General features: G+C 35.7%; 1 protein-coding gene across 1 annotated transcript; it reads left to right on the top strand.

The window, feature by feature from the left end:
• Positions 1 to 94,904: 94,904 nt before the first annotated feature.
• Positions 94,905 to 574,228, top strand: LOC150096409 (protein still life, isoform SIF type 1-like). Its single transcript, XM_090409055.1, has 27 exons — positions 94,905 to 95,011; positions 130,438 to 130,619; positions 135,592 to 135,710; positions 139,326 to 139,391; positions 141,274 to 142,387; positions 144,764 to 144,862; positions 178,060 to 178,247; positions 305,488 to 305,627; positions 326,603 to 326,870; positions 327,206 to 327,349; positions 328,711 to 328,893; positions 334,255 to 334,439; positions 340,779 to 340,872; positions 341,248 to 341,409; positions 344,251 to 344,431; positions 351,085 to 351,348; positions 355,904 to 356,046; positions 393,878 to 394,084; positions 425,357 to 425,401; positions 497,983 to 498,177; positions 506,559 to 506,667; positions 510,435 to 510,614; positions 538,609 to 538,727; positions 547,279 to 547,455; positions 553,804 to 553,991; positions 573,415 to 573,801; positions 573,895 to 574,228. The coding sequence occupies exons 1-27, from the start codon at positions 94,905 to 94,907 to the stop codon at positions 574,226 to 574,228; spliced, it is 5,580 nt and encodes a 1,859-aa protein (XP_090265181.1).
• Positions 574,229 to 576,716: the final 2,488 nt, after the last annotated feature.

The following is a 576,716-nucleotide window of genomic DNA, read 5'->3' as shown; positions in this document are numbered from 1 at the left end:
ATGAGACAGGAAAAGTACATAACAGAATATTCTTCAAGGTCCTAAATGCTTATAGGCAAAATATCAGCAGTTTAAATATTCAAGAAATTGATGTGAAATCAATGTTGGCAATGCCTTTGAAAACAGCAGACGAAAGTGCATCTTCAAGAAATCATTCAGACCTACTTCGGTGATCAAAATGCGGAAGCACTTGAAAACGGAAGTTCTGGAAGTCGGCCAGTATCTGCAGGATAAAATAATAAATAAATATCAGACCATCTGGTCCAAAAAGAATGGGATAAAAAAAAAAGAAAATATTTTAAAAACTCTGCAATGCACTTGCAGAAAGAATGCAGCTCTATAAACTGCGGGATTTATGCCACCGATCATGTGACTTTCCGTAAAGTGGATATACAAGACAACTTGAATTAAAATTAACTGCATGCTTTGTTAATAAATATATGTAAATGACAATACAGAGAAATAAAATGCGAGGCACTTATTATACTAAAATTATTGATCAAATATATTTTTATAATTAATAATAAATATTATTGCAACAGAAGCCAATAACAAAAAAAAAATCATGTTGATACTTCGAAAATAAACTACGCACTAAGGGTAACACCCACCAGAATGTTTCTCTTGTACTAATCTGAATTTAATAAGATTAAGAAGTGTAGCCAGTTATCCTATCTCTCATTATTAGGAAACAAGATCCCCATTCTTCAGAGTTAATTATAGCATGAACCTAAGTCCCTTAAATTGGCATACTAATAGACTTCCTTCATCTGAAGGCAATCATTTTCCTTTCGAAGGTCACATTATGACAAGGCGGGATCCCTCACCTCCACTCGAGACACCTACGTACTACCTGACCCAGTTAGCAGGTTAAGTGCATGAATGCAGCTTGATTGAGCGAACAGTCGAGTGTCAAATAACCGGCAAGGAAAACTACTAACCAGAGGACAAAACGAAAACGCCAGTTACTGAGAAAAATCTAACACGTAGACGAAAATGGTCCTCCAACTATGAATTCGTATTCCTGACATTGAAATGTCGTAATTAACTCTATTAAAAATGGCAAAAATAATTTAATATTTTTGTAACAGTTAAGATCATGTCTATACATAATATAAAATACACAAAATGATTTCAGTTTATAAGGAACTGAATGTATTAAATAGCCTCGTAAACAACAAAACAAAACAATAATAATAAAGTTGCATTGCTAAGGTAATCAAATACAAAAAACCTCAAGCCGTGAAAGTGCACGTTTTAAAAAGTTACCTTTTTTATTTTCAGCATCCAATAAATGATTCCAAACGATCAGAATAAAATTTTACGTTATTTTGCTTCAAGTTGATTAATACTTCGGTACATTAAAGAAAGCGCTAAGTCAAAGAAAACAATATACGGTCATTAATGAATCTCAAAAACCAATATTAGCGAAATTAATTTTAAGCCTAATTTATGTTGTAGTTTATTGCCTGAAAGCAAAACATAACATGTTCGCTCGTAGCTTGCACGAACCATGCTAATGCAGCTACATATTAAAACAAATAAACAACAAAAAACTTATCTTTTTACTCTTGGCAGCATTCCAAGTAACTCATAGTTTGTTCCATAAATTCTCTCAGATTTCTTACTGCTAGAAAGTAACTCAGAAACTGTCAGTTCGTGTTGGTAGTATATTAAATACATATTACGCATTTTAGGCTTATACATATAAACAAGGCTTAACTGTCTTCATGGAAGTAAATCTTTATTAGAGTGCCCCCTATCGAATGAATTCTTTTCGCTGTATTAAACTAAATGAAATATAAAAAAGTATTATAAATAAAATTAAGCTATCTGTACACTAATCTCAATTAGAATTTAAAAGCAGTATAATTAGATTTGTTAGCATTTAATAATTGTCATTTATTATCAAATTAAAATTCCTATATCGTAAAGAAGGATATCTATTTCATTCTTCTGTGACCAAGATAATTAATGTTGTTTAAAATATTACATTTAGAATAATTCTTTGTTTTCACTCAGTAAATCCGAGTTGAATGACCTGTAAAGGAATAATTGGTAGCTGATTTTTGCGTGAAAGAAGTACGCCTCGAACAAATTTATAACTAATTAATACCAGCCTACTAATTAGCATTTGAATTAGTGTATGGTCAATTGATGTGTTATTAATTTAACGCATTTGATAAAATTAAGTATAATTACTATACTAATTACTATAATGACATTCTCATTTTCTAATCATATTTTAATTTTCTCTTTTCAGTTTTCGCTGTTCATTTTCCATGCTGAATAATGATTATACATTTTAATATATAAAGTAAAACGCAAATGGCATTTAATATTTAATTTCGTTTGATAATATTATAAATAGCTAATCATTGCTCATAATTTTATATTAGAGACAGTGTATTAACTCTGCTAGACTGGATTAGCACACGGATTTTTTTTTAACCAAAGGTTATGCATCATTTATAAAATGTAGTAGACTGTAGATTGTGTAGTGTTTATCAAATAGTTATGTAGAGTGGTCTTCAGAGATGAGTCCTAGGACTGAATGGGAGTGTCGTGAATAATAATAATGAGAATATAACGACATGGTTTTCACATTTTACAGAACTAACCCTTCAGGGAACCTTCGTGACTCAGTTGATCTGAACTGAGCCCTTTTGTTGAAAAGACATGGTTTGAATCTCGTCTATGAAGTGGAGAGCCTTTATTAAGACTTTTCAGTCAAAGGTGAGTTTGTCGCTCTCATATAGAGGTGGAGAGTTCTCTCGGAGATTAGGAATTTTTGTCCCTAAAGCAGGCAACGAGCCTTCAACCTACATATTTAAAGACAGAGAATACTATCTGACAAGGAAGGCAACGGAAACCATCTTGTTCTATAATAATTATTAGAAAATTAGTACTTAAGACATTATAATTAAGATTATTATTTTATTTTCGTTCCGATAACGCGGATATTCTGTCTTGTAGAAACACGTGTAATCTGAATCGGATCTTAGCTGCCTCACTACAAAATATCTTCACTACGTGTACAAATTTCTGATCTTGGGACTTTTCTGTTCACATTTCATGTGTATCTGACTGGGGAGGGATGTTCAGTTGTTTGCTAGTAATGCAGAATTGAGGAGAATCTTCAAGAATGATACTCATGTCTAGTCCCTAAAAGATTTAAATGGACTTCGGGGTTGGAGGAATGGAAATATTTGATATTGATGGATGCTGAGTATTGAACTTTGGAATGCAGAGGTGTGGGCTATACACCGCATTGTTGGAGGTGTTGGAGGGAATCTAGATTTTGGAACGGAGCGATGGTCGATTGTGCATTGCTACAAGGAGGACATTTATAGGTGGACATTGGAGGATTGACCTTTGGATGGTGACTTGATTATATCACACATAGACTATTGTGTGGGAATATGATTGCTTGGTTTTCACTACGGTGAATATACTCTGGAGAGTTCATATACGAATGATATGGACTCTCCGGATTTCTGGTTATTTAATCAGTGCATCTACGGTACTAACTGTAGAATAGCTTTACAACTTTTTATGGGTGGGACCAGTATCAAAATATTATTATTGTTTTAAAAATTGGTTTGAAAAATTAAAATAAATACTTTCTTTAATAACAGAATTATCAATGATTGTTATTATTAAAATAACAGCGATGTATTATGATATTTTTATGTGAATACTACCTACGAAACACTATTAACCTGTAGCCCATGAGTATATTAGTATTCTGAGTGGGCTAAGGATTAAAAAGTGGTTAGGAAGAAAAAATAATCCGTTAAATTTCTTGAAAACGCTGAGGATTGTATTCATTAAAAAAAGTATAGGGAAGGCTGTGCGAAGAACGGAAGTAAACAGATTGGTTTATTAAGTTTAGATTTGAACTGCGTGCATAGCTGTTGATTATTAGATATGCGTGTTACAGGAAAGTAGAGGATTGGTAGTGGCGACTTCTATAAAGCAGCGCATATGGAAATATCTATAAAAAAAATGCAAAAACAGAGTCCATGAGGAAGCGATTGGATGGAGTCGGTGAGTGAGTGAAGGCCGCATAATAAGAAAAGTTAAATGGATTATCCTCTTTTTGGATACAATCCAGAATTTCGAGAATTTTTAGGGAGCTTTTAGGTTTCCCGCACCCCAAGAGCCGAGCGGATTGGAGATTTATAAAGCGTTAGTAGTGTTGCAGAGTACCTAGTTTACTGTCTCTTCCTCTCCCATTCTGTTTAAGTGACCATACCACCTGAGATTAGTTCTCACTCACTCCTGAATGTCAAAGTTGTCCTGTTTCTTCCCAATAATCAGGAAAGAATAATTAGTCAAAACATTAATTAGTTTAATGGTTTGGCTAATTTCTTTCTATTCTATAAATTTATTCCGTCGACTTTCAACCTTGCCAGCTTTGATAATTCTGTCGTCTATTTCCATATTTAGTTTGCCATCTCCGCTAAAAATTGTGCCTAAATAGCTGAATATTTTACTTTTTCTGAGTTCTCTATTAAGGATGTAGGTGATGTTTTCTGCCGATTATTATAGCTTTCGCCTTTTTATTGCTAATTTTCACACGAAATTAGTTACTTAAGCTATTTAATCTAGTTAAATCGTCGAAAATTAAGTATTTTCGGTATAAAAAAAAGATTCAGTTAAATATTCCCAAATTTATACCAAGTTTTAAGACTTTCACAATGAGATCCAAACAGAGGATGAATAACAGTGGTGATATTCTTGTCTTAGGTGATTTTAATCAAACCATCTTCTTGTACCTCATTCAATTGTAACAACAGATTTCCATCTAAGTGTAGGATATATAATGCTCCATTCATATCACATAATTGTAACGTTTTGACCAGCTTTTCTCTTGGCACCTTATCATATGCCCTTTCCAAACCTAAGAAACATAAATATCCTTGTCACATGCGCATGATTTCCCAAGTGTTTGTCTTAACATAAACATCTGATTCTGACAACCACTATTTGGCCTGAATCCAGCTGGTTCTCTTCGATTTTTCTTAGTCTCTTCTCAGATACGGTTGCATAAATCTTACCTAGAAAACAACACTCAATAGGAATAGGAAATACGCCTGTAATTCTCTCATTTATGTTTATTTCCCCTTTTTATAGACGGCTACTATGAGAGTTCCATTCCAGTTATCCGGAATGTAAATTTTTGACCAAGCGTTCTGAATTTTTACAGTGTAGCCACTGTAAAACTTTTATACCTCCATATTTGAGCATTTGTGGTCGAATATACATCTACTCCAATTGCTTTTCCACATTTCAGGTTTTTGATGGCTTTTTCTTCCTAGAGTATTGATAAGTATGTACTCCGAACTGCATTCCACTTGTATATTTCCTACAAAGATTCCCTGATTTAGTATTTTAAAGTAATTACTCAAGACATGACATCCCCCGTAGCTCAGCCAGTATAGTCGAACCAAGGTCGGAAGGACCTGGGTTTGACTCCCGCCGGTGACGTGAAGAACTTTTATCTGGTGTCTTTCTACGAAAGGTGAGTTAACAGCTCTCATACGGTGGTGGATTTTTTTCACCCAGAAACTTGAGTTTTTCATCCCAAATATACAGGCAAACAGGCCATGCAATTGACATACAAAATATACTTATAGATATAAGCCGTATCCCTGAATCATGGTTACGAAATCCAAGGATTGCCTAAGGCGATTTTGTGCCCGTTAAGATCCGTATAAGAAAAAAAAAATAAATGACTACAAGTACTACAGTTATTAATATAATTGCTTATTCTGCTTTCTCAGTTTATTATACTTTGATGGTGTAGCCCCAGAACGTTTAAAATGTTATCCAATGAATACCCTATTTTAAAAGATAACATTTCATATCATGTTTTCAAAATTCATCAAAGCTGCTGGTAGTGTGGTGTTATTCTATTGCTTGCTTTTCCTGTTTAAAATTAGTTTATAGTTATTGTACGCCCGAAGCGTCTCGCCCACAGATGCGAGACACTTCGACACTTCTGCGCAAGTCAGAAGAAGGAGAATCCATTCCGATATTAGGGTAATCGATGCGTTTGGCAAGATGAGTGTTTATTATTATACGCCAGAAAATTAGTTTTTCTTTTATGAAAATTCTGGTTTTTAAAGTGGTAACTATTTTGTTTATACAACAGTCGGAAAATTCACGTATAAAGCACGTGATTTCGCGTGTTGGTGACCAATTAGCAGATCCTTTATTTCTTTCTCCTCTTCAGCATGAACTGACTATTCTTGGCACATTGCCCACCTCGGTTCTATGAAGTGTGGGCGTACAATACCATATTTTCTTTATTGTTGCAATATGTATGAACTTAATTTTGAGGAACTCGATTTTAAAAAACTTCATGAGTCATTAAATATTTGAAGTTACACACGTCTTGTTTGTTTCGCTATATTTAGTGAATTTTAAAGAATGTCAATTATATGTAAAGTTAGTTTCAGAATACATTGTTTAGGAACAAGTTCATTAGCTTTGTTTATAATTATTCAAATGTTAAACAGACACGAATAAAAGCTTAGACTAATTGTCAAGTCATCGAACCCTAATTTATTAACAATTGACTGTTCCAAGTAATGCCGTTTTTTTTTGTTTTGTTTTTTTTTGTAGATCATACGTGGTCACTTTGGTAGGTACTGATCAGCATAACTTGAATTTGCTGTTATTACTGATGGTCTCAATTTTTTGCAAGGATTGTATTAGTTTGTAACGCCTGTTCTTGAGTGGCTTGAATAAATCCTGTTTCTTTTTTGATATATCCATATTATAGCCATTGACAGTTCTTGGTCTTGTTAATTTTTAACTCAGTGTCTCGCAAAAATGGTCAGTTATCATCATCATCTTAAAAAGTGGCCTATCGTACCTGTTCCCTCATCTTCGTTTGCCCTTTCAATATTATCCGGGTACCTGTTTGGTAAGGTTATCCCTCAGCAATTTGTCCTAATCATTTACAAGTTTCTGCAAATGACATTTGTTGGTTCTGTTCAAAAAATAAAAAAAAAACTCAAGAAAACTTTCCACCTTATGGGATCGGATTACTCTTTAGTTGAAAAACCTTTTAAAGATTCCTTGGATCCGACATCGGATTCTAACTGGGCAAATCTAGTCTACTCCGGAATCAAATGTCACAGCGTCCTCAATAATTGCATGAGTCGTACTGAGGTGCAGTTTTTTCTTCGGTAAATTCGGGATTCTCAGCCTTCCAGACATACAAACCAACTGGATAACATACGCATTAACAGTTATAATATAAAGTGGCGTCGTAGTTGCTTCAGATATGATTTCAACCAGCTCAACCAAATCCTATATTTGGTTTGTTATCCGCTGCGCAGGTAACAAAGAAAATGACAGAGAAAATAAACTCTTCCTGTCAATCCCATTTTATTATTATGTTTTAGTTGTAAATCAAACCTTCTTACCAGTTTCTTTTGATATCAACTTCAGTATTAGCTTCCGAAAACAGGTCTTCATGAAACAGTATAAATATCCTGCTGTCCAAAAATGCAATGCTATGATCATAAATCGCATCAAAGAAAAATGGAAACTGTCTTTAAGTTATTTTTAAGAAATAAACATGACATTCTACATACAGATAAACGTAGATAGGCTACAAAACCTAAAAATGGCATAAGATCATAGAGAATGTATGGAAAACATGTTCGATGAAAGAATTACTTATTTTTATGTAAAACACAGACGAGGCTTGTGCATAGGCACTGTGGAACTGCAGCACCCCCAATTTTTCTCGATGTAAAATATATTTATTGATTTATTTATATTTGCTTGTAATATTTAATTTTATCATCAACAATCCTACACAATTCTCTTATTTTCTATAAAAATTAATAAAAATCCATCTTGTAGCACTTAGGAGGGCGAAGGACGCTAGTAGCACTGTGTTTACCACAGTGTAATATTGCTACGCGTGCAAGCATATGCACATCATAGTGAGATGTGAGCTATTAGCGTAATGCGGCACTGTCCGTCGCGCAGTTCCACTGTTGTTTATATGCAGTTTGCGCCAGTAGTAGATGTTCGTAGTGCTTATCGTGTTTACTCCATCTCTTTAAATATTTGTACATTAATTGTAATGTCCAAAATTTGTAAATCCATTCCTTTAATTACAATTAAAGGAATGGATTTTATTTTTAAATAATTTTGAATTATACTAAACTGTATAATTTTATCGATCGATAATAAACAATATTTTTTCATGTTTAATTTTTTTTTAAATTTTTAACATAATTTTGATATTTTATCGAAACACGTATACACTGTACTTACAGCGTGTATATATATATTTCAAAAGTTGCAGCAACCCACGATTTCAAGCGACGAACCGCCACTGGTAAAACAGTTTATAAAGTCAATACCTTTCAATTAAATTTTCATTTTAAATGTTATACTGTTTAAAATATCACACCTTATATATTCCTGTTTCTTCTTGGCCTTTACCTAACGATGTTCTGGATTGACAAAATAAATGTCCACTTTGTGCGATGTTAATCCTAACCATTCATTGGCAGTGTTTGGAGCTCACTTTATATTGCATGTCCTTTCAGGAAATAGGAAACTTTTAATGATTTTGATTTATATAATTTACTTAAGGCAAAATACTCACTCTAATTAATGCTAATTCGAATACTTGCAACGTATAATAAGTTCTTTTCTTTTGATCTTTGATACTGATGTTTGCCTGCCTAACAGAAAAACAGTTCGATTACACTCCATATCAGCAACGTTTCCCTGATGTTTGTCAGAAAGAGGAATTTCCCCCACCCCTCTTTAAAAATGTCTGCAGTTTCGAATCTTTTTTACAAGCGTATGAGGCGCGATCGAAAATTCTACTTACTCTTTCTATGACCATTATCTTAAGAATCATAAGGCGATCAATGCCGATCGCCTTATGATTCTTAAATGGGGTTAAGATAATCTAGAGAATTTCAATGATATCAAAACGCTGTCATATTACCTGGAAAAAATCCTAATTCACTCCCTCTTACTCTTGATGATGTTCCGGCTTCTACTGAAGATGTGTACTTCTCTCTAAGACTGACTTTAACACCCAGCTAACCTGGTTAAACATATTACATCCACAGCTTCTGAGACCCAAAAAACTTGGTATATTTTTCCCTTCAAGATTCTACTTCTCTTCTGCTCAACGCCTAACAATTTATAAATCTCAAATCCGACCGACTTAGAATACTGTTCTTCCATTATGGAAGAACAGTATTCTAATATAATAATTAGAATATATAAATAAGAAATCTAACAATTCTTGATTATGTACAGAAAGAAGAGGACAACCTGCCTAATAGGCAACACTCTCTCTCTCTCTCTCTCTCTCTCTCTCTCTCTCTCTCACACACACACACACACACACATACACATGATCAACATCCGTACACGGTTTAACATCGAAAGATCGAACCCGCTTTTCATCTTACTTCTTTTCGTCCACTTCAGTTGTCTAGAACAGCCTTCCCCATATTGTTTTCAATTAACCTTACTTTCAGCTTTACAAGAAACTTGCTAATAGATTCTTTCTTTCTCCTTGGCTACTTGCCCCCCCCCCATCCTCCAGTGTGTAGAGTTAACATAAAAAGGTGTCGAGAACTTCTTTATAAACAAAGCTTACCGATACAACGGCACCTATTCATTGCCATTCTCTTCAAAGTAGTCCTCTGTTGAAGCTGAAAGATGATCGATCGATTCCATGTCTCAAAACAGAACTGAAATCCTGATTGAGTGAATGCCATTTATTTATCCCCAGCAATTCTAAGTGAATTTCTTCTGCATCGTTAAAATGAGCCCATTTCAACTTGATTAAAAAAAAAAAAAAGAAAAGAAATTAAACCGAACAAATAGATTTCACTACTCAGTTTTCTTGAGGAAAAAAAAAAACTGCACAAACAAAAGTGAAGTGAGCAGGTGCATGGTAATGGTAAAGAAACCAGTCACCACCGTTCCATGTCTGCAATCTCTTTCGTATTCTCGCACATTCATAAACTATTTTCTCCTGTCTTTGTTACCATATCATCTTAACATTGATCTCCCCCCCCCCCCAAATTTCGAGGATTCTCTTTCTTGATAAATTATTGCTAGTGTGTGTTATAATATGACCGCAAGCAACCTGCATGGATGGCCGATTCAAGTTTACTATAGTGCTTCAGCATATATCATTTGACCAATAGGAATCCGCCGCCAGGAGTCGCTAGTAACACTAACTGCATCATAGTAAAACTTGATGACCTTCTTGTGTCCATTTCTCGAAACATTTAAACTGCATGAAAAAATAAAAAAATAAAAAAATACGCCTTGAAACAGTATAATATTTACTATCCGCACTTGCTTCAGTTTTGTGAGAATTGTAAGATAAGATCTTACAGAGTAATTTAAAGGACTGATTAACAACAGTAATTTTAATTTCTATTTTTCTTATTGTTCTACGAACACATTGTAAGTTCAATTGTATCAGACCTGTGAGTCTCCAGATTGAGATTCCATTTAAAAGAGCAAATAAAAAATAAAGAAACAAGAATAAACGAAAAGGAATCAAGTTTCTTTATTACATAAAGGAAAAAAAAAACATCACCAACGGACTAAATAAACAGAATTTGGTTAGATTTAGTTCTCACACCTCTTGGGCTATAAATGAAAACTCAAAAAAAAAAAAAAAAGTTTTTTTTTTTGTGTTCAAGAAAACTGGATATTCTACATCTTATTTACGGAGACACAGTTCCACTAAGACCTTTATATATAAACGGAAAGTTATCACCAAGGACGTGCCAGCCTTTTGTGTCTCAGTTGAAGAAAGCAATTGTTTACCTAGCTGAAAAAAAGGCTGCAAGTTTGAACAGCGTGTAACGCATGGACAGTTGTAATAAGCTCAGGCTTGACAAACTAAACAGCTTATTCAGTTTAGATGGTTTCTCACACAGAAAAAAAAAGCTTTTTAATTATAAAGGATTAGAAGCACCTTGACATCCTAAGAAAGTTGTTACTTTTTGAGAATATATTTCTCAATTTAATAAACAGAATCCTTAAATTAGATCGGTATTGTACAAATAAATATATATTTTTTTTCTTTGGCGTTAATAAATTTTCTTTGAATTTATTAAATTTTCATCTAGAAATAATAGTTCAATTTATATTTAAACTTAAAATATTAATATTTTGCTGTAAATAAACTAAAATATTTTCTAAATTCTAAAAATATGTCATACACCTTTTAATATTCTACATCACAATGATACAGTTATCTTAGCTGACTTTAATCGATTGTTGGACTGTGATTCATGAATAATCAATCGACCGTGAGATGCGGTGATTGATTCATTCAATCCAATCCCCTTGGAGGGTAATGGATAGCAATACTGTAGCTAATGAAGCTCTAACTGAGGCTCGGCTATTGCTGTTACCCTCCTGCCATGATCAGAGCTTTAATAATAGCTCAATAACCTTATCCCTACACTGTCCGCTACAGATAACGGGGAATATGAAAAGCATTCTTGCTTCGCCCCTTTAAGCCAGTCCTTATAAGGAATCGATTGTTGGCACAAGCCAATTTTTTGTTTCTTTGGTTCGATTTTTATCCAACAGCATTTCAATTTAAATCGTTTTGATTTTTATTCATAAGTTAATTCATGATAGAAAGTTAATAAATTTTACTTGATAAAACATATAAATTTAGTATGAATGGCATGTCATATCAATAAAATTTATTAACTTTCTAGAAATAATAATGAAACTTATATTTTACTTAAAATTCGAAATTTTTCTTTCTAAATATTTTCTAATGCGAAATAAAGAAAATAAATATACTAAGTGTATTTTACGTTTAATTTAATATACTGTACAGGGGCGTAAATTTCGGGTGTGCTAGGTTTGCTGTGCACACCTACGGAATAGCAATATCACCGATATTGTATTCTTTCCTGTTAAAGACTCCCCTAAAAACAGCAGAGTCTGATATATTTAATGTATCAGAAATTTTGACTTGCGATATTATCCTCTAGGTTTTTTTTTTTTTTTTCGAAGAACAGTAAAACAATTGTGTGGGCCAGTAAGTGTTCTAACTTAGTCGCCATTCTCTTGTTAGTGGGAGAAACAACAAAACATAAATCGATTCTAAAGATAAAAGAGACCAGCTGTTATGAGTAAAAGAATAAAAATTAAATCCAACTAAGCGGAAATATGAATAGAAATACAATTACAAGATAAACAGGACGAGAAAGCAGTAATTAAGATAAAATTAACAAATCGTTCCTGCTATTAAAGATGCACTTGAAAATACAGTGAGGATTTTAAAAGAGGCAAAAAATGACAGAACACATATGAAAATAGTTAGGAAGAAGCATACAGAATACAAGAAAATAAAAACATTAACAGTTAATGTTGGATACAAATAAAATCATTTTTGGTCATTCCGATAACAGGCCATCCATGATCTCGACTTAACCTACGAAGACAAACGAAAAAAAAGTTCGTGAGTGAAATTGACCCTTTTTAATAAACCAAAAGCAGACATTTCAGACAAATTATTTGCATTAAATGCCACATAACAAAATATATATTCATATAATTTTTTATTTCTATTTATTCCCTTTTTAATTAACTACATTTTTAGTAATTTACCGAACAGAAACATCGTTTGGCAAACGAAATGATGTGATAATGTGCGCATGCGCATGTTTTTACTAGAAGATGGCGATCTGTTTATATTCAAAAGATTAATGAAATCACTTGAGCGTATTTTGCAAGGGAAAGTAAATAAAATAATACAGACGTTCCCCATTTATAATGACATAATTAAATATCCCTTTAGTGAAAAAATATTTAAATATGAGAAAATAGTGCAAAAGATGTGTCCAAATTTGCGATTACTGAATGTTATATATCCAAAAATACTTTTTTTTAGTGATTTAATTTTTATATACCATCTGTCATATTTTAAAGTAGGAACTAGTACCAGAAGTAAAGTAAGTTCTCCTTTCGCTAACCATTCTAAGATGAATATTTGTGTTTAGCTAATTTAGAGGGTTAGCTAAACAAACTCGCTTTTTATTTTCGTCCAGCAGGTCGGATGGATTTTAAATTGCGTAAAACTCTTAGGAACTAACAATAAAATGCCTAGGAGTTCAAGATTAATTAAAATCAAAGTTATTTTTTCGTTTTCTTACATCCTTTTTTTTTCTTCTTTTTCTTTTAATATCAATCTGTATGAAAAAAAATACTTTGTTTGTTAAGACGGATGTAACGTTGTGTTTCCATGGCAACAGTAGGTTTGCTTCTGTGATAAAGAATTAAGCAGAAGCGTATGTAACTGAGTGATACAACGCTTCTAAGACAAATCTGAGGTTCGACTAACTTCTCCAATATCTCTTTTTGGAGACGTAACCAATCTAGAATTTCGAACGTTCTATAAAACGTTCAAAATGCTAGTTAAATGGCTCTGTCGAAACTAAAATTGCAGCCAAAGTTTAGTTTATAATTTCGAATGCTAAATTTCACCAAAATCTGTCAAGCTGTCTGCTTGACAGATTTGGGGTTTTCTGTATGTAGAGCACAAGCTGGTAATACGTTGCTGGCTGATACTGCATTGCTATAAAATGCACATAATTAAAAAATATTTTAACAACAGAATCAAATAAAGATCCTTCTTGTGGAGGAGTGATAATATTAGAATAACAATTTATTCTAATGCTGTGAGTTTAGAACTCTTGCTTTTTTTTCTTTTTTTTAGCGGATGGGCAGGACAGAAAGATATTGATATTTTTCACTCACCAGTCATTTTTTTTAATTTTCGGCTGAAACTCGAACTTCTTTGTCTTACACTTTTAGTGTATAAATACAGTTTTACGAGACGTTCTTGTTCTGTTAGTAATATCATGATAAATACAGCAACCTTAATATCTTTAGTACAATGTTTGTACTTTTTTGAAAAAAAATAATGCATCCATTTACTGCTGGAAATTTGGATCTTTTAGGCAGTGTTCTCAGATTTCCAAGCACGCGTCTTAGACCTAAGCAACACAGCCTTCATGAGTTTATTCTGTGGTTTAACGGGATGAATCAGACACAATAAAATACTTCAGAGAACAAGGAAGAACCACAATCGTCTTTATTTTTAATGCTGGCATGTGGCTTGCTGGAATTTTATGTATCCTCTTGGGCTTAAGGACTATTGGTGGGTTTATTGCATCGTTTGGATACTTGGGCTTTTCTCAGCCATTTTAGTATGCAAGATTTATCACTTTGTGAGCAGAAGTAAGTCACCAAGGGATGCTTGATATGTAAATGAAAGAAATTATCTTCACGTAAGATTTCCCACTACAAAGAAACATAACTTTGCAAAATTTAAGGAAAATAGGCAAGTAACGGAGCGTTTGTTGGTTAAAAAGTAAAAACGACAGAAGGATTTTGATTTTAAGACAATCTAAGAAATATTAAAGAAGTTATCAAGTAAAATAAAATAAAAATGTTCTAAGGAAATGAACAATATTCTATGAAAGAATATTCCTACGTTATCAATAGGGACAATTAGATCAATAGGCTGTTCTAGGCATGGAATGACTGGAGCATTTAGTGCTATATCTTTATTGTCTTTACACATTACTCTTTCCCTTGAAGTCCTAAATGGTTGTCTTCATTTCAGCACATGACTAATTTCTAAGTATATTTTAAACTCATTGCACTATACAGCACTTGCCGACCTAATCCATGCATTATTCAATTGTTATATTTGTCTATAGCTCTTCGTTCTAACTATGTCTATGATTTTGCAGTATTGCATTTTAAACTTATTCTTAAGGCTTTTTTGTCACTCCAAAATCCCGTGAGTGACACAATATATACTATAATATTTTCACAATTTTATTGTGATTATAAGGTCATCTACAAGCAGTAATTTCCAAAATGATTGAATGCATCTAATATAATAGACATAAATTGAACCAAATGTTTAGTGGAGATGCCTAGCGTGACCAGAGGGTTTTGCTGTCTCGGTAACAGTATTACTAATTCATTTTCTGAACCTTAAACCCAGAATTTGAATAATCTTGGATCCAAAACCATCTCTGTTTCTTACACAACAATTCTTTAATAATCTCGAACCTATCCCTTAATTCTTCGATTCATTATCTATCATTTATTTCGTATTCTAGAATCTCATCTCTCAGTCAAATATCCCCCAAACCAGTATTGCATCTGTTTCATTATCTTGACTCACAGATTCGATTTTTTATCTATGATAATATTGAACACCACCACCACCACCAGATCTATACTCCTTTTTTATGGACAACTCGTCTTATGTTCTTAAAATGTTTACTGTATATATTATTCCAATTTACCAGCAAGTCCCGTTTTTGATCGTGTAATTCAATAATAATTTACAAAAACCAGTTTTAGTGTTGAATACAAATTATCAACTCATAGTTTTTTATTTTCTGGAATTATATCACTGAGAAATTTATGTGTGCATTTGTATTCATCTCTCCTTCCGTCCCTAATGCTTAACATTCTCAAAATGGTCTGTAAAACGCTACACAATGAGCCTCGGGTCCAACCAACCTCCATCCCCATTATAGGTGTGTATCGGGGATGGGCAACATTTCCCTCCCTCCCTATAGTAATGGCTTGGCAATCAAGCTAACATCAGCATGCCACCTCGGGCTATATAGAAAGGAAATGGTTTATTTATGGATATTCAGCACTCACGTGAGTCTCCTAGCGGCAAAGCAAGTTATCATGCTTGGAAAGAGCGAAGTAAATTGCTGTATAGTAGACAGGTGCGGTCTGCCTATAGTTTACGTATTCTGCCTTCGTTTACTCATTAAATGACTGCACATCTGGTAACAGGATCCGACGATTGGCTGCAAAAGGGGCAGGTAGCTGTTTCTGTTGCACCATCAAGAACATTACGCAAGTTATGCCCTAGGAAAGGTAGTAATTTCAAGTAATGGTATTGCTTTATCTGTCAATGCCGCCCACTTCCTATCCGTATCGGAGTTTTAGAGACCGGAAACAGTGAAAACGCATCACATATGGCCAATTTCCCCTCCAATTTCGATATTAAAGTGGAACAATTGCAAATACTGACAATAACTTCAGAATGCTTTCAATTGTTCCAAGTATTCTGTTAGTCTTCTAAATATGGTTTGCGTATCGATAACTTATGTCCTTTCATTTATTTTAATAAAGAAGGAAAAAATAATTACCTTAATGGATTGCTTGAGATCATTCAGTAGAATGACATAAAAGAGACTCGTAATACAATCCATGTAAAGATTGAAGGCTTTCAGATCAGTTAGGAGACAAAAATAGTTAACTTTATAATAAAATAGAAAAAAAATATTATATTAAAATTCTCAGCAGAAAAGCAAGATTATTATTATTAGAAATTATTATTAATATTTATTTTGGGTTTGGGTTCAAAAATAACATGTATTTATATACTTCGGAAAAAAAGAGAAATCTACGCATTTTACATATCATCAGTGTTTTATAAAAAAAAAAAAAATAGGCAAAATATGTTGTAAGAGCGCGCTGATGAATATAAAACCAACTTCTCGTCTGTAAGTAATAGCAAAAATAAGCAATGCATGCGAACAACGTGGCATTAATGAGTTAGTTATACGTATGTAAGAGGCACAGGAAAGGGACACACGTTATGTCTGAGACGCGAGCCTCGTGTCAAGATAAACAACTAAATGAAATTAAAAACTGCCACCTATGTTGCAAAACTGTCAGCCATTGTTAAAGCTTTTCAAGAGGCGTAAATTATGTACAACTTAATGAAATAAATTTGCGTTTGCTTAGCACTGCCACGTGCGCTTTTCGAGGCCATACAAATGATTTGTGATAAGAGAAAGAGGAAGCTATTAGTAGAAGATCTTTAGTTTTATAAAGTGGCTTGATGATAATATGCGTTGTTCAATGTATTTAATATGAACGAAAAGTATGCTGTTCTAAATGTAAATGAAATCAAAATGGTCGAGTTATTCCCCATATGACTATTTATTGTGAAACAAATAGTTAGAATACGTATCACGAAGTCATTCAGAATAAACCTTTGTTTTAAGAGTAATTTTATTAATAGTTTAATAGTTCCGAAGTTTTGTTTTTTTTTTGCATATTTTTAAACAACCAGAATGCAAAGAATGTATAAATCATGACACGTGTTTTCTATACTTTTTCCTTAGAAATCATATATAAGCTGATTTAGTAGTTTTAACCACTTATATATCCAGATGTGTAATGTCGAAAATTTAGCGAGTAATAAAGTAAGACATTTACTATTTTAAATCATTATAGCCATTTTGCAAACCCAAAAAATATTACAGTTTGCACCGCTGAAAAAAAAATAATAATAAATAAATATCTGCATGCATTTTTAAATGTTATGTTATAATATCCATCGCAAAGATTAAATAATTTCATAAATGCAATAATTACGATTGTGATATCACGAAGGCAAAGAAACCTTATTACAATATCCTTATAAGGATAAGGACTGGCTTAAAGGGGCGAAGCAAGAATGCTTTTCATCTTCCCCATTATCTGTATAGGACTATATAGGGATAAGGTGTTATTGAGCTATTAAAGCTCTGATCATGGCAGGAGGGTAACAGCAATAGCCGAGCCTCAGTTAGGACTTCATTGACTACAGCATTGCCATCCATTACCCTCCAAAGGTATTGGATTGAATGAATCAATCACCGCATCTCACGGTCGATCGATTCATCTGTATAATATAATATATATATTATACAGATGAATAATATATATATATATAATATAATATATATATTATACAGATGAATAATATATATATATATATATATATATATATATTATACAGATGAATAATATATATATATATATATATATAATATAATATATATATTATACAGATGAATAATATATATATATATATAATATAATATATATATATTATACAGATGAATAATATATATATATATATATATATATATATATATTATACAGATGAATAATATATATATATATATATATATATTACAATATATATATATATATATTACAATAGTCCTTATATATAGTCCTTATACGGACTGGCTTAAAGGGGCGAAGCAAAAATGCTTTTTATCTTCCCCGTTATCTGTAGAGGACAGTGTAGGAATAAGGTGTTATTGAGCTATTAAAGCTCTGATCATGGCAGGAGGGTAACAGCAATAACCGAGCCTCAGTTAGAACTTCACTGGCTACAGCAGTGCCATCCATTACCATCCAAGGGTATTGGATTGAATGAATCAATCCCTATCTCTATATTATATTACAATAACACAAATGTAAGCTAACTTATACTCTATATATTAACAAAAGTATATGGTGTATTAATTTTTATTTTAGTTTTATTTTTATCAATCATCTCTCTATATTGAAACTTAAAATATAAATTATATATTAAATTCTAAATATCTTTTTAAATAATGATTTATTATAATAATTGTAAAATTGTTTAATGAAAAGAAAGGAGAGAGTATTATAACAATGACCAAACAAAAGAAGCCCTGCTACATAAAATTTGGAAGCCACTGCGCTTATCCATATACAGCAAAAATAAATTGCTTTTTCCCCCTCCTCTAAATCTCCACTTTACAAGAGAACCAATGTAGTGCTGTAGAATAGGTTTTTCAATGCATGAGAAAATTATTCTGCCTTGGAAACTCTCCAAAATCTTGCTAATGTGGCATTAAAACAAAACTTTAGCGAGTATTTCGGTAGCAGAGAATAGCATGCTGGATGGTTCCAGAAGACAAATAAAAATTATAAAAGAGAAAAACAAAATTAACGGTCTACGAAAGGTACAGCCTAAAGTAATATTAATTTAGCTTATGTAAGTTTAAACACGAAAATAGAGTAATTCGTTTAGCACTAATTACAACTATGTAGGAATAATTAGACCATTCTTTTGTTCACAATATATTTGCTAAAATATTTCTTTATTATTATTATTATTATTATTATTATTATTATTATTATTATTATTATTATTATTATTATTAAATAAAGTATTATTTGATATTCGGATACGACAGATGGATTTTCTTTCGAACCAAAAAGGAAATGGTAGATTGCACTATTTCAAAATATATTAATTGTAATTTTTTGGAACAATTATTTTACATGTTATTTTAAATGTTTAACACCAGGGTGCGACGTGTTACGATGACTGTGATTTAAAAACAGATTTAGCATTAATTACAACTAATACGAATAATTAGATCACAATATATTTGCTAAAATATTTCGTTAGCTTTTTTTATTAAATAAAGTATTATTTGATATTGGGATAAGACAGGCAGCTTTTATTTCGAAGAAAAAGGAAATGATAGATCGCAGTGTTTCAAAATATATTAATGGTAGGTTTTTTTTTGAATAATTATTTTACATGTTATTTTAAATATTTAACACCAGGGTGCGACGTGTTACGATGACTGTAATTTAAAAACAGATTTAGCATTAATTACACTAATACGAATAATTAGATCACAATATATTTGCTAAAATATTTCGTTAGCTTTTTTATTAAATAAAGTATTATTTGATATTGGGATAAGACAGGCAGCTTTTATTTCGAAGAAAAAGGAAATGATAGATCGCAGTGTTTCAAAATATATTAATGGTAGGTTTTTTTTGAATAATTATTTTACATGTTATTTTAAATATTTAACACTAGGGGGTGCGAAGGGTTACAATGACTGTGATTTAATAATGGATAACATATTTTATCAAACGTCATAACTGGCAGTTCGTTCCTATGGCATTGCCTGAATGCTTGTTACAGCTCGAATTATGTCAGAAGGGAGGATATATGAAAAGATGAAAGGCGTTTTATAGAAAATCGAACACGCGTCATCTTTATTCTTATTCTTCTTTCATTTGTGTCATGCACTAGAGCCTCAAGCTGCATTCTGGCTTCCATTTAGTTAATTATACTTTGAAAAGAACTTTTTTTAGATTTAATTGATTAAGAGTGGACAATACTTTAGAAAAGAACTGAACTTTACGCAAGTATATTTTCTGATTTTTTCCCATTACGATTCATTCTTTCTTGATCACAAGATTTTTTAATTTTTTTTCCAAGTGGATTTCGAAGTCTCCCAAAGCTTTCGATATTTTCAAGTCATTTTGTTTTCTTGTTCCATTTGTTGATTACAAATGAAAGACCAAACTTTGTCTTAACTGCAGATTTTTTTTTCTCGATAATTCGATTTTTTTTTCTTTTATCGCATAGTACTTTTTTTTCCCCTATTTTATTAAAATTTATTTTTTCTTTGAAAAACATCGAATTAAGAATTCTTGGTAAAAATAAAATTCGTATAATTTTCAATAGTAAAAATGTTTCAGATTAATTATTTAATGATTAGTTCTTCTCTTTCTTAAATGCGATTTTTTAAATTATTTTCTTTGACTTATCGAAGTAATATTGATAAGCATATGTATTCGATTTTTATTTTTTATATTTTAAGATAAAGTGGTGGATAAATATTTTTGGGCGTATTCTTCTGATCACTTTGTGGAATAAAATATTCGAGTGGCCGGAAGGGGAAAAAACCTATCAACTCCATATGAGATTCACTAATTCAGTTTCAGGCCCTTATAGAAGTTCTTCGCGTATTAAATGGCATTTGAAATAAGAAATGGATTTCTTATTTCATGAACCTCTCACAGTTTGCTTTAGGGGCATTTGTTGTTCATTTTCTGACTTTAATGTTTTTTTTTTTTTTTTTTTTGCTCACACGAAGTGCATCAACGGACGCATTTTTCATGATGGTTAGCTGACAACATGAAACATCCAACAGTGCTCTAACCTTTTAGTTAATGGTGATGATGGTGTTATCATTGGCCTACAAAAGCGTCTCCAAGTCCGGTAGTGATCAACCAATCGATGAATCGAATCAATATTTTCCATTCTTAAGAAGAACAACTGTTCGAACTCCAGATGTAAACCATAGCAAAGATTTACTTTATTGTATTCGACGCCTACAAGATGTCATGATTTTCAAAAGTTGGAGATGGGCCAAACGGAACTCTATCTTTTAATTCCCGCATTGGTGCTCTTTTGTACTTCAAGGAGAATTCACAATGCTCGCAATAACAGATGTCGTATTCATTAGAATCAGATAAACATTCGCAGCCTAAAGCTGCTGCTCTGTTGAAGCATTTTCACAGAGTAGCTGGAACTGTCAGCCAACATTAATCTTCACGTGGAAGAAAATATAACAATGGGCCAACAGGAACTCGCCACTACAGTTAATACGACCAATGGAATTGTGGTCATGGTTACAATCTACCAGCTTAATGGCACGGTATGTTGCTTTAGCCCTGGGGAATCAATGATGTGACTCATGACATTCTCATGCACAATATTCTTCTGAGTTAATCCATGGGTTAGTCAGATATCGCGTGATTTTAATATCCCATGTTCTGCTGGGTAGCTATGGTCGGCTTCTGATGTCACGCATACCTGAGTCATCCCCTACATGGGGAGTTGGCCTTCCTCTGTCTTACTGTCGCTTTTATCCAGCTCTACCCTAAATTCGTCCTTCTTATAATGTGGGTTGTAATACGTCACGTTTTTTAAGGTGTTTGGAATATTTTGACCACACCTCTCTTAGCGAGGTTCAACTCCCTGTATATATATAAAAAAATTGGCTTCTAGCCAAGCGAGGTGTTTGATATCTATCTGGTATTTTGTCCCCTACGCAATTTTTCTTGTCGAGTTACACCCTATTTTCTCCTTTGACATCCTAGTATTTGAAACATGAGCCTTACTAGAGTGTTTGTCAAGAAATCTGCTCATAAATAAATTTATATATTTTACAGCGTTTTGTGTACTCAATATTATAAATAAAAAAGGCAAATGACGTAAGGGAAATAAATTAAATGGTTATTATAAATATATAGATTATAAATATTAGTTTTTCAACATCTGTAATTACCCAGACATTGTGCTGTAAAAAGTCGAGTTGGTGATTAAAATCCGAATCCTGTGGGAAGAAACAAATTACCGTTGATGCGGAGTAGCATCGTATTCAGTCAGAGAAAGCGTAAGTTGAACTATGACCTTTCTATTCGACAGATGAAGTTCCTTTTTTTTTTTCCTTTTGTGTTTGTACTGTTTATGACGCGACAAAGAAAATATTTGTTTTTGAAACTTTTGGGTAGAATTTTTATTTGGGTCATGTAGTAATTTGTTTGATGTTTACCGTTGAAAATAGAAATGGATAAATATCGATATAGAGAAACGCTGTCTCCTTTGCAAACTGAACAGCCCATCACCTTGATAAAAATAACCATTGCACGAGATAACCTAATGCAATGCACTTGATACATAAATGGTGATAATCAGGTCTTATATTGTTGTAGACTCTGTTGTAGTACGTAGCAATATTGATGATAATATTCTACTGAGGTGGCGCTGCATAAAAAAATAAAATTAGTTGAAATGAACTGTAAAACGACCAGCATTATCAACAGTACACGGTTTCCTACAATTACGTCGACGTTATAAAAATGCAAGTATTATTAATGACTGTATTTTTACATTAATACTGCATGTTTAATATTAATACTCTTTATTGCTTGTAATAACTATGTATCATACGTTTTTCAATACTTATAAGATGTCCACGATATCAAGATGTTAAAAATAAGCAACTGAAAAATACATTTGATATTATAACACATTTTTCTTAATTTTCATTGACTAATGTGAATTTAACACACACACACACACACACACACACACACACACACACACACACACACACACACACACACACACACACACACACACACACACACACACACACACACACACACACAGGTACAATGGCTTCCATGAGCGTCCGCAGAAAATTTTTAGTTTAAAAGCAAAAAAATCATAAAACTAACAAGTAAAATAATATTAAATTACCCTTACCTTTTAAAAATGTATTTTTCTTTTTAAATTTGTTTCACCATAAATTTACAATTCACACTTCACTCAGTGACTCACTAGACCAGGCTTTCCCAAACTGTGTTCCACTGGTGTTCCGCGAAAGGTGAATAAGTGATCCCCGAGAAATTCTCCTGGAATTTGTCATTTTGGTTTTCTAAGCATTTTTCATGAATAAATATTTTATAGTGGAAATATTCTGAGGAGAATAATATTCGTGAATATGTCGAAAAGCTCAGACCCAGAATGCCTAATAATGTCTGTGTAGCAAATGTTAGTGACCAAGCCGTGTATTTTTAAACGTGGAAGAATTCATGAATTATCGTTAATTTTCACACATCGAAATCTTTCAACAATCAGGAAAGAGAATATCGCTGTTTATGACCGACATAAAAATTGCCTGCAAGCCGATTACAACAATGGGAGGCGTATCCTCTGTTCTCAAAACTGAAAGAAATAACATCAAGTTTTGCAAATGTTAATGACCAATCAGCAAGGAAGTATAAAGAAACATTTTTCACTAAAATTGAAGATCAAGGAGTCTGCATCCGGTTCTCAAATCTAGTAATACTGAATTGTTTCTTCGCAAGTTCGTATTGTAGGGTGAAAGTTTCGAAACCGTAGTGCCGTGATTTTTTAAAAGTAATAGGCCTGCAGATTTAAATTTTAATAATTAAATTTTAAATTATAATAATATTATAAATTTTTGGTGATCAGAATGAGATATGTCAATGAAAATCAGCACAAATTAATTTAATGATGTTTATGTTTAATTATGTTTCATTAATTAATAATTAATGATCATTTGTTAATTAATAATAAAAAATCAGCTGATTAGCAATTAATTATTAATTAATACATCACAAAATAACCGAGGTGTTCCGTGAAAATTTCAGGATTTGCGAAGTGTTCTGTCGTAGAAAAAGTTTGGGAAACGCTGCACTAGACACAAAGCGGAAACGAACTGGGGGCTGTTTACATCAGTAATGAACTTTTTTTTTTTTCACAAATCAAAAAAAGATGAACAAAAAACAGGAAAACGTGTTTTATTGCTGCAATAAAACACGTGTTCTATGGCTACCCCGCCGTGTACCGAAACAGGCCAACCCATAATAAAATTTTAAGACAGACAAAACATCCCATGAGTCGAGTGGGTAAGGTTACATATCTCAATCACTTTTTATAATTTGTGGAATTTTTTTACTCGATCCCAGGGGTGAGTGCCCCGTTTGTCCCCCTCTGCAGACGCCCATGATGGCTACCATGAAGTATTTTAGACTATCTTCCAAATATAATAATCTTATAATACCTTATTCTGAAAAAATAAAACAAAACATGAATCTTAAATAATCGTTATTTTACCATTGACATTTAGTTACCATAGCATCACTGATAATAAGGAAATACAAGTGTGCTTACTAGGGTGGTCTGAAAAGTTCTCGGCCTCGACCATAGATGGCAACTATCGGCACGATTTTTTTCTCAGTTGGTACATCTGTCATAAGCATCCATGTGAAATTGCAAGTCATTCTATCAAGTAGTTTGTTTTCTACAGCTGTCTGAAGCAAACGTGTTGTCTGTATCCTTTGAAATGGATAAAATTGAGTATCGTGCGGTTATAAAATTCTTTATAAAAGAAGGTTTAACGCCAAAATAAATTCATTCCAAGTTCAAAAACGTTTATGGGCACTCTTCTCCTTCGTTTTTGACAATTAAGAAACGGGCTGCCGAGTTTAAACGTGGCCGTACCAGCCTTGAAGATGATCCACGTGAAGGACGTCCAAAAAGTGTAACAACACCAGAAATCACTGATCAGGTGCACGATATGGTTTTCGTTGTATGACTAGCTAGTCAAAGTGCGTGAAATTGCTGTTAGTATAGGCGTTTCAAAAGAACGTGTAGGATATATTTTGCATGAAGAATTACGAATGAAAAAGCTTTGCGCAAGATGGGTGCCGAGCTTGCTCACAGAAAATCAAAAACTCACTCGCGTGAAAATCTCGGAATGAGCGTTTTAGCAAGAATAAAACTGATTTTGTGTGTCGGTTTATTACTCGTATATTACGTCAAAAGAGAGCACTGGGCTACCTTGCAAATGAACGCAAAGTTAGCATACGTCCCTCTAATATTTCGATTTAGGTGGATTTTCTTTTTAAATTCTTTCTACTTAATAATCTGCATATTCTGGCTGAACAAACTACGCTGGCAAAGATTTGAAATAAGTGTAGGATACTTTGCAAATTAAAGACTAATCCAATTTAGTTCACAACACTTCTGGTCTGCACCTTCTGCGTTTACATGAATAGGGGTAGGGGACGTTTATATATTCAACTAGGATTACTAAGTCTTCAGATACATAAACACGGCTTGAAAGGTGACAAGAGACAACTTATCAACCCAACTAAAAGAAAGGTGTGAGAAAAAGAAGCCTTATACTCAGCTCTGTTTATTGTGATGACGGTCAATGAACTGTGAAATGTCAAAAGTCATCGGAAGAATGCACTAACAAAAGATACGCAGAATCACGATGAAGTTCAACTTCGGATATTTTATTCAATCGGTTGGTAATACAAGAAAGGAAGCCCAAAAAAAAAAAAAATCGTCGAAATTTGTTTGTATGAATAGAGACCAGCTTATAGCACGCAGCCTTGTGTGGATGGGATATCTGACACCGGCAGCTGCGTAGTGATTGATTGAATAGTGAGGCTAATCAACGTCAGGCCATTCATGGCTCTGGTAGTTTACATTGTCAGTAGTCATGGCAACCATGTTTTATGCACTGCAAATCACCGAGTTTCTCCTGCATAAATGAAATATCAGACGATAAAGAAGTCAGTCTTATACTAGAAAGCTCTGTAAGGTTAGCTTTAATTCTATTAAGTAAATCTGTTCGCTTTTAATTCAAACCACTAATTCTTGTGTTGTGTTAGACTTTAAAAAAAAAATCAGTTACAATTATGAGAATGTTTCATTTGATAACAGAATGATAAGTTTTTTTTTTCAAGCTTAGTTTAGGCTTAATAGTTTAGCCAAAAGAATTAATTTTTAAGACGTGCTCATTGGTCAGTCTAGCGTATCTAATAGCAACGTCAGATAAGCCACGCCTCTTATTTCACTTGACATTCGCAACAATAGATAAAAATGGCTGACAAAGTAAATGTAAATAAAATTTGTAAAAAGAGATCAAAACAAATGCATCTTTGAGAATAGAAATTAGAAAAAAAAAATGTATAATAATAATAAATAATAATAATAAACAAGATGATATATATGGTCAACAATTTTGTTCATTAATTCATAAAATTATCCTTCTAAACTGCAGTTTATTTATCGTATTTATTTATTTTGCTACTTCTTGGCATAAAGCTTTCAGTGAAAAGAATTATAAGTGGAAACTTCTGCAAGGGTTTTAATTGTATCTGGGTTCCCGTATTGCGTTTTTATATATTTAGTTTTTTTTTATTATTATTATTTCTTGCGGTCCCTACACGAGGTTGTTTGAATTAAAGAGAACACTTCAATGAACCAACTAATCTAGTCATTAAATAATGCCATTATTATTAGGGGAATTCCACAAAATACGTACGACATTATGTACGCAAGTTATTCCGAGAGTCTTGCAGCATGAAGTTTAAGGATATTGGTGATTTGGAATCGTTACGGAAATCTGTCAAACCAATTTTTTTTTAAATATATATTTTTACGTAATCAGGAAATACGGCTGTATAAACCCAACATTATATATAATATTCATGTATTATAGGCTTGGAATTATTCTTGAGTAGAGTCACATAAATAAATTAAAAAAAAAACAAAAGACATTAATTTTATGCTTCTATCCTGACAAGACTGTTCCACAGTACAGCAGTAGCAGGGATGCAGAAGGAGGAAAAGAAACTTGTTTTCTGTGGATGTACTGTGAAGGGATGTTGAGTAGCATCTGCACGTGTTCCAACGAGCTTAGTACTAAGTGAGGGGAATTATTGATGTTATTTCATATGAACATTTGCCATGGAAATATTTATAGAGCACAAATTGCAGAAACCAAACGTCTGTGCGAAAGTGGGAGGAGTGAGTTAGTGAGAGATGGATCATTTATCAATCTGATTGCTCTCTTCTGTATTGAGTCAAGCATTCTGAGGGAGCTTTAGAGGGTCCATTCCAAATATGAGAGCAGTATTCAATAGCTGGGCGGATTTGTGATTTGTATAAGGTTAACAGCTGTTCAGGGATGAAGTAACGTCTTGAGTGAAAGAGAAATCCTAATTTTTTGGAAGCTGGGGATGCAATGGTTGTGATGTGTTTATACCAGGAGAGGCTTGGTGTCAGGGTAATTCTGGGAAGAGAGATCTCATCTTGTCTGGGAATTTGAGTGGTGTCAAAGTTAATACTGGGGGAAAATGGTTATTTTTTTTTTTGTGAGAAATAAGACAGAACTGGGTTTTACTAGCGTTGAAATTGATGAGGTTATCTAAACCCATTGGAGATTAGAATTGAGGACAGTGGTGATTGATGTTCTGTAGGTTCAGGTGAGTTGAGTAGGGTAAGGTTTATCAAATGAAGAGGAGGAGCGCAATGTCTCTGAAATTTATTATTTTCTGAATATCTCCTTCGGGTTTACATTGAAATATAGTTCCTCATACAGGGTGTCCCAAAATTCACGCAAGATTTAAATTTAGCGCCATTTGTGCGGTAAAGTGTTGCCAACGAGAAAAAAAAGACAGCGTGACAGCTGACAGTTCAGGGTTATTAAAAATGGCCACACACAGCGAAGAGAGTTCGTTGAATGGATTATGGAACAACAACAAGTGGATGCTTATTTTTCGAACAAAATCATCTTCAGCGATGAGGCGCATTTTCATCTTGATGGCTTCGTTAATCGATAAAATTGTCGCATTTGGGGTTCAGAAAATCCAGGAGTGATCGTTGAGAAACAAATGCGTCCACAACGTGTTACTGTTTGGTGCGGATTTTGGGCTGGAGGCATCATCGGTCTATTCTTCTTCGGAAATGCGGCTGGTAAGGCAATAACAGTTAATGGTGCTCGCTATGGCGACATGATAATCCAGTTTTTTGTGCCTAAATTGCAAGATATGGATGTGGACGACATGTGGTTTCAACAAGACGGTGCCACATGCCATACAGCCCGAGAAACAATTCAATTACTGCATGAGTCATTTCCTGGTCGTGCAATTTCCCGTTTTGGTGATCAGAATTGGCCGCCCAGATCATGTGACTTAACGCCGTTGGACTTTTTTCTTTGGGATTTTTTGAAGTCTAAGGTTTACGCCAACAAGCCCACGACCACCCACGCCTTGAAGGAGGAAATTGAGCGCTGTATCAACGAAATCAGCCACATTTATGCAAAACGGTCATGGAAAATTTCGACAAAAGAGTTCGTATGTGCCAGCAAAGCCGTGGAGGCCTTTCCCCGATATGCTATTCCATGCATAACCCTATACTGTATACTTTATAAATCGATAAAAAATTACAATTTTTAATTAAAAACCTGTGTTTTCTATCAAAATTACTTGCGTGAATTTTGGAACATCCTGTATATTACCTTTTGCATCCATCCATCCAATCCACAGAACTTATGTATAGCATGTTCTTAGGAATGCCAATATTCGCCTCACACGGTCTTTGACTATTACCCATGTCTCCTGCAAGCAGCCAATAAAAAAGTATTCAATTCTGTCACTCACAAAAATCCACCTCTTTTGTAACCCTGTCCTATAAGCTAATCAGTACATTTTCTACCCTAACAGTAAAAGATGAACTTTGTATATTTATTCTAACTCTCATCGTCACTATCTTTTTACGCCCTCTAGCGGAATTTGCTTCACCCAATTACAACAAACGTCTGCTAGCTATCTTATTGCGCTTGAACTAACTTATAAACTTGAATTAAACCTACCCTCCGTCGGTTGTCATATAAAATTAACATGCGTACCTGAAATGGTACATTATTACTGAAGCACATGTACTTGCGTTCGTTTACATTAAATTTAAAGAAAAACTATGGGAAATCCTGGAAGAATATGAAAGACCAAACCAACTCTTTAGAGCCTTTGTTTAATATATATCAAGATAATAAAATATCTGCGAAGTACAATAATTTAACATCAAGCTGAAAACCAATAAATATAGGAGTACGTCAGGGCTGCCCTCTCTCACCGGTTTCATTTAATATATACATGGATAAAATCATAAAAGAATGGAAGATAAGTAATAAAGGAGGATTCAAGATGAACCGTAACAACAGATTAGCTACTCTATTCTTAGCTGATGACCAATTCCTTGGAAAGCAATGAAGATGAACTACAAAAATCGTTATGCAGTCTAAATCACCCGATAAAAACATATGGTATAGAAATATAATCATACAAATACAACATTTATTTTACAAATGATATTCTATCTCTTTCAATTTAGCTACTTGAATACAAATTCTACCCTACGGTTCTTCTTTATGAACTGGTCAATAACATCGTCAAAAAAAGTTGGTTGTAACTTAATTTTCCCCAGCAACGCGCACACTTGTACAGGCTGGCTGAAGCTCACTGGCTAGAGCTACGTTGACTGCATATGGCTTGTGTTTAAGCAACAGAGTGAGACGACGTGAAATGGCAATGTTCGCGCATGAAATCACAGTGCTGCTGCGAGGACCTGGAAGTTCCCACAACCGAGCAAGCCAAGGTGGCTTTGAGTAGACGAGCAAGCATCGGTCATCGATACACAACGCAAAGCTCAATTATTGCCGCGCAAACTTAAGACATCTTCTGTCTACAAAAATAAAAGCCTAAGAATGCTTATAAATGCATGCATTTATTAACAAATAAATATTACTTCTTTCTCAGGTAATGAGCTTGCGCAGCAAGCATAGCAAGCATGGAGAATTCGCCCCTGTTAATATGTTAACTTGTTTTATGTATCATAAATGGACTATATACAATAGGACCACCGAAATGCAGTTTAGTAGATTGAATTGAGTGTAATTGCTCCAGCGTAAAATTAAAAATATGGTCCATAAATTTGATAAAACTCCATTTGACCTTTTAAGACTATAAGAGATCTTGCAATAGCGGCGTATCCAAAGAGAGGTCATAGATTTACTGCATCATGCGCGGAAAAAAATATCAAAAACGCTTCTGACATTTTAATACTTTAACATGTTCATTGCCAAACACGCGATATCGCGCGATGCGAGTTCTCACCAAACGGCCGATCACGCGTTATCGCGTGGACGTCGCTAACTAAATAAAAAAAAAATTAAAAAAAATTTGGCCACCACACGAAATTCCAATTTTCAGCCTGGCAATGAAAGTGTTAATTCACGCCCGTCAAAGGCTTATTTGATCAATTTGAATTTTATTTGTACAGCGCAGAATCAAGAATGCAATGTTCTAATTGGTTGCTGACTGAAACCATTAATTCTCCTATTATATGCTGCTTATATAAAAAAAAAATCAATTTATTTGAATTATGTAATGAATAAATTACCGAAATTATGAATGGTAGGTCTTTCTTAAGCCTTGAGAAATACAAAATCAGAGAGGCAGCTGGAGCTTTTAATTTACCGAAGTTTTTGTATTCTAACATCGCTTGTGGTAATAATTGGTGATATCTGATTATCGATATCCGTTAAATTGTCTCACACATTCTTTCCAGTCTATCGATCGCAGAATTAACGAGCCAACTAATGGGCATCGGCGCATCGGTCCAGTGCATCCCCGAATGTTCGATGCTCAAAAACGTTTCACTCCCATTTTGAACTTTGTTTACCCATCTGAAGTTCACTGTTTGATTACCTTTCTATTAAACAGAAACAATCAAAGGTTATGTGATCTCAATAATCAGTTCTACATATTACTGCTTACCACATAGCTCATTTGCAAAGTTACACCAATGAAAACTTGGAATACAAAACAAGAATACAAAATGTTCTTGAATGTATCCAAGTAACGTCGTTTTTCTCTAATATTCCCAGTGGCAAAGTTCCAGGATGTTCACACGTAGACATGTTGCGCAAGACAGTGTCTGCCTCGTGACTGGTTTAACTTCTCTCGCGACCTGCTGTGACAGGTGTAAAAGCAGGATGAGCTAGGTGGGCGTGCAAACAAATCACTTTCATACCTATTAACCTACCTTACAGTGCGACATTTTTTGTCCTTGGGTTTGACCTCGGCAAAAGCAAGGACTTTAAACAGGGGCGAACGAAAAAAGGTGGGTTCTTGAGAATAAATCAAACATACTGCTGAGGTCTAAGAATTCTCATTCAGATAATCGCATCAGGAACTGACCAAATACATCTCTCTCTCTCTCTCTCTCTCTCTCTCTCTCTCTCTCTCTCTCTCTCTCTATATATATATATATATATATATATATATATACTTCTGAACTTCTTATATATATATATATATATATATATATATATACTTCTGAACTATATATATATATATATATATATATATATATATATATATATATATATATATATATATATATATATATATATATATATATATATATATATATATATATATATATATATACACACACTAGCCCGTTTTCTTCTGGATGACCCCAAATGAACTTCTTATACAAATAAACCATCTCAAAACTTCTTTCAAAGTTAATGGATATTCCAAGAGAATCATTGAAAGATTCCTTCTTAATCCTCCTAGACATCGTTCAGAAGAAACAAATAGATTCAGAGACAATATATCTATTCCTTACATAAGTACAGTCTCACATAAATTAGCAAACGTTCTAAGAAAATACAATATCAGAACCTTGTTCACTCCACTTCCAAAGATCCGTTTCTTAATAAGCCACTCAAAACCTTGTCATCATTATCTCAAATACCCTGGTGTATATAAAATATTGTGTGATTGTGACATTCCTTATTTTGGGCAGACAGACAAGTCTGTCGAATTACGTATGGAAGAAAACACATGAGGGACATTACTTACAAGAGACAGCGAGCCAGTGCATTATCAAGTCATATCCTCTTCTCGGCTAATCCTAATGATGATAACCAAAGTCACAAAGTCTGCTGGGAAAAATCTACTAACATCTTCCGTTGCAATGATGAACTAGAGAGAAAAATCGTGGAATCTAGAGAAATCATCTTCAATCCTGTTCATCTAAATAATAACTTGAGCTACAACCTCCCAGATAGTCATTTAGCTGTAATCATGTACTGGCGTTCACGAGATGCTGCAAGCACGCACTCTCCCAACAATGCAACAAACGAAAGAACAGCTTTAAATACAACTACAACGTTTTCATGCTAATTATGTATAGAGACTCTCTATGTTGTTCATAGTTTATTCAAGCTTCAGTGTTTAGTGTTTTCTCTTTTTTCTTTCTTTTATAATGTCACCTGATGAAGGTGACATTATAAATTAGTTATAGGCCGAAACTAGTCGTGTTTTTTATATTAAAACCTTTTTACTTAAATCTCAGTTTTAGTCATTCAATTCTTTAAAAAATATATATATGTGAATTTAAATGACTCTATACCGAGAAAGAAAAGTTTAATGTTAAGATACGACTAGTTTCGTTGAAATTCAACTTCTTCAGGTATCACAGGCAAAGAATTAAATAAAAAAAAAATAACAGAGACATGATAAAATACATTAACAGATCTAGTATAAAACACACAAGTACATTTAAAAACAGGAATGCGTGCTTGAGTTCCAACTGAAGTTGACTACGTGCGTGAGCAAACACGAGAGCGCCAGTATTGGACAGTGACAATGTGTGCATCAGAAATATTGTAGCTAAGGCTGTCATTAATATGGGATGAATCAAGCGATATTTCTTCAGAAATTCAGCATTAGAACTTGCTTCACTACGTGTCCTAAACTTCGCTACATACTAAGTAGACCAAAATGAAACATCTTCCTACTCAATATCCAGGAGTCTACAAGATTTTGTGTGATTGTGGCAAACCATACTACGGCCAGACAGCTAAATCTATCCTTTTACGCATGGAAGAACAGCAAAGAGACATTTCCTACAACAGAACCAGGGCCAGCGCTCTCTCTAGCCACGTTCTCTTCTCTATCAACTCGGATGAAGGCCGCCAACACCTCGTAGACTGGCAACAAACTTCTAATATCCATGTGTGCTCTGATGAACTTGAAAGAAGAATAATTGAATCTAAAGAAAGATCGCTTGATTCGTCTCATATTAATAACAGCCTTAGCTACAATATTTCTGATGCACACATTGCCACTGTCCAATACTGGCAAACCTTCCTTAGTATATATATGTGTGTGTGTGTGTGTGTGTGTGTGTGTGTGTGTGTGTGTGTGTGTGTGTGTGTGTGTGTGTGTGTGTGTGTGTGTGTGTTAAATATATATGTGTTAAAGATACCAAGAATTTTATAAGCTGGATTTTTAATCCTTTTTCCCAAGTATTTTTCCTAAGCAAACAGACAAGTAAGTCAAGTTTGAGTCTGAACATAGTTCAAGTCTGAGGCAACTCGTGGTAAAGGTGGAGTAAGCTCCGATTACTTTCCTTAGTATTTTCTCCTAATGCAAAGCACATCTCCCTGCGGAGATGTATGATGCTATGCATTAAAGGCAAGGGTCACTACCCAGTCCAGTTTCGACCTTTATTGAGGTCTCGCCAGTGGGAGCCAGACCCAAAAATGCCAAGGTTGAAGTAATGCAGAGCTTATAAATTTTACCTAAACAAGTTGCGACAAGGTGCTTTAACCTTATTAAATAAAAATCTTAGGATGAGAGTAAGATGTAGAAAGTTTTTTACCTTGGGTATATACTATGTTAAAGATACCAAGATTTTATAAGCTAGCTTTTAATCCTTTTTCAATGAAGGTAGAAACCGGTCTGGGTAGTGGCCGTATATATATATATATATATATATATATAAATTTATTTATTTTCAATGGCTCAGTGACCCTGACAACTGACAAAAGAATAAACCACGTGTTCTGACTCGAATTTTGAGAAGTTTAGCTTTGAAGCGTGATCAAACTCTTCACATTTATTGCAGATAACATCACTGCAGTTAGTATAAACAGAATTTGCGTGATGATTCTCTGTTTATTTCAATTTCACATATTCAATTAACTGTCATTAAAACATTGGCATAGTCTTAGTTGGGTAAACCATAATTCACAATAAGAAATTCATGGGGAAAAAAAAATTGCTCACTTCAAACTACAACTGTGTGCTATACTTTCTATTTCAAAGTGGAAAAATGTACTGAAGAGGCCTTTCAGATGTTTTTGGAGAGGAAACATAAGTAGGACTCAGACATTCGATTGATTTTACAAGTTACGAATTAGCGTGGCTTCCGTAGATGTTGCTGAATATCAGAAGAATTCAAGAATTTGTCTTATGGCACGAACGTTAAATTGTCTGTATAGCAAGCATCATTTCTTCGTATCAAGTCTGGTGTAGCAGTAGAAATGTGCGTTATATCAGAAGGTAAATAAATACATTTCCTGTTAGACAAGTTTCATCTTTTGCAGGTCCTATGCTGTCTTTTTTTTTTTTAATTAATATTCTGTTGATGTGAAATACTATCATCGAATCTCAACTCACGATGTCCTTCTGCATTATCTTTTATCTATAAATAAAATCTATCTCGTAGTAAATGTGCTATATATAGCCATCAAACTGTTCGATCATTTTAAGCCTTTTGCTCAAGTTTACGACTATTTCAGACAACATAAACAAATTATTATGTAACATATACGTTTAGTCCCAAACCTTTCATGAATTTTTAAGATAAGAATATTCAAAAACCTTTCAATATACATTTCTACACAGCCGATATAAGCATATAAACTGTGTGTGTGTGCTACATTCGACCACTCTAAATTGAATTTATCTACGTAGATTTTAATGATAGCCCTGTCTGAGAGTGTGTGTGTGTGGAATACGTTGTATTGGGCTGTCGGAGATCTATTTCTTCTCACCAACAGAGAAGCCTCTCCATTAAAATCCTCTTTACAGTTACATCCAAATTCCTGAAAGGCGTAATATTTTTTTTTTTAGATCCAAGACATCTCCTTCCGTTTCCTGTTGCCTAGTGAGACACACGACCGACCGTCAAGGACGCCGTATCGAACGCGCGCGATATCGATCCCCCTACGAAAGACGAGATGAGGTCGTTCCCTCTGCTACAGAATCCATTGATTGGCATCGCTTGCAACATCCCTATTCTAGATCTCCGTGCTCCTTAGGTGTCTTGATCCTCGCATTTCTGGTCGATACATATTGACAAATATAGGGTAAACGGCTGGCTTCCCATGTCTGCTTACGGTGGCCATGGAAGGTGTTGGGAAAGAGACACACTTCGCATCAAGTACTTAAGAAACATCCAGAAAAAAGAAAGCAAAAAATAGAATTTCTTTCGTGCCGTTTGGCGACAGAGATCTCTGTTAAATCTGCCTTCGTCTGTTCTGTTCCATAATTTATCACCCTAGATAAACAACCAGGTTAATTTACTTTCTTTATCTTCCGTTTTCTATGTCCCCATCTGTTTTATATTCTTGGGACTTCAATACAACTGCAACTGGATTCCTATCTCCAATGCTACTTTACTGAAGTTGAACGAATACCAAAGTTTTTGCCAATTAACAGCGTTAATGAAACATAAGTACTCGATATATTTAAAGCAACTTTCACGGCTTACATATGTAGCAAAAATTATACAGAGTTTTATTCAAACACTCCAATATAATTCATCCAATACCATACGGACGTCACGGAGACAGACCATATACTACATTCAAAACAGGAACCACAACATGTCATAAATCATGCGTATATAGCTCGTGTCTCGGTCGCAGCTGAAGTATATGATATTACACTATTAGAGTTCAAAGGATCAGTCGCATAGATAATAAAAATTATTTAAAATAATTATTAATTAAAAGCTTACGAACAATTAACAGTGACTTTCCAAAACTTGGATATCGATATGTTGTCTGAGGGTTCAGGTTCGGATGATTGCTTAGCTTTTCAAGAAAAATTACGATAGAATTTGAAGTTACTGGAGTGAAGAAGTTTTGTCTGGTTCCACAGAATTCTGTGCCTAGTGTCACTAGCGTGAGAGGCAAGACCTCACTTTGTCAGATTCCAAAAACGTAATATAGTCTAGATATTCTTCATTTCTAATCAAGGCAGAATGGCCAGTATGGGTAGAGTACTTGATAGATAAGGAAAGAGGCGGTAATGTATGCTTTGTTGATGATAGGAAGGAAGACAAGTTCTGAGCTGGTTTGAACGAAGCTTGTAGATTGAGTTTATGAAGAATCGTTGCTATTTGTTCCGAAGTTCCTTTAAGATAGAGTATCGAAACTCTTTTCACATGACACCATAGTATGGTAGCAGGATCAATATTATCAATAATTTTTAATAGTGGTTTTCTTATCCATTACATATTGCTTTTAATTTTATTCAGTTCAACTAACAAAAGGGGATCAGAATAATAGTTCGTATGAGCTCTGTGAACGCTTCTAAATAAAACGCAATTATTTTAAAATCCAACCTAAATGAAAAACACTCAAATTAAAGATACTAAGAAATTATATACTTGGTTTAATCCTTGATCCAAGTGTAAGCAAACAAGTTTGCACCTGAACTATTTTCAGGACTGGGGCAACTCGTATAAAAAAGAGTATGACTTGACATCACTTGCCTTAGTATCCCATAATGCAAAGCACATATCCTTATGGGTATGTATGATGCTATGCATTATGGGAAGGATCACCATCCAGATCACCTTCCCATAATGCTATGCATTATGGGAAGGATCACCACGGGTTTCGACTTTTATTGAGGTCTCACCAGTAGGAGCTAGACCCAATGGCGATACCAAAGTTGATGTAATGACTTCTGATTGAAACTATGACCTGCATTACTTCAACCTTGGTATCATCTCTGGGTCTAGCTCCCACTGATGAGACCTCAATGAAGGTCGAAATCGGTCTGGGTAGTGACTCTTCCCATAATGCATAGCATCATACATACCCGTAAGGATATGTGCTTTGCATTATGGGATACTAAGGCAAGTGATGTGAAGTCATACTCTTTTTACTTGGATAAAGGATTAAACCAAGTATATAATTGCTATCTTTAATTTGCAGCATACCCAAGTGGAAAAACTTCCAACAAATGAATCACTCGTCTTAAAAATAGAGCAGTTAAAAGCATCCCCACATCACTGTTTTCATTTAAAAGCAGCCAATTAGTTGCATGTTGTTTCTGTGTTTCCAACAATTTGAAGAAAAATATGTCCCATTGTGGACTTCTCATAAGGTTTGTAATAATATCTACTATGCGATGTGTGTGTTAGTATTAATGTTTAATGTTAAGAAATTTCTTTTCCCTAATGGCAAAGACTGCCCTCAACTATTAGCATTCATGTTTGGCTGCAGGCGTGCACTGTCACGCTAGGCTCAGCTTATATTATCGGTTCTTACATAATAACGAGGGTTGTGAAGTTTATTTTCAGACCTCTGCTATTATCACGCGATTGTGCTGACTCATGTACACGTTCAAGCTAACAGTGGCTGCTCGTGCGCGTTGTATACAACGATTGTTTTATATTCACGGCTCATTTAGGTCAAAAACAGATACCCGGATTTCTTTTCAATAATAAGCAATTTCGGTATTGTTCATTGATCCCAATGTAAATTAACTGGAAGGGGAAAAGAACATTTCAACGTCATTTCCTGCGTGTAACAACTGAATTAGAAACACAATGCGCAGATCTCAAAACGCGAGAGTAATTACGTATGTAGGACGTAAACACAGTTCAACTCATGGGTGAAAACACAGATGAAAATGATAACCTATCAATGGAATGAATTTTTAACAATAGAAGGACAGGCATGCGCATATTCCCAAACACGCACGTGAATAAATGCTAGTAATAAATAAATAAAGATTTCCGTAGTCGTTTTAAGCTACCTTTTCTATGGCACTATTTCAGTTTCTCTGATCCATGGCAATATTTCACTCTGGATGGAATGATTTGGGATCCATTCTTCAACGCAAGGAATATACTACCTAAAGACAATCACAATAGGTCCATCCAACGGCGGATTGTATTCGAATAAGCAGTCTGTTAGTTGGAGAGTAGATACGCTAACCACGCTCCCAACCAGGCTGGCAACTAGACATTAAAGACTATGAAAACATTGCTGAAAATTATGCTCTAACCCACAAAAGGTTGTGGACAAATAATACGTTTGTATCGTAAGTGGGCTAAGGTCTTTTTTAGGCTTCATTAATTATTTTTTAGTTTTTAATTTATTTTTACTAATTATAAACGGCATCCGGTGAAGAGACGGCAGACAGTGCCGCCATTTCTTGATCCCCAATCATGACACAATATATTTATTGTCTGAAATAGGAGGTTCTACGGTCGATTTTCTTGAATTTACTGGACGAAAAACTCGAGTTTCTGGGAAAGGAGAGAACCCGCTTGCTGGTGCCAAAGATCGACTAACTCGGGAACAGGTAAAAAAGAGTTAGAAAAAGTTCCTCCAATCAGTGGATTCGGATTGGTTAATCATTCATACTCACAGCTGGATTCTAATCCACAGCCCATTTGCTATTTCGGATTGGTTAATGGTGGAGATTGAACTTCTCCCACTCGGTCTTCAAAAAAAAAGATAAGGATGAACAGCTTTGCCTATTCCCAATAGGGAATAAAAGGTTAGTAGATTCAGATTTTAGATTTATTTTTTGCTTAATTCGGTGAAGAGAATGCAGCTTGCAAAGCACCTACTTTAGACACCAAATTTGGTGCTTTGCAAGCTATTTCCTAACTCTAATAAGCGGAACGGAGAAATTCAACATCCACCTGAGGACATTAGCCATTCATACTCACCGCTGGATTCTAATCCACAGCCCATTTGCTATCCACTAGGCCAAACATACCAGCTTTATATGAGCCAAATTACGGGACTGTAACGGGCTATGACCTAAGTCATTTAACAACAGAATGAGATAAGAGAGTAATATCTTTTGAAAGAGCGCCATAGAACCTAATAGCGATAAACTACAGCATTCTCTAGATTTGATACATTTCGTATACAGTATATCCTTATAAAGTGTAATAAATAAGATGACACAATTCAGTTTCCACAGGAAAAGCTAGTCACATCTGAATAAACCTAGTTAATTCACCTTCAGCTTTATCGTAAATTCTTCGGTCGTCGGTGGATTCGAACCCAGAATTTCCATTCGAAGCGCATCACCAATCATGACTGAGCTATGAAAAACATCGCGAAGTTTTTTGAATTATGAAGTAACATATCCAAATGTAGATTAATAATGCAACACCTCGATGAAATGCCCCACTTTCCAATGATTGTTATAATTTTCAGATGAAATATCTCCCATCATATTTATTAAACGACTTTCTACATAGATGGTTTTATATATCTCCACAAATGGTCGCATTAGTTCTGAATAAACTAATTATACCATTAGCAGCTGGAATCTTGAATTAGAAAAAAAACAACAACAACAAAAAAAAAACAATGAATCTTCTTTAATAATTTAACAAACGTAAATATTCTGTTAATATCTGGGATTAGCGGATTATGGGAAAAAGTTTCCCTAAGAAATCCATGCATTTCAATGGCCTTTCTAAAGCCCATAGATGTTATTTTGTTCCATGAACTACTGAAATTACAACTACAAATGTGGACTTATTTTACTTGGTAACGCTGTCTTTTTATGCTTCAAAAGAAGAAAGGATTAGGGAGATTTTGGGGCCCTTTTTTTAAAAGAGGCTTTTGTCTTCCACTATAATATTCCAGAGTTGCGTTGGAGATCTTTTGATCTATAAAATCCTTTGAATACCCACAGGTATAGCGGAGAGTGGTATTCAGCTACTTGTTCTGCTTCTAACTCTGTGACCTAGGACCTTGTTATTCTAAATGCATTTCAGTTTCTACTGGTGAGTTTAGAGCCATTGATTTGCAATGTATGTTTATATCGCAATCAGGGGCGACTTGTGCATAGGCACTGCGGAACTGCAGCACCCCCAACTTTCCCGATATATAAATATATTTATTAATTTATTTATATTTGCTTGTAACATTTAATTTTAGCATCAACAATCCTATACAATTCTCTTATTTTATATAAAAAATAATAAAAAATCCATCCTATTTGATCACAAAAGAAACGAAGAAATTATGAAAGAATTAAACCAAGAATCAGTAATAGAAAAAATTAAAAAATATAAACATAAATGGACAGAACACGTTCAAAGAATGAAAGTAGAATGATTACCAAAACAAGCCTTAAAGTACAAGCCATTAGGAAAAAGAAAACCAGGACGTCCTCTTAAACGATTCAACGATGACTTCTAAGGCCACTCTAGGACTAAATCCTTGATATGCATGACGATGATTTTGTAGCACTTAGAAGGGCGAAGGACGCTAATAGCACTGTGTTTACCACAGTGTAATATTGCTACGAGCACAAGCATATGCACGTCATAGTGAGATGCGAGCTATTAGCGTGATGCGGCACTGTCCGTCGCACAGTTCCACTGTTGTTTATGTGCAGTTTGCTCTAGTAGTAGAGTGTTCGTAGTGCTTATCGTGTTTAGTCCGTCTCTTTAAACATTTGGACATTACAATTAAAGACATAACATTTATTATAGTTTTTATTTTAGAACATTATTGGGGTTATGATAATGGCTTTTATTTTTAAGTAATTTTGAATTATACTAAACTGTATAATTTTATCGATAATAAACAATATTTTTTCATGTTTAATTTTTACCGTGATTTTTATATTTTATCCAAACACGTATACACTGTACTTACAATGTGTATGTATATTTTGAAAGTTGCAGCATCCCCACGATTTCAAGCCACGAGCCGCCATTGATCGCAATACTACTGAAAACTTTTTGTATAACAATGTGTAATACACAAAAATGCAAAACAAATAAACATTTACAGTAGATAAAACAACTGAAAATGACACACATAAATTTATGCGTCATAAAACTTGCACGAAATAGATTTTTATGCGACTTCAGAGCAATAATTGTCAGATAATTGAAGTAGGAAGTATCATCATAAAATTTCTGATATGTACCCTCAAGAAGATGTACAGGAAATTATGATATTACCACATGAAAATCTTATGTTATTACTAATTATTACTAATTCCCTATTGACAATTTTCGTCCAAATTAATCTGGTATCTGTCAGTATGATATTATCTGCATAAAGTGAAGAGCTGAACTGAAGATCTCCAGTTTTTCCATCTTGATTTGTGCAACTTTTCTTCATGATGTGATCCATACGGATGATAAATAACAGTGGAGATAATGGAACCTCGTCTCACACCTGGTTTAACATGCCGCCTTCCTATACTTCCACTGAACTGGCAACCATTATTCATCTGCTTTTATTTAGACCTGCTAAGACACGAGAAGCACTGCCTAGCATTCTCACTGCAACTGCAAAGATATCGAAACTACTTCACTTCTTCCATTTTTATTCCATCTGTTACTGTCCTCTGGAAAAGCCATCGTCATGAGGTATCCACAAACAACAACTTGCAATTCTTCAAGAGAAATGTAAATAAGATTCTTCTTCTTTTACAATCCTCACTTACACTCCACACATTGCACTGATGTGCTTATTAGTTCTTCGACCTCTCGTGTGTGGGATCTATCTATCTATCTACGCGCGCACAGCCAAGAAGACTACTGGAATTTAGTCCATACAGAAGAAAACAGATACAGAATATGCAATTTCCTCTTCATCTGCGCTAAGGCCGTCATCCACAGCTTCTACCTGTCTGCGCGGTTAGCCTAGTGGCTGTGCGCTTCGCAACCATATGACTAGGGAAGGAGTGTCCCAGGTACGATTCCCGTCGAAGATGTGAAGAATTTGAGGATCTTCCTCAGCCATAGCCAAGTTAGCCTGTCTTGGGCGCGGGCAGTAGGGTTTTTTACGCCAGTTTATCTGGCGTTTTTCATCCCGCAAGCAGTCAAATCGGTCCAGTGAACACACACGGATCTACAGCCATAAATACTTAACCCCCCATGAGGGGGCTCAACTCGCCTCAATAGGGACGGGGGAGAAAAAGGGAGGAAACTCCATACGAATAAATAAATAAATAAACAGCTTCTACTTAAAACACACAAGAAATAACTTGCACCCATCCATCACCGAATCGGCACAAACCCTCGTATATAGCTTACGTCGAAAACTACAAAGCAGGCTTTCACTGGAACTTGATTACTACAAAGAAACAGGAACTGTCGCAAAATTCATAGAGGAGTGGAATCCAAATGGTACCCTCTTCTGGATTGCTGACAACAATACACTTCATCTGAACGATAACTAAGAGTGAATCTGAACTGTAATGTTGATTCATTTATTGTATTTTCTATTTTATATCCAAAAGGAAAATCTTTCTTTCTCTGTAATATATATACTTATATACTTATAATATGTAAATAGTCCATTTGTTTACCTATCCTCTAATGTATATTTTAACAAGTTAAATAATAAAAAAAAAAATCTATCTATCTATATATATCTGACTCACAGCTCAAATGTAGATTAAGTATTGTTCGTCATCATCATCAAATTCCTGACATTTATCCTCAAGGAGTGTACAGGATATGATAGTACTACATGAAAAACTTACATCATTACTAACTTCCTATCTACAATTTTCCTCCAAATCAGTCTGTTACTTGTCAAGACTCCAACATTATCAGATCTTATATTTCTATCGTCTAAGGCACTTTGTACCGTATCAATCCACCTATATCTTGGTCTTCCTCTGGGTCGTTTTGCTGCCAATCTGGCAGAGAACACTTCTTTTGCTTGTTTATTATTATTATTACGTGAAACCTCCAAGGAGTCCAAAGACTCATCGAAGGAGGGCACCTGCTCTATAGTTCTCCGTCTCCACCACTTAATCCACCAACTACAGCGAACGACATCGTTTACACCAACGCCATCTTCTGCCCACTTCCGCCATTAATGTTTTCACAAACATCCATGCCCACGAAGGGATTCGAACCCGAAGCCTTTTGGCTGGAGTGCGGATGCGCTAATCGCTCGGCCAACTGTGCCGGCGTGATGTCCCCTTTGCTCCTTTTAATTTAATGTTTTCAATAGCTTTCTTCTTATCACCTTGTCGTATGCCTTTTCCTGATCTACAAAACTTATACTTGTTATCTTCTCATGAGTTTTCAACTGTTTGTCTTACAGTGAAAATTTGATGTCTATAACCTCTTCGTAACCTTTCTACAACCTCTCTTTGGCCTGAACCTAGCTTATTCTTACCCAAGTTTTCTTTGCAATAATTTTCCTTAGCGTCTTCTGAAGTATGCTTACATAAATCTTTCCTGGAGAACTCAGTTGGGAAATTATTTTGTAATTCTGACATTGTTTTATTTCCTTTTTTTACAGACGGGTGCTATGAGAGCTACTCCAATCATCTAGAATTCCATTTACTAACCAGGTCTCCTGAGTTATGCAGTGCAGCCACTGTAAAACTTTTATATGTCCATATTTGAGTATTTGGGATCGAATATAATCTACTTCTGCTGTCTTGTTAGATTTCAAGTTTTTGATGGCTTTTTCTATCTCAAGTATTGATGTATATTCTTGACTACATTCCTCCGGAATATTTTCAGGCATCGTGCGTCACGTCTTATTTTATTTAAAGATGTTTCAAAATAATTATTCTGACATCTGGGATATCTTTAAGCTTCGTTTTCATGTCACCTTTATCATCTACGATTCTTTTTACGGTATTCTTTCCTCCATTTTTAAGCTTCTTCAATAGCTTTTAGAACTTTTTACCTACCATCTTCCTGATATGTATTTCTATATTCTTGAAGTATTTCGATGACTTTTGTTTATTAGTTTTACGCAATGATTCGCTTTCTTACACATTTCTCTGTATTCTCGCAAAGCACACGTTGATTGACTTGCTAGGAACTTTCGATATGCTATCTCTTTTCCATGAGTGTTTCTTTAACTTCCAGAGTCTCCATGGAGTTCCGATTTTTCTATCCTTGCAGAAGATTCCCCTCTCCCTATGTCTCCTGGGTTAATCATTCAACGTTTTCTTCTGAGTTTTCCACCTCCAAGGTTTGAATCTTTTTTTCGAAATACTCATTTTTTCGTGAATAATATTTGGATGATTGAGTCTACAGTTCGTCTCTGGAAGATGCTGGACTTTGATCCTTTTTTGAAACACATGTTTCTCTTCTTTTAATGGGAAATTTTATTTTTATCCTAATCAAAAACGAGTGGTGATCACTTCCTATTTCGTATCCTCCGTATGCTGTTGTGTCCTGCTCCAGTGTGGAGATATCCCGATCAACAGTGATCTATTCGATGAGGCCTTTTCTTATTTTTGGCATCTTCTCTCCACGTGAATGTGTGCATATTTTTTTTTTATGTTGGAACATGGTATCAGTAATAATTAATCCTCATTTTGATGTTCGCCCATATCACTTTTCTTCATATTGCTTCCCACTCAAACAAATCATCTTTGTGTTTAGTATTAAATGCTGCCACTATTCGTGCTTTTCCCTCATCATTATTGCTTGAATATAACACCTTGCAGTGATTAATTCTAGGGATTTCTCCGGTTTTTGCGTCCTTTGTTTCTGTAACACCAATCAGTAGCGCACTCGGGATTTAATCTTAGGGGGGTAAGGCCCGAGTCGAGTAGACGATTTGAGAATACACACTACGCATCACATACGACCTATGACTGAGCATCTGCAATGATCGCTAATTCATAAGTAGTGTAGAAATAGAAGACACGACACAACATAAATAAAAAATGAATTTTATTAGGAAAAGATTTTTGGAAATTTTTTTTCCCTTTTTCTTTGGGGAGGCAGGACTCCTTGGCCCCCTCTGGGTGCACCACTGACACCAATTATGTGTAGTACTTCATTAAATCTTCCACCAATTCTTTCTTATGTCCGTGGATACTTTTACTGAATGGGCTTATATTTTATGTTGAGTTGGAGTTAGTTCTGGTAGCTGAATTTTTCACTATTCCTTATAGTTCTTCCCTGAAGAACACACAGGAGTACTTGTTTAATCGGGTGACACCCCAGACCGTATGAAATTTCGTTTTGTATTATGTATATTGGTTTGCGCCAATATTCATAATACAATTTGGTCATCTAAATCCCTAGCTGTCAGCCCATCCTTGTATATTCAATATCCAGGGTGCACCACTAGACTGTCATCTTTGGACATTAATTCAAAAACGTCCTAGTGGCTTTATCGTATTCCTTAAAAGGCCATGTTTTCTGTAAGTGATCCCACTTGGACACCCTAAGCTACCCCTTCAGTAAAATATCAATTTATAAAGAAATGTGAACATGTTTCAAAGCATCAAGTATTGCATTAAAACACACACAAATTTGATGAATTAAACTGCTAAAAATCCTTGTATCTCTCCAACATATGTTGTAATGTGTGTTTGTTTTACTTATGCTAAAGAACTTTATAAAGGAACCAAAATAATATCACCTGATGAAGATACGAGGTCTCATCGAAATGTATTCCGATTGACAATGTTTCTCCAGTTGTCATGGTAACTTGTTTAGAAAAAAAAAATACTACGTACACACAAAATCATATGTCAATATATTTAAAGCGATTTTGTGACTCCTCGTTTTAATTTTCACTTTGTTCGCCACTCCTTTTCTCCTTTATAATGCCTCCCATGCATCCTTTTAACATCTGCTAATTTCCGGCTCTCACAACTTTCACGCGGTTCTAGGCTAGTCTCGTGCTTTGAGCTCCGACAATTCTTGGGGTATCCCCACTGTGCAAAGCTTTGGCAACCGTCATCAGCTCACCATAACTAGCAGCTTGTGCAGGTGAATGTAGTTCCTTTTCATTGACAGATATAAAGTGTGCGTTTAGTAAACGATGAACTATTCTGATGTTGCTACGAAACACATATCAGTTATTTTGACAGAAGAAACATCTAGCACTATTTTGCCAGCGTAATCGTTTTAAAAATAATTACAATGACATCCATTCATTTCTAGAATGAAAAATAAATAAATAATATATAAATGTATATTATATGTATATTATAAATATCCATTATTATAATATTATATTATAAATATCTATTATTAATTTATATTAATTGATATTTATAATAAATGTATATTACAAATATATCGTAAATATCATAAATGCAGACAATTCAGATGTAACATTATATGGTGTGAATGTTCACTATCATAATACACAGATATAGAAAATAGTCCTTATAGTCCTTATAAGGACTGGCTTAAAGGGGCGAAGCAAGGATGCTTTTCATCTTCCCCGTTATCTGTAGAGGACAGTGTAGGGATAAGGTGTTATTGAGCAATTAAAGCTCTGATCATGGCAGGAGGGTAACAGCAATAGCCGAGCCTCAGTTAGAGCTTCACTGGCTACAGCATTGCCCTCCATTACCCTCCAAGGGTATTGGATTGAATGAATCAGTCACCGCATCTCACGGTCGATTGATTCTATAGAAAATAAAAGTTTAGGATATATTAATGTATTTCTCGTATATACAAAATATTTTCCTTTATTATTATTTTTTTTATTTTTAACATTGATTCTTTAAAAATTTATATGCTTTTTATTCTTTCTGATTAATTAATTTATTTTTCACATTAATGAATAAAAAGTAATATTATTTTTTGAAATATCCGTATGTTAGTCTATTGAGGCATTAGCCTCCAGAGACCTCAAAGCAAGCAACCTAATTATTGTGCTTATTGTACGTAAATATGAGCCATCATAATGATTCCAACAACAGAATGGAATTACCATGGCAACAACCAGTGGTCATGTGATCAGATATGCAATGAATCATTGACCAATTAGATATCTTTAGATTCATTTCAGGTTAAAATAAATAAAAAGAAAACTGTGAAAACATCCGCTTTTTTTTTTTTTTTTAAATAACCAACCATAATCTGTTATATTTTTAGAATTTCTCTTTCATAAATTGTGCTGATTGTTTAAAAAAGTATAAATAAGGTGAATAGCTGCTCATAATTAGTGTCGTATTTTGTAGGTCCATCAAAGAGAATCAGCAATGATGAGGAAAAGAATTTAATACAAAAAAAAATTCTTAGGAAAGGAGCAACTAGAGCAGAGGTAAATATAATTGTTTGCTTAATGAAATTTATTACTAGAAAAAAAAAGTACTGTTATTAGCTTAATGATTATGTGTGGACGGACTAGGGTCACTTGGTTAACGTAAGATACGTGAACCATGATACATAAGTGGAGGAAAAAAAAAAGAATTCATTGGTCCAAGATGGGTGCATAGCAGTGGCGGCCGGTGAAAACTTTAAGTGGGGATGTAAAAATAAAAATAAAAATAAATAAATAAAAAAATAAAATAAATTATTTTTTTCCTAATCAGTAACCAATTTATTAATAAATAAATTTGCATATTAAAAATTGCTTTATTAAAAATATTTCACCCTCACCACGAACAAACACCAATAATAAAAGTGTCGTATCTCACAGAAATAACGCGCGCAAGCATACGTAAAGTATGCTTGCGCGCGTTATTTCTGTGAACGTAAACGAATATCGGCGAGTCTAGCGGCAACTGACCGAACATGATTCTTCCGACACTGCGTTAGATCGCAGTGCATTTGTTTCGTAATCTAAAGCGTTAATCGAACAATTCCAATGATTAACTATTCAATCAATGTCAAAACATAAGCTGTAACCTTTAACATGTACTGCATTTATATAATGTTGTAAGCATTGTTATTATTTATAAACACAAACAAAATTTAATTTTTTCATTTTTTCCTTGGGGGTGCTGCAGTGTCGCAGTGGTTATGTACGGGCCGCCACTGGTGCATAGAGATGAAGATAAAGCGATAGCGATAAGTGATTATGCTGCCACTGATTTCATGAATAACTGCACTATGTAGATAGGATTAACTGTCTTATCGTAACATTAAAATTCTTCAAAGCCAGTTACTTGTCTGTGACAGGTCATTGAACCTGCCTATGTAAGAGAAATGAGGTAGTTCAGCATCCCCGCATATCTAAAATACATTTATCAAAATTCAGGTAACTAAGATGCGTATATGGAAGAGGTGCACTTATTCCAATATGCATTTACTCTCGCAATGGGTTGCGATAATAATAATAATCCTTTGAGTTCACGTAATTATGGGCCAACTATCTATAAGTTGTTTGCGACTGTGGCTAATGAATGCACCCTAATTTCAGCGCATTAGAGAAGTATACAGTAAGCAAATTGTGCTTTAATTCAGATTGCTGGCTATTTCCACTACGTAGATTTATTAGCGGCTTCCGACAAGGAAGCGGAGGATATGCAAGATGTCTACTCTTCTCTCTCTCTCTCTCTCTCTCTCTCTGTCTATCGTCTTGCTGTGCAATCATTAATTGAATTGTGCTCGCAAGGGAAAGGCAGAAACGTTCCCGAATTCCTCGTTCTAATTAAGACCAAACAACGAACTTCGTAAAAGGAAACGTATTCCTTAATATAGACGGGGGGAAGAGTCAACAGCGCGAGATCAATTATGGTGACGTCAGAGCGAACGGTTTGGTCGGCGAGAAGACACAGAAGTGAATGTGATGCTGACACGGATGTGCTAATTGTGACTGTTGGCGTTGTTAGTTCGTGGCGCGATTTGTTTAGCTGACGAAAGTCATCGGCTTATTCGTTAGCACTGCTTTCTCTCTTCTTCGAGTACGAATGGGTTAGAAACAAACCTCGCTCGCATCTTGCCGTCCCTACTGCTCCAAGGTCTGTTTATATCTTCTTCTTTTTCCTTGTTTCGTTCTTCCATATCAATTACCCTTTTTTGTCTTTTTTGTTCACTTTTTTCTTTATCTCTACTTCATTCTTTCCTCACCTCCTCCACCTCCTCCTCCTCCTCCTCCTCCTCCTCCTCCTCATCATCATCAAATTCCTGCCATGTACCCTCAAGGGGTGTACAGGATATGATAGTACTACACGAAAAATTTACATCATTACTAACTTCCTATCTATTATTTTCCTCCAAATCAGTCTGTTACTTGTCAAGACTCCAACATTATCAGATCTTATATTTCTATCATCTAAGGCACTTCGTACCGTATCAATCCACCTATATCTTGGTCTTCCTCTGCGTCGATTTCCTGCCAACCTGGCAGAGAACACTTATTTGGCTAATCTTTCCTCGCCCATTCTGTTTAAGTAACCATACCACCTGAGATTACCTCTGCTAATGCATTCCTGGATGCTGACAATGTCAAGTTCTTTCCTAATATTCTCGTTTTTAATATGATATTGCCATTGATGCCATCTGTTCACGCCTCTAATCTTTCTCAGGTTTCTAGTCTTTGGTCAAGTGTTTTACTTCTGACCCAACTATCAGATCAATAAGTTAAAACTGGTTTGAACACCGTCTTGTATACACTAATTTAGTGTTTTGACTAATTTCTCTCTTATTCCATATACATTTATTCAGTTGACTTCCTACTATACCAGTTTTATTGATTCTGTTGTCTATTTCGGAAATAGACAACAGAATCAACAAAACATCTTCACTAAAAATCGTGCCTAAGTAGCCGAAATGTTTTACTTGTTCCACAGGTTCTCTATTCACAACACAGTTGGCATTTTCAACAATTCTACCTATTTTCATTGTCTTTGTCTTTTTATTGCTGACCTTCAAACCATATCTATTACAATCAATATCTATTACAATCAAGTTAATCAATTTAGTCAAGGAATCTTACAAACTTGTGGCGGATTTATTTAGAAGTATAACATTATCCGCATAAAGCAAAGAGCTGACATTAACATCTCCAATTCTGATATCATGTTTATTACCACTTCCCTTCATAATATGATCCATATAGATAATGTACATCCTTGTCTCACACCAGATTTAACATTAAACCATCTTCCTGTACTTCCTTCAATCCTAACTCTGATTTACAACTCAAATGGAGACTAAGTATTGCTTGATATAATGCCCCATTGACACCATATAACTACAGCGTATTGAATAGCTTCTCTCTTGGCACCTTGTGATATGCCTTTTCTAGATCGACAAAACTTAAATACAGATCTTTGTTATATTCCCATGCTTTCTCGACTATTTGTCGTAAAGTGAAGATCTGATCCTGACAGCCTCTATTTGGCCTGAATCCAGCTTGTTCTTCACCAAGCTTTTCTTCCACAATCCTTCTCAACCGTTTCTGAAGTAATATTTTCTCAAATAATTTTCCCTTCTCATCCTATAATTTTCTTTCTTTCTCTTCATCTTCTCTTTCTTATTACCATCAACGGGCTACGATTCAAATAATCAGGAAACAAACACGAAACATTTGGGTGGTTCGTAGTCCTCCAATAAAGAGTAATTAATGTCTCATCTCTTCAGCCCAATGATTAGGATTGTGGTCTCACACGAATGATAAAATTTATATCCCACTTAAAGACGTTCATACATGACGTCTATGCTCTCAATGGGTTCCCAACCCACAGCACTTGTTGGTTGGAGAACAGTCTTTGTCATAATTCGCGTAATCCAATCATATCATTTGTCCTTATTTTTATTAATACTAGTGTTTGTTTGATTTAGAATTTTGAGGACACACAAAATAAAATTTTAACCATTCAAAATACAACCACAAACATGTGTTCATCCATTCTTCCTTTCATCTGTTTTTAATTTCTTATGCAGTATAATTACATCCTAGAGAGAGAGAGAGAGAGAGAGAGAGAGTGAGAGAGAGAGATCATCATCATCATCATCATCATCATGCCTGCCAAGGATTTACGCCTAGACCTGTTCCGGCCTTAAAAGTCATTTGAATCTCTTAAGAGGACGTCCTGGTTTTCTTTTTCCTAGTGATTAATAATTTAAGGCTTGCTTGTTTTGGTATATTTTTGTTGTTGTTATGTTCCATCGAGTCGCTTTCGTCTCCTGGTGATCCCATGAACATACATTCTCTATTCAGATCTGTCCCTGGCCATATCTTTCAGAATTTCCAAGCGCATTCCAGTTGCTTCTTTAACTCCATTCACTCATCCAATTATTCTTGGTCTTCCTCATCTCCTGCTTCCATCAACTTTAGCAAGCATCGTCATCTTCTCTGGACTGTCATTTGCTCGCATAATATGTCCGAAGTATGACAATTTTTTCTTGATTATCATAGCTTCGAGGGAGCAATCTGGATTTATTGTGTCTATCACTGATTTATTGGTTTGTTTTGCAGTCCATGGTATTCTTAGTAAGCCTCGCTAAACCCATAGTTCAAATGTATCTATCTTCCTTTTTTCACTTTTTCTCAAGGTCCAACTTTCACATCCATACAGTACCACAGGGAATACCACTGTTTTCACGAATCTGAATTTTGCTGCGAGGCTAATATCGTTAAAGATCTTGCTTAAATTTGTCATTGCTTTCTTTCTAAGTAATATTCTTACAATACAATAACCATCTTCATCAATTCGGAATCCTAGGAGCACAAAATTATTAACTGCTTCCATTTTCTCCCCATCTACTTCAGTTCAAAATCATTAAGTTCACATGTTGCCATAACTTTTGTCTTCTTGAGGTTAAGTTTAATATATATAAACTATATATATATATATATATATATATATATATATATATATATATATACAGGGTGTTCGGGATAAATTTGACAGTTTCGTAAGGAAAAAGAAAATCTTCTTTGTATCTATTAAATTTAATGAATTGACAAAAAACATTACAGGCAGAGTTAATTACAATACTATCAACAAGATTTACTCAAAATAACCACCATTAGCATCGATCACAGCTTCAATTCTGCTTCGGAACCTCGAACAAGCCGATGCTACAGTCTCCCTGGGAAGGGCCGCAAAAACTGTTTTAATTTTATCCATTAACTGGGCTTTTGTATTACTGGAAGTGCGATTGGTGTCTTTTTCAACTGCGCCCCATACAAAATAATCCATGGGGTTAAGGTCTGGGGAGTTTGGAGGCCAAACATTTGGACTGGTGAAGTCGTAGAAATTTTCAGACAACCATTTTTGACTTTTCCCAGAGGTGTGGCAAGGGGCCGAATCCTGCTGCCATACATACGGCCTACCATTGGCTACCCTTGTTATCCAGGGCTTGACTACAGTTAGCAACTCCACGAACAAAGCCCGAATTCCAATGCCAGGGTTCTTCAACACCTGTTCCTGCAGATTTGCGAGGAATTCTGCTGTACGAACGCAATCAGATCGTCTGCTAGGGATCTTTCTTCTTGCTACATCCTCGTAGCCACCATTGCAAGTCTCTAGTTCATGCCTGATTGTTTTTACTGTATTCAGGGAGCATTGGGCAGCAGTCGTAATATCCTTATTTTGATGGCGGGCACGAATCATCATGATACAAGTTATTCTCTTCCATGATTCAGGTGGGTTCCAGCTATCCATCCTTTCTGACATCTTGTATGTGAATGAAGAAGGGTCCAAACTTTTAAATGAAGAGAAGTGTGTGTTAATACATGTAACTTACGGAAAAATATAATTAATTATAAATATGTCAAATTTATCCCGAACACCCTGTATATATATATTCGATTTGCAAATCGAATTGCAAATCGTTCAACTTCGATTTGCAAATCGCGATATTTTGTAATTTTTTCATTTTCTTTATTGTCAATCCGACTATATATATATATATATATATATATATATATATACAGGGTGTCCCAAAATTCACGCAAGATTTAAATTTAGCGCCATTTGTGCGGTAAAGTGTTGCCAACGAGAAAAAAGAGACAGCATGAATATTAAAAATGGTGCGCTACACGAAAGAACAACGCATTTTCATTGTCGAGCAATATTTTAAAAATAATGAAGGTTTGGCAGCTACAGTTCGCAATTTTCGTACAAAATATGGTCGGAATAGTGATTTAACTTCATCAACTGTGAAAAGATTATTTAAAAAATTCAAGGAAACTGGATCAATTAGTGATCTTATACACTCTGGCCGTCCTTCAACAAGTCGTTCAACAGAAAACATCGAAGCAGTTCGTGAGAGTGTTGCCGAGAGTCCAGGAACATCAATTCTGCCCCGTGGTCTTCAATTGGCCATTTCGAGAAGCTCTCTACAGCGTTCACGAAAGATTTGCATCTTTATGCTTACAAAGTTCAATTGACTCAAGAACTGAAGCCTACTGACCACACACAGCGAAGAGAGTTCGTTGAATGGATTATGGAACAACAAGTGGATGCTTTTTTTTCGAACAAAATCAACTTCAGCGAAGAAGCTCATTTTCATCTTGATGGCTTCGTTAATCGACAAAATTGTCGCATTTGGGGTTCAGAAAATCCACGAGTGATTGTTGAGAAACAAATGCATCCACAGCGTGTCACTGTTTGGTGCGGATTTTGGGCTGGAGGCATCATCGGTCCATTCTTCTTCGAAAATGCGGCTGGTAAGGCAATAACAGTTAATGGTGCTCGCTATCGCGACATGATAATCCAGTTTTTTGTGCCTAAATTGCAAGATGTGGACGGTATGTGGTTTCAACAAGACGGTGCCACATGCCATACAGCCCGAGAAACAATTCAATTACTGCATGAGTCATTTCCTGGTCGTGTAATTTCCCGTTTTAGTGATCAGAATTGGCCACCCAGATCATGTGACTTAACGCCGTTGGACTTTTTTCTTTGGAGTTTTTTGAAGTCTAAGGTTTATGCCAACAAGCCCACGACCACCCACGCCTTGAAGGAGGAAATTGAGCGCTGTATCAACGAAATTCAGCCACATTTATGCAAAACGGTCATGGAAATTTTCGATAAAAGAGTGTGTGTATGTACCAGCAAAGCCGTGGAGGCCATTTACCCGATATGCTATTCCATGCATAACCCTATACTGTATACTTTATGAATCAATAAGAAATTACAATTTTTAATTAAAAACCTGTGTTTTCTATCAAAATTGTTTTCTATCAAAAAGTGTATATATATGTAGAAAGTATTTTACCTTGGGTATAATAAATGTTAAAGATACCAAGCTATTTTTAAACCTGGTTTTACTCCATTTAAAAGTAAGCAAACAGACAAACAAATCAAGTTTGTGCCTGCAAGTGTTGCAGGCACAAACAGTAGAATAAGTAGAATAATTAAAAGTAGAATAAGCTCTGATCACTATTCTTAATATTTAGCCTTAATGCAAAGCACATCTCCTGGAGGAGATGTATGATGCTTTGTATTAAAGGCAAGGGGCCACTACCCAGACCGGTTTCGACCTTTATTGAGGTCTCATCAGTGGGAGCCAAGCTAGAAATACCAAGATTTAGTAATACAGAGCCTATACGTATTTTACCAGAACAAGTTTACATAAGGTGTTTTAACCTTATTAAATAAAAATTTCAGGAGGAGATATAAATGTAGAAAGTATTTTACCTTAGGTATAATAGATGTCAAAGATACAAGCTTGAGTTGCGTTGGTCTTGCACTACGTGCAGGGTCAGCTAGACTTGCAGCACTTGCAGGCGCAAACTTGATTTGTTTGTCTGTTTGTTTACTTGGGAAATGGAGTAAAACCAGGTTTAAAATTGCTTGGTATCTTTAATATATATATATATATATATATATATATATATATATATATATATATATATATATATATATATATATATATATATATATATATATATATATATATATATATATATATATATGTGTGTGTGGCGATCAGCTTTTACTCGGTTGTTATACATTTCAAAAAATAGATTTAATGACTCCAAGACCGACATAACATATAAAGATTTTAATGATAAATACTACTTGTTTCGGCATATAGCAGCCTTCTTCAGGTATTTATAAAGGAAAGGAATACTAATAAACATTGAATTATTTAAACAAACTGGAAATTACAGGTACAAATTGCCTCACATAATCGATACATAAAAACGTTGTATTTTTCAAGTTGTTCCAACTGGCGTGCCATTGTTTGTTGCAATTGTGCGTGCAAGTTCACGTGAACGCCAATATTGAATAACTACAGCATGGCTATCTGGGATGTTATAACTTAAATTATTATTTAAGTGGACCGGGTTCAGTAGGATTTCCCTTGATTCTACGATTTTCCTTTCAAACTCATCTTCACAGCGAAAAATATTTTCTGATCTATTCCAGCATACAGAGTGGCTTTGTTGGTCATCATTAGGATTATTTGAAAAAAGAACATGACTGGATAACGCAGTTGCATGAGATCTTTTGTATGAGATGTCTCTCTTATGCTCTTCTATGCGTTGTTCAATAGATTTGTTAGTTTGACCAAAGTATGGGATATTGCAATCACACCACAATTTATATACTCCAGGGTACTTAAGGTTGTGATGAGTAGGTTTTGGATGGCTGATTAGAGAGCGGATTTTTGGAAGTGTGGTGAAGAAGGTCCTGATATTATATTTTTTAAGGACTTTAGCTATTTTCTTAGAGACTGTGCTAATATATGGAATGGAGATGCTACCTTTAAAATTAATAGTCTCTGTTGTGCACTGCTTAGGAGGGTTCAGAAGAAATTTCTTAATTGTTTTTTCAGAGTATCCATTTTGCAACCCTTTGTCCCCAGTGCTAGCTAACATCTTCCTTGAAGACTTTGAAAAGAAAGCCATATCTTCCTTCTCATTTAAACCAAAAGTTTGGAAAAGATATGTTGATGATATATTCATTATTTGGAATCACGGGCACACAGCTCTCACAGATTTTCTTCGTCATCTAAACATCCAACATCCTAATATAAAATTTACTGCTGATATAGAAAATAATAACTCTTTACCTTTATTGGATGTTATGCTTACACGATGCTCTGAAAGATTAAAAATCTCTATGTACAGAAAACCTACGCATACCAATAGATATCTGCATAATCTTTCTCATCATTTTCCACCACAAAAACTTGGAATTATATCTACCTTAGGACACAGAGCACGTTCTCTCTTAAATGATCAAGATGAACTACAAAAAGAAATGAATCACCTCACTCTTATTTTTAAACAAAATGGATACTCTGATAAAACAATTAAGAAATTTCTGCTGAACCCTCCTAAGCAGTGCACAACAGAGACTATTAATTTTAAAGGTAGCATCTCCATTCCATACATTAGCACAGTCTCTAAGAAAATAGCTAAAGTCCTTAAAAAATATAATTTCAGGACCTTCTTCACCACACTTCCAAAAATCCGCTCTCTAATCAGCCATCCAAAACCTACTCATCACAACCTTAAGTACCCTGGAGTATATAAATTGTGGTGTGATTGCAATATCCTATACTTTGGTCAAACTAACAAATCTATTGAACAACGCATAGAAGAGCATAAGAGAGACATCTCATACAAAAGATCTCATGCAACCGCGTTATCCAGTCATGTTCTTTTTTCAAATAATCCTAATGATGACCAACAAAGCCACTCTGTATGTTGGAATAGATCAGAAAATATTTTTCGCTGTGAAGATGAGTTTGAAAGGAAAATCGTAGAATCAAGGGAAATCCTACTGAACCCGGTCCACTTAAATAATAATTTAAGTTTTAACATCCCAGATAGCCATGCTGCAGTTATTCAATATTGGCGTTCACGTGAACTTGCACGCACAATTGCAACAAACAATGGCACGCCAGTTGGAACAACTTGAAAAATACAACGTTTTTATGTATCGATTATGTTTATTAGTATTCCTTTCCTTTATAAATACCTGAAAAAGGCTGCTATATGCCGAAACTAGTAGTATTTATCATTAATATTTATCAACTATATATATATATATATATATATAGGGCCATAAGGGGCATTTTTCTTGATTGTAAGGGAAGTGGCACTCCCATGGTCCCCTAGCTGGATCTATCCTCTTCTTCCTCTACTTTGAGGAAGATCCACTCACTTGAATATTTCCTATAAGGCCTTATCAACCAACTCTTCTTATTTTATGACTCTTATGCTATTAGAGTTCTCGAGGACCATGCAGTCTTTACATTTCTGGCCTATATCTATATCCCCTCTACAAACTACTCTACTATAATTCTGCTCTATTCTACTATAATCTATTCTTTCCCCTTGAATATACTGTATTCCTCCTATCGGTTTAAATTTGGAAGAAGGCTAGCTCAGAAGCCTTCAGATAGCAACCCTACCACTGGACTATCCGTCGCCAGACTAGTCACCTGACATGGAGAACATCATTTTACTTTTAAGCCGATAGAGAAAAGTAATCGGATTGAATCTATGGAAAACGACTCTGGAATGGAAAAGGTAAAAAGAAAATGGAAACGATAAAATATAATACATAGCAAACTGGATATATATATATATATATATATATATATATATATACAGGGTGTTCGGGATAAATTTGACATATTTATAATTAATTATATTTTTCCGTAAGTTACATGTATTAACACACACTTCTCTTCATTTAAAAGTTTGGACCCTTCTTCATTCATATACAAGATGTCAGAAAGGATGGATAGCTGGAACCCACCTGAATCATGGAAGAGAATAACTTGTATCATGATGATTCGTGCCCGCCATCAAAATAAGGATATTACGACTGCTGCCCAATGCTCCCTGAATACAGTAAAAACAATCAGGCATGAACTAGAGACTTGCAATGGTGACTACGAGGATGTAGCAAGAAGAAAGATCCCTAGCAGACGATCTGATTGCGTTCGTACAGCAGAATTCCTCGCAAATCTGCAGGAACAGGTGTTGAAGAACCCTGGCATTGGAATTCGGGCTTTGTTCGTGGAGTTGCTAACTGTAGTCAAGCCCTGGATAACAAGGGTAGCCAATGGTAGGCCGTATGTATGGCAGCAGGATTCGGCCCCTTGACACATCTCTGGGAAAAGTCAAAAATGGTTGTCTGAAAATTTCTACGACTTCACCAGTCCAAATGTTTGGCCTCCAAACTCCCCAGACCTTAACCCCATGGATTATTTTGTATGGGGCGCAGTTGAAAAAGACACCAATCTCACTTCCAGTAATACAAAAGCCCAGTTAATGGATAAAATTAAAACAGTTTTTGCGGCCCTTCCCAGGGAGACTGTAGCATCAGCTTGTTCGAGGTTCCGAAGCAGAATTGAAGCTGTGATCGATGCTAATGGTGGTTATTTTGAGTAAATCTTGTTGATAGTATTGTAATTAACTCTGCCTGTAATGTTTTTTTGTCAATTCATTAAATTTAATAGATACAAAGAAGATTTTCTTTTTCCTTACGAAACTGTCAAATTTATCCCGAACACCCTGTATATATATATATATATATATATATATATATATATATATATAAACTAGTATATTGCAGCAAGAAAAAAACACAGAAAATAGATTAATATTGCCTAAAGATATGTCAAATTCGTACAACTTATTCAAGTGATATTCAGAGACAGGCCCGGCTCGAGGCAGGGGAAGAATGGGCGATGCCGCATGCGGAAAAGTAAAAGGGCCAAAAATTTAGAAAGAATTTATTTTACATTTATACTAGAGGCAGGAAAAATAATAATTAAATTGGATGTGCCATATATTTCAAAAATATTAAGTTTATATATACATATTTATAAAGATAATTATATTTTTTTCTAATTATATAAGCTCCAAATAATTGTTTTTATTTTGATAATCCCTGGGACAGAAACATTTTGATCCAATTTCATTGAGAAAATTTGATTCTCTTATAAATAGAATATTTTTATTTAAGAAACAAAATTAATGGGAAATTTTTATTTAGTAATTTAATATTTTAATATAATAATTTGATATATTAATAAATATTATAAATATGAAACCGAAGGGCGGGGAAAAAAATCTCGCACACACTCAAAAATTTGCACGGCCAGCGCTGTTCGCAGAATATCCGATCAACTCATCCATTGCGTTAGCAAACACACCCACCAGCTACAGGTTAATATCTAAATGTATCTTTGTCCGCACAAGCCAGTTGTCCTTTCTCTCTCTCTCTCTCTTCTAATGGGAGGAAAACCCTGTATTTCCGGAGATGTCCGTACTACTGGTCGATGAAAATAAAGGGCCGCAGAGCACGCGAGTGAAAGACTCTTTTTGTGTGTTGCAGCCAGTAAGCGAGCCCTGACAACAAATCTTCGTTGCAATGCGGTAGCAAAGTTCACCAAATAAGTTGGATAATGTCGAGCGGACTGAATTTATCATTCATGTGCGCGTGTCTGTGTTTACATCGGGCACTGAGCCAGAAAGAGAGATTCTAACTCAATCTGAAATTTCCATTACAAAACAATAAAATACTCTGACAAATGAGAGATTATAATTAACTACGTTTCAAGTTGTGTTTTTAAACAATTACATCACCATTACACACGATTTTTATTCTTTGTTTTCCAAACTGAAAGAACAGTTTCAAACATATAATACGTATTGTTAATAGTTGACAATTAAACAATGTCATCTTTCAATTCTACGCTGATTTAAGTATATAAATGATGTATATATGAATAAATAAATACAGTGACTCAAATATACAATTGAAAGGCTTAATTTTGCCATAAAGAAGACGACATTATGGATCCTGCCATATTTTATATCCAAATACAGAAAGAATCTTTAAAATGTTTCAAAAATTTACCACAGAGTTTATGAGAATATAAATTCGGCACAGTAGTTGCATTGGGATGATACAGGCTCTATATACAAGATACAAGATACAACCTCTGTCCAGTAGCTCGTATGTTTCGCTTATATTCTCGTAACGTTTATGGTTAATTTTAAACTTTTTCTATAATTTCTTATAAAATATTGCTGGATCTATAATAAGAATTATTAATTTTTTAAATATCTAGAAAAGTTTAAATATAATTTTATAATTTAATAATTTAATTAGACACCTATTTGAAGTTCATTTATAATAAATATAACTTTCCAACATCCAAGTTCGTATTTAGATTTCTTACAATAACGATGAAGCAATCCTTCATCGTTGTGGAGGTTATTATTAAAGTCTGCTTTGTGAAAGGAATTTTTCGAAAAATAACAAAATGAATAAAATAAGGAAATCAAGCTAAAGAGTGGCAAGAAAGAAATGATTTAACTTAACGAACAACTGAATGGAACTGTTAATGTCTCTTTCTTGCAGGGATTACGGATTAGAAAAATCTTTGCAAAAATTCATTCTCTTCATCTTTTCATCCTGATGTGTGTTCAGTATAGAAGAGGGGCATAGAGAGAGAAAGAGAGAATAAAAAATAAATCTTGAATAATGACACAGAGATGAATTGCAACCATTTGCTCGCTCTCTCTCTCTCTTATACTTGGATCTATTTCTTTTATTTTTCTCGTTCGTATAAGATGTGATCAAAATATTCTGAATCTACTTGATGGCATGCCTCCAACTGTTCTAGGGGTCTGTGCCCCAGAGCTGACTCCCACCTTATGCTAGCCATTTACACTTTCTTATTCCATCGGTATCTATCCTGCAGTCTGGAAAGCCCATATGCAATCTGTTCCTAAGAAGGAAGACAAATCCTTACATTCAAACTACTGTCCAGTTTCTCTCACCTCAATTCTTTCTAAGCAATGGAAAGAAGCATCAATGGCCGATTCCTACACTACCTTGAAGATTCTCATCTATTAAATGACCGACAGTATGGATTCCGTCTCTGCCATCAATAGGGGATGATCTAGTAACCTACGTTATCCCTCTCTGGACAAACACCTTGGAAAAGTTTGGCAAATCTGAAGTGGCTGCTCTTGATATCTCCAAAACGTTTGACGGAGTTTGCTTATTAGGAAAACTCCAATCATTGAGTCTGCTCTCTGACTTCTGCAATTGAGTAGCCAGCTTTCTGTACGGGCGCTCGCTTGGAGTGATGGTTGATGGCTTCTATCTATACAATAATGCTGGAATCCCCAAGGCTCTGTTCTCTCGACCACTCTTTTCCTTCTATACATAAATCTACTCCAGCTGACTGTCAATCCAGTACCCAGTTTTGCTGATGACAGCACGTTACACTCCTCCTCCTTTTTTTGTTTGACAAATCCTGCAAAGCACAAATCACCACTTCCTCCAAAAATCTAATCTCCAAATAATACTCAAAAATTCAAGATGAGATTCACCTTCTCGGAACAACTCTCTCTTGGCACAAACATATTGCTTCCTCTGCATCCTAGAAATTGGGCTTTTCTTTTGCTCGAGGCGTTACTTTAATTCTAAACAGCTCTTATCCCTATACAAATCAGAAGTCCACTGTTGAACACTGCTCACATATCTGGGGTGGTGCTCCTAAGAGCTCCATGAAAATACTAGGTTCTATACAGAAAAGAGTAGTTAGATTGATTAACGACTCCTCTTTCACTAATACAATCGACTCACTTTCGCATAGGCGTCCAATCTCTGCAGTCTGCATCTTCTATAGATACTTCTATGATCGCTGTTCATCAGAATTAGCATCAATAATTCCACTAACCTCTAGCAAATCTGTCCAGTAAGACGTGCAGCAGCTAACCTGTACCCTCTCACAGTTCAACTCCAAACCCTTAGAGCAAACCATTAAATTTATCGTCTTCGTTTATCCCTTCCAACAGTCTTCCACCCCCGTGTTTCCTAAGGAATACAACTCACAGCTTTTCAAATCCCATCTACGGTACTAGGATCTCCATAAAAATAAAATAATTGACTCAGTGAGGATTTGCTTCTTCACCATGACAATGTCCCTGCTCACTCTAATTTTTCTGTGAGGGAATTTCTAAACTAAGTGCAACAACAATTTCTTCCATACCTTTCTTAATCTGTAAGATCGACTTTTATTTTCCCCCATACTGAAGGGAGACAAAATCATGAGTTATCCCAACAGAGTTCAAGAAATTATTTTCAAAAAAATTCAACAATAAAAAGAAACACTGGCTTAGTAGAAAGGAACTACTTGGAAGTGGATAGCATGGAATCTTAAGAGCATGCGCTTCTTAGAGGAAAAAAGAAATTTAAATTCAGAAACTGACGCTCCGTATTTTGCCCCTTAGTTTAGAAATGCTCAAAACTAGTTTAGTTTAGTTTGGTTAAGTTTCGAGAAAATCTCAAGTTCTGTGTAAAACTCCTAAGATGTTTATGATGATGAGAACCAATGATCTAAAACTGTGGTTATAGACTTCAGAGGGATCTTTGCTGATATTAACCGCTAATTCGGGACTTAAAAAGATTAATTTTATTAAATATAATGTCCAGATCTGCTTACTAGGAATCCGTAGTCAGAGCAATGGCAGCTAATCGGATTTAAAGCTATGCACTACACACCATTGTAGATTTATTAATTTATGGGATTATTTTGTTAATAATCGGAAATGGTTTTGGTGATGAGGGTGTCATCCTTTTAAATATTGATGAATCCATTGAGTTCAGTAACGCCATAAAATCCAAGGGGTTTTAAAAGATTTAGAAACGGCGCCAAAGGAAATTAACGATGGTACACTAGATGTCGGACATTCCAAATAATTACAGGAGGGTTGTTTCCATTAATGGTACTGAAAATCGACATTAAACTATGCTTTGAAATGAATTGCGTTGTTATATGCTAATGCACGAAGTTCCAAGAATAAGCTTATGTGGCTTACATTATGAACCAGGGAAATGAAGCCTAATATTGTGAGACTTTTGATTCATGTTTAATTGCAATATTATCAGAACAGAATGAATAATGAACAAGAGGAGAGGACAAGTGACTGCTTATCAGGAAAGATTTACCGCATATGTCGGCGTATATGACGAGGCCTAAATTTTAGGGCTATTTTTAGGTTTTAGGATTATGTCGGTTGTATAAGACGACCCCCCCCCCCCCAATTTCTTCTTTCTTGTATTAATGCAAATAAATAATAAATTATTTATTTGTTTATTTATTAAATAAGAGAATAAATTTCTATTGTCAAATATTGGAAATATGGATGGAACTCCTATGAGCTTTGATATGATAAGCAATACAACAGTGGAGTCTAAAGGTAGTAAGAGCGTGCTAGTTCGAAGTACAGGTCATGAAAAAACAAGGTTTACGGTTGTGTTGTCATGTTTGGCTGATGGAACCAAGTTAAAACCAGTGATCATCTTCAAACGTAAAACTAAACCTAAAATAAAAATTTCCTTCGGGTATTTTTGTACATTTTCACGAAATGCTGCGCAATTTTGTAATCAAAGCATGGAATGTAAAAGTAGAGACTCTAATAAAATCATTTAAAAAGTGTGGTATCTCTAATCTTATGGATGGTGCCGAAGATGATCTGTTGTGAGACACTGATGACGATGAAAACGAAATCAATTCACCGGATTCGAACTGGGATCCATAGGACGATCGTTTAAGCAATGAATCTGAAGAACTATTTTCAACAAATGACGAAAATTAACATGAAAATTGAGGTTAATAATTATAATTTATTTTTTTTAAAACTTACATCTATTGTAATATTTTAAATAAATTTATGTAACAAAAAATTAATCTGATTTGTTTATAAACACTGCCTATTTTCTTATTTAACGATGTATTGTAATCACCTAAATGTTCATCCAAGAAATTAAGCTTCCTTTTTTATACTCGCCGTTTAAGACGACCCATGATTTCGAGAATTTTTCTCGTAATCATGGGTCGTCTTTTCTCTTAAGTACTATATTTGATAGTAGTCATACCCCAACATATACGGTATGTTGTCAAAACTGTTCGTGTGTGATAGCAGTCATTCCATCTTGGCTTGAGATTAAGTGAAAAAAGTAACTAAGGGAGGAACTTCAAAAAGCTAACTTGAATGGTATGATAAAAGAATTAAGAAATACGTACTGGCAGATATTCTTTCATAGAGAGGATTCTAATGCATAATTGCGATAACTGAGGAATAGCTTTCAAAATTTAATATTCAGATTTATTCTACAAGTAAATTTCGTAATGAACTTACAGTCAGGTAAATAGATAATCATGTTCTTAAAGAAATACAGCTATGAAAGAATATCGATGTCATAAATCAGCTATTAAGTCTGATAGATTTAAGTACCAACCTTAATTAAATGTTTAATTAGTAAAGCATTGTAAGGCAAAATTTAAATTACAGGTAAGCTAGAAATGTTAACATTAATCCGAAAAGTTTCTACAGATATTTAAAAAAGGAATCAGGTTAATGGAAACGAATTAAACATAACTGGAACGATTTCGAGTGATCCAGTTGTGATGCAGAAGCATTTTCCAAGCGTCTGTATATGAACGGTGAGGAGTTGAAGAAATACTACTTGAGGGACAGGATTTCCCTATTGCAGGAGGGGGGGGGGGATTGTTGACATCGTAAGTCGGTTGACAATGGATAAGGTTGGAGGTAAGCACATGTATGGTAGAGCTAATCCACTTTGGATCATCTTCAATGAGTTACTGAAATCTGAAATAAGTATCGAATGGAATTTTTAATGGCTATTGAAATTCATGAGTAGCTGTGTCATGGTGTATTTGATTTTCTGGAAAGCATTTAAATTTTTAGATTAGAACCTGATGATTGCAATGCTCGAAATAGTAATATGATCACTTAGATAGATCGAAAATTGGCGGATAGTTTTGGTTTTTTTTTCTGGGAACCAGGAGGTTAGCAGAGTGTATTTCCAGCGTTCACTATTAAGAGTCTTTAAAATATATTCATAAGTGATTTAAGTTCAAATATTCAGAATAATCTATTTTCTGATGATATGAAGCTGGCAAGAGTAGTCAATGGTTTGAATGGGTTAAGATCTTTACATGAACTTAATATATTGGAAGAATGAATAGGAAATTGGGGGTTGTTTACATTTAGAGTGACTAAATGTAACTAAGTGTATACATTTAAGATTTAAGATTTTAGAACGAATTAATGAATACGAGGATTTGGGTATTTTAGTTAACAGAGAACTTAACTTCGGGAATTATACTGATAAGACAACTAACAAAGCTCAGCTGATTCCCAGGTTTAATTTTTTTTAAAGTACTTTACTTGTAGGATAAAAGAAGTTATAATACTCTCTATACAGGTCTTTGTCAGGCCAATATTAGTTAGACTCCCACCTTTATTCACTAATCTTTTAATCACCAAGTATATTGTACTTGATAGTTATTAGGAGATTTAATTGAGATTTGTAAGTTAATTTGGAGCAGATATAACAGAGCAGAAGTTTGGTGTGCTTGGAGGAACCAGGCTTTATTAGAAATCATAATAAAAAGATAGTAAAGCAGAAGGTTACAACAAATATACGGACAGTCTTTATAAGTCGAAAATATATGGAATGGCCTTCAGCAGCTGGTTATTGAAACAGCGAATTGATGGAGCATTAAGAAAGAGTTAGGAGATAGTTGCAATTGATGGAAGATAGCTTAACTAAAATTTAAATATAACGTAATAATGTTGAACACGTACGCAAAAATAATATAAGATAAATTATAACGGATTACAGTATTGATTCAAGGGATGAAGCTAACTGCTTTTTATATTCCCCGTTGTATGATAGGTGGGAAGTAATGGAAGGAAACATTTACGAGCATATACAGTTCGTCCTGGGAGAGCAGATAGAGTTTGGATAGAGTTCAGCAATAGTTTTGGATACTTTTGTACAATGATGCCATTTAACGTTGGGTCAAATGGCATCATTGGGTATTAGAATAGCTTTAGCTCTTCTGTGTTTGTAGGCGTCGTTAGTCTACAGCATGTTGTACCAGTTGATTAGGATGCATAGCTGCTTTCGAGAAGAACTTTACTGCTAGAGGATGAAAGAATCAGGGAGGTATGGTGGAGTATTTGTGTCCTGGTGAGTCTGGTCATTTCACCAACCAAGAAGCATTTAGTATCACACGCAAGCATTTGTTCTGCACACGTTGCAATTTAACTACGTTAACGTTGGAGGTATAGTTCCAAGCTGGGGAGGCATAGGAGATTATAGGGCGAATCACCATCTGATAGAGTTATAGTTTATTCCTTATGTTTAACTTGCTGTGTGTGTGTGTGTGTGTGTGTGTGTGTGTGTGTGTGTGTGTGTGTGTGTGTGTGTGTGTGTGTGTGTGTGTGTGTGTGTGTGTGTGTGTGTGTGTGTGTGTGTGTGTGTGTGTGTGTGTGTGTGTGTGTGTGTGTGTGTGTGTGTGTGTGTGTGTGTGTGTGTGTGTGTGTGTGTGTGTGTGTGTGAGATCAAGCGGTAGAGTTGAGCAATAGTACTGGATACTTTTGCACAGATGTTCCTAATGTAGTTGTTGAAGCTCAGTCTTTTGTCTAGTAGTGTTCCAAGGTATTTGGCTTCTATTTGAGATATTTGCTTCTACAAGGGGGTGGGCTTAAGGATAGTTGCAGTTTTGGTGACTACTGCTACGGTATTGTTGGTTTGGTTGGTAAAATTTTCTATTGCTTTGTTGATATCTTCTTTTGTTTTTATATTAGGGATAGGTTTACAGGGAGTATTTTGGATAATTTTTCCCAGGCTATGAAAAGAATGATAAGGAGATAGTTGTTCTTGATTACCTAGAGTAAGCAAAATAGGATTCTGATCAGAGGATAATTCATTCAATGGTTGACTGTTGTACTGGAATTTAATATTTTGCAGAATTGCAATATCTTGGACATCAGAACTGCCAATAGGAATGTGATGAGTTGGCTCAGTAGGCCCAGCCACTATTACAAAGTTTTATCCTGTGTAATTAAATAAAATGCGCCCACTTTCGTTGATTTATTTACTATTCCAAGATAAGTGTTTTGAGTTGAGATCCCCTGCAATAATGATGGATTTTGTATCTTTGAGCGATTCGCGTAGCTCCACTATCTTTTTGGTTAGGCCGTTTGCGTTTCCAGCGACAATTTTCAGTGAGTTTGGGAGAAGTTTATCGCTGATCATTAGTGAGTGCTGTTAGAATAAATGTGTTTCTTGAATGAATCTTTTTGTGGAGGTTAATGATGGGTTTGATTTACAAAAATCCTGAAGCATAGTAGCAAGAGAGGCTGTAATCATTGCAGTCAGGTTAGAATGCTTGGTCCTGGTGCTTTGCCTTAATCGAGAGAGTCACCTCAGCATAGGTTCTGTCCTGGTTGTGGTTATCCACTCTCTTTACCTCTACCTAAGCTTGTGGAGATTCTACTTTCTTTTGTTGAGCGTCGTGAGGTTGGAGAGATTCTGTCTGAGGTATCTGCAAGCGAGGTTGAGAGGTGTATTCACTATTTCTTATTGTCATCCTGTTCTGTGGATATTGAATGCATCTCCCTATAATTGGCAGGGTGAGGACCAGTGCAGTTGGCACATTTGGCCGGGGTGGTTTTAGGCTTGGTGCAGGTGTTTGTGGAGTGGTCCTCACCACAGACATCTGTAGTCAGCTTTGCAAAGCCTTTGAGCATGCCCATATTTCTGACATCTGTGGCACTGACCTGAAGAAGCTCGTTTCCTCAAAGGTCCAAGCATGATCTCACGTCCACAGATCGATGCCATATCATATATTTTTATAGGAATTGGAATCTCTACAAGACCTAGTAGCATCTGGCTCTTTTCAGCACGTAACATTCTGTTGACCTTTACTAGTGGTAGTCCTGGTAGCAGAGATCTGCTATCTCCTCAGTGTTGATATCTTCTATCACCCCTAGGAGCACCACCTTCAAATTTTCCGAGCTGAGGGAGAATGTATGATATGGATATTCAGAGCATCGACAGTTTTCGTTAGGTGACGAAAATCACCGTTAAATCTACATCTGCTTTTAATAGTTCATTTGGGATACCATCTATACCAGCTGCTTTCCCATTTTTACATTCTTTTAGTGTTTTTTATATTTCACTTTTTTATTTTTGGTATCTATTTTAAATATTTTTTCTTTTCTTTCTGGTATTCGAATTCCTTTTTCAGGTTTTCTCTATTCATTATCTCTTGGAAGTATTCTAAATCATTTTTCTATTTTCTTTCTATTAATGTTAATTTATTTCCTTGTTTGCCTTTAATAATATCGCCTTTTCTTCTTTTTTTTGCCTGTCACTGTTCTTGTAATATTATATAATGTTTTATTATCACCTCTATTAGTTGCAATTTCTGCCTCATTTAGTAGATTTTCAATAAACTCTCTCTTACATTTTCTTAATCTCTTTATGTATTTATTTATATTTCTCTTCAAAATCGATGCTATTCTTATCTGGTGTTATTTTTTCTTAATTTTTTCTTTCTCCAATTTTGTGTTTTGTGTGTGAAGAGATACCCATTCTTTGTCTTTTCTTCCATACTCTCCTAATATTTTCCCCGAAGCTCCATGGTATATCTTTTTAATACCTGTCCATATTTCTTCTATGCGTCGGAATTTTTCATGTTCATCTGTCTGATCTGAGTAAGTACGAACTTCATATCTATTTTTAACCCTTATTGCATATTTTCTTTTAGTTTCCATACTTTTGGTATCCGGAGGGTTCATCGAAAAGGAAATTAATCGAAAGACAATTCATCGAACGACAATTCCTCGAAAATGCAATTCATTGAAAAAAAAGAATTCACGGAAAATTTTAACTTCTCGAAAATGTTATGAGAAAATTGATCCATTTTGAACAAATACTGAACTGCAGAGTGAGATAGCAATGCTAATTTAATAGGGAATAATTATAGAACAATGTGGTTTCTTATAGTCTTTCTTGTCCGATAACTGTTTCATGTCTGTTCATGGGACTGATTTGCCTGCTTCCGGGAGGAAAAGCCCAGACTACGCAGGCTCCATTATTCTTATTGTTGCTAGCAGTAATATGCTAGCAACAATAAGCAGTTTTCAGTTCAGCTATATTCGGGGCAACAAAGAAATAACGTGTCCAAATTATGCATTTCAAAAACTCTCTGACTTAGCGGAATTCGGAGAAGTTGTCGGTACAAGAAGCTGTCTGCACGGTTCAATCTTTGTTTTAAATGGATCACCTTTATCATAACATTATCGAAAACAAGCTTCGAAATGATATTAGCAATTAAGCTTAGGCTGGATCAATTTAATGAAATTTTAGTTAAAACTTTCGGTGAATTTGTTTTTTTTGGATGAGTGCAGTTTCGACGAATTGTCGTTCGATTAATTGTCTTTCGATTAATTGTTTTTTCGATGAATTTTCATGGAACCATACTTTTTACTTTGTTTATATTATATTTTTGCCTATTACTTTCTTTGTGTTGATCAATCTTATTTTAATTTCTCCTATTACTAAAATGGACTCTATAAGCATCTGCGACTCTCATTATCTCAAAAGAGATCCTCTCCATTTTCTTTGTATCATTATATGGTCAATTTGGTTTCTCCATCTGGTGCTATCCATGTGACTTTATGTGCTTAAAGATGGATCCTAATCTTACTAATTCGTTTGCTATTCAGAAATCTAGTAACATATCTCCATTTTCTGTAGACGCACATTATGTGTGATGGCGGATGGTTCCTTATCTTCTCACCATTCAACTAATGCCAAGGTTCCGCAAGGTTTTGTCCTCTCTCCAACCCTCTTCCTTCTATATATCAATGACCTACTTCAGTTGACCTCCAACCCAATATACAGTTTTACAGTGAGAGCACACTACACTCTTCCTTATCATTTGATAAACCTTGCTCTACACAACTCACCTCGACCTACAGAACATCAACCACCACCTCCCTCAATTCTGATCTCCAAGCCATCATCCAATGGGGTTCAGACAACCTCGTCAATTTCATTACTAATAAAACCCAGTTCTGTCTTATTCTTATCTCTCATAAAAAATCATTTTCTCCTAGTATTATTTATGACAACACCTAAATTTCCAGACAAGATGAGATTTCTCTTCTTGGAATTACTCTGACATCAAGCCTTTCCTGGCATAAATACCTCAAAACTTATGCATCCTGAGCTTCTAAAAACTAGGATTTCTCTTACGCTCAAGACGTTACTTCACCCCTGAACAGCTCCGCCCAGCTATTGAATACTGCACTCATATGGGGTGGGGCCCCTAAAATGTCTTCAAAATGCTTGACTGAAGACAGAGGAAAGCAATCAGATTTATTAATGACCCATCTCTTACCAACACCCTCACCTCACTTTAGCACAGACGTTTGGTTTCCGCAATTTGTGTATTCTACCAATTTCCATGGGAAATGCTCATCTAAAATAACATCAATAAATCCCCCACTCAGTACTAACCCCTTTGGAACACGTTCAGCTGCTGTTCAACATCCCTTCCCACCTTGAAACAAACGAAACAAGTTTTTTTTCTTCTTCATTCATTCTTGCAACTGATGCACTGTGGAACAGTCTTCCCGCTGATGTATTTCCCAAAGAATACAATATACATGCTTTCAAATCAAATATAAACAAGTTTCTCCTTTCCCAACCCACTACCCATACACGGTACTAATGTACTATAGGTTGATCGACCAACCTCTCGTGTATGGGCTCAATCATTTCCTATTTTAGCATTTAGATCCCCCATTACTATAATTACATCACTATTATATAAGGATTTGTGTCATCTATTAATTTTTTCAATATATCATAAAATTAATATTTTTCTTTTTCATGGCCATTATTGGTTGGTTCATATGCATTTATAGTATCTTGAGTTCAATCTTCCTCTTATACATTTTTATGTAATTGGTTCCCATTCTATCATTGCAAGGGGATGTTACAGTACTTGTTTATTCCTATTTGCGAAGTGCAGTGTGGTTCAGGTTTTAGTTGCTCTGTATTTATTAGAAGTGCATGATATGAACGGCTTATTTAGTTAATCGAATTATTTATACAAAAGTTAATTATTTTATATTTCAATAAACGTAAAAGGGAGTTTATTCTCTATTATTATAAGCATAAGCCAGAGATAAGGCCTCGAAAGACATAACATCAGTCAAGCAGATAAAGGATGCCTCAGGAGTAGTATTACAAGACGTGGACAAAATCAGAGGAAGATGGAAAGAATATTTCCGAAAACTACTAAATGAGGAGAATCCAAGAGAGAGGTGCGAGGATGGAGAGGTAAATGAGAGACCGGTGCAAGACATAAGTAGAGAGGAAGTGGTTTGGGTACTGAGAAAAATAAAGAATGGAAAGGCTGTGGGAGCAGACCAGATACCTGGGGAAGTGTGGAAACGTTTGGGCAGTGAGGGTGTGGATATGTTATGGGATCTGATGTGTAAAATAGCCCAACAGGAAAAGATACCAGAGGAATGGAGGAAAAGTATTCTCGTCCCAATCTACAAAGGAAGAGGAGATGTTCAGGACTGTGGCAACTATAGAGGAATCAAGCTAATGTCACACACATTAAAAATATGGGAAAGAGTAATTGAAGCAAGGTTATGGCAGGAAACAAAAATTGGTGAGGAGCAGTTTGGATTTATGCCAGGAAGAGGGAACGGATGCAATATTTGCGCTAAGGCGATTGATGGAGAAATATAGAGAGATGCAAGTGGATCTGCACATGGTGTTTATAGACCTGGAAAAGGCATACGACAGAGTGGCCAGGCAGGAGGTATGGAGGTGTATGAGGAAGAAGGGGGTGTCGGAGAAGTACGTGAGGTTGGTGAAGGAGGTGTATGAGGGAACAGAAACTCAGGTCAGGTCTAGTGCCGGCATGACAGAAGGGTTCCCTATTGTCGTAGGGCTACACCAAGGGTCAGCTCTGAGCCCCTACCTCTTTGACCTGGTCATGGATGTACTAGTGGAGGATGTCAAGAAGGAGGCACCATGGAGCATGCTGTTTTCCGATGACATTGTTCTATGCGAATCATCCTGAGAGAAGCTTGAAAATACCCTGGAAGAGTGGAGAAAGGCATTGGAGAAGAGCGGCATGAGAATTAACCGAGTGAAGACTGAATATATGTCAACAGGGAGTGACGAGGATATCGTCATACGACTCCAGGGTGAAAGGCTAATTTCAGGGAAGAAATTCAAGTACCTTGGGTCGGTTGTCGAGAGGAATGGTGACCTGGATGAGAAAATACAGCACCGAATAACATGCGGTTGGATGAATTGGAGGAAGATGAGCGGGGTCCTGTGCGACAAGAGAGTGAGTTGTAAGAGGAAAGGAAAGCTCTATAAGATGGTGGTGAGGCTGGCGATGCTCCATGGTGCAGAGACGTGGCCTATAACCAAGGCACAGGAGGAAGATGGAGGTAACGGAGATGCGGATGTTGAGATGGATGAGTAGTGTGACAAAGAAGGACAGGATAAGGAATGACTACATCAGAGGGACGGTTAAGGTGGGACCAATTGGCAAGAAGATACAAGAAAGTAGGCTGAGGTGGTTTGGACATGTTGAGAGGAGGTGTGAGGAGTATGTTGGTAAACGAGTGGAGTATATGGAGTTGGAGGGAAGGAGGAAAAGAGGCAGGTCCAAGCTCAGGTGGAGGGATAAGATGACAGAGGATCTTAAGGAGAAAGGATGGAGTCCGAAGGATGCCCTGGACCGGAGAACTTGGAAGAGAAAGGTTAAAGATTCGTACGCCGACCCCGTTTAACATGGAATAAGCAGAGTTGAAGAAGAAGAAGAAGAATTATAAGCATAAGATGTGAATGAAGGAATCAATTTAGACCAAAATATGGGATCCCAGCAAGTTGGTTTAAAATGGAAGAATCATCGGCTCAATGTATTCATTGTTTTGTATCAGCTATATTCAAGTGAAAACTTAGTAGATCTGACATTAGAATGTTGGGGCTAAGTCTTAAGGATCACAAAATTCTGCTGTCTGCCTGCAGCCCCCTCTTTCATAGATTATTTCTTGAAAATCTTTGTAAACATCCCATAGAGAACCAGGTCAGAGAATCAGGTCACCAGAAGTATACGAAGATATTATTAGGGAGGCAATGTAGGACAGAAAGTGGTGCGAGGAAAACAATATCATCCCAAATCAAAGACGAGAGAGAGAGAGAGAGAATGTGACAATAAAACGAGATAAGAATCTAGATGAGACGCTAATAATAGCTAGAACGATTAACCTGAGAGGTAGCGCGTATGTCGTAGCGAGAATTTGAGATTGTTGCTTGGAGCTGTCGAGCAACATGTGAGAATATGGAGGGATGCAAGTATTTGGAAAAAGTGTTCTCTGAAGTGAGAGTATTTGTGCAGGCAACAAATGTTGCTAGGGGAGAAGCTAGAAGTGTAAGGGAAAGCAATCTTCTGTGGGTCCAGCCACCTCCGGGTCAAATGAGTGTCCGTGCGGAAATGGGTATGCAATGCTGAATGCGATTTCATGGATTTCGAATCTGAATCCACAGGTAATTTCATCACACGAGCGTAATTTATGAGTCCAAAGGGATGTAGAAGTGCATGCTCACTTCTACATCTGAAGTATCAAAAATAAAGGGGAGAAGTTTGGTTGGGCAGTTTGATTTAGCCGAACATTATTGGCATCAATGAAACTTGGTTGACAGAAAATGATAAATTTGCAGGAAGGATAGAAGGAATAGGGCTGGAGAAAGGTTATCACTTATGAATATCTGATAAAAAATAGAAATTAAGGAGGGTTTTAGTTCTGGGGATATGATTCATTGGAGACTGTCTGGTGTGAGATAGAAGCCAATAAGTCAAAATAGATTGTTGGTTGTTGCTATAGACCAGGGGATCTGCAGGAAGATGCCGATATCTTGCATCGTTAGATTAGCAGAATGAGTGCATGCTATGGGGACATAGGTTTCAGGGAGTATACGGCGCATAGCAAGATGGAAATAGAATTATACGCTTCCTAAGGGATAATTACCTGAAACAACATGTTATAGAGGGATCCACGGGTCTGAGAATGCCGATTCTGGTAATAGCCTCTGAAGAGGTATCCATAACCACAATTTTTACGGTACCTTAGATCGGGAGAACTGACCATGCGGTGTTTTTCTGGAAGGTTGTTAAACATGGAAAATTATCAGTGTGGAAAAGGTTTATGTGGAATTACAAAGCTAAGTTACTATCATAATTGACTTCGTCCTAAGCCTGTCTGATAATGATAAGCTTAGGATGCAGCTTGGAGCAGTGCCATGACATAAGAAGCTACAAGGCAAGAATGTCATGGGAAGTGGCCAAGGATTAAAGGATTACAGACTAATTAATATCTCAGGAGTGGTGGCTAAACTATTGGAAAATTTGGTTAAAAATGAAATCCAGTAATCAAGGTTGTGTACTAGGGCCACTATCGTTCGATTTGTATATTAATGATATAGGGATTGGTTTAAAGTGGGAGAGGATGTTCGGCTGTTTGATGATGAGGTAAAACTGACGAGGGTAATAGCTGATAAAGGCGAAGCAGATATTCTGAGGATGATTGACAGTGAAGAACAATGGTTGCCAATTTAATTTTGCAAAATGTAAGGTTATGTATTTCGGGATGGATAGATTACATGCTGTGTATTACCCTGATAGTACTGGACTGCAAGAGATTGAGTAGACTTGAGATCTGAAAGTGATGGTGATTAGAGAATTGAAGCTCAGGCCATATTGCAAAAGGTGGCAAAATAGCTTAAAGGATTAGATGAATGTTGAACACACGCTAACTGTTTGATTTCCCTTTCTCTTCCGTAATACTTAGTAGTAGACTTTAGCCATTGTTCTTTAATATTTCTTTAATATTTCAAAGAACAAGAAGCCGAAAATTCCTAATCTCCAGAGAGAGGCAAGTGTTAATAATTCAGAATTCAATTATTCAAAATATTTGAGTTTGAATAATTCAAAAGATTCAAAATGCTGTTAAAAGCGAAGGAAGCAGAGACTTTGGTTACATTTTGGCCGAGTGCCAGGTGTCGTTTATTAAGAACAGTACTTGCTACATTCAGCATGCAATCAAGTTTTTTTAGTCGATAGACAATTTTTTTCCCAATTAAAGAGGAAAAATTAGCTGTTTTTTCCCAGACATTTCTACGTTCAATTTATCTACTACTTTCTCTCAATTCCAGTTCCTTATTTGAGGGTATTTATTTAAACAACCGAATTATTTTCAAATCAGATATAAATTAATTAAATACATATCAAACTGAAAGTATTTTTACGCCTAAAACAGAAATGTGTATCAAAACTGATTTTGTATAAAGAAAACAAATTGAGTGTAAAACAACAGTGAGTTTGTTAACTTTATGCAAGGATGTGTATTTCTCCTCAACCTAATGGTTGGTGAGCTAACAGTGTTCCTTTACCAAGGCATTATTATAGAACAAGTTGGTTTCTCGTTGCCTTGTCCAATAGTATGCCATATCTGTATTCCCTATCTCTTTATAGCTCACAGAAATCAAATACATGTCAAGAATGGAATCATTTTGGCAATAAAAAAAAATTAAACATAATTAAAATATTGTTTTGCATGAAGAGAACCCAAAAAATAATTGGATAAGAAAAAAACGCGTATCAGAATACCCCTCCTCCTCCATATGAAGCAAATTGAAATGCCTCCTCTTCTGATAACCAATACTAAACAAATATCGCCACCTTAAATCCCTTCCATCTCAAGGGGGGAGGATCTCATTAGCTTTGCTCATTGTACACTTGAAAAACCTTTGAAACCACTGAAGATGTAAAATCACCTCTCGTTTCATGCTCATTATTATCTTATTTAGTGGTTGTCATAGCGATGAACTGCTGCAGTGATCGATAGCAACTGATGTTGCAGGCACGTGTCATTGCATTTTGCACACAAACTAAACACACACGCATACGCAGTCAGTGCCTGAAAAAGTGGTCGCTCTCCCTATAAATTTGTACGTAACATCACTGCAAAAAATATTTGTTGATATCAACTAACTCCGTACTGATTAACCGATCAAATAGTGGACTCTATACTGACTAATCAGTATTGTAGTCTGACTAAACCCAAACAAATAAATACACAATTTCTTTTCCTAATTTGGCTACTTAAATTAGTTATGTGTCCGCGCGGTTAGCTTAGTGGCTATGCGCTTCGTAACCATATGCCTGGAAAGGAGTGTCCTGGATTCGATTGCCGTTGCCGACATGAGGAGCTTACGGATCTTTCTCAGACATAGCCAAGATAGCCGGTCTAGGGCGTGGACTGCAAGGTTTTTCTCCCCAGTTTATATGGGATTTTTTTCGCTCTAAGCAGGCAAACCAGTCTCGTGAACACACACGAGAGCGCCACAAGATATACAGGGGTGGCATAGGGCTAGTCATCTTATCCTAGGGGCGGATACGACTTAGAAGGGCTCGAGTTAGCCCTGTAACAGGCCAGTAGGTCTAATACGTAGAAGGAAGAAGAAGAAGAACTAGAAATTCTTTATGTTTTTATGACATATTGCTAACCGTCCGTCTCAGGGGTGACTCGTGCATAGGCACTACGGAACTGCAGCACCCCCAATTTTTCTCGATTTATAAATATATTTTTTAATTTATTTATATTTGCTTGTAATATTTAATTTCATCATCAACAATACAATATAATTCTCTTATTTTGTATAAAAAATAATAAAAATCCATCTTGTAGCATTTAGGAGGGCGCTAGCAGCACTGTGTTTACCACAATGTCATATTGTTACGCGCGCAAGCATATGCACGTCATAGTGAGTTGCGAGCTATTAGCGTAATGCGGCACTGTCCGTCGCGCAGTTCCACTGTTGTTTATATGCAGTTTGCGCCAGTAGTAGAGTGTTCGTAGTGCTTATCGTGTTTACTCCGTCTCTTTAAATATTTGGACATTACAATTAAAGGATTTAATTGCAATGTCCAAGAATTGTAAATCCATTCCTTTAATTACAATTAAAGGAATGGATTTTATTTTTAAGTAATTTTGAATTATACCAAACTGTATGATTTTATCGATAATAAACAATATTGTTTCATGTTTAATTTTTTTTAAAAATTTTTACCATAATGTTGATATTTTATCCAAACACGTATACACTGTACTTACAGTGTGTATGTATATTTCGAAAGTTGCAGCGTCCCCCAAGATTTCAAGCCACGACGTCCATCTACATATTCTGTAGATCTAATAGCAAAAAACAAGCTTTATACAATATATTCTTTCACTAACTTTTTTCATTATCTCTTATTAAGAACTAGTGGAACAAATATAACCAACTCCTTCTTCATTTACACTATACATTCGCTGAACTACAGAAGTAACTATCATCAGTATGAAAATGCCACAATACAGGGACTCAGGAGATTTAATTCTATACAATAATGAGTTCTGCAAGAGGGATCCAACAAAAAATGCTCTGTTCTTAAATAATCCAATGCTTTGGAAGAAATCAATGTCTTCTATTTATACTACACATTAACTGTGTAGGCGTTCATCCAAATAGTGAGACCGGCTATCTCACTATTTGGATGAAATTTCAAATAAGAGACATTTTAAGCAGGTCAATTTTATTCAGAAAATTCAGTAAATAAAGCTGTGAATGCCAAAGGATGAACTATCATGGAACGCTTTTACTGTCTGTACCCAACAGAAGAGGACTTTCCCCTAATGGATGTTAGTGTTGCCTGAACAAGAGGGCTTACTTTTAGCGGCTTTGCAAACTAACACTCTTAAACTTTGCCCCTTCCCAGCGCGAAAAAAATAATAGTAAAGCACATACGACATTTTCATTATTGTCCACCATGGAACCACTTTTTTAAAACTTACATTTGGGAGGTAATTAAAAAAAAACTGCAATATGCACCCAGTTTAAAAAAACCTACATTGTGGAGTCAATTTATAAACGTACATGTTAGTTAAATTCAGAAATCGTAAACGATAGATTTAGTTTATCAAATCTGATGAAAGCCTACAGGTTCAACTATCTGTTTTTTCGCTTAATATTTTAATGTGTTACTTTGTTGTCATTGATCGATGAGGAAAAACAGAAGGCTTCGGTGGTCGTCGATTACTTAAATTAGGGACTATATAACTCCACACGATTGAACCACTAATGCTTCACCCCTCTGATTAATTACACTCTTTAATTAATTTTACATCCCTATTACGTTTTTCTTCAACAGAAATTTTTCGGGAAGAAAATTTCCAAGAAAATAATTGGCTATTGAATTTAAGAAGTATAAGAGGGATCGAGAAAAGACACACAAAATGATTAATGGGTTACTCTAGAGAGGGCGCTAATCTAATGAAGTGATCGTTATGATAAAGAAAGTGAACTACACAATAGGTGACAGCTTTTTTCGTTCTATCAGAAATTTATCACTCGTTGCAATGGTTGGAAAAATGTAAATAATGAAATACAAATGTTGAAAAATTATGAAAAACAAACTGCAGGTATTTATGTATTTAATCTCTCTCTCTCTCTCTCTCTCTCTCTCTCTCTATCTATCTCTTTGTATCGCTTTTGTGTGACCTTGTTAACTCTTCTACCTTCTCGATACGTTTTCCCACAGATTAAGTTGAATAGTGTGGGTATTGTCCAAATGCTTTTCGCGTATTGGAGAGCCTCCTGCCTAAGAATTGCTACGTTCTTAATTACTACAGATTAATTAATGAGCAGACTTAATTAAAATTAAGTTGCTCTTGTATCCGGCAGCGCGGGATTAAAATCTTGGGCAATCCGGTGAACAGTCTTTTGTGAGTGGAATAGTTGAATTGTCAAAAGGGATATCCGTACGAATTGAGGAGCAAATTAATATCGGTGTGTGCACTTACGTTCAGGTGAATTAAAAGCACAAAACGTTCAGTAATTAAAATTAATTGAGATACTACAAGAAGATGGGTTCGATTCAGGGAAAACCGTGACGATAAAGATTGTTCAAGGATCCCATTCCTCATTTAGGAATAAAGGAGATAACAGTTTAGTACTCGGAAGAACACGTTCTTCTTTCTATCGCTTATTTCATCTTCTCTCGCTCTCTCTCTCTCTCTCCGTCTACTTATTGGTTCCAATGCTTTGAATAACTCTGCTAAATACTAAAAGTGTCACGGATGGGCTAACTTGGTGCTCAGTCAAAAGGGCTACCAGCAAGCACATAAGCCCCTCTTTCTCACTTTGTTCATTAGTTTGTTTCTGCTTGGTTGATACAGAGAAACCGTAGCAGCAGGTGAAAGTAGCGAAAATGTCAGAGTTCATTAATAGCAGACTACGCATATACAGGTCGTCTACACACTAAGATAACATCAAGCCTGCAAAAATCAACGAAGCCTCTCCAATTTTTCGATTTCCCAATGCGTTGTGTTGTCATTGGAGATCGCTGTTCTTTCTTTTATCTCAGTGTACACGAGTGTTTGCAATTATTCCGAAAGATAAGAAAGAAGTGCCAAAAACCGATTTCCGGTTAATGTTTTCCATACTAGATAACTTTTTTTTTTTTCTTTATAAAAATATAATTTATTATTTGGGATCGATAAATCTAGAGAATTCTTCGTCTATTTCTCTAACATGAATTATCTTCTTGGGAAGCTATTTCAAAGAATTTCTTTCGCATTATCTTTTTGGAGATTTAGTTTTTATTTTTTATTTTTGGAATATATCATGCAGGTAGATTTTCATAATATGGTGGTGGCAAAGGACATTCTTCGAACGAGAAAGAATTCTAAAAATGAAAACATAGATGCTGACAAAATTATATTTTGGTTTCAAATTCAATTTTCTTTTTTTTTATCTCAGCATGTTATCTCTTTGATATTCACTAAAGCCTATGACGGCTAAATATGTAATTTCTTTCCAAGTTTCACCATCGAAAAAAGCATCAGCTGTTCACTAAACAGAAAACACAAAGCAGAGAATGATTCTTCTAACTGTAAAAGCAAATCACTGTACTGCAAAGCAAATGTGATTGACTTTTTTCCATGTATAAAATTCACTCTACCAAGGTTTGTTTAGAAAGTTATCTTCTTCGTTCGATAGATCATTGCTTATCTGAATATTCATTCGATGATTTTCTGTTTCCTTTCACCTTACAAAGAATTCTATACGATCCTTGATCGAAGGTACAACAGCAGGTTAGCGTTTAGTGATCAATTTAAAAGACATTACGATCCTCTTTAGACATATTACACTTGACTAGTGATCTCTCGAGACAACTAGACACCCACAGATTAAGGTATCCAGTAGATAAATCAGACAGCTGATAAGGCTAGATTTTATTCTATTATGAATCGGTTTCGTTCTATTAATTCCAATGAATGATTTTTTTTTCTTGTCCCTTCTTTTTAGTTTGCCACAAATGCCTCAACCTTCCAGTAGTTTATTGTTTCTCTTCTGCCTTAGTTAAGTTATTTATTTATGACGGATTTAAAAAATTAAACAGGTGCCTCTATACAAATTAAATTTCGATCGTTTACAAATGCAATTTTATATTTTATTTAAGGGATTATTTTGTCATTCAACAACTATCGCGAATACTTCAACCCTACCTATCCAAAGAAGTGGAATCTTCCAACAGATTGAAATTATTCTTAGGAGAAGATGGAAAAAAAAACCATTGTGCATTAAATGGAGACAAGAAGTATAGCGTATGTCTAGAGAGAACCGAGGCATATGGATAAAATTTATGGATGTACTTCAAATGGAGCAATAAAGTCCATTAGGAAGACATCTAGAAAAAGGTACTCGATGGTTTGGAAGTGCGCCGGTGTTTGGAATCTGCACGGAGAGTGTATATAACGATCGAATGAGGGAGGATAAGAAGAATCTCTGTCTTGCATGTGTCAAATAAAAACATATTACACAAAGAGAGATGATAATAACTAGCGCTTTGATGGCCAACGGAAAGCAAAGCAAATTATCACATGTCCGTGACTGTAAGATGGGTCTGGGGCACATCTTTCTCTCCTTTCTAGGAAAAGATTGGAGTGATTTAAAAAGAGGATGGTTCTTAGTTCTGAGTTAAGTCATATCAAACTATTTTCAACTGTAAATTCAATTTTTAGGGATTTATTCGAATTTATGCACGAACTTTATTACCAAAAGAAATGCAATTTATTCGGACAGCACACATTAATAATTACCATTTGTATCTCCTTACTAAAAAGAAATCAGCCCAAATATGCTTGTTTTAACGTATCTTATACATCATCACTTAGTTGACATTTTTTGCACATCACTCGGTTCTTACTCTGTTAATTTCTATCCTGGAACTTGAGGATATATTAAGATGTTCTCCAAGTACATGGTGTTTATTACACGCTCTAAATTAGCTCCCTATTCCCCAAAAGACCAGCCAGCCATCTGTTCTCTTTACGATAGCACTAAGAAGAAACCTCTTCTCTCCTTCTCTAGCAGATAAGCCTCACATACAAGAAAGCGAAGTCTGGGTTGAATAAACTTTGCTCCAGGAAAGCTACAGATAAGAAAAAGCGTTTCTGTGAAAGATGTAAGTAAGGTGCGATATCGGAACACCATAAGACGCTGTTTGCAACAGCCAAACGACAATAACCTTTCCTCGGTAGCTGACGTTTCAAGGCTCATTAATGCACCGATACTTCACTCCCATGACTTAAAGTCTAATTATACCAGGAATGTCATGTTAAGTAAAATACCCTCTAGTTGGACACCCATGGAGTATCGTCTCCCATACGCATCTTACATTCTCTCACTAAGTGCGTGGAATTTTGATAATTGCTAGAATGGACTCATTTATTTGACATGTTACAAAAACAAAAAACAAACTAACGCGATCTTGGAATTCCGAGTAAGACAAAACTAAAGTGAGCTTGTGAATTTTGGTGACACAAAATTAACGCGAGCGTTGAATCCTAAATTGTTAGAAAGCCACAAGTTGCGTGATACAAATATTGAACTTAGTAAAAATAAAATTAATGCCATTTTAAATTCCATTTAACTTAGAAAGACAAATTTGATTCCGTTTTAACTTAAAGATAAACTATTTTAAGCTAGAAAAACAAACCGTTTTAACGTAGAAAGACAAATGTCCTGCCATTTTAAACTTAGACAAATTTGATGCTATTTTAATATAAAGATACAAACATCATTCCATTTGAATTTACAGATAAACTGTTTTAACATAGAAAGAAAAACCATTTTAACTTAGACAAATTTGATGTCATTGTAATTTGGAAAGACGAACTTGTGCCATTTTAACTTAGAAAGACAACTATTTTCACTTGAAAACACAAACTATGACGTGGTCTTTGACTTTTTTGTAAGATAAAAATTAAAAGGATCTTCGAACTTATGAAGACAAAACCAGTATGACTTTTACTGCCGAGTAAGACCAAAGGGATATACTATTTCATATTTTTATTTTTCTATCCACCTCAGTCTAGTTAGAACAACATAGAATTTGACATCATTAAGCCTTGTTAGAAAGATAAATTTGATAAATTCGATGCGATTATTGACAACTTAGAATAACAAAATTAAAGTGATTTTGAATCCTTAAAAAACTCAAAATAATTTCTCTAAAAAAGGCGAAAATTATTTTCAGCTGTGAAAAATAACTCATTAAAAATACTCGCTAGTTCACTGACACGGTGGGAACCCAAACAGAATTAATTAGTACCCTGGAGATATGGAATGAGGATGCTAATGAACTTTGGTATATTTCCATTGTTTTAGTTTTATACTCTGTGGAGAGAATTTGACATTTTGGCCTATGACAGTTTGCTATATGAAATATTCAACAGAAGTGATACCTGCCCATATTCTGTCAGCACTCATTAACAGTCCCAGTTTTATTATAGAACAATTTTCAGTATTCCGAAATCCTTGTATCCTAATGTTACTTCAAGACATTTTTAAACCCTTAATTCGCTTGAAATAATAAAATATACATATAAATCTTAAATATGATTATATCAATCAACACTTGTATTACTTCTAGTAATCAAATAATGTAGGGTTTATAAAATGATGCTTTATTTGTCAATTTTCAGCATTGCAATAATTTGATTTCAGAAGTGGTTAAGATATGAACACAGTATTGTAAGTCTGATCAGAGCATTCCAGTAAACTTCTATTTCACGTAAAGATAAAAATGAAAAAAATAGGAAAGGAAAATAATTGAAAAAAAAATGAACAAGAACTGGAAGACATTTGATTAAATTTGTCGTCCAATCAACTTCTTTTCCTAACACCTTCCAGATCACTAAACATAACCTTGTTTACCAAGATTATGTTTACTTTTTTTGCTGTCTTGCATTACGACAAACCCGCGAAATTATCTAGTATATTATAGGAGTAGATTGGAAGTTAGATGGTATGATGTCGTGGATAATAAAGATTTACATCAAAGGAATTCTCAACCCCCCCTCATTGCACTGTCCCGCTAAGAAGTGGCTAAAGACTCCTCGATGTAAATCATTATTCATAAAGTTAAGCCATCTCACTCCCAATCTACTCCTTTGATGAAAACATCAAGCCCTTTATAATCACATGCAGTATTCAGCTGTCATTTCCATAACACACAACACAGAAAACCATCTGATTCAAGCTAAATTTAGTTTCAATTTTTTGTGTGTTATTTCCGTATCTTTTCGATCTTTCCTGATTTTTTGAGAACGCCCCTCTACAGGCCATTCTAATTTTCTATCCACTTCATTTCTTACTTCACTGGTATCGTTTACACCCCTGTGAAGATAAGTGAAGTGGGAAACTTGTTCCATTGCATTTTTAAGAAAGTCACAACAATTAGCTTTTCCATCAGTCTTCATTAATTTGGTTCTCTTGAACCCAAAATGAAACTTAGCTGGTTTTCAGACTCATCGATTACAACAATAAAGTGTTCATTATCCTTAAGTTATAACATAACACAGATCATATATTCTCTAATACCACTTATTTCCCTGTTCCTCGCTTGCAAAGTATTATTCACCACAAAATCACGACCACAATAAAGAGAAAAGACACACCGATGTCTTTACTTCAGATGCTATTTTTTTCTTACAGAAAAGTGGTAGAAAAACTCTTACGATAGTCCATAAATACTGCCTGTCAATCGAATTAAAAGCCTTTATGAAGTCAGCAAAATAAATCACAGTATGATTTGCTCTATACAGAGTGTTTTAAACTTCCACGTACAAACTTTGAGGGGGGAGGTAGAGAACATCAAAATCAACCTCATTCACATAGGAAAGCAGGACCGGAAACGCCACTGGAAGGTACTAACAGGCACAGAAAGATACAGAAACGAGGTGCATGTCAGCCATCTCAGCGTTCGTAAAACGATGCATGTTCTTCGTACGACGTCGAAAGCTTGAATGAGGAAGCCCCAATTGCTCACCTGAAGCGCTGGCGAACAGCGCCACCTATCACTTTCGGGTGGGGTTTCCGGTAATGCTTTCCTAAATGAATATGGTTGATTTTGATGTTCTCTACCTCCCCTTAAAGTTTGTACGTGGAATTTTGAACCACCCTGTATATGCACTGTCCCGAATTCACTTGTTCATTTCTAAGTTGCCTGTCAGCCAACTAATTGCAAATCAGGCTGGAAACCAAAAAAGGATAATATACACTTCTTGAGAGCATTCCAACCGTAGTCTCAGAATCTATTACAAAACTCAGAAATTGTTGTTATCGTACGGCAGTATCCATGATACCGGTGTTGGCACGTGGAATCGGGATCAGGTGTTGGTCAAAAGTTGCTACTTTCTAGCCGGATGATAGTGCAGGCTACCATCTTCGCTAAAATGTTCGGTGTCTGTAGATATGTATGACCACTGGCCTGTGTGTCTGTTCAGAGGGCTGCTAAACCACAGTTTCCAGGAGAAAACCCCACCGGTACATAAGACCGGCTAACTCACCTTTAGTTGGAAAGACCCATAAAGGCTCCTCGTGTGGGATCGAGCACATGGCTTTCCGATTCAAAGGGCTTCATCTATACCACTGAGGCTCCAACTCCCGCATGTCTAAAACGTTAATAGAGATGAAGTTACGACGAACTCCAAGAGACTTTCAGCGGGATCCTCTGTTGCATCTTCGAGTTGTTTAGCTCATAGTAACCCTGATATAATCCCAAGTCAACCTGCATACAACCATTTGATTCAAGGAATCTAAGAGATACAGGCAGGGGATCGAGTGTTGTGGCGTTCACAACCCTCAGAAGAAAGCCGAAGCACGTGTAGTACTGGGCACACCACAGAAGATGAACTGGTCAAAAACAAAGTCTTTGCTTATGTTCCAAAGTGAAAACATGGTATAATTTTTCCCCATTTCCTGCAGCATATAATATGAACTGTGTCATCAGAGTTTCGTAGGCTGTAATGAAGAGGCCAAGATTCTTTTCAATGGTACAACTTCAAAACGTAATTCTGCAGCAGAGGCGTAGCTAGGGAGAGGCGGAGGGGGCGGTCCGTCCCGGGCGACACTTCGAACCTTTTTTGAACAGTTAATTCTAAAATACAGTCTCGAGAACTCATTTCCAAAGATTGTAATCCTACTGTGAATTTTCCTCACAATTGCTGTAAGTGTTGCTACTTGTGAGAAGAGTTTTTCTAAATAAAACTGATTAAGAATTACCTACATTACTATGAAATAGACTTCGCCAATGTCATCGACGATTTTGCCATCAGAAAGCAAGAAAAATAACATTTTAGAATGTTGAAATTAAAGTTTTACTTCAAAAATAAACATAGTGTTTTAATTTATTTCCCTATACGTCGGTTTGACTTTTTGTAGTATTTCTGGTGTGTATTGAGAGGGGCGGCAAGCTCAGCGATCGCCCTGGGCGGCACAAGCTCTAGCTACATCACTGTTCTGCAGTATGCCGCTATGTAGTGTACTGCACCAAACTAAATGGTAATATTTTTGGATGATCTTGGTTGGTTAGCTAGTAGATAATCATGTCAGATATAGTGGAGAGGGATTCCAGGTGGTGTTATGGGGGACACTGCTGAGAGTACGATTTATGGAGGAATTGGGTGAGTTTTATGTGTATGGCTTAGTATTTCATTACTGTATATTCTATGTCCTCCTAAGTATCAGCTGAAGCATCAGCCATGAAAACTCACGTAAAGAAAATTAGTTACATCTATAAAAAGGCGAACCTCTAAAACTTTCAATAATTACTTAATAAATATGTTAAAAGCCAAACATATTACAATTTACTTCAGTTCAAAATTTCAATTCTTCTGTTTTGCTCAATACACTCGAGTTAGTTATAAGGCATCAACATTCAAAACTAATTCTCAATGGGTGAGCAGAAAGAGGACATCATATCCAAATGATTAATTTCTCTGGTCCCTTACTAAAGCTATTGTTGCATAACCCTACTTCCATCTCTTTTGCACTGAGTGATTCTATTGCAATTAACCACAAAAAAAGAGTCAACCTCTTGGCTTCTTACTTTTCCTCCAATATTTGCATTGATGATTGCGATAAATGCCCTCGCATCCTTCTAAATATGAAACATTCGATGATGATTTCTATGAATTTTTCGACCAGAAGAAATCTACAAAAAGTGTTCTGCTTTCGATTGTTCATTTGTGATTCAGGGTCCAATTAAACATTCTCTTTCATCATGTCTTTTTTCTCTCTCTTTTTATTATCCCATATTCAATCTTTTCCTAAGAGAGGTTGTATATTTCCTTCTTCCTTCGGTTTTAAAAATCCATAAAGAAAAGCATCAGCAATCAGTTCTTGAACCGTCAGTAATCTTCGCAACCAATAAGTGCTCACCATTATATATTCCTCTAATGCCGATCAACAGGTGATTTGTCTTCTTTATGCTTATGTTACCTACTATATCCATTTCCAATTTCATCTAGTCTTTTGTGTACATCAGTCATCTGCTGATGACTGCGTACCCCATCGCCAGTTTTGCTGAGAGTAACCTGCGCTGCTTGCACTACGAAACTCAACTGAACTTCCAGGATATATTTCTCCCATCTGAAATCAGATTTCCAAACCATTCTTTGGTGTTTTTATAACCTTGTTAATGCTAGCAAAACTTAATCTTATATTCTTTCTGAGAAAGAGGCATTTCTTCCAGTCTTACTGTTGACAACCTGATCTCATAAGGCGAGATTGTCGTACAACGATTTCGAAAAGAAGTATCTTTCTTGAGATAACTGTCATCTCCAATTTATGTTCTTGGAATAACTTGCATCTAATTTCTCTTCTTGAGATATCTATCGCCTCTTCTTGGGATAATTAACCTCACATTTTTCAGCATATCACATGTAATGCGTAGTCAGCATCCAAAAATTAGTTTTTATCTTGCGCTTCATATATTACTTTCCTTTCAAAAACTAAATTTTATTCAAATCAAAAATCAGTCCAATGTTTAAACACTGTTTTCACTTTTGGGATGCTTCCCGCTAAACGCTCCCCAAAACTCTTGACTCAACACATTAGACAATCAAGTTTGACTAATAACCCATCTTAATGAATGCTCTACTCTCTTTCACGCAGACATGCAGTTTCTGTTGATTGAATTTTGTACAAATATTTCCATGGTTACTGCTTATCAGAAATTGGCATCGATTATATTCCATGTTCCTCTCTCAACTGGTTAAAATGTGCAGCAACTATTCACAGTTTAACTCCAAACTCAGAGAACAAATCCAAACTTATATTCGCCTCACATATTTAACATTCCTATAATAATTTCATCATAACCTTGTGATTTATGAAGCTTTATTTATTTATAGCTAATTTAATCTTGGAATATATAATGGGATCAATATCAAATTGAGAAGTTAAAATATTTTACTTAGTAATCAAAAAACGAAATGTAGTTTAAAAGTTATGCTATTCACCTTGCCCTGACATTTATCTTACTCTTCATTATACAGGGTGTCCCAAAATTCACGCAAGAAGTAATTTTGATAGAAAACACAGGTTTTTAATTAAAAATTGCAATTTCTTATTGATTCATAAAGTATACAGTATAGGGCTATGCATGAAATAGCATATCGGGTAAATGGCCTCCACGGCTTTGCTGGCACATATGCACTCTTTTGTCGAAATTTTCCATGACCGTTTTGCATAAATGTGGCTGAATTTCGTTGACACAGCGCTCAATTTCCTCCTTCAAGGCGTGGGTGGTCGTGGGCTTGTTGACATAAATCTTAGACTTCAAAAAATCCCAAAGAAAAAAGTCCAACGGCGTTAAGTCACATGATCTGGGCGGCCAATTCTGATCACCAAAACGGGAAATTACACGACCAGGAATTGACTCATGCAGTAATTGAATTGTTTCTCGGGCTGTATGGCATGTGGCACCGTCTTGTTGAAACCACATGTCGTTCACATCCATATCTTGCAATTTAGGCACAAAAAACTGGATTATCATGTCGCGATAGCGAGCAACATTAACTGTTATTGCCTTACCAGCCGCATTTCCGAAGAAGAATAGACCGATGATGCCTCCAGCCCAAAATCCGCACCAAACAGTGACACGTTGTGGATGCATTTGTTTCTCAACAATCACTCCTGGATTTTCTGAATTCCAAATGTGACAATTTTGTCGATTAACGAAGCCATCAAGATGAAAATGAGCCTCATCGGTGAAGATGATTTTGTTCGAAAAATAAGCATCCACTTGTTGTTGTTCCATAATCCATTCAACGAACTCTCTTCGCTGTTTGTGGTCATTTTTAATAACCCTGAACTGTCAGCTGTCACGCTGTCTTTTTTTTCTCGTTGGCAACACTTTACCGCACAAATGGCGCTAAATTTAAATCTCGCGTGAATTTTATATATATATATATATATATATATATATATATATATATATATATATAGAGAGAGAGAGAGAGAGAGAGAGAGAGAGAGAGAGAGAGAGAGAGAGAGAGAGAGAGAGAAAGACAGAGAGAGAAAGATATATATATATATATATATATATCTTTCTCTCTCTGTCTTTTCCCGTTCTCACACTCCATTCTCTCTTTCTCTGATTACGAGCTGTCTTCTCTGCCATTTTGTCCCCTGATATAATTGTTTATCTATTTCAGTTTGCTTTTATCAATTTATTACTTTCCCTCTGCCTTAGGCAATTCTCTTTATTCGAAACGTTGTTCTAGCTTCTCTCTCTGCTTCTGTTTTTCTGTAACTCATGCTCGAGAACTCTCACATATTTTCTCCATCAATAAAACCAGAGGAATATTGGAAATCGTTATGTCGCACCTTATTACGTCTCGGATGTCACAAAACACATCAGGAGATTTAAAACATGTGCAAAACATAATTAGGCAGTTTTGGTTTTATATGCACAGCTATACTAGTAATAAGATTAGCATGTGACAAATGGCTTTCATTGCTGTCAGGGCCAGGTGCAGCATAAACAACCAGGTTTTATCTGCAGTGCTTTTTTAGCTAGAAACACACTCTACACGTGAATGTAGTGTAGGTAACGATGCGGTCGAGGTTTCTAGGAAAATGTACAAAACAACACTGGGAAAGTTTATTTAAGTATGAATATGGTTTCGTTGAAATATATAAACATATAGTTGATGTATAATTGGAGTTGAGAAACAGTGACTAAGGAAGAAAATCTATTAAGATAAAGACAACTTTATCTTAATTTTATTAAGATAAAGATTAATTTATTAAGATTAAGACAACTATTCCTGGACAGCACCTGTTTGAAAGCGTCCTTCGCATACAGCGCAAATGGTCAACATGAATCCGAGTACTTGTTTGGATACAGTGCTTTATTTTGATACCAAGAAGTCTAAAACTTGCCAGGAAAATTTCATTCTATCATCTGTAGCTTGCAGTATTTAAACTAAGCATGATGAATCCATGGCTTTGTTTTGTCGTGGTAATACCTTCGTACTTTTTTCTGTATGAAATAACTAGATCCAATATTCATCAGTTTCTAGGAAGAACTGTAGTGAGGGCTTTCTACTGAAGGTGAGTTAGCTGCTCTCGTGAGGTGGCATGGTTTCCTTCCCAAAAATACAGGTTTTATTATCCCGTAAAATACTTAAGCTGACTCTATGGCCTTAGTTGAGTCAGCTGTAATTCAAATCAACCTAAATCCAAACAAATCACTTAATGCAATCTTTTTTATTATTATTTTTTCCTTCAATCCTCTGGTATCAAAGGTGAGTTTGTTTTGACCACTTCACGCCTTCGGGACAATGTTCAGTGCGTTCAGATAAAACTCATTACGGCCCTGGTTATATTTCTCAATGTCGGTGAATGAGTCGTAGCAGGTCTGTTGAGTTTTATGATTCAGTCGATTTTTAGTCTTGGCTGCTTTTTCAGATTGGCTGCTTCGTGGCAACATTCTGATGTTGCTGACTTCATGTTTGTTATTAATTGTCTTCGTTCTCTTCATTGGAAATGCTGTAGCACAGAACAAAGATTTCTGAGATATTCTAAGTGACCATTCTGAATCTCTCGCTCTCAACCCTGTTGGAAGTCTTTAGGGTCACAACCTCTGTCCATTATCACAAACACTTAAAAGCACATATTCTCTTCTGGCAGAAAACGTGGTCATACCTGACATGCAGAGGCATAGCTAGGGAGGGAAGGAGGGGGCGATCCTCCCCAGGAGGCACTTTGAACCGTTTTGAACTTTTGCAGTTAATTCTAAAATACAGCCTCGAGAACTCAGTTCCAAATATTGTAATCCTAGTGCGAATTTTCCTCACAATTGCTGTAAGTGTTGCTAGTTGTGAGAGGAGTTTTTTCTAAATAAAATTGATTAAGAATTACCTACATTACTGTGAAATAGACTTCGCTAATGTCATCGACGATTTTGCTAACAAAAAAGCAAGTAAAATAACATTTTAGAATGTTGAAATTAAAGTTTTACTTCAAAACTGAACATAGTGTTTTAATTTATTTGCCTGTACGTCGTTTTGGCTTTTTGTAGTATTTTTGGTGTGTATTGAGAGGGGCGGCAAACTCAGGGATCGCCCCAGGCGACAAAAGTTCTAGCTATACCACTGCTGATATGTGTCATTAGTGGGGTTTTTATTGGTTGATTTTATTTAGCCTAGGAATGTTGAACAATATTTAGTCATTACGTACATATGTATAACATCATTAGCAAGATGTTTTAATAATATTTAAACCACTACCTCCCCAGAAATTGTACTTTTACATGAAAATGTGAAATAAGTCAGCAGATTATTGTAAGCTACATAGACGTTAGGTAGTTAGGGACATGCGCAAATTGGGCTATCTAAATACAAGTCAAAGTGATATAAATGTAAGTACGAACTAAGCTGACCAATCGGCATTCATTATTTGTCTACGTCATAGTTTACTTGTATATGGACATCGTATTCAGTGAATGCATAATATTTGTAAGTAATCTCTGTGTCTATCATAACCGTTGTTCGGTCTAGTCATCTTTAGACTGAAAAAAAAAAATACTGACGTCCGAACTATTTCGGTCCGCAATGAAAAATAACACCGGAACTTAAAAGTCATGAATTCATAACTACAGAAACGCCCTTCCGGTTGATTCTTATTCATTATTTTATCACACTGGGGTTTTATTCGTCAGTTAACACGTTCACGACAATTTCTTGCATGTTAGCCGCGGTTGATTGACACCTCAAACCGTGAAACGTCGAAAAGAGGATATTAAATAACACACGTGGGTGTACGAAAACGTTGCAAAGTCACAATTTGTGTTTACATAGCTAGAGAGAGAGAGAGAGAGAGAGAGGTTAGGATAGGCTTTATTGGAAAATATAAATCATGTCACGAGTCCTCTATTTAAGATGGCCCTGTTATCTTAAAAAGATTACGAGATGAATCCCCGGTTTCTGATAGCCTTGGTGATGGAGGGAGGTTCGAAAACAAGTCAAGAGAAAAAAAAAAGAATGAATCGAGAATATGTAAACAATAAGGAGAAAAAAATTAAAAGCACTGAAATAAAACAGTGAAACAACAAAAAAAAAAAAACCGAAATGATTTAAGAATTGCTGGAACGGAAGACACGACTAAAAATGAAAAAAATTAAAATAATATGATGAAACAAACGAAAAATAGTTAAACAGATATGATCGAAGAATGCATGAAAAAATAATCGAAAACTATATGAAAAATTACAAAGTACGATAGAAGAATATACAGTATATATGAATATATATATATGAAAAAAAGAAAATTATATTATGTATTTCAAAATATGAAACAATAAAATGAATTATTGGAAATGTTTTCACTTGATTAGACTATAAATTATATATTTATATTGGGCAACTCGTTTACATGCATCAATGTTGCCATCTGTGGATTCGGTACCAAACTATCATATATTTTATTATAAGGGGAAAGTTCTGATAAACACCTAGAACAAACCTGATATTAAAGCAGCTGATATAACCACAAAAAGAACATACCTTACAAACCCTTTAACCCCCCCATGTTTCATTAAATTGTAATAATGTGTTATTTTTCTAGATGGTTCTACCTCAATTCTTTCATAGTGAATATCATAACTTTTCAGCACCCTCTTACTATATGAATACTAAAAATGTCGCTGTTGCTCCACAAATAATATCTTTATGTATGTCTCTGTCTGAGAATTGTCGTGCAATCTCATCATCAACTAAGTGAAAGAAAGTAGGAATATTACTAACGACAAAACTTTAAAAAAAATCAACGAAGATTGCTGCGCAATTGACAGATTTCAAATAAGGTTTGAATGATAACACACGAAATAAAATTTAAAAAGAAAAGAATTAAATTAAAATATTTAAAATGGAATACCAGAAGCTCAATTGAGAGGAAGGGAAAAAAAACATGGAAAGACGAACTCACTGAAAATATATAGAAACTATGGATTGGTCCTTTCCCATTGGGCGTAGCGATGCCAAGTTTTTTAAATTATATGATTTATCCACCCACGTTCACTTAAATGTGTGTTTTAGTCTTATTCCTGACTGTAGCGTTCTTATTTTGAGTCCGAGCCACTGATATTTTTATTCATATTCAAACAGAAAACCAAGATCATTTTTTTGTTTAAAATAATTACCTTATTGAAATTAATTATTGTTTTAAATATATATATATATAGAGAGAGAGAGAAGGAGAGAACAGAATTGTGAATTTTCATTTTTATGTATGCTGACAATATAACCACCACTACGTCTTATTTGTAAAATACCACACTTTTTTTTTAAATCAAAAGATGTGTTGTTATTTTTCTTGAAAGATTTTAACCAGACACAAGACTCTTCTTAATGGACACATCACTTGTTAATGCACTTTGCACTGCTCCAGTGGGATTTCTACATCTTGTACTACATGATGTTTCACGTACGCGAATATAGTTGTGGTTGGCTGGCTCGATTAGTCAACTAAACCAGTAAGAGTCTGTGTTCTGTCTGTCTGTCAACTGCATAATCTTCTCAAATCTAATTTGTAGCAAAGAAAAACAACGACCCCAAGTCGAATATGTTTCTACTAAAGAGGAAAATTCAGTATAAACAATTTTTCCTTAATTTCTGATAATTATTAATTAATTAAAATATTTTTTGTAGACATCTTTATTCTCTCCCAAATTTATACTCGTCGAATTATAGATTATAATAAGTAACCTTTTAGGGATATGTGATTATTATAAATAAGAGGATATAATCATCAGCATTGTGTTATAAGATATTCTTTGCAAATATTTTGGAACTCCGATCTAACTGATCCATCGTGTGCCCTTCTACTATTTTATTTATTTCTCTTTTTTTATCTGTAATCTAGGTCAAAACATTCTTACATAGTCGTCCACCCTTTAATCTCCTATCTGTACTTTAGCTTAGGTCGTGGTTGACATTATATGACATATCTGGACAATGCATCTATTGTCTACCGGCCCTCCTTGTATTGTTAAAAGCCCTGATAATATGGTTGGCTGTCCTGCCGATGTATCACCTTTTGTTACTTTGTGTGTGTGTGTGTGTGTGTGTGTGTGTGTGTGTGTGTGTGTGTGTGTGTGTGTGTGTGTGTGTGTGTGTGTGTGTGTGTGTGTGTGTGTGTGTGTGTGTGTGTGTGTGTGTGTGGGAGAAGTGACATAGTCATCTACTACACCTGATAATTCACTTAATCGAGGATTCACGGGTAAAGACCATCTCTCCTGATGATGAGTGAGTGAGCGGTTCTGTGCCAATTGCCATGTCTGATGTAGCCTAATAGACTCCTTATCTTTTGGCTATAGCTAACCCCCGTAATTGTCCATATCGAAGATCAAGAAATAAATCCTGGGCTACTCCATTACCACGTCTTTATGTGTATGTATATACTACGTTAGGAAAATTATAAGAGCACAAAACTATGAGATCAATTATAGTTAAATTTACCAAGTTCTTTTTCTTTATATTTTCGAAATTTTAGAGTTAAAAATTATTACTGTCAGGCTGAAGGTCACATACGTACTATATTTCGATTACAAATTATACTCTGGGAGAAAAAGTCTTGTTAATTTTGTTCAGTAAGCTTTTAAATAATTTTTATAAACAACTTAGAATACATCTTTGGAAGTCTCGTTTCCCATATTAGATGGCAAACCAGTCTTTCCAAATATTTTGTCTTCGATACTTGACAACGTAAGAATCATTGGCTTATCAATAAACGCAGGCCATTGTTTCCAACGTTGGCAGTACTTGCGCCATCTTCTGGTGCAAATTCAAACAAGTGACGTATTTTGAGTAAATTTAGTAGGAACAAAAGAATGCATAATAATTGGTTACATTTATATGTAAGAATCAAAAATGAACCTGAAAAAGAAAAGTATAATTGTCAGATTTATATAAATGAAAAAAAGTGAGTTATGAAACTGTCTGTGGTGAACCGCAGGAATTTTGAAATATTATCTAAGGATAACAATAATAGTAAATGTATATTGAGAACGTACATGAAGGTTCCAAAATATTGGCAACAGTTTTCTTGTACAGGTCTGATGTCGCATTGCACCATAATAAACGTATATATTATGTATTGTTTACATAATGTTGCGAACTAATGCGAATCTCTTATGCACTTTGTAGGTAATGGCCCCATCAGTTCTCTTACGAGTCTTTGTTGCCAGGGCAACAAAACTCCATTATGAGCAACTGTGAAGCTAGTGTGTGACCGGAAGAAAGGACAACATGGGAAACAAATTAAGTTGTTCCTGTGCCCCTCTCATCCGGAAGGCTTATAGGTATGAAGACTCACCATGGCAAAACTCTGGCCGAAGAGACGGCCATCTCCTCAGGTGAGCTAATTGTGTTTGCTCTTTTAACATTGTCGCAATTACCGACTTTTTTTTATTTTTGAAATTTTATATTTTATATTTCTTTACGTACATCATGTAGCTCAGTTGTTTTGATTTTAGGTGATGCATTGAGGATATAAATTGTCCTTTATAAAACAAGTCGATAATTACATTTTAGCTTTGATAGATTACACTGTTCGCTGATGTGTTTGACAGTTATTATGCATTTCTGTGGAATGCAATGCAAATGTTTGGCAAAGTGTGTGTGTACTTCATGATGAATGTGTAAATATTGACAAATGTCTGTGTACCCTTTACTCACCATTGATCACGGAGAATGTGTAAGTCTGGAAATGTAATACGAATCCCTAATTATTCTGATAATGTTTATGAAGTATAATATATATTCAAAGCAACTATAATGTTCAGAATTGTTTTTATTAAATTATATGAAAATAAAAAAAAAAATGAAACATCAAAATTACATTATCAAAAATTAAATATCAGAATTACAGTTTATAACAAACGAAAATCAGAATTACATATTGGCAAAAATTAAATATCAAAAGAACGTATTGTCCCAATTGTTTTCTTCTAAAAAAATAATAATTATTATCCATTATTGGGATTCTAAAAATATAATTATGCCCAACAAACATTGTCATGGCTATAAAATTCTGCATCTCTAAAAATATTTTTTGAAATGAACTTAAATAAAATCAAACTCATAATTTCTAGAAAAATACTTTATTCAGTATTTGAATTTTCACATATAAAAATGTTAAAAACATTTTAAAGAGGGCGCTGGTTACACGATCATTTTTTCTTAATGATCGTGTAACTAGCGCCTTCTTTCCCAATGTATTAAAATTTTACACAACTTGTAATTGTTTATTAATATTAATACGAAGTTGTTGGAAGAATATAGAGAAAGCGCCATCTATGTGTTAGCAATAACGAAATGGTGTCTTTTGTTTATTTCATAATTTTTATTTAGTTCATATAAACTGGCATGTTCGCAATAATTAAATATTTTCTTACCAATTTGCTGCTTTCTTTCAATTTCAAGTTGGTATATATTAGATTAAATATCACATATAATTTTGTGGAAATAGTAATCTTAAAAGATTATTATCTTAAAATAATAATCTTAAAATATTATATTAAAAGATGTAGATTTGTTACTGATTTCTCATTTTGAAAGTTGGTTATTATTACCTGCAATTATCTTAATGGTATACGATATCTTGACTAAATATTTTAAAATAAATTCTAATGTAATAATAAGCTAATACAGTACGCATTATTTTTAATGCAATGCTTCATAACAAAAAAGCATTTTGAATTGTGTTTTTATTCCGATTAAACATTTCTGTGTTTAAAAATTATTTAAAAAATTGCTATTTTTGAAAATTTTCTAAAACGCTTAAAAACATTTTAATACTAAAAATAATAAAAAAAGTGCAATTGTGGTACAATTTTTGAAGTATTTTATAAAATTGTTTCATAAATATTTTATAACTTTATAAAACATACGTGTTTTTTTTTTTTAATGTATTGATAAGGGAATTTTATATTTAAAATTATTGTTTTCAAATACCAGCATTTGATTTGATTATTTAAAAAAATGCTCAGCATTTTTCCGCACCAAAAATGTATTATATATTATATATTATATTATTATATATTTATAATATAATGTATTATAAAGATTATATAATCATCTTATATAATAATATAAGAGTAAATATTCTGAATAGCTCTTTTTTAATTCTCATCAATTTTATTGTGAAGGATAATAAATTCATAATAAACTCATAATTTCTAGAGAAATACTTTATTCAGCATTTGAATTTTCACATATAAACAAATTAAAAACATTTTAAAGAGGGCGTTGGTTACACGATTCTTTTTTTCTCAATGATCGTGTAACTAGCGCTCTCTTTCCCAATATATTAAAATTTTACACAACTTGTAATTGTTTATTGATATTAATACGAAGTTGTTGGTAGAATATAGAAACTTCTGATGATAAAGAAAAATAGGATAATAAACTAATGACAAATAAAAACACAATAATAAACTGATAAATAAATAAAGGATAATAAATTGATAAGGTTGAAGATTGACTGAATAAGGCTGATAAAGGTAATAAACGTTGCTCTGTCCTTATTCATATTACTGATAAAGGATTGTGTAACGAAAAGATAGGCCCAACAAAGATATATCTTTTGTTTGTTTTATTTAGATGGTTTTATTTAGATGATTTACTTTTTCATTTATATAACTAAGCTTCTTTATTCGTCCTATATTTTCATGTATTTCTTTCGCTTTATATGTAAACAATGTGGATAAAATTAGGATGGAATTTTTATTTTCTCAGACCCTCTAAATATGCAGAAAGCAATTTTTTTATCCCTTTTATCATTAAGTATAATGAATTTTTGTTTAACATCAGTGGCAACGTGTAATTATTATTATTTTTTTTACAAATATTTTTTGCGAGATAATTCTATTAAAAAGTCTATGGTAAATAAATTAAATTTTTCATAATTTGTACTTCCACATTTAAGAATTCTTACCTACTTTTATAGCAAATATCTTTCTTTCTTTTCTTTTTTTTTTTTTTGTAATTATTCTGCGTATAATGAGCAATACAGCAGATTCTTAAAACGACACTCAATTTGCATACAAACAGTTTTCTTTACATTTAGACTCTTCCGTCCTCAGAACAGGGTTTCTTTGTTTCCGCTCATCCTACTTCCGTTAATCGATCAAAAAACAGTCACGAAGAGGTCAAACAAAGGACGACTGCCCCTCGACATCTTGTCCATCGATGGCTTAATTAGTATCAGTGCAATGAGCGGGGCACACATCATTAGTGTTGATCTTACGTAGAGGGCTGACAGTCCTGCTACGATCGAGTTTCTAGCAGTTGGAAGAATGGGAGAGCAAACACGGAACAACCTAGCTGTCAGTGAGTGTCAACTTGACAGGGTTTGTTGGTGTGTTCTTTAACCAGAGGGCGTAATTTATGTTGTTTGGTAATTCTAGAAGTGTTTCTTAGTAGCAGTCGAAATAAAAGGAAGGAAGAAAGAAAAAAACGGATGTCTCGAAAATCTTTTTCGTGTTCATTTAAGAATGCCTAACTTAAACGCTGGATATTTACTCTATTTGAATAAAGAAGAAAAAGAATGTGCAAAGAATTTATTCGTGTTGGATTTCTAACTCATTTTTAATTTACGTGAGATTTTATTTCAAAGTTTGGCAGCTCTTTTTCAAGTTTATAAGCTTGAATCCCGAGAGCAATCAGAATGTTTCTTTTCCGGGTTCATAAATTTTGAAATGGATTTTATTCATTGAGAAGTGAAATTCGTTTTCATTTCTTCAAATATTTACAATCACACAAACTGACAAACACATTGATTTATGACCATCTATCTAATACCATAATATCGTATTGGGCGACTTTTCGCACACGAGCACTTGTAACCCAATCTTGTAATTCGATTAGAATCTGTCGCTGTGGATTTGCATTCCAAGTACCTGGAATTGGAGGAGGAGGAGGCGGATGCAGTATATTTTGATGAATATTTTCCAATTCTTTCTCGAGCCACTCTCATACACAGACATACATAAATCAGAAACTCTATGGTGGTCCACCGATTCTCAAATACGAGAATATGGAAATTTTTATCCAGCATGTGTTATGGATGTTTATGGATTATAGAGGGACAGGAATCAAGATCTTTCTTAAAAGAAATCACACTGAACTTTTTTTCGCAAAGTAAGTTTTGAGATATACACTATCTCAAATTTACGTATTATCACAATAAGATTTAATCACTTACTCTTTACAGTTTAGTGGCATATTTGCCTTGAATCAGTTAGTGGGATGACACTTTTCTAGGTGATTATTATTATTTTTTTTTTAACATTTATAAAAAATATATTTTAAAAGGTTAGTCAGCAAAATTAAATATTTCTATATTCATTTCCATTATGAATACGTTTTTGACAATAGTTGAGATTTAGATTCTTTCCAATTGGTTTAGAAGATGCGTTCGATTCCTTTTGAGATATATTTACTCGCCCAAGGAAATTTTCTCTGGATGTTCATATGAGCTGTATATTACAGACTCATCAGAGACTGTATATACAGCTCAGTGGAAGTGACTTTCGCACCCACAGCGCTAGACCACCCGAAGAAAGATCAAAGTTCAATTCTACTCATAGATTACAGGAATTTTGAGTTAGCGGAGGTGTTCATTCATCATTTAAAACCTTACAACCTGATCAACAAACCATGCTATAATTTAACAAATATGTTTTAGAACATTGAATAATACTGATTTCATCTAAGATTGTCTTCGTTTTGTTATTTACGGCAGTTGTAAGTCAGCCATCCATATTTCCTCCTCCCCCAAGTTGTATTTCTATTTTAAAACATCTCAGATTTTTCCAGGACATTTTTCAGCCGGTTGTGGAATTAGTCGTTCTTTTGCACGAGCGAGTAAGGCACCCTCCTTTCTGGAAACTCTGATTTTAACCCGCATTTCAAGACAATCGATCGAAGAACTCACGCTGGTGCACCTGTACGTAAAACAAAAGTTTCTAATTCAGCTGCCGGTATGTGTATTACTACTACTACTACTGCTAATAATAATAATAATAATTACAATAATACTTTACCTTACCTCTCAGATATTTCGAAATTTTCCTGCCTTCAACGTGACATCTACTCCATGTACTTGTTAGATGCACTAGTGTGGCCACACACCCATGGTTTCATTTCTTCTCAAAGGTGTTTTATTTTGATGGGTAAATGCAGACTCTATATAGGTCAGTAAACTTTTTTCACATCACCTCAATCATTTCACAATAAGACACTGCGCATTGCTTTGTTAAAAATATAGGAGTCATCGCATTATCCAGAAGATTCACTTAAAATTCTGAATCCATACCAGGTCACAGATCATTCTATCTTTGCTTCCATACTTCATATTATGTGTTTGGACATACAGCGTTTCCTAAGCTTTCGCCACACCCACACGCAACCATCCAATCAAAATATTAAAGAAACGTTTTAATGTGATTTGTCTCTGCATATCACGGACTCGTCGACGTTGTACAGACTCTTTACAATGTTTTAACGCCGATGTAGTTTGCACTGTTGATGTTTGGATTGTGTGCAATTGTCCTTCATAGAAATATATTAAAAATCAAAAAAAAAAAAAATACATTACAAATTTTAAAAACATTCTATCTATAAGCTTCATTTTTTTTAAAAAAAGCCTTTTAGATTGAAATGTTTCCAAATATCATCTGCATCATCCAATATGTTGTTGCTAATATTATAATTGTCCGCATTCTTCACGAATGTGAAGTGCTGATAATTACAATATTACCTAAATTACATTGGCCAAACAGCAAGAAGCGGTCAAATAACGGATGAGATGGATGGCCATTAAATTTGTGTAAGTATTCGTTGTCTTATATTCTTGCTTGGCGCATGCCAGCAAATAAGCAAATATCACTTCCGATATTTGGAAGCAATTTCAGACATCCGCATATATTCTTGAAACCTGCTAATGGGAAAAGCATGTTTGGTGCCAAGATTTGAGTTGTAATAAGGCCAAACCAAAGGAGTTCCTTAAGTGTGAAAGTGTGTTCTTTGGAGATAATTAATTTCCCTTTTAGTTTGCTAATTATAGCTTTGCAATACCAGACAGTTGAACAGTGTTAGCTGTCGTCCACTCCCGTATCAAAATGATGCGTGCTTGACAAGCTTCCAGAAAATGGTCACACTTACGTAAGGCGGAACTTTTGTGAGGGCGTATGTCTGACACAAAATTGTCGACGTTTATTCCTCTGTCTTGTAGCGTGAACTCCTCCCACGAAACAACAACAGCATCGTTTATACAAACAGTCTCTTCCATTTTTCATGTTAAAACATGTGTTGATGTCTACAGTGCTTTTCATGCAGTGCCGACCTTTCTTCTGTTATTTTACCGACACTTATAAGCGAACAATTAATGAATTCTAATTATAAACATTCCGAAAGGTTCCTACTAGGTTATAATATTTTTTATATGTCTACAGTTTCTACTGTAGAAGTCTGTACTTCTAAATGTCTATAGAAGCATTATGTTTTCAAGGCCAGTTTGCCTGCTTGCCGGAGGAAAAACCCCAGATAAACTAGCGAAAAAAACCCTTACAATCCACGCCCAAGACCCGCTAACTTGGCTATGCTGAGGAAGATCCTTAAGCTGCTCACGTCAGCAACGAGAATCGAACTCAGGACGCTCCCTTCCCAGGCATATGGTTGCGAAGCGCACAGTCACTAGACTAACCGCATGGATATCGGAAATGATACGTTATTCATATTAATGTTGTGGATGCGATTAGGAATTGGGCTGTGGGACGGGAATTCATTTGTAGATTGGGTTGCTTCATACTATGGTAAAAGTAACAAAAGCCGACAAATGTGTTATGTCCGTTGAGTGTGGTTTATAGCCAGGTTGTCTGTTTTTGAGAAATAAAAACGTACCACTACAGTATAAGACCTCCTCCCGCCCCTTACCTTCTGTAAAACAGACAACTCGATAGGAGAACACGCTGATTGACAGAAGTGGCAGACCATGGGGAGCGAAGCGGTTAATACTATCGTTAACAAAATTAGCTTTCTCAGAAACCAAGCTAATTCGAGTTAATATGCCATTGGACAAATATCTAAAGGAACATGGGAGACAAGATCAGTGCTTCCTTTTTTCAACCTATGTGACACTTTCTAATTGTAGACCCTCTGTCCACAAAGAAACCGAACTTTTCGAAAATAGAAGAAACTAGTGGCGCTACCTGTTGTATCTTTTTATTGTCGAAAGCGGCAACCTTCATTAGTGTTGTGTCAGCTGTTTATGACATTTGTTTCATTAGAAGCCGAGTTATGGTGCCAAGAGTGACAGTGTGTTTTGACGAATGGTCGGAAAACGAGTTTCAAACAGAGAGCTGCAATTGGCTATTGTGTTAAACTTGGTAAACGTTTTACCGAAACGCATCAAATGCTTCAAAAATCATACGGTTATGAATGCTTATCCCGTACTCAAGTTTACGAGTGGTTTAAGCGATTTCAAAAGTGGTCGTGAGACGCTTGAGGACAACGAAAAGCCGGGCCCTCCAAAAACGGGACTGAGCAAAGTTAACATCCAAAAAGTGCATGATTTCATCAAAGAAAACCCGAAATCGTCCGTGAGATTGATTGAATATGAATTGGGGATTTCAAAACCAACTGTGCACAACATTTTGACCGAGAGTTTGGACCTTCGTAAATTGAATTCGCGATTTGTTCCCCAAAAGTTGACCGACAACCAAAAAATGAATCGAATTGAACACTGCAAGGACCTCATTAAAACCACTCGTAAGGACACAGACCTTCCTTGAAACGTTACTGGTGACGAAACGTGGTGGTTTGAGTATGAGCCCGAAACAAATCGCCTGAGTGCTGAGTGGAGACCACCAGAAGAGGGGCATCCGAAAAAAAATCGCTTGAAGAAGTCAAAAGTAAAGACAATGCTCATTTGTTTCTACGATTCCAAGGGCATTATTCACAAAGAATTCGTTCCGCCTGGACAAACGATCAATGGTGAGTTTTATCTCGAAATTTTAAAGCGATTGATAGCGAGAATTCGTCTCGTACAGCATGAATATCGTTAAGACCGACCGTTGGTTAAAACGCACGCTCACTCTTGGCACTATAACTCTGCTTCTAATGAAACAAATGTCATAAACAGTTGAAACAACACTAATGAATGTCGACAACAAAAAAGGTACTACAGGTGGCGCCACTAGTTTTTTCTATTTTGGAAAAGTTCGGTTTCTTTTTGGACAGAGGGTGTACAACAATGTGATGTACCAACCTCGGAATGAAACCTCCTTCAGTTGCAAAAGATATTATACCTACTCGTATAATAACCAACCTTCAGGTTGGTTATTATACGAGTAGGTCTTGTACAGCAGCAGATCTTGGATGGGCTTCTTGTAGAGTTTTAATTAGCACTTTCTTATCCCAGTTTTTTATTATGGTCGCTAATCCAGGTTCCTATTTTCTCGTGTACTTCAATCTCGTTTATGATACTGTAACTCCTGATTCCGGTTTTAACTTGGCATCCCATTTAGATTCCTTATCCTACTCACAACGAAAATATGTGTCGCATATTGGAGTCACCTACAAAGGGCAGGTTATTCGCTCCGATCTTTTTGTCCGACCACTGTATATTCTCAGGGCTGCTTGTGGGATAAAACGATATATTTGCTACTTGGATTTTGAATACTTCTCTGCAGTGAATGTTGATATCATCTTCCCTTTAGCAAAAGCAAAATGTAAATTTTGCTTACTTTGCATATTTAGTTGAAATCGCTTTGCATTTTCGTTCATCACGTCTTTACGGTTACGTTTTGAAGTCTTGTGATATTGAAAGTACTTTTTATGGAGATTCTAATTTATAAATATGAACGTGTTTATTAAGACAAGCCATTCAACTCAAAATTAATAAGTTATTTCAATCCTGAATATGTATATTAAAGAATAAAAAATCGTTTTGAAGAAAACAAAATAGTATTAATATACTTCAAAGACAGTATTGACTTCTCCCAAGAGTACTGTGGAAAGTAACTCTTGTTATGATGGGCATTAAATTGAAATCTGCTGATGCTGACAGTTTTTAAAGTTGATATCTTTTACGAGTGTCGAAACGATTTTTTTTTTTTTTTAAGTATTGAGATTATTGCGTTGGCTTCATTTGGATAAACAAACAAAAATCTTGCTAAGTACAAAAACAAACTTATACTTTCATAATTCATGAAAGATAAATTTACTCGGGCTCTCACAATAAATAGTAAATATTAGCCTTTTTAACTTCAAAAAAAAAAGTATTTGGTTAAACCAATCAACTAGTTAAATTTAAGACACCAAGTCTCATAGTAACGTTCATGATGACTGGATCTACGGAAAAAAATTATACGTTCAATTATTTCCACCAACACCAGAAACCTTTTCAAGACTTCTTTTTTTTTTTCTTAGCCAGCTCTGGAGTGCGTAGATCTGTCGATCTTTGGAGCAGGGAAATTCCATTTTTCTCTTCATCAACAGAGAAAAATCGAACCCAAAACACATAAGTACATGTGATTAAACAAGTTAAGATTAGGAACTCTAAATGATGGCAGTTCTCTGCAATACGATTTGTTCTTTCTTTATGAATATTAGCCATTAGATCGCACTGACCTTAACTGGAGATCGCACTGTGGTGAGTGGCAAAGGTGGAGCCTCACTGCCAACTGATTTTAGAAAAAGTCATTGTTGTAATCTCCCTCTATGAAATGAAGCGACGAGAAAGGCAGTTTCTCAGTCTTTCTCGAATTCGAACCTTTCCTCTGATAAATATCCTAATATTTATAAAAAATAGTATTTAACTTGTCATTTATATCATAAGCATATATAAGAGACGTTCTTCGTAAAACGTGCAGTGAAAACAACCCGAACAATGCAGCATTGGAAACTAGTTTCTCTACCACCACTACAATGCTCCTGCTCACTTTTTCCTTGCACAGGAATTTCGCTTCAAAAACTGACTATTATTAATTCATATGCGACACTACTCTCCAAATTTGGAAACCTGAGACTTTTTTCCCCCTTGTAACTTGTCTCTTTTAGGCAGAACATTTGCGGATGTCATCACTATACAAAAAAAAAAATAAATAAAATGAAACTAACTAAATAAAAATACTACTGCATCCTATACTTGCAGATTTCAGAACAATAGATTCTGTTAATCATGTTTAGGTGGGAAATGAATTTCATCTCCTTATTATTGGTCTCAAGTGGCTGGGAAAACTTCCATGTTTGGTTTCTGGATCACGATTTACTGATTAAGAAGTATATATTAAAAATAAAAAAAAATGTAAAATTAATAAAAACAAAAAGAAATTCCTTAACCCAAAATGTGGCCTGATAGATTTTGACTCTTCTATCAAGACAAGTCCCTTATCACAAGGATTGCATTGTGCAAGCGTAGGTCGAAGTTCATATCCAAGCATTTGTGGATTCTGTGGAAAGCCACATTCGCTAATCGATACCAGAACCTCTCCCCCCGACGCTGCCCTCGCTTCGTTATTTTGTCTTGTTGATCCAGATGATCTCAGAACTCATTTCGTGGTCAATACCAAGACGGATGTAAGTTATCACGACGAAAGGTGGCCCAACTTCTTGCTAGGTAAGGTGATCATAATATTTTAGCTCATTAATGTAAATATACACTGAATATGCAGCCGATATTAAACGGTATGAGTGGCCAAGACAGGTTTCTCTAGTACCATTTTTTAAATGCAATCAATAATGAATAGATTCCTTGTGAGGACATTACAAGAAACTATCTTGCATTGTTCATGGAATCTGTTGTGGGTTTCGTTGTGACGTCTGACTTTTGAAGAACAGAATACAGATCTTCTTGTTATTGTTAATACACTATTTGATCAAAAGTATCTGGACACCCCTCTGTAATTCGTAAACTGACGTCTAGTTATCACTATGACTTCACTTACTGGTATAAAAGGAGACAGGGAGCTGTGTATTGTTTAGTGATAAGAAGAACGAGCAAAACGGGTAGGTCAAACTGAGTGATTTCGAACGTGGAATAGTTATTGGTTGCCACATCAGTAAGAAATCTGTCAGAGACATTTCGACCCTCTTCAAGTTGTCCAAGTCAACAGTTGGTGGCGTCATTGTGAAGTGGAAACGTGAAAGCACAACCACAACAAACACAAGGTCGGGTAGGCCGCGTTTAATGACAAACAGGGACCGACGAGCGTTGAAGAAGGTGGTTCGTGGAAATCGCCGTCCATCGAGTGAAACAATCATCCGGTAGTTCCGCAATGCTACTAACTGTCCAGACAGCACCATGACTGTGTGTTAAGAGAAATGGAGTTCCATGGTCGAGCAGCTGCCCATAAACTAAACATTTCTCCTGTGAAGGCTAAGAGTCGCCTGCAGTGGAGTAAAGAGCGACGACACCGGACAGTGGACAACTGAAAATGTGTGATTTGGAGTGACGAATTTCGCTTTACCATGTGGTGGAAGGGTCGGAGTGTGTCAAATGCCTGGAGAATGATTCCTGCAAGCGTGTGTAGTGCCGGCAGTGAAATTTAGAGGAGGTGGCGTTACGGTGTGGGGATGTTTTTCATGGAATGGACTTGGCCCTCTCGTAACACTACGCAGAAGTCTAAATGAGGAAGGGTAAAAGGACATTTTAACCCTTTGCGTACTGTCTACGATAGAAGATCAACTCGATGATGACTGTTGTCTGTATCAGCATGACAATGCTACCTTCCATAAAACAAGGTCTGTGAGAGAATGGTTTGTGGATAATAACGTTTCAGAAATGGACTGGCCGGCTCAAAGCCCTGACCTGAATCCCATAGAACACATTTGGGATGAATTAGAACGCCGACTTCGCTCCAGACCCCAACGATCCATATCACGAACTGCTCTGGGTACTGCTCTTCAGGAAGAATGGGCTGCCATTTCTCCAGAGATGTTCCGACACCTGGTAGAATGTCTCTTCGGCAGGGTTAGAGCTGTCGTAGAAGCAAAGGGTGGACCCACCACGTATTAATGTCCACTACTGGAAAGTGTGTCACAGGGTAAGTTTGATTGCAGTTTCGAGTAGGTGTCCGCATACTTTTGATCAGATAGTGTATATATATAAATGTCCTAGGATTGAGTTGGACGGTTTTAAGCTTGCTTATTTAAGTTAGAGACTAGATTCTCGGTCCATTTTATTCCTTGAAGAGATAAAATTTTGTTACCAGTTTATCTAAAGAAATGTAAATTCTTTGCGGCACTACAAGCAGATCAAATACAATCTTAATTATCTTCCAACTGTTTTCGCTCTTGATTTTTGTTGTAAGGCAATTCTAGTAATTCCCATCAAGGTATTAATGGTTATACGTAAAGCTATTTCGCATGATAATTTAATTCCTATTGAAAAACTTTTTTTTCTGAAGAAATAGTTTTCTATAGTACAATAAATTACTTGTCAGTGGTGTATTAATGAGATTCTTTTGAAACAAATAACGACATGGACACGATCATTTCATTCACAGTTATGTTTACAAGTTATACTTGTTGATAAACCAATGCTTATATTAATTCTATGATCCTATTAACATTGTTAGCAGAATCAGTATCCAATCTCATTAATATAGCTGTCTTCTTAATCCAGATAACTGGTTTTGTGAAAGGTATGATACTCCGTGGTTAAATCTCTTCACAGTTGGTTCCAATGTTCAAATCGCATGGCTACTTCAGAGGCTTTCATTTACACGAAATTAGTGTTCTGTATTATTGAATAACCATACCGGACTAAGTACTTCCACTGAATTCCAAAATGTACACATAGTGAATAGCTTTTCCCTAGTTAATTCTATCTGTTACGTTTTCCAGCTTTATATTCAAGTTCTCTCCATGATTTAAAGTATCTTACGACTTGTTTATTATGCAGTAGTTTAAAGGTTAAACTAGCATTACAGTATACTCCAGCTTTGGTTGGACAATTAGCACATCCTTATCGTCTTAAGTATTCAGCTAAATGTGAGATGCATTGAAGACGACACAGAGGTCATTTGGCATGATTTCTCTAACAAGAGAACGTACCCAACCATTTGTTTGAAATAAAGTATACTTGTAGTCTCTTTTAGACTAGGCGCATGTCTCAAATGTTTCTCCAGCACAGAGAAAGTTAAATTCAGATCTACTTGGAGTTTACGGGCTGCTCAATAGCGCAATCGCTAGGACGATTAGACCATCTCCCTTTCGAGTTGAAAGACCAAGATTCGAATTCTTTGTAGGTTCTGTCTCATATGGATTGACTGATTTTCCCTTTTCAGTCGTTTCCGATTTTAGGTGACTTTGTAGCCAATGCCCACAAAGTATTCCTGGTGAGCAGGGTAGTTCACCATTGCTTTCCTCAACCTTCCCAATTTTATACGAGCTCGGGACCGGCATATGGCTGGGACATATTCATGAATGTAGTCCATGTGCGTTCAGGGGGCCGGTTTGCCTGTTTGCGGGATGAAAAACCCTCAGATAAACTGAGGAGAAAAAAACTGCTGTCCACGCCCCGGTTAACTTGGCTATGGCTGAGAAATATCCTTAAGCTCCTTACGTCGTCGACGGGAATCGAACCCAGGACACACCTTTCCCAGATATATGGTTGCAAAGCGCATAGCCCCTTGGCTAACCGTGCTGACTCATATGCAAGAGTGAAATCTAACTTAATAGAGTTTTTTTAGAATTCATTCAAGTGAATTACTTGAATAATTTCTAAAATGACTTGAATAATTTCTAAAATGACTCTTACAATCTCAGTAATGTTATTTGATTTAATTCTAGAAATATTCTTAATAATCTCAGTGAGTTTTCCTCGAGTGTAATCTCGATGAAAACTCGAAAAAAAAAGTGTTATGATTAAAGACCACGAGATGGCGGCACTTGTCAGTCGCATTACTTCCCCGACGCCATGTATAATTAGTGACAGTTGATCCAGCTACCAGTGTTTGGGCTACCAGTGGAGATTGAACACCCTCATTAGTCTCCAAAAGTTATATATGGTTAAATGACCCCGCTTCTTCCCTATAGGGGAATAAACGGCGTTATCTGTTTTTTTTTGTGATTTTTACTTGGCATAATCATATACTTTTCTCACAAAAATAGTTCCCTTCCACTTGGCTATATTAAAGTTACAGCAATAGCATTTACTGTTTTTCCTCGAAAAAGACACAGAATAATCAATATGATAAAACATTAAATGTTTTATCATATTGATAAGATCTATGCGTTCGAATCCCTTATAGAACGTGAACTCTTATCAGGACTTTCAATTGAAGATGAGTTAGCCGGTCTCATATGGGGGGGGGGGGGGGTAGCAGGGTTTTCCTTCCAGAGACTCGGTTTTCATCCATCTCGATTTTTCAACCCTCAGAACAGGAAAATGGGCCATTAGAAAAAAGCAATTCTTCTTCTTCTTCTTCTTCTTCTTCTTCAACCTTCTGGTTCTGTCCACTGCTAGACGAAGTGGACAGAACCTGATTTTCTGTCTATGATTTTCCAGATCACTCGGTTTTCTCCTTCTCCCAACCATCTCACTCCTGCAATTTGTTCCAGTTCATCTCTCAACCTTCTTCTCGGTCCTCCTCTTTGTCTTGCTCCATCCATTGGTCTCCACGCTGTTGTTTTTCTAGTCCATCTCCCGTCGCTGCATCTGGCAATATGGCCAGCCCATCTTCACTTAGCCTGTTTCATGTATTTTACAATATCCATGACACCTGTTTGAGATCTTATCCAGATATTTGTCTTCCTATCTCTTAATGTTATTTTTAGCATACTTCTCTCCATGCGATGTTGTGTTGTTCTCAGCTTTTTGTTTAGGGCTTCTGTTCAAGTCCATGTTTCTCCTCCATATGTTAGGACAGGAAGTATGCACTGGTCGAAAGCTTTCCTTTTTAGATTCACAGGGATGTCACTTCTGAATATGTCTCTCATTTTCCCATAAGCCATCCATCCATCCAAGGTGAATTCTTCGTTCAATCTCTTTTCTTTGGCAATCCTCAAAGGATAAGAATTGGCCCAAATATACATATGAAGTAACGTGTTCTATTTCATGGTTTTCAACTTTGATAGTTCTTTGGTTTATGTATTTATTCATCAATATTTTTGATGAATAAATAATAAGAAGCAATTAATAGACATAATCTACTGGCTTTATAGTCTGAATTGTATCAACAATTAACCAAATCAACCAACCTGAGTTTTTCAAGGGGAAGTATGTTTTTCCTCGAAACTCGAGATTTTAACTTCGATATGTCAAAAAATGATCAAAGAAAACTCATTCTCTCAGAGGCATTAATACTTAGGTTTTAGAGTCCTTGATGGCAACAGTTGTCTCTCGTACTTTCCCGCTTTCTCTAGGGAATCTTCAGTTCATTGACAGCTTGGGCTTACTATATGTAATGACTTGATGGATGGAGACTGGCTGCCCATCTGTCTTCCAAAACAAGTCATTTGAGGTTAAAGAAGCTTCGTCTAGTCCATTTTGATGAATAAAAGACATTAGAATATTAGTATTTTTTATTTACAACACATATTAGCAGTAGTTAACAGCGTTAGGTATGTTACATATAAGACTAGTTAATAAATAAAATGAAAACTTGTCTCATTTTGAAAGAAAATGTATATTTTTTCCAACTATGTACACACGCACACACACACACACACACACACACACACACACACACACACACACACACACACACACACACACACACACACACACACACACACACACACACACACACACACACACACACACATACAGTGGAATGCAAGCTATTGCTATTATTATTATTATTATTATTATTATTATTATTATTTTATTCACATATTTGATACACACTAAAAACAAGATTTCATATAAGCAAAAATTTGACTGCTGATACAGAACAATTTAGATTCTACCCAAGAATCTAAGAATAGTTCGTCAGGTGGCGTCATAAAATATGGACTGTTCCAAGTAATGCTGTTTTTTGTAGGTCATATGGGGTCACTTCGTTGATGTTTAATTGCTGTAAATAGTTGGATAGCTTCAGTGAAGTTGCTCCAAGTGCACCGATAACTATTGGGATGACTTTGGTATGTTTATCCCACAGTCGGTCAACTTCGATTGCCAGATCTCGATAATTAGTAATTTTTTCCAGTTCTTTGTTGTTGATGTTATCACTGGGTACTACGATATCGATAATCCAAACCTGTCGATGTTCGATAATTGCGATGTCAGGTCTATTGTGTTCCAAATGCCGATCAGTTGTATTCGAAAGTCCCAGAGAATTTTTGCTGTTTCGTTTTCCAATGCAGTCTCTATTTTATGCTTCCACCAGTTATTAGAAGTAGGAAAGCCATATTTTGTGCATGCACGCCAATGAACTATAATATTTGGGCCACTTGATCATGACGGTATTTCTAGTCGGTTTGAGCTATTTTGCTGCAGGCACTGATTAGATGCTCTGCAGTCTCATCTTTCTGATCGCATAATCTGCATTTGCTGTTATTATTGATGTTCAAAATTTTTGCTTTCATCGCATTAGTTTGCAATGCCTGTTTTTGAGCTGCTAGAATAAATCCTTCTGTTTCTTTTTTAATGTATCCGTATTGTAGCCATAACCACGTCTTGTTCACGTCAGTTTTGTCCTCAGTATCCTGAAGAAATTGGCCATGCAAGGGTTTATTTTTCCAGCGCACATATCGGATATTTTGTTGTTCCTTTTTGTAATCGGATTTGTTTCCTGTTGCTTTTAGAAGGCCCTCTTGTGTAATTGCTTGAAGCATTGGCTCAGAGCTATTGTCGATGTAACTTCTTAAACTAATTTCTTCTTCTTCCACAGTCTGTCTCATTTGCAGCAGACCCCGTCCACCTATTCTCCTCGGTAGGTCAACATCACTTCGTGGATATAATGCATGATGCATAGTCATCAGTTTTCTAGTTTTGCGGTCTAGTTTGTTCAGGTCTTCTTTTGTCCAATTTATTATACCAGCTGTGTATCGGATCACTGGTATAGCCCAAGAATTCATTGCTCTAATATACAACAGATGGGAAATTTTAATATTACATTCAGGAATTTCATGTCCAAATTTTGTTTTCTTCAGAAACGTAGACAATGGTATCAAAGAAATGTTGAAGCGCAATGGTAACAAGGAATCACCTTGGAAAATTCCACGTTTAATGCTGATATCTCCGAATCGTTCATTATTCACTATTAAAGTGGTTTTCCATGATTTCATAGCACAGCCAGAAACGAACATATGTTTTTGCTAATTCCAAATATTTTAGTGATTTTAGGATCCAGGAGTGTGGGAGGGAATCAAATGCTTTCTTGTAGTCTATCCATGCCATGTTTAAATTAGTTTTTCCTCTTTTTGAATTTCTGACAATCATTTTATTAATAAGGACCTGGTTTTTAGTTCTTATGGATTTTTGAAAATTGCCTTTTTGTTCAATCGGATAAATCTGATTATCTGATAAGTAGTGGTATATGGAATTTGCTATAATTGCAGTGAAAAGCGTAAGCATAGAATGTAGGCATGTTATTGGACGATAATTACTTGGGTCTGCACCCTTATCCTTATCTTTCATGAAGAGAAAAGTGCTCCCGGATATCATCCAGTCTTCCACTGAGCCTGACTGCAACAGATAATTAAATTGTTCTGCCATTCGATCATGCAGGCTGGTTAGATGTTTTAAACAAAATCCATGTAGTTCGTTTTTGACATGCGCACTCCAGTTTTTTAATTTTCTCGCTTGAGTACTGACCATTTCTTTAGTGGTAAGGACATTTTGCATTTGTTTTTGTTTCATTTCTGATTCTATTCCCTTAATACATGAGGCAACTTTATTATGTTCAATAGGATTATCCCACATTGACTTCCTAAATTTGTTTCTTCCTTTTCTGGTGAATGATTTTTTGCATTTGTATTTCTCTGGAGAGACTGAAAGAATTGACGTTGGTTCTGTCGAAATTGCATATTTTGTACATATTAGTTTATTCTTGCTTCATATCTTTTAATTTTCTGTGCTATTATTATTATTATTATTATTATTTAAATTTAATGACAAATTTTATACAATAATGTTTTTAAATAATTTTGACGATTTATTGGCTAATATATTATAATAAGCCACGTTACATTAAATATAATTAGTCTATAGCAGCCATAAGCCTATGCCGTTCTTGCGTGAAAATAATTTAATTACAATTATTTTCGTAATTTTAATTACGATAATTGTCTTCTGTGCCTTCTGGACACTACAGGTGAGTGTAGAATAACAGAGAAATCCCTTTAAAATCTTATAATGAGGATGACATTATTTTCTACCTTCTATCTGTATCACTTGTTAATTTTTATTTATTTTAATGAAGCAAAAATAAAGGGAAAAATCTTTGCTTGATCTGAATTAGAAATTACACGTGATAGCGTTATTAATCAGAGAACAGAAGAATTCTAGAACCAAAAAACTCCAACAGGTTGTGGTAATTGGAGTTGTCATGGGTTAGCTAATGACGCAAATGTTTAGATATTTTTCCTTGATTCTCAGAGGTCTATCGGCTTTACTATAAATTCATCCTGCCGGTACGTTTACTACCAACCGAGGATTTGTCCTTAATTGGCAGCGCCGGAGAATTCATGCTAGCGATGGCAACAGAAAATCCCCCTCATTAAAATGACCCGAATCATTCCAGAACAGTAAATCAACAATGTTTATGTGAAGATCGCAAATGGAGCTGCAAATCGCCTCTGCTGTAAAGCCGTCCTGCATTTACTTTGGTTCTTGATATCGAAATCCGTTGCTAATTATTTCTTGGGATTGCATTCGCTCTCACTATTGAAGAATTTCATGTCTGATTAACTACGAGTTTGTAGATGGATACGCATGATTGTTGATAAAAGGAGAGTTTGACTGTTTGCGAACGTTGGCCCATAGTATGTTGTGAAATATCAGTTCAACTCTAGAAATTTCAAAACAGATGCATTTCTTTAAATGATACAGTGCCTGATGATATTACCTTAGAGTTTGAAAATGCATATAAGAGTACTATGTCTCACTAGTATGTTAGAGAGTCTTATGAGTTTCGTTAGTAAATCACAATTCATCAAATGGCCTTATAAGAGATCCAAAATTCAAACTTTTGTTTTGTTTTTTATCTGACTGCAATCCATGAAAGATTTTAAATGTGTAATACATTAATACTGTGGGTGGGCTGAGGATATTTCTATTTTTATTAATTTGATATTATTTTAGATTTTGTAAATATAGTTTTCATATAATCCTGGAACCATGCTCTTCAGAACAAACGTGAACTTTTCGCATCCACTTCAGATCTGCAATAAGTAGGGAGGTTATCTCACACCGGCAATAAAATTCATCTCCCATTTAAATACAATCATGGACATCCCTGTTCGCAGCTGGATTCGAACCCATAGCCTATTTGTTGGAGAGCAGATATGAGAACCACACGGCTGAAGAGACCGTCAAGCTGGTGGACTTATCATCTGATAGTGTAAGGTATTTCTAGTGATTTCCTTAGGATTTTACTGATGAGTAAGGTCGAGGATCCCTTGTAATCTTTCATTTATTTATCCATTATTCACAAAACTATCTGATGACTTTATGGGGTGCTGATTCAGTATCGAACTACAGTATCATCAAACATAGTCTGTTTGACAGTTTTGTGGTTTAATACTGGCTTAACTATGTCCAGCGATCCCTTTAAAATTAGATAGTTGATGTAAGATATCCTGGGGAGAACCAAATTAATCGTAACGGAAAAGTGATCAACCAACAGGACGTTGATTTGATCAGGGATCCAGTGGACAAGGATACTGTTGAAATTTGTCAATCTATCTAGTATTCTGAAGATTAGTTCAGAGATTTTGAACTAGTCTTCAGAATGTGAAGACTTGACAGAGGACGAAGTAATTATTAATGCCAGTTCTGATGAATCTTGGCCATAGAAGTATTTCTTTCAGTGATATTTGATTATATTTATTTCGTTGTATTTATATTTTAAGACCTATGTTTCACGATATTTTGCATGACAATGTTCCACAATTCTTATGTCAAAGTAAAATACAATAACTTAAGCATTTAATAGGCTTATTTTTCTAATAATTCCTTCCAAGATTAATTTGGGTTAGTCCAATGGGTATCTTAACCCATCCTAACTCTACTGTAGATCACTTATGCGTCTGTTAATTTACTTAGTATCAAAGGACGATCTTGGTTTGCTCACTCTCTTAAAGTGTTCCTGTAATAAGCTTTGATTACTGACATAACTGCTAATTATTTAAGGTGATTTAAAATTTATGGTATTAGCTGAATACGGTTTGATCACCTTAAACCGTTTTGTGGTTGGTAACCTTCTTGCTTTCGTCCTAGATTTAAATAATTCAGTTTTGATTTAAAGTGTAACCAGATGACATTGATAATGATCGTCAGTTCACTATGAGATAGGATGATGATGATGACGGTGTTATGTATCTGGCATATAATATACCTTATGGTAAATTGTCAGACACTTATCTTATGGTTTATTCATTGCAGTTTCATAAATAACTTGATGTACAAAATGAATTAGGTGCTTAAAGGGTTAAAGATGTTTGTCCAATTTTAATATAAAATTGGACAAACTAATCATCTGTAATACAGATAGAAAAAAAACGAAATAAATTTAAATAAGTTATTTGTTTGGTGTGAATGTTTAGAAAAATCAATGCCACTCGATTTTAAATATACAATAAGGGGCGCACGGAATGCTGAAGAGAAGAAAATGTATTATAATTCCCTGAAAATAGATCGTTTGTCTGCATTTTCGAATTGCAATATCAAACAGCTTAATGATCAGTCATTATGATATAATGTCCATTTTATAAACACCACCAAAAGAGAATCTCTTGTTTATTTCACTCTTTTCTTAATTTATTATTATGTAAATATTTTAAATAGAACAAATGTACAAACAAATGAAACAATTAAGGTGAATTTGAAGTTAAAAAGGAGTTGTATTCTTTTATTTAGGGAGTTTAGGTACTTTTCAATGGTGAGAACGCATATAAAAACAAATATAAACAGATTAGATACGAAACAGATTGTATTTGGCATGTTTTATTCATATATGTTTCTATGTTTCATAATAGTAATCTTTATGCCAGTGTTCATCTGGTATAAGTAAACTTGTTTTAGCTGACTGATGATTTGGTGGATGCTCTATTAAAATATAATATGGTATGTTTGTGAATCATGCCCACTAACATGAACATGAACTAAACAAGTAGATGGCATTATAAATTGAATTTTTAAACTTTCAAGAAGATATGTAAAACTTTTCACAGTCCGAAATCAAAGTTAACCAACAATGAAGCACCATTATTTCCAACTCCAGTCTGAAGATGATGAAAAGATAGAATTCTTGTTAACCAATCTCTGAATGGATTCCTTAAAGAGCGTGTAGGGATAAAGATGGGGTCGAAACAACTGTGAGAATCAACAGAACCTCCTTTCAATGATGTTGGCTTTCACAAGATGCTAAAAGAACGGATGAACTTTGAGGAACTACAAAAACTGTTGTGATTTGCTCTTTTAAATCTGAATAGACAACAAACGAAGATCTATCAAACATATTCGTAGAATGATTTCTAATTCGAGTTTAGTTGAAAAATTTATCAAGAAACAAACAAGGAAAAGACCGCGGAAACAATCTTAGAAAGATTTGTTTTGTAATAGTAATCTGGTACAGTGACACCATTGGTTATCACAACGATTCAATGGACGTCTGTTTTTGACATGAGACGTGTAGACATATAATTATACTTTGTCTCATTTTCCAGTTCAAATAGTCCGATCGAAAACCAGAGTTGACAAGATTTGACAAATTTTAATAGAGATCCTGTATACCAAATTTCGTCGACTTCTATAAAGTCAAAGTACACTTATTGTAATAGGTAATTTCGATGTTTTGCCGGTGCTTTGGAAAATTATCCAATTAAAATAAAACTGAAATTACCTGACAAGTGTTTTTTAACATTCTAAATAAAATTTCGATCAATTTCTATCCTGCCAGAGTCTCACAATACTTTGTATATGATGCACATCGACAATTAGAATTAGAATGTGAATTTGTAAAGTACAGCACCTGATAGATGCTGTACTTTACTATCTTAAATTTCATTATATTTGATTCAAAATCATGGCCCTGGGTATAATAAACAATTCATATCGCAAGAAATAAATAAATAATAATTCAATGAATAACAACATACGAATATTTTGATAGGTCTTCGTATTACAACTGATCAAGTACTATAACTGGTCTTTTACTGACAACACAATAGAGATTATCGTGTTTCTAGAAATTTATAAAAGTTATTTATCTCTGATGTAATTGTTACTAATTGGTATTTATATACCCAATCCATTATATTATGTCTAATGCCGGAAATGTTTGTGATATTTTGTTTACCATTGGTTGTTTTGTTTGTGCTTGAGTATATGTTGTAACTAAAATGTAAATACTGTGTGTGGAACTTGTATGTGCTATTAATCGATGTATTATTCTATGTTAATTGTGTATTTATCAAATTTCTCCCAGTTTGTTTTTGTGAACTATGTCAAAGCGAATCGCTAGTTCATAGAAATAGGACATCAAATATTGTCTTCGACAGAAGCATTCAAACAACACTCAAAATCAGTTGTTAATTCACTTTTAAATACCCACGAATCTTTACTAAAAGTGTTTATGATAATTGCTTTTATTCAAATATGTTTTGCAGATTAAAACATCCCGAGAGGTATAATCGACATATTAAAAAATTGAATAAACGTCAATAACAACATCCATATTTTTATTGCTTTAAACCACTGATGAACATATTTTTCTTATATAGCGTCAGATTCCCTTTAAAATGAAAAATGTTTTGAAAGCCGCATATAAATGATACCAAATGATTTTATCATACTTAAAATACTCATCTAGACCTGCAGGAGTACCATGTGAGTCCTATTTCTACTAGGAAGCGAAACTGTAATTTTAATTATTTGTTCAAACTTATTTACAAATCAATCTTCCTAAAGAAAAGATAGCAGCTACACTGAGTTCATAAAGTCTCCAGGAACACTGGATTAAGTACACTATTAATTTACTAAATTGTGGTATCTATTGTTATTTATTCCTTACCAGATGAAATCCCTACTTGTTGAACCAACTCTTCTTTCAGAAGATGATGGAAACAGAAGTAACGAGGAAGAATCCAAGTTGTAAGATGAACTCTTAGGTTCTCATGGCAGTGTTTACAAGTGCGATTTTCTGAAATTGCTGTCGACTTCCAAAACTAAACAGCTGTGAGTTGGTGATAAAATATGGTCATTTCTAACCAAATAGCATTTAGTCGTCATCAAAGATAAAATATAGTCGCAGAGCAACATACAACTAATAGGGATATTGTCCAAATGGGATGTGTGTCTCAACGTTGACGATTTTATGAGCATGGTACAATGAAGCTTCTGTAACTTCCTCTACCAAACTTATATCGACCGTCCTTATAAAAATAATTCTTAAAATTAGTAACTGATCTTATTTTTTATATACATCAATAGTAAACAAGTATAAATGAAATATTAAAACAAATAAAGTTACAAGTTTTGCGTTCTGTCACAACGAACAGTTTGATGGGACATATTTTTAACTACCGCTAATTTCAATATCCGATTATGCACTGAAATGTTGACAAAATAAAACATCCTCACACTGAATAAAATCAGTGTCTTTTACGCAACTTGATGATTTCAGCAGCGTTCAGAATTGAATTACTTTGGTAAGACTGTAAGTGATTTTCCACAACAAAAGGGTGTTCAGTATAACCATCTTTATACGTTAGTTTAATCAGTCCGTGATTGCCTTCTTCCAGATGATCCTCTTTTTTTATTAACACGCGCTTTGTCCAGTTAATGAGAACAATTTCCCCATGGAAAAAGACACTCACAGACTGTTAAAATTCTTATTTTTTATGTATGTACACGCGTTTGTATTATGATTTCTTACACAAGTTTTTCCATCATGTTCTAGATCTAAATGAAACATGGGAGGTCATCACAGTCGTAGCTGTGCTCCGAAGCGACATAAGTCTAGGTAGGTTGTAGTCCATTAGGAAAACAAAACAACTCAATTATTTTCTAGTGCTAGATCGATCAGTTACCATGGAGATATAATGCACAGTGTGTTCACAGACTCTCTGATCAGTCATCAAACTAAGATATTCAATGTTTTATGGATTTTGCTGAAGACAAGCTCACTTGTTTGCTTTTGATCCAGCACAAAATATGAAGTTTTGTGTCAAGTCCAGCAGCTGGATTTAGCAGAAATGATAGGTCGTTTGGAACAATCGAGCTTAGATACTGTTCCATTCTTCGCATTATGTATATCCTGTAATTATTTCTTCATGAAGATGAAGACACGATAATGAGTTATTAACTTAGATTGAAAAGGTGATCCAAATCTAAGATATAATCCGATATTCTTCTGATGAAATTCGATTATGGGAATAATAATCCAACAGTCATTGTAGAATAGACAACTACTAAATTATTTGGAACAGACTTGTAGTACCTAACTCCAGAAAGTGATTTAATTCAAAATCTGAAATGATAATTCAAGTTTCATTGTGGAAGAAATGCAAACGAGAAAATTATCCAGGAGAAAGTTCTAATCCACCAGCTGTATTTCATAATTCAACAGCAGTTTTTATTCAAGAATCATCACTGATTTATTATTGAAGGATAAGCGATTTTGGATCAGTAAATTATCCAAGATGAAGTTCCGGTTTACTAGTAAATCTACATATCTTTCTATGAAGACGTTTTTTTGAAAGACTGATTCTTAATCCTTCAAAAGAAATATCCTTAATGCATGACTGACCACAATTTGTGAACACGCTGTGAGGTAACCACTTATGTCAATAATTCTGAATGGTAACAACCAATAAATGTTTGTAACTTTGCGAAAAAAAATTATGGATAATTTTTAAGGAATAAAAATGTGTGCGTTTTACTTCACCTTTGCTTTCTGTGACCCGTCTTTAAGCCTGTGTAATGAACCTAATGAGAAATAACAGTAAGACTTTACATGCTTGAGGAAACGTGATTCAAATAGCGAGAGGGGACAAACAACTAGAGATTAATGCATTTGGTGTATCGTTTGCTGACATGTACGTAGTATGCGAGGAAGATATTTCTTTTTGAAAGATAGCAAACGATTTCTATGTCCTTTTCGTCGGAAGTATTTCTGGAGTGTCAAAAACATTTTAATGTATTAATTAATTGATTATTATTTTTCTATTTTAATCATACCAAAGATGATTTAAGGTTTAGTTTCATTTCCGATCTTATATTAGAATGAGAAGATACTTTCATTCAACATTTCTCTGGTTTTGCATTTTCAGGTTATCTATTGTGCAAAGATGATTAAAAAATAATATAAAAAATTAAATAAATCTAAAAAATTCATTCTCCCATGCATGCCATCAATCTTAGCAACTTGTTTAGAAAGATTTTTGTTTTAAAATTCAGTCCAAAATCATCGCCTTTGTCCATCGGCAAACATATTGCATGAGAAATATAGAAGAAACAGATTTCCAAATGAGATTTCTGTTTCCATAATGACTCTACTTTTATTTATGCATCAACTAAGAATTTATCTTTAAAAATTCGATGGCTTCATTCTCAGCGTTAATCGATGACTAATTTCAATTCTGAAATCTTTTCTTTTTCTTTAGATATCTTTTTACTGTGACTCCCATCCATGAAAGATTGTAATCCTAAGATACATTAATACCATGAGTGAACTAATTTTTTTTCCATTTTTATTGCTTTGCAATTTTTTTTTATTAACTTCTTATATAATTCGAAAATATCTTGCTCTACACCTAAACGTGGAAATTTCAAGCCACTTCAGACCTCCAATAAGGAGAGTCTCATATGGTCGATTAAATTCATCTTCGAATAAAGACATCATTTTAAACTTGGAATTGAGATGTTTATATTTATTCATTCGATTTATTTCCATATACAGATAATGAACAGGTAAATGCATCCAAATATAATCAAATTACAAAAGAATAAAGAGATCATTTAATCTCTTTTCATTCCTCAAAGGGATTAGGCGATATTTTTAATCCCTAACATTGATCTTTGTGTTCGTCTCTGCCCAAAGATTGGTATGATCTCCAGCCATTACGTTAAAGGAACACAACTGCTGCCATCTCCTATTCCTAATCATAACTAGACATAGAATGGAAATCACGTTAATTCTCCAATCGATTCACCTTAATTGCATGGTTGTCAAGGACCTGATATATATATTAATTATTAAAAACTCGATTCCATAAATACGTGGAATTAACGTTCGCCATTTTCTTTTAACCCAAAAAGCATTTCATTTAAATTGATCATTAATTTCAAGTTTTAAAAACTTTAAATGCTGGAGACAATTGCTGTCTTTAGGCACGTAAATACAGCAAGTCTCATATTGTACCCAAATGGCTTATAAACAATAAAGTTTTTTTCTTAAATCACTTGACTCTTTAAATATTTAAGTCTGTCGCCATGAACACACTTAAGTGTTTAACTGCTTGGCATAATGAGATGCAATTAAACGACATATGTGTCCCTTATTCTCAGCGTGGAAATGACCATTTACAGTGCAAATTATCCGGAAATTCATTTTATGCAAGGTATTAATATATAGTTCATTCGTTTATGGAGATTTGTTTAGCTGGTACATATAATTAGAGACAGTATCTTATTCTTCTAATAATTCATATTCCTCTTATTTTATTCCTCGATATTCTCTTCAAGAATATAATCATCTCTGTCTCTCTCTTAGAAGGAAAAACTTACAAATACTGGGACTACTAGAATAAAGGAAAACACACACACACACACACACACACAAACACACACGCACGCACGCACGCACGCGCACGCGCACAGACACGCACACACACACACACACACACACACACACACACACACACACACACACACACACACACACACACACACACACACACACACACACACACACACACACACACACACACACAAAGTGCCTTGCCTTAGCAGCGCAATTAGGAGGAAAAGGCACCATTTCTAGAAAGACCTGAATTACCCTGCTGTCTAGGAAGGGAATAACTTCTTGAGGACTTTTCAACTGAAACTGAGTAGTTTATGGTACCTTGTTGAGATGGTAGACTTAGCACTAAAAGCTGGTCGGTAAATCAGGATTTTTTAACCTATTAAACCAGCCAAACCAGCCGTAGAGGGTACCCAGAAGAGACACTCATAATAAACCGGCCTGATAACATAGTTGTGGCCATAATTAAAATCAAACCCAAACCACAAACACAATTGAGAAGTTGAAGAATAACATAACGCTTTGTTTGCAAAACCTAGGTCCGAATCTTATCTAGAATGTGAGTAACATTGCTTTATGATTTTTTCACCTGAAATGTTTAAGTTGTTCTCATAAGGAGGAAAAATACTTTCTTCTGAATTTTGGACTATCTCCCCATTAAATACAAAATATAGTCGCTTCCTAGCTGTAACAACTTTGTCATTAACTATAAATGACCACACGTATAGCACCTCACGCAAATTGTTACCAAAGCAAAGTGTGATAAAGCGAGAATTTTACCTTCTTTTTCACTAAAGTTTTATTTCTAAGTAAAAAGCCTGTAAACTTCGTCGAAAGTAACATGTGGTTGTATTTAAGCCTGATTAAGATTCTGTAACAGTTTTATTTAGAAGAAATTCAACCGGTAGACGACAGACGATACAGCTTTAATAAGTAAAACCTCACAGGGGATAAAAAAAAAAGCAGCAAGTCATTAAGTGTATACAGACCCGAGCTCCGCCCACATTAGATCATTTGGTTTCCTTTCTCTTTAGGGATTCAAGAGAACCAATTTGTGAAACTGGTGGTAACGTTATCACGCAACCCATCTTTATTTCAGAGAGAGAGAGGGAGAGAGAGAGTGAGTGAAAGTATTTGATCCTAGGCGAACGGCATAATTTTTTTTTAAACACTAATAATCATGGTAAGGTTTCTTCAATACTCTTTCTTTATATTTATTTTTATATTGTACGGAGTTACAAGATCAATAACCTGCGGCGATTTTGAGTACTAATAGTAATCTCATGAAATTATATAAAATATTTCAAAAATGCACTTTTGTTTGACATTTAAAAATAAATAATCTCGAACTGAGTTCTAACTTTTAATATAATTAATAAAAATGAATTAATAATTAAATTAAACGGATTAATAAAATTAAGGTACAATTTTTAATAATTACGATAGTGAAATTTCCTTGCACTACCGTAACATTTTTTTTTTAATTCAATGGCTTTTTATTTATTTTTTTATTGCATGTACTTTCCGGATGTATAAAAATTTTATAATCAAACAATTACAATCTTAATAGTAGATTCCATCTATTTTCTTGAAATATCGATAAATTCTGTACACTAGAGGGCGCATTGGAAGTCAGCCATCATCGATTTGAGTTGCGTGATATGGTTAATGAAAGGTAGCAGCCGACAGAAATAAATAGCGTACGATATTTAAAAAAACGTTATCTGAAAGTAAGTACGGTATTTATATATTTTAGATTTATTTACTCACGTAAAATTCGGAAAATAAAATTACTATGCAGTAAACAGAAAAAAAATTTATGATTATATAACGCATTTGTTATGTTATTAGCAAATTCTAGCAATGATTTTATATTTAGTCTATGATTATATTTTAGGTGTATTGCTGTAGTTCTCATTGTCACCGCTAGGACTTTTTAAAGTATAGTCCTGTTTATGACAACCATGATATGGTTTGAATAAAAAAGTAGGCCATTTGCGTGACAAAATCCATCATTTATGAAGAAGAATAATGATGTGTTTTTTTTTTAAATATTAAGTAATTTAAGATAGAAAACAGATATTTGTAAATTTCCGAAAATAATGTGCTTATTAATAATATTATTTTAGCTGACTATGGCAATATTTCGTCAATTACTAGAATCCATTTATATTTTAAATGAGTATATTGGCTAGACGGAAATTGAAAACTAAATTACTTTTAGTTGAAAATTATATAATGAAAGAAAATAGTTTAAGAGAACAGATTAGAAGAACATAAGCATTATATTACTTTATATTTAATCAATAAGCAGTTCTGTGTATTTCAAGACCTCGTTTAGTTAAAGCAATAGTGGAGGAATCGATTGCGGAGTGCTCAGTGAACAAGAAGCCAATTAGCAAGTTCGATGTGGTGTGAAATTTTCATACACACTGCGGGGAGACAGAGCGGCTTCCCATTCTGCTGCCTTATTTCGCGAGGTAACGCGAGGAAATCATTAACGATGTCAAATGATTTGTGCATCTGAAACCATACCCTCTGTGACCTTTTCGTGGGTGGCTTCAATTTAAGCATAAACTCCCGCAGAGACAGAGAGAGAGTTGATGAGATTGGTGGCCCAGGTGAATGACCCTGTTGTGCATCGTTGCTACTGTATTTTTAAATGACTGAACCCAAGATAGGCATTCCCAATTACGTAATGGATAAAAGAGATATGTTAATATTGTTTTTTTAAAGAAATTCAGTTTTGCATTTCATAACCTTGTCAATTTATAAAACGTAATTATACATTTTGAAAGCGATGATTTTTGTTCACATATTATAAAACAGAGTTATAAAAAATATTGTAAAACACCTTAATTTATAAAATACCTAAACATTTAGAAGAATTTTGTAAAAATTTGTCAAGATCTCTGCTGCACTTTTATGCACATTTTACTACATGTTATAATGTGGTGTATTTTGTGTAAATTTTTGTAATATTTTAACATTTCCTGTTTTTTTAAGGAAATATTTTGTAATATTTTAACATTTCCTGTTTTTTTAAGGAAATATTTTGTAAATATTTTTTTCAAAAGCTTGTAATGAGATGCACTTTTTTATGTACTTTAAAGGTCTTTTGAAATTATCCACTTTCAATGTAATTTTTTCAAGATCTTGTAACTGTGTCTGTTTTTAATGTGTTTTACAAGCTCTGATACCCTATGCACTTTTATGTAAATATTTTGCGAGATTTATCAAAAGATAAAATAACAGTGCTATATAGTGAGGGCAGTTTTGTAAACGTTTAAGCTAACTTCATGTCTAATTTCTTTTGTATTCTAAATTTTGAAGAATTTTGTGTACATTTTTGTAAGGATATTAACACTGTAAGAATTTTGAAACAAACTTTTGTAAGAATATTTTTTGAACGATTTTTGGTGATGTAATATTTTTGTCAGACAACTTACCTGCAAGACAATTTTGAAGATTTTTGTATTTTTTTTTTTTTTTGTAAATTTTTATATAATTGTAATTACATTTTCAATGTTATTATAACAATTCATACATCTTTAAATACAATATTTTTAAAATTCCGTTTCATTTAGGTTTGCTATTTTTAAATCGATTTTGAATATAAGCCCGGTTTTCCATTTCCTTTTTTTTTTTTTTCAGTATTATTGAATTTATTCTTTTCTGTTACCTCTGAGGTCATCGCTAATTTCGAAATCTTTTTTCAAACTCACGCACTCTTTTAGTTAAACTTTGTATTGGGGAAGCAATACTTATATTCGTTGTGTTTATTTAATTTCGTTCTGCTGCTCTGGCAGGTGCTATTTTGAACACTAGCGTTCCAAGACCCCCCCCCCCCCTCACTCCAAACAGCATCATGAGCCAGATAATTCATTTTATGTTTAATTTGCATACACAGCTGCTCGGGACACTAAAATAAGCTTCAATGTATGGAAATAAGAGAACGAAGCAAGCTCAAATTCCATCTAGCCATCAAGTAGAATCATTCGAAAGCCACATCGCTTCTGAAACCTTATCCTTCGATAAATGAATAAAAAAAACTAATATCTAAGGTTCTGCATAAGTGGTAAGACAAACGCGCCAAAGTTCAATTAAACGAACGTGTGAATACTGAAGTGAAGGCTGATGTAAAATATTCAAGACAACTTCGATCAATACGCATTACAAAGATACTCTAATATATCCTTGGTAACCTTGGCAACCGGTCTCGTCTCTCGGTCAGGATGTAAATATATGCGAACGACGGGGTAGTAAGAAAGGGTCTAATGACGTCAGCGACCTGATAGGTGCGTGGACTGCAAGAAGTGATCTTTGGTGTCGCGCGAGGATACGGTAGAAAATTAGCAACGCTGCACAGATTGTAGATATTGTCAAAAGATTATTCGAACAAGTTTTCTTTGAGGCTGAGGTGTGCGTGCGTGATTTTTATGACGCAATTGAAAGTGCTTTGTGAGTCTTTCGAAAGAAAGTAAGTGGGATGGAGAAGAAAAAAAAATTAAGCCATGGAAATGAATACAGAGAGTAATGCAACGGAAGTAGGATGACAAAAAATGCAAGTGACAAATGGTAGTAAACATTAGAGATGGAAACGACAAAAGAGAATAATAGATGATAAAGAAATAGAAAAAGGAGATTGTAAAAAAGAGGAAAAAATGACTGAAAGACTAAAATAGAAGTAGAAAGAAAAATGAGCGTCGCAAAAAGCGAAAACAGGAGGAGGAGCAGGAACAAGAGACAAATATAGAATGACGTTGAAGAGAAAAAATAAATAGAAGCTCAAAGAAGATGCGTTATTGAGAAAGACAGAAAATAGCAGGATGAAAAGAAATGTCTTTGAGAAGACGAAAACAGGAAAAAATATTCTTTAGGAAAAAAAAAAAATAGAAGCAAACGAAAAGTATTACCAGTCGGAAGGTAGACAAAGAAATAGGAAGTTAAGATAATTGAGAAGGAGAAAGAAAAATTTAAGAAAGAAGATTAAAAAGAATTTCAGAGAGAGAGAGAGAGAGAGAAAAGATATATATGGGTGGCTCGTGCATAGGCACTGCGGAACTGCAGTAACTCCAATTTTTCTCGATATATAAATATATTTATTAATTTATTTATATTTGCTTGTAATATTTAATTTTATCATCAACAATCCTATATAATTCTCTTATTTTGTATAAAAATAATAAAAATCCATCTTGTAGCACTTAGGAGGGCGAAGGACGCTAGCAGCACTGTGTTTACCACAGCGCCATATTGCTACGCGCGCAAGCATATGCACGTCATAGTGAGATGCTAGCTATTAGCGTAATGTAGCACTGTCCGTCGCGCAGTTCCACTGTTGTTTATATGCAGTTTGCGCCAGTAATAAAGTCTTCGTAGTGCTTATCGTGTTTACTCCGTCTCTTTAAATATTTGGACATTCCTTTAATTACAATTAAAGAAATGGATTTTATTTTTAAGTAATTTTGAATTATACCAAACTGTATAATTTTATCGATAATAAACAATATTTTTTCATGTTTATTTTTTTTCAAATTTTTACCATACTTTTTAATATTTTATCCAAACACGTATACACTGTACTTACAGTGTGTATGCATATTTCGAATGTTGCAGCACCCCCCACGATTTCAAGCCATGAGCCGCCACTGTATATATGAATATAAATATATATATATATATATATATATATATATATATATATATATATATATATATATATATATATATATATATATATATATATATACATACATACATACATACATACAGAGATAGGCGAGAGGATATAAAGAAAAAAAATAGACGGAGTGGTGAAAGAAATTAAAACATGCAAGGAAAAGAAAGAAAAACGAAAGAGAGAGAGAGAGAGAACAGAAAAGTATACAAGAAATTTGTCGAAAAAATATAAAACACATCACTCTCTAGGCTTGGTTCCAAGAAAAATGTGAGATCTACATTCACATTACGAAAAAAAAATTACAAAATTAAATATCGCATGGAATGCATAAAACGCAAACAAATGAGAACAATAACTGCAATTGGGCATTATTTTTGCAGATAAAAGCGGCAGCCATATAAGTAGAAATAAACAAATGCTCATGAACTAAAAGGTGAAAATGTTTGGTACTAGGAATTAGTGACACTGTTAGGATAATGTTTGAGTGCAAATTACAAAACATTAAAGAAGTTGGGCGGAACGGACTCAGATGAGTGCATATTTATAGATAACGATGTAGTATATTTAAAGTCGTTTTTCTTGGTTGCTCCTTTCTTCCTGTCCAGATAGGCAAGTTTTTGGCCTTAATTCTTCCCAAGAGAGTATTTTCCCTTGCGTGTCGTTTGAACGTAGGTCGCATAATGACCTTTTTTTGTGTGCAATGCTAGCAAAAGTCCCATTAACGTCTTGAGATCAGTTCACCCCCCTTAGAAACGAAAAGCCATTAAGGATTTCTCTAGACGGAAAAGTAAGAACAAAACGTGTTGAAACCCTCTTTGAACGTTTCTCAGCTGTCTGTGAAAGAACACGTTTCTAAATGCAGTTATTGGCAATGCTACTATTTGAGTGATGCAACAACAAGACCTCCTTCTGCCTTACATTCCGATTCACATTATTAGCGAAATGTTTTGTTGGTTGTCATGGAAACTCTCAGGGAAATGCCTCAGTTTCCTTACAGCTCAACTAACTGTTTCAAAAACAGAGTACTAATTCATAGATAAAGTCCCTCTAGGAACTATCCAGAGCGCTGTGAATAATAATAATAATAATAATAATAATAATAATAATAATATACATGTAACTTTTCACTAATTCTCAAATATTTCTTCTCAAAATTTGATATCATGTGTTAGTAAAATTTGCACTAAGCAATCAATAGATGGCACTGCTGTATGGCCAATAAATTCCGAACGATAGAATCATTTAAGTGCTTGGATCGCAAACATTATTCCACTGATTTGATTGCATAAATGTTTTACTCCGAAGTCTCCCATTCGCCATTACTTGGATCTAATTTCCAAGGCATTTAATTTTAGGCAGGCATTATTATTTAATAGGGCTTGCTTTAAATGTCCCAATGAAAACAAGTGCCATCATTGAATGAAGAACGATAGCCACTCTCATCAGTCTTTTAAAGCGAATAACATGCTGCTTTTAAATGGGGTAGTTTAATTTAAAAGTTATATAGCAAATTAAGTATATATCGAATTTCATAGCCTCCATTTGTTTCAAACAATAATCGAATTCTTCATATAGTTCGCTTTGACGTCATAAGGTGGCGCCACGAACATGGTAGGATAGGAGGCACACCATCGATTGGATGATGACATCACAAACCTTATGCTTTGTTATAGTTATGTCCGTTGATGACATCCCACAACTTTAAATAAAAATTACTTCAACTTAACAAAAGGAAAGTTTTGATCAGGAAAGATATTCGTTGAATTTGGTCTTGTCAGAATCATCTGATGTGATCTTTTATCTGCCCAGCTTAACGCAGTTCAATTTGTGTGTGTGTGTGTGTGTGTGTGTGTGTGTGTGTGTGTGTGTGTGTGTGTGTGTGTGTGTGTGTGTGTGTGTGTGTGTGTGTGTGTGTGTGTGTGTGTGTGTGTGTGTGTGTGTGTGGTTTACGCATTCTGGAGTCTCACAATGGATCAGCAAGCGCTGCACGTTTTGCCATTGAAGCAACGGACGAGTCCGTTGCTTTTAGTAAAATAACCGAGTGCGTTCTTTGAAAAACCAGTTGGTTTGCGAACTGCCTGTCACGTCTGAACAGAGTAAGGAATGGTTATTGGTCCTGCATATGTATCTACCCTCGCTAACAACTTCCTGATGCGACTTTAGCGCAGAAAATTCCACAAGAACACCAGCACTTAGCCACTCCATGCTTCTTCTTTTTTTTTTTTTTGCCTATCCAGTCATTCCAGTATTTTTAAAAATATTTTATTCTCAGTTTTTCTGAGGCCTATTTTCTTATTCCTTTTACTTCTGTTTTCTTGCATTTATTTCTTTCAGTTCGCATTTTATGGAGTCTATGTTCCTTAGCTGCAGAAAACTTAGGTTTGAATCCACGAACAACACAACAACTTCGGAACATCTTTTTAACTAAGCTTGTCTAAATGAAGCACGAAATTTTGATTTTACTTTTTATGAAGGAGAATACATGAATTGGAGACACGAATATACGAAATCTCCTTAGACTTGCTATTCTTCGCATTTCAAAGACAAGTTAACAGTTCTTTGATTTCTTAATTTTGTTCTGCACTTTATTTTTATTTCCCCTGCTTTTATTTTAATATGTTTATCCCATTCGTTTGTCTTCTAATTTTCACGTAGTTTTTTTATCTCTTTTTTCGTTATTCTAAAATTATTGCAGAACTACGTTCTATTCCTCTCTCTCTCTCTCTCTCTCTCTCTCTCTCTCTCCATTCATATTACAAAATCCTATTTTATCATGCTGTATAACCCACACCATGCTTTCTCTTTATTTCTATACTTTATTTGCCTCAACGTTTTTTTCTTATCTATGTTTTATTTTTTCTCCTCATTGTCTCTAGTATTTTATTTTGTTTTTCTTTATGCCTCCCTCTCTCTCTCTCTCTATTATATATATATACTTACGTATTTCACATATGTTTATACTCCCTTCTTTCATTGTTGATGTCTTAATCATTTTATTTTCTACTCCTATTACACTCTCTCTCTCCCCCCCTCCCCCCTCTCTCTCTCTCTGTGTGTGTCTCCCTCTTCAGATTCTCTCCTACTCTTCTTTCACTTACTCTCTGCTATCTCATTTTCTCTTTTCATACTCTCTAATATTGATCTAACCACCTAACATAGTTTGACCTTTCCGCTGCAGGCTTTGGGCGGAAGTGTTCCACGTCAGCTCTACCAGTGGAGCTGTCAGGTGGCAGCAGGTGTCGGAGGACTTGGTACCCGTAAACATCACATGCATCCAGGATTCTCCCGAATGTGTCTTCCATATCACCGCCTACAATTCCCAGGTGGAGAAAATCTTGGATGTTCGTCTGGTACAGCCAGGTAAGTTCAGTGACTTCTGCAACTTGTCTTTGTGTGGAGCACTGAAAAAGAAATGAGTTACTCAGCAAATTACAAATGTATTGTGTAATACAATCAATGGATTGCAATAAATAATGGATGTCACAAATGATCCATCTCCTTCTTCTTTAGGATTTGGATCAAACTTTAGTTAAATGTAGTTCACTGAGCAGTATATTATATCATTTAAAAGTGTTCCTATTAATCCTTAATTACAATTCCATACAATACAATTGCTGATATGGTCATACAATTCCGATGTCGCATTGTAAGCTAAACTTCATCGGGGCGAATTTACAGTATCATTTATATACTATACTATACTATACTGTCATTATCACAAAATCATAGACACCCGAATTACAACAAATCAATCACATAGTTCACAATAATCATACTCTATAATGAAGAATATATTCTTCACAAAAACATTTATTGTCTTCATCATATAAGTAAAGTGGATATTAGATCTAGCATTATTAGATCCAGCGTTATTTTAGTAATTTATTGTCTTCATTTTAAACGAATTTCTTCTTGAATGTGAGCTATTATATAGTATATTACATACGCCTGCAGTCAGTTACAATATGCGTGCAATGCACTTTGACTACTTTATGGTGCTTCTGATGCGCGCGCATACACATACACACAGAAGCGAGAGAAGAGAATGGAAAGAAAAAGAAACAGAGAGAGAGAGAGACAATTAAATAAAAATATTTTAGATAAGAAGCGATAAAAAAAGACAAGAAAATAAGTGCAGAAGTTATTCGTCTTTTTTCTTAGTTTTGTCTTAGCTTCTCTCGTTCATTATCGTGCTGCTTTCTTTTAATCCTCTTGAGCATTTCGTCTTCTGTCTATCTGTTTCATATCTCCAATCTCTTTTTCTAGTTTATTTCCCTTTTTCCCTATTAATCTTCTCCATGGACTCACTCTGTCGTTCCCCTCAAACTGCATTCTCATCCTCCTCCCCCTCTCTCTCCCCTCCCCTCCCCTCATAAATCTGTTTCCTCCCTTAATCTATTTCCTAATTTCTTCTTTTATCTACATCACTTGACTATCCTGTTTTCTGTTTTCACTATCCTTTGAAATCTATTTCTTTTGCTCATCAACTTCTCTGTCCGAATCAGTTTTATTTTTAAATCTCTTTCTCGATATTTCTTTTTATCTTTCTCCAAATATTATTTTGCTATCTACTTCTATCCCTCTCTCTTTTTATATGAATCCCATGCACCAAAGGTTGTAAACTTATCATAGTAAACTATTATTGGACTAAAGTTTGCAAATCCTGCTCTGAATATATTGCATATTTTTCATGTTTTATTTTTTTAAGCCACCTCGTGTCCAAGTGGATTGCAAAAGGTCATCAGTACACAAGGCGGTAGTCTAACTATCGGGTGATGAAAATCATCTCCCACTCAAATATTTGTTAGGCAGCGAACGCTGCTCTACCCAATATGCTAACTAGGTTGGCTGATTTTACTTTAATTTCCTCATCTCTTCTATTCTTTCTATCACTTATCTTTTTCCTTTCCTGAGGGGGAAAAGTGGGATAAAGAAAAACAAGAGGAAAAGCAAAACACGAACGATTCCGAAGAATATGGAATAAAGGGGAAAAGAAAAGAGAAATGACGACTTTAAAATTATGGGAAAGATTGAGATAAATAAATGAATAGAGCGAAAGAAATAAGATCTCTTCATGATATTATTTCTCTCACTCTTATAAGAGAGAAAATGACGATTGAGGGAAGCTAGAATCAGGGCGTAACAAGCAAAACAGAAAGAAAGAACTTTATAGAGAGGTATAAAATAAAAAACAAAACAGGAAAGAAGGAAAGAAAGGTGCCATGATGAAATGTGAAGACAGACATGGAGAGAGAGAGACAGCCGGAGGAAAATAAAGTATAAAAATTAATCGTAAATGGTAAAGAAAGATAGAGAGAAGAGGAATGAAAATAGGTACAAAGAAAAGAGAAGAGAATACAGATAGGATAAAATGATAGAATAAAGAGCGGGGGGGGCAAAAAGACAAGAAAGATGAAAGAAAATAGAAGAGAACTGTATGAAACGAACTGTTATCAGGAGACAAAGAGAGACCGAAAGAGAAATTCAGAGGAAAATGAGACAAATGAAAGAGCGATAGAAGGAAAGAGTCTAGGAAACTACTATACGATCCAAATATCTGGATGATCTAGAATCCAAATAATTCTGTGGACATCTTCTACATTTTTTATGTGACTCCCACCTACAAAGATTGTAAATCCATAGTACATTACGGGTTTCATTTTTATTTTATTTATACATAATCCGTAAACTTTAGAGACCAAACGTGGAACTTTTTCAGCCACTTCAGGTCTTCAATAAACAGAAATCTGTCTCACGTCGGGCAATGAAATTTATTTCTTACCTAAAGACAATTTGTAAACATCCATGTCCATAGCGTGATTTAAACCCGCTGCCTGTTGGTGAGAGAACGAACAGACTAACCACTTCGCCAACCACAGCAGCCAATTTATAAGCGTCCAAGTTTGACTTCCTTCTTTCCATTTCCTTTTACATAACATCTAAATCATTCATTGACTCCATCGTAATTAGCAATTCTCTAATTTCATAACATTCCGAAAGAGTTTTTCTGTACGTGTTTACTGTTTTTATGGAAATAGGCCAAATTACTTTCACTGAAAGAACAAAATTGTAATGATTAAAAACATGACAATGTTTTGTTAGTTTTTTTTAATTTTCGTTGACCTCAAACGATAACACAGAGGATGACAAAAACTGAAATTAGTGTCTTAGCGTAAGAGATTATTTCATCCTTTTGTAATCAAAAACGCGCATGTTTTGTGCGATGAAAAAACCCACATTACTGCGAGGAAAACTCCTCCACTTCCGTATGAGATTCGGTTAACTCACCTTTAGTCGAAGAGACCAATAAAAGTCCCTCACGTCACTGACGGGAATGGGACCAAGCTCGTTCTGACCAAAGGGCTTTATCTGTACCGACTGAGCTACCGAGGTTCGCTGACTTCAGCTTATACAAACTTAATTTCTGGTATGAGCATCTCCAGTATAAAAACTCTTGTCACTGCGAATGTTTCCGCTACGCTAAAAATAAAGCTCAAAACAAAATGACAGTCAAAACCATATAAAAAAATATTCATCCAAATACTTTGTTGACCAGCTTATCGTATAATATAATGTGACAGTTCTTTTATTCTTTGGTTCTGATTCTAATATTGAGAAAGTATTTCTACGCTACATTATTATTACTGCATTTATATCGACATTTTTTGTAATACTGTATTTGTATTTTGACCCTGATCATGACGTGGAGGTTAAAGTTAAAGTAAGCAGAATTCATCCAATGACGTTCGTTTTTTTTTATATTTCTTATCCTTATTTTCCATAGTCATAGTCCTTACTCTTAACTGTCTTAAGGAAGTTTGGTTTAAATTTCATAAACTTAAATAATATGTACACAATTATTGACATCCTATAAATGCACGAATTATGAAATATACTTGAAGTGCATTACCAGATCTACTAGGGAAAAAAATGATAATTCATGTAGTAGTTTGCTGTCTGAAGCTCAAAGAGATAGTGGGGTTGTCACAATTTTCCAATTAATTCCCGAGTGTCACGTGTTCTCTTGCTTGGGATGGCAAAGCTATCGGTTATAAATACTGTGGTGAACGCATGGGAATATTATGTCACTAGCTTCTGTCTGTAGTTCTGAATTATGATACCAATATAGTTGTGTATTATTTATTATTTATTTTTTTATTAAGATTTACTTTACTGTAAACCTTGTGTTTGCATTTTCAGTGAGCATGCGTATAAGGATCTTCTTGTGCAAATCCCCCAACCTTTTTTTTTTTTTTTTGAAAGAGACTTGCTATAGTCATTTCTATACACGACGGTCTTTTATACCTCACAACAGGGTTTTATCCTGTCATCAGTAATCCTTTAGTATCTAACATACCACAACGCATCTCTATTCACATGCACAAAATCGATATGTGGTCAGTTTTTTTTTTTATAACCTAACTGGGATGGGCAGCAAAGAGAAAATATCGAGTTGAACTGCAACCTATTATGTATCTGGCACACGCGAAAACGCATCTGTCAAATACAGGAGATTGATTATAAAAGAAATAGTCCCAGTCACAAGAGTGTAATGAAAATAAGAAAGGGAATTTGTTGTTGCAGGATACAAAACGAAATATATTTGAATTCTCCCGTTCTCATCCTCAAAACAGTTTTAGATCAAGTTTAAATGGTATTCTCAATCTTTCCGCATTCAAAACAAAAGAAAAAAATTACTGGCTAGGGATTTACAAAATTGTTAAAATATAAACTGCAAACATTAACTTTGTAGAAGGTTAAAAAAATTTCAAATTCTACAAAGATAAAATGCTACTCTAAAATCCCTTTTATAGTAAATGCAGACCGATAGGTGATTAGTTTTTATTTTCATAATATATAAATTATTAATTAATAACATATGTAAGATTTTTCTGTATAATATGAAAATTTATGCATGCCAATAACCTGCTTTTTTCTTTTGTAACTTTTTCATCTAATTGATATATTCGCAGTAATTAATTTTGTTGTTCTTTTAACTAGTTTTTATGAGACACTCATTAATTACCTTTGCTTTAACAAGATATTAACATTTTTATAGTAGCTTATATTAACGTATGACAACAAATAAAATATTGAAATAATGCTTAGAAATATGAGTACTGGTTTTTCTCATAGATTTTTAAATCACACGGGAAAAGAAATAAAGAACTAGGTCTGCATCTTCTCACAGAATGTTCTGTGAGCTTAGAGCGTATAAAGATAATATAGCTTCAGATTTTTATTACTAATATTGTTTTGTTTACGTTTTATTTTTACACATTTTATTAATGACAAGACTTAAAATTCTACTTCTTTTTCTTTTTTTTTTCAGGTACCAGACTAGGCCAGGCATCAGAATGTTTTGTATACTGGAAAGACCCAATAACTGGAGATACGTGGGGTTTGAATTTTACATCGCCTGTGGATGCCAAACAGTTTCGGGAATGTTGTGTAAGACCATTCCAAGCTTATTGTTTATCGCATTTATAAACCTATTGTTTATAATCATTCATATTAACTAAAATTACTAAAATGAATAGATCGGTTATATTTTGTAATTATTTTCCCATATACATCGGTGTTCTGTTGCAATCAGACCCCATTTAACTAAAACTAGTTCCTCATGAGAATTACCAATTATTTGATTTAGTATTTAAAGATTAATGAGATTGTTCTGTTCAAAAGAATAAAAGCACATTATTTTCGTATGTTCGGTGTTGTCAAGAGGACATACTGGAGTCTTCTCGACTAATACTGTGGTGATACAATCTCTTTTATTGTAGGACTGATTTTAGTACTTTTGATGTCACGTGAATGCATTCGATATTTATGAAAAATTTCCAAAGAGTGTACAAAAATACTTTAGAGAAAAAGTATTAGAACCAAATTCATTAATTATGTTATTTATAAAAAATATTATTTAAAAATTATTTTGTTATTATTTCTGGTTAAAATATTTCGCTATCATATTTTAAATTTATGTGAGAGTTTTACGTAGCATCGAATCCACCGTACGAATTTTACGTAAGTTGAAGTATTATTAGGCTTCATTATTTACCAAAAGTTATTTTTAAGATGTCTCAAAATGCGAACTTTCGGTATTTTAAGAAATGTGGATAAAAAACAATAAAAAAACTTGTCCATTGCTGAGAATGCAAAAGCACAGTAGAGAAACATGTCTATTTATTTAAATATAAAACATTAATGACGACAATTTTTTACTAATCCAATTTTTCCCCACTTTAGAAAGCTCTCTCTCTGTTAAAATCACCTGAGTTGTTTACCGGAAAAATCTAAAATGTCACGCGCCAAGTCTCATATGAATGCCAGCAAGCTGCTAATGTTTACATTTTAATTCCCTCTACCTACCTACCTACCTGGCACTCTTGTACAAATGTGGCTAGCTCCCCTGCAATTGCAGCTTCTCTGCTTGACTTCAGAGTATTGCAGTGGCTTGTTTATTTAGTAGTTTCTCATTATCTCTGGTTTCTAAAGTACATAGCAAGACTATATCGGATACGTTTCTCGCAGCTGTATAATTACAAACTGAGGCTGGTAGACAATTTAATCCGAAATTTATCCAGAGAAGCACTATCTACGGCAATAGTACGATACCCTTAGGACACACACAAACACTACAACACGTCACGCACATTTAATGGGGGTTACCGCGTAGTTTCATTAGAGGTGGAAGATCCTAAACATATGAAGTTTACAGGAAATATGTGCTAAGTATGGTGAGTAGCGAAAACATATTCCTATAAACTGCATATGCTTATGATCTTTTATGTTAACATAGCTTTCTAGCATTTGGAATATCCCTTTAGGAGAAGCTAGCATTTATATAATTGCTCTACGTTTACCAGTTATTTTCATTAAGTGTTTATGTTAGTTGATGCAATATTCTTCTGTTAGATGGCGCTGCGAAAGTTCACACTTAATATAGAGAACTACTGGTAGTAGTTCTCATCAATGTAACGATTAAAAAACTTAAAGCAATTTGAAAAATTCTCATTATTTTCAGCGATGAAAAGTTTTATTGATAAAATCAGCAGTTATTATTAATTTTATTAAAGAAATTACAAATTTGTAATTTTCGTTAATTATACCACTTACCGCCAAAGGTAAGTGATATAATTAACTATTTTATACTTTTTTTTTTACATTGGAACGAAAGTGAACTAAAACAAATTCAAAATAAAAGAAACTATTTGAAATACGTAAGGTGAAGTAACTTAAAATAAATTTCAATATTGCATAACGATACGCACTAAACCGGCCTTCCCCCATGAAAAATATGTGCTCATTTATGCTCATGTTGGTGTCACCTTCTTGTTTGTTATCCAGGAAATTATAAATGTTTTTCTAACCTTTCTGCACTCAAGTCAGGAATATATCACAGGATTCCAAATATTATCGGGCGAAATACCGTGATTGTTTTTTATTGAAAGTATTGAAAGTACTGATCTCACGAGCAAGTGCAGAGCCTCTTTACTTTTCACCCAACAGGCAGGCATTAGGTTCATTCCTATTATGGAATAGATGTTTTTGAATCACTTACTTCTAGAAGTTCTAAAACGAAAGAGACCGATTTATTTAGCCTGCCTCTATCCCATCCATGGTACTAATTTGATATTAATTAAAGGCTTTGGGAGAGTATTATCATAAAAGCATATGTAAATTACTGTGAAAATAGCGTATCATATCGATTATTAAAGGCTAATTGTTTAAGTTAAAATTTTGGTGTTAGCCTTGAACATGTTTGATGTTATCCTTGCTTAATGACCTCTGCATATGAAAATTTAAATTTAGTTGAAATATGCATTGAGTTTCTTGAGCTCGAAATTTATTCAGTTCATGATGTGTCGATCATTTTAATGATTTTAATTTAGTAAATGTTTCAAATTACAGACATTATGTGATTCCAAACATTTTTCTATTGGTAAATAAAATAAGTGTGATAAAATAAATATGTAGGAGTGCTACAGTTGCATTTTATCACAACTATATAAAATTTCAAATCATTTATTCTTTTAGGACTTGAATACGAAAAGCTACTTGTTTTTTTTAAATAAAATAAAATAAAAATAAAGTGAAATAAATACTAATCGGTACTGATCTGGAGTCCGATTACTATCACAAGAGAAAATTATGAGAATTAGACTTCATTCAGCCATCACTTATTACTATGATAAATTGAAAATTATCACTAGGCATTTTATTCAATATATTGCAGTGACGAACATTTCCAGCACATCCACCTCTCCCTGACGTTCAGTGATCTGTTATAGCTAAGTAACCTGACTTCATGTAATCCCATTTGATGTTGTGATAAGGCGACAAATCCTATTTGCACAGATTGCTATGGTTGTAGTTGTATTCTCAAGCCAGTTTGTCTTGCTAGATGATAAACTTATCGCCTCCAGTGAGATCGACTAACTCATCTTCATCCGAAAAGCCATGATAAAAAGATTCTTCACTTTCTAGACAGGATTCTAATCGTGGTCTTTGCAGCCAAAGGTCGTCTTCGTTATCGACTGAACCATAACATCTCCCGTCTTAGAATATATAAATGACAGATGAATTCACTTTACTTTTTTCCTGTTTTCTTCGGCATTTGCAAAAGTTTATATCCATGAATGACTATAGGCAGTGAAGTTGTTCTTGATATACCTTTTATTTTCTTAAAAATCGGAAATGATGTTGGTGGAAGTTATTTTTAGAAAAACTCCGTTAATTTTCATCAAGTGTGAAAAATTTTAAATGTCATTTTTTTTGGTGATATGTACCGATAGTTGATAGTGCTGGAAGAGTATGGATCATGATTAAATGATTAGCAATGTTATCATTAAATTATAGTAATAATTAAACGAATAATACTCGTGAGTAATTGTAAAGTTAAAAGCCTTAAATTCACAATTTTTTGTACTCGTGAAATTCTCGAGTACACGATAGCATCATCGTAAATTAAGTAGTTATTTTTAGGTTGCTGATAGTTAAGAAGAAAGAAGTATTTTAACTTTGGCCCAGAGTGAGCAAGCTAATTCCTGTGTTTTCTGTATTTAGTCTCCGGACTTCAAGTTCTCAAGAAAGGCTTCTTCCTCCTATTCCCTCAAACTGGAACCGCCAAAGGTAAGTGGAATTATTAGATTGCAGATGGCTTCAATTTTGCTTTATTAGAAGACATTTAAATAGTTACGTTTAATATATGAGGACGTTTACTTTAATAATAGTTAACTATCTATATACCTGTATGTAAATATCTGCTCCTATTATTAGATAGAGATTCGCAAAGGTGCATGTATGTGAGACTTTAACATTAACTACCTGAATAATGATGTATGTGATGAAATGTTGTTAACAATTTCTGGAAGGATGCAATAAGCACTTGTCGCCTTTTTAAGTGTATCCAATAATCAATTCACATTATCAATGAATCTGCTTTTGTTTTAACCAAAATGTATTGTGGTGCTCCCATTTCTGAAACAACAAAATTGATGCTGCAACTTCCAGTGTCATCTTTTATGTAGGACTATCAGATTTTAGGCTCCCATATTTCAATTCGTCTTATAATTTATTATAATAAATATATGATGCAGTTTTTATTAGCATATGAATATATTTTATACGAAATATGGAATGATGTTAATATTTTAATTTCTTTTTTGTTTTGTAAACTGTAGCGAGCATTTCAAATAGTTATCAACCAAATTCCTTATGATAATATTGGTAATTTTCAATGATATTTTTTTAAAGAAATGATAAATTGTCATCCAATGATTATATGTCCGTAAAATCTAGTAGTTCGAAAATACAGTTAACTTAAAATTAATAAAAAACATATTTTGTAAAGTCGCTATTATTATTTTTCATTTAGATTTATAAATACTGAAGTACATATTACAAATCAGAATTAGCTACTCAATAAAAAGCTTTTGTGTGTTCAGAAATAAATGTTCGGTGCACTGAAGAGATTGGTAATTCCTAGCATGAGGAGCTGGTTTTAGAATTCCCCTAGCATGTAATCTACCCCTTTGTCAATAGCGCCATATATTCTTTTTTTTTTTTTTTTTGTACATTCATTCTCTTTCAGTGACCTTGACATGCCAATTGTTTTCACGTTTGATTGATGTCCTAACACAATATTTTCTTTAAAGATCAACATTAAAAATAATAATAAAAAAAACAAACACTTCAGATGAGTTTATTTATTAGGCACAGTTTAACGTATCTTAAAGAGGTGCTGAACTTGTAATAAAACTTGAAAACAAAAACAAAAAGATATCAGTTGGTTGATTAATCACATTTTAATAACTACCAACTTGAATTTGGTTAATATTTTAAATCGTTGAATGTGTAAACGCCATTTGTTATTAATCCCAATAATAAAAATACGACGAATATGATCTTTCATTTTTCTGTTATATTCTTTGGTAACCAATTCCAAGATCACAGTTAATTTTACATTTTTATTTTTATGAATATTTAATTTAATTTTTTTAAATTTTTAATTTTTTCATCTCATGATAAAATTAAATCCTTTGAAAATTGAAATTGAAAATCCCAATGGAAAATTCTTTTAATATTATATTATTTCTAACATTTTTATACCTTTTCTTATTTTTTTATAAATTATGTCCGTTTCTTATTTTGAAAAATCAAAAAACTGTTTTACAACCCTTTTTAGTATTTTGATTTTAATTCCTTTCAAAAACATTCAGATTTCATTTTTAAGTGGAAATCAACTGTATAAATTGATGGATTTCGTTTTACCTGATTGGTTTTCATCTGTTTCATTTAAAATATATTTCTTTTTCATCTACTTTATTCTACTGTGGTATATTTTGAGTAAAAAGAAATCAGTTTTTGTCTTTGAATTTAAGAGTTTAATTTATTTAATTTATTTTGATTTATTTGTTTTGTTTGTTTATTTCATTCTACTGGATATTTATTTATTTTACTCCCGCTGATATTTACTGAATATTTTTATGTTTTTTTTTTTAATTTCTAGCAGCAGCAGAAGCTCAAAGGCAAGCGAAAACCCCAATCAACCCCCAGTTCTCCCTCAAGGGGAAGAGAACCCAGATGTACTTGTATGGCGGTGGAAAACCTTCATCGAGGTCGCAACGGTCGCGTTCGGTATACGGGTTCCGCTACACTTCCTCGGACACAAGAACAACTGGAGGAGGAAGAAAAAACTTTCTACGAAAGGGGCCGCCTCTCAGCCCACCCTTCGAGCACTTCCGTTTACGACAACGTTGGTTCTTCTCTCCGACGTGGAACACCCCTTCCGGGCACCGTAAAACAAACCAGAAGCGATATCAATTTGACCACTGCAGGTCATGATCCCGCGGGATTGTCTCGGATGGAGCAGGCTCGAGCCCGATTTGCTCAATCCAAGAAAGAGGAGACCAAAAGCATCGACTGTGGCATGATGGCTTCGGGTCGTAGAGAATCAAATGCCAAAATCCAGGAGATTCAACAACAGACTCGAAACAAAAGTAAAAGTTCGGACAATGTCTTCGAGAGGGCGCATCAGGGAAGTGTTCGAGTGCAAAAGGAGCCTGCAAGTGCGGAGAACAGTGGAGATGCCATTAGCTTGGATAGCAACACCCTGAAAAGGATGCTTCATCCTCTTCCGGCTACCGCAACAGTTCATAGTGCATCGGATGCCAAGCTCCACCAGAGGGAAGCCAAAAAGCCCGATCGAGAAAGTAACAAAGAACGGGGTGGATCCTCTACTCGCGCAAGAGGATCTCGCAGTTCTAATGCGGGAGGACGAGGAAGGCCCAAATCAGAAATCAGCCGCAAACGCAGTCTTGAGCGCAAGATGAGTTTGGAGATTCCTGACACTGATCACTCACCTCCGTCAGACAATCTTCTGTACGACAACTTGTGCTACGCGACAACCCCCAGCTCAAGCAACGATAATAGCGACGCTCCCAATCTAAGTTCCGATGAGGGGACGGGAAGTCATGGGATTATTCGCACTCCCAGTTCGCCCACAAGCAAGCTACTGATGGAGTACGAAATGCACCTGAGGAATGCACTAGCCAGAGGCCTCGATGCTGAGAGTTACAGTCTACACACTTTCGAGGCTCTGCTCACTCAGAGTATGGAGAATGTTGGTAAGTGAGACAAATTTGCATTTTCTTCGTTATTACGTTAGTGTTTTAACATACTGAAAAAAAATAGATTAAACTGTTCGTTTCAAGGAACGTTTCGCACTTTCCTCCCATCTTCTTCAGGGAAAAAAACAGTAACGTTAACTAACACTTTAATCAAGGATTCCATCCACTCTTCTGAAGAAAACTAAAGGAAGATATCCTCGTTATAGAATATCTAGACTCTCATAAAATATCTTGAGTCTTGTAAGTTTGCCAAATCTCCGTAACTTCTATACATTGATCGCACTTACTTTCTCCTGAACAAGGGGTATTGATGGCATAATTACTTATTTAAAGAAAGGATCTGTCGTGAAATCTTTGGAAAGTGAGAGTCGCCCAAACTGATTAAATCACAGATGAAGTTTAGTGATGTCTGTGATATTGTTATAAACGATAATGATGGGATGCATCAGTAGATACTAGAAAAATTATGATACAAAGCCTGTAGATTGGATGAAAGAAAGTATGTGATAATACTTAAGAATATCAGCTGATTCATAAGTATCATTTGCTATCATTGAACATTTCTATTAAGAAATAAACTAATGATCCTAATAACACCTTTATGGCTATACACTATTGTGTTGGAGGAATCATAAGCAGTTTAAGGGCCAAATGGTTCTTGACATAAGAGTGTATATCTTAGTTTTTATTGATCAGAACAATTTTAAAACAAGCTGTAATTTAGATACATTTAAGAGCTTAGCATTGTGGAATTAAGAAATGACTTAAGCACTTGTTCAATAGAATATAATTGTTAGTGATATCTTTTAAATTAAGAAGTACAATCGTCCCATCTCATGCACCATTTTTAACCTTTGTTCCGTCAAAGTTGCAAGTTTTCCGTTTTATCATCTTTTTTTTGTGTGGACTGTTAGTATTTTACGCATTCCTAGGTAGCTCCCAAGCCACTTATGTCTATCTCGTGGGTTATGTATATTAGCTGCGTTATAGTTAAGAAATTCGAGAACAAAGCTGACAATCATGGATGTGAAACTTGGAAGCTAAAGAATTCTGACAAGAGAAGGTAGCTGCTTTTGAAATGTAGTGGTATGTAAGATGGTTAAGAGTCTAATATATTAAAAGGCAGAGTAAGAGATAGGTTCTTAATATATAGTAAAGTGCCTTGAAAAGGGAGAAGTGGCAGACCCTCCTATCTCTGCATGAGGCCAGAGATTGATGATGAAACAAGGAACTCCCACCCCTAACCTTGTTTCATCATATTCTATCCTTTCCTTTTCTCCAACAAAACTCTCTCTTTCACCTTCTTCACAACCCACCCTTGAAACCCGGGTTTTAAATTCACATGCCTTTATCTTATTCACAATCTCCTACGTCTTTATATCTCCACATTTCCATCTCCCCTTCCTTTCAGTCATACTTTAGCAGTAGTATAAAAATGTTTATCGCTATATGCCTGACTCTAAACGAACATCCAGGAACATCTTACGAAGATACGTCCAAAATTATTCCTTCCTTATATTCTCCACATATCTATGTCTTAAAAGCATCAATAATGCCTTGAAATTGAGTGAAAAGCCACTGACATCATAAAAGATACTTATTAAGAAAAATAGGCAAAATAGCCATAAAAATTCACACAGATTCAAAAACGATAGCGGATTATTTTAAGAGACCAACGAACAAAGCAAGAAAAGTTCAAGTAACACGATGAATATATATGGGACGAATTGACGACATAATAATTAGATGGCTAACAATTATATTCTATTTTCAAGTAATTGCTTAGTGATGTGATTTCTTCTATCTATAAAGAGAAAGTCTTGAACTTTGATCTAAGCTAAATATATTCTTTTAAAACTTCTGATTAATAGCAATTAAGATAATTTCTTTACTACAATGTGAATCAGCAAGATCAGCAAAATTAAAATCGGTTTATCCACGACTCGTCTAGTCATGGACTGCAATGTCTACCATTTTTGTTACCTATAATCACGTTAACATAGGAGCAAGGTCTCGCACAAGTTCCAGATCGATGTCAGAGGAGCTGCCGACTTAAAATATCATCTCATAACACAAGCAAAGACTTTAATTTCGCCTGGACAAAAATTCCGATTTGAGTTTGATATATTTTTTTAACCTAATTTCCACCTTATTTTTATAATGTTTCAATTCATACTGCGTATACATGGTTATAATTTTCTTTTTTGCTTTCATTTTATCATCGTCCTTCCTGTGTTTTCACTTGCTAGTAGCTTATTTGATTTAATATTCTCCCTACCTTGATATTATTATTATGATTTATTTGTGTAGCTGCCTTGGGTTCTCAGTTCCATTGCATGAATCCTTCGATGTTGCTTTTTTTTATTTATTTAGTTGCTTTAATGCGTGAGGTACATGTGGAGCTCGAGGAAGTACAGAAAGAGGAGAAAGCACTTCAGCAAGGAGGCGGAGACTGTGCCTGCATACGTTCAAGTGAGTATTTTGGTTTTGATATTGATGTGGGTTTACTGTTTGCAGAGCGTCTTGTATTTAAAAAACAAGACGCTAGGAAACAAATAGAAAATATATTACTGGGCCACGGGTGCTTAGAAAACGAATAATCTATGGCATTTAGATCAACCATAATATATAATTAATGTATGTACCCTAGTTGGTACACATACATTAATCAATCCCTAAATAAATATCCAATGAAAAGCCATGAAATATTAGTTATTCTGAATTAATGTCCCACAGATAATTTTTAAGATTAAGTTTTAATAATCTGTTTAAGGAAACAAACCATACAACTAATCGAATGAATTTTAGTATGATGCTTGTGTATAGTTAATGCGAGATCAAGGATTTACATGGATCGAACAAAAATCAACATTTTCTAATATTGATTTAAATATATTCAATCTGCATCAGTCCATTGCTGGACGAAGATCTCCCTGAATTTTCTCCACTATATTCTTTGTTTCAGCTTTTTTCATCCATTGCATGAGAAATCCTAACAATTTCTATCTCTTCAAACTTGGTTTTCCCCTTTGTCCATTGCCATCCATAGCGCATGTCAGTCTGTCTATTCAGTTTAATAATTTAGGTCATTTTGTGTTGTATTTTATCTTGCAATTGTCTAGTCCATCTCCATTTTGAATGCACGACGCAACTAACGATATTCTACACACTTCTTCTAGATCTTATGAAATGGGTGGGTGGGTGTCATACCGAACACATTCCTTTTCTTCTCATGGTAACTTTCAATTTGTGAAGCATATCATCAACTAAATTCCCGGTTTCACTGTTACAAGTGAGACACGCTGATTGAAAGCTTTCTTCTTCAAACTAATGAGAATAGTTTGAAGATATCTTTTATGCTCCCAAAAGCCGACCATCAGTATCCTTTTTATGTCTTCTATTTGTCCCACTTTAATTTTAACGATTTTTTCCAGATAAACATACGAATCTCACCTATCTACTCTATCTTCCATGGTGGCATTAATCGTTACTTTTGTTTTGTTTAAATGTATCTTCAACCTTATTTGACTGGACACGTGAGCTATTTCCCTTAACTTTATTTCTAGGTTTTCTGAATATTCTGCCAAGAGAACTATATTATCAGCAAAACATAGATGACTTAGAATCTTTCCGTTAATTTTAATTCCTCCATTATCATTTCAATTCACGAAAAACTTCCTCTAAGGCAAATGAGTTTGGGAAATATTGTATCACCCTGCCTTATTCCTCTATTTACTGGAAAATGTTCACTTTTATTAACGCACTTTAATAACAGAGTTGGAACGACTCTATATACTGTACAACAGTGATTATAGGATAGATGTCGTTTCGATGTAGCCAAGTGCACAAAAGCGAAACAGGAGGTTTTATTATATCCGTAGAGCCTCAGTAGATCAGTCGGTATAGACGAAGCCCTCTGGTCGAAAAGACCTGGGTTCGATTCCCGTCCAAGACGTGAGGAACCTTAATCAGGTCTCTTTCGATTAAAGGTGAGTTAGCCGGTGTCGTACGGAGGTAGAGGGTTTTTTCCACCCGGAAACTAGGGTTTTTCGTCCCTCAGAACAGGCAAACCGGCCCTGTGAACACACACGGATGTAGAGTCATAAAATACATACTTAATACCTCATTAGGAGGGCTCGCTCGATCAGTCCTAAAGGACAGTTGAGGATGGAGGGAAACCTCACATGAAATAAATAATAAAATTGTATTCGTGTGTCTTTGTCTTTGCTATAATTTTTCTATGTATATGAGCAATGAGAATTTTCTCTGTTTTAAACCAAGTGTGAAGAGTGTTGCCAAGCACTCAATCAGCCACTGTTTTTCGTCCACATTTCAACAACTCCACTTGAATTTCTTGTGGCAGCAACGCTTTGGTCGTTTTTTTTCTTCTTAATAAAGGTAGTTTCGTTTGAAAGTTTTCCACTTCTTGCGTGGGAAATAATTCCACCTATTTCACGGAAAATATTAATTATAGTACTGCTTAGGTTTTGATTAATCTCACTAAGGTCTTCTCCCTCTTTGGTCTCTGATTTCATTTGAAGGTTTTGATTTTTTTTCCAGTAAATTCCAGTAATCTTTCATACCTCTGTTCATTTCTCTTCCGCGATTAAAACTTTCTCATTGAATTTATGTTACTATTATATAAAAATAGGTTTTCACCTATTCTTGTATTTAAATCGCCTATGATAATTATATAAATTTTTTATTGTAATTTAAAGTTTCTTCTATTTTGGAATAAAATTATTATACTGCATCTGAGTTAGCTGACGTTCGGGCATAAACGTGTACAATTTTAATTCGATGTTTTGTTGAAATAGATCTTCCTATTTCTGATATTTGAGTTGTTGAGTTAAGATTATTGTTTAAGAAATGCTTGTGCTACGAGAGGTTTCAGTTAACATGAAAATATTTCGTTCGTGTAGATTATGTAATTTATTAATATTTTACGTATTAGAAAACCTATTCCACCGACGGAGTTGTTATTACAGTCAGAAGTATATAATAAAAGTCCATTCTATAGTTTAATTAGAATCACCCCTCTTTTTCGTGCTTCTGTGATTCCGATCACATCCTATTTATTTTTTCCAGTCTCTCACAATACTTCTTCCAAGCAACTTTCACCTAAGAGATCTATAATTGTAAGTACCAATGAATGTTCTTCTATTGCAGTGTTGTTCGCCCTTTTTTTTCTTTATGATATTATCATCTCTCTTATCCGATAGAGACCTCCTGGGAAAGTTTAAGCCTGGATCATCATTCTGACAGGATTTGTGTTATTTGTCAATGTCTGTTATGGCCCTGTGCTCTACGGCCTTTATTTATCGGATTTATAATCATAAGAATGTAGGCTGAAGTCCTCTTTTCCCACGCTGACCAGGCAGGCAAGGACTTCAGCCTACTAGGTAAGGGAGACCTGTGAGAGAAGGCAAACTTGTGTTGCACGGACGAAAAGAAATATTAAAATTGGAAAGATTCACATCTAACCTTCGAATACTTTAATATCACTGGACGGAGGAGTAATAGAAAAGAAAGAAGGTAATAAAACCTGTTACTCTTCTTTCTTTCTTACTTTCTAGCATAAGCTATCTCAGGTTCATCACTATCGTATTCACTAAAGTGAGCCCCCTCATTTATTAATTCAAGAATTAATTTCATTTGATTACTGATTCATGGTTAAAAATTAAGCAAATTGAAGAACTGCATGTTAGGTGATGATCTGTTCAGAAGCTCGCATTATTCTGATAGTTAATTCGAAAAGTGGAATGAGTTTTTCAACTAGAACTATTTTAAGCAATTAATTCAAGAACAAACATTTGCTAAGTAATTATCTGGGAGAGTAGCATCATGATCATTAAAAATTCATTTGAGAATAAAGTCTTAGTCTCGTAACACGTCAAATTATTTTGAGAGATTAATTAAGAAAATAAATGTACACATTTTCCACTTTGTCGTGTAGTACTTCTCCGGTAATTACTAATCAACAACTAATAAGCTTATAAATGAAGAACATGATTGCTTTTTACAAACTCAAACTTTTGTTTGTTTTCCGACACTTTGATTATTGGGAAAATTTGTAAGGAAAAGTTATGTTTTCTTGTGTGGAACATGACTGACTACTATTGATGGTGAAATAGCAAGGATCGTCAAAAAGTCTGGGTTTATTGAGAATAATAGATAGAGAACAAAGGTCGACCGCTGTCTTTTTCCAGTATTCAACCATTGGTATTCATGATAGCTCAGTCCGTATCTACGATGCTATATAAGTGGAAAGACCCCAGTTGGAATTCCACCTGGTATGTATACGAATAACCTTCATTCTATAATCTTTCATATGTGGAATTCACATATGTGGAGAAGTAGACCCAACCATCCCTCAACTTTACCCAGCAGTGGGGAATTCTGGTACTAGTCGGTGAACAATTATCTCGAAGAGTAACATTTTGAACGATTTCTTTTATTGCACGTAATAGAAAGGTTAATTTTAATTTCATTTTACTTAATCAGGTAAAATTAAAGGTAACTGATTCTTCGAGATGAAAGCCGCTCAGTGATGAACTCAAAAGTCAATTCTGTTTTGCAAACAATGCAAAAGCGCAATTTATGGCTATATATGCCAATCATACTAATTTGACTTATTCTTCTACGAGGAAAACAAATCCCGAAGCATTCACCTATGATCATATGTTCATACGATGTTTGTCGAAATATAATCCTTATGGGTGTAGAGATTTAAAATCCAAGAGACAACTAATTACATCCAATATCGATGAATGAGCGAGTAAAATACTTATTAAATATCTATTGAAGATTTAGAATTAAGTAATTAATTCAAGACGAAACCGTTGCTGGCTGAATTCAGGTTACTACATTATACGAGTAATCAATTTGTGATTTAACAATTAGCATCATTTTCGTAATTAATTTAGAGATAATAGAGGCCGGATCAGTTCAATCAGCAGGAATTATTTGAGGAATTAATTTGACTTAAAGTATTTATTTGTATACTCCATTCAACAAGGAGTATTAGTTCGTAGATTAATTCAAGAACGAGTTAGTTGGAGAAGCTCAACATGATTATTTTTGCCGTTAAATTAGAAACAAATAATTCTTCTTCTATAATCTGTTGAGCAATCAAAATTGTTCAAGTAATTGGTCAAGGAATTTACTGAAATTAATTGATGAACAAACAATGATTCCCGAATTTAAAATATTTCACAACAATAACGAATGTGTTGAATTATTGCCTTAACAAGTAATACTTGAAAATAAACAATCCACTGTATAAGCATTAATCATCATCTAATTACCTCATCAGGTTATTCCCTAAGCAATTGTTGCTTTATCCATCATCAGCTCTTCTCTTTTCTAGCTAGGGGAGCATCTAAGCTCAAGAAAAATCAGCTCTTCTTACTGACAATGACCAAATATGAATAATTCTGCCTCGCAGAAAGGTTTAAGTGGTCGTTGATGCAATTTCTGAAACCCGTAAAAGGCGAACGGAACTGCACACGAAATGTATGAAGGCTTAATCGACTTTCTTTTGGGTTTAGCATTTGCTAAACTACCTGTCAACCTGCCAAGGGAGACAAATGAACAATTGATTGGGATCTGGGGGGAGGATGTAGGAGTACACGCTCTGCTGCCAACAGCGACATGTAGTGACAAAGCATCACACTAGCTTGGAACGAATAACTGGAATTAAATTTATCGCGAATATTCGCACGTTAACTAAAGAATTGATTGGAGATGCTGGAAATGATTTATGGCTTTAAAATTCCAGTGAGGTGTCCGTAATTGATCGCAATTGTGGGAGGTTCTTTTTTGTATCGAATATAAACAGAACGAGTGAGAGGTACAGTGTGGAAATGAAACATTTAAAAAAACACACGTTTAATCCATGGCTTATTTTCATGCAGGTGAAATGTGGACTCCATGGTGGCATCTTTTCTGATTGCAAACGCCCTTTTTTTTTCTGCACGTCGCTAAGTGCTTTTCGCAGAAAACACAAACAAGAAATTAAATGGCCTCCCATTTAGCCTGCACGCTAAATGTGAAATGAAGCACAAATCAGTGATCTTTCTTCACGCTTAGCGCTGTGACAGTTCTGCTTGGGAACTTTAAACTATGTAAGCTGTCATGGGGAGAAAGGAGGATGGCGGATTTAAGCAGATGTCCGTGACAGTTGCCGCATCCTTGATTTATAACTAAAGGTTTTTAAATTACCACAATAATCCACTAGTCTCCTTTTCTTCGTTTTATTTCTAATTCAGTCTCTCTCTCTCTCTGAGTACTGTTATATATCACTTCATCTTTACATTTGTAATTAAATTCAACCTTTTTAAGAATACCTTCCTTTTTCTTTCTCTCTCTCTCTCTCTATCTATCTATCTCATTCATATATTTCTTTTTCTTCTCTTTTTTCCTTTATCTTTTCACTTTCTTATTCTTTCTTTTTCATCTCTCTAGCTTACCTTTTTTTCTGTATCTGAATCTGACCCTGTCTGTACCATCATTTCTAATTCCATTTCTTTCTTTTGTTAATTACTTTCGTTCATCCTCTCTGTTCCTTTCGCTCGGTCTTTCTCTTTCTATCTTTCCCTCTCTTTCTTTCATTGTGGTGCCTTTTTCTCTCTGTGGTTTCTGGAAATCATTCGATGTGAACAATGCACGGAATGGAAAGACCTTGGTTCAAATGCTATCTAGAAGACGAATTATGTTTTTTTTTAATTGCTGATGCGAGAGCCTCCGTTGCTCAGTCAGTGTAGACGAAGCCCTTTGGTCGGAAAGACCTGGATTCGATTCCCGTCAGTGACGTGAGGAATCCTTATCTGGTCTCTTTCGACGAATGGTGAGTTAACTGGTCTCATACGGAGGTAGAGGATTTTTTACACCCGGAAACTCGGCTTTTTCGCCCCCCAGAACAGGCAAACCCGTTCGGTAAAAACACATGGATTACAGTCATGAACACGTCCTAGCCACATGCCGTTTCTGAGCCCGGATAAAATTCGGTGGTTGGGGAAAGCAATGGTGAAGTACCCTGTAAAAACTCTCACAGGGAATACTTTGTGGGCAATGTCTACAACGTCACCTACGGTCGGAAACAACTGAAAGGGGAAATCAATATAAGTGCGTAGGCCTAATACGGAAGTCTCTCTCCAAACTTGTTATTTTTTAGCCGGCAAGAAAGTCAAAAAATATATAAGAATACGCGAACTTAATAAACACATTACACTGATCTCAGATTTAGGTGCCTTAGCTGTAATTCTTCGGTAGCTGTTTCTTTCTTTTTTATGCTTCAGTTTGAAGAACAATAAGCGTCTTTTGGTTGCAAAGACCAGATCTTGTGAAGAACGAAAAGAATATTTTCTTGACGTCTTAAAACCGAAGCTCAGTTAAAACTATATCTCATCCAGAGACTGAGAGAGGATAGAGTTACTCCCAGAAACCCGAAATGGCTACCACTGAATACGAATAATTGACATACAGTCTCGGATTGATACCACATGGTTTCAGCCACTTGTACATAGATTTTGAATAACTCTAGAAGAAAGAGTTATTCAAAAATAGAGGGAAAGAGTAGAAGAAACTCTTTTCACTCTTCTCTCTCTCTCACCCTTTTTGCTTTTCCTTCTTTCTTCTTGCTTCTCTCTGTATCTCTCTTCTTTTCCTCTTTTTTCGTTGCTTCTCTTTTTTCTTTTTTTCTCTCATACTTTCTTCTTTTTCTTCTCTCTCTCTCTCTCTCGTCTTTGATTATTTCTTTTCGACAGAAAAAACTTTGACCTCTGGATCTGGTTTTGCGATGAGGCGCACTCCAATTCAAAATCATCATTTCCAGTCACGTTTTCAACCTCCACGAAAAAGTGTATACTTCTCGGAGCACGTTTTTTCTTAAATAAATCACTGAGCTCAACTTCGAAGAGAGTGAGATTAAAGTTTAGCCCTTTTTGTTGGTTGCTTCAACTATCGAACAGCTAAATAAACATTGATAAAAGATGGCGCTGCTACGACTGCCTCTAGATCAGTACGGCTTCTTGCAAATGCTAAACTTAATCATTAGTAAGCGAAGCTCACAGAAAAAGCAATTTGGCTTCCCTCGATGACAATTTACTCTGATTTAAATTATCATTGCGTAGTAATGTATGTTATTATTATTAATAATGTGTAGTGGTATTTGTATGAATAACATTGGTATTCGGTTCTTGCTTAGTCAATTTAAAGGACTGACAAATCCTCAGCCTACTCTTTAATAATATTTAAATAATATTTTAATTATTTACTGATTAAATTAGACTAAGAAATCCAGTTTAATGATTACTAATTTAATCTACAAATTAATAAATAAATTATAGTAATTATTGCTGTCTTAAAATTTTCTGGTAGTCGTATCATCATCACAACCCTATTCTTCAAAACTTAATCTTCTTTTAACGAAAGTTGTTATCCCCTCAGTCTTTTAGAATTAACCAAGTTCTAGAAGACTTTTATGCGTTCTACAGCAGAGTAAACATTGTTTTTTTGTTCTTCAAAAATTAGTGATTAACTTTTCTTGGAAATTGGGAATCAACATGAGTAACGTCTCTTCGCGTGTATTGAGTGGTAACAACACAGCTGTTATCTAAGTTTGTGCGAACTCATCAGCTGTTTTATTCCATTCTTTAACAAGTTTCAAATACGGCAACCTTAATTCATCCTTTAGCCCTCCTGTTTACTGAAATATAATTACTCTTATTGTTCTTTTTTTTCCCATTATTTCTGTCAACTTGTACGAAAAGAAAAAAAAAATGTTTTTTTTCTGAGTTTATGTTTGTACATAGACTTCCAGATTGCTTTATTAAATCATGTCTTAGTCTATGCTAGGGCAATACATTTCCATTTAGCAAATATTTAATCCACTTTTCATATACACGAGGTCTGATCATAAAGCATTGAGACTTATTTTGTTTTTATTGCAAGCCAGCTCGATAACGATGTGTTTTAACTATGAGAAATCTTATTCTTACTTTAGTTAATTCTTAATTCTCCTAGCCTGTTCCTAGAATATTCCTACTCTTTACTGATATTTTAAGTAGAAGGCAATATACAATGTTCTGCAATAACTACAATATGCGAGAACAAGAAAATATTTTCATAAATTTTTACATAATGATGAAGCATATATGTAAAAGCGACAAGAGTGCAACCAAACTATATCAATTAACACAAAACTTATAATGATGGTGATGATGTAGGTGGTTGTGCAACTAGTTCCAGGAAAGACACCTCATTTAAAATAGCAATAAATAATAATAGAAATCTAGGTAAATCGAGATGCGTTCACTTTTCATTTAAATGTTTCAAGAGGGTTTAGGGGAATTTAAATATCGGTGACACTGTGAAGTATGTCTTGAAGACACACTTCATGATAAGTAACAATAAGTAGAATTCCAAATAGTACAATAAAGTGTGAAGTTAATAATGAATGGATATATGAATAGAACAGAGTACTGAATTTTGTCAGTAGCAATAATTGTAAAAACGAAATTTGTAGTCAGGTGTACTAAAGTTAGAAAAAAAAAGAGAATATTGAACATCGTTGGATTTACAGTTGAAGTAACTAAAGAGGTAAATGTCTGTTTTCCTGCCAGTTTTTCTATAGGAGTTAAAAACCTGCTGTTTCTGAATGAGGCCTGCTAACTAACCCTCACTCGAAAAACTCCTATAAAGGTTTATAAATTTTATAAATCTATTGCATTACCGGTTAGTTGATTAAAGAAAGGCTATCCTTATTCCACTGTTGTCGCAACTCACAACGAAAGACATTCTATGAGTGCACGTTATGGATAGTATCATGTTCTCTCTCCCTCTCCCTCTCTTGCTTGCTCGTTACAATTATCATTTCCCCATGCAAATTTGAAAATTTGCTATGAAATTTGTTTACGAAATTAGAACTTTGCTATCTTGACTAAAATATCATCTTCAATTATTAAATATTAACAATAGATTTTACCTGCAACATCGATGGCTGCTGGCTAATCAGAAGAGAATTTCCCAAGTGACCTATAGATCACTAAAGAATCTACTAAATCTAAATAAAAAAGCGAAGGAAAACCCGAACTTTATTTTCGCGTATCCTCTTGAGAAGATTGTATCATCAGATGCATCATCAACCTCATTCAGCTTTCTCTCTACAGAGACACACTTTGGCTCGTTTTCGAGATTATTGATTTAGCTAAGGGAATAATTAATGCCTTGCATATCTCATAGAATCTCAAGAGAAGTATAATTTTTGTTTTCTCGGCTGATGTTTTATTCTGAAATCTAGTATAATCCATTCTCTGCGTTGCTTTACCCAGTTGTGAGGATAAATGAACTTGTAAGATTAATTAGCCGGTCTTATATCGGGAATGTAGAGAATGTAACAAGAATATCTCTTACCTGCATATAACCTACATGGAGTTTGCATCCAAGTAATATAAGGAAGAAGGTGATAAATATACGGAGAGGTTCAGTCAGAGACCAAGATTTCATTTTTTAGCACATCTTCTTCCTTCCACGGTATTAGGCCTACCGGCCTTTTCCGGTCTCACACCATCTTTTTAGGGGTTTCCCATAAACGTCACCAGATTAGATCGCGCCCTGAGGCAAACAATTAAATATCGCCCCTGATGGATTATAAGACAAAAATATAAGAAAATCTTCAATTGCTATTTTGTTTTTATTACAAGAGAAACATTAATGCAAAACATTACATAATAATATTAATTAAATGTTTGCTCTACGGGGATATCGCACAATAAAACTGTTTTTAAGCTCTTCTAAATTTAAATTATAAGCTATGTCCGCCTGTATCGATATGGTTGCTACACCAATCAATATTTCCGGATCATTGCTGTTTGCAAATAATTTTTAATCAGTTTAAGCTTGGAAAAACTTCTTTCCACACTTGCTATGCTAACAGGAATTGTCAGCGTAGAGACTGCGCCTACTGCAATATGGCTGAACGAGCGCACTTATTAAACCGCGCCATGAGGCAGGCTGCCTCTATTGCTACACCCTGTCGACGGTACTGGGTCTTCCTCTACTTCTTTTTCCTTTTGGTTTATAATTTAGTATTAATTTTGGTAATCTTTCTAGTGACATTCTGTTTATATGTTGGATCCACTCGTTTCTGTAATTTTCTATTGTTTGTGAAATTGGTTGTTGTTGAAGTTCTTTTAAGACATCTGCATTTCTTTTCTTATCTAATTTAGTATAATCTGCAGTTCTTCTTTAGAAATTTCATTTCTGCCGATATTATCCTTTTGTAATCTATTTTCTTCATTGTCCATGTATCTTTCCATACGTTTTCGTAATACTTATTCCATTCCTTTTTACTTATGACGTCTCTGCTAATTTGTTTTTTGATTTCTTTAAGTATTTCAAGATTTTATATGTTGTTGGCTGCATACTATAACTCTACTTCTAACTTTTTTTACACAATGGAATAGTTATTCCATTTTTCTCTGTGTAAAGATCCGACTCCTCTTTTCGCTGTGGCATTTTTCCTCTTACAGTTTAATTTATTTTAGATTGTATCTGAAGATAGCCATTTCTTATAGACTTCATTTTTCTCCTGTATTATTTTTTCTATATGTTCATTCCAATTTCTTAAGCCTCTTTTCCTGTGCCATTTCTTCTTTTTCCCCAGGATGTCATGGGCTGCTTTATTATATTGCAAATGTTCTTCCATTCTTATTCAATATTTTCATTTACCTCTATTTCTTGTAAGTTTTCTTTTAATTTAGTTTGGTATAGTTTTTTAACTTCTTCTTAATGTAATAATTTTATTTTAAACACATCTTATTCCTATTTTTCATTCTCATCTCTTGATAATTCACTGAATATTAATCTCAGCTTAATTTCTTTCATCATTTTATTGTTTTCGAGGACATGAAAAAACTCTTATAAATGAAATGACAGCGTACCCTTTAAATATTCATCGTATTACTAAAAATAAATTTACATATTTCGAAAAGATATTTAACATGTATATGTCATCCCAATGTATTATACTGTTGTTCACTAACCTACGGTTTCTTTCTTTTTTTTTTAATGGTACTACGCAGAATACGAGATCATTCAACTAATTAGTTCCGTGAATATGCAGAAATTTTACAGAAAACAAAGCAATCTTCGGATAATACAGAATACCACTTTACACACAAAATGGTATTGCGTACCCGATGTCTTCTACTCTTTAGGAAATACTTAACAGATCGAAGAGTGCTTCAAAAGACTGTATAAGAAGAAGAGGAATATTGAACTTGGTAGGAGTGTGGCCTAGATGTTGCACGTGCTTTAGCAGGACTTTGAGAACAACTGGGAAATTATTGACGTCGATGCTAATGAACAGTGACCATAACAATATTTGTAGAAAATGCAAGAGGAAACAAGAGAAAGATTATATATGAAATGTATATGAGAAAGTGGAGTAAATTAGCGAATGATAGGTAAATAATCAACCTGTCTGTTTTCTTCTGCATTGAGTCAAGCATTTTATGGAGCAGGGGATTCTTTGTGCAACTGAAGATGAGTTAGTCGGTCTCATACGAAGGCGAAGCGTTTTCTTTCAGAAAATCGAAATTTTTCATCTCCCAATCAGGCAAATCGACCAAAAAAGTACACAATTTACATAGAAGTATACTTAAAGGTATAAGGCTAACTACCTTGTAGGAATTATGGACGAAATCCAAGGGAATGTGAGCTCTTAAGGACCTATTATATGACTTACGGGAATTACAGTAAATGTGGGAATAGTATTCACTGGTTCAATACCTTTGTGATTTGTATAAAGTTAATAGTTTTACAGAAGCTAAGCGAAAACGTAATTATAGAATGCGAGGAAGCGATATTAGCAATATTAGTACCATGAAGAGAAATCCCTATTTTTGTCTAAGGATTCGAATGTTGTCAAAAGAAGACTGGGAGAAAAGGGTTGTTTTTTGCGAGAGATAAGACAAAATTGAATTCTGCAAACATTAAAATTAATTTTAGACTCCATTGGAGATCAGAGGTTTTGCGTCGCAGTAGTACACATACATTCTAACATTGTTATTTGTGTAGTGCAAGGTTTGTTCAATGAGAAACAGGAGTGCAATGTACATCCACAGTCCTATGGATTGGATATGTAGTCAGTTGGAGGAGGTTACTGATATACAGAAAAACGAAATAGCCAAAAAAAAAACAAAAAAACGAGAACCTGGTACACACAAAGTGTTAGATGCAAATTGTGAGAATGAAGATAGGTCTATCTTCACCTATACAAGTAGGAAGACTGCCATCCCAGATGCAGCAACAATAGAGGATGGGAACTTACTTAATAGGCCTTTTTACTCAAATGATCACTTGCTTTAGAGATATTAAGAATAACCGTGTAGAAGTGACAATCAGAACTGGCGGAATAGTTATTACCACAGATTTGCAACATAAAGTTAGATTATTATTAATGATTTTGAACTGTAATTTGATGGCAAAGATTTGTCATCCTTCTTTGGATTGGATTGAATTTGGGATAATTTCCAGTCTGCAGAATGGAAGGCCAATGGAATGGGAGAGAATGAAAAGAAGGCATAGGAGAGAAGTCAAGTTTGGAGAAACCTTCAGAATAATCGTAGAATTGCTACCGGTCCAGGAGACGTTTGGAGATCTGAAAGGATGTCTGCACTATCTGGAATTTTTCTTTGTGGAGACTCAATGTTTCCTCAATGTAGAGACCTGTTGAGAAACAGTTTCCACATTGTACTTTTGCATTTGATCATAAAAGTTTTCTTTGACTTTGGAAAATCTAGTCTTCTGAGAAGATATTCGGCTATGAATGAATCAAATACGTTTCAGTGGTTAATGATTTCTGTTGTTTTTCTATAGTTCATCATTCAATCAAGTAGAGGGCATATTTTGTCTTTTTTATGGCAACGAAATCCTGATACGTTTAAGAAATTAGCGTTTCCAAAGAATAGATTCATTGAAAAGCTGCAGACGATTTAGAGAATCTATTAGTTCCAGTAGTGAGGCGATTAATATACAGAATCATTTAAGAAATTATACTAATGTCGTAAAATAATAAAATCTTAATAAATCCTTCTGTAATGTAGTTCTGTTGTTAAATTTCTGTTGAATACGGTGAATATTTAAAAAATTATTATTAAATAAAAAAGGAAAAATTAAAAATCCATTTGATTTTTCTAATTTTTCCATTCTTTTCTCTTATGTTTTCTTCGTGTTGTTTTGTAAATTTTCTACCATCGTAATATTTTCATTTTAACATATACTGAAGATCATTTATTTTATCCTTTATCTCCCGTTGTGTTCTTTTTCTCCCTAATTTCTCCTCTTCTCTTTTCTGCTTGTTTTCATTTTTTCGTTTCTTTATCTGAACCTTTGCACTCCCTTCTTTTCACTGCTTCATTTAGCGATTGCTTATTCACGAAGCATTCTGTAAAGAATTACAAAAATCCCAGTAAACTAGGAAATAAAACTACACAACATTAAATAGACTTTTTCCCTACCAAAATCACTTCAAATTCTGTCAAGTACACAATTAACACTGTAAGTATAAAACGAAAAGTCTTAGCCTGCTGACACATCCAATTTCAAATATTTAGGCATTTAACTATTCAAATGGGAATGCTTCAATTCATCGCCATGATTTTTCTCGTTAGTTTGCTGTCGTATTACTAAACATCTCACATCATACAATCTCGGTTAAAAATAATTTCAACAGCGTTTACTTGCCACCGTGGTAATTTGTTCTCGATGTCATTTTAAATGAACGAAGAAGATTATTCAAAATGAGCACCTGTTTGTGCATAAAGTTTATAAAATTTGTTTTAGAAGACTGTTGACAGCTGCTTTAACAGCCTAAACAACCGATGCTGTTGAGTCTCAGCCAAATTATATTGTTGTTATGATAAAAGCAGTTCGAATTCAATATTGCATTTCTATGCTTGTAGTTCTAAATATATTAGTAGAAAGGATACACCTGTCTCACAACACATCGGTAGAGGACACACTGTCCTCGTTTATCGTCTTTGTAATCTTTTGTACTTAGTTGGTACCAATCCCAATGCGTGCAAGAAAGCATATACAACCTATTCCAAAAAGTAGATAAACGTCTACTGTTATGAAACTATCCACCGATCGCCATTGTCTCAATCCTCTCCAAAATAATAGAGAAAAAGTCATCAACAGAAACTCGCCTCATATGGGGTGGTGCAACAAGGACCTCCCTAAAAATTATTGATGCTGTTCAGAAAAGGGCAGTCGGGTTGATAAATGACACGTCTTTTACGGACTCTCTTTAGCCACTAATCCCACAGAACAGTGTTTCCTAAATGGTGGGTCACGACCCGACACCGGGTCACGAAAGCTAAATGCTGGGTCGCCTAAAAAAACTCTCGAAAACTTAGGTGTTTCGTTTTTGGGTTTCCTTTTTTTCACAAAACTCTAAAATACAAGTAAATAGCGTTTAATTGGGAGTAATGAATAAATAATTTAATTGATAGAGACGAAAAACGCGCTACGCCCGCTTCTGCGTCACTATTTCACACTCTCTTTGTTCGCGGTAAAGTAGCTCAACCAATGAGGAGGCTGCGTGGCGGCAACCGCGCCACCTGCCTAATCGTTTGGCGGTCTGGCGTTTGTTTTACTCGCCCGCCACGTACTCACTCTGCTTTTTCTTTTCCTCTAAACCTGAAGTTTCTAGTTAACAAACTACAGCATCACACTTCTCATCAATAAATTACTTGGCTTTAGTTTAATTTCTTTATATTTTTGTAAGAGTAAATGCCACATTCAAATCTGTTTTATTTTAGCTATTGGCCATAAAAATTTTAGTGGGTCACGAAGATGAAGTATTAAAATAACCGGACCACGAGAAAAAAATTTGGGGAAACCTTGCCATAGAAGATCACTTTCAGCTTCAATGGCTATTGTTCAGCAGACGTAGCATCAATTACGCCTCCTATTTCTGCCAGATCTACAGGAACTCGTGCTACAGCTGCTCAACATCCTTTTACAGTCGAACTGCATACTCACCAAACCTGCTACTCCCAATCATCTTTCATTCTTTCCACCTCAGTTCTGTGGAACAACCTCCGTCTCGAGAAGCATTTACACAAAGGAATACAATCTTGAACAGTTTAAGAAGAATATCATCAGATTAGTCTATTCCTGATCCCACCCTTACATGGCATCTGTTGCTATAGGCTCTTCTGTCGTTCGTGTGGGAGAGAAATAAAAATAAAAAAAAATAGACAACCTCTCCACTAAATTTCGCCAATTATCCAATGACCAACAGTATGGATTCCGATAATCAAGGTCAATGTTCGGAGAAACACGTGCTTTTGCTTTTGACATTTGATTTCATTCTGATTGACATCGAGGCTGCTCCATTCTTCGTTCCCTGTAATTGGATAGCCATCTGGTTGTTCAATGAGTGTCATGATGGATGGCTGATTCTCTTCGAGCGTCACCAAAGCAGAAGTACCTCAGGACGCTGTTAAATCACTTAATCTCCTTCTCCTATTTATTTATGATATATTCTCAATTCCCCAGTAATTTTATCCAGACCATTCGTCCTAATATTTCGACAAACCATGCAATGCGCAAACATCCTAAATTTCAAGATGGCAACCAGATTGATTGTCTCCATCAATATCGCGCGGATAACCCGGTCACCATCGGTGTTATCAAAATGGAATTTTTTTCTTCTTTTCTGGCAAAACCGATCTCGCTTATTGCTTCTCTGAATAATACACAAATCATAATGCCTCTCTCTCTCGCCTCTCCTCTTTCTTTGGGATGAAATTTACTCTAATCTCTTCCGACATAAATACTTCAAAAACAAGAAGACATTATTTATTGCTTTAAGTGCTACTTTTCAACAATCCAGCTACTAACTGTTCAAATCATAATCCGCCCGATAGACTACTGTTCACATGGTTGTGCATCTAAAACTTTTTGATGCTGTCCTGTGATGGAGAAAGTAATTCGGATGATAAGTGATTCTTCTAGCACGTCAACCTCTATCATGCACTGCTTCACTTCATGTTTGTTCTACAGGTACTTTCACGGGCAATGATCCAGTGAACTGGCGATCATCATTCTTCTGGTTTCTTTTGGGCCTATTAAAAAAGAAAACTAGCTGCCCAGAATCTCTTTTTTAGGTCCAACTGCGGATGCATCGAACCTACTTCTATTCCTGCTTTATGCCGAGATTTCTTGTTATCAAAGTGTTAAATGTAAATCTCCTGCACACACACGGAACTAATATACTATGAGTTCTACCTCTCAGGTATGAGGTTGATATAAAATATATACACATTTGTATATACTGACACACCCACTTTGAATCTTAACTGATTTACCTGGTTTAGGTACTTCCTCATTTAGTTGCTTGCTTATTTTAAATAAGTGTGTGTGTTAAGAAGTACACAACACCCGATTAATGAAATTCGTAAAAAAGTCAATCATTATTTAACTAAACAAAGCTAACAGGTAACCAGTAAATAAAATTACATTATCAAGAACATCTACGCAGCATCTATGCATGTACGTATTCTGCAAGTATCTAATGTCAACGACTCCTTGCGCGATGAAGGGGTCCAGTCGAGACATTTTTTTAAATGTGTTTATGTAATAGAATAATAAGGCTTTCTTAAATGTTGTCTATAAATGATATAATTGGTATTTTTATGATAATTACATATTGGAGAGGTTGTTCAGCGTACATTTCAGTACTGTGTACTTGAAAAAAAACTTGTTAATATTAGATTTGAAGACCGACCTGTGGAAGAAGAAAGACAGTTCAAAAAACATAAGAAGAAGAATGAAAGAAGAAGAAGATGAATTTATTTTGTGCATATGGAGTAGATTCATGAAGTGGTTTTGCGTAGCTATTGCATTGTTTTAACAGATTTAGAGGAAAGAGTAGGTGGACGAGTTAGTGATTAGCATTTCTTAATTCTCAATTCTGATGAACAGTGACCATAGAAATATTTGTAGAAAATGCCAGCAGAAAAACTGAATGTCTTTATGAAATAGAGTTCAGTGAATTAGTATTATCTAGAGGTATTGGGCTTCTCAAAAAAAAAAAAAAAGACTGACATTAAACAATTCTTTTTTGCGAAGTAATAAAATATGATTGAGTTTTACTCAATCCTTGTATTACTCAATACCTTGTATTAAAATTACAAGGCTACGTGATTGATGAATTGTTTGATGTCAGAATTTAGGATTATAGAAATGGATATTCTGAATCACTCATCGACTCCCACCCCGTAGCTTAATTAAATAGGTAGCGAAGAATCTTCAGTAACTTCCCGCTTTACTACGTAACAACATCACCAACAACATTATTATTAACAATAACAACGCTCTGTAATTATTTTAAACAAACTTCAATGTCTCGTAAAAATATTCTAAATGATCTTCTTAACAGGAGAATATGGATAATTTTTTTTTAAAAAAAGTAGAAATCTGTAAATTTACTCAAACAGTTCAAGAAATATTAGAATTGTCTGAAGACATCTGCCTGATTCCCAAGAGAGAGATCTGCACGAACATCAGATTGATTTTTAATTGTATTTTCTGCAATCAAATCTGACATAAATAAAACCAATCTGTGTAATTTGCTTCGTAAAAATGAGGTGAATTTGTTTTTGTTTTTTTATTTCTGTACATGATTAGATATGCTAATAAATTCCGAAGCAACCACGCAAATGCCCTAATAGAAAGAATGAACTATTTTTTTAAATATAAAACAAACTAGAGGAACCTTAAACGAAATCCTCTCGTCTAAGTTCCACTGGATATCACATTTCTAAATATTCTAGATCCAGCATTATAATCATAGTGATGAAAATTGTTCGATCTGATTAGAATTTGGCCTAAGACAATAAGTCTATGACGTCTGTTTATTGTGTGCATTCTTCTAGCTAGTTGGCTTCTTTTGTGAGATGAAAAACTGGAGAAAAAACCGACCGAGTTAATTCTGATAGGTGGAATGAAGTGGAAACATGAGGCGGTAACTGACCTTCACTCGGTAAAGCCTTATTGATGGGTTCTTTGGGTCATCAACAGAATTGCACTAAGTTGTTTTCTGTTCGCTTCATCTGAGATTGTTTGGCGTCTATAGCGAAAACTATATCGATTACTCTTTCATTGAAAAGTATCTGTTTTACAGAATTCTTGAGACTAGGAAAAGCCATAGTTACTTCAAACTGACGAGATATAAATTGTATAGTATGTCTATAGATTAATTTCTAGAACATTATCGAATTTCTAAAAATTTATAAATTACAGAAGTAATTAATCTGCAATATGTTTCCACAAGTATTGGAACATCAACAGAAGGACATAGGTTGCAAACATGCACATATAGGCAATGCAAACTATCTAGATCGATTTTGATAATATGGGGGGCTCTCGACGATTGGAAATGAGTACTTTGGAGCCACAGCGTGTTTACACGGATAGGCGAATCGGATCTGAGAACCGCAGCCTTCCGATCATTACCAGGACTGCGATGCCTGAACTATAAAGCATAGGATGGAAGTGGGATGATGTGGGAGTGCTTTTCGTGGTATGGAATTGGATTCTCTAATTAATAGAGAGGAGTATCTGATTGTAAATAACGTTGAACTTCCTGTGTTTATAGAATTCTACCAGTTTGGGCAAGACAATAGTCACATTACACAGAACAGCCTACTATAGCTTGGTTAAACAGGATAACAACACGACTCTAATGGACAGGTCAGCTCAAACAGCAATCGAGCGAGAGTTTGTGGGAGGATGAGTTGGAAAACGGTGGGGGAACAATTTAGTGGCCAATATCCTAAAGGTAAAACTCAAGACAGTCAAAGCATATATAATAGTAGTTAATTTCCCGTGAATGTTATCACAAGTAAGTGATACACCAAATGTTGCGATTGCAGAATGAAGCTAGGCCTGTACTTAAAAAGAAGATAATATTTTGATCTTTGGCTGTATTCTTTCTGAGTTTCAAGAATTTTAGAAACATATATATGTGTAGGAAGTTTTTTACTTTGGGTGTAATATACGATAAAGATACCGAGAAATTTTATATGCTTGGTTTTAATCATTTTCCCAAGTAAGCAAAACAAAATTCTACGCGTGAAATCTATTCAAGTCTGAGTTACTTGTATATATATAGATATAGATATAGATAGAGAGAGAGACTAATGACTTCATATCACTTGCCTTAGTATGTATCCCATAATGTAAAGCATACACACCCCTTTCAGGCGTGTATAATACAATGCATAATAGGAAGGGCCACTACCCAGACCGGTTTCGACCTCAGTTGACTTCATGGGCTACAGTATTGCCGTTCATCACACAAGCTTCCAACCGGTTTCGACCTTTATTGAGGTCTCTTCCGTGGGAGGCAGACCCATGAGAAATACTGTGATTGAAGTAATGCAGAAGTCATATATATTTCGTATACAAGTAGACAAAAGGTGCTTGACCTTATTAATAAAAATCTCTGGATGAGAGAAAGATGGAGAAAGGTTTTTACCTTGGGTGTAATATATGTTAAAGATACTAAGAAATTTTATATATACCTGGTTTTAATCCTTTTCCCAAGTAAGCAAACAAAGTTTTGCGCGTGAAATCTTCACGTCTTAAGTACTTGTATATAGAGGCTAATGACTTCATATCACTTGCCTTAGTATGTATCCCTTAATGCAAAGCACACACCCTTTTTCGGATGTGTATAATGCAATGCATAATGGGAAGGACCACTACCCAAACGGTTGCGACCTATTGAGGTCTCTTCAGTGGGAGCCAGACCAGTGGGAATATATATATATTATGGATTTTATCATTCTTTAATATTGTTTGTTTATGGTAAACAACATAACATAATGAAATTAATTTTCATTATGCTTAATAATTTTTTCCTCTTGACTTCCTTGCCCAACTATATTATAAATATTTATGACTGTAAATACGTGTGTTTTCACTAGGCTGGTTTGCGGGATGAAATACGCAAGTTTCAGGGTATTTAAACCCAGGATTTGAACCCAGGTCTTTTTAACCAAAAGACTTCTATACCAACTGAACTAGAGAAACTCGAATAAATAATTGTCATTTTTATAAGTAAAGTTTGCGAGTGATAAAAAATATGGTTTAAACTAAAATTCGAAAAAAAAAACGAAGTTAAAATTTTAAAAGAAAATTCTAATTTTTTTTAAAAAATAAAAAGCTAAAAAATTTGAAAAATTTTAATTTATGAATTTAAAAAAGACTTTGAAAAGAAAATTAAATTTTTACTTTCTGTTTATTATATAATTAAATACCTCTTAGTGCTCTTCTGAACATTACTGCTCCTCTCTCTTTCTCTCTCTCTTTCTTATTCGCTCTTTTTCCTTACACGCAGTCCATTGTATGCTGTAGTGCCAAACGAAATCCAGTCGTCCCTCGATGCAACTCAGCTCTAATCTCAAAGTAAATAACGAAAAATTCTTGCTTGTTCGTGGCTTGTCACGGAACTATTTTGTTGATCTTGTAAACAGTTGCTCGCTTCGTTATAAAACTTCTTTTTGCCAGTCTTCTGTGATTAGATTGGTATTCGGTAGTTGGGAACAGAATGCTAATGAAATTTTACAATAAGAATGGCAGTTCCAAGAAAGAATTTAAGCGGAAATCTTTTTTTTTTTTTCTCGCGATGCACAGAATTTGAATGTTAAGCGCGTAGCAGTACAAGTGCCAGGCGATTATGTTAAAGCCACTTTACATTTTCATAACTGTGCGAGCCGTTTTGTCATCCAATTTTAGTTACAAAAATATTCCAGTTTATTCATTCATAAAATTAAGCGTTCAAAAAAAAAATGACTGTTTAAGAATTTCTTCGGTCTCATTTTATCTAAGCTTTCTCTGTTTTTATTCTGATTTTTTTATATATTTGAAAACGTAGTCGAAACTTCTGAAAATAAATAAATCATTTATTTATTAAAAAGTGAAAATAAAGATTTTGTTTTATTTTATTTCTTTTTTTAATTTCACCTCGGAATGGTATAAAATTATATCGTATATAATATGCAAAAATCGTATATAATATGCATAAAATGGCTTATTTAGGTACTTAAATTAGCTGTCAATAATAATAATAATAATAATAATAATAATAATAAATGAGTAATCACTCTTAATTAGAACATGAACGCCATCTATGGGCGAGGAATCGAATTATTCTATATTTTCATTTATATATTTTATATTATACAATATACACACAAAAAACTTGCTAGTGAAAACGACCAGCAGATAACTAATAGTTACCTGCTGCTGCTCGTTTTCACTATTCTAAGGGACGAAAAACCCGTATCCGGGAGAAAAACCCTCTACCTCCTTAGGAAACCGGCTAACTCACCTTTGATAGAAAGAGACAGATAAAGGGTTCCTCACATCACAGACGGGAATCGAACCCAGGTCTTCCCAACAAAAGGACTTCGTCTATACCAACTGAGCTGAGGCTCGTCTTGATTGATATAGATAGCATTTCTTATATCAGCAGGTCTTGGATCCGAATCTCATTGTGAACAAGGTTTTTTGGATGTCTTTAACTGGAAGAAGATAAAGTCATTGCTTGGCGTGATAGCACCATCCTGCTTATTTGTGATTTATGAATGTTCCATGTGTGGCCTCTAGAGTAGGTTATGTGAATTATCAATTCTTTAGCTCCTCCCCCATGGTACTAAAATGCGCGATAGGTTTATAACCTTCAATGTGTGGGATTCACATATGAAACGCATATGATATCTATGAATCAGGCCCCGGATTATCGTGCATTTCCAACTCAAGTAGTGAACTAAGTAAAAAAAAGTATGTACCTGACTGGTCGCTAGGTGGCAGTGGGATACATCTTGACGATCATTAGGATTTTAAGTCACTGATCTGACTTCAAATGCGCCTTCATTTCTGTGACTTCTCTTCAAAGACCTCCCTCTCTCTCTTTCTCTCTCTCCATTTGCATGTGTTCAGTCATGAGAACTGATATTAATCATCTGTTAGCATCTGATGCTATCTCCTAATTAATAACCCTTCTGACTGCATCGGATAATTTCATCTATCGGAAGCTGTATCCATCGTCTAACTATCCCTACAGCATCTGCTCTCCTACCATTTTGGCACTGTGCCATCTTGCTGGGGTTTTTTTTGTCATTCTCTTGCCTATAGTCGATCAAATTCATAAAAAAGTGTTTGATGAACGAATTTTCATTTTCCTCTCATTAAAACGCAACGTAGTCTGTTTTCACTGAGAAATTAGGTGACACAAATAAACTCACACAAACTTTGCTGCTAATATTTATGTCGGTTAATTTACAGTTCTGAGTCGTCGCCTATTGCGTTCGGTAATCCCTTATTGATTGCACTGGTAGTTGTTAGCTTCCAATACACAATTAAAAAAAAAAAAACAAGCGATCGCTCTTAATTACAGTTATCAACGATGTGGAAAAAAATTGATTTTTTTTTTATACCGAAGATCAAAATCAAGGCTAATGGAATGAAAATCTAAGTACGCGGGTACAACGAATGGTCCTTTCGCGACAAGCGAGATAAAAACAAACGCACTTATAAACTCACTTTCAGAGAGAGAAATCGAATTATTGGATCGTATTTTATTGGGCATTGTCAGCACATCTTGTAAATAGATTTTGCCATTAACGGACTAAATTGTCTCCTACAGAAGTCTGCAAATAGCGTGCCGAGTCTTAAACAGCAATTAGCTATGTTTACGAAGAGAAAGAGAGAGAGAGAGAAAGTAGGAAAGGAAATGACAAAACCAAAAAAAAAAAAGATACAGTGTAAAGAAAACCGACTGCGTGCGTGTGTGTGTGTGTGTGTGTGTGTGTGTGTGTGTGTGTGTGTGTGTGTGTGTGTGTGTGAGAGAGAGAGAGAGAGAGAGAGAGAGAGAGAATAATATTATTTTTTATGAGAAATGACAAAAGAGATCGTAACTCAGGCAGTAATGACGATTCACTTTGGAAGGAAACACTGACAGATATAACTCTATACAGTAGGATTAAATTTAAATTTAAATTTAAAATTAATCCCTACTTAATGCTGTATATCAGCATTAAGTAGGGTTTAAATATTTTACTCCTGTGTTTTTCATGACAAGCTACTGTTGTGTCGTCCTATTCCGTTTTTATTTGTCAGATGTTGATTGATACTGATCCGAATATAAAGAAATTTATATTATCCTGCGCCACCTTATATTCAGATTAGTTTATATAATATAGTGGAATCAATCATCAACTAACGTTTGCAATCTTACTTTTCTACAGGCCGAGGTTATTAATATCTTTTAAAGCTTCCGCAAGGTCCGACAAATTTTTTTTTGAGCGGTGCAATGAAAGAAAATCAAACTTCAAATTGAATTCAATAAAACAAAACATTTAATGCAGGGTTATATAATATGTACATCTAAGTATAATTTTCTAAGCAAGATAATCTAATTGAACAATATTCAAAATATCTCTGAGACACTATTAGCCACTCGGTTTGGTTTAAAAATTAAAGTTAAATTTACAGATCTTATTCTTCAATGCTTAAATACTATTATCACAACTTGTCTCTATTCAATGAGATAATTCAATTCTTTTATACATCAACTTAGTTCAAATACTCATAACAAACATAAAACATTAGGCATCAGACATCCAGCTGTCAATTTTACATTCTTCCGAATAATTGAAAATGGTTCACACAGTTCAATGTTCCAGAATTTTACAGTAATTATTCTTAAGGTAGAATTCTCTAATTCTCTCTTAGTCAACAAACACTTAATTTAATTATGAGGAGGTTATCATTTCAAGGGGTAAACACTTTAAATCTCCTTACTTCGGCTATTTTTAGTACAACGCCACAGTTAATGTTAAGATATATCAGGCGGAGCTAACTCTTATTTCTTCAGGCTGAAATATAAAAAAAGACTGCTCTTACCGGGTTACACCTTTTACAAATTGGATTCACTACAGGCACACTTAAAACTGTAGTTAACTATTACTTTGAAGTAACACTATTCAAAAGAAATCTTCACTATAATAACTGAAATATTAAACATAGAACTCTTGACGCACTCGTTTTAGGTAATGTATTTATTCCTTATTTTCTTCTACGCATTAAATTCAGCTTTGCACTATTCTTCCTCAAAACAATTGAAATCCGTCGTCATTTTAGAATTCCGTAGAAATATTCTGAATTGCCTATTATTTTCCCGGTCCTTTCTTAATCTATTTATGTCATTTCCCAAATTCCCTTACTGACACCCGTTACTTCACTCCTTGCTGTCCTAAACGCTTCTCCTTTCTTTACTTTCGTTTTCCAATTAAAATCGTTCATTCTTCCCGCCAAAATCCGGTTCTAGCCAGTTCAGCTTACATCTACTGGCTTCATTCCATATCACAGCCGTTCACGTTCTAAACACGCGCTGACTAAAACGAGCTCCGTTTCTCCTTCAGCAGCCAATCAAATTCAATCAGAAGAATTACATAAAATCACTCTTACGCATAAACAAAATAAAAGGATATTTTACAATTTATATAATATACATTTAAATATGATAAATACTAATTCTTATAATATATTTGCACAGTTCTTATAATATTAACACAGGAATAAATAAAATAAATTGAATGACATTTTAACACAGAGTTCTTTCATTACTAATACATATCTCAAAATTATATAATTAAACAATAATAAACAAACTCAAAGTAATTATATGAATAATAATTTACAGTCAATCTCTTGCTTGTTTTACAAGTCTTGCTTAAGTTATGTCAAGACTTGTGTTAAATGTGAATGAAGAGTTATAATTGTATTATGTTAATTGTGAATGAAGAGTTATAATTCCCAAATATCTTCATTCACAATTTAACACTACTGAGCCCTACAGATGAAGGAACAGATCTCATGTTCCTGGTTCATATACGGAAATTTTCGATAGCTGCAGTGACTAAAATAGGTATTAAACTAAAAATAAAATATTAGATGGTATCCGAACTCAAATAAGAATTGAAATAGGAAGACAAGATGGATATGAATATATGAAGGAAAAACAGAAGTATCTGAGTACTGTAAATATGAAATTACAGATAAATCACTGTAATGTAATGTTTAAAAGTACATACATATTAGTATGTAATTTTAAACTTATTAAAATAAACAAGCTTTAAAACAGACTTTTTTATTTGATAAAACTGACGATAGTTGTACCGTGCCTGATTTTGTAAAAATGAAAAAAAAAATCATCTAACGGATTTCATTCCCAAATCGAGTACATGGGTCTCCTTTAGCCATAACAGCTGGATGGCCAGTCTCTACTGAGCCGTCAGGAATGTGATAGCTGAAACCATATCTGTGTGATTTCAGAGACATCAGAAAAGAAAGTACGGTAGACATCTTGTGGTCCTAAAAACTATATATTATTGTCTGAAGTGGTGTAAGTTCTACGGTCGATTTTCTTGGGTTGCACGATTAAGAAAACTAAGTTTCCGGGAGAAAAATCTTACTTGCTCGTACCAAAAATCGACTAACTCAAGAACCGGATGAAGTAAAAGATCTAAAAAGTTTTTCTTTTCGTCGAACAAAATAAAACTTATAACGATATTTCTTTTAGTGGTCTAGCAAGGGGAATTAAGCGACATCTCCACTAGCTGCACGCAAAGCAACTGCTCGAGTTTGTTTTCCCACCAAAACACATTATCGATTGGGTATAGGAACGTGTCTAAACAAGTTAATTCTTGTGTAGATAATATTATGGCTCAAATTTGAGAATGGATATTGTATCAGTCCATATATTCTGTGAAATATCGAAGAACTTGTAAATTTTTTGCCGTATGAAAGCATTCAATTGGGTGTCCACCAAACAGAAAGTGGATCATCATGGCAAAGCTATTTTCATGGTGAATGGCGAAAGATATTCAACCCAGGATTCCTGGGCACCAAGACCCATTAGGAAACGCAGGGGCACAGAGGCATGCACGTATATTCTTGCACACTTCTTTATTTTTGGGCAGTTTCTTTAAAGGGATGATATGATTTCTTCCAGGTATATCCAGTGCCAAATTGCCTATTTTTAGGACTAGCATCTCTCCCTCTGTTTCTCGGATTATCGTAAATAGATGTGAACAAGCAAATCTTCAAAACGGACTGACATTGCTAGTTTAATTAAATTTTAATTTTGTAAATAACAATCAAGAACTGAGGTTGGATGAGTAAAAATTAAAAATAAAATAAAATAAACCAAATAAAATAATTATTAAATTTAATTTTAGCATTGCATTTTATATCTAATAATGATAATTGAATTACTCAGTTATTTAGCTAGTCAGTCAGTAACACAGTTATTGAATGGCTAGTTAAATATCTGTTTTCAATAATCGATTAACAAAAGTTCAAACAAATATCTCTAACATCTTCAACGTCATGGGAAACGGTCAGTTTTATTGTGCTCATTTATCTTCAAAGAACTCGGTTGTATACCCCGCCCATCCAGCAATGGACAAGTAATATCTGACCAAATCGACTTTTCAGTTTAAAAAAAATAATAATAATAACGAACTCGTGTTTAGAATTATAAACAGTTGAACAACTGTATCCATTATTACACTCTGTATCAATTCGCTTGTGTATTAGATGTATTGGAGAACTTGTTTTACGAAATCGTTTGTCTTTCCTTTCTGTCATGGATTAGCCAGTTGCACCAAGTGGTGTATCAGGCGCGTGTAGAGAAGCCCAACACACATAAAAAGATAGCATAGAATGAACACAGCTCATTCTCCCAATGTTGAAGCACGTTTTAACTATTTGCAAGACACCTTCCTGTTATTAATTGAGTATCCAAATTCATTCGACCAAAGCCTCCTTGTTAAAACAGTAGTCCAAGATTGTAATTCGCATTTCTGGCCGATACTTTAAAGAATATTCTAATTACGTTTTCTCTTTCGAACTCTGAGGAACCAAAAGAGGAGAAAGACGCTGTAGATAATTTCTTTCTTTCCAACAAAAAAGATCAATTTTTCTCCTTAACAACTGTCACTTGCCAGTGCGGGCATAGTGCGGAATCAATATCCGTAATACCATCCGATTTTCGAACGACATGTCTACTTTCTAGTTTTAGTCTTGCGTGATAGCGCCCAAAGGCCCTTATCGAAATTTTATGCACCATATACAACTAGGAAAGAAGACGCTACCACTTGCTTGAATATCAGCTCGCGACATCCCTGCTAGGCATTTGTTTATCAGTAATAACATCCCCAGCTTCCTATGTAACTCGCGCCTCATTTGATACTACTAACTGCATGCAAAATCTCAACCACAAAGAATAAAATGGTTTAAGACGGGGCATTTGTTCTGGCTTCACTTGGTCTAGAAATAATGGGAAATGCATTCAACTTTGTTTCTTTGTCTTCGGTGTTAATTAATCGACCACTCTATTAGGATAATCCCTTTGTTTTATTTTTTATTCATCTCAAATATTATTGGTTGGTTTTGTTGCTATTTATTTAGTTATTAGGACTAAATTAAGCAATCATATTTTAATATGTTATGTTCGGATTTAGAATAATTTCTAAATTGTTTGTAATTTTTTTTTTTTATATTTTCGTGTAAATGTTAACAACAGCTATTGGATCTCCTAAGGGAGGTCTGATTATTCTTGCAACGAAAACAGATTGTGTATTATTTGCATTGACCCATAATTTTTTTTCATGTATAACATATGATTTCTATGTCCCACTCATGGTAGTCCCGTAGAAAGAAAAATATCAAACAAATCAAATTATAATCATCACACAAAATACAACATAACACAAAAAAGTTAACTACAAAATCATTAGCCATAAAAGATAAATGAAATGGAATATGGATGAATCGAAATAATTACAAAGACGTCTGTGTTGCCCCTAAGTCTAAGCTTCTATAAATACTGGAGCCTTTTTTATAAAATTCGAAATAATAGATATAAACGTCTGTTTATGTATGTTATTTTTAATTAATCAATTTATTCATAGTTCAGTCGATAGTAAAGCATTTCTGTATATAATGACGTCCTACTTCATCACAGCAGTTTAAAACCCAAAGTCCTTTTTAGTATTTGAAATCCTTAAGAAAATTCATTTAGTCATTTCAGTTTATGGGACCATTTACAGAGGCCCAAAGGACCAAGGGTGTCAAAATTATACAAGGTCATAACTGCGATCAGAGGAAAGAGAATTAAATATATTTCGGTGCTTTAAAAGGATCCACACAGGAAGATATCTACTGAGCGATGAATGGATGTCCTCTAATTGAAGGCTTTTTGTATTGAAAGCATGTGTACAGGTTTTGCTAATATGTTTCTCTTCGAATGGAGGCTTAGCGTTATAACAATTGATGGCATCCCCAATTGAACACAATGGGCTGGGCCCTAGATTGTGGATCTCCGGTAGTCCATATGATCTTGCTGTTCCATTCTGTCTTTATTTCGTGCTAAGGTCAGTGGCCTATCATTTCCTAGTAACTTGGCTTCTTCTAAGCTTTAACTTTGAATACTTTCGTTTTAAAACAATCAGATTCCCTCGTGTGCTTCTTAAGCCAACACGTTTACAGAGACCATGTTGTCACTTTACAACGTCAAGGCCTTAAACTTGGAATTATCAAAATATTCGACTCCAGAGCAAAAGCTAATTTCGTCCTCAGGACCAGCACTTCTCTCCTGACATCACATCATTTGAATTTAAGGGATATAGCAGCAAACCTCTTAACAAACTTCTTTAAAAGAACAAGAACCTTTTTCCCCAAAAAAACCAAATTATATGTTCGCGAAATTCTTTACACCAGAGGCGCAACAGAGGATTAGGGCAGTCCACAGCACTAAAAGTTTCTATATTTGTGTAGTAGATTTAAAAACCCTCAGGTTCTTCTCTACTTTTCAGGCATCCATTTCCAAACTAACAATTTACAGTGTCAGTGTGATATCCAGTATTTTGAACAGACAGAACGGACTACCTTAGTCTAAAAAAAGAACTTATGATACGGTCAATCGAAAACTGAATTAGCTCAATATGCTTTGGATAAAAATCACTTCATTAGGCCGAAGAAAGCCAAGTTACTGCATAAATCTCACTTCAAATCACACGATTCTTGGAAGCGGCTAAAGTCGTAGAGAACCTCGATAACTGAAACAGACCTGGGTACTCAATATTTTGGCACACCTCCTTATCTTCCCCTGTCAACCGTAATTAAATAAGATCGCCACAAGTTTCAAATTTCTCATCTCAGCTTCGCGCACTTGACCTCCATCATTTAACTTTGACTTTATTATGTGTGTTTGTCTTTCGAGTACCTGGATAATGCTAACTTTCGCTGGCCAAACGTCTGCAAAAGTATATTATTATTTATTTTCATTCCTGTTTTATGTAATATTTCTTCCAGAAACTTGAACATGGGTGATTTAGTTTTTTTCCCTCAAAAACTTAAGTCCCAGCTTTTATAATGGCTTAGAGAAGAAATGACTTCATTTTAAATGGCTGAATTTCCAGTATCCTGCGATGCTCAACGAATACCCTCGGGAAACAACTAAAACAAATACTTGCTGATGAAATCCCAAACAACAACTACAAGAAAAGCAATAAAGCCAACTAACCGTTATCAGAAATCCCAAATGTCAGCGCTATAAAACACAGACTTCTAAATTTCAAGTTGGAACACGATGAACATGCGCAAAGCAATCATCGAATTGATCAAAAGAAAGTGTAAACATTGGCCTACATGATTTCATTATCACAAATCTTTAAGAGGAAAACAAAAACTAGGAACTGATTTAGTAAGATTTCAACAATAAATTCAAACGAAACAAAAGAGAACAAACAACACAAACAATCTGAACTGGTCTCACTGATGTAATCAATTTACTCAAAGAAACCCATGATTTTCTTTTTTTAACTTTAATCCTAGACACATTCGAACTATTAACCATTTATCTATATTTCTAATATAATTTTATTAGTTTATCATTTATTCTTTTTATTAGTATTTCTTATATAAAACCTGTAAAAAACTCAAAACCTGAAATAATGTAATTATTTGAAACTACACCACCACCAGGTGTCGCAGTGATGCATAAATATTGTTGAGGAAAAGCAAGTTATAAAATATTCATTATTGTCGTTTTCATTAGGAAATATTGTTGATATGAAATAATTCGATTTTTCTTGTGTCAGAGTTGAATTTTAACATTTATAAAATTTATTTTATTTATTTATTTATTTTAAAAAATATCATTGTTAAAAATAATGATAATGAAAATAATATTCAGCAATTTCGTTTGTAAACACTCTACCATTATTTGAAATAAATTAGGTATCTAAGGAACAATATATTTCTTTTGATTCATGTTGAAGTTTCTGCAATGAAACTACGTAGAAACAGTAATGAAAATAAATAATTTGCTAGGTAAATTAAATAATTAACACCTGACGTTTCGTCATCTGAAGCTAGCATTATCAGTAGCACTATCGAAGGCACACACTCAGCTAAGACAAATTAAAATGAGCAAGGACATTCACGTGTTTGGAGGACAACAGTGGCCCTCTCTGCAGTAATATTCTGTAATTACTTGAAGTGTGGATAGGAAGGTACCCCAACATTTATGTATCAAGACACCACTATTCTATTTTACTGCGCTGAGTTTTGTAGCACATAATCCGTTTTCTGGAAATGGCTCATGTGCCAAAAGACCCAGAGTATTACAATCGCAGTTTAAATTAACAACTACAACCTAGCATACTACAATCCCTGTTTAAATTATGGAGATCTGCATACTCTGTGTACAAGATTAGCTTTCTTCCATCTGATAAAATGGTCTTCATCCCAGACATGTTGTGCTAGTCCACGTTTTTGTTGTCAAACTGAATATATTTTTATGTTATTTTCTTCTTTGCATGGTGGTCCATCCTGTCTGGATCCCACATTTAGCGGAATACTGTAAAAGGAGAGCGAATCCTGGTGGTCCTTGAACTGTCTGCAGAAGGTGGAGACTTTGCCTAAAGTTTGTAGACTGTTCTGATTTTGTGTGGTTTTAGGAGCGAACCCAGTTTATCTGTTGCATGTTTAATTCAGGATTAGGTAGGGATATCGTCTATATGTAGTCAAGTTTGGGATAGGGATTTATTGTCCTTTTTTAAGAATAGTAAGGGGTTTTTGTTGTAGCTTTGTTCAAATTATGCAAGTATAGCCTTTTATTTCAGATAACTGAAGGCTCTGAGGACGAATTTGCTCTCCCTTGGAAGCTAAAGTTTGAAAACTCCAAGTTTTTGGTCAGGATGATGATGTGGCATGTCAGTATCTGCCTTTGTGAGTGCGTATGGGTGTTGGGTGGGGGATGCTTATGATTGAATTAACTGAACTGAAGAGTGTGTGGTCAATAGTGTTTCTGATAATGAAACCTTGAGCTAGCAAAACAGTTGTAAATATTTAATTTAGTTAGTAAATTATTTACTTCCGATCTTATTTGCATGTAGTTTTATTCCTTCAACATGAATCACTACAACAGCTAAGGGAATCCGAATTTGGAAATATATTTCTTTAAACAATATATTAAATATATAGTCAAGCAGAATGCGTATTAATAGAACAGTGTTTCTATTAACTGTGGATTAAATATTTGATGTGCAGCAATGCATTAAACCAGTCAATGTGAAAAGCAAATAGAGATAACTTTTCTTTATGTGTAGAATAAAAGGATTATTAGCCTGGTTTCAAGAGTTCACTTTATAGCTAATTACAGCTTTAGTTACCATCAAATGATAAATTAAAATCTTTGTGTGTACAACAATGAGCATGATGAGGCTCGCCAAAGTTTTGCATCTACGCTGTCGGTGACTTTAAAGCAAAAATGCGGCATTAAAATTTGCACAAATTCTTTAACTCGCGCAGTATACACCTCTGTCGAACACGAAAAGTATGGCAATTATGGGATAGAAGCGTTTATCTCACGGGAACTTGGGTCTCTAGAGAGAGAGTGAATTTAATATTAAATCCATGCAGGAAAGGGTATAATGAGAATGCTTTTTACGGACTCCGTTGGGTACAGCGCAATGGCTGCTTCATTTATTCTTGGCCAGTCCAATCACCAAGAGGAGAACGCATGAACAAGGCCTTCAAGAGCTGAAGCAGGTTCTTAAAATAACTTGCTCATTAAAGTGCTGCCTGGCAGATATTAATCCTCCCATTAAAGCAGTTTAATCTTACAAGGCACTTCAACCATTGCAATGACGTCACAAATCTTTATCCGGTGATAGGACTATGAACCGACCCCATTAGAGAAGTGAAAAAAAAAAACTTATTGTCAATCTGCTAGAGGCGGTATGCATATCCTTGTGATTGTATCTCACCTACAACACATAGCGGAAAGAAGAAACTAGTTTCATTCGTTGTCATAGCAACTAACAAACTGTTGTTTGCTCTGGCTTCCAAGCCCTTTAGGCTTCAGAAGTAAATGGTTGCATCTATGATGTTATATGAATACATAGACATATACAGCTACTGTTTGCGCTATCTAGTATTCAATAAAATTTGCATATGAAAAACTAAAATCGGTAGTGCGTGTGAATTGAAACATGAGTTCTTTTTTCTTATAGGATCGAGTCCTGGATCTAAGAGCAATACACTTCCTCTTCCCAAGTCCTCCCGTCTATCAGCGATTCACTCATCATCATCTGGAGAGCGTCCTCCATCCCGAGGGGAGAAAGATAGAGAGAGTAAGCTGTTGCTACAGAGGGCATCAGTAGAGAGCGGTGATTCTCGGATTTATCTTACGTCATCGGAGGTAAGCAATATTATGTCTGAGTTAGGAACGCATTATGTAAAGAAAGATGTTATGTTTTAAGAATTTTACGAAAATTTTAATTTTTTTAGAAAATTTGAATCATCTTTTTTAGAAATTTTATGATTTTGAGAAAATTTTCATGATGTTTTTGGAAAATTTCATAATTGTTTGCAAAATTTCATGAAAAAAATTACAATTACTATTACTGATGACGAAGAATGGGATTATATTTTGCCAACTGCAATCAGTAACCAGATAACTATACAAGAACATTTTCATGATTTTTGATAATTTTTCATGAGATTTAAGGAAAATTTTGCATGATTTTTGGATCAATTTTTCATGAATTTTGGAAACAAATTTCATAATTTTTGCAAAATTTCATGAAAAAAATTACAATTACTATTATTGATGACGAAGAATGGGATTATATTTTGTCAACTGCAATCAGTAACCATATAGCTATACAAGAACATTTTCATGATGTTTTGAGAATTTTTCATGATCTTTTTGGGAAATTTTCATGATTTTTGATAAATTTTTCATGAGATTTAGGGAAAAGTTTTCGTGATTTTTGGAAACAAATTCATAATTATTTGTAAAATTCATGAAAAAAAATTACAATTATTATGATTGATGAAGAATGGGATTATATTTTGTCAAACTGCAACCAGTAACCAGATAGTTATACAAGAAGAACATATACCAGTACTCAGGTTAGACTATTTCTTATTAAAATAAGAAATGAGCCCATTTAGCGTGACTGGGTTAATATATTTTTTTCATTCCTTCGCTTCAGACTTATCTTGCTTTCTTTCAGAATGGAAATATTTCTGAGTTATGATGCACACACCATCATTTATTCCACCTTATCTTGCTGTCCGCGACTTATGAACAACCATTACTCTTAAGATGGTAATACTGCTGAGACATAATTACACCTATCGCAACTCGAAGAAAGAGGAGCAAAATGAGGATATCAGCTATATTAAAAGAGAAAAGAAGGAAAGAGTGAGACTGACATTTTATTTTCTTAATCCACAAACATGTTTTCTTAATAAAGATAGGGAACATCGGTTAGCAGTGACTAAAACCAACAATAGATTCATTGGAAATCCAGTTTCGACACATTTCTCGATCAATAACTTCTCTTAAATTCTATTAGAACTTACTACGCCATTGAATTTTTTATTATCTTTCGTTGGTCAGACAGACCAATCCCATTAGTTAAACTGTGAATTGGAGAAAATAGTCGATATTTGAAAAATTTCATTCTCTCCATTGTCCTTAACATTAATTTCGAAATGAACTTTAAATAATAAAAAAACCAACATAGCAAATTCACTATGTAAGTTCCAATTATTCGAGTATTGATACATTAAAAAATGAAATTTTACAATGAATCATTTTTGGCCAATGAAATGTACCGAGCTCTTATACATTGTTGACGTCATCGTTACCGATATTGTTTAACTAATGATCTTCTTTTATACGTTCTTATTGTTGAAATCTTGTCAATATCAGAACATATTTTAAATCCTTGTCAAAATATGCATAACAGAATGACTTCGGCTGGTTGCATTTTGATAAAATTTCCTCTTTGGGATTTTGTTTGAAATTTGTAATTTATCGAGTGAAAAGTTTTTTGTGATTTATGGAGTATGTGCAACAGTTATAAACAAACACTGAACGCGGTATAACAGGATAATTTTTCATGTTGTTTATTAAAGTAAATTCTGGCTATCTGATAGATATTATTTATCTACAAAGGCTCGATACTTGCAACCAATAAAGGCGTTCGTTCACTGCGCCATCTAACGATCATAATGCTTACTTTTGTTTATTTTTCTTTTTACTAACTGGAAGTTAATGAAGGAAATGACATTTTACATCATAATATCGCTCTTCTATCTCTTCCGGTTTAATTTTCTTTAGCACCGTTTCTCCATTTTCCTAATTTTGCGTCGTAGGGGGGAAAATCAACCAACTATAGCGATAAGAAGGGTCATTTGCATATTTCTTATTAGCTCCGCTCAAGTGGACTGCTAATGGGTCTCCTGGTCGTATTTCATGAACGCTACATCCTCCAGGGAGTAATCATAACTTTGCAACGTAAATTTTATCCTCGAAACCATTAGATGTTTCGCTAACACACAAATTATGAGCAACAATATTCCCTAACTTAAACATATAAATAAATTTCAGATTTAGTTGCTGTTTTCCTAAGTAGCATGCACTTGGAAATGTAGATGATAAACGCGAAAGGGTTAACTAATTTAAAGAAAGACTTCACATCCAACAAACACTCCTCTACCAGCTAATGACACGCTTAATATTCTACTAATAAAGCAACAATTAAACTGTTTAGACTGTGGACTTAATCACTCTTTGGCACGCTATTCAGGGCCACCCCTCATGTTTCGGGTAGTGATAACGACCAATTATCCCTGGTAAAGGCGTCTTTTCATAAATTAAGAAGCAACTCTTGGATCGTATGTGCTAATGTGCTATCTCGGTTCTATGTCGGCCATGTCAAGCAGTTGATGGATGACATGCGGAACTACCCGATGTGTGTATGGCATTCATTAGCATGTTTTTTTTTGTTTGTTTGTTTTGTTGTTGTTTAAAATTGTGAAGTAGCACTCTTTGATATTTGCTTATCATTACGTGGTTGCTATGGTTACTTTAGTGAGCTAGGCATGCCTTCGGCTTCTCACTGTCAAAGTCTTTCAAAGTACAGACGTTGGTTCCAAATTCAAATACGTTGTTTGAATTTCGAGCTATGTAAATGTTGCCATTATCCTCATTTTTGCATTTAATTGTCTGGTTACTGAATTCTTTACTTTAGTAAAGTAAGACGCAATTCATATATGACTTTTTAACTTCTTTCTTTATTTTAATCACATGACTAAATGTTATAATTCCTTGTCTCGCGCTTTGTGTGTGTGTGTGTGTGTGTGTGTGTGTGTGTGTGTGTGTGTGTGTGTGTGTGTGTGTGTGTGAAATTTACCGAATCAGCGGAGAATGCAAACGAATGAAGGACATAAAGAACTGAAAGAAGGGAGGATAGAGTGGAATTTGTATATACTTCAAGATTTTAGTTAAGTGTGCCTTACCTGATCGTTTTCTTGTAGCAAACTCAGCATTTCTTAGGACAAAGCGTAATTGGCTGAGTTCAACGATATTCAAAAGCAAACTGTTCTCGATATTATCTTCTTTTTGTCTCATGGTCAGATAAAGAGCTTCCGTGTCATCCTTTCTTGCACGTTAGAACTCTCTCTCTCTCTCTCTCTCTTTATCTATCACCATGACCCAACAAGGTAATACTTTATTAATGCACTACAGTGTCGGAGGAGCCTCCGTAGCTCAGTCAGTATAGACGAAACCCTTTGGTCGGAAAGACTTGGGCTCGATTCACGTCAGTGACATGAGGAACTTTGATCAGGTCTCTTTCGACTAAAGGTGAGTTAACCGATCTCCTACGGAGGTGGTGGTTTTTCTCCCCGTAACTCGTGTTTTTCATCCCTCAAAACAGGCGAACCGGTCCCGTGAACACACATGGCTACAGTCATAAATAAACTTACGGCAAGGAAGGCAACGGGAACTACCTTGCTCATAATGATCTCCCTAGTGTGGTAGCATATAGTTATCCCCACCAGCCGTATGGCTGAGGAAATAGGATGGGATAGATCGTGTTGGGTCATGGTAGTGCTTTATTAAACTTCACGTATGTAATGTGAAGTCCGGAGTTCGGAAGGGTTGCCATAGTAACCGTAAGTTTTACTTACGGTTCTATAACACTCCGCGTATCAACTGATAACCAACTGCAATTAAAAGAAAAGAAAATCTAGAACAATATATGTCTTCCTGATTTCTTTGTTTAAATTTACAACGGAATTTTTAATGAAAAATAATTACCTCTCTTCCACTAATAATAAACAATACTAAAAGAAATATTAGTATTAATAGTATTCTTTATCAGTCGCTCTATATAATGAAAGTTTCGTTTGCTTTTGTGATGAAGATGGATGTATTGTCATTATTCAATGTTTCTACGAAAGCAATATATTCTGATTGGCTTACCAGATGGCAGCGTAGTCGATCTCTTACTACCATATGTCGGAAAGAACGAAATTGTAAGCAGCCAGTATCTCAGTGATCAGAGGATCACTTGTACTCCATCCAAAAACACTATTGTCTTTTGAATACGATACAAATATGAAGATGGAGTTTTTAGGTGTGTTTTTTTTTTCCCTAGGATTTATTGTATTACGTACTCTGGACTAGTAAAGAAACAAAATGTTTTCGGATGCGGATTTTTGCAAATGTAAAGATCAATACGTTAGGATGAGGCACTAGTAAAAAAAAAAAATATTATTCATATACAACTTCATTGGTGCATAATAAATTGGGAAGAAATTCAGTTTTCAAAAATTAAGATAAAAATAAATAAAAAATATAAAATATAAATTAAATTAAATTATACTGTAAATAAAACATTATTTATAGTACAGCAATCCCTCGATTAATGCGCCCCCGATTAGTGCATTTTCGAGAACGCATTAGGCGCATTAATCGAGGGATTGCTGTACAATCCTTTTGTTTGCTTTCCTAACAAGTCTACAGAAAAAGCTTCTTAAATGTTCATCAAAGAGAAACATGAGTGTTCAGAGTCCTTTTTTAAATTCACATTATTGGGGGATTGTATGATACAAGAAGGAAAATACGTGTGAAGTATTTTAAAATATTTGAAATAAATTAAAAAAAATTAAATTTTTGAAAATTATTTTAAAAATTTAAAGCAAATCTCTCATGGAGGAGGAGAAAGATCTTTCTCGTAGGAGGAAGAGATTCGTCCATCACCATCAATTCTTGATATGTACTTTAAAACGGTGTACGGAAAGGATTCTGAAATCCCCCCCCCCCCCCAAAAAAAATGAATTCATTTAAGAAAGTCCCCTTGATGAGGCCCATTTTAAGAAAGTGCAAAGAAGAACGTGGAAGATCCCAATTGTATTTTTGAATATCATCTTTAAATTACGTTTGTTTTCCAAGGACGGTTTTAAATTTATGATTGAAGATCACCAACAGAAATTTTGGCTAACCACGCTACATGGTGGAATATTTAAAAAAAAAAAAAAAAAAAAAAAAAAAAAAAGAAATCTTCAACCCCTCTTCGGGAAAAAACTTAAAACAAAAAGAGAAGAGTCATCAAATTTAGAAGAATGAGGTAAGTAGTTAGTGGCGCCACCTACCACATCGACCGGTTTCTTGGGTTATTGATTGTCCGTGCTCAGTTTTATGGGTCTCTATCATTTCCTACAAGTGCAGCTGGTGTCTCGGCGAAGAAAGGTCGTCACTGTCATCAGTTAACGAGTTGTGCCAGCGTCTAACGACTCACGCGCTTTATCACCACCCCAACAACTGATGGGAATTATGGGGATTCTTCGAGAGTGCTGGAAGGAGAACGCACAAAAATACGTCAAAAAATCGCTGTGTGCTCCATTTTTCAGGGCCTCACATGAGCGTGCGTGCGTGCGTGTGCTGGGATACATTTTAATATTCGGGAGGGAGGAAGTGGAAGAGATGAAGAGAGCTTCCAGGGGATCAGTGTCCACAGTTCCTCCTGAAAGCGTACACCTTAAGATTCATTAAGCTTCGTTTATATGGGTTACGCGTCAGTTGATGGCAAAGGATAACTGCACTCATTATCCATTGTTTTCCCTTCCCCACGGTTCGACAAAGAAATTAATTCTCCCTAAGTTCCCTTTCAGACTGCTGTTATTCTTTGGAATTACTGCCGTAGCAGAAGCGAGGGAATGAGGCCGGTGTATGATGTCAGTTAACCATGTGTGTGTGCTCTGACTGGAGTGGCTATTTTGGGAGATGAAAAGTTACTTGGAAGAAAAATCCTCCTACCTCTCTATGAAATTGGCCAGCTCATCTTCAGTTAACAATTTATTATAACAGTCTCTAACCTTCTAGGCGAGATTTCAACCCAAGTCTTTTCAAACTTAAGAGAAAATTTCGCTACGTCTCCGCTGATGAATTCCGGGAGAAGGCACGAATTTCCCTTACCAGTATCCAGGCTGAATCTCTAACATAAACGATTACTGTTTTCTCTGTGAAAACAAACGCATTCTTAGATGGATTGGTCTAGTGTTATTGAGCATTCATCTAGTTCTCCTCGAACGTCCGGGTGTACGCATATAGCAACTAGTACTAAGGGATGTTAGCAATGCCATTCCCACTATTTCAGGCATAACTTAGCATGAACTTTTAATGATGATGCCAGAAAGGTGGTGTGAACCATAAACGGAGTTTGACAGGATACGCATTTTTTTTACTCTCTTTCCCGCGTCATTTTCCTTTCAGATTCCAATCCCATCCAGAACGTAAATTGTCTTCATATGGACTTTTCATCTGAATGTGAGTCATTTGTCTCATACGGAGGTGGCAGGATTTTCCTCTCCGAAACTGCAAGCATAAAAAGCATAAAACACGCAAGCATAGTTATTATTGTACGGGCACCTTCAAGGAGTCCGAGGACTCATTTCGGGAGACCAAAATACTGAACACAATCTATCATACATCTCCTTGAACTCATTAACAGACAAAGCACTCACAACTGATTATGGCAACCCACTCCACTCATTCACATCTCTCCAAGCAAAATATCTAGTCCTCATACCCTTACTGACCACACCTTTATTCAACTTCTAGGGATAACCCCCTTGTTCTGGTCCCTCTAGCCAAGTGCTGAAACATTTCCCTTGCATCAATCCTATAAACCCTTTAAGCAATTTAAATGTATCATATCCCCTTTTTTATCTCCTGTCAACCAACTTCGGCAATCCACACACCTTCAATCTCTCCTCATAGGGAACATTCCAGAGGCCACTCACCATTTGGTCACTCGCCTCTGAATCCTCTCCACTGCTTCCTTATCCCCAAGAAACCCAGGGGACCAGACTTGAGCACAGTAATCCAGTTAGTGAGGTTATCAAGGCTTTATAAAGAGCAATGACAACTTCCTTACCTCTACTTGTTAATGTGTTCTTCAATAGCCAATTAATCTTATATGCAACCTTATCAATATGTCCTCTAAACTTTAACTGTCTGTCTACCACTACCCCTAAATTTCTAGCTTCGTCTGTTTCCTGGAGTACAGTGCCATCAATGTGATACACACCTTATAATCTATTATTCCAGAAATTAATAAATTTACATTTCTCTACATTAAATTGATGCCCTATTATCTTTCGCGCATGCTGAAAGCCTATTTAAATCATTCTGTAAGCTCTCCAACATCGCCTTGATTAACTATTACTCTACCTAATTTGCATAAATTAATTTTTTTCAGATTAAACAGTAGTGGTCCTAACACTAAACCTTACGACACACCACTAGTCACCTCTCTCGCCTGGATTCTGCTCTTCCATACTCATAAATTTTGATATCTGTTCAGCAGCCACTCTCCTATCTACATAACCAGTGTCATATCTACCCCCGTTCTAATTTGCGTAACAGAGTTCTAAGTGTTACTAAAATAGAGGGTCAAAAAAGGGGCTTCAGTTCGGCGATACAAAATTATATAAATCAAGTGAATATTAAATCCAGCATTATTTCAGCATAGTTTCTATATTCGGCTTTGAAATAATGCTGGATTTAATATCCACTTGATTTATATAATGTTCCATGTGTTATTTTGTTGTCTTTGCAAAATCCAGCAGAATCATCGTAGCCTTTATGTAACTCAGCTGTCACTTTATTATAAAAAGTTAGTAAATTACCAAGGCATGACCAACACTTCGCAAAGCCATGTTTCCCCTTATACAATATCTTATTTTTATCCACCCATTCTTGAATTATCTTGCTGACCAATTTTTCCTGCACTTTTGCCACCACTCCTGAGATACTGATTGACCTATTATTTACTACTGTAAAACCTGCCTTATGCAATGGAATTGTTGTGCCTTCTTTCCACTCCCTTGGAACTCTACTAAAGCTGAGACTTAAATTAAAGAGGTTAATCAAAGGCATTGCCAATTCTCTTGCATATTCTCGCAAAACCAGAGTTGATATTCCATATAATCCCACAGCTGTATTTACATTCAGATTCTGCAATGTCCTAAGAACTTCCAATTCATCAACTTCCGTTTCCACATTCGTCTCTGTCACATACGTTGCAGCACTAACCTCACTTGATGATATACTCTTGCAAAGTGGTCACTCAGTATCTCAACTATTCTATCTGCGTCTATCACTTCATCGCCATCAGACTTCATTGAGGTTATTCTTTCATAGTCATTCTTCCTCTTGCTTGCCATGCAACGAAAAAACCCTTTTGGATTTCCATTGTTCTTCTCAGATAATTTCTTGTAGTTAACTGATTTTACCTTCCTTACCATGCTTTCACCTTTCTTTCTTGTTCACCTTATATAATCTGAATCATATTTTTTGCAGCTCATGCTTAATGATACTACTTATCCATCAAACTCCTACCTAATTTACCCTCCTTACCTTAAGTATACAATTTAATATTGCTTCCTCCAGACGGCCCATAACTATCTCCCATGTACTGCTAACATCCGTCTCATGCAGGGTTTCATATCATGGCACAGCTTCAAGCTTTCTAATAAGTTTGTTATAATCACCTGCCTTGTAGTTCCACAAATACCTCTTCATGCCTGAATATTCCTCATGTTTTGCAATCTCCGAAGTCGATACCTCATGATCCCTTTCGCCAATCGGAGGTAATGTGACTACCTTGGTAATGGATAGCTTTTCCGATCCTATGACCAAGTCCAACACTCTTGCACCCCTAGTCCCCTCCATCACATGCTTCCTTAAGGAACTATGTCTTAGATGTATAACTTCCATTTCGTTCCTGCCATATGATCATTCTTCCCTCTAGTCTATAACTCCATAGTTGAAGTCCCCCATAATAATCAATCGACCTGCAATCATTGTACTAATTTGTCGATGCATGTCTTCCAGATCATTCCTGGAACCTTCAGGCCTACAGTAACAACACCATCTGTATATTTTTCCTTACTGGCGGCTTTGATCTCCAGACTGCTTCAAATGAACAGCTACCCTCCTGCCTATCTCCTATTCCTTTTTAGCTGCAATTCATCGACTACCATCAGCAGTAGCCCTCCCCATCCTATTTTCTCTATCTTCCCTGAAAAATACTAAACCCTTCACGTTCTAGCCCGGTAACTACATCATCTGCTATTAGCCATGTCCCACTAATGCCTATAATGTTTGGCGAGGTTGCACTAACCAATGCCCAAATCTCCTCCCTCTTGTTCCTGATACTTCTGTCATTAGTTTATAGAAACTGAAGCATCCCTTTAGCTCCGCAACCACCTTTATTTTCTGAATTGACTATCCTATTCAGAATTTTTGCTTGAGAGACTAGATTCCTCACTTGGTCATTCTCACATTTGCTTGCTTCACGGGTGTCTTCACACACTGAATGTGTGTGAAGACACCCATGTGAAGACACTGTTTCCACCCTAATTGCATACGTTTCCCTGAATTTGAGCTTCCGCATGTTCGGTGAACATCTCTCTCTAGACACCTAACACCAAAACCATTTACATGTAGTCCGTTAGTATTATACCAGTCCTTTTTCCTGTGAAACACAGACCACAGATCCATATACAAGTCTCCTTTCCTTGGTTGCTTCAGCAGCAATTTCTACAAAAAAAATTTATTTTTTTGTAGAAACATAAATTTCTCATAAAGTTCTCTACGATACCACAGTAGCGTAGCCAGTCTGACTTCTCTTAGGCTGAAACACCTGAATTAAAATTCCACTAAATAATAAGATCAATCATGCGCTTATTCAAGCTAAGTTCAGTTGCAGATGACAGTACATTTACTCCCGAATAAATAAAAATAATAAATCGCTCAGACAACAATTTTGAAGGAATGGTACCTGAGGAAACCAAAGGTGGTACTCATTCTCTATAATGCGATGTCAGATCCAATTATTTATGATAAATAAACAATCAACCAAATTATGAGGCGTCAGTACAAAATAATCTGGGTGATGGACTGCTTAAGTCGAAATCGCTAAAACTAGAGATACCAATTAGGATATCAATAAACTTTCGTTGTTTGAATCTGGGATGTTCCATAGTTACAGCGTAGCATCAGCAATTTACTGCCAATATTCAAGTTGTTTACCATTTCGTCATTTGAACAGTTGGTACTTCAATAGCTAAACATGATAGCTTTGCCAGATACCCACTCGATAGATGAATGAGAAAAGCCCAACCTCCTCGCTAGATTAATAGAAAGAAAAAGACAAAATTACTTCGTTCGTGAATGGAGGAAACTAAAATCTCTTCATGAATCGATGAAATGGTGCAGAACTGCTCGCTATATGAATGGGAGGAGCCAACCCATCCTTCCCAGATTAATTGAAAGCACTCAAGACGTCTTCACTAAATGAAGGAAAGTAGACAATTCAAATATTCCACCTAAAGATATCCTTGGAGGATAGGTCTAATTTTAAATCATCTTGAGCTTCTCCATCACCTTCACTCACAACAGATTTGCGGTCTACAATTAGCAGTAGTTTCGACGTTAAAGATTAATAGAATGTTAAATCTATGAAATGGACTAATAGACTGAATATAAAAAAAACGAGGAAACAAATTAGCGCATACCATCAAGAACTGTTCTCTCTCTCTCTCTCTCTCTCTCTCTCTCTCTCTCTCTCTCTCTCTCTCTCTCTCTCTCAGCAAAGACATTAGGAAAAACACCCTAAATTAAGAGGGCAAAGGAATGCTTCACTTGTCAAATCGAAACGAAGGAGGTAATTATTTTCACATTAGGAGAAATCCTCGAAGATGCTCCATCCAGTGAACTAAACGTCTATCTCGAAAAGATGATTTGCGCACTTAGTTTTACTTAGTTTTATAAGAGAACAAAGAAAAAACTTCTTTGAAAAAAAGAAGGAAAAGATTTGGCCATGTTAATCTTAAGCTTTTTCCCATCGATACCAAAAGAATTAATTAAGTAATGGTTCTTTTTACCAGTTAGGAAATTTCATAAAATGTTGCAAATTATGATCATGAAAAACCTGTCATATCAAGTGGATTAGAAGCTCTCTCTCTCTCTCTCTCTCTCGGTGTGTGTGTGTGTGTGTGTGTGTGTGTGTGTGTGTGTGTGTGTGTGTGTGTGTGTGTGTGTGTGTGTGTGTGTGTGTGTGTCTTCACAAGAAAAGCAATTATCATGTATTCTGACTCAATAATTATCGTAATATTTCCAATATCTATACCAGTGTTTCCCAAATTTTTCCTACCACGGAACACTTCATAAATCCTGAAATTTTCATGGAACACCTTGGTTATTTTCAATGTATTAATTAATAATTAATTGTTAATTTAATGAAGTTTATGTTTAATTGATGTTTAATTAATTATTAATTAATAATTCATGATCAATTCTTAATTAATAATAAAAATCCTGGAGATCGCTTTGTAGGCTGTTGGTGGATGACTCACTATCTGTTGCGTCACAAACACCTTCAATAAGAGATTTCTTAATACAAAATTAAACAAAGTCCTTGTCTCTTATTCATATTAAAATTTAAATATGCAGGCCCATTACTTTTAAAAAATCACGGCACTACGGTTTCGAAACTTTCACCCTACAATACGAACTTGCGAAGAAAGTATTCAGTATTACTAGATTTGAGAACAGGATACAGACTACCTTGATCTTCAATTTTAGTGGAAAAAGTTTCTTTATACTTCCTTGCTGATTGGCCACTGACATTTGTAACACAGATGTTCTTTCAGTTTTGAGAACAGAGGATACACCGCCCATTGTTATAATCCACTTGCAGCCAATTTTTATGACTGGTCATAAACAGGGATATTCCTTTTCCCAAATGCTGAAAGGTTTCGATGTTGAAAATGAACGATACAGATGTTATTAGGCGTTCTGGGTCTGAGATTTTCGCCATATTCACGAATATTATTCTCCTCAGAATATTTCCACTATAAAATATTTGTTCATGAAAAATGCTTAGAAAACTAAAATCACAAATTCCAGGAGAACTTCTCGCGGAATACAGTTTGGGAAACTTTGATCTATACTGTACTATCTGCTGTCTCTCTTATGTCTATACTTAGCCTATCTCCTATGCCTATCTTCCATACTGTCCTTAAGTAATTCCAATATCTATTTATATTAAACGTACGTGAAAGTTACTGAGAAATTATCATATTTTGAACCCAAAATGACTTTTTTTAATCAAGAAAGTATATTTCGAAAAATATAAACTATTCTTCTTTTGATAAGAAAACTTTCACCATATTTTCTTCCATATGTTATGTTCAATGGAAAAAATTAGTACCATTGAATCAGATCTTTATATATTGACTTAGTTTTAAATGTATAGAAATCTATATAAAGTTAACTTTAGCCTTCATATATACCTATATAGTACCAGGATAAGGCAGCTAATCCCATCTTGATCGAGAAAGTCTGCATTTAGTTTCGAGATAATGTAATCTGATCTGTGGAGCCACCGTAGTTTAGTCGGTTGTGATAGAACTCTAGTTGTAATGATCTGGTTTCGAATCCCTTCTTCTTCAGGGCCATTTAATTAAAGGTAAACTAGCGGGCCTCATACGGAGATGTAGGTTTTCCCCTATAAACTCGGGTTTTTCATGCCTCAGAACAGGCAAACCGGTCTCGTGAACACACATATTATAAGCAAAGAATACCCGTCCTTTGCAGAGGCAGCATTGGAATGGCATAATTTCTGCATTAAAATACCGAGACTCATCTACCATTTTATCATGTATGACCACTGAGATTATCTTTGAAGAGGAGGAAAAGTGGATATCGGCTCTGTTTTCCTGCAAATATGCTCGCTTGTGGTATAGTTAGAATTTCCCTGCTATTGAAGATCTGAAGTGTATTGAAAGAAAAATAACGGTTGAACTCCCGAGCAGGAGGACCAATTTATGTAAGCGCTGGTCCACTGAAGCTACTAAAATGTTTTTTTTTCATTTTTTTTTTCACCCATTCGTAAGCGAATGCCATGAAACATATTTTCACCCTAAAACTCACATTTTAACTAAAAACTGTCGAGTTTTAATCAGACTTTCATAATTTGACCGTGAGGAAAATGTCTTCTTTTATTAAATATTTATATTAAAACTTTGAGGCAATACTGCGTTCCCCTTATCTTTAATTGCGTTAAAGTGCTCGTTTAGATGTCCGTATGAGCGAATTTATTCAATTTTTCATGTCGAAGTTTAAATTCTTTTTTCGGTCAACTTCAAGAGATCCTTGTTCGGGGTAGTCCAACTTCGTTAAGACATAGGCCTTATCGGAAGACGGTTGGGCGTGTGACGCACATTTAATTACGTAGCGTTCCGTTACAGCGGAGAGAGAGAGATCGAGGTGATAAAACACGAAGAAAGTTGTCAGAAATGTCAGAGAAGCGAATTATTCCAACTTGGACTCTGACAGCAACCAGGAGCGACGCAGTCAGCCAAATGGCAAAGAAATCTGTAAAGAGAAAAGACGTTAAGTATTTAGTTGCAATAATTCTTGCTTGTAAGTGCTACTAATTTCTTCAAAACTCTTTTCTTTCGCTTACGTCATGTTAAAGAATGCTCCACTTATCTGTAAAAGATGATCAGGTTAGACATTACAGCAGCCATTCATTCTTTGTTTCTTCGCTGTCCGTTATTTCGTGAATTTGAACTCATTTGGAACAACAATCTGTGCAAGCGTTAAGTGAATTTGCTCCCACAAAAGGCACTTTGTATCACCCATCAGAAAATACCTTCGTTGCGTGCCACGAATCCAAAATATCCAGGGATCGAGATTCCTTTTTTTTTTAAATTTTTGTTTTATTTTTTATGGCAACCTCATTTAAATTGGAAATTCTCTCATAGCTGCTTGTTTTCTCAATAGTGAACACGGTAGTTGAAGGTTTCTTGCGCACACAGCCGTTAGTTTAAATTCTCTCCTTGTTGAACCATGTTAGTCTCAAAGATAAATTTTCCTTCATCGGAGACGGAAGGGTGGGGCAGAAAGTTCGTTTTTTCCCCTTTAAAAGCTTTTAGAAAACCTTGTGCAAGTGAAATTTTATGCGTTTCTAGGCCAATGAACATTAGTAAAATGACCGAGTAGCTTTACTAGAAACGGTTCCTCTTAAGTTTTTATATTCTCACGAGAAAATAATTTATTGCAATATTTTAAAAGCAAACTTACGTGACTAAGAAAAAAATCTCAATTTTGAGGACTGATTTCATTTAAAAAAAAAAAAGAACAGAATTTCTTTATATATTGCAAACTTGAACTTTTCTTTCCTTCCCAAAATAGTTCCATAGTTTGAACCAATTTGTTTATTAATTTGGTTAATTTAATGCCAATTACATATTTCATTAGGAATTTTTTTGTTCTTATTATGATTAGCATATTTTCGGTTATAATTTCCTGTTATATAATTACGCAACTACATACAGTAGATTTTCCTAGGATAAATATAAAATAATCAAAAAATCGTTGTAAGAAATATATTTAAGAGATTTAAATTGAATGTTTAATATAAAATACTTCTGTAAACAGGTTGCTTTCAATATTTATAATGAAGCGTCTTTCAGATTCCTGCATTCTTTTATTATTTATGCATTTGCCTTTGGGGAATTAAATACATACACCATAATAGGAATATGATGTTTGTCATTAATAAGATCTGAACAAGCTTATTGATTATCAGATCTTATTATTGACAAACATCATATTCCTATTATGGTGTATGTATTTAATTCCCCAAAGGCAAGTGCATAAATAATAAAAGAATGCAGGAATCTGAAAGACGCTTCATTATAAATATTGAAAGCAACCTGTTTACAGAAGTATTTTATATTAAACATTCAATTTAAATCTCTTAAATATATTTCTTACAACGATTTTTTGATTATTTTATATTTATCCTAGGAAAATCTACTGTATGTAGTTGCGTAATTATATAACAGGAAATTATAACCGAAAATATGCTAATCATAATAAGAACAAAAAACCCTACACTGTCCCTCTGCAGATAACGGGGAAGATGAAAAGCATTCTTGCTTCGCCCCTTTAAGCTAGTAAGGACTTTATTTATTTTAGCAAAATAAAATATACAGTGTTATCTCACTAATCCGAACCTCTTGAGTAATCCGAATTGTGGTATGAAAGAAAAAAAAAGTTTTATTTGTTACGTAATATTATTATTTTGTGTACTGTTATTTTTATTTAATAATTATTACTTTAACTATTATTATTACAGTACAGTATTTTTTTTTTCATAGTGTCGATTGCACGGTTATATTGTAGGCCTATTTTGATTTATTGTGTGTTCACGTTTGCTTTTTTATAATGTACAATACGTACTGTATTGTCGGCATGAATCGTCGGTGTCGTAAATGAGCTCATTAGTCACCATTATTGCACAATGTTTGTCTATGTTTACGTTCTTTCAAAAAGCAGAACTAGAATTATAGGTGGAACCGAAAGTGAATTCGAAATCAAATCAAATGCTGCAATTATAAATATGACGCTACAGAATGGATTATAAGATGACGATAAAAAAACTCGAATAAAAAAAAGTAAAACACGAAGACGCAGTTGACAGTTTTAATGTATGTATAGAATGTGCTAAGCAGAATGATACGCCATTCCACAAAATTTTATTGCTAATGCAGCTCCGAGAAGAAGCATTCGAAAAAAGTTTAGCTTCAAAGAAGCAAAAGAAAATCAGTGACTTTTTTACAAAGAAATAAAAAACCTTTTTGTGTTGTGTACAAGAAAGTGATATTTTTTACGCAAAGTAAGTTACGTACTGAACTATGCAATTTTATTAAATCAGAATCCTCAACAATACATACAAACTAAATTTTTTGCTAAAATAAACTTGTGTAGTGTATTATTTTTTTTAAGTTTTACATTACAGTGCAGTAGCATTTTTTTCTATCAATTGCTTCATTTATTATTATTATTATTATTATTATTATTATTATTATTATTATTATTATTATTATTATTATTATTATTATCGACAGACCTCCATGGAGTCAAATGACTCAACTTGGAAAGCCCACTCTGGCTTCATTTATTTACAGAATTAAATTGATGTACCATTAGAATCTGATTATTTTTGTCTTAAACGCTAGTTATTGTTGTCTCTTGGGGGAAAATTCACTAATCCGAATGAGCACGGTTTTTATTAGTTCGGATTAGCGGGATACCACTGTACTGTACTATTAGCTATTTTTGTAAAGATTGTTTAGCTAATAGTATCTACGTAACTATGGAAATCCTCCTTTCAAATGTTGCTCGATGATTGCATAAAAGGAGTTATAAATCTTGTTATTGCGAATCGGTCTTAATCCATCGGATCCAGAAGAAAGAGGTTAATTTTACAACAACAACAACAACAACAAAATCGAATGGTGTCGGTTTAATTCTTTGAAAATATACCACTTTTAACATTTTTATTGATTTGAATGGCAGTTACATTTATTGTTTAAAAACTGTATTCACCGTTTTTGAAGGAAATTGTGGTTGGAAATAATTCTACCCGGAATCTAGTTCATATTTGAAAGAAAACTTTGTTTGGAAGAACTGCATTTAGAACACAATTGCATTCGGATGTGGACATATTTGTTGCACATAAAAATATCGATTCAAAAAGAAAAAAAAAAAAAAAAGCGATGTTCTTTCTGAAACACTTTTGATCGCCAAGCTACATGATATGCTGAAAATTACTCTGAATGAAAGAAAAAAAAAATTCTCTTTTCGTAATAAATACTACATGCGATATTTAATGCCCTGTGTGCTTTACATATTTAGTGACGCCAAAGTTGAACCAAACAAAAAAAAAAGAATGAAATCGATCGACAATGTACAAACGAAACTCACAGGCTGAAATTAAGACTCCAGAGACAAATTTCTTATCATTACCGTGGAAATAACGATCGGGAGGAGGTGAAGTGGTAAATTGAGAAACGCACACTCCATCTATTGTAGCCTTAGCCGTGTCACAAATAGCCTGAAGTGCCCTTTAAATGCTGTCGGTCATTAGACAGACGACAACACACTATCGAAGGGTGTCGTGTAGCTCGGAGAAAATTGAAACTGTCAACACAGCTATTATAGCGCGCGCGCGCACACACACGATCGCAATGAGAAATTTATCCAAAGTTGGCGCTGGGAAACGTGTGGTTTACACGGACGGACCGCTTCGGGATGACTTTTATTTCCTGTGGAAATCCGTTTCGGTCGCAGTTCACCTCGCTAGGATAACAGCTGACGTCAACGCCTCCAAAGTATCTTCATTTCTTGGTCCATTTGTCGCGTGCGATATCCAACCCTCCGCGTGATGTTTGTACTGGAATGCATCAATTTGTTCGCTTTTCAAAGTGTGGTTAAACAAAACCGGGCAGATAAATCATGCACGCAACACTAGCGCCCTCTTTCAGCTACGTAGATAAATAAATAACTCGATGGTCTTGTAATGGCATTCTTAGACGAGAATTCCTATAGAAACCATAAGATATCTTGAAAGAATCATTTTCGTGTGCGTGTAAGAGAGAGATCATTGGCTAGTGAGAGCAAGGATAACAATAAACATCGGGAGAGAAAGATTGAAATCGGTTATAAAAAAAAACCCACAGTATAATACACCATAAAGAAAAGTTTCAAACAATAATAGAAGGAAAGTTTAAAGGAATATAACTGAATCAGACTTATTTGAGATGGAGGAAATAGTACCAACTAGAACAGAACTTATTCAGGATTAAAAAAAAAAATCATTACCAGTAAACAGGAAACGAATCACTGAAAAGAAAGAAAGAAAAAAATTCCAAAACTGAAAGCTAATAAATAAGCAAGAAGTAGTATAATACCACAGAGGAAAAATAATGAAAATATGAAATGATTTTTAGAGAGATCTGTACAGTCAAGAAACAGACTATTTATTAAATTAAACAAGGTGGATACTGAACCACGAATGGTAAAAAAGAATTATGAAAAGCCTTCAGATCAACAAAAGAATAATGAAAGTTCTCGAAAAGATGGCAGATTAGCAGAACACATAAAATCAGACGGTTCACAAGTTCATTAGCTCATACTGGGCATGCTCGATGACACCTAACTACAGAAAAAATCGACTGCAGCAGGGATTGTATCAATTACTTAGACCATCAATTTGTTATCACATTTGTCCAAAATGTTTATATCCATTATATTAAATGGAGTCACAAGATTTTTGTATGAAGTACGGCCATGTGAACCATCAGGTACACAAGTACACAAGATTCTTTACAATGGATCGTATTCACACTATTAATCAGATAATAGATAAAAATAAATGAATATCATCTTCCTGTCTGCTTAAATGTTCGCAGAGTTTGATATTATTGATATAAAATATCAATCAGGAGTAATAAACAGCTTAAAACAACAGACCATGACAGTAAATATATATCAGAAATTAGAACATGAGGAAGAGAAACTCAGCATTGAGAAAGGAGTAAGGCAATGAGATCTGATATCACACCCAAAATATCTTCTGTTACATTAGAAGTCTTTAAGAACGTCTCTTGGAAAAACTATGGAATTAGCATCAATGGAAAAGATCTTAATCAGTTACACGTTTTGCAGATGACATTGTTCTTTTAGAAAAAAAAATAAAGACACTCAGGAAATGCTGAATGGAGAAAGCAGGAAAAGAGGTTTAAAGATTAATATAAAGCGAACCAATGGCAAATTCAGATCAAATTGAACTAAAATACCAGGTAATCCTATTGAAATTGTGGATGACTGTATAAATAGAAGAATCACAGAAGGAAACAAAGCATTTTGATTATATAAAGAATATATGTTAGGAGATTTACCTGTATGTTTAAAACGAAAGCCATTTAACATGTTTACTATTTTAATGTTAATCCATGGAAGCGAGATATGAGCAACAACTAAAACAGTATGCAGGGATTGTCTAAGATTGTTCCTTGCTTGTATTAAATAGTTTCATCTCACAAAACGTTTTTTTTTTAACTGACATGAATTATAGAATGTTTATCTCTATGGATATACGGTTATAACCATTTGTGAACTTCAAAGATTTAATTTCATGTATATTTTTGTTTAAAAAACAAAATAAAACTCCCAGTAATAATCTGCATTCCTTTCTTTTATAATAATATTTATCTTTTAAATTTCCTGTAAATCGTTTAGGTTATTTTTACAGTTAAATTCATTTCTGGAGCTCTAATTAAAAAAAAGAAAGTAGAAATGTAGTACACACACTCGCACCCACACGCGTTAAAAATCAAACTTTGGACACCTCATTGCGACGCGTCAGGGCTTGGTAGAGCAAACATGGAAACCAGTAATGTTTTTTTTTTTTTCTAAGTAAACAATCCTTCATGGCATTTGTTTACCGATACAGTTATCTCGTTTCTATTATTTTCAAAGCTCCAAGCGATATTTCAACCATCTCTACCACTGAAATTCTTGATAGGTTAACAGGAAAACTAAAATATATTCTGAAAACTTTCACATTAAAAAAAAAAGGAAAAACTGACAAAAGCTTAGAAATGTAACAAAATATTGACATGCAAGATTTAAGCTACGCTATCCTCCCTATAAACACCTCATTTATCACTACAGCCTAAAAAGAAACAGACTTTCATTTTCCTGCAAGATACCCAAGGGGAATTTTACGAAACACATTGCACTTCTCTAAAAAAACATTTTCATAAGTGATAGATGAATGTGGCAATCCCCCTTTTCTAAGAACGCTAGTATCAATAGCGAGTTTATTGACTGATGTCCAAGTATTCAGGGATGCACAACAGCAATAAAGAATGGACGTTACGAAGCTATTGCTATGTAAAAACTTTAAAGAACGGGTCGCCAAAAACAAATGAAAACACAGTCTGAGATACAGAATACAGCGAGGTTCGTTCGACAACAGAATGCATTTTCTTTCAATTTAATCCTAGAACAATACTGTTATAGACGATCCCCAAACTGAAGCTCTTCGAGGCGTATTAACATCGGACGTCCAAATTGTCTCTGGGATTATCTGAATGAATTTCACGCCATATTGTACCACGTTCCGGATGAATATTTCTATATGAACACACAGTAGTTTCTGAGTATTAAAGAGATTAGCTCTATTTGTGTTTATAATCTCGTCCCCATCGTGGACTGATAACGCGAGATCTACTTGTCATACATGTGACGCTTATTCCATTCAATCGGATAACTGCTGGTAGCACATTGGAATTTAAATCACATTATTCATCCGAATAAATTGAGCGCTTTTGATTTAAATGTAAATTTATTGAGAAGGTTTATATTTGCCGAACAAATTATTTGAAAGCATTCAGAAAATTTTATAATCTTTTATAAATGCGACGTTTGTAGAATAAGGAAAATGTTATGATCTTCTATATAACAATGCTTTCCTTTTAAGCCAAATATCGCATCATTCAACCCACTGCCAGTCTTCTTCATTTGAATATACAGTAATACCCAGCCGCCATCTTACGATGCTTCGTTTTACGACTATCTGCTCATGTTACGCTTTTCAGTTACACCAGTGCTCGTTTATACGACGTCGCATTGCCCATACGATGGTTTTAGCGACAAGCAGTATTTGTGAACTTTATTTACGATATAGTTGCTGGCTACATTTCTATGATTTGGTGTTTCGTTGGGAATTATGAACTATGCATAATTATTACTTTATTATTTAAAACTATTATTATGTTGTTGTTAATAATGCCACCGAATTATTAAATTTAGTGAAATTTAGAAGAGAATTTCACTAACGTAGTTACAATTGTTCTACACTAGTTAATGCTACTTTCTTCTATTATTATTGTATATTAGGCCTAGTGGCTTATTACGTTCGTATTGGGCATGGCCTATTACGATTTGAAACCGCCTCGAGGATACGATGGTTAGCCCTAAGCCTCCCGATGTGTCCTATGTTTGTACATGCGTATGTTCAAGGGGGGGGAGAGGTTTGCCTGTTCTGGGAGATGAAAAACCCGAGTTTCCGAGTGAAAAAAAAATCGTACCTCTGAGACCGGCTAACTCACCTTTAGTCAAAAGAGACCAGATAAAGGTTCCTCAGTCTTGAAAGGGAATCGAACCCAGGTCTTTCCGACCAAAGGGCTTCGTCTAATAACTTTTTCGTTTGAGAAAATTATTCTAAATACTATTACTTTATTAACGTAAGACGTAAATAAAGACTTTTACGTCTTACGCACATATACGACTGCTTATAAATTAAAATCATTATACGCATCTACAAGTTAAAAAAAAAAAATCCATATTTCTAGTTTGATAACCATAATAAGCCTACTTGACGCTACATAAAAAACCTCTATTTGCTTCACACAGCACTGGATAAATACAATAAATTATTTCTAGTGGCAGCCACTAGCTCTACGTAAGATAGATACTTATCTACGTGAGTGGTGGACCGTCTTGGAATTTCTGACTGACGTTCCTCATTTGCCTTAACAGTCATGACAGCTACATCTTCTTTGTATCTGTCCTTGGACGGCATCCATTGCAGAAAATATCGCGGATAAAATAAACAGACCAAGCCAAGTGTGGCAAAGCACAATGGAAATCCAATATAATCAACTAAATTATGTTTCCCACTCTGGAGAAGGCTCAAATAAAAAATTTAAAAAAATAGAATGATCTTAGAGAAAGCCAACCATCGCATAGCAAGTAAATTGATTTTCATTGAAGCATGTGGTCTTTAAGAAATAGTTTCTTGCATGAAAAGTACCAAAATAAGCTCTTGAGATTCAATTTGAACTGTTATATTTTTTACTCCGATTTTGCGTTTCACTAGTTAGCATATCTCAACGAACATCGATTCTTATTGGGCTTAACGCCAATTGTATTAATGAGAGTTATATAAAACTACAAAAGTTTAGATGATATTATTGCCAATAAATTAAAAATTAACTGTGATTGAACATAATTAAGGATTTAATATTTTAGATTCGAGTCACTGGTAGCTTGAGAATGTGCGATGGATAATAATAATGTTACGCTTATTCTCAATTTATTGCAATCAATAATGTAATTTATTTATTTTCGTCTTAGAAATAATAATGTAATTTATATTTTATTTAAAATACTTAATTTAATATAAAAATAAATTAGAATTTTTTTATAAATTCTAAAAATTGGCATACACCTTTATACTTTTTATATCAGAATTGTTTAAAGTATAACAATATAGCCATAGCCATAAATATATATATTCGAAGATGGACCTTGGAGGGTAATGGATGGCAATGCTGTAGCCAATGAAGTTTAACTGAGACTCGGCTGTTGCTGTTACCCCCCTGGGGCGCAGAGATTCGAGAGTTTTGAGTTTGCTCTCTTAAGGTTTTTGCCTTAAGGGAGCAATTTGAATCTCCGGAGAAAGTGTTCTCCGGCACGGCCCGCTGAGGGGCTTTGTCGGTGAATGATTTCCTTCGGAATATGAGCGGTTCTGCTCGGTGGTGGTGTGCGGGTGGAAGGCCATCACTGAGTGGGGCCACCGTTGAGATGGACGGTCTTTTGCCCACGATTGAGTGGCCTAGGGATCGTCCGAATTTTTAGAGTTGGCTTTACTTACACATCGCCAATGAAGTTCTAACTGAGGTTCGGTTATTGCTGTTGCCCTCCTGCCATGATCAGAGCTTTAATAGCTCAATAATACCTTATCCCTACACTATCCTCTACAGATAACGGGGAAGATGAAAAGCATTCTTGCTTCGCCCCTTTAAGCCAGTCCTTATAAGGACTATAAATATTCATGACCAAGGTGGTTGGTGAGAATCGACCTTGAGATGCGGTGATTAATACCCTTGGATGGCAATGCTGTAGTCAATGAAGTCCTAACTGAGGCTCGGCTATTGCTGTTACCCTCCTGCCATGATCAGAGCTTTAATAGCTCAATAACACCTTATCCCTACACTGTCCTCTACAGATAACGGGGAATATAAAAAGCATTCTTGCTTCGCCCCTTTAAGCCAGTCCTTATAAGGACTAATAATAAATATTCATATTCAGGAAGCTAATGTTTTCAATGATATCCTACATTTCTTTCATTTTTTAACAGTTGTCTTTTTCACGAGTTTTTGCTAATTTCCGATCTTGTTATTTCTTAGCTGTTGCTCCACATATTATTCTCCTCTAGAAATTGCTGCACAACAGCACTCTATTTCCCCCCCCCCCCCCCATTGCTCTGGCATGTAATTAAACATAGCATCTGCCGTAGTCAGCTAGTTCAGAAAACGCATTTTTCTTCTAGTGTCTAAACAGACATGACAGCTCAACGTCATAGGGTGAATACAACAAAGCAGCGAAAAGGAGAAAAAGTTATCAAAGTATTTCTTTCCTTTATTGCAGTATGCTGCCACGTTGAACGAAGAGCTGAGCTATTCTTAGTAACACCTGCAGGGAATAAAAAAATATATATATTGAATCAAGTTGAAGCGTTGCTTACCTGGAAAACTTGGTTGTGGGCGTCTACAATATTTATAAAATGAGCAGTTATAAACATTTAGTAATAAACTAAAATTTTTTATTAATAATAATAGTAAGTTATTAAATATAATAACGCTAAAACAATGAGTTTACTTGGTTTAACGACAGATGACGCTCAAATAAACGTATAGAGCGTGTCATCTGCCATTTATTGACATGCGTACGCAATCGCTTGTTAATTATTATTATTTTTACTTTCAATTTCACGAGATTAAACTATTTTTTGGGGTAATTTAAATTATTATATATTATGATAAAGCTAAAATAATGAGTTTATTTGGTTTATAATTAAATAATAACGACAGATGGCGCTCAAAATAAACGTATACAGCGTGTCGTCTGCCATTTATTGACATGCGTACTCAATCGCTTGTTAATTTTTTTTTTTTTACTTTTAATTTCACGAGATTAAACTATTTTTTGGGTAATTTAAATTATTATACATTAAGATATAACCGCTTATAAGTCATGAGATAGCTAAATATTTTAAGATATCATTTCTGAGTATTAAATTACATATATCGTATTCAAACAACTATTTATTTAGCAGGTTTAGGAAGCCTTTGGTGTTTTTTCCCCTTTTATCTTTTTCTTTGTGACTAGAATAATCGATTCAATGTCAGATATTTAATCTATTGTTTTGAAAACCCGGTTAATTACACAAGCCAGCAATTTAAAACGTGGTTTTAAGAATGTCATTAATTATTAGAATGTAGTTAATTATTCAGGGCGTCGAACGATAGAACAAGAAAGAACAAGAGATTTCTCTATACGGAAGCTAACAAAGTTAATTACAGGAAGCCACTGCTGGCTGGAGTGTTCTTGTAAGAGCCATAAACATGAAATGAATTATCTGAAGTCAACTATGTCCACGCAAGCTCAGAATTATTTTGGAGAGGCCATTTATTTTAAACTTTCGAGTATACACCCACATAAAAGTGTATACAAAACTTTCAGAATAGTAGAATGTTTAAAAAAATCACATAAAAGTTACGTGAAAATCGTAGAAAACATTCACATTCATTTTGAATTCTAAGAACAAGTCCACTTTTATCTCCGAATACCACACCATATGCCTAACACGCATCAACACACCATAATAATTCAACTGTAGTTCCAGACGAATATTTTCTTCGGGATTAAACGAAAGTAGAACGCTTGAGTACAACCTGTAATCTTGCTATAATGTACCAAACGCACTAACCTATGTTGTCTGGAACTACCGTTGGTCTCCGTATTAAATCTGGACCATGTATTGATTGGATGTGCGGCAAGAAAGGTTCTGTTTCTGATGAGATGAGAGGCTAGGTAGGCTCGTTATTCGAGACCAAACATATATCGGAATGGTGATTGTCTACGGTGTACTCTTGGCATGCTGTTCGTTTGTTTTTGGTTTGTAATGCCGCTAGATAATAAATAAAATGTAGTGATGTTAGTAAAAAATAATAAAACAATGTTTGAATTCTTTGCGAATTTGTAAACTGGAAAAAAAAATTTTTTTTTTTTAAATCAGTGTTTGAACATTATGCAAATATCGGACTTACGCGCAAATCCAGGACATTGTTCTCAGTCTCCGATAACAAATCAGGTATTCACCGGAGAGTTGTGACATTGGCTAATTTGCAAAAGAACAGACAATTTTCACACTTAAAATTCTGAATAAATTATTTAATTTCTCAAAGGACGTCTTAGTTTTTCATTGAGCAAAGCCTTGAAACAAGTCTTTGTGTCTGAAAAGGCACTCCATTAACTGTAAGATCAGCTGTGGCAGTCAAAAATATTTCACTTTCGCTTTTAGATTGTGTTAGATGACATATTTTCATTTCTTTCGTTTCAAATGTCACGAGCATTTCTAAAATGCATTGTTCTGTTATTCCCATTCCCTTCTCATTTCGCTGTTGTTCCCTGTTTTTTTTTTTTTTTTCGTTTACTAACTTTAAAACTTTTGGTGCGAAACACATGCCAACCAAGTATCGCTCTACAGCGAAAACAAAGAAATTCAATACCTCAAAAATTCTTTATTTCCTCGCTGTTATAGCTTTCTTTTCTTGGGAATTATTGATCTACAGAGATTTTCTTTCATTTGGCTAACGCACAAACACAGCTTATACTTTATATCGAAATTCGTAAGTCTATTTGCTACAAAGATATTTTTATCGTGGCAATGCGTGTAAGGGGAGAAGATGGCGTATGAAATAATCATGATTAGCTATCTTCATTCCTCCAGTTTTCCGAAATAGGGACTGTAAGTAAGAACCCTGCTGCCAGCTCTAGTGTGACGTCATATAGTGAAGCCAAAGCTGAATAGTCTGAAAGTTCAAATGCCTCGTCTGTTACTTATTTAAATACTCGATTGCATCACATAATCCTCTAGCGATTCGCGTGGGATTTCTTCCCATCATGACATATTTAAAATATTCGTATTAATTTTTATTTCCAACGTATGAAGACGGTCTTGTACCATGCAATACAAAAACGTTCTTTTTCCTCAATTTGCTAGCAGCGCCTCTTTGATTTTAGTCGGTCGTTAGGCATAATTAAAGTTTTCTGGCAGAGTTCCAATTGCTTAGAAGCGAGACATGCTTCCATTAATTTGAATTATAGAAAAGCAATCTCGTGGCGGCTATAACCTAGGTTTCTCTTTCTATGAACTATGGAGTAATCAGGCAGTCACGTGATGCGATCATGTGACCGAAAACGTTAAAATGAGAAAACCATTGACGGTCAAGCAAAGAACTGTGTCAAGAATAAACAGCCAAATGTCACACGGTATTCCGAATTTTAAAGTCAATATAAAAGAGCATTTAAAGATAATGGAGACATTATGTTTCTATTACTACATGTTTTCTTGAACACTTTTTTGTTATCTGTCGATGTGAAAAATACCAGGTGTATCCGATAATATCAGTCTTTAAACTGTTGTTGTCCAACGTATTCATAATATTTCTATGAACTTGATGTAAATCAAACTGAAATACAATCATACAACATAAAATTTTATGTTGCATGATTTTTAACGACCCGAGTATAGCTAAGACTGTAAACAATCAATTAGAATTCTGGTTTCAACCAATAGATAACATACTATGGTTTTATCACAGATGTAGAAAAATACACCGATATCACAAGAGTTTTATGGTATTATTGCTGTCATAAAATTCATTTTAACTGGATATAAAAGTTGTTTACGAGATTTACACTAGTTGATAAAATTTATGGAGACGTTGCCAAGTTACTATGAACGTTAGAAGAATCACACATATATTATTATGCTAAGGAGTATTATGCCAATTAAATATCGGATTGTGTTTTAGTTTAGAATTCTTATGAGAATGCTTGGGGAAAAAATATTAAGTCGACTGATCTTACATTAGAAGCTCTCATTATGATTTTGAATGAATACATTTAATCCTTCCATCTTATTATGGTAATTTATATATTTGGTAATATAGAAATCTATATTTCTTTATTGCGTTCGCTAAAAGTCGAGGTTCATACGAAAAATTAAAAAAAAAAAAATCCCAAATTAATTCACAAAAGAAAAGAAAAGAAGGAATAATATGTCTGTATTATTTTTGAAGACTGTCAGATCTTTATATTTGAATTTTAAAGTATGCTTGTTAGTTAAAAATCAACTTATTATTTGAAACAAAAGGAAATGCAAATTAATGTTTGCGAAATCAATGGGAGTTATGTTGTCCATCCATAGGCAAGTTATTTCAGGACTTGGTGAATGTATTTTTATTCAAACTGAGGATGTTGGTCTCTTAATTAGAATGAAAAAAAAAGTCGAGTTCCATTGCATATTTTGTATCAAATGGTCCATGATATACAAAGTGGAACAATGTGTGAAAACTATATATTGCGATAGCATCTCTGATGAGTAGAATGTAATAAAATTGTGGATGAAGTTCAAGCGCGCGCGCGCGCGCGCACGCACACACACACACGCATTTATAGAAATTTGATATTTGGTATCTGAACATATTTATATGGCCGGAGTGTAACAAACGAAGAACAGGCCAAAGTTCAGTAAAATGCGGTAGAACTTTTCACAGTCGTTGGATTTTATACCACTCGACGGAGTTCATTATAATATAATCTGCTTGAATGCAGATTATAAAGAAGCAATTTTTAAATTGAAATGTCAAAATAACAAAAGGTTAAAAAGTGATCACTTTTTACCCCTTTCAAATGTGTGTTTCGTTTTTCAACTTTTTTTTTTTTTTTTCAATAGTAAGTTTTGAAACTACGGTTTAGGATCAGATGCTTCCTGAACTATGAGATGCAAGATAAAAATTGTTTCAGTATATTCCATGGGGATGATTTTCATCTCTAGATGTGACTCCACATCCTGCTTATATATAATAATGATTTGTATAGTTATCTTATTTAGCGTGAAGCCAAATGAAATGACGCTACTCTTTTAGTGATTTTTTTTTTTTTTTTTTTTCCCTTTCGATAATTTTTATCCGAATTTGGAGTAAATTCAACCGTAGTTTTCGGGAGGACTTATATGCTGCCGCCATTCTGAATGCACATAAAGGAATGTTAAAGAAAAGAAATGGGAACATCGGAATTCATTAAATTCTTGATGTTCAGAAACTTATTTTGTTTTCTGATGTATTACTTTACTTTTCATGGATAAAAAAAAAAAAAAAAAAAAAAAAAACCGATGTTATTTGGAGTTAATACGAATTTGAAAACGAAGTTTTTCTAAGCTGGAAGAGCCTGAAGGTAATAATTCTAAGTTGAGGAAGATTATATGAAGAGGCAATGAAGAAAAAAAGAAAAGGCTTGTGAACTAATTTGGGGATTTTTTTTTTTTTTTCTCGTATGAACCTCGACTTTTAGCGAACGCAAAAATCCTTCCGTTAAATGTTCGCATTCTTGCCTAGAGTATCAAATGTCACCTTGCTGAGACAAAGGTAGGATAGCACGCGAATAACAACAACAGCAGCACTGCGTCAGTTGTTTCTTGCCTTTGTGTGATCGGGAGTGGAAAGGTCACTGTGTTTCTTTCGTTTTCTTTTCTCTCGCCGGCTCACTCTGCCGCCTTCAAAAGTCAAACGTCTGACCCCATCATATCAATAAACGCAAACATTCCCGCTACGGATGCCGACATCAATGTTCATTACGTGTTTACATCTCCGTTCGTCTCCCCCCCCCCTTCCTGGTTGGAAGGGCAACCTGCGATTAATTCCGAACCAAGCGGCATGCGCAACGCCATCACCCCTGCGCAAATAAGTCGCCTCTGTTTGCGCAGTGACGTCGGCCTCGCGTATGCGATCACTGCTGTGCACGTCACTGACACGGCGAAGAAACACAAGTGGCTGTTCGCGCGCGCGCACACCACACTACGGGGGCGATGTGTGCTGTGACGTTATTCCGCCTGTGTTTCCGTTTATGGAAAGCTCGTGATGCATACCGACGTCTGGGTCTGGCGTTTGTGAACTTTTCGTGCAGCTAAAAACACACACACACACACTGCCGAGCGGGGAATTCGTCTTTGTCACCGCAGGGGTCAGGATCGGGCCTTTGCTGGGATCGGAGTCTCACTTACAACTGAGAGCGCCTCCTGATGAATAAATTTGCCACGGGAATCTCGGAGGGATCTTTCAGCAATCCTCGGATGGTGGGGATCCACTGAAGAGCGTGCGTGCGTGTGTGCGTGTAGCGTCTCCAAGTGCTAGGGTCATCCGGGTACTCTCTTTCTGTTTTCGAAGGCCGCTCGCGATGGAAGCTTCCTGCAGATGAACGGTGCTGTGTGCGTCCGAGAGACGAGGGTCGACGGAACATTTGCGAGTCTCGAGAGGCGATGGTGAACCCTGGCAACTGCGCTCGAAAGACTGTCAATGGCGGGAAAGAGATGTGCACTTGACACTTCCCCGAGCGCACCTTGCCAGCGCTGTTCGTGTTGTGCAGTTGCAAGCATCCCCGTGGGTGGCAGGGGATCGTGGCCGAAACATGCCACTGACGGCCATGTCGTAGCCGACTGTTGGAATTCTTCGCCCTTCGCCAGTCATCATGGTTATGGCACTGGATGGCCTGACGCGGCTGTGTCCGCTCGTGCTGTTCGACTGGAGGCTTTACGCCGAACGTGGATGCCCGCGTTTCTTTCATCGCCACGAAGATGGAAAGAGAATGGACGAGTGCGAACTCAGCTTCTTAAAGCAGGTAATTCTTTTTTTTTTTTTTTTTTTTTTTTTTTTTTGTTCCATCGATGTAGAGATAATGGTTGGGTCGCTCATTCAGCGACAACGTTCCAATTGATCAGGCGGTAAAATATACCGCGAAAAATAGCTTCATCTATCACCGAAGGAGTCAGTCGACAGCCACCAGACGTGGGTCATTATGTGTGATGGCAGACAGTGATTGGTTGGCTGAAAATTATTGGGTCCACGAGTAACGGACACGACCAGGGATGCTAAGAAGAGCACCGTAATGTTGGTGAGGACGACCGATCCCTCGTTGTGAGAGACATGGCACTTAATGAATGCATGCATGAAGGCATAAATATGTCAAGATCTCTGTGCTCGTCCCCGTCAAATCCTCCTGCTAAAGTATTAGCTTAGATTCATTCTGCCATTTATCTTCGTTGCTGAAGCATCCAAAAACATGCTCGTCTGTTTAGTCTGATTTATGGTTTAGAATTACAGTACCTCCAAAAGATGTTTTTAATTTATGATATAGTATTTCACTTAAACGAGCGAAGAAAAGGATACATCTTTTTCATATATTATTTCGATTGTTATTCATAAAAGGTTTCCTAAGAAAACCTATAAGCATCTATTTAATCTTAAACCCTCTAAAATTTTAATGTGCTCAATTTATTGAATTATAAAGTTGCAAATTAATCTTATACATTAAATATAAATCAACTTGACAGTTATATTGCCATTAATTTTTATTGAACTTTTACTGCTGCTTTATCTACTGGGTTTATTAATTAAAGAACTAACATCATTGTTTACTCTAGCTCTCAGCTCCAATTGCAACAATCGGTTCTCTTTTCATATTTTTATTGCACCGACAAAGTTTTCTGTTGTGCTAATTAAGAGATGCCAAGAACCGCTGTGGGCAAATTGGTTCTTAAAGAAATTCAAGTACGTAGGTGGTTGCTGAAATCGGCACATTTCAAATGCAAACTTCTTAAATAGGAAGATTAATTAATGCCTGTTTAAATTGCGTTTGTGATAATACCCTAAAGTGACGCCGAAAAGCAAGGAGAAAAATATTTTCAAAACAAAACAAAACTTCGGTAACTGTATATTCAATTTTAATGGCATGTTCTGTTGAACTCTGGTAAAACATGAGTCCTACTCATGTTCAATATTTTAATGATTGTCTTCGATTTCTACGATCTTTTAAGCATACCAAGTAACAAGTTATTAAACCACTCTTCTCAAATTACCATTAAGTTTTTTTCTTTTCGATAATATAGTAGCAATAGCACGGGAATTGCTAGAAATGATCCGAAGGAAGATTATCAGAAATAGATGAGATCTCACATATGGATTAAAATGACCATCCTGTTCCTCAAGATTGCACTCGAGATTGGTATCTCTAACACCACATTGATTGACACGTTTTGAAGGATTATGGTACTTACGTCAAGGGATATGGCGATGCGGAATCAATGGCACGAATCAATTTCAAAGAGCATAATGGAACTCATATAATATAAAAAAGGCACTGCGGTAAGCTCTGCCGAAACTTAAAGATCAAATGTGTATGTGTGTTTTCAACGTGCGTTCTATTTTTATTATTTTTTTCTTGCAGTGCTCTGTCTAGTGATAGATCTTATAATTCTTATTATTTTGTGAATCATTCTAATTTATAAACTTTCTACGCCAATATCAAACACTAAGTGATTTTTAGTTATCTGTTTACTTTTTTTTTTAATTTACGTTGACAACAAAAATATTTCATGTACTCCGGAAATTTAAAAACTTCAATTTTTAATCATTAAAATTTAGTTTCTTGTCAAAATTTCATTTTTAGCAAAAGAAAAATTGAAGTTTTTGAGTTCTGAGTATTTTTTAGCCAGTTTGAATTTTGTTTTGAATTTTATAATATTGCATTTACAAAGCATTAAAAGTTTAATATTTAATATTTAATATTAAATATCAATATTTAATATTAAATATTAATATTTAATATTAAATATTAAATATTAGTCTTTAATATTCTCGTGTTATTTTTTGTGCTTCCAACGACAAACTAAAATGCGTAAGCAATCTTCTTTAAAAGTATAGTTTAATTTACTCTGTTTATTTTGAAGTGTTTATTTTCAATAGAACCTTAACTGCGAAAACAGTATACTTTTATACCTTTGTGTATACAAGTTTCATGAAGTGGAATTAATTAATTCAAATACACCGATTTAAAAAATTGAACTCGAAGAGACATTAAAAAGTATTTGAAGATACTTTTTTTCTTTACGTATAAAAATCCAATAAATTAATTATATGAAGGGGAGAAACTAATGAAGCTTCTTTTAGTAATACTGTATCCTTTCCCAAGAGGTCGCTGCGGTATCTGAGAACAAGGAGAATAGAGAAGGGAAGATGGAAATTAATTAGGGTAGCAACAAGCTTAGGTTTCCATTCCTTGACAGCACGGGAAGAAATTGATAAGCTTCTAGAGTAGATGGAACAAGTCAAGCAGTGCACTATTTTAATTAAACTGTTATCTACTTAATAACGTAGTCTCCCTAAAGAAGACAGCTAGCAAGGTTCATAAGATATTTTCAGGAGCAAACTAAGACTGTTTGAGATGTTTAACTGTAATAAAAAAAGAAACTTCATTTACAGTTCTTTAGAGAGTTTTCTTAATGACATAAATTAGGAAAAATGAGTTCCTTGCACAACTTCTGATCTTTCTTACTGCGCAGCTGGTAGTCACACACCGCCGAGATGAAATATTTTTCCTTTATTGAAATCGAAGAACCTTTCAGTACGCAGTAGTCCCATTTTCCTGTTTTCTATAGCGTGTCTGATAGTGGAGTAATATGCGATGCCTTCCTCCCTGTGTGGGTTAGTTACCCGCACGTTGGCGTGTGTGATTGAACATCGAATGCTTCCAAGCATACCATAAACTAATAACTCCAATAAATCCCTTCGTACATCAGCCACGGAGATGACTCTTCTCTGGCTATCTATCAGGACTCATTCTGCTTTATTTTCTCCACAGATACACCCAGAAATTCGCGTTATGTCCTTCTTTTATTGCCCTCGTCTTTTCTTACATTGTATCCATGAACTTATTCAACCAGAAAGAATTGCTATTTCATGAACAGTGCGTAGTTCTGTTCCCAATTTTTTCTTCCTAGTGAGTGAAAAACGAATGTCCCAATGCTGAACTATAATAAGCACTTTTATAGAGACGTTTGTGTTTGTTTCCTGAATTTTTTCTATTGAATATTAAATTAAAATTATTATTATTATTTATTTTGTTAATCTGCTGTTGATTTCTATTGTGATGAACATAGAATGGATTAACGATTAACATTTCTGACATAAAGGGTGAAGCAAAATGCTTTTCATACTCCCCGCTATCTGATAGGGAAACAGTGAGTGGAAAACATTTACGAGCCGATTGGTCGCCCTCAGCTGGCTTGAAGATTAGACATCAGAATTGGAGTTTAAGATGGCTTTTGGTCTTTTATGTTTGAAGTACAGTAATCTGTTGGTCGTAGTTTGTAGCTAGTTGAATCAATCTGTTGGGGTGTATAGATGCTTTTGAAAAGAACTTTGTTTGCTATAGTCTGCAAGAAAGTGTAAATATAGGGGACATCTGTGTTCCCATGGAGTTGCACATTTCTTACGAACTATGTGGCATTTAGAATCATTCGCAGACATTTGCTCACGTTGTAATTTAAGAATATTAGTATCAGCGGTATATAGAATGGACTTCTAAATATAATATTATTAATCTTATAATATACATTAATAAATGTATATTGCACGCGCACACACGCAAGCACGCACGCACGCACACACACACACACACACACACACACACACATGCAAACTTTTAATTGCTTATAGAATGTATCACAAAAATGCAAATATAAATTTCTGTTCCAGTCACATTCTAGACAAATCTTACTTCTTGGAATTTCTAAGTAATATTTAACAATGTGTCAATTTAATGCGAGCAATTTTAACAATATTAATAAAAACAGATGACAAAATTAATTCTGTTGTTTGTATTTTAATTATAATAATTTTAGCTATGATTTCTAATAATTTCAGTTTGAATTCAAAACTAAATTTGTTTGAAAAGTAAGAAAAAAATTAACAAGTTTAATAGCATTTATAGAATCGTTTATAGTTTAATGTAAATTGAACCTTTTATGGTTTCCCCGAAAAGCTTGGAAGTTTTCTCTAAGGTGAACTTGCAGAGTTCTTTAAGCGAACGAGATGACATCCCCTCTGGTTTTTTCACAGAATTCATTGTGTTTTGCCCAAGGTTTTATCGACGCGAGTCGCATCCTATTGGTTCGTTGGTTACGACTATGTGCACGGTGTTTGACCAGATATTTGGAGCTCTCTCTGTTGCCTTGAGGCCATACGATTGGCCCTGTTAGAACTGTGTGACGTTTGATCAAGGTTTGGACTTATTTCGCAGTATTGATATACTTTTATTGATCTGTTCCTAGTGTGTGATGTTATTGCTTTAAACGACCACCTCGGAGTCAAACGAATCTCTTTCTTTTCGGAGCGACTTGGAAAATAGCTGAAGGGTTTGCGAGGACTTTTACAGTAAGTGAATGTGACCCATTTTCTCACCGAATGGTTATCTGTGTAGAAAGGTAATTTCGTTTATAAACATGTCTATCTTCCTTTCTTCTCTCTCTATTATTTGTCTATTCTTTCTCTCTCACTATCATTTGTTTATTTTCTCTCTCTCTCTCTCTCTCTTTCTCTCCCCTGTCTCTGTAGTATTTGCCTATTCTCTCTCTCTCACTGTGATTTGTTTATTCGCTCTATTATTTGTTTATTCCTTCTTCCTCCATCTCTCTCAGTATTTAGCGTCTCTCTCTCTCTCTCTCTCTATCTATCTATCTATCTATCTATCTATCTATCTATCTATCTATCTATCTATCTATCTATCTATCTATCTATCTATCTATCAATCTCGTCCATGTGGAGCCAAATAACCATTCATTCTGCAATTACCTTTTCATCACTGCAAAAGCGGTAATATACAACTTCTACCTCAGACATACAAGACCAGACAGCACAGCAACTTCACAGAGAGAGGCAACTGACCAACTCACTGCAGCCTTCCAACAAAAGGTGAGATGTCGGATCCTACACGAACATCACCACCATAGGCAAAACAACACATTAGATCTTTTCCACCAAGAATGGAATCCACGGAATCAACTCCTGGCTGAGCAGGGCGACTGCATTATAATCCACTTTCCAGCATAGAAGTGACACCTTTATCCCCCCCCCCAAAAAAAAAAAAGAAAGGGGGAAGAAAGAAGGATTGTTGTGCTTAACAGTGCGAAAATTAATCAGCTGGCACTCTCTAACCAGTTTCTCATAAACCTGTTTAAAGTGATCGTCATCATCATTTCTCTACTATCTACTAAGAATTTGAGACCTCCAGCAGTTGATGATCATCATCTATTCATATTCCATCTTCAAACCCACTGATTTGTAATCCTCTTTCATTTCGTCTACCACTAATCCTCGGGTGCAGTCTTCTTCACATAGCATCTTTGGAGTAAAACAACTTCTGTTGTGCAAAAAGAAAAAAAAATCAACAGGTTTCTTCTATCTCTTCTGACCACCACGCACATTATTGTTGTGTTATCGGAGCGACTTTCCATCTTCTTTTTTCATCTATCTTTCTTTATCATCAGTCTGTTCTTTCTCACATAATTGCATATTTTTTTGTTTAAGAAATGTCTATATTTCCCTCGAGTATTTAAGACTATTTAGGTGGTGCGTCTTGAGAACCTTATACTGAATTGGAGGATCTTGGAGATACAATACGCTACCCAACAATTTGCGCCTAATAAGCAAGGGAAAACTGAGTAGATGGTATAGCTAGAAGAATAATAACGGAAATAAGAGTTACAAAAACGTTAAAAATGTATTTGTAATGGCAAGTTCTCGTTTAGTCATTATCAGGTGGTATTTCGGTCCAGTAACTGTCCACCGTATCCTTGGCTCACCAAACCATAATTTCTAATGCTATAAGTTGGTTAGTCTTATGTCACTTTCGTATGAGATGGTCTACCTCACCATCAGTTGAATAAACAGGATTCGAACCAAAGCATCGTCAATACCGAATAATTAAATTCTGTAATTTAAACAATCTAACGAAATACGAAATTTAATTAAAATCCACAACCTTTCGGTTTCATAGCTTCTGCACATTTTAAGAAACTTTAAAATAAAGCATTGAATTTTGATCTGCATCATTAGTTAGCCGACACATGGCTATTTTTCCACTTTATTGTTATTTTTCAGAATTCACGTTCATTGTCCTGGTAGATCCACCCCCCCCCTCCTCAGAATATATTGATATAAGAAATGCGTCAGTAAGAAGATAAATTAAACAAGAGCAGGCTCTCAAAAAGCAAATAAATGAAATGTAAATTATCAGTTTTTATAAATGCGGTTAAGATTTAAATAAATTGGTTTCTAGTGAATTTTTCTCACAAATCTAGATGTTTTTCGCGTTTTTATGATGACGCCCGAGTATTACTAAATAGCTTAGAAATTTGATTAGACAAGTTTGAATCAATGCGTCATTTTTTCAACGAACTGAAAGCTCTCTACAAACAAAGGATTATTTGTAAACTACCGAAGAAGGCGCATTGCTGTCTACAACATGCAAAGTCCGACCATTAAGTACGTACACTGGTTTTCTTATTTGGCACATGGAAACACTGGATCAATATTTGTAATTGGAATTTATTTCTACATGTCATGTCGATTTATAGTAAGGAAAGAGATTGAATTTATAAATGGCATAATGTGTACCGCTATCTGGGGAGTTCATCGAAAGACAATTCATCGAAATGGAAATTCACCGAAAATTTTAAATTTTCGAAAATGTTATGAGAAAATTGATCCATTTTGAACAAAAACCGAACCGTGAATAGGGAGATAGCAATGCTAATTTAAAAGGGAATAATTATAGAACAATGTGGTTTCTTATCGTCTTTCTTGTCCGATAACTGTTTCATGTCTGTTCATGGGCCTGATTTGCCTCTTTCCCTGAGGAAAAGCCCAACCATCTCCGTATTATGCCTGCTAACTTACCTTTAGCTGAACAGGACTGATAAATTAAAAAAAAATTATGCGCGTCGTAAAAGGGATTCCAACTCCCCAGGTCTTTCTAACTAAACGGCTTCGTTTATACCGACTGAACTACGCATGCTCCGTTATTCTTATTGTTGCTAGCAGTAATATGCGACTTCAATACAGCAATGATTATGGGATGAATTTTACTCAGATATTTGAAACTTTTACAAGAAAATGTCGAACAGTTCCAGTTTTCAGTTCAGCTAAATTCGGGGCGACAAAGAAATCACGTGTCCAAATTATTTATTACAATAACTCTCTGACTTAACGGAATTAGTAGAAGTTGCCAGTACAATAAGCTGTCTGCATGGTTCAGTTTTTGTTCTAAATGGATTACTTTTATCATAACATTATCGAAAACTTAAAATTTTTGGTGAACTGCATTTTCGACGAATTGTCTTTCCATGAATTTTCATGGAACCGTGATAACGGATATCTGCCTTTCGAATCAATATTAAATACATAGTAAACAAAAAAGGGGTTATAATTTTGACTAGAAAGTCATGAAAGACTGTATAAAGAACTTTCCAAAGAATTTAGTCCCCACAAATTTCTGAAAACATTCAAGGCATTCTTCCCGGAGACTCAACCTGGATGAAATGAATTATTGAAACTACAAGAAACTGCGATAGCTCCAGAAAGTCAAAGGCGGATTTATTTGTAACTAAACACAAACTGTATCGACATCGGATATAAGTAAATGGTAAAAAAACCAAAAAAAAAAAAAAAGTAAACTAAGAAGAGGTACATTAAACTTACCGATGCAGGGATGTGTAGGGAAAATTACTCGTACATGTATTTACTCCGGGTGAAACCAACTAATAAAGAAACAACTTAAGATACTTTTATTCGAAATGAGGCTAATTTCCAATCAAAAATTGATGTTGATTTTATCTTAATCAATGAAGCGAACGGTCTGTTATAAAGTTTATTGGAGTTGATGAAAGAATAACGTAGCTTATACGAGTACAGCATTTGTATGCGTGTGTAATGCAAGACGGATATCCCAGTCATTCAAGTATGTGCGACAAAACTGATAGGAAAGAAAATACATTTTTAGTAGTAGATTATCCAATATATTGTGTAATCCTCTGGAGATTTTAAACAGGCATGTTGGAGAAGATAGAACCAGAGTACAAAGATAATAGACTATTCGATTTCGGTGAAATAAATTATGAAGGAGAAAGATTATTAAAGTATTGCATGATCATCCCGAAATTAGAAACAGATGGTTAGAGAAGAGTCGTAGAATATCAAAGCCTAGTTGTAACGGTGAGTACAAAATAATAGATTATTTCATCCTTGAGAGTAATGTAGTAGTGACATCATTTGACAACACAGGTTTCCATCTGTTGGCTGCGATGAAAATCATGGATTCATATGTCCACCTTTAAGGTGCGTATTGAAAGTAAATGTGGCAAGAAAATGTAGAAAGTAATTTTATTCTGTAAATGCTGAAACAGACTGAGGTAAATGGAGCTTTCGGTCTCAGGTCAGGTCCAAGGCTCATGAGTTCATAAAATATAATGTGAATGAAGAGTTGGAGAAATTTCTATAAATGATGATAGGAATATAAGCCTTCGTATCTCAGTCGGTGTAAACAAGCCCTTTAGTGTGAAAGAATCTGATTTCAATTCCCGACAATGACGTGAGGAAACCTTTATCTGAGTTAGCTGGTCTCTTACGGAATTAGAGGGTTTTTTTTCCACTCGGGTTTTTCGTCCCTCAGCACAGGCAGACCGGTCCCGTGAACAAACACGGATCTGTAGTCCTTAGGGGTGGGATGCGGCAGATGAGTGACGAGCAGGTTGCATTAATTCGTCATAAACCCTCATTAGGGGACTCTACCCGTTATAAAGGACGCATGAGAAGGGAAGATGGAAGTAAAAGATAAAAAGAAGCAGCATTGGCGGAAGGAAATAATTAAAGGACAGTTTTTAAAAATAAATCATTTTGAAATATTATAAAGACCAAGTCAATTGTTAACAGAACTGTTCATAATGACCTAAAAAGCGAGAGAGAGAGAGAGAGAGAGAGAGAGAGAGAGAGAGAGAGAGAGAGAGAGAGAGAGTGAGAGAGACGCAAGGAAAATAGTTGCTGAAGAAAATTTAAAAGAAAACTGGGTCAAATGAACACATAAGTTGGAGAAAAATATTGATTGCACTAGGAATCTGCCTCATGAATTAATGAACAATAAAAACAGAAGTAAATGAAGTCAGCATTTTTAATAAATGAAAATGAAAATTGTGTACCTATCGTAATGTTATGGCAACATTATTAAAGAGATCTGTTTTTAATTATCTTATGTTTCAATCGTTAAAAGATTAAAATAGAAGTGAAATAACTTGGAACGAGTATAGAAGTGTAAGATAGAAAATGTGAAATTATGCATCGAGGAAGACGACGAATAGAAAAGTTTCCTACAAAAGATGATTTGACTGTTGACATTCTTTTACGTTATTTAAATTTTTTAATTCATAGGTCGCTTAATTTATTTCTGTTATTGGTTTTATTCATGTTTTTCGGCTGTACGTTCACTTATTGGTTCTTCTTCTTGAATACTACTTTGAATTATATACCATCTGCGCTCAATCAAGTCATCCTTATCTTCAAAAATACATACACAGGTATGTCCAATTCCTTCTTTAATATAATAAATCTCAATTTAATTTATATCTTATATTTCGCTTAGGTTGGATAGAGGGACAGCTCCATTACCAAGATAGCTTTACTTTTTCAATTTTACGAAGAAATATTAATTATGTAGAATATGCATGTTAATTATGAGAGTTGTTAGGAATCTATATTTGGTAATTGGGAGTAGTTCGCACTTAATAATGAGTTGCTACAAGGAGTTTCTCATCTTAATTGCCGTTCATTGAGTCGACGAACAGTCTTCTGGATATTGCTAACGAATAAAAGGTTAGTAGTTGCATTTGAAAGAAGACTTGTAAAATAAATTGGACAAATGGTATAACATTGATACTGAATAGGAAGAGTGAGATTGAATTTTAAATAGGAAAGAAAATGTACAGATTAATGGGTTAGACTAGGTGGTCAAGTACTGAGGAGGGTTGATAATTTCAAATATTTGGAGGCATCATGACGATAGAAATTTAAATAAAGCGATGCAGAAAGGAGAATTTCATTGGGCTTAGGTTTCAGTAATCAATAGCATCCGTATACGTTGTGACAAGGAGATCCCACTGATATGCAACTTTCTGGTTATGGAAGTATTATTATTATTTTTCGTCTGTTTTGCGTTATGACACAAAATTAATAAATAGAAATAAAAGAAAGAACGATTTGTGAATATCCTCAACGATTCTCTCTCTCTCTCACAGACATTCTAAGACCAGATACGAGAGAAAGTTAAACACTAAAGAGTTGACATGTAAGAATAATACGCAATGTGAGAAACAACTTTTAAGATCATCATACTATGTGGATGAACAAGTGCAAACGTGTCTTCCCAGTTGTTACTCATTGCGTCTTTTGCAGCTGAAAGGTCATTTCAGCTTCCAGTTGTCCTGAGATTTGTGCGCTTTCATTAGATTTCTGTGGCAGGAAAAGCGTAAATTCTCCGATATCCATTAAAGATGATGATTTAGTAAAAAGAAAGTGCACGAATAGTAGATCTATTGTACGCCCACAGTTCATAGAACCGAGGATGACAGATTGCCAAGAATAGTCAATTCATGCTGAAGGGGAGAAAGAAATAAACGATGTACGAATTGGTCACCAACACGCGAAGTCACGTGTTGGTGACATAAAAGTTCATTTTCTGACGTGTAATAATAAACAGCTCATCCCGCAAGACGAATTGATTACCCTATTATCGGTATGGATTCTCCTTCTTCTGACATGCGCAGAAATGTGGAAGGGTCTCGCATCTTTGGTCGTACAGTAAATGATTAACAAAGAGATAGAAGTTTGTTAATGCTAGTTGAAGCTAATGCTACTTGCTATTAAGATATCTGCTTAATAACATCACTGCATTTGCAAATGGCAGTGATGTTATTATGACTTGGAATTTTAAAGAGATTATATTGGACACAAACAGCGTCAGTATGTGTAAATGGAGAGGAAACAGGAAAATTCCCGATGGAGAGAGGAGTTAGACAAGGATGTAAGTTATCACCATTATTGCTTAATCTTTATAGTGAACAGATGCTTAGAGAGGCACTTGAGGATGTAGAAGAAGGAATAAAAATAAATGGAAGAATCATCAATAACTTAAGGTATGCGGATGATGTAGTGGTGATGGCAGAAAGTGAAAATGGATTACAACAAATTGTTCAAAGAATTGAAAACTCCTGTAAAGAGTACGGACTAAGGATCAACACAAAGAATATCAAGATAATGATAATGGGCAGAAAAATAGGAGATAATGTAAAGATAAGATGTGTATGAAAGATTTTAGAAGAAGTGGAAAGATTTCAATATTTAGGTAGCTGGAGAAAGGAACTTCAGAGTTGGACATTAGAAACAGAATAGGCAAAGCTAAATCGGCATTTATGGAAATGAAGAGATTTGAATGAACAAGAATATTAAAATAGGCGTTAGAATTAGAATAGTTAAAGCAACAGTTTGGAGTATTGCAAGTTATGGAAGTGAGTCATTGACACTCAGAAAGAGAGATATGGAAAGAATTAATGCATTGTAAATGTGGTGTTATACAAAGATGGAAAAGATTAAAATGTTAAATATACAGAGAGAATAACAAATCAAGAAGTTTTAAGAAGAGTTGGGATGCAAGAAAGACCAGATTTGCATGTTAATTATGAGAGTTGTTAGGTATCTATATTTGGTAATTGGGAGTAGTTCGCACTTAATAATGAGTTGCTACAAGGAGTTTCTCATCTTAATTGCCGTTCATTGAGTCGACGAACAGTCTTCTGGATATTGCTAACGAATAAAAGGTTAGTAGTTGCATTTGAAAGAAGACTTGTAAAATAAATTGGACAAATGGTATAACATTGATACTGAATAGGAAGAGTGAGATTGAATTTTAAATAGGAAAGAAAATGTACAGATTAATGGGCTAGACTAGGTGGTCAAGTACTGAGGAGGGTTGATAATTTCAAATATTTGGAGGCATCATGATGATAGAAATTTAAATAAAGCGATGCAGAAAGGAGAATTTCATTGGGCTTAGGTTTCAGTAATCAGTAGCATCCGTATACATCTTCTGAGAGGTTCTTCGGGACACCTAACAAGAACTATATTACAAGGGAAAGTTGAGGGGAATAGAAGGCGTGGAAAACCAACTAAAGGATTTATCACGTGATGAAATGAAAAAACAAAACAAAACATATTTGGTTGCCAACTAAGTATAAAACCTTTTATCTCATAATGCGATAAAGAATGTGTGCCGAAGTGGTTTTAGGATTACGTTAAGAAATACTAAATGTTTCTACATTTTCTCTTTTCAGATAAAAAAAAAAAGAAGAAATTGCCTTTAGTTTTTGATCAACTTTCGCACTAATAAGAAAATCCGTTTATCTAAATTGGTTCGCATGACAGTTTTAAAATCAGCTGACCAATCCTTTTAAGGTACTGACGTCAGCATCTCTTGTGCTGTCTCTTTGCTGAATTAATAACTCTTTAGTTAGGTTCCTCTAATTCACTTTCGGAGACATCGACTTTCTCTTCGTAATGAGCATTCTCGCTTTCTGATCCCTTTTCGTGTATATCAAATCCTGGCATCCAAAGTTCTCCCTCGGAGCTTAATCCAGAGCATTAGCCAGAAGCTTCGGAAACTGTGTCGCAATAATATTAGTAGCCGCTTATAGTCTTTATAGCATTTCGAGTCACGCACCGAAGAATTAACTCCATCCTTGAACTATTCTTTCGTTTTTAATGGGCCAGCTGCTATCGACTGAGGAAGTTGGCAACGAATGACACCACGTTCGGAAGGCTTGCGTGCAAAAAAACGGAGATGAAGCAGCAGTGGCGCATGTTACTTGAAAATGAATAAAAAAAAGAAAAAAAAGGAACGTTACATGAGCTATTCCGAGACCGCAATCGCCAAAATATTTTAAAAATGCATTTTTGGCCGTGACGTTTCTTTGTATGCAATTGTGCACCTTCTCGTATACTTCGATCCATCTGAAGCGTACGCTAACTTTTTTGTACTAGTGTACTTTCTTTGTGTTCCACTGAGATTAGTTACCGGCTGATAAACTTGCTGTTGATCAGATAAAAGCTTCAGAAAACCCGTGCTGTTATGTTTAATACTTGCCCAGATAAGCATGTAAGTGTGTGTGTAACCATTTTGCTTTTCCTGCTATCTTAACTCGTTCGTGATGCTTACAGCTTATCTTTCGTTCACTTCTTGACACGCTATACAATTATGCGCAACAATGCCAAGCCCCCATTTTCGTTTTCTTTTAATTTTCTGCAATGGTGCACTTCCAAGTATCCTGCAATTTAGGGAACATCAGATGAAGTCCCTATAGCGTCGTAGGAATGTTATGTTGGCCTTCGTTAAAGAAAAACAAAAGCAGATGCATCTTATCTCGCTTCTCCTCGAGAACTCTAAGTGGCTGTAATGAAAATCTAATCAACAGTCTAGCCATCCATCAAACATGTCGATTTGGTCTCTGTTCAAGAGATGTTTGCTTTTCTCACTTCTGTCATTCTCCAATTTTTATGCTGAAAATACATTCTTCGATGCCATTAAATTATAGTTTGTAAACAGAGTAGAATGAGAAGATAAATGGTAAATATCCGAATCTTCAACTGTTTGAAAAGAGTAGGAAAAAAAAAAAACAGAAAAGCACAGACAAGGTAAAACAGAATTGGAAAAATATAATTTCTGTAATATTATAAAATATAATAAAAACATAAAAGAAAGATAATAAAAAAAAGATAAACGCAGTAGGAATGAAATTCATGTGATAAAAACCGAATAAATAAAATAAAGCAAAATAAAAAAAGGAAGAAACATAACTAACACAGAATTCACGGAACATCAGAATATAACAGAGAAAGAACACGCTATACTAATAGAAAAAAATAATAAAACAATATATAAATGAAAGCATATGGAACATAAGAGTGTAAAGAGAATAAAATAGAAGAAATATAAAACATTACAGCTATAAAAGGACTAAAATAAGATAAAAGAATAAACACGTAGATAAACAATAAGATGGTTTGGTTGGCCGAGTAGAAGATATTTTCCGATATGAGTTCAATCTCACTGTAGTCGAATATTTGTGATCTTCAGATGCACGATGATTTTTATTCTCCGGTGTGACACCACTTCACTCTTTATTGGAGAATTGAAGTGGCCTTAAAAGTGTATTTTTAAAAATATTTAAAAATATTTTTGAGAATTTTCTTCCGCTATCACTATATGCACACTCAGTTTATTTTTTAACTAGACAATCCCTGAACAAGATGATATTTCGTAGAGAATATTAGATACATTATTTTCTATTTTAATAAGTTATTATTATTATCGATACGTTTTACAAGATAATAATACAGTTTAGACAAAATTCAGTAGTGAATACTGCATGCATTTGCATTTAGTTTTGTTTGCGATATCTGGAAAAGAAGACCATCTTGGTTGAGGATACAGTGCTGGTCATTGAGGCTAATTCAATTTTAATATTCGATTCAAAAGGGAGGAATGTGGCATTGAAAATATTAAATTAGAGTTGCTAACTACGCTGTGTTTATCACTGTTTTATAAATTGTTTTGTATCAATTGTTTAGTTTGCTAGGGATATTTTTGTATGCGCCTGTTGTAATCTCCATATTGAATTTCTGAATATATATAATCGCGTAGAGTGTCTGTAACAATTTACAAAATAAAACGCGTTTAATATAGTTCAATTTATTCTTTCATTTGTTTGTAATCGATTGGATATGTGTCATCCACATAGACCCCAATTGGAAAATGTGTATCCAGATACTGGTTAGTATATACCCTCTGACTGCCCGCAACTTCAGTCACTTCTGTGGGAATGGTACTCTTACAAGTCTATTCTGCCTTTGAGTTCAAAAAGGATAAATTTAGTTTACTAATTATTCACTTAATTTTATTATTTTTTATTTTTACTGAACCATGTGTATAAGCTTAATAAATCACAGCTTAGCTTTTTATTTCCTACTTTAAATAATTTTAGGAGCATCACGACTTTTTAGAAAATTTACAGTATTAATAAATCGCATCCCATACAGCACTTTAAGCTTACCATGTCGCTCAAAGAGAAAACCTGGGCTGTATCATCGACATAGCTGATTAGGTACGCATTTAGCCCGTTAAATTTAGTTTGTTTATGTAATTAGAAATACGATCCCTTGAGGAACTACACTTTTGATGAGTTGGTATTCATTTAAGGTGATGTTTATTTGAACTACAAGATGTTTTTTTTTCCTAAATATGACTTAAACCGCTTTCTCCTAATTTCTTCTGTTTGCACTTTGTTTAAAAATATGGTGCGTTTATATATATGTTTTTAAATGATTAATACTCATAAGTTCCGATAATTTTAGGTAAGCTTGTTTATTGTTCCATTTTTCAGAAATCCTTACTCATTAGTACAATAAACTTCTTAGTATATTGAGTTTAAATATTTCATCTTTTTTCATTTAAGTTCAAGAATTTTTTAAAAAATCTGCATATACAGAGATTGGTGTACTTAAGGTAGTTGTTAATATCTAGTATTCAGCATTTCTGTACTATCTTAATCAAGTCTATATTAATCCCTAAGCAATAAACTGGTTAGGGATTGTAGGATTGTATAATTATCTATTGTATAATCATGCGATCTGTACTAGAATAAATGAAGTTATTTATTCTTTTTACGTGTGTGCAGGCATTCGCAGATATTCTTGTGTAAATCACACTTAAGTGCATTTTCATGCACATCACATAAGTCTTTTAATTCTACTAAAATGTCTAAAATCAATTTCTAGTGTTTGATCCGTCCTTGAGCTCTCAAAAAACGGGTGTACTCGCCATCCAAATGTAATTCCCATTTTACTTTCCCTTTCTTTTAGTGTAAGTCTTTTTTTTAAAAAAAAAGAAAAGACAAAATGCTTCACCGCTCAGGAAGATAATTAATTGTCCTATTTCTTCTTGAGAAAGAACTTTTCCCTGCTTCTTGTCTACGAAGAATTCAGTAGCTAGGCTATCTTAAATTCAATAAATCAACGGAGCTCAATTTGTCAATTTCTTTGCTCATGTGTGCGATCCAGCCAGTGAAGAAAAGCCATTTGAAGGCAAATTAGACTAATGAAAAACGAAAATGCCCTAGCAATTGCACACACACACACACACACACACACACACACACACACACACACACACACACACACACACACACACACACACCATTGTAAGTGCAGATCTGATAATTATTTTTCTTCATTTCCTAATATCTTCTTATTTCTTCTTTTTTTCCTAATTAAATATCAAAAATGCTTTAAATTTTATAAGAATATAAAGACGCATTATTATCCATTTGGTTTTGCTTTTATATTTCTTATTCGTTTGCATTTTCCTTCTTATAATTTTTGTTTTTAATTTCTCATTAAATATTTTATGATCTTTACCAGTATTTGCGCATTTGAAGCTTTGTATACGGTGTACAATTTTTCATCACTTGTTTTCTTGATTTTTGGATATAATCTAAAGCAATGTTATTAGCATCAAATCTTTGTTAGGTCCCATATCTTTATGATTTCTAGAGATTTACAATATTTTTAATTTTATGTGTATATTTTAAACATTATACGTTTTATTATTTTAAATTTATACTGCCTGCCATCTTCTTTTTCTTAGATTTTGCATTTTTATATGCTTGCATGCTCGACGTTTTTTAGCATACAAAATAATAGTACTTGATGAAATACGATTTTAAATAGCACTGTGTAGAATGCTTCCATTTGATTTAGATTCGATTTATGATAGTTTATATCGAATATATTTAATTAATTTAGATAATTTTGTAGTGTATATTATAGCTTCATAATTTCTAATACTTGATTTATATCCATTCATAGGTTTGAAGTTCATATAGGTCTAATTAACTTTAAATTACAGAGTAGATTTAATATATTTTATGTTCACATAAATTTAAACATATTCTATACTTTTAGTTTTAATAGGTGAAGTAATCTAAAAATGGATGTGTCCTGCCTAATAACTAGCAATTTTTTAAACATCGCAAATGAATACATAAAAAGTGAATACACTTCTTTAACAAAAATTTGTATCTTCAGCGACTGATGTTTTTTTTTCTGATAGATCAACCTAAAATCTAACTGATAAGAATCGCGCAGAATACACTGCTGATTTCTGCTGTCTAACATGATGGAGTGGAAGCAGAGTTAAGTTTGAACTTTTTACACAAAAGCTGCTCTCAGTGGGCACTGTTCCAAACATCAAATAAAGAGCTCGGCAAAAAAAAAAAAAAATAAACTTCAGATTAATTTCCTCTCCATTGGCCTGTACTTTCGCTTTGTTACTATGTTCACTACCGTTTCCTTTTACAAATAGCACGCACCTTTAAGCTGTGTTTGATAAGAGCTTTCCTAAAGGTGGTTGCGCTCAATCACAGAGCTCTGAGTAAAGAAATGGGGGGAAAGAAAGCCATGATGTATTTAGGAACATGGATTTTCTATTTGCAGTCGCTATTTTTATTTTTATTATATATATATTTTTATGAAATTGTCGCAACTCCTTTTGCAGTACAAATTTAAAGTTTGTTACGGTTTGCAAAAATCCTTATAATAAGCATGATCAATAAATATGGCCGTGCAATGTTGTTTATGTTAGGATGTTGCGTTGAACATCTTACAAACAAATTAGTATTCAAGATAGAAAAAAAGGAAAGAAAATGAATACCAGACTGTTATCCATACTAATTAAAAGTCGTATTAATTAAAGAACAGTAATTAAACAAGATTAATGAAAAGGGTTTTTTAAATTCTTTAACGTTTAGTAGAACATTTTATATAAATTGCAACAAGATAAATTGAAAACGATTACTTTTATCGTATTATTTAGGGCACATTCTTGATAATCAGAAGCCATAGTTGCTATTGGCAATTACTGTACAATTTCTACTTTACTCAGTTTTCTACTGAAGGCAATTGATCGTCAATTTGAAGAGATCATTTGGAAGTAGGCACATTTGGAGAATGGTTTTTTTGATAGGAGACAGGCGTAGTTTTTTTTGTGATAGCTGATAATATTCGACATACACATGCCTAAGAGAGTAATGATGATTGTATTCATCATTATACTTTATATTGTCAGAAATAATGTGGTTGCAGCATCTTCCTTCTCAAAGAAAAGTTTTCGGTACTGGAAGTTCTTAAAATTCTATCTGCTGAAGACCATAGAATTCACATTAAGGACACTGTTGTGGAATGATCAGTAAGATCGATCAATGTCATTTTGGAGATCCCTCACTCGATACAGAAAAATGTTTCAGATCCGAAAATTATGAAGAATAACAGGGGTCAGCGATCTGCACACAGTGGTTTATTAAAATTTGAAAATATTTTAAAATACTACCCGAAATGGTATTTTAGATTATGGCATGCTAGAAGTGTTCCCAATATAAGATCGACACTTAACTTCACAGAAAATATAAACTGAACGTAAGAAATGAAGAAACACATTGTGTGTGGGGGGGGGGGGGGTGAGAGAGAGAAGTTCGTTGGCTGCTAATATAGGTGGGTGAATAAAAATATATAATTTTTATTCTTCCAAAGGATTAACGTGAAGAGATTATTTTAAGCTAATTTAAAGACATTCTGAATTAATATCGATTAAAAGTTTAACAGTTTATTATTATTATTATACAAGATATTTATACTGTATTATACAATTTAAGTTGAACAATTCAATTTACAATATTATAAATATATTTCAAGATGTATAATTTAATGTACAATATTATACAATACAGTTGAAGTATTACTATCATTTTCTGTTGGTAATTGCACTTATTTTTGGCTATTTATTTTGTTACAGTTAATAAATGTTTCCTTATATGTACAAATAGAGTAAAATACATTTCGGATAGTTTTCGTAGTTTATAATATATGTAACCAAGGTCCATAGCCATACTGTTTACTAGAGAATTATATTAGTTCGAAACAATCAATGACCGTATCTATGAGGGCTCACCTTACTCGGTTTGATTTGATGTGCATGTTAGTCTCCTAAGTGAATGAACTAGTCAGTATATTGGTGCCTTAATTGGATATGATACGTGAATTATAATGATCTCTTATACTATACGTTTAAAGTAATTGTCAACATTGTTTAGTCCCATGAGGTAGTCTCTCAATATTTTTCTAAATGCATAACCTGAGGTTATAGATTTGATTTCATTTGGAAGTTTATTATAGCTGCTTGTCGCTAGGTATTCGAAGGATTTATGAAAAATTTCTTTGTTTGCCTTGGGTACTACCAGCATGTTCCGGCCGCAGCGTAACCCATAGTCTACATTATATACCAAGAAACTTTCAGCGTGCCTTTTTACGTATAATAGACAAGCATAGAGATATAGTTTCTGTAGTGGTAGAATATTATGCATGACAAACAGATCGTTGGTTGAAAGTGCGAAGTTATAGTTGTTATGGCTCTAATTATTCTGTTTTGTATTCTTATTAAGGAAACAGATTGTTGTAATAATCTCCGCCCCCAACAGGTGATGCCACATTGCAGTGAGGAATTTACCCAGGAATAGTATAAGCATCTTAAGAATGCTGCATTTACAAATATTTTAATAATATATTCTATTAATTATGAACCTAAACTTATTTGTTAAGAAAGTGGTGTGGGAGTTCCACTTCATATTGCTATCGATATGGAGGCCCAAATACTTGACTGATTTTTTTTTTATTTTTATTTTTTTTTTTATTAAACTACAGTTGCAATTTAGGACGTCATTACATTTCCTTTCATGCCATTTTATGGTTATATAGTGGTCTAGCTTATCTCTACGAAGTACATATTAAACTAAGTATATATATCTCGTTTTATCAGTATTAATGTTAAGTCCATTATTGCTAAACCATTTACTTAGTTTTAACATATCACTATTAATCCGATTTTTTAGATCTTCACGGGTTGTTTCGGTGTATATTAATGTCGTGTCGTCGGCAAAGGATATTATTTTGCCAAAACGTTTGTACTTACATAAATCATTAATATATATTAAAAATGGGATGGGTCCTAGTACAGACCCTTGCGAGACTCCGTATTTTATTATTATTTTTGTTGCGCTATTGAAAGTGTCGTAGCTGATATATTGTTTTCTATTATTCAGATAGGATCTGAACCAGTCATTAGTAATTCCTCTGATGCCGTATTTGGACATCTTCATTAGCAATAGGTCATGATGAACACAGCGAATGCCTTAGATATAGCGAGAAAAACGGCTGCTGTGTGCATTCCTTTATTTATTCCACTACAGACCGTTTATGAAACTCCAATAGCGCCTTTTCGGTATTGTATTCAGATCTAAACCCATATTGATTAATTGCGTAAAAGGATAGCGCTTTTTATTAGAATTTCAATAACCTTTGAGATTGTGGATAGTATAGATATTGGTCTGTAATTTTTTATTGCGTTTCTGTTACCTCCTTTAAATAGAAGTAGAACTGTAGCTATCTTTATGTGTTCTATACATTTGCCGTGTTAAAAGGATTTATTTATGATATTTGTAAAGAACTGTAATTTGTATTTAATGATAATGTTTAGTTTTTTTTTACATTGTCACTTCCCATTTTTTTCTCTTTTTTTAATCCATTACTGCACTCTTTACTTCTTCGTTTACTGCGTGTAGATACATGGAATTCTTAGAAATGGACAGTTCGGATTACTTCATCTGCTAATCAAAAGTTAATTAAACTTATTCAGTAGCACTATGATTAGTAATTGATAACTAAATATATTTCACCTTCAGTCTGTAATATGCTTGATTTTGAACAATTGAGTGACAGCTTTGGTTCTAAAACCAATAGCTGCATTCAACTTGAGCTTTGCCGTCAGACTTGTTACTTATGCAGTGAAGTAACATTCAAAGGGGTAAGCATAAAATATACTGTACAGTAGCAGAAAACGGTCAATCATAGTAGAGGTTTTCACTTTAAGGTGGGGGGGGGGAAGGTAAATTCTGTTTTTGTGTTCTATTTTGCCCTTCAAATAAAAGTACAGCAGTCATATTTCATCGTCGAACTTTGGACAGAGATTTATGGTCTATGCCTGATGAAAACATCTGCTGCAAAAGATTGGAATGTTTGCACGCTAGAAGAAACCACTCATTGTTTAGTGCAAGCTTTAATCGTGGAAGGAAGGAAGCGTATAAATTCAAAACAAAGAGATACAGACGAGCGTGAAAAGGCAAGAAAAGAACAGAATAAAAAAAAATACTCGACATAAATTAGCGAAGTATTCTGAGCCACGACAAGGATGGCCATCACGCACGTGGAGCCTAGACACGAAAGTTATAGCAGAAGGACGCGTGTCACGAACGATAATGGGATTTGAGACAGGGCATAGATTGCTTTCTCAGAAACCGGAAATAAATTTTCTTCGTTTTGGTGGACAGGCTTATCTGGGTGAGATAGCATGGCTTTCATTCTTTACTGTTCATCCCAGGTGTGCTTCTCTATCACTCTTTGGCTGTGCGCCGGGAAGGGGGGGGTCTCAACGATTAAGCGTTTTAAGCAGAGTGCGTCGACGGATTGGTGAATAAAACGAAATTATTAGTAAGACATCCGAATTGGGATGTTCTAACCAAGATTTAAACATGCAGAATATTCCCTTCCTGAATTATAGTCTAATACACGATGCCTTTATTTTACTATATTTCTTTTTTCATTATTATTATTATTATTATTATTATTGGCAGTATTAAACATATTGCGAAACCTCTACGTAAGTGAACAACAAAGAAATACACCAGTTGTGTGTTGAAGCGAAGTTGGTAGAGAGAGAAGTTGGTAGTACAATTAACGCAGTTATTTACATTGAGTCTTAAATTTGGCATGGTGCCAAAGGACCGATGAGTGAGTAAGAGGGTAGTCTCGTTGCAAAAGGATGGAGACAAAAGATTAGAGCCTTAGCATTTCTATAAAGACTCGCTAATGTTTGGAAAAGTCAAATGCCACTGGAGTTGAATCCCATGACTGTCTTTACGTAGCAGATGATTTTAATTTTCCGGTGTGCGGCCATCACTTTACTTATTGGAGGTTTTTATTTTATATATTTATTTCATGTGCGAACTAAATACATATTCAGGTACATATATTATTAATGTCTATTAAGCAGCATTGCAGAAGATGATCCATGGTTTGTGTTTCACCACACGAGCAGCTGTCATTGTCTGTGTAGCCCCATCTGACCATATTCTTCTTTGATCTGCCCATTACGGAACGAAGTCTATTCAATGTCTTCCATCTTTGCCAGTCTAGATGTAAGCCGGATGGAAGAGATTCGTTTAAGTTCAGAGCCTCTGGAGATTGTTCTTGCCATACTGGTGACCTTGTGGCTTTTATGGAATCAGCCAACGGTTCCACTGAGTGAATAAAACCCAAAGAAATTGGTAGCCTGAAGTGGTTTGACTAAAGTACAATTTTTGGTCTACAGAGCAAGATCTACGAGTGATATAACCCTTACACACCCACCCACTCACAGTATTAATGTACGATAGGTTTACCCTCTTCTTATGATGGTTTAGTGACTTTTGACAAGGGACCAGAAAGCATTTCTGCCATTTGGACGTGATGCAAGTTTCTTCATTTTGGTCATGTGAAATCATTTTTGGAAATTTCGATAACTTTCCAATGATCTTTAAGACATGAGAATGACGAAGAAAGATTCCATGATGATAAGATTTTTTTCAGTAATACATTCAGCGCAAATCTGTAGTTCCAAAGACTAAAAATAAAATTCTAACCAAGTAAATAAAGCATTGAAATCATAGAGATGCTCCAACTCAACACTTGAGATTATTTGGGAAAGGCAATCCAATGGAGCGGTGGTCATTAAAAATCTCCAAAGAAGATAACTTCACTCTTAGAGAAGTTGCACTAAAGAAAATCAACGCTGAAAGGGCGAAAAAAAATCACAATGCCTATTAGCATTTTTATAGGAATCCCATCTACGAGAATTTGTAAACATTATATTAGTACTGTGGGTAAGCTAAATGTTACATATTCCAGAAATCTCTTTGAGGCCTGCACATCAAATTTTCCAAGCCACTTCTGGCCGAAAAAAACGATTTCGGCAAGAAAAAAACCCAGCGACCTCCGCATTATTTCGTACCGAATTTATTACAGTTGTTATTCATTTTAGTTAGGGAATCCTGGAGACCTCTACTAGATTTGTTTAAGAGTATATATTCTTCATAAAGCAAACAGTTGGATTGTGTGTTTTAATTTTGATATCCTAATGTCACTTTTCATCATAACATGATGTTCATGAATAATAGTGGAGATGACTTGCAATATTTTCTCATTCCTGATTTATCATCGGATCATCTCCGTGTACCTTCAAAAATTCTAACCGTTAACTTATATACTATGTATATAAGGCTATGTATTGCTCGTTATAATATCTCAATTACCCCGTATAATTGTAGCCTTTTGAACAGATTTTCTCTAGGAACATTGTCGTATGCCTTTCCCAGATCTACAAAACTTTATAAATCTTTATTATATTTTAGTGTTCTTATCTATCTATCTCGAAGTGAAAATCTGATCCTTACAACTTCCGTTTGGCCTGAAGCCAAGTTTTTAGCTAATTTTCCTTAGTCTCCTTTCAGTAATGCTTGCATAAATCTACCTGGAACACTCAGTAGGGAAATTCCTCTGCATTTCTCACATTCAGTTTTATTTTCCTTTTTTCAGAGCCCTACTTCTGTCATGTGGAATTCGATTTTATGACAAGGCCTTCCACCTAATGCAATGCTGTCACTATAAAAGTTTTATAGCTCCCATATTTGAATATTTCTATTGAATATCACGTATTTCAGCTAACTTTCTACATTTTGATGACTTTTTCTACCCCATGTATTAATAATGTGCTTCTGATTGCATTCCTTTCGAATATTTATCAACTTTTAATTTATAATTTCTTATTTTATTTATTTTCTGTTGTCATATTGAATTCATACAAAGCAAAACTTAAATTTCATAAGTTATAGGAAGTGGGTGAAGGAAGTATGTTAGAGAACTGTCTTGTGTTCTAGTAACATTTATTCTCTCACCAAAGCGTTCATGACTTAGCGAGGCATTCTTGCATTTTTAATTCCCGCTGTGCATTGAGTTCAGCTTATGACGGTTAATTATTCTTAGCTGTGTATGAATTCTAAGAACCACAACAAACGTTTCCTCAGCGAATATGAATTAAAATAAATTAATAAACACATTGAAATATGTAACGAAAGCTACTCTTTTCCATATATGTCTTTTAAAAGATTTATTTCATTCACTGTTTCCAGATTTCTGTATTTAATCTTTCCAAATCTGAGTACAGTTTCCTGGAAGATTCACGAAAAGTAACTCCTTTATCGACTAGGCATTCCAGTCCTTATGCTAAATAGCGCATGTTGAAGACGAGACGCTGTACGTCCTTCAAAGTTAATTATCCCATGTTCTTTAGTATTTAAATATTTTATAGAAAACCCGTCAGCAGTGTGCGTTTCGAATTTTTCAGACAACATCTCGTTTTGCCATAAACGCCAAACGAAAATCACATTCAAGTGAATTCTTAATGTCTCTGGAATGCAAGGAGCACAGCAAATAAACATTGAATAGAAATACATCAATCTTCAGATAGAGACGTTGGTGGTGGTGGTGGTGGGGGGGGGGGAAGTACGGTAAAGAAACTCTGCTTCGTGTCTTTATTTGCAGTTCTCTTTGTAAGTCGTGTGATCACTTGCAGGTTTAGTTGAATTAATTAATGAAGCCCATCATCCTGATAATTGGCTAATTAAACGAAATGAGCATGTCCTGGAAGCCATAATTGCGCTAAATATTTCACTTACTAATTATAGCATCTCTAGGAAAATGGAGAATGGAATGCTGCTTGATTTTAAGGATTTCGTAAAATGAAATTAAGTTGGAATTGTAATCGACTTTCTTTACAAGATAAACTCGTAATGATATAAATGCATTAAACAGCTTCGCCTTCTTGAATGAATGATCATAAACACAGAAATCAGGTCTAGTTTATCTTATTTCTCTCTATTTTTTTCTTGCTTTCTCCTCATTATCTTTCTCTACATCTTTCAGTTCACTTATTAGTTCATTCAATGTCTTTCTCTTCCACTCATCTACATAATCTTTTCACTCTACTTTCTTCCGTTCGTCATCCTCAGCAACTCATCATTTTATTATAATTGATATTCATCTTCCGACCTCCAAGCATAGTAGTGTCACAGTTACCTGATCTCCCAGTCTGATTAATATTTACTATTATAATTTCTTTTTACTTATCCACGATCTTCACAGTTCTCTCTCTCTCTCTCTCTCTCTAGTTCACTGCACGTTATGTGACACTTACTTTATCATCAGATACCATTTTTCTTCTTTTTATTTATTTTTTTCCCTTCCCTTCTCTCTCACACATATCATCATCCCTTTCTCTTTCGTTTTCATTTATCTCCATCTTATCTTTCTACCCTATCATGACTAGTAGTCTCCCTCTTTTCTCTTCATCATTCCATTTGTTTCTGTTTCGAACATCATTATGGTATCCTTCAAATTTCATTTATCTTCATTAGCTCCTTTCCTTTCTCTTATTATTCATTAATTTTTTGTTTATCACCATGTCTCTTTCCTCCTCACTCATCCTTTTTCTTTATTTCTTACTTTGGCTCCGAAACTCATAATCTACTCTGTTCTATAATCTTCTATATTCATCAACTGTCTTCCTCCTTGTCATCATACTTTCTCTCTCTCACACTCTCGCCTTTTATCATCATTATTTGGCTAGTCTCTTCTTGCTTCTATTTTTTCTTCTTTGTCTATTCTCATTCTCTATAGGAAATAGCATTCAATAATTTTATTATCACTAAATATTATTTTTCGCCATGGATGAATTTTTAAGCCATGACGGAAACACTTCTCTTTCAAATATGTGCATTATTTTTCAAGCATCTTGCGCACGTAATCTATTTCTGTGTTCCCATCTTGTTCACCTTTCTGATATAATCCCACTCTCTTATCTGCTATGTCACATTTAATCTCCGCTTCTTCTTACTTGTCTCGTATGTTTTGTGTTAGTTATTTGCTCCTATTTCTATCTTCTTATTACATGTCTGTGTCACGCTTATATTTTTGGAACAATATTAAACTTGATCGTAATTATAAAAAAAGGTGTACCATATTAATCCCTTTGCTCCTCTAGGCGAAAGTTGACACCTGAAAATGCAAAAAAATAAAAAGATAACTAGATGGTAATTGAAATTCTGCAAAGAAACTGGAACTTCAGAATGATCGTGATTATTAAAAATATACGAAAAAAAGAAGCAATTAAAAATCAAGATGACACTTTATATAGAGGCTACATTTCTGATAGAAGGTTTTCGTTTTAAAGATAACTCTGTCACAGTGAGTGATGCTTTACCCTGTTTTTATAAAGAATTTTTGCTTGTGTTGGATTTTATGGGAATTTTTGATTTTATCGGATCAAGTACACGTTTTGAGTGAAGCGACCTACTTGTAAAATCCTTGAGATGATGGTGTTGGCTTTATTTCCTTTCTGTACTAGGTTAATCGGTACTGGGATAAAGTTGTGAATTTTTTTCCAGGAGTATCTGGTTTTCTTCAATGGTATCAATTCTGTCGACCAGAATAGTGTAACTGATAAGATATAGAGAGGCCAGCATAGAATATGTGCTGAAAGAGCAATTCACTCACTTTGATAAGACATGAGAGTAACTTCAGAATAGGTATTCTCAACAGATTATTCTTTACAGTAAGTTCGTACGCGTTTTCTTTTCCATATGATAATCATAGTTCTTATGTCGCTTTTACTTCCCATGAATTTTTAATCAGCTCGATGACTTACTATTTTGTCTCTGTATTCAACTATGTTTAGCTAGCATATATCTCATGATATCATTAAAATATTTTAAATTCTGTCGTTCAGTTAATTTGAAAAGTGCATTTATAAATCTATCGATGCATATGGAATAAAACTTACTGGTTGTCAAATTCCAAGGTCTATCCTACCTACCTCTTCAAGATTGGGATTCATAATTTGCTGTTGATTGGATAATAACTTTCAGACCCTATGCCACTAAAGGCTGCATTCCCTCTCTCTCTCTCTCTCTCTCTCTCTTCTCTCTCTCTATCTATCTATCTATCTCTCTCTCTCTCTCTCACACACACACACACACATGAATGCCGTCTTTCGCAACATTATGATAGTAAGAAGAATCCCTCTAGAAAGTAGTTCTCTTCTCGTCTGCACTAAAGTCTGCATTCTTAGAGTTGGCATCTTAGAAAACATTCTCTCTCTCTCTCTCTTCTTCAATCCCTAAAGAACTTGAGAATTAACCTGAACAGATAAGAATATTAAATCTGCATTTCTAAAGAATAACACGTGTGAAGTGGGCCGTCTACCGCCAACTATTAGAAGATGTAGTAGCTAAATGTTTCTTGCAATCCCGTGATATCTTGGCAATGTTTATCTCCACCAATACGCATAAGGTTCCCATCGATTCAGTAAGTATCTACTTCAGGATGTTCCAACATCTCTGGCCCTTTTACTGTATCTTCCTTAACGGAGTACACTCATGAAGCTGGATGCTGATACACGTTGAAAAATGTACGCTATCTTTCGCACGCCCGAATACTAAATAAATTTAAGTCAGACTTGAACTACCTCTCTCTAACCGATCCAGGAATTAACGGGAAAAAAGTGATCATTAGTTTCGCCAAATTGAAGCTCATAGTTTTGCTTGCACTCGAAATAAGAAGAATACATCATCTCATCAATGCACAAGCGACCAATCACCAGGTTTGCAAGTATCTGATCATCGTTGTGAAAGCAACTGTATAATATTTTACTACTTCTCTATCAATGAAGAGAAGCGACTGATATCTCCTTGGACAAAAAAGCCCTGGGGCAGGACTCTTATCACACTCGTCCATATCACAATATTACGCAAGACAAACAACACGCTGTACATAAGATGAAATAAGCAAGATCAGATTTTTCATGAAATATTTTGAGCACCAATTGTAAATTATAGTCATATATTATTCAAATTAAGTGGATATTGAATCCAACATTATTTCAAAGCCGAATAGAGAAACTACAAGAGTTTCGTGCCGAATATACAAACTATGGAAGTTTCGGCGGATCCAAGCATAAGTAAACCTTTCATGACAGGGACAACTCATAGTAAAGGTGGAGCAAGATCCGATCACTATCCTTGGTATTTCCCATAATGTAAAACACATCCCCTAGAGGACATGTATGATGTTATACCTTATAGGGAGGGGGGTTACTACGCAGACCGGTTTCGACTTTTTTGAAGTCTCGTCAGTGGGAGATACTAAGGATAGTGATTGGACTTGCCCCGCCTTCACTACGAGTTGCCCTGTCATGAAAGGTTGGCGTACGCTTGTATCCGCCGAAACTTTTATAGTTTCTATATTCGGCATGAAACTCTTGTAGTTTCTTTATTCGGCTTTGAAATAATGTTGGATTCAATATCCACTTAATTTAAATAATTGTGCATCGCTGAAGTGAAGCCTTTTGACTCTCTTATTTCAGTAAGAGTCATCTAATTCCATTTTTTTCTCTTTTCTTAATATTTGTATTTGCTTTCATCACTATTGTTTGCTTTTATCATCAGCATAGTCTCTCTTTTTAATCTCTCTCTCTCTCTCTCTCTCTCTCTCTCTCTCTCTCTCTCTCTCTCTCTCTCTCTCTCTCTCTCACACACACACACACACACACACACACACACACACACACACACACACACACACACACACACACACAACGTTGCTGTCTGATCGGGCGATCTCTCTCTATTGATTTTCCCTTTCTCCTCTATTTCTTACCGTTTGTTTCAATCATCATGATAACTTATTTTGTTATTTTTTTAATTTCTCACACAACCATCTTAATCTCCTCTTCCTTATCATCGCTTTTTCATTAACCTTTCTTTTCATCCTTTATTTGCTATACTTCATCCCATCTTTTCCATATTATCTTTCTTCCACACCGATTCATCTTAATCATCCCATTTTCCTCTCCTTCATCTTCATCATTCTGTTTTTATCTCATTCCTCTTCATTATCAGTTTCTTTAATTCCTTTAATTGCTGCATCCTCTCTCTCTCTCTCTCTCTCACACACACACACACACATTCATATTATCATTTCCCCTTTGTCTATTTTAATTCTCTCTCTCTCTCTCTCTCTGTATTGTTAGCATTACTTTTATTTATCTTTCTCCTTTCACTCTCTACGATTGTGTACCACGTTCTCTTTATATTAATTTCATTCCTCTGTTATCTCTGTTATTCTCTCATTCACATTCAATGTTTGTCTTTGACATCATCATCTCATTTCGATTCTGCGTGCCTCTCACTCTTTCATCTTCATTATTCTTCCTTGCCTTCCGATCTATTTCACTGAAACCCTCTTTCCATCATTGAATGTCATCTTTTTGTAGCTAGTCATCCATATAATCAATCATTTTCACTGATCGGTCTTTCTTAATGTCCCTTGTCTAGATCGCTGTCATTTTTTCCTTCTTCTTGCTTACGAAGATCTCAGTAAAGCATATCATCTCGTATTACGTAATCCAGTTTTCTGTTATATGGCAAAAGAACTACATTCTCAAACACATACTCACTGGCTATCTTCAATTTTTCTCTGATCAATTTGCTTCTTCTTTTTTATCACTTTCATTAAACTGTTCTTAATGCACGTAATTTATTGGGACGGGTTTCTTATTTGTGTAAGAATATACTTATATGAGTGGTTATAGTTATTTTCGTTTCACATACTGGAAGGGACAGCTTCACATATTCCAAGGACTGGTCAAAATGTACTTTCAACAGGGCGGTATAAACATAAATATACCAATAATGCGCTTTATATTTAGATATCTATCTGAATTCCAAGCTTTCTTTTCGTATCATCAGAACTTGGATTCTTCCCTTGTTATGTTTCCTCCTCTGGTAAAACTTTTCAGGCAATTTTTAGACATAACAATGTTTCTATAAAATTCCTAGAGGCTTACCGGTTTCTCCAGGACTTACACACGAACTGGTTTGTTGCATTGTTAAATTTGGATTGGGTCTTCTCGAATTCTTTGTACACGGATGCTATTTGCGTTTAGAAGTTCCTCTCTGAGGACCAATTATCTTGAAAAAATCTTAAAAAAATGACGTTCTTGTCCTAAGGCCAGATGTCTTTTTCCTTTTAAAGAAGCCCAGAAACTTCCTGGGAATAAATCATAAAAAGGCAATGATATCGCATCGACTACTTTTGCCCATCATAATTTCGTTTGTATGCAGTGGAAATCCTTTATTTTACGGTATTGTTAGAAGTGGATAAATTGCATGAATGATCAGTAGCATAAATAACCAGTGGCTGAAATGGTAAAGTTAAAGGAGAATGATTTCTCCTTTTCAGTGGTATTCGTTTCTCTTTTGATATCTCTCCACATCTGTTTGTTTTCCTTTTGTTCTTTCACTACTTTCCATCTATTTTTTTCCGTTTCTCTTATCCCAGAATCTCTTTTATTATCTCTTGCACCCAAAGAAAATAAAGTTCTTTTCTTTCTTTGTCTCTTTAAACTTTCTCACTTTACCCTTCTCTCTTTTCTAGTCTTTCCTGTCGGTTTTCTGTCTTTTCCTTTACTACTTTCTTCTTCTTCTTTAATCATATTTCTGTTTTTATTTATATTTCTATCCCTTACTTATTTGTTTTCAGTTCCTCGCTTGTTTTTTTTTATTTTATTATAGATGGGATATTTTTATTATTTTATTTAATTGTCTTACTCATCCTCAATTCACTCTTCTTTCTAATTTTATTGTCTTAATTTCATTTGTTTTCTTCTTTCTTTTCGAATTTTGTTTTATCTTGCGTTTTTTTCTTCTTTTTTTTACCGTTCCTGCTGTCTCTTGGTTTCTTACTTATTTTGTTTTATCTCTACAGATTTCTGTTTAATGATTAGTTTATCAGCCCCATCTCCCTCTACCTCTTTCTTTTTTTCTTCTTCTTTTCGCTTTTTATCTCCTCTTTCATAATCCTTTATCTTCAACCTATCCTTCCTGTTCATCTCTTCTGTATTCCTCTTATCTTCATCATCCTATCATTGTATCACTGCTATAACTGTTATTCAAATATAATATTCTCCCATCAGGGTCCCCTCTTCCTCTTTCTCTCTCTTCAGTCTTCATTATCCAGTTCTTTTCTTCGGATATATTTCATCCGACTCTCTTTTCCTCATTCCTGGTCATCTGTTTACAACTAGTTATCCACCACATAATCCACCATTGTCACTAATCGGAAATTTTAATATCCTTCTTGTCCAGATGAATGTAATTTTGCTTTTGTTATAGAGTGACATAAACTTCGTCTCATATTTTCCCACTTATCTGATCTGATTTTCCCTTTCAGTCGTTTCCGACCGTAGGTGATTTTGTAGAGATTGCCCACAAAGTATTCCTGGTGAGATTTTTACAAGGTAGTTCACCATTGTTCCCCCCCCCCCCCCCAAAAAAAAAAAAAATTTTTCCGGGCTCAGGAACGGCATATGGCTGGGATATATTCATGACTGTAATCCGTGTGTGTTCACGGGGCTGGTTTGCCTGTTCCTGGGGACGAAAATCCCGAGTTTCCAGGTGAAAAAACCCCTACCTCCGTATGAAACCGGCTAACTCACCTTTAGTCGAAAGAGACCAGATAAAGGTTCTTCACGTCACGGACTGGAATAGAACCCAGGTTTTTACCGACCAAAGGGCTTCGTCTATACTGACTGAGTTACGGAGGCTCTTTCCGCTTATAATCTCCTCTGTATCAACACATACTCACTCACTCACTATCTTTATTGTTACAGGAAACTTTTTCTGTGTTTCATTTTCCAATTCAATGATTCTAATATAATATATATTCTATTCATTCCATCTCTTCCCTCTAGTTACCGGATTACAGGGATCACATGACATAACTCTTATTTATCACCAGAGCCAATGATTCTACGAAAAAAACTAAAGGATGCAATCCTTCTTACCGAACCTTACAATTCTACTCAACATCTCTCTCTCTCCCTCTCTTTCTCTCTCTCTCTCTCTCTCTCTCTCTTTAAATTTCATTTCAAAATCCCTCTCTAATTTATTTATAACTGCATAACCTAAAGTGTGTAGTCCTTCCTTTCACCAGCTAACATCCTGGACAACCAAATTCAGGCCATATAATGGTTTAGTTTAATGCTTCAGGCTTGGCACTTTAAGGTAATAGCTACTGCTAAACTTTAAATAATATATTCAGAACACTTTTACGCCTATAGATGTTCTTTCTCATCGCTTATTCATATTTAATGGAGTAGATTCATTTTCAATTTATATGATGAAAGGAATATCTCCACGTATGCTAAGAGACTGTGAAATGTTTTAGAAGTTATTCCAACGATGCATACGATACTTCAGTAGATCATTTCCACCCGTTTTTAACTCTCTAAGTTTAAAGTAAAGCTATATCAAAAGAAATCGATACCTTCCTTCAAAAGGTATGTTTATATTCTTTCTTTCTTATGGTAGACATTTACTGCTACTTCAAGAAGGACAGGATGTTTAAGAAGGCGACTCAGAGAAGTCTTCTTACGATACAAACAGGAACTGTTTGTATGCTGCATTGTTAAATTTGGATTCCAACTCCTTGAAAATGACAGATATACTTTTAGTAATCCTCCTCAGAGGTCCTATTATTTCGAAGAAATCCCCAGTAAGGTAGTTCTCGTCCTGATGTTGTCATCCCTATAGAGGAATTCAATAATTTCTTAGCGATATGTAACAATAAAGCAATGTCATCACTACAAAGAAACACAACAACTACAAGCAAAAACAATAACATCACTTCGACATGCAGACACACATTGCAGTTCTTTAAAATTAATGTCATTACTTATTTTGTGTTTGTAATAATGAATATTATTATGTCTGGGACTACCATCCTATTTATAGAAGATGTACACTAGGAAAAGTTCCAATTTTGGTTTCTAGGTTTCCCAGATTATCTAATGTTTTTCCTTTAATGAATGAGATTGACTTAAAAATATCTATTCTTGATGAAATTATTATCCATGTTCTCTCTTTCTCTCTTCCTAAGGTTCTGTTTTTTTTCTTTCTGTCATTCCTTCACACGCACAGACGCACGAAACAGAAAGAGTGTGTAATTAATCGATTCAATAAAACTATTCGGAGAATGAAATCAACAAAGACCGAAATCTCCAATAATAAACGTCTTTGATATTTGAATAACAGCATAGTTTGGGAATTCAAAGAACGAACTGCAGCTGTTGAACCATGCGTGCAGCATCCCACTACCTAGATTAACAGATTTGTACACGTACATCTTTTCATTGTTCTATAGTTTACATCACCTACCGAGTTCGTTCGTTTATTATTAACAGCCTGCGCTTTTTAATAATTAAAAATGACGTTAAAGATGACGGAGTAGTCTGACCGCCGCTATGTGTGTGTGTGTGTGTGTGTGTGTGTGTGTGTGTGTGTGTGTGTGTGTGTGTGTGTGTGTGTGTGTGTGTGTGTGTGTGTGTGTGTGTGTGTGTGTGTTTGTGTGTGTGTGTGTGTGTACGTCTCAGTACTAGCTTCCATACCACAGAAAGAGAAACTTATATCTTTTTCTTTCGTGTTGACGTGGCACGCAGACATTGTCATTTGTTCTTTCTACTGTCAATACCCCTCGGAGAACACTCCTCACAACAATTCGCATTCCGCTCAGCGGGTTTCAAAATGCAATTTCTGTCTCCACAACCCTCCTTCCGGAAACTAGCACCGCAATCTCATCTTTCGAATATTGTTTGGCTGTTTGATATTCATAGAAAAAGCAGCCACGTTTGATTGTTCTCTGTGTTTGAAAATGCAGTGGAACGTACCATTCTGGGTTTGAGTTTTACACCATTTTAGGAGGGCACGTATTTTCAAAGAGGCGAAGGCCATTCCACATCTACTCCTCCCCCACTGCACGCTCTAAGTGTAACGCGCATATCTCACAAAGGAAAAAAAAAATAGATGAGATGCGCTCACAGACATTAACTACAAAGGACACAGAAAACATTATAGGAAATTCTCACATTTATGTTTCTTTCCTTCTTTTCCTATATTTTCTTCTTTCTTTCTGCAATGTTTTCTCTCTCTCTCTCTCTCTCTCTCTCTCTCCTTCTCCTTGCATTTTATTCCTTCTTTATCTCTTATACAGTTTCCTCTATTTTTCTTTTTCGTTTTTTATTGTTTCCTCGTTGATCTCATTCTGTCTCTCTTATGTTATTTTTTCTGTTGGTATTCTTTTTTGGTATTGTAGTATCTCTGCTGGATAGACTAAGAAACGAAGACATAAGGAAGCGACTAAAACAAGAAATAACAATAATAGACAAATGTTGGAAGTTTTTTCCCACTTGGTTATACTATAATAAATTTAGTTCAATCCTTTATCCAAGTGTAAGAAAAAAATGTTTGCACCTGAAGTATCTTCAGGACTGAGACAACTCGTGGTAAAGGTGGACCAAGCTCTCTCATCACTCCTTGTCTTACCACGAGTTGCCTCGGTCCTGAAGATACTTCAGGCGCAAACTTTGTTTGCTTACATTTGGATCAAGGATTAAATTAAATTTATTATAGTCTAACCAAGTGGGAAAAAACTTCCAATATCTTTCTCTAAATCCAGAGTAATTTAATAATAAGGTGAGACACATTTTGCGAACTTGTATAGGTAAATAGGACTTCATTGCTTCTGCCTTAGTATCACCACCTCTGGATCTGTCTCCCACTGACGAGACCTCAATAAAGGTCGAAACCAGTCTGGGTAGTGACCCTTCCTTTAATGCATAGCATTATGGGAGATACTAAGACAAGGAGTGATGAGAGCTTGGTCCACCTTTACCACTAGTTGCCTCAGTCCTGAAGATACTTCAGGTGCAAACGTTTTTTTCTTACACTTGGATAAAGGATTGAACTAAATTTATTATAATAATAGACAAAATCCAAGTAAGACGACTGCGATATTTTGTTCCATGTAACCAGAATGGGAACAGAAAGATTACCAACTAAAACCCTGTATAGAACGATGGAAGGTAAAAGATCCAAATGGCCACCCAGAATTAGATGGATAGACAAAATAAAAGAGGACCTGAAAACCAAATCACAACAAGCGACACCAAACTGGTCAGAATTGTTCGGACTCTCCAGGGACAGACAGAAGTGGAAAGAGTTCATTCGGCCTCATCATCATCCACATAGATGACGGAAGCGAGAAGAAGAAGAAGATTCTTTCCCACTTTTTAAAATTTTCTTCTATTTTATTTTCGCCTCTTTTTTCTTTCTCTATTCTATCACTCGTTTTTTTTTCTGTTTTTATAAGAAAATAGAAAGAAAATATTTTATGAAACTGATTTCCTACCTTGTTACAATAAGCATTTAGTTAATAATTCTCTTTGCTGTTGTTAACCGACGATCTAGCAATACTCAGAAGAAGGCTGAGTAGTTAGCGTATCCGCTCTCCTACCTGCAAGTTGAGGGTTCGAATCCCGCAGTGGGGATGGATGTTTGTGATGTGAGACCACCGTTTCACTTACTTGGAGGATAGAAATGATTTGGAAAAGTAGCATGTTTGGTCTCTAGATCAGGATTTACGGACTATGTAAAAAATAAATAAAAATACTAAAAAATATAAAATTAATAAAAAGTAGAAACAAAACTCTTTCTCCCACCTATGCTATGAATGTACTATAGGTTTACAGAAATCTTTCGTGGGCGGAAGCCACATAAAAAAATGTAGTCATCAGTCCGTATACCCGGTTTATGGAAGTAAAAATCCGAGTTTCTGTTGGAAGAAAAGATCCTGTCCGGTAATTAGCTCGACTGATTCACTGGAAAATATTTCTGGCATTGTTGACTGATCTGTATGGAAACAGGTTGCAAGAAATCCCAATTTTTAATTTGTTGCAAAAAAAAAAGAAAAAAAAGAAATACATATGATTTAGTGGTGCTTAACACCGGTGAAATTAGATACATTTCCATGAAGCAAGTCACGTGCAAAAGGAGTATTACAAGGTGTGATATTGACTGACTCTTTATTATTCTGTGAATCTGGCGTATTTCCCCCACAGTTGTGGGTCTGGGGGGGAAGCATACGGTACAAACCAGGGAGATGCTTATGAACTCACTTTTAGTCGAAAGAGACCAGTTAACTCACTTTTAGTCGAAAGAGACCAGAAAGAGGTTCCTCTTGGCATGGACTGGAATCGAACCCATCTCGCTTTCACTAGTTGTTCTTAAATTATATCCCTTTTTTCTAGATCCCAAAAAATCCCATTGTGCTTCACGATGCTACCTTCTTTCGTTCTGCATCGCGTTTTAAAAAAAATGAATGAAAACCTATATTAGTATTTAAAATTTTCAGATAAATTTATTCCTGTAGTTTTAACTTCAATAATTAGAATATAATAATATTTATTATCATATTTTGAAATCAAAATACACCCTCTGTCCAAAAGGAAACCGAACTTTTCGAAAATAGAAGAAACTAGTGGCGCCACCTGTTGTATCTTTTTGTTGTCGAAAGCGGCAACCTTCATTAGTGTTGTATCAACTGTTTATGACATTTGTTTCATTAGAAGCCGAGTTATAGTGCCAAGAATGACAGTGTGTTTTGACGAGCGGTCGGAAAAGGAGTTGCAAACAGAGAGCTGCGATTGACTTTTATGTTAAACTTGGTAAAAGTTTTACCGAAACGCATCAAATGCTTCAAAAAGCATACGGTGATGAATGCTTATCCCGTACTCAGGTTTACGAGTGGTTTAAGCGATTTCAAAAGTGGTCGTGAGACACTTGAGGACGACGAAAAGACAGGCCGTCAAAAAACTGGACTGAACGAAGTTAACATCCAAGAAGTGCATGATTTCATCAAACAAAACCCGAAAATGTCCGTGAGATTGATTGAAGATGAATTGGGGATTCTAAAATCAACCGTGCACAACATTTTGACCAAGCGTTTGGGCCTTCGTAAATTGAATTCGCGAGTTGACTCCACAAGTTGACCGACGACCAAAAAATGTATCGAATTGAACACAGCAAGGCCCTCATTAAAACAGCTCGTAAGGACTCAAACTTCCTTGAAACGATCGTTACTAGTGATGAAACGTGATGTTTGAGTCTGAGCCCGAAATAACGCGCAAGAGTGCTGAGTGGAGACCACCAGAAGAGGGGCATCCGAAAAAAAAAAAAGTCGCTTGGACAAGTCAAAAGTAAAGACAATGCTGATTTCTTTCTACGATTCCAAGGGCATTATCCACAAAGAATTCGTTCCGCCTGGCCAAACGATCAATGGTGAGTTTTATCTCGAAGTTTTGAAGAGATTGAAAGGAGAATTCGTCCCGTACGGCATGAATATCGTGAGGGCCGACCGTTCGTCAAAACACACTGTTGGCCCTGTAACTCAGCTTCTATTGAAACAGATGTCAAAAACAGGCTGACACAGCACTAATGAAGGTTGCCGCTTTCGACAACAAAAAAGTTGCAACAGGTGGCGCCACTAGTTTCTTCTATTTTCGAAAAGTTTGGTTTCTTTTTGGACAGAGGGTGTAAAACGAATCAATATTTGGATTTTGTATGTATTCAGCAGTGGTCTGAATAACATAAGGATTCGAATATTTTATGCTTTTTAAGATTTTGAAAACATGTTAATATATTATGATTACAATATGGAAAGTTCAAAAGTTTCCAAGATTTACACTCAGGTGCGTCACAGGTTTATCGACGCATGAAATCAACGCAAATAAATTCAGTAGAAAGGACCAGTTCCTTGTCCATGAGCATGTTTATGTACCTCAGCAAAAACAAAATTTTTTGTATATAAAATATAAGTTGTTGGTTCTTTAAAGATAAAGAACCCTTCAAGTTACTTCTCTGTGCACGTGTAGAATGGATGTATCCTCATATGATCATCACCTTCTTTTCTCCCCTAACAAAAGCATTTCTCACGCGACGAAGTTATAGAAGTGGTGCACACTTCATCACAGGGACAAACGAAAAACTTTCATCTCAGAGAGTATTAAGCAACTGGTGAACCTATTTATAATTGTTTGGAAAAGAGGGGAGTACGTTGCAAAGTAAAACAAACACATTTGTATATTTTAAATGTTTATCCTTCTTTTTTACTTAACCTTCACCCAATCCACAGATATTCTTAATGTTATAGGCTACAAAATCTTTTCGTAACATTCATATGAGAAAATATTATGTTAGAAATACTGGAAATATTATAAATGATGGGAATGGAAATTTCAGGTAACTATAAGATGAGATTCTAAGAAAACAAATAATCATAAGGTCAGATATAAGGAACAATAAAGAGTGTAATCGAAGGAATTATACGGGGTGCTGTCCGAAAGTTCTAAGAATGGCCAAACAGAGGCTAAAGCTTAACTTAGTTACAGATCGTTGTTCCCCTCAAGATATTTCACATTTCGATTTTATACACATCCAATTTTGAACAACAGTTTTACCAGTTCTATACCCACTTTAGTTTCTTCTGTTTTCATATCGATCAAAACACAATCTAAGGGGAATTCTCGATCTCTTAAAACGTTCTCCAGCCTCTGTCCTCAGAGAGCTCAATTTCATCCTGGAGAATAAAAAGAAGTCGCTGGGTGCCAGGTCTAAAGAAACGAAGTGAAGTAACATGGTTATATTGTTTACTGGGTAAAACGTGTTGTACAGAAATTGTAATGGTTACCGAGAACTGTCAACTTTTTTTGGTCATGTTAGGCGAACATGTCTTAAACGCCTAAGTATTACCAAAGTAATTGTGGGGTTCTGAAGAGATGACTACCTGAGTCACAGTTTCTTCACAGTTAAAGAATAAAGTCTTGTTCCAGTTACTTTACCGAATTTAAAGTAAAATACAATATGTTCTCTTTTCCTTTTACATAACAACATTGGAATAACGACTTCGTGGAGTTATTCGATGTATACAACAATACCCAGAGGTATGCAAGTTAATTACTTGCCTGTGCATCTCTCTCTCTCTCTTGTGGCTAGTCATGGAATTCTTAGCGTAGCATCCTCTGGCGAAGCTTTAGACAGAACTGTGAAGGAACCATTCCACATTGTTTAATGTCTAGAATAAAACCGCATCTTGTTATCTGTTTGATCTTATTATAATGCCTGCAATCAAGTCCTGAAATATTAATTTTCGCAAACGATTACCTGAATTTTAAATTACATCAATCATATTCCAAAGCCATTTGTGCCAGATTAAGGTTCACTCAAAAGATGTTCGGTTTCTTTATTTCGCCTTCTACATGCCTCTGATTATTTTTATACTAAATTAGAACTTTCTGTTCTTTTCATTTATTAGCATCTTTATTTTTATGAACTGATTTTCAGAAAACAATTAATTTAATGTTGGGGTGCTCATTGCAGTAAGCTTCGTCTATAAATTTATTTTTCATTTTTTATTGAACAACATCAATCAAAACCAGAATACTTAGTTAACATTAACAATTAATTACGACCTGTAGCAAAAAAATTGTTTGGGAAAGTTAGCAGTTGTATCAGAAGAGACATGGCTGCACAGTCAACGATAAGTGTAGCTTAATTTGTTTATCATGTGGATTAATTTATGGATTTATCTCTTTCTTTATCTTCTTCATTTCTTCTCTGTAGTTCATTTGTCTTTGGTTAAGGATCACATCATCTTAAACACCAATTTTATATTTCCTAACCGACTCCACAATCCATCCTCCTTCCCTGCCCTAAACGCCCTTTTTTTTTGACTGCCATTTTAATCACATTTCTTGTTTTTTCCTTTTGGCTTTTGTCCTTCTTCGATGTTCAATATATTTGGTTGTTTTATACTGCTATAATTCAAACTGAAGCCGTTCCTGCCTGTTTATAAATGTGTTCTGGGATAATATTCATCACACCAACGTTGAGGCTTCCTGTTTACGACTTGTGTGTTTTCTGATCGATCCACTGGCTTAGAGTGTGACGAGCCAACAACCAATCAGGAAACTGAACGTTGTGATTACATGAGCCGGCCATATTTCTAAGTACAGTGAATGTCAAAACAGTTCCTCAACGAAACAAGCCTACAACTGCTGAAAAACTACACTGTTTCTAATTCTGTATTTTCTGTTAATTGGCGTTAGTTTCAGTTGAATATTTTTGGACAAAGGAGGAAAACACAATGTATATATTGTCTCATTCTTAAATGTACAAAGGTGGTTTTTATATATTTTTTTTATTCACAGTAACGTGGTGACGCTAGATTTATTGGCAAGTTGCCCACTGTTGAATAATGCATTTGCCCAGCTTGATTGATCGTAGCTGAGCGTTGAAGAGTATATAAAAGATCAACACTTTTTGGTGATCAAAGATCAATCGGACAAACATATTCTGGGACTAAACTAGAGAAAAAAAAAGTTCTCACTTTAACGATCACTCAGTGCTCAATGCAGAAAAGAAGGTGAGAAGCAAAACCTTTAACTCACTTATTCAACAAAAAAAAGGGAAGTCACTGGTAGCTGATGGGATCGTTAGAGACAGATTTAAGTATACTTTCGACCAAAGCAAAGCCATCCCTGGATTGACAAAAGTCTTCATAACTACGCCTGACTAATGACTCATGATGGAGTTGCCCGTTATCAACAGAGGATCGTCCATGGCGTGAGTTACCACTCCGGATAGCAGCAACACATCCACCTTAGCGCCCTCTTTAATTGCTAGTGGGTTGTTTTCTCCTGCTCCTGCCGTCAGCAGTGAACAGATAAATTACGACTATCTCTGACAGTAGCTGGGCGGTGTTCTTTACACACACACGCCTCGCTAGTCCGTGACGATCAGAAGATTACACCCTCCTTCTACCTACTCGGATGGCTTTGGGTGGGCCGTTTGTGTAATGTATTCCTCTAGAACGAGCACGGATTCTTACTTCTTTGGCTTCTTTTAAATTCACTGTCACGCAACATGCAGCATCAGAGATGTGCCTTGCAGGATCATTACCCTTATCCACAGACTTCTTCAAAGTAACAGGAAATTATAGTGCTGCCATCTATTACCAGGAAACGAAAACTCATCAGAAAGATGGCTATAAGATGGAGACATAGTCATGAAAAATAACGATTGTTAACATTAGTAATATAAAAGTTAAACGTAGCGTAGCATTTACTGTTAGTTTTCGGTGTTTTCATCTGACCTCAGTGTAAAGCCATCATTGTGGCTCTATTTAAAATAGTTAGTGTTGATGATTTTCAGAATCAATCTCCAAATGGACTGTTTCCATATGGCTGTGATTTTCCGAAGAACGTTTGAGATGGAATCCAGTTTGAGAAGCAGATTAATCCATTACTGTTTTCCCATTGCACGAATCATTTTTGTTCATTGGCTCTTGTTGAGCGAGAAACCATTGAACAAAATTCATTCCAGCTTCTATCTTTGTGTGCCATTTGTGAACCCATTCTTCACCACAGCTTGCACATACTCCAAGGATTTCATCACGATTTGCTTCAAATATATTTAAACGTTTTGTAGAAAATACTATTTGAAATCTAACTTTGAATATCATCAGTTGCAGTTTTTGTACTGTTCTTAGTTTTCTCCATCGGTTATTCTAAGAACAGTACAAAAACTGCAACTGATGATATTCCGTAAACATATCTTCACTGGTTACTCTAAATGCAAAGATTCCTCGCTGCTTATTCTTGATGCAAAAGTTACCCGCTTCCCCAAAATGATGAAATTCAATGCATTCTCTGACTTTATACATTAAAAACTAGTGGATATTACTTAGCGGAACTTATATATGCAGGTATTCTTTGATCAACACGATTAATTAATCCCTCGACATTACCGCGTATATCAAAATCGCGTTAATCAAATATAATAATCAGTGGTTAAAATTACAATTCGTCCATGATTGATTATTGCAGTAATAATTCGGTTTATGTGGTACTCTTTTAGGAAAGATAAAAAATGAATGCAAAATAAATGTTTAATAAATACTTGTACCAACATTAGTTACTGCAATTTTTTATCAAAAAAAGTTATCAAGAGTCGTTTGAACAGTTTTAGTTTTTTCTTATCAGCATAAATTCTACGATAACAAGCAAAATGACTCTCTAGACCTCGGCAAACAAACATTCTTCGATTAACATCTGGATCCGTATATATTACTTGCTTCTTAAGCGATTCTAAACTGTAAAATTTTCCATCCAGTTCTTTGATTGTTATCTCCTTTGGAAACTCTTCTTCACATTCCATTGGTTCGTTATCTTCATAAGCGGGTTATTGTTCAATTTCAAGGATCGTTGTCACTGAAATCTTTTGAATTTGAATCCAATAAATCTTTAACATCTTCTGCATCGTTCGCGCGGTTAACCTAGTGGCTTTCCACTTCGCAAACATATGTCTGTGGAAGGAATGTCCTGGGTTCGATTCCCGTTGACGACGTGAGGAGCTTAAGGATTTTCCTCAGCCATGGAGTGGACAGCCGAGTTTTTTCCGTCAGTTTATCTGGGATTTTTCATCCTGCAAGCAGGCAAACCGGCCCCGTGAACCCACGCTTTGACAGACATGGGATACCATCGGGAATAAGGAGCAACCAAACTATTCCGGGGGATTATCGGTTTACGGAAGCTTACGCGGTAAAATGTGTCGGCCTGCACGAAAGCGTAACATACGATGACTTCTGCATCAACACCATCAAAACTAAGGTCTTCATCAGTTACAAAGATTTCTTCAACTATGTTGTTCACAGGATTTTGAAAAACCAAGTCATTAACGCATTCTGACAAAAGGGTTTTCCAAACAGCTCTCGTGCAGCTAGAAGACACTTGCTCCCACGAGTCATGAATGTTTCCAAATTGAGTGTTTAATCTTAAAATTTTTTCCAAAATTCATGGAGTCTAATCGCATTTTCTCTAGTTATTGTTTCTACTGCCTTTGAGAATGTCTTTTTAAGAAAATGGACTTTGAAAGTTGCAATGAGGCCCATGGCCATGGGTTGTAGCAATGATGTCGTCTTTGGTGGAAAAAATAAAACTTTCACATTCTCAAGCAGATCATTAAGAGAGTTTGGGTGACCAAGTGCGTTATCATCAACGTCATCATGTTCATGATTTTCTTTCTCTTAGCCAGGAAGCACTCCTCGAGGCTTGCATGTTTCTACGTGGTAAATTTAAAGCCGCGTTAATTAAAACTCTTGCCGCGTGTATATATATATATATATATATATATATATATATATATAATACTGTTCGACGATAGAAACTACAAAATTAGATTAAGTGCTGCCATCTATCGCTCAATAATTATATTATCCTAAAACTCTGGCATACACAAAAGTTGTTTTTAAAAATAATTAGTTTACTATTATAATTAGAAATATATTACGGAAAAAAAAATTAACTCTTCAAACATCAGTATTTTTATCAGATATTTTCTCTTCCGTATTATTAAAGTGAAATATTCTTTAAGCATAGATGAACAACAACAACAAAAAAACTATTTTGCAACACTGCAATTAATCAACAAGAGAAACATCGCTATGAAGAATTATTCAAAACAAACAAATACCTTTCTCTACTAGCAATATCAATTATTGGATGACGTGCATCGAAAATAAACGAGGCGCCATCTAACGACAAGAAACAGCGCATCATTTCCCTTTTTTATTCGAAGAACAAGATGGACTATATATTGAGTTCAACTCACATTACTAAAAAAAAAAAAATGTTTGTAACGTTATTTTTAGAACGCTAGTGATGTATGCTGAAACCCTAGCAACAGTAACTGGGTTACCTTCTGACGTCAGTAATTCTCGAGCTCCGGGCAAAGACAGGAAATTGAATGGCAGAAAACGAAATAAGACTCCGGCATCTCTTGTTCTTCTCCACTCCTTTGAGACCGCATCTGTGGCTGGTCGGCGATGCTCTGCTGTAAAACTAGCGAACTAAAAGTGAAAACACTTCGCAAGACCTCTCGCTGACCTCTCAGAGAAGTCAGGTTCTTGAGAGTAGTTAATCTCACATACTCCGCTTCAAGTTTTTTTTTTCCTTTTTATTTGCGTTCTTTTTTCTCTTTTCCGCAGATTGAGCTGTCAGATCAGCAGCTTATGTCTCCACCAGGAGATATTTACTAGCCAGTGGTCATTCACGTGGGAAAAAGGACGTCAGTAAGCGTCAATTTAATGGTTTTCTGCTTCTAAGAGCTAAAAGTTTACAAGGTTGAAAAAAAAATGTTATCGTCGAAAGATAACCGCTGAAGGGTAGATAGTTTTCTAGAGTCTGCACGATCGTAATGTTTTTACGAAACATTGCAAGGGTGGTCTGAAAAGTTCTCGGCCTAACAATGAAAAAAATGAATTTATAATTTCAAAATTATTTTTATTTTTCAACATATTCTCCGTTAAGACTAATACATTTATTCCAGCGATGCTCCAGCCCCATTATCCCAACCCTGTAGTGGTTCTCAATAAGATCTCCAAGATACCCCTCTACAGCTACAATCACCTCTTGATTAGAAGAAAAACGCTGACCAGCAAGGAAGAGTTTTAGTTTTGAGAAGAGACAGAAGTCAGAGAGAGCCAAATCTGGGGAATAGGGTGGATGTTCCAACAATTCATAGTGCAGATCCCTTAATTTTCCCATTGACAAAACACCTTTGAGGCAGGTGCATTGTCCTGATGAAAGATGATTTTTTTCTTCTGCAAACCGGGTCTTTTCTCACGAATTTTTTCGTCTAGTCTGGTTAAAAGATCGGAATGTTATTCCTTGGTTATTGTTTTATCCTTCTCAAGATAATTAATACAAAAATGACTTTTTATGACTGTTCCTGCTGATGGAACCAAATTTGTCTTCTTTGGCGCTGAACAACCAGCGCTTCTATCCACTGTTTTTACTGCTGTTTGGATTCTGGTGTGTAATGGTGAATCCAAGTCTCATCTATATTAATAAATCGACGCACAAAATTAGTTTTATTCTTGTTAAAACGCTCCAAGAGATTTTCATGCGAGTGCGTTTTTGATCTGCTGTAAGCAAGCGCGGCACCCATTTTGCGCAAAGCTTTTTCATTTGCAATTCTTCATGCAAAATATATCCTACACGTTCTTTTGAAATGCTTATAATCTCTGCAATTTCACGCACTTTGACTCTCCGGTCATTCAATACCATATCGTGCACCTGATCAATGATTTCTGGCGTTGTTATACTTTTTTGGACGTCCTTCACATTGATCATCTTCAAGGCTGGTACGGCCACGTTTAAACTCGGCAGCCCATTTCTTAATTGTCGAAACCCAAGGCGAAGAATGTCCATAAACTTTTATGAACTTTGAATGAATTTTGTTTGGTTTAACCTTCTTTTACAAAGAATTTTATAACTGCACGATACTCAATTTTTTCCATTTCAAGGGATACAGACAACACTTTGGCTTCAGACAGCTGTGTAAAACAAACTACCAGATAGAATGGCTTGCAATTTCACATGGATACTTATGACAGGTGTACCAACTTAGAAAAACAATCTTGCTGATAGTGTTGCCATCTATGTTCGAGGCCGAGAACATTTCAGACCACCCTCGTATTTGAAGGCAATATTCTGAAAAAGACTGACGTCATAATGCATAGATGAAGCCCATTCATTCTTCTCCTCACTGGACATCATCATCACATGTAAAACTATTTTGTCAAAATGTGAGTTTACCTAATGTGTAATAAATTTCTGTTTATTCGAATCTTGGCCTTTGCAACGAAGAGAAAATATTGCTACATTTTCCTTCCATATTGAGATTTCATAGTGGTAGTTATTCATCTTAAAAACTTTTGGATAAACTAAGTAGATAGGATATAAAAGAACTAAATTTAATAACTTAATTTAGTTATTTCATTCTTGTGTGTGTGGGTACATCGTTTATTCCAGAAATTTTCAACATGAATTTTGCTACATCCTCGTTGTTGTGCTACACAGGCACAGTCAAATACCCCTAAGCTCATTCAATATCAACTGAAATCAATATATTGATGTGAAATATATAGTTCTGGTACGAATTAATTGATCTCGGATGTCTAGATATTATTGCTGCCAAATTAAAGTCAGGCATTACTGCTATTCTTCTGAACACTTTCCAAGAAATGCAAAAAAAACTTCGAAGCAAGAAAAGATAATTTGGTCTACATCATTCGTGTTCCTTTTCGCAGACTACATTCTGACAATCTGCGCAATTGTATTCTTGTCTTACTCCATTAGCCGGGTGTTGAATTGTTATATCCATTCTTATTGAAAAATCGATTTATTTTCCCCTTCACTCGCTTTTACAGGAAACGTATTTATGTAGTCAGCAAGGATTTCCTAGACTATGAGAATTCTTTTTTCAATTTCAGTGAAGCGAAATGGAGATGTCTCTTTTGAGGATTATTGTCGTACGTGGGTATTAGTGTCCAACGTCGCGCATGTGCAGTTATAATTACATTCATTTTTTTTTTCAATTGTCTACTATTCAATGTTTTGTCCGTATCATACATTTTATAGAGTCTTTGTTTGTTGTTTGTTGTTGTCTATCTGTCCATTTATCTACAACATGGTTAGACAATTGAATCAATGAGTCATGAGTCCTTCTAGAATTACTCCTTAATTACTCCTTCAACAGATCGAACACGATGTCCATTGTAGAGGGTAAAGCTTCGTGTAGTTCGACAGCACACTCTATCATAGGAATAAGCTCTTGGATTATGAGGGTTGAAACATATTTTGAAACCACTGAATCAAATATCGGCTTAACGTGTAGATTGCTGTTCTCTAAATCACCGTTCATCCCTCCTTACCTTTTTCATAATATCCAGATCCAAAACGCGCATCGAATACCTCTTCCGAGATAAAAAAAATTAAACCCTCTCTCCACATTTATAGCTTTCTCGGCATTCAAACACGCCAATTTTCCTCATCCGTCCGTTAGCCTGGTTTAGCCTTCCAAAGAGGGATTTTTTAAGTATGTATTTTTGCCTGTATATTTGTGTGTGTGTGTGTTCATGGGCCGGAAGAATTTTTGCCTGTTCTGAAGGACAACAAACCTGAGTTTCCGGGTGAAAAAATCCCCTACCGCTATATGAGACCGGCGAACTCACCTTTCATCGAAAGATAAAGGTTCCTCACGTCACTGACAAGAATCGAACTGAGGTCTTTCTAACCAAAGGGCTTCGTCTATACCGTCTGAGCTACGGAAGCTCTGACGGGACTCGTGAATCAGTAATCAGGTTTATGAAAGCCCAATAGGAATGGATGTACTATAAATATTGTCACCTGCTCTAAAATTGCTTTTTTGTTACAAGATTACACAACGAGTGTTCATCACCCTTAGAGATTATTGGGGAGGGAAGGAGTTTTGTACATAAAATTTCTTTGGGTGTACGTCAACGATGTATTTATCCTCACTTCAACGAACTTCGTGGTGTCTTAATCTGAAATATTCAGGCGCGTTTGATTTCATTAGTGTTATTTTCCATTGCTTGAGTGACTGGCGACGCAAATAGACCTTGGCGGGGTGCGGGGACCATAATTGGATCACCCTTCAGCAGAGTGAAAAATGTGAGCAGATTATATTTTTGCCATGACAACGAATCCGTCAAAAATTATCTTTCTAGAAATACTTCAACGTGAAATATGTCGGAAAGTTAGTGTGTGTCGCAGAACAAGGATGTGGCGTAATTAACCGATCACTGTCGTCTCGACAGGAGATGTTTTCGGCGTTCAAGTATGCAGATCGATTCGTGTTACCCCCCCCCCCCACCACCACCACCACCGATGTCAAAACAGTCCGATGCCATTACAACTGCTAACCTCGCAACTATAGCGTGCACATTCACATCCGAGCCACAACCTCCAATTAAGCCACACAGGAAGTGTTTTCTAGATGTGGAAATGGGTGATTTGTTTTGGAGTCCGCATGCGGAAAGTATTAAGAAATATCGTGACACTAAAACTGTTGAAGCAATTCCTTTTAAGACGCACTATTTGCTAGAGTACTCAAAAGTAATCGAGATCGCCTGTGGCACCCTATCCATCAAGGAAATTTAAAAATAAGGGGGTGGATGATAGCGACTTTCTTTCTTACATGGGATTTGATGGAGTTTTCATTTGTGACTTCTATTTTAGCATACATCGAATGACTTTAAGAATGAATAATTATTAAAAGTATAATAAATACTTTGATTACTTCGTGACCTAGGAAGTAAACGTTAAAGGTATCGAAAATGTCTGAGTATTTGCTTACTTGCCTACAAAATAAACATCAATATTAATATTTGTTTCAGAAGTTTCCATGCTAACATGAACCAGTTTATACTATTTTCTTGTACACACGGTGGTCAAAATATTTTCTTCTACGCTTGGTGGTCAAAATGCTACCTATTTCTAGGTCCACCTATAAATAGGCATCAGATTATCTTTGGGAAACCTTCAGATTGTCATCAAGTGCGTGCGTGAAGCTAAATACTTTGTACATTGCTAAGTACATTGAGTTTAAAATACACAATGATTTGATGCAAATCGAAAGACATCAACAACACGAAGCTCTGGATTTTCAGCATGCTTGTTCACCATAGTGCAAGCATGTAATGACAGTGGTAGTGGAAAAACGTGGTGCATGTTTTCCACTACGGTGTAATAAAATGCTTGCAAAAAGGGATTCATTACCAACAAATCTGATTGAATTGATAGAATGTTTTCATGTACAGCTGTGAGAGTATGCCTGGGAGCGTAATAAATTGTTACGAAACCGCTTTACGTGTTATCCTACAGATTAATCATATTTTGAAGACTACGAAATTTGTCTGTCACATTCTTTTGTTGGTAATTCGATAAAATTCATTGACAAAACTAAAACAAATAAATAAATATAAACATAAAATGCAATAGCAAAGGTTATGTTGATATAACTCGTTTATTAGAAATAGGAAATTTAGTTTCATTTTTAAAATTATAAATTGGAAATATTTATTAATCTTCATTTTAGGATATATAAGTTTAAATTCCTGTACTGTGGTTATTCTTTTTTACTTTCTACTTTCGTCTGTTCACATTAGAAACCGTTATAGTTTATCTTTTTCAAGTTGTATTCGTATGTGATGTAGATAGCGCTACGATCGACTTTAAAGTAAAAATAGTTGAATAACATTTCGTTCATGCAATAAAATTAGATATTTTGTATACGATGCAAACTAAAATTATAATTTACAATTTAACATGAACAAGTTTAAAAAATTACAATTTTAAAAATTCTAAATTCTTTTAGAATTTAGAATTTTTTCTAATATAACAATGAGGATAAACAGAGCAAACTAATCCACTAAACGAAGACATTATGAGCACAAGAGGCGAGACATTATATTGTGTTGAAATTGCAACTGAGGGTTAAATAATCTCAATATAAAAAAAGTCATCATTCTTTTTTTAATAAAATATTCACATAAAAATTTGACTATAAAATAAAGACACCAAGAAATTATATTCTTGGTTTAATCCTTTATCCAAGTGTACAAACAAAGTTTGTGCCTGAAGTATTTTCAGGACTGGGGCAACTCGTATATAGAAGCGAATGACTTCGCATCACTTGCCTTAGTATCCCATAATGCAAAGCTCATATCCTTGCGGACATGTATAATGCTATGCATTATGGGAAGGGTCACTACCCATAATGTACGGGATTACCTCTTCAAAAACTCGTGATCCCCCAACAATGAGTGCCCCGAAGAATCTTTCAACTCAGCGTTGTTCCATTCAGTAACAGGCTCATCCCGTCACCGAGAAGAAGTCTCAGCGTTGGCTGTAAACAGTAGCAGGCTCACCCCACAACTGAGCAGACACCCTCATATCTCATCTGAGCGGTAACAGTAACAGCCGAGCCTCAGTTAAAGCTTCATTGGCTACAGCATTGCCATTCATTACCCTGGGTAGAAACTTGACTTCCCTGGAATCAAGTCACCAACTGGTTCCATGTTTAAGTGCGGGGTTTACCTCTCCAAAAACTCGTGATCCAAAAACCCCTGATCACCCAACAATAAGCTACCCGCAGGATCAAAAACTCAGCATTGTTCTCCACGGTAATAGGCTCTACCCTGTGGCAGGCTCACCCCACCACCGAGCAGAGCCGCTGATATTTCATCGGGGGATTTCATTAGTGGGAGCCAGAGGTGATACCAAGGTTGAAGTAATGTAGAAGGCATATTTTCATATACATCATCATCATCATCATGCCTATCAAGGATTTAGGCCTAGCATGGCCTGTTCCGGCCTTGGAAGTCATCGTTGAATCGTTCAAGAGGACGTCCTGGTTTTCTTTTTCCTAATGGCTTGTACTTTAAAGCTTGTTTTGATAATCTTTCTGTTTTCATTCTTTGAACGCGTTCCATCCATTTATGTTTATATTTTTAAATTTTTTCTATTACTGATTCTTGGTTCAATTCTTTCATAATTTCTTCGTTTCTTTTGTGATCAAATAGGGTATACTTTGCAGTTTTTCCTCATAAACTTCGTTTCTGCTGTTCTTAATCTTAGTCTTCTTGTTTTATTGTCAAAATTTCATATATTTTCATATACGAGTTGCCAAAAGGTGTCACACGGTATTATTAAAACACTCTGGATTAGAGATAGAAAGTGTTTCCAAATACTATAAATTAAAGATGCCAAGAAATTATATACTTCGCTTAATCCAAACTCTTGATTTATCTTGATTTAACGCAACCTTGTTTGTTTGCACTTGGATAAAGGATTAAACCAAGTATATAATTTCTTCGTATCTTTAATTTATAGTATAAACAAGTGAAAAACCTTCCAACAAAAAAATGCTATTTTTTCCTGTCCTTTTCTGTTTAGAAAATTGTATATTACCAAGGGAATCATAAAACAGAAACATACTCAAACGCTGGCGATGTATTTTTTTTTAATTTTGTTCTTCTATTCTTGTGTATGGATAAATAAAATCTTTAAAAAAATACGGTAGCCATTCGATATCAAGGAGAAAAGAAAGAGTCAAAAGCTTTAACAGAGACAAATAGGGAATCGATTAAAAGTTACTTTTAGAAAGAGAAAAAAGACTCAGCAAGACACGAAAACAACACACTTCTAAAGTGAGAATGAGAGAAATATTGTTTACTACGAACCTCATCTAACACTTGGAAAAAGATTTTCTGGCAAAGTGCCAATATATTAAGTCTGCTACATTCCACGGAGTTACAACATTCGTTTAGTTGCAAACATCTTTTGGAATAGTCTGAGCAGTTTGTTCAAGGATTAGTTGAAAGCAAAATAAAACATCTGAAAGTCAGCAACAGAGATCGACAATCCTGCAGGTTTAACTGTGTTTATTTATTAGTTATATTAAACAATTTTTAAATATACTTAAAATATACTTTAAAATATACTTCGTATAAAGGTTTATACGAAAAAAATCATATAAAATATATTATAAAAATATTAATTAGAAATTAGGGAAAATTATAGAAAAAAATAGAATGTATAATGAATAATGTATAAAGAAATATGATAATCACTCGAGAAAAAGTAATATCATCACCGCCACCTGTCGGTCAGATACTGAAGTAACATATGTTTTTCTATTTATTTCTTTAATAAAAAGTAAACGTTCCTATGGAAAAAAAAAATGTCACAGCCATCTTTGAGTAAAAACGACTACCCATTTTTTTTTATTAAGATACGTATGTAGCACTATTAAGCATTTTTTTATTATACTACTGATATTCAGCAATTACAAAATGATTTAAATAGAGTGGAAATTTGGGAAAACGAAAATGGTTGTCAGTTTAATGTTAGTAAGTACAAAGTTATGCACTTTGGCGTGATTATAGTTCCAGAGGCATATTATATTAGCAGGGTTATGCTACAAGAAACCGAAGAGGCAAGGGATTTTGGTGTATTGGTGGATAAGAATTTAAAGTTCGAAGGTCAAATAGCAGAAGTTGCAAATACAACTCAGAGGATGATTGCTATGTTGGATGAGAAAGTCATTTTTCCTCTTTACAAGGCTTCGATAAGACCACATCTGGATTATTGTGCGCAAATTTGGTCACCCAGGTTCCAAGGGGATAAAGAAGCTGTGGAAAGGGTGCAAAGAAGAGTTACAAAGATTATATCCGGATTATGGAATTTAGATTATGAGGACAGATTGCGAATATGTGGATTGCCGACTCTGGTTAGCAGCAGAAAGAGGGGTGATATGATAGAGGTCTGTAAACTTTTGAATGGGTGTTATAGGATTTCAAATGATGAAATTTTTCGTTATATGGAAGGCGGGGAGAGAACACGGGGGCATCCATGGAAGTTAAGTTTGTTCACAGTCAAGAAAGGGGTAAGAGCTAGGTTTTCCTCCCAGAGAGCAGTGAATGAGTGGAATAATTTGCCCTTAGGGGTAGTGAGTGCATCTAGTGTGAATGAATTTAAGGGAAGGTATGATAGCTGGTTTGGGTGATTTATAGCCTCCCTCGATTAGTCCTTGACTCCCTGAAGGTCTCAGATAATAATAATAATAATAATAATAATAATAATAATAATAATATGTATAGATAGCACCAAGGAGTGCCTCTATAGAGAGGAACTGTTTATTCTTAAAATTTTTCACTCCACAACAGCTATAATTATGACATTTTGTTATCTTCTGATAGCTTGCACATTTGTGTAACAACAATAAAAACTTTTGACTATTTTGTATGCCGTTGATAGCCTACGAGCACGCGCCACATGTTTCTAAGGAGCGTGGTTTTGGGCGTGACGTCATCAATATAACTTGATACCTTCCGGCCGCGATAGCTTCTCTAACCCACAGTAATAATCTGAGCAGGCGATAGAACCACAGTTTGTGATCAGAGTCGGAAAGTGCCTCCCGGACGTGGCAACTGCTGATAATGTGAACTACCTTACGACCCGAGAGGGACGCAGCGTTTGGTTCGATCGATAAGGAGTGAATGTTGGCAACACAGAGTCGATGCCACGTCCCCATTAGGAGCAGAAAAGCCCGCGGGTACTTAGCGATACAGGAATCTGAGGTCTGTGCGCAGCTCTGGAGAAAGGAACGAATCCAGCAGGGTTGCTTAAAATGCCACCCTCAAGACGTCCTGCATCTTTGTGATTTGTTATCTAAGGACAATTCTGAGGAACTCTTTCGAAATATTATTTTATCGGTACAGATCTGCGATAAGTTCCGTTCTTTAGGTTGCAAGACAGTTTCCCTTAGGAGATATATTATTTGGCTCTCAAAATGTTACGATATAAACATTTTGTGTAGTTTTGACATTTCTCCTGAACTCACAATGAATTAAATGGAAACATGTTCCTGAAATTTTCTCATGCAAAAGTTGAACATCCGTTAGAATTATATTCTGGGAAAATGATAATTTAACTAGTGAGAAATCCATAAATTCATGACAAATCATTTTTTATTCTTGATAATTTAAATAACGAGTTGAACGCTTTAAATAGTTTAAGCAGTCAAGTAGACTTCTGTGAAAATCTGAGAAAGAAACAAAATGAATATTAAATAGCAATTTTCTGAAAAAAATTCAAATTCATCGGAAATCTACTAATGCAAAGGAGTCATGAATGTGTTTTTTAATTGAAATCAATTTCCAACATTTATGGCATTATCAAACAATATGGGTTTTCTAATGATATTGGAAGGGCCACGGTCTTTAATTATCCGTATGAGTATGAACAAAGTCTTTATGCGTCCGTAAGGCCATAAACCATACACAAAGATGGTTTGAGGACCAATAGATGTATCGATGATTAAAGAGTCCGCGCACTTAGCCTAGTGGCTATGCGATTCACAACCATATGCTTGAGAAAGGAATGTCCTGGGTTCGATTCCTGTCACTGACGTGTGGAGCTTAGGATTTTTCTCAGACATTGCCAAATTAGCCGGTCTTGGGTGTGGACTGCAGGGTCTTTCTCCCCAGTTTATCTGGAGTTTTTCCTCCTGCGAATGAGCGTGTATGTTCTGTTTTCATTTCACTAATGTTTGGGGGGGACTGATGGATTGAAGAAGAAGAAAAATGGCAAATGATGTAATCCATATTGATAGGATTGCTTCATATTTTGAAGCAATTCCATTATTATTATTATTATTGAGTACCTTATTGAGTTCTAGATTCACGAGGATAATTCTGTCTCATACAATTCCTGTCATACTTCTCAAACGTATTCACCGATGTCGCACTCAATCATTTCCTCAAGTATAACATATTCTTCTCTTGCTACTTGCTTTCAGTAAAATGTGCTTCTCATTTTTGCTGTCCACCGTCTTCCTCAACTTGTAGAGATAATTTCCTGTTTTGTGTTTCCACGCATAAAAATTTCACAGGAATGAATCCTATCAAATCCATTCATCAACTCAAACCTTTCATTTTCATGTCTCATGATTATTCTCATACAGTTTTATAACAATTAAGATGTTGTGTTGTATTGCACTGTCTCGCTAATTGTTCTCCGTTTTTGTTTTAATAATAGATTTCATGGTTTGGCACCTTAAGCATTATTTATATTAATTGATATAGCAGTAATGAGTTTGGATTCCTATCTGACAAACCCGAAATTCCAGCCATTCCACAATAATTATTGTTGGACAGTTTGGATCTATCATGCGCTGTCCATGCAGTTCAAGCTAGTGGCTGATCCATCATGTGAACAGCCCTTAGTTGAGACGAGTGTAGTGTGCTGATTGCCTCTTGATGATGACCTTCAGTTTTTCCCTCCACGCACACAATTAACAGATACAATCTGGCCTCATAGCCTTGATTGCTTCGACCGTAAATCCAAAGCAAACAAAAACTAACTTAGAAGCCTCAAGACCGCTTCAGAAAACATTATAGTGAGCTGCATCCCATGATGCGGTCAGAACAATCTTCCGGTCTAAGTACAATCAAACATGTAGCTCTAGTGTAGCGGTATGCCAAGACAGCGAATAGAACTGTCTGCTTCAATCACACTTTTGGAAGTGGGGCCAGTGGTTAGGGATTTCGTTTTTCAACCAGTAGGTCACAGGTTGGAATCTCATGTTTTCAATAAGATTTTCTTTTCGCATCCGAAAAAACTAAATATAAAAATTTTTCAACTCATTAGCGCACTGACTTTTTTACATACGTCAAGTTCTATCGATTCTTGGCATTGTGTTGGCCTTTGATTAGTACATTTCCGTGGCCTGACGGCTATTTCGACCTCTTTGTTCTCTTCAGATGCCGGTGGGAATTTTCAATATTTAGCAATCCTTTGTGGAAAAGAAAAGAAGAACATTTTCACTTACCTTTTGTTAAAACAAATTGTAACACTTCATTCTTATACGTGAGAGTAATAATAAAATTATCAATAATAGTAATTCGAGATACTATCAGGTCCTAAACGCCCATGATATGCCCATATTGGCTTTCCTATATATATATATATAATTAGATCGACTAAATCACCTTCAGGTGAAAAGTTCTTGTAAAAACTGGTTGCGCCCTACACGGAATTCTACAGTAATCCTGATATTTCCAACTAAAGGGGCTTCGTCGAAACTATGACAATGTTTATGACATTGTTTTAATTATGACAATGTTTTATCAATCTTTTACAATGATACAATCATTGTAAAAGATTGATTACTAAAGCGTATCGTAGAGTTTACTAACGGTATTTTCGAAAGTCTGTCCATTTGCCAGTAAAATCGGGATAGACTTTGAAACGATGAAGCAAAGAAACTTAATTAAAAGCAGATTATTCTTACTAAACATAGACTGCTTTTTTAAAACTGCAGTATCAAAACAGCTCATTGCTAAGTCGCCCTTAAGTATGCAGTTATATATATATATATATATATATACTGTATATATATATATATATATATTATAATTATTTATATAATTATATTTAAATACAATCGTTGGCCTGGTTGGCCGAGTGGTTAGCGTATCTGCTTTCCAGCCGGCTACGGGTTCGAATCCCGCCGTGGGGTGGAAAAACTAATGGTCTTGGTTAGCTTTCATGTAGTTGCGGTTAGTTCTAGTTAGTGGAGAGTTGAAGAGCAGATACCCTCCCTCGATGAGTCTAAGAACTCCCTGGAGGTGTTATGTAATAATAATGTGGTTTCCACCCACGAGAGGTTATTACGAAAACTATAATACATTTGTGTTGTGGGTGGGCAAGGGTTTGTTTTTCATTTTTGTAAATTTTATATTTTTTTTTGTAATTTTTATTTCTTTCTACATATTCTGGATACCTGCTCGACTTTTTCAACTAGAACTTTTTCAGCCACTTCAGGCCTCCAATAAGCGGGGAAGTGGTCTCACACCGGGCGATGAAATTAATCTTCCATCTAGAGACAATCACAAGCATCCATGCCCAAAGCGGGATCCGAACCCGCGATTTGTTGGTCGGAGCGCGGCCGCGCTAACCACTCGGTCAACTGGGCTGGCCTATGAAATTAAATTTATTTTGGTGTTGACTGGATTTTTTTAAATCCCAGTCCTTCATGATGCATTGGAAAACTTATATATCTTATATCTTTCTGCTTCCTTAACATTAGTTCAGGAAGCAGAAAGATATTCTTCTTAAATAGTTAAGGGATATTGTCGTTTAGCACCATTTATAGATGTGTAGGTAAATGGGACGAAATAGGAGTTGGAGAAGCATGTTCGGTGGGTTAGCAATGGATGGTTAGATAGCTTCTGCGCTTATCGGCAATATTACCAGAGACAAAAAGAGTTGAGCATTTTCTTTCAAGAAAGACGAGAGGACTATGTCTGGTTAGTGAACAGTGATTATGTTACATTCACTCCACCGAAAATTAGTATGAAAATCAGTTTTCAAGACGCTACTTATGGATGATCGTTGAACCTTAGGTGTTTAAGCATTACACGGTCTGTCAAATGAAGACGATAAATGGAATGGAGTTTATAATATCATGAGAAAGGTTTGAGGTCGTTGAAAGGTCATTTATGTCTAAGAGGGAAGGAGGGAGCATGGACGAAAACCCCAGAAGAGAAAAAAACTGGAGATCTAATCACAAAGGAATAGAAATCAGGCCAGTGAATAACAACTTGGCAAGTTGTTATTCACTGGCCATACTCTTTTTGCCACATTCGATTCAAATGCCCTAGAAAAGTCAAGAGCAAATATATGATAAGCATAAGGTACGCAAAACCAGTGTTCTGCTTAGAAAAAAACAAAGAAATTGTACTTTTGAATTTTTCTAAGGCTTTTGACAGAATACAGCATGGCAGACTGCTGCATAAATTGGATTGGAGAAAATGGGTTTGGGTTATACACTGTTAGCATGGATAAGAGGATGGCTGACTGACAGATATCAAAAAGTGGTATACGGGGAATCTGTGTCTGCAAGGTTTAAGATAACAAGTAGTACCACAAGGATCAGTGATTGGTACACTTGGTATATTTGGTACAGTGTTATTCTATCTATACATTAATGATATTGGGAAGGATTCGACATACGGCATACAGCTATTTACTGATGATGCAAAGATAGGTAGGGTAATCAGGAATGCTGCTGACATGCAGTCTTTACAGAATGATTTGAATAGGCTGGAATTGTGGGCATGGGAAAATGGGTGTCAATTCAATGTCAGTAAATATAAAGTCACTCACTTCGGCATGATTAGATATCCAATATCGTATTATATTGGTGGGATTAGGCTAGAAGAAACTGATGAGGCTAGGGATCTTGGAGTGTTAATAGATAGGAAGTTGAAGTTCAGGGGGGGGGGGCATGTGGCAAAGATTGCAAATACAACTCAAAAGATAATTACAATGCTTAAACAAACGTTCACATGTAAAGATAAGGATGTTATTTTGCCTCTTTACAAGGCCTTGATAAGCCCTCACTTGGACTATTGTGCGCAGGTCTGGCGTGGTCTCCTGGATTCCGTTGTGATTCTGATATATTGGAGAGAATACATCAATTGATGGAATTTTTCAATTTATGGAGGGTAGGGAAAGGATGAGAGGGCACCCTTGGAAACTGAGAATGAAGCCAGCCAAGAAGGGTATGAGGACTAGATTTTTGTCTCAGAGGGTGGTGCGTGATTGGAATGAATTATCATTGGATGTTGTGAGTGCAAGCCGTGTGAATGATTCAAGAATAAGTATGATAGTTGGTGTGTATAGTATGTGGCCTCCCTCGATGAGTATCTGACTCCCTGGAGGTCCCCGTTAATAATAATAATAATAATAATAATAATAATAATAATAATAATAATAATAATAATAATAATAATAAATATTGAGATGTTGTTACAAACATAATTAATAATTTTTATTTGCCAGCCAAAAAATACACGCATGAAAAAGACAGCAGCAATGGGTAATTAAGCCTAATATGTTAAAGGAAAATGGGAAATTTAAAAGAAACTAATTTTTTAAAAAAAATATCAGTGCACGAGTAATTTAGGGAGTACGTTTTCTAGTCCAAACCTAAAACCCTCAAATGAGAATAAAGGTGCACGGAGACTCCATTCTGCGGTTAATAGTCCTCGTGGGACTATTAGTTTGCACTTCCATTAGTGGCAACGCAGTTACCCAACACAATTCTTCTTTTATCATTGTTTAAATCCTTTCCAACTAGCCGAGTTACTAATCTTCGTTAGCTACTTCAGCCTCTTCGTTTACTGTGAGTTGTTTTCTCTGAAAGCAATAAGCTATTATTTCAACATTCTAATTGTAGAGTGTCTTTTACGTACCAATAAGCAATGGAATCTAATCCGTATAATCTTTTGTTTGTTTTCGATTCGAAGCCAAAGTGTAGATCCCCCCACAAGGCTCCGTTATGCTAAGAATAATGTTGGTTTGGTAATGAGCCTCAAGGAACAGGCACATTTCAATACAGTAGCTCAGAGAACCGTGAGCTTTGCACTCAACAGAAATGTGCAAAATAACCATTTTGTGTGTGTGTATATATATATTCTTTCAGCAAATATGGTTAGTTTGTTTATTTCTAAAACTAATGGACAGTTCTTTTGAATTTGCTATCGTTTGCTCTAATTTATTTGAATTATATTCTACAGAAATTTATTTTATTTCTTAGAAACAATAATGCAACTTATAATTTACTGAAATAATTTGTTATGTTTAAAAATTCAATCTATAATAGAATTATAGTTTGAATTTTTTTCTAAAAATTTAAAAATATTGAATAAACCTTTAAATATTTCATACACTAAAATTGCAATTGCATTATGAGATCATATTTAGTTTCATTAGATTTATTTATATTTAGTTTATGGTTCATTAGAATTATATATTTTTAGTTATCCTTAGAATTATATCTAGTTTATAGTTCATTAGAATTATATATATTTAGTTTTCCTTAGAATTATATCTTGTTTACAGTTCATTAGGATTATTTATATTTAGTGTATAGTTCATTGGAATTATTTATATTTAGTTAATAGTTCATTAGAATTATATATTTAGTTTATAGTTCATTAGAATGATTTATATTTAATTTATAGTTCATTAGAATTATGTATTTAGTTCATAGTTGATTAGAATTGTATATTTAGTTTATAGTTCATCAGAATTATTTATATTTAGTTTATGATTAATTAGAATTATTTATATATATTTAGTTTATATAGTTCATTAGAATTATAAATTTCTAGTTTTCCTTAGAATTATATCTAGTTTATAGTTAATTAGAATTATTTATATTTAGTTTATAGTTCATTAGAATTATTTATATTTAATTTATAGTTCATTAGAATTATGTATTTAGTTCATAGTTGATTAGAATTGTATATTTAGTTTATAGTTCATCAGAATTATTTATATTTAGTTTATGATTAATTAGAATTATTTATATATATTTAGTTTATATAGTTCATTAGAATTATAAATTTCTAGTTTTCCTTAGAATTATATCTAGTTTATAGTTAATTAGAATTATTTATATTTAATTTATAGTTCATTAGAATTATTTATATTTAATTTATAGTTCATTAGAATTATTTATATTTAGTTCATAATTCATTAGAATTATTTATATTTAGTTTATAGTTCATTAGAATTATATATATATAGTTTTCCTTAGAATAATATCTTGTTTATAGTTCATTAGGATGATTTATATTTAGTTTATAGTTCATTAGAATTATGTATTTAGTTCATAGTTGATTAGAATTGTATATTTAGTTTATAGTTCATCAGAATTATTTATATTTAGTTTATGATTAATTAGAATTATTTATATATATTTAGTTTATATAGTTCATTAGAATTATAAATTTCTAGTTTTCCTTAGAATTATATCTAGTTTATAGTTAATTAGAATTATTTATATTTAATTTATAGTTCATTGGAATTATTATTTATATTTAGTTTATAGTTCATTAGAATTATTTATATTTAGTTTATAGTTCATTAGAATTATTTATATTTAGTTTATAGTTCATTACAATTGTATACTTAGTTTATAGTTCATTAGAATAATATATTTTTAGTTTTCCTTCGAATTATATCTGGTTTATAGTTCATTAGAATTATTTATATTTAGTTTATAATTCATTAGAGTTATATATTTTTAGTTTTCCTTAGAATTATATCTGGTTTATAGTTCACTAGAATTATTTATATTTAGTTTATAGTTCATTACAATTGTATACTTAGTTTATAGTTCATTACAATTGTATACTTAGTTTATAGTTCATTAGAATAATATATTTTTAGTTTTCCTTCGAATTATATCTGGTTTATAGTTCATTAGAATTATTTATATTTAGTTTATAATTCATTAGAGTTATATATTTTTAGTTTTCCTTAGAATTATATCTGGTTTATAGTTCACTAGAATTATTTATATTTAGTTTATAGTTCATTACAATTGTATACTTAGTTTATAGTTCATTACAATTGTATACTTAGTTTATAGTTCATTAGAATAATATATTTTTAGTTTTCCTTCGAATTATATCTGGTTTATAGTTCATTAGAATTATTTATATTTAGTTTATAATTCATTAGAGTTATATATTTTTAGTTTTCCTTAGAACTATATCTGGTTTATAGTTCACTAGAATTATTTATATTTAGTTTATAGTTCAATACCGCGCGGTTATCTTAGTAGTTGGTTGCTTCGCAACTATATGTCTGGAGAAGGAGTGTCCTAGGTTCGATTCCTGTCGCCGACGTGAGGAGCCGAAGGATTTTCCTCAGTCATTGCCAAGTTAGCCAGTCTTGGGCGTGGATAGCAGGTTTTTTTATCCCATTTTATCTGGGTTTTTTCATCCCGCAAACTGACCCCGTGAACACACTAAGTATTCTTGGCAGGGATACTGTCAGCAATACTTAGAGGCATAGGGGTGACTCCTATCCTCGTACTTTGGTTACGAAATCCAAGCATGCTTGGAAGGTTGTGGGCCTTAAAGGCCTGTTAAAGCCATTGGAATGGGATTTATAGTTCATTAGAATTATTTATATTTCATTTCGAACATATAGTTGAACAGAATTGATTATTATTTGAGCTTCAAGTATTTCTACCAATTTTTTTTCTGAAAATAGAGTATGTTTTTGAAATGTTCCGCTTATAACTTTCTCTGTTGGTTTTGCTCTTGTTATTTATATTGTCTAAGAATAATTAATATAACAGAAGCCTAGAATATAATATTAAAAAAGAGCTGTTTTCCGAAAGCTTTATCCTTTATAATTTCATTCATTTATTGAAATGCAATACAATAAATCGCATTCATGTGTTAATCTTGTCATGTTATTCTCCCATATTATTCCTTTCCCCCTTTGTGTTTCGATGGAAATTTATCTCTGCACAACGTTCCCATTATGTTTCAACAGTATGATAATAAGGCAGAATATCAAAACCAACAACAAAAAAAATTTCAGTTTATGAATAGTTTTCTCGTAGGTTATGAATGCTATTTGTTACTCTGCGTGCGTGTGTGTGTGTGTGTTCTTTTAAATCACCGATAGGTCAACGAACGGTAGTCGTTTCGAACCAATGAGCTCCGCAATGGTTCTAAAGGACTGGATTACAAGATTTATCTGCGTGTACAGACAGAATTTATAGCACCAACGTCATGAACTATAATTATTACACTTCATTATTATTGTGATATCACCACAATAGTTGTTGTGGTGATACACATTGTATATATATATATATCTATATGTGTGTGTGTGTGTGTGTGTAATTATGGACTTCTACTCGGTTGTTGTGATGCATTTTAAAACATAGATTTAATGACTTAAAAAACCTAGATAACTTATAAAGATTTTAATGAGAATAATACAACTAGTTTCGGCTTATAACAGCCTTCATCAGGTATTCATTAAAGGAGGAGAATAGTAATAAACATTGAAGCATCTAAAAAACTGAAAATTACAGGTAAAAATTGCAACACATAATTAAAACAAAAAACGTTGTATTTTTTAAGTTGTTCTAACTGGCGCGCTATTGTTTATTGCGTGTGTGTGCGTGCAGGCTCTCGTGACGCCAATATTGAATAACTGCAGTATGGCTATCTGGGATGTTATAACTCAAATTGCTGTTTAAGTTTCGCTAAATGATTAGGAATAAGTTAACTTGCTTTTTCTATTTTTGAAAGAGATTCTTTAAGGATAAATTTTGGTGAGGGAATGAAATTGAGACCTTTGCTTAAAATATCTTTTTAAACAGGTTAGTCTTCCTCAAACGTTGTAAGTCAAATACGGTTTTTCCTAATTTCATCGCTTTTCAAGAAAAGATAACAACATAACGCGCAAAAAGAATTTATCGTAAAGCTAAAATGGATCTCCTCGGCGAAGGCATCTTAGAGACACAAAACGTTGTTTAGCTTCGTTGTTCAGCATAAAAAGATCTTTAACTCAAAAACTTGAAGAAAGTATGGATAATGATAGCTTACATGATTTTATCATTAACAGTGAAGCACAAGCTACTCGAATACAAAACAATAATAAGTAAACCCTAATCAAGAAATTTGATACTCTGAAAAGATTACAAAATACATCTGGTCGTACTACAACCCGTATTAATCCAGATAAAGTTGTTGTCAAATCTTCTCACATTTTAACAGATGCGGGAAAAGATATTCTTAGCAAAGTTCTCAATTTCATTCCTCACCAAAATTTATCCCTAAAGAATCTCTTCTTACAAAAATAGAAAAAGCAAGTTCACTCATTCCTAATCATTTGGCGAAACTTCTTCGTATTGAATCGATTTTCATTATCAATAATCCTAAACCTCCAACAGATAATATTTCTCCTGCTGAGAGACAAGCCCTAAAAAAACTTAAAAAGAATACTAACATTGTTATTTTACCTGCAGATAAAGGCAATTCCACGGTCGTCCTCAACTCTGAAGATTATCACAGAAAAATGCTTCAATTACTTGAAGACAACATTACTTATTCAATTCTTCAGGAAGATCCTACAAGAGAATTACAAAACCATACAAACAACTTGTTAAAGACTACGAGTGAACTTTCTCATAATGTTCGCCTTTCTTTACGCTCACTACATCATCCTATACCACGTATCTATGGAGTTCCTAAGACACAAAAGGCAAACACCCCTCTTCGCCCAATCGTGGAAGGAATGGATTTACCTGCTTACAATCTTTCAAAATATCTAGCAAAGCATCTCAAATGTTTCTCCAATAAATCCTCATCATTCATCAAAAACACCACAGACTTCGTTTCTCATATCAAAGATATTTCCATTAATGAAAATGACATTACAGCAAGTTTTGACATTGTCTCTTTATTTACTAACTTTCCTACAGACGAAGTACTTACATTACTAAAGGAAACATTATCCAAACAATTGTTTGCTTTATTAAAACATTGCATTCATTCTGCTTACTTTAGATATCTGGACTCCATTTATCAACAAAAACAAGGCCTGGCAATGGGCAACCCATTGTCCCCAGTTCTAGCAAACATTTTCCTAGAAGATTTTGAAACGAAAGTTATATCTTCCTTCTCATTTAAACCAAAACTTTGGAAACGTTATGTTGATGATATTCTCATTATATGGAGTCACGGACGCACATCTCTCATAGAGTTTCTTCATCATCTTAACAACCAACATCATAATATAAAATTTACTGATGATCTAGAAAATAATAACTCCTTACCTTTCCCGGATATCATGCTTACACGATGCTCTGAAAGATTAAAAATCTCTATATACAGGAAACCTACTCATACCAATAGATATCTGCATAGTCATTCTCATCATTTCCCACCACAGAAGCTTGGAACTATATCTACCTTAGGACACATAGTACGCTCGCTTTTGAATGAACCGGATGAACTCCAAAAAGAAATCAATCACCTCACTCTTATCTTTAAACAAAATGGATACTCCGAATAAACGATTAAGAAATTTTTTTCTGGATCCTCCTAGACAGTGCACCACAGAAACTAATAATAATTTTAAAGATAGCATCTCCAGTCCATACATTAGCACAGTCTCTATCAAATTGGCTAAGGTCCTTAAAAAATATAACATTAAGACGTTCTTCACCACACTTCCAAAAATCCGTTATCAGCCATCCAAAACCTATTCATCACAACCTAAAATATCCAGCTGTATATAAATTATGGTGTGATTGCAATATCCCTTATTTTGGACAGACCAATAAATCTATTGAACAACGTATCGAGGAGCATAAGAGAGACATCTCCTATAAAAGATCACGTGCAACTGTGTTGTCAAGTCATGTTCTTTTCTCAAACAATCCTAATGATAATCCCCAAAGTCACTCCTTTTGCTGGGATAAATCAGAAAATATTTTTCGCTGTGGTGATGAGTTCGAAAGAAAAATCGTGGAATCCAGGGTAATCATCCAGAATCCTGAATACTTAAACAGCAATTTAAGTTATAACATCCCAAAATAGCCATACTGCAGTTATTCAATATTGGCGTTTACCAGAGCCTGCACGCACACACGCAATAAACAATAGCGCGCCAATTAGAACAACTTAAAAAATACGTTTTTTGTTTCAATTATGTCTTGCAATTTTTACCTGTAATTTTCAGTTTTTTAGATGCTTCAGTGTTTATTACTATTCTCTTCCTTTAATGAATACCTGATGAAGGCTGTTATAAGCCGAAACTAGTTGTATTATTCTCATAAAAAAACTTTATAAGTTACCTCGGTTTTTAAGTCATTAAATCTATATTTAAAAAAAAAAAAAAAAAAATATATATATATATATATATATATATATATATTTGTCCTTATAATGACTAGCTTAAAGGGGCGAAGCAAGAATGCTTGTCATCATCTCCGTTTTCTGTAGAGGACAGTGTAGTGATAAGATGTTATTGAGCTATCAAAGCTCTGATCGTGGCAGAAGGGTAACAGCAATAGCCGAGCGTCAGTTAGAACTTCATTGGCTACAGCATTGCCATCCATTACTCTCCAATCACCGCATTTCACGATCCATATATATTTGTATTTAATGTATTTGTATTTATATTTGTATATGCAACAAAAACTACTATGATATCATGATATGGAATATATTTAGAGGTGTATATATACACTCGTACTTTCACTATTTTAGGAAATACTTATTACTTTTTCAAATATTCTTTTTATATATTTTATATAAAATACGTCCTTTTTATTTTTATAAAACTTCATACACGAAAGATCCCAAAAACTACAATCCGACAGTGCTGTGTGTGTGAGCAAGTGCTTAGTGAGCAGGAAGGAATCTCTCAATATATTAAATTATTATTATTATTGTACTATTATTGTTGTATTATTATTATTATTATTATTGTATTATATCGACCCACAAATGTAAAATGCGCGACGCTTCATCCATCTTGAATTATCAAATTAAACATGGGTTTTAAATTATCAAAACAGAATCCTATCAATAAAGAAGAATAACAATTTTTGTTATTCTTCTTTATAACAAAATTCTTAATAACAAAATTTATTATTAAGACAGAGAGAAAATAACCTTTTTAAACTAAAATGGATTTTTTTATTTTAAACAGGTTTTGAAAATATAATTTAGAATAAAATAACATTTCAAATAAATAAATAGAACTCGATTCTCTGACTCAAAGAGAGTAGGCATACTAAATCGGAAAGCTGCTGATTTTTGAATTCGATTATTTGTTCAGCTTTTGTTCGCGATACTTTTTTTGGTTTTGATGATTGATTGATTGGTTCTATTTTCGAGTCGTAGATATGGTAGTATGGCGAAGTCAAGTAAAATACGAGTCATTGAGTTGTGATTATGGATTGTAATGTTTTTATTCTCAATCTACATGCCACATATTCACAAAAACCCTATGACGACCATCACTTGTTAAAATTGCAGATGATGCTGCAATATTAACAAGATCTCTCCACCGTTGTATAGTAACCATAAGACTCCAAGACATTATCTCGCGTTGGAAAAATGGTTCTCTGATTGGAGACTTCAAGTAAACCCTCAAAAAAAAAAAAAAAAAAAAAAAGCACGCCAGAAGGCTAGCATCCCCCAATGGAGATATTGAATTGTTTAATTCTAAAATCCTGTGGCAAACAGAAACTAAATATCTTGGGATACAATTAGATAAAGGACTACGATTCAATAGTCACAGCAAACTCATCTATACGAAAGTATCTAAAGCTCAAAAACTACTTTGACAACGTGAATTTCTACAAGATAAAGAGGAATATGAAAAACGGTTCACTTCACCCATCATATCAATAGTGTTGTTGTATTTTTGAATTCGTAACTGATTTTGAAGCTTTGGTGCGAGAATACAGCACACAATCGATGCCATCTAGTCAGTGGTTAAATTCTAAACAAATAAGCTCCGGGACCCTTAAAATAAGGATCATAAATGTGAGACTATTGCTAGATTGTTGCAAAATTTATTCTAGTGGAGTTAAAGCCATCAGGCTTTAACTAGTGAAATGTTCAGGAAATTGCACAAAAATATCCGGCTTATCCTTAGTTAACAGTTGCAGCAGGTCTATAATAGTTTTCACAAAGCTTCCTTCGATTTGTCTGTCTCTGCATGAAGTCTCTTTTTACTATAAACAAGGGCACTGTTTCTTCCTTGGAACGTCCAGCGTTTAACATACGGAAGAGGATCCCACTGGGAAATTGGTGGACCACAACTATTTACTGTCAGCAAAGATGAGGCATTTTCAACCATGAGCGCATTTCTTGTTGGTGTCACACAATATTGTTCATGATGCTGAACCCCAGCTCGCACTCTGTATTGTTCAGAAGTTTCTGCATGGCGTCTGACACATGCTTACCTCCACTGTGCTTAAAATCCCTATAAGATTGAAATGACCTCACAATAACACAGAGAAAACAAACCACACAGATTCAATTCTTCTTCACTGTATTCCACGGCCATATCATCCGGCCAATACTCAGATAAAACTACTTTGATTATTGGTGAGTACTTTGTGTCCTTAATCTGTCATGCACTGACTTGTCAAATTTGTGATTATACTCTCATAAAACTGTCCTTTATTTATTTCCATTGTGTTGTTCCTAACCCCAAATACTTTCAAGGGAACTCCTTTGAATTGATTTGCTTCTATAGCTCCAAACCTCCCCATCCCTTTCATCAAGCGTTCGTAATCAGGCGACTGTTGATATTGACTTTATATACACATTCAAAACTGTAAACAATTGCTGAATAATAACGCAATAACGTAGGCATAATTACCGTAAAAGGAGAAAAGTCACAAAATATAAAAATGTTCTGGGTCCGGACCCGGTGTATAAAAAAGTTTCTGGGCTGAGCCCCGGCTGAATTTAACCACTGCATCTAGTGTTGTTCCTAACTCTAAAATAGTATAATTTATTCTGGTTGAATGTTACTAGTTGCGGAGTAAAAAAAGACAACTTTTTAGGGTGAAACTGCTGAGAGTAGAATCGAAGCTGAACCGGTGCGTTATTAAATAAATTTAGAAATAAACATTATATAAAGTTCTGTTAAAATGATGTGAATTAAATTAATGTTTGAAAATAAACGAAAACTAAATTAATTAAATTAAAAATTAATTTTTGTTTAAATGCACCTAAAGTCTCAATGCATTTTTCTGTCATCCACGTAATGATTTGAGTGAAATCGCTAGCCAAAATTTCTCGATTAAAATAATACTTACGAACAAAAAATTATCAAAGATAATTCGAGAGAAAAACATTTCACATAACTTTGTTTGCAATTGAAATAATTGTAACAATTTTGAACTTTGTACATGTAGGCAGCTGCTTTAGACTGCACCAAAAGTATCTAAATAGCATTGAGAGAATGTCTGTTATGAGTAGTTTCATAAATCGTTCTAAATACATAATTACACAATACTAGGTGATATCACTAGTTTAATGATCTTTTATGATGGTTGTTTAGATTTAAAAAACAAATGAAATGTTGTTTTTTAAATTATGAAGAACATCGTTCTGGCAAAGTTTGAATGGCATTAAGAATATTTTTACAGTTCATCTCTGTCACACATCTCTTAAACAAAAACTGTTGAGGAGATTTAACTACTATAGAGCTTCAAAAATTACTTATTCCCCCACAAAATTTCTGAATCGTTTTATCGAAGTTTAGAAATATCCATAAATCATTTATGGCTAAGAATAGAGTCCAAGATTGATTACTCTCTTGAAAATCACACAATCCAATGTGAGCAAGCGCATTGATTTCGTTTTCGAGTTAATATTTTCTTAATTTTTTAGTTAACTTTGGCCACATAATTGGTGAGGGAGGTTCTGCAAAGAAGCATTTGTTTCGGAGCCATACCAACAAGAGTGTGGTTCATCTCCAAAGCGTTTATTGTATTCAAATATTCCACAAGTCTTACATTTGGTTTAACTTGAACTCACTGTCCATTTATTAATGATGTAAGCATATGAGCGAACCAATTTCTTATGCCTTTTGCATCATTCCCAGCAGTTTCTTTGTTTTTCGCTGAGCACATGCACTTCATAGTTCACATTACCCACCATTTTAAATATACGCAGTATTCCTACGTGAAATAATGCGTTTCTTAAAATTCATCTCTGGCTCATCTTTTGGATTCGTGTATCAACTCTTAAAAAAATTCTTCACTAGGATTTTTCGTCTTCCATAAATTAACTAAGAATTTTTTTTTCTTCTTCACTTTCATAACTTCCTTCGGAAACAACTAAAGAAAGTTTACTTTTGTTTGTCTGGAATCTTCTAAAAGTTCTTAGTTTAAGACCTTTTCATCACAGCAAACATCAAATTACTAGATAATGACGAGGAATTACAACCCAACAAACAGAATTCTCATTTCTAGGAGCTGTGACCTAGCGAATAATGTCCTCGTAAAATGAAGAAATGAATTATTGGGACAGATGGTAGCAAATAATTTAGTATAATCCGATTAGCGTCTATGAAAGTGGTAATTATATCGCGCTTATAAGGCAACAGCTTAATTGGATTCTTGGTTTATTACTATCTCTAGTTCTCCGTCATCAAACAATTGCGTGTGCCACAGCTGCAGTACGAATATTTCGGTGCACTTAACAAACTCGTCTCTGTGTGTGTGTGTGTGTGTGTGTGTGTGTGTGTGTGTGTGTGTGTGTGTGTGTGTGTGTGTGTGTGTGTGTGTGTGTGTGTGTGTGTGTGTGTGTGTGTGTGTGTGTGTGTGTGTGTGTGTGTGTGTGTGTGTGTGTGTGCGTGCGTGCGCGCGTGTGTTTATAATGAAATAAAAGCCATTACGTTTTATATTATATCCTACATACGAAAGGTTATGCATAATATTAGCATTAGTAGTTGGATGGCCTAAGAGCTGGATTATTCAGAACTGAGAGAGACCGAAGATAGATATTTTTCAAGTGACTTCAAGTCTCCACGAAACAGGAGTGAGGTCTCACACACCGGAAAATAAAATTCATCTACCACCTAAAGACTTTCACAAATTATAACCACTCGGCCAACCAGGTTGTAACTATTCTTTCCTCTTACAATTCGAGAAGTACGTGACGTCATGATTCTCTAACCGTATGCCTTCTATTGTAATAATGAATCTGAAATAGGAACAATCACTGGATTGTAATTATTATATTATCATGATTATCACTATCATATTTTGCCATATCATGAATCTCTGTGACTCTTAAGCTAACCAATGTAGCGAATCATTGATATATCTTCTTAGCAGGTGCATTAAGATAACTTCGTTCTTATTTCATCTCTAACTTGAATATTACAGATTCGCTTTTTTTATTCGACAGAGTATTCAATAGGGCACAGGACGCAGCCTACGAAATTTGAATCTTAAAATCCAATTAATGAACACAAATTATTTGAAAATAGTGAAAAATGTATCAAAAAACATTGCTTTTAACTAGTATAAGAAAAAATAACCAAAATATACACATCAGGTCCACGTGTAGTATGAAACGCAGCATTTGATGTCCAATAACAATGAACTGAAGCAAGACATATAAATATAACACTCTGGTTAGGTCATTATTTTTTTTATTACTTTAATTTTGAATAGCCAAACATGTAGATGGAGTCCTGATTCGTTTAAAACATACAAAGGATTTTTAATAGTCCTAATTTATTTAATGTACAATCTCTTTGTATTTCTCTTTATGTTGACGTTTTTATTTTGGTATATTTTGTGGTCATTTTTATTTTATGCACTGGAAAGGGACCAATTCTTTTAATCCCCCTACCACAACAACAATGTTACCCTTGGAGACAAAATACTCTAGACACTCACTCTCATCTTCCGCAATATTGGTGAAGCGCTGTCCTCACAAGAAATAATAGGCAATAACCAGGTCGTATCAGATTGTAATGTATACTTAGGGAGCGACGCCTCCTCTGTACCGTCTTAGGTTTTTCTTAAGTGTGGGCTAGTGTGAGTTGTCTGATATTATTTTGTTAGAGGAATATATTTTCAGCTGACCACTGCCATGTAACATTCCTAGAAGAATATAAACTTCGCATTGCTGAAAATCGTGGTGAGAATCGAAATTCAACACGATGGTATTCTGGCAGTCTACGTTGATACAGTGATGCTTGGTATGTCTGTGAATGAGCGCTCGAAATTCGAAATTTAACCAGCTTTCTGTCATTTTTATTTCTGTTTGGTGAAACGTTAACTTGCAGGTGCATTGAGTAATTGTCTCCAACACCATGCTAAACTTGTACATTCGTGGTTAGCTGATATGGATGAAGTCTCGCAATTTCATAAGAAGTATCAAGTGGCTGATAGTCTACGAGTACTTATGGTTCAAAGAGCTTCGACGACTTAAACCAGGATCTACGGATCGATTGAGGGTGAATATGAGAAACCGGGTTGATCTTCGAGTCTTATTGATGTTGTTAGCCTTGAACTTTTAAAACCAGTCAAATGTCAAATGCAATGCTCCACTTCACAGATGTCTAACTTCCTCCTACAGATAATTCAACTGTTTCGACTGCAATATCCAAGTTACGTCTTAAATTTCTGGAAGTAAATGTTCGGGATCATTTATTATATATAGTACATCCTCTGTCCAAAAAGAAACCGAACTTTTCGAAAATAAAAGAAACTAGTGGCGCCACCTGTTGTATCTTTTTGTTGTCGAAAGCGGCAACATTCATTAGGGTAGTATCAACTGTTTATGAGATTTGTTTCTTTAGAAGCCGAGTTATAGTGCCAAGAGTGACAGTGTGTTTTGACGAACGGTTGGAAAATGAGTTTCAAACAGAGAGCTGCGATTGACTTTTGCGTTAAACTTGGTAAACGTTTTACCGAAACGCATTAAATGCTTCAAAAAGCATACAGTGATGAATGCTTATCCCGTACTCAAGTTTTCGAGTGGTTTAAGCCATTTCAAAGTGGTCGTGAGACGCTTGAGGACGACGAAAAGCCGGGCCGTCCAAAAACTGGACTCAGCGAAGTCAACATTCCAAAAACTGCGTGATTTCATCAAAGAAAACCCGACATCGTCCGTGAGATTGATTGAAGATGGATTGGGGATTCAAAAATCAACTGTGCACAACGTTTTGACCGAGTTTGGGCCTTCGTAAATTGAATTCGCGATTTGTTCCCCACAAGTTGACCGACGACCAAAAAATGTATCAAATTGCACACTGCAAGGACCTCATTAAAACCACTCGTAAGGACTCAAACTTCCTTGAAACGATCGTTACTAGTGACTGAACGTGGTCATTTAAGTATGAGCCCGAAACAAAGCGCCAGAGTGCTCATCTCAGTGGAGACCACTAGAAGAGGGGCATCTGAAAAAAAGTCGCCTGGAGAAGTCAAAGGTAAAGGCAATGCTGATTTGTTTCTACGATTCCAAGGGCATTATCCATAAAGAATTCGTTCCGCCTGGCCAAACGGTCAATGCTGAGTTTTGTCTCGAAATTTTGAAGCGATTGATAGCGAGAATTCGTCGCGTACGGCATGAATATCGTGACGACCGACCGTTCGTCGAAACACATTGTCACTCTTGGCACTATAACTCTGCTTCTATTGAAACAAATGTCATAATCAGTTGAAACAACACTAATGAAGGTTGCCCCTTTCGACAACAAAAAGATACAACAGGTGGCGCCACTAGTTTCTTCTATTTTTGAAAAGTTCGGTTTCTTTTTGGACAGAGGGTTTAAATATGAATAATCAGTAAACATAAGTTATCCATACGTCATATTCTCACAACAATGATTTTTTTTAATTAAATTAGCTAGACCACACGTGTATGGCATAAAAATGCAAATACAGTGTAACTGGTATAAATTGCAGACATTGTAGACATCCTTGAAATGGAATTAGGTATTACATTTATTGGTTTTCGTGTAAGAAAAACAACAGACACATTTTACAAAAACCGGTTTGAATAGAATTTTTTGAATCCTTCCAGAACAATCTATAGTATACTGCTACGCACACATGAACTATATTTACGAGAATCTTAAAATTGCACATACTGCAATGACTTGTGATCCCACTCTTGGTACAGACATTTGCAATAAGAAGAGTGACCTATATGCATTCTAAAACAAAGGTTGTCTCAATAGTTATTTCAACATATTATATGTACAATTTGACATCCAAATGAATCATAATTACTTGCATATAATTGAAAACATATCGTATGGTAATTAATCCGGATTATTTTGCAACAAGTAATTTCGCTATTACCATAATCACCTCTTGGTATTTTACCCTCGAGTGATTTATATCATTAAAGGCATTTCATAAATTAGTAAATGACGTCACTGTATACTACAAGGAGTAAGTTTTCTAACTTAGCTTGATAATAAACAAATAAAAATGGAAATCCCCTTAGTTGCAGAAATCCACGGCTTCTATGTAAAAATAGAGAGATTTCTGTTTATTGTCTTTGGGGATTATTTCATTCGTTGATTAGAGTGTCCCTTAATTAAAGTTTATCTTCATCGAAACACAAGGGATTAATATAACAGGCAAACATTTATTTTCACAATAATTATTCATCGGGGTATGAGAAAAGCAGTTTCAAAGTTTTATCTATTGTGTACATGTGCAATCTGAATGTCTGGTATTTGTTCTAAATCTAGGATTGTCTTTTCCCATTAAGTTGAGAATACCGATCAATGATGTCACTCTTCAGTAAGGTACACAGGCAACGCACTGCAATATTTACCAATCCTGATTGGCCGAGTGGATAGAATGCCCGTTCTCCAACCAGCACAATAGCATTACAGATCTTAACACAGCTATGAAATCATGGAAAATTATTTCAACACACACACACACACACACAGACACACACACACACATAGACTATTTATATCATAGTTAAATAGACTATTACGTATCAAATAAAAAAAAAATTCTTTGGAACTGTAATCCTTGATAATATCGTTATCTCAAACAACATCAGCAACTTTTTGTGTATTTCTAGACTTGGTGAGATGGCGGTAGAGCAAAAGTGGATTTATAAAGCCTGAAAAATAACAGCTCACAGTTGTTATACACGGTATATTGCAATCTCTCATCAATGATAAACGTGTTATCGTATTGCGTGACGTTGAAGGAGGTACAAACTGTGACTGATTATGAGCCGAAGCTAACATGGCGTGTTCCCTACATGAATTATTCAAACCTCTGCGAAACCGGAGATTATTTTTCATTCCACGGGTTCTTCAACTTACATTTATCACCATTGCTTTAAAAAGCCATTTCGTTTCCTGCTTGAAAGATGGGAGGATTTAGCGAGAATTATTTCAATGCCTGACGAGATACGAAGTAATCTGCGGACACACACACACACACACACACACACACACACACACACACACACACACACACACACACACACACACACACACACACACACACACACACACACACACACACGCTAACTCCCCAAAGCAAGCTCCAAAGAGAACTTAATTTCATTAACTTTCATTTATTCAAAAGCTGTACAAACCCCGATGGCTTTCGGCTCTTACTTCTTATTAACAGTTGGTGCACTGCACTTCATCCCCTCCCACCTCAGACTCGCTTCCGTTTCATCTTCAGATGTGTGCGTCTTAAGGACAAGAACTTCCTGAGATCTTAGAAAGACAACTTCCGAAGTGAATTCACTTTCCTAAGTTGGTGTCATTTTGCTGGTTTAATTAGAAAATAACTTGGCGCTCTTCTCAGATTCCATTCTCCTTCGTATTGGTTGTCTTTGCAATTTCGATTCCATCAGAGTTCAATTATTGCCTTGTGCTTTTTTATTCTTTCTTAACTGATTTACTTCCTGTGATCTTTACAGTGTAATAAATCTTAAATTACCGTTATACACTTACCGTTTAAAAGTACACTGATTGGATAAAAGTAATGGAACACCCCCCCCCACCCACACACATACACAATCACAAAATTCACCTGTTTTTTTTATTCAAATGGTCAAGTAGTCTAAATTATTATTATTATTATTATTATTATTATTATTATTATCATTATTATTATTATTAAATTAAACTAGAGTATTGTTTCCTAAAGGTCCAGAGATCGATACCGGTTCGGTTCTTGGGGAAAAAATATCATCAGAAAATCTAAAATTCAAATATGTCACATATGAGATTTCGGTAAAAAAAAATCTAACTATAAATATTTTTTAAATGTAAAATAAAAATTAATTCAAGAACAGAAATATGTAACTTCTTATACAAGTTTCATAACATGAGCATGCACACATACACCTTTAGTGCAAGTAAAAAATACACCTTTAGTGCACGTCCTAACTAACCAGTAAAAATATAGAAGATTCACTGCGTACACATATCTGCATGTATACATTTCCATATACATGATGGACTACAAAAATTTTAATTGATAAAAAAAAGTCGGTCCCAGTTTCAAATGATATTACATTGATACCGATATATGAAAAGTAAAGCAGTGCAAGATAAATTTCACAAAATATAATTTTATTACGTATCTAAGTATTAGTCCGCGCGGTTAGCCGAGTGACTGGTTGCTTCGAAACCATACGCCTGGGAAAGGAGTGTCCTGGGTTCGATTCCCGTCGCTGACGTGAGGAGCTTGGGATCTTTTTCAGACATAGCCAAGTTAGCCGGTCTTCGGCGATGACTGCAGGGTTTTTCTCCCAAGTTTATCTGGGGTATTTCATCCAGAACCGGCCTTGAGAACATAATGCTTCTACAGACATAGGATGCACTGGGAGGGCCTAGGGCCAACCACCTTATCCTCGTATAACGGTTGCGGTTATAAAGAATAGAAACTTTCGACACCTCAAAGGTAATAGAGGGGAAGATCTACGTATTATTTATTTAGATTTTCATAATATTTGTATTCTTATACAGTGAAAGTAATATTTTATTGATTGGTGAGTTACCTAAATTCCGTTTCGTCTTAAAATGGTATAAATATTCTTTCTTACTTTGATACAACAGGTTCTGTTGATGGAATATTAATATTTGCAAAACTGGAATAGAGTGGTTTAGGAAAGGGCACCATATTTAAAAATATTTATTATCCGAACCGTTCACTGTTTTTCTGCACACTTAGACACCCATTTAGATGTGATATATATATATATATATATATATATACATTTTAAATTTTTAAATATAAATATAAATAATATATATTAGGATAACCAAGCAATTTTATAAGCTTGGTTATTTTTACTCCTAATCCCAAGTAAGCAAACAGTTAAGTTAATTTGCGCCTGAAACGTAGTTCAAGTCTAAAGATGGTACAACACCAGGGCAACTCAATAGGTGGGGGTAAAGCTCTGATCACTATTCTTAGTATTTCCCATAATGTAAAGCACATCTCACTAAAAGATGTATACTGCAATACATTATTTATGGGGGAGGGGTAACTACCCAGACCGGTTTCAACCTTTTTTGAGGTCTCCTCAGTAAGTAGTTAGACCCTGCATACCAAGGTTTTAGAAATACAGAGCCTTATCAACTTTACCTATAGAAGTTGCAACAAGGTGTTTTTATTTTTAATAAAAGTCTCTGGAGGAGATATAGATGAAAATGAATTTTTAACTTGACCCCACTCATAATGTATTGTAGTATGTATACATCTTTTAGCGAGATGTATTTTACATTATGGGAAATACTAAGAATAGTTATCAGAGCTTTACCCACCTTTACAATGGGTTGTCCTGGTATTGTACCATCTTTAGACTTGAACTACGTTTCCGGCGCAAACTTAATTGTTTGCATACTTGGGATTAGGAGTAAAAATAACCAAGCTTATAAAATTGCTTGGTTATCCTAATATACAATATCCTCAAATTAAAAATTCATTTTAACATATATATATAACTAGTGGAATTACGAATATGATCCTTTCGAGAGTAACCGAGTAACAATCTTAAGCAGGTTGCATTAAAGCTATTAATGGTTTTATCTTTTGGGGTGGATCCGTCCCATGTTTCTCCACGATACAAGACGATAGCCTGAGAGGTTGTTTTGTTAAGCCTAACTTTTGTTTCCAGGGTAATGAGGGACGAATTAGATATATTTCTTAGATTCCTGTGTTGTTGAGCATTTATATTTTCTTAATAATATATCATTTACACTATTATTTATATTAGATCCTAAGTATTGAAAGTCTTCTACTTTTTTCTAAAGGTTGGTTGTGTTCTGTAATGATACAACCTTGTACTATATTTCATTTAACTGTCAATCAAAATATTTTTGCAGCTTGGCATAGTTATTCAAAGTATTGTTGCGTCTTGTCTAAAGATGAGTCTATTAATACTATATCGGTTGCATAGCTGGGGTTGTTAGCCGGTTGAGTCGGTTGTTAACGACATGATATTTCTGATTATAGTTTACCTTTGAACGGTTCACAAGAGAAGTGATTAATTACTTCTCTTGTGAACACTTTGGGAGCATCCATCTATATATTTTTTTTTTCAATAAAAAAGACTGAATATAAAATTTAAAATTTCTTATTGAAGCAGCAGATTTACTTATGCTGATTTACATCATTATGATAGCATTTACGTAATTTTATTATCATTTTCTTTAATATCTTTATTCAAAATTGCACCTAAGATCTTAAACTAGTTCTGCAAATGACAGCAGCGTGCAAGATGTCTTTACTATGCGGGAAAAGTGTAGTGATTTTCAAAATGCACGTGCATTCAATAACTGAAACACGTCACCTTCTGAATTAGTTCAGATAAAAAAATATATCACACTTGGATGGATGTCTAAATGTGCCGAACAGAAAAATGGTGAACGGTTAGAAGAATCAATATTCTTAAATGTTGCCATTTCTCCCTAACTATCATTAAATATTTTGTTCTCTCTAATAACTATTCCAACTATTAATAGAATAGTTAATAGGAATAATAGAAATATATAAATAGTTAACTATAAATATTAGTTGGATATAATATTGTATATTATATATATATATTATATAATTATATATATTATTTATATTTTATCTTATATAATATCTTATATCTTACATTCTTAAATACAGTGTTCTTTCTCTCTAACCATCCTGTCTCAGTTTTGTAACAATTAATCTTCCATCTACTAAGCCTGTAATAAGAAAGAATATTAATAACTTTATACAGAATAAAAAATTTCACAACGCCAAGTAAAATCGAAAGTATAAATCCTGGTTTCCGTTGTGATTCCGATATATTGGAGAGAGTACAAAGGAGAGTGATAAAAATGATATCAGGATTGTGGAATACTGATTATGAAGACATATTGAGAAGTTGTAGACTGCAGACACTAGCAAACAGGAGAAAGAGGGCTGATGTGATTGAGACTTACAAACTTCTGAAAGGGTCATACAGGATTTCAGTTGATGGGATTTTTCAATTTCTGGAGGGTTGGGAAAGGACGAGAGGGTGGCTGAGAGTGAAAGCCGCCAAGAAGGGTGTGAGGGCTAGATTTTTCTCTCAGAGGGTGGTGAGTGATTGGAATGGATTGTCATTGGGTGTTGTGAGTGCAAGCAGTGGGAATGGATTCAAGATTAAGTATGATAGCTGGTGTGTGTGTGTAGTATGTGGCCTCCCTCGATGAGTCTCTGACTCCCTGGAGGTCTCTGTTAATAATAATAATAATAATAATAATAATAATAATAATAATAATTTTTTAAATAAAAAAATATATTTTATTGATTGCTAAAATATTTATACATATAATAAACATCTTGTGTGACATTGCACCTTATAATTTTACAGAGTTCAGCACTAAGTGCTGCAATTTCTACATTGGATTTCAATTAAAATTTTTAATAATACTTTTTTTGCCTTTATATTATATATTTACAACACATGTTCTAATATTAACAATGAAGATTTTAAGAATTTTTTGTATAATTTTTTTTAAAGTTTGAGAAAGAGTGGTTATACATACAAATTTCTGCATTCGATATAAGGATTACTTGTAGATGAGTGAGGCAAGTTAATCCCACCTACTTCGAAGCTTGGGTTAGCTTTTATGAAGAGAGTGGGATTTAGCCTTCACTATTTGTGTTGTTGCTACTGTTTATGTATGGGATGTAGGCATTGGATACTAGTGATTAGTGATGTGTATATTAGTGTTAATGGTTTCTTAACTTTGTTGGTATATTTTCCAGAGTTCGTTTTTTAATGTTCTGTAGTTATCTACGTGTTTTAACTTTCTTGGTAAGTTGTTGAGTTGCGTGGGTATCTGATGTGATCTCACAAAAGAACCGTATGAGTTGTTGAAGGGTGTGGGGATGTAGAGAGTTGCTATAGGTCGTGTTATACGATATGTGTCTCTGTTGTTTCGATAGGTGATGTTGAAGTAATTCCTTGTTAATGTCATGTAGTGTTTCAGGTTTTTAATGCTCAGAATTCTATGTATCGCCATGTGCTTGTCGGATATTGGTTGTTACGTATAAGGTATCCAGATCACTGCTGACACGATTTTCCTGTGTAGTGTTTCAAATTTTGTTAGGTGGCTGTTTGATGTATTTGCATAGACTGTTATTCCGTATCTGAGTAGAGATTCGCAGATACCGTGATATAGGAGTTTTTTTATGTTGAGTGGAATAATGTCTTTAACTTGGAAGAGTTTTGCTGCAATGATCCGGAGTTTGGTGTGTAGGTATTCTATATGTTTTGTCCATTTAGGTGGGAATCTATATAGAGACCGAGGTATTTTGCGTGTGTTACAGGTTTGATTTCGGAACATTAGCAGGTATTTTTGTTGTTAATGCAGCGGTATGTGTGCAATGTATCGATAATGATGCAGGGCGTATGATTCTTGGGTTGTGTATTATCAACAAATGTGTTTTGGTGCGGTTGATTAGAATTGCATTTTGGTGGGAGTATGTTGTGATTTCGTTTAGGTCTTGTTGTGCTTTGCAAAGAGCTGTGTTAATGTCTGTGTGGATTGCTAGTAGTGCAGTGTCATCTGCGTATTGAAATATTTGACTTCTTATGGATATGTTATGAACATCGTTAATGTATATGTTGAATAGAGTGGGTGATAATATGGCACCTTGAGGTACACCGTGTTTTACTTGTATACTCCGACTGTGTGTTCTGTTTGAGAGGTAGTTCTTGAACCATGTATGCAGTGTTCCTCTTATACCTATTGAGTATAGTTTGGTGAGTAGTATGTCATGTTCAAGTGTATCAAATGCTTTGGTTAGGTCCAGCAGTATAAGGACGGCGTACTTGTTTTTGTCGAGAGCTTTGGTTATTGTGTCGGCGATGTCGTCTAATAAAGTAATGGTGCTTTTTGTTTCCTGAAAGCCGTATTGGTTTTGTAATATGACGTTTTACTTCTGAAAAATAGTTCTGTAGTCTGGTGTGTGTTATTTTTTCTAGAATTTTTGAGATGACTGGTAGTGTAGCTATTGGTCTGTAGTTCTGAGTATCGTTTCTTTTGCCGTGTTTGTATATTGGCGTAATTACTGCAGTTTTTAGTTGTTGTGGAATAATGTCTGTGTCGAATATTATGTTCACGAGTTTCAAACGTATTGGATTTATTTGCTCAAAGTGTGTTATAAGGTCTGTGAGTCTTCTTTTGTCTATTCCTGGAGTGGTCTTTGGTTTTAGTTGTAGGATTGCTTCTTTCAGTTCCTGTTTTGTTATGGGTGGAAAATACATCGCTTGTTGTTGACTTTGTGTTGGTAGTTTTTTGTTGATCGTTGGTAGTTTGTCTTTTTTGAGTTGTGTGATGTTTGTGAAAGCATGGTTGAATGAGTCTGCTAGTTCCTCTTGGTTTGTGTCCTGACGAAGCTTTATGCAATACAATCTTGTGCTGAAGTTTTCTTTTTTCGGGTTACTAATTCGTTGAGTTTAGCCCATGTTTGTTTAATGTTGTCATTATATTCCATGAATTTTTGGAAGTAGTAGCGTCTTTTTACCCTACGAATTTTTGTTAGTTTATTTCTTGTGTTTTTGTATAAGGTTTGTAAACGTGTGTTACTGGGTGACTTTTTAAGTTTTTTCCATAGATTTTCTTTTTCAGTAATAGTATTTAGTATGTCGTCATTTATCCGTGGATTGTTGTCTGTTTGTCGCCTCGTTTGTGTAGGTTTTGTTGCTTTTTTGTATATTTCTGTGAACTTTAGTTGAAAATTCTCGTATAATGTTACAGGATCATTTATTTTAAGTAGGGAATTCCAGTCTGTATTTTTTACTTAGTTATCGACAATGCTCTTTAGTATGATCGAGTTTTGTCGATTTTTGTGGTGGTGGGAGGATTAATAATAATAATAATAATAATAATAATAATAATAATAATAATAATAATAATAATGAATCATACATAAAATATTTCTTCTGTTTTTTTCATATATGGGAATGACATGAAATATTGATTTCAAATTTTCTTGCGAAGAATTTTGTCGCGATTAATTTTCCCCGCGATGAATTGTCGGCGATGAATTATCCGGACACGAGAGCTGCGCAATCCTTTTTTTTTTTTTAATTCAGATTAACGTTTGAACTTATATTATTTTTATACGACTTATCGGGATTCTTTTTCTTTTACTTTTAAATCTTTGTTGATTGAAAAATTAGAGAACGAAAGAAAATAAAAAAACGATGAAATCGCCATAATTTTTTGAGTCCAAATAGACTACACAAAGGTTGATGTATATCGGTCAAACAAACAAACAGCGGACATTCATCTTTATATGGGACATTGATGAAACGTCGCAGCAATTTATCTCAGAGATGAACCGAAGTATTTTCACGGTAAATCTGACACGTTTTGTAGGAAGCGTAAGCTATTGTGCAACAAAATTGTTCTCTGAACCTTGTAACAAAGAACGAATCTCTGTAAGCATTTTTATATGCCGAGCAAAATATCGAATATTGCATGACAACGCCTCAGAAACCTTATAAGATCTTTTGTCTTAGCAATATAAATTAGTCACAGCAGATAGTGCTAAGTACTGAAGGAAATCATCGCATTGATGCTCAGGCCAAGTGATTAGACGAATAGTAATATTCAACCATTCAAATTAACATTCTTCACGCTTCAGGGATTACTCAGCCACGGAAACTCTTGTAGATCATTGACTTTGTAATCATAGTTTGTGGGCCACAATTCTTCCCAAAAATTTATGGCAACGTATTTCTCTCGATACTAAAAGTATACAGGCATTCGGACTTGTAAATGTCTTGATTACATCCTTGCCATCATCCAATCATCATCATTATCTGAGAACATCCTTTCCATCATCCAATCATCATCCGAGAACATCCTATTACATCCTTGCCATCATCCGATCATCATCTGATTGTTTAAGATAATATGCTTATTTTCGGATTTTTCCTACACTTCGATGTACTGTGTACGGTAAGGTAGGTTTCCATTATTGAAAACTGTTGGATGTTTGCCCCTAATGCACTGGGCAGTTTTAAATGAAACCACAGAGATCTACCTTTCCATTCTTCGTTTCAAAATTAAACAAGTGGCAACAACACAAAGAAACTCATAGAAGCACGTATAGTTCCTAGTTCCATTACATTTTCAACAAGAAGCCAGGTTGCTTCTTCCAATGAAGGGCTTCTAGCTGTCCGTCACGGTGATAAACACTATGTAGTCTTTCTCTCTCTCCTCTCTCGGGTCACCTCTTCGTGTGGTTGCTAGGTTACGGTGTAGATTTCTTCTGTTCGAGGTGACGTAGATGGATGGATTCTGAGCAAAGTGTTTTGGTTATTGTTGCAACTCCTGTGATGAACCGAACTATTCTCACGGTGAATTTGGCACGTCTTGTAGGAACCACTTACAAGTCGTGGACTGTTGGGCATCCGGGGACAAAATTGCTCTCCAAACCTTGTAACAAAGAATGAATCTTAGCAAGTGTTGCGTATATATCTGAACTAACCACGTCTACATTTAATCTTCCAACATTCTTCCATTCTCACTTTAGCTGGTTTCCAATAGCTAGACTGAAAATGGACTCTGGTATTAACACATGGCTTCTGTTAAAGGTTTTTTATGCAATATTAACACGTGTGTTGCTTGAAAATATAATATAGGGAACTCATTTTACGTGGAAATAAAATTTTGCGAAATACACTTTGCGTTGCCAAAGAAAGCTCACCTCACTTTTGAGATACAGTAATCCCTCGATTAGTGCGCCCTCGATTAGTTCGTTTTCGATTAGTGCGTCATTTTTTTCGATACCCAGATTCGATTAGTGTGTCTCTAAAATTCGATTAGTGTGCCTATATACATCTTAAAAATAAATGTTACAGATTTATTAAAACATTTCTATCTATACATTTTTATGGTAACTATTTTGAATAATCACTCATCACAATGAAATAATTTAGTTACCGATTTAAAACATTTTACAAAGTTATTTTTAATGGCATATACACTACTTCCATGTACACTATGTATGCTATGTTCCAAATTTTTACCGCCAAAATTTATGTTCGTCTGCTATAGTACGCCCACCGATTCGAGACCCTTCGCCACTTCTGCGCATGCCACAAAAAGGAGAATCCATTTCGATAATAGGGTCATCAATCCGTCTTCTGGGATGAGTTGTTTATTATTACACGTCAGAAAATTAACTTCTCTTTTATGATCATTGTAGTTTTAAAAGTGGTAATTATTTTGCTTGTATAACAGTTGGGAAATTTTATCTATAAAGCACATGATTTCGCGTGTTGGCGACCAATTCTTACGTCCTTCATCTCCCCTTCAATGATAACGTCTAAGAGTTAATTAAATCTCATTCTGAAGAATTGAGTGATTCCGACCTGCTAAATTTAGATGCACAGCGACAAGATCCCGAAAAACACGAAGAAAATTTAACCAACCAAAAGAGATTTCACAGAAGCAATTTGAAAATATTTTTCGTACAATCGAAGTTTTTAAGCAGTAATGCTTAGAGACTGACCCTGGTGAAGAGAGAAGCAGTAAAATTTGCAGAAGAGTAGAAGAGGCAATAGGGCCATACCGTCGGTTGTATGAAAAAAAGAAACAAAATGCCTGCCAAACTACGTTAGCTCAATTCTTTGTTAAGAAGTAGAATAATAAACTTTATATTCTGAATATGTTTTATTGTCTTTCAGCTTCATAGTTTTCCTTTAACTAGGCCCTCAGACATACCTTAATTCTTTTATAAAAAAATTAAGGTTCAAGAGAGAAATTTGAGGAACGAATTATACATTTTTCCATAGGTTATTATATTCGATTAGTGCACCTGTTTTAAAGAACGCATTAGGCGCACTAATCGAGGGATTGCTGTATAGGCTTATTACAAACGTCTCTAACCGCATTTTTTTATATATGAAGCAAATTTCTTTGCCACTTGAATAATCACTATGCTTGTAAAAGAATTATCTGAAAAACAACTATAACTATGTGCTTGATTTCTGGATTTTCGCCCTGCAAAAACCAACAAACTGATTCTTGAATATATTTAATTGATATATATAGTAAACTATAAACATAGCTTCCTCCGTAGCTCAGTTGATACAGAGAATCCCTTTGATTGAAAAGACCTCGGATTCGAATCGAATCCGGGTCGAATCCCGTCTATCAACTGGTAAGGTAGGCGGTTTCATACGGAGGTAAAGGGTTTTTGCTACTGCAAACTCCTGTTTTGAGGGACGAAAAACAGGCAAACTTACCCTGTGAACACGCAGATCTATAGGCATAAATACTTGCCCTTAGGGGTTGCAGCGAAGGAATGGCAAGTTGGCTGCATTAATTGCCTAAAACTCCTAAATAATAGACTCAACCTGTCTTTGACGAACGAGAAACTGCATGGACCATTTAGTCGAATTTTATGGATGATGAAATGGCTTCAGTTATAATCAATACAAATTTAAATAACTTTCAGCACGAGTTGCCTTGGTATTGCACAACGAAGTATTTCAAAAATGCTATCCAATTGTGGTATTATACAAATCGAATCATTGCCTTGTAAACATTTCTATTTGCCAATTACACAGACTTTTTTTCAGTAAGTTTGCATTATTATTATTCTTTTAATTTTCTCTGAAATGTTTATCATGGTAAATCGATAGTGAGTTCACAAAAAGCAGAGCTCCGATCTTCCTTCCTTCGATTGACCAAATGCTGTTGATTATGGGAAATGGTTTTTCAACTAGAACTACAGGAAAGATCGACAATGCGTCTTTTTGTAATAAGAACGTTGACAATACACCGACTCCTATTAGAGATCCATTCCTTTTACTTTGACAGCTCACAAAAATCGGATAGTTCCCCCTCTCCCATTAAAAATAAGCGAACCTTAATGATGGTTGGTCTTTGCTCTTCGAAACCTATTCTTAGGAACATATGACTCGCGTCTTGTCAGCTTAAAATTTATAAAAAACAGGCAAAGAGGAATGTGTCACACACACACACACACACACACACACACACACACACACACACACACACACACACACACACACACACACACACACACACACACACACACACACACACACACACACAGTTTTAAAGTGATAAAACAGTCAAGCATTTCCTAAAGAACGACAAGGCACACGACAGAAGAATATTACGTTTTCTTGATACTTAGAGGGTTGGCTGTTTTTTCACAAAGCTCTTGTTAAGTGTACTTTACAAAATACCCAATTTCTTTTTAAATTCGTTTTGTCTGGGTGTAGGTATTTAGCACACAAAACCTGCTTCTAGCTACACGTATTTTATTAAACTCTGGAATTTGAGACAGTATACTGAAATAGAGATATAACTACATTATAAATCAGTTATAATTTAGTTATATCTCAATTTTGGTTGGAATCGGAATACTCTGAGTGAGCAAATATTGCAAACAACTCAAAACTATACAGAATTATGTCACAAGTTGTAACAGCCGCCTACAGTACACAAGATTTGGCTTCGATTGATATAATATAGTAACTCTACTTTAATATTCATGGTACTAATCAAATTTTATCAACTTTTTGATGATAAAGGGGATATTTCAGATCCCCTTTATTTCATAAATATCAATGCACTGTTGTGTTTTATTGTGTCTGTCTTCGAACAAATACTTGACAGATTTTCCACTAAACAGTCAGAATTTTTGGCAACAACATGGTTAGCTGACTGAGTAGCTTTCGTCACCTCTCTTTAACTGTGACTTCAAAATATACTATGGAATTGTTGTTATGAAACTAAGAAAAGCTTTAAAAAATGTTTCTTTCGTTCTTTCCAAAGCACAACAAGACCTAAACGAAATCACAAGTTACTTCTACCTAAACTCAATTATAATGAATAGCACCAAAACGCATATGTTAATTATACATAATTCGAGAATAATAATAATAATAATAATTCTCCTTATATGTATATTAGGCCAAGTGGCCTCTTATGTTCGTATTAGGCATGGCCTGTTAAAAAACCACGATCGCCTCAAGGATAAAGTGGTTTAGCCCTATGTCTGTAGATACGTGTGTTCTGGGGATGGTTTGCCTGTTGTGGGGAACTAAAAACTAGAGTTTCAGAGTGAAAATAAAACCATACCTTCGTATGAGACCGACTAACTCACCTTTAGTCGAAAGAGACCAGATAAAGGTTCTTCACGTCACTGATGAGAATCGAACCCAGGTCTTTCCGAGCAAAGGGCTTCGTCTATAGTGACTGAGCTACGGAGGCGCGCGGTTTCGAGAACGGTGCTGGCTGTACACATGGCATATAGTATTCTACCAACTACCATGCGCAAGACAAAGGATTACATGAGATATGAACCTTATGTGAAGACAAATATAGCTTTTTATATGACTTCAGACCTTTCACAAACAGGATAGTGTATCATGAAACGATGAAAAGCATTCATAGCAAGTTCAGCCCAAACGAACCCTGTGCTTCTACACATAACTTGCCTTGACACTGAATGACTATAAACCGGTAATAAACAATGGCATACAATATTTTTTTACATATAAATATGGATTGAATATACTTTTTCTGCACTTATTGTTAAAAATAATCAATTGGACAACAGAGCTTATAATCTAAAATCGAGATCACCTGTGACTCCCATCCAAGAAAGTTATTAAACCTATAGTACATTAGTACAGTTGGTAGGATAAGGAGTTTTATTATTTTCGGGAAATCCCACTATAGAGACGAAAAATAGAATTTATGAGCCACTTTAGGAAACTGGGCGGTGGTCTGCATTGGCTACTGAAATTAATCTCCCGCTTAAAATTGTCTCCTTACTCATCCCCCAATGGCTTGATCATAGAGACAGGCTTAGGCTCAGCTCTCGGTGACGCCTAAAAGTAAAGATAGCCTACTAATATATATAGTGAGGAACGTTGTATGTCTGAAATGATCGTCGCATGTATGAAAAATCAACATATTGGATTAGAGAGATGAAAAAATGTGCGCTTTATTGCAAGCGACATACGATTTGTACCATTTTGTGGTAAAGCCTGCCTAAGAATGGTGTTAGCGAATCTATTTCCATAAATAACTAAGAAATGAGCCTAAGGTTCAACGCGTAAGCTTATTTTATATATTTGATATATGTAAAAATAGCTATTTAATAACCATTCTAATTTAACTTCTAAGTTGAAGCCTTCTTACAATACTTTTTCTTCATTTTGATTTTAAGAACAATGCAGAATTCATTTTATATTATATATTTATATTACACTGGCTATTGCACGTTTTAGATGTCTGCTGGGCTTGTGATATCTCGTCGATAAAAATGGAAGATGATTTTTCAAATGTCGAGTCTTTTATTAGAGTAGTGTAAGACCAAAGTTACATGTGGAAGTTATCTAGATTCATAAAGTATCAATAACTATTCGAAATGTTGAAACCTTTAAATGCAATATTGTAAATCCACTGAAGCATTGCTGCCAGAGCATGACTGTACCAACCACAATGAGTCGGTTCAATTTTATTTGGCTTCTTAGTTAACCGAATCGAACGACAAAACTCAATGCAATTTCTAACTAGATTAAGAATAATATTTAGAAGACTAATATATTAGTATTTCTAAAGATTTTTAGAATAATCTAGGATTTAAGAAATTAACAGGAACGAAAAAAATAGCTGAGGCATATTCTTGGGAATCTTTTTGTTTATATTAATCGAAATATTTAATTATTCCAGAATTTCACTTTTTCTTGTAAATTTTCATTTTTTTCTTACTATTATTATATGTCTCGGTTTGCTTTGGCGAGATTAACGAATCTCTCTCTCTCTCGCACGTACACGCACACACACCACACTGGTCTTATATTATTGAACGAGCTCACTGCAGTTCCGCCAGTACAATGCTCGTATAAGAAGAAGGAATTCTTCTGAACGCGTTCGGATCCATTAGCGAGTGGGGGGGGGTGGGGGGGGGGGGGGGTGGGGGGGGGGGGGGGTGGGGGGGGGGGGGGGTGGGGGGGGGGGGGGGTGGGGGGGGGGGGGGGTGGGGGGGGGGGGGGGTGGGGGGGGGGGGGGGTGGGGGGGGGGGGGGGTGGGGGGGGGGGGGGGTGGGGGGGGGGGGGGGTGGGGGGGGGGGGGGGTGGGGGGGGGGGGGGGTGGGGGGGGGGGGGGGTGGGGGGGGGGGGGGGTGGGGGGGGGGGGGGGTGGGGGGGGGGGGGGGTGGGGGGGGGGGGGGGTGGGGGGGGGGGGGGGTGGGGGGGGGGGGGGGTGGGGGGGGGGGGGGGTGGGGGGGGGGGGGGGTGGGGGGGGGGGGGGGTGGGGGGGGGGGGGGGTGGGGGGGGGGGGGGGTGGGGGGGGGGGGGGGTGGGGGGGGGGGGGGGTGGGGGGGGGGGGGGGTGGGGGGGGGGGGGGGTGGGGGGGGGGGGGGGTGGGGGGGGGGGGGGGTGGGGGGGGGGATTTTTTTCGCAACGTTTACACTATGCGAATTGTATTTTAGATTGTATTTCGTTTTTTTAAGTGTGCCTCCTAATCAAAAAACATATCACAGTCCTGAATTTGTTAAAAAAATACTTTATTGTATTTTGTCTTCTGTCCATTGATATTGTCCACAAAAAATAATTTTAAAAAATCTAGAAATGTCCACTTTCTTCCCAATAACTTTGATTTGCGATTAATTATGCGTAAGTGCAATGCTTTTCACAGAGTAAAATACTTTATTGGCACATGTAGTTTTATCCACAACATTGTATCCTCATCCACACCATTTTCGCTGCTAAAATCAGAGACCTCTAGTAGTAGAACTTCAAAACTTCATTACCGAAGTGTTAGAAAATGTAATAAGTGTGGACGGTTTACTTCACACCGCTAAGTAGCCCCCCCCCCCTTTTTTTTTAAGAAAAAAAAATATTTTTTCAGCACGCATTTGTAAGTATATATAATACAGTGACAGACAGACTCTGCTTTTAAACGGCATTTCTGGTTGTAAAGAATTCGACTCATTTCTTCACAAACCGTAAAAATACTTGAGTAGCATGTGTAGAAATGCAATTTTGCCTTACGTGCAGGATTTGATTTTAAGATAAAGTATAGAAACAAATTCTAATCAAATGTATAAATATTTTCAGTTCAGATATCGATCGAAGAATGAATGAATAGAAGCGTGAGTTTTCTTTTATGTTGAAGCAAAAGCTCTTTTATTACTGTTCTACTTCCTTCTCTCTCTCTCTCTCCTTTTTTCTTTTATCGCTTCTCACCATCCACGGCAAGGTTTATCTCCAGCAACTATGCAATCAGGGTTTATTTTATACTCGGTCAAGCATAAAGCACTAGATGCTATCGACATCATATATAAAGATGCTGATAGCATCTACTGCTGCTTACATGCATGGTGCTATTAAACAGGTAAATTATCAAAGAAACACGACCTTTTTTTTTGTCCTCGAAACAACCTACAAAATAAACCAGAGCTGTGCAATGTTAATTTAAGCACGCCATTTCAAGTACCGTCTGTTTGTCAAGATAAGCAATGTTTGGGTGGTTTGGTTACAATAAACACAAAATAAAGAGAGAAAAGAGGAATTTCTATTCTACTACATGGAGAAGTGTTTATTAAACCTAGGTATACAGATATCAAGCGAATGCAAAGTACCTTAAAGAAAATTTTGGACTGTTTATGGACATGCACATAATGTAGTAATCAGAATGCAAAGATGAACAGTTGTACAGGAATTACATATTCTCTTCTTAAGTATTCTGCAATTGAGCAGGTTCTTCTCTTAGTAGCAAAAACTTTCCTTCCACTCTCCTGTTCTGAGCCTTCTCTTTCAAGGTTCTGTGCCTGTCTTCATTCAGCATGTCATCTAGCATTGTTTTCCTTACTCTCCCTCTGGGTTTTTTCCCGTCTATTTTTCCTCTGATGGCATCTCTGATAATTCCATTTCCTCTCAATATGTCCGATTCAGTTTCTCTTTCTTCTTTTTATCCTCCTTAACACACTTCTTTCTTCTTCTACTCTTTTTAAGAACTCTTCACTAGTTATTTTATCTGTCCATTTGATTTTTTCCATTCTTCTCTAAATCCACATCTCAAAGCTTTCCAAAATCTTAATTTCTTCTTTCTTCTCCAAGTTTACTTCTGAATCAATTCCATTTTCTATTAAAAGCATCTCTTCGCATCGCTATTCTTGCTTTTATGTCACTTTCACATCTTTCATCACTGCTAGATATTTAAATGTCTTTACTTGATTCAATTTTTTATTCTGATATTTATATTTGCCTATTTCCTTGCTATTTTCATTACCTTTGTGTTTCTTATTAATTTTCATTCCATAATTGATACAGGATTCCAGTAATCTGTTTAACAGATGTTGTAGTCCAGTTTCAATGTTTGATATTAATGCCTTGTCGTACATAACTAGTTAATATTTACAACTCACAATTATAGTTTGATTACGAAGAAAGTTTATCAAAAGTACAGACTTTTTTGAGGAAGGTTTAAGTTAATTATAACATTATTGCTTGTTGTGTTTAAAGTTTGAACATTTGCCAACATTAAAAAAGCACATGACCATTAGAGACGAGAGTCATAAAATTTGTACCGTTTACTACTGCTGTCTTAATTCCTAATTTATGGTTGCGAAGAACATTGTATTTATGTGCATGTATTACTTCAGAATTGAAGTAATATATGCACATTATACTCTAATTGTACATTATAGCGTATCAGTTAATGTTCGCCAGAGTTGGGAAGATCATAAACTGGCGTGAAGGAATAGGAGAGTGCTGAGAAGAGTTGTGCATTTGGTTTAATTACCGACGAAGCAGCTAATGTTATGAAACCAATATATTCTTTATATTGTTTTTGCTAATTGCGTGTGTATTCTCTCCACAGCTTCCTGAGAAAAAAATTGTGCTGTCTCCATATGAGTACCGCTAGCTCAGCTTCAGTTGAAAAGATCTGATAAAAAGTATTCACGTCATACACGCGAATATTTTCCTGGATTATATGCATTCTTGAATCGGACATCAGTGGATTATCTCAAGTAGAATTTCAGTGCATCCACAGCTGATGAGATTGGTGCCACAACATTACATAGCGAACTCCATAACTTCGGTTTCCATAATAGGTTGTTGGATGCCATCCAAACAACATCCCCCCCCCCCCAAACAATGCTCGGTTTTGACTTGTATGGTACGAGTTTGCTACGATTGAACAGAAGACGGTTGAAAAGTTTTCTTAGGAATGACAAATCACTGCAAATTATTAATATCAAACGGTCGTGCTTAAGTAATACGGCAGCCGCCAAATGTTATTTACCAGAGTGTATTTTCTCATCTGTTAAGTGTGTTGGAGGATGCCACAGTGTGGAGATGAGTCTTGTGATTTCGATTAGAATCGTTGTCATGGTGTCTGATGAAGAAATAAACATTAACCATTCTGTAGGTAATTGCGCAGTCTATTCAATAAAGGCTCTTCTTTATTAACACAGCCCTTACATATCAAGCTGCACCAGATGTGGTATCATAGTTTGAGGGAAGAGAGGTGCGCTGATTAGACCACTACTGGCACGGAATCCCGTTTGGAATAAACAGAGCACCTTTGAGAAAAGTTAGAATGATGCTGGTTGATGACGAAATTACTATTGCTTCCAACTGCACAGGAAAGAAGTGTCATTTTGGTAAAGTAATGAACCAAAATGCAGGAGAATATTTGGTAGAGGGAATATTCACAGGAAAATGTCATCTTCCGCTATGGTTAAAGGTAGACCAAATGTATGATTGAGATTTGTGAAAACAAAGGGCTTGAGATGCACTCAAGTGTTTTTGGATTAAATTTACAACCTACTGTAATATGATATGTGATCTAACGATGCTTCCAATATGAAATTTTATATCTCGATAAATTTGAATCAGTAAAGAATATACAAAGTCTGTCATTTTAATAAGTGTACACTTGATTAGTGCAAAACATCACGATGGAATAAAATGATTGCTAGCTAGTTGTGCTTTGGATTTTGATTACGATCTACAAAAAAGAAGGATTCTATAGGAGGTTTTCATATTGTTATCATCCATGAAAAAGGTAGCACTGAGCTTCCTCGTGGGCTAATCCGGATGCGAATTTTAATAAAATGAGAAATATTGTTTAAAAAAGTCTGGAAATAATCTGAGAGAGAGAGAATGTCATAAAAATAGCCTTTCATATCTGATTTTGTATGTCATACTACATGTACTTTGAACTATCCCTTGAATTCACTGAGTGTACTTACTTTGCATATAATTTCGTAATACAGTTCGCTATTTGTGCTAACATTTATTGGAGTTGGCCCTATCATTTCAGATAGTGGATTTATTTTTGACAGATGGCAGGCATCAGAGGTCATAAAATATTCGTCTAGCCCTATTTGAATACGTACATAAGTAGTGTAGTCGCGCATAGAAATAGATCAGGTCAAGTTATCTGTAATATGTAGTTGGACATAGATTTGAAATGCACCTAAATATTAATTCATTTAATTATATTCTTTAAATAGTGCGATCTTTTTGCAGTATTTGACAATTGCAGAACTAAATTTGTTATAAATCCAAAGCCCCTACTCCTCCTATTCTACACCAATGATATGAAAATACAACTTCGCAATAACAAATTTTATGGGCTAAATCACTAATAATTGATGCATTTATGAAAGAACGGTGGTTTAAGCCAAATGAAAGAGCAAAAAGTTTCAATGACACCTCATCGATTCTTATCCTTCTGGACTCGTTGCCAAGTTCTTTTTTCTTTCAGAAGTGGTTCTTTTTATTAATGTTTGCTTCATCTTGGTCTTTGTGCCCCGCGTTATTAGTCTCGCGCGGACGTTACGTACAATTTCCTTTCGGTCTTTTTAAATTTCAGATGCCGCAGTACTTCTTTTATTCTCTCTGTTATCATTCATCAAAATTCTTTTATTTCTGCCAGGACGTTTGCCAGACTTGTTTTAAATGTTTCACGTTGCTACTGATGAGAGAACAGGTAACTACAGCAACATTCATAACCCATTTAAGTTGACGCTAGCAAGTCGGGTTTTAGCTAGTGAAGACTGTGTAATTAACAAACTAATTAAGAGAAAGTTACTGAAATTAATTCACATAATTATATGCAAATGAAACACGGCACCAAGCATGTCTAAAGAAGAAAATATATTGGGGGGAAAAAGTCGTTTGTTTTTAAGATACGCCCAAATTACAGGGTGTTGTCTCTAATTTAAGATGAGGTCTTTTATAAAGACCTCATCTTAAATTCTTACATTTATAAAATTAGGTTAAGGATCGCAAGTACTCTTGTACCATTTAGCAATGTACAGGGGCGAGTGCCAAGTTTTTATTCCAAGTGTTACTAGTTACAAGGACTCTACATGTGCATCTGTGGTAATACAGCAAATATCCAACCTGTATTAAAACTGCTGTCATTTTACGTAAGATGACTTGCGTAAAATGGCAGTTTTTTTAGTTCATTAAGTGTTTCTTAGAAGAACATAAACATATTCTGAAAAAGGGAGCCAAAAGGCTTCACTTCGGCAATGCAAAATTATTCAAATTAAGTGAATATTGAATCCAACATTATTTCATAGCCGAATATAGAAACTACAAGAGTTTCATGCCGAATAAAGTTTCGGCGGATACAAGCGTACGCCAACCTTTCGTGGCAGGGCAACTCGTAGTAAAGATGGAGCAAGATCCGATCACTGTCCTTAGTATTTTTCCTATAATGTAAAACACATCTCCTAGGAGATGTATGATGTTATACATTATGGTGGGAGGTCACTACCCAGACCGGTTTCGACCTTTTTTGAGGTCTCGTCAGTGAATACTCAGGAAGAAGTGATGCAGAACTTATATACTTTACGATACGAATTGCTAAAAAAAGGATTCAATATCCACTTAATTTGAATAACTTTGCATTGCCGAAGTGAAGCTCTTTTTGGCTCCCTTTTTCAGTAATTATTGGTGCCTTTTGTAATGTGACAAACCTTTTTTAGCAACTCGTACAGTAAAGTATAAGTTCTGTATCACTTCATCTTGAGTATTCTTGGTCTAGCTCCCACTGACGAGACCTCAAAAAAGATCGAAACCGATCTGGGTAGTGACCTCCCCCCATAATGTATAACATCATACATCTCCTAGGAGATGTTTTACATTATGGGAAAAAATACTAAGGGCAGTGATCGGAGCTTGCTTCACCTTTACTACGAGTTGCCCTGTCATGAAAGGTTGGCGTACGCTTGTATCCTACGAAACTTTTATAGTCTCTATATTCAGTATGAAACTCTTGTAGTTTCTATATTCGGCTATGAAATAATGTTGGATTCAATATCCACTTAATTTGAATAATAAACAAATTTTTTGTCACATATCTCCAGAAGGTTAGCAGTCCAATAAAGCAATTGATATACCGCAATAAAGAACATACTAGTAGCAAGGTTATGAATGGGACTTTTATATCTTCTTATGTTCTTTCTTGTGGTTATATTAGTTGCTTTAATATCATTTTTGTTCTAGCTGTTTATCAAAACTTTCCAGATCCCCTCGTATTTATAATTGGTCGGATTTTTATGAAATGCCCAGTAATTTAGTTTTACTTTTTAATATCCGCCCCAAAACACCATTATTTCTGCCTACTGGAGCAGTCGTCCATTTTCAACAAGGCACGTGCTGACTCTAAACAATTCTTAATATTTTCCGACAGCATTACGTTTCAAATTCCACTACTTGTTTTCTATCTGTTGTCTCTATACATACCAGACTTTATAAATTGTCGAAAATCTTTATTTTTGTACAATCGAAATATTTTTGCCTTCCCTCAGCACTAATATCGCACACTCACGCCTAACATGTGTTATTGGTTAGAAATATCTGAATTCCAATCCCGATTATGATGCAAAGAAATGTGTAAGTACTTTTCGATTGGAGATGAACTATCTAGTCTCATATACCGGATGTTGAATGCTGCTTTTTCCCAGAAACTCAGCTTTTTCATTATGTAAAAGAATAAAACTTAAAAATATAAAAGAATAAATTATGCGAACAAAGGAAGTAATACACTTCTCCCATTATTTGCTTTCCAACAGATCAGGAAAACAAAAAGAACTTAGTGATGAGCATTTATCAATTTCATACGTTTGTATGGAAGAAATTAATCTATTTTAGTGCTTCATATGTTTCCAGTTCTTGCTTTAATTCTTATTATTATTCTAGTTCGTAAATCTCGAAATGAATCTTCCCAATATATTTTCAATACTGCCAGGAATTTCTAAAGTTTATAATCTAGATTTACTTTCATTATTCTCAATAAAAATTGCTATTTACTTCTATTATTTAAGGCTCTTTTGGATTAAAATGGTACTTTATTTTGTAATTATATTAAACTAGAAATTAAGGGAAGAAAATATAAATAGCAACATACCAAATACTGCTTCGATGTATGCAGTAGAATTGATAGATGGTACTTCATTCGATTGCACTGTATTTTCCCACCAAATATGCGTATGAATTTGCTAAAACTATCTTTATTATTCCAAATAAAACTGGGAAATAAAATACAAAAAAAAAAATGATTATACAAAAATTGATACGAAGTTGTAAAGGAAACGTTTCGTGTTTCCGTTTATAACTTTGAATAAAAGGGTTATGGCTTTCTATCCAACCCTGTGTATGAAAATTATGTGTTAAAACTAATCTCCGGTACTTGTAATATGTGATGAATAATAATATTAACTGATAAATATACTGGCATTTATATTTTTACATGTAAATCATTAACAGTCTTAAAATAATACTTGATAGTACTTTAAGACTTTTAGTTTGCCATTAATAAAAGAAATGATTATATTATATATGTTTAAAATGTGAAAATATTAAATATTTGTAATACTTAAACGTCTAGTTTAACTATTTTAAACACTACCAAATTATTATTTCGCATTGCGGAAGATGTAGAGGTAGAATCTATTATACAGAAGAGGACATACGAACAGTTTTAGTACTGCTATAAGACTACATATAAGAAAATAAATATGTCGCGTGCCTTAATGTAAGTAGGCATTTATCTGCTTATCGCATTTGTCCACATGTTCGTCTTCGCATAACTTAACCGCCCACTAACAACAATACCATCCTCTAATAATCCCCCTCTAGCTCCTGCTCCTCCTACTTCTCTCAACTTAGTTCCACCTGTCGAAAAAGGCTAAGTTCTGCACCATCACGGCTCGATTATTCTATTTACGGCTCCCATAAATTTTTTTTTATACTTTCAGAACTCGAAGGGTGTCTCGGGGGTCGACTTCTCCATCGGGGGTTTACTTTGCAAAACTTCCTCTTGCATCTTAAACGGATCCCGACAAGATTTGATTCATAATACTTCCTCCTATACTGGCGCTATTCCAAACGTTACATAAATTTGCAGTTGGAGACTTGCCAAGTGCCCGGCTCTAACGTCATTGCAGGAACGCTGCCGGCGCGCACAAGCACGTGCATCCTTGCTTGCTATGATTACCTTCGATCTGAAAGGGATTTTTTTTTTTCTATAACTCGCTCTTGACATACGCGAAATATATGTGGAAATGTGGCGACAATTTGAATACTAGTGTAATGCCATTGTATAAGATTATTTTAAATATCTATAAAAGATTTTAGAGCTGGTTGTCATAACGACTATATATTAAATGCTTTGTTCTCCGTGTCCCAAGATGTCCGACGATGACCGGCTCTCGCTGACCACGGCTGTTAGCGACGAAGAGGATGTGGATGCCCGGAACTGTCCCTACAGAACGAGGTCAGGGGCGGCAGCTGCGTCCTTCAATTGTACGGGGGCTGTCAGGAAAGCAGGGTGAGTATTACCTGTCGTTCAGTGCTTGTTTTGTGTTAAAATAGTCGCCATTTGTAATGGCCGTGAAAACCGAGAGAGAGAGAAAGAGAAAGAAAAATGGATGATCGTGTATGTACTTCCTTATGGGATAACAAGGAGTGCTTGTCATGACTGAACAAACAAATTAAAATCAGTTAACGACAAGATAAAACAGAATTAGTTTAGAAATTACATTAAAAATGGCTCTCGGTTTATTCCGTATTATAGGATTTGTTGACAAACATTAACCGGAAGTACTCGTCACCGTTTGACATCCTGTCATTTTCGTGTCCGTGTGGAATTTCATTGGATAATAATAAAACCGATTAGCGCGATTAATGATATGAAATTGTCATCAGCGTTTCGGTTGTTGTTAGTATTTTAAGAAATGGTCTTTGCGTTGGCAGTAATCAATTACTTCTTCACGGTATTTTCCCAAAATGCAACGACATAGGTGCGCTACACGTGTTTGTCTCTTAGAAAAGCAAGAAGTCACTGGATTACAGGAATTGGAATATGACGACACATCTAGAACTGTACGAAACAGTGATTATGTTCGTAAATAAAGGAATCAAAGCATTATGATAGAAATAAGTCTTTACCAGCAATATTGAAGTTTTACCTGTCAATGGAGAGAGCAAAAATTGATGGTCACATTATGTGACCATGAATTTTTTTCTGTGAGTAATTACTTATTCTCCACTGTTCTGTTGTGTTATACAGTCCCTCATGAGTGGGAGTGTCATAACAAAAAAATACAGAAAGTGGCATTTCAGTTTTAATGGACTTGTATTCCACGTCACACGTCTTTTTTCTGCCAAACATGTATTCGTTTTTCTTTGCTTTTTTTCCCCTTAAACCTCTGAGATAGTAATAAGCGGAGAATGGTGCCAACGATTTCCATAATGCCAGGCTAAACGAGTCTCACCTGATTTCTTTGATAAGTGAAAAAATAACCAGAAGACATATCCACCAATGCCAAGTGTTCAGTTGTTTAGAACTTAAAACAGTCTCGCTCGATTGGCTCCACGAGGTTTCAAAAACATTCCACAGTTAACTTATCTCGAGTGGAAACAGAATACCTATGGAAGCTTGAAAACACAAGTTCCTTCAGCTTTAATGATGGTGAAAATATCTCATTTATTCACATCCCGAAATATTCTCAATAAAATTGAAATCCATACGAAAGGATTGATAAAGTTCTGCTTCAAGTGTCCCCCATGTGAATGGTTAATAGTCACCAGGAAGGGTTGCAATTTTTCGAGAACAGCATTCGGGTTGGACACATCATTCGATTGTTACTCTTGCTTGTATCAAAAGGCTGAGTGCCCGGAAAACATGCCTCAGACTATCACTCCAACTCAGCTCTGCAGTACAGTAACCAAAACCAAGCATGACAGTTTTATGTTATTGTCGCCATAACCTTGTCCTTCTATCCTCATGATGTTCCTATTATTACAGGAACTGGAGACTGATTCCATCCATGCGACTTTTCTAGTGTACTATTGTGCCCAATACTGATACTCCTTTGACCACCTTAACTGGATCTGCCTGGGGTATGGTATTCCATCAATGGTCGTCTACTGTACTGTTTTGCTCCATTGAGGACGGTGTCAGATGCTTAATACGTTCGGATACATTCTTCTCTTCTCTTCTCTCAATTGACCAATTACAGTTCGTCTATTTATGTTTTAGGGTCTGCCGATCGTCCGTTTGCCTCCCACATCGATTATTTGTTTGAATTCACTGCTTCGTGCTTTCTGTTTATCATGTTATTCTCGATAGGGAGGAACAGCGTTGCATGTGGCCATTGTTGAAATCTCATCTCCTCTTACTACTATATTTGTATACTTCGATCTTCTTCCCTTGAGTGACATCTTACGTATTAGGAAAAGAAAAAAGTCGCATAATGCCAGATTTGGTTTAAATATCTTCTGTTTATGGAGGGATATCCCAATGCTCAGCATCGATAGATGTGGCTCCACTCTTTACCCTCCCTAAGCAAGATTTATGTTTAGAAGGATTTTTTGTGGAAAAATGTTTGGGGATTATACCATCACATGGTCGTATTCCTGAATAATTCAAAGAAGTTCTGAATCAAGCGACTCAACCAGAAAAGGAATTTTGTACTAATGTCCTCAAGCGGTCTATCGAAAAAAGTTTATCATATTCTAGTTTGTTCTTCATTTTCAAAATTATTATGATTCTTTCTTTCGTTATTTTACTGTTTGTCGCTTTATAATTAACCTATTCACCTTTTCTCTCCCTATCTTTCTCTTTTATCTCTCTTTCTCTCTTTTCGTGTTCTCTGGGGGGGGGGGGGGAATAAATATTTCCATATACCAGTAATTGATCAGTGTATTCAATGATTGTAACACACATTAGTACATGGATACGCAGAAAGTAGACAGAACAACAAACTTATTAATTGTATTTGAAGGATTGCTCTACTTTTCAAGAAATGCATAACAGGGGAGGATGTTACAAAACAGTGCAGTCAAAAAGAAAATGTAATACGTGAAAGAAAATTTTGTTGTCGGAGTTTGGAACTGTGAATAGCCTAGAATAGCTGCTCCAGGTATTTTCGCACATTTAAAACACAGTTGGAGAAGCTCTTATAATCACCACTGCAAATGTGAGAATAGTATTCGATGGTTCAACGAATAGATGTGTGATTTCAACAGAGTTAACAGCTGTTGATTGTTAATGCCCTCAGCGATGAGAGAACGAAAAAGCTTTTCTTCGTTCACCATCTCTCGTTCTTGTATGTATATATATATATATAAAGGAGAAAACTAACAACTGAAAATGGTCCGAAGAATGTTGACATTGAGGATTGAAAATGGAGTGTAAATTGTATCAACCGAAGATTATTTGAAGCACACAGTGAAGATCTGAAGATTGAACGGAATATGTTTTAAAACAGAAGTTATACTGAAGATGGTCCAAAAAGCGTACTAAATTTAAACGATATAAAAGGATCCAGATCAAAGGTCATACCTACAGCTCTTCAACATGGATTATCTGTTGAATCAGAATTCGTCCGAAGAGGATTTTCATTCTGTTATTGTGAATAGAAGTGAACTGATTGAACAGTCACAGCAGAAACGACGTCATCATAAATAACACGTGATAATACTCCTCCAGATGATTTGTCAGAGGGAAAAGTCACTTACTCGTATTAAAGCTGAAAAAGACTATGATTACAGTATGGCCATGGACGGGAAAAGGGACAAAATGAATCACTTCAGCCGGGACCGTCGTAGGCATTGCATGCTACGAGGTGTATCTTCTGAAAATTTCGCTTTTCCATCTATAAACCTTAAAACTAGATGGAGAAGCAAACGTAAATGTAACAAGTGGACACTAATATACCTTATAAATGAAATCATATATAAATGTGCATTATTATATAATAAACACTTCCGCAATATAAATAGTCCACATTTACTTTTAATAATTTGTTCAAGAATACATACTAAATGATCATTTTATTAGACTCACCCTCGTCTGGGGAAACCAACGCTCTCTTTGGAAAAAAAAAAGTCTTAACTTAAAATGATATATGATACTTAGTCTAAGGTTTCGGCATACTCATGTTGGAAACTGATGCCTATCTTGTTTATGCACAAGAGAGTATAGAGTGTAAAAAGAATGGTCCAAATATTGAAATACACTGCTTGGAAAAACGTCAACAGACACTCCCATGGGCAAAGTGCATCGTGCCATGAAACGTGTTAGTAGCGGCTATAAATTGGAGGAATATGATGCTCTCAAGTGTGTGCAATTGTCTCTAGATGAAATGGCTGCAAGAAGGGAACTGACGCTGTTTGATAGAGGAGATTGTGATAGGATGCCATATTACAGGCTTATTTGTTTGGCAAATTGTTCACAAATTGGGCCATTTCAGGTCCAATTTGTCAGTGATACCATACTAGATGGAATCGCAGTGAGTCAACTGCAGTGAACGACTCACCGAATGTGACCGTAGGGTGTTAGGAAGGAAAATATGTAAAAATCGCCATTTTTCTGCTGACATGTTGAATGAAAGTTCCAGGCATCGCCTGGAACACGAATGTGCACAAAAATATTCAGAAGCGAGACTCAGAACATGAGTTTCCATGGTAGGATCGCAATATGCAAGCCCATATTACCAGAAACAGCATGCAACGTCATCTTCATTGGTGCAAATAGCGTGTACAGTTTTCGTGGAAGCTTCGAAAGCTGAGTTATGGAGGGACGAATCACGCTATACCCTCTACCAAGCAGATGGACCAGTGTGGGTGTGGCGAATGCCAGATGAACGTCTCTTACCAGAGTTCGAATCCCAAGTATGAAATTTGCAGGTGGCGGTGTGACGGTATGGTCCTGGTTTGGCCTCGGACCTCTGTTTGTGGTGCCACGAACATTGAACTCCGAGAGGTATCTGAACATTCTGGACAATGCAATGCTTCCTACTTTGTGGACTCCATTCTCTTGCAGCAAGACAATACACCTTGTCATATGGCTGCGTGGTTTGAGGATATGAATGTCGCTACTCTTGAGTAGCCTCCACAGAGCCCTGATCTCTAAGCTATTGAACGTCTGTGGGATTAACTGTACCGTCGAGAGTAGTCAAGGGACGTCTTCCCCCACAACATCCCAGGACCTTATTACATGCTTCCAGGCGCTTGTGGAAAGTATATCACTTAGGATTGCTTCAGAAATCGCAGTGACAGGTCTTACATCTTATTAAAGTAGGCGCCGTGACTGATTGTTCCTCACACTATGGTGTCCGTTGACTTCTTTTCAAGCAGTTTATATTTAGCCAGACAGCCATTATTTGATTGAAAACACATTGTTGATAAGTGAAGGATTAAAGAAATCTTAGAGTCTAACAGAAAGGACACATCTATCTGCCCCTGTCTTGACTCGACCATCACTGATTTTCGCTCATGTCAGCTAAAATAGATACGGGAACAAGAACTCCGACAACTTGCGACGTTTAAAAAGGCTGCCTTCTGTGCTGAATCACGGAAGTAGTATTCAGGAATTAGCATGAATCCATGACAAGAGAAGTAGGTTTGAGGTGATGGTGCAAGAGTATTTTTGGCATATGTTAGGACCTCGTGTTTATATACAGCAACGTTTTAATGCTGCAATCTGCATCTCCATGTATTTGAATGCTGTTTCCTAGCCTTCGCGATCACAGTTTATTTATCCATCTGTGATTACTTGCAGCATAAGGAAATGTTTCCAAACATGAGGAGAGTATGAGAGGAACTCGTCAACCGACTTGCTCATTCACAGGTGCTCGAATTAACTAAACACCTGAAATATATGGTACCTGTGCACCTCCTGGTGGAATGAACCGCTGTCATACTGATTTCTCACTGCACTGTGGAAAGAATGAAGAAAGTGAATTTCAGTTCTCACCCATTTTGTAATACTTTTGTGTAAGTTGAACAATCAGTTCTTTGTAGTATCTTCTTTATTCAAAATCCTTCCACAATATCCGTGATTTATTTCCAGGTTCTGTTTTTATTGAAAACTCTTTTCGAATTCTTCAGTTCTGAATACATCTCTTACTTGCGGTACAATCAATAAATATACTTTGGTTTCTGAAAGTTTCGGTGGCAGAAAGGACGAACAAAATATTTCTGGCACCAAAAATTTGTTTTATATGCAAAACAGGAATTTTAGCTCCTTGGTGAAACTAATTCAATAAGTTACTTCTTCTTCTTCTTCACGCATTAGATGTAATATCTGTTACGACAAAGACTTCATCTTCTTTAATTTTATCTTTAGTCTTTTTCTAGGTCTTCCTGTTCTTCTCTTATTCTTTGGCTTCCAACTATATCTTCACTTCTTCTTTCCAGGTGTTCAATCCATTTTATTCTTCGGGTTGCTGCCCAATTGTTTATTGCTTGTATTTCACACTGTTTTCTTATATCTGTATTTTTCATTTTACCTAGTGTAGTTTTATTTACTATTTTTCTTAATATATTCATTTCACCTGTGTTTAACATTTGTCTTGTTTTCCTAGTGTCTGGTCTTGTTTCTGCATTATATGTCGTAATAGGCCTGATTACTGCTTTATAAATTCTGGTTTTTGTCTCTACTCTAAGATATTTATTTTTTCCATATTGTTTCGTTCAAATATCCTGATATTCTTGCAGTTTTCTTCTTCTCTGACTTCTAGATGTGGCCTTTCTTCCGAGTTCAGTTATATATCTAAATACTTGTAATTCGTCATTTGTTCAATAATAGTACCTTCCAATTCTAATTTGCATCTTTGTGGTTCTTTTGATATTGTCATACATTTTGTTTTAGTTTTTGATATCTTCGTATTATACAAAATTGCTGCTTTATTAAATGTATGTAGTAATCTTTGTAGCTGAGTTTCATTTTCTGCAATTAATATTACATCATCCTCATAACATATAGTTCTTATTATTTATTTTCGCTCCTGTATTTTGTATTTTATTAACTTTTTGTATTATTTCATATGTTATTATATTGAATATTGTTGGACTTAAAGGGTCTCCTTGTCTAATGCCGTTACTAATTTGTATCTCTTTACTTATTTTTCCTTGTGTTTTTATTATACAGCTATTATTATCATATATTTCTTTAATTACTTGTATTATGTTTTCTGATATTTTTCTTCTCTGCAATATTTCTATTACATTTTGAATTAATATTCTGTCAAATGCTTTTTCCAGGTCTATAAAGCATATAAATAGTTTCTTATTATATTCTATTGTTTTCTCTGTCAATTGTCTAATTATGAATGTTGCATCTGTACATGATCTATCTTCTCTGAAACCTTGTTCATCTAGTAGGTTAATTTCCTTTGTTATTTTATTATTTAGGATTCTTGTTTGTACTTTTAATGAGGTATTTAAGAAATTTATCCCTTTATAATTTTCTGTTTTTTTATCTCCTTTTATAAATATTGGTATTGTTATACTTCTCTTCCATTCTACCGGAATCTTTTTTGTATTTATTATTTGGTTATATAGTATATTTAAACACTCAATTATAATTTCTTTACCATTTTTTAATAATTCATTATTGATATTATCTAGACGTGGTGATTTTCTATTTTTCAATTGCATTTTCAATTTCTGTTATTTCAATTTTCGTTTTTGTTGTATTTATTTCTTCTTGATTTGTTTGTTTACTTAGTTCTACTTTTGTTTCAACTGTTTGGTTATAAAGGTTTTTAAAATAATTTTCTAATTCCTCTATTTCTACTTTTAATATTGGGATATATTCAGCTTCTTCCTTCTTTTGCGTATTAATAAATCTCCACATTTGTTTCTGTATACCATAGAAATCATGTTCAAGTTCTTTTGTATATGATTCCCAAAATTGATTTTTGCTTTCTATTTTCTTTTGATTAACTTTATTTCTTATTTCTTTATATCCGTTCCAATTATTTGTTGTTTTCATTTGTAGATATTTTTGATATTTTTTTTTCTTTTGTTAATATTTTTATTTTTTCATTAAACCACGGAGTCCATCTTCTTGATTTTTTTATTCTTTTTTTTTCACTTCTAACACTTCTCTTGCTATTTCAGTTAAATATGTTTTAGAAATCTTCCAGTTATCTTCTACATGTTGTTCACTGCTTAATGGGTTATCTTGGAACTTTTGTTTTAATCTATTGTAGTATAATGTTTTTATACTTTCTTCGTTTAATAGTTCCACTTTAAATTTTATTTCGGCATTGTGTTGGTTTTCTTTAGATTTTATTTTCACCCATTTCTTGTAAAGTCTTAGTTTACATATTAAACGATTATGATCACTTCCAATTTCTGCTGATGTTAACACTCTAACGTCTTCTATTTCTGATGCGTGTGTTACTTTGTTACATACAATATAATCTATTACTGATTCCTGTCTCCTGTTGTGTTTCCAAAAATTATTTTATGCTGTTTTTTATGCTGATAAAATGTATTCATTATTTTTAATTTATTATTTGCACGATAATACTTTACTAAGTTACCCTATTGAATTAATTATCTTATTATTAATTACCAATGAATTGGACCTCGAACAATGAATTCGCGTTCCAAGTCATTATGATTATTGTTTAGATAAATTCAAGTCTTTAACAAATCTTTTAATTCCTTCTGTTCAGTCAGATTAGATTTGTTAAGACCTTCATAAATACTGTCGTATACCAACGACTTCTTATTCCCATCGCCAACAAAAGGCTCATTATCCATTAGTATTGCAATGTCTTGCAATGATGATGTGGATCAAGAACTACAATATCTAAAGAGCGGAGTAGACAGATTCTAAGTTTGGGCACAATATCAGATGTTTCTTTTTCATAGAAAATCCAGGTGCATTCAGTTTCAAATTTAAAAATGGATGACCTCTTTCGCCAGTTAAATCATTGATCGTCAAACAGAAGTGGATCTATTTCTAGGCTTTTTATTCAGCCAGTTTCCGAGTTAGTCGATCTTTGAAGCATGCAAATGAGTCCCCAAAAAGCTCCCTCAAAATTCTTGACTCAATGCAGAAGAAAGCAATTAGACTTTTTAATGAACCCACCTCTTACCAATTCACTCCTCCCAATTTCCCACTTTCGCACAGAATCTCTGCAATATGTGTATTCTACGACTGGTCTCTGCAATATGTGTATTCTACAAATATTTCCATGGCAAATGTTCATCTGAAATAGCATCAATAATTCCCCCACTTAGTACTAAGCTCGTTGGAACACGTGCAGTTGCTGCCCAACATCCCTTCTCAGTGCACCTTGAAACCAACAGAACACGTTTCTTTTCCTCCTTCATCCCAGCAACTGCTGTATTGTGGAACAGTCCCCCCCCCCTCGCTGTGCTTCCCAAGGAATACAATATACAGACTTTTAAATCAAATGTAAACAAGTCCTCCTTTCCCAACCCACTACCCATTCACAGTACTAATGTACCATAGGTTGACAAACCACCCTCTCGTGTATGGGCTCAACATAAAAAAAATGCAAGTAGGATTTTCCTTTTTTTTAATTAAATTATACAGCTATTATTATAATATATTTCTTTAATTATTTGTATTATGTTTTCTGCTACTTTTCTTCTCTGCAATATTTCTATTACATCTTGAATTAATATTCTGTCAAACCCCGGAACTAAGGCTTTTAATTCTGAAACTAAAAAAATTCAAGATCTCACACTGTATCCCACAATAAATACTAGGTAGAGTTTAGTTTTACTGGGTGACAGCACCTTTCTGGTGTATTCTCGCTGAGATTTTCAAAATCCTTGGTAGCCACTCAACTATCGGGGAAAAAATCCAAAGTGATCGTTCTGCCGATGGATTTCTAAAATTTACATACGTCTAAAAGAATTCTGCCTACTGTCTTTTGCAAATAAAACACATTACAGGATTTCTATTTTTTTTTAATTTTGCTATTCTACAGATTCAGGTATCAAAACTTTGCGGTCAGAACTCAATTTTTCAGGTTCATCTAGTGAGGAAATTATGATATACTGTATTAATAAAGTTAAAAAATATATCATAAGGCTTTTTGCAGGCATCCAAACGTCAACTATTCTGATATGAAAATTTTCCATATAAACACGAGGAAAATAAAGATTAAAAATTAATTCATTAAATCATTATACCTTCGACAAATTAGTCAGTTTGAAAAATACGAGAAGTGGTAATAAAATAACGGGACTGATTTTATTTAAAGAGACAGAGAAGAGAAGAATCAATAGCATGTATTTGATAAGCCTAATTTACAAAAACATGATTTTATCAGTTTTGTTCAGTAATTGCCGCAGTCATAAGGATATGATACAAAATAATTGAATAGTGTAACACACTTTTTTTGGCTACACGTATATGGAAATATGACTTCTGCATTACTTTAACTTTCATATCACCTTTGGGTCTGGCTCCCACTGATGAGACCTCAATAAAGGTCCAAACCGGTCTTGGAAGGGTCCTTCCCATAATGGATAGCATTATACACTTCCAAATTAGGTTTGCTTTGCATTATGGGATATTAAGGCAGGTGATGTGAAGTCATTATATTCTATAAATAAGTAGCCCAGTCGTGAAGATACTTCACACGCAAACTTTGTTTGCTTATACGAGAGTGGTCTAAAAAGTTCTCTGCCTCGACCATAGATGGCAACAATATCGACAACATTTTTTTTCTGCGTTGGTATATCTATCATAAGCATTCATGTGAAATTGCAAGTCATTCTATCAAGTTTTATACAGCTATCTGAAGCAAAAGTGTTGTCCGTAACCCTTGGAATGGATAAAATTAAGTATCGTGCGGTTATAAAATTCTTTGTAAAAGAAGGTTTAACGCAAAAGAAATTCATTCGAAGTTCATAAAAGTTTAAAAGTTTACGGGCACTCTTCTTCTTCGTTTTTTGCCAATTAAGAAACGGGCTGTCGAGTTTAAACGTGGCTGTACCAGCTTTGAAGATGATCCACTTGAAGGACGTCCAAAAAGTGTATCAACACCAGAAATCATGACCGGAAGTGTATCAACACCAGAAATTGGATGACCGGAGAGTCAAAGTGCTTGAAATTGCTGAGACTATAAGCATTTCAAAAGAACGTGTAGGATATATTTTACATGAAAAATTGCAAATGAAAAAGCTTTGCGCAAAATGGGTGCCGCGCTTGCGCACAGCAGGTCAAAAACGTACTCGCATGAAAATCTCTGAACAGTGCTTGGAGCGTTTTAACAAGAATAAAACGGATTTTGTGCGTCGAGTTATTACTATGGATGAGACTTGGATTCCCCGTTACACACCAGAATCCAAACAGCAGTCAAAACAGTGGACAGAAGCCGGTTGTTCAGCGACAAAGTTTCGATTCCATCAGCGGGAAAGGTCATGGCATTGGCGTTTCGGAATGCTAAAGGCATTTTGTTTATTAATTATCTTGTAAAGGGTAAAACAATAACCGGGGAATATTATTCCGATCTTTTAACCAGACTACACGAAAACATTCGTGAGAAAAGACCCGGTTTGCAGAAGAAAAAAATCGTCTTTCTTCAGGACAATGCATCTGTCCACAAAGGTGTTTTGGCAATAGGAAAATTAAAGGATCTGCACTATGAATTGTTGGAACATCCACCCTATTCCCAAACAGATTTGGCTCCCTCTGACTTCTATCCATTCCCAAAACTAAAGCTCTTCCTCGCTGGTCAGCGTTTTTCTTCTAATCAAAAAGTGACTGCAGCTTAGAGGGGTATTTTGCAGATCTTACTGGGAGTCACTACAGGAATGGGATAATGACGCTGGAGCATCGCTGGAATAAATCTATGTGTCATAAGGGAGATTATGTTGAAAAATAAAAATAATTTTGAAATTATAAATTCGTTTTTTCATTGTTAGGCCGAGAACTTTTCAGACCACCCTCGTACAAGTAGCCCATTCATGAAGATACTTCATGAGCAAACTGTCTCCTTACACACTTGAATAAAGGATTAAAGCAAGAATATTATTTCTTGGCATCTTTAATTTATGGTGTAACCAAAGCGAAAAAACTTTCAACACAAGGATCGTGTTAAAATTACATCTATTATATATACAAGCAAAAGGTGTGCTGGAACTTTCTTTCCTTAGTTTGCAAAGAATTTTTTCGCGTTGCTTTAAACCTGTCAGTAAACAGGTTTAAAGCAACGTGTCAGTAAACTATTTTACACTAAGAAGATCCAATTTCTATGAGAAGAAATCTCAAAGAAGGAGGGCAAAAAAGTACGTGTTCCAGGTTAACAACAGCGAACCTGCACATGTAAAAAAAGTTTGTCTCTTTTTGCAAGGGAAAAGTTTATTATAGATTTTCTGAAAGAGACAGGACACGTTTTAATACAAGTTTTTTTCTTTTATATTCTCCGTCTGAATTTCCATAATTGTTCAAAATGAATGAAGGCAGAAGAGCTATAAAAAATATTCTCAAATGGTAATTTCGTTCTAATTTAAATCGCTGATATCAAGAGACACCAGAAGGGTAAACGAAGGCTAGACAGATACTCCGTGTAAAGATGGCTCTCACACAAAAGTGAATAATGGAAGACGATCTCTGACTCAGAGAAAAAAAAAAAAGAAACCCTAAACCTCGGGGGACATTAGCTAAATCTGTATGGTAATTTTGACACAGTTCCTTCAGGTAAATCTGAAAGAAAGAGGTCTTCGTTTCCCCTAGTGAATCTACAGATGAACGCCCTTGTTCACTTAGTTCAAAACGAGTGGATCAATGTAGCGGCTGACAGAAAGTTTAAAATGAAAACGAAGACAAATGTTTGTTGACATTAAAAATATATTCTTTTCAAAGACAACTTGAGATTTTGTATACGGACATTTTTGACAAGAACCCCCTACCTGCTAAAAATATGCAATAAAAATTGTAAAGAAGGTGTTAAACCCATACGATTGCAACCTCCATAAATTATTTGCTATTTCGAAATACATCTTTTTTTTCCAATAATCTAAAGTCCTGTTTTTCTAGGTGACCAAGTCATTGTAATTCGTTTTGTTTCGTTGTTCTAACGAGCATCCTATTTTCGCCATCATTAAAAAGTATATGAGATACTATGATAGTACCGAATAATTAGTTGAAAAACGTATTACTAGCTTTCTCTCGATAATTTTCTTCCAAATCAATCGGGTTTTTTTCAGGTGTCCAATATTGCCACATTTACATTTTCGTCTTCTAAAGCTTTCACTATTAACTCCACCTATATTTTGGTTTTCCTTTGAGTGTTTTTCATACCACCATGGTATCAAACACTCCTGCTAACCTTTCCTCTGTCATTCTGTTTAAGTGGCCATTCCACCTGCATTAGCTCTTCGAACACATTCCTGAACACTAGCAATCTCAACTTCCTTCCAAACATCGTCATGTTTAGTATGATTATGCCACTGATACCATCTGTTCACTTTCCGAATTTTTCTCAGAAATCTTATATCTGTGGTCTTTAGTCTTGGATCAACTGTTTTATTTCTAACGCAGCACTCAGATCCTTAAGTAAAAATTGGTTTGATTACCGTCTTGTATCCTGCTGCTTTAGTTTATCTGCATAGTTACATCATCATAATTAAATTGTCTCATTTCCAGCTCGATCCAGCCTTATTTTCTTTTACAAACGACTGTGCACGAATACACTGCTTGGAAAGAAGTCAACGGACACCCACATGTGCATCGTGTGCCATGTTAAGAGTGACGTGCTTTTAGCCGGTATAAATTGGAAGAATATGATGTTCCCAAGTCGGTGCAACTGTGTCCGGGTGAACTGATGGTGTCTGACATAGACATTATGATAGGAATGTTGCAGGCCTATCTGTTGGGCAAATTGCTGAAACATTGGGCCATTTCATGCTGAAATTCAAGAGCAGTGAGACAACTGCATGTGCTACCCGCAGTGGACAATCTATCACACTCACCGAATGTGATCTTAGGATGCTACGAAGGATAATATGTGAAAACCACATTCGTCCGCTGACACGTTGAATGTCAAGTTCCGGGCATCGACTAGAACATGAATCTGCACAAAAAAGTCAGAACTACACAACATGGGTTTTCCATGGTCCGACTGCAATACGCAAGTCCCACATTAACGAACCAACATACAGCACTGTCTTCGGTGGCGCAAAGAGTGTGTACAGTGGAACGCGGAAGTTTGGGAAAATGTGTTATGGAGCGAAGAATCCCGCTACACCTTCTGCCGAGCAGATATACGGTCGTGGGTGTGGCGGATGCCCGGTGAACGTCTCTTACCAGAGTGCTTAACCCCAACTATGAAATTCAGAGGTGGTCCAGTTTTCCTGGTCTGGCCTCGGACCTTTGTTTGTGGAATTGAGCATTGTCTCTTTCAGCAAAACAATGCACCGTGTCATATGGCTGCGTGGTTTGTGGATACACAAACCATGGATACATCCTATCCACTTATTGGAGGTCTGAATTGACTGGAAAAAGTTCCATATTTCCCTTCCTAGAACAGGATTCCGGTATTTCTGGTTTATGTATAAAAGTGATAAGAATAATGTTTCCAACATTGACTGGGTAAAAGAGAATTCTCGTGATAAGAAAGAAGAGGAATTTATTGAATTGTTGCAAGACAACTTTCTCAAGCAGTATATGATAGAAGGAACTCGAGATCGAAGAGTTTGGGATGTGCTCATAGCGTCCGGAGAGGTCTGTGTCAAGAACATGGCTGTTTTACCACCAATTGGTGACAGTGATCATGCTTTACTTTGTTGGGAAGTATCTAATTGTATTGATGCTCCGATTCAAACTGGTTACATGCTGAACTACAAAGCTGGAAATTATGATCAACTTAGGAGAATACTATATTTGTCCCATGGTGTCAGTTACTGAATGGGAAAAATGTCAGCTATGCATGGGAATCTTTGAAAAAGTGCTTAAATGAGGATACATTCAGATATATTCAATATCTGAATGTATCCCTAGTGTTCAAAGAATAAATAGGTTGAGAGTAAAATGGAAGTGCAACGTTATTAAGCAAGAGATTCACAAGACGAAGATGTAGAAAGAATATCGTGAGAATAAGAGTGAGAGGAATTATGAAATATATAAAGCTCATGCCAGAAAAGTAACGAGTATTGTTAGGAAAGCTAAATCGGAGTATGAAAAGAAATTGGCCATGCAAGCTAAGGTCAATCCAAACGAATTTTATCGTTATGCCGCAAGCAAAAGAAAGAAGGACTATGGAAGAATAACTTTATTGAATGCAGATGGTACTCAAGTGTCGGAAGCTAATGAGATTGTTCAGTTAATGAGTGCTCACTTTACTAAGATATATATCAACCAAGTGTATGTAACATGGTGCACAGTGCTACTGTTACATTGGATGAAGAGAGTTGGAGGTTCATGAAAATGAGGTTAAAGAGCTGTTGCATAATATGGATAAGAATTTGCCAATAGGAACAGATTGAATATCAGCCCGTTTGCTAAAGGACTAGTCAGCCGAATTCGCTATGCCTTTCACATGTTTGTATAACTTGGGTCTCAGCTCAGGAATGATACCACAGGAATGGAAGGGATGTATGATAGTTCCATTGTACAAGAGTGGTGCAAACACTGATGTGTCTAACTACCAACCTATCAGTATCTCTGGTGTGGTAGTGAAGATTTGAAAGAAGTTGGTAAGAACTAGTAACAAACGAGCTAATATACAAACATGATATACTCTGCAAGGAGAGTAATGGGTTTACTAAAGGAAGGTGATCTTTTAGCAATTTGCTCAAATTTTATAACAATGCTACAACCGAGCTGGATGCATTATGATGATGTTGAATTTTTCTAAGGTATTTGATAGGATATCATAAGAAAGGCTGTTGCATAAACTGGAGATTATAGGATTGGAATAGAAACTCTTGGATTAGGGGATGGTTGGCAGACAGATATCAAAAGGTGGTATACAGTAGGTGTGAATCTGCCAAATTTAAGGCGACTAGTGGTGTACCTCAGGGTTCAGTCCTTGAGCCATTATTGTTCAATCTATACATTAATGACATCAAGCAAGGTCTATCATCAGATGTGAATTGTTTTCCGATGATGCGAAGATAGGCACGACAATCAGGGATACTACTGATATTCGGCAATTACAAAATGATTTGAATAGATTGGAAATTTGGGCAAACGAAAATGGCTATCAGTTTAATGTTAGTAAGTGGAAAGTTATCCACTTTAGCGTGATTAGAGTTCCAGCAGAATATTATATTAGCGGGATTATGCTACGAGAAACCGAAAAGGCAAAGGATCTTGGTGTATTGGTGGATAAGAATTTAGTTCAAAGGTCACATAGCAAAAGTTAAAAATACAACTCAGAGGATAATTGCTATGTTGAAGCGAACCTTGACTTGTAAGGATGAGGAAGTCGTTTTGCCTCTTTATAAGGCTTTGATAAGACCACACCTGGATGATTACTGTGCGCAGATTTGGTCTCCGGGGTTCCAAGGGGATAAAGAAGCTGTGGAAAGGGTGCAAAGAAGAGTTACAAAGATTATATCCAGATTATGGGATTTAGATTATGAGGACAGATTGCGAGTATATGGATTACAGACTCTGGTTAACAGGAGAAAGAGGGGTGATATGATAGAGGTCTGTAAACATTTGAATGGGTTTATAGGATATCGTCTGATGAAATTTTTCGATATATGGAAGGTGGCGAGAGAACACGGGGGGGCATCCATGGAAGTTAAGTTTGTTCACATTCAAGAAAGGGGTAAGAGCTAGTTTTTTCTCTCAGAGAGCAGTGAATGAGTGGAATAATTTGCCTTTAGGGATAGTGAGTGCATCTGGTGTGAATGAATTTAAGGGAACGTATGATAGCTGATTTGGATGATTTATAACCTCCCTCGATGAGTCCTTGACTCCCTGAATGTCTCAGATAATAATAATAATAATAATAATAAATTAATAAATAAATAAAAATATATTAAAAATAAAACAAAGCAGTTAAACTGTAAAAGTAAAAAGCCAATACACGGTGCTAATATCCTCTCTCTCTTTCTCTCTCTCCTTTTTTTTAATGTGACTCACACTGATGAAAGGTTCTCTAGTCATCAGTGAGAGTCACATTAAAAAAACAAAAACTTGTAATTAAAATGAAAAGCCAAACGGCTAGTTTTCTGGCAAGTTTCAAGTAAGTTTTCCAGTAAGTTTCACTTACTGGCTATATAAAAACATAGGATTTTTATCCCTTTAAAACAAAAACTTGTTATCAATTGAAAGCATAATTGCAATCTACTGCACTTACACATACTGATGCGCTGTATGTTGTTGTACAATAAAATACTCTCTATTATAGTTATAAAATTAATTATTTATAATCTGTCGCAGCTTCGTTATATTCTGCATTTAGTGGTTCTTTTCATGTTAAATTTATTTATGTTCTACAATGTCAAATTTACTCAATTTTAAGCTCTCTCCCGTTCTATCTATGTATGTGTTATTTATTTTAAAAATATGTGGTTGAGTTTTTAAATAAAAATTCTTATAATTTTGTTTCTCTAGCATATGCTATCACAGATATTAGAGAAGCACAGATCAAGTTAATCCGTGATAGGGTTGATTAGATTAGCAAGAATAGAGGACATAAACTGAATCCTACCAAGACATATATTGTGGTTCTCAAAGGAAATATAGATAGGGAAGCTCCTGAGAAACAAGTATACCTTAACGGAGAAATAATTAAATCAGCAATTTCTAGTACCTGGGATGTATCATTAATGTAAAGAACTGTCGTTCAGAAGACATCGAAAGAAGATGAAAAACGGCTATAACAACAGTAAGACTTGTCTAAAATCTGGAAGGGTGGATCTATTTCCAAACGAACAAAGCTGATGATTTTGGGTACATCTTTTTTTTTTTTTCAATAGCAATTTATGGATGTGAAATTTGGAATCTAAATAAGTCTGACAGAAAAACGACCTCACAGACTCAGAAAGGCAGACAAATGAATAGATGCTAGAAAGGATTGGTATAACTTTAGGACTCCTTAAGGATACTGATGGAAGAAAGCTGAAATACTTTGGACACATTGAAAGAATGGAAGGAGGACTTCTCAAAACAGTAATAGAAGGCAAAGTTCCTGGAAAAAAAGGAAGTGGTAGATCCTCAATTGCATGGATGGTGTGTCTGGAGCAACTGGCCTTCAAAGAGTTGAAGCCTCCAAAACAGTCTACAACAGAACCACCTGGAAAGGATTGGTGTGCCACATCACCAAGGAACCGAATGACCATGTAGCATCTGATGATGTCCAATGAATCTGTTGATGAATGAAGCAGATGTAAAAAAGATAATGAAATATTAAAGGAAATTGACAGAATATAATAAACTATGTTCTTGAGAACAGTATGTGGCAGCAGTTGTTTATGCCTGTCATTCAGCACAAACTATTTTGTAACTTTTCCAGACTCGGTATTTAGATAAAGGTAGAGAGAGTATAGCCAGTAGTCAGGAAACTAAATCTTAAAACAGTAGAACAAGGCAAAATTTTCTTATTACATTACACAATTGAATGTTTAGCTACAAATTGGAAAAAAACGTTAATGAAGGATCTTCCGGACCCAAAACCCCACAAGAACCAACAGGTCCTTGTCCGAATAAATAGTTTCATTGTCCGGTGATGAACCCAATCCACTTGAATTGGGTTCCAGTTCAAGTGGCTTGAAAAGGTTTAATGCTGAACCTCTCTCTCTCTTTCTCTCTTTGGCAAATTTACCGGATTTATCTAATCTTAATCTACTCATGACACTAATACTAATAGCTATAGATTCACAAACAAACTTTCATGGGTGGAAATGTCTGAAGAAAGCATTGTGGAAATAATCCCGCCCGCCCTCTGAACTTTCCCTATGATTTTGAGAGTATTCTTCTGCACTTTCCCTCGGGAGAGGACAGTGAATGCACCATCACTTTGCTTATTCAGTGTATCTGCGAACGTATGACTTTTGTACATCAGCAACACTTTGTGAGAAATTTATATGCATGAGATGTAGTTAATGTGATTAGATTATAACTTTCCTTGTCTATAGTATTTTCTACTTTTAATGGATTAATTCGCTCATAATTTCTAATGATCTTTAAAAAAGTATTCTTCTACTGTTCCAAATTATGTTCCAAATAGTGAATTCACCAACACAGTCAAATGTTTACGTTGCCTTAAGCAAAAAATAAAACAGAGGAGAGATTATCTATTGTTCTTTTCTGAAAAATAAAAATAAAACCTACGTACAGGACTCGAAATTTCGACGTTATAACGAGTGAACTTGAACCAGATATCATTATTAAATCTCTCTCTCTCTCTCTCTCTCTCTCTCTCTCTCTCTCTTATGTTGTACCACCGTTAGGTTTCTTTTAGCTGGCTGTTTTTCTTTAATATGTTTAAAATTCATCTCTTTATAAAAATCCATTATTGATTTTTACAGCAGATCTAAAACTAATCAATAGTTTTAGATCTGCTATCCACAGAGCAATGATATACACATTAAAGAAAGCTTTCTCATTCCATCAGTTCTCATACGTAATTTCCTCAAGGAAACTCACAAAACAAACGGCCAGAAGAACACACGCAGTTAACAGACTTTAACTCACGACTCTCATAGCTTTAGTTGCATATGCTGTGATTCAGAATTAACGACAATAATCTCCCTTCGCATACCACAATGATGGACTCAACAGCCGAATTCCTATGTGGTGTCTTCAAAAAAATGTTTGTGATCAAATAAATGATAACGTCGATAATTAGTAATATGAGATCAATTATTCTAGGCTTGATGTTCTTGGATTTATGTCAGAAGCAACTTGTGCGTTAGTTATTTCCGGTCTTCTGACCGTTTTGTCTGTATTTCTGAGTGAGAAATCCTAGTTTCCAAAGAGGTGCCATAGGCTCTCGCAAAATAGACAAGTACCTCCTGGTCAATGTGTTGTTAGAGATGTGCACTGTTTCGTTTACTCTGGGTGATTGTGAATTTAAAGTCATGTAATTTTACTTAATCAAAGATCTCTTTCCCAACCTTAAAACACTCTCTTGACTGGTATTACCCATCCTGCCTAGAATACTGACGTAATCTCTGTTGTAGATGACTTTTTTACATGCATAACGCCAGCTTCTATGCCGATGGAATTCGAGCACTAACTGTGCTGCTTAAAGAGAATCTGTTTGATAAATAACGAATGATTATCCAGTTTACTTCAGCCCATTAAACAGTGCTATGGGCTTTTCAGTTATCCCTTTTTGTTATTGTTGTTATGTTCCATCGAGTCGTTTTCAACTCCTGGTGATCCCATGAACATACATTCTCCATTCAGATCTCTCCCCGACCATGTCTTTCAGAATTTCCAAGCGCACTCCAGTTGCTTCTTTAACTCCATCCACCCATCTAATTCTTGGTCTTCCTCTTCTCCTGCTTCCATCAACTTTATCAAGCATCATCATCTTCTCCAGACTGTCGTTTGCCCACATAATATGTCCGAAGTACGACAATTTTTGCGTGATGATTATAGCTTCGAGGGAACAATCTGGCTTTATTCTGTCTGTCACTAATTTATTGGTTTGTTTTGCAGTCCATGGTATTCTTAGTAAGCCATGGTATTCTTAAGTCTCCAAACCATAATTCAAATACATCTATCTTCCTTCTTTCACTCTTTCTCAGGGTCCAACTTTCACATTCATACAGTACCACAGGGAATATCATTGCTTTCACGATTCTGATTTTGGTTGCGAGGCTAACATCTTTATCTTTAAAGATTTTGCTTAAGTTTGTCATTGCTTTCTTTCCGAGTAGTAATCTTCTTCTAACTTCTTCAGTACAATATCCATCTTTATCAATTCAGGATCCTAGGAGCACAAAATTGTTAACTGCTTCCATTTTCTCCCCATCTACTTCAAAACCATTAAGTTCACATGTTGCCATAACTTTTGTCCTTTTTGAGGTTAAGTTTAACACCATATTTAGCACTTTCTTTAATTTTCATAATAAGTTCCTCCAAATCTTCTTTGCATTCTGCCACCTCTCTGTTCCGACCTTTCCATACAAGATTAAGTTATATATTGGAAGACAAACATGTTACTATACGCTGGAGAAGTAAAGAGACAGAAAATCCTGAAAATCCAACAGACCACTAAAAATTATTAGTAAATATTGAACCCGTAATTTTATATTCATTGGGATAATGTTGCCACTCATTAACCGTTTTTTTTTTGTTATTCTGCATATTCAATAATTGATTTTAGTTTATTCCCTCATTTCTGATATAAATTACTGTATTGCATGAATACAGTAATTAAGAAAAAGATATCCTCTCTTCCGAATGTACAACAAAATAGTTACCAGTGTGTGTGTGTGTGTGTGTGTGTGTGTGTGTGTGTGTGCTGAAGAATCTTAGTCAACTCGAACTTCAGTACGAAAATTATATTTGAGGATAAATCTCAACATGTTCCCTTCTCCCATTTGTTCCAGGTTTCTGAGCGTGAAGAAGTGGCTATTGCGGAAGCGGCAGCAAGTGGAGCTAGCTCGAAAAAGAGGCTGGAAGGGCTATTGGGTCTGCCTGAAGGGCACCACACTTTTATTTTACCCTTGTGATAACAGAGACGGTCGGGCCATCGACACCACTCCGAAGCATCTGATTATTGTTGATGGAGCCATCATGCAGCCCATTCCCGAACATCCTAAAAGAGATTTTATTTTTTGCCTCAGCACTGCCTTCGGTGATGCTTATCTCTTCCAGGTATGCCACTATTGTAAATAATTTGAAAAGTATTTCTAGAACGGTTTCCGAGCTATGTAAAAATACAAAAGAAAACAGATTATAAAATTAATAAAAGAAGGGAAAATATTCGTAGCCCAGTCACGGTACTAATGTACTATAACGTTACAACTTTTCCTGAGTGAGAATCACTTAAAAAAAATAATGCTTAATACTTCTAAATAAAAAGAGTACTAAATATCAGATGTAACGATTGTTGAACAACCTCAAGTAATCTTCCTTTTGTGATGGTTTTAAAAGTGTATTATAATATAGTTGGGCCGAATGTATGATAGTGTTTCTCTTTTCTTTTTCAGGCCCCTTGTCAAGTAGAGCTGGAAAACTGGATCAACAGCATCCACTCCGCTTGTGCGGCAGCTTTCGCTAGACACCGTGGAAAGACGGGTACTTTGCATCTGTTGCAGGAAGAAATCTTTAGGCTGGATAAGGAAATGGAATCTGTAAGTTCCCAATAAACAGAGATTAAATAGGAAAAAATATTGTGTGGCTGAGTGGGTGACATCAGTTTGTTCTCCCCTTTTTTTTAAAAAAAAAATTTTTTTTAATTCTGGATGTGTTGATAAGATTTTCAATTAAATTGTTATTATAATTGTTATATGCAGATGGGAGGGGGGAGAACTCTTTTTCTTCGGTTCGTCCTCTTTGTTCGAACATTCCTGCATCACCTTCGTTTAAGTCTTCTTTTCTTTGGATCGATATATGTTGCAGTGGGCGAACACGAAGGATGTAGCCGAACCCTTACGCTAATGTATCTTCGGCACTGTTGTCACAGAGTCTCAAAGCAGGAAGTGCTTGTAGCAAGAAGATAGCTTGACGGTGTCACAACTGTTTGAGTTTCTGCTCTACGACAACTATTGGCTCAATTGGCCGAAAGTGAAAGACAGCACGGTAGATGCGCAGCTATTGGAGTGTACTGGAAAGCCGGTGTGCATACAATGCCTTATCCTACACAGTTAAATTAAAGTATAGACTTGAATTTAAATGTTTGTTTCAATTTTAGCAAGAATTTAAATAGTACCGTCTTATTTCTTGTAATTCTTTTTTATTTGTAATAAATGTAGAAAACTAAACTTATTAGTGGGATCTTAAGTTTGCTTTGCCAGAGGAAAATGAGATGTGGTTAGCATCTACTTTAATTATAAATTTTCTAAGTGGAATTAGATTTAATAAATAGAAGAGAAAAGACCTGCCATTGGCACCTTACTTGCTCATTAATTGGACGCCATCTGTGATCGAAACTGGGTCAAAAACGCAGATACAATGTGGACATGACGCTTAAAGTTGCATGACAAAGGATAAAGTTGTATTGCGGAACCTGTCAAGCGCCATTGAACAATCGAAATTGGGAAACATTAAAGTATCCGCGCTCAATACATCCAATCAGAACATCTTATGCTCCGAATCGATCCTTGGCGAGCATTCCAAAATACCTCTCTGCACAAGAATTTCTCTATTACTTCGAGTGCCAGAATGCGGCATCGAAGTATTCGAAAATTATGTGAAAGAAATGTAAGCTGCAAATATTAAAAAATAATCTTTTTTTTTTTTCGAAACTCTTAGCCTTCGTAATTTCTTTTTTGTACAAATCATTTTAATACTCAATTCCGGTTTAATTTCTTAATAATAAATGGCGTTACTATAATAATAACGCTGTATATTTTTTGTTCTTTTCCATTACTAAATCGGAAACACAGAAATTTTGTGGTGTATTCTCTTAAATCATTTATGAAATCTTTTTGTGATAATCCTGTCTAGTAAATTGGATACTTGAATATGATTTATGAAATCTTTTTGTCAACAGGATTCCAAGCTGAAGCATATGGCTGACCTACAGCTCACTGTGATTGCCGATTCCGACAGTCGACAAACATTAACAGCCCAAATCGGCCAATGGGAAGAGAATTTAGAAAGACTTCATTGTGAACAGTTCCGGCTAAGGTGTTATATGTCGTCTTTACAAGCTAGTGAACTGCCTAACCCCAAGGTAAACATTCATCTATTTAGAAGTCTAGTAAATCTTTCCTAATTTTTCCAAGTTATAATGCCATTGGAAATTAGTTATGCTTTTAAGTATTAAAAATTGAAAATAACTTTTAGAATAATACATAATAATTATAACGACTGATTATTCCAAATTCTTCTCTTTGTCCTACATATTTCGCTTTAGTTTTGGTATTATGTCATGCGGAAAATTAATCCAAGATAATTCATCGAAAGACATTTCATTTATCAAATCAAAACGAAAAACAAAACAGGAAAAAGTCACCAAACCAAATTTGTCTAAGGTTAACTATGTTATTGTTGATAGCGTATCTTCGTGATAGTTTAGGATAGAGGCGTACACAGAGGATTTAAATTAAGAAGTGATCATCAGTTAGTTTTGAAGAATGAAACTGAATACCATGTTCAAAAGAAAAGTATGTAAGAAAGTTTACAAAAAGAATCAAAATCGAGCATTTTTCAGAGGAGAACTGTGGACTCAAATATAAAAATATTATTAAAGAAAATATACAAGAGCTTGAAAACAAAAACCAAACCTTTGAGATTCAGTGGAAGATCGTGAAAAATAAAACATTGATCGATTTAACCAAAGAGGCACTTGGGGAAGTTCTCTGCAAAGATAGAAATCAGAACTCCACGGTGGACTCAAGAAGTTAAAAAGGCGGTCAATGAAAAGAAGAAAGCATATCGAAAGTTACTAGCAACTAAGTCAGCATGTGTTCTGAGAAAATACAGAGAAAAATGCAAGCAAGCGAAATAATGTATACATATAACCATACGAAAGTCGTCGAATGATTTAGGAAGAATCTAGAAGAAAATAACAGATAGGGGATTAAATGTTCCATAGGCTAATGAGGAAGCTTAGAAATGGAGGAAAAAGTATTGTTAAAAGAATTAATCATAGATGATAAAGGTGAAAACGGAAGCTATTCTAGATGTCTGGAGTAATTACTTTGAAACATTGCTAAATGAAACAAGCAGTGACAGTTTATTTATTTATTTATTCGTATGGAGTTTCCTCCCTTTTTTCTCCCCCGTCCCTATTAGGGCGAGTTGAGGCACCCTCATGGGGGGGGGGGGGGTTAATTACACAGTCCAACACAATTTTTCTGACTTTTATATGAGACTTGTATTTTACTAATTTGGGTGCGCTGATTTCAAATATCAAACCCATTTTTCTCTATGACGTCAGGTTTTTCCTCTATGGCATTTTCTTTTTGCTAATTTGTAAGTTTTTGATAGTTTTAAGGAGGCAGTACTATTTAGAGGATCAAAAAAATCGATTTTTTAATATTATTTTCTGAAAGTATGTGCTTTTAAAAATTTATTTCTAACTTTTTATCAAGAAATTCGAAAACTTCCCGAAGATATAGCCTATTATTCAAAGCGGTGCGCAGATCAGAATCGGAGCGCTCACCGCTCTCGCTTGTTAGTAAACGAATAAATGCAACGGCACGTACTGGCGCTTTGAATGCGAGAGAGGCCGATAATTACTTAACAATATTCATTAAAAATTACAAGAATATTTAAAAAAAATAACAATTTTACTTACACATGATTTTCAGGGAATAAATTTTTGTTTGTAGCAATTTCTGCTGTGTGTTCTGTTTTGGCAATCCCTTTGAATACTCCAACAGTAGTCGGCCATCATGTGAGAATCCCATCTTCCTTGGTACCGATCTTCCATAGTTTTTAAGTCTTGACAAGCGAGAGCGGTGAGCGCTCCGATTCTGATCTGCGCACCGCTTGAATAATAGGCTATATCTTCGGGAATTTTTCGAATGTCTTGATAAAAAGTTAGGAACAGATTTTTAAAAGTACATACTTTCAGAAAATAATATTAAAAAATCGATGTTTTTGATCCTCTAAATAGTACTGCCTCTTAAAAACTATCAAAAACTTAAAATTAGCAAAACGAAAATGATATAGAGGAAAAACCTGACGTGATAGAGAAAAATGGGTTTAATATTTGAAATCAGCGCACCAAAATTAGTAAAAAACAAGTGTCAGATCATAATCAGCAGAAAACGTTTTTTTTTTTTTGTTGGCCAGTGTTATTTATGGCTGTAGATCCGTGTGTGTTCACGGGGCCGGTTTGCCTGCTTGCGGGATGAAAAACGCAAGATAAACTGGCGAAAAAAAACCATACTGCCTGCGCCATGTAGCGGCTAACTCGGTTATGGAAGATCTTCAAATTCCTCATATCTTCGACCGGAATCGAACTGGGACACTTCTCCGGTAGTCATATTGTTGCAAAGCGCAAAGCCACTAGCCTAACCCGCACGGACAGCAGTGACACTGAGGTGGTAAGAGACATTCAGAAGGATTGCAGTCAGGCATAACATATCAATATTTGAGATAGAAAAACGTTTTCAATAAGTCATTATTTGCTTGCCTGCGCCAAAGATCGAATACTATAGAACTGACGGATAAAAATAATTCTAGACAGTATAATCGAACCTATAAGATCTTTCTTCTACCAATCCAGAATCGAGGATTATCACGTAGCTTACTCAAGCCTTTCAAAGAAATCACTTTAATGAATTGCCTTTGAAATAAAAATTATTTCGAAGGTATAAAGATGTATATACTGGGAGATTCATTCTTCAAATGGGATGCTGCAGTCCATATGCACAAGGACTTTTCACGGACCTCACAGTCGATATGTGCATTATTTTAGCTTTAACTTTTCTGCAAATCTCTTTAATTAGAATGAGTGCTTGATTGTGCCCGGTTTCGATGAATACTTAACAAAAACGTCCTTTATAATAATAAACAAGTGTCGATCTTGATAAACCGAAAGAACAGAAAGCTTTGAAATTTGCTGCAAATCTCAAGGCACATCTGACTTGAATGTAAATGGAAACTCAAGTCACTGTGCGTGCGCTAATCTGTTTCTCTGATTTTCGGCTACTAAGGGATCTCAATAGCACCGCTTTACTTATGTCTTCTAACACGCATTGCAAAAGAAAGCGAATTTAATGTACTTGCTTTAATCTGAAATGATTATACATTGACTTGATAAAATAGCGAGTAATAATAAAAAATATTATTATGCAATATTCCAGAATTCGAGCCGTCGATACATCAAGTTTGCAAACAACAACCCCCCCACCTCTCTCTCTCTCTCTCTCTCTCTGTCTCTCCTATAACTTTGAAATCATATGTTATCTTTCAATGCATTTTCCTGAGATGCTTTATTCAAAAGAAAATTATATTAATATGACTACTGACATTATTGCACAGAATAAATATTCAAAATAATAATAATAATAAAAATAATAATTCAAAATAATATTTGTTATGTCTCAGATAAATTACATACATAGATACAGTAATAATTATATATACACGTGTATAACACATTACAATTGCGAATAACAGATACTTGCAAGTTAATAATATTTTTAAATAATAATTTATTATTATTATTATTATTATTATTATTATTATTATTATTATTATTATTATTATTATTATTATTATTATTATTATTATTATTATTATTATTATTATTATTATTCAAATTATGATGGTATATTCTGTGCAATATACCATCATAATTTCTGTGCAAAAATAAAAGAAAAAAAGGAAAAAAAAGTTAATCAGTAATAGCAGATTAACTATTTTGATTATTAGTTAATCTGCTAATATTAAAAAATTAAAATTTGAACATCAATAATAACAGCAGATGCAAATTATGCGATCAGAAAGATGAGACTGTAGCACATCTAGTCAGTGCCTGCAGCAAGATAGCTCAAACTGACTATAAATACCGACATGATCAAGTGGCCAAAAATAATTCATTGGCATGTTGCAATAAATATGGCTTTCCTACTTCTGATAACTGTTGGCAGCATAAAATAGAGACAGTATTGGAAAACGAAACAGCAAAAATTCTCTGGGACTTTAGAATACAAACTGATCGGCATTTGGAACACAATAGACCTGACATCACAATTACCGAACATCGACAAGTTTGGATTATCGATATCGCAGTACCCAGTGAAAACAACATTAAGAACAAAGAACTGGAAATTTCCCTAAATATCGAGATCTGGCAATGGAAGTTGGCGACTGTGGCTTAAACACACCAAAGTCATCCTAATAGTTATCGGTGCACTTGGTGCAACTTCAAAGAAGCGATCCAACTATTTACAGCAATTAAAATTCAATGAAGTGACCCCATATGACCTACAAAAAACGGCATTACTTGGAACAGTCCATATTTTACGACGCTACCTGACGGACTATTCTTAGATTCTTGGGTAAAATCTGAATTGTTCTGCATCACCAGTCAAATTTTTATTTATATGATATCTTGTTTTGACTGTGTATCAATTATGTGAATAAAATTATAATGATAATAATAATATGAGACAATAACACACAGAGGAAATAAGAAATAATCTATGAACAGAATGTAATATCTCTACATTAATTCAAGGTATCTTCAATGTTATATGTTTTTTTAAATTTTGAACTTTTTCTGTTGGAACAAATGATTGAATATATTGATAACGGACAATAAGATAAAGTTGAAAAGAAATAGAAAAAAGAGTACTCCTCTAGGATATACATAATTACCAATCTTAAAATCTAAATTCGAAGGAGCCCAAGATAAAAGACAATAACGTAACATTCAAGACAATAACTAGATGATTTGATGCAGACCTTCAAGCAATCTGGTGAATAATTAACTAAAATCTAAAATACTTCCGAAGAATTAACTGTAGTAAAAAAAACAACTCGTAAATACATGTAATAAATCCTTGAATGTGTATATATATATGAAAAAAAATTCTCCATTTGTGGATGTCCAACATCCATCCATTAAACTTCCTATTTGCATTTATCAAGAAAACTCACAGTCGATATATTTTTGCTGCAAGCAGAGATCTTGAAAATGCACGATTTTCTAAATCCTTTTGATCCCTACACAGTCAAATCGGATATCTCAGAAATTGGGTAACATTAAACCCGAAGTGTGAAGATATCAAAACTAAACATTGAAGAAAATATAATCTAAGACAAAAAATAAAAACAAAAGCGTTGTAACAAAATCATTCATAAAGGAATGGATATTTTTCGTTTGATTTATTTATTCAGATATGATTGGCTCTTCTTTTTCAGAAGTTCCTAAACCTGCAGACAAATGTCGAAATCAATGCCGTCTTATGCTATTTATATTTATGTATAGTAAGATAAAGTTTCTTTTATTGCTAGAATGAAAAGAGAGTAGTATTTCACTGAGTGCTTTCATCACATCCGATTGTATTTCTGAGATCTAATATTGCCTCTGCAATATCTTGAATGTTCTCTTTTTTTTTCCTTTTTATTTTAGAGCCTCCTAACGTACGTATCAAAGACGACAAAAAACACCCTCAACAAACTCGGTGTCTTCACTGTTTCTTCCTTCCATGCCTTTATCTGTGCACGTAGTCCTTCGTTGCTCAGCAACCTCCTCTCTGGGCGAGGCGTCACAAAGCGAAGGACGCGGACAAGTTTGTCAAGGTCGAATAGCAGCAAGTAAGATTTTTACTTCATTTTAAACTGAATAGTGTTGCTAAGCAAAATATTTCTGTATATGTCCCTCAGATCTGAAGCAATGCTTCTAATGAGTGTGTTGTTCTGCTATCGTATCATGATAAATATGAAAGGCTTGTTTGCTCATTAAGTCAATATAAAAATAATAAATTATTTAAAACTGGAGATAAATCATTTTCAAAATTATATCACTCTGTTTTAAAACCGTGTTTTTATTCTCTATGTTGTTAAAATTAAAGATCTGATCACAGCTACCTTGCTATTCAGCCTCTATGTATATCATGTGATGCATTGTTGTTGTTACATAGCAACCCCCTTTGTATATTATGTTGATATAATGTTGTAAACTGCAACCAAAAATGACTACATGTTTTTATACAGAAGTAGGCAAGGAGGCAATGTAATAGTACGTTCTCACCTCTTTTACTAAACACAGTGAACTCTTGTACGCAGGCATCACGCCATGCTATTTATACAATATTATCATTGACTATTCGTATATGAATATAAAAAAAGACGAGCAATAACTAAACGAGAAACCAGAAAGAGACACAGAGAAAGCTGGGGAAAATTTGTATCATATCTTAAGAAAACGACATATACAAAATAAGACCCACTGCGTTCAAAATACTAAAACACGTGAATGCAGATATACAAGAAACTGCAAATATAAATTGTGAAATAGATGTAAAAGAATTCTTGGATTACTTTACAGATCTTTGGACGGACAATACTGGCATCAAAAATAATTACACCAGAAACTTACAAATACCTTAAATGATATGATAACAATGAAAGAATTAAAGGACAACCTAAATACAATAAAAAATGGCAAATCAGCAGGGGAAGATGGGATAAACTCCGAATGTATAAATTTGCTGGAAAACATTTCATCAACAATTACTAAAATTTTTAAATCAAATATATACAAACGGACAAATTCCAACAAAATGGAATACAAGCATAGTAATACCTATATTTAAAAAAAGGATAAAACAAAACCTGCTAACTACACAGGTGTTAGTTTATTGAATACATGCAACAATATATAGCAGAATACTTAATGAAAAACTAAAAATATACAGTAAAAAATATTATTAGACTGCCAAAATGGATTTAGAAAAGTACGCTCTACACTGGATGCAGCTTTCTGTTTAAAACTACTTATAGAAAAAAGAAGAGAATTTAATTTTGAAACTCATCTTTTGTTTATAGATTACGAAAAAGCATTTGACAAAGGAAAAAGATATATTTTACTACATGCAATATTGAATATATAAAGATAATGAAATAAAAATAAAAATAAATGAAAAGATGCCTGAAAAACAATATATAAACCAAGTAGCAAGACAGGGATGTCCTCTGTCTCCAACACTTTTCAATATCTACATTAATGAAATATTAATACAGTGGAACACTTTAAACAATCAAGAAATTTCCCGGAATAACAAAATAAATACGCTATTATTTGTAGATGACCAGGTAATAATATCAGATAAGGAAGACAATTAACAAAGAGCAATATATAATTTAAACATTATATAGTAGAACAGTTGGAATGAAAATTTCATAGATAAAACTAAAACAATGGCATTTTGTGGACAAACTCCGGTTAGAAGCAAAATAGTTATTAATAATAAAATAATAGAACAGATAAATACTTTCCGTTATCTTGGATGTGAAATATCAAATGAAGGAGAAAAAGACAAAATTAAAAACTTTAAAATTTTTACAGATTATAGGCCTGATAAAGAGAACACTCAACGCAAATATAGTGCAAATTTCTTTTTAGAAACACGTTTACTGTACAAATGTTCTGCAAGTAGGTTTCATATCCCTCCTGACTGTAAAATAATAATTTAAAAAAATGCTAAGTTAAATGATCAATATAAAATTTTAATTTATATTAATAGAGCAATTTAAAAGACATACAGGAGATGGACAAAATAATGGAAACACTAAGTTATTCATGTTGGCTACGTTTGAAAAAACTTGTGGTGGTAGTACTGAATGTCCTGGTTTTGCTTTGTTTGCACTGTGTAGTTCACATGCAAGTGCACTGAGTGACAGTTTGTGTTAAAAAATCGAAAAATTGAAGACTTGTCCGACTTTTAAAAAGGACAAATCGTTGGTAGGCGTTTAGATGGAGCATCAATGAAAAAACTGCCACATCGGTTTCTAAGGTTATGTCGGCATACATATCTCATGGCAAGACAATATAATCGAAACGAAACAATGGACGAAAATCAAAAATGACAGAAAGAGATCGTGGGACGTTTAGAGGGATTGTTTCGAAAATTCATAGAGCTACTGCAGCACAGGTAACAGCAGAACTTGATATTCATCTTTCAAAACCTGTTTCCACAAAAACTGTCCTACGTGAGCTTCATAAATACAATATTAAAGATAGAGCTGCAAATAGTAAACCTCTCTGATTACTGAAAATAATGTTCAGATGCGTAAACGATGGTGTTACGTCAAACCTAGATATTAGAAAACTGGAAACGTGTGATGTGGTCTGATGAGTCGACTTTCACGCTGTTTCCTACATCAGAACGAGTTTATGTTTAGAGAACATCCAAGTAAGCCTACAATCCGGAATGCGTGGGGCGGTTCTATGATGGATGATGGTCTGGACAGCAATATCATGGTATTCTGTTGGTCCATTACTCTTAATGGTAGAATTACTGCAAGTGGTTATGTGGAATTTTGGGTAAACAAGTACATCCTATGATCCAAACGTTATTTCCGAACAACAATGCAGTATTCCAAGACAACAATGCCTCAATTCGCACAGCTTGGACTGCATAATCGTGGTTTTAGGAGAATGAAAGTGAACCACATATTCCCTGGCCAGCGTATTCACCAGATTTGAACATTATTGAACCACTCTGGTCAGTTTTGGAGACTAGAATAAGAAGTAGATTCTCACCTCCAACGTCTTTAAAAAAACTTCATGATGTTCAAGAAGAACGATACAAAATTTCACCCGAAACTATTCAAAAGTTATTTGAGTCCATTTCAAGAAGAATGCCAGTTGTATTGAAGACGAAAGATAGCGAAACACCACATACTAACAAAGAGATATGTATGTATAACAAGTGTTTCCATTACCTTGCCCTGTACTTAGTTATGTATTTTAGAAGGTAGAAATAACCACATATTCGTAGCTAAACTGAATTGAGCCGAAAAATTACGGTAGGAGAAAGGCGTTGAAAATAAAGCTCAAATTATTTAAGCTTAAATATGTATCTTCAACAGTCGAAAACGAAACATAAATGAAACCGGAAGTGATGAATCAAACTGATTATATATTTTGAAAAATTGAGAATAAAATAAGAAAACTAGAACATTTTGAAAACTGAAATATTTAAATACCAAATAGGACCAAAAACTAGTCAAGTACATACAGGACAGCAACATGGCGTTGTGCTGGCCGATCGTCATCAGATGATAAACAACACTGCTGAGTTTATTAAGGGGAGTTCAGTTGGTTCCAGAATAACAGGGAGATTGAGTGGTTCAAGATTAATGGCAAGTAATTTATTTTGTTTAAATTGTCAAGAGGTGAGATTACATAGGATCGTTTTGCGTGTATTACATCCTGATTGGTTCTTATCGCTAGAGATTCGGAGCAACTAATTTGGTTTCGTTATCTTGGAAATCAACGATAGGAACTTTTTTTGAATTCAAGTATTGCATGCAATGATATTTTAGTAATGAGACTTTTGTTGATATTATTGGTATGTTTTTGTTTGCGTTTAATTTTAGTGATGGAGCGTAAAGGATTCTAGTATGGCGATATTACAATCTCGATAAGTTCTAATAAACGAGACTTTAAAAAACGAATCCCCAATCCAGTCTACCAGGTAATGAATTCTGATTAGCAGTTAAACTCCTAAACACATTATGCCATAGTAAAACATCAGTGTGAGATGGTGTGCTTTTTTTAGTAAATTTCGTAGTCTGTTGCTTTTAGTGAAGATGCGTTTGATGGCTTTGTACACATTGTGGATATAGAACAGCATAGGATTTGGATAAGTCGCTTTGGGAAGAAGACGTACTATTTCTGGATATAGAACAGCATAGGATTTGGATAAGTCGCTTTGGGAAGAAGACGTACCATTTCTGGCCACGCTGATATCATAATCTATTAATTTGTTGAGGGTATTGGCGAGAATAGATGTGTTTTAGGTATGCAGTTTCTTAGAAGTTTAGAGCAATGGTTGAAGAGGTGTATTTCTAAGAGTTAATGAGCTGTGTTAAAATGACCGATTTTTAATAAAGTTCATAGGAGAAGAAATAAGTAAGTAGTTTTTGGTAGGTTTGTATACTACTACTAATGGTCATATCTGGTCAGAATTAAAAGTTTATAGATTTATCTTCTTCGCATTGGATAGAAAAATTTAGTCTATGGCTAAAGGCGTTTAAAGAAACAGTCTTTGTATATCATTCCTGTTACTGATACATAGGATATCATCGACGTATCTATCGTACTAAGAAATGCTGAGCATAGGGGTGGTGATAAGAATTGTATTTCCATTCTTCCATTTCTTAGCAATTTGATCCCTCGTTGTGAGAAGACCAAAAAATTATTTGCAAATGTGTTCTTTGTATTTTTAAAAAAATTATGATATTATAATCTTAATCCGTGAAAGGATGTCAGAAAGAGAAAATTTGGTATGGTCTGATAGACTGTGGTTATGTATAAGTAGGGTGTGAACAATGTCCAGAATTTTGGCACGTCATCATTGGTATATAAGGAAGACGCATAAAAAAAAGAGAGAATATTGTCGGGTGATATGATGATAGTTTGTGTCATATTCTTGAAAAGTTCATTGGTATTTTTAATCATAAATATTGATTGGGGAATGCTGTTGTGCTGTGTGCGTGCGTGCGTGCGTGCGTGCGTGTGTGTGCGTGTGTGTGTCTGCGTGTGTGTGTGTGTGTGCGTGGTGAGAGAGAGAGAGAGAGAGAGAGAGAGAGAAATTATGGACTGTATTGGATAGCCTAGTTTATGTATTTTAATTTGTTCGAAGGTACGAGTTTTGTTTCATTGGTCATCTTTATCTTCTAAAAATATACAACCAGATATTACTTTTTAATTACTCTAAACATAAATTAAAATTTTATATTAATCATTAATCCATTTAAGTAAAAAGCTATTTTTATTATTTTTTTTCTTTGAAATATTATTTTTTTGCGAGATCATCTGTAAAATTTCGTAAACTCATTCTTCATGATTATTTCTAAGATTTCACAAACGTTAGAACCGAATATCCTTAATATTGGTAAAATCATGACAATAATTATGTAAGTGAACATTTTGATGCATTTTAATCAGATAATCTGCATTAAAATAAAAAATTAACATATTTTAATGACGTTTGTGTTGTTTTAGTATTAAAATCTAATCGCAATGTTTTACAATTCCCATGAGTTTGTAGAACGTGAAATAGCCTTACAAATGTAATTAATTTTTCATTTTTTTCATGTATTTTCTTGGAAATATGCAGTTCGTTTATTCTTAGTAAATTAACCAAATAGAACTTTTAAAAAACATATTTAATGGCTAGCATACACGCTGAATTGATTTCTCCTTAATTATAGAATTGAATAGCAAACCAGGCGACTGTTTCTGTAACTAACTAGATGCGATTCTACGCATCCAATTACATCTTAAATCAATGAGAAATTTAGCGTTTAAATACATTATCATCCCATTAAGTATAATGATTAAGTTTTCTTTTTTAAGAAAAAAAAAATGGCACCTGGGCTGTTCACATGTTAAACATCAGCGTTTCCGGTAGTAATAGCTGTTGATATACCAATAGGTTAACCTTTGTTATTAGGTCAATTCCAAACTTTTCCCCTTAACAGAGCCACTATGTGTCATCAGAAATGCGGTTTGCTAATATGGAAACCACATCAATTATCATTTCAGTCTTGGACTAAAAATTGAAATGGAGCCTGTAATGCTCGCTTCACTGCACCACTGGCGAGCTCTGCAGGGAAAACCAAATGACAAAATTTAATATCATTCGTAATATTGGGAACTCATTTTCGTCCATTTATATTAATGAAGGTAATAGCCGCTGCGACTGCCGTTTCCGTCTACTCCAGCCATATGCATTATCAGTACTGAACTGCAGCATCTACCGGGCAAAATGAGAAACCTACAGCCGATTTGAATTAGGGAAAAAGAAAGAAAAACTAATAACGTACATTTTTGCCTTGTTTAAACTTACATTTTTTCTAGAAATTTTTTTTTATGTTCTTTTAAGAATTTTTCTTTTAATTGCTATTTTATTTGTTATTTAGACGCCCTCTGAGCTTATCCGTTACCTCAAGCCACAGTACGGAGCTTCCTACTATTGGGGGAAAGATGGTGAAAGTTCAATTACCAGATGATCAGGTAAGAAATGGAGAAGAGTTCTTACATTCATTGCTTCAAAAAGAATTGTTTATTTCAAAATAAATAGAAATGAATCAATAAAGAAATGAACCGCGTTATCAGATAAATTACAGCTTGAAACAGTATAATAAAAAAAGAAGTTGTTGTCGTATACCGATTATCAGAAATTTCTTTTTCACAGCAAGAGCCTTCTTGTTGCTGCCTTTGCCTCAAACAAATACACTTTATCTGAATTCATTAACAAGAAAACTGACCATTTTCCAAGATTTTATTTATTACCGGTAAAAAAAATCTGAAAAATGCTATACAATAAAAATTGCTCTAGCTAACTAAATTTTTTTCCCCAATAGTTTTGGTCTCTATTTCTATTTCCAGAGTGTATTGGTCGGTATCAAAGAGTCAATGACTGTAGATGAACTGTTATGGAGTGCTTGCGGCAAGAAACAACTGGCTCCTAGTGATCACTTCGTTCGGATGAAGAAGGAGAATGATGATGATTTCTTTGTGCCTCATCGAAGCGAAGTTTTGGACCATTTGGTAAGAAACAACTGAAATTGCTTTGCGAGAAGAAAAATAGAATGATACTGAACAAATATAGAATTTAATACGGTAAAATAACAATAATAATTTGTGACTAACTATAAGATCGCCAGTTTCTTAATTTGTGGTCTAGATACTATAAATAAGGTTTACATTCGCTGCGTTGTCAAATATATGTTCATATACAGTGAATATAAGTATGTATGGTTCAATAAAGGAAAATAAATTGCCCTACAGACTTTATTCGGTAACTGTTCTAACTAGGCAATTAAGAATATAACGTCTATATTCGCAATAAATTTCTTTCCGATTTTATTCCATTGCCGGGTGATTTTATTAAGATTTTTGAAACGTACGGAATCACAGAGAAAATCAATCTCCTGGTTCACTTCTGTAAACTTTTGATTCGTGATATTGCATCATACAGCTCCTAGTCTAGCCTGCATAAGAGAAATCCAATCTAAAAGTGCTGTTTGTATAGAGAAGCAAGAAAAGAAATGTTTATTATTGTAAAGCATTAGCGTATTGGAGCAGACTAAAGTGCACGAGTCAGTTATACCGATTCAAATTTTCAGATCTATTTGCTGTATTCAGTTTCCAGAGGGCAGCGGTACCCAAAGGAGAGGTTATGTTTTTATATATCCATCAGCTTCCTACGCGAAGTAAAATTGCACTCTTAGAATGCACATTTATAAACGATGCCGGAGCCATTCTCATTGCATATTTACTAGAGTAGACCAAACTCGGTCCATCTGCTCTTGCAGGGTTGGACAAGCTCAATAAACAAAACATAACAAAGCAAAAAAAAAAGGGCTCGCTTAAGATATCCGAACGGAGTTTAAATACCAGCATTGGAAGCAAGAGGATCCCATCAGGAATGTTTACGAGAAACATCAGGAATATATTACACGGAGTGATCTCTTTGAGTGTCCGTTATTTCTCTGTTTACTCGACTGACCTAGCTCGCTTTCAAACAGCGATAAGAATTCTGTTTGCTGGAAGCTCTCCGGAAAGTACAGTAAATTTCGTTACTCCCCGCTCATCTGTACTAACATCGGAATAACTTTATCGCCTGATGACCGTGTAGTGAAATTGCGTTCGGGTACTTCAGAGTGGAAAAAAACGTGAAATATGTTTTCCCGTTTCGAATTTTCCTCGTTCAGTGGCTAACAGTCCTGTAAATGGTGGTTGGGATCGAGATGTCAGTGGAACAATTTGTTACATAATTCGACAGTGCTGGCTTTCTTGTAAACCTAACGTAGTACAAGATGCAACAAATATTGACGTTTATTGGAATAATCTTTAGTACATAATAAGATGCAACAAACATCAGAAGATCTTACGTTTTTCCGCAATTATTTCAGCAAGTACAAAATCATTTCAACAGTTTTATGATTCTTTTATATTCCACATTAAAAGCCATGGTTCCATATTAAGCTTTATTGCATTTATATTTAAAAAATATTCGATTTTTTTATTAAATTTCTACATAAAATTTCTATTTTTTGTTTCTTAAAAGAAACGAACAACTGGTGAACACAAATAAAAATTTGTGTTCACCAGTAAATTACGCAAATTAATTACGGAAGTCCTAACACAATACTTCCTTGTCCGGGACAGAACGTTGAATAAATGCTGAAACAAATGTGTTGACAGTAGTTCTGTGAGGATTCAAAATATGAATGTCATAATCTTATTTGTTTTATGAGTTGAAATGAGAGAAAGAGAGATTTCCGAAATCTATAGCAAATTGATGCCTTTTTTATCTGGCTCCCAACCATGAAAGGTTTGTGTAATTCTCTAGTACGTTACAGTGGGTGGGCTGGGGATGTTTTCTATTTTTATAGATTTTCGATATTTTTTATCAAACCCGCCTGTTGCTTGGAAAGCGAATACGCTAACTATTCGGCAAACCAGGCTGGCCTACAAATTATGTACCACTACGCTTTGCTTTCCATCTTTGTGTGTGTGTGTGTGTGTGTGTGTGTGTGTGTGTGTGTGCGCGCGCGCGCGCGCGTGCGTGCGTGCGTGCGTGCGTGCGAGAGATAGAGAGAGAGTTTCTTACAAAAGCTCTCTTCGTCTTCCTGGCATTTGTCGTTCCTAGATCCCTAGGGAAGACTGGATATCTCTCCAATATCTAGCATTTATTCCCCACCTCAGTGAGAATTTATCTTATAAGAATAAATGCCAAGTATTTATAAAATGTAATGTAATGTTATAAAAATCACTGGAGTAATTAACAGAACCTTTAAACCTAAATTACGTACAGAAATACACAAGACTTAGAGTCTACGAAACAATAGCCAGATCTACAACTATTATATGAAAGTGAGATATGGAGCTTTGGAGAAAGGGATATACACAGAATTCAGACAGCAGAAAAGAAATTCCTCAGAAAAACTCACCCTATGAGATAAACAAAGAAATTGTGAAATAATTAAAAATCTTAAAATTAATTCCATAACAGACTCAGTGATAGAGGAAAAAGTGGCTAGACCATATAGTAAGAATGCAGAGAAAAAGATTACAAAAAAAAAGATCTTAACACATAATCCTAGAGGAACAAGGAACAGGGGTCGACCAAGAAGATGGGCCGAGTACGGAACAGGCCACTTCGCCTAGAACCTGGATAGGAAGACGAAAAAGAAGAATGTACTGGAGCTAACTGCACTAATACTATATTTTTACATTTTCCCCAAATTCTTCTTTTTTTACACTACGTTATAGTTTTATCTCTTGAGAATAAATAAAGTATTATAGTCATATTCTCCTCAATATTCCTTTCGATAACATTTCGAACATGCCTTTAATTGTTATTTGTTTCTTTCTTTCTTACAGACTTTTGACGTAGTTGATATATGTGCCAAAGTTCTCTACCAGGTGGAGCTATCTAGAGCTACACTGGAAAGCCTCTTCGGATTTAGCGTAGAGGCAGAGCTTACAGAGAACGCTGACCACCAGGATGAACTTTGCGTATATGTCAGTAGAGTGGAGGAAGGCAGTCTGGCTCATCAGCAAGGTACTAACATATAAACCATTTATATTAAGAAATAGTTTAGTATTTGCTTTACTCTTCATTTTAATACATTTATTTAGTATTATATTCAGTTAGTAAATAGATTCTACTTTGACAACAGTATTAAAAGCAAATGCTTCTGAGTGAAACATTAATTTTATCCCTGAATGCCTCCACAACTGGAATAACAATGGGACATTTTCCAATCTTCGATTGGAAAAGGTCTCGGTTCGATTCTTGTTTTAACTAGAGGAATCTTTGTATGGTCTTTTTCATTTGAAAGCGAGTTAGCCGATCTCACACGGACGTATGAGATTTTTTGCGTTATTTTCATTTTTTATTAACAGTACCATCTTATAATAGTATTAAGTTTATTAAGAAAAACAAAAGTATTAATAAAAGTATTAATACGTTTATTTTTTATTATTTTATTTGAGATTACCAAGAATAGAAAAAATACATCCTGCAAAAGTATCCATCCTCTTCATGCCCAATTACGCATAAATGCGGGATCCATCTTCTGCATTTACCCTTTTTCTTTATCTTTCTTTCTTTTCTGCCATTCTTTGCAAAATTATGTTAGTTTAAGTCTTTCTCTTTCCTTTCCTTTTTTTTTCTTCTGAGATCCATCTCAAAGCTACCTTTAGAAGTTGACCACAGAACTTATAAAAGTATATGAGGTCATGATTCATGGGGTCCGAGTCTGAATGGAGGAGAAACTTACTGAAAAACTAAGTTTTTGCGTCGGGAAAACTATAAGAATACAGGAAACCCTCGCTTAATGCGAATTCGATATGCGCGATAATCAGTTAGAACAAATGAGTGAAATGATACTATTTCCCGCTTTACGCGAGTGATTCATCAGTTAACGTGATTTTTTACGTTATGCGAAATTTTACGTTACGCGAATTTTTTTGTCGCCAATCCAGCGAGTGGAAAAGCTGGAAGTCATTAAAAGACATGAAAGTAGCGCTAGTAATACAATGATTGTGCAAGACCTGGGATACAGCAAGTCTACGGTTCGGACGATATTAAATAAGAGCAAAGATTCTTTGTATTCTTTGTAATAAGGAAAAGTTGCTGCTGCTTCTCTAAAAAAGCAGATCGCCCGAAATAGAAGCCATTTAATGATCGAGATGGAACGTCTTCTATCACTCTGGATTGAGGATTATAACCAAAAAAGAATAACTTTTAGTACAGGGAATATGCAAAAGCTCTCAATATCTTTACCTCATTGAAAGAGACCAAATTTCAAGAAGAATGTGAAAGCTTTACTGCAAGTTTAGGATGGTTTAATCGTTTTAAAAATCAAACTAAACTGCATAACGTAAGAATAACTGGGTAATCTTCTACTGCTGATAAAGATTCTGCAGCCAAGTTTCCTGAAGAATTGCAAAGGATAATTCAGGAGGGTGATTATAACGATCGGCAGATAATCAACGTCGACGAAATTGGTTTCTTTTGTAAGCGTATGCCAACAAAAACTTTCCTTGCTAAAACTGAAGCATCTCAACCAGGATACAAAGCATCTAAAGATCATCTTACGCTTCTATTAGGAGGCAATGCAGAAGGCGACTTTAAACTCAAGTTTATGTTAGTCTATCGTGCTCAAAATCCAAGATTTAACATTATTGAAGAAATCAGCACAACTAAAAAAGAACTTGGATTTAATGAACTGGATAATGAAGATGTGAGAAACTTGTTCGATTCCTATTCAGAACAGTTAAGCGAGAATGATCTCCTTCAACCAGAAGAACAGCGTGCATATGAAGAAGAAGAAGAAGGAGTGCGAACAAGAAGAGAACTAAGAAGCTAGCTGCAAAAGAACTTGAACTAGTTTTCAATCACATTGAGTAAGCTAAGGACATTTTGTTTAATGCTGATCCTGATACGTAACGAAGCTTTCAAAGTCCACCGAAATCTTGATAAAGCATCGCCAGCTATCGCAAATTGCATGACATGACATGACAAGATGAAAACGTCGAGCACGATTCAAATATTTACTTAATTTTTTTTGTAAAAAAGTAGCTCAATCAAATGTTTAGACATTAAATAAAAATTTCAGCAACTGATTTTTATTAACTTTGATGACTTTACCGTCTAATATAACTTATACAGTATTTTGTTTTCAAATTTATGCTAACTGTGAATGAATTATAATTATCCCTATTTTTATTGCATTCGTTTAACGCGATTTCGCTTAGTGTGCATTGATTGATGGATTAATTAATCGCGTTAAGCGAGGTTTTCTTGTATTTCAAATGACAGAGGTGAAGGAGATGAATTCACCATTTTCATCTCTTTACCTCCTTCTTAGGTAAAGTTCGAACCATTTTAACGTGGGTTTGCAGTCGGACTGTGTATAGGGCGTTGGCCATTTGCTGGACGTTCAGCGGATTTGGATGAGAGAGAAAAGGACTTGCAGAAAACGTATATGACAAAAGCAAGTTTATTCTTGCAACGAAGAATGAAGGGAGCCTTCTATGATAGATGGATTTCAATTAGCTAGATTCCCTCTACTGGATAATGGCAGGAATTTATAAAGATTTTTGTTGTCCATCCCAGAGTGGAAATAATCCAATGTAAGGTGTAAGTAGTTGCTCAGGATAAAAAAAAAAAAATAACGAAAACAGAAAGAGGTTGGATAGATCTTTTTTATTTGGGGCCGAGGTATTTGTGCAAGGAAAGGGTAAAAGTAAACGCTAATCGAAAAGAAAAACCTCATCTTGTTGAGGAACTTGATATTATCAGTGGCGAGAAAGCATTACAAAAAATCTTTCTGTGGGATAAAAGGCAGACCAGTGCCTTACTTACACTGAAATTGATTAGATTATTTTTCACATTAAAAAACTTCGCAAGGATACGTATTTATGACAAGTTATAGATCTTGATTGCAATGTCCATTCGTGTAGTGAGGGGTTTGAAATGCGAAAAAAATAGGGTACAGTACAGAAGCAAACACAGCGCAATAATTAACTACAGAGTAAAGGAGTTTAGCTGTATTTGGGATGGGAAAATTATACTGGAAACGAAAGACATTTTAGTAAATTTTTCACTCTTTTCTGAATAATTTAAAATGATTAATAATTCACTGTATTGATATTTATTTTGTATAATTAATATTTTAATTTTGAAATGTTAAATTTATTATGAAAAAATTAAAACAATTTTCAGAATTAAATTAACCAACACAACTGCAAAATAAAATATATTATGTAAGATAACTCGTATGTTTTTCTGCAACTTGTTTACTTGGTATTGCATCCGCTGGAGGGCTAATAACCTAATCCTTCATAGCAGCAGACGAAATCAGAAAGCAAAGAAATGCAAAAAATAAAATAAAAACCCTTTTAAGTAGCTTTTTTTTTGCAGTAGTCGGAGTGGAATTCTCTTTGTCTCAACCTAACATGAAAGCTCATCATTATCTGCATCATCTACACATCAATTACTCTATTATCTTTCTCCCCATCATCTGTCTTCTAAACGAAGCGAATGTAATCGGCAGTGTGCGCCTAAATGCCATTACTTTGGAAGTAAGAAAGATTAATTATGACACGGAAAAACGAAGTTGAAAGCGACTGTAATGCAGAGCCGCATATATTTGTCTTTCAGTAGGGGAAAATTCATTTCAAATTGGACCAATAAACTCTACAAATGGAAATATTTATTTAAAACATAATTCTCCTGCTTGTTTTTTTGACAGGGTTTCATGCAAATTCCAATTACAATCTTTCCCAATCATATTATTAGATCTGCGGTAGATTATTTATGTTAGCTTCTTTTCATTACGCATTTCATTTCATTGACATCGTAAATGGCATCGCTCCGGTAGATCGCAGGATGTGGCGTTTTATCTTCTTGACATCTATCTGTTTCTTATCAGAAAGGCGTCTTAAAAAAAGAGAGAAAAAGACGCGAATAGGTAAAATCTTTTTATGGATTGTTTTATGATACTGTTGCAGTCGCGTGAGACCTTTAAATAAATGCAACGAAGATCTATATATCAATGGTTATAAGTTTCTTTAACTGTATATATCCGGATTTAAAAGTGGTCGTCGTCATCCCATATGTTAGGACGAGTGTATAGTATCGACCGTGTCTTTTAGTTGAAGAGACGTGGGTTCGGATCCCGTTCGAACGATGAACCATTATAGGGACTTTACTCTGAAGATGAATTACCCAGTCTCAATTGGAGGTGGGAGGATTCTTCGTTCGGGAAAGTCGGGTTTATTTCCAGCCCAGCATTTCTAACCCCATAGCTAGTTCCAAACAAAGCAGTCCAATGCAGATCCACATGCTCGCCAATGGTCGGGTATTTTGATCCACCATGATTAAGTCCTTTTGGACAACAATGAAGTCTTCTGCGTAAACTTTCGTAAAGAAATTAATTATTGTTGATTACTACAAACTTTTTGTGTGACATTTCTTTGATGAAAATGGATCTGAATAGAAAACAAGAACAAAATACTGAAGATCACGAACATTATTCTGATTTCGCATTAGTTGAAAAGAATGCAAATTTTGCAAAAAAAAAAGAGTGAGGGACTTATCGAAAGTCGAAAGAAAAGATAGTATATGGGAAAGAGATTAATGATGAGCAATAAGTAGAAAAAATCCAGTCGCAAGATTGAAATAAGATTGAAGAAAGTTATAATTCGTCATGTGCAGAAAAACCTTTAAAGTTAATCGAAATCTATATACCTCTTTGCAGAAAGATGGCTTCAATTAAGCAGGAATTTGATCATGAAGAAAAAAAAAAAGAATTGAAAGTAAGTAACGCAAACAGATCTGCTGAGTAATAAAAGAATAAAAAGAATACGGGATTCTTAAAACAGTAAAAAGAGTGTCATCATTATCATCAGCCGTTTTCTGTCCATTACTAAATCGAGGCCTACCTAGAAGTCCTCCATTGAGTCCTAACTTTCGCTTTTGTATGTCAATGCGTTCCAGCCATCTCTTTAATCTCTATCTGAATCAGGAACACCAAAGAGATATCAACTTTGTTCATTTCTGAGTATTAGTTCTTGCAGTATGACCTACCCATTGCCTTTTGGATGTTTTAATGGCAGTTATAATGCCTCACACCCTATTTTCAGCTCTAACATAAGAATTGCGTTTTACCTCTGGATCTTCAACTTGTTGGTCAATTTGTCAGTGAAAGTCTACGTTTCACTTCCAAATGTTATGACGGGAAGTATGCAACTGTCGAATATTTTTCTTTTAAGGCAGATTGGGATTATTCCTTTCAGTACTTCACGAAGTTCTGCAAAAACCATCAACCAATTTGAATCTTACGTATAATTTCTTCTTCACAGCCTCCCTTTACCGTGATCCTTTGTCCTAGGTAAATATAGGAAGTTAGTATATCAATTTCCCGTGTTCCATATGTACTGGCACTTTGGTGATGTATTTATTATGCATTCTTTTTGTTTTGTCTGCTAATATTTAATCCTTTCTTTTTACTTTCTGCATCCAATTGATCATTTATTGAAGTCTACAGAAACAGTGTAGGAGTCTTAAACAGTGAAAAAAAAAAGGGGGTGATTGTTGCATAGATTTTATCGCCGCTGGCTTCATCTTAGTATTCAGTTAATTAAATTAAATATCAACAGAAAATAATCGAGAAAAACATAAGATTTATTTAGTAAATTAAATATTTCATTTATTAAATAGCCATAGGACGTAATCAACTGAAAACCAAATATTTAGGAAATTGTTGTAAGCACACTGTATTTCCATTATTATCGACCTTCCTTTAGAATATTTCTGTCCATTTAGAGTGGCGACAACAACACAAACACCACGAAATACCCAAATTCATATTTCTAAATACTGTTTCATAATGGTTTTCTTGTTTATAAGAAGTTTTGTGAATATCCTGTGCGATTGTTTTGAAGTACGTGTACATCACAATGTTCAAAATATCAAAAGGGAAAAAAATCAGCCACCACCACCATTTAACCTTTACGAACAGGGAATAGTTAATTGCTTTGCTGCACTTGAGGTCGATTGTTTCACTTAAGAGTGAAATAAAAAAAAAATAAACATATTTTGGGAATTTTAATGAAGAACGGAATTTTAAGCGTACGTGAGGGTGTTTGATTCGTTAAAGTTCGATCGATATAACTAATTACAAAAATCATTAAAACCCTCCCAGGAACAATATAAAAGTAAATTTTGCGTTTCTCCAAACCATTAAAACTGACATATCGGGGCATGAATTCTTAAAAGTCAAACAGTTATTCTCCTGGCCCATCATAAAATGAATAGCATTTTCATCTTACTGGCGCATGCGCAATGCATCTCATTTGGTGTTCTTCAAAATGACAACGAGTGTCTCTGACAGCAACAATGCATTTTTTTAAAAGATCGTTTATGGCTCGAGGTTAGATGCGGGAGAAAGGGAAGCACTTGTGAACAACACAAGGCAGCCAACTACATTTTATATTTTAAAAAAATGGAAAACTTGGCAAAAAATTTTTTAAATCTCTACAGTGTGCGAAAAGTTCCATTTATTATTTACATCACCAACTTCGTTATTAATTCCTATTTTAATTTACATCAAATATTATTTTTTGTAGCGCACGATTTTTTTTTAAATGTAAAACAAGAAATATGCAGATGATTATTCTCAAGGTTTGTGTATTCTCTTTTAGGTGTAATGAAGGGCGACGAGATCATGGTAATTAACGGCGCGATTGTTAGCGATCTGGACATGATGTACATCGAAAGTGTGCTCCAAGAAGAGCTGTCTTTATGTATGATGATGAGGTCGTCTCGAACGGATCCTCCTGACTTAGCGAGTGTCATGAAAACAACAGACGATTACATCGAGTCCCTGGTATGCCCACCTCCACCAAGCGACAGCGCCCTGAGCGAAGAAATGATTGGGAAACTAATTGTCCCATCTCCACTTTATGGTGAGTGTTAGTTCTGCATTTAATATTGTTAGTATTAATGGAAGAAACCTCTGTGCTTCGTATTACGAAATACACTGCATGACCAAAATATTGACCAGTAATAGAAACATAGTGTATGAAAGATATTTGAATAATTGGGAAACATATCTACAGCAAAAGTACCTGAAATACATTAAAAATCGGGTTTGATATCGGATAAAACTGGATTGGTTATTGCCAATGACTAATCAGCATTGGCAATAACCATCGCCTGAAACCATCGATGAGCTTCCTAATCTTTAAATCTCTCTCTCTCTCTCTCTTAATATCTTTTTTTTTTTTCACTGTTTATTTCAAGAGTAGAAGAAATGGTAGAAGAGGGGTTGTCTGTCTTCTTATATCTTGTACATTTTGGTATTTTTTCACTCTTTCTGGTCAGTTCCATAGTTCTTTCTCTTAGGCAATTACATCGTAGTTTTGCGAATCTAAAGTGGAGTCAAATTTTTTGCTAATGTAGCTCGCATTTATGACATCATAGATAACCAGTAACTCTTTGAGATAATAAAAACAAAACAGTTTCTGATTTACTATTTTCTGATGTGATAATGTATGCCTTTTTGGCTTCAGAAAACTAGTGTACACGTGGTCTGAAAAGTTCTCGGCCTAACAATGAAAAAACGAATTTACAATTTCAAAATGATTTTTATTTTTCAACATACTATCCCTTAAGACTGACACATTTATTCCAGCGATGTTCCAGCGCCATTATTCCGTCCCTGTAGTGGTTCTCAGTAAGATCTGCAAAATACTCCTCTACAGCTGCAATCACCTCTTGATTCGAAGAAAAACCTGACCAGCGAGGAGGGGTTTTAGTATTGGAAAGAGATAGAAGTCAGAGGGAGCTAAATCTGGGAAATAGGGCGGATGTTCTAACAATTCATAGTGCAGATCCCTTAATATTCCCATTACCAAAACACCTTTGTAGGCAGGTGCATTGTCTGATGAAAGATGATTTTTTTATCTTCCGCAAAACGGGTCTTTTCTCACGAATTTTTTCGTCAAGTCTGGTTAAAAGACGGAATAATATTCCCCGGTTATTGTTTTACCCTTTTCAATATAATGAATAAACAAACTGCCTTTAACATTCCAAAACACCGATGACATGATCTTTCCTGCTGATGGAACCGACTTTCTCTTCTTTGGCACTGAACAACAGCCTTCTGTCCACTGTTATGACTACTGTTTGGATTCTAGTGTGTAATGGTGAATCTAAGTCTCATCCATAGTAATAAATCGACGTACAAAATCAGTTTTTGCAGTTCTTGCTAAAACGCTCCAAGCACTGTTCAGAGATGTTCATGCGAGTGCGTTTTTGATCTGCGTGGCACCCATCTTGCGCAAAGCTTTTTCATTTGCAATTCTTCATGCAAAATTGATCGACGTGCACTTGATCAATGATTTCTGGTGTTGATACACTTTTTTGGACGTCCTTAACGTGAATCATCTTCAAGGCTGGTATGGCCACGTTTAAACTCGGCAGCCCATTACTTAATTGTCGAAACTGAAGGAGAAGAGTGCCCATAAACTTTTATGAACTTCGAATGAATTTCTTTTGGCGTTAGACCTTCTTTTACAAAGAATTTTATAACACTCATATATTAGAATATTATAGAATTATAATACTGATTATAATTCTATAACATGATACTCAGTTTTATATATTTCAAGGAATACAGACAACACTTTGGCTTCCAACAGCTGTATATATATATACAGGGTGTTCGGGATAAATTTGACAGTTTCGTAAGGAAAAAGAAAATCTTCTTTGTATCTATTAAATTTAATGAATTGACAAAAAAACATTATAGGCAGAGTTAATTACAATACTATCAACAAGATTTACTCAAAATAACCACCATTAGCATCGATCACAGCTTCAATTCTGCTTCGGAACCTCGAACAAGCTGATGCTACAGTCTCCCTGGGAAGGGCCGCAAAAACTGTTTTAATTTTATCCATTAACTGGGCTTTTGTATTACTGGAAGTGCGATTGGTGTCTTTTTCAACTGCGCCCCATACAAAATAATCCATGGGGTTAAGGTCTGGGGAGTTTGGAGGCCAAACATTTGGACTGGTGAAGTCGTAGAAATTTTCAGACAACCATTTTTGACTTTTCCCAGAGGTGTGGCAAGGGGCCGAATCCTGCTGCCATACATACGGCCTACCATTGGCTACCCTTGTTATCCAGGGCTTGACTACAGTTAGCAACTCCACGAACAAAGCCCGAATTCCAATGCCAGGGTTCTTCAACACCTGTTCCTGCAGATTTGCGAGGAATTCTGCTGTACGAACGCAATCAGATCGTCTGCTAGGAATCTTTCTTCTTGCTACATCCTCGTAGTCACCATTGCAAGTCTCTAGTTCATGCCTGATTGTTTTTACTGTATTCAGGGAGCATTGGGCAGCAGTCGTAATATCCTTATTTTGATGGCGGGCACGAATCATCATGATACAAGTTATTCTCTTCCATGATTCAGGTGGGTTCCAGCTATCCATCCTTTCTGACATCTTGTATATGAATGAAGAAGGGTCCAAACTTTTAAATGAAGAGAAGTGTGTGTTAATACATGTAACTTACGGAAAAATATAATTAATTATAAATATGTCAAATTTATCCCGAACACCCTGTATATATATATACAGGGTGTTCGGGATAAATTTGACAGTTTCGTAAGGAAAAAGAAAATCTTCTTTGTATCTATTAAATTTAATGAATTGACAAAAAAACATTACAGGCAGAGTTAATTACAATACTATCAACAAGATTTACTCAAAATAACCACCATTAGCATCGATCACAGCTTCAATTCTTCTTCGGAACCTCGAACAAGCTGATGCTACAGTCTCCCTGGGAAGGGCCGCAAAAACTGTTTTAATTTTATCCATTAACTGGGCTTTTGTATTACTGGAAGTGCGATTGGTGTCTTTTTCAACTGCGCCCCATACAAAATAATCCATGGGGTTAAGGTCTGGGGAGTTTGGAGGCCAAACATTTGGACTGGTGAAGTCGTAGAAATTTTCAGACAACCATTTTTGACTTTTCCCAGAGGTGTGGCAAGGGGCAGAATCCTGCTGCCATACATACGGCCTACCATTGGCTACCCTTGTTATCCAGGGCTTGACTACAGTTAGCAACTCCACGAACAAAGCCCGAATTCCAATGCCAGGGTTCTTCAACACCTGTTCCTGCAGATTTGCGAGGAATTCTGCTGTACGAACGCAATCAGATCGTCTGCTAGGGATCTTTCTTCTTGCTACATCCTCGTAGTCACCATTGCAAGTCTCTAGTTCATGCCTGATTGTTTTTACTGTATTCAGGTAGCATTGGGCAGCAGTCGTAATATCCTTATTTTGATGGCGGGCACGAATCATCATGATACAAGTTATTCTCTTCCATGATTCAGGTGGGTTCCAGCTATCCATCCTTTCTGACATCTTGTATATGAATGAAGAAGGGTCCAAACTTTTAAATGAAGAGAAGTGTGTGTTAATACATGTAACTTACGGAAAAATATAATTAATTATAAATATGTCAAATTTATCCCGAACACCCTGTATATAGATAGATAGAATGACTTGCAATTTCACATCGATGTTTATGATAGATGTACCAACTTAGAAAAAAAAATCCTGTCGATAGTGTTGCCATTTATGGTTCAGGCCGAGAACTTTTCAGACCATCCACGTATATAAAAATACATGTAAACGCATAAAAATCATAATCGCTCAGTGACATCTTGTAAGTTTCTCAATATGGAATTCACTTATTCTCTTGTCGTTAATAAGGTAAGTTACAATCATGTGTGATATGGCGTTGGAAGATTAATGCGGTGAAAGAATTTTCTTCTAAAGAACTGATAAAAAATCGGCTTGCTTGCGTAAGGATCAGGATCGTACCTTGAGTGATAATCTAGTTCACAAACCTAACAAATCACTGGTCAATAGAATGTGGGCTCATCCTCGCTTTTCAAAATCTGCTTATTTATTTGCATTATTATTGTTTCGTATTTATTTTCATTATTGTTCTGTTTTCGACGATTTTATTACAAAATTAAATCTGTGTCTTTAATCTGATGTGAGACTGGATGTGAAGTGTTTGCGCTAGGATAGACTAAAGATGTCTATCGACAAAAAGAAGTGACCGAACTTACTGAACAGCTGAATATGACAAAAAGTAACGAGAGTGAAGAAAGATAAAATTTTGTTCGAGAAGTAATTCAGGATTGCATTTGGTAGCATTGAAATTCATCACATTTTCAATCTACTTGAGACATATGGAGATTAGTGTTTTAAGATACTGATTTAATTTTGTAATAAAACCGTCGAAAGCAGAACAATAATGAAAATAAACCAGAATTTTAATTTAAAGTTTTAAATATTTCTCATTACACTGAAATGATTATAGATTCACTTTTGAAATACTTTCAATCTCTCTCTTTCAGAACTTATATGCTTTAACTTGCTTTTCCACAGTCGACATAAAATTCACTCATCCTTCAAAACTGTTTATTTGTAGGAGGGCAAGAAAAGGAAAAGGAAAAATCTCCTGAGACATCCGGTCGACCTACCCCATCACCCGTTCCTACTCAAGAAGCCCACCAGCTGTCTGCTGAGCAGATCGCGACCCTCTTGAAGGTAATAGAAGAGCCTTCCCGAGAGGTAACTGAAGTATACAGGTTGTGTCGACAATAGGATTATTATAATGCGTGTGTGTGTGTGCGTACGTGCGTTGGTGGTGGTGGTGTGTGTGTATGTGTGTGCGTAGTAGTAGTAGTTTAGACAGTTAGCTACGTTCCACAACGTTAGACATTGCATTATGTGAGACAGTAATCATTGAATCGAGTCAAAAATTCATTCACCAAACTACTTCCCATTCAATCATTAAGCTACAAGAAATTTTACTGAGAAAAATGAATATTGCTAGCGTTGACAATTAAGCTTACAGGAATTAACAAAACTCCTACATTGCTATAGAGAATGATTTTTATTTATCATTTATTCTACACCCTCTGTCCAAAAAGAAAACGATGTTTCTTTTTGGACAGAGTTTCTTCAAAAATAGAAGAAACTAATGGCGCCACCTGTTGTATCTTTTTGTTATCGAAAGCGGCAACCTTCATTAGTGTTGTGTCAACTGTTTATGACATCTGTTTCATTAGAAAACGAGTCATAGTGCGAAGAGTGACAGTGTGTTTTGACGAACGGTCAGTAGTCACGATATTCATGCCGTACGCGACGAATTCTCGCTATCAATCTTCAAAACTTCGAGATAAAACTCACCATTGACCGTTTGTCCAGGCGGAACGAATTCTTTGTGGATAATGCCCTTGGAATCGTAGAAACAAATCAGCATTGTCTTTACTTTTGACTTCTTCAAGCGACTTTGTCTCCACTCGGCACTTTGTTTCGGGCTCATCAAAACACTGTTTCGTCACCAGTAACGATCGATTCAGGGAAGTTTGAGTCCTTAATGAGGTCCTTGCAGTGTTCAATTTCGGTCAACTTGTGGGGAACAAATCGCGAATTCAATTTACGAAGGCCCAACCTCTCGGTCAAAATGTTGTGCAAAGTTGATTTTGGAATCCCCAGTTCACCTTCAATCAATCTTATGGACGATTTCAGGTTTTATTTAATGAAATCACGCACTTTTTGGAATGTTGACTTCGCTCAGTCCAGTTTTTGGACGGCCCGGCTTTTCGTCGTCCTCAAGCGTCTCACGACCACTTTGAAATCGCTTAAACCATTCGAAAACCTGAGTGGCATAAGCATTCATCACCGTATGCTTTTTGAAGCATTTTATGCGTTTCGGTAAAACGTTTACCAAGTTTAACACAAAAGTCAATCGCAGCTCTCTGTTTGAAACTCATTTTCCGACCTCTCGTCAAAACACACTGTCACTCTTGGCACTATAACTCGGCTTCTAATGAAACAAATGTCTTAAACAGTTGACACAACACTACTGAAGGTTTCCGCTTTTGACAACAAAAAGATACAACAGGTGGCGCCAACAGTTTCTTCTATTTTCGAAATGTTCGGTTTCTTTTTTGGACAGAGGGTGTATAAAAGAAGTGGAAATTTTTGACGGTGAATGTTCTAAACAAACTACACTCAGGTCAGTATTATTAATGATCAATATTATAAAAAAAAAAACAGCACGAATGGATGTAGTTTAGTTACACATTTCTCTTGATGACAGCCATTTTGGAGAACTGCCTATACAGGAATTTCCTTTGGAGAGTATTATATATCTTTCTATTAAATCTTTATAAGGCCTTTAAAGCTAAATATCATCTAATAACGGGTCTAGTGTACGAAGACGGCATGATTTTCCTTCTAGAAAACGCAAAGCTGACAGAGATTAAATGCAGTTAACAAACATAATACACATCATGTTTAAATAAGTATGGGATATTTCCTGTTTTAGAATGCAAGATACAGACACGTATATTCCTGTAAATCTCTGATAGGTAGATTTACACACTTTAAAGGAATGTTATCACATGATGCCAAGCAACAATCCATCTGTTGCTAACAATGATAAAATACAGCACCATCGAAATCAACATTAACATCAGATGGAAATGTGATGGCTTCTCACTAAGAAAACACAACAAGATTCTATTCAGTTATCACCAAGGGCAAAAGATGTTCTATTGGGTAGCAAAGAATATTTTCTACCCGGTGTGGAATGATCAATTTGGAGACTTCTAAACCATTGTTATGGATATTAGGACCTATTGTGTGTATGGAACCGATATAAAAAAGGCCGTAATATGAAAACTCAGACATCTTCCAATTTGAAAAACAACACGACGCATCGCATGGCTGGAGAAGGCATATTCCAATCGCACCGTTTGGGTAGAGATGTAATGATCTGGATCTGCTTTCCTAATAGGTTTCGGACCGTCTTAAGGTGAAAGTTGACGGATATATAAAACTTCTAGATAATGCGATGCTTTCTGCAATGTTGCAGTTTCACTAAACAAAACGATGTCTCATTCAGTGAGACAATGTACCATACTCTACTGCAGATGCTAATGTGACACGGTTTAAGGTTGTTAAAAACATGAGTAACCAGCACGCAGTCCCATAGAACACATTTGGGATCAAACTGGAACGTTGGAATGAGGCAAACCAATGATAGATGGACTGGTGGTCATGTTGAATGATCACAATACCTGAATCATGTTATCAGAAACTGGTGGCTGTTATTTTAGAAGGATGTAACTAGAACCAACGGAGGAATCATACGCTGTCGAAATACGAATTTACATTTCTCTGAAATACAATATTGCCACTATTTATCTCAGCAAAGTGCAGTGTACGATTTTGAAAACGGATCTTCTGGTCTGATGAAGCAATATAATTGTCGTGTTATGCAGTAGTTCAAAAGACTGGACTTCGTACACGATTAAAGATATTCAAAAGTAAAATAAAGTAAGAAAAGAAAACCTAATTACTGGACGTGTAAGTAGAATGTTTATGTTATAAATGACTTTTATTTTTATTTTGTTTTCTATACAGCACTTCCACTCACTATATTTTATAGTAAGCAAGTATCTGATAGTATCTGTTTATCCCTTGGGTGTGTATTCCAAGGAGAAATAATTATTATAAAATTGAATTTATAATTATAAAACAAACTTTATTTTATTATATTTATTTTATGGCAAGGCTGTATATTCTGTTATATCTTTCAATGACCGCACGCTTTCTTATTTAACACCTTTCATTACGTAAATCAACAACATTTCTCCAATATGTTCCTCTACAATCCTAATTTCTGATTACCAAACTCTTTTTCAATGAATTCTATAAACGTTGCTAACTTCAATGCTTTAAAAAATCAACTCTCTTAATTATAAAAAAAATAATCGCATTCCCAGTCTTACTTTTATCAATGCCGAATTTCTGATGGGTTTTCCTTCTTGGAATAACTCCAACTTCCGATCTTCTAGTCATAAATAACAACAATCTAAAAGTTATATTTTCTCTTTCGCTGAAAGCGTTGAAAACTATATAAATTACAATTCCATCCAACCACTGAGTACTTTATCTCATTTGGAGCGAGCTCCCTAAGAGTTACCACAAATCCTTGCATCGGTACAGATGAGAAATGTGCCAATTAATGATCTTATTTCACTACCACTTTTCTCCACACGTCTGATTTCCGCTATGCCTTTGTAACACATATTCCCATGGCCATTGTTCATCAGAATTGATATCTGTAATTCTTCCATTCTTCTCTAAATCTACTAAGGCACCTGCAGTAGCTAACACACGCCGTGTCCGCAGTACAAATCCCTTGGTCTTCCTTTCGATTGGTTGTTCCTCAGGAAAAACTTCCCTATTTATGCATTATTAAAATCAGTACCATCTTCAAGTTCAGAAATGAAATGTAACCAACTTTCCTTCTTTTTTTTCCCTTCTTTTTTTTTAGTTCTTTTGTCTATTTGTAGCACGAATGAAAAAAAAAAGAAAAAAGAAAACGACATAACGTGAAAAAATAATTTCGAAAACTGCGCCTTGTAACCTCTATGAAATATTGACAGTTGTAGTTCGTTAGCGTCAGATGACAGATTGAAGAAGGCATAAAGTACATTTAACAGCATGATAATACTGTTAGTCGACTGAGAATTAACAATTTGAAATTTAAACTAACAGTGAGTAAGATGGAAAGTAGAGACCAACCAATAGCCAACAAGCTAGGTAAATCTCAAAGCTGAACGCACAATAAATGGTGAATTATTCTTCTTGAGTTCACTCAGGTTTTACAGAAAAGCGTAGAATTATAGATATTCGCTGGGTAAACAAATGATGAGGCACTCAACGAACAAAGAAATGCTACTTTCACTAATTTACTTAATCAAATGAAATTAAACAAAATATAAGCATCGCGAATTTGTTTCTCCGATTTGTAATTTTAGCCAGTAAGCTCGCTTTGTTATTATGGGAATTAGCAACCCACAATAGGGACTCATTGTGCTGAGATAAGTAGAGGGAGCCGATAAGAATGTGGTTATTAATTCGTTTAATTCCACAGATAGTTAGATCGGGAGTTATAGAGAGGAAGCACTGTTCAGGACAGAAATAGCTACAGTGGAAGATTAAACGTGGACTTAAAAATGCTGAAGCATCTATAGATGTGATATGTTTATGCTTTAAAGGATAGAGATTATTACTATTATTCTGAAAAGATATAAAGGGATTTACAATAACTACAAATTACTATAAATCCCATTATCTATCTTTTCAATATTGGTAGATAATGAAGTTTCTTCCAATGTAAGAAATCTCATTATCTAGATCTCCTCGGCATTATCGAAGTTAGATTGGCAAAACAGATGATTCTGGGGGAATGAGAATAGAATAACGACGTTGTCTCTGTCTTCCTAATAAAACTCTGGATCTGCAATTTCGATGAAGTCATTCATTTGATTGATGCCGAAGTTTACAGCTAGGAAACAAAAATTACGAAAAATGGATTGATGATTTGAAATATATCCGTTGTCTTTAAAAGAACATGTAAAATGCAGAAGCCCACTAACAGCCTAACCTTCTTTTCGCTTGTAATCAATTAGTGGATCACAAAACAATCGCTAACATCTGCCAAGATTGAATACGTCAGTCATTACAATGGCGAAGGTGATCAATAATTCCAGTGCAGTCTATTGTGTTTATTGATTCCAAAACAATGGTTATCTTTCATAGGAGGGAGCGGCATTGTTTAGCATGTTTTATTAATAATCTTATTAACAGAAGCCTATATGTATTCATCAACTATATTAAAATGTCAATTATCTGCCAATTAGTTGAATTACTTGTTTAATATTCAGTGTCACAGCAAATTCTTTTATACACTATTAAAATTAATGGCGTTACATAATTTATACTTAATACAAAATATTGATGAGATGAACGTTGTCTTTTAGGATCACCAATATGTAAATTGGTGATATTCGAAGAAAAATTGATTCATAAGAATGATATACATACTTTTATGAATATTTTATTACGCGATAAAATATTATTAAATTGATAATTTCATATTTGATGATCTTGCTAAGATAATTTACTATTTTGTTTCTTTATTCGGGGAATTATAGTTGCAGATGAGCTAAAAAAAAATAGGAGGAGTGTGGTCTGTTGTGCTTGCCAAGTTGTTACAAAGATTTTCAGCTGTGCATATAAAATTATGGCTCTAAATCATTTTAAATAAATATGGAAATTTTATTTAAATATTTATTTAAAGTACGTGCCGTTAGAGTTGACAATAAAAATCTAATAAATGGCATTCCACGAAATGAGGAACAGCAATAAAATAATAATGGGCAAAATATTCCAAATTTCATTAAGCAGTTCATTTCTAAAAACACAATATGATGAATTTATTCTGGCGAATAATAGATACGCTACGGGCCCGCAGGCCACCTGTTGCCCGCGGAGCTCTTTGCCGTTGCCCGCCTGCCATTTTGAAAAAATAACTACTTAACATTAAAACACGATTAAATAAAAAATAATTTCAATGAAGCCTGCGAGCCACTAAGCTATACTGCGGTATTTAGAATTGTGAGATGCTTTTCAGATTCACAAGGAACGCTGTGCATTTGATACTTTAAGTAAAATCCTATAAAAATAAATATTAAATAGACATGCTTCTTCATCCATCTACCAGCGCCAATCAGTACTTAAGTACTAGTACTAACGTCGCAGATAGATGGCTGAAGCAGCAGTTCATTCGAGTGCGCTGTCTAGTGCCTTCCAGGCACATCTCGAAGGTTCTCGATACTTCGCTATTTTCATATAAATACAAGAGGATCTCATCCACAATCAGTCAGTCAGTCAGTCGTGAACAGTGTAATAATCGTGTATGAGCGCACGCAAGTTCGTCGCGTCAGCCATAGCCTATTGTGGTTTTATATTGCCAGACTTTTTTCATTAGTGTGAGACATATTCAGTGGATAATAACCGTTACACGGCCATTTTGGATCATTTTTTGGGTTCTAAATCAAGCGATTCTTGTCGGGTTTTAATAAAAAGTGGACCAATTTATACTTTTTTTTGTGCTGATCAACGATAAGCCAGTGTGTGTTTAATTTTCATGAGTCGGTGTAGTATCAAAAGAAACAATATGAAACGACACTATGAGACAAAGGATGCGTCCAATTTCGATCACCTTCAAGGGTGGCTTCGTATGGATAAAGTGAACCGTCTCCAAATTGATTTAAAATTCCAGCCGAGTACGTTTAAAAGGCAGAGGGAAGAGAGCGAAGCGTGCGCCAAAGTAAGTTATGTAATATCTGAAAAAATTGCTAGAAAAATCAAAAGCCTTCTTGGACGGCGAGTTTGTGAAAGAGTGTCTCATCACTGCTGGGGATATTCTGTGCCCAAATAATGAGGAAGTGTTTAAAAAACCGAGTTTGTCTGGGGTAACTGTAGCACGACGTGTCAAAGAACTTGCCAATGACATTGAAGGAACTTTAAAAAAAAACGGTCGTCCGAATTTACGTCATATTCACTTGCTTTAGATGTGAAGGATATAGCACAACTGGTTATCTTTGTCCGTGGAATTGATCAACAATTCAATGTGACGGAGGACCTGCTAGCGCTCGTACCTATGAAGGGAACGACGAATGGCACTGATATTCTTGAAGACACCAAGAAAACGCTCCAGCGTTTCGACCTCAGCTTAACCAACCTCGAGGGTGTGATAATAACTGATGGTGCTCCTGCTATGGTGGGAAAGAACGAAGGGTTTTTTGCGCTGCTACGGAAAGAACCAGAACTAGAAGGAAAAGATTTCGTCCATTACCACTGTTTAATCCACCAGGAGTATTTGTGAGCGAAAACTATTGGATTTGAGAATGTCATGAAAGTTATTGTGACTGTCGTCAACATTATTAGGGCAAGAGGATTGAATCATCGTCAATTCCAAGAGTTTTTGACCCAAGAGTGCGAAGCGAATCACGGCGATGTGGTTTATTATAGTGATGTGCGTTGGTAAGGTTCTTAAAAGAGTCTTTGACTTAAGGAGCGAAATACAGCAGTTCACGCAGACCAAGGGGAATCCGATTGCAGAATTTAACCATCCGAAGCAGATGACAGACTTTTCCTTTGTAACCGACATCTCGTTGCATACGAATGCCCTAAATACGCGGCTACAATCCAAAGATCAACTGGTGCACACTCTGTTAGATCACATCAAAGTTTTTGTAGCCACGCTCAAACTTTGGGAGGCACAACTCGCAAAAAAAGACAATTCATTTTCAGCTTTTCGCTGAGTCCAACTGTTCGTCTCTTGATGAATACGTTACAAAATTAGCCGTGTTGCGAAGTGAGTTCTAAGAGAGATTTAGTGATTTTCGTAACCAACAGTCTTCTTTAGATTTATTTCCAATGCCATTCAGTGTCAATGCTGCCGAAATGCCAGGCTCAGCACAAATGGAGCTGCTTGAACTCCAAAACAACTCTTCTTTGAGAGAAAAATTATTCAATGTGACCTTGCTTACATTTTACAAAGACTACATTTCTGAGGACGGATTCCCTAATCTTCGCCGGCATGCTTTGAAGATGTGCGCTCTGTTAGGAAGCACATACTTATCTGAGCAGTTCTTCTCCAGAATTAAGCATGCGAAGTCTAAGACAAGAACTCAGATTACGGACCAACATCTCGATAATACTCTGCGCATAGCGACTTCCAACATTGATGCCAACATCCACAAGCTGGTCAAGGAAAAACATTGCCAAGTTGCCCATTGACATTGTAAAAAATGAATGTTTTATTCATTAAATTATCTTTTTTTTTCAAGTATCGATTGTATTTACTTATCATGAACCCGACTCCCACCTACGCTCTTAAAACTGAGTTTGTTTATTTTTATAGGATTTTATGTAAAGTATCAAATGCACAGCGTTCCTTGTGAATCTGGAAAGCATCTTACAATTCTAAATACCACAGTATAGCTTAGTGGCCCTCGGGCGTCACTGAAATTTTTAATGCGGCTTGCACTGTCTGAAAGGTTGAAGATCCCTGTTCTAAGTATTATTACTGTTGCTATAGCCATTTTACTAGATGGCGAGCTGTAGGGTGGAATTTTAGTGCTCCTTGCTGTTTTTTTTTTTTTTTTTTTTTTTTTTTTTGCTGATATTTAATTTAGAATTCGAAGTTGAGCGTGGCGAAGTTTTTTAATGCTCAGCAGTTTTCCTTTTAAGGAATGGCGATGCGCATAAACATGCGCTTAAATATACGTTTTAACCCACCACGAAATTGTAAAGCACAGAGCATCGTTATCTTTGTAATAAGTTAAACAATAACAGCGCATTCAGCAGAGATTGATGGAAATATCTTGAAAGTGCAAAAGGTTCTCAGGAAAATAGAAAGAACATCTCTAACATGTACACCCTCTGTCCAAAAAGAAACCGAACGTTTCGAAAATAGAAGAAACTAGTGGCACCACCTGTTGTATCTTTTTTGTTGTCGAAAGCGGCAACCTTCATTAGTGTTGTTTCAACTGTTTATGACATTTGTTTCATTAGAAGCCAAGAGTGAGTGTATGTTTTGACGAACGGTCGGTCGTCACGATATTCATGCCATACCCGACAAATTCTCACTATCAATCGCTTCAAAACTTCGAAGTAAAATTCACCATTCACCGGTTGGCCAGGCGGAACGAATCCTTTGTGAATAATGCCCTTGGAATCGTAGAAACAAATCAGCATTGTCTTTACTTTTGACTTCTCCTGGTGACTTTTTTTCGGATGCCCCTCTTCTGGTGGTCTCTACTGAGCACTCTGGCGCTTTGTTTCGGGATCATACCCAAAAAACACCACGTTTCGTCACCAGTAACGATTTTCCAGGACGTTTGAGTCCTTACGAGCGATTTTAATGAGGTCCTTGCAGTGTTTAATTTGATACATTTTTTGGTCGCCGGTCAACTTTTGGGGAACAAATCGCGAATTCAATTTACGAAGGCCCAAACTGTCGGTCAAAATATTGTGCATAGTTGATTTTTGAATTCCCAATTCATCTTCAATCAATCTCATGGAAGATTTCGGGTTTTCTCTGATGAAATCCTGCACTTTTTAGATGTTAACTTCGCTCAGTCCAGTTTTTGGACTGCCCGGCTTTTCGTTGTCCTCAAGGGTCTCACGACCACTTTGAAATCGCTTAAACCACTCGTAAACTTGTTAAACGTTTACCAAGTTTAACACAAAAGTCAATCGCAGCTCTCTGTTTGAAACTCATTTTCCGACCGTTCGTCAAAACACACTGTCACTCTTGGCACTATAACTCGGCTTCTAATGAAACAAATGTCTTAAACAGTTGACACAACACTAATGAAGGTTTCCGCTTTCGACAACAAAAAGATACAACAGGTGGCGCCACTAGTTTCTTCTATTTTCGAAACGTTCGGTTTCTTTTTGGACAGAGGGCGTACATGTCTCTTTCCATATTTGTACAGCTTCCACCAGATGATTTTTCATCAATTACTGTGTTAATTTACCTAAAGCAATATAAAATTCCATGTTAAAATCTGAAGTTTCCGAAATAATAAATTAAAATCTTCCTGCAATCTCCTTGCTATATCCATGCAATGATAAAAATATATAGTGCAGAAAGGGCATTTTTTTTCAGTAATGTCCTTTGGTTGAAAAGACAGTTCGAATCCCGTGTACAAGGCAAAAAATCTTTATCGAAACTTTTCAAATGAAGCTGTGTTACCGGTCTCATGCGGAGATCATTTGGCTTCCGGAAATTAATTTTTCATGTCGCCAGACAAACCAGCCATCTGAAGAACGCACACGACTGACAACTTATAAAAATGCTAGGATGATGTGGCGTTCTAAGTGTACACTCCTGCTGGTACACAACATAAACTTCAAACCAGCTGAACCAGCTTCTCATCCGTCCCTTTCATTTCATCTACGTGTTATCTTGAACAGCTTCAGCTGGTCTGATGGAGTAGATATGACCATCACAAGTCTTTCAGGTGGCTCCGTGTGACAGACGGAGAGTCTATTTGTTGGAGGGCCGAATTGGTTTGATATAAAAAAAAGTTCATGCTCTGTCTCTCCAGCAGATCTCGATTATTTAACCCAAAACCCACAAAAGTGCATTATCGATTTACTACATTTCATGTAGGATTATCATAAGAGTATAAGCGTGCCTTAAAGGCAATTGCCTATTTTCCATCCAAAAATTTAATCATAATGCAGTTTATTAATATTATTTTAAAAAACATTAATCAGCTAACGCATTTTTCCCTTACAGGGAGCAGGCCAGGCCGTTTTAGCTTATCTAACTTTTGGAGACTGAGTAAGCAGCTCAATCATCACTGGTAACTAATCAGAAAGTGACTGGCCCAAGTCAATCACTAATTATACACGGCACCGGTGACTATGTGCTGCTGACAACTGTCGCCATCTCGTTGTGTCTAATCCTAACACTGATTTACTCCATGAAAACAGTGCATGTTCTACGATTTTCTTGAGTTTACGACATGAAAACCCGAGTTTCCGGGAGAAAAAACCCACTTTCCTGTGCCAGAGATCGACAAATTAGGGAAAACTGGTCGAACTAACTTAGTAAAACTTCCTCTAGTCGGCGACTGGAATACAGCTTGCGACTTTCTTCCTTCGAGCAGTCTAGCGCCGTGGACTGCAAGCCACTTCCACTTAGATACACAGGCACACTTTAATATTGTTTCAGTTTATGAACATTAATACTATTTTTCTTACATAAGAGCAGTACGCATAATCTTAGTTTTAAAAGGAAATTGGAAATTGGAGCACACAAAAATTACTTTAACTATTTCAAAGCCTAATCTTTTTGTGCATGTAACGATTGTGGTGATCTTTCCATTAGTCAATGCATCTGTGGAAAAATTCAACTACTGTAGTTGGATAGATGTGGACTCTGTACCGCCGTACTACAACAGAGAAATTTTCAAACCTCGGTTGCTTTGGCAAAATATAAAGAACCAACCAGGAGCAGCAGTGTTGTATTAAGTTTTAGATGCATTCACTTGGGGAAGAAAAAGAAAACATCAGGCATAATCCAGTATGAGGGAGAAACAGCCATGGAGCCTACCTTAATAAGATGTAGGGCCTTCTTTTGCTGCGATAACTGCAGCAATCTTATAGAATATACTTTCCACAAGCGTACGATAGCGATCAATGGGAATTTTGGACCATTCTCCTGTAGGCGTGTAATGAGGTGCTGGACTGTTGTGAGGCAGATGTCCGTTGACCTCACCAGACGCTCCAATTGATCCCACAGACGTTCAATAGTGTTGAGATCAGGACTCTGTGGAGGCTAGTCAAGTGTGGTGACGTTCATGTCCAAAAATTACGCAGTTACAGCAGCAGCCTTAGGACACAGCGCATTGTCCTGCTGAAAGAGAGAATGGTTAGTTCCATAGAAATGCCACAAAGTAAGAAGGATTGCATTGTCCAGAATGCTCTGATTCCTCTCGGAGTTCAATGTTCATGGCAGCACAAACAGAGGTCCGAGGTCAAAGGACCATACTATCCATCTCCACCTCCGAATTTCATAATTGTGGTTACACACTCGGATAAGAAACGTTCACCGGACATCGCCACACCCACAACCTGTCCATTCGCTCGGTAAAATATGTAGCGTGATTCGTCGTTCTATAACGTAGCTTTCTAAGCTTCCACGAACCACTGGACACTCTTTGCACCACTGAAGACGACGCTGCATATTGTTTCTGGTAATGTGGGGCTTGCATATGTCTTACGATGGAAATCCATGTTATGAACCTCGGTTCTGAATGTTTGTAGATTCGTTTTCCAGCCGCTGCCTAGAACTGTTAATTCAAGGTGTCGGCCAACGAACGGTTTTTACATATTATCCTTAGTAGCACCCTACAATCACATTCGGTGAGTGTAGTGTGTCGTCCACTGCGGTAATACTTACACTTGCGCTTCCATCTCAGTATGATTCACTGATTGTTGACCTGGGATGGCCCAATTTTTCAACAATTTGCCGAATAGATAGGCCTGCAACAGGGCATCCTATCACAACGCCTCTTTCAAACTCCGTCAGTTCCCTTCTCGCATCCGACACAGTTGCACTTACTGGGAGCTTCATATTCCTCCAATTTATACCGACTACAAACACGTGACTCGTTACATGGCAATATGCACCTTATCCATGGGGTATCCATTGATTCTTTCCTAGCACTGTATAAACATTCTGATTCACATGCCACTAATTGCTGCCATGGTGTAGAATCCAGTTAAGGGAGAACTACTTGTGAGTAGGATTTCAAAAAACTCCAAAAAACTTCAAAAAAACGTGTTTGGAGGCTCGATGAGATCAAAATCTAGTCTCTCCTAGACGTTGAGTTTGAGACCGAGCTCAAGACTAAACAAATTATGGAAATTATTTTATTTGATAAACTAAAAAATTTGGGACCTTCTCTGAAAACGATGAATTAGACCCAATAAGAATATTACTACCTAGAAGAAATATGTCAAAATGTAGTAAAGCTATAAATGTATATAAAAAGGTGACATCGGCTGATACAGTGTGATTATTTATATTTATAATTTTTTATATAATTTATAAAATATTTATTAGTTAAAATTAGTTATATAATTTGTAAAATAGTTATTATAATTTCGTGTTTTAGCGATTTGATGGTTTCTTTTTTTTTAACCACAGTAACAAGTATAAAAAGGAAATCGACTTTCTCTTACAAATGGGTCCTTCAGTCTTTTATTAGCTATGCCTGTAAAATGTTTAACTTAGTTAAGAATTTTATCGCTGATAAAGCCGCCGTGACTGCTGCATGTTGTGCAAAAGACCTGCTGAGCTCATACATTTAGGTTAAATTCTTTCTTTCAGATAAGAAAGACTTTAAATTCATTAAAGTCTTTCTTATCTGAAGAATAATTTTCTTGATAATATTTTTACGAAGGTCGTTCTGCGATAATCGCTTTATGAAGGTATTTTATTTTTTTCAAAATAAATGGGCTCAAATAGGCAATGTTTTTATTAAAGAAGTTACAAGACGTTATATTATTATTATTTTTGAATGAAATTTGGTACGAATCTTATGACATATATTCCCTGGAAAACAATTGTTTAGAACAATTCAACATTTAATAACGAGTGAGACTCCCCCCTTTTTCCACAAGAATGACCTGTATGCTGTAGCGTTGATTCAGTTGTCTAAAACGCTATGGGATGTTTGTCCGCGCTGTTCACAATGGAATCGCCTACTTGTAACAGATTGAATGATGGCACGTTGCTATTGCGAATTGTTCGGTCTACCTGATCTCAGATATACTCTGGGATGCTGCAGAAACTGCAGCCATTGATAGGTAAACATGATCAGTGACGATGACATGACAGTCTGTGGCATTCAGGCGGTGTTCAAATGGTATAAGGGGGCGTAGTGTGTGCTAAGAAAACCTTCTCCACACCATTACACTCCGGTCATCAGCCTGAGCCGTTGCTACTTAGCAAGAAGGGTCCATGGCCTCATGTTGTTGCCACCATATTCTGGTTCTGCCATCCATGATCATGATACAGTACAAAACAAGCCTCCTCAGACCAGGCGATATATTTCCAGTCGTCAGTTGCCCACTGTTGGTGATCACGTACCAACTGAAGTCGCATCTTCATCTTCTTAGGTTACAGCATTGGGAATCGGGAAGGTCGTCTCTCCTATATCACATTCGTGACAGTGTGCGATGAACTGTGCCCTCCGAGATGATGATCTGATCACCACTGTTGTACTGAACTGTCATCTGACTGGTTGTGGCCCTTTGGCCCTTCTGTCGCTTTTCACAGTCCTTGCCATTCTTCTCTGAGCTCGTCCCTCAGTGAGCTTTCCGTCCACAGGACTGTTTGTGAATTCCTTGTACACCTTAAACACTGTTATGCGAAAAAGCCCACAAAAGCAGACGTTTGTGACACATCTGGCACCAGCAGTCATACCAACGCTCAAAGACACTTAAGTCATGCCTTTTACCAATTCTGATGCATCGAAAAACAGAACTGTTGGATGCCTGTCTGTGTGACTTATATAACAAACTGCAGCAGCAGCAGCGTAACTCAACGACTTCAGGAACAGTCTATTTTCTTAAATAGGGGAGATGTTCCTAATAAAGTGAAATATAGTTTTATAATTTTTAAGGAATGGAAATCAAACAGTTCCGTATTTAGATAAAAATTAAATATAATGCAATATTAATGAGTCTAAAAGGAGTGAGAAGAGAGTTGTATGTAGGATAAAATAAATTATTAACCCTTAAAGATGAAAATGGAGCTTATTAAAGACAAAGAAGATCACAAAAAGAATGGAATCCTTTCTATGCCAAATTATATGGTGATTCCTAAGACTTAAATTAATATGAAAACAAAAACGAATACCCCAAATGGAAGAAGGAATATGCCCTGCTGTTTTAAAAGAAGTTCAATATGCACTGGGTAACATGAGTAATGGAGACACCAGGCGAAGATGAGTTACCAAAATGAAGTTCTGGAAGCAGGTAATGAACCAGTCATGACTATGTTAAGTAAAATTTAGACATCATGTATAAGACAAAAGAGAATAGCAAAGAATTGGAACAATGCTATCCTGATTATAGTTTTTAAAAAAGGGAGACAGAGAAGATATTAAAAATGGCCGTCCTATCGGTCTCCATTCAACAATATACAAAATTTTGCAATAATCATTAGCAACAGAATACAAAACAAATTAGATTTCTGAAGAAAAGCTTATAGCATTATTGATCACATAACTGTATATGTAATATGACAAATAAATGAGAAGACAAATGAATACCAAAAACCCTTCGGTCTAGCATTTATTGATATTTTGAAATTGCATTTGATTCAATATTAGCTATTTAGAAGCCTTAAAAATCAACGAATTGAAAACAAAAACTTACATTGATATACTTTTGTTATACTTAGTCATATATACAGAGTGGCCATAATTAAAGAGGTGTTCAGAGAACTGTAACGAAAAATGTATTGGAAGAAATTCAACCAAACTTAGTGTAAGTACAATCTGGAACATCGGGTTTTGACTAACAGAAAAGAAAAAAAAAAAATTCTACTACCAGGGAACATTTAGAGCTATAAGAGCGTGGGTTGGGATTAATTAAACAGTAATGGCTAGAAGAGACATAACAAATCAATTTTCGTGATCGTATAACTTACAGATGTGGTTCAATATGTCCTCCTTTCTGATGTTCTAAGAACTACATTCTGTGAATGATATTTTCTACAGCGGAATCAATAGATCTGCGTTGATTTGCCTTAGATGCTGCGTTATTCTGTTTTTCAAGGTTGCTAAATCAGGAATATGTCCTTCATACACCACGCGTTTCAGATGGCTCCACAACCAAAAGTCACAGGAGTTGAGATCAGGCGAAAGAGGTGGCCAGGCTCTGGGAAATGCTAATCATTCTGTGTTTTGTGAAGTGTTTACGTAACATCCGCTGCACGTACAATCCAATGTGAGGTGGTACTCAATTCTGTATGAATATGATAGAGTCAAGGCATCTTCGCTGCTTCAGTTGTGGAACAACAAAGTTGAGCATCATCTATCCCCATACCTAATAGCAGAGACGGTACAAGTCATTGGCCTGTCTAGCGAAGTTCTTCGAAACGGTACAGACCGATAATAAACGATGCAGTGAAACCATACCACACTGTGTCTTTCGGTGAGTGTAAAGGGATCAGATGGAACATATGAGGGTTATTCGCAGCCTAAATGCTGCAATTGTGTGAGTTGACACTACCGTTCAGATAAAAATATGCCTCGTCACTCCACAAGATCTTCCACGGTCATGAATCATTCACTTTCATTCGAGCTAAGAACGTCAAGGCAAACTGTAGTCGAGTTTACGCATCACCATGAAGCAAAGCTTGAGTATGAGAGGTCTTATAGAGGAAAACAAACTTCAGTATTTGACGCAAGATTTTCCACGCAGTTGAGTATGGCAGGACCAGTTGCCTTGATATTGCCCTTGCACTGCTGAACCCTTGTGTGTTATTCGTTTCGTGTTCCACGATGGCAGTTGAACACGAAATGAATAAACAGGACAAGGGCGCAAACGGGAATAATCCGTTTGCGCCCTTGTCCTGTCCTCATTGTTAAAGATCCATTATTTTCAAAACGTACAATGATTTTTCTAAGATTTGTTATTGTCATTGGACCTTTTCTCCTATCCTTCCGTTTCGGTCTTCCTTATATTGACCAACTCGTCAGTAGAAAAAATAAGATTCTTCAAATATCACATGATTCTAGTGCCAGTTTTCCGCTGGCGGCAATTTTTTTTTTCTTCTGTAAATCAAAATCCTATTTTCCAGAGTATACTTACACTAAGTTACACTCGGAACACCTCCTCTTTAATTATGGTCACCCTGTATATAAATATGAAAGATCTAAATTACCTACGATTTGATGACAACATTGTTCTTTTAAGAAATTCTGCAGCAGATATTCTGTCAACAATCAATGAATTCAATGCAGAAAGTAAAAAGAATGGATTAAATATTAACAAAGACAGAACAAAAAATAATGTATAATAAATGCATTACCAAAAAACCAGTACAAATCGAACACCACGAAATTGATACAGTAACCTCCTATTGTCTACTTAGGACAAAAGATCCAAGTAGACGGAGCTATGAAGAAGAAATTATACGTAGGATTCACATTGGTTGAATAGTCTTTGGAAAACACTGTGAAGCACTCCAAAGGAAGCATACCAATCTGCCTTAAAAGAAAAATATTCGAGAGTTATATACATTTCCGGTCCAGACATATGGAAGTGAAACGTGGACAAAGATGGAAAGATCATTACTTGATATAACCGTTCTAGATAGAAAATGCAATACTTGGGTCAGACAGCCATTAGAAGATCCAAATAGGCAATGGACAGGTCATATTGAAACACTTCAAAATGGGAAAAGTTGATATCTGAATGGGATGCCAGATGGAAAGAAAGCTACAGGAAGACCAACGAGAAGATTGGAGGATGAGATTAAACAGATGGCAGGAACCCAGTGGCACTGAAAAGCTCAAGATAGAACTGAATGGAGGACTTTGAGAAGGCCTTAGTCCAGCAGTGGACAGAAAATGGCTGATGAGGAAGAAGACAATACAGTGAAATGGATAATTTAAATTGACTTTGTGTTATTGAATTTCAGTAATTATATTTAAAGAAAAATAGCATTACTTTTACCGATTGTTCCTATTTTGTATTCTAAAATGATTTCTACGAATATATACTTTGTTTATCATTATAAACAGAAGAAAAAAATGTATAATAATAATTACTAAAGAATAAATATTATTCTTTAGTCATTATTGTAATTTATATAACATTTTCTTCCTTAAAAATAAAAAATAAAGTTGATATATGCATCGCGTAGATAGATCGGACAAATACGAATCATAACGAAAGCTACCATCACGCACACACGCACGCACGAAACGCACACAAAATTAAGTTAACGCGTGTGTGTGTGTGTGTGTGTGTGTGTGTGTGTGTGTGTGTGTGTGTGTGTGTGTGTGTGTGTGTGTGTGTGTGTGTGTGTAATATTCATATTTTCATTCATATTTTTATAAATCCATATATTAACGCCATATGATTCACACAATATCAGTAATTTATGTTAGATTACAAGCACTGGAAGTTGATCTTATTTGCAAATTTAATTAATTCTGCGAAATATATTTCGATAAATCTCTGTTTTTATACTGGCCACTTGTCTCCGGAAGTGATGATATGTTGTATTAGGGGCATCCGGATGGAGTGTTCCAGATGGAGCTGACACTCGTAGAGTATGTAGTCAAAGGTCTGTTGAAAGTGTGGACTACAAGTGCATGATGACGATTCCATGATATGGGATCTGTGTAAGTAGTGTCTTAGTTTTCCATGTCCCGTTAGTAGCGTGGTCCTGGAGAAATGGCGTGTCTTTTCAGCCGGAGTCTGCTTCTGATGCTTGGCAAGAATTCTTTTGTTGTTGATCTGTTTTTTTGATGTCTTCCATTCTTCTTCCCACAAGTCTAGGCTTTTCTCTTCAGCAAGTGTTTTTATATCAGATTTTTTTGAGTACTTCTGGTAACTTGTTTCCAGCCGTTCGTTTCTAGCTGCTTCTTTAGCCAACTGATCCGCTCTCTCTTTTCCTGCTATTCCAATATGCGCATGCACCCAGCAGAACTTGATTTTCCATCCCTCTAAAGTGAGATTCATTCCGAACCAGATTTCTTATGGTTGTTTTGGTTTTTATGCCGTCCACAGTGCTTTTACTATCACTGTAAATTGTTGCTGTCTTTGGCTGAGAGGTGTTGAGTTCTAATTCCTGGAGATATGTAAGTGACTGAACCATAGCAAGTTGTTCTGCTTGGTTGTTGGAACAGAGAGGATGCAGCCTAGAGCAGATTTCTTGTATAATGGACTGTCTGTTGCAATGAAAGAACAACCTACGTTTTCCCTTCGGATTTGCTTCCGTCAGTGTATATTTGAAAATATTCGCTTTCAGAGCTTTCCTTCTCCTTAACATATGTCCCCTTTGCTGGGTGAGGCCACCTACTGTAGTGAAGCGGGCGTTCGTAGTAATTTGGATCGATGTTGTAACTTTCATTATATCTTCCGGTAGTGACGTCATATACAAAAGATAATTCTTGTATTTTCAGGCAGATCGGTGTTAGAGCTGCAATAACGCAAGCTGCCTCGAAAGATATTGTCCTTTTTGTGTATATGCTTTTTATGTATTTTATACGTATGGCTATAAGGCGTTGAACTCTGTTTAGTTTTTGTCTGTTTATTTTTGATTTTAGTGTATATTTCCTTGCAGGTGCAGCGTAAGATATCAGTGGGTATAGCACCTGCTATATATTGTTTTCAGCGCTCGTTGGCCTAATCCCCACTTAATCCTTCCGACTTAGCCTAGGAGGTAATATTTGCAAGCTTATTTTGGCAACATATGAGATGTGCTTATTGAAGGTAAAATTTTCATCTATTATCAATCCTAGGTATTGTAACTCACTGGCTACCTCGAGAACTTCTCCGTTTAGGAAGACCGTTACAGGTTGGTTTGATTTTTTTTGCGTGAGATGTGGAGCACTTTAGACTTGGTACTATGGAAGGTAACTTTTTTCTCGCGTGCCTACCCTGCAGTTTTAAAGAGTTCTTCGTTGGCTGTTTGTTACTTCTAACTGTAAGCCGTCGCGTTCCCGAATCATTATCATCGGCGAAGGCTATGACTTTTGTTTCGGTAGTGAAAGGAAGTCTTAAAAGTGAGTTGTACTAGATATTTCGGAAACCTGGCCCACAACAGGAAGCTTGCGGGCAGCCTCGTTTAACTTCTTTCGCTACAGTTGTGGTTTTAATGTCATGGTTGCTGTTCTGGCCGTAAATGTTTTTTTTGTAAAGTAGAGTAAACTTTTGGGCATTTTAAATTATTAACTGATTGATTATGGCTGGCCACCAAGTAGCATCGAAGGCTTCTTGCACATCGAGTGAGATCAGTAGTACGTCTTTTTTTTTTTTGCTGTAGACTGTCTTCTATGAACTCTTTAACCTCCGTAATTGCGTGTACTGTGCTGGACGGAGGTCTAAATGCGTATTGATTGCTATTTAATAGGTTTCTTGAGTAGACATAATACATTATTCGGTTATAATTTTTGGGCGTTTCCATATTGAAGGAAATCGACCCGTTTTTAGGCATTCGTTGTAAACTCTCTCTCTCTCTCTCTCTCTCTCTCTCTCTCTATCACGTTTTCTTAGGACTGTTAGTTGGTCGTTCCACCAAGGTATTGATTTTCTTCCATCGATGTTTAGCTTATTGGTTGTTCTGAGTGTTGATAGCTGGATTTTATCAGACTTGAAGAAAGCACAGAAGCAAGGACGTCTGTATCGGTTTGTACTGATATCCAGATGGCTAGGTTTTTGTCTAAGCTGGGCTGTTGTTCGCTGTTCACATTATAGTGATCTTCTGAGATTAGGCGTGAAAATTCTCTTTAATGCTTTTATAAATTTCTCTAAATTGGTTTTTATTGGTGATGTACTTGGTATTAATTCGATGGTTTGTGTTGTGTTGCGTATTCCGATTAAATTTTTGTTACTGATAATGAAACTTAATATGCGATGATTAGAACAGCTTTCCTCTTCTTCGCATTTCCATTCAGAAACCCGGGGTAAAATAGCGTTGTTTGTTATTGTCAGATCAATGAAGCTGCTTCCACTGGTATTTTCAAACGATGGACTGTTTCAATCGTCGTTTAGTACGTGTAGGGAATTTGATGAACTCTTCCAAATTTTTTCCTGTATCGTTTGTGTTTTCGTTAAATCGTAAAACCGAATGGGCGTTGCTATCTATTCCTAGAATTAGGCCGTGGTTGATGGTAAAATTCACGATGCTGTCCATTTTTCTAGGTCGTATTTTATGTCAGCGTGATAACTTAGATACATACTTGCAGCAAAAGTTTTAATTCCTCTGTACGTAATTTTGATAAGTACTGAGTCCTCGTTGCTCTGCTAGAAATTAATATTGCCTCGACTTCAGGGTTGATCACCAGTATTGCAGCTCTCTTTCTTTCTGATCCCATTGAAAATATTTTATAATTACTTGGAAAGCCACATATTTTGTTGTTGATGTTGTAGAGTTTTGTATTAATGCTAGTTCTATATTTTTTTTCTATTTATGAGTTCTGTTAAGTTATGTACAGTCTAGATAGAGCGTTGAAGATTTATTTGAAGGCATGCCAGGGAAGTAGTGCTGTTTCTGCTAGCTTTATTATTCATCATCATCATACGTATCAAGGATTTAGGCCTAGCATGGCCTGTTCCGGCCTTAGAAGTCATCGTTGAATCGTTTAAGAGGACGTCCTGGTTTTCTTTTTCCTAATGGCTTGTACTTTAAGGCGTTTTGGTAATCTTTCTGTTTTCATTCTTTGAACGTGTTCCATCCATCTATGTTTATATTTTTTAATTTTTTCAATTACTGGTTCTTGGTTTAATTCTTTCATAATATCTTCGTTTCTTTTGTGATCAAATAGGGTATACTTTGCAGTTTTTCTCATAAACTTCATTTCTGCTGTTGTTAATCTTTGTTTGTCTTTTTGTTTTATTGTCCAGATTTCGCTTCCATACATTAAGACCGGTAGGGCTAATGTATTGTATACTTTTAGCCTGGTTTGTTTTTGAACTAGGTTTGGTTTAAATTTAGAGTTAATTACACCTGTTATTTTTAAATATTTTGCAATTTTTATGTTTATATCTTTTTCATTTTCATAAGTGATCATACATCCTAGGTAGTTAAATGAATTCACCTGTTCTAAGATCTTGTTATCTAATACTATTTTAGTTCTTGTTGGATCTTGTCCTTTAAAGGCCATAGTTTTTGATTTTTCCATTGATATTATCATACCATAATCTTTGGATATCTCATTTAGATTTAAAATAGCTTTCTGTAAGTTATCTTCAGAATTTGTAATTATTATTTGGTCGTCTGCAAAGAGGAGAGTGTTTAAGTTAACTGTAGGTGAAAGTTTAATTCCTTGATGTAAATTTTTACTCCATTTTATTATTATTTCATTTAAGTAGATATTAAAAAGAGTTGCTGTGAGGGGACATCCCTGTCGTACCCCTTGGTTTATCTCTCTTGTATATGATAGCTCATGATTTAATCTTATTTGTATTTGATTATTTTCATATATACTTGTGATAGCTTTTAGGATATTATTTGGTATTTGTCTTTCTTTTAATATGTTAAATAATGTTTCTTTTAACTTCGTCAAATGCTTTTTCAAAGTCAATAAATGTAATGTGTTTCTAAATTATATTCTCTTCTTTTCTCTATTATTAATTTTAGGCAGAAGGCTGGGTCTATACATGATCGTCCTTTTCTAAATCCATTTTGTACCTCTAGAATAAAGTTTTCGAAATATTTCATTAATTTGTTATTTAAGATTCTGCTGTATATTTTGTAACATGAATTTAGTATACTGATACCTCTATAGTTTTTATGGTCATCTCTATTACCTTTCTTAAAGATAGGAATCATAATTGCTTTTTTCCATTCTATTGGGTCGATACTAGTTGAGTAAATTTTATTTAAAAATAATAAGAGTCTTCCTTTGAATCTTGTTCCTGCGTATTTATATAGTTCTGAACCTAGCTTATCTTCTCCAGGCGATTTTCCGTTTCTTGTTTCTTTCAGGCTGATTTCTAATTCTTCTTCAGTTATTTCCTTTTCATTTTCGTTAATTGTTTGCCAGTTGTCTTTTTTAAAATATTTGTCTGTCCACAGTTCTGTGTAGTAATTTAGAAATTCTTCTAATTTCAATTCAGTGTTTAATTTTATGTTTTCTTTGGTATCTGCATTTAGGTGTTTCAAAATCTTATATACATTGGGTCTTATTTTATATAAATCATGTTCTAAATTAGAAACAAATTTATTCCATGATTCTCTATGTCTTTTTCTGACTTCTCTTTTAGCTATGACTCTTATTCTTTTATATTCTATTTCATCTTCTAATCTTTTACTGCTTAACCATTTGTGATAGGCTTCTTTTTTCTTTTTGATTATTTCTTTGATTGTATCATCCCAGATCTTCAGTTTTTTTCTTTTATTGAATTTTTTGGTCTTTCCTAAGCTTTCATTTGCTGCTGCATTTAGTATCGTTTTTATATTAAGCCATTCTATTTCTATTTCTTCATTTTGTTTTATTTTATCTAGATACTGGTTAATTCTTTGTTCATATAGCCATTGTACATTTGTGTCATTCAATAGTCTAGTTTTATAAACAAATGTTTCAATTTTTCTTTCTGTTCTTGTTACTTGTAGCCATTTAGGTGGTAATCTTAATTTTATTTTAACAAGGAAGTGGTCACTGCTTATTTCATATCCTCTGTGAACTCTAACATCTAGTGAAAATTTTGATGTGTTTTCATTTAATATGAAGTAATCTAATATTGATTTCCATCCTCTTGCTGCCCAAGTATATTTATGTATGTCTTTATGTTTATAGAAGGAATTCATTATTTTTAGGTTATTATGAACTACAAAATCAATCAATTTTTTACCATTTCTGTTTAGAGTGTGTTCTCCATGTATTCCTATATTATTATTAATTTTCGTGTTTCCAATTCTTGCATTTAAGTCTCCTGCTAAAATTATGTAATCATTTTTATTTATTTTATTATATATGTTTTGTAGCTGATTATAAAAATCAATATTATCCTGTTCTCTTCCTTCTTCTGGGGCATATAAACCAATTATTGTTAAATAGCCTCTATCTATTTTTATTCTAGCTTCTATTATTCTTTCATTCCATAATTTATAATGTTTTAACTGTTTTGAAAGGGAGTTATGAATCCAAATCATGACTCCTGCTTGTGCTCTTTGGTCTCTGTCGACTCCACTGTATATCACATTAAAATTTTCAGTTCTCATAGTTCCTTTTAATTTCTTTTTTGTTTCAGTGATTACTACTATTTTAAAATTTCTTTCATTTAATAACTGGTCTAATTCTATTTCTTTATATGCTATTCCTCTTACATTCCAGTTTATTATGTGTATTATATTTTGTCGTTTCCATTTTCGTTTTCCCTTTTCCATTCCAGGGTCGTTTCCCATAGATTCAATCCGATTATCTTTTTCTGTCAGCTTACAAGTATGGTTATGTTCTCCATGTCAGGGGACTAGCCTGACGATGGAATAGTTCAGTGGTAGGGCTGCTACCTTAAGGCTTCTGAACTCGCCTTCTTCCGAATTTAAACCCATAGGAGGAATAGGGTATATTGAAACTTTATTATTATTGCTTTATTATTGATTTCCATAATCTGTGTTTTGAATTTTGAGCTGTCTGTAGTAGTTGTATGTCGGGCAGTAGTTGCTTGATGCCATGTGTTTGCAGTCGTTTTTGGTTTTGGCATGCTGGTTGTGATTTTGGCAATTTATGCAGTTCATCTCGGACTTATTTCGTGGGTACTCGCTGAAGTTTTGTTCTTTAGAGCAGAATGGACAGGTTGTTTCCCCCCCCCCCTGCAGTCTCGTGTGTGATGGTGGAATTTATTGCAGTTAAAGCAACTCAGAACGTTGCACAATGGCAAATTCTCCACAGCATTTTGACACCAGTTTTTTAGCAATTTGGTCCTCACCGTTGGATCAACTCAATAATTAAGTTTCTCTTGTTCGTTTTTTTATTTGCCATGATAAATTTCTGTGTCAGCTTTGTATCGGTACTGAAGAGCTCTTCATTCTGCATGCGGATTGAGTCGATTGCGTTGTTCGTATCAATTTCACTGGGAATGTCATATATACTTAGTCTTGGAAGATATTTCTTGCTGAAATTGCTACTAATTTGTCTTTGCATTCCTTCGTGATTTCGTTATGTAGCAAGTCTATGTCAGTCTTTTCTTTGGATTCAATTAAGACTCCTCCGTTATTAATACTTTTCATTTTTGTTATTCCCATTTTGATCTTCCTTGGGTCTATTTTTTCTTTGATGATATTTTTAGTTTCCTCGCTGTTTAGTTGAGCTATCGGTTTCACTATTAGTTTATAGCATGGATTGTTTTCAAATTCGTCTCTTTGTTTTTATCATTGTTTTTAACGACTTGCAAATATAGCTGAGTAGGCTGAGCTAAGTTAACCTGTTCCTGGTTGTTTGTAGCTGCCTGTAGTTCTAGTTTCCTTTCCTTTAGTTTCGTTTTTCATTTTATTGAAAACCTTTGTTAGTTCGCTAACTTTGGTCAGCATGTCCTTTTTTAAAATCGTTTCTTAAATTACCGCTTACTTTGGCAACGTTACGCAGCAAATCTAGGGCTTTTTCGAACTCTAATTCGTTCGAAAACTATAACTTGTTATTTAAAGTTGTGTGTTATAGCCTTCCTACTGCTACACTTTCTAAGATACAAAGTTTAAGATAGTGTACTTACAGTTTTCCTGCCTTGTTCCTAGAAGTGACGATTCCATTGAATAGGCTTCAGTGGAAGCAGTTGGGGGGGGGGGGGGTTTAGCCCTTGCTGTAGCAGCTAATCCTATTATGACCGGGAAGTTGTCCTTGAGATAGCTGAAGAATAGAAAGTCTGACCAGCATGATTCAGTTCATAAAGATAGAATAAAATATCACTCATACGCGCTTAGAACTATGAAATTATAGAGTAAATTACTCCCTTTTAGATAGAGCACTGTACGAGCTATCACTCGATGCTAGATACATCCAGTTTTTCTGTTCGATAGTACCGCACTAATTCAAGGTAAAAGCAGGAGCGATTTCAGGCACGTTTGTTCGCGTCCGAGCTTGTGCTGTGTGTGTGTGCATGCGCGCGTAACACACACACACACACACACACAGGCTAGGGATCTTGGCGTGTTAGTAGGTAGAAAGTTGAAGTTCAGGGGCCATGTAGCAAAGATTGCAAATACCAAAAGAGAATTGCAATGCCGAAACGAACTTTTACGTGTAAAATAAGGATGTAATTTTGCATCTTTACAAGGACTTGATAAGACCTCACTTGGACTGTTGTGCACATGTTTGGTCTCCTGGTTTCCGTTCTGATTTTGATACAGTGGGAAGAGTGCAAAGGAAAGTGTTAAAAATATATTAGGATTGTGGAATACTGATTATGAAAACAGACTGAGAATTTGTAGACTGCAGACACTAGCAAAAAGGGTGATATGATTGAGAATTACAAACTTCTGAAAGGGTCATACAGGTCAATGGATGGAATTTTATGGAGGTTGAGGGAATGACAAAAGAGAATCCTTTTGTCATTGATTCAATGACAAAAGGATTCAATAATTGAGAATGAATGCTGCTAAGAAGGAGATGAGGGCTAGATTTTTGTCATAGTGGTGCGTGACTGGAATGGATTGCCATTGGATGTTGTGTGTGCAAGCAGTGTGAATGAATTCAAGAATAAGTATGATAACTAGTGCGTTTAGTGTGTGGCCTCCATGAATGAGTCTCTAACTCTCTCGAGGTCTCTCTTAATAATAATAATAATAATAATAATAATAATAATAATAATAATAATAATAATAATAATAAAGATTAGGTATTTTTATAAATCCAAATTCAATAAAAGAATGTATAATGTAGTTGTAGATGTGATGGTAAACCGAACACTATAATTCCGGGTAAACAAGTAGAAAAAATCAACAAAATTCCATTTTTTTTGTAAAGGTTAACATACAAAAGTTTGACCCGAAGTCGTAGAGTTTTAAACCGAGGATTGAGTCAGAGGTAAAATTAAAAGACATGCTGAGTCCTGGTCCAGGTACTCAGACCAGAAAAACCCTACTAGTGAGGAAATGTTGAAGGACGATTCTGTATACACTCGACAATGTCATTCATAGTCTCTGCGAAGGCAGTGCTTTTTTTTAAAAAAATAAGAATTATTTAAGCATTGTCTCCATTTTGACCTGACTTTTGAAACCAAAGAAGAAGAATCATCTAAATGTCACTGATTGACTAAACGTAGTTTCTCCGAATGATTTGCAGCAGAGTTTCAAGCATACTTCTCGCTCCTTCACCACATTAAAGCGCAATGCATTGGAAGATAAAGTAGGCATATACTTTAAATCACCTGACTGACGACTGCGTCTTCAGGTGGTGGTAACCCGATCAAGTTGCAATCTTCTTTTCCACCATCTTATTTGAAATCGGTACATTTCGTCACTCCACACGCTCTCGCTTTACGATAGCCTACCATCGAATCAAAACGTGCTCTGCATCACTCTCGGGATATTTTACTAGCCTACATGGTTGCCACTTCGATACTGTTAGCCCAATAAAAATTTGTGAAGTTTTGATCAGGTCTCATACGTTATTTTTTAATGATTTATAAATAGTGGACTAACACACACACACACACACACACACACACACACACACACACACACACACACACACACACACACACACACACACACACACACACACACACACACACACACACACACACATTGATGACAATAAGAAATCATGGGACCGAATTAATTTTTTTCTATATTTAAACCAACTGGATAAAATTTTCTGATTTAGTAAATAAAAAATAAAATAATCCCCCAACGTCTTTCATTTCACAAAGGAGTAGGTGGCACACTTTTACCATAACTTTTTTAGACTCTTGCTAGAGAGGAAGCAATGTTTCCTACAAAACTATATGTGTTTTCTATACATCTTTATTGTGTTGAATCTAATATATCGTATACAAACCAACAAAGAACTAATAGAAACGATATAATTCTCGCATAAAATATTTACACGGTACTGTGGCAATGCACTGAACTGTTTTGATTTTCAAAAAACTCAATATATGTCCTTTCCACTGTTGATAAACATGTAAGTTGGCCCATCTGCATCCCCCCTCAGCGAGTTTCAAAACGGAACTATCTGCTGGCTAGTTTTAATCACTCTCATGTCTTCAATCGTTGCCTTTCCTAGCAGTGTAATTTCCTGTATTATCATTTTATACTCTTTTATACGTAACAGAATTGTCTAGAACGTCAGTGGCTGGGAAAATAAATACAGAACGTGTATTCAGCTATTCGTCCACTATGAATCAATGCTGTTTCAAAACGTAGACGTATTTCCACATCATTCTCTCTCTCTCTCTCTCATTTACAAGAAACCATGCCTATATTAATAATTAATTTGCAGATCGACTCTCTCTCTCATTTACAAGAAACCATGCCTATGCATAACTTAATGTAATTAATAATTAATTTGCAGATCGAGTATATGCAAAGGAGGAGAATAAGCCTTTCGAGTGTTCATCAGAATTACTAAAAGCAAAATAATGAAACTCGCATTAAATATTAATACCAAACAAACACGAAATCTGCGTTCAAGTTCATTACTCTTCTCGTTAAAGGTCAGCAATATTTCTTCATTTACTGCCTCAAGAAGTGGTCTTAATCTTCGCTTCAAGGCTCTTTCAGATTTTACACCATCCCATTAAGGATTCATACCAGGAATGTGGGTTACTTTTATTTTGCGTGTTTCATCGAAAAGTATATCATCTTGCTAAGAATACGGTATTGATTACTAAACTAATCCAGTGTTTATTTTGGACTGAACATTAGCAAGGATTAAACTAGCGTTAACTGTAGTATGATTACAATTGAAAACTTTCAAGATTCTGTTGCGATATTTGCCAAGGATATTTTCATAATCTCCCTCATCACAAGTTGCAAATTCCATATAGAAGTTTCGAGTATATCATTGCATAACAGTCTGCAATAAAATACGAGACATTACATTTCATGTTGTGTAATATATTTCACATCACTATAGATATGTATATTCATATCCTAGATGCTATTGCAATTGCAGTTACTTCTAGAATCACACGAAGTAGATACGTATTTAACTGGCAAGTCCATTTCTCTTTTTGTCATTGCTATAGTTTCCTTCTTGGAAACTATAGCAATACTATCATAGCTGATTAATTCCTCATTTTCATCCATTTGAACACAGTTTGTTTAATATGTAAATTAAATTTTTTTTCACGATAATAAAGATGAACTTTTGAATGATATAGGTTTGTATCAGAGCTTGCTTACCCTGGTACTGTTAAGTCTGTCTATAATTAGTCGTAGCTGGAGTTCCACGATTCTTGATGGAAAGATTAGAATGAATGGAATCGTTATTTTCGGCCAGCAGTTAGGATATGAGAGCCTTCTTCAACTCTTTCTGTTTATGCTGCTAACCTAAAAGTCAATTGAAATAACTCCGTTGCTTTCTCGGATCATTGTCACAGTTGACGAAATTCAGTGTGGAGGAGCACTTTGTCTTTTTAATTTCACTCTTTCGAAAATATTAAGCAAACTGTATAAGGTTATTAGCTTTCCATTTTCAATATTAATTTTATATGTTTTATATGTACTATACATTCTTCCATTTTCTGGTTTGGTGTTTGGAAAACATACTATCTGAAGCTCACGTAACACATAATGGTTCTCTGGTAATTTAAGTAGGTCTATGTTTACATTCCCTAGATAATAAACGGAATTGTTTTGAAACTTTTCAGTACTCTTTCTAGCTTCTCATCAAATGATTAATTGTTTATCGTGCAACAGATATAATAAAAATAAACGCTGCATTAATATCTTTATTATGTAGCTGCATGCATTCACAAGTATTCATATGCACATACCGAATTAAATTACAATATGCATGCTTCGTTCAAATCAACACACTACCACATTAATTATATATTCTTCCATTAAAAAAGTTAAGGTATCCTGGAATAGTAAAGATATTTACTCTTCTTCTATGGCGTGTATTTCAGGCATCATTATCATGCCAGACCTTTGGCCTATCGGGGAAAGGTCTGGCATATTGAGGTCCTTGAAAGTCTTCTAGATATCCCTTGAGTGTCATCAATGTCTTACTTCGAAACGGACCATTATTACCCAACTCTCCCTTGTTTCTTATTCTTCATTATTATTACTTCTTAAAAATATTTTTCTGGCTATCCAAACAAAATGAAAACTATGGTTATCTTGAATAGTTGTTTTACAAGGTTGAAATAATTCACTAAAGAATGGGTGGATGAACTTGACGCTTTTAAGCACTGTTATTCCTACCCGTTTCTTAGGTTTCTTTTCAATATAACGTTTCCGTATTTTAATAAAGTTTGTTTTCGAATCCTCTAATTTCGCTCCAGTCTCATGAATGATTAAAAGCGAGCCTATGATAACATTTTGATAGAATGCAATTAGCTCTAAACTTCGCCCTTTCCCAGTTAGATACACAACGGCACTCATTTAGTATGCCTATTGCATTTATATTTTGCTGTGACGCAGTTTGTCGAGTAAAAGGGAGTATCCAATAATGTTTGCAACTCAGCGCACGTTATTAAAATCAAACTACAAATGTCTGCCTAACTTGTGGTCCTATTTGCAATGCTGCGATATCTTGATTACCATTTAATTAAAAATATGCTAATTACCTTAGAGTAGTTTGTTGTCCATCTAGAAATGTAATACAGCTGTAGAACTTAACCTCTAAAAATGAGCACATTTATCTTGAATGTAAGCATTAAATTGATGAAGAACTATTGCTGTTGTATAACTCCAGTATAAAACTTCTGTTCATATTTCTTAGAAATAGTTTACTTTTTTTCTAAAATATTTATGCAGATTTATAGAGGCATGACTTATTCTTCACGGAAGAATGAAATTATTCATATGTCACTGCTAATTAGATACATTCGTGTGTGTGCTATGGAGATCTCTTAAACAGTGCCGTAACTGTTTACGCCACGAGACCTCCCCGCAGTGCGAGTTCAATGAAAGTGATAGTGGTATCTGCATCAAAGATACAGTAAAAGATTATTACCGAGGAAATGAAAAATCCTGGTTTAAAATAAAAATTTACAGGTATCATTTTTATTAGTAAACACTGATGATACAGAATATTTTTCTTAATGTGATTCCTATCCACGAAAAGTTATAAACATGTGATACAGTTACTGTGGATGAGATATGGGTTCAATCCGGAGACCGTGCTCTAGGTAACAAACATGGAAGTTTTAAAAGACACTTCAGCCCTCCAATCCAATAAGAAGGCTAGGTCTCCTACCAGGTGATAAAAATCATCTGCACTTAAAGGTAATTCACAAACTCTAGGTGTCTCACATCTAATTGGAGATGATCACATGATTGTCTTTAGATATTCACAAGCATCCATACTATTGTGGGATTCAAAATCATAACCTCTTGGTTAAGGAGTGGAGACGCCACCCGCTGTAACAACCAGAAAGGCAAGGCAGACTACAGCCATTCTGCAATAAGTGTCTGACAGCCGGTTGCCTCAAATACTTTAAAAGAAGGTTATATATATAAATAATCATGAAATCGGTGGACACACTACTTGTGTAATGGGGGACTCTCAGACTCTTTCCATTACTACGTATGGGTTTTCACTTCCCAAAAGTTTACAAACAACTGCGACGGTTATAGTACCAGAAATGTGGAAGCTGGTAGCATCAGAGATTGCAATTCAGCAACGTAATCGATTGCTGAATTGCCATCATCTAACCGAAAGAACATTTCCAGCCTTGAATGTGTTCTGGTTGTTCGTCTTTATTATTATTATGTGACACCTTCAGGGAGTCCAAAGACTGATCTACTTTACAACTCTTTGTCTTCACCACTCAATCCACCAACTGCAACGAACTGCAACTACCATCATCATCTCTACTAACGCCATCTACTGTCCATCATCACTAGCATCACAGACAATCGCAAATATCCATGCCCACGGTGGGATGCGCTAACTACTCGGCCAAACAGTCCGAAAAGTCTTTACTCTCTTTTATGCACAACATCGTTACTGTAGCTCATGGAACAGGTAGTCTAGAATTAATTCGATAACTAAGATAAGCCGGTCGCATACGGGGGGGGGGGGGGGCTGCATGTCTTTCTCCAAAAAAAAGAGACAGACAGACAGACTTATATAATACACCAATTTTATAGCCTTACTTGCTTCGCGGGTAAATTCAAACAACCCAATCCAACCTAACAATTAGCTTTATGGAGACAGCGCTGCAATTTTGGAAATCATGCCATCCTTATTCGCTATCTAATGATAGTTTCATTTCTTCCTCAACGTAAAACCAGTTTACAACAACCATTTATAACCAATACCACGTTGTCGAATACAAGATTGTCCTGTTTATTCAGTAGATCTCCATATCATGTCTCTAAACACGTGATTAATGCTAATATACCTGATTAATAATATACGTGATTAATGCTAATAATGCTAATAATAGAATGAACATGAGTGTCTGAAATCAGCGCACAATTTTTAGGTATGAAAATCAACTTTTATGGTACATTTATATAAAGGCCTTTAGTAAAACGAAAGTTCTAATAAAGTCATGTGAAATAAAACAACTATCCAGACAATAAAACAATTTTAATAAATCTTTTCACTGAGGTAATGAAACTCTCTGATCGCTCGAAATTCAAAGCTACTAAAAGGTGGCTTTTAACGTGGATTTACTAGGAACTGGCTGAAGAATTCCACTGAATTGACTTGAATATTTATAGGTAGCTTCATTCTGCGTGTCCAGTAAATTCTCTTACTAACAGGTAGCAATAAATGAACTTAAAAGGTATCGGTTCTTAAAGGCTAATTCTATGCCTTGGACATTTAAATCAATTCAAGACTTGTTAACTGTGGTTAGCGTCTAGAAATATTCACATTTCGATTCGTCTTTTCCTTCTTCCTTCCATTCATCTTGTGCATTAAGTGCCCTTTTGTTCTAGTATCTCGAACTTCAAGTAAATAGAGTTCGAACCAATTAGCTTTTGTTTCAATCACTTTGTCGTCTTCAAACAGCTTGGTCGTTTTAATTCCTTTTGCTAACACTGTACTTTAAATGTTCGCATTCTATTATTCTAAATTAGTTCGTGTATATGTTGAAGTGGATTTTTAGTATTCACAACATGAATTATTTTTGTTTCCGGGGGCTTTTCTGTGTCCCTAATGAATGACTGAAATTTGAAAATTAAAATTATTTGAAATGAATACTTCCCAGTTTATTGTTTAATCAGCGAAGTGCATTTCTATATGTAAAGGGTGTCCCAAAATTCACGCAAGATTTACATTTAGCGCCATTTGTGCGGTAAAGTGTTGCCAACGAAAAAAAAAAAAGACAGCGTGACAGCTGACAGTTCACGATTATTAAAAATGGAGCGCTACACGAAAGAACAACGCATTTTCATTGTTGAGCAATATTTTACAAATAATGAAGGTTTGGTAGCTACAGTTCGCAATTTTCGTACAAAATATGGTCGGAATAGTGATTTAACTTCATCAACTGTGAAAAGATTAATTAAAAAATTCAAGGAAACTGGATCAATTAGTGATCTTATACACTCTGGCCGTCCTTCAACAAGTCGTTCAACAGAAAACATCGAAGCAATTCGTGAGAGTGTTGCCGAGAGTCCAGGAACATCAATTCGGCACCGTGGTCTTGAATTGGGCATTTCGAGAAGCTCTCTACAGCGTATTCTCACGAAAGATTTGCATCTTTATGCTTACAAAGTTCAATTGACTCAAGAACTGAAGCCTATTGACCACACACAACGAAGAGAGTTCGTTGAATGGATTATGGAACAACAACAAGTGAATGCTTATTTTTCGAACAAAATCATCTTCAGTGATGAGGCTCATTTTTATCTTGATGGCTTCGTTAATCGACAAAATTGTCGCATTTGGAGTTCAGAAAATCCACGTGTGATTGTTGAGAGCATCCACAACGTGTCACTGTTTGGCGCGGATTTCGGGCTGAAGGCATCATCGGTCCATTCTTCTTCGAAAATGCGGCTGGTAAGGCAATAACAGTTAATGGTGCTCGCTATCGCGACATGATAATCCAGTTTTTTGTGCCTAAATTGCAAGATATGGATGTGGACGACATGTGGCTTCAACAAGACGGTGCCACATGCCATACAGCCCGAGAAACAATTCAATTACTGCATGAGTCAATTCCTGGTCGTGTAATTTCCCGTTTTGGTGATCAGAATTGGCCGCCAAGATCATGTGACTTAACGCCGTTGGAATTTTTTCTTTGGGGTTTTTTGAAGTCTAAGGTTTATGCCAACAAGCCCACGACCACCCACGCCTTGAAGGAGGAAATTGAGCGCTGTATCAACGAAATTCAGTCACATTTATGCAAAACGGACATGGAAAATTTCGACAAAAGAGGGCGTATGTGCCAGCAAAGCCGTGGAGGCCATTTACCCGATATGCTATTTCATGCATAACCCTATACTGTATACTTTATGAATCAATAAGAAATTACAATTTTTAATTAAAAACCTGTGTTTTCTATCAAAATTACTTCTTGCGTGAATTTTGGGACACCCTGTATAAAAAATAGTGCGCGCTTATATGTTGTCTATTTCTGTGACTGAATACTATTCTGGTTGTGTCAGAATGTATATTATTGTGCGTTCTAATAAATCTGAAACTAGCAGAGAAATATCTGTTATTCTACGATGTTCGAAAACATTAGTGGTGCTTATTTAGATCAAATCAAAAGGTTAACATTAAGTGAGAAAGCGTAATCACACCCATCGTCCTGATGTAGTGAGCACAATTTCTTAAGTTGTATAAAGTTTAAAGAAGACCCTAAATATAATGGTCTCGATGCAGATGCGCTAAATGGTTGTCTGACAGATCCCCCACAACAGATGAAAATGTAGGATATAAATTAAATTCGATTCAGATAGTTAAGGTGCGCCATAAGGCTTTTTTGGAAGTAAATATAAACTTGAAGGCAATGCATCAGCTCCCAATTCATTGTCAGTGAGAAAAATGAGGGGGAAAAGCTATTCGATTTAATCATCCATCTTATAACTTATTACTCTGGGAAAGGGTACATGAAAGGTAAAGGGTATGGGGAGGAAGTTTCCGAAAGTTCTGATGGGTTCAAAATAAACAAGATATTTCCTGCTTGCTTCCTCATTATCTTTCGTACTCATACATCTAACGAAATCCATTAAACCCACCAATCTGCTTTTGATTGAACTTTAACAGATTTAAAAGAACGCGGAAAATACTAATGTATTGTATCCATTCCTCAGAATGAAAGCGTGCTAGGTGGCAATACATGTGCAGATCTTCTCATCTGCTTCCGCGAAGCACTCGGCTCAAGGTACCCAAATCCTATCTGTTATAATGTATTCGCCTTCAATATAAATGTAAAATAATGTGAATTAATTAGAAAACAGTGTTGGAAAACTAAATACGCAGCATTCGTTTAAATAAAGTCCAAAATAAAGTGGCAACAAATAAAAGATTAATAACTGAAAATCCACTAGCGTTATCTTTTTAGTTTCGTTGTTTTTATTAAATTAAAAATCCATTTAATTTTGAAATGATAATTTGTTAAATTACACGGATTTTAATTTAATAAAATTCGCTTGCTTTATGTCATACTTAATAACGGTCAGATAACAGACAGATGAAAAACAACATCATCGAAAGAGAATATCAAGGTTTCTGGAAACCGAGGAGTGATGTAAGTGATGAAAGTGATGTAATCATGCCAAGAAGGGATAGAGGTAGGAGCCAGGCCGATTAACAAAGGATTAAAAAGGCACGGGGAGAACTAAGGTCTTTTTTGCGAGGGGAAAAAAAGTAGGATGAGTGGAGAATGCTGTCACCAGCAAACCTATGGGTAGAATTTAAGTTAAGTGAGAGAAGATCGTTTATATATGTGAGAAGGAGGTGGGTGACAGGTTGACAGGAGTGTCGCACAACAACTCTTACAATGATTCAGAAAGGCATCGCGACAGGTAACGAGTTTTCTATATTTAGACCCTTCATATTCAGATATGGCCTTGTTAATGGTAGTTCGGAACCGCCCACATACTTTTAGGAAACCATGGCTTGGATATTGGATTGAAATTTTAAACAGAATAGGAAATTAAGATCTTCATTCCAACGTGAAGATATCTGTAACACAGTCAGAATATGTATCTGTATACGTAAAACGGACGACACCCGGGTGTGGAATGACTAAGTCTCAAGGATATTCCAATTTGTAGTGTCGAAGTATATAAGATTGTTAATGGCCGAAGAGAGAGGAGGGCTTTCCACTAAAAGTAAAACTTCGATGAGATTATGATCTGAATTACCAAGAGGAAGGTCACCTCAACAGTGTCCTTGGAAAGAGGAAAAAAAAGTGTTGGATGAATGGAGAAAATTATTAGGAATTCTCTTCAGGACTGAATGACTTGACAGAAAATACCACTTCTCTTCTCTTCTAGCTTGGCAGGTGGAATTGGAAAACGTCAGCCAGCTGGAGTTGTGGACATTAAAGTCACCAACAATGATGACTTCATTCTTGCGGTAGTTGAACTGCAGAAAATCAAAACTCTAGAGATAAGAAGTCAAAGATGACAGAACGATTTTCAAAATTGGATGAGCAGCAGAAGAATGATACATAATGAGGCACATAATAATCATACAGGGAATAGGTTTGAATTAAGATAGCTTCTGGGTATTTGTGGCAGTAATTTGGAATTCGGTAATCAGATCGGGATGTTTTCAGGTGATGGTGCATATCATTTAGGTTGGTGTTGATATCACAAATGTTGATAAAGTGAATGTGGAAGAAAACTTTCTGTAAGATTTTTCGATGCTTTGGGCGGGATGGATTTTCTGAGGGAGGCCGGTTGCTTTTCTTTAATTGTAACTGCATTGACACCATGTTGTTCAGTTGATTATATGTTACTACAATATTTCATTGGTTAAAAAGAGCATGGTTGATTACTGTGGGAGGAGTAGATTCTTAGACATGTCGCCCATACAGAGAGCATCCAGTTGTGCCCTACGCATACCATTACACACACCCTTACTCTAAGTATGATTTTGCAGCTTAGTAAATGATAACGTGCCTTCAAAGGAAGGATCGGGAAGACTCTGAAATGCATTATTATCAGATTCGGCTCCGTATACATAAAGCAATTCCGGTGACCAGCCTTCGAAATTGCTTTATGAGAAATGTTTACTCAAACGCAAGTCTGTAATGTGATGAAATCAGCGTGGGCGTGCATCTCTGTGAAATCCTTCAGACACCTTCTGGAATATGTCCGACTAATTGAGGTTATTCAGAGGGATAAACCAGAAGAGAATGTGCTACAGTTTAATAGGCAGATGTGCCTAATAAAATTATCACCCGTGTATATTATAAAGAAGATTCTAATTTAGGTACTTTGCAAAGCCACGCTTGATACTTGAGACTACAAAAATCATGCAAAAAAAAGTATTGAATCACTACAGCGATACATATTATGGACTAAACGGGTTTATTAACGAAGAAATATATGATTACACATGATGATATGTACATCCACAACTATCGGTGGAATCTTGGTCAAATAAAACATTAACGACGCAAGTTACGTGCTCGAAATGGGCACCTTGTCCCAACCCTTGTTCTCTGTCATCTTGGAAAACAAAGTTAGGACATCTACAGTAAAATATAGCGTACTTTTTCCCCTACTTCATCAATGTTTGCAGGCGGGTCATGGTGGAATATCCTTCGACCATTTGCTCTACCAACTCCGTATGAACGAAAATAATCCTCAACAATAAACGTCTTTTCTTCCAACGTCAACGCCATCGCTACAGCTAATTGTAGTGGCGTAGACTCCACAAGTGCTCTTCTATTAATGTACATGCAGTCGAACGGCATGTCTCAGCGGGTGTACTGAATGGGGTGTCGAAGTTCAGTACTGTTTTTTTTTTTCTGACATACCGTATTTACTCAGTAGTAAAACTGAGATGTGTGAATCAAAAAGGATAAAGGAAACATCCACTCTTGCAATATAATATATAAGAAAGTTTATAATGATTTAACAGGTTAAATTGTGTTTCATAATTGAAAAATAATGTTAGATCCCAAATATACTCACCTTTTTTTTTCTTTCTTTTTTATTTTTTCATTGCAGACTGCCGAGCAAGTTACCGAATACTGTCGCACCCCCCTAGAGCGCAGACGCTCAAGCCTTGGGGGTAGCACTGGAAGTAGTGGTTCAGGTTCTGGCTCTACAATACCTTGCACATCTTCAACTACTCCGTCACGTCATCTGTCGGATGCGGAGAAGTTAAGAAAGGTCATTATGGAGCTGGTGGACACGGAAAAGACTTATGTAAAGGTAACAGGAGCTATGGAGATAAATATGCTGATAAACGGAAGTTCAGTTTTGATCAGCTAGCTAGAAAGTGATAAATCAGAATTTAAATAATGATTATTTTTAGTGAAGAAATCTCTATTCAGTTGTTGTTGTTGTTTTCAAAAAAATCTTAAAATCATTGTTCAATACTGACATTTACGAGAAAAGACAGATTTGAAGTTTTATATTTCACGAATATGGAACAGACGGTGCCTAAAATTCTCTCATTGAATTTCAAATTAGAAATTAGATAAAATTTGAAGTCTAATATTTAAAACATAATTTGAATATATTCATTTTAAGTACCCTCACGCAGAATTAAATGGGTGAACTTGTGTGCGAGTGTTAACTGTATTGAACAGTGTTAACAAGCAAATGCAATCGTCTCTATGACAACGCTGTTTTCATAGAGACGATTACATTTGCTTGGGATGACTTGGGTTCGATTCTTATCTATAATGGGAGGAATACTTATAAGGGCTTGCAACTAAAGATGAGTTAAGATGGGGAAGCGAAAATATTCCATCAGTAAAATGGACAAACCAACCATAGAACACACGAGCCTAATAGATGAAACATATTATCTTCAAAGCCAAAGTTACCTTTTACAGAAATGCAAACCATCTCCTTTAAATTACTAAGTGTATATTCATCCAGGTTTCGTTTTGATTTAAAATTACTCTGAAAGAAAGCACTGACTTCAAATAAGGTTCACGTCTAGATTATCTTGTACTAAAAACACTCCGACACGTCCGATTTCAAAGGACATTATCCTCTCTCTCTCATTTTATCGTCTATAGAAACGCTTAGGAAAATGAAAAATTTACAAAAGTGCGGCCCAGAACATGAAATATGATGACTACGTCTATTATTGTAGTGGTTTTGGTTTTAGAATCTAGCACTTTATGGTTTGAGCCACTAACACGCTAGTATCAAGTCACAGCAGCGACATTTTACCAACTACTGGAGGATCCCTGTGGGATCAGCTCGTTTTCATGCTGGAACACTTTACACAACAGATAACTTGTTTACGTGAATGTTAGAGGAGACTTGTGTATCCTACATGGGATTAATTACTTGATCATCGAAAGCAAGTCTGGTCTCATTAGTTCGTTGCGTTTCTGCCTTGGCAAGCTATTTTGAGTAATATAATCACTGCTGAAGCAAGTTCTCGACAGAGGCCAAATTAGCAAAGGTATTTTCATTTACTTTCATTATTTGCATCTTTCAGTACAGATCATGAATAGTATAACGCATGAAAGAGGTGGTTTTTAATTTTTTTTTTAAAAAAAAGATAAAAAGTTGTAATGACATGCAATCGTGTGATGCATTACACCAAATGTAGACTTATGATAATGAAAATCTCCAAGGGTAAATCGTAGTCAACGCTTGTTTTTTTTTTTTTTTTTTGCTGAAAATTTCCTGAAACTCCTCATATTTTATTGTAAACTGGAAAACCAAAATTTTTATCGTAATGGAGCATGTCTCTACAGTCCAACATAAACTAAATTTTAACTAAATTAGATTTATTATATTAAAAAGAACTGTTCATTTAACATACCTGTATGTATTTTTTTAAGGTAAGGATAACATAATACCTGGTGTAGGTATTATGTTAACTGTAGGTATTATTAGGAACTGATTGATATGAGATAGTATATAATTTAGGAAAAAATCTCGAAGATGAAGAACCAATACGTTAGCGCGAAAATATTTATCAAATAGCCGAAATAGAGCATAAATGAAACTGATAACAAAGAAAATGAATCATGTAAGCCATGAATTTAAAAAATTAAGAATTAAATTGTTTTTAAGAACTGTACATTAAACTATTGAGCTAGACAATTGACCAGTGGAAAACGGTACTCTGGAGGGATGAAAAAAGATTCACCTGTTTCCTTTCTGATGGCAGGGTGTGGAGGCAGCCTGGTGAACGCTTGTTACCCCACTATCTTATATCCACAGTAAAGCTTGGTGGTGGAGGAGTAATGGTGTGGGGTGCATTTATCAGGTTTGGAGTGAGATCACTGGTCGTTGTCTATGGTTCCAAGAAGGCAGCTCAGTATCTTGATATTCAGGATAATCAGGTACTGCCTACACTGTGGAGTTTTTATGGAACGGACCGGTGTTACTATCAAGACGACAATGCCCCATGCCACAAATCTGCAGCAACAGCTGTGCCTCAGTAAACTTCACTGGCTACAGCATTGCTATCCACTATCCAGGCGCCCAACCGGTTTCGACCTAGAGGTCTCGTCAGTGGGAGCCTGACCCAGAGGTTGATACCATGGTTGAAGTAATGCAGAACTTATATTTACCTATACGAGTTGCCACAAGGTGCTTAAACCTTATTAAATAAAAATCTCAGAATGAGAGAAAGATGAAGATGTAGAAAGTTTTTTACCTTGGGTGACTATGAAATTTAATGAACTTGGTTTTAATCCTTTTTTTTTCCAAGTAAGCAAACAAGCAAGTAAGCTTGTTTGAAAATACTTCAGGCGCAAACTTAGCTTATATATATATATATATATATATATATATATATATATATATATATATATATATATATATATATATATATATATATATATATCATAGCAAGGAAAACGATTTTGATCATAAAGGATAAAGAAAAAGGTCCAAATCCAGAAATCTTCCGACCAATATGCCTACCAACAATTTTAAGCTACTCACAGACATACTAGCTGATAAAATATACAGCTATCTCAAAGCAAATTCTCTCAATTGAACAAAAAGGTAATAGCAAAAATTCAAGAGGCACATAAGACCAACTGCTGATTGATAAAATGATTCTGAAAAAATGCAAACGTAGAAAAACCAACCTTCATATGGCTTGGATAGATTATAAAAAAGCGTTTGATTCGGTGCCTCATAGTTGGATTTTAAAATGCACAGAACTATTCGGTATTAGCGAAAACATACAGAAAGTTTTGCAATCCAGCATGAAAAACTGGAAAACAACGTTGATTCTGAATAGAGAAGAAATTGGAGAGGTAAACATAAAAAGAGGTATCCTTTTAAGGAGACTCATTATCTCCTCTATTGTTTATCTTGTCATTGATCCCCTTAACTAGAATTTTAAATAAAACTGCTCATGGTTATCAAACTGCGCAAAAAAAGTGCAAAGATATATTCACATTTTATACATGGACGATCTGAAGTTGTACGCAAAATCAGAGAATGAATTTGTATCACTACTTAATACTGTGCACATATTCAGTCAAGATATATCAATGGATTTTGGCTCAGACAAATGTGCAATTGCTGGAATAACAAGAGAAAAGTTTGAAGATCTGAACGAAATCGAGCTGCTCAATGGTGAAATAATCAAAGCAATAAAATTCGAAGATAGCTACAAATATCTGGGAATTTTAGAAGTATCGGAAATTCTGCACAATAAGATCAAAGAAAGAACTAGAGTAGAAAACTCCTTAACCCCTTAACGTACCAATTAAAAATCAGAAAGCGGTCGTTTTTCTGCCAATTTTTGGGCGAGGGTGATTTGCTGGATCAAATTCATCATTATTTGAAAAATAATGATGAATTTGTGCAAACGCAAACGAAATAGCCGATACATGCCGTTGGCAACTTTTCTCGGCTGAAAGGAAATAGGCACAAGATTGTCTAGGGTCTATATTCGGTTGTATTTATATGTGAAACCAAAATTCAAAATCAATTTTGGTACAATAAACAAAAGACGTGTCACAGACGTCTTTGTATGTTAAGGGGTTAAGTCAATGCTTAATGCTGGAAATTTGATAAAAGCAATTAATACCTGGGCCATACCTGTTCTGAGATATTCAGCAGGCATTGTTGAATGGACCCAGCTAGAGGTGGAAGATTTAGACCAAAGACTCGAAAATTAATGACAATGCACCATGCCCTCAATCCTCGCAGTGACATTAGAGCCTATCAATGTCACTATCAATGCCTATCTATCACGCAAAAAAGGAGGTAGAGGATTATTATAAGTAAAGCAAGTTATTGAAGAAGAAAAACGAAATTTGAATCATTATCTGTAGCAAACAACGGAAAAACTTCTAATTGAGGTTAGGAAAGAGGGTTTATTTAAACCCATATGGAGACAAAATTGAATACAAAACCAACCAAGTAAAAGTGAGAACTGAAAGATGGAAAAATAAGGCATTGCTTGGAAAATACCTTCACAGCATAGAGGACAACGTTGACAGCAACTTGACCTCGCAATGGTTGAGAAATGGATCACTAAAGAAACAGAATCGGTAATTTTTGCAGCACAAGAACAGGCCATTAAAACCAACGTTATGAAGGCAAAAATACAAAAAAAAGTCAAGAAGACAGTAAATGTAGATTTTGCAAAGAAAAGGAAGAAACGCTAGACCACATTATAAGTGAGTGCAGCAAAATCGCACAAATTTAGTACCTTAAAAGGCATGATAACGTAGCTAAGATAATCCACTGGCATTTATGTAAAAAAGTATGGGTTTAGAGTATCTAAAGACTATTGGAAGCATAAAGTTCACCAGAAAGTGGTTGAGAATGAAAAAGCTAAAATACTCTTGGATTTCAAAATCCAGACTGACAAAAGTTTAGAATGTAATACACTCGATATAGCAGTGGTTGAAAAAAGTGAAAACAAGGGTGTTAAGTTTATCGAAATATCACTACCAGGAGATAGTCGGATTGACGACAAAGAAAATGAAAAAATTGCAAAGTATCGCGATTTGCAAGTCGAAGTTGAACGAATCTGGCAAAATAAAACGAAAGTTGTTCCCATAATAATAATTGCTTTAGGTGCCATCCTTAAAACTTTGAAAAAAACATCTAGAAGCACTCAAGTTAGATGGATTAAAAATTGGGCAGCTGCAAAAGGCCGCTTTGTTTGGCACAGCATTCATATTCAAAAGGTATTTCCACAATTCATAGGCTCTTGGGCAGGACTCGAATTAGTGGAATATAACCAGCCTTTTACTTAAGACAGGAAGCAAATCAAGCTTTGATGAATATTATATATATAAATATCTTTCTAAAGACTAATTAGGAAGCTATTAGCTTTTAATGTATAAGTATAGAAACCATCGGAAACAACCATATAAAGTTTGAACAGCAGTCTTTTATGGTGACACTGCTGTTAAAATTTTATATGGTAATTGGTTCTTCTGCTATTAAGATAATAACAGAAGAACCTAGATTTCTCTAGGTTTGTCTGATAGACATTTTATTTATTTATATTTGTAGCATATAATTTCGTATTGTTTGAATTATTTTGACCAGTGTTATTTATTACTAAAAAGGATCAGATACAAGTTGAAACTGAGATAACGCTACAGATTTTAATAACAAGACCAAATACTGCATTTCAATAAAATCCGACCACTCAGAGCGAATTTTCATATGTATAACTAAATCTACATTACTAGCCAAAGTTAACCGAAAAAATTGTTTTTCATGAATATTTTATTTTTAACAGTGTCTACGAAGACAAATTTTCGATATAGAAGAATTCTGGCATGCAAATTTCGAGTTCGAATAAAATTGATCTACCATTCAACAAGTCAGCACACAATACAGTTACTGTTGCCTATAAAAACAAGGATGTCGGCCACATCACTTCATTTTCGTTTTTGGCTTGCTCAGTAACCACATCTCCAGTACTTTCAGGATGGCAAGTCATCATCATCATGGCAAATTTAGATAATTTGATGGGCTGTTGGATGACTTGAAGCTGGACATTTACAGGCGAAGGCGCCATGTCGGCTTAAGGTGTCGTGCAAATACTATAGGTGCAGTTTCAGGATACAGAAACCATTACAGGAACAGTTGCCCAGGTTCGACTAAGGGCTACATCAACTAGAATCAACTTCCGAATAGACCATTATTTTGCTTTAACAGCAAGATATAACCATACGATGTGTTGTCGCCGTCTCTTGAGATTGCCACAGTTGCAGCTACACAGGTGAAAACATTCCGATGCAGACTGTGTTAAGAAGGCTCAATTCAAGTGTACTCTATGCAAAGAAGACAATGGTTCGTATCCTATTAACCACAAACCAGCAGAACCAGTTGAAACTGGTACCATACGCAACTTGGAGCCCTGAACAAATGGGATACAGTTCCGTTCTCTGATCCATTTTAGCCTACAAACGGATTCTAGATATTGTTTGATCACAGTGTTGTCTATATGCAACTTTGTAGGGGGGGGGGAGTGATTGACCTTGATTTTCTTTTCATTCATGACAATGTCACTGCCCATAAAGCTCTAGCTGTGGAGGAGTTAAGTAAAACTTGAAACTAAAGATACTGAAACGCTGCAGTGGCCAGAGCACCATCACTAGACTTAAATCCAATGGAACATGTGTAATGTGCCTATGGGCATCGCATTGAACGCCGATAGCCACTACCTCGAAGACTTGCTAAACTAAAATCTCTTTTGATGTTTTAAGGATACTTGTGACATAAAGACTGAATAATATAAGCACGTAAACACAAGAAAGATATTTAATTAACCAAATATTTCGGTCTGGAAATAGCAGACCATCTTCAGTGGCATTACAAGAACAGTTTTTAAAAAAAAACAATACAAGGTGGAATATTAGCAATAGATCATTTAAAAATAGAACAAGCCGCGTGATGTTATATCACCAAGTATTAAAGGGAATATTTTTAAGCAGAGACATGATTGAAATAAAGATATTAATTAATAATATTAAATAACATAAAATTAATATGAATTAATGTGTTATCCTGATTAGAATTTCCCAGATTTTTGATATAGATATACAGTCATTCCGATTCAGGTTAGGACGATTGAGTATGGCCTCTACGCTTTCTTTGAATAAACGTTCAAATTTATAGCGGGATCTATGTAAGAGGCGAGTTTTTGACCAAAGGATGTTGTGGTTAGTTTCAATCCAGTGCTGAGCCATCCAGATTTTTCAGGTTTGTTGTGATGAATAGAGGATTGATGTTCTTGGATTCGTTTTTCAAGAGAACGTCCAGTTTGTCCAAAATATGAGAGATCACAGTTGCAGGGAATTTGATAAACTCCAGGAAGAGACATAGTTGATCCTTTGTCTTTAGGAGAAGGAAAATGAGAAGATAATTTGTTAATAGGTGAATATGTAACTGTTAACTCATATTTCTTCAGAATTCTTGCGATAGGTTTTGAAATCCCGGAGATGTATGGAATTGGAACTTGACGTATTGAATCTTTGTTGTTTTGTGGTGGATTATAAGAATCGAGATGTTGAGTACTCTTTTCGGAAAAGCCATTGAGTTTCATGTGTTGTTGGATAGTAGAAAGTTCTTTCTGTAAAAAAATAGAAGTAGAACAATTAGTTTTGGCTGTTCTGATTAGATATTTTATGATTCCTGTTTTTTGACAAGGATGATGGGCTGATTCTTTAAGAATATAACGACCTGTGAACGTTGGTTTCCTGTACACTGTAGTTGTAAGAGTATTTGAAGGTGACCGGATGAGGAGAACGTGAAAAAAAGATAACTGGTTGTTTTCTTCCATTTCCATAGTAAACTTTATACGATGATGTAAGGAATTGATACTGTTTAAAAAAGAAGGTAAGGAGTCTTTGTTGTGCGGCCATACAGTAAAAATGTCATCTATATATCTTACCCAAAAGGATGGTTGAGCGAAAATAGATGAGAAGAGGACTTTTTCTAGATGTTCTAAATAAAAGTTGGCTAAAGCAGGAGAGAGAGGATTTCCCATGGCCGTTCCTTCTACTTGGCTGTAAAATTTGTTTTGCCATAAGAAATATCCAGAGTGTATTACGAAATCGGATAGTTTTATAATGTCTTCTGGAAAGATGTCAGCAAGTAATTTTAAAGTCTCCTTGAGAGGTACATTTGTATATAAAGATTCTATATCAAAGCTCAAAATAAGATCTGTAGGTTGCAATGAGACATTTTGCAATTTTTCTAAGAAATTTAATATTATTAAATTTGTTATTTAATATTATTAATTAATATCTTTATTTCAATCATGTCTCTGCTTAAAAATATTCCCTTTAATGCTTAGTGATATAACATCACGCGGCTTGTTCTATTTTTAAATGATCTATTATTATTATTATTCCACCTTGTATTTTTTTTAAACTGTTCTTGTAGTGCCACTGAAGATTGTCTGCAATTTTCAGACCTAAATATTTGGTTAATTAAATATCTTTCTTGTGTTTACGTGCTTATATTATTAAAATCTCTTTTGGTGGAAAAATGGATTTATTGGTCTACCACAGAACATCGTCCACCGCTGTCAGGCCAGTCTGGCCCTTACAGAGGATCATACACCATGCGAATGTTACATGTTTTCGAGTATGTCTACTTCTGTAATGTGATCTTTTTAGTAATTCTTATACATCTCTATGTAATGTCCTTTATACCTCACGAACGTTTTCACGAACCAAATTTTGTCCAGCCTCATCTCACCAGTGACACCACATTGCCTAAGCGTTTTACCAATTTTGTCGTGAAGTGTAACAGACGCTATGCTTATAAATAACGAATTTAGCAGTTGCTATTTTTAGGTGAAAAATGCACCTAAAATTACTGTCCCGAATATAATTTTAAACAGAAAACAGACTTTATGTTTAAATGCTGAATTCTTATCTATTAATTAAAATTATTAATCTTCTGAAAGATTTTTCATCTCAAGAATTTGAGCATATTTCGTCATAACACGATACAAAATCATTGTGAAAACTGAACATAGTGGATCGATTCCTTAAAATCTTTGTCGCGTGAAAACTGCTAGCTTTCTTTAAGAAACATTAGACTGCACTCAGCCACAACGAATAGTTTATTATAATGCCAACCGAGAAACGCAGCTTGCCTGCACGCTACACGTACGCACATCAAACATTTACTTGTCGATACAGCAAAGAAAATCAAGAAAAGGTCTGTTTAACTGCTTGGGTAAACAGACTTGAATGCTACCGTAAACCTGATTCGTGTTTAAAGTTCAAGTATTACATAGTCGATTGCTTTCTACTGTATTTACTATGTGTGTGCGTGTGTGTGTGTGTGTGTGAATATAAATTGCTTAGGTTATTTTTTTTATAAGTAGTCAAGTTAAAACGTCAAAGTTCTGCAAACATACATACATCTAGGTGATTTTTTATATACAAATGCCTTTCCTATATATGTATTTCCAAATGCATGCGTATATTTTATGCCTGTATCCTATCCGATAAAAAAAAAAGACCTGTAGCTGCAATAATGTCTTATTCGGTGGCCTAACAAATATCGTTATTCGCAGTATGTAGGCAACAATGCTATAAAATTTATATACCAGTAAGGATGATTATATCCCTATTAGTATATTTTAGGAAGATGACTGAAGATGACTTCAGTCATCTTCCTAATTCAGTTTAATATCTGCAACTCCAAATGGCTTCCCTTTTCCAATTTTACCGAGTAAGCCACTGAGACATGAGGAAGTATTTGCTGATCTAAAGCAAATCGTGAAAGAAGTAATCAGGCTACTGCTTTCACCCTCCTTATCTAGACATTGGCTTCTTCTAGAAAGTTAGTCTCATTGAACGCCTTCATTCCACACTACTGAAAATTCCCATCTCTTTCCAAACCATGGTTTAACAGGTGTGCGAAGCAGTCAAAGAGAAAGCGTTAACGTATCCCAAGTGGCTTGAGACAAGAACTCTAGTCTCACTCTCCATCCACATAAATGCATGTAATAAATGCAAAACAACCTCCGTCAATCGAAATCTGCCTTTTAAAGATTTGGATTGGATCGGCATTTCTGTCATATGCAGAAAAGTTGCCTCCTGTATGTATAAATGGCAATTGAGCCATCAGGTCCTTTACAAAAGCCATCGGGCGCAATTGCAACTTTTTTATGCTTTCCACCGTACCAGAAATAGTGCAATACACGCCTCTTGTGGTCTTTCGCCAGAAACCATCAGAAGAATCTTAAATAACATAGACCAAAAAAGTTTCCTGGTTGTGATATCTCCCGAACTGTATGCAAAATTTATGCTTCGGAGGTAATATCTTTCCTATATCATCTGACCATTCTGCAGGCATCAATTCCAATGCAGGGAAGTAAGTCTATATTCAGCTCCTTTAAAGGGAAAAAAAGAGATAAAAGTCTACCGTTAAAATGCCGATCAATTCTCACTTCTGTCGTCTCCAAAATAATGCAGCAATCAAGTTCTCCACTATCTACAATGAACACCAGTAAATATTCTGCCACTTTATATCAAAGACTATAGATCTCCTAGATACCAAAGGTTATTATAGATCTCTTAGCCTGTATCACCTACCTCTATATACATTGGAAAAGTTTGCTCCTAATATTTTCAGAGCATTTGACTGGATTTAGTTTCGCGGCTTTCTCAAAAAATTTCAATTTTTGTTCCACCTTCTGCAATCGGGCCAATTTGTTCTCTGGCCGATCACGGTAAATGAGTTCCTCTGTGCTGATTTTCCAACCATTCAGTAGTACCCTAGACCGCAATTCTCTCACCTGCCCTCTTTTTTTTTTCTATATGTAAATGACCTTCTCTTTTTGACTAATAATTCTGTCCACACAGTTTATGATGATAGTACACCACATTTGTCCTACTCATTCAACAAACCTTGCAATACCCAAACATCCGAACTCCAAGATAGCTCTCAACCAGTGCCTTAAAATAATAATAATAATAATAATAATAATAATAATAATAATAATAATAATAATAATAATAATAATAATAATAATAATAATAATAATAATAATAAAAATAGACCTTCACGTTCTTTAATGAGCTGAGGATAACCGAGTCACCTTCGACGCTATTAACGCTCAGTCTTATCTTACCATTTTTCCCCTAGCAAAAATATGTTAGTTTATATTCCTTTACGTTCAATATGTAAATCAATAAATAGGATCAGAGACTGACATTTGCCTCTAGTCTTGTCTTACTTGACATAAATACATCACATCGATAGCGTTCTCAGCCTCTAAAAAACTTGGTATCCTTTTCCACTCAAGGAACCTGCTTTCGAATCTTGGTTCGAATCTCAAATCCACCCGAACGAAGAACATTTTCTTATGTTTGGAACTGTCTACCAAAAACGTCCATAAAATTCTCGGTGCTGTCCAGAGGAGAGCAGTTTCATCAGTAATTCCTCTCTCACTGACTCACTGCACTTCAACCACTGTAGCAGAGTCCATTTCATTCTTATGTCTCTTGTAGAGGTACTCCCATTTAGTAGAGCTTGTACAGCTGCTCTAATGAACTGTCATCCATCTTTCCTTCGCTTTCTACTAAGCCTGTTAAAGACAAGCAATAGCTGTTTCATTCCATCTGCCTTTATTCTCTGGAACAACGTTCCTCACAAAGTGATGCCCCAATATTTACGAACTGCAGCTATTCAAGAAAAACATTAGGTGGTTCATTCTCCCTTAAACATGGACTAGTATGCCACACGTTCTACTGCCTCTCGTATATGTTGATATTTCAAAAATAAATAAATAAACATAAATAAATAAACACAGTATTCAGTAATAGGTAATATAGATTTCAATGCATCTCTTAAATTTCAAGTTGTATTTTTAAAAATATAAATGAATAAATACTGATGCAAGCAGCTGGCTCATTTTACCTCGGGTCACTCTTGGTTATTATCAGAAAAATAATGAAAAATGTTTGAAAACAAAAACAAAAAATAGGAATAAACTTAAATGTTAAAAAAAAAAGGGGGAGAAGTAACGAATTCTTAAAATTACATCTGCATAATAAGTAAATGTTCCGTGACACTCTTCTGTGATACAAAGACCACAATTACGAATGAATTATATAGAAAGACAACATATAATTTGCGACGAATTGTGATCATATCGTGTCCTTTTCTCCCAAGCAATAACAAAGTTTTAGTTTCTTCATTCTCATTTCAAGACATTCAATAATTTTAAAAAAGTTTTTGAATGAAAGTAACTGCAATAGTTTACTTAATAAAACAAACGTCCCCTTAGCAATTCATAGCTCGTCTTTTTTTTTTTTTTTTTTAGGTAAATAATAGCCTTGAATGATGTTTAGTCCATCGGAATGCTTTATTTGTACATAACTTATTATCGCTGCCATATATATAATGGTAGCGATATTCACAAACAAAATGAGTTTTTATTCGTACATTGTCACCTTTTTTTAGCCAGTTTATCCTACATCATAATGAAACTTGCATTATGATCTCAAAGTAAATTAAGTACACTTGCAAAACTTTTATACGGCAACCTGAGTTCACAGCGAAGCGAGATTAGATGATTTTTTAAACTTTGTACGAGTAGTTCTGCATCGGCTGCTCATATACAAATATACTCCATTCAGGTCTATTTCGCATTTGGAAAATAAATACAGTATTTCAGTAAACCATAAGAAGTACGTATTATTTTGTTTACTTTAAGTGTCATAATTACAGTAACAAAAAATATCAAATTTTAGCGAACCAGACAGTACCACAATTAATATTTATATAAATATAAATAATGCACATAAATAAATAATACATACACAATGCATTTCATTACTCTCAGAGTTAGAAGTTTATAAATAAGTAATAGATTAACGAGTAGTGAATATGGAATCTTGAACGGAGCAGAATGCCCTCTCGCGGTGAATCCTTCAACTTGTTGAAGGTGTCATAATAATAATAATAATAATAAATTATTTAGTTTGAAATACGTTAATGTAGAGAATCTATTTGATAGTCAATAGAATTGATAGTCAATTGAAGAGAATGAATTATGTAGAACAAGGAGTAAATAAATTAAATGCCCATACTCTAAATAATACTGTAGTTAAAATAATAATAATAATAATAATAATAATAATAATAATAATAATAATAAAATAAAAAAAATCGTTTGGCTTATCTATGACGTTCCATAGAAGATAAATAGCGCAACCACAAATGTGACTTTTGTTATAAAAATCATTGAGGAAATGTCCTGCAGATTTCTCGGATAAATTATCTTCGTATAATGGGACTGGCTATTGGCTATTTGGTGTTATGTATGTCAGTGTATTATGCTTGTAAATTGCGTGCATTCTCTGGTAGTTTGCTTGTTTTTTCGGATAAAAATACTGTTTCCGGGTGGGGAAAAACACTGTCATATGAGAATGGTTAACTAACCTTCAACTGAAAAGCCCTTATAAAGTTCTTCTCGTCCTAGACGGGTTCAAACCCATGTCTTTCGCTAAAAGATATCGTCGATTCAACTCATTGGAGGCTCTGATCGTATAATGGGAGATAGGGACAAGAAATAAAAACTATTTTCCCTAAAATACATCTCGTACATATTTTAGGGGTATGATAGCAAAATATTTGTCTATTTCTTTGGGGAATAAAAAAGAACACACGATTTATTTAATTTTCGCACGTCAAAGAGGAGAAACTTGATGTAGCTTCAGTGGCTTCAGTAAAACTTGCAGTATTAAGGATCTCATGAAATATTTTTAATATTAGGAATGTTTCCCGGTTGCTTCTTTCAAAATGTGAAAATATACCTTCCGTTGTATTCTTCTTACGTGGTAATGAGTTTCATTGCCTTGTGTAATACCACCACTTCGCTTAGTGAACACTTCATGTCGCTAAAAACCATGTTTCTATTCCAGATTAAAATCGTTGGTACACTTTTCCCCATTTCTTCTAGTATGAAATATTATGAGTAATATTTTCAGAGTTGCATCGCACTTCATGCACCCAACATTTCTCATTTTTGAGGGTATAGCATTAAAACAGTCATTCCTCATACTGCTAGATGGCTTCAGAAAATCCTGGTAGCGATATGGACATCAAAGTAAGACTATAATTTTGCGTGCGTGCGTGCGTGCGTGCGTGCGTGCGTGCGTGTGTGTGTGTGTGTGTGTGTGTGTGTGTGTGTGTGTGTGTGTGTGTGTGTGTGTGTGTGTGTGTGTGTGTGTGTGTGTGTGTGTGTGTGTGTGTGTGTGTGTGTGTGTGTGTGTGTGTGTGTGTGTGTGTGTGTGTGTGTGTGTGTGTGTGTGTGTGTGTGTGTGTGTGTGTGTGTGTGTGTGTGTGTGTGTGTGTGTGTGTGTGTGTGACTTAGTACAGGATATCTATTACCGGATACTTCAAATCCTTTTCAACTAGCCTAAAAAACTTAAATGCAACATATACAGAAACAATTTAAATACAAGAAAATAAAGTCTTCCAAACATTCCATATTCACTTAAGGAATGTACTTGGTGTCTTAGTTCAAACTACAGTTACACACTCGGAAATTTTCGAATCAAAGGTGGAACTTGTGCATATGTTGGCGTTGATATTACATGTCAATAAATATCAACACTCTCGTTCCTATCTCTTTTTTTTGTCTAAAAATCGTTGCATAATTCTATCATATGCACTTTGGTTTTTTGCTCTCAGTAGCACTTTTTCATTTCCTTTCTTTAAATACTAATTTTCTCCAGTCCAATTTTCCTAACAGTGAAGTTATTAAGAATCATTCCTTTGAAAATTTAGTGTTCAGACTTTTCTTTTCAATCTTCACTGATCCAGCAGATAGAAATGTCAAGAAATTTGATTTGATGACTAGTGTTCTCACAGATGGTTCACATGCCTACCAGCGACACTCCCAACTACTTTTCAAATACTCTTGGTTTTTTCGCTCTTTAAACTATAACATTGTTATCCTCTAGATAATTCAGATTACAACCTGTTTTCATCTGTAAATGGAGCATTTTTATATTCGTCATCTGGCATTATAAGAATTCCAACTGGGATGACCTTGGTAATTACCGTGTGTTTCATTTCCTTGACTGTATGATCGTTTTCAATGTTCTAGTCCATGCATTTGCGCGAAATGCATCACTAAAATACTTCTTATTTGTATGGAAGCAGTCATTTAATTCTACTTTAATTCTCTTCTCTTATCTAAGTCTTGGTTATTGCATCGACGATTGTGATAAATATCTTTCTACCATTTTAAATTCACAATATTTAATGTTCTCTTCTCTTTTTTCACCAGGGAAATTAATTGAATCCTGTTGAAAGTGGATATCATAACGTTTGGCTCTTATAGTATCTGCATTTCTCAAATTGCTCTGGAAGATTCTCCTCATGAATTATTAAGTCCTGTTTTATATCGCCTTATCATACTTTCCTATTCGAGGAAATGATTATATAAGGGGAACGGTAAAAGTCACGAACTTAGGAGTGAAGATACAGGACGCAAGATTGAGATAGTTTGGTCATGTGACGAGGAGGAGGGAGGACGAGTATATGGGAAGAAAGGTCATGCAGATGGATGTGCAGGGGAAGAGGAAGCAGGGCTGCAAAAGAAGAGATGGGGAGCTGGTGGAGGAAGACTTTAGGATGGACAACTTGGATGTGGAGGAGATTCATTACAAACAGCGACACTATTTAAGTGGGATAAGCTGAAGAAAAAGAGCATACTTTACTATTCCACTGGTATTTATTCTGAAATAAGCTGATGCTCAGCTTATTCGTAAGAAGAATTACAAATCATCTCCCAATTTGCAACTGTACATCAATAACCTTCTCCAATTTTCTTCAAATCCAATTCACTGTTTTGCTAATGAAAAAAAAATGCATTCATCTTTCTCATTTGACAAACATTGCACTACACCAAGGGTCGGCAAACTTTCTAAATTTACCCCTTCCTGATCCCTCATCGACCCCCACCATGTTAAATAAATGAATAAATGTTACCAATAATATTGGTGTTTATTGACCCCCGTTTTTGAAATAAATGACTACCCAGACATTTATCGACCTTTTGGAGCGCACAGAGACCCCAGGAGTCGATATAAACCACTTTACCGACCCCTCTAACTTCGCAAATAAAAAAAATCTAAAACATCTGCTTCTACAACCCTTACTACTGATCTCATTTCTAATAACCCTGTTAGCTCCAACGCTCAATAAATCTAACTACTGATCGATCTCTGAATCTTTCTTTAGTGGATTTCTAACAACCTTATTAATTTCGTTGTATGCACGACTCAATTGCCCAACTCGAAAAATAGTTCTCTATTATTTCTTTCTAAAAATAACTGTTTTTTTTCTTCTCGCCCTTAACTTTTTGAAGTTAGATAGGCAGCCGGTCTGCATCCTTCACGCCTTTATTGACCCTAAACACTAAAATTCGTATATGTAATAGTGTGAATCTACAATGAATTTTTGAGATGTGGAGTTATAAACCCACATCTCTGGCAAGGGTAAAACCCTATTTACCCGTGTCGACGATCGTCTACCTCGGGAACCGGTCAGAGAAAGGCTTAGGAAAAGTTCCTCTAGTGGGCGATTTTAACTATAATTTATTTTATTTATTTTTAAATGCATTAAAGTTTAAATGCTGATGCCATTATCTTCTTTATTTATCTATTTCGTGATCCGAGTTGTTGCTCTGGTTATTTTGTATTTTCAGAAATTCATAATGTTTGATGAAATGCTTTGAAATAATTGCAGCAAATAAATGAATATTTCAATTATTTATAAATTTTAATTTATAAATAATTAAGCATTTTGAATTCATAAATAATATATAGAAATTATAAATAAAATAATGATGTTTTTCAAGAGATTCTTTTTTTTAGAAATGGAATAGAATAAAAAATATCTGCTTCAAATAATTTTTAGTCAGTGAAGGTTGGAATATCTTGAATGCTGTATGACTGTTTTTAGAAGATTTCAATTCTGATATTTCAAGATCTAGCAACCTGGCATTTTTGAAGCAAGCAAATTCTTTTTTTATAATATCGGAGTAACCTATAGAGATCGCATATTTTAATAATTAAAATGAAAGAAAAAATATTTAATACATGAAAATTACAATGTTTATTCATTTGTCGCATGGAATCAGAGTCCCATTTTTTAAGCCTTGTTTGTGAGGATTCGAAATGTCAAATGTGGCCTTTATGAGGACAGGGTAGGCCTTATGAATATTTCAATTATACGAAATCTGAGTAAAATTCGTCCATTGTGGAATAACTTACGTACGTGTCTAACAAAAGCAAGCTAGAAAGCCGTAATAGTCCTCGTTTGGTTTTAAGACTGTTTGATATTAAGATTCCTTTCTTCGTTTTTATTACAAAATAATTTGAATCAGAATTCGAATTGCTGTAAGTGGACAGATTTTTATTCCCAAAACGACTTAAAAGAATAATAATTCAGTTTACTATAATACATATATAGAAAATTATATATAATTTATATATATAGTTTTAACTTTGACCATTTTCAGTGGAAAACTTAGCCAAAACATATGCACATAAAAAAGGCTGTAATTTCGATTATTTTAAGGTTGAATAATGTTATTATGCAAGATTACGACTACAAAACGTACCTTTTTTATGATTTCATTGTTTTACTTTTTTACATTCTAACTGAGTAATATGTAACAAAAAAAAACTGAAAACAGTTTTTCAAATTGCTTGCTGAGTTACATATCTATGGCAGGACTCTCTCTCTTTATATGGATGATTTATGTTTGGTCATTTAAGGATAGGCTGACCATACATACCGTTTTGCACGGGACAGTACCGTTTTTTTTAAATATTTTCCAGCGTCCCGTCGTTTTAATAAAAATGTCAATTTTGTCCCGTTTTTAATAAAACTATAAATATACTTTAATATTGGTCAATAATAAATTATTATTCATAACCTATAATCGTTTAGGATCAGTGTACCTTCATAAAATCTATAATTGTGAGAGTTGGATACATGGAATAAAGAAAACATTCCTGTATCTGATAGACGGGTGCATATTTTTTCTAAAATGAGCGAAAAACGCCTAGACTCAAGACTTTTGTAATATTGTAGAGTTTATTCTTTGTCATCCAGAAAGTAAAGCACCTGTTGAGAGAATATTTTCTGTTATAAACAGTATATGGTCAAAGGAGAAATGTAGATTAAGTGTTGAGACAATGAGGGCTATGTTAGTTATAAGACAAAAAGTATGTCATGGAATATGAGAAGTTTGATGATAAGCTGCTGAAAGGCCAAAATTTGCTGCCTAAGATCACTTCATCGGAGAAATATTCATGGTCCGATTGTGGTGAAATACAGTTCCCCCCCCTCTATGTCTACGTTAATTTCTGTATGGGTTCTATCACTTAAGAATAATGGTAAGCTCAGTATGTTTATATAATAAAAAACTTTTTATCGTCTTACTTTTTAATGAATACAGAATATTATTACATAATCCCCGTCCCGTTTTTTCCATCCCAATATCCCGTTTTTGTCTCAAGGAAATATGGTCAACCTATTTAAGAACCTACACTTAACCTACCTGCACGAGCAATAGATTATGCCATGTCACTTTTATACAGGCATATTTAGCTAAAAAAGTAATGCCTTTAATAAAATGGGGTAGGCGAGGCCGTTTTCACTCTAACTTTTGGAGACTTAGGGAATTTATCAGTCTCCACCAGTAGCTAATCAGAGATAGCTGGTCTAGGATTATCACTAATTTTAAGAGGCATCCGATGAACAGACGACTGATATGTGTCGCCATCTTGTGATCCCTAACATGATATGTTATTGTCTGAAATCGTGTGGGATGTACGTTTGATTTTCTTTGGTTTACGGGACGAAAATCCCTAGAATTGTTCCTATCTTAGAAATCGGTCGAAGAATAGCTTAGAAAAAGTTCCTCTAGTCGGCTACTAGATAGACTTTAGTCCTTCGGCAGCTTAGTGCAGAGCATGTAAATGCCACTTCCACTGAGACTATTTTATGAAACCAATAAGACATATATACATCATAAATATTATTTATGGTGTATATAATATAAAGTGAATAATATTTACAATATATATACAGCTGTTTTACCCTGAAAGGTATTACTATTTGTTACAATTATTTAATTTTGTGAAATTGCTTCTTGCGATTCTATAGTCTTTCAAAATATGGTTTATACATAAGTACATTTTTGCTTTTGTTTCACCAATTGTTTAAACTATTTTATATTTTAGTTTAAGACATTTCTTATTACATTTGCGACATTCCACTGAGCTGCTCAGGCGTTGGATATTTAGTTTATAGTATTTTATTGTTATTATCAGGTAAATGGCTTTTTCCCCACTTGGTGTGGGACTATCATTACATTAAATGGAGACCTGTACTGGAATCGAATATTTACTCATAATTCTACTTTCTTCTGTACGTCTTATTCATTCATAATTAAAACATAACCAATCTGAAAAGAATACAGCATAGATTTCTATGTATTATTCTCTCCCTCCCTCCTTCTCTCTCTCTCTCTCTCTCTCTCTCTCTCTCTATCTATCTATCTATCTATCTATCTATCTATCTATCTATCTATCTATCTATCTATCGCTGAAGTGTGCAGACGTGTCCAAGGTCGCTCTTGCCTAAAGTTGTGTTTTGTGCGGTCGAATGCGTCAATCAACTTCAAGATTTATATCTACATAATCGTAAGCACCTAATCTATCGCGTTAAAAAATTAGTTTTCTAAATTTGTGAAGCTAGGAAAAGTTATATTAATTTTAAAATTTTAAAATCTTCTTTGTTCGTGTGCTTATTGTTACAACGGTATGCCTTCGAGTACCGGGAATTTGTGATAGCTTGCGTTTCCCCTTATTCGCCCGAAGCAATGGCCAGTATAAACCACAGCATATCACCACCAGCAGCAGCCGGTCCACGCCCGAGCTCAGCAGGAATCGGTCAAAGGTCGCAGAATTCCGATCAAGGAAAAGACACCAGCCACATCGCCAGAGAAGAAAAAGACATCAGTCTCAGCCCCCCGGACAACAACGGACAAAGGTCAGTACTCTCTGTCTCCTATGCTAACATTGTAGCTAATACTTCAGCGCGAATTAATACCACTGCCACAACGCGTACAAACGTTCACCCAGCCAACCGCTTTTCCCGAGATAACGGAATTGTAATTTTCGCAATCGAAAATACCCCACTGGAAAAGTATCTAGATGCAGTAGCTCAACATGTTCCCCCCAAAAATATAACTCACATATCAAGAGTTGCCGGAACCGTACAAATGTACTTTAACAACGCATCTTGGTCTGAGACATTAATTGAAAAGGGAATAGACATCGGAGCATGCCACGTGAATATCTCACCAATCGCAATTGCTCCCACAAAAGTAACAGTGTCAAATGTTCCACCGGAAATAAGCCATCAAATGCTTCGCGGATTACTATCAAAATACGGCGCAGTGACAGGTAAAATCCGAACGCTACGCGCCTCTACAACTAGGCCTGAATTCGCTCACATCAAGAGCTTTAGAAGACAGGCTCTAATGCACTTTGGCGACAATACAATCGGCTCCATACCCAAAATAATCAACACAGAAATAGATGGAGTACCCTACACCTTTTATATTACTGTTGCTGCTCAGTGCTTTTACTGCCACGAAGAAGGCCATGTAAGGAAGTTATGCCCGTATATACCCAGAAATGAGAAACCGGTTAACAACACTACTAACCCTAGCGAATCAGAGAATCAGAAGCAGCAAGCAGCCAACCCCAAAAAACAGAGCATCCCTAACAAACAACAAAGATCTCAAGGAAACAGCTCTCAGCCCAGTACCGAGGAGACAAAATCAAGTGGTAGCACTAAAGAAACCCAACTTTCGAAAGAACCTCCACCAACATCGATTAAAAGCAATCCTAGAGAAAAGGAAACGGAACACAGACAACTAACTAACTCTGATAAAGATACAAATAACGAAGAGGAGCAAGAAACAAAAACGGAAAAAAAGCCAAAGACAAACCAGCGCAGCTGCAGCAGGGAACCTTTGCCTCCAAGCACTCTGGAACCCTCCCAGCAGCCTGTAGAGGGGGATGAAGAGATCGAGCTTCTTGAGTCCTCAGATGATGAAGAGGAAACTGGAAATGCAAGTCTTCCTCACACAGAAGGCCCACTCACAAGTGAGCAGCTTCAGAGCTTTCTTAAAAAAGTTCGAGGCTCTTCACAAAAACTGCTGACAGCCTATGACTACACCGCTGACATCAGTGGTCTTATCACCCAGCTGGAAGAGTTAAGAACTATTCTGGCAGGAAAAAGAGGGAGAAAAACCACCAATCTCAGGAAAAGGATATACTACCTGATAAACGGGCTTGAATCCCAGCGGCAGCGTAACTATCCATAAAGGAAGTGAGGATTACCGCACCAAATAAAACTAAACCATAAAAATAATGAGCACCTCAATAAACCTTCTCTCACTAAACGCTAGAGGATGTGCCACACCACTGCGAAACATGCTGGTCCTGCAGCATATCCTTGCCCAACGGCCAGAAATAGTTATGCTGCAGGAAACAAACTTCCATTGCAATAGCAAAGCTTCATATCAACACTGGAAGAACTGGCCTTATACCATGCACCACTGTCCTGCCATACAACTTCATGGATCGGGAGTCAGCATTGGAATTCACCAAAACAGCGCTCTAAAAGTAGAAATAATCGATACCTTTCCTGGGTGTGCAATATATGCACTCATTACAACTCAGACAGGAAAGAAAATATATATCATTAACATATACATCCCACAAAATGACCAGCTTGCAGTGCAGGTACTGGAGTTTGTGCGAAACCACCTCAGCAAGGTCAATGACCACATCATACTGGCAGGGGATTTCAACTGCACTCTGGATCCTGCAATGGACAGACAGCAATGCCAAGAACATCGACACTCACTAGTTCAGCTTCTCCAGGATGTAATAAATGACTTCGAGCTGACTGACACCTTCAGACACTTGCACCCACATGAGAAAATGTTCTCCTGGAGAGCCAAAGGTGGTCCTACCAGTGTCTTATACCAGGCACGGCTCGACAGATACTACACATCGATGCACACAATACCCTACATCAGGAGAGTCACATACCATCCATCTCATGCATCAGACCATGATTCCATCCTTCTTAACATTTGCTTTCCTGGACACACCAGATACAAAGGAGGAGCATACTGGATATTTAACAACAGCCTACTAAAGGATACAGAATATCTCAGAACCTCTAAAATCTATATCGAAACTCTCATCAGAGATATACCTACTTCACAATCAATTTCCGAGTGGTGGTCACTTTTTAAATCCAAAGTTAAGGTATTCACCCAAAAATATAGTCACCGAAGAAATTTGAACAAGCATTCAGCCCTTAAAAATTTGCAACAACAACAGCAATTGCATCATCCAGAATCTGAGGAATACCAGTCCCTAGAAGCCACCATACGCTCACACCTAGAGCACTCTGCAAGAGGAGCACTAATAAGAGCACGACGCAAACATATTAACTTCGCAGATGCCCCTACAAAGTATTTCTTTTCACTAGAAAAACGCCAACAAGAGTGCACCACTATATCTGCTATTAAAACAGATAATGGAAACATCATAGAAAATAATGACGAAATCCTCTTATATACCTTGCAGTACTACAAAAATTTGTACCAAGCCAACCCAACATCTATGGAGGCCACGAATAAAATTCTCTCCGATGTGAAAAGACTCTCACCAACAACAAGGAGTAACACAGAACTCCCTATCACGTTACACGATCTGAAAACTGCCTGCACCTCCTTACCTAAAGATAAATCTCCTGGCATAGACGGGCTCACCACTGAATTTTATCAGTCCTTCTGGGAACAGCTTGGACCTATCCTCTACAGAGTATTTGTCGAAGCGAATACCAATGGCTTTCCACTCAATATGACAACATCAGTTATCAAACTCATTCCAAAGAAAGGAGACGCGACGAAACTAGGAAACTGGAGACCCATCTCTATCACAAACACCGACTGCAAAATTATATCCAAAGCCATTGCCAACAAACTTAAACCCGCTCTGAGCGAAATAATAAATAGGCATCAGAGCTATTCCATCCCTGGAAGATCTATCCACGAAAACTTACATCTCATAAGGGATCTCATAAGCATAGCGAACAACAACAGTGAAACAATGGGTCTTGTAACACTAGACCAACAAAAAGCTTTCGACCGCGTTGAACACCTTTACCTCTTCAACTGCTTGAAAGCATTTGGCTTTGGCTCAGGCATCATTCACTCTATTAAAATGTTGTATGCCAAGGCACAGTTTTGCATGAAAATAAACAACAGGCTTACCATAACTGCACCATACAGCAGAGGTATTAAACAAGGCTGTCCACTCTCCGGTCCTCTTTACACAATTGCCATCGAACCCTTTCTGTGTAGACTCAGCATGCTGCTCAAAGCATGCCGCCCTAAACTTCCCTACCAAACCATAACCCTGACAGCATATGCTGATGATGTTACAATCATAGCCCGCAAAGAAGAGGACTTTCATAACATACAAGTGGCATACCAACAATATCAGGCAGCCTCAGGAGCCAAACTAAACACACATAAAACCATAGGACTGTGGTGTGGCAAATGGAAAAACCGAACCGATTCCCCAATGTCTGGTACCTGGTCCACAGAGGGAAACAAATACCTAGGGATTTACCTAGGAAACACACCCTCTTATGTGGATAAGAACTGGGAAACACTAAACAAGCGTTTCAAGCAAGTTCTAGGAAAGTGGGCAGCAATACGAGCCTCTGCCTCCACAAGAGGGAGAACAATAATCGTTAACCAAATAGCCACCAGTGTCCTCTGGCATACACTAAAGATCCTTACGCCACCAGTTCAATTCATCAAACAAATAAAGTCAACCATATATCGATTCATATGGAATAAAACAAACTGGCTTTCCTACTCCCAGCTATGTACTTCTCTCAAAGATGGAGGACAAAAGTTGGTCTCCATTGACAACAGGATAACAACGTTCCGCGCTCGATTTCTCATAAATGCCCTACAACAGGAAATATCACACAAGTGCACCACTGAGTATATTTTCACTTCTGCCACTAGAGGTCTCTCTCTCTCCACCACCTTAAGAATGACAACAGCTCAAGTGCCTGTAAATTTAACAAACTTCTACAAAGACGCCCTTCGACGATGGAAGAAGCTAAACCTCCAGCACACAGTGAAGACAGCATCCCTACCTGAAATCCTCATGGAACCCATCTTTCACAACACGATGGTAAGAAGCCCGATCACTCAGAAAGAATTTTTCTTTCCTCCATGGAGCTGGCGAAACGTGAGGATCTTGGGTGACATTCTTTCTCCAAGCCTCACCTGGCGCTTTCCAAATTCGCTCGAAAACCTGGAATATGGGAATGAGTCTGAGCAGATAGACACCGTAAAGGCCGCTTTTCAAGCCGCTATGCCTGATAGCATAACAGAAGTGGGGCTTACTCCTCCAAACTCAGAAGTTTTGGCGCCTATCTTTCTGATAAAAACCAATAACTCATGGGAGAAACTTACACCCAGCAACACCAACAAGATCTACAGCACCCTAACACAACAGTCAAACCAAAGCACTTTGATGGAAAATCCTGCATCATCTGATCAAACACTATTTCAATGGGATCTACCATATCGCACAAGAGCCATCAAACCTGACGCAGATATTCAGTGGAGAATGTGGCATAATATATTACCTACTCCTACTATATTACGAAAATTTAACTCAAACGTCTCAGATAACTGCCTCTTCTGCTACCAATTAGGAACGGTCCGGCATGTCTACTTGGAATGCCCAGTCAACACTAAATTAATCAGTTTGACTCGGGAAATGGCAGCTCTTACCTGTGGTAATCTTCATACAGAAGAGGAATATTTCAATCTCGTCCATGTGGAGCCAAATAACCATTCATTCTGCAATTACCTTTTCATCACCGCAAAAGCGGTAATATACAACTTCTACCTCAGACATACAAGACCAGACAGCACAGCAACTTCACAGAGAGAGGCAACTGACCAACTCACTGCAGCCTTCCAACAAAAGGTGAGATGTCGGATCCTACACGAACATCACTACCATAGGCAAAACAACACCTTAGATCTTTTCCACCAAGAATGGAATCCACGGAATCAACTCCTGGCTGAGCAGGGCGACTGCATTATAATCCAATTTCCAGCATAGAAGTGACACCTTTACCCCCCCCCCCCCAAAAAAAAAAGAAAGGGGGAAGAAAGAAGGATTGTTGTGCTTAACAGTGCGAAAGTTAATCAGCTGGCACTCTCATGTTAATAGATAATATTGTGCAATAGTAACTTCTATGTTCTTCCACATTTATGTTCTTATGTTAAAACAAGATCTTATGTTATCATGTTAAAATAACTCTTAATGGCTTTAATTTATTTAAAAAAAAAAATGTAATTAGCCTTATAAGTGACTTCGATGTAACATACCTCAACAAGAGTATGTAACCTCTCTGTCTGACTGCAGAGAACCAAAAACCGGTTAATCCTGTATATAAGATTGTTATGTTTACAATAAAAAAAAAAAAAAAAAAAAAAAATATCTATCTATCTATCTATCTGTCTGTCTATCTCTCGATCGTAGCGTTGTCATGGTTCCAACTTTTTATCCATAATTACCCTGGCATTATTTGTGCTATATCCCATAAAGGCAATTTTATGAACGTCTGGGCAGTCTTACACTATTGATCGCATTCCATAGAACTTTTCGACGATAATCCTGGATTAAGAGGGAACTAAAACACCCTAGGGTTGATTTCACTTCTGTTTTGATAAATCACTTTGAACTAGTAATGTAAGTTTTATATGAGACTTGCATTTTGTTCACAAAATGTAAGTCTTTTTTTGTAGCCCTTTTTGTACACAAAACCATTTGCTTGCTTCAAAATAAATAAATATCACTCTGGAACAGAGATTTTTGGTAATGTCGGTGTTTTTTCCCCTTCAAAAATAATGTTTGGATCTGGATGTTACATAACACTGTACATTCTAACACGACTTCTGAAGGGAGAGAGAAAGAGCGATAGTCTGGTTTACCAAGATTCGTACAGTAGTTCGTATTAGGGCGCTGTTTAAGTCAAAACCATCCTGAGTCTATTTTGCTAAACTGAAATGTTCGCTCTACCTGTATTCTGGTAGGGTGGGAGCCTGAATGTTCGAACAAAAGTACAACTTTCCATCAATGCATCTGGTAAGCGTCTAATCATCATGCGATATTGATCGTAAAACACCTTCAGGATGAAACCAGATTAGGAATTAGTAGGAGTTGAGACAGCAACACCCTCTTTTTGATTGCTGTAACGGACACTTTATTGAAGGAATAATGGAAACGAATTATATCTGCCTGCTGCACTGGTATACAAACCTTAAAATTCTTGTTAGAAAATTGAATTACTGGTATATACACATACAAATCCTACCCAGAAAGTCATGGGATAAGTGCAAATATTAAGACGAATATTCATTTCTGTCCTTGTTGAAATTACAGAAATTATAATGTTATCCTACTTTTTACTCTCAGAATCTTCTTTAAAGGCTCATTCATGAGGTGGTGACGCTACTCTCTAATCCTATTTTATAAAGCATTAGTTCCAGTTATGAATAGGTTGCCTTCTGTGTCTAAATTTACGCGATCAGTTCATTCTACAGAAGAATGTTTCACCTGTACTGGCTTACAATATTTCGATTTATTCTCTTTACTGATTCTGAATTCAGACATTGTAGTAGGCATAGTGGTTACAGTGTGATTGCAATCAGTTTTGTTATATGAAGCGTTATTTCGTTTAATGGAGTAAAAGTACCATACGAAATGCCAAAATACAAGACATACGAATAGAGCTGTCTACAATAACTGTATCATAATTTCATGGAGATAATGAGTACAATGGAAATCAAACTCAAATTATTACTCTGGCACCACTAAAATTCTATTATTTGGACAATGCACTCAGTCAAAAAGGGGTATCTAAGGATGAAGTATGGAGGGTGTCTATTTCATGCTGAACTATTGATCAGAAAGAGAATATAGGATGACTTCTGCTCCCCCGAGAACTGATTTCCATTGTTCTGCGATTCAAGTCGTGTGCGCGTGTGTCTTGGTTAGTGCCAATTAATGATGTATATTCACTGATAACCAAAGCTAATGAGATGAAGGTCATCCTTGAAAATTCGACACGAAACTCTCTGCTCGGAATTTATTTATTCGTGGGCTTCCCCCGATCCTCTACCTCCCCTTACTGGTTGAGCCCTCCTAATGAGGGATTAAGTATGTATTTTTGATGTAGCAGCGGTTTTGATGTGACCGGCTAACTCACCTTTCGTCGAAAGAGACCAGATAAAGTTTCCTCGCGTCACGGACGGGAATCGAACCCAGGTCTTTCCGACCAAAGGGCTTCGTCTATACCGACAGTACTTCGGAGGCTCACTCTGCTCGGAATGAAATTATAGGATACATTTCGAAATTGACCAGAAAGCTTCTGAGAACACAACCTTCAGCTTTTTATCAATTCGAAATATGGGACATTATCTTGCATACAAGCAGTTTTTTCCTACATGACACCCTAATATTATTCCCCTCTGAAATGCTGTTAATACTCTTTAGACACGTCCATTCACTGGGAAAAATGTCTTACCAGATGTCACAGACTTTTGTGGATAGTGTTCAACCAGTAATAGTGAATATACCATATTAATGAAGGCGATTAACATACATATTTATTTACCTTATGAAATTGATGCTGAAATTTACATCTCATACAATCAGTTTTATAATCTGTTCAACTTTTTCTGGAATCAGAAAATACTATTTGAAGAGTTTAAAAGACTTCAATTTCGCGTTATGAAGTTGTAGAAATAGAGGATACTATAAATTCATAGTTATTTCATAGCCAAATAATTGAATTTGAAGCTTTAAAAAGTTTCAAAATTGAGTAGAGAGCTTATGAGAATACAACCTTCAGCATCAGAGTTGCTTTATAATTGTATAACTTTAAAGACTCGACCTCTGCCACTTCGTATATTCGCATTTATTAGTCTTGTTAATTAAAGTTCGAAACAGATGTTAGGTCAGTGAAACCTTAATTAAAGGCACTGGTAAAGTTCAAATTCAGTTATTTGGATATTAAAAATAAAATCAATTTATAACATCCTCTACTTCTATCAGCTGGCAGTATCTACCTAATGTTGTGGATATTATTATAAAAATTTATATCATTCTTGTTGTTTTTAATCTGTTTGTTTCTGGTGACTATAAGCAGAACTGGAAAATAATATAAATAATTAATAACGTCTGCACCAATTTAAAGTGTCATATTTAATTATATTTCCTGAAATCAGAATACTAAATCATATTTGATTCTTTTTTATAAAACACTTTCTTCCCCCAAAATTTAACAATCAAATTAACATTCAATTTTGCAGTTTATTTATTACGAAGCAAGAATTTCATATCTTCCTGTTCTTGTTATTGTTAGTAGTACAAAATTGTTTATATAAGCATATTCAGAAATCAATAGAATCAATTTGCTTTCTTAATTGATAGGAGAAAATGTGCTCCTGATTTTATAATATCATATCACAAGCTATAAATGTATTTTAATTCTATTATGATCTCTGTCTGTTCATATATTGCTTTTTTTAATGTTACTCCAAGCGGGAAGGTCACATTTTCTGCTTGCAATTGCACATTGCCATCTATCTACACAGCTGCTTTTATGACTATCTATTTGAAATAATGCATTAGCTCCGAATATAATGAGAATGAATATTAAATTCAGTGTTATTTCAAAATTAAAACTTTCAAAATGATCTCTGCAGAGCCGATCGATCTCTTCTGGGAGTCTCTTCACTTTTTGAAATGTTTTGCTTTCAGCAGATGAGATTTCCATTCTTTCTTTCATTCTTCAGAGCAGCTTATTTTAAATATATGAAGTATTTCTCTTAAATTTAAACTGGCATCAAGATATTCTTCTATATACTTCAGTTTCTCTCATTTTGCCTTTAGCAACATACTTAAACTGTAATATGGTCTTTATCTTTCCAAAATATAAGGTTTTGCAATTATAATCTTTACAGTTTCTAAGAGAACTGAAACATCATGCAAACTAACTCATGAAATAGAACTACCGTAGGATGAAAAAATTTAATCAGATTTCAATACTTTTAACTCTCTTAATATAGGTGAATTAACTACATTTTATTCCATCAATGATCTGAATGCCACCGGCTATTCGTGTGATTCGGATTATATACAGGATGTATCAAATGATGTTACCACCATACACATGAAATATCAAACAGCATGTACTACAATTCCTTCTGTTGCAAATGCTTCATTTGTAAAGGGGAGATCCAAAATTATTCACACATTCACACACTAATTTAAATCGGTTTGTAAACATCATTTATTAAAATAATATTGCAGTTAACAAAGAAAGGGTCATACTGCTTCCTTTCGGCGATGTACTAATAAAAGGCGAATATACGCACGCCTGGAGGGCAGTCGTCCTTTAAGTAGTAGGGCAACTAAGGTAACTCTAATGTCACCGATTGTATTCTCATCAGCTCTCTGGTCAAATTTTCCAAACTTTCGGTTTCTACATATATTCGGCTTTGAAATAAATTTGGATCTTTAATATCCCCTATTTCAATTTGATATTCCAGTATTTATTAAATACTATATATGTTATTGTTCTTCAGCTGACACAGATGATGTTTTATGATACGTAAAATGAAATATTTATAATTAATAAATATTAATTTTTATTCTGGAATGCGTGTTTTTATTTAAAATGGTGTATAATGTAATTAGAGACAGCGATCAGACTACTTAAAAATCTATTTATACATAGAGTGCCTATAAATTTCTCATTAAATAATAGTGAGTTTGATGTTAACGTTTATTATGGCATTACACGTCTGAGGAATTCCAATAGGAAGTGTGATTCACCTTATCACAGTTCCGTATTTCGAACACACCTTTATGAAAAAATGCTATTAGGTATTCATCGTGGTTTTTTCACATGTGTTAAAAATTCGGCACTGTAATCTCAATTTTGTAATGGACATGAAGGCATTGCATACCAATTATCCAAAGAAAACATAAAATGATAAAATTTACAAACTCAAAGTACGTTTTAGTTCTAGTAGGACAGCTTTAATAGGCAGAGATATATATGTGTAAATGTGGATCATTACGGTTTCTGTTTATTCTAGTATCTTCGAATTAAAGTTAAATCCCATTACTTCTAAATGGGTTCATTTGATTATAATTTCTCTGCCGAGGCTCTAAATATTAAAACGTATTCAAATTACATTATTAAATATTCTACAAAGTTATAACTTTCTCAAAGTACTCTGGCAGGGATTCTTAAAAGTCCGTCAGTTGGATAAGAAGTTGTCCACCTATGTACACACATACATGGACGTGTCATGCGAATGTGGGTGGTATCTTTGAGATTGTTGTCACTTCCGTAGATAAGAAACCACCAAACTTATAACAGTTATAACTTTCTCAATTATCCATCATTGGTCTCTAGCTACTCCTTATTTTAGGAATCCAAGAGAACAGGTAGCCTAAATGCACACCTATCAAACTCGTCATCATTATAGGAAGAACGAGACAGGTAATCTCATTTTGATACATCCTGTATTCATTTGTAAATGAAAGGAAAACAAACTACCGCCAGAATTTATTGCACTTTTTAATATAAACAGTACTGCTACAAACGTTTGTTGATTGATTTAGGTAGCTACGCTTGTCTGTTAGATGTGAAAAGTGCTGTTGCCAATAAACCTGCCAGTAATGCCTTTGTCAGCTTTAATCCCCAATTTGGAATGACACTTACTGTTATGTACTCCAATCTTTCTCCAGAAAAAAATGAGAAAAAAAAAAGAGAAAGTAGTGCACATCTTTTATTGGCTTTCAATATCACAAAGGCTTTCTGTTCGCGTATTTCTAATTTTCTGGATTCTTGAAATTGATTTTTGGTCGATCATGTAGAGGTTTATCGGCCCAACAGTAAGAAACACTATTTTTGGCTCAAACAGAAAAAAATGTTGGGCCAAGAATATTGTTTTATTTTTTAATTTTTTTTGTAATTGTCGTGTTCACTGAACTGCCAGATAATATTTGCTTGTTTGGATTTTCTGCCAGTCACTAGAAGCTGTCAAGAAATTTTCTTCACAGTTTCTGCCACATTAATATAGGAATTTGTATATTTTGAATATTTTGTTTTTATCAATTTCAAACGGTGTAAAGATTTTCAATTAATATTCGCATTCTATTTTTTTAAATAAAAAAGAAAGCCTTTAGTCTCCTTTAAAACAATTGAAATTACTATTTTAAATGTATGAAGATATCCTGCTCCTGATATAATATTCTCAAATGATCTGGATTATTAGTTGTTGATGGTAGTTTTTTTATGTTAATGCAGCACATGAGTGACGTCGTAGACTGGTTTGAAGATGCTTTGCAAAAGGTAACTGTCATTCCACCGGCACGGCCCCGCCCTTTCTGTAGACTTTCCTGTTTGTTTTGCTGTAGTCTGTGCATTTATAGTAGACACTATCAGTATCTATGTCACTGTTTGCCACTATCAGTTGTGTTGTATTTTTTATTTACTTCATTCTCTAGATTTTATCCTTCTCATAGGGGCACTTGTCACTTTCTTTTCTCTGCATGGTTACTGCCAATTCTATTACTATCACTTCTCATAGCTGCAAAATTATGATCGAGTAATCGACACATATTTATTAAAACAAGCGCGAGTCATTGTCATCTTCTACCACCAGGAGGCACAAAGTCACTAAAATACGTCATTCGCCATCTAATGGCAGAAAACAAACAATTTAGTTTCGTATATGCCTCGTATAATATAATATGATTATGACTCTTAATCGCGCTGTGTTGTAATAAGTATGTGAAAGTGTAGATTAAACATTTCCATTATTCGGTTGATAGTTCTCATTTAAAACTTTTTTAAGTTTGAATGATGCATGCATCATGTTTGATTGTAATTTCTTCTACATGCATTTCAATAAAACTATAATGTATTGTATACAAGTTTTGTTTTAAAAATGAGTTTTATTTTTCAAATTTTTAAGATGTTTTACCATATTCGTATCCACAGTAACTAAAAAAGGTACATTTCTGGGATTCCCTCAATATATAATGGTTATATAATACACAACATATCACATTAAGCATTTTAAGAAACATAAATGTAAAGAAAATTAATTAGGAAATATAGTAAATCCTAATCACTAAACCAGGAAAGAAAAAAAAAAAAATTCTTAGTTACAACAGAAATACTGTGGATTTGAATGTGATACTCTTGCAAATGAGTTCTACATGTTTAATGGCATATCATATTATATAAATAACTTATTTACATTCTTTTATATTTTTTATTTATGAATTTTCCTTGAAGTTATATAAAATTATACCAAAGTTCCATTGTGGTTAATATTTATCCTTATGTTACTTAATCTTATTTATTACAGTGTCGCTATATGTTCCTTTACAGAATTTCACAAATAAAAAAACAAACAATAATAAATTTAGTTTAATCCTTTATCCAAGTGTGAGCAAACAAAGGTAGTACAACACCATATTCAGTCCTGAAGATATTTTCAGGCGCAAACTTTATTTGCTCACACTTGGATAAAGGATTAAACTAAATTTATTATAGTCTAACCAAGTGAAAAATAAACTTTCAAAAAACAAACAATATATCTTCTTAAAATGCTGATTAGATAAGTTTTATTTCCAAAAGTTTTTTTTTTTTTTTTTTGTACATTACGTTAGTAGATTTCCACGGAGGTTCGCCAATGATTAGGTGAGCCCGGCTTTCGAATTCAGGTACGAGACACTATTTAAAAAAAAAAAAAAAAAAAAAAAAAAAAAACGAAATCGCAGTCTGATTATAGTTCGAACAAAATAACCTATCCGCGCTTCATTTACAGATACAACATAAAACTGAATAATCAAAATCAGACTACGAGAAACAGCTTCGTAGGGAGGCATCACTGACTTTGGCTGCTCTTCATAATCAACAGTCCAATGTAAAAGATATTAAAACAGGAACTATAATGTATATTCCATTATAAAACTTATTGTATTGTTTCAATGAAGCATATTCTTTGTGGTTTTTATTATTATTATTATTACATGATACCTCCAAGGAGTCCAAAGACTCATCGAGAGAGGGCACCTACTCCACAACTCTCCGTCTAAGCACTCAATCCACCAACTACAGCGAACCGTATCATCTACAACAGGTGTCTCAAACTCAAATGCAGCAAAGGGCCAGTCAATTAGATGTATATCTGACGCGGGCCGTATTCAATATTATTCTGTGAACCAAAACATAAACTAAAAAAAGGAAGGGTCCAACAAAAGCCCATTTGTTGCTGGGCCTTTACGACTTACGTAAACGGTTACACCACCATTTAAATTTTAAATTTATAACCATTTTTATTTTTAAATTTTAAAAATATAACAAGTTTAGAAAATATAAGTTCAATTACATTTTATTTATACTTTAAGAAAATTATTTAAATACATAATTTTGACTTACGAAAATAAAGATTTTTATCTACGAGTCCTTTTTTTAATGATTTTGATCCTGAAACCTGACATCTTTTCCTCTGTACTAACATGTCAATATCTGCTTTTTCCTTTCGTGTTGCAATATGAAGTATTGCATTTAATCTAGAATCTTTTATCCGTGAGCGGAACTTTGACTTATTAAGTTTCATAATTGAAAATAATTGCTCACATACATAAGTGCTTCCAAAGATTGACATTTTTGCACAATAAATTTTATATTTGGGATATTTATTGCCTAGCTATTTATAAAAAATTGGTATACCAACTTCGTGATATTTATTTTTTAGTTCAGTATTGCACTGGAGTTCAATAACTTCCATTTGTAATTCTTCGTCAACATTTTCAATATTAATTAAAAAAGGTGAACTGAATAATAATAATTCATTTTCAAACTGGTTGAAATCAGAAAATCTTTTTTCAAATTCAATTAGAGGAATGTTCTTTTCAGCATCATTATTTCGAGAAATCGATTTAAGTGTAGGAAAGTGGGCTAAATTATTTTTTGCCAACTGGGTTTGCCAAAGATAGTTTTGCCTGAAATGACTTAACTGAATCATACATATGACATATCAACTGTCCACGTCCTTGCAGAGCAGTATTCAAAGTGTTTAAGTGGCTTGTTATGTCAACTAAAAAGGCCAAGTCTTTGCACCAATCTGCATCGGTGAGCTGAGGAATCAGTTTTCCTTTGGATGAAGTAAACATGTCAATTTCTTTTAAGAGTTCAAAAAATCTTTTTTAAATGACGCCACGACTAAGCCACCTAACCCCGTATAGTATAGCAAACTGCTGTATTGTGAATCCAATTCATCCAACAAAGCATTGAGTTGTCGATGATTCAAGGCGTGAGAGCATATCCAGTTTACTGTTTTAATTACTACACTCATGGCGTGTTCCATCTTTAGTTTTTTAGCACAAAGTGACTCCTGGTGTATTATGCAATGAAACGATTTAAGTTTGTCCTTGCACAACATTTCCTTTTTCATTTGAAGTTTTGTAACAAGTCAGTCCGACGTTAACATCAACCATAGTAGGAGCCCCATCTGTAGTCACACTTACTAATTTTGCCCAGTCCGCATGAGCATTTTCAAGAGTTTTCTCAATGCACAAATATGTCATTTCCTGTCGTTGTTCCTGATAGGCACTATATCCAATATATCCAATAGTTCTTCAGTCGCATTCATATTGCTAAGTAGGAAGTATTAATGATGTCTGTACATTCGTCAACTGCAATGGAAAACGCTACAAAACTCTATTTTTTCACGCAATATATCTTGGAAGTTCTCTGCTATATCTTCAACATGCTCCGCAACTGTATTTCCTGGTATACTTATACTTTGAAATGCTTGCTTTTTTCCCGGACATGATTTCGACTGCACTTAAAATGCAATGTTTAATAAATTGTCCATCAGTAAAAGGTTTCGAAACTCGAGCAATTTTTTCTTATGATGTAATTACATTTAACAGTAGCATCACTTGTTGTGATAACATTCGAAAATATCCTCTGTTGAAACTTCAGTTAATTTTTTAAATCTTTAAGTTTGTTTCATCACGCATTTTTTCTATATATTTATCACAGTTCTTATGTTTGTTTCATAATGGCGTTTTAGGTTATATTCTTTCACCACGGCGACACTTTGTCTACCAAACATGTTGGAATATTTTTTACTTCCACAAAGAAATATGCCTTCTCCCATTTTTCTTAAGTTCTGCCTTCTTGATCTATTTTTCTTTTTTTTAACTTTAAATTCTGACATTGTTATGGGCAAAAAAAAATATAAGTTATTGAGGTAACTTTTTATTAACACACTATCATATTACAATGGTAACTTGTAACTTTGTATCTCATGGCTTAAAATGGCTGCATGACAATAACTTCCATTCAGTATTGCCAACATTTGATGATAGAAACATGGTATCAAGAACTGTAGTAATAAGTTTTACTTTTGTTTAAAGCTGTCATAAAATATTTAGAAGTTTGAATTTTTTCTGTTTTAATCCCGCAGGATGTTAGAAACATTGATTTTAAAAAAAGAAATCATTAAAGTCACGGGCCGAATACGAAGCCTTCGCGAGCCGTATCCGGCCCACCAGTTTGCGACCCCTGATCTACAGCAACGCCATCTACTATCTACCACCACTATATGCTTGAGACGGAAAGAAGAAAATGAGAAAGGGAAGAAGACAGAGAACTAATGGGAAAAAATGGCCACTATTCACAAGAGGGGTTGAATAAAAAATGGCTATCTTCATTATATCAATAATAATTTTGCCTCATTAAACATTATAATTTCAGAGGTAACACAATAAACATTATTATGAAAATGGTATGACCTATAGATATTAAGGTTTCCAATTCTTATCCAGTTTAGTGGTAGATAGGAAACCTTTACAGCTTAACAAAGAGCAATGGCCAAATGGTAAGTTATAATTGTTGATTGTAAAAAAAAAAAAAAAAAAAAAAAAGTCAAAATGGCTTTTCTCTTTTGGATTTTAATATTTTTTTGAAATTAAAAACAAGGTAAGGGAAACGCTCCCGTGTATCTTGGTAGTAACGACTATACAATAGGTCAGCGGGAGGTTTGTTTCTGGATTAGAATGGATCTTACGAGTCACAAACTTGTTTCTAAGCTTTGATTTTTCGGTCAGTTTTCAAATTACTTGATTTTTGGCATAGGCGAACAGGTTTTTCTCATGGAAAAAACTCTAGTTTGTAAACCCCTAACCCATGAATTAACAGGTATGATAATTAATATTAATAGGTAATGTCAGTTGTCTTCTGTTTTCGTGTTGCTGTCGTCTATGTGCCCTCTGGTTGGAGATTGCACTAATCTTCCAGCGATCATGTTGATGGTGAAGACTAGCCCGGCAACTGATTTCAAAAAAAAAAAAAAAAAAAAAAAAAGAAAGAAAGAAAAGTTAAGCCGAAAGATTGCTTCCTATTCCCTTTGGGATTTAAAAAGCGTATAGAAATGCTCTGGTTTATCCCATTTCCGCATGGTCTAAAGTACTTTTTCATTCTTCTTCTTCTTTAGGTTGTATGTTATGTTTATGCATTTTTATGTGTTCACTGCGTGTTTTCTTGTCGATTTAGCTTTATGTGAGATGAAAAACCCGAATTTCGGGGAGGGAAAAAACGTATTGCTTCCTTATGAAATCAGCTGACTCACCTTTAGTTAAAATAAAAAACATAAAGATTCCTCTCGTTATGAACGAGAGGAATCTTTATGTTTACGGAACCAGTTTAAAGAATCTTTAAACTACTTTAACCAGTTTAAAGTAGTTTAAAGAATTACGGAACCGGTGAAGGGTTCCGTAATTCTTCCAACTGCACTACAAAGATGGTAGCGAGTTGTTTAATAATAATAATAATCCGTTATTTAAATTAAGGCGATATTAATCCCAAATTGTTTTAAAACCGAATAAGAAACTCAAAGATTGGAATCAGAGAGTTTCATGCCGAATATAGTAAACTATAAAAGTATCGGCGATTACTAGCGTGAGCTAATGCAAGTAGTCCTAGTACGTAGTACAATCTCGGGCAACTCGCAGCAAAGGTGGTGAAGTTCTGATCGCTATTCTTGGTATTTTCCGTAATGTAAAAACACATTTCCTAGGTATGCTGTTATTACATTATGGTGGGAGGTCACTACCCACCATAATGTAATAATTAAAAATTAAAAAAAATAATAATCCGTTTCATTATTATAAATAATGGGGGTGCAGCACCCCCAATTTTTCTCGATATATAAATATATTAATTTATTAACATAGCAATTAATAAATTAAAAAAATTACATTTGCTTGTAATATTTAATTTTATCATCAGCAATCCTATACAATTCTCTTATTTTGTATAAAAAATAATAAAAATCCATCTTGTAGCACTTAGGAGAGCGAAAGACGCTAGCAGCACTGTTTACCACAGCGTCATATTGCTATGCGCTCAAGCATGTGCACATGGTAGTGAGATACGAGCTATTAGCATAATGCGGCACTATCTATCCTTCGCGCAGTTCCACTGTTGTTTATATGCAGTTTGCGCCAGTAGTAGTGTGTTCGTAGTGCTTATCGTGTTTACTCTATCTCTTTAAATATTTGTACATTACAATTAGACATAACGTTTGTTATAGTTTTTATTTTAGAACAGTATTGGGGTTATGATAATAGATTTTATTTTTAAGTAATTTTGAATTATACTAAACTGTATAATTTTATTGATAATAGCAATATTTTTTCATATTTAATTTTTACCATGATTTTTATATTTTATCCAAACACGTATACACTGTACTTTACAGTGTGTATGTATATTTCGAAAGTTGCAGCACCCCCCCCCCTCCACGATTTCAAGCCACGAGCCGCCACTGATTATAAAGACTTGAGTATAGTCGAAAAAAGAAACTTTTTCGTTTCATAAGGTTCACAATGATGGTGGTGATGACTTGGGGAATGACTTCATCTTTTAAGCATCCTCATCTCGATAAGATACAATTTTAGGCAAAGCATTCTACGAGAAACATTTTCTATTTATTTCCGTTAGGGAAACCAACTCTCTCTCTCCCCCTCCCTCCCTCATAATCGAATTTAGTAAAAGCAATTTCCATTCTTGAAACTTTTTTTGAGTGAGATGAATTTGGTAGGATATCGCGAATTAGCTCTATTCTCAACGTAATTTAATCTGCAAATCATTCACTTAAAAAAATGCATCCTTAGAATCCAACCCCCCCCCCTTTTTTTTTTCATTACATAGTTGAATGAGAAATAAAATATTATAATTGAAAATGAAGTTTCTATTCAACATCGTATTCTTTACTACAAGATTAAACTGCATACATGCTTCTAAAATATTAAAATGGAAATGGGTTATATAATCACTTAGTGCTTTGATGTTTTCTTTTTACTTTCTTGCTTTAAGGATTAATAGAATGGACAGCACAAAACTAACGAGTTAAAAAAAAAATCCATTTGTCTCATGTTTAATAACTTGTTTAATAATAAAAGAAAACGTAAAGAAATACTAACTAAATTTTCAAAATGCGTTTTAATTTAAAAGCAGTCAAGTGCGTCATATCTGAACTTCCTTGATTAAGTAGACTATCAATATTATATTTAAGACAGAATCAACATTTTAATTATTGCACATTAAATCATTGATTTTTGTTATTCCGTTACTACAATTGCAATATGTTTAAGACAAAGCAGAAAGGGTTAAGCATCGGTGCAATCCACAATAACGCTGATATCGTAAAGCAATTTAAAAAAAAATAGTCACTTTTAAAAATATTGTACATCGGAATTTTCTTATTTTTTAAACTCATTTTATCATATTCCAACAGAGCAATCAATTCACAGATTGCTCTGTTGGAATATGATATACCATCAAGCACCTATAACACTAAGCGTATACTCCTGTATAATAATTCCGTGTTCAGCGATTTTTCTTTCTTTCTTCTTATTCTTTTCCCCCTCTCTTTTAAATTAAATCTGGGACTAAGAATCGTTAATTTCAAATTGTAATTATTAAAATAAATTATAATGCCGGTATAAACTAACCTAAAACATTATATATATATATTTATTAGTATACTTTTCGCCTAAGTATCAAAGGTACTTGTAAAAGCTCGAACAATAACTGATAATTGCAAAAGGCGCCACTTAAGTAGCTAATATAAGATAACTAAAAAAGGTCGTTAAATTTCCTAACTTATTAATACACACACACACACACATATATATATGTGTGTGTGTGTGTTCTGCTTTTATTCAGCTAGAAGAACAAGTCTTACATTCAATATCTTGAGCATGAACAGTCTAGACTTGCGGAGCATGTTATCAACATTAGACATAGGAATAAGACAAGAATCCTTCGTATAAGTCGATTCTTCGTGGAACGGCTTTATAAAGAAAAATGTGAAACTTTACTTCACTCTCCTAACTTAAACAGATCCGATCCCCTTTGTGGGAGATAGTACTTTTTAAATCGACCTCTCGCGATTAGTCTTTTGACTCCACGGGGGGTTTAATAATAATAATAATATTAATAAATCAGCTAATCTTTCCTAATTTTATTATATATATATATATATATATATATATATATATATATATATATATATATATATATATATATTAATAAGTTAGGAAATTTAAAGACCTGTTTTAGTTATCTTACATTGGCTAATTAGGTGGCGCCTTTCGGAATTGTCAGTTATTGTTCGATTAGCTGTTTACATGCACTGAAGATGTATTTCATACTTAGGCGAAAATTATACTAATAAAAAAATAATATTTCACGTGAGTTTATTTGGTATTATAATTTCGTTAAATATGCCTACTCACTGTATTTCCGTATTGAAACAAATTGTAATTTGAGCTGGCAAAGATTTAATATTTGGTGTAGTTAAGTACCAAATGCAAAGAACACCTTTTCTGTCACATTAGTTCCACACTTGATCATACGATAAATTGCAAGTCCTGGTTTAGAAGACCATCCCTGTTTTTATCACAATGCCATGTATAGTCAGTGCTATACACATCTGACGGTAGCTGACAAATCAGATGTTGTATTACAGAAACTGTTGCTCTACTCATAATCAGCCAGTTGTAACTCTGGAGTCAAATGTTTACAAGAATCTTGCTAATTCTAATTGAAGGGTGCACTGTCCCATTATTTTCTTTCATCTGCACTACATTATGGAGGTGCAGAGGATCTAACACTATTAACATTTTGTATTCTGGAGGTTTATGAAACTTTGAGAGTAAGTCTTGGTGGGGGGGGGGGATCACCCTTCTGTCTGATCTTATAAAATTCTGTGAATGCTATTGGGTTAATACATTATTTTAGGTGGTCCTCAATGATTTTAATGATATAATTTTAATCAGGTCATCTCATCTTATCTATATGACTTGAACAATAACCACAGTAATTAAATTTAATTTCATTAAAGTTAATTACTGTGGTTATCATGTAATTTGTAGTTTATAGTCATGTCACAGGTACCTTTCAAGATTGTGCTGATTTAATTGTCAGTATCACATGGTACAGTTCCAACTAATAAGACCTCAATAAAGGTCAAAACCTTTATTAAGGTCCTGAGTTATAGCAAGGAAATAACTCAGGACCTCAATAAAGCTTGTTACAGTTTGAAGGAAGGACCACAATTATAGTTCTGCCACTATCAAGGCTGCCAACATTACATCAGGTATAGAACCAGTGAAGCATTCATAATATTAGTACAAATGCAGGGTAAGACTGGAATAATTAGACCTAATAATAAAATATAACAGATTGATGGGCTGTGAGCAATGACAGGTATAATTCTAGAAGAAAAATAAGAAATATTCATGATTAAGAATTTGTATGCTAAACTAAGAGCTTTGTAAAGACTAAATTTGGTAATTCAGAGTGGTTTACATTTAATAATAGACTGTGACTAGGAAGTGTCTTATCTCCATTTGCTGTTCATTGTGATGATGAACAGTGTTCTATATATAGTTAATGACCACAAAGGAGAAACAGCTATGTTTAACTGATGTGATGATTTGGGCACATTCAGAAGAAGAGATGCAGAAAAAACTGTACATATGGAACAGTATAATGCAAAACTAATTATTGGGTACATATTAACAGCACAAAGGGTGAGAACATTTATACAGAACGTGTAAATGTTAATGGTGTAAGACCCAATGGTCAAGTCTTAAAGAGTAGGAAAAACTTCAAATATCTGGGAAGATCCTTTCTAGTGAAACCTTAATTGGGTGATAATGAGGAGGATTTCACTTGGCCCAATCTCTTTTAATAATCTGCTCTGAACTGTGAGGTCCCACTGAAGCGCAAGCTTAACAGAAATTACTTTTTTGCCCATTTTGCCTTATGAAGCTATGACATAAAGATTAATACAAAAAAAAAAAGACATACCAGAATACAAGCAATGGAAATGAATGTTTTAAACACAATTCTGGACATTAGGAATTTTATTATTATTATTATTATTACATGACACCTTCAGGAAGTCCAAAGACTCATTGAGGGAGGGCACCTATTCTACAACTCTCTGTCTCAACCACTCATTGCAACTAACCGCAACTACACCAATGCCATCTACTGTCCACCACCACTAGTATTTCCACAGACAATCACAAACATCCATGCCCACGGCAGGATTCGAACCCACAGCCGTTTGGTTGGAGAGCAGATAAACTCAGCCAGCCAGGCCATCAAGAATAGATTAGTGTTTTTATGTCTGCGAATACCATAAGTTTTAGCAAGAAATTTTTTTTTAAATTACTAATTTTCTACGACATTTTTGTGTTCTTCTTTAGATTAAAAAAAAAAAATAGAAAAAAGGCATTCACAGAGAGAGATTTTTCTAAATTAACAACTGCCATTATTCAAATTAAACTTGATCAAGCTGGCAGAAAGTGTGAGAACACACATGATCACCCTGGATTTTTTATATTTGCTAGGGGAGGGGGGGGGAGTGAAATAGGTTGCCAGAGGTGGTTGTGAATGCTTTGTCAGTAAATGAATTAGTTCAAGGAGAAGTATGACAGGTATTGTATGAATAATGGTTAAGAACCACCCATGATAAGTATTCTACTCAATAGAGATGGCCTAGATAATAATAATTTTATATTAATTTTATTTGTGTGGGGTTCCTCCTGGTCCTTGACCAGGAGGAACCCCACACGAATAATTAAGTATGTATTTTTGACTGTAGCAATGTGTGTGTGTTCATAGGGCCAATTTGCCTGTTCTGAGGGACGAAAAACCCGAGTTTCGAGGAGGAAAAAACCCTCTATCTCCATATGAGACTGGCTAACTCACCTTTAATCAAAAGAGACCAGATAAAGGTTCCTCGCGTCACTGATGGGAATCAAACCCAGGTCTTTCCAACCAAAGGGCTTCATCTATACCAACTGAGCTGCAGAGGCTCTTGATAATAATAATAATAGTAATAGAGTAGAAACTAGAAATCATCTTTTACCTTGTGATCCTCTTTTTCATATGGCCACTACATCTACTCAGCAGGATGCATACAACCCTATATCTTCATCTAAGATTTTATATAATTATATGAAGAATATATATATATATCTTAATCTTCTGGCACGTATGCTGTTCACAGCCAAGTGGACAGCATACACAATGTACCTGTTAAGTAATGAGATTGATTTTTTACAGGAGATAGTCCTTTGAATAAAAGTAATAAACATGTTTATAGTTTTCATCACTAGAGTGTGTTGTAATCGCAGATGCAACTTTCGAGTGAGGTGACACAGCAGTTTTCGTGTGGCAACCGTTGAAGTAAGAGTGTGTGAGTAGAGTGTGTCAGAAGTTGCATTATGGAGCAAAGAGCTGTGATATTTTACTGTAAATTAGGATAAACTGCTGCAGAAGTGTACCGAGACCTGAAAAAAGTTTATGGCAATGACTGTCTGAGGGGTGCACAGGTGTTCCACTGGTTTTCAACGTTTAAAGAGGGAAGGGAGTACCTGGAGGATGAACACACTGTGGATGGCCATGTGGTGAAAGCTAGGGAAATTGTTACCCATGACAGGCGAATAACCATTAGGCTACTCAGTGTACAGCTTGGTGTCAGTAAGGAAACGGCCAGATTAATCTTAGAAAGTGATTTACACAAGAGGAAGATTTGTTCGAAGTTTTTGCCACATATGGCACATGAACAAAGAGAGCACCCAGTTGCATGTTGTCAAAATTTCATCCATGCAGTTGATCAAGAAATGAAACACCAGAGCATAGAATGGTGTGGAACCTCTTCTCCCTGGCAGAAGAAAGTCAGGTTGCAAAAATCATGTGTCGAGACAATGGTCATTGCTTTGTTCGATGGTGCTGGAATTATCCACCACGAATTTGTTCCTGAGGGTACTACAGTGAATGGTCAGTATTATTTAGGAGTAATGCAATGTCTGCATACTCACATGCAACATGTGAGAAAAGAACAGTTCCAAAACAACAATTGGTTTCTGTTGCACAACAATGTGCCCACACACTGTGTGCTGCTTGTGAAGCAGTTTCTGGCTTTGAAGTTGATCTGTGTGATCGAAATTCACCCTATTTGCCAAATTTGGCTCCTGTAGACTTTTTCCTTCCCAAAGATGAAGTGTGCCTTGAAAGGGGTGAACTTCAGCAACATTGAGGACATCCAACGCAGTGTGACCTAGATACTGAAGGAGGTTCCTGTTCAGGACTTCCACCATGCCTTTCAACACCTGTACAGCAAATGTAAACATTGGAGTTGGAGAGAAATTATTTTGAATATGTGTAATTGACAGTTCCAAATATAGTTCTTTGTTTTGATATAATAATTGTTGTCTCATTACTTAACAGGCACACTGAGTATGTGTTTTCCAACCAACAAGCTGTGAGTTTGAATCCCACTGTGGGCATTGGGTGCGTGTATGTGTGTGTGTGTGGGGGGGGTAGATATGGTGTCACACCAAGCAGTGAAATTCATTTATCAAATTTCACTGTGCTTGGTGTGACACCACAACCCACATCATGAAGTAGCTCTAGAGGGATTTCTGGATTACCTAAAATTAGCCAATCCACAATGCTAATACTAATATACTTACAATCTTTTGTGGGTGGGATTGCAGATTAAAAAAAAAATGCACCTAAAAATGTTCATTCCAGTTACCTTTTTTTTTGTGGGTAGGATGAACAAGTATAGCAAACACTAAACAACATACTGCTGCTCTAATAAGTAGCACACTGACAAGTAGAGATAAGAAGGGGGTTCTGCCACTGTAAAACATTGATCAGACCACACATGCTTAAATTTGATCATCTACTTGCCAACTGTGATGTAGAAATTCTGGAGAGGGACCAGGGATGAGTAACTGAAGCAATATCAGGATTCTGAAATAGTGATTTATATTTCTTCAACCTATGGAAGTAGGTTGAGGGATTGTAAATTGCAGGGTTTGATGGATAGGCAGCAAAAGAAAACATTATATAAATGTATAAATCATACATTTTGGTAGCATTTCACTTTTACATGTTGAAGTAATGCTGAAGACATGCAGCCCAGCAGTGCTGGATTCAAACAGCATTTGACTAGAGAAAATATGAAAAAACAGCAGCAGATTCTACCAAGAACTCAGATCTTGAACCATCAACATAGACTGGTAAGAAATCAGAGTACTTTGTTCTGTGTATACTAAACAGCTCTGAGTAGGCTGATAACAGAATAAGCAAACCTTAGCCTGCACAGAAAAGCAGCATGGTGGAGTATAAGCCTTCCATGGGAGAAGATTATCATGTTCAGTGCATATAATATTGTTAACATTAATGCCCAGAGATTATATAATTGTCCTCTCAGTTAGCTTAGTGGTTGTGCGCTTCGCAACCATATGCCTGGGGAAGGAGTATTCTAGGTTCGATTCCTGTCAGTGATGTGAGGAGCTGAAGGATCTTCCTCAGCCATAGCCAAGTTAGCTGGCCTTGGGCATGGACAGTAGGGTTTTTTCCCCAGTTTATCCTGGGGTTTTTCATCCTGCAAAGCAGGCAAACCGGCCTTGAGAACTCAACATTACAGACATAGGACACACTGGGGCATAGGGCTGACCATCTTATCCTGTGAACGGTTTGAGGTACAATGATTAATTAACCCTCGACACTGCAAGGTAAAAGGGGGGGAAGGAAGATGATGATGAGATGATTATATAACTTTTTCACATGCATACAGAGTTGAAAATTCTTGTTCTTACTATATGAAAAATCTCTCCAGTGTAAATCTTATAAATACTTCTCCACAGTTTAAATTATCTAAATCATTTCACTTTTTCATCATACATCTACCAAATTCTGCAGTCTCAGTCTATTCTCATAACCAATTTTACAGTCCTGATATAATTTTTTGTCTTTGTATCTCTTCAAAGTCACTTTATTGCCCTCAAATCTCAGTGACATCTAAGTTCAGCAATCCATATATGCTCTGATCAGGGGTTTATACAATGGAAAGAGCCTTAAATTGCTGCTGGTCAACATTCTTCTCTGTTGCAGCAATCCTGTTGGTTACTTTCATAATCGCTGTAATATATCCCTGAGCTTACTATCCTGGAAAATACTAGGGGTCAGAGAGTGCTTGACCTAGTAATTACATCTGAGGATTTGGCTGTAACAAATATGACCACATTGCCACCAATTGGTGAGAGTGATCATAGGGTCTTGAATTGGGAGGTGGCTAAAGGTGTAGAATTTTCAATTAAGACAGGGTACATGTGGAATTATCGGGCTGGAAAGTATAACAAGTTTAGGAGTTTGATTGGTTCAGTGCCATGGCATGTACAACTGCAAGGACTAGAAGTCGATAGTGCATGGGAGGTAGTTAAGAAGTGTTTGCATGAAGCAGTGGCTGACTATATACCTAGAGCCTGAATAATAAATCAACTAGGGGTTAAATGGATGAATAACACCATTAAGCTTGAGCTGCAAAAAAAGAAACAACTATGGAGGGAATTTAAGGAGAAGGGTGACCGGAAGGCACACGAACGGTATAAAGCGCAGGCCAGAAGGGTAATGAGTGTGGTAAGAAAAGCAAAAAAAGGATTACGAAAGAACATTAGCCATGCAGGCTAAAGAGAATCCTAAACAGTTTTTTAGATATGTAGCAAGTAAAAGGAAAAATGTACATGGCAGAATGATTTTAAAGAATGCCGATGGTAGGGAGGTAACTGAATCAGTTGATATAGTTGAGTTACTGAGTGAGCACTTTGCAAGAATATATCATCCAGATGGTGACATTGCAGAAACGAATGTACCAGTAGATTATACGGGAATTGTGGTGAATGAAGTGGAGGTGAGTAGTCTATTGCATAACCTCAATGTCAATACATCTGTGGGATTGGATGGTATACCAGCTCGTGTTGTACGAGAAGCAGCTAAAGAATTGTCAGTACCCTTGACCATTTTGTTTAATTTGAGTCTCGGGTCTGGGTTAGTCCCGAGCGGGTGGAAAGAGGGGAAAATAGTTCCACTGCATAAAGGTGGTTCCAAGACTGCTGTTGTAAATTACCGACCGATTAGCATATCAGGAATCATTGTCAAGGTCTTAGAGAAATTAGTCAAGAAAAGAATACAGGATTGGATAGATGAAAATGGGATATTGTATGGGGGACAACATGGTTTTGTGAAGGGTAGATCATGCCTCAGTAACTTGCTCACGTTTTATAACACAGTGACGGCTGAACTGGATAGGGGTAATAGGTTTACAGTAATACTACTGGACCTTGCCAAGGCTTTTGATAGGATACCACATAGAACCCTAATCAGTAAACTGGAGCAGATGGGGATAGATATAGGGTTGGTGAGATGGATAGGAGGGTGGTTGAAGGAGAGATACCAGAGAGTGGTTTATTCAGGAGTGGAGTCTAAAAGACGGCTTGTGACTAGTGGAGTGCCACAGGGCTCTGTTCTTGGACCACTGCTTTTCAATTTGTTCATCAATGATATAGGAAAGGATTTGAGAGGAAGTGTTCACTTGTTTGCTGATGATGCAAAGTTGGGTAGAGCAATTATGAGTGCACAGGATGTCAAAATTTTACAGGATGATTTGGACAGTTTAGAGGACTGGGCTAGGAAAAATGGATGTCAATTTAATGTGCCAAAGTGAAAGGTTATGCACTTTTGGGTGAAAAGAATAGCAGCAGTATATCGCATTGGTGGAACCGTACTCCAGGAGGTTGATGAGGCCAGGGATTTGGAAGTGTTGGTGGATAGGGAATTGAAGTTTAGGGGGCACATTGCAAAAGTAACTAAAACAGCTCACCAAATCACTTGGCTTCTGAAAAATACTTTAACATGCAGAAACAAACAAGTTGTTGTTCCTCTGTATCGAGCCTTGATAAGACCCCATCTGGACTACTGTGCCCAGTTATGGGCACCAGGGTTTCTTCGTGATGGGGAGGAAGTGGAGAGGATCCAGAGACGAGTGACCAAAATGATAGCAGGTCTGTGGAATGAACCTTATGAGAATAGGTTGAAGATTTGTGGGTTGCAGAAATTGGTCGATAGGCGAAGGAGGGGGGGGGATATGATTGAGACATTCAAATTACTGAAGGGTTTCTATAAGATTGATCCAGAAGATATTTTTGAAAATATGACTATTGGTGGGAGGACTCGGGGCCATGAATGGAAGCTGGGCAAGAATGTGGTTAGCAGGGGTGTTAGAGCTAGGTTTTTTACTTGGAGAGTAGTGAATGAGTGGAATAAGCTTCCAGAGTCTGTTGTGGGTGCTACAACCGTGAATGAGTTCAAGGCAAGGTATGATAGATACTGTGTGAATGTCGAATAGTTGTTCTTGACATGATGTTAGGGCCTCCCTCGATGAGTCTGTCGACTCCTTGGAGTTGCCCAGAACAATAATAATAATAATAATAAAACTTTAAACTTTTATCAGCAATTACACCAAAGATCTCTCATTTCCTCTGCATCTCCGTGTATTAACACCTCCATAGTGCAATTGGAAGAACAGTGTGCCCTTCAGTTGGAAAAGACCTAGGTTTAATTCTTGTCATGATGACAGGAATCCTTATATGGGCTTTTTCAGTTGAAGGTGAGTTAGCTGATCTCAATGCAGGTAGCAGGATTTTTTCTCCAGAAACTTGGGTTTTTTTTGTCCCCATGTACAGCAAATCAGCCTTCAGAATACACACAATTTACAGACAAAAAAATACTGTTGTTGGTGATGATGGGTGGTAGATGCGTTGATGATAGTAGTGTTGTAGTAGGATAATTAAATATTAGTGGAGAGGGTGAGGTGCTTCTGTAGCACAGTCGGTATAGATGAATCCCTTTGGTTGGAAAGACCTGTGTTCGATTCCCATCCAAGATGTGACTAAAGGTGAGTTAGCCAGTCTCATACAGACGTAGGGTTTTTTTTAACTAAGAAACTCAGATTTTTTGTCCCCCAGAACAGGCAAATGGCCCCATGAACAAACGCATCTACAGACAAAGGACACACCAGGAGGCATAGGGCTGATATCACCTTATCCTCAAGCCAGCCAATTTTGAACCTAATATATCTATAAGGAGGAGGAGAGGGTTAGATGTATTTAGAAAAGTAGAGTAGATTTTCCCTCCTGCAATGAGTCCTTGGATTCTTTGGAGGTGTCATGTAATAATCATAATAATATCTCCACCAAGAGAGTATGCAGTTTCCCATCTGTGGATGCCAAATTTCAAAAACCTTAAATTATATTTAGCTGTTTTAAACTGATATGCTTGTTCATTTCAAATCTTTCCAGCTTATTCAAGTCCTCTTGAAGAGCCACATCTGCACTATTACTAATAAACTGCCCAAGCTCATTGCCATCTGTACACAACCAAATATAACACTAAAAATCCAGTAACAATTTCACTGGCGTAGAGGTTGCACAGCTACTATCTTAGTATTGAGTGCTCTGGAATCCTATTTGTAACCTTCTCAGTGATATTGCTCCCTAATACATAACTCTTTATCTATCAGAAAGCCAATTTCCAATCCAGTCCACTAACTTGATATCTAAAACTTACGTTGGTGCTCTGTGAAATGCCATTTCAAAATCAGAAAAATGGCAATATATGTCCAGGGCCGTCGCCAGATTAGATCGCGCCCTGAGGCAAACAATTAAACATCGCCCCTAATGGATTATAAGACAAAAATATAAGAAAATCTCCAATTGCTATTTTGTTTTTATTATAAGAGAAACGTTAATGCAAAACGATTACATAATAATATTAATTAAATGTTTGCTCTATGGGGATATCACACAATAAAACTGTTTATAAGCTCTTCTAAATTTAAATTATAAGCTATGTCTGCTTCTATCAATATAGTTGCTAGACCAACCAATCTTTCTTGAGTCATTCCTGTTCACAAATAATTTTTAATCAGTTTAAGCTTAGAAAAACTTCTTTCCGCACTTGCTACTGCTATTGTGGTAGGTGCAGTCGCTGCTAATAGGAATTGTTAGCGTAGCGACGCGCCTACCGCAATATGGCTGAACGAGCTCCCTTATTAAGCCACGCCATGAGGCAGGCTGCCTCTATGCTACACCCTGTCAAAGGTACTGTATATGTCCTACTCTCATCAACCACTCTGGTTACCTATCTACATATGCTCTTCATGCCTTACAGCACACAAAACTGAGATCCATCTTCTTCCATTACCCATTGTTTGCAAATAATTCTTCTCACCACCAGTTTTACCCAAACAGCCATCGTTCTTTCATTTTAGACCTTTCCCTTTTCTTTTGAGGATCCATGTCAAAGCCATCCTTGGAATTTCTCTGTCTATTCTTGGTACATGGCCAATCCATTTCCATCTTCAACTTGTTCTTTCACTAGCAATATATTTGTTGCTTGGTCTGTTTATATAACTCACATTTGCTATATTTGTGGCCAAAATAATTTTGATATTTTATGCAAACACTTTGAAGAATATTTAACTTGGCTTCCTGTTTCTTTGTCAGTTTCCATGTCTCTGATTTATATAATAACATGACCTTCACATTGCTGTTGAAAATCTTTATTTTGGTTTTATTATGACATCTGGATGATCTCCATATATTATTCAATCTTCTGAAAAGCAGTACTTCCTTTCGTCAAGCTTTTTGTATATCCTTGCCAATTCCAACTTCAATATCAACATTAGCTCCCAAGTACTGTATATAAGAATATTGGTAATATACTGATTTTTCTGTATACAAATGCTAAGATTAGAAATGAAAGGAATGAGTTGTGGCACCAATTGACAGTCTCTCAAAAAATTTCAGGTATCAGTCAGATTTGGTTAACTGAGGAAGATGTTCTAATAGGGGTAGAAATTGAAAGACACAGCATATTTTGGCAGGACAGAGAAGATAAGCATGGTGATAGAATGTCACTCGCGATAAGAGATGAAATGCTTCCTCTTGAGGTGGAAAATCACAATGGAAATAACATAAATGCCTCTGAGAGTATGTGGTGTGAAATAGATGTTTATAAGACAAGATGTTTAGTGAGCTGTTGCTGTAGACCAGGGAATATACAGTAGATGGTGATGAGCAGGAAATGTTTAGGCAAATTAGTTTAGCAAGTGCAAAGTGAGTGATCATTATGGGAGACTTCAACTATAGCAACAGAAACTAAGCAGAGAAGGCAGAATACACTCAAAGGGAACTCAATTTTTGGATTTCTTGAGGTAAAACTGTCTTAGGCAGCATGTGGTGAAGAAAATACGAGGATCAAGAGTTTTGGATTTGGTCATAGCATCAGAAGATCGGATCAAGACTGAGATGTCATACTTTCCCCAGTTGGTGAGAGTGCCTATGTAGTCCTGACTTGGAGGATGAATAGTCATGTAGAAGTACCATGACAGAAGTAATTTATCTGGAATAGGCATCTTAGACTTAGAAACCAGCTTGCAACAGTACGATAGATGAAAGAATTTTAAGGAAGCGAAGTCAGCAGTGTATGAGAGATATTTAAGAAAAAATTGTTGACAGTAATGGCAAATCGTATACCTTGAAAGAAAAAGATAAAGCAATTTGGAGTCAAAATAGATTAGAAGAGAAATAAAAGAGGAATTACACATGAAAAAGAGATTATGGAAGACATATAAAGAAAGAGGTGGAATTACAATTACATGAGAAATATAAGGTTCAGGCTAGGAAAGTGACGAAGAAAAAAATTAGAATATGAGGAGATTAGTGCTGCAATCCAAGGAGTTGTTTTTGGAGTGTTTGTAGATAGAAATTTGAAGTTCAGAGGACATATTTGAGGCAAATATGTCCTCTCAGTATTTTCAATATTCTCAATTGCCACAATATTGAGGCAACTGAGAATTGCCGCAATATTGTGGAGGACATTGACATGAGAGATAAAAGGATAATGATCACTCTATAAAGCTTTGATCAGACCACATCCTGATATCTGTGCTCAGATCTGGTCACTGGAATTTGTAGGGGATGTAGTCACCTTGGATCTCCCCATGATCTGCACATTATGGATCTCCACATGAGATCCATAATGTGCAGTAGAAAGAAAAGATGGTGAGGCTCTAATCTCATATATAGCATCCTATGTCTATAGATATGTTGTGTGTTCATGGGGTCAGTTTGCCTGTTTTAAGGAATGAAAAACTAGAGTTTCTGGGAGGGTGGTGTCCCTCCACCTCCATATGAAACCAGCTAACTCACTTTTGACTGAAAAGCTCTGATAAAGGTTCTTTGCATCATAAATGAGATTCGAACCCAGGTCTTTCCAACCAAAAGGCTTTGTCAAAACCAACTGAGTTATGGAGTCTCTAAAACAATAGTGCTCCTTAACAGTTCCATGTTGACCTTCATAAATAATATCACTCTCATCTGCACAATTCTGAGTACAAGCTGTTTCCAGTTTTCTCAAAGTTTTTGCATAAGGATTGCGGAAAAATGGAGGCATGTTAACAGCTGTGTTCATGAACACAGTCCAACTGCCTTACTAACATCTAGAGTATGAAGTTCAGTATTAAAAATACATCCTCCTCATTCACTACTAATCCTTCATTCCTCTAGATATAAAACCTTCTTTATCAGAATAAAACACTATAATAAAGTGATCATTAAACAGCTGTACTTAGTTGCCTGCATTGCTCATTTGGGTCGCTATTCATCCAAGGAAAAATCCCCAAGAATTCCTTGGGTTTTCCTTGGATCACAGTGCTAGTCTCTTCATGTTCCAGTTTGTCTTCTTTTTCTATATTAGTTACTTTCCTAGCTTGAATCATAGTATCTGTTCACCTCTTTCTGATATTATTCTATAAACCCTTTACCATTTGCAGTTACTATTTGATTTCCTGAGTCATCCACATTACTAAAAATTATTTCATCTTCTTCGCTTGAGGTACACAATTTGTTACTGCTGCTAACAAATATTTCTTGACTAGCTCCCACACACACACACACACACACACACACACACTGCTGATATCTCTTCCTTGATGTTCTTACAGCTGTGGCACTGTCCCCAAGCAGGTTTCTAAGTCTAGTATAAAGCACCTACCTTATATTATAATTATTGAACAGAAACCTTCATGGAGTCTTAAAACTCATCATTGGGAGGCTAAAACTATCGACACAGTATCCATTATACCTCTCATTGAAACCATTAACATACAAAGCACTCACACCTGACTCAGGCAACTGATTCCATTCATTTACCACTCCCCAAGCAAAAAATATAGTTCTTACACACTTGATAATCACACTCTTACCAAATTCCAGGGATGATCTCTTCTTCTTCTGTCCCCTCTAGCCAAGTGCTGAAATATTTCCTTTGTATTAATCCTATAAAATCCTAATCCTTTAAGTAACTTAAATGTTTCTGTCATATCCCACTTTTCACCTATCAACCTACTTTTGCAACTCACAAACCCTTCCTCATAAGGAGCATTCCACAGACCACAATCTTGGTCACTCACCTCTGGATCCTCTCCATAACTTACTCATCCCCAAGAAACCCAGGCACCCAGATCTGAGCACAGTGATCCAGATGGTTGTATCAAGGCTTTATAAAGAGGAATGATATCTCCCTTATTTTTGCTTGTTAGTGTGTTCTACAATAACCAAGTAATAGTGTGAACTACCCTACTTTAGTAAGGGTAGTTCACACTATTTCCTGTGAGCTACTTTAGTAATATGCCCTCTAAACTTCAACTCTATAACCTCTATCCTCAAATCCTTAGCTTCATCAATTTCCTGGAACACATTTCCCTCAATGTGGTACACATTTTGTAATCTTTGTATATCCCAAAATGGATAACTTTACACTCTTCCACATTAAATTGACATCCATTATGTTTTGCCCAATACTGTCATTCTGTTTAAATCATTCTGCAAGCTCTCCACATCATCTTGATTGGTTATTACTCTAACCAACATTGCATCATCAGCAAACAACTGAATATCTCTCTTTAAATTATTTCTGATATCATTTATATACAAATTAAACAGCAGTGTTCAAGCACAGAGCCCTTCAGCACACCACTAGTCACTTGTCTTCTTCTGGATTCTGCTCCTCCATATAATGATTTTGGTATCTGTCCATCAGTCACCCTTATATCCATATCATCAATTTCATATTCATCCCCATTTGCATTTGCATAACAGAGCTCCACATGGTATTATGTCAAAAGCCCTTGCAGAATACAGCAGTATTATCATACAGCCACTCTTTATCTAACTCAACTGTCACTTTTTATAATAAAGTGACAGTTGAGATGGATAAAGGGAATTCACAAAACCATGCTGTCCCTCACAGAGTAATATTCTTATCCACCCATTCCTGAATTCTCTTTTTGACAAACACTTCCAGTATTTTTACTAAATTTGCTATCACAGACTTAGATCTTCCTTTATGAAAAGGAATTATTTTGCTCACCTCTTGGAACTTTGCCTGAGCTGAGATTTAAATTAAACAACCTAGTTAAAGGCATCGCCAGTTCCCCTGAACATTCTCATAAAACCCAAGCCAATATCCCATCCTCTCCCACAACTGTATTTGCAGTCAGAATCTGCAATATCCTATGTACATTCAATTCATCAACCTCTATTCTAACATCAATCACATCTGCCATAACAATATCTTCATTGGATGACATACCCTTGTAAAGTGGTCACTCCATAGCACAACAATTTCGTCTGCCTCTGTAACCTCTCTCTCTCTACCATAAGCATACATTGAAGTTATCCTTCCATAGTCATTCTTCCTTCTACTTTCCATATAACGAAAGAACTCTTTGGGATTTCTTTTGCCTGCTCAGCTAATTTCTTCTCATAATCTGATTTTGCATTCTTATGATGCTGGTCACCTTTTCTAGCTTGACCCTTGTACTGTTCATCCTTTTTGCTAGTCACCTTTCTCCTTATATACCTTCCCCAACATTTTCTTGTTTCGCTTAATGATACTACTGCTATCCATTTAACTTCTACCTAATTTACTCTTCCTACCTTGGGTGCTTATGTGATATTGCTTCCTCCAGATACCCCTCGACTCTCTCTCTCCCATTCACTGTGAACATCTTTCCCTTGAAGATCTTTATGCCATATCACTGCTTCAAGCTGCCTCCTAAGTGTGTCATAATCACCTGCCACATATACCCCTTCTTAACTGGAATTTTCATAAGTTTTGCTACTTCTCAAGTCAAGACTACATGATCACTCCCTCCAATGGAGGCAATTTAGCCACCTTACTTAAGGACAGGTCTTCTGATCCTATAACCAGATCCAACACTTTTGTACCCAAAGTCTTCTCCATCACATTCTGCTTCAAATAATTATCTCTCAGTAAGTGTATACATTCCACTTCCTTCCTGCAAAGTGATCTTTCTTCCTTCCAGTCTGTTTCTCCAAAGTTGAAGTCCCACATAATAATTACTTGACTTGCATTCATTGCACTAATCTGCAAATCATCCTTTGCACTCCTGGCCTATAGCAGCAACCAGTTTTATATTTTGTCCTGTTGGTCAGTCTTATACCAGATCGACTCAAAAGAACTGCCATCTGCCTGACTGACTCAAACTCTCTGGCTGCAATTCATCTGCTATCATCAGCAGTACACTCACCCCCTGTCTTGTCTGTTCTGTCCTCCCCCAGATCCAACACTTTCATACCTCAAGTCCTCTCCATCACATTCTGCTTCAACAAATTTCTCCCAGTAAGTGTATAAATTTCATTTCCTTCATGCCATGTGATCTTTCCTCCTTCAGTCTTTGTTTTCGAAATTGAAGTCCCCCCCCCCCCCATAATAATTACTTGACTTGTAATCGTTGTACTAATCTGCTGGTGCATGTCTTCCACATTCCTGGCCTTCACACACACACACACACACACACACACACACACACACACACACACACACACACACACACACACACACACACACACACACACACACACACACACACACACATCTGGACTAAAATCTTTAGTTTTCTTGACTTTATGCTTTCACACTCTTATTGAACAAAGCTCTCTCTAGACAATTAACTCCAAATCCATTCAAGTGCAGTCCATCAACATTATACACATTTTTCCATCCATCAAACTCAGACCATAGGTCCACAAACTCTGCATCATTCTTTCTGCACAACCTGCATATTCATTCATTTTATCATTGCCGTCCTTCTCAAATTACCTCTATCACAGTGTGTCAGCAGACTTACAAACTCCACTCTCTTGCTCTTCTTGTTCACTTTTCCAAGAACTCTTTCACATCCTCTCCTTATACAATACTTCTTACCTCTCAGGTCATTGGTTCCAGCCAAGACAATCAGTTCTTTCACCTTCTCTTTCTGCGTTCTGACAGCATCATAAATATTATTAAGTTTTGTTCTAGGGAAACAAGATTTTGTAACACTTTTGTGAATACTATCCTAATTATAGACTCTCCATAAAAAAATTATCTCCTTACTCTCTTTCTCTCTCTCTCATTTATTCTTGCACAACACTAGTTGTGGTGATGGGTGGTAGATGGCATTGATGTGGATGACTGGTGGTGGAGTTTTGGTGTAGTTGGAGATTGAGAGTTGTACAGTAGGTATCCTCCCATGATGAGTCTTCGGACTCCTTGGAGGTGTCATGAATGATGATAATAATAATAATAATAATATTCTTTTTTGCTTCAGACCTCTTGCATTTTTCTGTTCTCAGTTGAACTAATCTCTTGCTGTTTCAGCAGCCTTTCAATCTTGACTTTGTCCTGTGAAGGGCTACATGCAAGCACACTATTTGCTTATTCAGGTGTTCTATGTTCTCCTGAACTTCTGCCACTGCACTTTCAGTACTGTTATGATGTTTATATTTTTTGGTCTTTTATCATTATTCCCTGTTTGACTATCACACGTAATTTGTTCTCACCACACACATTCTCGTAACACTAATTACACATGCACACCAGTTTCGTTCTCCTTGAACAAATCTTTCAACATTTACAGTGAATTCATCTCGCAAATTCTACACCAGACAAAACCATCCAAATTTAACTTGTCCAACACTGCTATACATAGGTGCCATACTGACAATGTATATCTTAAGAAAAAATATACATTATACTTAAGTCTAAATTACTCATTCTACTAAGCACATTTATAAAACAAATAACTACAATAAATTAATCAGTATTATTAGCAAATATTTGAAAATATGACTTATCTTTCATTAGCATTACAAATTGATGATGTTAACCAAATATCCTTGAAATAGATCTCCTGGATGGAATTATAATAAAATTAATATATTATAATATATTATAGCCGGCCTGGTTGGCCGAGCAGTTAGCATATCCACTCTCCAGCCAAAAGGCTCCAGGTTTGAATCCCACTATGGGCATGAATGTTTGTGATTGTCTGTGAAAATACTAGTGGTGGTGGATGGTAGATGGCATTGGTGCAGATGATGGTTGCAGTTCATTATACTTGGTGAATAGTTGGTGAATTGAGTGGTGGAGACAGAGAGTTGTAGAGTAAGTGCTCTCCCTCCTTCGATGAGTTATTGGACTCCATGGAGGTGTCATGTGATGATAATAATAATAATTCCATGTAAATTCATACCTTTTTCAGTAACCATCTGTTTAGGCTTAGGTGTCAGGGAAAACTTATGTTGAACCTGTAATGAGGGAAACTGTGGAGGCTGCACAAGGTGAATAATGGAAGCAATCATTTATATGAGGAGTATAAAGAGCATCCCAAGAAGATGACTCAGTTTGCAAGAACTGTAAAAGTATATTATGAGAAGAAATTAGCAAATCAGTCCAAGAAAAACTAGTATGTTAAGGAAGGTAAAACTGGAATAAACTGCAAAACTGCTCATGACTTGAAGAGGATAAATTAACCATGGAAAGAATGCAAAGGCAGATAACAAAGATGGTATCAGGACTTCAGAGTTTGTTAGATAGAAGAAAGAGAGGTGATATGCTTGAGACATGTTAACTGTTGAGAGGTAGTTATAGGATTGACATTGGAGGATTCTTTTCTTTGGTGGAACAGGGGGGAAGGAACAAGGACAAGGGGGGTCATCCCTGGAAGTTACGAAAGGAAGTTGTGGGCAAGAGGGTGAGGAGTGGTTTCTTTGCATGGAGGGTGGTTGAACCGTGGAATGCATTGCCTGATAGAGTGGTGAGAGCACAAATGGTCAATGAGTTTAAGGAGTGGTATGATAGATTTTGTGTTTTCCAGGATAAACCTCCCAGTCTTTCGTGACTCCATGGAGTCCTGAATCATCATCATAATAATAATAATACCTAGTAGTTTGCTAATGATGCAGCACTGGATAGAGGATAGTTAATGAAGATGAATAGAGATCTGTAGGATGATTTAAATAGTTTGTTAGCATGAGCAAAGGATGGCTGCCAGTTTAACGTGGCATGGTGTAAAGTCATGCACTTTAGGGTGAAGGCACAAGCTGTGTATTACAATGATTAAACTAGACTGTGGAATAGACAAGGTCCGAGATTTGGGGTGAATGGGGACAAAGAGTAAAAGTTCATCATTATCATCAAATATGAGGGGTACATGACCTGAAGTTTACAGAGGTAAACTCATCAGAGATTATCTGGGTGTTGAAAAAGACAAGCAGGGATACAGAGGTTACTATCCCTCTGTATAATTTTATTAAGGGCACTCTGTACTATTGCATACAGATCTGGTAACCTGGATTCCTTGGTGGTGATGAAGAAATGGGAGGAAAATAGAGGCAATTGACTTATATTGTGTCGCAGTCTATGGAATGCTCTCAATGAAGAGAGATTTGAAGAGTTGTAGAATACAAACGTTAGGGGTAGGAGTGATACCTTAGTTTAATCATGTGGTGATTAAACCCATATGATCACACGATACTGCCAGTGGGTAAGAGTGATCATACAGAGCTTCGCTTTGAGATGGAAGGTGGACAGGTGCAAGCCCCACTGAATAAAACAGATCTTTGGAACTACAAAACAGGCAACTATGGCAGACAAAAGAAATGGACTAGTGACCTACTGTAGCACAGTCATTTGAGAGAAGGATAATCAGTAATGCTTGGGACTTCATTTGAGACCAATTACTGATAGCAATATCAGACTGCATTCCTAAAATTGGGAGAATAAATAGTGTGGAGTTCGAAAAGGAAGAATAATGGGCTTATACCAGAGCAGTTTTTAAAGGCACTTGTGACACAATAATGTTAATTAGGCACACATATTCACAAGAATATAATAATTTTATTACTGCAAATATCATCATCATCAATCTCCTGATATGTACCACTAATGGGTATTCAGGTTATTACAACAGCACTACATGATTAAGCCTACATTATTATTAATCTTCTATCAACAATTTTCCTCCAAATCAGTCTGTCACTTGTGAGGACTCCAGTATTATTATTATTTATTATTATTAAGCATCTGACCTCCATGGAGTCAGAGACTCCTCATGGGAAGTACACACTATTGCACACAATGCTCAACCAACCTTGCTTTAAACTGATTCAATGTGTCTATATTCACATTAGACTCAGGCAATGCATTCCAATCACAAACCACTCTCCATGCAAAGAACCTACTTCTCACTTCTCTGCTCACACCCTACTTATAAACAGTTCCAATAATGGCTTCTTGTTCTATTCCTCCCCCCCCCCTTTCCTATTCTATGAAAAATCTCTTCCATCTCAACCTGATAACAGCCACTTATTAGCTTATATGTCTCAATCATATCCCCCCCTACTCCCTATTCACGAGGCTCTGCGACTTACATTCTCTCAATCTGTCCTCATACTCCACATTCCAAAGACCATTAACCACCTTTTCCAACATCTCCTCATCACCATGAAAACCTGGCAACCAAATCTGTGCACAATAATCTATTACAATGACGACATGACCTCTCTATTTCTGCATGTCAGGGTCCTCTGCATCACTGCCATTATCCGATGTGACATCTTCACAACTTGTGCAATATGACCCCTGAATTTCTGGTCCTTGTCCACAATGACGACATAACCTCTCTATTTCTGCATGTCAGGGTCCTCTACATCATTGCCATTATCCGATGTGACGTCTTCACAACTTGTGCAATATGACCCCTGAATTTCTGGTCCTTGTCCACAATGACGACATAACCTCTCTATTTCTGCATGTCAGGGTCCTCTGCATCATTGTCATTATCCGATGTGACGTCTTTGCAACTTGTGCAATATGACCCCTGAATTTCTGGTCCACCATCATTCCCAGATCTTTAAAGTTTCCCCACCAAGTGCATACTTTGCATCCCATCGTTGCTTACCAAATCTCATAATCTTACATTTCACAACATTGAACTGATAGTCCCACTTACCTGCTCATTTATGCAATCTATTCAAGTGTCCTCTTGTAAGGCCATAACACCTGCTTGACTCCTCATTGCTCTCCCCAGTTTTGCATCATCTGCAAACAGTGGTGACCTTTCTCTTTCGGGATACCACACCCCCATATACAACTTTCTGATACCTATCTGACAGCCAGTCACTGATCCAACTCAAAAGTCTGTTATCCAATCCTATCTGATTTAACAGCTTGTTGCATGGCAGTCTATCAAAGGCTTTTGCAAAATCCAAGTACACTACACTACATGCATTTCCCCTGTCCAAGGTATTTGTCACCTTGTTATAGTACATAAGTAGGTTAGTGAAACATGATCTCCGTTTAACAAACCTATGCTGATAACCACAGAGAATACTGCTGTTATCAACCCATTTTTGCATCCTTCTTCCCATCAATTTCTCCAGTAGCTTCACCACAACTCCAGATATACAGACCAACGTATAATTTGAAGCTACATCCTTATCACTACCTTTATGCAGTAGGACAATTTTACCCTCCTTCTGGAACCTTTGCTGTTGCAAGACTTTTATTAAACAGGCATGCCAATTCCCCTAAAATGTGTGGTATTATGTCATCAAATCATATTGCCTTATTGACATCAAGCTTATTTGTTTCCTAAAAATCTTCTGCTCACTCCCAATTAAGCCATCCTCTCCTATGTCTTCTACACTCAAGTTCCTCATGATTCTACCAAAATGTTAGATATTGTCATATCTATAATTTCATGCTTCCAAGGCACTTCTAACTGATCACACCTGGACTTTGGTCTTCCTCTGGGTCTCTTTCCTGCCATTTTGGCATCAAACACCTGTTTTGCTAATCTTTTCTCACCCATCCTATTTAAGTGGCCATACAAGCTTAGATTTACTGCACATATTTTGACCAGAAACTAACTGATCATCATCAGTGCATCAGCATAATCACAAAGTGAATCTAGAACAAAGAATGTTGAATCTATTTACTGAGCTAAACCACATAGTGGGTGGCTAAAATAAAATAAGATTACAATTAAGGTCCAAATTTAAAATTAAGCAATTTGAGTTAAAATTAAATTTAATTAGATAATGAAATAACAGAGCATTATATTAAATTAAATTTTTAAAAAAATTAATTACAATTGGAAGGAGAAACACTATTGCTTGCCATTTATGAGAATGAGACTCTCTGAAATCTTGGAAACAGAGAGAGATAGTCATGATTTAAATTTGAGCTGTGTAGAAGTGCTTCAACACTCTCTTTAAATAACTGCTTAAACCTATACCTGCACCAATGTAAAAGGTGAGTATTGGACCACAGGTTATCATGGTCAGTGTCTACTCCATACTGAGCAAGGCCAGATTAGGTTTATTATTGTTAATATAAGATTGATGTTCTTGTAGTTGTTTTTCAACAGAACCTTGTTTGTCTTCAGAACCTTGAAGTCTTATTTGTCCAAAGTATGAATGGAGGCACTTATACTGAACTTGGTAAACACCAGGGAGAGGAAGGGGGTATCTTTCATGGATGGTAACCAAGAGGAAATTTTGTTGATAGGGAAAAATGTAGGAACTAAACTGTATCTTTTCAGGATCTTAGCAATCATCTCAGAGAAGCATTCAATATATATGGGATAGGTCATACAGGTTCGTTTTTTGGCATTGAGCATGTAAGAGTCCAAGATAGCACCTTCCAATGCATCTTATTACAGAATGGCTTAACCACAAGGAAGGTGAAACCATTCTGTAATAAGATGCATTGGAAGGTGCTCAATTCTTGTTGGAAAGCTTAGGAATTGGAGCAGATAACATGTGCTCTGGTGAGCAAAGATTTGAAGATGTCTATTTTTTTAGATGGATGATGTACTGAATCTTGCTGTATGTAGTTCGTTTCTTCGTGTTAAATCTACCACGAAGGTAGGTTTATGGTGAATGAAAGTAGCAAGTGTTCCAGAAAAGGTATAGGAAAGGAGGATGTCCAGGAAGGCTAATTTTCCATCATTTTCTTTTGCTATAGTGAAGTTTATGCATGGGTGTAAGTTGTTGATTTTGGTTTAAAAAAAAAAAGTAAGTAGAGATTCTTCTGAGTCTGGCAGGTGGCAAACACATCATCTACATTGTGACTATATTTTTTGGCCACTAATTAAACTTAATTAATTTTAGAATAAGATTACACTGGGGGGTTTTTTTTGGACCAGTAAATTTAATAATAAATTATGCCAACAAGTTTCACCAACTGGGCTGTTTGGCTTCTTCAGGGCATACAATTTCCGGTGTCGCAATTTCAAAAAAGCCACAATGGTTCTCCATTCTGAAAGCAGCCGAAACAGAAATCAAGGAATGATCTTGCCTGACATATGGAAAATCCTAATAAGATTGCTAAACTTGCCAGAATTTAATTTCGCTGCAAACTATAGAGTGTGCATACACAACAATAACTAATGAAACAAATGCATGCATATGATGTTACGCATCTTTTTTAATTTTGTTATATTTTATACGTTTGTTCTATGTACTAGTGACTTTGAGTTGTCTTTACCATTTGTATGCCCTGAAGAAGCCAAACAGCCCAGTTGGTGAAACTTGTTGGCATAATTTATCATTAAATTTATTGGTCAAAAAAAACCCCAGTGTAATCTTATTCTAAAATTAATTACATCATTTGCATATTGAATGCAAAAGGAAGGATGGGGTTGTATTGAAGACAATAGGGATTCTTCAAGATGCTGTAAGTAGAAATTGGCAAGTGCAGATGACAATGGACTTCCCATGGCATTTCCTTCAATCTGTTTGTAGAATTGGTTCCTGCAGATGAATTAGCCTGATGTCTGGAGGGAACTCATATGATAATAATTGGAGAGTGTCAGCCAGGAGTACACTAGTGAAGGGTTAGTTTGTTTTTTTTTTTTGTCTAAAAATCCAATGAATTCTTCGCAGAGGCTTGTGTGTGGCTAGTATGGGAGCTTAAAAGAGAGCTAAGAATTTTGCTAAGCAATAGGTGGGGGAATCCATGCAGTCTGCTATGGGTCTGAATGGAATTCCTTCCTTATGTATTTTTAGAAGGCCATAAAACACATTCTACAAAATGGGTCTTCAATATTTTGATACTGTCTTCATCCCAACTGATCACTTTGTTGAGTAAGAAATTAGTTTGTTAATTTAGCTATTGGTAAGGTTCTGGGAAATCTCCTGGTAGGTGGGCTGATCTTGTAACAGAAGAGAAATGTTTTTGTTGTACTCAGTGGTGTCATGATCACTACAGCTTCTCCCTTGTCTGCTTTCATTATGGTGAGATAGTTATTATGTCTCAAGGATTTTAGGACCTTGATTTCAGCTAGAGATAAGTTTGGTGGAGGAAGTTTACTCTGAGTAGTACTGAGTAGAATTCAAGTTGGAGTTTATTAGCATTATCACTTAAGAGGGTGGTTAGGTTCCTCACAAAGTTATGTAGAATCCAGATATGAAATTTTTTAGGCAGTATAGCAAAATCATGTCCTTTTGCTGGGTTGAGGGAATGTCTGGTTGTTGAAGAATAGATGAGTTGTCATATGTTGACAACTCATCTGTTTATTGCTGGGTTTACCTTGGTTGGTCTTTACTTTGCACAAGTCAAACTTGCAGTTGAGAATAAGTCTGTTTTTATTGTAAGATTGTTGGAGAGAAGAGACTGCTAAATACATCTAAAACCAAGTTGTAAAGATCATTGTCTTAGATAGAAGATATTGTCTCTTGAAGAGAGGAGATGTGAATGTTCAGGGAGAGATCATGTTTGACAGCTCATAATAACTGCATACAAGTGCATGGCTAGCAAAGATGTAAATGAAATGAACACAAGAAAATTTGATGGTTTCTTTAAAATTAGTGAAGTTAGGGATTATCTCCAAGTCATGGAACTGTTTTAAAAAGGAAATCCTTGTTGAACATAAAGTTTGCTGAGCTACCAGTCTTTTTGGCCATTTCTTCCTCATGTAGAACACGTAGATGAATTTTTAATGGCACTTGTGGCATAACAACATTTATTAGACACGTATTCACAAGAATATAATAATTTTGCCATGGGCATGGATATTTGTGATTGTCTGTGGAAATACTAGTGGTGGTGGGTGGTAGATGGCATTGGTGTAGTTAAAGTTTCTAGTTGGTGGATTGAGTAGTGAAAACAGAGATTTGTAGAATAGGTGCCCTCCCTCAATGAGTCTTTGAACTCCCTGGAGGCGTCGCATAATAATAATAATAATATTATTACTGCAAATATTTCAACTAGTAACTATCTGGTCATCACTAGTGCATCAGCATAATCACATGTGAAGCTAGAACAAAGAATGTCAATCCTATTTAGAGAGATGAGCCATGTGCCATCTAGTTTCCCCCACATTATAATTAATTTTTTTTAATTTAATTTAATATAATGCTCTGCCATTTCATTATATAATTATAAATTTAATGCAAAAATTTGAACCTTAATTGTAATCTCATTTTATTGTAGCCACTCACTATGTGGCTTAGCTCCATAAATAGGATTTTGACCAGTTAGTTTCTGGTTGAAATATTGGAAGTAATAAAATTATTATATTCTTGCAAATATAGGAGCTTGCAGAGAACAGGGATTTTATAAGCGGCAACATGATTTTGTAAAGGGGTAGGTCTTGTCTCAGTAACTTGCTTACTTTCTATAATAAAGTAACATTGAAGTTGGATAAAGGAAATCCTTACCCAGTGATACTGCTGGACTTTGCAAAGGCATTTGACAGGATTCCACACACAACTCTGTTGCATAAATTAGAGCAAATGGGTATGGATCCAAAGCTGGTGATTTGGATTAGAGGGTGGCTGGTGGATAGATACCAAAGAGTGCTTTATGGAGGAGCTGAGTCCAGGAGAAGGCAGGTGACTAGTGGTGTACCTCAGGGCTCAGTGCTTGGTATTCTATTGTTTAATTCCAATAATGATATTGGAAATAATTTGAAAGGAAATATCCACTTGTTTGCTGATTATGCAAAATTAGGAAGAGTGATAGTCAATTCAGATGATGTAGATATCTTGCAGGATGACTTAAATAGGCTGATGGTATGGGCTAAAGTAAATGGCTGTTAGTTTAACGTGGCTAAGTATGAGGTGATGCACTTCAGGAGGATGAGATCACATGCTGCTTACTATATTAATGGAACTGAATTGCAAGAAGTTGATGAGGCAAGGGACTGGGAGTTATTATGGACAGAGAACTTAAGTTTAAAGGGCATATTGCAAAGGTTGCCAAAACATCACATCAAATTACATGGTTGTTGAAGAACACACTGACAAGCAGGGATAAGGAAGATATTGTTCCACTTTATAAGGCATTAATAAGACTACATTTGAACTATTGCACACAGATCTGGTCACCTGGATTTCTTGGTGATGAAGAAATGGTGGAGAGGATTCAGAGGCGAGTTACAAAGATTGTTGCAGGTCTGTGGGATGTTCCCTATGAGGATAGATTGAAGATCTGTGGGCTCCAAAAATTAGCTAGTAGACATAGGAGAGGAGATATGATAGGGGCATATAAATTATTAAAGGGATTTTACAGGATTGATACTGATGACGTTTTTAAGACCAATGCAGGAAGGGAGGGAACAAGGAATCATCCGTGGAGATTGTGTAAGAGTGTGGTTAACAAGGGTGTTAGGACTAGATTTTGAATGGGTGGAATGCATTGCCAGAGGTGGTTGTGAATGCTTCATCTGTGAATGAATTTAAGGCAAAGTATGATAGGTATTGTGGGAATAATGGTTAGTGTGTCAATGTAGGGTCTCCCACGATGAGTCTTTTGACTCCATGGAGACACTGTTATAATAATAATAATAATAATAATAAACAAGCAAGTACTCATCAGATGCATGAAAAGTATAAGGTACAGGATAGGAAGGAGAAACTGGCACTGAAAATAAATTGATAGAGGCAGAAAGCAAAATCTTAGAGAATTCTATGGTTTTGTGGCTAATAGAAAAAAGAATAAATATGTAAGATTTATATTAGTTACTGGAGATGACATGGGTCACATCTGCTGAAGTTGATAGTGCAAATGCTAAAGGAGAATTTTATTTTTATGCCAAGTTTTGGGTTGGTAGTTTTGTTGAATACCACTGGAAAGGAAGAGAAAAGACTGTCAATCCATGATTGTGAAGTAATTGGAATTTTAAGCTTGAAGTTAATAAGATTGTAGGACAGAATGGGATATCACCACATACACTAAGAGAATGTGCAAAAGAGATGGGCATCCTTGTTCAATAAGTCAGACAACAGGAAAGTCCCTTAGAGCAAGGCTCTAAAAAAACTTCTCCAACCACAGTACAACACCACTAATGACTTTATGGATCTCCAATTGACTCATTGGGATGTATCATTAAAATTGGGGTCATGGATGAGTACATTTTTTTGAGTGATGAATGGGATTTAAATAATGTGTCAAGCCTTACCTTAGAGAATGGAGAGGGGGGGGGGGGAGCCATTATACATATAAAGGAGAATTGAAGTGGGTGTGACAAACTATATCTGTAGTTATATAGTTTTTATATCAGATGTGAAGGTGTTAAAGAGATTCATTACAGATGCAACATTGGATTGACGAGAATAGAAATCTTTCCATATTGCACGAAACCTTATACCGAAGTTAAACGAAAGGCCAACTGCCACCATTGTTATGTAACTACATGCACTAATTCTACAATTAAATATAAAAGAAGGGTCCAGAGAATATTCACAAAGAGGTGATAAGTGGTATTTGGCATATTGAGTATGAGGCCAGATTGAGAGAATGTAAATTGCAAAACTTTGTAAATAGAAGGAGGAGGGGGGGGGGGGGAGAATATGATCATGAGCTAGTCAGGGGTTGTTATCAGGTTGACATGGAAGAGATTTTTCATGAATGGGAAAGGGGGGGAGGGGTTAGAACAAAAGGCTATCGCTGGAAACTGCATAAAGAGGGTATGAGTAGAGGAGTGAGGAATGGGTTCTTTTCATGGCACAGTTGAATGAGCTTTGTGTGTGATAGTATGCACCTTCCATAATGAGTTTCTGATTTCATGGAGATCAGATGTTAATAATAATAATAATACACACTTAGCTATTCCTGTATTTAATTAAAACACTCAAATTAAATATACACTAAATATAAACCTTGATATTAGCCTCAGGAATTGTATAAAAGCAGATCAGCAGACGTGGTGAGGAAGGCCAAATTGGATTATCAAATAAAGTTAGCCAAACAAACCTAAGGAAATCCAAGAGAACTGAATCACTATAGCAAGTAAAAGGAAGAATAATCATGAAAAAATATCCTTAACGAATGCAAATAGCAAGATGCAGCAGATTCACTAGAAAAATATGAGATGTTGATTGTTCACTTCAATAACTTGGACATTCCATACAGAAAATTAGCTCTCTGGCAAGGAAAAAAATGGATGAAAAAATAGAGGTAGGAGTATTAAATTTATTACAAGAGCTTGATTTGAATACAGCAGTTGGTTTGGATAGGATATCAGCATAGATAATGAAGAAATATGCAAGAGAGTTATCAATGTCCTGATCTGCTGGTTTCACTTGAGTTTTGATACATATGATTCCTAAGGCGTGGAAGGAGAACAAAATATCCCAGTATACAAGGGAAGAGCAAGTTATATACTACTCGTTATCTGTAGTATAGTAAATCGAGGTTTGGAGAGGTTGATTAGAAATCTCATCAAAAGGGACAGATAGCACTGGGATCCCCTATAGAAGACAGCATGGGTGGTTTGGTATAGGTACATCCTGCTTTAGCAATCTGTTCATTTTCTAAAACAGAGTGACAGCAAAGTTAGATAAGGGAATGCAATACATTCAACAGGATTCCACATGTGAAGTTGTTATACAATGTCAATGCATGCAAAGTTAGAGAGGATGATAAAAGATATAGTCAGTGGTGTGCTGGAGCTGGCTTGCGTGAGCCAATTGTTAAATTTTCAAGAACCTGGTGATCTGGTTGTTAAACTGAAAATAGCTATACGCTGTAGTCGTTTCATTCCACAATGACTAGTGGCATTTGGGCGATAAATGTGTATATGGTGACACAGAAAATTCAGCGAGGATGCACTTATGTTTTTTTATATTTTGTGCTTCCCCCCCCTCCCCTTCTTCCCTTCATATATGGCACCTGTGTAAGGATCATCTCTGCTAGCAATTTTACAGGAATATTATAAATTTAGTTTAATCCTTTATCCAAGTGTAAGCAAACAAAGTTTGTGCCTGAAGTATCTTCAGGACTGAGGCAATTCGTGGTAAAGGTGGATCAAGCTCCCATCACTACTTGTCTTAGTATCGCCCATAATGCAAAGCACATCTCCTTGCAGAAATATATAATGCTATGCATTAAGGGAAGGGCCACTACCCAGACCAGTTTCGACCTTTATTGAATGTTTAAGTACAGGTCAAACTCCAAAAACTTAGCATTGTTCTCCTCAGTGACAGGCTCACCCTCCCACTGAGAAGAACTCTGCATTGGCTCTACCCCATGGCAGGCTCACCTCACTACCGAGCAGAGCTTCTCATTTGCTCATATGTCATTTGAGGGTAACAGCAACAGCTGTGCCTCAGTTAACTTCATGGGCTACAGCATTGCTCATTACCCCCCCCCCCCCCTTTTCCCCAGGATCTGGGTGATAGCAACAACCGAGCCTCAGTTAAAACTTCATGGGCTACAGCATTGCCATTCATCACCCAAGCTTCTAACCGGTTTTGACTTTTATTAAAGTCTCGTCAGTGGGAGCCAGACCCAGAGGTGGTGATACGAAGGTGGAAGCAATGGAGAAGTCTTTATTTATACGAGTTGCCAAAAATTTACTCTGGATTTAGAGAAAGATGTTGGAAGTTTTTTTTTCCCCACTTGGTTAGACTATAATAAATTTCGTTTAATCCTTTATCCAAGCATCTGAAGTATCTTCAGGACTGAGGCAACTCGTGGTAAAGGTGGACCAAGATCTCATCACTACAAGGTCGAAACCAGTCTGGGTAGTGGCCCTTCCCTTAATGCATAGCATTATACATATCCACAAGGAGATGTGCTTTGCATTATGGGAGATACTAAGACAAGTAGTGATGAGAGCTTGGTCCACCTTTACCACGAGTTGCCTCAGTCCTGAAGATACTTCAGGTGCAAACTTTGTTTGTTTACACTTGGATAAAGGATTAAACTTAATTTATTATAGTCTAACCAAGTGGAAAAAAATTTCTTACAGGATTATTCTTTTTCAACAAATATCTGCTTATTTTTTCCTGAACTGATTCTTCTTACGGTAATGACATCCCCATGTTTGACGTCTGTCAAAGATTCCACATTTCTAGAATTGTTGCAAACTTAATAAGGTCATTATCATAGAAGAATCAACCCCCAGGAAAATTAAGTGGATGTCTGCTGATAATGGAATTCATTTATACTTTCAAGGGGGTTGTAATTTTCACAAAGGAAGAACTTCTCTTTTTTTTAAAAGTAAGCCAGTTAAATATTTACCAGCAAATCCCTGGATATAGCTAATACAGACTGAAAACTAATTTTAATACACTAGTTCTATGGGCAGATGATAATGAGTATTCATTTAATATTTCTAAATGGAAGGTTGGCTGGTGTTAAGGATGAAGGACATTGCAAGTAGAATACCATATTAACCACAATACCAGCTTGAATGCGTGTATATGTGTCCATAATTATGTGGTTGCAAAGTGTCCATTGAAGTCAATATAACATGTGGATATTGTAGAAAAAATTATATGGATACAAAGCGAATATTATTGATATATTTGATCCATGTGGCTGGTTGGGTGGTTAATGGGAATTTTTTGCAGTAGTTATTAAAGCTAATTTGAATATTATAGTGGAAAATGAGTTAATATTTAGTTATCACACTGCTAATGTGGTGGCTAAGGTCATCACATCCAATAAATGCACTGTTGAAGAGAACACTAACTTGTAAGAAAAAAGTAAATTATTCTCCCATTTACAAGGCTTTGATAAGCTACATCTGGACTACTGTGCAGGGTTATTATCACGTGGGTGCTGAGGCAATGGGAAGAAACAAGGATCAAGAGAATGTGTTCTTCAGGGCTGGCTGGAGGTTTTGAGGGGCCTCGGGAAAAAGTTATTAGTGGGGCCCCTCGTATTTGCCACCGCCTTTTATCATTATCGGGTACCAGCAATGATAAAAAGACAAAGAATCAATATAAATTTAATTAAAATATTTCTTATATCAATACATCTCTGAAACATCAAAAATTCTATTATCAAATTTTCTTAGAAATTTGAAAGTGCAGGCCCCTCTGGGCACAGGCCCTCGGTTTGAGACCCAAAAAACTGATGTCTGAGCTGGCCCTGGTGGTCTTCAAAGTTTGAGGAATGGAATGAAGAACGGTTATATAATGGAAACAAATTGGTAAGGGGGTATGTATTTAACATATAGATGTCAGTGAGAATTTGCAGTTTATAGCTGCTGCAGGCAGAACTTGGATCATCCCTGGAAAATGGCTAAGGTGACCAGGAAGCATCAAACATCTAGATTCTTTTCATGGCGATTGATGAATGTGTATATGGAATTGGTACCGTTTAGATGTTGTGAGTGCATTTTCAATTAATGTGTTCAAAGAGAAATATTATTATTACTACTATTTTTTGGACATCTCCATGGAGTCAATGACTCTCATGAGAGATCCACTCTAACTATTATTCACACAATACCAATCATATTCCTCCTTGAATTCATTCACCAATAAAACACTCACCACCATCTTTGTCAACCAGTTCTACATTTTTCACTACCTTCTGAGCCAAATCTCTAGTCCTAACACATAAAATTTCCAGGAATGACACTTTGTTCTCTCTCTCTCTCTCTCTCTCTCTCTCTCTCCTTGAAAAAAAAAATCTTTGCTATCAATCCTGCAAAACCCCTTTAATAGTTATAAATTCTATCATGTCTTCTCTTATTTTCTTCTCGGCTAGTTTTCGAAGGCCACAGACCTTCAATCTATTCTTGTAAGGAGCATCCCATAGACCTAGACCTGCCACAATCTTGGTCACTCATCTCTGGATCCTCTCTCCTACATCTTCATCTTGATGGAATCCTCTAGATTAGTCTAGATGTGGCACTATAAATGGGAATAATTCCTATTTATCAATGGGTTCTTCAACAACCAATTAATCTGAAGTGCTATTCTGGCCAGCTTTGCAATATGTCCTCAAAACTTCAACTCCCTGTCCATAATCCCCAAATACTTTGTCTCATCAACTGTCTGTAGTTCATTTCCATTAAAGTAGTACACAGGATGTGATCTGTTATCCCAGAGTGAATAACCTTACACTTAGCCACATTAAACAGATAGTCATTTATCTTTGTCCATACTGTCAGTCTATTTAAGTCATCCTTCAAGATCTCCATCATCTTTAGAATATCACTTTTCTCAGCTTTGTATCATGAGAAAACTACTGAATATTTCTCTTTAAATAATTTCCTATATCACCTGTATAAATTAAACAGTAGGAGACTACCAAGTCCTCCAGTACTCCATTAGTCACCTGCTTTCTCCCAGACTTCTTCTTACACCAATATTTGCTATCTGTCCATTAATCTCCCTCTTATCCAAATCACCTGCTTCATATCTATCCCAATTTGTTCCAGTTTAAGCAACAGAATTCCATGTGGAATCCTGCCAAATGGCTTTGCAAAATTCAGCAGTATTGCTGAGTAACCATTTCCTTTATTCGACTCAGTTATCAGTTTATTATAAAAAGTAAGCAAACCGCTAATGCTTCTGCCCTTCACAAAACCATGTTTGTCCTTATAAAGTATCATATTCCTGTCTGCTCAGTCCTGAAAGTTCTTTTACCAACTTTCCCAATACCTTAACAACCATGACTGAGATACCTAGATTGCCTATAATTTTCAACTTCTGTCTTGGAGCCTCCTTTATGCAAACTATTTTGCTCTCTTTCCACCTTCCCAGAACTGAGGTTGAAACTAAACAGTTTAGTCAGAAGAGGTTTCCTTGCACATTCTTGTAACACATGGGCTGATGTGACATCTAATCCCATTGCCATGTTTGCATTAGGTTTTTGCAATCAGAAGCTCTTCCAATTCATCTACCTCAATTATTCCATCAATCAATGTCACATTTAGCACTGGAATATCCATACCTAAGTGGCGTGCACGTGCACACACACACACACTTGCCAAGTGATCGCTTAGTATCTCAACTATTTCATTTGCTTCTGTTACCTTCTACCACCAGCATTTATTGAAGTCATTCTTCCTTTCGTTCTTTCCACATAGCAAAAGAACTCTTTAGGATTTCTTTTAGCCTTATCATCTAGCTTTCTCTCATAATTAACTGTGGCCTTCCTTACTATACTGGTTATTCATCTCAACTTATCGTTGTCATTATATGGCAATACATTAACAAACTCTTGTACTATAGTGTCATCTTTCACTCTCCTCAATAACCTTCTGATATCCATCCTCAAATTCTCCTGCTGTCCAACTAAATCATTTGTTCATACACAACAGTATGTTGCACCCTTCGATTAGAAAAGGCCTAAGTTCAATTCTCGTCGTGACAGGAGGAATCTTTATGTGGGCTTTTTTCAATTGAAGGTGAGTTAGCCATCTCACACGGAGGTAGCAGGGTTTTTTCTCCTGGAAACTCGGGTTTTTCATCCCGCATACAGACAAATCGGCCTTCAGGACATACACAATTTACAGATAAAAAATACTAGTGGTGGTGGGTGGTGGATGGTGGTGGTGTAGATGATGGTGACAGATGGAAGTGGTAGAGACGAGGCATTGTGGAGTGGGTGCCCTCCCTCGATGAGTCTTTGGACTCCTTGGAGGTGTCACAAAATAATAAATAACAATAAAAAAAAATAAAACTACTAGCTCTTTTTGCTCATTTACTTCTCATTGAATCCTGTCATCGAGTGATATGACATCTGAAGGTGTTAAAGGAATGCTCCTGGGATTCATAATGACAGCCTTGGCATACTTGTTTAACAAGAATTGTAACAAGGTTAGTTTTAGAAGAGTAGAAAGAGGGAAAAATTGTTGCACTTCAAGGTGATGATAAAGAAGGTTACAAATTATAGCCTAGTTTGTGTTTCTTAAGTTGTGGTTAAGGAATTGGAAAGACTGGTGACAGAAAATTGGATTGGAGACTGGCCTATCTGATAGGTGTCAACAAGTTGTGTATGGGGGAGCAATATTATCCAGGAAAAGGAGAGTTACTAGTGGTATGCCTCAGAGGTCTGTTTTAGGGCTATTGTTGTTTAACTTGTATATTAATGATATTGGTGAAGATCTGGATGGAGATATTCAGTTGTTTGCAGATGATGCAATGTTGGGACAAACCATGAAGAGTAGGGAAGATGTGGCCTTACTAGAAAACTTGAATAAATTGGGTGATTGGGGATGTGAGTTCAATGTTCCAAAATGTAAGGTTTTAAAATTTGGAAACAATGATGGGATGCAGAATTTATGCTTGGTGAGGATATATTGTTGGAGGTGAAGTAAATAAGCGACCTGGGGGTGATACTAGATAAAGATCTGAAATTTAGGGGACACATAGCCAAACTTGTGAAGACAACACAAAGGCTTCTGGGAATGATGAGAGGACACTGACTTGTAGAAGTAGGGAGATTCTTGTTCCATTGTATAAGGCTTTGATTAGCCTTATACAATGACACATGGACTATTGTGCCCAGATTTGGCCACCTGGTTTTCAGAAGGATGAAAAGATGTTGGAAAGGATCCAGATGTGACTGACTAAGGTAGTTTCTAACCTCTGGAATGTTGGGTATGAGGAAAGATTGAGAAGATGCAACTTGCAGAGTCTGGTGGACATATGATAGAGGCCTACAAGTTAGTAAGGGGGTTATTATAGGATCAATGCTGGAGAGGTTCTACAGAAAATATTGGGAGATCAGGGGAGAACCTGAGGTCATCCCTGGAAACTGTATAAAGAGGGTGTGAGTATGGGAGTGAGAAGCAGGTTTTTTTCATGCAGAGTTGTGAATGATTGGAATGCCTTGCCTGAGAGAGTGGTGTCTGCAGAGAATTTGAGTATGTTTAAAGCACGGTATGATGAGCTGTGTGTATGATAAAAGGACCTTCCAGATGAGTCTTTGACTTCATGGAGTCTTGGGTAATAATAATAAGATACGAAACTGGGTCGTTAGCAGTATTCTCTGTGATAGTTCGCATGGGTTTGCATGTTAAAGGGAGATCATACTTTAAATTGTAACAGGGTGATAAATGCCTTGGAAAAAAGAGATGCATATACAGTTGTATATTGAGATTTTTCAAGAAACTGATAGATTGGGATATGACAAGTTGATAACTAAATTGGAATGGATGGAGTTAGATTCTGGATTGGTGAGTTGGGTAAGTGATTGACTGTTAGGCTGATACCTGTCTAACAGGAAAGCAACTAGTGGTGTACCACAAGGATATGTTTTTGGCCTGTTATGGTTTAACTTGTATGCTATTGGTAATGGTATGAGGGAAGCTGAGAAGAATTATGAGTAGAGAGTAGATGTTGTGGCCTTACAGATGGAGCTGAATAGACTATGAGTGAGCAAGTGAGTGGAGCTACTTGTTTGATGTTGCAAAGTATAAGATTTTAAAATTTGATAGGAAAGGGCAAGATATGGAAGGGGTCTGGAAAATTCTGATAAACACCTAGAACAAAATGATATTAAAGCAACTGATATAACCACAAGAAAGAACATACTAGTAGCAGAGTTATGAAGATAATTTATGTTCTTATATTCTCATATGTTCTTTTTTGTGGTTATATCAGTTGCTTTAATATTATTTTTGTTCTAGGTGTTTATCAGAACTTTCCAGACCCCCCCACCCCCCATACAAAGTATGCAACTGTTGAGAATATTTGAAGGAAGTGCAGGAAATAAGAGATTTGGGAGTGGGTTGTGGACACTTGAAGTTTATGGGTAACACTATTAAAACTGTGAAGGCATTACAATAGATTATGGTAATGATGAGGAGGGCCTTGACATATACAAGTAAACATGTTATGGTTCCATTGTATATGGCTTTGATATATTGTATATACTGTGCAGAGATTTACTTACCTGGATTTCACTGGACTAAGAGTATAGTGATGAGGATCTAAAGATGATTGAGGTTTTGGTCTCTAGAATATGGAGTATCAAGAAAGATTGAGAGAATGCCATTTTTATAGATTCTTATGAATAGAAGGATGAGGTACATGATTGAAATATATAAATTCATAAATGGTTAATACCAGATTAATGTGAAAGAGATTTTTCATGCAATGGAGAGGACGGTTAGGATAGTACAAGATGCCATCCTTGGGGAAGCTGTTTAAGAGGGGGGGGGTGTGAAGAGCGAGTTTGCATAGAGAGTAATCGGTGAGTGAAATGCGCATGATAGTGTGAAAATGTTGAATGAGTTTAAGGTTCAATGATCTTTTTCTTTTTTTTTTTAAGTTTACTGTTTGTCTAAGGTAGATATTATTATTATTATGTGACACCTCCAGGGTGTCCAAGGACTCATCAAGGGAAGGCACCTATTCTGCGACTGTCTCTACCACTCACAATTCACTAACTGCAACTACACCAATGCCATCTATTGCCCACCACCATCACTAGTATTTCCACAGACAATCACAAACATCCATGCCCACAGTAGGATTCGAACCTGCAGCCTTTCGGCTAGAAAGCAGATAAGCTAACCACTAGGCCAACCAGGCCAGTAGATATTCATCTATTTGATCTAGTTCTTTTCTGCCTATAGTTATTTAGTCCTTTTCATATTCTTTTGTCATGTACTTTGTTTTTACAATATTTATTTTAAGTCCCATTTTTAGGCTTTCCCACCATAGTTCATTTATCATAGATTGTAGTTCTTTACTCTTTGCGGTGAGTAATATGTTATTGGCAAATCTTAGATGCTTCCCATTTCTATTAATTCCTTTTACTTCCCAATTAAGTTTTTTAAATATTTCTTCGAATGTTGCACTAAATAGTTTGGGTGAAAGAGCATCTCTCTGTCTTATTCCTCACTGTATTCAGAATGGTTTTCCTGTGTTTTCTAGTTTTATTGTTGCTGTTGGTTTTTGTATAGTTTATTTATTAGCCTAATATAGTTCTTTGCTGTATTCTGTTTTTCCAATGCTTCTATCATTTTGTCTTGAAATATGGAGTCAAAAGCTTTTGTGTAATCTATAAATATCATATGAAGGTCTGTTTGGTATTTATTAGTTTTTTTCTATTAATTGGTTTATAGTATGGTCTATTATAAAAAAACTTTTTTCTAAAACCAGCTTGCTTTACTGGTTGAGCTTCTTCCAACTTTATCATTAATCTATTTAGTAATATTTTTGGAAACAGTTTATATACTTGTGATAATAGGCTTATTGGTCTGTAATTATTTATTTCTTCTTTATTTCCTTTTTCACGGATTAGGACCATAATTGCTTTGCTCCATTCTTCAGATTATTTTTCTTGTTTGATGATGTCATTAAATAACAAATTCACTTCCTTCTACCCTTCCTTCTGCCTTTAGATGTTTAGCCAGTATTCCAGTGGCGGCCTGTGAAGTTTTAAGTGGGGGTGCTGCCTATACAAAATAATTTTTAAAAAATTCTTTTTTTCCTAATCAGTAACCAATTTATTAATAAATTAATCTGTAAGGCAGCACCCCCACTTAAAACTTCATGGGCTGCCACTGCAGTATTCCATATTCAACTGGGCTTTTGTTAAATTTCATTTCTGTAATTACTTTCTCCACTTCTTCCACCATTATTTCTGGTAACATCTCAACTTCTTCATTTTCTTCATCTTCAGTGGGTCCAAGATAGATATCTTCATACATATTGGTATAAAAGTCTTCACATATTTTCATTATTTCATTTCTTTTGTACTTTATTTTTATTTTTAAGACATGTAATCCAGTTCTTTTCAATTTCTTATTTCTCTTCTCACTAGTTTTCTAAATTTAATAAATTCAATTTATTCCCTAGTACCGTTATGTCTTTTCCTTCTCAATTCTTCTCTTAATTATCTTTAGAATATTGACTTAATCTCCTAGTTCTTACTTTACTTTTTTGCAATGTTTTTATCATTTTCATGTTAGATTTCTCTATTGATAGTTTTAATGCTTTCCATTCTTTTTGTAGGGTTTAAGTATTCTTCTTCATTTGAAATAAGTTTTTCTATCAAAATCTTTTCAAATTTTTGTACTGTGGTCTTAATCATTTTATTATCTCTTTTAACACCCATCTCACTAGATAATCTTAAATTCCTATATGGTGCATTTCAATTAGTAGTTCTATGTGGACCACTCTCAAAATCTGCTGAAATCTGAATTTACCTCAAAGATATTATGAATCAACTTTCATCATGACCTCTTCATAAGTAAAAGTAGTCTGTCATAAGTGGCAAATTCATTAACAAATAGACATAATTTACAAAGTGATTAGCAACCCATGTAACTGACAAATTGATTGCAAAATTAATTCATTAAGCAGTTTTCTTAAATTCCCATCAAACCTTCTCCATCCTCTAACAAGTCATTCTTTTCTTATATTAAAAATATTAAAATTCCTCTCAAAAATTAAAGATTTAAAACTAAATTCCTCTGATGTTAAACTAGGTTTTGATATCACCTTACTTTTCACCAATATTCCCTTGAATGACCACATAAAATATACATGAAAGAGAAATAGTGGCAATGGTTTCAAGGCAGTGTGATGTGAGGTGGTGGTTGACAGGAAGAGATATTTAGTTGGTGGTATTTGAAGAAATAAATAGCATTGATGTCAATAAGACAGTAGGATTTGATGATATCTTAAGGGAATGTTCCAGGGAAATGGAAGTAGCATTGGCATGCCTGTTTAATGAGAGTCTTGCAACAGCACAGGTTCCAAGGGAGTAGAAGGAGGGTAAAATTGTTCCACTGTATAAAGGTGGTGAAAGGCTGTAGCTTCAAATTATAGAATCTGTATATCTGGAGTTGTGGTGAAGGATTCTGGAGAGATTGGTGAGAAGTGGGATACAGAAATGGGTTGATAACAGCAGTATTCTCTATGGTTATCAGCATGGGTTTGTTAAGGGAAGATCATGTTTCACTAACTTATTTATATACTATAACAAGGTGACAAATACCTTGGACAGGGGAGATGCATATACAGTGTTGTAGTTAGATTTTGCAAAAGCTTTTGACAGACTGCCACATGACACACTCTTAAATAAATTGAAACAGATGGGATTGGATAATAGACTTCTGTGTGGGATCAGTGACTGGCTGTCGGATAGGTATCAGAAAGTTGTATATGGGGGGGGAAGTATCCCCAAAGAAAAAGGTCACCAGCAGTGTACCACAGGGGTCAGTTTTGTAGCCATTGTTGTTCAATTTGTATGTTAACGATATTGGGTTGGGTTTAACTAGTGATATCCAGCTGTTTGTAGATGGTGCAAAACTGGAGAGAGTCAAGCAGATGTTATTGCCTTACAAGTGAACTTGAATAGATTGCATGATTAGATTAGGCAGGTAAGTGGAACTATCAATTCAATGTTGCAAAGTGTAAGGTTTTGAGATTTGGTAATCAACGATGGGATGCAAAGTATACACTTGGTGGGGAAACTTTAACGGAAGTAGAGGAGATGAGGGATCTGGGAGTGATGCTGGATAAGGACCTGAAATTCAGCGGCCACATTACACAAGTTGTGAAAACATCAAATCAGATAATGGCAATGATGCAGAGGACCCTGACATGCAGAAATAGAGAGGTTATGATTCCATTGTATAAGGCCTTGATCAGGCCTCATATTTATTATTCTGCTCAGATTTGGTCGCTAGGTTTTCATGGTGACAAGGATATGTTGGAAAGAGTCTGGAGAAGATTCACAAAGCTAGTCAGTGGTCTTTGGAATGTGGAGTATGAGGAACAGATTGAGGCAATGTAAGTTGCAGAGCCTCGTGAATAGGAGGAAGAGGGGGGGATATGATTAAGACATATAAGCTAGTCAGGGGTTGTTGGGTCGATATGGAAGAAAGTTTCACAGAACGGGAGTGGGGAGTAGAGGGGCCATCACTGGAAACTGTATAAGGAAGGTGTGGATTCACTGAATCGGTTTAAGGCATGGTTGGATGACCATTGTGTGCAATGTGTGCTGAATGAGCATTGTGTGTAATAATGTGACCTCCCACGATGAGACGTATGACTCGTGAATAGGAGGAAGAGGCAGAGGACTATGTTTGAGACATATAAGCTAGTCAGAAGTTAATGAGTCGACATGGAAGAAATTTTTCACAGAATGGAAGGGGGGGGGGGGAGTAAAACAAGAAACCATTGCTGGAAACTGTATAAAGTGAAAACTGTAAAAACTGAACCTGCATAAGGAGGTTATGAACAGAGCAGTGAGGAGTAGATTCTTTGGAGAGTGGTTGGTGAGTGGAATGTATTGCCTGAGTGTGTTGTGTTGTGTTAATGTAGACACATTGAATCAGTTTAAATGCAGTTGGATGAGCATTGTGTATAATAGTGTGTACCTCTCACGATGAGTCTCTGACTCTATGAAGGTCAGATGTTAATAATAATAACTATCTTAGGCAGCATGTAAAGGAGGGCATGCAAGGATCAAGAGTTTTAGATCTGATCAAAAGATGTAGTTGTGACCAGGCTTTTGCACTTTCCTCTAGATGGTGAAGTGATCATCATCACCTAGGTTGTGACTATGGATATGCAGACTTCTGTAAAGAAAGGATATATATGTGGAATTACAAGGCTGGTGATTATAACAAGCTTAGAAGACAGCTTTGAGCTATAGCATGGAGTTTAGCAGCAAGAAAATAAATGCTACTTGGGAAATGACAAAGAAATACATTACAGCATCAATGTGTGAATGCATTTCGAAGACCAATAGTCAGAAGAAGGTAGGTGTAAAATGGATGAATAAAGGGATTAAGCATGAAATCTGGAAGAAGAAGAAGGCACTTTGGAGCACTACAGAATAATGGTACTAATCAGTTATATGAAGACTATAAAGAGCAGGCCAGGAGAGTGACTCATGTAGTAAGAACAACAGAAGTGCTGTAAAAGCAGAAATTAGGAAATCAGGCAAAGAAAAACCATGGTGTTTTATAGATATTGCGAGTAGAAGGAAGAGTTCAATTTATAAGGGTGTTTTATCCTCATCAGAGTGAAATCATGAGAAAATTAAGTGTAGAGGATATAGGAGAGGATGCTTAATCGTGAGATTTATTATATATATAATATTATTATTATATTATTATTTCGTGCTTATTCTCACTACTTGGATTTTTATAACTAGGATGCTGTATTTCAACACTTATCAAGAAAAGTGCACAATATCAGTTGAAGAGCGTGATACATACTTTTAGGGCAACATATATTGGTATACACTATAGTAATAGTGAAAGATGAGATTTTTGTGTATTGTATATCCCTCCACTGGTCTCTACACTCACCTGTATGAAATTTTTCTTGTTAATTTGGGGTTACTTATTAGTGCAAACATCATTACTTTGTGAAAAATCATATGTGAGCTAAAATAATTTTGCATTTTATTTCCCTATTTATCTATATGAACAAATTCATGCATTACAAGAGAAATGACTATGTATAGCCACCAATCATCAGCACATAATCCTTCTCAAAAATATGGAATAATTAAATCCTATAAACAGCTCACACAATTTCTTCCTCACAAGCTGCTCATCAACAAGAAACTTCAATGGCCGAGGAAATTCTCACTCTCAATGGCTACAATCCAAAAATCACTGAGCAAATCATCAATCGCATCTCTCTAAATTCTTCAGAAAGATGTGAACTCTGCTGAATTTCTTTCTCTTTTCTCTGTGAAAGGACTTAGTGGATGTCTTGTGTTCTCAAGAAATTACAATGTATTGTCAGTATACTGACCTATCAATCAAATCTGTCTGTTATTATTATTACTTCTAAGCTTTCTCCTTTGCTGCTACTAGTGATTATCAAATTCAGTGTACCTGCAACTTCTCCTCTTTTGAGCAAATGGTCTGATCAATCAAAAAATGTATCTGAGAACATTAATCTTATATTCAATTGATTAAATATCATATATTTGCATGCACAGTGTAGAAGTGACACAAACCTAGAGATTCTTTAGAAGGATACAAAGTTGCTTCATGGAAATATCTTCAGATTTCAATGCATTTCAAAATAAAGTGCAGATGCTTAAGAGTCAAAGCTAGATAAGCAGAAAGAGGCCTCTGCATAACCTTTTAAGGGATGTGCAAAAACTGATCAGCAATTTTACCTAATGTACAATCCTTATCTTCTTGTGAGATGCACCCATGTAATAGGTATCTATCTAGATAGAGAATGAACAAATATGGCCTGGCATGGGATTTATAATTATTATTATTATTAACATTCGACATCCATGAAGTCAGAGACTCATCATGGGAGGTCACACTATTGCACACAATGCTCATTCAGCACACACTGCACACAGTCGTCATCCAACCATGCCTTAAACTGATTCAATGTATCTACACCCACACCCTCCTTTATACAGTTTCCAATGATGGCCCTTGTTCTACTCCCAACTCCCATTCTGTGAAAATTTCTTCCATGTCGACCCAATAACAACCCCTGACTAGCTTATATATCTCAATCATATCCACCTCTTCCTCCTATTCATGAGGCTCTGCAACTTACATTGTCTCAATCTGTCCTCATACTCCACATTCCAAAGACCACTGACTAGCTTTGTGAATCTTCTTCGGACCCTTTTCAACATATCCTTGTCACCATGAAAACTCGGAGACCAAATCTGAGTACAATAATCCATATGAGGCCTGATCAAGGCCTTATACAATGGAATCATAACCTCTCTATTTCTGCATGTCAGGGTCCTGCATCATTGCCATTATCCGATTTGATGTTTTCACAACTTGTGCTGGATAGGGACCTGAATTTCAGGTCGCTATCCAGCATTGCTCCCAGATCCCTCATCTCCTCTACTTCCATTAAAGTTTTCCCACCAAGTATATACTTTGCATCCAGTCATTGCTTACCAAATCTTAAAACCTTACACTTTGCAACATTGAACTGATAGTTCCACTTACCTGCCCAATCATACAATCTATACAAGTCCTCTTGTAAGGCAATAACATCTGCTTGACTCTGCATTGCTCTCCCCAGTTCTGCACCATCTGCAAACAGCTGGATATCACTAGTTAAACCCAACCCAATATCATTAACATACAAATTGAACAACAAGTCCCAAAACTGACCTCTGTAGAACATCGCTAGTTAACTTTCTCTTTCGAGATACTGCACCCCCCATATACAACTTTCTGATACCTATCTGACAGCCAGTCATTTATCTCCTCAGAAGTGTTATCCAATCCCATCTGTTTCAATTTATTTAAGAGCTTATCGTGTGGCAGTCTATCAAAAGCCTTTGCAAAATCTAAGTACACCACTGTATTTGCATTTCCCCAGCGCAAGGTCACTTTGTTATAGTACATAAGTTAGTGAAAAATGATCTCCGTTTAACAAACCCATGCTGATAACCACAGAGAATACTGCTGTTATCAAGTCATTTCTGTATCCTACTTCTCACCAAATCTCTCCAGGACCTTCACCACAACTCCAGATATACAGACTGGCTTATAATTTGAAGCTACAGCCTTATCACTACCTTTATGCAATAGAACAATTTTACCCTCCTTCTGGAACTTTTGCTGTTGCAAGACTTTTATTAAACAGGCATGCCAATTCCCTTAAGATGTGTGGTATTATGTCATCAAATCATATTGCCTTATTGACATCAAGTTTACTTATTTCCTAAAAACTTCTGCTCACTCAATAACTTTGCCTTAATAAATTGTAGGTTTTCATCATATCACCGCCTCTTCCTCCTGTCCACCAGACTCTGAATGTTGCATCTTCTCAATCTTTCCTCATAATCAACATTCCAGAGGTTAGAAACTACCTTAGTCAGTTGTCTCTGGACTCTTTCCAAAATCTCTTTATCTTTCTGAAAACCAGGTGACCAAATCTGGGCACAATAGCCCACGTGTGGCCTAATCAAAGCCTTATACAATGGAACAAGAATAACCCTACTTCTACAAGTCAGTGTCCTCTGCATCATTCCCAGAAGCATTTGTGTTGTCTTCACAAGTTTGGCTATGTGTCCCCTAAATTTCAGATCCTTATCCACTATCACCCCCAGATCTCTTATTTCCTCCACCTCTGACAATATATCCTCACCAAGCATAAATTCTGCATCCCATTTTTGTTTTCCAAATTTTAAAACCTTACACTTTGCAAGATTGAACTCAGATCCCCATTCCTGTGCCCAGTCACTCAATTTATTCAAGTGTTCTTATAAGGTCACAACATCTTTCCCTACTCTTCATGGTCTGTCCCATCATCTGCAAACAACTGAATATCTCCATCCAAATCTTCACCAATATCATTAATATACAAGATAAACAGCAATGGCACTAAAACAGATCCCTGAGGCACACCACTAGTAACTTTCCTTTTCCTGGATATCACTCCCCATACAAAACTTGTTGATCCAATGCACAAATCTAATATTCAACCCCATCCACTCTAGTTTGATTATCAACTTATCATGTGATAATCTATCAAAAGCCTTTGCGAAATCTAAGTATATTACTGTGTATTCTTCTCCTCTGTCCAAAGAAGAATTCACCTTATTGTAATAAGTAACTAGATTACTAAAACATGACCTCCCTTTAGTAAATCAATGCTGTCTATGAAAGATAATACCATTGTTGTGAACCCAATTCTGGATTTTAGTTCTCACAAGCTTCTCCAAACAGATAGTCCTATAGTTTGATGCTTGAGTTCTATCACCTCCTTTATGAAGTGGCACAATCTTGCCCTCCTTCCACTCCTTGGGAACTTAACCCAGTGCAAGACTCGTATTAAAAAAATATGTCAAGACTGGCATCAACTCCCTGGCACATTCTTTCAGAATACATGGTGATATGTTATCAAGTCCCACAGCCTTATTTACATCTAGTTTGCTCAACTCCCCATACACCTCTTACTCACTTACAGTCAGTCTCTCTTCCCAGGGCCGGCTTTATCATTAGGCGAACCTAGGAAATTGCCTAAGGGCACCAGATTTTGTGGAAAACATAGTTTCAGGTAAAATTACAACCTTCGAAAAAAATTAGTAAAATCTTGATTAGTAATAAAAAAACTGAATAAGTCAAGCCGTCCTGGTGCTCGCTGATGATCCTACATTAGTTAGGACTTTCTCTATTTCTTCCACTCCTCTGCTCTTTGCATACTTAACCTCAAGTGCAGAGATATTTCCTCCTTCTGGTATCTGTCCCAAGATGAGCGGGGAAGTTCCGGGCTATCCCTCAAACTAACAATCAGTGGTCGCGACTAACCGACTGTTCTCACTTCTTATCTTCATTCCCTATAGACTTAATTCTGTTGATTTTTAGATTAAGCCCTGTTTTTGTGAATATGTGTGAGTATGACAAAATATATATAGAGAGACAATGTATAGGGATGCCTAAATTTTCTTTGCCTAGGGGCATCAGATACTCTCAGACGGGCCCTGTCTCTTCCCCATCATCAACTGCTCTCAATCTCTCCATGAAGTCACATTCACAAGATTGAAAGACCTTTATGAACTGCTCATTAAGTATCTCCACCACACCTTCTGCAACAGCTGTCTTTATACCATTTTCTCCAATCAGTGTCATCCTTCCATAATCATTCTTTCTTTTGCTGGCTACATATCGAAAGAACTCCTTAGGATTCTTTTTGGCTTCATTAGCTAACTGCTGTTCATACCTCTCTTTAGCTACGCTCATTTCACACCTACCTTATTTAACCTTTTCCCCCTTAGAATACATTTAGACATTGCATCTACTAGATAGTTTTTGAAAATCCCCCAAGCTGCACATTAATCTCTTTTGCAGCTAACTCCTCATTCCATGCTACACCTGCAAGCTGTCTTCTGAGCTCTTCATAATCATCCCCCCCCCCCACTTGTAGTTCCACATATGCCCTTTTCTTACAGAGGTCCTCACACTGCAACACCCAGATATTCACCTCATGGTCACTCTCACCAATTGGTGGGTGATTTGACACTTCATTTATAATTACATCCGTTGATGAGGTGACCAAATCCAAGACCCTCAATCCTCGTGTGCTCTCTGTTACATACGGTCTAGGTAGTTATCCCTCAAAAACTCAAGAAACTCATTTTCTTTACTTCCAGTTGCTATCTCATCATTCCAGTCTATATTGCCATAATTAAAATCACCCATAATGATCAATCTTTTCTTATTTGTTTGAATAATTTGATTATACATTTCATAGTCACTACCATCCACATTTCCTGGTCATCCAACCAACTATTTCATTCCTTTCACCTCTATCTCACACCATACTGCCTCAAAACCACTTGCACTATTTCCCTCTTGCATCTCTACTTTGTATGGACATAACTCTTACTCTATCATCAATAGCACTCTCCCCCTCCCTTTTTACCCCTTTTATCCTCACGAAACACATCATATCCTTCCATCTTTATTCGTGTTAGGATGTTATTCTCATCTAACCATGTCTCACTTATTCCAACAGTTTTTGGGTGAACAGACTCAATTAGTGGAACCATTTCATCTGCCTTGTTTCTTACACTTCTAGCATTTGTATATAAACACAACAGCTGATTCCTGGATCTACAGCTAGTTCCACTGATACCACTCATTTGATGTGATCTCTTCATGCTCTACTGGGGCCATTTCCCTTTCTGCTTATTCATTTTAGAACCCTCTTCAATTCCAACTGTTTCCTCTTGATCCCAGGTCATCCCATTCCTTTCCTGTCTACATATGCTCTCACATCCTCTTGGAGCATCCACCTTTCTTACGCTGTGTACCCTGTCTGCCCCGAGCCTCCCCATTTCCCCTGTTCATCTTGCACACCCATTCTCTCATTTTCCATACTCATGCCACTTACTTCCTCATTCATAACCACCTCTTCAATCTCTCCTGTTCTTCCACATCATTTCCCACTTGATATGATTCATTCTCTGTACTCACTTCTCTACCTTCCAGCAACAGTCTCTCCAAGCAACTCACACCATAACCACTCAAGTGCAGTCCATCGCTCCCATACAGTTCACTTTGTCTTTCAAACTCATTCCACACATTAACAAATTGTACTCCCTCTCTCCTCGCACATTTCAGCCAACATATCGTTCATAATCCTTGCTCTCCACCTCATCTCACCACAGTCGTACCTAGGCAACATGCTTACTACCCTTCCTGTCACACTATTCTCTTTTATCTGTCTAAGCAGCCTCCTGATATCCATTCCAACATGCTCTATCTTCTTTCAAATCATTTGTACCTATTAAAGCCATCAACTCCTTTGCTCGCTCTCTCCTCATATCCAATGCCCCAATCACTCTACTCATTTTACCACCTGGAAAAATATCTTTTAGTTTTTATGTCACTTTTATCATCTCTGATTCCTTTTACAGTTCCTCCATTTCTAAGCTTTTCAATAGCCTTTAAAACATTTTGCCATCTTCCTGATATTTATCTTCTATATTTTTACCATTCTTCTCATGATTTTTTTAACAAGTCTTATAAACTCAGGGAGCTATACAAGCACATCCAGAATAGGCTTTTACAAACATTCATTCATATGATGGGACCACAAGCTGTTGGTTGTAGAGCAGCCAAGCCAGCAGTTTCTTAAGAAAACCTGTGAAAAGGCTAATGAAACTATGGAAGGGAAAATTTGAGAAGAACAAGTTAGGTTCAAATCAAATACAATATGTCAGGATAAGTTTTCACTTTAATACAAATAGTTGACAAATCATGGCAATGTAGCAAGGATCCATGTTTAAGTTTTATTATTATTGTTATTATAGAGCCTCCGTAGCTCAGTCGCTATAGACAAAGCCCTTTGGTCAGAAAGACTGGGTTCGATTCCTGCCCATGACATGAGAAACTTTTATCTGGTCTCTTTCAATTAAAGGTGAGTTAGCTGGTCTCATACAGAGGTGGAGGGTTTTCACCCGAAAACTCGGGTTTTTCTCCCTGAGAACAGGCAAACCAGCACCGTGAACACACACGAATCTACAGTCATAAAATACACACTTAATCCCTCATGAGGAGGGCTCACCCCATCCTAAGGGATTTGAAGGAAAGGGGGGACCTCATATGAAATAAATTATTATTATTAACACCAGACCTCTATGGAGTCAAAAGACTCATCACAAGAGGTATACACTGCTACACACAAAGCCCTCAAACTGTGATTTAAACTCATTCAGTGTATCTGCATTTACCACAATCAGGCAAATACATTCTACTCACCAACCACTCTCCATGCAAAGAACCTACTCCTTATGCCCCTGCTCACATCCTCCTTATACAGCTTTCAGAGATGTCTCCTGGTTCTACCCCTTCTTCCATTCTATGAAAAATTTCTTCCACATTAATCTGGTAACAACCCTTTATCAACTTAAATGTCTCAATTATATCCCCTCTCTTTCTCCTATTCACAAGACTTTGCAAACTGCATTCCCTCAATCTGTCTTCATATTGCACATCCCAGAGACCAGTTAACACCTTTGTGTTCTCTAGATCCTCTCCAATATATTCTCATTATAATGAAAACCAGAGGACCAAACCTATGCACACTAATCCATAAGAGACATGATTAAGGTCTTATACCAGGCCTGCACAACTTGATTGTTTTTGAGGGCCAAACCCAACTTGAACCACCTGACCAAGGGCCAGATCACTTTGGACTTAGAATCTTAGACTAGTCTGCTGCAGCTAAACTTAAGTAAATTTGTTAGTAGGTCTACAGTAAATACTAATTAATATGCATATTTAAATTTTTTTAGAGTTACAATTAAAATTATAATCAAAATTATTTACAAACAGATATAGCTGCAAAATTTCTCAATAAAAACCACCTAAATATAAACACAAAATTTACTAATAATTTCACTGAGAATATCACACTTATTCTCAGTGAAATATCAGTGACTGAATGTGACATTTCTTGTCACATTCAGTCACTATTGTTACATTTCTTGTCATATTGTTGCCACTATTTGATCAAAGTCTGGTGTCATGTTTGAAGTGACCATTCTTAATAAGGCCTCTAAATTGATATCACTTATTTTGTTCAAGTTCATGACCAAAAATGTTTGTTCGCAAGTATATGTGCTCCCAAACATACAAAATACCTGGTAGGCAGTATCCAACAAACTTTTAAATTTATCCTGATCCAGAATAGAATAAAACTCTTGTAAAGTACTCTCCCTATGCTTGACCCGATAGTTTTCAGAACACTGGAGATCAATAACTTCCATCTGCAGTTCGACAGGTAGATTTCCTGCTTCGACAGAAAATGGATCCTCAATCACTTTTATGTGTTTGAGGATCCATTTTCTAATTGGATCCTCAAAGTACTAATTTCATTACTCAATGGCATTCTTTTCTGAAACTCCTCACTTAGAAGTGATATGTGCTTCTTATATTTTCCACTCACCATCGAATGATATTCTGATGGAATATTCTGTCGAAGGTAAGAAATGTGACATATATCCTCCTTAGCAAGTTGATTTTCAAACAAACTTAATTTCATTTTGAATGTCTTTATAAGAGACATTAACTGAAAAACAAACTTATTTTTTCCTTGATGCTGTAAGTTTAGGTCATTCAAGTGACCCAAAATGTCACACAAGAAAAGTAAATCTTGATTCCATTCTTCATCCATTATTTCTGGGAATTTTTCCATATCTTCTTGAGATTCCAAAAATTCAACTAGTTCATTTTTTAGAGCGACAAAGCGTGACAAAACTTTACCACGGCTAAACCAACGTACATCAGTGTGGTATGGTAGATCCCCTTACTCGGCATCATTTTCTTCTAGGAAACGCCTGAAACATTTTGTGTTTCAAACCCCGGGATCGAATATAGTTGACCAGAGCAAATACTACTTTAACCACATGATCAAACTGCAAAGCCTTTGAACATAACACTTGCTGATGAATTAGGAAGTGAAATTTTGTCAATGGTTTACCTGCATACTGTTCAATAAATGTTACAGCACCAACATTTTTTTCCACACATAGATGGGTCATCATCAGTGCAAACTGCTACTAAATTCTTGAAATTTAAGGATAGTTTTTCGGTTACACACATCTTTACATTTTCTGCGATCTCTTTTCCTGTTGTTCTTCCTTTCATTGAACACAAACCAGCAAGCTCCTCACCTCAAAATTCTCACCTCACAAAAAAAAAGTCACCTCAAAATTCTTATTGATGCCTCTTACATCTATTAAAAGCTGTGCAGTATCTTCCACATCAGTACTTTCATCCATAGCAAGCGAATAATAGACAAATTCACTGCCGATTTTTGCAGGTTATCTTTAAGATCCTCAGTAATATCAGTTACCCTGCGCTGAACAATCATACGGGACAAACTGATATTTTCAAAATTATTTTTCTTATCAGGAGGAGCACTACTCCAAGGTCTCTCTCTTTCCTGAACTTCCTTCAAAATTCTCCACCAAGCATATACTTTGCATCCCATTGTTGCCTACCAAATTTCAGAACTTTGCACTTTGTAACATTAAACTGACAGTTCTCTACTGCTGCCCACTCACACAATTTATTTGAGTCTTCCTGTAAGGCTACAACAGCTGCTCAATTCCTCGTTATTACTCTCCCTAGTTTTGCATCATTTGTGAACAGTTCTATATCACCAGTTAAACCCATCCCAATATCATTAATATACAAATTAAATAATAGTGGTTCCAAAATAGACCCCTGTGGCACATCACTAGTGACCATCCTCTTTTTGAGATAGTGCCCCCCCCCCCCCCTGCCCCTTACACAACTTGCTGATACCTGTTTGATAGACAGTAACCTATCCAAATCACTAGCATGTTGTCCAATCCCATCTGCTTCAGTTTAGTCAACAACTTGTAGTGTGCAATCTATCAAAAGCCTTTGCAAAATCTAAGTATGCCACTGTATATGCATCTCCCTTGTCCAATACATTTGTCACCTGGTTATAGTACATAAGCAAGTTGGTAAAACAAGACCTCCCCTTAACAAACCCAAGCTGACAAACACAAATACCACTGTTATCAACCCACTTTTGTATCCTAGCTTTCACCAACCCCTCCAATACCTTATATTCATTCTAATACCTTCAAATCTCTATACTTGAGCTTCTGATTTTGCACTGAGGATCTGGTGATCTTGTAGATCTTGAGGATTACAAGGTGCAAAGAGAAAAGTTGTTCAAAATGCTCCTATTATGTGGCATAAATGGGAGGCCTGAATAATACTACTACTACTAATAATAATAAACTGATCATCCTTTTGTTTACTCTTTTACAGATAGTTTTGCTTTCTTACATTTTTCTCTGTATGCACTCTTAGCATTTGCTGACTTGGTAGGAACATTCAGTGTACTTTTTTCTTCACCTCCACAGCTAGCTTTTCAACTTACTGAGTTCACTATTATAGAGTTTTGGTTTTTCAGTACTTGCAGATAACTTCACCACATGCCTCTCTGGCTAAATCAGTTGGTGGGTATTCTTCACAGTCTACCACTGAATCTTCAAATCTTGGTTCTTGTTTTTAACCTTCTTTTTTTTTCTTGAAATGTATTTGTATATTTGAGTCTGCAATTTACCTCTCTAACTTGCTCAACTTTGATTCTTTTTAAAACTTTCATACACACTTTTCTGTTCAATATAATATTCAGTTTTATCCTTCTCAAAACTAAATGTTGATTACTTCCTATTTCAAATCCCCTGTATACTCATGTGTCTGAACTAGTATGAAGATAATGAATGATACTTTTCTTATTTCTTGTGTTTCCCTTCATATGAATTTGTGCACACCTTTATGTTGGACATGGCATTAGTAATGGTTCATTTATGTCCTGAACACTTTCAATAGGTAGCTATCTTTGCTCTTTTCTCCATATTTTCAAAAAACATTCCTGTATATCTGATATTTGTTTCCTATTATGTTGTTTAAATCTCTAACAAGGAACAGCTTTTCCTTTTTTCTTTATGACTCAAAAACTTCTTGCACTTCTTTTTTAGTAGAACTTTCTGTAAGCTCATAGGCACAAATAAGTTTCATTATGCAGTTTCCCATTTGGAAGCTCTCCTATTCAAATCACTATACTTGATATTGTCTTCCATTTGAGAAGATTATACTAGTGTTTAGTTTTGAACATGTAGCTTTTCCTTCCTTTACCTAATCACTGTTGCCTTAATATAACATCTGGTATTTGCTATTTACAAGAATTTCATCTGTTTTCTTCTTCTTTGTTTCGCAGTAACATTATTATTATTATTATTATATTATTACATCACACCTCCAGGGAGTCCAAAGACTCATCGAGGGAAGGCATCTATCTACTCTACAACTCTTCGTCTCACTATTCCACCAACCTTCATCATCTAATGGCAATTCCATCTACCGCCGACTACCACCACTAGTACTTTCAGAGACTCGCAAACATCCGTGCCCACGGTGGGATTAACATCAATTATGTTAACCTCATACTTTTCTCCTTCTTTTTCATTGATATTTCTTATGTTGACAGTGCTTATCTTGAATTCTGTTGATGTTGAGTTGGAGTTTGTTTCAAACTCAACATCATGATGCACTATATATGCTCAAAATTATCAGCAACTGCATAATTTAATTTTTTTAAAAGATCCTAACAGTTATTAGTTCATAGCTTGTAATATGGATCAGCATATAAAAAATTATAACTATTATTGTAACACAAGTTTTAATTTGTTATTATTTGAATTTTCCATTGTGCTTCTTTACATTGATTCTGATTAGCAATATGCAAACTGAAATAAAGTATTTGTATGTTAACTGTTTTTATTAAATAATTAAGGTGGAGAGCAAGGATTATGAATGATATGCTGGCTGAAATTTGTGAGGAGATGGGAGTACAGTTTGTTAATGTGTGGAATGAGTTTGAGGGACAAAGTGAGCTGTATGGGAGCGATGGACTGCATTTGAGTGGTTATGGTGTGAGTCGCTTGGAGAGACTGCTGCTGGAAGGTAGAGAAGTGAATAGAGAGAATGAATCAGATCGAGAGGGAAGTGATGTGGAAGAGCAGGAGAGTAAGCAGGAGAGATTGAAGAGGTGGATATGAATGGGGAAGTGAGTGGTATGAGTACAGAAAATGAGAGAATGGGTGTACAAGAGGAGCAGGGAAACGAGGAGGCTCAGGTACACAGCGTAAGAAAGGTGGATGCTCCAAGAGGAGGTGAGAACATGTGTAGGCAGGAAAGGAATGGGGTGACCAGGGATCAAGAGGAAACAGTTGGAATTGAAAAGGGTTCTAAAATGAAAAACCAGCAGAAAGGGAAATGGCCCCAGTCGAGCATGGAGAGATCACATCGAGTGAGTGGTATCAGGGGAACTAGTTGTAGATCCAGAAATAAGCTGTTGTGTTTGTATACAAATGCTAGAAGTATAAGAAACAAGGCAGATGAAATGGTTGCACTAATTGCAACTGTTCAACCCAAAGATTATCGGAATAAGTGAGACATGGTTGGAAGAGGATGACATCCTGACAGGAATAGAGATAGAAGGGTATGATGTGTTTCATGAGGATAGAAGGGGTGAAAAGGGAGGGGAAGTGCTATTGATGATAGAAAAAGAGTTATGTCCATACAAAGTAGAGATGCAAGATGGAAATAGTGCCACTGGTTTTGAGGCAGTATGGTGTGAGATAGAGGTGAATGGAATCAAATACTTGGTGAGATGTTGTTATAGACCAGGTAATGTGGATGATGGTGATAGTGAAATGTATAGTCAAATTAGCCAAGCAAATAAGAAAAGGGTGATCATTAGGGGTGATTTTAATTATGGCAATATAGACTGGAATGATGAGATAGCAACTGGAAGTAAAGAAAATGAGTTTCTTGAGTTTTTGAGGGATAACTACCTCAGGCATTATGTAACAGAGGGCACACGAGGATTAAGGGGTCTTGGATTTGGTCATCTCATCAGAGGATGTAATTATATATGAGGTGTCAAATCATCTGCCAATTGGTGAGAGTGACCATGAGGTGATTACCTGGGTGGTTGCCAGCAGTTAGATAACTCCTGTGAGGAAAGAGTGTATATGGAACTACAAGGGAGGTGATTATGAAGAGCTCAGGAGACAGCTTGCGGGTGTAGCGTGGAATGAGGAGTTAGCTGGAAAAGAAATCAATGCAGCTTGGGTGATTTTCAAAAACTATCTAGTAGATGCAATGTCTAAATATATTCCAAGGGTGAGAAGGTTAAATAAGGTAGGTATGAGATGGATCAATAAAGAGATTAAGCATGCGATACAGAGAAAAAGGGCATTGTGGAGGCAGCATAAGAGAAGTGGAAATAACCAATTTCATGAGGTCTACAAAGACCAGGCAAGCAGGGTGACTTGGTTGGTGAGAGTAGCTAAAGAAAGGTATGAACAGCAGTTAGCTAATGAAGCCAAAAAGAATCCTAGGGAGTTCTTTCGATATGTAGCCAGGAAAAGAAAGAATGATTATGAAAGGATGACATTGATTGGAGAAAATAGTATAAAGACAGCTGTTGCAGAATGTGTGGTGGAGATACTAAATGAGCAATTCATAAAGATCTTTCAAGCTTTTGAATGCAACTTCATGGAGAGATTGAGAGCAGTGGATGATGGGGAGGAGAGACTGACTGTTAAGTGAGCAAGAGGTGTTTGGGGAGTTGAGTAAATTAGATGTAAATAAGGCTGTGGGACTTGATAATATATCACCACGTATTCTGAAGGAATGTGCCAGGGAGTTGACACCTGCCTTGACATATTTTTTTAATACGAGTCTCGCACTTGGTCAAGTTCCTAAGGAGTGGAAGGAGGGCAAGATTGTGCCACTTCATAAAGGAGGTGATCGAACTCAAGCATTAAACTATAGGCCTATCTCTGTGTCAGGTGTTGTGGTTAAGTTGTTGAGAAGCTTGTGAGAACTAGGATCCAGAGTTGGGTTGACAACAATGGTATTATCTTTAATGGACAGCATGGATTTGCTAAAGGAAGGTCATGTTTTAGTAATCTACTTCCTTATTGCAATAAAGTGATTGCTTCCTTGGACAGAGGAGAAGGATACACAGTAATATACGTGGATTTTGCAAAGGCTTTTGATATAGTACCTCATGATAAGTTGACAGTCAAACTAGCGCAGATGAGGTTGGATATTAGATTAGTGCATTGGATTGGAGACTGGCTACCTGATAGGTATCAACAAGTTGTGTATGGGGGTGCGATATCCAGGAAAAGGAAAGTCACTAGTGGAATGCCTCAGGGGTCTGTTTTAGGGCCATTGCTGTTTAACTTGTATATTAATGATATTGGTGAAGATTTGGATGAAGATATTCAGTTGTTTGCAGATGATGCAAAGTTGGGATGAACCATAAAGAGTAGTAAAGATGTTGTGACCTTACAAGAACACTTGAATAAATTGAGTAATTGGGCACAGAAATGGGGATGTGAGTTCAATGTTGCAAAATGTAAGGTTTTAAAATTTGGAAAACAAAGATTGGGTGCAGAATTTATGCTTAGCAAGAATATATTGTTGGAGGTAGAGGAAATAAGAGATCTGGAGGTGATAGTGGATAAGGATCTAAAATTTAGGGGACACATAGCCAAAATTGTGAAGACAACACAAAGGCTTCTGAGAATGATGCAGAGGACACTGACTTGTAGAAGTAGGGAGATTCTTGTTCCATTGTATAAGGCTTTGATTAGGCTACACATGGACCATTGTGCCCAGATTTGATCACCGGGTTTTCAGAAGGATGAAGAGATGTTGGAAAGGGTCCAAAGGTGACTGACTAAGGTAGTTTCTGACCTCTGGAATGTTGAGTATGAGGAAAGATTGAGAAGATGTTATTTGCAGAGTCTGGTGGACAGGAAGAAGAGGGGAGATATGATAGAGACCTACAAGTTGATAAGGGGTTTTTATAGGATCAATGGTGGAGAAGTGCTACAGAGAATAGTGGGAGATCAGGGGAGAACCAGAGGTCATCCCTGGAAAGTGTATAAAGAGGATGTGAGTAGGGGAGTGAAAGGCAGGTTTTTTTCGTGTAGAGTTGTGAATGATTGGAATGCCTTGCCTGAGAGTGTGGTGTCTGCAAGGAGTTTGAGTGTGTTTAAGACATGGTATGATGAGATGTGTGTGTGCGATAAAAGGACCTCCCAGATGAGTCTCTGACTCCATGAGGTCTTGGGGTAAAATAATAATAATAATAATAATAATAATAATAATAATATGTGTGTTTTTCAGTTTACAGATCAACTTATTATGTGACACCCTATCAAATCACTGTAAAAATCAAGAAAAACGATAGACCTTTGTTACTCTAATATAAAAGTCAACCAGATTTATAAAAGAAGAATATTATCTCTAAACAAATTAATGCTGCCTTTCATAAATAATATTGCCCTCATCTGCCCAATTCAGTATATGAACTCTTTTCTCCAACTCTAACACCCAGAAACGAAACACAAAACTGGTCTATAGCCGAACGTCTCCATTCTACCACCACCACAACCCTTATGCAGTGGCAATGCATGCTCTTTATGATGTTTTCCAGTTGTAAATGTTCCATTAAAAAATCCAGGCCAATGTCACTGTCAATTCCCTATCATATTCTCTAAAATCATGGCAAAATCCATCCATTTTCACCATCTTACTGACATCTAGTGCACTTAGTATTCAAAATATCTTCATGTACTGCACTTTTAAATTTACCTTCAACTTTCCCCATCCTTTTAGGAATAAAGCCTGCTCTACCAGGATGAAATATCCCAATGAAGTAAATATTATATAGCTATGCAATGTCATCTACATTGGTCACTCAACCACTATATACATTTATCACAGTTATTCATCTGCAATGATTTCTCTTCATACTGGACACAGAATGAAATAATTCCTTAGAATTTTCCTTAGATCAGAGCAATAGCATCCCCTCTTGTATTCCAATCTGTCTTCCTTTCTTTAGTTTTCACTTTCACTTAAGTCTTATAATCCTCATGCGACTTCTCACCTGTATTTACAATTATTCAATAACTACTTTTTCACGTGCTGTTCCTGTTTGAATCCTTAGGCTAATTTTACTCCAGAATGCCTTTATCTTTTCATTTGAGGTATGTAATCTGCCAATGACAAATATTCTTAACTAAATGCATGCACTGTTGGTATCTCTTCTTCAGATCCTTTTGTTCATGGAACTATCTCATTAAGTAACCAGATCAAGGTCACTTGCTAAGTCTTTTGCATATTCATTAAAAATACATGGTGATATATCATCTATTTGGTTGATTGATTGTGATGTGGAATGCAACATGATAAGTAAATTTTATATTCAATATTGGTCAATACTGTCTAATTTGTAGATTGAGTGTTACTGTGAGATATCTGAGTGTGGAACAAAACGTTTGGATAAATTTCTTAGGTGATATTACATAAATTCATTATTCTTGTTAGTACACTGATACAATATGGCAGTAAAAGGCAAGTTGTTGCATAAAGTAAATTTTTGAAAGATTGTAGATCTTTCAAAAATGGTACAGTGCTGTGAATGTAGTATGTATGCATGGGAAGATGCAACAGATATTTATGTAGAGAGGCAAAATAAGAGAAAAGAGCACGTGTGAGTATGTGGGAAGTGCAATATTCTGATGGACCACAAGGTGAGTTTAAATATTAGTTTAAATAGTTGAATTATCAGTAGGAAGCAAGGCATCATAACTGAAATGGCAGTCGAGGAAGATTGTGCAAATGTTCAGAAAGTGTATGTGGGAAAGTGATAGCAAGGAAAAAGGGTTCAACTGACAACAAAACAGGTGATAATGATGTTGAAAAATAGAGTGCAATTAATGGTAAGGTGGCAAGTGAGGTTAACAGCAAACAAGCATGTGTGACTCGCAATAAAATAGTGAGAGTAAATGATAGCGAAAATATGATGCAAAATTTGAAAGCTGAGTTGGTAAAGATGAAGTAAGAGATGAGGTGGATGTAGAGTGAAATTAAGAGAACTGTAGAAATATATGCAAGAGTGAAGAAGATGAGAAGATGAAAACAAATGATGTCAGTAGGAAAGAGGTAACGAAAGATCTGTGAGTGGTGTTGTATGGGGATTCAGTTATTACAGGTGTGGTAAATGAGAAGATGTATAAGGTTTGTCACAATACGCGAGACTAAAACAACATGGTGTACTTAAACAAAATTGTAGCAGCAACACAAAGACTAGAGTCCTAATTTTGGCACCCTCTATCTGAAAAAAAAAAAAAAAAAAAGCTATCATATATTACTAGAGTCCTAGAAAAGTGCTAGTTTTTTCTTAATATGACTGTCTCCCAGATCTTCGGCAAGTTATTACAGCCATATTTGTTGAGATTTGGAGTGTGTTTTAGGGCTTCTGTCGCCTCTAAGAACAATCTCTCTGATTTATACTCAATCTCTCGGGTTTCTGTGTAGTACTTTAAGGCACATCCGAAAAGATCTCAAGAATTCTCAATAAACATAAACTACGCACTACATTCAGACCATGTAGCAAATTAGCCACCCTCATCCGCTCACCCAAGGATAGCATTCCTCCTTTATCACATCCAGGAGTCTACCAAGTACCCTGCTCATGCAATCAAGCCTACTACAGTCAAACAGGAAGAACTGTGAACATCCGCATCAGCGAACATAAAAGATACGTCCGGAATTATCATTATGGGAAGTCGGGCCTAGCAGACCATGCTCTGGATACCCCTGTACACAGGATCAACTAATAACACAAAAGTACTACACAGAAACCCGTATAAATCAGAGAGATTGTTCTTAGAGGCGACAGAAGCCCTATTTTAATACAGCCATATTTGTTGAGATTTGGAGTGTGTTAACTTGCCGAAGATCTGGGAGACAGTCATATTAAGAAAAAACTAGCACTTTTCTAGGACTCTAGTAATATATGATATCTTTTTTTTTCTTTTTTTTTTCAGATAGAGGGCGCCAAAATCAGGACTCTAGTCTTTGTGTTGCTGCTACAATTTTGTTTAAGTACACCATGTTGTTTTAGTCTCGCGTATTGTGACAAACAGTGTTTTTGTGCTCTGAAGATGCTGGTTATAACACCAGCAAAATATCAGCATTAAGTTAATAAATTAATTATTTACTTAGTTTCTGTGTTCTATTATACCGTTAAAATAATAAACAACATGTTCGACGAACACATAAATGTATAAGGTTTGTTTTCCAAGAGGCAAAATGAATAGATTGATTGAGATGTCGGATATGAGGAGTAAGTGAGAAAAAAAGTTGGTATTGGTAGTAAGATTGAGCATACCTGAGCAACACACTGACTACCTGAAGGTAGTCAGTGTGTTGCTCAGGTATGACAGTGATGATGAGACAGAGAGCAAGAATTATGAATGATATGTTAGCAGAGATGTGTGAGGAGAAAATAGTGCAATTTGTTAATGTGTGAAATGAGTTTGAAGGATAAATTGAACTGTATAAGAGTGATGGACTGCATTTGAATGATTTTGGTGCGAGTCATTTGGAGAGACTGCTGCTGGAATAGAGAGTAATGATTGCAGAGAATGAATCTGAGCAAATAAAAAACAATGTGCAAGAGTGGGAGAGTAAGGATGGAGGGATTGAAGTGGGTAGCATGAGCATAGAGAATGAGAAAACAAGTGTGCAAGATAAAGAGGGAAATGTGGAAACTCAGGGTGAACAGGGGAACACAGCATGGAAAAAAAAGGTTGATGCTCAAAGAGAATGTGAATGTGCATGTAGACAAGAAGGGAATGGAATAGCTTGGGATGTAGGGAAAAACAGTTGGATTTGAAGAAGGTTCTGGAATGAGTAAGGAGAAAAAGAAACAGCTTGAGGAAGGTATGGAGAAGTCAAATCTAATAAGTAGAATCAGTGAAACTTGTTATAGATCCGGGAATGAGCAGTTATGTTTATATATGAAAGCTAGAAGTATCAGAAACAAGGGAAATGAAATGGTACCATTGATTGAGTTTGTTCATCCAAAAATTGTTGGAATAAGTGAGACATGGTTGGATAAGGATGACATGCTGACAGGAATAGAGATGGAAGGGTATAATGTATTTCGTGAAGATAGAAAGGGTAAAAAGGGAGGTGGAGTGTTATTTGTAATAGAAGAGTTTCTGTACAAGGTAAAGATGCAAGGGGGAAATAGTGGCAGTGGTTTTGGGGCACTATGGTGTGAGATAGAGGTGACTAGCATAAAATACTTAATCAGATGTTGCTATAGACCTGGTAATGTGAAGGGTAGTGACCATGAAATGTATAAGCAAATTAGCAAAGAAAGTAGGAAAAGGAAAAGTAGGAAAAGTGGGAGATCTTAATTATGGCACTCTAGATTGGGATGACGAGACAACAACTGAAAACAATGAAACTTAGTTTCTCGGGTTTTTAAGAGATAACTATCTCAGGTAGTATGTAACAAAAGGAATGCAAGGATTGAGGGTCTTGAATTTGATCATCTCATCAGAGGATGTTATTATAAATGAGATGTCAAAAATGGTGAAAATGACCATGAAGTGATTAACTGGGTGGTTAACCAGGATCCAGAATTGGATTCTGGTCCTCAAAAAGATAATACCACTGTTGACAACAGTGGTATTATCTTTGGCGGATAGCACAGATTTGCTAACAGTAGGTCATGTTTTCGTAATCTACTTACTTATTACAATAAAGTGATTGGATGAGGGGAGATGGATACACGGTAGTAAGTACGTTTAGATTTTGCAAAGGGTTTTGATAGATTACTGCATGATAAATTCATAATCAAACTAGAATGGATGGGATTGGATATTAGACTAGTGCATTTGATGGAGATTGGCTATCTGATAGATGTCAGCAAGTTGTGTATGGGGAGAAATATCCAAAAATGAAGAAAGTCACTAGGGGCACCTCATGGGTCTATTTTAGTGTCGTTGCTGTTTAACCTGTATCTTAATGATATTGGTAAGGATTTGGATGGGGATATTCAGTTTTTTGCAGATGATGCAAAGTTGGGATGAACTATGAGGAGTAGAGCAGATGTTGTGGCCTCCCAAGAATACTTGAATAGGTTGAGTAGATGGGTATGGGAGTGGGGATGCCAGTTCAACATTGCAAAATGTAAGATTTTAAAATTTGGTAAACAAAGATGGTATGTAGAATTTACTCTTGGTGGGGATATATCGTTCAAGGTGGAGGAAATAAGAGATCTTGGAATAATGACAGATATCCAAAATTTAGAGGACACATTGCCAAAATTGTGCGGACAGCACAACGAATTCTGACAATGATGTGGAGGACACTGACTTATAGAAGTAAGGAGATTCTGATATTTAAACACTTCCTATTCTGGTTCCATTGTATAAGGCCTTGATTAGGCCACATATGGACTACTATGCACAGATTTGGTTACCTTGGTTTTGAAAAGGATGAAGAGATGTTGGAAAGGGTATACTCTGAAATGCTGAATACAAAGATAGGTTGAGAAGATGCAATTCACAAAGTCTGGTGGATAGGATGAAGAGGGGTGATATGATATTATTATTATTATTATTCGTGACACCTCCAAGGAGTCCGAAGACTCATCGCGGTAGGACACCTACAACTGTCTCAACCACTACACCGAACCTCTACTACGAGTCATCTCCATCAATGCCATCTACCGCCCACCTCCACCACAACTAGTATTTTTTGTCTGTAAATTGCGTGTGTTCTGAAGGCCCGATTTATCTGTATGTGAGATGAAAAACCCGAGTTTCCAGGAGAAAAAAACCCTGCTACCTCCGTATGAGATCGGCTAACTCACCTCCGATTAAAATCGTTCAGATAAAGATTCCTCCTGTTGCGACGAGAATCGAACTTAGGCCTATTCCAATCGAAGGGCGCAATGTACCGTTGTTCTTCCAATTGCGCTGCAGAGACGATAGAGACATACAAGTTGGTAAAGGGTTGTTATAGGATTAATGTTAAAGGGGGGTTTTCATAAAATAGTGGGAGATTGGTGGACAACAAGAGGTCATCCCTGGAAGCTGTATAGGGAGGGTGTTAGCAAGGGAGTGAGAAGCAGCTTTTTTGCATGAAGAGGTGTAAATTATTGGAACGCATTGCCCTAGCCCATGGTGTCTGCATAGCTGCAGAAAATTTGATGGTATTTGTGTATGATTCCTGGATGATTCTTTGACTCTACAGAGTCTTTGAATAATAATAATTCCTACAGCCGTTTTAACATTTGATCCAAGCAACACACAAACCTCTTATTTCACTTCTAATCGTTGCTTCCTTTTTGCATCTTGCAGCATCATTTACTGCAGTATGATATATATACTGATAAAGTGCATATACTATACCATCTTCTTCTTCCCATTCTTCCACAACCTGCTTCTCAGTCTCTTTCTCTTAGCCATACTAATTTTATCTTGACTCTGTGTACTCTTAGCAAATAACAGTCACTCCAAATGTCCAATGCCAAACCCATTCAAATGCAATTCATCAATCCTCATAGCATATATGCAACCTATTCCAAAAAAGAGGTAAAAATCTGCTACCAACTTATTACAATCATCTCTTCAAAGTAATGGAGAAAATTATCAACAGTCAATGTCTCCATTACTAGAAGCTTACTAGTTAATGAGTGACAAACCAGTATATGGATTCTGCTACTCCTAAATCCACAGCTGACCTCTTGGCCTACATCATCCATCATTGGACATGTGCCTTGTAAAGATTTGGAGAAATGTGATGTTGTGCCTGACATTTTCAAAGTATTTGTAGAATAGAGTAAGTAACAAAATAGAGTAAGTAGAGTAAGTGCCCTCCCTCAATGAGTCTTTGGACTCCCTGGAGGTGTCGAATAATAATAATATTTGATCATGTGTGCATGTCCCATTGTATAAAGCTTTGATCAGACCACATCTGGATTTTGGTCAGATCTGGTCACAGATTTGAAGGGGATGAAGTAATCTTGGAGATGGATAACAAAAATTATATTAGGATTGTACAATTTTGATTATGAGGAAAGGCTGAGAGCATGCAGACTGCAGAGTTTGGTGGATAGGAGACAAAGGTGGAGGGGATATGATTAAGATATTTAAGATGTTGAAGGGTTATTATTGGATTAACACTTAGGAGATTTTCATATGGTAGAACAAGGAGAAGGACAAGAAACCATCCCTGGAAGTCTCAAAAAAGGAAATAGTGTGTAAAACGGTAAGACGTTTTTTGCATGGAGAGTAGTATGAGCATGGAATGATTGCCTGAGAGAGCAATGAAAGGATGGATGAATTTAGAGTGGTACAATAGCAGGTTAACACTAGTCTCTTGACTAGTGTTAACCTCCCATGATGAATCTTTTGACTCCATGGAGGTTAAGACAATAATAATAATAATTGTTATTATTATTATTATTAAACCTTTTGCTCACTCAAAAGGTTTCCATTCTCATCAATTTAGGTTTCTATTTTGACTCTAACCAGCTTCTCTAATACTTCACCATTGATCTCTATTTGGATGCCATTAGCTTCAATTCTCCCTTGTGCACTGGGACTATTTTTCCTTCTTGCTACTCTTCAGGGACTATTTCTGTTGAGACTTGCTGAACAATTAAATCAAGGGCACTTCCAGCTCTTTCACGCATTCCCTTAATATATATGGTCATATCCCATTCCATCCCATCCCATTTATTAACATCAAAGTTACATAAAATTTTAAACACTTCCCATTCTTGAACTGTTACCCTTCTGTTCTCCTACCTATTGTTATTCTGTTTCTCCTATCACCCATCTAACCCATCAAATATGCTAAGCAAATACTAATTGGACGTGGCCACTGCATCTTCAACAGATGTGCATGTTCCATCTCAAGCAACTAAAGTCTGGTTTCTATATTAACCCTTTCTTCTGCTAGTGACATAACTTCCAGTCTCTTTTAACATGTCAAATCCTTCTTCCTTACTACATCCATCACTTTCCTAGCCTGTGCCTTATCCTGAGAAGAGTACTTTGTTCTTAATTTTTTCTTCATAACATCCTCTTTCTTAAAAGCTCCTGCAGAATTCCATAATCTATCCATTTCATTCCCACTTTATTTATCCTTCTAACCTTAGGCATACAATTTGACATTGCCATAAGTAACTGATTTGAATCCAATTTTCAGGCAATGCTGATTTTTCTCTGTTCAACAGATTAAGCCATGGCATGTCACCAATCTTTTCCTTAATTTATCACAGTCCACTGGGCTGTAATTCCACACATCTCTTTTTGTCCCATGAAGCTTATACCTCTACACTACTTCTTATGTCAAAACCATTTGGTGGCAATGTGAAAACATTTTCTAATATCACTGTATGAGATAATATTAAATCCAAGACTCGTGTCCCACATGTTTACTCAACCATATGCTGTGTAAGGTAATTATTCCTAAGTAAGCTCAAGGAATTCAATCTTATCACTCATATTATTTTCTTCCTCTAGTCAATACTTCCTCTTTCTCACCTGCCCCCACCCTCCACTTTTATTTATAATTACAGTATTATTATTATTATTATTATTATTATTATTATTATTATTTTGCTATTCAAAGCTTTCTCAAATCAAAAGACCAATTTGTGGTAGTCCTTACTATCAGACTGTACATTAAATTCATTTTATGTAATGTCTTGTACATAAAATTCTATGTAAAATAATGTTCTATGTAAAAATTAGTGATATTTGGGATTACAATAATTTTTGCCACATTATCAGCATGTGTGTTTAATAAGATGTATTTTTGCATATTCAGATGCAAGAATACATCTTATTATACAAAAAAAATTTATTTAGGTCCATTAAAGGAAAACTATAATAATCACAATGGATTCTGATAAATCAGAATTACAACTCATTAAAATTAGAAATATTTCATGCACACTTTATCAAAATATTATTTTCTTTTCACTCAGCACCTCAATAGTCTTCTGGAACATTACTTGGAGCCAATGAAAAAAGAAACATTCCTTTCTAATTCAGAAGTTAATGCCCTCTTTGGGAATATTCAGGAAATTGTACAATTCCAACGAGTCTTTCTCCGGAGTTTAGAAGATGCCATAACCTCAGATCCTAATTTTTTCAAACTGGAGCATCCTAGTCAGTTTAAGGTAGCTATCTTTAAATAAATTATTACAAATACTGATATTCAGGACATGACTATTATTTTTTTATTTTATTATTCTGGTAATTGACATGATTTATTTCCATCCATAGCCACTGTCTGGTAGTATATACTGCAAACCATTCATCTTGGTTAAATGGTCACTGATGAGCTATCAACTGCTCCATTTAATTTACTCATTGTTAAGCTTGCCTACCCTCTAGCAATGCATTTTTTGTTATGGCAAAATTATGAAACCTATTACTCATATTCCAAATCCATCTTCAATCTTCATATTAGGGTCATCATTTGAAGTATACATATACACAGAAACAAATCACATTATAATTCACACAGTATGCCAAAGTATCACTAATTTGTCAATTGTTACCTTATGTTAAATGCATTCATATTATCCTGTAATTAAAAATATAAATAAATGCAAAGAAGCCTAATCAATATCTTAATCAATATTTAATGTAATGGCCTAATCAAGTTTAAAATAAGGGCTGAGCTTGTAATGCTTGTAGAAAGGCTTAAACATGGTTTACATGCTTACGCTGGTTAAACATGATTATTAAATACTTAAGGAATTGATGATGCCGAATGCTGAAATGCTACGTGTGGTCTATTCTGCTCTATGGAGTTGAAACATGGACATTGAAGGCGACAACCATCAAGAAAATCGAAGCCTTTGAGATGTGGCTATACAGAAGAATGCTAAAGATATCATGGACAGAAAAAATTACCAATGAAGATGTCTTAAAATCCATTTGCAAAGCTAAACATCTTGTACAAATAATCAAGAAACGAAAAACATCATATCTTGGCCACATCATGAGAAACAGCAAATACCAACTTCTACAAACTATTTTGATAGGAAGAATTGGTGGCAAAGGAACTAGAGGAAGAAAAAGAATATCATGGTTTGACAACATCAAGACGTGGACAGGACAGAGCAGTGCACAACTGCTCAGATTAGCACAAGAGCGCAGTTTGTTCACCAAGATGGTCACTGACCTTCAATAGAAGATAGCACAATAATAAGAAGAAGGAATTGACAGCACATAAGCAAACTTAACCATTGTATAAGCCTTTCTACAAGAATTACTATCATCCGCTGAGATTCCATCGCATGCAAGGCCCGCCAATGCGGCAAAATAAAGCTGAAGTTATTGAGATAACTGAATCATCTGACCTGCTAAAACGCTGCTGGGATAATCAGGTAATCCCAAATTGTGTGAAATTTAAGCACCGTTTCTTTTCACAGAAAGCTCTATAACCGCACGAGCTATGCTTTGCTACAGGAACAAATTAACACTACACACAGTTCCCTAGCTGACGCAAAAAAAAGCTATTTTAGCGGTAGAATAAGAGCTTTCTAATACGTAAGATGAAAAGCCAAATGGCTATTTTTTCTGGCAAGGTTGATAAGTATATTGATAAGCATACTGGCTGAAAAACAATAAGGAATTTTTATCTCCTTTACTTAGCTGTCTAATACATTAAATCATGAACTTTGGTCAATTCTACATGACGTCTCATGCATTGCGGCAAATAACGAATTCAAAAAAATGCAGAGTCGACATATCAACAAGTTTGATAAATTAAAAAAGAACTGTACGTCCAAACCAAAACTACCAACCAACACTGTAGTTAACCTTTCTTCAGTTATTTTGAAGCCTGAAGCACTCAACACTCTGTCACGTGGTCACAACTTCGCCATTGCTCCTAGGAAAATACCGGCCGAGGAATTAATGATCCAGATTGAAAATACAGGATTGGATAGATGAAAATGGGATACTGTATGGGGGACAGCACAGTTTTGTGAAGGGTAGATTATGCCTCAGTAACTTGCTCACATTTTATAACACAGTGACGGCTGAACTGGATAAGGGTAATTAGTTTACAGTGATTCTACTGGACCTTGTTAAGGAGGCATTTGACAGGATACTACATGGAATTCTAATCAGTAAACTGCAGCGTATGGGGATGGATATAGGGGTGGTGAGATGGATAGGAGGGTAATTGATGGAGAGATGTCAGAGAGTGGTTTATTCAGGTGTAGAGTCCAGAAGACGACCTGTGACTATTGGTGTGCTGCAGTGTTCTGTTTTTGGATGACTACTGTTTAATTTGTTCATTAACGATATAGGAAAGGATCTGAGAGGAACTGTTCATTTGTTTGTTGATGATGAAAAGTTGGGTAGAGCAATAGTGCTCTACCCAACAGTTGTTAAGCAATAGGATAACGAAATTTTGCAGGATGATTTGGATAGTTTGGAGGGCTGGGCTAAGGAGAGTGGATGTCAATTTAATGTGCCAAAATGTAAGGCTATACATTTTGGGGTGAAAAGATTAGCAGAAGTATACCACATTGGTGGAACTGTACTCCAGGAGATTGACGTTTGGAAGTGTTGGTGGATAGGGAGTTGAAGTTCATTGGGCATATCGCAAAAGTGGCTAAATCAGCTCATCAAATCACGTGGTTGCTGAAAAATACTTTGACGAGCAGAGACAAATAGATTATAGTTCCTCTGTATCGAGCCTTTATAAGACCCCACCTAGACTACTGTGCCCAAATTTGGGTTTCTTTTTGATGGGGAGGATCCAGAGACGACTGACCAAGATGATAGCAGGTCTATGGAATGAACCTTATGAGAACAAGCTGAAGATTTGTGGCTCGCAGAAATTGGTCGATAGGCAGAAAAGGGGTGATATGATTGAGACATTCAAATTACTGAAGGGTTTCTATAAGATTAATTCAGAAGATATTTTTGAGAATAGGACTGGTGGTGGGAGGACTAGGGGCCATACATGGAAGCTGGGCAAGAACTTGGTTAGCAGGAGTGTTAGAGCTAGGTTTTTTATTTGGAGAGTGATGAATGAGTGGAATAAGCTGCCAGAGTCTGTTGTGGGTGCCATGACTGTATCTATCATACATGTAAATGAGTTCACGGCAAGGTATGATAGATACTGTGTGAATGTTGAATAGTTGTTCTTGACATGATGTTAGGGCCTCCCTCGATGAGTCTATGGACTCCTTGGATTTGCCCATCATAATAATAATAATAATAATAATAATAAATATTTAGCCAAAGCGCTCACACACTATACTGGCAACACACCATCACACATAAAAAAACTCATCATCATCATCATCAAATTCCTGCCATGTACCCTCAAGGGGTGTACAGGATATGACAGTACTACATGAAAAAATTACATCATTACTAACTTCCTATCTACAATTTTCCTCCAAATCAGTCTGTTACTTGTCAAGACTCCAACATTATCAGATCTTATATTTCTATCGTCTAAGGCACTTTGTACCGTATCAATCCACCTATATCTTGGTCTTCCTCTGGGTCGTTTTCCTGCCAACCTGGCAGAGAACACTTGTTTTGCTAATCTTTCCTCTCCCATTCTATTTAAGTGACCATACCACCTGAGATTAGCTCTGCTAACGCATTCCTGGATGGATAAAAAACTCGGCCCACTTCAAAGTCAGTGTAGAAACCTTACACTCCAACATACTGACAAAATGGTCAGTTTTGACGTCTCCTCCTTATTCACAAATGTCCCCCTCAAAGAAACCTTAGAGCTAATCCAAGCTAAATTTCCTCCCGATATCTCAGCCCTATTTCAGTTCACAATGAACTCAGGCTATTTCGTTTGGCAGGAAAAATTCTACAAATATAAATATAAATATTCTACAAGATAGAGGGGACAGCCAAGGATTCACCACTTTCCTCACCCTTGGCCAACTTCTTTATGCAGACTTTTGAAGAGAAAGCCTTAAAATCTTCCCCACAAACACCTACCATATGGCTTCTATGTTGATGATGTGTTCGCTATTTGGCCACATGGCTCGGATACACTCCTCTCCTTCCTAACACACTTAAACAACCAACACCCTAGAATCAAGTTCACCCTGGAAAAAGAGGAAAACAATAGCCTTCCCCTCATAAACACACTAGTCATCTGCCAACCTGATGGAACCTTGATTTTCTCAGTTTATAGAAAACTCACCCATACAGGCAGATACATTCACGAACAATCCCACCTCACCCATAACAATATTATGGAGTTATGAAGACACTATTCGACAGGTCTAAACTAATCTGTTCAAATGACAAAGCCCTACCCACTGAACTAAATCACATCCTTAACACTTTCTCAGCCAATGGCTCCCCCCCCCCTCAAAAAAAAATCCAAAAAATAATAAAACCAGTAATCCACAACCCTCACAAAAACGATTACTCTAAATCCATCACCATTCCCTACATCCAAGGCACCTCGAAAAAAATCAACAAAATCCTAAAAAAACATGACTTGACCTCTTGTTACAGACCATATAGAAAATTGGCATCCCTTATCCGCTCCACTAAAGACCAACCACTTCCCCTAGACCTACCTGGTGTATACCAGGTCCCTTGCAGCTGTAAATTGTCTTATTTTGGCCAAACAGGTAGGACACCAAATATCAGAATCTCAGAACACAAGGACTGCATCCGATTTCACCAGTAAAGCCACTCTGGTCTTGCAGACCATGCTCTGGATACTCACCACAGAATAAGGTGGAAGAAAGCCACAGTAATTCACCGCAGCAAGTTCAAATATGAAAGACTATTCATGGAATCAGCCTCAGCCCTTAGGAACATGCCAAACCTCAACAAATTTGGATGCATGAGACTTCCCCAAATTTGGGAAACATACATCAGGAGAACTTCAGCCCAAAGGCCAAGAACACCTAATATAGCCTGCTAGAGGGCACCATCAGGACTTTAGGAAAATGGTAGCTTCCTCGATTCGTTTCTCATTTGCTGTTGTGTAGTACTTGCGTGCACGTGTCTTTATCTTAAGTTCCCATGAAGATGGCAACGTGACGTTGCTGAAATATTGGAAAGTATATATTAAAGTTTGATTTAATTTATATTCTAGTATACACTATCAATTCCTTAAGTATTTAAAAATCAAGCTTGTAATGGACCGAGTTGGGTTCGAGGATACATTGAGGTCGGTTGGTGAATTTAGCGCCCGTGTAAAATTGGCGATTTTTGTCTGTTTTATTGTGTTTTTCCCTTAGAAATGAGTGTTTTATAGTATATTAGTGTATATTTTAGTGTTTTATAACATATTTTTATTGAGATATTTCATAATAAGTATAAGTTTAAAATGGCGCCAAAAACGTAGAAGAAACATAACGCTAAGAAGAGGACTGCAGGCAAGAACAAGCAGGCTAGCCCCATAAACTAGGTTATTGGAGATACTGAGAAGGTTAATGAAAATGAATTAACTTCCAAAATAGCAAAATTAAATCAAATCATCAAAGAGATGACATGGGAGTTACAAAAAGTAGAGAGGAAATTAAATGAACATAGGGAGGAAAAGAAAATTAAGCAACAAAATAAGAAACAACAAAGTACAGAAACAGATGTTAGGAAGCAATGGAAATCAGGTAAGTAACGTTGTTTGTAAAAAGAAGGATATTATTTGGTATGGTTACTCTATAATAAAACATGCTATTAATGAGCAAGTTATAATTTAAAGTTTTCCTGGAGCAAAAATTAAGAATATAAAGGAATCAATTCAAAAACAGAAAAGAAAAGTAAACAAGATCATCATTTTAGTAGGTACTAACGACTTAACTAGCGATAAGTTTAGTATGAGAGAGTACATGAAAGGGTTGTTTGTTGGAAGAACCGAGAGTGAAGAGCGAGAAAGTGAAAATCATTAGTATTTCACCTCGATATTATAAAAATGAATTAAAAAGAAGGGCTATGACGGCAAAGATTAAAAAACCTAGTGAAGAATCACAGAAAAAGAGGCGAGCAATTAATCTTGAAACGAAGTTGCAAGTTATAAAGCAACATGAAGCTGGTAAGCCAGTCAGTGTGATTGCACATGATTTCGGATAGTCTCTTTCTACAGTGACAACCATTTTGAAAAATAAGGATAAAATCGTAGAGGCTGTGAAAGGATTTGCTTCCATTCAATTAACGATAGTGACGAAGCAATGACAAAGTCCTATCAGTGATTGTAAAAGCTACTTCCATCATGCATAGAGGACCTGAACCAAAAGCACATACCCCCCCCCCTTACCACTATGACCATAACTGCTAAGGCACTAAGTCTCTTCAACATGTTGAATATAATAAATTGTGGATGACTCAAAAATTGTTTAAGGATGCCTTAATCAACTATTATGTGAGCGAAATGCAAAGCTATTGTATGAAAGAAAATGTAGAATTTAAAATTTTATTAATTCTAGATAATGCTCCAGGTCATCTGTCTTATATCATTGATCTTCACCAAGTTCAAGGTCATGTTTCTCCCTCCAAACACTACTTCATTGATCCAACCAATGGATCAGAGAGTTATAGTAGTGTTTAAGGTTTATTATCTATGGAGAACTTTTTCACAAGCCATTTCTGCTAATGAAAGAAATGACCAGACTCTCATGCAATTCTGAAAAGCATTTAATATTTATCATGCTATTAAAAATATTGCTATAGTTTGGGACGAAGTGATCTCTCAATATATGAGTGGCATATGGAAAAAGACATTAAAAAGGTTTGTACTCGATTTTGGAAGTTTTGAAAAAAATGAAGACCTTTGTAAATTGAGTGAAGAAATAGTGGGCCTAGCAAACAATCTGAATCTCGAAGTGAATGATAACGACATATTTCGACTCATAGGAAGAGCCCCTGAAGAGTTGACCAATGAAGAATTGGTTGAACTGGAGGAACAACGTGCTGCAGAAGAGGAAGAACGAAAAAAGGAAGAGAAAAAAGAGAAACAAGAAGAGGTAGTTAAACGATTCACAGTGAAAGGTCTTGCAGAAATGTTCTCTGAAGTTAGCGATGTTTTCAAAATGGCTGAAGACATGGACCCCAATGTTCAACGCTACTTATTAGTAGAAAGGAAAGTACATGATGCATTTGCTTGCTATGAACACATTTATGATTTAAAGAAGAAGAGGAATAAGCAAAGCACATCGGACATTTGCAACAAAAAAACAAAGGTTACACCAGAAGAGCCACAGCTTGTCCTTTACATAGGGAAGGTAATGAAGATGTGATTGTGGAGGAAGATTTGGGCGATTATTCTCCTGTTTTATAGTGGCAGTAATGCACAGTGCAGTTTTATAATAAGATTTAAAAATTAAAATGAAGTTAAAACTTAACAGTAATAAGTACCTAGCCCTTATAACTCTGTTGATTTAATGTATCGACTTGCGTCCGAACCAACTTATGTCCTTTCTGATGGAACGGAACCCCGATGTAAGTCTAGATATGACCGTAATTCAAAATACAAGAATAAGAAAACAGTTAATATTTATTTAACTTATTTGCTGATATTTTGCTGATATTATAGCCAGCATCTTCAGAGCACAAAACAGTTTTTCACAGCACACAAACAGGAACAATTTAGTTAACAGGGAGATAGTTTGAATAATTGTAGCATTAACCAACAATAAGGAACTAAAGTTGTAATTAGTATCATCTGTTGTTGAATAAAGAGGAAGATAAAACAAGTATTAATTTTAACTTGAACTGGTCTCGCTATGTAACTAAATTATTGCTGTTCATGTACTGATAAACAGATTTTGTGCTCCAAATATACTGGAGATAATACCAGCAAAATATTAGCAAATAAGTTAAATATTAATTATTTTCCTATTATTGTTGTGTTGTGAATTAATACCAGTAAATAATTTAATATGAACTGCCAACACACAAGCTTTTCTACCCATTGAAAATTAGTTGTATTTAGGCTATCATAATATCTGAGACACTCCTCGAGAAAATAATGATGATAGTCCAAATATGATCATCTAAAATATTTTTACAATAAAAGATTATAAACTACTTCTTGCTACTTATGCAAACCATTCCTTTAACATCTTTGATCCAAAACAAAATTTGGCTTTATAATGCTTAAAACCTGGCATATCCCATTTATATGACCAAAAAGGATATTGCACAGGCTCATTTCTTTATAATTCTTCTCCAGTTTAGTGTTGTAATAGTCTTGTTGCATTGTAAATGGAATTTTAAGTAGTGTTGACAGTGGGTGTGTGTGTGTAGAATGGAGTGTCCTCCTGTGATGAGTCTCCTTAGACTCCTTGGAAGTATCACATAACAATAATAATAACTTTGCATCATCAGAACACTAGATATCTCTCTATATACCAGTATCATTAATATACAAATACTGATCCTTTTGCTTGACTTAGGTATGACATCATTTTGCCTGTGATTTGCAACTTTCTGCAAATATTAAAAAAAAAAAAAATTATACTATCATTCAGTTTAAGGTTATTATTTATATTTATGATTTAAGAATTTTATATTAATATTTATAATGCTTGTTTATTTGCAGAATGTACTATTTGCATTGGGTAATTCATTCCTTTATTATGCTGACCAGTTTAAATTATACAGTTCTTTTTGTGCCAGTCATTCCAAAGCTCAAAAAGTTTTACATCCAAGTAAGTATATATTTATTTATATTGATTTTATTTTGATTCATCTGGGAGCTGAAAATATAAAAATCCAATGCGTCCATTCAAAATAACATTTTTTTCTTAATGATAAACCACACATGACTAGTAAACCTACAGTACACTAGTACCATAGAATGCATATAAAAAAGTTGAACAGAATGAAAATGCTTAACAGTAGATTTGGAGATCTGCAGATCATATTCTTTAAGCATTACATAAGAAGTGATGTCATTCTATTTCTTGTGTGAGTTTAGAGCTGAACTGTGAAGCAATAATGACTAGTTGCTGCATGTGTCTTAACTGATTTAGAGGAATAGGAGAATTACTGATTCCAATTACAATGACTAGTAACTCATGGATACCTATGTATAAAAGTGCAGCATAATAACAGAAATGAACATGTGTGTGCAAGAGATTAGGCTGAATTAATGAACAATGAGTCAGTAGTCAGCCTAATTGCTCTCTTTTGTACTGAGTCAATTTTTATTGAACTTTTAGGAACGTCACTTCAGTATCTAATGGTTGAACAGCGCTCCTAATTGTTCAGAATTAAAGTAATGCCTGCTGCATGAAAGAAAACCTAATTTCATAAATGCATGATATGAATATTATACATAGACATATATTATACATATGAATGCACTATTATTAATGTAAAATCCTTTTTTTCTTTCAGAGCTGGATAAATTTTCAAAATTGCATAAAAATATGCTAACCTAAGGTAACTTAAAATTAAAATAATTAACAGTAAATTAAAATAAGTAACAGAATGTTGGATTATTGGAGCTGCCTCATTCTTACATCAATCTATTCAGCAATCTTTTTTTGCATACAGTGCAAATAACTCAATTTTTGACAAAAAATGCCACCTTTTTTTTTTGCAACAATAACTTCAATTCAAAGTTCATGCAACATTGCAGGAATTCTCTAGGATTCCTGCAATGTTCAGATGGACATTGATCATCAGAGATAAGAAATTGGTTGTCCCATTGTATAAACTCACACCACACCCCATCTAGATTACTGTTCTCAAATCTGGTTACTGGGATTTGAAGTGGAAGAGGGAGAATAACCTAATCACAAAGAAGAGACGTGCACATACAGATATCCACCATACAAAGGTGGATAACAAAAATGATATCAAGACAGTAGAATGTTGGTTATAAGAATAGACTGAGGATATAAAAACTAAGAGTCTAGTAGAGAGAAGAAGGATATTATTCAGATATTTCAGCTGTTGAGAGGCATTTACCAGATTAACACTGGGAATATTTTTTGTATGACAGAACAGGGATAAGTGGGTTATCTCTGAAAGTAGCTTTCTTTTTTCTTTTTTTATTGAGAGTGGGTAGGCCACTGAATGTAATACATGAATGGATGGTAAGAGACTGCAGACAGTAAACAGTTTAAGGAATGTTATGATAGGTTTGTGTTGTCTGAGCTGAATCTCCTATGATAAATCTGGTGACTTTATGGATGTCCTAAATAATAATGTACTGGAGCCTCTCAGTTTTAGATGCTTCAGCCATAATTCCAAACAATACCATATCACAGATTTCCAATTTGTTAAACATTTTTGAGGTAAATCAGCAATGTTAAGTTGTATAAAATATTATTAAGCAAAATATATATATATATATATATATCACTACTATATGACTATATAAAGGGTTCCAAGGGAGTGGAAAGAATGTAAAATTGTTCCACTGCATAAAGGTTGTGGCTTCAAATTACAAGCCAATCTGCATATCTGGAGTTGTGGTGAAGGTACTAGAGAGATTGGTGAGAAGTAGGATACAAAATTAGGTTGAAAACAGCAGTATTCTTTGTGGTTATCAGTATGAGTTTGTTAAGGGGAGATTATGTTTTACTAACTTACTTATGTATTATAACAAGGTGGCAAATACCTTGGACAGGGGAAATGCATATATAGTGGTGTACTTGGATTTTGCAAAAGCTTTTGATAGGCTCACACATGATTAAATAAATTGAAACAGATGGGATTGAATAGCAGATTTCTGAGTTGGATCCTGACTGGCTATCTGATAGGCATCAGAAAGTTGTATATGGAGGTGTGGTATCCTGTAAGAGGAAGGTCGCTAGTGGTGTATAGCAGGGGTCAGTTTTGGGAACATTGTTGTTCAGTTTGTATATTAATGATATTGGGATGGGTTTAACTAGTGATATGCCGCTGTTTGCAGATGGTACAAAATTGGGGTGCAAAATAACATAACATCTGCAGAGTCAACAGATGTTATGGCCTTGCAGGAGGACTTGAATAGATTGTATGAATGGGCAGGAACTATCAGTTCAATGTTGAAAAGTGTAAAGTTTTGAAATTTGGTAAGCAATGATGGGATGCAAAGTATACACTTTGCAAGGAAACTTTAAAGAAGGTAGAGGAAATGAGAGAGAAAGATCTGAGAGTGGTGGTGGAGAAGGACCTGAAATTCAGGGGCCACATTACACAAGTTGTAAAAACATCACATAGGATAATGGCAATGATGCAGAGAACCCTGACATGCAGAAAGAAAGAGGTTATGATACCATTATATAAGGTCTTGATCAGGACTCATATGGATTATTATGCACAGATCTGCTCACTGGAGTTATGATGATGAGGATATGTTGAAAAGGGTCCAAAGAAGAGATTCACAAAGGTTGTCAGTGGTCTTTGGAATGTGGAGTATGAGGACAGATTGAGAGAATGTAAATGACAGAGCCTTGCGAATAGATATGATTGAGACATATAAGATAGTCAGAGGTTGTTATCAGGTTGACATGGAAGAGATTTTTCATAGAATGAGGGGGGGGGGAGTAGAACAAGAGGCCATTGCTGGAAACTGTATAAAGAGAGTGTGAGCAGAGGAGTGAGTATAAGGTACTTTGCATGGAGAGTAGTTGGTAAATGGAATGCACTGCCTGAGTGTGTTGTGAATATAGACACATTGAATCATTTTAAGGCACGGTTGGATGAGCATTTTATGCAATAGTGTGTACCTCCCATGATGAGTCGACTCCATGGAAGTCGGATGTTAATAATAATAATGACGCGTATAAAGAATCTAAGGACTCATCACAGAATAATATTCCATTCCACACAACCCAGCATCTACACTAAGACCACTATCTATCATCTACACATAATGCCATCTGCATCCACTAATTGTATTTGTTTTGTCTGTAAATTGTGTGTATAGTCTGGCTGATATATCCAGGATGAAAAACTTGAGTTTTCTGAGATTAAAAAAAAAAAAAAAAAAAAAAAAAAAAAAAACTTAATACCTTTGTTTGAAATCAGCTAACTCATCTTCAGTTTATGAAAGCCTATATAAAGATTCCTCTTCTCAGGACTAGAATCGAATTCAAGTCTTTTTCAATCAAAGGGTGTAATGGTCCAGTTGTAATATGGAGATGCAAAAAATAGGAAGTGTACACCTTATTGACTACAAAGTGGATAGCACTAGAAATGCTGTACAACTTTAATAATGTTATTTTGTTTTGCACAGTTCATTTATATTTCTGATACAGAATTTTATTAATCTTAATTTAATGCATATAAGCCTCTGCAGAAGAGCAAGTTTAATTTCCCTGATTTTATGACATACAATTGACATAAAAAGAGCATTTCTTCTTCTTGTCTTTTTGATTACCTGTTTTAACACTTAAACATGATTATTTTAATGCTTTATGTCTCACTTTTTATAAAGCTTAAAAGTTCTAAAAATTCCTAATTAAATTTTTATTTTCAGATGAAGGGAACTCAGCCTTAATAGAATTCCTACAGGCTAGGAATCCCAAAGGACAACATTCCTTTTCCTTAGAATCTTATTTGATAAAGCCAATTCAAAGGATATTAAAGTATCCATTATTACTGCAGCAGTTGAAGCACATGACTGATCCTACTACCCAGGAACATATGCACTTAGCAGGTAAGATTGTTACCAATGTGTGGTGTTTATTCATTAATTTAGGAGAATGAGAATCATATCTTAAAATGGTTATTATTGTTTACCAGGTATCTCCATGGATTCTAAAGACCGATCATTGGCAGCATTATCAGTTATTCACAAAATTCCTATCATACCACTCCTTCAACTCATTCTCTGACAATGCACTCACAACCACTTCTGGTAATCCATTTCAATAATTCCCCGACTCCAAACAAACAGCCTTATCCTTGCCTAATAGCCACATTTTTACTTAACTTCCTGGAGATGGTTCCTAGTTCTTTATACTTCTGCCATGCAGGAAAACATTTCTCCTGCAACCATTCTATAAAGATCCTTTAGTAACTTATATGTTTTCTATCATATTCCATCTCTTTTATCTATCAATCAATATTTGTAATCCAACAAACCTTTAATTGATGATGAAAGTAATCATTTCACAGATCCAGTTCCACTATATTTATCATCACCTGCCTCTGGATCCTCTCCATCACTTTCTCATCCTCAAGAAATTAGGCTACCAAACATGTGCACAGTAATCCAGACAATGGTCATATCAAAGCGCCCTTGTAGGTTCCTCTTCATCTTCTTCACATTCTTCTGAAACCTAAGAATCTTATGTTATTCTTATCTTGCTTTAAAACTAAGGAACCATATAAAATTTTGAGATCAGTACCAGTTCAGCTACTTTCACCTTTATCTTAAAAATTTTTGTGAGAATTCCAAACTCACATTTCTAAGAAAACCATTTGAAAAGCAGTTTATAACTCCAAACTGTTAGGACTGCAGCTTTTTTTTTGTTTCCTACAGAAAAAGTTCTTAAAAAAATAATGGATTTAATCTATCTTTCTTTTTCAGCATCAAAGAAAACAGTATACCTCCATTCAAACCTGTCCCAATATCATTAAAATAGAAGTTAAATAATTACAGTTCCAGACACCTGCAGCATATTACTAGTGATCTTCCTCTTTTGGGATAACTCCATCCCTATACACAACTCACTGATACCTGTATAACAGTCGATCACCTATCAAACTACTCACTAGTCTTTTATCAAATCTCATCCATTTTCCAATTTAGTTACCAGCTTGTCATATGGCAATCTATTAATTCCCAATCCTGTATTCTTAGGAATAGAATACAGGATTGGGTTGATTGACATAAGATTCTTTATGATGGTGAGCATGGATTTGTAAAGGGCAGGTCTTATTTTAGCAATCTGCTTAAATTTTTTTATATGATGAATTGCTTGGATAAGGGAGATTCATATACAGTGATTTTCTTGGACTTTGCAAAGGCATTTGGTAGATTACCATATGCCATATTGGTGTTTAAGCTGCAGAAAATGGGATTGGATAACAGATTAATTAGATGAATTGAAGACTGGGGGCACACACTGGTCTTGTTCTTGGGACACTACTGTTTAACTTATTTGCTAATACTTCATGTGGATGGACTGGGGATCTTAAAATGTTTGCTAATGATGCAAAGTTAGGATGAATTATCAGGAGTGCTGCTGATGTTAATTCTCTACAGGAAGTTTTGAATAGACCTTTAGCCAAGACAGGTTGGTGGGAGTTTTCAGCATCAAAGAAAACTGCATACCTCCATTTAAGCCTGTCATTTAATAAATGCAAGGTGCTACAATTTGGGTGCAGAGATATAAGGCTACATACTGCATTGCTGCTATGATAAAAAGTACACTGACATGTAAGGATAAGGAGGTGGTGCCTCTATATAAGGCATTAGTCAGACCGTGTTGATTATGCAGAGTGGTTGAGAGAATGTGGATTACAGAGTTTGGTGGATAGGGAGGAAAAGAGGTGATGATAGACTTTCAAAATGATTTTACCAGATTAATACAGTAGGTATTTTAAAATTATTCGATGTTAAGATGGAAAGAACAAGAGGTCATCCCTGGAAGTTGTAGAAAGATGTGGTATAGAAGAGCGTGAGAGTATATTTTTGAGTTGGAGAGTTGTTGATGAGTGGAACACATGGCCAGAATGCATTGTGAATGCAGGGAGTGTAAATAATTTCAAAGTTCAATATGATAGGCATGTGGCTGATTGAGTGGGCCTCCTATGATGTGTCTATTAACTCCATGGAGGTTATTTATTGTAATAATAATAATAATATATGCATGTCCCATGTCCAGTGAATTTGAAACCTTGTTATAGTACATAAGTATTGCTAAAACATAGCCTACTTCTAACAAATGCATGCTGACTATCATAGAGAATACTGCTATTTTTCTACACAATTTGGAATTCTACTTCTCACCAACCTCTCCAAACCTTAACCACAACTCCAGACACACAGATTGGCCTATAATTTGTAGCCTCAGTCTTTTCTTCCCTTTTGTGAAGTGGAACAGTTTTTATCCTCTTTCCGCTTCTCTGGTAATTGCTCTGTTGCCGTTGCTCATGTTAAACAAGTATGTCAAGGATGCCGTTAACTTCCTGGAGCACTCTTTCAAGACACATGGTAATATGTTGTCTAAGTCCTACTGCCTTATTAACATTGGGTTTACTTAATTTCTCGTACACCTCCTGCACATTCACTATCAGTACTTCTGCACCATACTCTCTAAACTCAAGCTTCTCATAATGTTGGATTTATAAGAATAAAATATCCTGATAAACTGCTCATTGAATACCTCAACTGTATCCTCTGCATCACTTACCAATCTACCATTTTCATCCGCTAACATTATTCTCCTGTAGCCATTCTTTCTTCTGTTTATCACATATTGAAAGAACTCTAGAATTTTTCTTTGCTTTATTTGCTAATTTCTGCTTGTACTACTACAATTGTGTTGTTCTTACTAACAGAGTTACCTTCCTGGCCTACTTTTTATACTCTTCATGCAATCGATCATTACCAATGCTGATCTTGTGTTGCCTCCAAAGTGGCTTCTTCTTCTTCCAGATTTCATGCTTAATCTCTTCAATCATCCATTTTACTTGAGCCTTATTTAGCCTTTTCAGCTTTGGAATACACCAGCCTGGTTGGCCAAGTACTCACTCTCCAACCAACAGGCTGCAGTTTCGAATTCTGCTGTGGGCATGGATGTTTGTGATTGTCTTTAGGAAGGAGACGAATCTCATCGCTTGGTGTAGGACATCAGGGCTTCCAGACTAGGTACAAAATAAAAAATTTTAAAAAATATTAAAAAGTTAAAAAAATAGGGGAAAAAAGATCTTTAGCCCACCCATAGTTCAAAATGTACTATAGGTTTGCAAATAACCTTTAATGGGAGGAAGCAACATTAAAAAAAAAAAAAAAAAAAAAATCAGACATTACTGCTGTTAAATATCTTGATCACTGCCCAAGCAGCATCTGTCTTCTTTCAATCTAACTCCTCTTTCCATGTTATAGCTCCCAGTTGTCTCCTGGGGTTTTTTTTTTTTTATTTATAATCATCAGTCTTGTAGTTCCACATACATACACATATCCTTTCCTCAGAACTTCTCAAAGGGTTTGACAACCTAGCTGATCACCTCATCAGGCTCACCAACTGAAGGAAGATTAGACATTCCATTCATGATCAGAGCCAAGACTCTCAAACCTCATGTGCCTTCTTATTGTCTAAGATAGTTATCCCTCAAAAACTCAAAAAAAATTCATTCACCAGATTTCCTGATGCTATCTAATCATTCCAGTTAATATTACCATAATTAAATCGTTGATAATTATTATTATTATTATTATTATTATTATTATTATTGTTATTATTCAAGCCTCTGTGTAGTCAAAAGACTCATCGTGGGAGGTCCTTTCTAAGAAACACAAGTCTATCAAGACTCATCGAGGGAGATCCCTCCTAGGAAACAGAAAGTCCATCATACCACTCCTTAAATGCATTGACCGTTCTCGCTCTCACCACTCCATCAGACAATTCATTCCATGGTTCAACCACCCTCCATGCAAAGAAACCACTCCTCACCATCTTTCTCACAGTTTCCTTTCGTAACTTCCAGGGTTGGCCCCTTGTCATGACTCCTTCCCGCTGTTCAACGAAGTGAAAGAACTCTGCATTGTCAACCCTGTAATCACCTCTCAACAGTTTAAAAGTCTAAATCATATCATCTCTCCTTCGTCTATCCACCAAACTCTGCAGTCCACACTCCCTTAGCCAGCCGATCCTCATAACTAACATTGTACAGTCCCAACACCATCTTTGTTATCCGCCTTTGTACCCTTTCCAGTTAATTTATCCCCTTCAAATCCTGGGGACCAGATCTGAGAACGTCGAAGTGTGGTCTGATCAGAGTCTTATACAACAGAATGATAACCATTTTATCTCTGCAGGTCAGTGTCCTTCTCATTATTGCAGCAATCCTCTGCGTTACCTTCACTACCTTTGCAATATGTCCCCTAAATTTCAGGTTTCTATCAATCATCAAACCCAGATCTCTTATCTCTCCTACTTCCTACAGTTTAACTCTTCCCATAGAGTATGCAGCGTCCCATCGATGTGTCCCAAACCTCAAGACCTTACATTTTGCTGCATTAAACTGACACCCCCATTCATTTGCCAATCTATCTAGCTTATTCAAATCCTCTCGCAGGGCTCCACATCTGCACTATTATTACCAATTACCTTTCCCAGCTTCACATCATCTGCAAACAATTGAATATCCCCTTGCAATCCACGGACATTGTCATTGATATAAAGGTTAAACAATATAGGTCCCAGTACTGAACCCATTGACCAATCTGATATTTAGACCCTTGTGCTGCAACTTGAATATCAGCTTATCATGTGGCACCCTGTCAAATGCCTTTGCTAAGTCTAGGAAAATGGCAGTCCATTAGGGGACATATTGCAAAGGTAGTGAAGGTATTGCAAAGGATATGCCTTTCCCTCATCTGATGCTCTTGTAACTTTATCATAAAAGGCTAGCATATTGCTAAAACAAGAATGCCCCTTCACGAATCCATGTTGACTTTCACTGATAACATTACCCTCATCTACCCAATGCAGTATGTGGTCCCTCACTACTTTCTCCAAGATATAATAAATTTAGTTTAATCCTTTATCCAAGTGTGAGCAAACAAAGTTTGCGCCTGAAAGTATCTTCAGGACTGGGTTAAGGTGGTACACACCAGGGCAACTCGTTGCAAAGGTGGAGCAAGCTACCAACACTCCTATCCTAGTATCTCCTATAATGCAAAACACATCTCCTTGCAGATATGTCTATTGTTATGCATTAAGGGAAGGGCCACTACCCAGACCGGTTTCGACCTTTATTGAGGTCTCTTCAGTGGGAGCCAGGCCCAAGTCGAGATATCAGGCAGAAGCATTTGCAGGTCATCTCCTGCAACGAGTTGCCCTGGTGTGTACCACCTTAACCCAGTCCTGAAGATACTTTCAGGCGCAAACTTTGTTTGCTCACACTTGGATAAAGGATTAAACTAAATTTATTATACTCTAACCAAGTGGAAAATAAACTTTCAACATCTTTCTCTAAATCCAGAGTAATTTATTAAAAAAAGGGTGGCACACCAATTGGCAATTCCTATAGGTGGAGATGACCTGCAAATGCTTCTGCCTGATATCTCGACTTGGGCCTGGCTCCCACTGAAGAGACCTCAATAAAGGTCGAAACCGGTCTGGGTAGTGGCCCTTCCCTTAATGCATAACAATAGACATATCTGCAAGGAGATGTGTTTTGCATTATAGGAGATACTAGGATAGGAGTGTTGGTAGCTTGCTCCACCTTTGCAACGAGTTGCCCTGGTGTGTACCACCTTAACCCAGTCCTGAAGATACTTTCAGGCGCAAACTTTGTTTGCTCACACTTGGATAAAGGATTAAACTAAATTTATTATTATTATTATTTATTATTATTATTCAGGCCTCCAAGGAGTCAAAAGACTCATCGAGGGAGGTCCTTTCTAAGACATAAAGTCTGTCAAGACTCATCGAGGGGAAGTCCCCCCCTGAGAAACACAAAGTTTATCATACCACTCCTTAAACCCACTGACCGTTCTCGCTCCCACCACTCCATCAGGCAATGCATTCCACGGCTCAACCACCCTCCACACAAAGAAACCACTCCTTACCCTCTTGCTCACAGTTTCCTTTCGTAACTTCCAGGGATGGCCTCTTGTCATCACTCCTTCCCGCTGATCAACCAAGCGAAAGAACTCCCCAGTGTCAACCCTGTAACCACCTCTCAACAGTTTAAAAGTCTCAATCATATCACCTCTCCTTCTTCTATCCACCAAACTCTGCAGTCCACATTCTCTAAGCCGATCCTCATAACTATCCTTGTACAGCCCTGAAACCATCTTTGTCATCCGTCTTTGTATCCTTTCCACGGTTAATTTATCCCCTTCAAATCCTGGGGACCAAATCTGAGAACAATAGTCCAAGTGTGGTCTGATCAGAGACTTATACAACGGAATGATAACCCTCTTATCTCTGCAGGTCAGTGTCCTTCTCATAATAGCAGCAATCCTCTGTGTTACCTTCACCACCTTTGCAATATGTCCCCTAAACTTCAGGTTTCTATCAATCATCAACCCCAGATCTCTTGTCTCCCCTACTTCCTCCAGTATAACTCCTCCCATAGAGTATGCAGCATCCCATCGATGTTTCCCAAACCTCAAGACCTTACATTTTGCTGCATTAAACTGACACCCCCATTCATTTGCCCATCTATCTAGCTTATTTAAATCCTCTTGCAGGGCTACCACATCTGCACTATTACTAATAATCCTTCCAAGCTTCGCATCATCCGCAAACAACTGAATATCCCCCTGCAATCCACTGGCTATGTCATTGATATAAAGGTTAAACAATATAGGTCCTAGTACTGAGCCCTGTGGGACCCCACTTGTAACCCTCTGCCTCCTGGAAACTGCTCCACCATACACAACTCTCTGATACCTATCAGACAGCCAATCCTGAATCCAGTTGACCAATCTGACATCCAGACCCATGTGCTGCAACTTAAATATCAGCTTATCATGTGGCACCCTGTCAAATGCCTTCGCCAAGTCTAAGAAAATTGCAGTATATGCCTTTCCCTCATCTAATGCTCTTGTAACTTTATTATAAAAGGCTAGCATATTGCTAAAACAAGAGCGTCCTTTCACAAATCCATGTTGATTCTCACAGATAACATTACCCTCATCTGCCCAATGCTGTACACGGTCCCTCACTACTTTCTCCAAGATCTTAACAACTACTGATGACACACAGACTGGCCTATAATTAGACACTTCCAGTCTGTTACCACCCTTATGCAATGGCACTATCTTACCTTCCTTCCATTCCCTGGGCACCTTTGCCAAAGCCAGACTTTCATTGAAAAGCCACGTTAAAGGTATTGTCAATTCCCTAGCACATTCTCTCAAAACTCGTGGCGAAATACCATCCAGTCCCACAGCTTTACTGACATCCAGAGTACTCAGTATCTGAAACACACTCTCCTCCTGTACCTCCAGACCTCGTACCAGTCCTATCCCTCTAGCATTAAAACTGACTCCTCTAGGATGAAATACTCCAATAAAGTGTTCATTGAACAATTCCACTATGTCCTCTGCATCAGTCACTCTATTCCCATTTTTATCCCACAATATCATTCTTCCACAGTCATTTCTCCTCCTACTGGCCACATAGCTAAAAAATTCCCTAGGATTTTCTTTGGATCTTAGGGCCAATCTCCTCTCATATTCCAGTTTCGCTTTCCTTACCACACGAGTCACTCTTCTGGCCTGTGTCTTATATTCCTCATGCATCTCTTCACCTGTCTCCTTATATCTCTTCCATAGCCTCTTTTTCGCATGCAATTCCTGTTTAATATTGTTTGTCATCCACTTTACTCCAAATTGCGCCCTCTTCTTCACTCGTGGTATACAACTTACCATTGCTGATAACAAATATTCTTTCACAATTTCCCACGCACTGGTGATATCCCGGCCTTCCAATTCCTCCCTCCATGAAACTTCCCGAAGTTGACGTCTAAGACTATTATAATCACCTGCCTTATAATTCCACATAAGTTCCCGTCTCTTTGATACTCCTGCATGTCTATTCATTTTCCAAGTCAAAACCATATGGTCACTCTCTCCAACTGGTGGGAGAGACGTCAACTCAGTTATTATCAACTCTTCTGATGCTATAACCAAATCCAAAATTTTTGAACCTCTTGTTCCCTCTGTTACATGTTGCCTAAGACATTTGTCCCTCAAGAATTCTAGAAATTCCATTCCCCTATTGTTACATGCATCTTCCTCTCTCCAATTTATACTACTGAAGTTAAAATCTCCCATAACAATCATTCTTCTTGCACTTGCCAAACTTAGCTGTCTAAACATCTCCTGGTCCCCATCCTCTGTGCTCCTGGGTCTGTAGCAACACCCCACTAAATATCCTGTCTTGCCTACCTCTACCTCACACCATACGCTCTCAAAATCATTTGTCTCACTACCTTCCAAATTTTCCACTCTTAGAGGACATAGGTCATCACTTATCATAAGCAGCACCCCACCACCACGCTTTCCCCTCCTATCCTGGCGAAAAATGCTATACCCAGTGACTTCTATTCCTGTTTTTATATCCAATTCTGTCAACCACGTCTCAGTGATCGCAATAATTTTTGGCCAGGCTGATGCTATCTGCGCCACCAATTCCTCTCCCTTATTCCGGATACTCCTGGCATTAGTATACAGCATATAAATGCCATTGTTTCTATACCCAGCATTATCCCTTCTAGACTCCACTGGGCTCAGTCTTACCTGACATTGTCTCCCTTCTCCCAAGTATCCATTCCCACAAGAGGCCACCCCTGCTATCATCCTCCCTGGGACACACTGACTCGTTCAGAACAGCAATCTCTCCAGATGCCTACGTCCTTCCTCATTCAAATGCAAACGGTCTCTCGCAAACAACTCCTCTCTTTCCTCAAACGCACTCCAAGCATCCACATATACCAGTCCTCTCTTGTCACACATTCTCGCTATTATGCCATTCAATATCACCGCTCTTCTGCTCAGCTCATCATTATCATACCTAGGCAACATGCACACTATTTTTCCTCTCTCTGTCTTCTTCCGTACAGTCTCAAGCAAAAATCTCATATCTCTCGCTGCCCGACTTACATTACCACTCAAGTCATTCGTTCCTACCATCACAATCATCTCATCCACCCTTTCACTTCTCTTAATTGCCATAGCCACCCTTTCTATTGTTCCTCCTGGCAAACACTCCTCACGCATCCTATCCTGAACACCACGGATCATTGAGTCACCATACATTATACCTCTTACCATTCCATCGCTCCTATTGTTTCCATTCTCTCCTCTTCTTTCATTCCCATACCTCTCTCTTCTACTGTTTCCATTCTCTCCTCTTCTAGCACTCCCATACATCTCTCTCATTCCCTCTCTCCTACTGTTTCCATTTTCTCCACTTCTAGCACTTCCATATCCCTCTCTCATTCTGTCTCTCCTACTAGTGTTTCCATCCGCTCGTCTTCTAGCATTCCCATACCTCTCTCTCATTCCATCTCTCCTACCGTTTCCATTCTCTCCTCTTCTAGCACTTCCATATCTCTCTCTCATTCCGTCTCTCCTACTGTTTTCATCCTCTCGTCTGCTAGCATTCCCATACCTCTCTCTCATTCCTTCTCTTCTACTGTTTCCAATCTCTCCTCTTCTAGCACCCCCATACCTCTCACTCATACTCCTTAAATTCTCTCTCTCTCCTACTCTGATTCGCCTTGCATTCATCTCTTCCATTCTCCTAATCTTATCTTTCATACTTCTGCTCTCATTCACTAGACATTCCACCTCCTCTTTCAACTCATCTATCTCCCGCTGCAGGTCAGTCACTCTTAATCTAAATTCACTCTCCCAAACAAAACCATCTCCTAAACTTCCACAGTCACTCACACCTTCCACACTATCAACCATTATTTTCTCATTCTCTCCTATCATACTACTCGTCTTCCTACTTTCATTCTCCGTTCCTGGAGCAACAAAGTCGGATATCGATATATCTAATGTAGTTATTTCCTCCAACTGCCTGCATTTTGCGCACATACGCTCTCCACTCTCTTTAACAAACCACATATGTAATTCCTTAGAAGCATACATGCCGCAAGTACTGCATGCCACAAAGTCTCTTATGATATTGCTAATAATCGAGTTCTTAAATGGCGGAGGACTTGGCGTTACGTCACTTGCGACTGCTGCTGAATCCACCATCATTCCTTACTGCCGAGTAGCGTAATCCTTAATAATTATTCAATTAATAAATAAGAGGGGAAAAAAAGTACAAACATCAGAACATTTAAGTACTAATATAATTAAATAAAATGAAATATAACTAAATACAAAGTAACTTAGCTTCGTTTTGTCTTCCACCGTTACGCGTTCGATTCTGACGGTACCAACATATATTATATCGCGACAGCAACTAACTTCCGAAAAACAACCACTGAAGTACACTCGTATTCAGAGAAACAATTCAGCACTCAAAAACGTATAAAAACGGGAAAAAAACGGACTATTCACCGATTAAAAATCACTTTCTTCTGCACAGCTCAAATTCACCGCCACGTGCTACGGCGACGCTAGCGCCACTAACTTTTATACTCTAACCAAGTGGAAAATAAACTTTCAACATCAATTTCTCCAAGATCTTACTAACTACTGATGACACACAAACTGGCCTATAATTAGACACTTCCAGTCTGCTACTGCCATTATGCAATGGCACTATCTTACCTTCCTTCCATTCCATGGGCACCTTTCTAGTAGCCAGACTTTCTTGAAAAGCCAGGTCAAGGGCACTGTCAGTTTCTTAGCACATTCTCTCAAAACTCGTGGTGAAATACCATCCAGTCCCACAGCTTTACTAACATCCAGAGTACTCAGTATGTGGAACACACTCTCCTCCTGCATCTCTAAACCTGCTCTATCCCTCTAGTATTTAAATTGACTCCTCCAGGATGAAATACTCCAATAAAGTGTTCATTGAACAATTCCACTATGTCCTCTGCATCAGTTCATTCTATTCCCATTTTTATCCCACAATGTCATTCTTCCACAGTCATTTCTCCTCCTACTGGCCACATAGCAAAAACATTCCCTAGGATTTTCCTTGGATCTAAGGACAAATCTTTTCTCATATTCCAGTTTTGCCTTCCTTACCATACTAGTCACTCTTCTGGCCTGTGCCTTATATTCTTCATGCATCTTCTCTTCACCTTATATCTCTTCCATAGACTCTTTTTTGCATGGAGCTCCTGTTTAATATTGTTTGTCATCCACTTTACTCCAAATTGTGTCCTCTTCTTCACTCGTGGAATACAGCTTACCATTGCTGCTAGCAAATATTCGTTCACAATTTCCTCCAATTTCTCCCTCCACGAAACTTCCCCAAGTTGACATCTAAGACTATTATAATAATTCTGCATACGTTACCATCTCTTTGATACTCCAGCATGTCTATTCATTTTCCAAGTCAAAACCAAATGGTCAGTCTCTCCAACTGGTGGAAGAGATGTCATCTCAGTTATTATCAGCTCTTCTGATGTCATAACCAAATTCAAAACTCTTCAACCTCTTGTTCCCTCTGTTACATGTTGCCTATGACATTTGTCCCTCAAGAATTCTATGAATTCCATTCCCTTATTGCTACATGCATCTTCCTTTCCCCAATCTGTACTGCTGTAGTTAAAATCTCCCATAACAATCGTTCTTCTTGCACTTGCCATGCTCAACTGTCTCAACATCTCCTGGTCCTCACCCTCTGTGCTCCTTGGTCTGTAGCAACACCCCACTAAATATCCTGCCTTGCCTACCTCCACCTCATACCATATGCTTTCAAAATCATTAGTGTCACAGCCTTCCAAAGTCTCCACTCTTAGAGGACATAGGTCGTCACTTATCATAAGCAGTATTCTGTGTGTAGAGGCTTAAGTGCTGTGAGGACATCATATTGGAGGCTTAATGGATTGTATACAGCACTCAAAAAGGATTAAAACAGAATTTAATACTTTCTATATATTTTGTCTCAGTAAATGAGACATCTTCAGGGATTACAAAAAAACTAATGTAACATCTAAAACAAATAACACACAATACTAAGCCCAACCAAGTGGGTGACACTAAAGTCCTATCTAGGTGGGATGCCCTCTAAGGGCAGTTGTAGTAAAGTGGGAATGTAAAGTGGGACCTCTGGTGATAAGCATTTTCCAAATCTTAGGAAGCTTAATGCAACCATATTTGTTGAGATTTGGTTGGTTCCTGAGAGCTGCTGCTGCTGATTCTAGGAATAGTCTCTCTTTTTTGAATTTGCTGTGGTGGAGCATGGTGGTTTTTTCCATGAGATCCTGTGGGTTGTATCCAAGACATGGTCAGCCAAGCCTGACTAACCATAGTTGTGTTTGCAGATGTATGACTTATGTTCCTCCAGGCAGATAGTGGCTGATCTGCCTGTCTGTCCAAAGTATGCCAGTTTGCATGAACAGGGTACTTTATAGACTCCGGGCACTGAGAGAGAGAGAGAGGAGGGAGCTGATCTTTTGTAGAGCAGATAAGGGTAGCAAGTTTGCAGTAGGGCTTAAATGCTGTGTGTAGGTTGTACTTTTTTAAAATCTTGACTATTTTTTCTGATGTGCCACGGATGTAAGGTATGGTGATGGCATTTCTAAACTCTTTCCGAAGAGAAGACCGAGGAGAGGGGGAGGACCTGATTATTTTTTTAATACTGTGATCACTGTAGCCATTGGAGAGGAAAGTGTTGTGTATGTGGTCAAGCTCAGTTGTAAGGGCGGGATGGTGATGGGAGAGTTTGTGAATGTATCTGCCTGTGTGTGTGGGTTTTCTATATACAGTGAAGAAATGCGTGTAACTAAGGTGTCTAGGAAGGTAAAAATTGTTCTTTTCCTTTTCCATTGTAAACTGGCCATTAGCACCATTAGCTCCCTACAATCAGAGCTCTCCGCTGTACTTAACACTGAACTTTGGTCTATTCTCTCACGCATCTCAGAAGCTTCCACACAGAAAGAATTTAAAAAAATAAATATATCAAGAAATTTAACAACCTGGTTAAAGCCAAACCGCAACCGCAAATTCAACTGCTCCAGACAATAGTGAACTTATCGTCCAAAAGGCTCAACGACGAAGCCATTAGTGCCCTAAGCCTCGGCCACAATTTCGCAGTCGCTCCTAAAGAAATGCTGGTGCTTGATGTGATGTACAATGTCGACTGCGGTATCTGTCGCTTAGCGCCAGAAATAGCAAATAACATCAGACTTGACATCGCCAACATCCTCGCTCAGTCTCCACATCCAAAAAGTAATTTATTGTCCACCCAACGCACTGCTCTCGTGAAATTACGAATAGAAAAAAGTATCGTCATCACCAGAGCTGATAAGGGTAATGCCACTCTCATTCTTAATACCACGGAATACAATCGAAAAATGGGGATTATCCTCCGAGATCGCTCTACCTACACCCCGCTAGAACACGACCCCACAAAAACACAATTTAAAAAATTAAAAATTTACTTAAAAAAGTGTCTTCCTGGCCCCCTGAAATCACAAAATCTCAAACCTTTCCACTCCCCCCCCCCCAAATATATGGTTTACCAAAAATTCATAAACCCAATTCCCCACTAAGACCTATAGTAGATGCCACTAACGCATCTTGCCACAAGCTGTTTAAAAATCTGTCCAGCTCTCTGATCCCCCTTACTGGACTTTCCACATCCTATATAAAAAACTACCCATTTTAAAACCCTCATAAAAATTCTAACCTTAAATAACACAGACATATTAGTAAGCTTTGACAGCTCCTCATTATTTACCAATATTCCCTTAATTGATACCTTAACACTCTTAAAAAACATTTTTCCTTCTGACATCCTAGATCTCTTTTCCTTTGCCATCAATTCTGGTTATTTTTCTTGGAAGAACAAAATCTACAAGCAGATAGAGGGAACTGCCATGGGTTCCCCCCCCCCCTCACCCCCTCTTGCCAACTTTTATATGGAAGAATTTGAAAAACGAGCCATAGACTCAGCCCCTCTCAAACCTTCTATCTGGCTAAGATATGTAGACGATGTGTTCTCTATTTGGTGTCATGGTCCAGACACATTAGACTCTTTCCTCAGTCACCTCAACAGCCTACATCCAAGAATCCAGTTTACAATGGAAAACAAAAAGAAACATTGTTTACCCTTAAACCTTAGTTACACGCCTTCCCAACGGTACACTTTCCTTCACTGTATATAGAAAACCCACACACACACAAGGCAGATACATTCACAAGCTCTCCCACCAATACCCCGCTCAACAATATGGCATTATTAAAACTCTTACCAAGAGAGCCCACAATCTTTGTTCCAGTGGAACCATCCTTGCAACTGAGCTTGACCACATACACAACACTTTCCTCTCCAATGGCTACAGTGATCACAGTATTAAAAAAATAATCAGGTCCTCCCACTCTCCACGGTCTTCTCTTCAGAAAGAGTTTAGAAATGCCATCACTATACCTTACATCCGTGGCACATCAGAAAAAATAGTCAAGATTTTAAAAAAGTACAACCTACACACAGCATTTAAGCCCCACTGCAAACTTGCTACCCTTATCTGCTCTACAAAAGATCAGCTCCCTCCTCTCTCAGTGCCTGGAGTCTATAAAGTACCCTGTTCATGTAAACTAGCATACTTTGGACAGACAGGCAGATCAGCCACTATCTGCCTGGAGGAACATAAGTCATACATCTGCAAACACAACTATGGTCAGTCATGCTTGGCTGACCATGTCTTGGATACAATCCACAGGATCTCATGGAAAAAAACCACCATGCTCCACCACAACAAATTCAAAAAAGAGAGACTATTCTTAGAATGAGCAAAAGCTCTCAGGAACCAATCAGATCTCAACAAATATGGTTGCATTAAGCTTCCTAAGATTTTGGAAATGCTTATCACCAGAGGTCCCACTTTACATTCCAGGCCACCTATAACTGCCCTTAGAGGGCGTTCCACCTAGATAGGACTTTAGTGTCACCCACGTGGTTGGGCTTAGTATTGTGTGTTATTTGTTTTTGATGTTACATTAGTTGTTTTGTAATCCCTGAAGATGTCTCATTTACTGAGATGAAATATATAATAAGTATTAAATTCTGTTTTAATCCTTTCTGAGTGCTATATACAATCCATTAAGCTTCCAATATGATAAGCAGTACTCCACCATCACGCTTTCCCTTCCTATCCTGCTGAAAAATGCTGTACCCAGCAACTTCTGTTTATGTTATTATATCCTCTTGTCAATCATGTCTGTGATCCCAATAATCTTTGGCCAGGCTGATGCTATCAGTGCCACCAATTCTTCTCCCTTATTCCGAATACTCCTGGCATTGGTATAAAGCATAAAAATGTCACTGTTTCTATACCCAGCATTATACCCCTCTAGACTCCACTGGGCTCAGTGTTACCTGATGTCGTCCCCCCTTCTCCCAAGTATCCATTCCCACAAGAGGCCACCCTTGCTATCATCCACACTGGGACACAGTGATTCATTCAGAACAGCAATCTCTCCAGATGCCTACATCCTTCCTCATTGAAATGCAGGCTGTCTCTCGCATACAATTCCTCTCTGCTCTCAAACGTACTCCAAGCATCCACATATTTGAATCATCTCTTCTGACACATTCTCGCTATTATGCCATTCAATATCACTGCTCTTCTGCTCAGCTTGACATTATCATACCTAGGCAACACACACACTATGTTTCCTCTCTGTGTCTTCTTTCGTACAGCCTCAAGCAAGAATCTCATATCTCTCGCTGCCCTATTTACACCATCACAATCATCTCATCCACCCTTTTACCTCTCCTAATTGCCATAGCCACACTTTCTATTGTTCCTCCTGGCAAACACTCCTCACGCATCCTATCTTGAACACCACGGATCATTGAGTCCCCATACATTACACCTCTTACTACCATATTCCTCGATTGCTCACATGCATCCCTCACTCTCTCTCACTTGTAACAGTTTCTCTCTGTGCTCCCCTACTTACCCACCTTCCTGACATCACTCTATCTCTAGTCCCTGTGCTCCTTTGCATTCCTCTCATTCCTTCTCTTCTGCTGTTTCCATTCTCTACTCTTCTATCATTCCTATATCTGACACTCATTCCCTCTCTTCCACTTATCCTATTCTAACCTCTTCTATCATTCATACAACTCTCTCTCATCCCCTCTCCTCTACTGTTCCCATTCTCTCCTCTTCTATCACTCCCATAACTCTCTCTCATTCCCTCTTACACTGTTCCTATTCTCTCTTCTTCTGCCATTCCCATAACTCTCTCTCAATCCCTCTCCTCTACTATTGTTCCTATTCTCTTCTCTTCTCTCATTTCCATAACTCTCTCTCACTTCTCCTCTGATTCGCCTTGCATTCGTCTCTTTCATTCATTTAATTTCATCTTTCACACCTCTCATCTCATTCCCCAGACATTCCACCTGCTCTTTCAGCTCTTCTATCTCTCTCTCTGTAAGTCAGCCATTCTTGTTTGCCATTCATCCTCCCAAATGAGACTATCTCCTAAATGTCATCCTTTTATTGATCTCAGACAATCTGAGATCAATAAAAGGATAAACCAAATAAATTTCTCATCCACTATACTGCTTCAAACCCACTATCACTATTTCCTTCTTGTGTCTCTGTCTTGTGCAAACATAATTCCCTGATATCATCATCAGTACCCTTCCTTCCCTCTAATCTTGCCCTTTCTATCCTTAAGAAAAATATCATTCCACCTTCACATTCCCATCAGAATATAATTCTTATCCAACCATCTTTCACTTTTTTTGGACAAATAAACTCAGTAAATAAGACCACTACTGTTCAGTTTGTTCATTAATGATATAGGAAAGGATCTGAGAGGAACTGTTCATTTGTTTGCTGATGATGCAAAGTTGGGCAGAGCAATAGTGAGTGCACAGGATAACGAAATTTTGCAGGATGATTTGGATAGTTTGGAGGACTGGACTAAAGAGAATGGATGTCAATTTAATGTGGCAAAATGTATGGTTATGCATTTTGGGATGAAAAGATTAGCAGCAGTATATCAAATTGGTGAAACTGTACTCCAGGAGATTGACGAGGCCAGGGATTTGGGAGTGTTAGTGGATAGGAAGATGAAGTTTAGGGGACAAATCGCAAAAGTGGCTAAATCAGCTCATCAAATCACTTGGTCGCTGAAAAATACTTTAACAATCAGAGACAAACAGGTTATTGTTCCTCTTTATCGAGCCTTGATAAGATCCCATCTGGACTACTGTGCTCAGATATGGTGGGCACAGTAGTCCAGATATCGCCAGTTTCTTATGGGTGGAGAGGATCCAGAGATGAGTGACCAAGATGATAGCAGGTCTATGGAATGAACCTTATGAGAACAGGTTGAAGATTTGTGGGTTGCAGAAATTGGTTGATAGGCAGAAAATGGGTGATATGATTGAGACATTCAAATTACTGAAGGGTTTCTATAAGATTAATTCAGAAGATATTTTTGAGAATAGGATTGGTGGTGGGAGGACTAGGGGCCATACATGGAAGCTGGGCAAGAGCGTGGTTAGCAGGGGTGTTAGAGCTAGGTTTTTTACTTGGAGAGTGGTGAATGAGTAGAATAAGCTGCCAGAGTCTGTTGTGGGTGCCATGACTGTAAATGAGTTCAAGGCGAGGTATGATAGATGCTGTGTGAATGTCGAATAGTTGTTCTTGACATGATGTTAGGGCCTCCCTCGATGAGTCTATGGACTCCTTGAAGTTACCCGTAATAATAATAATAAATGCAACAATTTCATCCACCTTGATTTTGATACTCCTGGCATTTATAAATATGCATAGTAATTAATTTCTTGTTCCATAACTAGTCCTACCCATGCCACCTCTCATCTGTGACTTCACCACACCTGCTTCTGTCCATTTACCTTTGTAGCAAAATTAAATTAAAGATGCCAAGAAATTATTTTCCTTTTTAAAATTCTTGGTTAAATATTCTGGTTTCAACAACCTTTGTAATCCTTTATCCCATAAATCTTCCCAGACACAACTATTTCCAAGACATCCCATTCTTCTTCTTACCACCCCAATACATTCATTCATTACACTCCAGAATTTACTCTCCATACATGGGGTCCCTGACCATTTCAACTTTCTCATTTTCCTGTCCAGCCTGCATTTCTGTTTTTCACCTTCTACACTGTTTTCTCTCTACACTCATCTCCGATAACAAACACCTCAATGTAAGCTATTTCACTCTCCTGTTCATTCACATTACCATTGGTTTCCTTTGATCCCTTCTTCACATCACATTGCACTTCCTTCTAGCAACAGTCACTCCAGTTGATTCACACCATATCCATTTAAATACACTCCATCTCTCTCTTATATAATCCAATTAGTCCTTCAAATGCATTCAATAGATCAACAAACTGCCCCTTTCTCCTCACAAAGCTCTTCTAGCACATCATTCATGATATCATGATTTTTGCTTGCCATTTTAACTTGTTACTGTCATACCTAGGCAATACATCAACTACCCTTCCTACCACACTGTTGCTCCCTCAATAATCTCCTTATGCTCAATAAAATTATTCATTCCTACCAACAACACTAGCTTCCTCACATGCTTACTTCTCATATCCAAAGCATCTGTCACCCTGTTCATTCTAACTCCTGGAAATTAAACCTTGTGCAACCTCTCATTCATACACACCTTTAATAATGGTGTCTCCATATAGACATTTTTGTCATTTGATACCTCTTTTTCTTCAATATCTTTCAGTTTATTCTTTTGCACTCTCATATCTGCCAAGTGTCTCATCTTTTATTATTATTATTATTATTGTTCCGGGAAACTCCAAGGAGTCGACAGACTCATCGAGGGAGGCCCTAACATGTCAAGAACAACTATTCAACATTCACACAGTATCTATCATACCTTGCCTTGAACTCATTCACGGTCGTAGCACCCACAACAGACTCTGGAAGCTTATTCCACTCATTTACCACTCTCCAAGTTAAGAACCTAGCTCTAACACCCTTGCCCAGCTTCCATGCATGGCCCCTAGTCCTCCCACCACCAGTCATATTTTCAAAAATATCTTCTGGATCAATCTTATAAAAACCCTTCAGTAATTTGAATGTCTCAATCATATCACCCCTCCTTCGCCTATCGTCCAATTTCTGCAACCCACAAATCTTCAACCTATTCTCATAAGGTTCATTCCACAGACCTGCTATCATCTTGGTCACTCGTCTCTGGACCCTCTCCACTTCCTCCCCATCACGAAGAAACCCTGGTGCCCATAGCTGGGCACAGAAGTCAAGATGGGGTCTTATCAAGGCTCGATACAGAGGAACAACAACTTGTTCGTCTCTGCATGTTAAAGTATTTTTCAGAAGCCAAGTGATTTGGTGAGCTGTTTTAGTTACTTTTGCAATGTGCCCCCTAAACTTCAATTCCCTATCCACCAACACTCCCAAATCCCTGGCCTCATCAATCTCCTGGAGTATGGTTCCACCAGTGCGATATACTGCTGCTATTCTTTTCACCCCAAAGTGCATAACCTTACACTTTGCCACATTAAATTGACATCCATTTTTCCTAGCCCAGTTCTCCAAACTATCCAAATCATCCTGTAAAATTTTTACATCCTGTGCACTCACAATTGCTCTACCCAACTTTGCATCATCAGCGAACAAGTGAACACTTCCTCTCAGATCCTTTCCAATATCATTGATGAACAAATTGAAAAGCAGTGGTCCAAGAACAGAGCCCTGTGGCACTCCACTAGTCACAAGACGTCTTTTAGACTCCACTCCTGAATAAACCACTCTTTGATATCTCTCCTTCAACCACCCTCTTATCCATCTCACCAACCCTATATCTATACCCATCTGCTCCAGTTTACTGATTAGGGTTCCATGTGGTATCCTATCAAAGGCCTTGGCAAGGTCCAGTAGTATCACTGTAAACCCATTACCCCTATCTAGTTCAGCCGTCACTGTGTTATAAAACGTGAGCAAGTTACTGAGGCATGATCTACCCTTCACAAAACCATGTTGTCCCCCATACAATATCCCATTTTCATCTATCCAATCCTGTATTGTTTTCTTGACTAATTTCTCTAAGACCTTGACAATGATTCCTGATATGCTAATCGGTCGGTAATTTACAACAGCAGTCTTGGAACCACCTTTATGCAGTGGAACTATTTTCCCCTCTTTCCACCCGCTCGGGACTAACCCAGACCCGAGACTCAAATTAAACAAAATGGTCAAGGGTACTGACAATTCTTTAGCTGCTTCTCGTACAACACGAGCTGGTATACCATCCAATCCCACAGATGTATTGACATTGAGGTTATGCAATAGACTACTCACCTCCACTTCATTAACCACAATTCCCGTATAATCTACTGGTTTATTCGTTTCTGCAATGTCACCACCTGGATGATATACTTTTGCAAAGTGCTCACTCAGTAACTCAACTATCTCAACTGATTCAGTTACCTCCCTACCATCGGCATTCTTTAAAATCAATCTGCCATGTACATTTTTCCTTTTACTTGCTACATATCTAAAAAACTGTTTAGGATTCTCTTTAGCCTGCATGGCCAATGTTCTTTCGTAATCCTTTTTTGCTTTTCTTACCACACTCGTCACCCTTCTGGCCTGCGCTTTATACCGTTCATGTGCCTGCCGGTCACCCTTCTCCTTAAATTCCCTCCATAGTTGTTTCTTTTTTTGCAACTCAATCTTAATGGTGTTATTCATCCATTTAACCCCTACTTGAATTATTATTCGGACTCTAGGTATACAGTCAGCCATTGCTTCATGCAAGCACTTCTTAACTACCTCCCATGCACTATCAACTTCTAGTCCTTGCAGTTGTACATGCCATGGCACTGAACCAATCAAACTCCTAAGCTTATCATACTTTCCAGCCCGATAATTCCACATGTACCCTGTCTTAATTGAAAATTCTACACCTTTAGCCACCTCCCAAGTTAAGACCCTATGATCACTCTCACCGATTGGTGGCAATGTTGTCATATTTGTTACAGCCAAATCCTCAGATGTAATTACTAGGTCAAGCACTCTCTGACCCCTAGTATTTTCCATTACATGCTGTCGCAGATAGTTATCCCTTAATAACCGCATAAAATCCAGTTCCTTCCTCCCGTGTGTCCTCTCCTCACTCCAATTAATGTGACCATAGTTGAAATCTCCCATAATAATCACCCTCCTTCCACCCATTTCTTCTATTTGCTTGTGCATACTGTCACCACCATCTTTTCCATCACCTAGCAGCACCCAATTGTATATTTAGTTCTGCTAGCCACAATCTCACACCAAATGGCCTCAAATGTGCTTTTTCTCTATCAATACATCTGATCTCATTTCATCTTAATCATCATATTCTTTAACTCTTGCATTCTGGCATTAACAACTCTCTTTTGTATCAGCAATCATTCTAACTTTGCTCTGTTAGTCATGCTCTCTTCTGTTCCCATAATCATGCCCACTTTTGCTCTTTCAATCATTTTATTATTTTTTACACAGTTCAGAAACCCAGCTCTTGCTACAAAACATGGATAAAGCCACTTCTCTCCAATAAGGAGAGAGGAAGTATTCTCACACCTGATGACAAAATTCATCTCCTGCCTAAAGATAATCACAAACCATATTCCATATGATTTGTGATTATCACATACCCATGATAGAATTCAAACCTGCAGTCTGATGGGTGGAACAAGTTCCTTAACCAGTTTGACTAGCAACCATATTAACATAGTGGTGGACAAGGACCTGAAATTCAGGGGCCACATTGCACAAGTTGTGAAGTTATGACTTCAGATAACGACAATGATGCAGAGGACCATGATGTGCAGAAATAAAAAGGTTATGATTTCATTGTATAAGGCCTTGATCAGACCTCATATGGATTATTGTGCACAGGTCATCATTTTCATAGTAATGAAAACATGGTATATGAAAATATGTTAGAAAGAGTCCAGAGAAGATTTACAAAGATAGTCTTTGGAATGTGGAGTATGAAGACATATTGAAAGAATGTAAATTACAATGCTTCCTGAATAGGAGGTGTAGGGATATGACTGAGACATAAATTAATCAGGGGTTGTTACCAGGTTGACATGGAAGAAATTTTTCATAGAATGGGAGAAGGGGTAGAACAAGAGACCATCCCTGGAAACTGTATAAGGAGGGGAGTTGTGAGGAGTGGGTTCTTTGCATGGAGAATGGTTGGTGAGTGAAATGCATTGCCTGAGTGTGTTGTGAATGTAGACACATTGAATCAGTTTAAGGCACAGTTGGATGAGCTTTGTGTGTGATGGTGTGTACCTCCCATGATGAGTCTGACTCCATGGAGGTCAGATAATAATAATAATAATATTGGACATTAGAATCAATAGAAGTTACATTATCCAGCAGCTTATTCAAATTTTTAATTTGTGATTTATAAGGTCTCCTGATGATAACTGTTATGTATTAAAGCCATGTAACAAGAACACAGACTGAGAACACAATTTTGATATTTATTTGCATTTACTTTTGAAGTCTTATAATGAACAAGAAGATTTAAATTAATTCTTTAATTAATATGCTACATTTATATTGAAATGTATGTGTATACTTTAATATGCGTTCTTTTCTTTAGGCTGCGTTAAATTATTGACACTATAGAATGTGCTTCATTTGTATGCTGTTTCATAATATTCCCTTTGTTCTTGTATGAATTCTAATGATGGTGAATATTATGTTCAGGGAAATATCATCTTAGTGAATAACTTTACTTTCAGTATTGTCTCATCTCTCCTGTGAAAAATTTAAACCACATCATCCTGATACATTGTTACTTCAGATTTTTGTAATTTATAATTTTTTACTCATTATTAATTTTTCTGTCTCATTTCCTGCAATTCCATACCATCCATTGATGGTATGAAATTGCAAGAAATTGACAAGGCTAGGGATTTGTGGGAGATGGTGAACAGAAACTTCATGTTCAGAGGACATATTGCAAAAGTTGGCAAAATAGCTCAAAGAATCTTAGATGTTGAAAAACTATAATTCAACTGCATCTTGATTGTAGACAGATTTGGTCACCTGGGTTTTTTCTTGGGGATCAGGAGGAAGTAAAGAGATTCCAAAGATCAGTACCAAGCTGGGGTGACAGGTGTGTGGAATGCTCCTTACAAGAATAGATTGAAGGTGTGTGTATTACAGAGTTCAGTTGATAGACAGAGAGAGGGGGCCATGATAAAAACATATAAGTTACAAGAGTGTTTCTATAAGATAGACAAAAAAAAAATTTTAGATCCTTAACAAGAAGGGAGAAAACAAGTGGTGGATCTCTCAAAGTTCTGTGAGAGAGTGGTTAGTAAGAGTGCATACATTAGACTTTTGCTTGAAGAATAATGAATGAGTGGAATGGATTTTAGCTTGAGTCTCCCACAGTCTTTTGACTTCATATAGATATCTGTATTATAATAATAATATTATTATAATTAATGCACAGGCACTTCCATGGAGTCTTAAGACTCATTGCGGGAAACTCAAACTATCAGCACAATATCTATTGCACCTCTCCTTAAAACCATTAACAGACAAAGCACTCACAACTTTGGAAACCCATTCCATTCATTCATTCACCACTCTCCAAGAGAAAAATCTAGGTGTCATACCCTTGATAACCATACTATTACCCAACTTCCAGGGATGGCTTCTTATTCTGTCCCCTCTAGCCAAGTGCTGAAACATTTCCCCTGCTTCAATCCTATAAAAGCCTTTAAGTGACTTAAATGGTTCTATCATATCCCCCCTTTTTTGTATATTAACCAACTATTGCAATCCACAAACCCTCAATCTATCCAAACAAAGAGCATTCCACAGACCACTCACCATCTTGGTCACTCGCTTCTGGATCCTCTCCATCACTTCCTCATCCCCTAGAAACCCAGGTGACCAGACATGAGTACAGTTCCATATGTGGTCATATAAAGTCCTACAAGGCTTTATAAAGGGGAATGACCATTCCCTTATCTCTGTCTATTAGTGTTCTGCAATAACCAAGTAATCCAATCGGCTATCCTGGCTACTTTAGCAATATGCTTTCTAAACTTCAGCTCTCTATCTACCACCCTTAAATCCCTAGTTTCATCAAATTCCTGGGGATTTCAGTTCCCTCAATATGATACACAGCTTGTGAACTGTGTATCCAAAATACATACCTATTTAAATCATCCTCCTCTCTACATCACTTTGATTAACTATTACTACCCAACTTTGCATCATCATCAGCAAACAACTAAACATCTCCCTTCAAATTATTTTGATATAATTTATGTACAAATTAACCAGCAGTGGTCAAGCACAGAACCCTGGGCACACCACTAGTTACTTGCCTTCTCCTGGATTCTACTCCTCCATATATTACTTTTTGGTATCTCAACTCAGTGGCTCAACCTTCCTTTTATCAATGTCACCAGTTTCCTATCCATCCCCATTTGTTGCAGTTTGCATAACAGAGTTCCATGTGAGTTATCCTGTCAAACGGCTTTGCAAAATCCAGTAGTACCATCATGTAATCATTCTGTTTATCCAACTCAGTTGTCACTCTATTATTAAAAGTCAGTTGATTATTAAGGCACGACTGACCCTTCACAAAGCTATGCCTACCGTATAGAGTATCATATTCTTATCCACCTATTCCTGAATTCTCTTTCTGATCAACTTTTCCAGTACTTTACCCACCACTTCTGAGATACTAACTGGTCTATAATTTGCTACTACAGACTTAGATCCTCCTTTATGCAAAGTAATTATTTTGCCCTCCTTCCACTCTCTTGGCTTTGCTAGAGTTGAGACTTAAATTAAACAGCCTAGTTATTACAAGTTCCCCTGTACATTCTGGTAAAATGCAAACATATCCCATCCAGTCCTTCAGCTGTATTTGCATTCAGATTCTGAAATATACCCCAATTCTTCAATCTCTGTTCCCACATCAGTCCCTGTCACCTCTGTCATAACAATATCTTCAACTGGATGATATACCCTTGCAAAATGATCACTCAGTGGCTCAACAATTTCATCTGCCTCCATTACCTCTCTACCATCTGCACTTATTAAAGTTATCCTTCGATAATCATTCTTCTTCCTACTTGTCACATAAAATGCAAAAACTCTTTGAAATTTCTTTTTGTCTGTTCACTTAATATGTAATCTGATTTTGCTCTCATTAGCATGCAGGTCATCTGTCTTGCCTGATCTTTGTATTGTTCATGAGTTAGCTGGTCACCTTTCTCCATAATTATATACTACCCACAACATTTTCTTTCTTTGTAGCTCATACTTTATGATACTGCCCACCCATCTAACCCCTACCTAATTTACTCTCCTGACCTTGGGTAGACAGTGTGATATTGCTTCCTCCAGATACCATTTGACTCACCCATGCAATGTGAACATCCTTCCCTTGCAGATCTTTATGCCATGGCTGCTTCAAACAGCCTCCTAAATGTATCATAATCACTTGCCTTGTAGCCACATATACCTCTCTTTAACTGGGATTTCCACATTTTGCTACGTCCCAATTCAAGACCACATGATCACTTTCTCCATTTGGAGGCAATGTAGTTATGGCCACCTTAGTTATGGACAGGTCTTCTGATCCTGTAACAAGATCCGACACTCTCGTACTTTGAGTCCCCCTCCATCACTCAGTAAGTATATAAACCCATTTCCATCCTACCATGTGATCTTTCCTCCTTCCAATCTATGTCTCCAAAGTTCAAGTCCCTCATAATAATTACTCGACTACACTCACTCATTGTACTAATCTGCTGATGCATGTCTTCCACATCATTCCTTTCATCCTACTGGCATACAGCAGCAACCAATTTTATATTTTGTTTTACTGGCCTCAATCACACATCAGATTGAATCAAAAGAACTGCCCTCTGCATGACTCACTCCTACTCTTGTTGACTGCAGTTCATCTGCTGTCATCACCAGTACCCCACTCCCTGTCCTGTCCTGTCTACTTTATCCTCCCTGAAAATACTAAATCCATCACATTCTGTCCATGTAACTACATCATTTGCTGTTAGCCAAGCTAATGCCTATAACCTTGCCAAACATTATAGGCATTAGCCAAGTCTCACAATGCCTATAATGTTTGGCCAAATTGCACTAACAATGCCAAAAACTCATCCAGCTGGCTGCTGATACTTTTGGCATTAAAGTATACAAACTGCAACATCCCTATAGGTCCCCAACCACCTTTACTTCCTGAACTGACTACTCTATTCAATATTTTTGCTCGTGAGACTGATTCCACATTTTTTTGTCATTCTCACACTCATTTGTTTCATGGATGTCATCACACACACACACACACACACACACTCGTCTGCATCTACCCTAATTTCTTTCGTTTTCCTGACTTTGCACTTCCACGCTTTCAGTGAACAAAGCTCTCTCTAGACACCTAACCCTGAATCTATTTGAGTGCAGTCCATCAGCATTGTAGAAATCTTGACGTCCATCAAACTCAGGCCATAGGTCCACAAACTCTACATCATTCCCTCTGCACAACTTGCATATTGATTCATTAGCTATCATCATCACCTCCTTCTCAATTCACCTCTATCATAGCATGGCAGTAGTTTCACAAACTTCACCTTCTTGCCCTTCTTTTTCACTTCTTCCAATAATTCTTTCATTCTCCCTCATACAATACTTCTCACCTTTCAGGCCATTGTTCCAGCCAAGACAGTCAATTCCTTCACCTTCCCTTTCTATATTCTAACAGCATTAAAAGTTCTATAAGATTTTGTAGTGCTTCCCTTAGCATAGAATCACTGTAAAAAATTACAATTTTCTTTTTGTAAGACTTCTTGCTTTTTTTTCTGCTCTCGGTTTGACTAATTTCTTGATGCTACAGCCTTTCAATCTTTCACTATGTCCTGTGAAGGGATACATGCAGGTGAGCTATTTCTTTATTCAGGTCTTCTCCGTTGTCCTGAACTTTTGCCACCGCAACCAGGGTCGGCCATCTCAGGGGATGCAGTGGGTGCAATGCACCCGGGCCCTATGATCGAGTGGGCACAGTCGGTACACATTTGCAGAAACATATTATATTTCGAATGTGTTTTTTTTTGTTTTCCTGTGCCAAAATCATTTGCAGGTAAGAGGTTTTACAATACGTTTATTTTGAATCCTTTAATTTTTATCTTTGAAAAATATTTTAGGGCCCCAAAAGGTTTCTTGCACCCGGGTCCCTTTATAAAGAAGGCTGGTCCTGACCGCAACTTTTGCATACACTGTCTTACTGCTACTTCAATCACCTTCATTTATGCTCCCTTTCACATTTCCTTCTCCATCGTTTAAACTCAGAACTCCATTCACTCCATTACTTTCGATTTTATAGCTTTCAATACTAATTTCAGTGTTAATAATAATTTTAAGTTACTAATTGATTTTAGTTATTGCATGCCTAGTTGGCTGAGTAAATAGCATTGCTGATTTCTAGCCAAAAGGCAGCATATTCTAATCCCATTACAGGTATGGATACCTGTGAATGTCCTTGGGTATTAGATAAATATGACCACCCAGTAGGAAAACATCATCCTGCTTACTGAAAGCCTGAAGTCATTTGAAAAAGTTTCATGTTTGTTCTCTAGAACAAACATGTTTAAAGTTTGGTCTAAAAGCCACACATGATGGCTTCTATAACCATAGATGAACTCTTGGTCCTTTTATAGTTCTATCACAACTATCATAAACTATAAACTATAAAACCTATCATATGTGGGATTCACACTGAAGAAAAAAAAAATTCATTAAATTAAGAATCAACAAGACACCTTAACTGAATGGTTATGTTACTTTTACTTTTGCAGAGGCTCTGAAAGGAATGGAAAGGGTAGCAGAACACATCAATGAAATGCAACGGATTCATGAGGAATATGGAGCTATTTTTGATCACCTGTCTAGGCAACATATGAAGTCGTCCAGACAGGTAAAGGTAATGACAATTCAAATTTTCATTATGTTACAATTTTTCAAAATGCTATTTGAAGTATACAAATGGTAACAAATGTTATGTCACATTATGAAATAACATTTGGAGACTATATAAATGTTATACCATAACTTATGTTATAGTGACATATTATACCATATAAACAAAATAGTGCTATTTTTTGGGTGATACACAATAGTATGGTGTATATAAGCACCTTCATTATCAGTGATGTATGATATATGGGTGCAGTACATTTAAAGATTTGTAATATTAAGTAAATTTAACAATTTATTTGGTATGCAAATAAGCTTAGTTATTTAATGAAATTTATATTGTTCACTCTGTCTATTGTTTAGCTATTTTCTATATACCACTTTTATTAAATTTATCATATACATTTTACTTATTTTTTATATACTTGTACAATAAATTTATGCTTAACAAACTGTATATGTTATATACTTAATTTGCTTCTTACTCAAAAAATATTATCATGCTATGAGGTAAAAATATAAGTAAATCATTTTTAGTTTTCTTTTCATATCGTTTCAATTTTCAATTTTTTTTTGCTAGCAAAGAATAAGTACTGGCATCTATTATTTTACAAAAACAAGAACTACATATAAGCAAAGAGAAAATGCCAAAAGAATGGAGAAAGAGTCTGATCTGTCCAGTACATAAAAAGAATGATAAAACAGTTTGTGGAAATTACAGACGTATTTCTCTGTTATGTACAGCATACAAAATATTTATGTCTATATAGAAATAGTGGATAAGGGGATAAACATCCTTTGTTGTTTTATAACCAGTAAGCGAAATTAAAGATCGATAACTCCGATCAATAAGTTTCATGCCGAAAAACTATCGGCAAAGGCAATTCGAAGTAAAGTGGAGCCTTTACTTCGAATTGCCTTCACCGATAGTTTTTCGGCATGAAACTTATAGATCGTAGTTATCGATCTTTAGTTTCGCTTACTGGCTATAAAACAACAAAGGATGTTTATCCCCTTATTTTCTATATTAAGGTGCCAGAAAACTAGCCATTTGGCTTTTTATCTTAACTAGAAATAGTGGATATTAAAGATCCAACATTATTTCAAAGCCGAATGTATGTAGAAACTATGAAAGTTTCGTAATTCTGACCAGAGATTATATGAGAATCCAATCCTCAGCATCGTAGTTACCTTAGCTTGCACTACTTAAAAGAACACAACTGTTGCCTAAGCATCCATATATTCACCTTTTATTAGTGCATTTGATAAAGGTTTCACTGCTCTGACAGCTGTTTTGAACTGATTGGTGCTCTTCATACCATGCAGAAACCTTAAGAGAGCAACAACTCTCATTGTTGCTCTCAATACTAAAGCAATCAAATGTCAGAGAGTTATGTTTGCCTCTATTTTAAAGAATAGATTAAATCCATTTATGAAGAAGATAATTAGTGTCTATTCGTGAGGTTTCAGGAAAGGCAAATCCACAATTGATCTGATATATACAGTTAAAGAATTAGAGAAGTTTTGGAAATTTGATAGAAATATTCATCAGATTTTTGTTGATTTCCAACAAGCACATGACAGTAGGAGGGAAATGAAATACTTCCTGCGGACCAACAAGCACTCAGGAGCATCTGAGTGCATCTGATCCAGAATGGGTGGCTCTGAACAGCAACTGATCCAAAATGGACAGCTGATGAAATAGGGAACTTATTACCCTGCACTTGGTTCTTGGAGCCCCTGTGCAGTATTAGCCCTAGTATTGTATTATGGATAGACACAGAAGCAAAAGTATGCCATACGATTTGACTCATCATCAGCATGATCCAGCGGCCTGTCAGACTGGATGTGTGAAATGTGCTAATGCAGGGAAAGATAACCTCATGAGAATTGCCACCTGGGAGGAATGAATCAAGCTGGGAAACTGGTGGTATGTAAAGAAATGGAAGGAGAGAGAAAGAGAAAATGAGAATCGATATCTATATCTAAGGAATAGAAGAAATTGGAGAGGTACAGACCAATTTGATACATGTCTCCCAAATGGAAAAACAGTATAGTTTCATCACATCAGGGGGGGATACAAAACAGGAAAGTGTAGCCTTTATTTTGAAAAAAGAACTAGAAAAATCTGTAATCTCAATATACAGGAAATAAGAGCGTGTAATCTCTACCCTAAAGACCTCATCATCATCATCATGCAAGTATATGCACCAACTAGCATAGACCCAGACAAAAAAGTACAAACAAATATGTGAAACAATAGAAGAATATGGAGGGAAGAAAGAAAGATATGGTTATAATTGTGATGGATGACTGGAATGCAAAGATTGGGAAGACATAAGCAAACATATAGGACCATTATGGATTAGGACAAATCAATGACAGAGGAGAACAACTGTTGAGTTTTCACAACCAAAATGACCTAATAATCGGAAACACATTCTATGAATAAAAAGAAAGCACAAGACACACTTGGACTACTCCAGATGAATCACAAAAAAACAAATGGACTTCATTCTGATTAACAAAAGATACAGAAATGGTGTCAAGAAGGTGAAAGTAATGCCAGGAGTAGACTGTGGCTCAGACCACAGATTACTGCTAATGACAATTAAAATAAAACTCAAGAAAATAAAGAAAACAATGAAGACAGAGAAGTGGAATATAGAAAATTTAAAAAGCAAATAAAAATACATTCCAAGTTGAAATAAGTAAAGAACTGAAAAACAAATCAATCCCTAACTGGGAAAGTCTTAAAGAAATAATAGTTAGTATAGCAAAAAAAAGTTATTGGTAAAAAAAGAAAGAGCCAGGAAAAAAAACATTGATGACAGAGGAAATACTGGACTTAATTGGAAGAAAGAATGAAAGTAAAAGATAAAACAGGACACTAGGAAGAATATAAGAAATTGGATAAGCAAATTAAAGACAAATGTAAAAGAGTAAAATGAGAATGGATCAATTAAAAATGTAAAGATATAGAAAAATTAGACAAAGAAAATAAAATTACAGAGAAATATAACAAAATTAAAGAACTCAGCAGTAAGAAAAATCACATTAAAGGATGATCAATCAAAGGAAAAGATGGAAAAATTATTGCCAAGCTTGAGGATATTAAGGGAATGAAGGACCAGAACTACTTGATGAAGAGATAGAAAATGCAACAGATAGTTTGCCAAATGGGAAAATGCCAGGAGATGATAATATACCAGCAGAAATAATTAAAAACTTGGGAAAAGATGGAAGAAATTGTTTGAGAGACATTATCAAGATATATATTATACAGGGAAGATACTGGAGAATTTCAAGAAATCAATCTACATCCCAATCCCAAAAAGTGACAACACATACAGATGTGAAGAGTATAGAACATTAAGTCTAATCTCGCACACATCTAAGATTATACTGAAGATAATAAAAAGTCTAATGCAAAAATAAAGAACCAAATTAATGAAACACAGAATGGTTTTATGAAAGGAAAAGGCACAATACATGCCATCTGGAACCTATCTTGTATAACTGAAAGAACAATTGAATTAGGCAGATTGGTGCATCAGTGTTTTATTGACTTCCAGAAGGGATTTGACAATAAAGTATTTGATATCCTTAAAGAGTATGATATTAACAAAAAAGACTTGAAAATAATCTCAAAACTGTACTGGGGACAGAAAACTGGCTTGCAAGGAGATGAGGAAACTGTGGACATTAAAAGAGGAGTAAGACAAGGATGTGTAATCTCTCCAATATTGTTCAACATCTATAGTAAACACCTAGTAAAGAACATAGAGGAAATGGAAATAGGAATCAAGATCAATGGAAAATGCATAAATAATATAAGATATGCTGATGATACTGTGCTCATAGCTGATTCAAATACAGGATTGGAAGAAATGCGAACCAAGATAATCCAAAATAGAAAGAAGTATGGAATAGAATTAAACCTTAAAAAGACCAAACACGTGATAAAGGAAGTACAATAAAAAGCAAACTAGAAGTGTTAGGTCATAATATACAACAAGTGGAAACACACAATTACCTAGGATGCATATTCACAGAGACTGGGAAAAGGAAAGAAGAAATACAAACCAGAATTCAAAAGGCAAAAGCAGCCCTCTGGAATAACAGATACATCCTCAGAAATGATATTGACAGCAAAACTAAACTAAGAATAATCAAAACATACGTGTGGTCAGTCTTAAATTACGGATGTGAAAACTGGATATTAGATAAATGGAAAATGAGAAGAATACAAGCATTCGAGTTGTGGTGCTCTAGAAGAGCCTTCAAAATTTAATGGAGAGATAAAATAACAAATGTAGAGGTGCTATGAATAATAAACACGAAGAACCGACTAGTCAGAGACATCATAAATAGGAAGATGAGAATGGCTGAACATATAATGAGAGGGTCAGCTGGAGAATTGAGTAAAGTAATTTTAGATGGAAAGACAGAGGGAACAAGAACAAGGGGAAAGGAGAAAGAGGATATGAATAGACGATGTTCTGGAATGGACAAAAACTAAATTATATGGTGACATCAAAAGAATGGCAGAAAATAGAGCAATATGGAAATCCATAATTGCAAACCTTCAATACGAAGATATCACCTAAGAAGAAATGACAGTATTAACAGCGAACATAACATGAGATTATGACATAGTTATTAGCTTATCTGGAATACCAGATTAGCTGGTAAGACTTACAAGGCTTAAAATATAAGACTTAAAATACAAAATGATTTAGCAGATCTCTTTCCAATAACACAAGGATTAAAACAAGGTGATGGTGTAGCTCCAATATGTTTTCACTTAGCTTTGGAGGTCATTGCCTATCCAATCATTGTCAGTAAATACATATTAAAGACACGCTAATAAACAAATCACTGCAGACTGTAGCATATGCAGATGACATTATTATTATTAATCTGACCTCCATGGAGTCAGAGACTCATTGTGGAAGGCACACGCCATCACACACTAAGCTCATCCAACCATGCCTTAAACTGACTCAATGTCTACATTCATAACACACTCAGGCAATGCATTTCACTCATCAACCACTCTCTGTGCAAAGAACCCACTTCTCACTCCTCTGCTCACACTTTCCTTATACAGTTTCCAGAGATGGGCTCTTGTTCTACCCCCCCCCTCCTATTCTATGAAAAATTTCAAAAATTTCTTCCATGTTAACCTGATAACAATCCCAACTAACATATGTCTCGATCATATTCGCCCCCTCCTATTTGTGAGGTTTTGCAATTTACATTCAGACCAATGGATCCTAATGGCCTCTGGAGAATCTGATACAAGTATGAGCTATATCAACTTTGTAAACAATCCACAATATTCAGTGTAATCTAGTTCAAAAAGTTGCAGTGAGCAGGACATGTTTTTCATATGGAAAATGATAGCATTCTTATAAAGACAATAAATAGTAAAATTATTGGTAAAAACCAATAGGAAAATCTAGAACAAGATGAATAGACACCATTAGTGAAGACAGCAACATCATATTACAATGTTCAAGCTGGAGAAGTAAAGTTTTGAACAGAAGATTGGTGGTAGCAAATCCAGGAGACCAAGGTTTGATTTGGGCTGTACAGCCATAAGAAGAAAAAGATAAGCAATGTAAAGATAAGGCATAGATAGCAATCAGGTGTAAAAATATATCTACACAAAGGAGTAAGTATAGTTATATCAGTAGGATATCAATATTTGGGGCATTCCTTTAAAGAATTTATTAGTTACATCAAGTGTGGTCCAACCTCCTCTGGGACAAATGAGTGTCAACACCCTATTCCACCTATATATATATATATATATATAAATGATCTAATACATAGTTTTGCTGACAAATTGCATGAATACATTGCATTCCTCCTTTTCATCTGACAAACCTACCAATCTCGACTGCTACTGCCTCAAATACAGATCTTCAAAACATTAATCAGTAGGGTTTGGAAAATCTTGTCAATTTCAATGCTAGCAAAATGAAGCTCTGACTTATTTCCCAGAAAAGAGAACCATTATCTTCCAGCCTTACTTTTAACAACACCCATCTTCTTGGAATAACACTGACCTCAAATCTCACTTGGCACAAACATGGGGGAGGGGGTCACAATGATTAATGACCTCACACTCTCTCTCTCTCACTGGTACACTTCACTTTCACACAGGCACTCAGTTTCCACTACTTGCAAAAAAAAAAAAAAAAAAAAAAATCAGCTAATGCCTTTTTATTCCCGTATGCGGGGAGTAGGCGAGGCCATTTAGCCCTATCTAACTTTTGGAGACTGAATGGGCAGTTCAATCTCCACTGGTACCAATCAGAGATAGATGGCCCAAGGCTATCACTAATTAAGCGGTACACAGTGAAGAGAGACGGCTCAAATGTGCCGCCATCTCGTGGTCCCTAACCCTAACACAATATATTTAATATCTGAAATAATGTGGGTTCTACGGTCAATTTTCTTGAGTTTACAGGACGAAAAACCCGAATTTCCGGGAGGAAAAACCCGCTTGCCCGTGCCAGAGATCGACTAACTCGGGAACCGGTCGAAAAAAGGCTTAGAAAAATTTCCTTTAGTCGCCGACTAGACTCGAAACCAAGTCTTCCTTCGTGCGGCCAAGCACCGTGGTATGCAAACGCCACATCCACTGAGCTACACAGGCTCTTCTACAAATATTTCTATGGCCACTGTTCAACAAAATTAGTATCAATAATACTCCCACTCTTATTTAAAAAAATTGCTGCACACTTTAATGTCAAATCCATTCAAAAGTGTGCAGCAACTAATCAATACTCCCTCAAGTGAATCTTCAAACCCAGAGAACAAATTTCTCTTCCTCTTCATCTGTCCCTTCTCCTGTTGCCTTTGAAAAAGTCTGCCATCATATATGCTTCCCAAGGAATACAATCCACAGTTCTTCAAAATAAATTCAATGTTGTAAATTGTAAGGTAATGCACTTCAGTATTACACACTTTGTATCATATTGATGGTACTAGTTTACAGGAAATTCATGAGGCTAAGGATCTGGGAGTGATGGTGGACAGAGATTTGAAATTCAGAGAACATATTGCAAGAGTTGCCAGAATAACTGGATTGCTTAGATGCTGAAGAGCACACTGACAAGTAAAGATAGGGAAGTTATTATCCCACTTTATAAGACTATGATTCAGCCACATGTTGACCACTCTGCACAGATTTAGTCACCTGCATTTCTTGGAGATCAGGACATAGTGGAGAAGATTCAAAGACAAGTGACCAAGATGGTGACAGGTCTATGGAATGTTCCCTATGAGGATAGATAGAAGGTGTGTGGGTTGCAGAGTTTAGCTGACAGGCAGAGGAGAGGGGATATGATAGAAACTTATAAGCTACTAAAGTGACACTATAAGATTGACACACAAGAAATTTTTCAATACATGGGGAGTAGGGGAAAACAAAGGGTCACACTTGGAAGCTGGCTAAGAGTGTGGTTAGTAAGGGTGTGCAGACTAGGTTTTTTTTTCTTGGAGAGTGGTGATTTAGTGGAATGGATTGCCAGAGGTTGTGAGTGCCCCAACAGTGAATAGGTTAAAGGAGATGTATGATAGGTATTGTGTTATTTGATAGAGTGGGTTTCCTGCAACGAGTGCCCATATAAATAATAATAATAATAAATGTGAACAAGTTTGTTCTTGCTCATCCACAGTACCATCATACTATAAGTTGACCAACTTCTCGTTGATGAGTTCCCTATAAATGAAAAAAAAAAAAAAGAAAAGAAAAGAAAAGAAATGCCAGAAGCATCAAAAATAAAGAGGAATTTTTGGCATTGATCAGCTCAACAGTGAAAAGTAATGAGTATCACCAAGTCCTGATATATATACAGGGATAGAATGAAAGAGTTATTGTAATTGTATTTTCAGGGAAGGTAGAGGGGAATAGGATAAGGAGGATGGGGGGTATTACTGATGATAGCTGCTGCTGAACTTCAACCAACAAAAATTGAAGGAGGATTTTTGGTCTGAGGATGATGGTTCATTTGAGGATATCTTGTACAAGATAGAGATAAAGAGGACAAAATTTATTGTTGGCAATAAATCTTGCTGTGCACCTCATGGTCTGATATTGTAGACCATGAGGTGCACAGCAAGATGTGGATGCCATGCACTGGCAGATAATCACAATGAGTGGGCCAAATAATTCTTGAGGTCTTCAACTATGGGGAAATAGACTATGGTGGAGTAGAATATTTAACTATTTTACTTCACCACAGTATAGCAGGTATAAACCCTTACATGAGGAATTTGTATAAACAAATGAAAGAAAGAAACAGTGGCTAGTAAATAGTTATATTAACTTTTCTTTTATGTCTATCCAATAAAGGATGGTAACCTCTAAGACAGTTTAAGCTAATACATTCCATAATGCTAAGGGCTAACACATTCCATAATGCTAAGGGTTATGTCATCAACTATCTAATATATTATTAATGAAAGTATTCTGTATTAGAATGTATCAGAATGATCACTGGCTCTGTGTACAGCTTTCTTTTTTGTTTTCTTAGTATGTTGATCTAAGTCCTGGGGAGCTGTTGTACTATGGTGGAGTAGAATGGTTAAATATCTCAGAGTTCCTAGGGAAGATCAAGAAAGGACTAGAGCTGCATGCTATGTGTTTTGTGTTCAAAACTGCTGTTGTGTTTCTCTGCAAAGAACGAATACGACAGAAAAAGAAATTAATGGTAAGTTAAACCTCCAGTAATTGTATTTTTTTATAACTTGTCTTTTTGAATGCTCATCATCATCATCATCAAATTTCTGACATGTAGCCTCACAAGGTGTACAGGATATTACTATATGAAAGTTACATTATTGCTAACTTCCTATCAATAATATTTCTCCAAATTAATATTTCTATCTTCTAAGGCACTTTTTACTGCATCTATCCATCAAGATTTTGGTCTTCCTCTAGGTCTTTTTCTACTGCCATGACAAAGAACACTTGCTACCCTTTCCTCTTCCATTCTATTTAAGTGGCCATACCAATGAGATTAGCTCTGCTAACACATTCCATAATGCTGATAATGTTAAGTGCTTTCCTAATATCCTCATTTTTAATATGATACTGCCATTCTCTAATCTTTCTTAGAGCTCTGATATCTATGATCAGAGACTGCAGCCTCCAATTTCTGATCAAGTGTTTTATTTCTAACCCAGCACTCAGATTCATTAGTTAAAATTGGTTTGAATATTGTTTTGTAACTAGTTTAATGTTTTGACTAATTTTTCTCTTATTCCATATAAATTTATTCAGTTGATATCTACCATACTAGCTTTTGCTAATTATGCCAAACTGATAAAATATTTTACTTGTTTTAGAAGATCTCCATTCAGAATGCAGCAGATATTATTATTATTATTATTATTATTATTATTTAGGCCTTCAAGGAATCAAAAGACTCATCGCAGGAGACCCTTCCTAGGAAACACAAGTCAATCCAGACTCATCGTGGGAGGTCCCTCCTAGGAAACACAAAGTCTATCATACCACTCCTTAAACTTATTGACTGTTCTTGCTCTCACCACTCTATCAGGCAATGCATTCCATGGTTCAACCACCCTCTATGCAAAGAAACTACTCCTCACCTCTTTCTCACAGTTTCCTTTTGTAACTTCCAGGGATGGGCCCCCTAGTCATCACCATCACTCCTTCCTGCTGTTCAACCAAGCAAAAGAACTCCCCAGTGTCAAACCTGTAATCACCTCTCAACAGTTTAAAAGTCTCAATCATATCACCTCTCCTTCTTCTATCCACCAAACTCTGCAGTCCACATTCGCCTCAGCCGATCCTCATAACTAACATTGTACAGTCCTGAAACTGTTTTTGTTATTGCCTTTGTACCCTTTCCACAGTTAATTTATCCTCTTCAAATCCTGGGGACCAAATCTGAGAATAATAGTCTAAGTGTGGTCTGATCAGTGTCTTATACAATGGAATGATAACTTTTTTTATCTCTGCAGGTAAGCATCCTTCTCATTACTGCAGCAGTCCTCTGTGTTACCTTCACCACCTTTGCAATATGTCCCCTAAATTTCAGGTTTCGATCAATCATCAACCCCAGATCTCTTGTCTCCCCTACTCTTCCAGTATAGCTCCTCCAATAGAGTATGCAGCGTCCCATCGATGTGTCCCAAACATCAAGACTTTACATTTTGCTACATTAAACCGACACCCCCATTCATTTCCCCATCTGTCTAGCCTATTCAAATCCTCCTGCAGGACTACCACATCTGCACTACTACTTATAACCCTTCTCAGCTTCACATCATCTGCAAACAACTGAATATCCCCCTGCAATCCACTGACAATGTCATTGATATAAAGGTTAAACAATATAGGTCCCAGTACTGATCCCTGTGGGACTCCACTTGTAACCCTCTGCCTCCTTGAAACTGCCCCACCATACACAACTCTCTGATACCTATCGGACAGCCAATCTTGAATCCAGTTGACCAACCTGACATTCAAACCCATGTACTGCAACTTAAATATCAGCTTATCATGTGGAACCCTGTCAAATGGCTTCGCTAACTTCAAGAAAATGGCAGTATATGCCTCTCCCTCATCTACTGCTCGTGTAACTTTATTATAAAAGGCTGGCATATTACTAAAACAAGTGTGCCCCTTCACAAATCCATGTTGATTCTCACAGATAACATTACCCTCATCTGCCCTATGTTGTATACAGTCCCTAACTAATTTCTCCAAGATCTTAACAACTACTGATGACATATAAACTGGTTTATAATTAGACACTTCCAGTCTGCTACTGCCTTTATGCAAATGGCACTATCTTACCTTCTTTCCATTCCCTGGGCATCTTTCTAGTAGCCAGACTTTCATTGAAAAGCCAGGTCAAAGGAGCTGTCAGTTCTTCAGCACATTCTCTCAAAACTTGTGGTGAAATACCATCCAGTCCCACAGCTTTACTGACATCCAGAGTACTCAGTATTTGAAACACGCTCTCCTCCTGCACCTCTAATTCTCAAACCTGCCCTATCCCTCTAGTATTAAAATTTACTCCTCCAGGATGAAATACACCAATAAAATGTTCATTGAACAATTCCACTATGTCCACTGCATCAGTCACTCTATTCCCATTTTTATCCCACAATGTCATTCTTCCACAATCATTTCTCTTCCTACTGGCCACATAGTTAAAAAAATTCATTATGATTTTCTTTGGATTTTAGGGCCAATCTCTTCTCATATTCCAGTTTCACCTTCCTTACCATACTAGTCACTCTCCTGGCCTGTGTTTTATATTCTTCATGCATCTGCTCTTCACCTGTCTACTTATATCCCTTCCATAGACTCTTTTTCACATGCAGTTCCTGTTTAATATTTTTTTTGTCATCCACTTTACACCAAATTGTGTCCTCTTCTTCACTTGTGGAATACAACTTACTATTGCTGCTAACAAATATTCCTTCACAATTTCCCAAGCACTAATGATATCCCGGCCTTCCAATTCCTCCCTCCATGAAACTTTCCCAAGTTGATGTCCAAGACTATTATAATCACCTGCCTTATAATTCTACATATGTTCCCGTCTCTTTGATACTCCTGCATGTCTATTCATCTTCCAAGTCAAAACCACATGGTCACTCTCTCCAACTGGTGGGAGAGATGTCATCTCAGTTATTATCAACTCTTCTGATGCTATGACCAAATCCAAAACTCTTGAACCTCTTGTTCCCTCTATTATATGTTGCCTAATACATTTGTCTCTCAAGAATTCTATAAATTCCATTCCCTTATTGCTACATGCATCTTCCTCTCCCCAATTTATACTGCTGTAGTTAAAATCTCCCATAACAATCATTCTTCATGCACTTGCCAAGCTCAACTGTCTAAACATCTCCTGGTCCCACCCTCTGTGCTGCTTGGTTTGTAGCAACACACCCCACTAAATATCCCATCTTGCATATCTCTACCTCACACCATATGCTTTCAGAATCATTAGCATCACTGCCTTCAAGGCCTCCACTCTTAGCAGACATAAGTCATCACTTATTATAAGCAGTACTCCACCACCACACTTTCCCTTCCTATCCTACTGAAAAATGCTGTACCCCTGCTACTTCTATTCCTGTCATTATATCCTCTTCTGTCAACCACGTCTCAGTGATCCCAATAATCTTTGGCCAGGCTGATGCTATCAGTGCCACCAATTCCTCTCCTTTATTCCGGATACTCCTGGCATTAGTATAAAGCATAAAAATGCTTTATACTAATGTATTATCCGCTCTAGACTCCACTGGGCTCAGCATTACCTGATGTCGTCCCCCTTCTCCCAAGTACCCTTTCCCACAAGAGGCCACCCCTGCTACCATCCACCTTGGGCATTCTAGTTTCCCTGCACTAACACACTGACTCGTTCAGAACAGCAATCTCTCCAGATGCCTACATCCTTCCTCATTCAAATGCAAGCGGTCTCTCGCATATAATTCCTCTCTGTCCTCAAATGCTCTCAAAACATCCACATATTCCAATCCTCTCTTCTGACACATTCTAGCTATTATGTTATTTAATATTACTGCTCTTCTGCTCAGCTCGTCACTATCATACCTAGGCAGCATGCACCCTATCTTTCCTCTCTGTGTCTTCTTTCATACTACCTCAAGCAAGAATCTCATATCTCTCACTACCCAATTTATATTACCTCTCAAGTCATTTGTTCATACCATCACAATCATCTCATCCACCCTTTCACCCCTCTTAATTGCCATAGCCACACTTTCTATCATTCCTCCAGGCAAACACTCCTCACGCATCCTATCTTGCACACCACAGATCATTGAGTCCCCATACATTACTCCTCTTACCACCCTGTTCCTTGATTGCTCCCATGCATCCCTCACTCTCTCTCCTCTAACACTTTCTCTCTGCATTCCCCTACTTACCTGTCTTCCTGACATCACTCTATCCCTGGTTCCAGTGCTCCCTTGCATTCTTCTCATTCCCTCTCTCCTACTGTTTCCATTCTCTCCTTTTCTATCATTCCCATACCTTTCTCTCATTCCCTATCTTCTACTGTTTCTATACTCTCCTCTTCTATCATTCCCAAACCTCTCTCTCATTCCTTCTCTCCTACTGCTTCTATTCTCTCCTCTTCTATCATTCCCAAAACTTTCTCTCACTCCTACTCTGATTTGCCTTGCATACATCTCTCTTCCATTCTCCTAATCTCATCTTTCATACTTCTCATCTCGTTCACAAGACATTCCACCTCCTCTTTCAGCTCATCTATCCCTCTCTGCAATTTAGTCACTCTTACTTGCCATTCATTTACCCAATCAAAACCATCTCTGTACTTTCAAGCCTTTCACACTCCCGACTCTTATTTTCTCATTCATACTTCACTCATCATTCTCTCCTATCACACTACTTGTCTCCCGACATATTTTCAGTGATTGTGTTTATTTTCACTTTCTTTATCTTTTATTGCTGATTTTCATACCAAATTTATCACACAGCAGTTAATCAATTTAGTCAGGGAATCACACAGACTTGTACTGCATCTATCTAGAAGAATAACATCATCTGCATAAAGTAAAGAGCTAAGATTAACATCTTCAATTTTGATATCAAGTTTAATACCACTTTCCTTCATAATGTGATCCATATAGATGATGAATAACAGTGGAGATAATGCACACCCTTGTCTCACACTTGATTTAACATCAAACCATCTTCCTGTATCTCCTTCAGTTCTAACTGCTGACTTACAACTCAAATATAGACTAAGTGTTGCTTGACATAATGACTGTAATGTTATGAACAGTTTTTCTCTTGGCACCTTGTCATATGCGTTTTCCACATCTGCAAAACTGAAATACAGATTCTCGTTATCTTCTCATGACTTCTCCACTATTTGTCTCAAAGTGAAAATATGATCCTGACAATCTCTATTTGGCCTGAATCTAGCTTGTTCTTCTCTAAGCATCTTTTCCACAAGTATACTTGCACAAATATTACCAGGAACACTCAGTAGGGAAATTCCTCTATAATTCTCACACATTAAGTTTTATTTCTCTTTTTTATAGATGGATACTATGAGATCTCTGAACAATCATCCAGAATTAGACTTTCTGATTATGCATATATTTCATACATGCATAATCATATATGCTATTCAAATATCATCTAGCCCAGCTGCCTTTCCATATTTCAGGTTTTTGATGTATTTTTCTACTTCAAGTATTGATATACATTCCTGTTAAGTGTTTTCTACCACCATGCTGTCACTGCTTTTCATTTAACAATCTTTCAAAGTAATTACTCATGACATCGAGAATATCTCTATGTTCAGTTTTCATGTCACCCTTAGCATCTCTGATTCCTTTTACAGTATCCGTTCCTCCAGTACAAGACAGTTTGCAGCGAACAGATGCATGAAGAATATAAAGTGCAGGCTAGAAAAGTGACAAGCATGGTTAAAAATGAAAGACATGCTATATCACATAACACACCACCTACTAATTCATCTACCACATATCCAAAAACCATCATGTAAACTTTCCCATCTATCACCACTAGCATAATACATGGTATGTGAAGGCATACACTAATGATGGCATACACTATGCCATTGCTCACTAGCAGTATTTTTATGTCATTGTTCTCTATGTATGAGGTTCTCTGTGTCTGTCATTGTTGCCTGTATGAGGGATGAAAGAATGGAGTTTCCAGAAAATAACCCTGCTGCCTACATATGAGATCAGTAACTTATCTCAAATTGAAATAATCATATAAAGATTCCTCTCCTCATCGTGATAAGAATCAAATTCGGATCTCACCAGTCAAAGGGCATGTTGTCCTATCATTCTTCAAACTGTATGATGAAAGCAATATTTAAATAACTTTCAAACAAATATTGTTTGTAAACAAAATTCTGTTCTGATAAGAGTATTCTATGCTAAAATAGTCTTACTGCTAGTATAATTATTAATACAAATGTATTATACTAGCCCTACCTTTATTTAAAAAAAAAAAATAGCCAAATTAATCTACTTTGAATTTCTAGGTAAGTTCCAGTAAATGTGGCGCCTCTGAAGTGGAAATAATTCGCTACCAGGTTCTTATTCCAGTAACAGAAGTGCAAGTCAGAGCAGGCTGCATGAGAGATGGTGATTCTCATTTTCTGTGGGATTTAATACATCTTCGCTCTCAACTACAAAGGCGATCCGAGAAGGTATACCAGCTGTCCAACAGGTAATTATGTTAATACCAATTTTGTAGACCGGTAACTCCGATAGTCATTAATAAAACATTTGAAACATCTAATGATCCAGAATAGCCAGACAAAATAGCTCGTTAGATTAATGGATATGTAATTTTAATAAACATATTTTGGGATGGATATAGAGTTGGTGAGATGGATAGGAGGGTGGTTGATGGAGAGATATCAGAGAGTGGTTTATTCATGAGTACAGTCCAAAAGACGGCCTGTGACTAGTGGTATGCCGCAGGGTTCTGTTTTTGGATGACTACCGTTTAATTTGTTCATTAACAATATAAGAAAGGATCTGAGAGGAACTGTTCATTTGTTTGCTGATGATGCAAAGTTGGGTAGAGCAATAGTGAATGCAAAGGATATCGAAATTTTGCAGGATGATTTGGATAGTTTGGAGGGCTGTGCTAAGGAGAATGGATGTCAATTTAATGTACCAAAATGTAAGGTTATACATTTTGGGATGAAAAGATTAGCAGCAGTATACCACATTGGTGGAACTGTACTCCAGGAAATTGACCAGGCCAGGGATTTGGGTATGCTGGTGGACAGGGAGTTGAAGTTTAGGGGGACACATCGTAAAAGGGGCTAAATCAGCTCATCAAATCACTTGGTTGCTGAAAAATAATTTGATGAGCAGAGACAAAAAGGTTATTGTTCCACTGTATCGAGCCTTGATAAGACCCCACCTAGACTACTGTGCCCAAATTTGGGTGCCAGGGTTTCTTCTTGATGAGGAAGAGGTGGAGAGGATCCAGAGACGAGTGACCAAGACGATAGCAGGTCTATGGAATGAACCTTATGAGAACAGGTTGAAGATTTGTGGGTTGCAGAAATTGGTTGATAGGCAGAAAAGGGGTGATATGATTGAGACATTCAAATTACTGAAGGGTTTCTATAAGATTAATTCAGAAGATATTTTTGAGAATAGGACCGGTGATAGGAGGACTAGGTGGCCATCCATGGAAGACTGGGCAAGAGTGGGCTAGCAAGGGTGTTAGAAGTAGGTTTTTACTTAGAGAGTGGTGAATGAGTGGAATAAGCTGCCAGAGTCTGTTGTGGGCCATGATTGTACGATTGGTTAGATGAAAATGGGATACTGTATGGGGGACAACATGGTTTTGTCCCCCATGTTGTCACAGTAGTCCAAGGGTAGATCATGCCTCAGTAACTTGCTCATGTTTTATAACACAGTGATGGCTGAACTGGATAAGGGTAATGGGTTTACAGTAATTCTAATGACCTTGCTAAGGCCTTTGACAGGATACCACATGGAATTCTAATCCGTAAACTACAATATATGGGAATGGATATAGGGTTGGTGAGATGGATAGGTGGGTGGTTGATGGAGAGATACCAGAGAGTGGTTTATTCAGGAGTGGAGTCCAAAAGACGGCTTGTGACTAGTGGTGTGCTGCAGGGTTCTGTTCTTGGACCACTACTTTTCAATTTGTTCATTAACAATATAGGAAAGGATCTGAGAGGAAGTGTTCACTTGTTTGCTGATGATGCAAAGTTGAGTAGAGCAATTGTGAGTGCACAGGATGTAAAAATTTTGCAGGATGATTTGAATAGTTTGGAGGACTGGGCTAGGGAAAATGGATGTCAATTTAATGTGACAAAGTGTAAGGTTATGCATTTTGGAGTGAAAAGATTAGCAGCAGTATATCACATTGGTGGAATCATACTCCAGGAGATTGATGAGGCCAGGGATTTGGGAGTGTTGGTGGATAGGGAGTTGAAGTTTAGGGGGCACATTTCAAAAGTGGCTAAATCGGCTCATCAAATCACTTGGTTGCTGAAAAATACTTTAACAAGCAGAGACAAACAAGTTATTGTTCCTCTATATCGAGCCTTGATAAAACCCCATCTAGACTACTGTGCCCAGATATGGGCACCAGGGTTTCTTCTTGATGGGGAGGAGGTGGAGAGGATCCAGAGATGAGTGACCAAGATGATAGCAGGTCTATGGAATTAACCTTATGAGAACAGGTTGAAGATTTGTGGGTTGAAAAAATTGGTTGATAGGTGGAAAAGGTGCGATATGATTGAGACATTCAAATTACTGAAGGGTATCTCTAAGATTAATCCAGATATTTTTGGGAATAGGACTGGTGGTGGGAGGACTAGGGGCTATACATGGAAGCTGGGCAAGAATGTGGTTAGCAGGGGTGTTAGAGCTAGGTTTTATCTTGGAGAGTGGTGAATGAGTAGAATAAGCTGCCTGAGTCTGTTGTGGGTGCTATGACTGTGAATGAGTTCAAGGCGAGGTATGATAGATACTGTGTGAATGTCGAATAGTTGTTCTAGACATGATGTTAGGGCCTCCCTCGATGAGTCTGTCAACTTGTTGGAGTTGCCCGAAATAATAATAATAATAATAGTTCTTGAATATCCCCCAAGCTGCATTGATCTCTTTTACAACTAACTCCTCATTCCATGCTACACCTGCAAGCTGTCTCCTGAACTCCTCATAATCACTAGCTTTGCAGTTACACGTATACCCTTTTCTCACAGAGGTCCTCTCACTGCTGGCAACTACTCAGGTAATCACTTTATCATCACTCTAACCAACTGGAGAGTGATTTGACACCTCATTTATAATTATATTCTCTAATGATGATCAAATCCAAGACCCTCAATCCTCGTGTGCCTTCTGTTACTTATTGATTACTGAGGTAGTTGTTCCTCAAGAACTCAAGAAATTCATTTTCTTTACTTCCTGTTGCTATCTCATCATCCCAGTATATATTGCCATAATTAAAATGGCCCATAATGATCACTCTTTCTTATTTGCTTGGCTAATTTGATTATACATTTCATACTCACTACCATCCACATTTCCTGGTCTATAACAACATTCAACTAAGTATTTCATTCTATTCACCTCCATTTCACACCATACTGCCTCAAAACCATCGGAACTATTTCCCTCTTGCATCTCTACTTTTATGAACATACCTCTTTCTCTATCATCAATAGCACTCTCCCCCCCCTTTTTTTTTATCCTTTCTATCCTCACAAAACACATCATACTCTTCCATTCCATCTTCCTGTCAGGATTACATCCTCACAACCATGTCTCACTTATTCCAACAATTTTTGAGTGAACAGACTCAATTAATGCAACCATTTAATTTGCCTTCTTTCTTACGCTTCTAGCATTTGTATGCAAACACAGCAGCTTATTCCTGGATCTATAGCTAGTTCCACTGATACCACTTATTTGATGTGATTTTTCCATGCTTACCTTGAGTCATTTCTTTTTCTCCTTATTCATCTTAGAACCTTCTTCAAATCCAATTATTTTCCTTTGATTCCAGATCATCCCCTTTCCTTTTTGTCTACACATGCATTCACATCCTCTTGGAGCATCTGCATTTCTTACGCTCTGTTCCTTTGTCCACCCTGAGCCTCCGTGTTTCCCTGTCCATCTTGCAGACCTGTTCTCTCATTCTCTATGCTCATACCACTCACTTCTTCATTCATAACCACCTCTTCGATCTCTCCTGTCTTACTCTCTTGTTCTCCAGATCACTTCCTGCTTGATCAGATTCATTCTCTGTACTCACTTCTCTACCTTCCAGCAGCGGTCTTTGTAAGCGACTCACACCCACTCAAATGCAGTCCATCACTCCTATACAGTTCACTTCATCCTTCAAACTCATTCCACGCATTAACAAACTGCACTCCTTTCTCCTCGCACATTTCTGCGAACATATCATTCATAATACTTGCTCTCCTCCTCCTCATCTCGCCACTGTCATACCTGGACAACATGCTTACTACCTTTCCTATTGCACTATTCTCTTTTGTCCGTGTCATCAACCTCCTGATATCCAATCTGATGTATTCTTTGTTTGCAGTCAAGTCATTTGTACCTATTACAACTACCAACTCTTTTGCTTGCTTGCCATATCTAATTCCTCAATCACTTTACTCAATTTACCTCCAGTAAAACATACTTTGTGCATCCTTTCGTCCAGCATACCTTTAATAATTGCATCACCATACAGTGCCACTCACAGGTCTTTCGTTACCTCTTTTATACTAACATTATTTGTTTTTATCATTTTCACTCTTCCATACATATCTCAAATTCTCTTAACTTCATTCTGCATCCATTTCATCTCTTGCCTGATCTTGACCAACTCAACTTTCGAATGTTGCGTCACATTTTCACTGTCATTCATTCTTTCGAATTTTCGAAATCTTGCATCACACTTTTACTCTCATTTATTCTCTCAATTTCATTGCCAGCCATTCATGCCTGTTTGCAGTCAATGGTGCTCTCCACCTTTTCTTTAATTGCACTTTGTTTTTTTAACTTCCACCACATTCACATCACATCTTTCTTACCATTGATTGTTAAGTTTGTAAGATCATGCGTTCTCTTTTTCAAAACTTTTTTAACATTTTTTGCTGCTCTTTTACACTATCCTTTTCTATCAGACAAGCACTCATCCTCCTCGCAGCATTAACACTACTAACACTTTCAGTTATCAACATATTAGCACTCATCAAGTCCTCATTCAGCATATTCAGATATGCTATAATTTTGCTGGAGAACCAAAACTTAGACAGTAGTCAGGACTTTATGTAGAGTGGGAAATGAAAGTTCTTATTCCAATGGGGATTATTTCAGTTACTCAGTTGGGACATAGAAATCACAGAGGTCATTCTATTTGCTTATTGTACTAACAAAGAATGTAAAGCTGATACTGACTTTTCAAAGATCAAATCATAGAAAAGTAAGGGTTATGGTCTGAAGAAACCTCCTTCTCTAGTGTCTGTTTGGCCATGAGAGAATAATAATTTTTAATATCCTTTCTTTTCAATGAGGCAAAAGAAAATTGTGAGCAGTACACGTACCAAAAAAAAATATTCTAATTTCTAATTATATGAAGAGCCAACGCTTCAGCATTCTAATTTCATAGATATATATTAATAAATGCTATTGCAAAATGCACTTTATTTATGGTTGTCTGTGATCATTTCTTTCCTTTATTGTCATCAGTTCAACTGATTTATTACAGTTCTACAGCTGAGTAGTAGATCATTATTAGCTAGAATTTTTTTTTCTCTTAAATGAAATGCTGGTATAATTATGTAATATATAAGAAATAACATTTGCTTATGCAATGTTGTGCAAAACATTTCTAAGCTTAGCTACCCTGTTGTTGAAAATTGATGCAGCTTATACATTAAGTATACAGAAAAGTATAATTAATTTCTACTCGTTTTATTAATTTTAATCAATAATTAATTTTATTCTTTAATTATAACAATAGAAAATTTTAACTTTTGGTGAAAAATCACACATACATTTATCCAACAGATTGCAGTATTATTACATATTACAATTTATTAAACATAATAATGATCATTATATAGGTGCTTCCAGAGCCAAAATAATAATAATTATATAGGTACCTTCCAGGGCAAACAGAAAAAAGGCAGCTGGTAGAACAAACCACAACTTATCATCTACAGCATTCAACATATGCACCATAGTGTAAGAATTATCAATGGAAAAGAAGTGGAATGAACAAAGAATTAGAGAAATATCACACTGACATAATTGGTATTACCACAACAAAGAAGACAAACAACAGGTGAGATTCTTCTAAATAACAAATATGAGATATTATATTCAGGCAAGAATGATCTCAGAAAGGAAGAAATATCTATATATAGTACTCACAACTATCCTTGTGTTTATGAAGATAATCTTGAATAGCAAACAATACCAAGTAGAGTGATGCTAACAAACATCAAAATGAGAATTAGACAGTGAGACGCATTTGTGCCTGTAGTCCAACAGAAGGTTATATTATGGAAGAAATTGAGAGATTTTCCTAGGCCTCAGAGAAGGCGGCTGATATAGCAAAAAAAAAAAAAAAAAAGCAAAAGTAGGTCCTTATTAGAGACATGTATAGCAAAGTAAAAATGAATATCAGACATATAGAAATGCGTTGGGAAAATTTGGAGAAAAGGGCAAAAAAAAAATAATAATGATTAGTACTCGCTGGATTGCTGTTGAGAACAAGAACTACTAATGCTAGCATCATGTTCCAACATAAACATGTGCACAAATATACATGGAAAGAAGATACAAGGAATAAGAAAAGTCTCATTGACCTCTTGTGTCTTGTGCAGGTGAATCCAAACTTAGAATCTGAATGTTGTTAATGCATTTCTGAAATAAATTACCTTAATTCAAAGTTAGTAAAAAGGCATAATTTGAAAATAATTCATTTATTCTAAAAATGTTCATTGTTCACTTTTTTAAAAAATTTCTTTATGCATTTGTTTGTAGCAGATGAACTCTCTATTAATAACACATTTGGTATTGAAAAACCAAGCATTGTTTTCCTTCTATTCTGAATCCAAATCATTATAAACAGTGTTCCATTTCTTCAAACATAACATTTCATTTTTTAGAAATAACTATGAACTGAACAGAGCTTGCAATGCAAGTATAATCAGAAATTCCTTGTTTCTCTTTTAAAATTGCTACATCTGAAAGAAGAATTGATATTATACACACAATCAAGTTCAAGCAAGCAAATTCACTGTTTTCAGAATGCTTAATTATGTCCATTTTAGTTTCTACTGAAATCAGCCAACTTTTATCACTTTCACAATCATTATGTTCACATTTGTTTTCCATATTTCAAAGATATTAAAAAAAAACAGTATATAAAACAGAAAAATAAATAGAACAGTATATAAAAATAAGCAATCATTAACATGTAGAATATGTTCAACAACTGAAAATATTCAACATATATTGGCACAGAAAGGGAAAGGAATTATTGGAGAGAACATTTTCTATTGTGCATCATAAAATATCAATGAACTTAACACATAAAATGTTCATAAGGAATATGTTCTGCAAATGAAAAATTTTCCGCTTGTTAAATGACAATGTTTACAGTGTTCGTAAATGCAAATTGTTCACTTCTTGAAAGTTCATAAACAGAAGTTCCTATTTCAAATCCCCTGCAATAGGAAGTAATCAATAATTAGTTTTCATACAAGGTGAGATTCTTCTAAAGGATAATACTGAACAGAAAAGTGTATAAGAGCATATTCTGGAGGCTATTGAAAAAGCTTAGAAATGGAAGAAACAGGTAAAAGGAATCAGAGATGATAAAGGTGTGAAAACTGAAGATAAAGATATTTTAGATGTTTCGAGTAATTATTTTTGAAAGAATTTTAAATGTAAAGGCAGTGACAGAACAGTTACAGAAAATATTCAAGATGAAAGATAGATAGGATTCAAGAAGAATGCAATCAGCAGTACATATCAATGTAGGAAACAGAAAAAGCCATCAAAAATCTGAAATTTGGAAAAGCAGCTGGATTAGATGATATTCGACTACAAATATAGATTTATAAATGTTTTAGAGAGACTGCATGCATAATTCAAAAGGTCTAGTTGGAAGGTTAAATTCCAATTGATTGGAGGAGGATTCTCATAGTTCACATGTGTAAAAAGGAAAATAAATTCCTCTTTAACTCTGACATTGTCAGAGTTAAAGAGGAATTTCCCTAATGAGTGTTCTAGGAAAAGATTCATGCAGATTCATTCATATTTCAGAGAGGCTAAGAAAGATTGTGGAAGGAAAACTCTGAGAAGAACAAGCTGAGTTCAGGCAAAATCGCAGTTACTAGGATCAGATTTTCATTTTAAGACAAACACTGGCATACCCCAGTCATATGACACATTAGGTTCCAGACCACCATTGTATAGCAAATCACTGACTTTTTTTTTATTATTAGTAATAATAATAATAATAATTATATTATTATTATTATTATTACCCAAGACTCATCTACGAGGGCCTTTTATCATACACACAGCTCATCATACCGTGCTTTAAACACACTCAAATTCTCTGCAGACACCACACTCTCAGGCAAAGCATTCCAATCATTCACAACACTCTGCATGAAAAAAACCTGCTTCTCACTCCCCTACTCACCCCCTCTTTATACAGTTTCGAGGGATGACCTCTGGTTCTCCCCTGATCTCTCACTATTTTCTGTAGAACCTCTCCAGCATTGATCCTATAACAACCTCTTAATAACTTGTAGGTCTCTATCATATTACCTTCTCTTCTTTCTGTCCACCAGACTCTGCAAGTTTTATCTTCTCAATCTTTCCTCATACTTGACATTCCAGAGGTTAGAAACTACCTTAGTCAGTCACCTCTGGACCCTCTCCAACATCTCTTCATCCTTCTGAAGGCCAGGTGGCCAAATCTGGTTACAGTAGTCCATGTGTGGCCTAATCAAAGCCTTACACAATGGAACAAGAATCTCCCTACTTCTACAAGTCAGTGTCCTCCGCATCATTCCCAGAAGCCTTTGTGTTGTCTTCACAATTTTGGCTATGTGTCCCCTAAATTTCAGATCCTTATCCACTACCACCCCCAGATCTCTTATTTCCTCCACCTCTGACAATACATCCTCACCAAGCATAAATTCTGCATCCCATTTTTGTTTTCCAAATTTTAAAACCTTACACTTTGCAACATTGAACACATATCCCCATTTCTGTGCCCAATCACTCACTTTATTCAAGCCTTCTTGTAAGGCCACAACATCTTCTCTACTCTTCATGGTTTGCCCAACTTTGCATCATCATCTGCAAACAACTAAATATCTCCATCCAATCTTCACCAATATCGTTAATATACAAGTTAAACAGCAATGGCACTAAAACAGGCCCTTGAGGCACACCACTAGTAACTTTCCTTTTCCTGGATATCACTCCCCCATACACAACTTGTTGATACCTATCAGATAGCCAGTCTCCAATCCAATGCACCAATCTAATATCCAACCCCATCCACTCCAGTTTGACTATCAACTTATCATGCGGTAATCTATCAAAAGCCTTTAGGAAACAGGCCTATCAGCTTGGTCTCACCATTAAAAGTTATTCAACTTCTGCAATAAGATTGCCACATTTATGGATAACTAGTATTAACTAGTGTATCACTTTTCACTTCACTAAGAACTTTATCATTGTGACTACTGCTATTACAGTAAGTTTAACCCATGGCCTATCATAGTGTTTAATACATCATTGTCATTATTAAATTTAATCATTTTAACATTAGTATGTAATGCAGTGCTCGTTCAAAAGAGAAGCATGGTGTGAAAGAAAGGCAAAAAATTGTTAAGAAAGTATTGAAAAAGAAAACGAGTGATTTGAAAACTGTAATGTATGGTAAAAAGAATGAAATGAGCCGAATGTGGTGGAAGGAAACAAAATTGAGAGAATGAAAGAAACCGGAAATAGCATGATGAAAGGATCGAAAGTGGGAAAAATGAAAAGAATGAATGAAAGTGAAAGTTGGACGCATGGACCAAAAGTACAGAAACTCAAAAGGATGAATGAGAGTGAAAGTGTGAAGCGGGAGTCAAGAGTATGAAAATTAGAAACATTAAATGATAGAGAGAATGTGATGCGAGATTCGAAAGTTGAACTGGGTTGGATGAGGGGAAAGAGATGAAATGGATATGAAGTGAAATTAAGAAAATTTGGGTGAAAATGATTAAAACAAATCAAGCAGGTATGAAAGAGTTCACGAAAGACAAGCGAGTGGCATTGTATGGTGACTCCATCATTAAAGGTGTGCTGGATGAGAGGATGCACAAGGTATGTTTTCCAGGTGGTAAAATGAGTAGAGTGATCGAGGCATTGGATATGAGAAGAGAGCGAGCAAAGGAGTTGGTTTTAATAGGTATGAATGACTTGACAGAGGACAAAGATCACATCAGAATGGATATCAGGAGGCAGCTTAGAAAGACAGACAAAAGAGAATAGTGCGATAGGAAAGGTAGTAAGAATGTTGTCCAGGTATGACAGTGGTGAGATGAGGAGGAGAGCAAGTATTATGAATGATATGTTCGCAGAAATGTGTGAGGAGAAAGGAGTGCAGTTTGTTAATGCGTGGAATGAGTTTGAAGGATGAAGTGAACTGTATAGGAGCGATGGACTGCATTTGAGTGGCTTTGGTGTGAGTCGCTTAGAGAGACTGCTGCTGGAAGGTAGAGAAGTGAGTGCAGAGAATGAATCTGATCAAGCAGGAAGCAATCTGGAAGAACAGGAGAGATCGAAGAGGTGGTTATGAATGAAGTGAGTGGCATCAGTATAGAGAATGAGAGAACAGGTGTGCAAGATAAATAGGGAAACAGGGAGGCTCAGGTTGAACAGAGGAACAGAGTGTAAGAAATGTAGATGCTCCAAGAGGATGTGAATGCATGTGTACACAAAAAGGAAAGGGGATGACTTGGAATCAAAGGTGTTGAAAGTTTATTTTTCACTTGGTTAGAGTATAATAAATTTAGTTTAATCCTTTATCCAAGTGTGAGCAAACAAAGTTTGCGCCTGAAAGTATCTTCAGGACTGGGGTAAAGTGGTACAACACCAGGGCAACTCGTTGCAAAGGTGGAGCAAGCTACCAACACTCCTGTCTCAGTATCTCCTATAATGCAAAACACATCTCCTTGCGGATATGTCTAATGTTATGCATTAAGGGAAGGGCATAACATTAGACATATCCGCAAGGAGATGTGTTTTGCATTATAGGAGATACTGAGACAGGAGTGTTGGTAGCTTGCTCCACCTTTGCAACGAGTTGTCCTGGTGTTGTACCACCTTACCTCAGTCCTGAAGATACTTTCAGGCACAAACTTTGTTTGCTCACACTTGGATAAAGGATTAAACTAAATTTATTATTTTATTATTGGAATCAAAGGAAAACAATTGGATTTGAAGAAGGTTCTAAGATGAATAAGGAGAAAAAGAAATGGCTCAAGTTAAGCATGGAAAAATCACGTCAAATAAGTAGTATCAGTGGAACTAGCTATAGATCCAGGAATAAGCTGCTGTGTTTGTATACAAATGCTAGAAGTGTAAGAAACAAGGCAAATGAAATGGTTGCATTAATTGAGTCTGTTCACTCAAAAATTGTTGGAATAAGTGAGACATGGTTGGATGAGGACATAATCCCGACAGGAATAGAGTATGATGTGTTTTGTGAGGATAGAAAGAATAAAAAGGGAGGGTGAGTGCTATTGATGATAGAGTAAGAATTATGTCCATACAAAGTAGAGATGCAAGAGGGAAGTAGTGCCAGTGGTTTTGAGGCAGTATGGTGTGAGACAAAGGCGAATGGAATGAAATACTTGGTTGGATGTTGTTATTGACCAGGAAATGTGGATGTAGTGACTATGAAATGTATAATCAAATAAGTCAAGCAAATAAGAAAAGAGTGATCGTTATGGGCGATTTTAGTTATGGCAGTATAGACCGGAATGATGAGATAGCAACTGGAAGTAAAGAAAATTAGTTTTTGAGGGATAGCTACTTCAGACAGTATGTAACAGAGGTTACATGAGTATTGAGGGTCTTGGATTTGATCATCTCATCAGAAGATGTAATTATAAATGAAGTGTCAAATCACCCACCAATTGGTGAGAGTGACCATGAGGTGATTACCTGGATGGTTGCCAGTAGTGTGAGGACCTCTGTAAGAAAAGGGTATATGTGGAACTACAAGGGGAGTAATTATGAAGAGCTCAGGAGACAGCTTGCAGGTGTAGCATGCAATGAGGAGTTAGCTGGAAAAGAGATCAATGCAGCTTTAGGGATTTCCAAAAACTATCTAGTAGATGCAATGTCTAAATGCATTCCAAGGGCGAGAACGTTAAATAAGGTAGGTGTGAAATGGATGAATAAAGAGGTTAAGCATGCAATACAGAGAAAAAGGGCATTATGGAGGCAGCATGAGAGACGTGGAAATAACCAATTCCATGAGGACTACAAAGACCAGGCAAGGCAGGTGACTTGGTTGGTGAGGGTAGCTAAAGAGAGTTATGAACAGCAATTAGTTAATGAAGCCAAAAAGAATCCTAAGGTGTTCTTTCAATATGTAGTCAGCAAAAGAAAGAATCATTATGGAAGGATGACATTGATTGGAGAAAATGGTATAAAGACAGCTGTTGCAGGTGTGGTGGAGATACTTAATGAGCAGTTGATAAAGGTCTTTCAATCTTGTGAATGTGACTTCATGGAGAGATTGAGAGCAGTTGATGATGGGAAGAGAGAGACTGACTGTAAGTGAGCAAGTGGTGTATGGGGAGTTGAGCAAACTAGATGTAAATAAGGCTGTAGGACTTGATAATATATCACCACGTATTCTGAAGGAATGTGTCAGGGAGTTGACGCTGGCCTTGACATATTTTTTTAATATGAGTCTTGCACTCGGTCAAGTTCCTAAGGAGTGGAAGGAGGGCAAGATTGTGCCACTTCATAAAGGAGGTGATAGAACGCAATCATCAAAGGTATAAGCCTACCTGTGTGTCAGGTGTTGTAGTTAAGTTGTTGGAGAAGCTTGTGAGAACTAGGATCCAGAGTTGGGTTGACAACAATGGTATTATCTTTGATGGACAGCATGGATTTGCTAAAGGGAGGTCATGTTTTAGTAATCTACTTACTTATTACAATAAGGTGACTGCTTCCATGGACAGAGGAGAAGGATACACAGTAATATACTTAGATTTTGCAAAGGCTTTTGATAGATTACCACATGATAAGTTGATAGTCAAACTGGAGTGGATGGAGTTGGATATTAGATTGGTGAGATTGGAGACTGGCTATCTGATAGGTATCAACAAGTTGTGTATGGGGGAGTGATATCCAGGAAAAGGAAAGTTACCAGTAGTGTGCCTCAGGGGTCTGTTTTAGTGCCATTGCTGTTTATCTTGTATATTAATGATATTGGTGAAGATTTCGATGGAGATATTCAGTGTTTGCAGATGATGCAAAGTTGGGAAAAACCGTGAAGAGTAGGGAAAGATGTTGTGACCTTACAAGAAGACTTGAATAAATTGAGTGACTGGGCACAGGAATGGGGATCTGAGTTCAATCTTGCAAAGTGTAAGGTTTTAAAATTTGGAAAACAAAAATGGGATGCAGAATTTATACTTGGTGAGGATATATTGTCGGAGGGGAAGGAAATAAGAGATCTGGGGGGTGATAGTGAATAAGGATCTGAAATTTAGGGGACACATAGCCAAAATTGTGAAGACAACACAAAGGCTTCTGGGAATGATGTGGAGGACACTCACTTGTAGAAGTAGGGAGATTCTTGTTCCATTGTATAAGGCTTTGATTAGGCCACACATGGACTACTGTGCCCAGATTTGGTCACCTGGTTTTCCGAAGGATGAAGAGATGTTGGAGAGGGTCCAGAGGCAACTGACTGAAGTAGTTTCTAACCTCTGGAATGTCGAGTATGAGGAAAGATTGAGAAAATGCAACTTGCAGAGTCTGGTGGACAGGAGGAAGAGGGAGTGATATGATACAGACCTACAAGTTATTAAGGGGTTGCTATAGGATCAATGCTGGAGAGGTTCTACAAAAAATAATGTGAGATCAGGAGAGAATCAGAGGTCATCCTGGAAGCTGTGTAAGGAGGGTGTGAGTAGAGGAGTGAGGAGCAGGTTTTTTTCATGCAGAGTTGTGAATGACTGGAATGCCTTGCCTGAGAGTGTGGTGTCTGCTAAGAATTTGAGTGTGTTTAAAACACGGTATGATGAGCTGTGTGTTTGATAAAAGGACCTCCTAGATGAATCTTTGCTTCCATGGTGGTCTTGGGTAATAATAATAATAATAATAATAATAATAGATTTATGTATTGTCTTCTGTTCAAATCAGAAGCAACAATCATCCTTACTCTGAATTTTATCTGTCATTAATAAAAACAATAAAATAAAATAATTGTTATAAACAGCTTATAATTCACAGCAAAACATCAAAACATAGAGAGATGCAGTAGGCAATGATGTCATAAATAAACTTTTAGTCCACAAAAACTATGCATTGGTTGATTTACAAGAGCATCATGCTGCTAAAAGCATCATATGAGTGAATGGAGTGTCATATAAATGGGCACTGGTGATAACTGAAAAGCATCATATGAGCAGATCATCATCAAGCAAAATGTCAGTGCAAACTGCTTCATAATGCAGGTTATTACTGTATTTAAAAAATCATGAGAATTTAACGAGTTCCATATTTAAGTTTTTCATATCTTGTAAAGGCATATGACAAGGTGCCAAGAGAAAAGCTATTTAGAATGCTAAAATTATGTGGTATAAATGGGATAGCATACTGAGAAATACATAATCCATGAGTTGTAAGTCAGCTGTAAGAATTGAAGGATATACGGGAAGATGATTTTATGTAAAATCAGGTGTGAGGCACTATCTCTGCACAAGGGTGCACACTTGCTGTTATTCATCATCTATATGGAAGATCACATTAGGAAGCAAAGACATTATACCTGATTATACCTCTTTACTTTATGCTGACGATGTTATATTCAATAATTATGCGGTGTGAGTCAATTTAATAAGTTTATATGAAATAAGAGAGAAATTAGTAAAATACCAAAGTAGCAGTGTTTAAACCAATTTTAACTTATGGATCTGAGAGTCAGGTTAGAAAAAAGCAGTTGATAAATGACTGGTGACTACTGATAAGAGAGGTGTGAGAAAAGGGTGTGTAAGGGTAGTAAAAGTGCATTATGAGCAGAATTAGCTAATGAATCCAAAAGAGGAAGTTCTTTTGATATGTAACCAGAAAAAAAAAAATGTGTATGGTGGGATGACTTTGATTGGATAAAATGGTAAAAGGATAACTACTGCAGATGATGTAGTTGAGATATTTAAAGAGCAGTTCATTGGAGTGTATGAATGTAACATCATGGAGAGTTTGAGAGCATGGTGAGGAGAGACTGACTGTGAATGAGAAAGAGGTATATGAGGAATTGAGCAAACTTGACGTTAATAAAACTATGGTCTTGATGATATATTAACATATATTTTGAAGGAATGTGCCAGGGAGTTGACATCTGCCTTGGCATATTTGTTGAATATGAGTCTTACACAGGCCAAGTTCCAAAAGAATGGAAGGAAGGCAAGATTGTACTGCTTCATAAGGAAGGTGACAAAACTCAAGTACCAAATTATAGGTCAATCTGTGTTAGGTGTTGTAGCTAAAGTGTTGGAGAGGCTAGTGAGAACAGGATGCAGAATTGGGTTGACAACAGTGGTATTATTTTTGATGGATAGCATGGATTTGCTAAATGGAAGACATGTTTTAGTAATCTACCTACTTTTTACAATAAGGTGACAGCTACATTGGATGAGGGAGATAGATACATAGTAGTATACTGAGATTTGGCAAAGGCTTTTGGTAGATTACCAAATGATAATCAGTGTGTTGAGGCTTAAGTGCTGTGAAGAATTCATGTTGGAGGTTTAATGGAATATTATCAGCACTGAGAAAGGATTAAAACTAATTTTAATGCTTCCAATATTTCGTCTCAGTCACAGAGACATCTTCAGGGATTACAAATAACTTTTTTGTAACAATGCACACAAATACAATACAATGATAGTTAAAACAAGTGAGTGAAACTAAAGTCCTATCTAGATGGCATCTATGGGAGTTTGCAGGTGGCCTTTACCTATCATTGTATTGTATTTGTGTGTGTTGTTACAAAAAGTTATTCGTAATCCCTGAAGATGTCTCTGTGACTAAGAAGAAATATTGGAAGCATTAAAATTAGTTTTAATCCTTTCTCAGTGCTGATAATATTCCATGAATACAACATGATAAGTTGATACAAACTACAGCAGATGGGAGCTGAATATTAGACCAGTGCATAGCAGACTGGAGACTGGCTATCTGTCAGATGTCAGCAAGTTGTGTATGGGGAGCAATATCCCAGAAGAGGAAAGTCACTAGTGGTGTACCTTGGGGTGTGGAGGGGTTTAGGGCCATTGCTGTTTAACCTGTATGTTAATGTTATTGGAAAAGATTTGAATAGGGATATTCAGTTGTTTGCAGATGATGCAAAGTTGGAAAGAATTATGAGGAGTATAGCAAATGTTGTGGCTTTACAAGAAGACTTGAATAGACATGGAAGTGAGGATACCAGTTCAATGTTATGAAATGTAAGATTGTAAAATCTGGAAAACAAAGTTCAGATGCAGAATTTACGCTTGATGGAGATATATTGTTAGAGTTGTAAGAAATAAGAGATTTTGGAGTGACAGTGGATAATGGTCTAAAATTTAGAGGACACATTGCCAAAATTGTGAGGACAACCCAATGAAGTCTGGCAATGATGAAGAGGACATCGACTTGTAGAAGCAAGACGATTCTGGTTCCATTTATAAGGTCTTGTTTAGGTCACATATGGATTACTGTGCACAGATTTGGTCAGCTTGTTTTCAAAAGGATGAAGAGATACTGGAAAGTGTCCAGAGGCAATTGACTAAGGTAGTTTCTAATCTTTGAAATGTGAAAGTTAAGTATGATGCTCAGAAGATGCAATTCACCACATCTAGCAGGAGGAAGAGGAGTGATGTGATATGATAGAAACATAAAAATTGGTAAGGGACTGGTATAGGAATAACACTGAAGAGATTGTTCATAAAATGATGGGAGATGAGGAAGAACAAAAGGTCATCCCTGGAAGTTGTAAAAGGAGAGTGTTAGCAAGGGAATGAGAATCAGTTTTTTTTGCATGGAGAGTTGTGAATGATTGGAATGCCCTGCCTAAGAGTGTGGTTGGTGTCTGCAAAGGCACAGTATGATGAGCTGTGTGTACAATCTTAAATTACTAAAATCATCATTTTAGTAATTTTTGGATTTTTTTGGGGTTATAGCCATTGGCTAAGAAAGTGTTGAGGATGTGGTTTAGTTCAGTAGTTAGGGCCTTGTCATCTGAGCAGATTAATTTTGCCCTGTTATACAGTGTTTTTATAACCCCATATTGTTGTGAGGGGGGGGGGATTGCTGGTGAATGTATCTGCCAGTATGGGTGTGTTTTCTGTAAACAAAGAAAACCAAAGATCCATCAAGCTGGTGGGTGATTAAAGTGTCTAGGAAGGGGAGGGTGTTGTTTTCCTCTTTTTCTAAGGTGAACTGGACTCTGGGGTGTTGGTTGTTTAAGTGTGTTAGGAAGGAGTGGAGTGAGTCTGAGCCATGTGGACAAATAGCAAACACATCATCCATGTAATGAAGCCAAATAGTGGGTTTTTGTGGGGAGTTTAAGGCCCTCTCTTCAAATGTCTCCATAAAGAAATTGGCCAAGGGTGGGGAAAGCGGTGAACCCATGGCTGTCCCCTCTATCTGTTTGTAGAACTTTCCTTGCCAAACGAAATAGCCTAAGTTCATTGTGAACTGAAATAGGGCTGAGATATTGGGAGGAAACTTGGCTTGGATGAGCTCTAAGGTTTTTGTGAGTGGGACATTAGTGAATAGGGAGGAGACGTCAAAACTGACCATTATGTCAGTGTGTTGGAGCGAGAGGTTTTCTATCCTGGCTTTAAAGTGGGCTGAGTTTTTTATGTGTGATGGTGTGTTGCCAGTATAGTGTATGAGCATTTTGGTTAAATGTTTGGCTAATTTATATGTGGGGGAATCAATGCCATCCACTATGGGACATAATGGCACATTTTGTTTATGTATTTTTGGGAGTCCATATAATCGGGGGGGGGGGGGGTCTAGAGTTATAAGGTTTTAGTTTGTTAGTGACTTCCACAGATTCCTTAAGAAATCAAAAGGACTTTCTTAAGGAGTCTGTGGAGAGTTCTAATCTGAGAGCTGGTAGGATTATATTCAATAGGGAGGTAAGTAGTACGGTCTAGTACTAAAGCATTAAGCTTACCTTTGTAGTCCTTTTGATTTAGCACCACAGTGGCGTTTTCCTTATCCGCTTTGGTGATTACTATTTTTTTGTTATTCTTCATTTCTTGTAGGGCTGCATATTCGTCTTTGGATAAGTTGGTTTTTGGAGGTTTGGCTTTAGTGAGAACACCAACTACATCCAGTCTGACGTTGTTGGCAATATGGTTAGGAAGGCTGTGAATCCCATGTTCTATTTGGATCATGATTTCCTCGGCAGGTATTCTTTTAGGAGCTAGGGCGAAATTGTGACCACGTGCAAGTGCGGCGAGTGCTTCAGGCTTTAAAACTATCGACGAGAGGTTGACTACAGTGTTGAGTGGTGGCTGTGGTAAGGAAGTAGAATTCTTTATCAGGTTTTCGTATTTTTTCAAGTACCAACTTTGTATTTTTTTGAATTCTTTTCTTGCCGAATGATTTTCTTGCGCATGAGACGTCATGAAGTATCGTCCAAAGATCATGGCTGAGAGTATTCGAAAGCTCTTCCTCTAGCGCCCATAAGGTTTTGTTTTCGTTGGCAAGAAAAAGTTGGCATCCCTTATCCGCTCTAGCAAAGACCAACCACTTCCCCTAGACCTACCTGGTGGATACCAGGTCCCTTGCAGCTGCAAATTGTCCTACTTTGGCCAAACAGGCAGAACAACAAATATCAGGATTTCAGAACACAAAGACTACATCCGGTTTCACCAGTACAGCCGCTCTGGGCTGGCAGACCATGCCTTAAATACCCACCATAGAATTCGTTGGAAGAAAACAAAAATAATACCCCGCAGCAAGTTTAAATACCAAAGATTATTCAAGGAATCATCAGCAGCTCTAAAAAACGTTCCTAACCTCAACAAATTTAGGTGCATGAAACTACCCCAAATTTGGGAGACTTACATTATGAGAACTTCAGCAGCTCTAAAAAACATTCCTAACCTCAACAAATTTGGGTGCATGAAACTACCCCAAATTTGGGAGACTTACATTATGAGAACTTCAGCCCAACTGTCAAGACAACCAAATTAGCCCACCAGAGGGCACCATTAGGACTTTAGGAACAATATTAGTTTCTTGCTTTCTTCCTCATTTGCTTTTGTTAGTGCCTGCATGCACATACCATATCTTTATGTTCCTGAAGATGGCAACGTGACGTTGCCGAAATATAGAAGTTATTCATTAAAGTGACCTTTAATTAATATACTTTATATGCATTGTTAATTCCGTAAACTAATTACCAGTTATGGTAAACAAAGTGTGTTGTCTCCCTTACAATTTTAAACCATTCCCACTATTAAGTAACTGTGAAAAATATTAGAAAGATTCTCTAGGTATAAAATTGTAAAATATCAGCAACTAAGCAAATAAATATACTTTATTTTCATATTACTGTTTTGTATTGTGAATTAAACTATAAAAATTCTAAGATGCACTTCTAACAATTAGGCCTTTCTATACATTCAGTGAATTTGTTTAAACTACCTGTTAAAATTATTACTTTATAAATCTAGCACTTACTTACTTAGTAGTTACCTTGGTGTTCATTATAATATAAATTAATTTGTTAAATACAGAATGATTAAGTAAATTCTACATCACTTCTATGCTTTATTTTCTTTCTTTCTTTCTTTTATTAGCACGAATGAGTTCAGGAATGCCTTCCTTCGAACAATAAGACAGATCATACGTGAGAGTGTCCGGAACATGATAGTGCCTGTCAACAAGCCAATACCAAGAGACAAGTTGAACCATGGATCAAGGGGAAATGGGCATGCAATGGCTCGAACTCTTAGTGGAAAACGACGAGGTAAGGCCTCTCAACGTCATTCAGCAGGGAATATGGAAAGTGATACCACTGTAGAAACTTATGATAATATTGATCAAAACTTTCGGACACGCAGCAGAACTGTGGCTGATGGCATGGATGATATGATGGGATCAAACAAAGAACTAATTGAGTCTCGAGGACAATCTCCAGGTCCAATAGACTCTGAAAGATCTGACAGGTCAGATAAGTCTGATAAGTCAGACAAATCTGACAAATCGGAGAAGTCAAACAGATCGGTAAAGTCAGACAGATCTCGTGGGAGCACAGGAAGTAGTAAACGTGATCTTAGTGCCACTAAAGTACTCAGCATGAGCACTGCATCAACACTGTCAAATTCAAGTACTGGAAGTTCCTCTGCTAAATTAGTTCATTCTAGCAACTATCCTACTTCCTTTCATCCACACTCTACAGAAGACTCTGGCTCTCCAGTGTGGAAATTAAGGGAGAATAACTATGACAAGTCTGCTACTCTTCCAGCCCACATCAAAAGTAAAGATGCTAGTGGCAAAGAGCAATATATTGTGTATGATGAGTATCACGGGTCACTATATGTTGCTCCATCTGGTAGTCAAAAAAAAGAACATGGTGCTGGTATGGTTTCCAAGGCACAACCAGATTGTTAATGTTACTAGTTGGGCTTTAAATGCCTTATAATATAAACAAAAAGACTTGGACATTATATTTATTATGTGTATTCCTGGAATCTTAATACTCAAATTGTGATGAAGGAACATGAACTGCAAAAAAAGGGGTTTTAAAAACTTGAAAAGTAAATCACTGTAGAGATTAGCAAAGATCTGCATTACAAATGGACTAAACTGTAGTCCACTTAATCACAAACGGTGCTGTTTCTACTTCATCTTCTTTGTTGTATTCAGTCAGCAGAAACAGTAAGATGAGTTGTCCCAATTTCAGAACTCAGGCTTATCAATAGCAATTGTTCTCTTTGTTAGCTGTAGTCAAAGAATAATTTGTTGTGTAGGATCTAATCATAAAATCAAATTTCATGTCAGCAAATGACTGACATGTACCCACATTCAAGAGCCTCCCCCCACACACCCATCATATCCCCATTATAATTGATACTTAGATCCTTTGTGTACAGTGTGATGGCAACAAGAAGTGTTGTAATAATCTCTAATGTTTGTTGACTGGTATCATATGAAGTTTCAGCATCATTTCTCAGAGAACTGATCTGGAGAGCATTGGGTTCCCTCTTTTCCCTATCTGGCCTCCAACTTTCCCATGATCCATATCACTTGCACATGCAGGAAATACCAGTAATTTTAGTAAACCAACAGTTGGCATTTTGCAGTATCTCATATTTCTTTAACTTTCATCTCACCAGTAAAAATGAATCATGATAAATTTAAAATCATCATCCCCTTTAGTTATCAGATTAGCCTTTCCATTATGTCAAAAATCCTTCATTGATAACTATACGTGTGCAGTATGTGGATGTATGTGTGTGGGTGGCTATGCGCACACACAGGAGTTCGCATACTTCTTATTCTTTCAAAGAGGGAAGTAAATCTACAGATCTATAATCAACATTGAATGCTTTAAAAGTATCAATGCAATTACAGGTACAATGGTATTGTAAAGTTTATTTCCAAAAATCTTTCTCAATGAACTGAATCAACTTAGTAAATTTACATCAGGTGTTCGTCTGAAATTCAGTCAACCACATGTACATTGTATAAAAGTATACAGAAAAACCAGTGATAGGTATAATGAATAATATACATCTACACTGGTTGGAGGACTGAAGTTCATATTTAATGTAAGTGCTTTAAATTTCATCAGCTAAGTTATAAATAGCTTACTTTTTTTGCTGACTAAGTTTTTTGTGTATATATTAGCTTGTATGTGTATATGAAAGATCATATTGAATTTCAAGAAATAGCTTGTTAGGACATCTGTTAATTTAATAATTTATAATGCAGAATAGATTTCAGTGTATTGCCTAATTAATTTTAGAACTGTTACATTTCTAAAACTAACATCTATAATAAAAAAAACAGTTAAATGATGTTTTTGTTAGATGTATTATATGAGTAGGACAGTAGATCCTGTAATTAAAAGTTTCCATAAAAGTAACAAACACTTTAAAAAATTAAATCAAAAATAGAAATACAAGAAACTGCAAACTGTTACCTATGTTCTGCATGTCATGCTACTATTTTACTCTTTTCTACTAGAAAAAAAAACTATTGGTTAAATTACCAATTTAGCCTAAAAACCAGACAGAAATTATAATTAACAAAATGTGTTGTTTCACGGCATGCAATTTTGAGTTTCAAACTATCATCTTACTCAAGGCATACTATTCAAACATAAAGCTGTTTAACATAGATTTTTTATTAAACTAAATATTATTTTAATTTAAAAATTTATAAAATAATCTTAGATTTTCATATATTATTAACACCAGACCACTGCAGACTCATTGAAGTAGTTACACATTGTCACACACCAAGCTCATCAAACTATGCTTTAAACTCATTCAATGTCTCCATTCATCACGCTCTCATGCAATGCATTCCACTTGCTAGTCATACCCCTTGCAAAAGACCAGCTCTTCACTCTTTTGCTCACATCTTGCTCATACAGTTTCAAGGGAGATGGCCTCTTATTCTACCCATCTTGTTCTTCCATTCTATGAAAAATTCCTTCCAAATTAATTCACTATAATCACTGTATGAACATTATATGTCTCAATCGTATGTCCTCTCTTTTTGTTCCTCTTCCTATTCACGTGACTCTGCAAACTGCATTCCCTTAATCTATCTTCATATACCTCACATTCCAAAGACCAGATATCACCTTAGTCAATCTCTGTGCCCTTAGATATCTTCACCACCCATGAAAATCAGGTGATGAAATATGTACACAATAATTCATATGAGGCATGATCAAAACCTTATACGGAACATGTCCTTTTTTATTTCTGCATATCAAGGTTCTCTTGCATTATTGCCATTATCCAATGCGATAACTTTGCAATTTACCCTCTAAACTTCACATCTTTATCTTCACCACTTCCAGATCTCTCATCTCCTTCTGTTCAAATCCTCCTGTAAGGCCACAACATCCGTTTAACTCATCATT

This window comes from Typopeltis vanoorti, chromosome 19 (genome assembly GCF_054136105.1).
Source record: "Typopeltis vanoorti isolate ZY-2024b chromosome 19, IOZ_Tvanoo_1.0, whole genome shotgun sequence".
NCBI classification, from domain to species: domain Eukaryota; kingdom Metazoa; phylum Arthropoda; class Arachnida; order Uropygi; family Thelyphonidae; genus Typopeltis; species Typopeltis vanoorti.
This window is presented reverse-complemented; position numbering and strand designations above follow the sequence as displayed.

Excerpts from the sequence above, each read along its gene's own strand:
- LOC150096409 (XM_090409055.1), top strand. The coding sequence starts at position 94,905 with ATGGGAAACAAATTAAGTTGTTCCTGTGCCCCTCTCATCCGGAAGGCT. Across the intron at positions 135,711-139,325 it reads AACAGTTTCGGGAATGTTGT|TCTCCGGACTTCAAGTTCTC; the intron begins GTAAGACCATTC and ends TTCTGTATTTAG. Across the intron at positions 356,047-393,877 it reads TAGAAGAGCCTTCCCGAGAG|ACTGCCGAGCAAGTTACCGA; the intron begins GTAACTGAAGTA and ends TTTTCATTGCAG.